The sequence below is a fragment of the Hemitrygon akajei genome, chromosome 9 (assembly GCF_048418815.1).
Source record: "Hemitrygon akajei chromosome 9, sHemAka1.3, whole genome shotgun sequence".
In the NCBI taxonomy this organism is placed as follows: domain Eukaryota; kingdom Metazoa; phylum Chordata; class Chondrichthyes; order Myliobatiformes; family Dasyatidae; genus Hemitrygon; species Hemitrygon akajei.
This window is the reverse complement of record NC_133132.1, coordinates 96,845,159-97,270,495: the sequence shown is the minus strand read 5'-3', so window position 1 is coordinate 97,270,495 and position 425,337 is coordinate 96,845,159. Positions and strand designations below refer to the sequence as shown.

At 41.2% G+C, this 425,337-nt stretch overlaps 8 protein-coding genes across 15 annotated transcripts; 4 read left to right on the top strand and 4 right to left on the bottom strand.

Moving 5' to 3' along the window:
• Nucleotides 1-5,075: 5,075 nt before the first annotated feature.
• cog2 (component of oligomeric golgi complex 2) lies at nt 5,076-69,206 on the top strand. The gene is made up of 18 exons (XM_073056578.1): nt 5,076-5,189; nt 9,656-9,817; nt 9,896-9,961; nt 13,965-14,045; nt 18,436-18,539; nt 20,157-20,265; nt 21,805-21,984; nt 28,595-28,719; nt 30,572-30,698; nt 32,708-32,847; nt 38,455-38,516; nt 38,638-38,789; nt 51,455-51,658; nt 52,232-52,304; nt 54,230-54,372; nt 57,486-57,625; nt 60,074-60,254; nt 67,081-69,206. Exons 1-18 carry the CDS (start codon nt 5,106-5,108, stop codon nt 67,180-67,182), a joined length of 2,235 nt encoding a protein of 744 aa, XP_072912679.1. The 5' UTR covers nt 5,076-5,105; the 3' UTR covers nt 67,183-69,206.
• Nucleotides 69,207-82,758: 13,552 nt separating this feature from the next.
• Nucleotides 82,759-101,901, bottom strand: agt (angiotensinogen). 2 transcript variants are annotated; one of them, XM_073056582.1, is made up of 5 exons: nt 101,249-101,329; nt 92,363-93,157; nt 86,919-87,177; nt 84,943-85,084; nt 82,759-82,981 (listed from the first exon to the last, which is right to left on the bottom strand). In XM_073056582.1, coding segments are annotated over exons 1-5 (1,404 nt in total). In that variant the 5' UTR covers nt 101,250-101,329; the 3' UTR covers nt 82,759-82,774. The 2 variants fall into 2 exon arrangements, with proteins under 2 accessions (XP_072912683.1, XP_072912684.1); XM_073056583.1 differs by lacking the exon at nt 101,249-101,329 and adding an exon at nt 101,830-101,901 and having other exon boundaries at nt 82,760-82,981.
• A 5,358-nt stretch (nt 101,902-107,259) lies between these two features.
• capn9 (calpain 9) lies at nt 107,260-166,764 on the top strand. The gene is made up of 20 exons (XM_073056573.1): nt 107,260-107,586; nt 121,568-121,637; nt 123,538-123,656; nt 125,198-125,331; nt 134,463-134,631; nt 136,178-136,261; nt 138,811-138,896; nt 140,384-140,461; nt 142,006-142,166; nt 144,021-144,190; nt 144,716-144,924; nt 150,079-150,115; nt 153,660-153,743; nt 154,210-154,267; nt 154,547-154,611; nt 156,916-156,984; nt 157,064-157,142; nt 158,751-158,867; nt 162,787-162,845; nt 164,575-166,764. The coding sequence occupies exons 1-20, from the start codon at nt 107,362-107,364 to the stop codon at nt 164,599-164,601; spliced, it is 2,100 nt and encodes a 699-aa protein (XP_072912674.1). The 5' UTR covers nt 107,260-107,361; the 3' UTR covers nt 164,602-166,764.
• LOC140733351 (katanin p60 ATPase-containing subunit A1-like) lies at nt 151,241-200,511 on the bottom strand. 3 transcript variants are annotated; one of them, XR_012100272.1, is made up of 12 exons: nt 200,388-200,511; nt 195,714-195,887; nt 193,989-194,146; nt 185,864-186,038; nt 184,976-185,094; nt 184,657-184,762; nt 182,362-182,520; nt 180,507-180,633; nt 173,897-174,031; nt 173,205-173,331; nt 168,381-169,820; nt 151,241-152,108 (listed from the first exon to the last, which is right to left on the bottom strand). XR_012100272.1 is itself a non-coding variant. In XM_073056574.1 (11 exons), the coding sequence occupies exons 2-11, from the start codon at nt 195,879-195,881 to the stop codon at nt 169,622-169,624; spliced, it is 1,473 nt and encodes a 490-aa protein (XP_072912675.1). In that variant the 5' UTR covers nt 195,882-195,887; nt 200,388-200,511; the 3' UTR covers nt 167,336-169,621. The 3 variants fall into 3 exon arrangements, 2 of the variants coding, with proteins under 2 accessions (XP_072912675.1, XP_072912676.1); XM_073056574.1 differs by lacking the exon at nt 151,241-152,108 and having other exon boundaries at nt 167,336-169,820; XM_073056575.1 differs by lacking the exon at nt 151,241-152,108 and having other exon boundaries at nt 167,336-169,820; nt 200,397-200,511.
• A 64-nt stretch (nt 200,512-200,575) lies between these two features.
• On the top strand, nt 200,576-272,421 carry ppil4 (peptidylprolyl isomerase (cyclophilin)-like 4). The gene is made up of 13 exons (XM_073056572.1): nt 200,576-200,669; nt 213,373-213,440; nt 216,277-216,341; nt 228,665-228,782; nt 234,321-234,463; nt 241,560-241,656; nt 247,830-247,946; nt 249,822-249,946; nt 253,027-253,093; nt 254,941-255,052; nt 257,455-257,551; nt 260,217-260,352; nt 272,093-272,421. The coding sequence occupies exons 1-13, from the start codon at nt 200,600-200,602 to the stop codon at nt 272,318-272,320; spliced, it is 1,443 nt and encodes a 480-aa protein (XP_072912673.1). The 5' UTR covers nt 200,576-200,599; the 3' UTR covers nt 272,321-272,421.
• A 2,342-nt stretch (nt 272,422-274,763) lies between these two features.
• lats1 (large tumor suppressor kinase 1) lies at nt 274,764-316,505 on the bottom strand. The gene is made up of 8 exons (XM_073056571.1): nt 316,427-316,505; nt 313,057-313,556; nt 306,371-306,515; nt 303,158-304,734; nt 296,344-296,926; nt 286,456-286,638; nt 277,074-277,180; nt 274,764-276,347 (listed from the first exon to the last, which is right to left on the bottom strand). Exons 2-8 carry the CDS (start codon nt 313,411-313,413, stop codon nt 275,835-275,837), a joined length of 3,465 nt encoding a protein of 1,154 aa, XP_072912672.1. The 5' UTR covers nt 313,414-313,556; nt 316,427-316,505; the 3' UTR covers nt 274,764-275,834.
• A 3,195-nt stretch (nt 316,506-319,700) lies between these two features.
• Nucleotides 319,701-333,190, bottom strand: nup43 (nucleoporin 43). 2 transcript variants are annotated; one of them, XM_073056570.1, is made up of 8 exons: nt 333,043-333,190; nt 331,836-331,958; nt 330,696-330,773; nt 329,278-329,440; nt 326,471-326,606; nt 323,842-323,993; nt 322,136-322,255; nt 319,701-320,044 (listed from the first exon to the last, which is right to left on the bottom strand). In XM_073056570.1, exons 1-8 carry the CDS (start codon nt 333,151-333,153, stop codon nt 319,821-319,823), a joined length of 1,107 nt encoding a protein of 368 aa, XP_072912671.1. In that variant the 5' UTR covers nt 333,154-333,190; the 3' UTR covers nt 319,701-319,820. The 2 variants fall into 2 exon arrangements, with proteins under 2 accessions (XP_072912671.1, XP_072912670.1); XM_073056569.1 differs by having other exon boundaries at nt 331,836-331,961; nt 333,043-333,186.
• Nucleotides 333,190-417,149, top strand: shprh (SNF2 histone linker PHD RING helicase). 4 transcript variants are annotated; one of them, XM_073056566.1, is made up of 32 exons: nt 333,190-333,306; nt 334,128-334,320; nt 347,643-348,313; nt 349,621-349,750; nt 352,115-352,330; nt 353,187-353,265; nt 355,920-356,070; nt 359,388-359,493; nt 369,271-369,527; nt 371,276-371,980; nt 373,284-373,535; nt 377,380-377,458; nt 378,582-378,745; nt 379,592-379,848; nt 380,833-380,954; nt 382,186-382,274; nt 382,361-382,453; nt 383,585-383,692; nt 384,435-384,577; nt 385,718-385,891; nt 388,626-388,688; nt 391,385-391,610; nt 393,773-393,916; nt 395,826-395,927; nt 398,161-398,232; nt 399,995-400,183; nt 401,445-401,537; nt 402,442-402,528; nt 403,265-403,443; nt 405,965-406,045; nt 410,858-410,983; nt 412,848-417,149. In XM_073056566.1, the coding sequence occupies exons 3-31, from the start codon at nt 347,672-347,674 to the stop codon at nt 410,955-410,957; spliced, it is 5,103 nt and encodes a 1,700-aa protein (XP_072912667.1). In that variant the 5' UTR covers nt 333,190-333,306; nt 334,128-334,320; nt 347,643-347,671; the 3' UTR covers nt 410,958-410,983; nt 412,848-417,149. The 4 variants fall into 4 exon arrangements, with proteins under 4 accessions (XP_072912667.1, XP_072912666.1, XP_072912668.1 ...); XM_073056565.1 differs by having other exon boundaries at nt 411,704-414,095; XM_073056567.1 differs by having other exon boundaries at nt 371,279-371,980; nt 410,858-414,095.
• The last annotated feature ends 8,188 nt before the right edge of the window (nt 417,150-425,337 follow it).

Here is a 425,337-nt window from a genome sequence, read left to right as displayed (position 1 = left end):
AAGCAGGAGGCTGACCGAAGCCAATGGACCGGATGGGCGTGGTACTTGCAAACAAATGTTTAATTTCTCGGTTCAGCTGCTCATCCGGTGGTTCCAGCAATGGCAGCGGCATGAACAGCCGCTGGGACAGCAATTAGGAGCAAAAGGAACACAGTTGCAATCAGCCCAAATTTTTGACTAAAGTTCTCTTTTCAAATTAAGATTTACTTTTCTAACAATTCTATCAGAGCAGATACTTTGAACCAATACCACTTAGAAAACAAATTATTTACTGCAAGATCCTCCCCGCTGCTATGCAGGGCCTTTTATAAGTTACCTAATTAGGAACAGGCACATCATACCAATTAACCAGATCCATCAGCACAGTTTTCATCTCAAAGTAAATTTATTATCAAAGTATGTATTTATCACCATATACTATATTCAGAATCATTTTATTGAGGGCATTTGCAGTAGAGCAAAGAACCACCACCTTTGATTTGTCCAACTACAGTGGTGTCATCAGCAAACTTAACTATGGCATTGGAGCTGTAGTTAGCCACACAATAATAGGTACAGGCAGAATTAAAATATTGAATAGAATAGGAGTGGTGTTCTCAGTCAGTACACTGGGTTACATTAGAATCAGTATTTGCAACAAATGAGATGTGTATTAATAGCCACAGAAAACACTTGACGTGTTAGAATTGTTAATATACTGTGAGCTATCAAGTCAAAATGAATTTATGGTCATGGTAAGGTACAGGTACAGCAGCAATGTCAGCCATTGTTATTGGAGCATATTTCCAATGTAGGATCAATAATGATAGCCAATGCGCTAAGTGGTATGAGTAGCCATCACATCAAGCAATATTAGCAATTAATGTATTGAACGTTAACAATTAAATGGGTCACAATGGCAAATACAGGAAGGTGATTGTAGGAAAGTATAGGGAGGATCAGAATCAGGTTTATTATCACCGGCATGTGACGTAAAACTCGTTAACTTAGCAGCAGCAGTTCAATGTAATACATAATCTGGCAGAGAGAAAAAATAATAAAACCAATAATAATAATAAATAAACAAATAAATAAATTATGTATATTGAATAGATTTTTTAAAATGTGCAAAAGCAGAAATATTGTACATTAAAAAAAGTGAGGTAGTGTCCAAGGATTGAATGTCCATTTAGGAATCAGGTGGCAGAGGGGAAGAATCTGTCCTGAATCACTGAGTGTGTGCCTTTAGGCTGCTGTACCTCCTATCTGATGGTAACAGTGAGAAAAGAGCATGCACTGGGTGCTGGAGGTCCTTAATAATGAATGCTATCTTTCTGAGACACCGCTCCCTGAAGATGTCCTGGGTACTTTGTAGGCTAATGCCCAAGCTGAAGCTGACTAGATTTACAACCTTCTGCAGCTTCTTTCAGTCCAGTGCAGTAGCCCCTCCATACCAGACAGTGATGCAGTCTGTCAGAATGCTCTCCATGGTACAACTATACACTCTCTCCACCTCTGATCCCTCTATGAGGATTGGTATGTGTTCCTTCGTCTTACCCTTCCTGAAGTCCACAATCAGCTCTTTCATCTTACTGACGTTGAGTTGCTGTGACACCACTCCACTAGTTGGCATATCTCACTCCTGTATGCCCTCTCGTCACCACCTGAGATTCCACCAACAATGGTTATATCATCAAATTTATTGATGGTATTTGAGCTATGCCTAACCACACAGTCATGGGTATATACAGAGTAGAACAATGGGCTAAGCACACACCCCTGAGGTGTGCCAGTGTTGATCGTCAGCAAGGAGGATATGTTATCAACAATCCACACAGATTGTGGTCTTCTGGTTAGGAAGTTGAGGATCCAATCGCAGAGGGAGGTACAGAGGCCCAGGTTCTGCAAATTCTCTATCAGGATTGTGGGAATGGCGGTATTAAATGCTGAGCTATAGTCGATGAACAGCATCCTGACATAGGTGTTTGTGTTGTCCAGGTGGTCTAAAACTGTATGAAGAGCCATTGAGATTGCATCTGCTGTTGATCTATTGTGGCGATAGGCAAATTAACAAGGGTCCAGGTCCTTGCTGGGTCATGAGGTTAATCTAATCATGACCAACCTCTCAAAGCATTTCATCTCTGTCGATGTGAGTGATATCAGAGGTAGTTCTTTTACACAGGGGGCAGTAAGTGCGTGGAATGCACTGCCAAGTGTGGTGGTAGAGGCAGAAACATTAGGGACATTTAAGAGACTCTTAGATAGACACATGGATGATAGAAAAATGGAGGGCTATGCAGGAGTGAAGGGTTAGATTGATCTTCGAGTAGGTTAAAAGTTTGGCACAACATTGTGGGCTGATGAGTCGGTACTGTTCTATGTTCTATGAATGGCAGCTGGAGTGGTGATGACTACATCAGCAATACGAAGAGTAATAAATATGGTGTTAATAGGAGCAGATATGTCTCAAACGTCATTGGTGTGTTGGCTGTACACTCTGCAATAATGCATTAAAGTCCAACATCAATGCACCAGTTGTACTACTAGCTGGAGCACCAGCAGCTCATCATTAAACTTTAATTTCTATCATTCACAAGGGCAAGAAAAATATCCCCATAACCCAATGCTATTTACTTTCTTTTACACACACACACACACACACACACACACACACACACACACACACACACACACACACACACACACACACACAGTATCACTGTGTGTATTTTATAGCTAGTAGTTATATTTCTTTAGGAATTTGTGGAGGGCATTGAGGCTAGTTGCATCATCATCTGGTATGGAGACTCCAATGCACAGGATCAAAAAAAGCTGCAGTAGGTTGTAGATTTAGCCAGCTCCATCATGGGCACTAGCCTCCCCACCACTGTGGGCATCTTCAAAAGGCAGTGCCTCAAGAAGGCACCACTCATCATGAAGGACCCTTGTCATATCCTCTTCTCATTACCACCATCAGGAAGGAGGTACAGGAGTCTAAAGATCTACACTTAACATTTTAGGAACATCTCTTCCCCTCCATCATCAGATTTCTGAACAATCCATGAGTACTACCTCACTGTTTTGCTCTCTTTTTGCACCATTTATTTATTTTATATATTGTATTTGTTATTGTAACTTATAGTACTTTCTTATGCATTACACTGTAAAACAACAAATTTCATCACAGAGGTTAGTGATAATAAACCTAATTTTGATCTAATATTGCAGCAGAGACTTTTAGTGAACACTGATTTGGAGACAGAATCAACACTGTATGAGTTGGCAACGAGATCTAGAGCTGAAAGGTAAATTTAGGACTTAGCCAGCTGTGGCAAGGCAACAGAGGGTTCAGATCCCGGTGTTTCTAAAGTGAAATAACTAAGCTCAACAGTGCAGGAGAAGTAGATTCAGTTTATCCACTAAGTAATAATTCTGAAGTTTGTAACCAGAACCCATTACACAATCCCATTACACAAATTAATTAATAATGGGGTAAAGTGAATGCATGACAGAATATATGATGGACAAGAGAAGTAACACACACAAAGTGCTGGAAGAACTCAGTAGGTGAGGCAGCATCTGTGGAGAGGAACAAAGAGTTGAAGTTTCAGCCTCAGGCCATTCATCAGGTATGGAAAGTAAAGGGGAAGAAACGAGAATGAGAAGATGTAGGGGGAGGGGAGAAGTACAAGCTGGAAAGTGACAGGTGAAGCCAAATGAGAGGGAGATGAAGTGAGAAGCTGGGAGATGATAGGCAGAAAAGGTAAAGGGAACCCTGTGACCAATACTGGGGTACAATCTACTTTTTATTTTACATAGACAATTAAATAAACTGCCCACTCAGGGGAATAAGCTATGTTTTTCGGACACTGAGTAGGATGCAGTAGTTTAATGGCATAATTTTTTCAAGAAAGCTGCTGAAGAGAGGTTCTACCACCACTTCCCCCCTCATTCCACTCTCTATTTATAACCTTCCAATGAGATTTTAAACAAAGATTTTAGGTATGCTTTAGGGCAGATAAACAGGGGTTCACAGGGAACAACTGCATAGATGTCCCGGCTGATATTTACATGGTCAGTATAAGCACTCTGATTTCTATAGTGCTTGGCTGATGTTCCAGGTTTTTTGCAGGATCTTTTGCAGATCATGAAATTATTTGGATTACCAAACACTTTGAAAAGGCCTAGTAAGAAAATTAATCTCAGAGTAGTATGTAAATGGTGAAATATATGTACTAAGATAATAAAATTACTTTATACTTTGGCACATATTCTGATGCTCTGTTTACTTACTGTAGTACGCAGCCAAACAGATTGCTGAGTGCAAGATTAGTACAATACTGATTAGTACAATAGATTGATGCTAAAATTTGCAAAATGATTTTAAACGATTGAAGTAAAATCTGAACATAGATCCACACTGTTGGGTCCCATCGTAGCAGAGGTAGATTCTCAGAATAGAAGGATGTCACTTTAGAACAGAGATGAGGACAAATTTCATTAGCCAGAGTGTGGCAGATCTGTGGATTTCAATGCCAGAGTCAGCTGTCCAGGCCAAGTCATTGGGTATATTTAGAGTGGAGGTTGATACGTTCTTGATTAGTAAGGGTGTTTAAGGTTATGGGGAGAAAGTAGGGGAATGGAGTTGAGAGGGATAATAAATCAGCCATGATGGAATGGTGCAGCACACTTAATGGACTTAATGAACAATTTAATTGCAAAGATATGGCTTTGTTTAGTTGACACTGTCCCTGTGTCGTAGCTTTACTCAGGCTGGGCAATCCCTTTGTTTTTGGAAGTGGTTGAGGCAGGTAGGTTAACATCATTTAGAAGATAGTTAGACAGGTACATGGATAAGAAAGGTTTGTGACAAATGTGGGCAATTGATGGAAATCAGTCAGTATGGAACAGTTGGGCCTTTTTTGTTGTAAGCAATAAAGAAAGTATGAGGGGGCATAGACCCTAATCCCCATTATGTCCAAATGCAACCCAGGAGGCTCTTTGCAGTGTCTTTTCAAATCGAAAAGCGAGAACTCAGGCTGCCCCTGCCAGAGGGCGCTGCTGCTGGAGGTTAAGCTCTCCCACTCAATATCTGACAGGTTGGCAGATCGACATCTCGTACCGGGATGGAGCCGCGGCGGGCGGCCGGCTCGTTCATCCTGCCCGCGGGGCCTGGCTCTCTCTGTTTCAACAAGGACGAGTTCCTGAAGGTAATGCTGCCGTGGCCCCCCGACCCTGGTCAATGGGCATGCCTGGGTTGGCGGTGGTGGTGGCGGCAGCCCGGGCCTATGCACCGACAGCACGGGTGCCGCCTCCTCCCATCAGACCGCAGCAGGCTCGGCCAACAACCAGCACCAACTCTGGCTTTAATCCCGTCAACCGCGCTTCTCCCCGGCCCAGGTCAACACTCGGTAGCATCGATGGGGTCTCACTTTAAAGAAACAACACAGAATTCTTTCAGTCCCTGCAGTGGAACCTCGGCTTAGAGTCTCATACACAGCAGAAAACAATCGGGCAGGCAGTCTACTTGGAAGGAGAAACGTGTTAATGCTTCAGGCTGAAAAGAGTGGGGAAATGAGTCCGAAGCTGCAGTAAAGGACAGGACACTGGGAATAAATGCGTAGGATGAGGTCAGGATTGACGTTGGAACAAATTCAAGTTCAAATTTATTGTCATTTGACTGTACATGTATAAGAAAATCAAATGGGAACTGTTCAGGTATACCCACAAAACAAGTATCGCACACAGCACTTAAAAGAAAGTATTACCACAGTTAATAAAATATAATTCAAATTGCATGTAGCGCAGCACACTAAGCAGTAAACAGCTCACTGTCCTAGTGACAAGACCTTGGTGGTGGCAGGGTATTCATTAGTCTCAATTTGAGGGAAGAAGCTGTTACCCAGTCTGGCAGTCCTAGTTATGTTGCTTTTGTACCTCCTTCCTGACAGTAGTGGGTCAGAGAGATTGTGGGATGGGTTGTTAGGGCTCCTCGACAATGCCTTGGGCCCTTTGTATATAACGCTCCCAGTAAGCGTCACACATTGTAGCGGTCCTGTGGTCAAATGGGTGAATAGGATTAGTTACAGGTTAATACAGCAAAGAGAGCATTTGGCATGGACCTATGAATTCAGTCCATCAAGTCCCTGTTTATTATTATTATCCACCTATGAACAGTAAACTTAAAATTCTCACTCATGTATCAATACCACCCTGAATCTACCATTCACCTACACACCAAGAAGTGTAATAGCAGGACTTACCTCAGCCTAGATTTTTGTTTCAGTCTGAAGTCTCTAAAATGGGCCTTGAACACTTACTCACTTTCCTCAAATTACTCTAGCACTTTTACTATCAACCTGCATTAAAAGTTATAAGTCTTCTGTCTTCCCTGTATATTCTATTACATTTGGCATAACATTATGAAACATCATGGTAGCGTAACACACTGCCTTTACACTTTACATTAAAGTGTTAGCTTAACACCTTACAGTGTCAGCAATCAGATTAAATTCCGGCCACTGTCTGTAAGGAGTTTGTTCTATCTGTGATTGCATGGATTTCCTTAGGTTTTATCCCACATTCCTATGGGATAGGGTTAGTAAGTTTTGAGCATGCTGTGTTGGTGATGGAAGGATGGTGACACTTGTAGGCTGCCTACAGGACATATTCGATCTGTGCTGGTCTTTTGATACAAACTACATATTTCACTATCTTTCAATGAACATAAAGCTAATCTTTATAATCATTTATTCAATTAATTTTAATGATTGCTTCATTAACACCTAGTTTTTCCTTTGTGGACTTGATTAGGAATTCACCTGTGTCACTGAGTTTTCATTGTGTCTATACAAAGATAACTATGCGCATTTTCATGAGGCCAGTTGTGATTCTTAATCAACAAGGGAAGTCATAGGGACAGCATAAAAGCAAAATGGAGCATATAATTTGCACGTTGACACTGTGGTGAGGATGGCAAATGCAATGTTAGCATTCATTTCGACAGGACTAGAATATAAATATACAGGGATGTAATGTTGAGGTGTTATAAAGCACTGGTGAAGCCTCACTGGGTGTATTGTGAACAGTTTTCAGTTCCTCATCTTAGAAAGGATGTGCTGAAACTGGATGGAGATGGAGAACCTGATGGCATGAACATTGACTTCTCTAACTTCCATTAATGCCCCTCCTCCCCTTCTTACCCCATCCCTGATATATTTAGATTTTTCCCCCCTCCTTTTTTTCCCTCTTTCTGCCCATCACTCTGCCTGTTCTCCATCTCCCTCTGGTGCTCCCCCCCCTTTCTTTCTCCCGAGGCCTCCCGTCCCATGATCCTTTCCCTTCTCCAGCTCTGTATCCCTTTTGCCAATCATCTTTCCGGCTCTCAGCTTCACCTCACCCCCTCCGGTCTTCTATCATTTTGCATTTCCCCCTCCTTCTCCTATTTTCAAATCTCTTACTGTCTTTCCTGTCAGTTAGTCCTGACGAAGGGTCTCGGCCCGAAACGTCGACAGTGCTTCTCCTTATAGATGCTGCCTGGCCTGCTGCGTTCCACCAGCATTTTGTGTGTGTAGCATGAAGATAAGCTAGCTAAGTTTTTTCAGGTATATAAAGAGTAAAAGAGAGGCGTGTGTAGATATTGGACCACTGGAAAATGAAAATGGAGAGGTATTAATGACAGACAAAGAAATGGCAGGCGAACTTAGTAAGTATTTTGCATCATTCTTCACTGTGGAAGACACTAGCAGTATGCCAGAAATTTGAGAGTTTCAGGGGGCAGAAGTGAGTGTAGCTGCTGTGTTATTACTAAGCAGAAGGTTCTTGGGAAGCTGAAAGGTCTGAAAGTAGATAAGTCACATGGACCAGATGGAGTGCACCACAGGGTTCTCTGAAAGAGGTGACTGAAGATATTGTGGAGGCATTAATAATGATCTTTCAAGCATCACTAGATTCTTTCAGAGGACTGAAAAATTGCAAATGTCACTCCACCCTTTAAGAAGGGAGGGAGGCAGAAAAAAGAAATTATAGGCCAGTTAGTTCTATTCAGTGGTTGGGAAGACGATGGAGTCTTTTAATAAGGGTGAGGTTTTGTGGTCCTCAGAGACATGTGACTTCCTCTTCCTGAAGTCTACAATCAATTCCATGATTTACTGATGTTGCGTGCAAGGTTGTTGTTGGGACACCATTCAACCAGCCAACCTATATCTCACTCCAGTACACCTCGCCATGGCCATCTGAGATTCTGCCAGTAGTGGTGTCTTTGGTGAATTTATACATGGCGTTTGCGCAGTGCCTAGCCACACAGTCGAGAGAGTAGAGCAGAGGGCTAAGCTGAAGTGCATCTGTGTTGATTGTCAGCAAGAAGGAGACTGAACTTAACCCGTCACCTTAAATACATGCCCTCCAGTTTTAGAAAATTTCAACCCTGTGAAAATATACTGTCTGTCTATACCTCTCATAATCTTAAGAACCTCCATCAGGTCTCCCGTCAACCTCCAGCACTCTGGAGAAACAGCCCAAGTTTGTCCAGCCTCGTAGCACATGCTCTCTAATCCAAGCAGCATCCTGGCAAACCTGCAACCAAAGACCATCTTTCTGAAAATGGGGTGATCAGAACTGAGTACAATACTCCAGATAATTTGATCTGTTTTGTCTAAGAAAGACTTCTGACATTTATGCTATCTTTGAGGGACCAGAATACAGACAGACAGACATATTTTATTGATCCCGAGGGAAATTGGGTTTCGTTACAGCCGCGCCAACCAAGAATAGTGTAGAAATATAACAATATAAAACCATAAATAATTAAATAATAGTAAGTTAATCATGCCAAGTGGAAATAAGTCCAGGACCAGCCTATTGGCTCAGGGTGTCTGACACTCCGAGGGAGGAGTTGTAAAGTTTGATGGCCACAGGCAGGAATGACTTCCTATGACGCTCAGTGTTACATCTCGGTGGAATGATCTCTGGCTGAATGTACTCCTGTGCCTAACCAGTACATTATGGAGTGGATGGGAGTCATTGTCCAAGATGGCATGCAATTTTGACAGCATCCTCTTTTCAGACACCACCGTCAGAGAGTCCAGTTCCACCCCCACAACATCACTGGCCTTACGAATGAGTTTGTTGATTCTGTTGGTGTCTGCTACCCTCAGCCTGCTGCCCCAGCACACAACAGCAAACATGATAGCACTGGCCACCACAGCCTCATAGAACATCCTCAGCATTGTCCGGCAGATGTTAAAGGAATGATGTAAAGATGTAAAATTTTATGAAATGTATACTTTTTATGAATAATATGGACATAATAGATGTTCCTACTCAGAACTTTTATGCAGTAAAATCTAAATAGCTGTAATTTAGTAGTCTGAGAGTCTGGCCTGGAGCCAGCCTGTCCTGGTGGATGCGTTTGGTGTGCGTGAGCATGTGATGGGAGGGTCGGAAAGGGGCTTGTGTTGTTTCTGTTGCTGCTCGCGTTGTTCTGCTGAACATTATGAATTTGCTGTGTTGGCAATACCTGCGGGCTGCCCCCAGCGCATCCTTGGTTCTATTAGTTGTTAAGGCAAATGATGCATTTCGCTCTATTTTTCATAGTAAATGTGGTAAGTGAATTAACTTAAATCTGAATCTGTTTAGTAAGCTGGAAGTATGATGTGCTTATTTTGTTTCTTTACAGGATAATTTTGATGTGGATCATTTTGTGTCTGAATGTAGAAAACATGTCCAGTTGGAGATGCTTCGGGATGATTTGGAACTTTACTACAAGCTTTTGAAAACTGCTATGGTTGAACTGATAAATAAAGATTATGCAGACTTTGTCAATCTTTCCACCAACTTGGTAAATCTCTTTGAATGAAATCTATATGGTTTTGGCTAGTTTGCATTGTCTTCACACTTTTACTGATTTCTTTTCCAGGTTGGTATGGACAAAGCCTTGAATCATCTGACAGTACCACTGGGTCAATTGAAAGAAGAGGTGATGGTATGTCACTATATTTAATCCTGTGTATTTAGTATTGATAGTATTGTGCCACTGACTAACAATGGGTTCTGAACAATAAAAAGTTGAATTTTTGACTGGAAGTATTTTAAGTCAAGCCTTTGGATTAAGATACTGATTTTGGCAATGGTTACCTATGTATTTTTTGACAAAGCACATTAAATGTGAGGAATGGAATATTTTATCACATTAGTTCAAATTATTTCAAAAGGCAGATGTAGATTTAAACCTCACAATAGTGTGGCAGTTAGTGCAATTGCTTTATAGGACCAGATCACTGTTTGGAGTTTGATTCCCATTGCTGTTTGTAAGGAGCTTGAATGTTATCCCCATGACAACATGGTCTTCCTCTGGGTGTTCCACTTTCCTCCCACATTTTAAAGATGTACAGGTTCGGGTTAGTGAGTTGTGGGCATGCTGTGTTGGCCCAGAAGTAGAGTGACACTTACAGACTGCCCCCAGCACTATCTCCAGACTGTGTTGGCCGTTCATGCAAAAAGACACATTTCACTGTATGTTTCAATGTACATGTGACAAATAACGCTAATTTTTATTGTCTCTTAAACTCTGCATCCAGCAGTATTAATTTCTGTATTCCACACACCCATTGGCTTCTCTTGGTGAGATCACCAATTTCAGCTTGCTTTGACACAATATTTTGCTCTTGTGTAGTTCTTTAGCTCTTGCTACATGCGGGTATGGACCACTTTTCTTCTACTAATGTGGTATTAACTTTGTCACTAATCAGAAAGCCTGCTTCACCAGTCTAAATCACTCATAACTTCTTTCACCTTTTCCCTTTGGTCTGACTTAATATGATCCAAAAGCAAGATACTATAGACAAAATAAATGCATAGACTATGGTGTAACATCATTAGAGGGAAAAATAACCTTAACAATTCAGGTCAATGACCTTAGCTTGATTCTGAAGACGTTCAGAAATGGGAGTTTTATCAAGCAATATTAGTGTCACACAAGTGCCAGGCAGCCACTTTTGCACTGAGTACCATTACTGTTGGCTGGTTACTCATCATAAACATTCTGGGATTTAACTATTGACCAGAAATTTTATTGAATCAGACAAATACTATCTGAAAGTTCAAGTCAGCACATGCTGTCTGAGGATGTGCTGGGGGCAGCTGCAGCTGTTGCCACGTTTCTGGCACCAAGGTAAAATGTCCTAACCCATACACCTTTGGAATGTAGGAGGGAATCTGAGCACCTGGAGGAAAATCATGCCGGAATGGGGAGAGCATACTAACTCCTTACAGACTGCAATGGGGATTGACCTCTGATTGCTAGTGCTGTAATAGTGTTACGCTAACTACTACGGAACCATGTCATGCCATAGCAGGAATGTCTCAAAGCAGAGGCCATAGATTAAGGTGAGGGGCTGGGAATTTTTTTCACCAGAAGGTGGTTGGAATGTGAAATACACAGCCCGAGAGGGTGGGTGAGGCAGAAACTCTCACAATATTTAAGAAATATGTAGACACGCACTTGTATTATTAAGGATTAAAAGGCTATGGGGCAAGTTTTGGAAAATGGGATTACTATCGATAAGTACTCAATGGTTGGTTTGAATTTGTTACACCGAAGGGCCCATTTCTGCACTGTATGATTACTTGACAAATACTGTGACTATAGAACAGGCCACTATGTCTGAATATCTACTTGACTTTCCATTTTCTTTCCACCATTTGCAAGGAGTGTAAGGGAATGTGATGGAATAATTGCTGGAATGAATAAATGCACTCCAATATCAAGCAAAACCTTGACGTTGTTCAGACCAAAGTAGATTGCTTCATTGCCACCTGTCCATGACTCTTTAGGTGGAATCTGTGTTTGGTTCTTTAATTATAATTGTTAGGTGCTATCAAGCTGCAACCATGTAATCAGGGAACATAACAGCACAGCTTATACCAAGTAGTGATCTCTTTGTGAATTATGGCAGACTGTAAATACAATGGACTAGAATAATTAAGTTAGACATCAAAAGAAAAATATATGTTAGGCGTTTCTGATTTATGTTTTTTCAAGTACTTTTTCAATTTGTCTTGTCCTGTAAGTCTGTATTTTTCTCTTTGGTACTTGCTTTCTATGACTTAATCATTTTTAAGACTCTTGCAATCTCTTGTCAAGCAAGGGACAAAATAGCTTGGAAATAGTTTAGTTCGATGGGCCTCAAAGGGGAAGACAGAAACTTAATTGGATTAAAGCTCTCCACTTTCTCAACAAATGACCTGACCAGTTCTCGTCCACCACTGACTTGTAGAACTGGTCCTCACCTCAATTTCTCTTTTGGCTTCTTCCACTTCCTCCAAACTCAAGGGGTAGCCATGCCCAAATAGTCCATGTTCCAAGCCTTCCCTAATAATGCTCACCTTGCATTGGTGCTGCATCATGTACTCATGATGAGCTGGTCAATTTAGTCAACTTTGCCTCCACTTCCAACTGCTCTTAAATTCATTTGGCTCATTTCTGTTACCTCCCTCCCCTTTCTCGATCTCAATGTCTCCATCTCTGAAGACAAACTGTCTACCAATATCTTTCATAAAAGTACTAATTCCCGTTGCTATCTTGACTAATCCCTTTCCACCGTCTCCTGTAAAAATGCCATTCCCTTTTCTCAGTTTCTTTGTCTCTGCCACATCTGTTCCCGGGATGCGGCATTCCTTTCCAGGATATCAGAGATGTCCTTCAACGAACAGGATTTCCCTTCCACCACTATTGATGGTGCCCTCACCTGCATTTCCCAGACATCCGCACTCACCCCATCTTCCCGCTGCCTTAATAGGGATAGAGTTCTTGTCCTCACCTACCATCCTCCACGTCCAATATATAATTCTCCGCATCTTCAACAGGATCCTAAATTAAATTAAGTAGGCAAATAGAGAGCAAATGTAGTGAAGTAGCGTTCATAAGTTAGTTCTAGTCTGTTCAGAAATCTGATGGTGGAGGGGAAGAAGCTGCTCTTAAAATGTTGAGCGTGTGTCTTCAGGCTCCCTGATAATAGCAATCTGAAGAGGGCATGTCCTGGGTGATGGAGGTTATTAATGATGGAATTAAATATAAATTGAGTATTTTCTAACCACAGAAATTTTTTTTTCTTTATGTAGGCACTGTAGAGGGTTCCTGAGAATGATCCCGGGAATGATAGGGTTAACATGTGATGAGCATCTGATGTCTTTGGGCATGTATTAGTTGGAGCTTAGAAGAATGGGGGCAGAGATCTCATTGAAACCTATCGAATATTGAAAGACCTAGATAGAGTGGATGTTTCTTATAGAAGGGGAGTGTCGGAACAGAGGGCACAGCCTCAGAATCCTTAGGACAGAGATGAGGAATTTCTTTAGCCAGGGGGTGGTATTCATTGTCATAGATGGCTGTGGAGGCCAAGTCATTAGATATATTTAAAGTGGAGGTTGATAGGTTCTTGATTAGTAAGGGTGTCAAAAGTTAAGGGGAGATTGGGGTTGAGGTGATAATAAATCAGCCATGATGGAATAGTGGAGCAGACTTGATGGGCCAAGTGGCCTAATTCTACTCGTGTTATTACATTATGATTTTACATGAAAGGCGCTTAAATAAATATGAAACAGTGAATATATTTGTTAGTTCTTAAGAATACCAGTGAAGGAATATGTGAAAAATATCCAGGGATTAATGCCAGTGTTCTTTGTCAGTTCCTTGATTCTGTCTGCTGTTTACCATAGGAACTTTGGCAGAAAACTGATAGCTCACTATTCTTCAGCTCTTACAGTATTGTAGGCAAATTATATTGAATATTTGAAATATAGCGTAATATGTTACCTTTAATGTAAATGTGAGGGAATGTATACCAGTGTCAGATTCTTAACTATATTGATAAATTAGGCAATGTTTTGAACAACGTGCTTCAAAGATAATGAATTTGCACCACTTGTGTCTGTCTACTCATGCTTCTAACTTGTATGTCTCTTTCTCGGACCTGTTTGTTATGCAGAGCCTGAAGCTGGCAGTTAGTGAAGGGATTCAAGCAATAGATGACCGTCTGGCAAAAGAAGATGACATCAGAAAGAAAAAGGTGAGTTGTTTAATATAGAGCCACAAGCATGTCACTGAATGGACTCGATAGGTTTCCAGGCTTCACTTGTCAAAAAGTTGGCAAAATAAAATTTTTTAATCTTATTCTGAATTAAAACATTTATACATTTTAGATTCATCTGTTTTTCAAAACTACTTTCAGTTTATTAAGCACTACAAATTATATTCATGTACACTGTAATCCATCTGCATTTCTTTGCCCATTCTATTCTATTCAAGTTCTGCAGACTCCCTGCTTCCTCAACACTATCTCCCCCTTCACCTATCTTTGATATGGTGGTTAAGTCTACTGCACCTATGTAAGATATGAAGTATCCAAGGTATGTATGGCAAGGATCACAAACAGCAAAGTGATCATAACCATTATCTGTTCAATTGAAGTTGGAAGTTGAATACATTTTGACCTGGAAATCAAAGGGAAAGCCATTAGTTTTCATTGAAATATTTCCTGTGGGATCAATTATACTGATAGAGGGCAGACAGTTTGAGCCAATAATCCAGCAGTCCCTCAGTGCTGAACTGGAATGTTAGACTGGTTTTTAGATAAGCACTATGTGCACTAGGAATCATATGATCTATTTTACAATGCTTACCTTACACTCATACAGCTTTTTGTTGTGTACCTTAGATTATATGTTGAATGAGGTTAAAAGGTTGGCATAAATTGTGGGCTGAAGGGTCTGTACTGTGCTGTAATGTTCTGTATAGTTCAATAGTTCCATTTAATATCAAAGAATGTATACAATATATAACCTGAAATTCTCTTCTATTGGCCACTAAATCAATAGGGTTAAATTGATTTTATTTTCCCCATTTCCAGCAGCCATAATTTGTTTGACATATGTTTACCTCATTTCCCACCAGTCAGTGCTGAACTCCCACATCCCTTCCATGACAAAAGACTGTTTTCATGGTCCTCACATTTCACCCTAGCAGCCTCTGCATTCTGCATCCACCACATCATCCTTTGATGTTTCTGTCAGCTTCAATGTGATCTTTCCCACCTCCCCCATCCTCTTTCTGTCTTTGCCTGGACCACTTTCTTTGGGACTCCATGGTCTGCTAATCCCTCCCTGCCAACTTCTTATCTCCTGGCACTTCACCTGCACCCAAAGAAGGTGTGTTACGAACCCCGGGTCACTTAACAGCAAAGATAGAGACATCCGTTGAAGTCTGATGATACTATTTTTAACAGTATTTATTAGTAAAAATACACAAAAATAATATCAATGCAAATATACAGATAATATATGTCGTCAATACTAAATCTAAAAGTGCAGGTATAATAATAATCAATAAGAAATAAGCTCTATCGTTGTCTAGGGGATAATGAATTGTCCGATGGAAATATACAGTTCACTGCAGTTCCACAAGCTGCCGTCTTTTGGTTGTCGCTGTGTTGCACTTGTTGGAGAGAGAGAGAGATTTAGGAGAAAAACTTGCCGGCTTTCCTTTATGATTTCGATCCGTCAAGTGTCTCGTTGTCATGGCCATTCAAGTGTGACCTCTCCTTTAGCTAAACCATTCTTCCGTGGTGAGCTGGCCACCCCAGGCAAAGGGAGGACGCACACGAGCCCCCACCGGCTGTCGCTATTAAACGCTGTCACGGGATTTCTAGCGTTTCTCCTGGTGCGTCTAAGGGGTGTCCCCCAGACCCCTCTTTTATCCTTACTCACGGGGTCTCAGATGTCAATCAGGTTGGGATGATGCAATCCCTCAACCATACCACTCTGGTTGTCCCCTGAGGGGTTTCAATGAATAGTACAGTACTCAATACACAATTCCTTCTCCAAGAGACAATGGCAGTTATTAGTGGTTCCGTTCCGCTGATGTCAGGACACATTCCAAACCTTGTGTATTCTGGGTGTCTCTGTCTCATTTCCTGGGTTTCATACCCGAAATAATAGCGATCTTGAGATTCTCAAAAAGGAGGGGGTGACTTTGTACCCTTCGGCCCCTCAGAGTTGTTTCACATTTGTAACAGGTGTAACACCTGTCCTTTCAAATTCCCCCTCCCCACTACAATCTGACAACCTAAACAGCCATTCCAGGTGAGGCAGAGATTTGCAACCATCTCAAGCTTCTTCTTGTTGCATGACAGTTTAACTCTCCTTCCACCCCCAAACAGATCTGTCTGTGCTCTGACTTCTCCATTGCTACAGAGAGGCCAAATGTAAATTTTCATTGCCTCACATTCTGCTTGGCTAGCTCACAATCCAATAGAATGAACGTCAGGTAACACACACTCCCAGTGCCATCCTCCCACAAACACTTACTTGACCTTCTGTTTTTGCTGCCTTTGTTCGGTTCTTCCTCTCATTCCATCTTCCCATCTTGTTCTATTTGCTCTTCATCCTCTCTCCACCTGGCTCCACATCTCACTTACCACTCCTACCCCTACCTGGATGCACCGCCCTCCTCATCTGGCTCCACCTATTACCTACCAGCCTCCAATCCACCACTTTATGTATTGCTGGCAATCTTCCCTTTTCCTTCAGACCTTATGGAGGGACTGTCTCAAAATATTGACTTAAACCTATTTATCTTCAGATATGTTGCTTGTCCTTCTAGCCTTATGATTTTGTTTCAGATTCCAGCAGTCTCTTTTATCTTTGCACAGAGTACATATCTTCAGATGGTCAGATGTGTCTATATGTTGATCAGTCTGAATATCTTTGGACATTGTTTCCCAAAATGTTTAGAATAATGAGTAAGACCACAAGGTATAGGAGCAGACAGGCCTACCGAGTCTGCCAGATCATAGTCAGAATTTGTTAATTAGTAGCGATCTGTACTATGCGAGTTGCCAGACACAGAATGCTGGACCAGAGAGAGTTTCATCCTATACAGAAACATGTTGCTAATACAAAGTAATGCTTTAGTTGACTTGGTGGCCTCTTTGTAAAGTAATACCACCTGACCTAAAACGTACCAGATGATAGGAGTTGCCAATTACACAATGCCAGAGAGATGGGTTTTACACTGCATCTGATTAAATATAAGCATGTTGAGATCTGACTTACTGACCCTAACACATTATTCAAGCTTTATGTACAAAGTAACTACAGCTCTGGACACATTGGCATTAGGTTACAAACCCACTGCTTGTGTGCACAAATATTGAGCCAGTGACAAATTTTGATGTTGTATTAAAACATGAAATTATTTTTCATGTGTTCTCATTCAGATTCCATTAAACTCTATTACTTTGAAAACTTATCTGTATGATTAAACTCCTAGAAGGTATTGGTACCCCATTAGTATTAGACATTGCCTTGGGTCAGGACCTGTGAAAAAATTGAAAGACATGATTGTATATTGATAGCATCTTTCACAACTCTGGGATATTTCATAGAGCACCACAGCAGAGATCCTTCTGCCCACCTTGTCCATGCTGAACTGTCTACCTAGTCTCATTGACCCTTACACCTGGACCACCGACCTCCATATACTTCCCATTCATGTACTTAACCAAACTTCTCTTAAATGTTGTAATTGAACCCACATCCACCACTTTTGCTGGCAGCTCGTTCCACGCTTGCACCACCCTCTGAGTGAAGAAGTTCCCCTTAAATATGTCACCTTTCACTCTTTGCCTATAACCTCTAGTTCTAGTCTCACCCAACCTCTGGAGAAAGCCTGCATGCATTCACTCTATCTATGCCACTCACAACTTTGTATATCTTTATCAAATTTCCCTGCATTCTCCTGTGCTCTGGGGAATAAAGTCCTAACCTGTTCAACCTTTCCCTTTAACTCAGGTCTTCAAGTTTATTTCATATTCATTTATAGCCAATGAAATGTAATCACATTTATAATTTAGGAAATGTAGTAGATGGGTTGAGAGCAATGTAATAATAACTAGGTAAAATATTATTAAGGGATAAACTTTAGACAGAACATTGAAGGGAAAGACTCCCGAGCTTTTCTTTTTGCAAAGTACCATGAGATCTTTTATGTTCACATGAATGAGCTGATGGGATGCAAGTTTAATGATCTATACAAAAACCAGTCCTTTAAAGAGCAACACATCTTGAGTTCTGCATTAGTGTCAGTCTAGATTATGTGCTTGTTGAGCCAAACTCTTTTGACTCAAAAGGAACATAGCCACCCACAGAGCTGCATTGTTAATACCGGTAGATTGATCATAAATTAGAGATGTAGAATATCTATTAATATAGACAGTTTCCGTAATTGACTTGATTCTTTTTCAGCAATCCCATCTTTGAAGGTCAGCATTTTACTCCATTTGTAAATTGCAGAAAACCAAATGAGAATTGTAATGTTTGAATCTTGATGACTAGAAGTTACTTGAACATAAAAAAAATCAGTAATAAAGATCTTTGCTTTACGTATGTCTCCCTTTGCAGATGTGTGTCTTAAGATTGCTTCAAGTAATACGATCAGTGGAGAAAATTGAAAAGATCCTCCACTCTCAGTCATCCAAAGACATTTCTCCTTTGGAAACAAGTAGGTAAGTGCTAGATTCTCAAAACGTCACAATCATGCATGTGTTAAAGTAGTATAGTGCAGTGGCATGTCGGTTTTGTGTATGGTCTGCTGGCAAGAAAATTCCAAGAGGTCCAATGTGCTCCTAAGTTTTAGTGCACAATAGAGCAAGCCTGGTAAACACAGGTCTTTCCTGCAATATTGCTGAAATGAGGAGTTGGCAATGCAAATTGGAAGTGAGCCAGTGTACCTATCTAACTGTAAAAATCTACCTCTGACATCCACCCTGTACTTTCAGGATTCACAAATAGTTTATTTTTATTCTTCATTACACCAGTGTAGAGGAGAACAAAATGATTGTTACTCTGGATCTGATGCTGCATAAAAAACAAAATAAATATAAATATTAAAAACAATCCTGTAAAACATAATGCACAAGTAAGTGATTATGGCTGTAGATGCATAATATTAACATTAGCTTATATACATAAACTGATTTTATTTTACACCAAGTGATGCTAGAAACAAGAATATCAGAACATAAAGTAACTGTCGGGAAATGATAAAGTGACTAAGTAAGTCTTGGCAAGAGGAATTATTCTAGGTAGCAGCAGGGCATATGAAAACACTAGGGCTTCCAATTACCTTAAAATAATGCCCTCTCGTGGACCCTTGGAGAGAAAAATACAAATGTCAGGCACGTGATCAGATGGTGGGGTTGAAGGGGGTGAGAGTCAGTCATGCAGTTGGGTGGTGGGGAAGAGGAGGTTGGGTAGTGAGAATAATTGAAGACAATTAGTTGGATACAGGTTAGGATGCCACCAATGCGCTGCCTAATTGGAAGGTGTGGTGTGAGCCATATGTTTAGGTTGTGGTGGGAGTTCACCCACAGGGTTATGAAGAAGAAGTGATAGATGGTAGTGTAGCGGTTAGTACAATCACGTTACAGCACCAGTGATCACCAATTGGGGTTTGATTCCCACCTCTGTAAGGAGTTTGTGCATTCTCCCCATGAATGCGTGGGTTTCCTCCAGGTGCTCCAGTTTCCTCTCCCATTCCATTGATGTATGGGTTAGGGCTAATAAGTTGTGGACATGCCATGTTGGCACCAGAGTCTATCCCCAGCACAATCCTCACTAATTTCAAAGTTCAAAGTAAATTAATATCAAAATACATATATGTCACCATATTCAACTCCGAGACTCAATTTCTTGCAGGCATACTCAGTCCATAATAGAATAATAGCCATAATAGACTCAAAGAAACACCGTACCATCTTGGACATTCAGCCTGTGTGCTAAAGACATCAAATTGTGCAAATACAAAAAAATGAAATAATAACAGATAAATAAGCAATAAATATCAAAAACATGAGATGAAGAGTCCTTGAAAGTGAGTCTATTAATTGAAGTGCTTAAATGGTGCATATCACTATATGTTTTGATGTACACATGACTAATAAAGCTAATCTTTAATAAGATAAATTGGTGGTGGAAGAGTGCTAATGAGGATCTAGATTTAACCCCCTTCTCCGCTATATTCCATCCTAGGCTGTAGTGTACAAATAATTAAAATGTTGTCTGATTTAATTTGAAGATATCATTGACTTTAGTATGCTTATGGACGTCTTTTCTTTCTATAGTGCACCCTTAGCTGGTCAGATGCTGGAAAGGATTGGTACAGAGTTTAACCAGTTACATTTTCATGCAGTACAAAGCAAGGGAATGCCTCTTTTGGACAAAGTGAGACCTGTAAGTGAGCAATTTTATATCTGGTTTGACAAAATTCAGCAGTGGTTGGGATATCAGAAGGAAACAATCACTTAATTACACAGCTTCTTTATAAAATCAAGCTGATTTCAACCATAAGGAGAATGTTCTGGTTTTATACAGTAGATGCAATTAGTAGAAAACAGTTTTAGGGAATTCTGTTGCATGTAAACAATGGAGATGTAGTCCATAGCACATAGAACATTACAGCTCAGAACAGGCCCTTTGGCCCACCTGTTGTGCCAACCTTTTAACCTACTCTAACTCTGCCCTCCTATACAACCTTCCATTGTTCTATCATCTATGTGTCCATCTAAGCGATGTACCTATGTATCTGCCACTACCACTGCACGTCGCAGGGTGTTCTGTGAACCCACCACTCTCTGTGTAAAGAACTTACCTCCTTTAGTTGCCATCAGTCACCTTAAAATCCCACCCCCTTGGTCCAGGCACCAATACCTATTTCTTTGTCTTGAGTGATCACCATTATGTCTACAAACAAGATTCATTTGTCACCTAAGTGAATGACAAAGTTCCCTTGCAGAATTTCCTCCTGCCCTTTATGATTTTTCACTTTCATTTATTGTTAATCACTTCTGAAATTATTTTGAGACTCAAGAATCAGGGTTATCTTAATTTAGCAATGATCCTAGAGGTTGGAGGAATTTGGTTTTAGGGAGTCTCATGGGATTTGGCTTTCATTGCCGATAGTGTTTGTGCTGTGACTGATGGTCCAGCTAGTTTCTTTTAGCTCTCTAGTACACTGGAATGAAGACCTATCACATACATATCCAGCCTGAAATAAATAATAGGAATATACATTTTATTCTACTTATATAATAAAAAGGTGCAGAACAATCATTCCACAGTCTTGTAACTCATTTCACTTTCCGATCTGTACCTTAACTATCTGTTTCCATGAGTCTTAATCAATGTTGTGGCCAAACAAAAGCATAACAATTGCATCTTCTCTGTTTTCATTTGACCCCCTGAGAAAGTCTTTAACATTTCTGCTTCCCTTTGTGTGGAGTGATTCCTGATATCATTCCTGACTAAACTGTTAAGCCTAAGTCCCCATTTCTGGGCTCCATTTCCAGAAGAAATAGTTTCTTTCTGTCCCTGGCCTAGCAACTACTTAAACCAAGTTAAGCACCTCAATTAGCTCCTTGCTAGAATATATATGACTAATGTAATTTTGGGTGTATACTTTAAGAATTATATCACGTGACCAATTATTCTCAATGCACATATTATCTTTTTAGAGTTGAATGGGCTGGAACCAGAGAGCCTGTCTGAGAGTGGTCATTGAGTAAAAAAGAAATATTCTTTGGTTTAATCAAGTAATTTGTTCATTTAATTTACGGCTAGTAGAAAGTGATGGGCCACCTACCATCATCTTAAGGATATTTTGTCCCTGATTTTTAGTGTTCTGATCTTTTAGTATTGCACTTTTTTATTTTCAATCCTGAATTTGAGTAGGTCAGCAGAATTGACATCATGTATGCTAAACCTTATCTGCAGCGAATAGCTGGGATCACAGCTATGCTTCAGCAATCTCTGGAAGGACTACTGTTGGAAGGTCTACAGACTGCCAATGTTGAGATTGTTCGTCCCTGTCTACGGACCTATGCCACCATAGATAAGACAAAGGATGCAGAAGCACTTATTGGCCAAGTACTTGTGAAACCGTATGTGGAAGAGGTGAGTGAGTGAGTTATTATTCCAAGTAACTGAGGAAAAGTTTCATATTTCACTGTGAATCTGAGTTTTTTTTACACACACTTCTGTTTCTATGTTAAGCAAAGGAGCTACTTTGTTTATTTGGAGGTGATAAAGTAGGCCAAGGTCAGCATGGTTTCCTTAAGAGGAACTCTTTAAGGAACTAACAGGCTGGATAGACAAAGGAGAATCAATGGATGTTGTTTACCTGGATTTTCAGAAGGCTTTTGACAAGGTGCCCCACGTGAGGCTGCTTAATGAGGTATGAGCCCATATTATTACAGGAAAGATACTAGCATGAATAGAAGATTGCCTAACTGGCAGGAAGCAAAGAGTCAGAATAAAGGGGCTTATTTCTGGTTGGCTCCCATTGACTAGTGGTGTTCCGTAGGGGTCAGTATTGAAACCACTTCTTTTCATATTATATGTCAACGATTTGGATTACCAAATTGATGGCTTTATGGCCAAGTTTGCAGATGATACAAAGATAGGTGGAGGGGTAGATAGTGTTCAAGAAGCAGGGAGTCTGGGGAAGGACTTAGACAGATTGGGAGAATGAGCAAAGAAGTGGGAAATGGAATATAGTGTAGGGAAGTGTATGATCATGCACTTTGGTTCAAGGAATAAAGACCTAGATTATTTTCTAAATGGGTAGAAAATTCAAAAATCAGAGGTACAAAGGGACTTGGGATTCCTGTTAACTTGCATGTTGAGTCAGTGGGAAGGAAGGCAAGTACAATGTTAGCATTCATTTCTAGAAGTCTAGAATATAGCAGCAGGGATGTGATGCTGAGGCTTTATAAAACATTGGTCAGATCACACTTGGAGTATTGAGATCAGTTTTGGACCCCTTATCTAAGAAAAGATGCTCTGGCATTGGAGAAGGTAGAGGAGGCTCACATGAATAATTCCAGGAATGAAAGGGTTAATATATTAGCATTTGATGGCTCTGGACCAGTACTTGCTGGAGTTTAGAAGAATGAGGGGGATCTCATTGAAACCTATGGAATATTGAAAGGCCTAGATTGATGTAGAGAAGCTGATAGGTTCTTTAGATCTTCAGCATTATGTAATTTGGCTGAAGATATTATAAAACAAGGCTACTGGCTAGGACAGGAATTCAGTAGTGCTCTCTTCTTCATAGCTCCCACTAGATGATCTTTGGCCGTTGACTCTTGGACCATATGCTCACCCTGACCCACTACCACTGCTGTGTATCCTTCCTGGGAACCACCTTGTACTTCTTCCTCCCCTCCCCCGAACTTCTTCCTCTGACTTCTCATCTTTTTTTCCAGTCCTGATGAAGGGCTTCAGCCTGGCCTGGCCTGCTGAGTTCCTCCAGCATGTTTTGTGCTTGGCTTTGGATTTTCAGCATCTGCAGGTTTTCTCGAGTTTGTGATTATACTACTGGCTAGGAATCTTAAACTAGAGAGCAGAAACAAAAGTACTCAGTTGGACTACATTCCTTTACATAGATTAGTAATCTGTGTGACACATTTCAGAATCCCCAAGCTGTGTGTGTTTAGAGGAGATTCTTACATTTATTTTCGTAATTACCTTTCAAAAGTTTGGCACCCAAGTAGAAGATATGATGTTATATGGGAAGTAATGTGTTTATCAGAAGATACTTATAAAGTATCTTTATTTACAAAATTTAATTCCATAGGATTAAGGTGGTTATTTGAATACAAAATTGCCTGAGGAATTTTAGACTTGAAGAACAAAGACTACTGAAAGTGTACACATTTTCCAGGGGATGTGTAATCTTGTGATGTGGATTTTAATGTATTTTGGGAAGGGAAGTGGCACCATAAGTTACATTGTACATTTTTTAGATGTTTTAGAAATAAATGAACATTGGCATGCGTGTGCACATTCTTGAGTCAGTCCAGGACATGATCTAAAAAGAATTAAGTAGATATTTGACAGGATTTCAAATTTTGAATGCCTCTGGGGAGAGAAAAAATTAGTAATGGAGCAAATTCTCCGCAATGACTTTTGAAATCTAATTTTGTTCTAACACAAGGTGTGAGTATGGGAGTCTGATGACTGAAAAGGCTGTTTTGAATGGCATACATAGTGCTTAGTTTAATAGAACATTGTCGTAAAAATTTAGGAAATCATGTTTTATAAAATAATGCAGTTTATTCCCCATTTCTAGGGTATTGTGTCTGTAAACAGATGTGGTTGTGTTTAATAACTGGGAAGAAGGTGGCATAAAGTGGATAAAGGTGGAAAGGTGTATGGTTACTCAATTTGAAATAAGGGAAAATCAACATGTGAATAAAGTTAGTAATTTGGAAGGAAAATTCTAGGCTGTTTTTTACTCCAAGGGTGTTGGAGTATGAGGGAGAATATCTCACTGGAAATGTAGGGAAGTACTGCTCCATTCCTGAGGAAGGTTTTGCTTGGTTTGAAAACAAGTCAGCAAAAATATGCTAACTTGAATTTTGGGAGTGAGGGAGTAATATTGCCCATTGTTGCCTGGAGTTTCAAAGAATTAAAGATTATTTAATTGCAGTATCCTCAAACATCTTGATTGACAGTGAATCCTAACAGGCTACCAAAAATGTTAGAATTAATGGGTAGAGTCTCAATGTAAGGAGCTGGCAATTCTAGCTGAGTTGAGAAGTGCCTTCGCTCAGAGGACCATGGATGTTTGGAATCCATGATGGTAGTGGGCAGTATGTTCAAACCTGCATAAGATAATTTTTTGGCAAGAGTAATGGAATTGAATAGGGAATGTGGATCTGAAGTATATTCCATCTGGGTAGCCTCCAACCTGATGGCATGAACATCGATTTCTCCTTCTGGCAAAAAGTTTTTTTCTTCACCCCTCCCCCTTCTATTCCCAACCCTGGCCTTTTACCTCCTCTCACCTGCCTATCACTTCCTTCTGTGTCGTCTCCTTCCCTTTCTCCTGAGGTCCACTCTCCTCTCTGATCAGATTCCTTCTTCTCCAACCCTTTACTTTTCCCACCTATTTGTCTTCACCTATCACCTTCTAGCTTGTATTCCTTCCCCTCCCTCCATCTTCATATTCTGGCATCTTCCTCCTTCTATTTCAGTCCTGGAGAAGGGTGTTGACCCAAAACATCAACATTTCTAACGATGCTGTCTGACCTGCTTAGTTCCTGCACCATTTTGTGTGTGTTGCTTTGTAATTCCAGCATCTGCAGGCTTTCTCCTGTTTATTACCTGTTAATGGTGGAGTAAATGTGGCAGAAGAGTAGTGCATTGCACAAATGACCCGGGTTCAATTCTGTAAAGAGTTTGTACATTTCATCCCATGACAGTGTGGGTCTCCTCTGGGTGCTATGGTTTCCTCCCACATTCTAAAGACGTACAGGTTACTAGGTTAATTGGGCACATGGACGTAATTGGGCAGCATGAGTTTGTTGGGACAGAGGACTTGCATATCAAAATAAATTCGAGGAGCTGTATGCCACCGCCTGATTCTGTTTCCTACTTTAAAATGTACTGCCTGAAAGGATGGTGAGAGCAAATTAAAATAATTAGTTCAGATTGGGGAAACAAACAATCTGAACTAATTCCATTTTTCATCAAGTTGATAGTGTAGAAGACTACAGTGCAAAGAGACTCTGTAGTTTACAACAGGAATTATCTGTAGATCAAGCAAGATTGCTCATTGAAGTGAAGCAGTTCAATATTACATTACAACAATTGTAAGAAATCAGAGTCAGGTGTAGTATTACTGGCATTTGTCGTCAAATATGTTGTTCTGGGGCATCAGTGCATTGCAATACATAATGAAAACTATAAATTACTCTATATACACTGTTACGTACCCTGTAACTGGGTCACTTACCAGCAAAGATAGAGAGGTCCGTTGAAGTCTGATGGTACTATTTTTAACAGTGTTTATTGATAAAAATACACAAAAATAATATCAATGCAAACACACAGATAATATACGTCGTCAATACTAAATCTAAAAGCGCGGGTATAATAATAATCAATAAGAAATAGCTCTATCGTTGTCTAAGGGATAATGTATTGTCCGATGGAAATATAAAAGTCACTTTAGTTCAGCCAAGCTGTAGGCTGCAGCCTTTTTGGTTGGAGAGAAAGATGGAGGTTTAACTTGCCCATTCCTTTTATGATGTCAGTCCTTCGAGAGTCGTTGGGGGACTGATTTCCCCTTCGAGGTTAGCTAAAGCCGTGCTTCCGTGGCAAGACCCACCAATTCCGAGGCAAATGGAAAAGGACGCACGTGGGCTGGTTCCACTGGCTTTTGCTGTTACAGGAGTTCTAGCATTTCTTCTGGTGCGTATGAAGGGGCTGTTCCTCAGACCCTCTTTTATCCTGACTCACAGGGTCTCAGATGTCAATCAGGGTGGGATGATGCAATCCCTTCACCAACCCCCCCCTCGGTTCATTGCCTGGGGGCTTCGATGCATCGTACAGGATTCAATACACAATCCCGTCTCCAAGAGACAATAGCCGGTATCAATGGGTCCGCCTTTCGGAGGCCAGGACACATTCCAAACTCTTTGTGGATTCTGCATGTCTTTCTCTCATTTCCTGGGTCTCCTGACTCGAATCAATAGCGATCCTGCCATTCTCAAAAAGGAGGGGGCCACGGGCATAACAACACATACACACACACACACACATATATAATTAAATTAGTAATGCAAAAAGAGAGCAAAAAATAAAAAATAGTGAGGTAGTGTACATGGGTTCATTATCCATTCATAAATCTGGGAAAAAGCTGTTCCTAAAATGTTGAGTGTCTGCCTTCTCCTTGAGGGCATGTTCTGGATGATGGAGGTCCTTCAAAGATGAGGCGCATTTATTCATATTTATGGGAAGGATGTGGAAGCTTTAGAGAGGGTGCCGAGGAGGTTTACCAGAATGCTGCCTGGATTAGTGGGCATGTCTTATGAGGAAAATTTGGTGAGCTAGGGCTTTTCTCTGGAATGAAGAAGGATGAGAGGTGACGTGATAGAGGTGTACAAGATGATAAGAGCATAGGTTTTATTTATTTGGTGAAATAGTGAGGCATAGAGCCTTCTGACTCTTTGAGCCCTGCTGCCCCAGCAACCCCCGACAAACCCGATTAACCCTAATCTAATCATGGGACAATTTACAATGACTAAATAACCTCCCTGTTACATCTTTGGATTGTGGAAGGAAATGGGAGGATGTGGAGGAAGCCTACACATCCAATATGGAGCATGTACGGATACTCCTTACAGAGGATGCTAGGATTGAACTTCAAACTCCATAATAGCGTAACACTAATCACTACGCTACCATTGTGCTCAAGTGTGGACAGCTAGGACCTTTTTCCCAGGAAGGCAATAGCTTACATGAGAAGGTCTAATTTTCAAGTGATTGGAGGGAAGTATAGGGGGAGGGTGTGTCTCAGGTAGGTTTTTTTTACACAGACAGTGGTAGGTGCATGGCATGTGTTGCCGGGGTAGTGGTGGTAGAGGCAGATACATTAGGGACATTTAAGAGACTCTTTAGATAGTCACATGGATGAAGGAAAAGTGGAGGGCTATGAAGGGTTAGATATACCTAGGAGTAGATTAAAAGTTTGGCAGAAAATCATGAGTCGAAGGGCCTGTACTGTGCTGTACTGTACAGTGTTTTGTATGTCTATGTTTTATTTATAAATTTATTGCCAGTAGACATTATAATTAAGGACTAGTGACCTTCCGGGCACCATAATTTCTCACTTCCTTATATAACCAATTGTTACTGTTTCATGTAAGGGCACCCAGTAGGTGGCTAGCAAACACCTTGAAAAATATTCCAAAATTCCTGTGGCTTACTGAAGCACATCCTTCACTGTATCTTTACAGCAAACTTGCTTCTCGTGTCACCATATGTGAAGAAGTTGCATCTGTTTAACTTTATTCTCTTCAGAATGAAGTATTTCCTAAATGTAAAAAGCACATTTGGAGAGCTGATGAAAGTTATCTACTGAATGTGGATCATCAAACAGTACAGCGTAGCTCAACTGTTTAACCTATTGTAAAATCAATCTAACCCTTCCTTCCCACATAGCTCTCTATTTTTCTTTCATCCATGTGCCTATCTAGAGTCTCTTAACTATTTCTAATGTATTTGTCTCTACTACCACCCATAGCAGCATGTTCCACGCTCCTGCTACTCTCTGTGTGAAAAACATACCTCTGACACCCCCACAATATTTTTCTCCAAACACCTTAAAGTTATGCCCCCTTGCCCCCATTTCTGCCCTGGGAAAAAGTCAGGCTATCCACTCAGTCTGTGCCTCTTATCATCTTGTACACCCATATCAAGTCATCTCTCATCCTCCTTTGCTTCAAAGAGAAAAGACCTAACTTGCACAACCTATCCTCATAAGGTATGCTCCCTGGATGGCCATTTAAGTACGTAGTTTCCTTTAATTTTGGGACTTGATGTCTTGATTCATCTTTAATTATTTTAAAAGTCGCATGGCAACTGGAACATCCCTACATTTGTATGTAATTCTGAAGAACCAGTTTATTTTTTAAAAATGTAGCCATCATTGGATTCAGTAGCTTGTTATCAAAGTTTTTATTAGCTTAAAAGTTAAGAATATTTCTACTTCCAGGTAATCAGTGAAGAATTTGTGCAATCTCCAGAAAATGGTCTTAAAAAGATGTATAGCAAACTGTTGGACTTCATTCCCAACCATTGTCGCCTCCTCCAAGTGGTGACTGGAGGAGCAATAACTGGGTGAGTTATCTGGAAATAAAATGCTCCTTTGAGTCCTTACATAATTTGGTGAGATGAGCTTCAGAAAAAAAACTGGTGACATAAAATGCTGCAAATGCTAGAATCTGGAGCAATAAACTCTGGATGCTGAATGAACTCAGTCTGCACATTTATTTCTACTACCAAAGTGCATGACCATGCATTTTTCAACATTGTATTTCATTTGCCACTTCCTTGCCTGTTCTTCTAATCTGTCTTAAGTCCTTCTGCATCCTACCTGCTTCCTCAACACTAACTGCCCCTCCACCAATCTTCATATAATCTGCATACTTGGCAACAAAGTCATCTATTCCATCATCTAAATCATTTATATACAGCATAAAAACAAGTGGTCCCAACACCGACCCCTGCAGAACACCACTTGTCACTGGCAGCCAACCAGGAAAGGATCCTTTTATTCCCACTTGCTGCATCCTACCAATCAGCCAATGCTCTAACCGGTTAGTAACTTTCCTGTAATACCATGGGCTCTTAACTATGTAAGCAGCCTCATGAGTGGCACCTTGTCAAAGGCCTTCTGAAATTCCAAATATATAACATCCACTGCATCCCCATTATCTATCCTACTTGTAATCTCCTCAAAGGATTCCAAGAGGTTCATCAGGCAGAATTTTCCCTGAAGGAAACCATGCTGACTTTGTGCTATCTTATCCTGTGTCACCAAGTGCTCCATCACCTCATCTTTAACAATTGACTCCTACATCTTCCCCACCACTGAGGTCAGGCTAACTGGTCGAGTATTTCCTTTCTGCTGCCTTCCTCCTTTCTTAAAGAGTGGAGTAACATTTGCAATTTTCCAATCCTCTGGCACCATGCCAGAGTCCAATGATTTTTGAATGATTGTTTGTAATACCATCACAATTTCTTAACACTGCCTCTATCAGAACTCTAGGGTGCAGTTCTTCTGGTCCGGGTGACTTATATACCTTTAGGTCTTTCAGCTTTTTGAGCACCTTCTCTCTTGTAACAGTAACTGCACCCACTTCTCTTCCTTCACACACTATAACATCAGACATACTGCTAGTGTCTTCCACAGTGGAGACTGATGCAAAATACTCATTTAGTCCTTAGTCAATGGTTTCCAGTTGTTGTTCAAACCAAACATGAGAATGGGGAAGAAATGCGATCTAAGTGACTTTGCCGTGGAATGATGGATGATTTAAGTATCTCAGAAACTGCTGATCTCCTGGAGTTTCACATACAAGTCTCTAGAGTTTAGAGAGGATTGTGGGAAAAAGGAAAAAAACATCCAGTGAGAGGTTGTTCTGTGGGTAAAAATGCCTTGTTAATGAGAGAGGTCAGAGAAAAATGGCCAGACTTGTTCAAGCTGGCAGGAAGGCAACAGCAACTCAAGTAACCAACCATGTGTTATGACAGTGTGTGTAAGAACATCTCTGAGCACACAAGACAAGAGTCTTAACCAGAGTCTAAACTGGTTATGTTTTGACACTAGTAGGATGCAGCACAGCAGTTTCTGATAGATGGTTTGATCATTCATGTTGGGGTTAATTCTAACTGCACCATCTTTGTTGCCCTTCTAAACACAGCTTCACATTTTTCACCTCAAACACAATGTGGAAAAAACTAGCCCTGTGCAAATGTGGCACAAATGTGGCTTAAATTTCTGCTGTGTTAGCAATGTTTTGTGTGGCTAGAATTAAGCATACCTTCAGTTGCATGCAAGAGGAAAATTAATCCTGAACTATGTAAATAGGACCTTTACTTAAATGCCACAAGTAGTCATTGTATGCATACTTATCATAAAAAGATATTCTTTATTCTAATGCTTGACTGCATATATTCTGTCTTCCAGTGATAAGAACAAAGTGATTCCAGGATATGATTTTACAGTGAATTCTGTCTGGCCAGAAATGGTGCGAGGTTTAGAGGAAAAATTACCATCATTATTTAACCCTGGCGATCCAGACACATTCCATGAGGTAAGCAGCTATCAACAGCTGTTCATATTTCAGTAGTAAAGAAGGAAGCTTTCATGTACATTTCTGGTTTCTCATTGGCATAAATAGAGTGGACAGGCAGAGACTTTTTCGAACAATGCCTAATATGAGGGGACGTTACAGTGTTTGGAGGAAAGTATAGAGGGGATATCAGAGGTAGATATTATACAGTGAATGGTAGGTGTGTGAAATGTGCTGCCAGGGGTGGTATTAGCAGCAGATATGGGTGAGAAGGGTTAGATTGGTCTTGGAGAGGGTTAAAGGATCAGCACACCATTGTGGGGTAAAGCATCTGTACTTTGCTGTACTGTTGTATGTTTGATGACTTTGAATGTCCTGAAATACTTTACAATTGATTTATAGGATTGCCTCGTACTTTTGGGCATCGGGTCTGTGCCAACCAGATCTCCTGGCATCCAATAATGCTAATCCGTTTTGTTCTCCCCACATTCCCATCATCTACTCTGATTCTATTATTCGTCCACATATACTGGGGCAGTTTACAGTGGACAATTAACCTACCAATCCATGGGTTGTGAGAGGAAACTCGTGTTCTTACAGGGAGAAGTAACTTTGCATAGTCAACACTGGAGGTTAGGACTGAACAGGCAGTGCTGGAACAGCTGGCTGTAGCAGCACCAGCAGTTACACTCTGCTGCCCTCATGCTCTCTATAATGTTGTTGCTATTATAATAATGGGAAACATGGCAACTAATTGGTGCTCAGTAAGATCCCAAATCTTGAGGAACACTTTGCACTTTGTGTCCCACAAGTTGTCATTGTGATACAAGAAGTTGTTCATCAGTTTTAGTGATGTTGATTGGTCGTCTGACCATTATGGTCTTTGTTTTATTTCTATTGGAGATGATAGATTTGGCCTTTTGTACTTTAACCATATAACAATTACAGCACGGAAACAGGCCATCTCGGCCCTTCTAGTCCGTGCCGAATGAATTTTATCTGATCCTACGCTGTAGCATTTCCCCCAGTATTGCCTCGGTAATATAATGTGAAATTTTGGTTTCAAAGCTGAAATAACAGGACTTTTATCCATTGAGCTAAGGCTCATGTCCATGTAAATGAAAGAAGTTTCAGTGGAACATTCACAGTTGGTTTGTTGAACATTATACTTATACATCATGGTTCCTCCTAGAATTGCTTAATGTGTGATTTTTTTTAGTCACATATACCTGCTGATATATACAAATAAATGCCAGTTAGACAGACATTAATAAGGATAAGTTTGCTTTATCAGGTAGTGGGATCTTTCCTACAATACAACAGTGTTTCAGTATATCTCACTGGGTATAAAAACAATTTATATATTTTGAAGTTATGATGGGGAACCACTACACTTATTTCTTGCACTTCTTTTCCTTTTTCTCCTCATTTGTAGTTATCAAGCATCATCTGCAGTCTTGTGGTGAGACATGTAGTGAGATTGTGCGAATGACTTGGGAATCATTTGTGCACCTGTTGTATCCTAGCCTCTGTCTATTATTGTTACTTCATCCGATTAATTTTCCAGCTCTCTGTACTTCTCCTATTCTGTCCTCATTCACATTCCTGCTTTCTATTGCTCCACCATTGATGGGTGTTCTTTAGGGCATTGAGGTCACAAGTCTGTGAAATTCCCTCAATAAATCTCTTCGTCTTATTCCTCCTTTAAGACCTGGCCTAAAGCTTACCTTTCTGATCTCTTTTGACTTGACCTTGTGGGCATGCTACATTGGTACCAGAAGCTCGGTGACAATTGTAGGCTCTCCAGCACAATCTTTATGACTTGATTTGATGCAAACAATGCATTTCACTGTAATTTTGATGTATGTGTGACAAATAAAACTACCGGTAATCTTTATCTTTATAAACACTCTGTTTAATATTGTACCAGTGAAGTTCCTGGGTCTTTTTTTTTACTAATTCAAAGTTACTTCATAAATGCAAGTTGTTAGAACCCCCTCTCTAACCATTCCCTATATTAAATGTTGCAGAAATACACAATTACAATGGAGTTTATTAGAAAATTTGAGTGGCAGTGTGCATCTCAAGCAAGTGTTAAAAGACTGCGTTCACACTCAGCATACCAAAGTTTCCATGGCAAATGGAACCTGTCTGTTTATTATCAGATCCGGTAAGTCTGTGTTAGTGGATATTTTCAGTCGAGGGAAATGTCATAAATGAATCTTCTGTTTTCTGCAGACTAATTCTGAACATTTGAAGTGATTTAAGCTAAGGAAATTACATTATATAGAGATATGATATAGGTAATTAAATAACGCATGGTAAAATAAATTATCAGGTATTTCAGTTTTGAATTGTATGTTTAGCTGGTTTTCACAATACGAGTCATATTGTAAAAGTGTATTTGATATGGTTGTCTGTTGTATCCGACAATGTCAGGGGATTTTTAAAGTGGGAAAGTTGTTTCACTAGGACATTTCTGCTCTCTTGACCTCGGAAGTTCATGTATTGTGGTATGAGTGGTTGTTACAACTGGGGCCTTCCTTGGTTTCAGTGGATGATCATGATTGCTTCTGTGCCTCGTCATGTCCTTCGCTTGCCACAGAGCGATGCAAAACCACCTTCCTAGCTGATGGATCTTACAGCTGATCTCATCCATCTAGCCCATCGGAGCTGACTTCACATACTAGGACAAGCATGTATGTCCCTACCTCACTGTGGTATAAGATTGGTTTAGCCCGCATGTCGAAGCAGTGTATTGGGGTGTGGCCGCTGTTGCATGAAAACAGCTACTTGTAGCCACAGGTGAGAGTTGAGTGTCTGGTGGGGACCAAGGGTAAGTGAGCTGCCTCAGATAGGGCATGACAAGCCCTTTACCTGAGGTGCTACTGCTCCCTAGACACCCCATACATGCTTTACTATGTTCTGGGCGCTGCCACTTTGAACAATATATTTACTTCAGTGGTGCGGCAGATAATGCTGTCTATATGAGTTTCTATGTTCTCCTTGTAATCGGATGGGTTTCCCCGGGTGCTCGAGTTTTCCTCCACATTTCAAAACTGTAGTTGGTGGATTAATTGGTGACTGTAAATAACTGTAGTGAGGGTGGTCAATAAGGGAATTAGGAGGGAGTTGATGGGCAGATGAGAATGAATATGAAATGGGTGGGGAATGGGATGGAAGGGATTGATTTGAGAGCTGTGTCGACAAATTGGGCCTCCTATGCCAATTGAATACACAAATATGAATCTTGAGAATCAAACCAGGACTAAAGATCTAGCCATGGTGCTGGATTGCATAAAGGTGATTTCTACAACATCAGAAGTAAGTGTTGTCTATGATTCTGCACAACTATTCAGTGTTTAGAGTGAGGCTTGGCTTTGGTCGGGATCGGGAGTGAATTTAGTGGGAGAAGGGAGTCCTGACATGTTCATGTTAACGAGTCAGTTACTGTCCAAATGGATTCAGAGAAATGACGTCTTTGCCGTCAATCAGAAATACTCTCCTGACTCTATTATTTTGTCATATCTGTGGCAGAATAAGCGCTCTAGAATTAATAAAATCCACCTCCAAAAATCTAAAAAAGAGGGTGGCATGGCTTTACCTAACTTTCGCTTATATTACTGGGCAGCTAATATACGTTGTGCTGCCTTCTGGTCTTTCTTCCACGGTCAACCTGAGTGCCCTAACTGGGTGGCAATGGAGTTGAGCTCCACTAAAGAATTATCTATATCTGCACTTCTTGGCTCTGCACTCCCTAGCAGTCTGCCCAGATCAATAGCTAATCCTCTGGTTAGACACACTTTGCGTATATGGGCTCAGTTCAGGAAATGCTATGGTTTCCAGGGGTTTTCCATTTCTAGCCCTGTCGCACATAATCACCTTTTTTTACCTACCACGTTCGATTCAGCATTCCATGTTTGGTACAGGAAGGGCATTAGACATTTTGAAGATCTCTTCATTGATAACCGCTTCGCTTCTTTTCAACAGCTCTCTGTTAAGTTCAACCTGCCTATCGCTCACTTTTTCAGATATCTCCAAATCCGACACTTTACTGCTCCTTTAATTCCTAACTTTCCTGAAATGCCTGCGAAAAATGCTATGGACCTATTTCTCTCCATTAATCCACTAGGTAAAGGTTTAATTTCAATTATCCAAGATAAACTAGCAGCCTTACGACGGGCCCCTGTGGATAAAATTAAAATGGCCTGGGAGCAGGATTTAAATATCTCCTTATCCGAGGAGAGCTGGGACTCAGTTCTCAAATCGGTTAACTCAACCTCTTTTTGTGCTCGCCATTGTCTCTTACAGTTTAAGATTGTTCATAGAGCCCATATGTCTAAATCTAAACTATCTCGATTCTACCCTGGCATTAGTCCGCTCTGTGATAAATGCAAGAGGGGCGTGGCCTCTCTCATCCATATGTACTGGTTCTGTCCTAGCTTGGAGAAATTCTGGAAAGATGTCTTCACTACACTATCGGGTATTCTGAATCAGCACCTAGAACCTAACCCCTTAATTGCTCTGTTCGGTTTTTGGGGCGAGACAGATTTATGTCTGGGTCCGACCAAATGCCGAATACTATCCTTTGCCTCTCTCCTGGCGAGACGCTTGATCCTCCTTAGATGGAGAGATGTTGCCCCGCCCACTCATGCGCAATGGCTTAACAACATTATGGCCTGCTTGGACCTCGAAAAAATTCATTATTCAGTTCTTAATTCGGATCTAAAGTTCCATAAGGTCTGGGGACCTTTTATCGAGTACTTCCATAACCTTCCTCCTGACGAGGGTTTTTTTTTTTCTTTTCGGTCCCTTGCTTTCAGCTCCCTTTTTTTTTCTGGTAGTAGGCATTATTATCCTCTGTTGCTAAGTGTATTCACAGTCTGGGAGTTTGACTGTCCTGACTTATACTCTCTATATTGTGTGGTGGTTGGTCTGGAATTGCTTTTTTTTCTTGTGTTTTGGGGTTTGGGGAGGACACTAAGCTCACTTGTCTTTAATTTAGGTGCTTTTTTGTTAAATTCTCTTCCTGTGTAGCATATTGTTATTGTATGCTTAACCTTGCTCTGTATTAATGCTCCTCATTGGGATTTGGGGTTTTTAATTTTGTAAAATGTTTTGAAAAACTAATTAAAAAATTTTAAAAAAAATTTAAAAAAAAAGAAATACTCTCCTGGGTGGTTTCTACTGAGTGTGAGCAGAAAGCATCTTTCACCCCGGTAGTGACATATGAAATATCAAACGAGCAGTGACCTGTCACCGATCTCTCTCAAACAAGAGAAATTCAGTAAATGGTGGAAATCCGAGCAACACACACAAAATGCTGGAGGAACTCTACAGGCTGGGCAGTGTCTATGGAGAAAAGAACAGTCGACCTTCGAGACCCCAGCTAATGTATTTTACATCGCGTCTTTGGTTCTATCGCTCTTCCCTGTACCACAAAGAGTTAAACTTTCTTCACACTTGAATGACAGTGTTTTCACTGGAACACTGGAATTTGGAAGGATGAGAGGGGATTTAATTGAAACATATAAGATTATTAAGGGATTGGACGCACTAGAGACAGGAAAAATGTTCCCGATGTTGGGGGAGTCCAGAACCAGAGGCCACAGTTTAAGAATAAGGGGTAGGACATTTAGAACAGAGTTGAGGAAAAACTTTTTCACCCAGAGTTATGGATCTATGGAATGCTCTACCTCAGAAGGCAGTGGAGGCCAATTCTCTGGATGCTTTCAAGAAAGAGTTAGAGCTCTTAAAAATAGCGGAGTCAAGGGACATGGGGAGAAGGCAGGAACGGGGATGATCAGCCATGATCACATTGAATGGCAGTGCTGGCTCGAAGGACCAAATGGCCTACTCCTGCACCTGTTGTCTATTGTCTATTGTCTCTAATTGCTGGAGTATAGATGTGAACTAATCAAGGCTATTTCCACAAAGAACAGTGAAAAATCACAACTAAGTCCTCAAAAGGTAAAGAAGGTTGTAGTCAATTGAAATGAGCAAGGCTGAGATAGATTTTCTTTTTAATTAGACAGTGTTATTAGGATTGCATAACCATAGTACATAGTACATAGAACAGTACAGTATAGAAAAAGGCCCTTTGGCCCACAAGATTGCACTGAACCAAATAAATTACTATTTTAAAAATAATTTGGGTCAGTACATCATGGGTCAAAAGGCCTGTACTGAGCTGTACTGTTCTATGTTCTATGTATGTTTTAAAAGACTACTAAATTAGTCCCTTCTGGCTACACAAGTCTATATCCTTCCATTATTTACACTTTAATATGCTTATCTAAGAGCCTCTGAAAATTCACTGTTGTATTTGTCTCCACTGCTACCCCTGCCAGTGCATTCAAGTAATTTAAGATTTTTAATGTTACTTCCAGTCCTTAAATGTTAAGGAGAACAAAATTATTCCGGGTCCGATGCAGCACAAAAAATAACACAATTAGACAAAGAACACAATAATAAAAAAACCACAGCAAGTATTCTGTAAGTACATAAGATAGCTTATTTATGTAACCCTCAGGTTCAGCCAGTATATGTTCGTCTAGGGAAAGACAGCTTCTGGCCCCACCAAACTGAGAAATCTTGTTTGTGTGGATGCTGCGTGTTGTGTTGCCTGGTTACAAATCCGAACCACAAAATATCAGACGGTACACCATATGCAATTAAATGATTGTACTTTATAAATCTTAATTTGAGTATAGGGTTAGTAAAGAAAATAAAAAGAAAAAGGACCCATTTTGAGGAAAAAAGTCAAATATGCATGTTGGAGTTTACTGATAAGGCCATTTGTCCACCATCAACCTCCTCCGAGTGTCGCTGACCTTCGGACCCTCGCTCCCCGTCCACTCCGTCCAGTGGCCTACCTGCTCTTTCCACACGCGTCTTCTCTCTTCATCTCTCGCCGACAAAAGACCGCAAAATCCCTGCTCCCAGACTCACAAGAACAATATCCTGCTCATTGGCTAACATACATTCCAAAGGCCCCGTTATCTCTAGTCATAACGCAAACATTGCTGCTACAGAGAAACCATGACCTTAGCAGTGGAACATTACAGAGCAGCCATTACGTTAGCAGTGAAACCTTACAGCGTGTTACATTTACGTAGATTAATTGTATGTCCATAAAGAGATGGTAGGCACAGGAGTGTCTGTACATAAGGTGACTGACAGGAAATGATAAAGTAGTGGTGGTTGGGGTGTGGAGGGGTGGGTTAGTGGGTGGAGATGTTGATCAGCTTTATTGCTTGGGGAAAGTAACTCTTTTTGAGTCTGGCAATCACCACTCTGTGTGTGTAAAAAGAAAAAAAAACTTGCCCTGCATATTTCCTTTGAACTTACCCCTTATAATCTAGTACTGTACTGGAGTTTTTGACCCTGGGAAAAAGAAACCAGCCCTGTATTTTATCTGAGCTCCTTGTAAACTTAGAAACTTAGAAATCAGATTTTCCCTCTGCCTTCACAGCTCCAGAGTAAAGAATTTATAGATCAGCCACAATCTAATTGAATGGCAGAAGGTAAAGGTTTCCTCTGCTCACATGTTAAGAATGGGTGTTAAGAGTATTAAGAGTACATTCTTCGGCTTGCACTTTAATAAGCAGCAGGAAACTTGTCTATATGAAAAATATGGAATGAAAGAAAAACCTGACCACTGTCAAAAAGCATGTATAAACTGAATATTTTTTCATGTCTTTTTCATCGAGTCATTACACAGTTCAAGAAACATTTGATCTTGTGGCTATTTCTGTTATATCTAATCTTTTCATAGATTCAAAGAAATTGCAGGAAATTTGGAGGCTTCTTTGTCTGAAGGTTTGAAGGAAGCACCAGGTAATTACTTTTGTTCCAACAGAAGTATTTTAAATGAAGAGTAAATGGAGTCAACCTCCTCAAAGCATAACAAAACCAGTTCAAAAGTTTGTACTAACAATGTTTGATTTATTTGACTTAGATGGAAGCGAGTTCAGGCTTCAGGTTACTTGCATTTTGTGGCAGAACCTTATGAAATGCTGGGATGATCGCGTCTACCTTCCTCCACTGGCTCACCGTTTCTGGAAAATGACACTGCAATTGCTAGCACGTTACGTTAAGTGGGTGGACGAGGTGAGTGGCCCTTTTCTTTACCCCTTCAAATTCCTGGAATTGCAGAAAGGAGGCGGTACAGGAGCTTGAAGACTCATCCTTGACGTTAGGAAGAGTTTCTTCCCCTCTGCCATCTAATTTCTGAACAGACATTGAACCCATGAACACTACCTCACTATTTTTATTTTGTTTCCTTTCTGCACTAATCTAATTTATATATAGAAAATAGTAAGAATATATTTACATATTGCACTGTATTGCTGCTGCAAATTTCACGACATATGTCAGTGATGATAAACCTGATTCAGATTCTGATTTGCAAACATCCTGTTAACTTGCCACATTGTTATGATAGTTCAGATTGGCAATGTTCTTGACAGAGGAATTAAGTTACTCAATTTAAATGTAAATATGGTTAGTCATTTATTGACACGAGCATATGATACTCAAATTTTTGAATTGACCAGCTGGTTGTTTAAATTCTGTGAAGATCCAGTGACTGCTTTTGCAATTTCCTATCAGTCCACACATACACTAAAGCAATAACTTAGATTTACATGGCACCTGTAGAATATCCTTAGACAAATAGTTTGATCTCGAATTACTTGTTGAGAATAAGGAAAACAAAAATGATTTATTCATTTGTTGAATGGATGTGGATGTCGTGGAAGTTGCCCATGAGTCTGCCATTTCAGAGCAAGACAACCACATTAGTGGTTTATAGTTGCCTGTATTCCACACTGGGTAAGGATAGAAACATAGAAAATAGAACATAGAATAAAATAAAATAAAACATAGAGCATAGAAGGATGATACACTCTGACTGTGAAAGGGCATTAGTGATTGTTACAACAATCTAGTAGTTTCATGGTTGAAGTCATTGATACTAGCTTTCTGTAAAATCTCAGTTTCATTTAATTAGCTGCAATTGTGGGATTTGAGCTTTTCTATCTGCGTTAGTTGTCCAGACCTATGCTTGTGAGACTGGTAATGTAACCACAATGGAAATTTTTTTAAAATGCAGATAATGGAAATCTAAACCATGTTCTACAGGACAAGTAGCATACAGGGAGAGAAGAATAGAAATGTATACTTCAGAGCTGTGGTCCTTCTATTGGCATCGTGATAGCAAATTATTGTTTTCTGTATTATAGTAGCAGAGGTACTGCAGAGAATACAGCATACAGCTTTTAATGCTGCTGCCTCACGGTTCCTGTAACTTCTGCTCAGTCCTATCCTCCAGTGCTATCATCGTGTCGTTAATATGAAAAGGATTTAAAGACTCTCAATAGCCTTGGTACAAAGTTTACTTTATTTAACATAGAAAGGAATGTTCGCAAAGATCAGCCCTTCTGCAAATGTATGTTTGCTATAATTCTTTGCTCTATATTATGTCACTATAATATAATTCTATACTGTGGCGCAGAAGGGAAGGGGGGGAGAAGAGGCAAGCTATTGTGCTAGGGGATTCTTGGCTAGGAGAACGGAAAGGAGGTTTTGTAGATGAGAATGAGATTCCTGGATGGTTTATTGCCTCCCAGGTGCCAGAGTCAGGGATGTCTTGGATTGTGTCCATAGCATTCTTAAATGGGAGGTTGAGAAGCCAGAGGTCGTGGTCCACTTTGATACCAATGACATATGTAATCTGGGTAACGAGGTCCTCAAAGTGAGTTCAGGGAGTTAGGTACTAAGTTAAAGGACAGGACCTCCAGGGTTATGATCTCAGGATTGCTACTCTTACCCTGTGTCACGAACTACATGGCTAAGGAGTTAGTGCAGGAGGGAGAGGTTCAGATTTTGGATCATAGGCCCTTCCAGGGAAGGTGGGACCTGTATAGAAGGGATGGTTTGCACCTGAACTGGAGGGGAACTAATATCCTAGTAGGAAGGTTTGTTAGTGCTAGACCAGGGTGTGGGGGGTGGGGAGGGTTTAATCTAGAGTTGCACGGGGATGGGAATCAGAGAGCCAGAAGAGATATTGGAGTGGTTGTGGAGAAAGATGTTGGTAAGCCTACATACAAGGTCAGGAATGAAAAGGTTGAGAATGGTGGGACAAATGTTCTGAGCTATGTATGTTTCAATGCAAAGAGTATTGTAGAAAACATTAATGAGTTTAGGGCACTGAACAGCATGTGAAATTATGACATTTCAGCCATTAGTGAGATTAGTGGTTGCAGGAGGGGCAGGGCTGTCAACTTGCTCAGTGCTCCAGGGTTTCATTGTTTTGGATGTGATAGAGTGGTGAAGATTAAAGGGGGAGGGATGGCATTAATATTCAGGAAAAATATGAAGGCAATGTTCAGTCAGGACAGACTGGAGAGTCATCTAGTGTGACTTTATTGATAGAACTGAGGAATAAGAAATGTATGACCATGTTAATGGGATTATTTTAGACTACTCAACAATCCATGGCATTTAGAGGAGCAAATTTGTAAAGAGATCTTAGACTGTGGCAAGAAACAAATGATTGTGATAGCAGGTGATTTTAACTTTCTACATATTCTCTGGGACTCCCATACTGTAAAAGGGCTGGATGAAAAAGAGTTTGTCAAATGTGTTCAGGAAAGATTCTTTAATGAGCCCCAGCGAGAGAGTATTCCGTACTTGATCTGCTATTAGGGAATGAGAAAGGGCAGGTGACAGAACTTTGTTTAGGGGAACACTTTGCATTTAGTGGTTATAATGCCATTAGTTTCAAGATAATTATGGAAAAGGATCAGTCTGGTCCTCAAGTTGAGATTCTAAATTGGAGAAAGGCCAATTTTGATGGTATCAGAAAGGATCTGACAGGTGTGGATTGGGACAGGTTGTTTTCTGGCAAAGGTGTATTTGGTAATTGGAAGATTTTTAAAAGTGAAACTTTGAGAGTACAGAGTCTGTATTTTTCTGTCAGAATAAAAGGCAAGTTTAACATTCTTATGGAACCTTGGTTTTCAAGAGATATTGAAGCCCTGGTTAAAGAGAAGGGTACATGGCAGGTATAGGCAGGTAGGAACAAACGAGGTTCTTGAGGAATGTTAGAAATACAAGAGAAAACTTAACAAAATCAGGAGGGCTAAAAGGAGACATAAGGCTGCTTTAGCAGACAAGGTGAAGGAGAATCCTAGGGCTTGTATAGATATATTAAGGGCAAAAAAAATTGGTCCTCTGAAAGATCGGAGTGGTAATCTATTGATGGAACTGAAAAATGTAGGAGAGATTTTAAATTGACTTTTTGCATCTGTATTTACTGGAGGTGCAGACACAGTCTACTGTTGTGAGGAAATGCAGCATCAAGGTCATGGACTCTATATAGATTACAGAGGAGGAGGTGATTGCTGCCTTAAGGCATATTAGGGTGGATAAATCCCTAGACCCTGACAAGATACTCCATCGGGCCCTATGTGAGGCTAATGCAGAAACTGCAGGAACCCTAGCAGAAATATTTAAAACATTCCTAGCCACGGGTGAGGTGTTGGAGGATCGGAGGATAGATAATGTTGTTCTGTTGTTTAAGAAAGGCTCTAAGAATAAGACAGGAAATTATAGGCTGGTAAGCCTGACATCAGTAGTGTGAAAAGTTATTGGAAGGTATTCTAAGGGATTGGATATACAAGTATTTGGATAGAGAAGGGCTGATAAAGGATAGTAAACATGGCATTGTGCACGTTAGGTCATGTCTAACTAATCTTATACAGTTTTTCAAGGAGGATACCAAGAAAGTTGTAAAAGGAAAGACAGTGGATGTTGTATTCCTAGACTTTAGCAGGGCTTTTGACAAGGTCCCGCATGGGAGGTTGGTCAAGAAGGTTCCGTGGCTTGGCATTCCAAATAAGGTAGTAAATTAGATTAGATATTGGTTTTGTGGAAGATGCCAGAGAGTGGGTGTAGATGGTTGCCTCTCTGACTGGAGGCCTATGACTGGTGGTGTGCCACAGGGATCAGTGATGAGTCTGTAGTTTGTCATCTATATCAATGATCTGGATGATATTGTAAACTGGATAACAAGTTTGTGGATGATACTAAGATTGGGTGTGTAGTGAACTGCGAGTTGTAGTGAACTATCAAAGGTGGCAGTAAGGTCTGGACTAGCTGGAAACATTACCTGAGAAATGGCAGATGGAGTTTAATGCAGACAAGTGTGAGGTGTTGTGCTTTGGGAGGACCAATCAGGATAGGTCGTACACAGTGAGTGGTCGGGTATTGAGGAGTGTGGTAGAACAGAGGGATCTGGGAATACAGATCCATAATTTCTTGAAAATGGTGTCACAGGTAGATAATGTTGTAAAGAAAGCTTTTGCACATTGGCCTTCATAAATCAATGTATTGAGTACAGGAGTTGGGATGTTATATTGAAATTACATAAGACGTTGGTGAGATCCAATTTAGAGTATTGCGTGCAATTTTGGTTACCTATCTATAGGAAAGATGTAAATAAGATTGAAAGAGTGCAGAGAAAATTTACAAGGATATTGCCAGGACTTGAGAATGTGAGATATTGGAAAGGTTGAAAAGGTTAGGACTTTGTTCCTTAGAATATAGAAGTTTGAGGGGAGATTTGATAGAGGTATACAAAATTATGAAGGGTTCAGATAGGGTTAATACAAGCAGGCTCTTTCCACTGCGGTAGGGTCAGAATACATCTAGAGGTCATGGGTTAAGGATGAAAGGTGAAATATTTAAGGGAAACATAGGGGGAACTTTTTCACCCAGATGAGAGTAAGAGTGTGGAATGAGCTGCCAATGCAAGTGGAAGATGTGTCAATTTCAACATATAAGAGAAATTTAGAGATACATGGATGAGAAGGGAATGGAGAACTATGCTCTGGAAGCAGATTAATGGTTCGGTACAGTAGATGAGCCGAAAGGCCTATTTCTGTGCTGTTGTATTCTGTGACACTATGACTCTTTAAGGTCAGAGTGAATACAAGAATATAGTCTAACTGCAATGCTTTTTAATTATTAACATCAAATACTTGCCTCACAGGTTGTTTTGCATATTAAATACTCTTAGTTTTTGATTTCACATTTTAATTATCTGATATAAAAAATTTCAGTGTTATATAAATTTCAGTTCTGTTATCAAGCATCTTCCCCCACATTGTCAGCTTGCTTTCAGCTTGCCATCTGTCCCATGACTTCCAACTGTGTTGATTAATCTTTCCTGTAGCACTCTATCAAAAATCTTTCTGAAATCTAAGCATACTGTGTGCTTTGTCAACAAAGTCTGGCATTTCCTGCGGAACACCAGTAAATCTGTTAGGTAAGCGCGTCCTGGCAATCTCTTGCATGCATTCACCACCCGACACACAGTGCATTTACATTTCAACAAGTCTGTAAACTGAAGAGCTGTTGCAATCGCATACATTAAACAGTTTGATTTATTTGCTTCCTCAAGAATCTTGGAATGGAAAATTGCTAACTTGTTTCCTGAACCTTAATTTCTCCAGAATTATTTGGACTAGCTCACTGCCCTCTCTCGAATGGTCAGACTCCTTTCATTTGGTCTTGAACCCATTTTGGTTTCCAGCCCAGTTTCATTTAGCTTTCCATTCCTGCATCACACTCTCCTGTGTCATTTCAGATTCTCACCAAGCATACTACTCTGTTGTTGCATCCTTTATAGACCACCAACTCAATCTGTCCAGACCCCTTTGAATTTGTAAACACATGAGATTCTGCAGATGCTGGAAATCCAAAGTAGCACACACAAAATGCTGGAGGAACTCAGCAGGTCAGGCAGCATCTATGGAGAGGAATAAATAGGATGAAGGGTCTGGGTCTGAAACGTTGACAGTTTATTCCTCTCCATAGATGTTCCCTGCCCTGCTGAGTTCCTCCAGCATTTTGTGTGTATCACCCTTTGAATTTTGTTTGCTTTCTCCTGTTTTTTCAAATTTTATTTAGAGATTCAGCACGATAACAAGTCCTTCTGGTCCAATGAGCGTGTGCTGCCCTTTTACAGCCACGCCACTAATTTAACCCACTAACCCTTATGTCTCTGGAACGTGGGAGGAAACTGAAGCACCCAGAGAAAACCCACGCAATCACGGGGAGAATGTACAAATTTCTTACAGATGGTCGCTGAATTGAGCACAGGTGGTTGGACTGTAATATTATTATGCTAAACACATTACATTGGCACCTCTATTGTTTAGGAATTTCCACAGCCGCTCTCAGTGATGCTCCTTGTAAATTAATACAGATTTAAGCCTTTCTGCCCAGCTCATTAATGTTCAACATAAACAGCAATAGCTTCAACATTGGTCAAGTTGGCACCCTGCTGGCCACTCCTTGCCAAAATAACACAGTTTGAATCACAACCACAAACTTGCTTTCCCTGGTTTAATCATATTTTCATTGACCTCTGTACTTGAATCCCAATCCATAACCATTGCTTTTGTAAATTAATCAGCCATGTCAAAATCCTTACCGGAATCAAAAGATATACCGTAATTGGTGCAATCTCAACAAGGTCTGGCATTTTTCCAGAACTCTAGTTAATTTGTTGGACTAACTCTCATTTTCCTAAATGTAAGTGGACTCACACAGGTGATATTGACTCAATTTTTGAACACTTTTGACATATAATAGAGAAGTAATCTTTAAAATTAGTGGTCACTTTTCAGTGAAATTTGCTTGATTTTCATTTCTTTGTCTACATTGAGCACTACAGTTGAGATAATTTTTTAAAGAATAATATCAAAGAAAGATGGATAAATTTATGATTTATCTTTGAACAGGCAAAATAGGAAAATAATCTCTCCTACATCAAAAAAGCAGACTGTGTCAGTAAATTTTAGCATTGCAAGTCATTAAGCTCCCACATGTGAATGGGAGGTGCAGTGGCATAGACCTACATGGGAATGGGAGGTTTACTGATCTAAACCCACAGGAGGATGGGAGGTTCACAGGTCACGACCCACATGGAAACAGGAGGTGCACAGGTCTAGACCCACAGGGGGATGGGAGGCTTACTGGTCTAGACCCACTTGTGGATGGGAGCTTAACTGGTGTGCACCAGCAGGTCATTTCAATGCAGTGCTTACTTCACTTCCTCATTAGGAGAGAAGCCTATCCCAAGAATTGGTGTAACCATATTAAAGTAAAGAGCAGAGTTTCATTTCCCTCAGGACTGTTGCCATCCTTTATAATTTACTAATGACAAACAAAATAATCTCTTGCAGAATTTTTACATCACATATTTGATTTTAAAAATCTTTTTCATTCCCTTATTGTCACATTGCAACAAAACAAAGAAAGAACGAATTTCTCTATCAAATATTTACTTAATCCTTACAGAGTATGAACGGCACTGCAGCATAGTGGTTAGCACACTGCTGTTACAGGTCGGTGTGTCGGAGTTCACTTCCGATTTCTTCTGTAAGGTGTTTGTATGTTCCTCCCCATGAATGTGTGGGTTTCCTCTGGGTGCTCTGGTTTCCTCCTTCAGTCCAAAGACATACTGGACTAGGTTAGTAGGTCATTGTAAATCGTCCCGTGATTAGGCTTGAGTTAAATAGGTGGGTTGCTGGGCAGTGGGATTCATTGGGCTGGAAGGGCCTGTTGTGCGCTGTATCTCTTTAAAAAAAAAAGGGAAACTAACTCGAAAGGCAAATACTTGCTCTGACAATTAAATATGTATTAATCTCAGCCTGTCACTGGGCACAGCTGAAGCTTATTTATATTGGGCATTCCAAGCATGAACATGACTGGAATAAAACCTCCATCCAAAACCAATGCAGCTGTTCACAGTAACACAGTAACTTGCTAACGGACCTCACACACATCTCACATGAACACTCTTTTAAGTTTACTACAGTAACTGTGCAAGAGTTTCTTCACATTTTCAATTTCCAAGAATTATGTACTTGATGGAATGTAATCTTGAAGTTAAAAGGTTGTCTGGATTACTTTTCTACACTAGTTATGCCATGGTCTGGCATGGAAACACCAATGTTCAGTAACAGAAAAATCCGCAGAAAGTGATGGATCACACAAGTAAAGCCCTCGCCACCATTGAGCACATATACAGTGCATGGAGCACTGTCACAAGAAAGCATCCATTGTCGAGGATCTCCACCACCTAGTTCATGCTCTCTTCTCACTACTACCATCTGGCAGGAGATACAGGAGCCTTAGGTGCCACTTCACCAGGTTCAGGAACGGTTATTACCCTACAATCATCAGGGTCCTTAAATGGTGTGGAGAATTTTAATCACCACAACTCTGAACTGATCCCACAACCTACAGACTCGCTTTCAAGGACTCTACAATTCATGCTGTCAGGATTATTTATTTTTTATTTGCACATTTTGCCACCTTTTGCACATTGCTTGTTTGTCAGTCTTTATTTATGAATAGTTTTTCATAAATTGTATTTATGCTTGCAGGACAATGAATGTCAAATTAGCATATGGTGCCAAATAAGTTCTTAGATAATAAATTTACTTTGAAATTTGGAACTCTTTAAGATGGCTGTGGTTGTTGTGAATTGAATAGAATTGTTCAAATTGATTTGTTGGTTTCATGTTAGGAACGAGTAGGGAAGCAAAGGATGAAAAATTAATGAAGTTCAGCCACAGTCTGGTTTTTCTGTGATGCTGATTGAAAGGCCTGTCCCAACCTTCCATCTAACTGGTCACTTTTCAGAGTCACTGCACCCATCCAACATACCATGAAAGAGACCATTTCCCATCCAGCTGCAGCTCTCATCCTTTCACAGAGTATTTGCAAATCTTCACCACTTTTAGCTATGTGAGATCTTTTTTCAGTTCATTCATTTTATTGGGATGTGGATTTTGCTGCAAGAGGGGCATTCATAACCCAAATCCATTTGCCTTAAGGAGATTGTGGTGAATCAATCACATTTACTTGTGCACTGCCACCACACTGTTCTAAAGTTTGAACAAAGAACTGCCATTTTATACAGGATTGACTAGCAGTTACAGATATTAACTAATTGGTAACCTTGTATGCAGTATGTTTAAATTCCTTATTTGCATTATCAATCACCAATCACACTATGATAATACAGTTATTAATAGCCAATAGATTCTCCACATTAAAGGGCAATAATACTCCTGAATAATTAAAGTAACTGACCAATAGTAAGTATAGGAATGAAAGGGTTACTATATGAGGAACGTCTGGCAGCTCTTGGACTGTATTCCCTGGTGTTCAGGAGAATGAGAGGGGATCTCATAGAAACATTCCAAATGTTAAAAGGCCTGAACAGATTAGATATGGCAAAGTTATTTTCCGTGGTAGGGGAGTCTAGGTTAAAAGGGCATGACTTCAGGATTGAAGAGCGTCCATTTAGGACAGACATACAGAGAATTTACTTTAGTCAGATGGTGGTAAATCTGTGGAATTTGTTGCCACAAATAGCTTTGGAGGCCAAGTCATTGGGTGAGTTTAAGGCAGAGACAGATAGGTTCTTGATTAGCCAGGGCTTTAAAGGGTATGGGGAGAAGGGAGGGGGGACGACTGGAAGAATTGGACCAGTCGTGATTGAATGGCGGAGCAGACTTGATGGGCCAAATGGCTTACTTCTGCTCCTATATCTTATGGTCTTATGGCATTATCACCCTGGAATCTTCATTTTCATCTTCTATCTTGTCTCAGTATGCCAAATGGCTCCAGTCCAAATCTTGGGTTGTTTAATGTGGAATATGGTCTCATTGTACCCCTTTCTGTCGTTCCTCTGTGTTTTCCCCTTTAGTTGTGGTTGATTTAAGTTTTTAAGAAAAGATCAAGATGAATGATTGTATCACTGGCACAGGAAGTTCAGCAGTATATGCAAAGCAGATATGGCTTCTTGCATATCTACACAGATTGTTCAAAAGATGCAGTGACAGGTCAGTCAGGTGTTTCTGTTTATGTTCCAAATGTTTCAGGTGGCTTAAGAAAAGATTATCAAACAAAGTATTGGTATTCACATCTGAGTGATTGCTGTCATTTTAGGCTTGGAATCGGTCAAAGAAGTACACAATGATTATATACTTCTGTGTTCTGATTCATTCTCGGTTTTGCCATCTATTTAAAAATAAAAAGGTATTTCAGATTGTAGGCCAGACATTCTCCTTGCGATTGGACAACAGCCGTTGAAGCTGTAGAGTCTGGGCTTGTGTGTCCATTTCTTACGGGTTCCTTCCTACGTTAGGGTTTGAAGGAAACAAAATGGCCAACATTGTAGCCAATCAATCACTTAAAATTAAGGATGTAAATGTTGTGATGCTTTTGCATAAAGGGGAGGTGAAAGACATAATTGAGAAGTCTATTCGGTCACTGTGGCAACAAAGTTGGAATGAGGAACAAAAGGCATGGCATTTACTTAGAATTCTGAAATGGTGGGAACTCAGCTGGGAGATGGGTGTTAAAGAAGGGAAGAAGTTATCCTTGCACGAGTTGAATAATTCCTTGTTCAGAACTAATATGCATGATATGAGCATTTGTAGGGATTGCACTTGTCAAGAAAGTGCAGCATAAATCATTTTAATGCAGTTCCCATGAGGTGCAAAGAAAACATCTAATTGCTAAGTTGAAATCTTTGTGACAGACAAAGTTTGACATGGAAATTGAATTAGGATATCATTGCCATTGTAATGTATATAAGTATACATTTGACTTTATGAAAGGCATTAGACTTATTTGAGTTTTTTGGGGGGAGGGGGAATTTAGTGGGTATATTTTCTCTCTCTTTGCTCACACTCAAACTCAATAGGTGACGGTGATGCACTTTATGTTGGTCTGCCAACTGCCAATAACTTTACTAGAAAACAAAGAAGATGGCTCTGGTCCCTTGCTGTGCAAGTGGATGCTATGCTCTTCAAAGGCCTCTCGTGCCAGGGCTGACTGCACACTGTCAGTAAACTAGCCTAGCCTGGTCATTACCTTAACCCTTGCCTTGTTGCAGCTTCCACAAACTCTTCCAACTACTTCAGTCTTCTGGTGAAAATACTTAGTGCATTTGGGTAAGGTTTCCCAGGACTTAGACCTGACAACTCTGAAGAACTAATGATGCATTTCTGTCTGAATGATGCAGCTACTAAGGGTGCCTGTAGGTGATGGTAATCCCATGTCCTTGAAGCCCATATTCTTGCTGATGGTAGAGATTATGGGTTTGAAAGGTGCTGTTGGCATTGCCTTGAAGAGAACTGTGGGTAGTTTGTAGATGATACAAAGAACTGCCAGCGAGGGAGAGAATTAAGCTGATTGGGTGTCTTTCAAACTTTATGTTGGGTGAACAGAATTGGAGCTTTGTTTACCCAGGAAACTGGAGATAATTTAATTGCGCTCGGAGGTGTCAGAAGATGAGTCACTCACTTCAGGGTGTCCAGTCTCTCACCTGTTCTTCTAGCTACAATATGTATGTGGCTAATAATAAAAAAACTGCAAATGATGGAAATCTGAAATAAAAATGGAAAATGTTGGAAAATCTCAGCAAGTCAGACAACATGTAGAAAGAGAAACAGTTAATGATTTTTTAAAAATTATTTATCTGGCTGGTTAGGTTGAGCTTCTAATCAGTAAATCAGTCAGGACTTTGTAGATGTGGGACTTGATAAAACCAGTTGAAAGTCAAGCGTTGGTGGTTACACTCATTTCCATTTAAGATATCAAATGTAAGGCTTCTTTTTGTACAAGTGTTACTTGCCACTTGAATGTTAAAATGTAAAAATTAGCTTTATTTGTCACACGTACATTGAAATTAGAAAGGTACGGTGAAATGTGTTTTTTGCTTCAAATGCCCAATGGCCTGAGGAAACTGGAACACCCAGAGGAAACCCATTCGGTCATAGGGAGAATGTGCAAATTCCATACAGACAATAGCGGAATTGAACTGGGAATGCTGGTGTTGTAAAGCATTGCCCTAATTGCTATGTTCTTGTGCAACAATCGATTCAAGTGATATTAAGCTCCACATCTGTCCCGATTATCTATCTTTCTGTCTTTAACCAATTTGCTTTCAATGGGTATAGGCCCACCCTTTTCCTCCCTTTGGGGCAACCTTTATTGATTTCAAAGTGTATTATTTACTGTATCATAGTGATTCAAAGTTCAAAATAAATTTATCATCAATATACCTGTATATATCACCACATTTTTTATTACTTAGTTCAGTCTAGTTTTTTGTACTGTGTCATGTAAACCATGGTCCTGAAAAACGTTGTCTCATTTTTACTATACACTGTACCAGCAGTTATGGTCGAAATGACAATAAAAGTTGACTTGACTTGATATACTACTCCGAGACTCATTTTCTTGCAGGCGTTCACAGTAGGTCAAAGAAATACAATAGAATCAATGAAAAACTACAAAGACTCACAAACAACCAATGTGCAAAACAGGATAAACTACAAATACAAAAAAAAACAAGTAATAATAAATAATATGAGTACCTGAGTTCTAGAGTACTTGAAAGTGACTCCATAGGTTGTGGAATCAGTTCAGTGTTGAGGTAAGTGAAGTTATCCACACTGGTTCAGGAGGCTAATGATTGAAAGGTATTAACTGTCCCTGAACTTGTTGGTGTGGGACCTAAGGCACCTGTACTTCCTGCCCAGTGGCAGCAATGATAAGAGAGTATGGTCTGGATGGTGGGAGTCCTTAGATGATGGACGTTGCTGTCTTGTGGAATCATTAATTTCTCAGTTTCCCTTTCCTCCCAAACATTTGGTTGCATATATTTTCTTTTTCCACAGTTGAAAACTGCATCATCAGACAAGGACCTTACTCACCATGGGATAAAACCTTTGTCCACCTTCAGCAACAACGTGTCATCCTCTTCAAATGGAAATGGTGAAGAGCTGGGAAGTGGGCAAGCCGCTGATGTGAAAACTGTTCCACCTCTCTCTGTGAATCAACTTGTGTACCTTGTTGCTGATTTAGACAAGGTTGAAGAGCAGGTATAGGAAAACTAATTTCATTCTGTTTTCCAAAAGTGTGCTTTCAGTTTTAGAACTATCAGAAACTTACATTGTCCTTGCAAATTACTTGTTGAAGTTAAAGTGCTTTTATTTTGGTTACCACTCCTCCATCAAAAGTGAGATTAGCCTCTGAATTCAGTTTTTCCTATTTAATAAGTTCGTACAGTCAAACCTGAATCTTTATCTCCGCCTGCAGGTCTTCTGTTTGGGTGTTGGGGAGGCAGTGAGTCCTATATGCCCTTGTTGGAATATAGTTAACTCTGCTGTATTGCAGACTGTAAAAACCACCCCAACTTTATGTCATTGACAAGGAAGGAGAGTGAAGTGAGTCAAAAGTTTCTATTGCTGAATGTGGACTCTTTGTAGTGCCCTCCATGGCCAATTGGCATTTCAACTTTTATTCCCTGGATAGATATATGAGCAGTGGTCACCATGATGATATACTATAGGCACAATGTCCTATCAGGATCTATATGTTCTTGGGTTGGGAGACAATGGATGTGCACACAATGCAGTAAATGTCTTACTTTGTCATTAAAATTTTCTTTTCAGCTTCCTGGCCTTTTAGACCTGATTAACCCAAGACTAGAAAAGATAGGGTTTCAGAATTTCTCTCTCATTTCTGGTAAGACCTTTTTTAAAAAATCAAGACAATTATTGAGGGGTGGGGAGGAATAATCATTGTCCTTCATGGTTTTGATCTGCTTTGTGCTACCGTATTGTTAGAGATTGACCAGGGAGAAAATCTGTGAGGATTTCAGGGTTTATTGAAGGGTTGGATGAGTGTTTTTTTGTATTAGACTTTGCTTCTCTCTTTCTGTCTAATTTAATGATTGATTGGTGGTAACATAATCGTATGGCAAAGTTTCATGTGATTTTGTTTCAATGTTTAACCGTGCTTCCAATTATTATATAAAGAAGAATATTTGTGTATTGTATTTTACAATCTTGGGATTGTATACCAAATAGCTTTAGAATCAATTAACTGCTTTTGGAATATAGTGGTTTTTATAGTTTAGGGAATACAGCCACCAATTTGCATATAGTCGTGTTTTTGGTAGTAATTGAAGCATACACTTTAGAAAATCAGGCTCTTTGCATAAGACCATGGAACCTTTAGCACCAAAATGGAAGTCTGGACAGGGCCATATGATAAGCTGGATGGGTATTTTTTCACAAGATGTTTTGTCTCAGCAGGGTGGAGCTATTTCTTTGAAAGATGGCATTTCTCACACTTTTGTTGCCCTCCGTATTATAATGGGTATGTCAGGTAATCTGGTCAAACCCTAGACTTGTAACCATAGGCTCCTAATCTAACCTAATCCTATGCTAACCCAATCATAATTGCCTGTTTGCTTGGGAAATGCTGTTCCTTCCATGTGTATTGGTAGAATAAAGACTTAGTTTGATTAAGTCTTTAAAAAATATTATAACACTTTTGCAAAGTGTCTTCCGTAATTTAAAGTGACTATTCTTTCAGCACACAAAGATATTGCACAAAACTATGTGAAGCAAGCATCTTAGCCAGAACAGTTGGTGATCTCCCTTCTCTTGGCCAAATAGTACATTTGGATTTTTAATAGTCAGCTAAACATCAAACCAGTAGGAGAATGAAAAATGGCTTCAGGAAGAGTCTGGTTTCCTCAGTGCCTCTTTCAGGTGTCAAGCTAGATTATACCCAGATCAGGGGATATTAAGAAGAGAGAACCCAATCCTTAATTTGTTTTATTTTCTGCAACAACTTGCTTTCTTAAATCTTGACTCATGTTGCCTCTGTAATCCCCTGTGAAAATAAATTTATTATTTCTTTTTACTAAGACTTTAGATAGACCCCACTTGGAGTACTGTGTTCAGTTCTGGTCACCTCATTACAGGAAGGATATGGATACTACAGAGAGAGCACTGAGGAGATTTACAAGGATGTTGCCTGAATTGGAGAGCATTGCTTATGAGAATAGGTTGACTGAACTTGGCCTTTTCTCCTTGGAGCATTGGAGGATGAGAGGTGACCTGATGGAGGTGTATAAGATGATGAGAGGTATTGATCGTGTGGATAGCCAGAGGCTTTTTCCCAGGGCTGAAATGGCTAACACAAGGGGGCATAGTTTTAAGGTACTTGGAACTCGGTACAAGGGGGATGTCAGAGATAAGTTTTTCACACAGAGAGTGGTGGGTGTGAGGAATGCACTGCCTGCAACAGTGGTAGAGATGGATACAATAAGGTCTTTTACGAGACTCTTAGATAGGTACATGGAGCTTAGAAAAATAGAGGTCTATGGGGTAGGGTAATTCTAGGCAGCTTCTAGAGTAGGTTACATGGTTGGCTTAACATTGTGGGACGAAGGGCCTGTAATGTGCTGAAGAGTTTCTATGTTTCTATTTCTGGTGGCAAACTCATAGACCAAAATCATTTCCTATCTCGTGTCACTACTTAAAAAAAGGCTGTGAAGAAAGCAGGGAACAAGTTATTCTTGAATTAAATATTGGCTTAATGATTATTCCCCAACTGATGTTAGTGTGTAATTGTGTTTATATTCCTCTCCCTACCAGAGGCACTGGCAGACTCTCAGACTTCTGTGAAAAACACTATACCTGCATTAAGTGATAAGATTGTTGAGGAAGTGAGCGAAGCCTGTTTCAGTTATCTTAAAAATGCTTCAGAAGTTCCTCGGCTCTATCGGAGGACTAACAAGGTGAGTAGTTAACTATTGTTTCGGCTTTTCATCCTTGTTTTTATTTTGTGGAAAAATAAACATCAAAAAATGAACATTATTAAACAAGGAACAGTTACAACATAGCCCTTATGGACCAGATGATTGATTTGGGCTCCAATATGTAGTGACTTATCATCACAACTATTTTTCTTGCCCTTAATTGCAACAATAAAATCAAATCCTGTAATTAGCTCTAATTATGGCACATAATTATTTAAATTCACAAATATTGATATTCTGTCTCTACTTAATATCCGAATTTCTACCAAAGGTGTAATTTTCAGTTCCCAAAGGATCTTCCTTATCTCAAATGTTCTTTCAACTTCCAAAGGCCTTTCCTACAACATTTTATGCCAATTGTTGCTGCAACACTTACACCTAAGGATTCCATTTCTTCCCCTTAAACGAGAGCCCTCACTAAGTTACTGATGATAAGTTATTAACTTGAAATATTAACCACTACCTTTGCTGCCTGAGTGTCTCCAGCAGACTATTTCAATGTGTCCAATATGTCTTTAGCTGCAAAATATACCAGAATTTTTGCACCGCTAAAAGGAACTTAGGGGTGCCATTCATGGGATTACTTGCAAGTTGAGAATGTTTTTCAAATTGGGTGTTGTTTGTGAATTAAAAGCAAGGGGTGAGCCTGTAAGGCTTGGGAAAGACTTTAACTTTTTTTTCAGAATGATGATAATAGAGTTTCTTTATTGAGGTCATTTTGTGTTCTACCTATGAATTGATGGTTAATTCAGTGTAATTAGCAATTAGAGATTTCCAATGCACAAAAATTAAATGCATGTCTAGTCTAGAGGTAACAATCGAGTGAAAGTGTGCTTCTTTCAGTCAGGAAGAAAAAAAATGCAAAGAAATGGCTGAGACAGTGGTAACAGTGATACTGTGGGATCAGACAACATTCCATCCTCAGTATGCTTGCCATGCCTCAGGCTTACCCGGGTCCAGTATAGTTACTGTAGACAATCTGGAAAATTGCCCAGGTACCCCTGTCACAGGAGACAGGAGACAGGAGAAATCCAATCCACCTATTTACCCCTTTTAAGTCTTGATTATCACAGAGTGATGAGAGCCATCCTCAAAGCACATTCACAAATAACTTACTTACTAAATTTGAACAGGAAGTTAACTGGACCACTCGCATGTCTACTATTGAAACAAGCATTGTCGGAGATTGGGTTTTCTGTGACCATTGTCTACCGTGGGGCACCGCAGTAGCATAGTGGTCAGCTCAACGCTAACACACCTCAGGGTCTGAGTTCAATTCCAATGCCATTTGTAAGGATCCTGTAGCCCTCCCCCTGTTGAATGCATGGGTTTTCCCTAGGTGCTCCAGTTTCCTTCTACAGGCCAAAGAGGTATCAGGTAGGTTAATTGGTTTTTGTAAGTTGTCCTGTGAGTACATTAGGGTTAAATCGGGGTTGCTGGGTGGCGTGGCCAGAAGGGCCTTTTCTGTGCTGTATATCTGAATAAATAAAAATAAGTAAATAAATTCACTTCCCTTACTGACTCTCAAGACATGATTGTCCGAAGGCACAGGTTAGGAATGTGAAGGAATGCTTACCACTTGCTTGGATCAATAACTCTTAAGAAACTTGATATTATCCAGGACAAAGTAGCCTTCTTGTTTGGCACCCCGTGAACCACTATAAACTTTTGTTCCCTCCATTACCAGTATACCTGTAATATACACTATACCACCTACAAAATGCACTGCCTCTGCTCACCTAGACTTCTGCAACAGCACTTCCCAATCTCAGGACCTCTACTACCTTGAAGAACAAGGACAGCGAACACCCAGGTTCCCCTTCAAGTCATGCACCATCCCTCTTTGAAAATATATAGTCTGTCCCTTGTTGCTGGGTCTAAATCCTTAGAGTACCTTTATTAAGGAGGTTTAAGAAGGGCAGCTCATCACTGATACTCAAATCTTGAAAAAGTGAATAGGTGAATTAAAAGAAACATGCACTGATCTGAATGGAGGAAGATTGATCAGGGCACCAATAGGCAGTACTGGAAATGTTATCATTTATGTTCTAATATTGTGGTATTAGCTGCAGCATGATTAGTAACATCACGCTGGTTGGAGTCAGTGTTGAATCCCAGCCCCACTCTAGACACTTGGCCATTTAATCTGAACTGGCACCTCCACTGCTACTTGAGAGAGTGTTCTTCACTTATAGACAATAGGTGCAGAAGTAGACCATTTGGCCCTTCGAGCCTGCACCACCATTTTGAGATCATGGCTGATCATCTACTGTCAATACCCGGTTCCTGCCTTGTCCCCATATCCCTTGATTCCCCTATCCATAAGATACCTATCTAGCTCCTTCTTGAAAGCATCCAGAGAATTGGCCTCCACTGCCTTCTGAGGCAGTGCATTCCAGACCCCCACAACTCTCTGGGAGAAGAAGTTTTTCCTTAACTCTGTCCTAAATGACCTACCCCTTATTCTCAAACTATGTCCTCTGGTACTGGACTCTCCCAGCATCTGGAACATATTTCCTGCCTCTATCTTGTCCAATCCCTTAATAATCTTATATGTTGCAATCAGATCCCCTCTCAATCTCCTTAATTCCAGCGTGTACAAGTCCAGTCTCTCTAACCTCTCTGCGTAAGACAGTCCGGACATCCCAGGAATTAACCTTGTGAATCTACGCTGCACTTCCTCTACAGCCAGGATGTCCTTCCTTAACCCTGGAGACCAAAACTGTACACAATACTCCAGGTGTGGTCTCACCAGGGCCCTGTACAAATGCAAGAGGATTTACACGAGTGTAAAGTCTTTCGGAAGAGGTGAAAATAAGAAACCATATCTAAGGAGGATGTAAAGGATTCCATGACATTATTTTAAAGGAAATTGGGAGAATTTTATTTGCTATTCTTGCCAATATAATCCCTTAGCTAACATCACAAAGCTGAGTAAGCTAACAAGAACATTAAAGGATTGTTGTGCAGAAGCTATCTGAATTTACCTGGCTTAAAACCTATAATCTCTCCACCATGTGATAAGGGCCATCCCTTTTGTCATGAAGTGTGTGTCTATCTTAAGATATTTCATTGTGTTTTGTTTTGGTCAGGAAGTGCCCACCAAGGCTTCCTTGTATGTAGAGAATGCTTTGAAACCCCTGTACAACCTTCAAAGTCAATATAAAAGTGTCGTAAAAGCAAACAGGATACAGGAGTGGTTATCGTGTGCTCTTAGAATTAGCACGGAAAGGTAAGCATTTCATGGTATATTGTCTCCTAAGTAGTCCACTTTATAACATTGCTACAGTATAAATCCTTCTGAATATCCAAGGTGCAGTACTGGGGAAGCCTTGTACATTAGAAAGGTGCTTCTGATGTGCTGAATTGTATTCTTATTATGAATGTTCGGTGGATGTTAACAATCATACTTGATGGGCTGAATGGCTTGATTCCTGTCCTATGTCGTAATCCCATGACAAATTTGAGAAGAGTGCTGAGCTTTTCTGGTTATGAAATTGCTTCTTCATGTTTCCACCGAGAATTCATTTCAGAGCTGCGTCCGCCTTTCAACTTGTAAGGCACACAGCTCTGAATATCCCTTCCTAATTCAGTTTGCTTTTCCACCAACAGCACAGCAATAGACAGGCCATTTGGCCCACGATGTGATGCCAGTTTATACTAAATGTTCTCCTCCTGTGTTTCATCCATATGGCTCCATATTCATATCCCTTCATATTCATGTGTCTATCTAAAAGCCTCTTAGACTTCACTGAACTGCCAGCTTCCACTAATACCCCTGGTAACCTATTCCAGGCAGCTACCACTCTCTACATAAAAATAAACTTGCCCCTCACAAAGCCTTTAAACACTTCACTTCTTTCAATATTCTGGGATGTATGCCATCTTGCCTATGGGATTTAACTTTAACAATGATTTTCAGGATACCCATCATTACCTCATCCTTAATCTCACTATGTCCCAGCACATTAGCATGCCCTACTCTGCCTTCACTATCCTCCAAATCCTTCTCCTCCATAAGTACTGTTACAAAGTACTCATGAGTACCTCAGCCACTTGCCCTGGTTCCAAACACAAATCCTTGATTGGACCTATTCCCTCCTTGGTTATCCTCCCTTTCTTAATATAATTATAAAATACCTTTGGATTCTCCTTGATCCTGTTCACTAAGGGCATTTCATGGTTTCTTTCGGCCTTCGTATTGCCTGCTTGTGCATTTTGCTGCTGTCGTTATATTCCACAAGGCCCCAGTCTGATTTAACCTTTCTAAATCTTAAGTATGCTTCCATTTTTTCCTGACTGAATTTAGGACCTCTCTCAACATCTGTTGTCCCCTTACCTTAACATCCTTGTCCTTACTCCTTATCGGAACATGCTGATCTTCAACTCCGATCAGCTGATATTTATACAACTCCCACATGTCAGATATGTAATTGCCCAATAGCAACTGCTCCCAATCAATGCCCCTTAGCTGCTGTCTTACCCCGTTGTAATTTGCCCTCCATCAAGATCTGATTTTATCCTTACTCATAACCATCTTAAAACATAATGAGTTATGGTCGCTGCTCCCAGAATGTTCAGTTACGGCCAGGTGTGTCACCTGGCCTGACTCATTTTCCAAAAACCTGGTCCTCTAGTTGGACTCCCCATGTATTGTTTCTAGCACCCATCTAGGATGCTTTGAAGAAATCCTGCCCCATCTAAGTCTCTTAAATGAAGGAAGTTCCAGTCAATGCTGGGGAAGTTAAACCCCCCCCCCCCCCATTATGACAACCCTATTGCATTTACAGCTTTCCATAAAGTGTCTACATTATCTGTTCCTCTATGTCTTGGTGGATATCAGGGTGTCTGTAGTATAATCCCATCAGAGTACTGTTTCAAAGCTCCTTCCAAGTTGCCTCTGCGAATAAGCCCTGTAGTGTGGCTACTATCAGTACTGCTGTGACATTCTTCATTATCACCTTCTATCACATTTAAGACACTGAAACCCAGAACTTTGAGTTGATTGTCCTGTCCTCAATGTAAACTGGTCTCTGTAATGGCAACAACGTTGTAATTCAGTGTACTGGCGACAACATTGTAGCTCCATGTATGTAATCCCACTCTACTGGACAATCTGAAAAGCCCACCTAGACTAGATGGGCCAAAGGGCTTGTTTCTGTTCTATAGTGTTCTATTACTCTATGAAGGTGACAGTAACTCAGATAACCACACATTACAACAGTGGTGTGCAGAATAGATGTCCGAACACACACATGTGAAGTGAAACAGTAGCAGAAAACTACATCGCGATCCACTCCTGCAGCCAATTTATTAGTTGCACTCCTGTACCTAACAAAGTGGCCACTGAATATAGAGTTTAGAAAGTCTTATTGATACCTGGTAAAATAGCCATTCCTTTGATGAACAGCAATGGTAGTACTTAGAGTAGATGATTTGTCAAAGGGCAGTTGTTTAAATTCACAAAATTGCAATTAGTTTGAAGGCACTTGGTTTCTGTTTCCCAAAGTCACAATTATTGAAGGAACAGTGATAATTAAGACTGGTCCTAAAGTGAAGTCTAGATGAAGGGAGGATGGTCTTTGGTTCTTCCAGTCATGATTAATCAATGGCACTTTTAGAGCATAATGTCAGGGGAACAATTGTTCAATAAACTCAGGCTTCTGCTTCCTTTCTCAAGGTATTATGAAACAGTTTCTGATGTTCTAAGCTCTGTTAAAAAGATGGAGGAGAGTCTCAAACGACTGAAGCAAGCAAGAAAATCTGCAGCTCCAAGCAACATGGGAACAAACAGTGGCATCAGTGACGATAACAAAATCAGGTTGCAATTTGCTCTGGATGTTGAGTACCTATGGGATCAAGTAAGTCACCTATGATTCCCTAGTCCAATTAGGTTAGAAGAAAATTTTATAAATCCAATTACATGGTATAAGATCAAAACACTTAGGTACTGGTTGGTCGTAGGGAAAGATGTGCTGATCTTCAGTTTTGTTAGACTTTTGCAGTTTCATTTAAAGTAACTCAAAAGGCATGTGGTTTATAAGTACAGCTCACTTATTAAGAAAGTTACATCTAGTACAAAGAAGTCGTATTTAACAAAGGGGATTGTGATGCTGAATCTTGCTCTTTTCACTTGCTGTGTTCTGAAGAACTTAGAGCTCCTGTACTCCTGCAACACCACCCCAGCACTAGTAGGGGAAAGAGGATGTAAGCAGCAATAATTTGTGAATTTCATTAAATGGAAATTGATGTTACCCCAAACTGCTGTAATGTTGGGTTTACTGTGTATCCCCTCATCTGTGTTGTTCTGGTGATAAGCGATCGAGATACTGCCCTCAGATCGGGGGATAAGACGGGTCTCAGGTTAGGCAGTGTTGCACCTTCCTGTGCCATCAGGAAAGCAAAATGAGATTATTCACAGAGAATATACAGTCATTTCTGTGACACCAGAAACACAAGGCATTCAGACCTAATGGACTACAAGTCCACACTGCGCGTCAGCAACAGCAGCATTTCTCTATCTGATAGTCTGAATGTCTTTTACGCTCGGATTGGTGCATGGAACGATGTGCCAGCAGGGAAGGCCTCTTTGCCCCTGAGGAGCAGGCTGATAGCAGCTGATACAAGGAAGACCCTGCGAGGGTCAACCCACGTAAAACTGTGGGGCCTGATAACATACCAGGTCAGGTGCTGACGGTCTGTGCAGCCCATTTAACTGAATTTCTAACAGAAATCTTCAACATCTCTCTGGAGCGATCCATTGTCCTCTCAGGCTTCAAAGTGGCTACCATCATCATAGTGTCCAAGAGGGCGACAGTAACCTGCCTCAACGACTACTGTCCAGTGGTACTGACCTCAACAATAATGAAGTGCTTTGAGTGGCTGGCCATAAGATCACATTAAATCCCATCCTCCTGCTTCATTGGACCCTTTCCATTTTGCTTATCACTCAAATCAATCCACTGACGATGCTATAGTGTCTGTACTGCATTCCTGTCCCACCTGGGAAATGGTGCCTCATATGCCAACATGCTGTTTATTGACTTCAGCTCAGCATTCAATACGATCATATCTCAGAAGCTGGTGGGTAAACTGTCCTGTTGCGTATCAACACCTCTCTCTGTAACTGAACTTGTTGACAGAATGGCCACAGTCAGTCCATGTTGGCAGAAATATATCTACCTGTATCACGCTGAGTTCTAGCGCTCCCCAGGGCTGTGTGCTCAGCCCGCTGCTGTTCACGTTGCTGATGCATAACTGCATTGCTGGATCCAGTTCAAACTAAATCATCAAGTTTGCTGATGACAAAACTGTGATTGGCCCCATCAACAACAATGACAAGATGTACAGAGAGGAGGTAGAGTGGCTGGTAGAAAGGTGCAAGCACAACAGCTTGAGTCTCAACATGGACAGCACCAAAGGGGTGATTGTGGACTTCAGTAAGGTGCAGGGTGACCACTTCTCACTGCACATACACGGCTCCTCCGTGGAAAGAGTTAGGAGCACTAAGTTTCTGGAAGTGCACATAATGGACAATCTCACTTGGTCCCTCAACACCACCTCTTTGGTCAAAAAGGCACAACAGCATCTCCACTTTCTGAAATGATGGAGGCGAGTGACACTCCTTTCACCCCCCCCCCCCCCCACCAGTTTTAACAGGGGCACAATTGAGAGTGTCCTGACAAGCTGCATCACTGTCTGGAATGGCAATTGCAAGGCACCTAACCACAAGTTCCTACAGAGAGAATCCACAGGGTCTCTCTTTCAGCCATTAGAGATATTTATCAGGAGCGCTGTGTGCACAGGGCCATTAGCATTGGCAGTGATCTTTTCCATCCGTCCAGCAATCTCTTTGACCCCCTACCATCAGGCAGGATGTACTGTAGCATTAGTACAAGAACTGTTAGGACAGGAAACAGCTTCTTTCCCCAGGCTGTAAGACTACTGAACTCCCTGTCACCACCCAGATCTCATCTTGTATTATAGGCACTTAATATTTGTTAATTTATTTGTGATCATATTACTTTATGTGCCGCTTAGTCTGGAAGGATAGTGTCTTGATTGATGCTATACATGTGTACAGTTAAATGGCATTAAGCTTGAACCTGGTCATACTCTGTTCTCACTACTACTGTTGGGCATGAGGTACAAGAGCCTTAGGTCACACACAGCTAGGTTCAGGGACAGTTATTGTCCTACAACAATGAGGCTTCTGAACCAGCATGGAAAACTTCACTCAGCTCAACTCTGAACTGAATCCTCAACCTGCAGACTTACTTTCCAGGGCTCTACAACTCATGTTCTGAGTATTACTTATTTGTTTGTTTGTTTGTTTATTTATTTATTGCACAATTTGTCTTCTTTTCTAGAGCCATAGACTTGTAGAGCACTACAGCTCAGATAAAGGCTATTCGGCCCAAATAGTCACTGCCAAACAATTAATTTGCCTAGTTACATCAACCTGCACCCTAACCATAGCCTTCTGTGCCCTCTCACATCCATGTACCTATCCAAATTTCTCTTAAAGGTTGAAATTAACCCCAAATTCACCACTTGTGCTGGCATCTCATTCTGCACTCTCACCACCCTCTGAGTGAAGAAGTTCCCCAAATTCCCCTTAAGCATTTCACCATTCACTCTTCACCTCCAGTTGTAGTCTTGCCCAGCTTCAGTGGAAAAAGCCTGCTTGCATTTATCCTATCTATACCCCTGATGATTTTGTATTCTTCTATCAAATCTCCCTCATTCAAGGGATTAAAGTTCTAGCCTACTCAACCTTTCCCTATAACTCACATTCTCAAGTCCCGGCAGCATGCTTATAAGTTTCCTCTGTACTCTTTCATTATTATTCACATCTTTCCTGTTGGTACACGACCAAAACTGCACACAATACCCCAAATAGGCCTTAGCAACATGTTACACAATTTCAATGTACCATCCAAACTCCTGTATTCTACACATTGATTTATGAAGGCCAGTGTGCAAAAAAACTCTCTCTACGACCCTGTCTATCTGTGACACCACTTTCAAGGAATTATGAATCTCTATTCTCAGATCCCTCTGTTCTACTGCATTCCTCAGTGCCCTACTGCTCATCGTGTAAGACCTACTCTGGCTGATTCTCCCAAACTGCAACATCTCACATTTGTCTGCATTAAATTACATCTGCCATTTTACCTCCCATTTTTCCAGCTGGTTCGGATCCCACTGCAAGCTTTAATAATTTTCCCTGCTGTCCACTATCCCCCAATCTTGGTGTCATCTGCAAATTAGCTGATCCAGTTCACCATATTATCATTCAGATCGTTGATATAGATGACAAACAACAATGGACCCAGCACCGATCCCAGTGACACATCATTAGTCAGAGAGGCAACCATCTACCACCACATTCCGGCTTCTTCCTTGAAGCCAATATATAATCCAGTTTACTACCCCATCTTGAATGCCAAGCACTGAACCTTATTGAGCAACCTCCCATGTGGGATCTTGTTAAATGCCTTGCTAAAGTCCATGTAGACAACATCTACTGCCTTGGCTTCATCAACTTTCCTGGTAACTTCCTTCAAAAACTCTTTGATTGGTTAGATACAACTTACCACACACAAAGTCATGTTGACTATCACTAACCAGTGCCTGTCTATCCAAATACTCATATATGCAATCCTTTAGAACACCTTCCAAAAGCTTATCCGTTACTGACGTCAGGCCCACCGAACTCTAGTTTCCTTGCTTATTCTTAGAGCTTTTCTTAAACAACGGAACAGCATTAGCTATCATCTAATCTTCCAGCGCCTCACTGTGGCTAAGTAGATTTCAAATGTCTCCACTAGTGCAATTCTCTGCACATCAGTTTCTGCACTTGCCTCCCACAGGGTCTGAGGAAACACCTTGTCAGGCCCTGGGGATTTATCCACCTTAACTTGTCTCAAAACAGCAATTCATCTGTAATTTGTATAGGGTCCATGACCTGCTTCATTGCCTCTCTTCTATAAACTCAGAGTCCGTTTTCTGAGTAAATACTGATGCAAAACGTCCATTTAAGATCATACCCATTTCTTTAGACTCTGTGCATAGATTACCGCTGTGATCTTCCAGAGGACCAATTTTGCCCCTTGCTATCCCTTTGCTCTTAATATATCTGTGGAAGCTCTTAGGATTCTCCTTCACCGTGTCTGCTGGAGCAAATGCATATCATCTTTTAGCCCTCCTGGTTTCCTTCTTAAGTGTTCTCTTGCATTTCTTACACTCCTTGAGTACCTCATTTGTTCCTTACTGCCTATACCTGCTAAGCACTTCCTTTTTCTTAATTAGGGTCTCAATATCTCTCAAAAATAAGGTGTCCCTAAATCTGTTATCCTTGTCTTTCATTCTGACTGGAACTTACAAACTCTGTACTATCACATTTTTGCTTTTGAAGACCTCCCACTTAGCAAGTACACCTTTGCCAGAAAAGGACCTGTCCCAGTCCGCATTTGCCAGATCTTTATGTTACCATCAAAATTGACCTTTCTCCTTCAACCCAAGGATGAAACCTATTCTTTTCCATAATTACATTGAAACTAATGGCATTATGATCATTAGATGCTAAGTATTCCCCTACACAAACCTCTGTCACCTGCCCTTTCTCAGTCTCTAGTAGGAGATCTAGTATTGCTCACTCTCTAGTTGGGACTTCTATGTACTGATCAAGAAAACTTCCCCGAACACATTTGACAAACTTTTTCCCAGTTCCTTTACAGCTGGGAGTCCCATTCAATAGGTGGAAAGTTAAAATCTCCTGCTATCACAGCCTTTTATTTCTTGCAACGATCTGGTTCACATCCCCCTGCAACTCTAGTTTAAACCACATCACCGAGTCCAGAACTAGTAAATCTTCCCACTAGGATATTAGTCCCCCTCCAGTTCAGGTGCAAACCTTCTCTTCCATACAGGTCCCACCTTCCCTGGAAGAGAGCCCAATGATCGAAAAATCTGAAGGAAGCTCTCCCTCCTGCACCAACTCCTTAACCACTTGTTAAACTGTACAATCTTCCTATTTCTGCCCTCCCTAGCATGTGGTACACGTAGTAAACCTGAAATCACAACTCTGGGGTCCTGTTTAACTTAGCACCTAATTCCCTGAACTCACTTTACAGGATGACAACTGTCTGCTGTGGACTCAGTCCAAGATGTCCCTGACCCTGGCATACGGGGATCTTGTTCTCATCTACAGAACCTCCTTTCTGTTTCCTAACCAATGAATTACCTATCATTACAGCTCATCAATTTTCCCCCTTCCCTTCTGAGCCACAGAGCCAGACTCAGTGCCAGAGACCTAACCGTTTTCCTCTGTTAGGTCATTCCCCCTCCCCCCACCTACCAAATTCTTTCCAAAGCAATATATCTTTTGTTGAGGGGAACGCCCACAGGGCTGCCTATCCCTTCTCCCTCTCCTGACGGTACCTTATCCAGCACCTTGGGCGTAACTACTTTCTTGTATGTCCTGTTTATAGACCCCTCAGTCTCCCGAATGATCCGGAGATCATCCATTTCAAGCTCCAACTCCTTAACGTGGTCTGATAGAAGCTGCAGCTGAATGCACTTCTTGCAGTTGCAGTTGTTAGGACACCAGAGTTTTCCCTGCCTTCCCACACCCTGAGAGAGGAGCATTGCAGTATCCTGTTTGGCATCCCCTCTGCTCTAAATGTGCAATAAGGAAGATATAAAGGACAAATAATGAAAAAGAAAATACCTACGGCCTACACTGCATCTATCAGCTAAAGTCACAACTCCCCACTCCAATACTAGCCCACTAACACAATGGCTGCTCTGCCTAAACCTAACTTCTTTTTATTGGCCCTTGCCTAGTGCCTAATTATGCGCAATCCAATGTCTCCTCGGGAACTGTGGCACCCAAAATGTGCCAACGGTCCCCACTCGTTATTTTTAACTCTTCCTCTAGGCAATCCAGTGACTCTTCAGGACAGTGCTGTGCTAAGTATGTTGAGTGCACCACTCACTTCTTTTAACCTCTCTGTCCCTCTGTGCACTCCAATGACTTCTCGGGACTGAGGTGTGCAGAATGAGCATTTTGCACATTGGTTGTTTGTAAGTCTTTGTATATGTATAGTTGTTCATAAATTTTACTGTATTTATTTTCCCATAGATGCCTGCAAGAAAATGATTCTTAAAATAGTATATGGTGACATGTACATACTTTGATAATGAGTTTTCTTTGAATTCTCAGAAGTTCAAAGCTCAAAGTACATTTATGTCACTATATGCTACCCTGAGATTCATTTTCTAGCAAACATTCACAGAGAACAAAGAAATATAATGGAATCAATGAAAAACTACACACAAAGACTGATAAGCAGCCAAAGTACAAAAGAAGGTGAACTGTGCGAATGCAATAAATAAATAAATAACGCTGAGCACTTGAGTTGTGTAGTCTTTGGAAGTGAGTCAATGGCTTGTGTTCCGTGATTAGTTCAGTGTTGAAGAGAGTGAAGTTATCCATGCTGGTTCAGGATCCTGATGATTGGAGGGTAATAACTGTTACTGAACCTGGTGAACCAAGGCTCCTGTACCTCCTTCCTGATGGTAGCAATGAGAAGAGAGCATGGCCCTAAAGGTGGCCTTGATGATATATGCTGATTTCTTGACTTGACCTTGATCAATCATATTTGCCTTTCTGTTTCCCAGGTGCAGAAACTGGGGCTGCAGATGTCATCCTTCACACAGTTTGCAGCTCTGCTGGATGTAGCTCAAGCTGCGAAAGCTATGGCTACAGTGGAGCCTGTCTGACAGACTGCCAAAGCCAGGGAGAAACAACAACTTCGCTATCCAGTGCAACTTCATAACAAATGGTTCTTCGGACCTGCTGCTTTACTACCACAGTTTACACCTCTACTTCGCACCATGGGCGTGTTTTAATCTCGCCCCCCGCCCCCCCCCCCCCCCCGAAGTCAGAGCTGTGGTAAAGTATTCATGAAGGTGGACTGTAAATCTCTGAAGATTGCTTGTGCAATATTGGTATGGAGTTACTGAATGGTAATTCTTTCTTCTACTTGTAAATATCTGGAGATCTGGATAACATGTTGAGGTTACATTGTCTGCATCAGGCGAGTGCAATTTTTATTTTCACACATTACAAATATAACCATATAACCATATAACAATCACAGCACGGAAACAGGCCATTCCGGCCCTCCTAGTCCGTGCCGAACTCTTAATCTCACCTAGTCCCACCTACCCGCACTCAGCCCATAACCCTCCACTCCTTTCCTGTCCATATACCTATCCAATTTTACCTTAAATGACACAACTGAACTGGCCTCTACTACTTCTACAGGAAGCTCATTCCACACAGCTATCACTCTCTGAGTAAAGAAATACCCCCTCGTGTTTCCCTTAAACTTTTGCCCCCTAACTCTCAAATCATGTCCTCTCGTTTGAATCTCCCCTACTCTCAATGGAAACAGCCTATTCACGTCAACTCTATCTATCCCTCTCAACATTTTAAATACCTCGATCAAATCGCCCCCCCTCAACCTTCTACGCTCCAATGAATAGAGACCTAACTTGTTCAACCTTTCTCTGTAACTTAAGTGCTGAAACCCAGGTAACATCCTAGTAAATCGTCTCTGCACTCTCTCTAATTTATTGATATCTTTCCTATAATTCGGTGACCAGAACTGTACACAATATTCCAAATTTGGCCTTACCAATGCCTTGTACAATTTTAACATTACATCCCAACTTCTGTACTCAATGCTCTGATTTATAAAGGCCAGCGTTCCAAAAGCCTTCTTCACCACCCTATCTACATGAGACTCCATCTTCAGGGAACTATGCACTGTTATTCCTAGATCTCTCTGTTCCACTGCATTCCTCAATACCCTACCATTTACCCTGTATGTTCTATTTGGATTATTCCTGCCAAAATGTAGAACCTCACACTTCTCAGCATTAAACTCCATCTGCCAACGTTCAGCCCATTCTTCTAACCGGCATAAATCTCCCTGCAAGCTTTGAAAACCCACCTCATTATTCACAACACCTCCTACCTTAGTATCATCAGCATACTTACTAATCCAATTTACCACCCCATCATCCAGATCATTTATGTATATTACAAACAACATTGGGCCCAAAACAGATCCCTGAGGCACCCCGCTAGTCACTGGCCTCCATCCCGATAAACAATTATCCACCACTACTCTCTGGCATCTCCCATCTAGCCACTGTTGAATCCATTTTATTACTCCAGCATTAATACCTAACGACTGAACCTTCTTAACTAACCTTCCATGTGGAACTTTGTCAAAGGCCTTGCTGAAGTCCATATAGACTACATCCACTGCCTTACCCTCGTCAACATTCCTCGTAACTACTTCAAAAAATTCAATAAGGTTTGTCAAACATGACCTTCCACGCACAAATCCATGCTGGCTACTCCTAATCAGATCCTGTCTATCCAGATAATTATAAATACTATCTCTAAGAATACTTTCCATTAATTTACCCACCACTGATGTCAAACTGACAGGTCTATAATTGCCAGGCTTACTTCTAGAACCCTTTTTAAACAATGGAACCACATGAGCAATACGCCAATCCTCCGGCACAATCCCCGTTTCTAATGACATCTGAAAGATCTCCGTCAGAGCTCCTGCTATCTCTAAATATGATTGGAATCAAATCTCCAAACACGAAAACTGTGGTTATTTTATCAAGGGTTGAGAAGAATGTAAAGCATAATTGTAATTTCTGCTATATCAATGATTTACCAACATATTTAAATAAATTAACAAGGAAATCTGGAGAAATTTCTTGTCTGAGTAATGGTTTAATGCCAAACGTGGCTGAGCTGTATAGTGGATAGGCATTTAAAATACTGAGGTGTTATTAAGGGAAGCTTCACTCAGTGGCCACTATATTAGTCCTAATAAAGTGGCCACGAGTGCACGTTCGTGGTCTTCTGCTGCTGTAGCGCATCCACTTTAAGATTCGACATGTTATGTGTTTGAGATGCTCTTCTGCACATCGCTGTTATAATGCATGATTATTTGAGGTACTGTCACCTTCCTGTCAGCTTGAACCAGTCTGGCCATTCTCCTCTGCCCTCTCATTAACAAGGCATTTTCACCCACAGAATTGCCACTCACTGGATGCTTTTGTTTCTTGCACCATTCTCTGTAAACTCTAGAGAGTGTTGTGCATGAAATTCCAGGAGATGACGGTTTCTGAGATAGTCAATCCACCCCATCTGGCATCAAAAATCATTCCACGATCATAGTCATGTAAATCACATTTCTTCCACCATCTGATGTTTGGTCTGAACAACAACTGAACCTCTTGACCATGTCTGCATGTTTTTGTACATTGACTTTGTTGCCACATGATTAGGTTTATTTTTACAAGACTGTTTAGTGTCTTTTTCACAGTTAATGGATAAATATGATATCTCTAATACACATTTTTTCAGGTATTTACAGGTTAGGAATTTCTTACATGATTTTTTTTACCAAATTACCCCTTGGTTTGCTCTTTAAATTTGGCTTATGTTATTTTTCAGTTTAAACCTTTTCAAAAACGATTAATAGCTATCATTTATAAACAGTTAATGAATGCCCGCACATCACCTAATGATAGGGTTCAACTTACCTGGGAAGTAGAACTTCAACATTCACTCTCAGATAACCAATGGAGTAAAATTTATTAGATAGATAGATACTTTATTCATCCCCATGGGGAAATTCAACATTTTTTTCCAATGTCCCATACACTTATTGTAGCAAAACTAATTACATACAATACATAACTCAGTAAAAATATGATATGCATCTAAAATCACCCTCTCAAAAAGCATTAATAATAGCTTTTAAAAAGTTCTTAAGTAGTTTACTTAAATACATTGAGTCCTAACCCCGGCACTTTAACATATCTTACTCCTGGCGGTTGAATTGTAAAGCCGAATGGCATTGGGGAGTATTGATCTCTTCATCCTGTCTGAGGAGCATTGCATCGATAGCAACCTGTCGCTGAAACTGCTTCTCTGTCTCTGGATGGTGCTATGTAGAGGATGTTCAGGGTTTTCCATAATTGACCGTAGCCTACTCAGCGCCCTTCGCTCTGCTACCGATGTTATACTCTCCAGTACTTTGCCAACGACAGAGCCCGCCTTCCTTACCAGCTTATTAAGATGTGAGGCGTCCCTCTTCTTAATGCTGCCTCCCCAACACGCCACCACAAAGAAGAGGGCGCTCTCCACAACTGACCTATAGAACATCTTCAGCATCTCACTACAAACATTGAATGACGCCAACCTTCTAAGGAAGTACAGTCGACTCTGTGCCTTTCTGCACAAGGCATCTGTGTTGGCAGTCCAGTCTAGCTTCTCGTCTAACTGTACTCCCAGATACTTGTAGGTCTTAACCTGCTCCACACATTCTCCATTAATGATCACTGGCTCCATATGAGGCCTAGATCTCCTAAAGTCCACCACCATCTCCTTGGTCTTTCATCTATCTGCGCACGCCATATTTTAATTCAGTTTAAGATAGTACACAGGGCCCGTATGTCCAAACATAAATTGGCGCATATTTTTCCTAATATATGCCCTATTTGTGACAGATGTAACGCAGAAGTGGCTACTCTAACCCATATGTTTTGGTCATGTGTAAGTTTAAATAATTTTTGGAGGGATGTGTTTGGAATATTATCTAAAGTTATAGATATGGATGTTCAACCTAATCCACACAGCAATTTTTGGGATTTTTCCAGAGGAAGCAAGCAAAGTGTCTGCTTCCGCCCAACATGTGATAGCATTTTCAACTTTACTGGCTGGGAGAGCTATTTTGCTACACTGGAAAGAATCTAATTCGCCCACTGTTTTCTATTGGCTCTCCTCCATCATGTCATGTTTAAGTTTGGAGAAAATTAGAAGTCGGACATTTGATACATCCTTTGATTTTGAACAATTCTGGCGACCCTTTATTCAATACTTTCACATGATTTAATTTATCTTTATTTATTTACTTTTCTTTATTCTCTTTGGAGAATATCCTTATCCATGAAGGTTTGGAAATGACTGGAAGGATGTGTTTTTTTTTCTCTCTTTTTTTTAAAAAAGCTTATCCTCAATTGGACTGCCCAATCTTTCTTTTTCTTTCTTTTCTTTTTCTCTTTTTTTTGTTTCAGTTTAGTTAGTGGGGTTTTTCTTTCCCTATTAATAAAATTTCCAATTTTTTTTACGATTGCCATGAGGAGTTGTAATTTCTTTCTGACCATTGTATATATAACAGCATAGTATATTACCTATTTGATTTTGATATTATATACTTCCTGATTTTACGATTGCTGTTTATATGTCTTTTATATTATCTATTTGTTAAACTTCTCTTTCGATTTGTATATTCTTTATTTGAAAATCAATAAAAAAGATTAAAAAATGAAATGAAATGAATGATTAGCTGTTTAGATAATTGCATTAATAAGCAGATATACCTATCAAGTCAAGTCTTTTGTTGTCATTTTACTATGTACATGTAGGTTTCAATTGGTACATTTAGTGTCAAAAAATGTATATAATATATGACCTGAAATTCTTTTTCACATATATAATGTATATAACCATATAATGTACAGGTTGACCTTCTATAATCCGGCACCATTGGGACCTGAGGAGTGCCAGATTAGTGAAAATGCTGAATTACAGAAGGATCACATTAAGCAATAGCTGCCCGCCTCATCATACCTTTAAAATATCATGTAAATCAGTACGTTAGATAATAACAAAACAGAAATATTGAATGAGTAGCAAGTGAAATTTTAATAAAGTAATAATCTGTATAGGCACAGATAACTTATACAGAACTGTTGAGCACGTCTTCTTCTAAAGGGAGAGGTTTAATATACCTTCAGGCAGTTACATGTCTGCAAGTGTGGGGTTGTCAGGATCATCAACATCTTCATCTTGAAAAATGAGTGAAGCATCAGGAACTGGTGCTAAAACTGGCACAACAGTTTCTTCAAAAACTGTTGATGTTGGTAGCAGCACATCTGGATGAGCAGAAGCAGAAGTTGGCGAAAGGAGGTCTTCTATACGCTACATTTCACGCGACCGCCAGACAGCTGGGGATTTGGCGCTGGGCTCTTCCCTCTTCACTCACAGTTACTGAGGGAATCCTTGTTAGTTTCTTTTCCTCCACTTAGTAATATGCTTAAATTCAGCAGGTCGCCACGTCTGATCTGAGATCGTAGGCAGAAGAGAATGGAGCGCCGGCCGGGTGACACTGGAGAGCAGTGCGCGACTGCCGGCAGGTGGGTGAGAAGGCAGACCGACCCAGCACGCAAATGATATTAATAAATGCTGGAAAACAAGCAGGAATCACCTGTCTGTGCTTACAAGAGCGCGCCAACATGTGAACAGATCTAGCACAACCAAAATAACATGTAGCAGATTGGTACGGTGGCCCGGGAAATTTGAAATTACAGTTGTGCGGAAAATTTGAAATCAGTGCTGGATTATCAAAGGAACCAGATTATTGGTAGTCGAATTAGTGAAGGTCAACTGTATATAGACGCAAGACAATGTTTCTTCAAACCAGGATTTAAAGCACAATAGTACACATAACACACGATAACTTATGAAGGTAACGATAAAATCTACAGATGGATCACACATAAATAACAAACTAAAGTGTATTGATAATAAATTCTGTAAGGTACAGAACAGATTAAGAAAAAAATGCATTGAGCGTATGCTATGTAATTCTAGCTAATATTAAAAACAGTTGCTGTATAACTGGAAAAAATTAAAAAATCACAAAATGCTGGCAGAACTCAGCAGGCCAGACAGCATCTATGGGAGGAGGTAATAACGACGTTTCGGGCCGAAACCCTTCATCAGGAGTGAAGTAACATGGGATGGTCGAGGGGGGATAAGAAGTGGGGGGAGGGATAAAGTAGAGAGCTGGGAAGTGATAGGCTGGAGGGAAATGGGCTATGGGAAATAAAAGAGAAAGAAAGGTAGGGCTGGGGGGAGAGATTATAGTGAGGGGGGGAAAGAGAGAGAAAGAGAACCAGACTAAAATAATAGGGATATGGGGGTAAGGGTGGGGGGCAGGGGCATCAACGGAGGTCAGTGAGTTGGATGTTCATGCCGGCAGGAAGGAGGCTACCTAGACGGGAGATAAGGTATTGTTCCATCGACCTGCGTGTGGCTTCATCTTGACGGTAGAGGAGGCCATGGACAGACATGTCGGAGTGGGAGTGGTCTGTGGAATTGAAGTGTGTGGCCACAGGGAGATCCCGCCACCGCTGGAGGACCGAGCGCCAGTGTTCAGCGAAACGGTCTCCCAGTCTGCGGCGGGTCTCCCCAGTGTATAAATGGCCACATCTTTTGTGTTTTTTATTTATTTCCAGCATCTGCAGATTCACTTGTGTTTACTGTATAACTGGGATCGGCTGGAAAGGAAGGTTTTGAAACTGGGCATGGTAGCAACTAAAAACTGCAGGCTGCTCCTGGTGGAGTTAGCCCAAAGCTGTCCTAGTTACAAGGTGAATTGTGTATAACCTTGAGTGGGACAGAGCCATCCAGTCCCTATGTTCTGACTCTTATGAAGCCTACCAAGCAGCAATGGAGGAACAGAGGTCACAGGCAGTTTGACACTTAGTGCTGTCAGCTGTAGGGTGGCAAAGGTCAAACAATTCGGGGACCCAAATGTCTGATGGGTTAAGCTCCCTGTTATAGCAAACTGAAACAACCAACATCTATTGGTCAGCTAACAACGATTCCCAAGCTGACTTCCACTGATTGGTCTTTCACTATCAATATCTTGAATATTCTGGGGTAAACTATTTAAATAGTTATTCTTTGGGATGTAATGTTGAATTCTGAGATTTTTGTAGTTGTGTGGTTTTACTGAATAAAGTTTTATTTTGAGTTCCAGCTTTGTCCATCTCCTGGCTTTGGGTCTCAGTAGTTATAGGCAAGTGAACACAACAAATTGGCGATGAGGTCCTATTTATATTGACGTGGCAATTTCAGCAGAAGATTTGCACGCAATTCAGCAACAGCAGCAAGCTCAATTTGAGCTGGCCTAGCTGAAGCTTAACCAGCTTTACCAGCAGGTTATTGGTGAGTCTAGAATTCAAATGAGTCAGTTGTTGTGTCCATTCCCAACTTCCAGTTCGAATCTGTTATGTTTGAATCATGGTATGAAGATATAATTCTGGGTTGAGTTCCTCAGTAAAGCCAACTCGTGGAAGACGCATACTTTGCTCCAAAAATTGGGTACTGCTAAACATGAGCACTCTTTGAACTTTGTCTGCCTAAGAATCGTTGTGGCTTATCATTTGAGGAAACTGTCCAACAACTAACAAATTCTGTTTATGCCCCTCCTCCCCTTCTTACCCCATCCCTGATATATTTAGTTTTTCCCACTCCCCTTTTTTTTCTCTCTGCCCATCACTCTGCCTGTTCTCCATCTCCCTCTGGTGCTCCCCTCCCCCTTTTTTTCTCCCTAGGTCTCCCGTCCCATGATCCTTTCCCTTCTCCAGCTTTGTATCCCTTTTGCTAATCACCTTTCCAGCTCATAACTTCACCCCACCCCCTCTGGTCTTCTATCATTTTGCATTTCCCCTTCCCCCTCCTACCTTCAAATCTTTTACTATCTTTTCTTTCAGTTAGTCCTGATGAAGAGTCTTGGCCCAAAACATCGACAGTGCTTCTTCCTATAGATGTTGCCTGGCCTGCTGTGTTCCACCAGCATTTTGTGTGTGTTGCTTGAATTTCCAGCATTTGCAGATTTCCTCGTGTTCTCTTCAGTGTTTGCTGCCATTGTTTAAAACTCATTAAACATGCCGATTATTTCATCCCATATGCCAATGTCATCATTCGTGAATGTGAAAAGTTCAAGCTGGGTAACGTGACTGAAACACAGTTCAATTTGCAGACTTCAGGCACTTGTAGACATTCACAAATGCCTCATGGCCGGACTGGAGCAAGACCCTGATAGGACTCTACAAGCTGTCTGTCACTCAAGAATGTCAACATTTGATCAACCTGAAACACAATCTCAACCTGGTCAAACAGAGCCATGTCAATGCAGTTTCCAATGGCCCAGACATCATCACTCAGCAGGTCTCCAAACGGCTTATTGGAACTGAGGTACTTGACATATGCAAGAAACTGCCAATACAAGAAGCACATTTGCAGCAAATGCCAATGCTGTGGTTACAAATAAAGCTTTTGCCATCCTTCACTGTCTTCTAGGCCAATAAAACACAAAGACAAGAATTTTCAAAATCTATCTAAAGCTACAAGGAGTTTAATGATCACGTTCAAAGTAGACTTCGGCCCCAGGAGGTGGTACATCAACATATTTATCAACAATCAGTTGGTCAAGCTACAACATGGTACAGCATCAGACATCACCATTATGTCCAAACGCACATGGTGAGCACTTGGGCCCCCACCAGTCAAATCAACTGCAGTGTTTTGGGAGGAACCCTCCAGCTGATTGGCGAACTGTGCTGCATGGTGAAGCTGAATGATAATCAAGTGGGTGGTGTGTGTTACGAACAGACCAACAAGATCTGAATATCCTTGGCATTGACTGGATGAACAAGCTTGATCTCTGGAGCGCCCCTCTGGATGAGGCCTGTATGAAGACATTGGCTGTTCAAGAAATTCAGTGGACACCATACCATCATCAGTACGTGAGACCATGCCACAATAATTGCAAAAGCGCTGTGCAGCAGTGTTTCAAAAAGGTTGAGGTTGCTGCACCAAACTGCAAGCAGAACTCCATCTCCATCCAGACACAAACCATATGCAGCCTTACCAATCTTGGAGCAAGAGTTATTACCTACACAAGCTGGTGTGATCAAAGCTGTCAACTACTCACATTGGGCAGCTCCAACAATCAAGAAAGCCAATGGAATGGTGAGATCGTGTACAGACTTCAGAACTAGTATCAAAGTGGTCCTAAAGAGACACTAGTACCCATTATCGATACCAGCAGATCTTTTTGCAAAATTAAACAGTAGTTGCTACTTTACGAAATTGGATTTGGCTGAAGACTACCTCCAGGTAAAAGCAGTGGAAAATTCACAGGAGCTTTTCACTACGTCTGCATGCAAGCAGTGTACTCAGTGCTCCATAGCAGCAAAGAATCCAAGGAGAGCCGATCCACAACCACGCCCTCAGGCTACCATACTTGAGTACGTGTTGATTTCACTGGCCCCATCAATGGGTGTACCTACCTTGTCCTGGCTGTTGCCTGTTGCAAATGGCCAGAAGAATTATCTATGAAGTCAATAACAATAGGGACTACCATTCAGCAGCTGCTGCAAATCTTTAGCCACTTTGGGATGCCAGAAATGCTTGTTTCTGCCAACAGCACTCAAATCAGTTCACAACACTTTGCTGCATTCTGTCAGAACAGCAGAATCAACCACATCTGCTCACCCCCATACCATCCACAGTCCAATGACCAAGTAGCGGGAGGTTGAGGTTTGTGGATACCTTCAAACGGTTGTGGTCAGTTCTGAAATCAATGAAGGAGCATTAGCTGAGGCTCGAAACACATTTCTGCTGTCATATTGAATTATGCTGCATCCAGGCCTGGGGGTGGGGGGTGGATTTCTCCAGCTGAAGCACTTTTGGGAAGAAAATTGTGCACAGGTTGGATGCAATGCTGCCACAATCTCCAACATCCAAGACAGCAGATGGTCAGGTGCATAAAGACAGCCACAGGCCTTCGTCAGCAGATGAAGTCATTCAAGCCTGGAGCTGCAGAGTGGGGCATTCAGTATTACAATGGGCAAGACTCCTGTCAAGTGAATGGGGAAAGTGCTCTATGAAGTTATCGTAGACGGACATCACTGGCATTGTTACATCAACCATTTGCAGCCATGTGCTCTCGAAGGCACAACAAGTTCATTGGGCAAATCATCAAACATAGAGCTGGACCTTCAAACAGGGTTTGATTTACCCAGACTATACCAACCACCAGCACCACAACAAGAAAGCGACAGCCTGCAATCACTAAGAAAGACTGATCACCAAGTCAAGCCCCAACTCAAATCCTACAGGTAATCATCTTCAAGAGGGAGGTGTTCTGGCGAGCCTATTGGTCAGCTGACAAGCAATTCCAAGCTAATGTTTCCTGATTGGTCATTATTCCTATCAATGTTTCAAATGTTGGGTAAACTACTTAAATAGTTGTGCTTTGGGATATACAGTTGAGATTTGAAATTTTTATAGTTGCATTGTTTTACTGAATTAAGATTTATTTTAAGTTCCAGCTTTCTCCTATTTCCTGGCTTTGGGTCTCATTAGTGGTTAGAGGCACACAAAACACTTCCGTTGCCACATGCACACACTTTGTGTCCCTTCAACTGTTAAGCAAAATGATCTGGAATTATAATCTTTCTGGTTTTATTGTTTTACGCAGCTGTTTTTGAAAGTTTCTCCCATCTGGGGTTAATGTTGAGTTGTCCATCAGTGGATATTGACTTGAAATCAGCACAAAGTCCCAGCCTACAATCCAGCTAATGTAATATATAAGGGGCTAAACTCCATTGCTTGACAACCGTGTGGGGAATAGGAGTTGCTCTTCAGCACCTGTGATCTTGCAACCTGCAGCTTTGGTCCTGGTTTTGGTCCAGCATCAAACTAGCCAGCTGTGCAGGGGTCCAAAAAGACACTGAATTTCAGCTTCTGAGCAGAGGGCCTCGAAATCATCAGATCCTCTTCACTCCAAGACACTGTGCTTGACTCTTAAATGTGATTTGAAATCCTTCTTTCATGGCTAGTTGGGGAAAGTTAACAAACTTTGGCTTCACTAACATCGGGGTAATTTTTCCCACCTCCCCTTTCTCTTTCCATTCCCCATTCTGGATACTTTCCCTTCCCCACACCTGCCCATTACCTTCCCCTGGTGTCCCTACCCCTTCCCTTTGTCATATGTTCCACTGTCCTCTCCTATCATTTTCCTTCACCTCCCAGCTTCACTTCATCTGTCCCCACCCCCCCCCCCCCCCGCACCTTCCAATTCTGGCTTCTGCTCCTGACGAAGAAACTTGGCCTGAAAAGTCTGTAGTTTATTCCTGTCCACAAGGTGCTGCCAGGCTGGCTGAATTCCTGCAGCATTTTGTATGTGTTGCTCATAATTCCCAGCATAAGATATTCAGTCCACTGAGTCCGCTCTGCCATTTGATCATGGCTGATCCCTATCAATCACATTCTCCTACCTTCTCCCCATAACCTTTGAAACACTTACTAAACAAGAACCTATCAGCCTCTGCTTTCAATAGAAACAATAATTTTTGGCCTCCACAGCCGTCTGTAGCAATGAATTTCACAGATTTACCACCCTCTGACTGCAAAATCTCTTGTGTTTATGAAATGCTAGCCTTGCCAGCAATGACCATGTCCCAGAAAAAAAATCAAAACAAAACCCTTCAAAGTATTCCACAAGGTCAGTCCCTGAAAATTGACAACTCCTGCCCAACATCGCTCTCCCTCCTCCACCATACCTCCAGACTCTTCCTCTGCATTATCAAATCCTCCACTGATTTAGTGTTAAAATGATTGGATTTGGATGTAGGAAGGCATCCAAGATTGTATTTTCTCTCTGTCTAATGCAGTTAACTGATGATCTGATGTCTCAAGATTTTAATTACAACGGCCAAATAAGTACATTGATGCTGCTTGTTCAGCGCCTTTCTGGAGCCCTTGTTTATGCTTATGTGATGTTGAGTTTTACATGTTTGGAGGATGATGTTTAAGGCAGTTTCTGAGGTACCAATAGGATTAATTTAGCTTTATGGTGCTCCTTCCAAGGAAATTCCTCCAAATCATAGACACTAACATAAGCATATATCCTTTCCTCAGGTGTCCCTCCCCTTCCTTTTCTCCCATGTCACTCACCTATCCAATTCCTTCTTCTTCTGCCCTTTACCTTTTCCACCCATTACTCAGATTCTCACTTTATTTCCCCCTTTCCTACCCACCTTCCCCCTCACCTACTTCTACCCCTTCCCCCCTTCATATTCTGACTTCTTCCCCCTTCCTATCCAGTCCTGATGAAAGGTTTCTGCCTGAAACGTTGACTGTTCATTGCTCTCCATAGATGCTGCCTGACCTGCTGAGTTCCTCCAGCATTTTGTGGATGTTACTCCAAATCCCTGCTTCTGCAACTTCGCAGTTAGGCATTTCAGGAAAATCAAGGTCAGAGTTTCACAGAGAAGACTATGTTCACCAGCATATTCCCTTGATGGATTAATTTGTTCACATTAACTTGTTCTTATTTGAAAACTAAGAAAAGGAATTCTCCTTCAACAGTGAGCATTCACAGCGGTTTTTTTTGCAAAAGTTCTTTCAGATGTTCCTTTGATTTAATGTCCCTCATTTCTTAGGTATAACCTCTCATAGTTACATAATAGCACAGAATTCAAAATTCTTCCCCTGATCTAATCTGATCTTGTTCTGATAGAAGGTCTTGACTCGAAACGTAACCAATTTATTCCTCTCCATATATGCTGCCTGACTGCTGAGTTCTTCCAGTACTTTGTGTGAGCTACTCTGGATTTCCAAATCTCTTGTGTTACAGAATTTGAAATGCCTGGATCTAGTATTCGAAACTCTCAAACATTTTAAAATTGGGTTGATTGATTTATGGAGCTGATTTGCTGATGGCCTTTGAAAGCAATGATGGGGAAACATTGCTGATCTTGACTGTTTCTGCCTGGAATTCCTGGAGCATGGGTGAATGCCCTTGAGAACAGGCAGTGTGTACTCACGAGGTTTATATTAAACCGGATTGTCTACAGCTACCCTGGAACAAAATTAGACTCCAGTGCTAACTGTAATGTCCTTTTACTTAACAAGAAATGCAAAAAATTACACAAAATACTAGATTTAGTTTAGGCTATTCTTATCACAGAGTTGGAGATTTAAACATATGATTCAGACAGGCCTTCGCTGAAAGGATGCTGTGCTGTCACCAGCACCTTTATTCCGACAGGACCTTTAATCTGGGCAAAGTCTGTCCTCTTAAGTGGACATAAAAGGCAAAAGACTCATTATCAGCACATGTCATAGTTCTGCTGGATTATTCTATAGAAGCTGGATATTTTGCAGAACAGACACACAAAATGCTGGAGGAGCTCAGCAAGTCAAGCAGCATCGATGGAAAAGAATAGACAGTCGACGTTTTGGGCCTTCGCCACTTCCAACCCTCCTAGCTTCTTACAACATCCCCTACCTACCCATCTTTGTGAAAATAATCACAAAGAAAACAGTTAAAAACACAATAAACATAAAAGCAATCCTATAAAACACAATATACAAGTAGCTGTAGACTGATAGTATGTACATAAAGTGATGCGAGGTGATGTGTATGTAGTGGTGGTGGGTTAATGGGTGTAAGTGTTGATCACCCTGTCAGCTTGGGGGAAGTAACTGTTTGTAAGTTTTTGGGTTAATGGGACTGAGACAAACAGTCCATAAGCTGGGTTAGTGGGATCCTCCACAATATTGCTGGCCTTTTTCTGGCAGCTTTCTATATATATGTCCTTGACAGCGGGTAGACTGTTGCCAGTAATGCATTGAGCAGTTTTAACTCCCCATGTTGAGCCTTCCTGTCTGCAACAGTGTGCAGTTCCCATACCACACCGTGGTACCTTCTGTCTTCTATTCATTAACCAATTCTTAATCTATGCCAGTATATTACTGCCATAGCGCTAAGAAATTAGATGGGGCGATATGTGTTGCAGGCTGGGACTCTGCTCTAGGGCAGAGGAGGCTCAGGATTGACATTATAGACATTTTTTAAATCATGAGGGGCGTACACATTGTCGATAGTTCTAGGTTAATGGAGTCTAAAACTAAAGGGCATAGGTTTAAAATGAGAGGGGAACGATTTAGCGGTGATCTGAGAGGCAAGTTTTTCCACACCAAGGTGGTGGCTGTTTGGAACAAGCTACCAGAAGAAGTGGGGTAGGCAGGAACAAGTACAGCATTTAAAAGGCACTTGGACAGGTGCATGGATAGGAAAAGTTTAGAGGGATGTGGGACAAAGATGAGAAAATGGGACTAGCTCAGGTAGGCACCTTGAGGTAACATCTACAAGTTGGGCTGAAGGGCCTGTATCCATATTGTATAACTTTACAATCCTCTGCCAGTACTGTGTATTCTAATAATATCCAAGTGGTGTCTTACCAAGGGGCTTCTGAAAAACCACTGAAAATGGACTTACTCTTATTTGATTGAGGCCCAGCAGAGACTTGAGGAACAGCTTGTTATGTTACGTCTCAGCCGATTGCAGCTTTCCAGGTTCAATACTGAATTCTCCAACTTTCTACAAATAGGTTTTTCATTGCACCTGTGCATACATGAATGAACTTGTGTATATGACAATAATCTCTCCCATGGTCTAAGTTAACAAATTTCATGTCACATGCCAGTGATAATAAACCTGATTCTGATTCTGGTCCACTCTCCTCTCCTCTCAGATTCCTTCCTTAGCCCTTTACCTTTTCCACCTAACGCCTCTCAGCTTCTCACTTCATCCCCACTCCCCCATCCACCTACCTTCCCCCTCACTTGCTTCATCTGTCTCCTGCCAGATTGTATCCCTTTCCTCCCTCCCCCACCTGGCTTCCAGTGCTGATGAAGGGTCTCAGCCCAAAGCATCAACTTTATTCCTTTCCATAGATACTGCCTGACCTGCTGAGTTCTTCCAGCATTTTGTGTGTGTTACTCTGGATCTCGACGAGGTAATTTAATCCATGGCCTCCTCTACTGTCAAGATGAAGCCACACTCAAATTGGAGGAACAACACCTTATATTCCATCTGGTTAGCCTCCAACCTGATGGCATGAATATTGATTTCTCTAACTTCTGTTAATGCCCCTCCTCCCCTTCTTACCCCATCCCTTATTTATTTATTTAATTCCCCCTTTAAAAAAATTCTCTCTCTGTCCCTCTCACAATCACTCCTTGCCTACTCTCCATCGCCCTCTGGTGCTGCCCTCCCCCTTTCTTTCTCCCGAGGCCTCCCGTCCCATGATCCTTTCCCTTCTCCAGCTCTGTATCGCTTTTGCCAATCAACTTTCCAGCTCTCAGCTTCACCCCTCCCTCTCCTGTCTTTTCAGATCTCCCTCTCCCCCTCCCACTTTCAAATCTCTTACTATCTCTTCTTTCAGTTATTCCTGACGAAGGGTCTCGACCTGAAACGTCGACTATATTTCTTCCTATAGATGCTGCCTGGCCTGCTGTTTTCCACCAGCATTTTGAATTTCCAGCATCTGCAGATTTCCTCATGTTTACCTGCTTCTTTCCCTAGATTAGTTTATCAACTAAACAGGAATACATTATGCATTAAAAGTTCTTTAATTCAGATTTTAAGGGAAATTCCTTTACTCTTCCAAGAAACAGCAATGCGTTCGACGCTCCATCGTAAACTCGGAAAAAGAATGGCTTGTTAAATCTAATCTCTATTGTGGTTATATTGCCAACATCAAGATCTTCTGCAGTGATCTGCTCTTCCTCATCTTCCGTGACTTCAAAAATAACGCTATGCAAAACCTAAAAAAAACAATATACAAGAGTTTTAATGATGTGAGGAGAAACAAATAGAAATATAATTTGCGTATCAGCCTTGATATTGCATGTTTTCCAGGTGTTTCACATGAAATTTTCAAACAAAATTTGAAGCTAAGCCACATGAAATGTTAGGGCAGTTAGCTGAGATCGCCAATTGAGAAGGAAATTTGTGCAGCGGGGGAGAGATGGGAACATTTTAAGGGTGTTTTAAGATAAGCTTTTTTTTGTCGCTTATCCATCGAAACACAATGAAATGCTTTGTCTGCAACAATAACCAAGATAGTCCAAGATGTGCTGGGGACATCCCACAAGTGTCGCCATGCTTCAGGTGTGCTGCCACTCTATATCTTTGGAATGTGGGAGAACCCAGAGGAAACCACATGGTATAGGGAGAATCCTTATAGACAGCGGTGGGAATTGCATCCCGATCTTACAGCTGGCAAGGTGTTATGCTAACTCCAACTAAAAATGCCTTTGCTGAGGAAAATTATGTTAAATTATTGCTGCAAACGAGTTCAGGGGAGGAGCTGAGACGGTGTGTTGCAGAGTCGTTTGCAGAAGGAGTTCTGATACCCGTACAGCTGGCCCGGGAGCGAGGTTGGATCACCTTGGGTGCTGAAAGGAGAAATTGGGACCCCGGCAGAGAAGCTCTGATGCTCATTCAACTGGCCTGGGTATGAGGATGGATCCTTCTGGGCACCGAGCTGATGTGAAGAGGTTTGGGCTGGTTGACAAAATCAGGGCGAGTTGCTGAGCGGCGAAATCTGGGCCCAGAGCAAGTCACTGGGTGGCATGGTCTAGGCCTGGAGCCATTAGCAGCAACAGTGCCTAGGTCCTTGTGCGAGGTATGATTACGCTGTTTAGACAACTAGATTGAAGGTGAAATCCGATTTTGCTTGCTCTCTGCAATCTTCACTCCTCTCTCCAGGGCACTGAAGTCTTTTACTGCTCTGTTGTTTAATCAATTTAAACACTGGCCCAGAGAGACTGAAAACTGGGATCTGGGGCAAGAGCTGATCTTCCTCACTCTCCATGATGGTCATCTCCATGGCGCTGAAGCTATGATGGCTGCCTCGGCTGCTGTGCTCCATGCCCACTAATTTGATTAACTGATAAGCGAGGCTTTGGGCCTACCCAGTTGCTCCAGGGTTTTGATCTGAGGACTCAATTTTGTTTGGAATGCAGTTGCTTGCTTCAATTGTTTGCATGATTTGTAGTTTTCTTTTCTTTCTCTTGTGCATCAAGTGTTGGTCTTTTATTTTTATTCCTTTTCTAAAAAATTGGGCTCTTTTGGGTTTCTTGCTTTGCGGCGACCTGTGAGCAAACAAATCTCAAGGTTGTACAATTTATACATTCTCTGATGATAAATGTACTTGAATCTTGAACTGCTACACTAGTGTGCTGCCCTAAAGACAGAGCAGTCATTCATGGAGTACTGAACACTGCAGGTGGGCAAGGAGTCGGAATGGAAACCCTGAAGGTGTCTTGGCGGACTTTAGGAATGGAGGATTCTTTAGAAAAAGTGGAGCAAGGAGGTGAAGGGATTTGAAAACTTCCGTGACCATTAAAATTCAAATGTGTTGCCTTGCTAGGAACTGACATAGGTCAGAAAGAACAGGACAAGTTAGAGAAAAGATAGCAGAGCTTTGGGTGAGGGCAAACTTCATGGTCTGGCCAGGAGAGTTTTGAAAAAGTTACATCTGAAGATCAAAGATATCAGCAGCAGATGAACTGAGAAGGGCCAGTTAGGCAGACTTAGAGTGGGGTTTGGTTCTGGAGGGCAGAAGCATATCTCCACATCAGAGAGCATACCCAGACTGATTACAGTTTGATTCAGCCTTGGACAATGACCAGGGATGCAGTTTACTAAGATGAGGTTGCACTTTCAGGGTCACTTTGTGTTCTGATTTCTTCTTGGATGTGGGTGAGAGGTTGTCCCTTACCTGTTCTGGAACCACATTTTGGGCCCTGCTTAACCTGGAAAAATTGGCTTCAGCACCCAGCGTATCTGGAGTCTGGCTGAACTGCTCCTTCACATCGTAAGTGCTTTTCCACACAAACTGCGGCATCACGAGTCTCACAAACCTGCAGCAAAAGAATATTGTCACAGATATAAAAAATATTGATCACACAACACATTCAAACTTTGGGGTGAAATTGGACTTGGAACACAGGGCAGAATAGACTGAGATTCTTTGGCCTCAAGGTAATGTTGCAGATATATTAAATCCCAGCTTGACCAGACTTAGAATATTGTGTACAGTTCTGACTGCCTCACTATAGGAAGGATGTGGAAGCTTTAGAGAGGTTACAGAGGAGATTTACCAAGGTGCTGCTTGGATTGGAGAATGAGGATAGGTTAAGCGAGCTGGGGCTTTCCTCTTTGGAGAAAAGGAGGATGAGAAGTGACTTCATAGAGCTGTGCAAGATGATAAGAGGCATAGATTGAATGCCAGAGACAGCCAGAGACTTTTTTCACCAGGGTAGAAATAGCTAATGTGAGAGGGCATAATTTTAAAGTGATTGGAGGGAAGTATCAGGGAGATGTCAAAGGTAGATACAGTTAATGGTGCTGTGGTGTTCTATGATTTGTATTCACTGTTCCTCTTCCATTCACAGAGTTTGATATCAGACCCTGGCTTAACAGAGGGAGTCAGTTCAACTTCAACATTTCCACTACACCCACCAATATCCTTCCCACGTGGTACTGAAAACCTTCTAAACTTGGATATTTTGTAAAATGAATGTAATCTGGAGATATAAATCTAGCGGACTAGGTTAATATGACCTAAAACAACAGCAGAAGAAACAGAAAATGATGGAAATTCCCAATAGGTCAGGCAGCATCAGTGGCAGGAAAATACAGATAATGTTTCAATCTAGAAGCTTCTGTTAGAGCTCTGTGTTACGAAATGCTAACTTCGTTTCTTTTTCTTCTGAGGCAGCCTGACTTGTTGGGTGTTTCTGTTTTTATCTCAGGTTGTTTTGATCTTCACCTGAAAACAAACCAAACACATATCTCACAGAGATAGAACTGATGACAGGGAAATTATGTGAAACTTGAATAAGTATATAATCTTGAAAACCTGTAATGAGTCTGATCTCCATATCATCAAAAGGATTTTCCGATCTTTTTTATGCCTTGGATCCCTATCATTAACCGAGGGGTCAGTGGACCCCAGGTTGGGAATCTCTGATCTAGAAGCACAAGAAGATTCACAAGGATGATGACTGAACTGAATTAACAGGGTGAGGCATTTTTATCTGTCAAGGAGAAGATCTTGTGGTAATTTATTGAAAGAAAGAATGAGATGTATTTACATATCACCATTCATAAGCTTAGGTCCTTCTACAGCACAACAATTTCTAAGTAATTCGTTAGATAACAGCTTAAATTTTTGGTTGATTTCTAGCATTACATTAGGACCCTCAACTTCTTTAAAAATCTTAAAAGATACTGAACAGCTTTGATAGAGTTAACATACAGAAGATATGTCTTTTAAGAGACTCTTAGATGGAGCTTAGAAAAATTCTTGGCAGTTTCTAGAGTAGGTTACATGGTTGGAATAACATTGCGGGCCAAAGGGCCTGTCATGTGCTGTAGATTTCTATGTTCTATGTCTTTACTTTGAAGGAATACAAAACTAAGAATCATAAATAAAAAGCGATTATGAGAGCCAATGGGAAAATTTCTTTACCCAGAGTTGGTGAGAATATAGAACTCAGTGCTACAATTATGGTTGAAGCTGAATTTAAAGAAAGCCTCGTAAACATTTGATGGAGTTGGGAATGGCTGGATATGCTGAAAGGGAAGATGAAGAAGACAGGAAAAGGCAGGTGTGGGTTTGTTGGGCTCCTTCTGGATCCAATTGTGTGTATCTGAATAAATCTATAAACAAATGTAATTAGTTCTGATTACCCAGTCTGAAAATGCTTCAAGGTTTGGTAGACTGCCAGCATTTGTGCAATTTTCTCCACCGTGGCCGGTTGGTCTGTTTGAATTAGTATCATATACATTGTCTCACTCAATGGGAGTTTAACCAGTGTATATTCAGGGGTAGTCTTGTACTGAAGCCAGCCACACCAAGTTGTCATAGGAACTTGGGCTTTGTTCCCTGAATCGTTGAAGAAATCGTGAAGTTCTGTCCCATGGCATTGAGATCTGGTTTTCCATTTTCCTGAGGGAAGAAAAGTTATTTTAACACATTAGAGAAAGGACAGTGCCATTTCTGTAGAAATTCTGGCCCTCTGTTCCAAGCTGATCTGATTCAAAGACCTTCACCATCTGGGACATGCACTCTTCTCATTACTACCATCAGGAAGAGGTATGGGAGACTGACGACCCACACTCGGTGTTTTAGGAACAGCTTTGCCATCAGATTCCTGAACAGTCCATGAGCCCACGAACACTAGCTCATTATTCCTCTTTTAGCACTACTGATTTCCTAATTTATGACATGTTCTATAAAATCATTAAATGTCATGGGCAGCACAGTAGTGTAGAAGTTAATGCATCACTTTACAGCGCCAATGACTCAGGTTCAATTCCTGTCGTTGTCTGTAAAGAGTTTATATATTCTTCCTGTGACTGCGTGGGTTTCCTCCGGATGCTCCAAAGATGTATGGTTTAGTAGATTAATTAGTCATATGGGTGTAATTGGGCACAATGGGCTCTTTGGGCTGGAAGGGCCTGTTACTGTGCTGTATCTCCAAATATAAAAAAACAAAATAAACAAGTAGGTGATAATAAACCTGATTCTGAAATTCAAATATTGGACGGAGAGAAGTATTTTGTATTGTACTTCCATACCTTGAAGGGGTAAAGTTTTGAATGGAACAATGGGGAAACTTCTCTGTTCTTGTTTAATAATGCCAGAAGCACTTTAGTCTCCACTAAATAGGGAAAGGGTGACATTGGATGCTCCTGTTAACTGAGAAGGTACAATTATAGCTTCCCAGCATTGTAAAAGTTCATCATCACATGTTCCTAGCATAATTAGTTTACCGTTAACTGTCAATGGCACTGCAGAACTTGTCACCCAACTTCCCAGCACTGAACCAATCCACAATAGATTTTCAGCAGAGGAGAGCGAGGGTGTCTGGGAGAATCCGGGCCCTTGGATCTCCAAGTGCTAGAAAATGGGATCAGTATGGAAGGGGAGGGCCAAAGGGCTATCTCTACACAATCTCACTGTGACTCTGAACTCTAGCTGAGGAAGTTTCAATAGCTATGAAGGAACATGAAAGTGAGTGTAGAAAAGACAGGAGACTTTGTGAAGGGAAGAAATGGAATTGAACAATTCCCCGGTGACAGTTTTGCAGAGCTGCTGCTTCACAGCACCCTGACCCTGACCCCTGACCCCTGACATTGTCTACCCATTCTTCCTGTGATTGGAGACATGCAGGATAGTAGCTCAAAAGAAGTATATCTAGTAGTTTAGTGAACTACCTGCAAAAAGTCGTTGCGTATTACCAACACCATCTTAGAGAGCATCTTAGGACGGTAAGCTAATAGGCTGCTGTAAATTTCCCTTGATGACGTTTTGATGAATGGTAGAATGTGAAAGAGTTGATGGGAATGCCAGTTCCATCATGGGCACTAGCTACCCCAGCATCGAGGACCTACAAAAGGCAATCCCTCAAAAAGGCAGCATCCATCATTAAGGACCCCCATCACCCAGGACATGCCCTCTTCTCATTGCTACCATCAAGGAGGAGGTACAAGAGCCTGAAGACACACACTCAATGTTTCAGGAACAGCTTCTTCCCCTCCACCATCAGATTTCTGAATGGACAACGAACCCATGAACACTACCTCAGTTCTTTTCCTCCTCTTTTTGCACTACTTATTTAATTTTCTTTTGTGTACGTATATGTATGTATGTGTATGTATGTATATATGTAGTAATTTATAGTTTTTATTATGTATCCCAATGTAAAACAACAAATGTCATACCATATGTCAGTGATATTAAACCTGATTCTGATACCGAATGTGGGGAGAATGAAAATGAGATTAAATGTAGGATTAGTGTAATTGAGTGTTTGATAGTTGGCATGGTCTCACTGGGCCGAATGGCCTGTTTCTATGCTTCACGATCCTACGAATTTAACATCACGAGTTCCCAAGTGAGAAACAATTCCTCATCTCTCCTTCCCAGTACTGAATCAATGTAACCACTGGCTTCCTAGCAACATCCCGACTCATTAACATAGCTTCCAAGCAAGATAATAGTGCAGCATTTAATAAACACAAGAGATTCTGCAGATGCTGGATATCGTGAGGGACACAGACAAAGTGCTAGGGGAGCTCAGGAGATTAGGCAGCATCTATGGACAGGAATAAAAAGATGTCAGTTTGGCCCTTATGCTCTTCCAACTATCCCTCCCCAGCTTCTTACTTCACCCTTCTCAGCCCCACCCAGCCACCTTCCTCCTCACCCGGTTTCATCTACTCTTTCTCCCCACCTCCTGATGAAGGGACTTTGCCCAAGACATCAACTGCTGAGGAATAGGCAGCATCTATTTCTCTTCATAGACAGTGCTTGACCTGCTGAGTTCCTCTAGCAGTCTGTGTGTGTTGCTCAGTATAGAGCTTTAGATACTTACACTACATTAACTAATCATGATTCTCAGCACAGAATCAACCAATCATTATACTTGAAGAGTCAGACAACTTCTCACCATAGATCCTGACCACCATCAATATAATATTATCGGTTCGCAGCATCTACTTGATTTATTGCCATAGTTTCCTCACATTTAGAATCTGTTATCATCGGTTGGAGTGCCAGACCCAGCACTGAACTGATTTACTGCTATAGGTTCCCAGCAGAGATCTCAAGTACACAGACCTGGTTCAAGTTATTATGATAGATTCCCAGTACTAAAGCAACTTGCCACCACGTTCCGTCAGGATAGGTTTCTGACACCGATATGGTTTGCTAGGGGTGAATATGTGTACACTGCAAACACTAAACAACTTATACATTCTAAATAGTACAGTGGTTAGTGTAACACTATGACAGCACCAGTGACGTGGGTTCAATTCCACTGTTGTCTGTAAGGAGTTTGTATGTTTTCTCACGTTCCAAAGACCTACGGGTTAGTAGGTTAATTGGTCAGATGGGTGTAAATGGGTGGCGTGGAACATTGTTACCTTGCTGTATCTCTAAATAAAAATTAAAAAATAAGTTTCCACCACTATGCACTCTCACACGTCTCATCTATCAAAGTGGGGCAGCGTGGTAGCATAGCAGTCAGTGTAACACTTTACAGTGTCAGGCTCAATTCCCACCACTGTCTGTACGTTCTCCCCATGGCCACCTGGGTTTCCTCCCAAATGGGCTAGGGTTAGTAAGTTGTGGGGATGCTGCGTTGGTGCCAGAAGCGTGACGATGTTTGTGGGCCGCCCAGCACATTCCCCCGTCTGTGTCGGTCATTGACACAAACAACACGTTTCACAGTATGTTCCGATGTTTTGGTGAGCATGTGACAAATAGAGCTAATCTTTCATCTTTAATCATGACTGACCTCTGTCTGGCTCATTATCACCTTGCTCTATCAAATTTTAAAGTGCCCAATTCAGTCCTAGGTTTAACATTTTGAGGGAGTGCGTTCCTGATTTTCACAACCCTTTATTTGAAGAAATTAATGACATCACAGCTCAATTCCAATTCTTAATTTTAGACTCCACTGCTAAGAGGAATAATTTTTGTCCTGAATTCTTCATTCATTTCATATAAGACATGGGGTGCTGAGCTGTTTATTTTTACCCAGAAGTACAGTATTATTTAAGTGAAAAGGGGATGAAATTTTACATGGAAACCTCATTGAAAATTTTAAATTCCTGAAATGTTTTTACTAGATTCGTGAAGCATCCAACCTGTAAAACTGTTCAAGTGCCAGGTCAGATTAATCACCATGCTCTGTTACTATTAATAGTGGTTTTTCAACCCCTTGAAGTTCAAGTTTTTCATAAGTACAAGGACAGTAATGGGTACTTTTTAAAAACATAGTTACTAGTAAATGGATCTACACAGTTTAAGTCATTTTCATTTACTTAAAGTAGGGTTATGCACTGTTGGTCAATTTCAATTCCTACAATTAAAATTCTTGTTTCAAAACCCCATTTTTAGGTTCACCAACAAATGTGATTAAGTGCAATAGACTTAAGAGCAAGAATAGTATCTAAAGAGCTACCCCACACAAAAAATGCTGGAGGAACTCAGCAAGTTAAGCAGCATCAATGGAGAGGGATAAACAGTTGATATTTTGGGCCAAGACCCTTTGTCAGGACTGAAAAGGAAAGGCATGAACATCATTTTTTTCAAACCTGGTAATTACTCTCTCCTCCCTTTTCTCTGTTTTATCACTCCCCTCTCACCCTTCCCCTCACCTGTCCATCACCTTCCTTTTGGTTCCCTTCATCGTCTTAACTCCATGGTCCATTGCCCTCCCCTATCAGATCCCTTCTTCAGCCCTTTACCTCTTCTGCTTATCACCTCCCAGCTACTTACTTAATGGCCCTATGCCACGCACCTTCCCCCTCACCTGGTCTCACCTATCACCTGCCCACCTTCTTTCATTTCAAGTCTTGGTGAAGGATGAAAAGTCAATTAATAATTCTCCTCCATGGATGCTTCCAGACTTGCTGGGTTCCTCCAGCATTTTTCAGGCGTTGCTCAAGATTTCCTGCACCGGCAGAATCCCTTGTCCCTGCCCAGTTTTGCTGCTTCCTGTGTATTTACAGTTTGGGTAAGAACAAGACAAGATTGACTTCTGCAAGCCACAGGAAATTTTACCTGGTTTTCTGATTGTGCCCTGGAAACTCTTGGCATTTGGTTGGATCATCCCCTAATCTTCAGTGCTCAAGGCCAGTCCATGTAACTTAACCTTTCAACTGTGCTTACAGTATAGTGAACTCACAGAACAGTTCCAAACCAACCAACCAGACCATGGGGGCTCCCTCAGGTGTCCTCACAGAGGCCATGAAATTGCTGAGAACACAGACATAGAACATTACAACACAGCACATGCCCTATGGCCCACAATGTTGTGCTGATCTATCAACCTACTTCAGAATCAAACTAATCCTTATGTCCTACATAGCCCTACATTTTTGTATCATCCGTGTGTCTACCTAAGACTCTCGTAAACACCCCTAATGTATCAGCCTCTATCACCACCCCTGGAAGGGTATTCCACAAACTCACCAATCACTGTGAAAAGAACCTGCCTCTGACAACCCCCTACATTTCACTCCGTTCTCCTTAAAATTATGCCCCTGGTATGGGAATGTTGGCTGCTTTTTGGACAAGATATTGCATTCCTTTGAAATCTTCTCATTCCCCAGAGCCTGACCTTTAAAATGAATGAAACTGGCTACCACCAGTTTAGTGCTGGGGTTCAGGCCGGTCACCAGGTTGTTCAGCCGGCCACCCGTCGCTCGGTGGATGACGTTGTTGATTGACTCCTCTGCCAGTGGGGGCTGGCTGAAGTCGGTGGCTCCCAGCCATACCTCAGGGTGGAAGAGCCGGAGGTGCTCGGTGAATGTCCGCCGGAGCCATATTCTGTCCTGGAAGATCATCCAGGTGCCGATGGACAACGAGCCGTGGTGCTGGGCGAGGACATCGCGGAGGAGCAGCCAGAGCTGCTGCCGCATGCCCAGGGAGTGCTGGTCGCCACTGCTGCCGCCTCCACACTCGCTGTGGGAGAGGCCCAAGATCATCTGAAGGTTGTCGAGGGTTGATCCGTCTGCGCCCAGGGACAGTGCGGCCAGGACCACCTGGAGGTACATGGGCGATAGCACCGTCACCCCTGACCCTTCCTGCGAGGTCCAGTGGGACAGCCAGGAATGGCCTAGAGAGGCCTGGAGATGGTACAAATAGTTCCGCACCTGGAGGCTGGGCTTCACCTGTTCCTCCTCCTCTTCCCACCACATCCTCAAGGAGCCATTCACCAGGATCTCGTTATCTCCAATCAACTCGGGCAGGAAGTCCTCTTCCCCATCCACCTGCATTGACGACTCCGATTGATTGCAGGTAATTAAAAAAAATGGGTGGATGTAGGGCCGGTCTCCTGCCCCTACTTCCACGAGGGTGCCGATCCAGAGGAGGGCGAGGATCCATTTCGTGGTCATCTTCTTCTCCACCAGCACTGGAACCCGAGAGGAGAAACATCCATTAATTAGTCCACAGCTTTACCATAGCTCAAACACAAGAGATTCTGCAGATGCTGGAAACCCAGGGCAACACACACAAAATGCTGGAGGAACTCAGCAGGCCAGGCAGCGTCAGTGGAGGGGAATAAACAGTTGAAGTTTCAGGTTGACTGGAAAGGTGGGGGAAGGAAGCCAGAATGAGAAGGGTTAAGAGTACAAGCTGACAGGTGACAGCTAAGATCGGATGAAGGGACAGGTGGGTGGATGGGGGAGAGGGGATAAAGTGAGAAGTTGGGAGGTGATAAGTAGAAAAGGTAACAGGCTGAAGAAGGAATCTGATAGGAGAGGACAGTGGGAGAAGGGAAAGCAGGAGGGACACCAGAGGGAGGTGTTGAGCAAATGAAGAGAAGGATTAGTAGGGGAGCCAGAATGGAGAATGTGAAAAGAGAGAAGGGGCAAGGGAAAGAATTACTGGAAGTTGGAGAAATCAATGTTCATGTTATCAGGTTGGAGGCCAGATGGAATATGAGGTGTTGCTCCTTCAACTTGAGAGAGGCCTCATTGTGGCAGTAGAGAAGGCCATGAACTGGCATTCGGAATGGGAATAGGAAGCACAATTAAAATGGGTGGCCACTGGAAAAACCTGCCTGTTGTGTTTGCCATAGCTTCCCTTTCTCCCATGGTCCACTGTCCTCAGCTACCAGATTTCATTTCTACTTCAACCCTCCACTTCCTCCTATCACCTCCCAGCTTCTACTCGATTCCCTTGTCCACTCATCCCTCCCCATTGATCTCCTTCCCAGCACTTAACCTCCCAAGGGGGACAAGTGCTGCACCTGCCCCTACACCTTCTCCCTCACTACGATTCAGGGCCCCAGACAGTCCTTCCAGGTGAGGCAACACTTCAGCTCTGGGTCAGTTGGGGTCATCTCTGTATCTGATGCTCCTGGTGTAGCAACCTGTATATCAGTGAGCCCAACATTGTCTGGGAGACAGTTCGCCGAGCGCCTACACTCCGTCCACCAGAAAAGCCAGATCTCCCAGCGGCAAATTGTTTTAATTCCACTTCACATTCCCATTCCAACATGTCAGTCCCATTCCGACTGTCACAATGAGGCCACACTCAGATTGCAGGAACAACACCGTATATTCCATCTGGGTCGCTTCCAAACTGATGGCATGAACATCAATTTCTCAAACTTCTGGTAATGGCACCCCTCCCCCCCTTCATCATTCCCTTTCCTTTTCCCCTCTCTCACTTTATCTCCTCACCTGCACATCAGCTCCCTCTTTTCTTCCTTCCATGGCCGTCTGTCCTCTCCTAACAGACTGCCTCTTCTCCAGCCCTGTATCACTTTCACCAATCAACTTCCCAGCTCTTTACTTCACCCCTCCCTCTCCCGGTATCACCTATCACCTTGTGTTTCGTCCTCCCTCCCCCCCCCCACCTTCTTTCTCTGACTGCTCATCTTTTTTTTTCCTCCTCCTGCTGAAGGGTCTCATCCTGAAATGTCGACTGCTTACTCTTTTCCGTAGATCTGCCTGACCTGCTGAGTTCCTCCAGCATATTGTGTGCATTGCTTGGATTTCCAGCATCTACAGATTTTGTCTTGTTGTGACTAGTCCTGATGCTCCTGTACCTTCTTGCTGCTGGTAGTGGGTCAAAGAGATTAGGGGATGGTTGGTAAAGATCAATAATAGTGCTTTGCGCCCTTCGTCTCCCGGTAAATGTTAAAAATAAGGGTGACGTTTTTCACAGTGATTCTCTTGGCAGATTTTACTCTCCTCTGTCGGGTCTTGCAATCTGATACCTTGTGACTTCCATACCAGACAATGATGCAACCAGACAGGATATTTTCGACGGTGCGCCTGTAGAAAGTTGTTGGAATGCGGGTGGGGAGCGTTGCTCACTTAAATCTCCTGAGAAAGTGTAGATGCTGCTGTGCCTTCTTCACTAATGAGATGGTGTTGTGGGTCCAGGTTAGATCGTCCATTATGTATACACCAAGGAATTTTGTGCTCTTCAGAGCCATTGATGTGCAGTGAAAAGTGGTTGACCTGCATCTTCCTGAAGTCCACAATCATCTTTTTTGTCTTGTCCATGTTGAGACTCAGTTTGTTGTTCTCGCACCATTTGAGAACCCTTGTACCTCCTCTCCGTAAGCAAACTCATCATTGTCACCGATGATGCAGTATCATCAGTGAAATCTATGATGTGGTTTCACCTATTGTTGTCAACTCAGAGTGACTGGGGTCTTTCCACCAAGAAGTCCAACATCCATTTATGGAGGGGGGGGGGGTGTTGAGTCCCATCAAGGACAGCTTGTGTTAAATGCTGTGCCTAGGTAAATGTGCCTGGCATATGATGGCATCATTTTCTAGGTGGAATAGGATGGGGTGGAGGGCCAACTCCATCCTCTTTCCGAAGTTCAAAGTAAATTTATTATCAAAGTACATATATGTCACTACATACTACTCTAAGATTCATTTTTTCCCGCTTTCACAGAAAATCAAAAGAAACACAATAGAATCAATGACAAAAATCACACACAACAGAGACAGACAAACAACCAGTGTGGAAAAGACAACAAACTGTCCAAATACAAAAAGAAAAGAAAATAACAACAATAATAAATAAGTAAGCAATAAATAAAGAGAGCATGAGTTGTAGAGTCCTTAAAAGTGAGTCCATAGGTTGTGGAATTGGTTCAGTGTTGGAATAATTGAAGTTATCCTCTCTGGTTCAAGAGTCTAATGGTTGAGGGGTAATAACTGTCCCTGAGCCTAGTGGTGTGGGACTTGAAGCTCCTGTACCTCCTTCCTGAAGACAGCAGCGAGAAGAGAGCATGGCCTGGGGTCATAGGGATCCCTGAAGATGGTTGCTGCATCCTTGCTACAATGCTCTTTGTAACGTGCTCAGAACTGGGGAGGGTTTTATGTGTGATGAACTGGGCTGCATCACTACTTTTTGCAGGCTTTTGCAATCAAGGGTATCGGTGCTCCCATACAAGGCCTTGATGCAATTAGTCAATACACTCTCCACCGCGCATCTATGGAAGTTTGTCAAAATTTTAGATGTCAAGCCGAATGTGTGTAAACCTATTAGAAAGCAGAGGCACTGCCATGTCTTTATGGCAATGGCAGTTGCACGCTGGACCCATAACAGGTCCTCTGGAATGATAACGCTGAGAAATTTAAAGTTGTTGACTCTCTGGTAATGCTGTAGGCAGGTGAGCAGAATTACTCCAGATTCATTCTCACCGATGTCTGATACAACTTCAACATAACATCCAGATTACTGAATATAAGAGATTCTGTAGATGTTGAAAATCTTGAACAACACACAAAAGTGCTGGAGGAACTCAACAAGTCCGGCAGCATTTGTGGACAGTTTGGGCTGAGCCCCTTCATCAGGACAACTCCTGCACTCAATGCCCTGATTTATAAAGACCAATGTGCCAAAAGCTCTTCAATGACCATATTGTCCTATGATGCCACTTTCAAGGAATTATGGATGTGTATTCTCAAGTCCTTTTGTTTGACTGCGCTCCTCAGAGCACTACCATTCGTTGTGTATTTCCTACCCTCATTTGTCCCGCCAAAATGCAACACCTTGGACTTCCTTGGAACGTGTCTCTGACGCCAACTGACTCCAGTTGGCTTCAGGATCCGTTTTCGAGCTTCTCAATTTGGACCTTCAGAGGATCCCAGGTACTCACATTTAATTGACTGTGCCTCCCGTCGGGCTCTGAGGGCGACACTCTCCGCCTTGAGAAGGTACCTGGCGTCCCTATCACAATCACTTCCACGCCTCCAGGACACCTTTTTCTCCGTTTGCAATGGACCTGTCCGTTATTTTATCCTCCATCGGATCCATGCATGCAATCGCCGTTTCTTTGATTTTATCACGTCCTGCAAGGATTGCAAGATCTTCCATCTGCAGACCCCAGAGCATGGTCTTCGTATCGCGTCCCCGGCCCCGGTAGTCAATCTCAGCTGCCCCAGCGACCCAGGGGTTTTTGAAAATCCGGACTCCAGCACCATCACCGCGGGTTCCAACGGCCATGGACAGCTTCAAAGCGATTGCGTAACCACCGACTGCGACTCCAGTCTTGAACTCCAGGCCGGGTCTTCACGTGCTGCGATTGTGACTCCCGTCTCCCCTTCCCCCACCACCACTCTGCAATCCCCTCTCCCTCAGATCCCATCGTCAGCTCCTGGGCCCTCAGAGGCTCCATCTTCCTCTCACCCCAACCCTTCCCTCCCCACTGACACTACCAGCCTCCCTCCCCCCTCTGATCCCATCTCTCATCCATGCTGGGTCTTTACCATTCCCTCCGACCTTCAACTCTCTGAGGCAGAGCGCTCTGTCCTCAGTAAGGGCCTCAGCTTTGTCCCCCTTCGCCCACACCTCAGTGAGTTCTGCATACACCATGACGCTGAACTCTTCTTCCACTGTCTCCGTCTCCGAGCTTACTTCTTGGGCACGGGCTCTCCTACCCCCACCGATGACGCCTTCTCCCTTCTTCAATCCTCCTCCTGTCTTCAACCCTCCTCCTCTTCATGGACACCCTGCTCTGGTCTTCTACCTGCTCTGGATCTCTTTATTGCTAATTGCCGACGGGACATCAACCGTCTTGACTTCACCACACCGTTTCAATTCCAACCTCACTCCTTCCGAACGCTCTGCTCTCCGCTCCCTCCGCACCAACCCCAACCTCACTATAAAACCTGCGGATAAGGGGGGAGCTGTTGTTGTCTGGCGTACTGACCTCTACCTGGCCAAGGCACAGTGACAACTCTCTGATAACACCTCTTATTTACCCCTTGATCATGATCCCATTAAGGAGCACCAGGCCATTGTCTCCTATACCATCACCAACCTTATTAGCTCTGGGGATCTCCCATCCACTGCCACCAACCTCATAGTTCCCACACCCCGCACTTCCCGTTTCTACCTCCTACCCAAGATCCACAAACCTGCCTGTCCAGGTAGACCTATTGTCTCAGCTTGCTCCTGCCCCACTGAACTCATTTCTGCATACCTTGACACTGTCTTATCCCCCCTTGTTCAATCTCTTCCCACCTATGTTCGTGACACTTCTCATGCTTTGAATTTTTTCAATGATTTTAAGTTCCCTGGCCCCCTCCGTCTTATTTTCACCATGGACGTCCAGTCCCTATATACCTCCATCCCCCACCGAGATGGTCAAGAAGCTCTTCGGGTTTTTTTGGATTCCAGACCTAACCAAATCCCCTCTACCACCACTCTCCTCCATCTAGTTCTTACTCTCAATAATTTCTCCTTTGGCTCCTCCCACTTCCTCCAAACCAAGGGTGTAGCCATGGGCACCCATCTGGGTCCCAGTTATGCCTGCCTTTTTGTTGGCTTTGTGGAACAGTCCATGTTCCAAGGCAATACCGGTATCCATCCCCCTCTTTTCCTTCGCTACATCGACGACTGCATTGGCGCTGCCTCTTGCACGCGTGCTGAGCTCGTCGACTTCATTAACTTTGCCTCCAACTTTCACCCTGCCCTCAAATTTACCTGGTCCATTTCCGACACCTCCCTCCCCTTTCTTGACCTTTCTGTCTCCATCTCTGGAGACGGCCTATCTACTGATATCTACTATAAACCTACAGACTCTCACAGCTACCTGGACTATTCCTCTTCCCACCCTGTCTCTTGCAAAAATGCTATCCCCTTCTCACAATTCCTCCGTCTCCGCCGCATCTGCTCTCAGGATGAGGCTTTTTTTTCCAGGATGAAGGAAATGTCTTCCTTTTTTAAGCAAAGGGGCTTCCCTTCATCCACCATCAACTCTGCTCTCAAACGCATCTCTCCCATTTCCCGCACATCTGCCCTCACCCCATCCACCCGCCACCCCACTTGGGATAGGGTTCCCCTTGTCCTTACCTACCACCCCACCAGCCTCCAGGTCCAACATATAATTCTCCGTAACTTCTGCCACCTCCGACGGGATCCCACTACCAAACACATTTTTTCCTCCCCCCTCTTTCTGCTTTTCGCAGGGATCGCTCTCTACGGGACTCCCTTGTCCACTCGTCCCCCTCATCCCTTCCCACCGATCTCCCTCCTGGCACTTATCCTTGTAAACGGAACAAGTGCTACACCTGCCCTTACACTTCCTCCCTCACCACCATTCAGGGCCCCAGACAGTCCTTCCAGGTGAGGCGACACTTCACCTGTGAGTCGGCTGGTGTGGTATACTGCGTCCGGTGCTCCCGGTGTGGCCTTTTATATATTGGCGAGACCTGACGCAGACTGGGAGACTGTTTCGTGGAATACCTACGCACGGTCCGCCAGAAAAAGCAGTATCTCCCAGTGGCCTCACATTTTAATTCCACGTCCCATTCCCATTCTGATATGTCTATCCATGGCCTCCTCTATTGTCAAAATGAATCCACACTCAGGTTGGAGGAACAACACCTTATATACTGGCTGGGTAGCCTCCAACCTGATGGCATGAACGTTGGCTTCTCTAACTTCCATTAATGCCCCTCCTCCCCTTCTTACCCCATCTCTGACATATTTAGTTGTTTGCCTGTTCTCCGTCTCCCTCTGGTGCTCCCCCCTCCCCCTTTCTTTCTCCTGAGGCCTCCCATCCCATGATCCTTTCCCTTCTCCAGCTCTGTATCACTTTTGCCAATCACCTTTCCAGCTCTTAGCTTCATCCCACCCCTTCTGGTCTTCTCCTATCACTTCGCATTTCCCCCTCCCCCACTACTTTCAAATCTCTTACTAACTGTCCTTTCAGTTAGTCCTGATGAAGGGTCTCGGCCTGAAACATCGACAGTGCTTCTTCCTATAGATGTTGCCTAGCCTGCTGTGTTCCACCAGCATTTTGTGTGTGTTGTTACCTTCGACTTGTCTGCGTTAAATTATATGTCATCTTCAGCCCATTTTCTCAGCTGGTACAGATTAGCCTGAAAGCTTTGATAGTCCTCCTCACTGTTCACAACACCCCCAGGTTATCTATTTAGGACAGGGGCAGCAAATTATTTTTATTTTTTACTACTTTCGTGAGTCTTTGCAATTCCTCTTCAGAGGGCAGTGGAACCTTTGGGTATCTTAGGGCAGAGTTAGATAGTATTTGATAATTAAGAGACAGGGGTCAAAGGTTGGGGGAATGTGAAACAAAAGTTACACTTGGCTCAGCTGTGATTTACTAAGCGGTGAAGAAGGTTCAAGGGACCAAATGACCGTCTCCGGCTGCTGATGCGTCTGTACTTATGAGCTGATACTGGCAGACGGGCGCTGAGCCCACCTGGTGGTGATGGATGAGACCAAAACCAATCTGGGCATGCCTGGTAGCTTCTGGGGTTAGGGTTTGTGCCCGGATGTCCTTGGAGAAGGAGTATGAAGTTTCTGTGGGGACAGTGGTGGGTTTCTGAGAACAATGGCCCTCCCTAGGGAATTGAATCATTCATAGATGATCATAACCGTATTTTAACTTGAAATTGTAAATAGTATTGACCATTGTGTGTATTTTATGCGTGATTAAACTTTAGTAGTTTTGTAAAATAAAAGCGAAGTGGTCAGTAGGAAGAGCTCAGGACTAGGCATGTAAAAGTGCACTCACCAGTATTTGGGTTAAGGGGACAGAGAATACATGGGAATGTTTGGAGGCAAGTCCTTAGAGAATTGTTTAGCTGGAAGGCATCACACAGAGTATGTAGGAAGGAAAGTTATTAGAGGGCGATGATTTTAAATTTAATGTGTTGCCAGAAAATCAAAGATTATCATTGCTAATCCTATTGGTCTGTCTTTCAAGATTATCTGGGAAGGCTTGCTTTGTGGCCTTGCTGACAACTTGGGGAGCTCTCCAATAGGCTCAGAATCATTACTGATATTTAAAAGACTCTTCGGCACATGGACAAAAGAAACATAGAGGGCTGTGTGGGAGGGGAGGGTTAGATTGATCTTGAAGCAGATTAAAATGTGGGCACAACTTTGTGGGCTGAAGGGCCTGTACTGTGCTGAACTGATCTATGTTCTAGGCTCTAATTCCATTCCTTCCATGTCCTTCCCCATGGACTTTTAAGTGCTCCGTTTTGCAGCTTACTGTTGAATCCACGCTTTCTGACTGTGCCTTCAGGATCAGAGCTGCGCACTCTGTTTTCTGTTACAAACCCATGTCCTCTGGTTCTTGACCTTTCCACCAGTTGAAACAGATAACCTTTATTTACTTCATCAAAACAACTCGTCTTACTTCAGATCAGAAAAGGCTTTTATTAAGCCCCTACATCCCACTCCCCTGCATTTTCTCCAAAACACTGCAGACTATTTCACTTCAAAATACTCCCTGTGACCACGTGGGTTTCTTCTAAGTGATCGGGTTTCCATCCACATTTTAAAAGAGATGAGCAGTCGGGTTAGGAAATTGTGGGCACGCTATGTTGGCGCTGGAAATCTGGCGACACTTGCAGGCTGCCCATAGCACATTGCAAAAGCTGATACCAATGACACATTTCTCTATATGTTTCAATGTATATGTAACAAATAAAACTAATCTTTAAACAAAAATTACCTCCTTAGTATAATCAATGTGCCCTGCTGGATGCCAGAGGCTCAGCTTACAACAGAACCAACCCCAACTCAGAAGGAATGCATTACAGTTAACTTTGAGCTGAGAAAGTCACTTACCGTTTCTGAGATTTTAACTTGTTTATTTTGGCTATTCCATGCATATCTCTTATAAAGTGATCTTTCTCCCTGCTTAGTAAATTATTGACTAGTCAGCTGTCCAGGTGTATGTGACCGGTGGAATAAAGGGTATTTCTCTGAGAGAGTCAATAGAAGTTTCATCTGATCTTAAATGCAATATTATTTAACCCTATCAGGGAAGTTCCCTTTATTTCACCCATCACCACACCCGCCTTCTTGGTTTCTCTCTTTCCCAATTCTAATGAAGTTTAGAAGGAACTTAGAAATTCTAATGAAGTTTCTAACGAGCTTAGAAAAATAGAAGGCTAAGCACTAGGGAAATTCTAGGCGGTTTCTAGAGTAGGTGCATGGTCAGCACAACATGTGCCTGAAATGTGCTGTAAATTTCTATGTTCTAAGTGTACTGATAGATAGATGATAGATAGATAGATACTTTATTCATCCCCATGGGGAAATTCAACTTTTTTCCAATGTCCCATACACTTGTTGTAGCAAAACTAAATACATACAATACTTAACTCAGTAAAAAAAAAATGATATGCATCTAAATCACCATCTCAAAAAGCATTAATAATAGCTTTAAAAAGTTCTTAAGTCCTGGCGGTAGAATTGTAAAGCCTAATGGCATTGGGGAGTATTGACCTCTTCATCCTGTCTGAGGAGCATTGCATTGATAGTAACCTGTCGCTGAAACTGCTTCTCTGTCTCTGGATGGTGCTATGTAGAGGATGTTCAGAGTTATCCATAATTGACCGTAGCCTACTCAGCGCCCTTCGCTCAGCTACCGATGTTAAACTCTCCAGTACTTTGCCCACGACAGAGCCCGCCTTCCTTACCAGCTTATTAAGACGTGAGGCGTCCCTCTTCTTAATGCTTTCTCCCCAACATGCCACCACAAAGAAGAGGGCGCTCTCCACAACTGACCTATAGAACATCTTCAGCATCTCACTACAGACATTGAATGACGCCAACCTTCTAAGGAAGTACAGTCGACTCTGTGCCTTCCTGCACAAGGCATCTGTGTTGGCAGTTCAGTCTAGCTTCTCGTCTAACTGTACTCCCAGATACTTGTAGGTCTTAACCTGCTCCACACATTCTCCATTAATGATCACTGGCTCCATATGAGGCCTAGATCATGTGCATGAAACATGAACCAAATCATCACAGTGTTGTTTGACGGAAACATACTGGCCCAGACATAGATCAGAGAACATAGAATATTTCTTTGTTAAGAGTGTCATGGGAACTTTTGGGACCAACTCAGTGGGCAAAGATAGCTTTACTATTTCAGTGCGTATGGGTTAAGATGGTAAAGAGCAACCAAAATCTGATTAGATACACTAAAGACTGCGTTTTAGAAGGAATGGATTAGTGATAAATGTGTCCATCAGTTCAGATAGAGCCAAGTGGGGTCTTGGTCATCACTCTCCAGCTCAGTGAAAGCAACCATCATGCCAAAAATGATGAGACTGCTATTTCCCTATAATGATTGGGGTGGCAATGATTAATTGTCTCCCTCTGCTGGTCACAGCTCAGTGTGACAGAACCAGAGAGAGAACATGGGGATAGGTTTACAAAACTCTTTCCCCCTCCCTTACCGTCATGATGAAAGGCTTCAGCACACAACATCAGCTGTTTATTGCCCTCCATAGACGCTGCCTGACCTGTTGAGTTCCTCCAGCATTTTGTGCATGTTGCTCTTTATTTCCAGCATCTACAGGATTTCTTGTGCTTAGGGTGCATTCCCCAATGACTCAGTAGCAATTCCACATCCGAGTCGGGCTGGGCTTCATACAGAATGTGGAATTTAAACAAGGGTGTGGAACTTTGCTTCTCAGCTGGTCACTTGACATTAAATCAGGATGGAAGGAGTGGTGCACTGTCAGAGAAACTTGTCCTTTGAAAGAGATGATAAACCTCTGTTTGCCTACACAGGTGGATCTGAAACAAGGATTCCCAACCTATTTTATGCCATGGACCAATGCCATTAAGCAAGGGATTCGTGGAGCCCAGGTTGGGAACCCCTGGGGGCAATGGACTCCCTGCTTAATGGCATTGTGGCATTGGTCTGAAAGAATCTATTAGATTCTAAAAGATCCCACACCCACCATCATGACAGAATCAGGGCAGTTCTCCCTAACTGTCTGGCCGTACTACCCCTCAGCCAATATTACTACAATTGATTATCTCATCATTATCAGACAGACATTTGTAGAAATGTACTGTGTAAATTTACTAATTCCCTTGGTTTCCATAAACTCAACATTGTAACAGGCTTTTGGGCAAAACTCCTTGATAAAACGAGGTTGTAAAATTTGGTCCTTACAAAATATTTCAATGTTGGCTCATTTTGAAAGGGAGAGACGAAGAACAGACAGTTTTCATGCGTCAGGACTAAAGCAGTTTCACTGAAAAGTTGAACTAATTTCAGGTGTTTCACCTAATGAGACACTCCCAAACCTGAAGAGCTATGAGATTTGTTCTGTTGGTCCAGTTTAACTAGTTTTTAACTCTCGGCGGTATTCTGTGCTGTGGATAAGATAATAATCCCAGCTTCTTCCTGCAGCACCCTTTTAATGAATCATTCCTGGATACCCTGTGACCTTAAATCTGTTGTCATATACATAAACACAAATTCAGACAATGGATCTTCATTGAATTCTCATGCCCCCAATATTAATGAGAAAAATAAATAGACAAATAAATAAATAATTGATGGATAGACAGATGGATAGATAGATAATTAGAAAGATAGACAGATAAACACAAGATGCTGGAAATACAAAGCAACACATACACAAAATGCTGAAGGGATTCAGCAGGTTAGACAGCATCTATGGAGGGGAATAAACTATGATTTGCCTCTTGGAAGGGGGTGGGGAGCCAGAATAAGAAGATGGGGGAGGGGAGCAAGAAGGGAAGGATTACAATACAAGATAGCTGGTGATGGGTGAAGGCAGGTGGGAAGAGAGGGGAGATGAAGTAAGAAGCTGGGACTTGATAGGTGGAGAAGAAAGTATCTGATAGGAGAGGAGAATAGATCATGGGAGAAAGGGCACCAGTGGGAGGTGATAAGAGGTGAGGAGAGAAAATTATGAATTAAGAAGAGGGACGCCTCACGTCTTAATAAGCTGGTAAGGAAGGCGGGCTCTGTCGTGGGCAAAGTACTGGAGAGTTTAACATCGGTAGCTGAGCGAAGGGCGCTGAGTAGGCTACGGTCAATTATGGATAACTCTGAACATCCTCTACATAGCACCATCCAGAGACAGAGAAGCAGTTTCAGCGACAGGTTACTATCGATGCAATGCTCCTCAGACAGGATGAAGAGGTCAATACTCCCCAATGCCATTAGGCTTTACAATTCTACCGCCAGGACTTAAGAACTTTTTAAAAGCTATTATTAATGCTTTTTGAGATAGTGATTTAGATGCATATCATATTTTTTACTGAGTTAAGTATTGTATGTAATTAGTTATCTTTCTATCTAAAAATTAAGAAGGGAGTCCGAGTGGGGAATGGAAGAAGAGGGGAGGGGGAAGGGAAAGGGGACAAATTACTGGAAGTTAGGGAAATTGATGTTCATTCCATCATGTTTGAGGCTACCCAGCTCCTCCAACCTGAGAGTAGCTTCATCACAGCAGTAGTGGAGGCCATGAACCAAAATGATGGGTTGGGAATGGGGATTGGAATTAAAATGGTTGGCCTCCAGGAATTCCTGCTTTTTGCAGGTGAAGCGAAGCGGTTGACAAAATGTTCCCTTAATCTGTGTAGGGACTTGTCAATGTGGAGGAGGCTGCGCTGGGAGTACTGCATACTGTGGACAACCCCAACGGATTTGCATGTGAAGTGTTAGATAGATTGACAGACAGATAAATATAAAATTTTAAAAATGAGTGAGCTGGGGCTTTTTCCTTTGGACGGAAAGAGGATGAGAGGTGACTTGATAGAGGTGAATAAGATGTTAAGGGACATAGATCGAGTGGACATCCAGAGATTTGCTCCCAAGGTGGAAATCACTAATACAAGGAACATAATTATAAGGTGATTAAAGTATAGTGGAGATGTCAGAAGTAAGAGTTTTACACAGAGAGTGGTAGAAGTGTGGAACACACTGGCAGGGGTATTGGTGGAGACAGATACATTAGGGACATTTAAGAAACTCTTTGGAAGGAAAATGGAGGGCTATGCACAATAGAAGGGTTACATTGATCTTGAAGTAGATTAAAAGGTTGACACAACATTGTGGGCTGAAGGGCCTGTTCAGTGTTATATTGATCTTTGTTTATTGAATCCATTTATTAACAATAAAAAATAAATACAAATATTAAGAATATTAAAACAGACTTACAGCTCCAGTGGAAAGGAGTTATTAATAACTACCAAGCATGATGTTAGTTCACAACATAATTTGAAGATAACAAAAAACACTGTAAATGCTGGAACCTGGAGTAACTTAGCAGGTCAGGCAGCATCTGTGGAGGAAAATGGACAGTTGATGTTTTGAGTCGAGAACCTTAATCTAGTCTGGAAGGAAGGGGACGGGGGAGATAGCTAGTATAAAAAAGTTGAGAGAAAGGAGCTGGCAGATGATAGGTGGATCTAGATGAGAAGTGGTGATAATAGGCAGATGGAGGAGTGGGTAGGGGAAATAGCGGCAGAGGATGGTAGATGATTGGTGGAGCCGACAGGGGGCTACAGATTATGGAATCTGATAGGCGGAGCATGGAGCTGAAACAGGGAGTTGGTGAGGGCAAGTGAGGACTGCAGGATGGAGAGGATGGATGAGGGGAAAGAAACAGGGTGATGGGGGCTGGGATGAGTGTTGGAAGAACTGAGTGGATTAGGAGGAAAGAAAGTTTACCGGAAATTGGAGAATTCAATGTTCTTGCCACCGAATTGTAGACTACCCAGGCCGAATGTGTGTAGTTCTGTGCTGAGATATATCGTGGCTGTGTTGAATAAGGTGGTGCTGGAACGTGTGGTGACTGCTCCAGCGCATCCTTGGGTGCGTTGGTTGTTAATGCAAACTTTAATCTGAATCGGTATCTTAATCCAATTTAAAATACTTCCAGAAGAGTATAATCTGAATCGGAATCCGAAGGAATTGAGGACACTCTATTCAGGACTTGGGTCTGTGTAGAAAGCACCTGAAGCTGTAGAATTTTACTGATGAGATACAACGCGGAATTATATACAAGGAGCTTACAATGTATGTGGAACTCGGGGAGTTTTGTGTGTTCGGGTTAATGCGTATAGGAATGGGTTTTAAGAGGTGGCAGAGGCAACTAAGGTGTGGCGTGCGCCTTTAACCCTCAGGGAGGAGAACCTTAGGGTCAGGGCTGCAGAGGACATAGTCTTCCCCAGGGTATTGGCAGTTTGAGGGCTGGCATGGCAACGAGTGTAGGAGGAGACAGCGACGGGCGGGGCACTTTAGGAGCAGGTGGGACGAGGAAAGCAGGCACAGTCTCACACCGGCAGGTGAAGTGATTCCCCGCTCTTCGGCGCGCCGACATGTCTTACGTGTTCTCCTCGGCGAGCGGTGGCTCGCAGAAAAAGGCGGCGGTGAAGGACCGGGGTACGATGGGGGTGAAGGCCAGGAAACTCACCTACCAAGAGCTGAAGAAGCAGTGCCTGAATGAGGGTGTTCTGTACGAGGACCAGGAGTTCCCGGCCGACGATTCATCACTCTTCTACAGCGAGAAGCCTCCAGTTACCTTCGAGTGGAAACGGCCCAAAGTAGGTATCGGGAGGTGGGGTAAGGGGGCTAACAATGCTGGAGATTGTAAATGAGAGCAGAATTGGGGTCTGTGTGCCAAACAGTGATTGGTCCTCTGTACTGGGGATTGGAGTGAATGGTACTGTGTACTTATGATTGTGGTCTATGTTCTGGAGATTGGGGTCCGTGTAGTAGGGACTGGGATTGTGTACTTGCTACTGAGGTTTGTGTACTGGGGATTCGGTTCTGTGCATTAGGGATTGAGACTGTCCTGGGGATTGGGGTCTGTGTACTGTGGACTTGGATCTGTGTATTGGGGATTGGATTCTGTGTTTTTTGAGACTGTGTACTAGGGATTGGGTATTAGGGTTTGCATAACAAGGACCAGGTCTGTGTATTGAGGATTGTGGCCTGTGTATTGGGAGTTGGGAGTGTGTGTTTGTATGGGAGACTGGGGTCTGTGTAGCAGCACTATGTACTATGGATTAGGGTCTGTGTACTGGGAATTGGGATCTGTGTATTTGGGATTGGGGCTGCATGCTTGGTACTAGAGTCTGTCTACTGAGGACTGGGATCTATGTTATAGAAACTGAGACCATGTACCATGGATTAGGGCCTGTATGTGGTCCTGGTGTCTGTGTAACAGGGACTGGGTGTATGTACCAGGGTTAGAGTTTGTATTCATGATACTGTGGTCTGCGGACCAGGGACTGTGCCTGTGCAGAAAGTACTGTATACGAGGGGCTGTGGGTGTGTAACTGATGACGGGGATTGTACAACAGAGAGTGGGATGTGTACCAGGAGGCATTGCTTATGCTGAATATCAGGGGTGTGTGGTTGGTGTAGCAGGGCCTAAGAACTGTGTATGAGGGACTGTGGTCTGTGTAGCAGGGATACAGGACTGTGTACAAGGGACTGCGGTCTGTGTAGCAGGGATACAGGACTGTGTACAAGGGACTGCGGTCTGTGTAGCAGGCACACAGGACTGTGTGTGGGGGAGTGTGGTCTGTGTAGCAGGGACACAGGACTGTGCGCGGGGGAGTGGGGTCTGTGTAGCAGGGACACAGGACTGTGTATGGGGGTGTGTGGTCTGGGTATCTTGGACTAAAGGAAATGTGTTTGGGATCAGTGAATATGGGTGTGTGGATATAAAGGACTGTAATCAGGGCATGCTTGAAGTATACTAGAGTCTTGGAGTTATGTACAAGGAATGTACTGTGTGCATGTGTAAAGCTAAGGGTTTGGTATATTGGGGTCAAGGGCTAGATACTGGGACTGAGACACACGTGCACAGAATGTTAAGTCTCTCGGGTCAGATTCAGATTCATTAATTTGTGACACATACATCGAAATATGCAGTGAAATGAGGTCAACAACCAACACAACCCAAGGATGTGCTGGGGGCAGCTTGTAAGTGACACCACGTATTCCAGTGCCAACATAGTGGCAACGGCAGCAAAGCAAGCCCCTTTCCTCCCTCCCACCCATACAGTCCTCCAGCCCACTCTGCTGGGCCTCCAACTCCCCAGAGTCACAGGCCCCCTTGGATGTCCCCACAGGATGGGAAACTGTGTTCACAAGGAACCATTTGCGAGTTCTGAGGGCTTTACATTTTGGATTTAGACTGAAGTGTGTGAATTAGCAGCCCATGTACGTGGGAATGGAGGAATTTATCATAGTAATCAGGTCTGAATGCATGGTGTGTTCTTGGGGAAGAAGCTTGCATGAGGGATGGTAACCATGGTTTCCCAGCCTCAGAATCTTCTGGAAAGTATCTTCAGTGTGAGATTACATCTATACATGGACCTGTTTCTCCACTATCAGTAAGAATAGTGAAACTGGTACTTCATGAAGTACCAGTTTCACTAATTAATGAATTTCACAACTTAATGAAACTGGTACTTCAGAAGTGGTCAAACTTCAGAGGTGTTCCCTTTACAACTCGTGTTCTCTGTGTACTTATTTATTTGCACATTGATTCTCAGTCTTTGTTTACGTATAGTTTTTCATAAATTCCATTGTATTTCTTTATTTTCCTGTAAATGGCTGCAAGAAAAAGAATTTCATGGTAGCCTAAGGTAACATGTATGTATTTTGATAATTAACTTGACTTTGACCTGCGGGGTCCTCTGGGTTTATGTACAGGGAACAGGGGACTCTTGCGTCTGAGCTCTCGATACACAGGGCTGCTGGTTATGTGTGTAGCAGTGAACTCTTCTAGTGGTTGGGTGCTTGGTTTTAAAATGTAGTGCATGGTGTTTATATAGTTATCTGGGGATAGGGGGCATGTAGGTAAAGAGAGGGGAAAATTCAAGTTCCTGGGCACTGAGTTCCCAAGCATTTGGTGTTCTTTAGAGAGGATGCTTTGGGGATTTACCACAAAGTTGCCTGGATTAGAGAGCATGTCTTGTGAGGAAAGGTTGATTGAAATGGGGCTTTTCTCTTTGGAGCGAAGGAGGTGAGAGGCAACTTGATAGAGGCGTACAAGAGGTATAGATTGAGTGGATAACCAAAGGTATTTCCCCAGGGTGGAAGGACATAACTTTAAGGTGATTGGAGGAAAGACTAGGGGGGATATCAGACGCAAGTTTCTCTTTTACACAGAGCAGTGGGTGTGTGGCACATTCTGCCAGGGGTAGTGGTGGTAGATGCAGACACATTAGGGGCATTTACGTAACTCTTAGATAGGCACATGGATGATAGAAAAATGGAGGGATATGTCACAGAGAAGAATTGGACTGATCTGAGAGTAGGTTAAAAGGTGGGCAGGGCATAGTGGGCTGAAGGGCCTGTACTGTGCTGTAATGTACTATGTTTGTCAGTTCCTGTTTCTGAACTGTTTTAGTGCTAGTCTTTTAGAAGGGGGAGAAGATGAGGAGAGTTAATACTTACTGCAACACCTCACTGACAAGATGGCATATTCTGAAGGCGTCACTCATGCAGATGTACCTGATGCACCATCAATAACTCACGCTGAGACGTAAGAAGCGAGGTATCGGGTCTGTGGGAGCAGCCCAGACAGGTATATCTAGTTCACCACAGTACCTATAAGCATGTCAAACAAGAAGGCAAGTAGGCCATTTGCCTTTTCACACTTGGTTCACCATTCAGTAAGACTGTAGGTTATTCTTGACCTTAGCACCAATTTTTTTAAAAAAGTATTCATTCAAGGAATGTAGCGTTTTGAAGGCTGAGCCAGCATTTAATTGTCCATTCTTATTTTCCCTTGAGAAGGCGGTGAGCTGTTTTCCTGACCCACTGCAGTCCTTGAGATGTGGCTATACTCACCATGCTGATATGGGGAGAGACATCAGGATGTTGTAAAGTGAGGCTTTGATATCTTCCCAAATCTGCACATATTCCACATTCTTAATGAGTAACAAACGTAGAGGAAAGATTCCAGCCTGAGGGAAGGGCTGGGGAGCATCTTGCTTGGTGGCAGTCTCTCAAGACCACAGTCCAGGGACTTCCCAGCACTGAACAGTGAGGGGTTGGGTTCTGTATAACAGCTTCTCATGGGTTGTATCATTGTTTTGTTTTTTGTATTGGGGTTCAGTTTCTACTGCTGTCTGTAAGGAGCTTGAGGTGAGATTTGATAGAGGTACACAGAATTATAAGGGGTATAGTTAGGATAAATGCAAGCAGGCATTTTCCACTGGGGTTGGGTGACATTAGGGCTAGAGGTCATAGGTTAGATAGTGAAATGTTTCAGGGAAACATTTTCACTCCGAGGGTGGTGCAAATGTGGAACTAGCTGCCAGCGCAAGTTCTGGATGTGAATTTGATCTCAACATTTAAGACAAATCTGGATAAATACCAGAAAGGGAAGGACGTGGAAGGCTATGATCAGCGTGCAGGTTGATGGGACTAGATCAAATAACCATTGGCATGGAGTGGATGGGCCGCCAAACCCTTTTCTGTGCTGTAGTGCTCTGTGACTCTATAACTGAAACAAAAAGCCAACATTGAAATAGTTAGTGCCCAACTACCTAGTTTAGTGAGGTAACTCTAGAATCCTGGTGCTGGTGTGAAGTAGGGCAACAAGGCAGCTGGTTGGTACATAATAACAATTCTCAGACAGCACGGGGAAATATAAGAGATTCTGCAGATTTATGGGCAGCCCAGTAGTGTAGCATTTTAGCATAATGCTACTATACTGCCAGCAACCCTGGTTCAATTCCTGCTGATAAGGAGTTTGTATGTTCCTCTCCATGATTGTGTGGGTTTCCTCCCATATTGACGTACGGGTTAGTAGGTTAGCTTATCACAGGGCTGTAATTGGGTGCTGGGGTCTCGTTGAGCTGGAAGATCTGTTACTGTGCTGTGTCTCTAAATGAAGTAAATATTGGAAACCTTGAGCAACACAAAATGCTGGAGAGTCTGAATGAAAGGTCTGGATCAAAATACATTGACTACATATTTCCCTGCCTGACCTGCTGAGTTCCTTCAGCACTTTGTGTATGCTACTGGGATAATAATGCGTATCTGCCTTTAGGTGATGTTGGTCATGTCGTTAATGTTGGTTGCAGAAACAGGGCGAAGTCCCTCGCTCTTCTTTGAAAGGGAGCTGTCAGATCTTTTGCATCCACCCAGTATGGCAAATTGGATTTAGTGACTAATAGGAAAGGCAGCTTGTGTGGAAAGGTGGTACTGTTAGTCTTAAGAGAGTTTTGTTTGTACCCACACCCTCTTCTTAATATACAGTATTTCTGTTTTTGCATATTTTTAAAAATCTATTTAATATATGTAATTAATTTACTTGTTTATTATTTTTTTCTCAGCTAGATTGTGTTGCATTGAACTGCTGCTGTTAAGTTAACAGATAATAAACCTGATTCTGTTTCTGACTGCCAAGTCATAGTTCACCTCTTTTGCTCACCTTGTGCCTCTCTGCAATCTAGTTTCTGGTTCACATTTTGCTGGATTAAGGTGGTAGGTGGCTTGCTTCATCTCGGAGTCCGTTGTTCTTCCCAAGTTTCCTGCTTATACCCGAGGATATCCAGGATTTAATCCCCACTTCCTAAACCTCATGCTTATTCTCTAGGATAGCCAGGGTTTTACTACCCCATCCCAAGCATCCTGTCTGTCTTGTGGTGTGCCTCAGAGTCAGTCCACTGCCTTTCCCAAGCCTCCTGCTTGCTCTAGAGCATAGAATGCACAATACAGTAATTCACCCACGATTTGCCAGCCTTTTAACCTATTCTAAGATCAATCTAACCCTAACCCTCTTATATATTCCTCCATTTTTCTATCATCTGTGTACCTAAGAGTTTTTAAAAATGATCCTGATGTATCTGCCTGTATCACAACGTCTCATCTTGAAGCTATAGGAGAAAGGAGTTCCATTCATACTTAAATCCTGGGTGGAATCTACATTCAGTCAATAATGAGAAGAATGAACATTAAACAAATCACACATAACCCATCTGGGTTTGGTCCCAACAGAGGAATGCAATACAAGATGTGATAAGTGTTGGTGCAATTTGAGCAGGCCCTGAATTAGTGCATTCCATTGGCGTGGTTCATGGGTGGAGCAAGACTGGTGACAGGACACAGAAAGCTGTGCATTCTATAGTGCTGAGTCCGCTCATTGGACTGAGTTTTACTATTCTGCATCTGTCGCTCAGTGCTTGAGCCCAAGGGTAAAGACTTAAGGTTAGTTTTATCTGTCACACGTACATGGAAACGTACAGTGAAGTGTGTCACTTTGAGTCAACGATCGACACAGTCTGAGGATTGTGCTGGGGGCAGCCTGCTTTCAGCAACAACACTGTATGCCCACAGATTACTAACCCTACCTGGTCCGTCTTCAGACTGTGGGAGGAAACCGGAGCAGCTGGAAGAAATGCACATGATCATGGGGAGATCGTACTTGGATAGCGGCGGGAACTGAGTGGCGATCTTGTAGCTGGTGCTGTAAATTATTATGTTAACCGCTATTCTACCACTGAGGACAGTTAATTAGGCAATAACCACATTATTATAGATTTACATCCCATACCAGAGACTTAAACACAATGACAAGTACCATCCAACACAGAATCTGTTGCTGCAGGACCTTAGGGCTGTGGTTAAATTACAGAACATGTAGTCCAGTGTCTTGGAGATGTGAGTTCAAATCTCACCTTGCCAGCTGGCGGATGAATTTTGAAATTGCTAGTTTCAATAATGGTGATAAATAAAACCCAAAATGGTTCATTAATCAGGTCTATTTATGTCTCAAATGAAACATAGCAAAAAATTAAATTGATGAATTGATTCAGCTAACAGATTTTGACAAGAATTTAACCACAATTCCTGGGACCCTGCGTGTGTCCTGTTAATAAACATGAGACTTTGGAAATGTTGGAAATCCAGAGTAACACATACAAAATGCTGGGTGATCTAGGCTAGTCAGACAGCAACAATGGAGAGGAATAAACAGTTGGTGTTTTAGGCAGAGGCCCTTCCTCAGGACTGGAAAAGAAGGGGGAAGAAGCCAGAATGAGAAGGAGTATGAGGAGTCATGCTTCACTAGCAGAAGAGACCCACCAGAGGAGGGAAAAGGGGATTGGGGGGCAGATCGGAGTATGAGGAGTCGTGTTTCACTGGCAGAAGAGACCCACCAGAGGAGGGAAAAGGGATTGGTGGGTGGAGGAGGTGCAGATTGGAGTGAGTGATCCTGTGTATTCAACATTGGTACCTGATCTCACGAACCCTATGGCATCAAGTGAAATATGGGCAGAGAAACTTCTTTCTAATGTTCATCTACTGATCTCTCTCAGATGATGAGCCAGTGTTCGCTCCTGTTCAACAGCATTCCAGAGAAGTGCAGACTAGCAAGGGTACTTTGGCGAGCTGCCCGGCAGTTCTGTTACTGGGCAAGTGCTGCATGAAGACAAAGGATCAATTCACAACTGTCCTCACCAACCTACCTGTTGCAAATGCACCTGTCTGTTAGAATGTTATGCATTGCAAGGCTTATTAAAACAGGACATTACAGCACAATACAGACCCTTCGACCCACGATGTTGTGCCAACCTTTTAACCTGCTCTAAGATCAATCTCCTACATAGCCTTCCATTTTTCTATCATCCATGTGCCTGTCTAAGAAGTTTCTTAAATGTCCCTAATGTATCTACCTCTATCACCGCCCCCAGCAAGGTGCTCCATGCCCCTGCCACTCTGTGATTTAAAAAAAATTACTGTAACTTTTTATTACGAATAAAGTTTAGTTAAAATATCTGTCTGTAATAGACCATAAGACATGAGAGCAGAATTAGGGCATTCAGCCCATCGAGACTGCTCCGCCATTCCATCATGGCAGATCCCTGGATCCCATTCAGCCGCCTTCTCACCATATCCTTTGCTACCCTGACCAATCAGGAAACTATCAACTTCCGCCTTAAATATACGCAGACTTCACCTCCACCGCAGCCTGTGGCAGAGCATTCCACAGGTTCACTACTCTTTGGCTAAAAAAAAATCCTCCTTGCCTCTATTCCAAAAGGTCTCCCCTCAATTTTGAGGCTGTGCCCTCTGTTTCTAGATTTCCCCCCCCCCCCCACCATAGGAAACATCCTCTCCACATCCACCCTATCGACTCGTTTCAACATTCAGTAGGTAATGGTAGGGGTAATTGTGAACAGGTTTTGTAGAGAGAGTTACATCTGGACCACGAAGACACCTTCTGTGCTGTTGGCTGGCATTATAGAAACATAGAAAACCTACAGCACAATACAGGCCCTTCGACCCACAAAGCTGTGCCGAACATGTCCTTACCTTAGAACTACCTATGCTTACCCATAACCCTCTATTTTTTCTAAGCTCCATGTACTTATCCAGAAGTCTCTTAAAAGAACCTATCGTTTCTGCCTCCACCACTGTCGCCGGCAGCCCATTCCACACACTCACCGCTGTGTTAAAAAAAACAAAACAAAACCCAACAACAACCACAACTTACCCCTGACATCTCCTCTTTGTGATAATTGGGGAAGAGATTCCAAACAGATCGGCAGTACAAAACTGGGCACCCATAGGCCATAACAAGAATAGAAATGTACGCCAGTAACACCTTGACCCAGCATACGTCAAGCCTGAGTGGTAGGGTATGAACACCGCTTCAATAACGCTGGGGCACCATCATAGCGCACCATTAGCACAACGCTATTTCAATTTGGGGTGTTCTGGAGTTCGAAGTTTATTTCCAGTGCTGTCTGTAAGGCGTTCTGCCCGTGAACAGCATGGCTTTCCTTTCACAGTTCAAAGACATACCAGTTAGTAGGTGAACTGGTCCTGTGATTTGGCTACTGGGTTGCTGGATTGGGCTAGAAGGGTCTGCTCTATGCTGTATCTCTAAATAAATAAAATAGAAATAATTAATGAGTGTAGAAGAGTGCGCCCATAAGCAGCATTCCCTAAAAAATGTGGTCCCAGCTGATTAAGATGCAACACAGTACGTGTTCTGCAAACTCCACTGTGGATAGTCCCGAGCCCGGCTGTGAAATGTGGAGGGTTGTGTTATGTTCAGGTTCTGTAACTCCAAGATGTAAAAACTAATTGGAAGAAAAGCTGTGGAGTCTGGAATGTGAGCAAACACATGCCATTCATGTAATATTACATATAACCCATAATGAAATATTTAAACAAAGAATGCTTAATCAAACAATATATTTACCATATTACTCAAATATTACTGAAATATTAAATACACAACACACCTTCCTACTTAGCTATAAACTCCAACTCAATAGAGAATGCATCTCAACTTGCTGTGCAAAAGTCTTGGGTACATGTAAAGGGAAGATGCTTTCAAAAATAATGAAATGAAAAGTTTTTAAATATCAAAAAATTACTATAAAGAACAGAAAAGAGTAAAAAAATGCTAAATAACATCAATATTTGATGTTGCCTTTGATTCTCTTAGGTGCAGTTTTATTAAGAAAATTGGCTGGTAGGTTGTTCCAAGCATCTTGGAGAACTTATCACAGTTCTTCTGCAGACTTTGGGAGCTAAGCACACAGCCTGTATTGTCCCGGTACCGAAGAAACCACAACCAAAGGAGTTGAATGACTTCAGACCTGTTGCCTTGACGTCGCACGTGATGAAGACCATGGAGCGGCTGATAATACAGAATCTGAGGCCACAAACCAGGCATGCCCAGGATCCTCTTCAGTTTGCGTATAAGGAGAAGGTGGGAGTGGAGGATGCTATCACGTATTTGCTGCACAAATCACTCTCTCACCTAGAGGGGGTCAGTTGTGCTGTGAGGATTACATTCCTTGACTTCTCTAGTCTTTAACACCATCCAGCCCAAGATCTTAAGGCACAAACTAACGGAGATGGGAGTAGACTCTCACATGGTGGATTGGATAGTGGACTACTTGACAGATAGACCTCAGTATGTGCGGTTGGGAGACTGTAGGTCTGACACGGTGGTCAGCAGCACAGGGGCGCCGCAGGGAACCGTACTCTCTCCGGTCCTGTTCACCCTGTACACATCAGACTTCCAATATAACTCGGAGTCCTGCCATGTGCAGAAGTTCGCTGATGACACGGCCATAGTGGGGTGTGTCAGGAATGGACAGGAGGAGGAGTATAGGAAACTGATACAGGACTTTGTGATATGGTGCAACTCAAACTACCTGCGTCTCAATATCACCAAGACCAAGGAGATGGTGGTGGACTTTAGGAGATCTAGGCCTCATATGGAGCCAGTGATCATTAATGGAGAATGTGTGGAGCAGGTTAAGACCTACAAGTATCTGGGAGTACAGTTAGACGAGAAGCTAGACTGGACTGCCAACACAGATGCCTTGTGCAGGAAGGCACAGAGTCGACTGTACTTCCTTAGAAGGTTGGCGTCATTCAATGTCTGTAGTGAGATGCTGAAGATGTTCTATAGGTCAGTTGTGGAGAGCGCCCTCTTCTTTGTGGTGGCGTGTTGGGGAGGAAGCATTAAGAAGAGGGACGCCTCACGTCTTAATAAGCTGGTAAGGAAGGCGGGCTCTGTCGTGGGCAAAGTACTGGAGAGTTTAACATCGGTAGCTGAGCGAAGGGCGCTGAGTAGGCTACGGTCAATTATGGAAAACTCTGAACATCCTCTACATAGCACCATCCAGAAACAGAGAAGCAGTTTCAGCGACAGGTTACTATCGATGCAATGCTCCTCAGACAGGATGAAGAGGTCAATACTCCCCAATGCCATTAGGCTTTACAATTCAACCGCCAGGACTTAAGAACTTTTTAAAAGCTATTATTAATGCTTTTTGAGATAGTGATTTAGATGCATATCATATTTTTTACTGAGTTAAGTATTGTATGTTATTAGTTTTGCTACAACAAGTGTATGGGACATTGGAAAAAAGTTGAATTTCCCCATGGGGATGAATAAAGTATCTATCTATCTATCTATCTATCTATCTATCTATCTATCTATCTATCTAGCCTTGTGGTGCACCTGTGCTGAAGAAGATTGTGGAGGAGATTTTGTTGCCAATCTGAACTGCCTGGGGTCTGCAAGTGTGGAAATCGATCATCCAATTGCACAAGGAGGTGTTGAAGACAAGGTCTTGAAGCTTATTGATTAGTTTTGAGAGGATTACAATATTGAATGCCAAGTTGTAGTTGATAAAGAACATCCTGATGTATGTATCTTTGCTGTCCAGATGTTCTAGGGTTGAGTGAAGAGCTGATGAAATGGCATCTGCTGTGGACCTGTTGGGGTGGTAGGCAAATTGGAGAGGATCCAGGTGACTTCTCAAGCTGGATTTAATTTGTTTCATTATCAATCTCACAGAACAGTTTATCACAGGGGATGTAAATGCTACTGGATGATAGTTTTTGAGGCAGTTTACCATGTTCTTCTTCGGCACCAGTAAAATTGAAACCTGCTTGAAGCAGGTGGGTACCTCAGACTGCCAAAGCAAGAGGTTAAAGATCTTGATGAGCACCCCAGTCAGTTGATCAGCACAGGTCTTTGGTATTTCTCCAGGTAGGCTGGATGCTCCTCATGGGTTCACCTTCCTGAAGGATGCTCTCACGTCAGCCTCAGAGACTGAAATCAGAGGATCATCGGGGCCTCTGGAGATCCTCCAGTATTGTGTGTATACTTGTGTTTCGTGCCTTCTTGTCTACCCCTGTCAAAGGGATGGTTGAGAGCTTCTAGTTCCTGGGTGTGAGCATTACCAATAGATCTAACCATGTTGATGGTATGGCTAAAGAGGCTCACCGATGCCTCTACTTCCTCAGGAGCCTTAAGAAATTTGGCATGTCCCCGTCAACCCTTACTAATTTTTATCAATGTATCATAGAAAGCATTTTGTCTGGATGGATAATGATGGTATGGCAACTGCTCACATGTAACCACAAGAATCTGCAGAGAGCTGTGGTCACAGCTCAACACATCACAAAAACAGGCCGTCCCTCCATGGACTCCAATTCTTGCTAACAGACAGCATAATCAGAGAGTCCACCCACCCAATATTCTTCCTTCTCCCCTCTTCCATTAGGCAGAAGATCAAAAGCCTTAAAGCATGTACCACCAGGATTTAGGAGAGCTTTTTATCTCACTGTTGTCAGACTCTTAAATGGACCCCTTGTATGATAAGATGGACTCTTGACCTCTCTACCTCATTGTGATCTTGGACCTTATTGTCTACCTGCACTGCACGTTTTCTGTAGCTGTTCCACTTTATTTTGTATTGTTTTACCTTGTTATATTTCAATGCACTCTGTAAAGAATTGATCTGTACAAATAGTATGCAAGTCAAGATTTTCACTGCATCTTGGTACATGTGACAATAAAACACCAGTACTTTGTCCATGCCCTTCCATATGTCTCTATCAGATCTCTTCGCATCTTCCAACGAGAACTGAACTCATTTCTGTCATTGAAGTAGTTCTTAGTGACCTTGCCCTGCTGGGAGTTATCATTATGTCTCACCTTTAATCTGGGTTTGACACCGAGGGACCTGTTCATTGGCCAGAGCTTGGGTTTAGCCCTGAGCTATTAGGATTCTCCATGTTAACCCAATGAGAAGTTCTCTGATCAGTCAGACCATGAGTGTATGTACACCTGATTACCAACCCTGTACTACTGGCTGTGACATTGTCTATACACATATTTGCAGAGGAAAAAGGTGAAAGATTCTGTGTTCTCAACCTTAAGGATCTGTGGTCAAAGGTCGAGAGGGCTGGTGCTCTAGTTTCTAGGGAAGTGTATTCTAGGGAAGTGTATTGAAATGGATTGTAGTAGCAAAGGCAAATACAGATGCAGGCCAGTAATACAGGTGGCCAACCAAACTTCAATTCCAGGAGATGTGAACTGAAGTTCTGTAAAACTTGTGCTTTTTTTTTTTAGCAATTATCTTTATTTGTCACATTTATATAGAAACATCAAAACATACAGTGAATTGCAGCATTTGTGTCAACAAACAACAGTCTGAAGATTGTGCTAGGTTCAACCATCAAGTGTCACCATTTTTCCAGCATCAACATAGCAAGTCCACAACTTGCCTTTGGACTGGGAGGAAACTGGAGATCCCACAGGAAACCCATGTGGTCATGGAGACATACAAATTCCTTACAGATAGCGGTGGGAATTGAACCCCTGTCACTGGCACTGTAAAATGTTATGCTAACCACTACACTACTGTGTCACTCCGCTTTGTACACAGCTCTACAGAAGATGCACAATGGGGTTGTACACAGTTCCAGATCATGTGGAAATCTACACAAGTTAGACAATGTAATAAAGTCAATTCAATTCATCCCTTTAATTACGAAAACATGAGTTGTAGAGTCCTTGAAAAGGAGTCCATAGGTTGCGGACTCAGTTCCGTGTTGAGGTGAGTGAAATTATCCACGCCGGTTTAGGAACCTGATGGTTGAGGGGTAATAACTGTTTCTGAACCTGTACATCCTTCCTGATGGCAGCAGTGAGGAGAGAGCACAGTGTGGATGGGTGGGGGTCCTTGATAATGGGTGCTGCTTTCTTATAGGTAGTGCTCTTTGTAGATGTGCTCAGTGGTGGGAAGGGCTTATCCTGTAATGGACTGGGCAGTGTCCACTACATTTTGTAGGCTTTGGTGATTTCATACCTCATAAAGGCAGACGTAGAAAATGTCACCGCTCCCATTCTAAAGCTAGGATTCATTAGCATGGAATTGTTATTGATGAGTCCAGTGGAGAATTCAGGAGATGCTTTGGTGCACAGAGGGCAAACAGAATGCTGAATCTGGGAGGGCAGACAGTGGTTGGAACAAATAACATGGGAGGGGAGAATATCATGGGAGGGGTAGACGAAGAGGGTTTGTGGGGGAGCAATTGTGGAATCAAAACTCTGGCACAGGTCATTTTGGCTGATTCAGATTCACTGATTTATCACGTACATCAAGCCATACAGTGAAATGCGTTGTTTATGCTCACAATCAACACAACCCAAGGATGTGCTGGTGGCAGCCCACACGTATTGCCATGCATTCTGGTGCCAACATAGCATGTCCATAGCGTTCAGCAGAACGACACAACCAGCAACAATAACAACAGCAGCACATCCTTTTCTCCCTCCCACCCACTCACTCACTGAGACAGGTCTCCAACCCCAGAGAGGCTGCCTCCAGATCTCCAACATCCAGTCCCTGCCCCAGACTCTTAGACATGTGGACATTGGATCTTTGACTTCCAGAAGCCCTGAGACAGGGGCCTTGGCTTTCAGACATGCTGACTTTGGTGTTTGACCTTTGGGCTTTGACCTTCATTATTGACCCCAGGATTTGCCAATAATCGCAGGACTGATTATTTCTGTATTTTACATTACAGGTGGAGAGTTTTTTTTGGTTAAGACAGCAGTTTGCTGTGATCTAAAAGGTGATCAAAACAGACTTGATGATAAATTTCAGAGGGAAATTTGAAAAAGACAACCTTGTGAGACCACAGGGAAAGAGCAGGGAAGTAGGTCTAATTAGATATCTCCTTCAAACATATTGTCACATGTTTAAAAGCTGATTTATTTGATTGCAGGAGATTTCAAGTGACCCGAAGTTCATTGTTGGTGGAGCAACAAGGACAGATATTTGCCAGGGAGATCTGGGTAAGTGGTTTTGAGGAATGAATACCACTTCCAAAAGTGGGGTCTCTTACAAAATTATTGTCATTAAACATAGTGGATTGAAAGACCCCTTAACCTCTCCAAAATGGCTTCACTAGAACCTTCCCATGGAAACCTTGTTTTGTTCTGATTAGATACTAAGTGTATTAGAGTCCTAGAGAAACACAAAATGGAAACAGGTGATGCCAACCCCAGCATCATCCATGCCAGTTCACATTCAAACAGTTGTTTGCGTTCAGCCCAGAGCCCTCCAAGTCCCTACCCTCCATGTACTTATCCAAGTACATCTTAAATGTTGCAAATGTATTCACTTCCTCTGGTTGCTCCTCTTAGGTACTATCCTCGGTGTAAAGAAATTACTTCTTTAGTCTCTTTTAAATCTCTCCCCTTTTATCTCTATTTATCCCCTAGGTCTCTATTCATTGGAGCATAGAAGGTTGAGGGGAGATTTGATCGAGGTATTTAAAATTTTGAGAGGGATAGAGTTGACGTGAATAGACTGTTTCCATTGAGAGTAGGGGAGATTCAAACGAGAGGACATGATTTGAGAGTTAGGGGGCAAAAGTTTAAGGGAAACACAAGGGGGTATTTCTTTACTCAGAGAGTGATAGCTGTGTGGAATGAGCTTCCTGTAGAAGTTGTAGAGGCCAGTTCAGTTGTGTCATTTAAGGTAAAATTGGATAGGTATATGGACAGGAAAGGAGTGGAGGGTTATGGGCTGATTGCGGGTAGGTGGGACTAGGTGAGATTAAGAGTTCGGCACGGACTAGGAGGGCCGAGATGGCCTGTTTCCGTGCTGTGATTGTTATATATGATTATATATATATCTTGTATTTCTATCTCCCTGACCCTGGCATGGAAACTTTGACTGTCCACCATATCTATATTACTCATGATTTTAAAAACTTAATGAGTTACCCCTCATTCTTCTACATGGCCAACCTTTCTCTATAGCTCAGGCCCTCAGGATCCTCATAAATCTCCTTTGCACCCTCCCCAGTCTGGATCGTGAGAGTCCTTCATCTCATGGTAGTAGGGACCTATTTAGTAATCTTACAACAGTGGGGTAGAAGCTGTCCTTGAGCCTGGTGGTAAGTTCAAGGACAGCTTCAGGTTTCTGTATCCTCTGCCTGAAGCAATACCAAAGCTGCTGATCATTCTGCACTCCCTCCATACCTCACTCATGTCCCGCTGCGTTTTGCTGTCAGGAACCAGAGCAATACATAAAAAGTTACTGTAAGTTGCAATAAGAAATGTATATAAAAATAGTGCAAAAAGAGACGAAATAGTGAGGTCTTCATGGGTTCACTGGCCGTTCAGAAACCTGATTGTGGAGGGGAAGAAGCTGTTCCTAAAACGTTGAGTGTGTGTCTTTAGGTTCCTGTACCACCTCCTTCCCGATGATAGCAATGAGGAGAGGGCACATCTTGGATAGCGAGGGTCACTGGAACATTCCCCATCCTGCTCGGGCTGGCTGGAGCTTGTTAATACCTGACTTGAAAGGCCTAGATAGATCGGACGTGTAGAGGATGTTTCCAATAGTGGGAGACTCTAGGCCCAGACGGCCCAGCCTCAGAATAGAAGAATGTCCCTTCTGAACAGAGATGAGGAATCTCTTTAGCCAGAGGGTAGTGAATCTGTGGAATTCATTGCTACCTACGGCTGAGGAGGGTGAGTCTTTGGTTATATTTAAAGTCGAGATTGGGAGGTTCTTCATTAGTAAGGATGTGAAAGGTTACAGGGAGAAAGCAGTAGAATGGGGTTGGGAGGAAAATAAATAAGCCATGATGGAATGGCAAGCAGACTTGATGGGCGAAATGGCCTAATTCTGCTCCTATGTCTTGTAGTTCTGTGGTCTCACGATTTTATGATCTTTCACCAGGAGACTGCTGGTTCCTCGCTGCTGTTGCCTCACTGACTCTGAACGAGAAGCTGCTGTACAAGGTGGTCCCTCCTGATCAGACCTTCGGCCAAGATTATGCAGGCATCTTCCACTTCCAGGTAGGGCTTGGAATAACTGGACCAAAGCCAACTGTGTCCTTTTCAAGTTCTGAGTGAGGTGAACTAGCCAGAGATGGAAAGGGAGTGAGCAAGGAGAGAGGGAACGTGCGCAAGGAGGGGAGGAAAGAACAGCAGAGAACAGGAAATGAAGGAAGGATGATTGGCAGGGAGAAAGGTGAAGAAAAGAGGATAAGGGGAAGGTGGGAAAGAAACAGTATAAAAGGATGAAGGAGATCTTGTGATTATGGGATACATTTCAAATTGTATCAGAACAGTTCATCAAGGGGCATCAACAGATGGTGACAAGTTCCCAACAACAAAAATAACGCAGAACTTGGGGACTGAGAAACTCGAGTGAGTGCAGGGAGTCAGAAATGAGAGGTGAGAGAGTGAGGGCAGGAAGAGAAGTAAAAGAGGGAAAGAAAGGTAGGGAGGGTGAAAGATAGGAAGGTAGAATGAGGGCATAGTGGGAGGGTGGAGGAGAGAGAGTAAAGGTGGGAAGGGAAGGCAGAGGGGAGAGAGGATGAAGGAGGTACAGACTCCTCTATGACCCACTGCACAGAAACAGGCCCTTCGATTCACCTAATGCATGCAGAACTATATTGCTGTCTAGTCCCATCGACCTGCACCCAGACCGTGGTCCTCCATACCACCCCTCCCATTCATATGCCTGTCCCAGTTTCTCTCACATGTTGAAATCAAACCAGAATCCACCACTTTTCTCGTTCCACACTCTCAGCACTGGGAGCGGGAGGGAAGGGAGCAGTTTGAGGAGTAAAGTAAGATGGGAAGAGATGGTGAAGAAAGGTCAGGACAGGTAGATGTTGGGGTGAGAGGAACACAGTCAATTTTTCATATTGTTTCTATTCTGTCTGATACCTTGTCCATACATTCTGGACACTGAGGTTCCTGTCAGTAGAAACAGATTCTTCCATCGGCATCCTTTCAAAGGCCCTTGAAATTTTGAACAGCACTAGTAAAAACTCTTATCAACCTTCTTTGCTCTGAGGAGAACCAGTCGCATTTTCACCCCTCTTCCCACATAACCAACCACTCCACATTCTAGTTAGTTGCATGAATTCCTGAACTGGAGTTTACATTTCTGGAGATTGTACAACCAGTAATGCCTTTAGTTACAGTTTGCTATTACATTCTGAATGCAGTCTCACATAGTCAGTGGTGTTCTTCATGTGCAGTCTTGTACAGGTGGTAGAACTCAGCAGGTCGGGCAGCATCCGTGGAAATGAGCAGTCAATGTTTCAGGCCGAGACCCTTCATCAGATCTCGGCCAGAAACGTTGACTGCTCATTTCCACGGATGCTGCCTGACCTGAGTTCCTCCAGCGTGTTGTACATGTTGCTCTGACCACAGCATCTGCAGTGTACTTTGTGTTGTACAGTTGGTGTTCTTCATGCACAGTTTTGTACAGTGTTCTTCGTGCGCGGCCTCGCACGGTCGGTGTCATCCCTCGTGCGCGGCCTCGCACGGTCGGTGTCGTCCCTCCCTCGCATGGTCGGTAACATTGCTCTCTTCTCTTCCAGTTCTGGCAATACAGCGAGTGGGTGGATGTTGTGATTGATGATCGTTTGCCGACCTTCAGAAACCGCTTGGTGTTTTTACACTCTGCCAGTAACGATGAATTCTGGAGTGCCTTACTGGAAAAAGCCTACGCCAAGTAAGTATCAGTTCTATGTTCTGTCTTCTGGCGAAAATCCATCCATGAGAAACGGCTTCATTTCCTTCCCATTCTTCCCATCAAGACATGATGGGCTGAATAGCCTAATTTTGCTCCTATGTCTTATGGTTTTATAGGAAACTGGGGTTGAGAGGGATTTAAAAAATCTGCCATGATCAATTGGTGGAGGAGATTTGGGGGCAAATGGTCTTACTCTGTCTTATATGGTTGTAACTCCCCGTGACAAGGTGTTAGTGAGCCAGCCCCTTGCTGTATCACTGGGCAGAGGTTCCTGGACTTGTACTCGATTGTGAAGAAAGGTGATACGTTTCCAGTTGGGGTGGTATGTGAGGTGGAGGGGAGCCCAGAGGCAGTGATGTTCCCATGTGCCTTGTCCTACTGGAGAGCAGAGGATCCATGCCTGGGAGGGGTGGTCGGAGCAGAGGATCCATGTTGGGAGGGGTGGTCGGAGCAGAGGATCCATGTTGGGAGGGGTGGTCGGAGCAGAGGATCCATGTTGGGAGGGGTGGTCGGAGCAGAGAATCCCTGTTGGGAGGGGTGGTCGGAGCAGAGAATCCCTGTTGGGAGGGGTGGTCGGAGCAGAGGATCCCTGTTGGGAGGGGAGGTCGGAGCAGAGGATCCGCACCTGGGAGGGGTGGTCGGAGCAGAGAATCCATGTTGGGAGGGGTGGTCGGAGCAGAGGATCCCTGTTGGGAGGGGTGGTCGGAGCAGAGGATCCGCGCCTGGGAGGGGTGGTCGGAGCAGAGGATCCCTGTTAGGAGGGGTGTTCGGAGCAGAGGATCCATGTTGGGAGGGGCGGTCGGAGCAGAGGATTCCTGTTGGGAGGGGCGTTCGGAGCAGAGGATCCCTGTTGGGAGGGGCGTTCGGAGCAGAGGACCCGCGCCTGGGAGGGGCGTTCGGAGCAGAGGACCCGCGCAGAGGACCCGCGCCTGGGAGGGGCGTTCGGAGCAGAGGATCCCTGTTGGGAGGGGTGGTCGGAGCAGAGGACCCGCGCCTGGGAGGGGTGTTCGGAGCAGAGGACCCGCGCCTGGGAGGGGTGTTCGGAGCAGAGGACCCGCGCCTGGGAGGGGTGGTCGGAGCAGAGGATCCCTGTTGGGAGGGGTGGTCGGAGCAGAGGACCCATGTTGGGAGGGGTGTTCGGAGCAGAGGACCCGCGCCTGGGAGGGGTGTTCGGAGCAGAGGATCCCTGTTAGGAGGGGCGTTCGGAGCAGAGGACCCGCGCCTGGGAGGGGCGTTCGGAGCAGAGGACCCGCGCCTGGGAGAGGCGTTCGGAGCAGAGGACCCGCGCCTGGGAGGGGCGTTCGGAGCAGAGGATCCCAGTTGGGAGGGCGTTCGGAGCAGAGGATCCCAGTTGGGAGGGGCGTTCGGAGCAGAGGATCCCAGTTGGGAGGGGCGTTCGGAGCAGAGGATCCCAGTTGGGAGGGGCGTTCGGAGCAGAGGATCCCAGTTGGGAGGGGCGTTCGGAGCAGAGGATCCCTGTTGGGAGGGGCGTTCGGAGCAGAGGACCCGCGCCTGGGAGGGGCGGTCGGAGCAGAGGATCCCTGTTGGGAGGGGTGGTCGGAGCAGAGGACCCATGTTGGGAGGGGTGTTCGGAGCAGAGGACCCGCGCCTGGGAGGGGTGTTCGGAGCAGAGGATCCCTGTTGGGAGGGGTGTTCGGAGCAGAGGATCCATGTTGGGAGGGGTGGTCGGAGCAGAGGACCCGCGCCTGGGAGGGGTGTTCGGAGCAGAGGACCCATGTTGGGAGGGGTGTTCGGAGCAGAGGACCCATGTTGGGAGGGGTGTTCGGAGCAGAGGATCCCTGTTGGGAGGGGTGTTCGGAGCAGAGGATCCCTGTTGGGAGGGGTGTTCGGAGCAGAGGATCCCTGTTGGGAGGGGCGTTCGGAGCAGAGGATCCATGTTGGGAGGGGCGTTCGGAGCAGAGGACCCGCGCCTGGGAGGGGCGTTCGGAGCAGAGGACCCGCGCCTGGGAGGGGCGTTCGGAGCAGAGGACCCGCGCCTGGGAGGGGCGTTCGGAGCAGAGGACCCGCGCCTGGGAGGGGCGTTCGGAGCAGAGGACCCGCGCCTGGGAGGGGCGTTCGGAGCAGAGGACCCGCGCCTGGGAGGGGCGTTCGGAGCAGAGGACCCGCGCCTGGGAGGGGCGTTCGGAGCAGAGGACCCGCGCCTGGGAGGGGCGTTCGGAGCAGAGGACCCGCGCCTGGGAGGGGCGTTCGGAGCAGAGGACCCGCGCCTGGGAGGGGCGTTCGGAGCAGAGGACCCGCGCCTGGGAGGGGCGTTTGGAGCAGAGGACCCGCTCCTGGGAGGGGCGTTTGGAGCAGAGGACCCGCTCCTGGGAGGGGCGTTCGGAGCAGAGGACCCGCTCCTGGGAGGGGCGTTCGGAGCAGAGGACCCGCGCCTGGGAGGGGCGTTCGGAGCAGAGGACCCGCGCCTGGGAGGGGCGTTCGGAGCAGAGGACCCGCGCCTGGGAGGGGCGTTCGGAGCAGTGGACCCGCTCCTGGGAGGGGTGTTCGGAGCAGTGGACCCGCTCCTGGGAGGGGTGTTCGGAGCAGAGGTCCCGCGCCTGGGAGGGGTGTTCGGAGCAGAGGATCCATGTTGGGAGGTGCGTTCGGAGCAGAGGACCCGCGCCTGGGAGGGGCGTTCGGAGCAGAGGACCCGCTCCTGGGAGGGGCGTTCGGAGCAGAGGACCCGCTCCTGGGAGGGGCGTTCGGAGCAGAGGACCCGCGCCTGGGAGGGGCGTTCGGAGCAGAGGACCCGCGCCTGGGAGGGGTGTTCGGAGCAGCTGTGGAGAGTTGGTGCTTTGTATTTTACAATTGGAGTCATGGTGTGGTGACATTCGGGGGGGAATGAGAGGGGAGTGAATATCTGAAGTAATGGAACAAGCTGCTTTGGCCCAGATTGTGTCATGCTTTGCTGAATGTTGTTGAGCTGGAGAGGGGACTGGCACACATTCATTGTATGTTATGGAAGGTCTCTGGGGCTCCAGGAGGTGAGTCTCCTTCTGGGGCATACACAAACTTTTTATCTTCCAGTCTACCTTGTTGTGGCCCTTGCATCATGTTAGTCTACCAACAACTCACTTTCCCTGTAACTGCACCACTGTATTCTGCATTCAGTTTTATTTTTCATGCCTGAATGTACTTGAATATTACATACGGTATCTGGATGGCACAGAAAACAGGCTTTCATTACATTTTGGTGCAGACAACATAGGTGAGTACAATGTAGGATCAGGCTCATCGGTACACAGAGAGTATGTCGAACCTGATACAGAATTAAATTAATTCCCCTCTGCCTGTACATAATTCTTATCCATTCATTTCCAACAACTTCTTGAACACAGCCGTTGTATTTCCCTCAACACTACCCTTGGCAGTGCATTCCAGGCACCTCCATAATCTTCTAAAATCTTGACTCCACATTTCCTCTAAACCTCCCTTTCACACCTTAAACGCACGTTCTCTGGTACCTGACCTTTCTACCCTGGGAAAAAGATTCCAATTGTCTACCCCATCTGTTTCTTACAATCTTATAAACTTGTTCAGGTCCCCCCTCAGCCTCTGTCATTCCAGAGGGAAAGGAGGGGAGGGGGGGTTGTTAGGCCGATGAGAAGAGGTTAAGGGGCCAGTGTAGGGAATGGAAGAAGATGGGAGGGGCAGGGAATTATTTTTTAACTGGAAGGAGAAATTGATATTCATGCCATCAGGTTGGAAGCTAACCATATGGAATATAAGATGTTGCTCTATCGCCTTCAGTGTGGCTTCATGGTGGCACAGTAGGGGGCCGTGGACTGACATGTCAGAACAGGAATGGGAAGTGGAATTTATATGTTTGGCCACCAGGAAGTTCCTTTTTTGGCAGGTAGAGCGGAGGCGCTCAATGGACTGGGCCCCCAATTTACGACAGGTCTTACCAGTGTAGAGACAGCCGCATTGGGAGCACTGGACACAATCATTGAGCCCAGCAGATTCACGGGTGAAGTGTTGCCTCACCTAGAAGGACTGTTTGGGGCCCTGAACGTAGATGAGGGGGGAGGTGAATGGGCAGGTGTAGCACTTTTGCAGGGTTAGGTGCCAGCAGGGACAAATGGAGGACTATGTAGGAATGAAGGGTTACATTTATTTTAGAGCTTGTTAACATCTTGGGCCGAAGGGCCTGAGCTGTGCTGAAATGTTTGATGTTCTATTAACTTGTTGTCTGTGCCAGTTCCCCATGAGCATCAGCTTCTCAATTTATCCATCTCCACCTATAATTCGAGAGAGATTCCAAATGGAGCTTAGTGCTAAGTAAGGCTGGAGAGATAGAATAGTCATGAAGTAAGACCAGAAGACATGGGAGCAGAATTAAGCCATTCAGCCCTTTGAGTCTGCTCCACCATTCCATAATGGGTGATTAACCCCCTTCTCCTATCCATGCCAATGAATTCCACAGATTCACCACTTTCTGGCTAAAGCTGTTTGTTCCTCATCTCTGTTTTAAATGGATGTTCCTCTGCCCTGAGGCTGTGCTGTCTGGTCCTGGACTCCCCCACTGTAGGGAACATCATTTTCACATCTGCTCTATCTTGGCTTTTCAATTTTTAACAGGTTTCAATTAAATATCCCCCCATTCTTCTAAACTCCAGCAAGTAGAGGCCCAGAGCCATAAAACACTCGTATGTTTGCCCTTTCTATGAACCTCCTCTGGACCCTTTCCAATGTCAGCACATCTTTTCTTGGATAAGGACCCAAAACAGCTCACAATGCTCCAATTGCAAACTGACCAATGCCTTATAAAGCCTTTAGTATTACATCCCTGTTTTTGTATTCTAGTCCTTCTGAAATGAATGCTAACATTATGTTTGTCTTCCTTACCGTGGACTCAACCTGCAAGTTAACCTTTAGGGAATCCTGCATGAGGACTCCCAGGTCCCTCTACGTCTCTGATTTTTGAATTTTCTCCCCATTTACTATACAAAATAGTCCACACAGTCATTCCCAAAGTGCAAGACCATATTCCATCTGCCACTTCTCTGCCCATTCCTCCAATCTGTCTGAGTCCTTCTTCAGACACCCTGCTTCCTCAACACTACCTGCCCTTCTACCTATCTTCATATCACCTGTAAACTTGGCCACAAAGTCATCTATTCCTCCATCCAAATTATTAACAGACAACGTGAAAAGAAGTGATCCCAACACTAATCTCTGCTGCACACTGCTAGTCACCAGCAGTTAATCAGAAAAGGCTCTCTTTATTCCCACTCTTTGACTGCTGCCAGTCAGCTGATCTTTTAACTATTTTAGTAACTTTCCATTAATACCATCCTCTTATTTTATTAAGCAGCCTTGTGAGGCACCTTGTCAAAGGCCTTCTGAAAATTCAAATAAACAAGATCCACTGACTCTCCCTTGGCTATCCTGCTAGTTACTTTCTCAAAGAATTCTGCCAGGTTTGTCAGACGAGATTTCACCTTTAGAAAATCATGCTGACTTTTGCCTATTTTATCATGTGCCTCCAAGTACCCAGAAACATCATCCTTAGTAATAGACTCCAACATCTTTCCAATTGGCTTGTAATTTCCTTTCTTCTTCCTACCCTCCCTTCTTAAAGAACGGAGTGACATTTGCAATTTTCCATTTGCAGGAACCATTCCGGAATCTAGTGATTTTTGAAAGATCATTACTAATGCCTCCACAATCTCTTCAGCTACCTCTTTTAGAATCCTGGGGTGAAGTATATCTGGTCCAGGTGATTAATCTACCTTTAGCTTTTGAAGCTCTTTAGTAATAGGAAGAGCACTCACTTCTTCTCCCCAGCACCCTCGCTTTTCTGGCATTCTTCTACTCTTCTACAGTGAAGACTGATGCAAAATACTTAAGTTCCTCCACCACTTTTTTCTCCACCCATTTCTACCTCTCCAGCATCATTTAACAGTGTTCCAATATCCAATCTCATCCTCTCATCTCTCTCTTACTCCTTGTACATCTTTAAAAAAAACTTCTTCCGTATCCTCTTTTATATTATTGGCTAGCTTACCTTCATATTTCATCTTTTTTTCTCCTTATGGCTTTTTAGTTGCCCCCTGTTGATTTTTAAAAGCTTCCCAATTTTCTACCTACACACTAATGTTTGCTAAATTAAATGCCCTATCTTTTGCTTTTATGCTCTCTTTGACTTCCCTTCTCAGCTACAGATGCCTCACACTCCCTTTAGAATACTGCTTCATCTTCGGGATGTACCTTTCCATCACTTTCAAAGTATCCCCCAGAAACACCAACATCCACTGGTCAGCATTGTTTATCTGCTGGCATTCCTGCCAGTGTCCCCGACCAGTCAACGTTGGCTGGCCCCTCTGTCATGCCCCTGTAATTCCCTTTGGTCCAATGTAATACTGATACAACTGACTTCGGCGTCTCCTTCTCAAAATCAGGGTGAATTCTATCATATTATGATCACTGTCTCCTCGGGATTCCTTTACCTTAAGCTTCTTAAACAAATTTTGGTCATTACGTAACACTCAATCCAGAATTCTCTTTCGCTCGTGGAATCAATCACAAGCTACTCTGAAAAGCCATCTTGTGGGTATTCTACAAATTCCCTCTGACGGGATCCAGCACCAACCTGATTTTCCCAATCTATCTGCATATTGCAACATTGTCTTCTTTACATGCCTTTTCCTTCTCCCGTTGTAATTTGCAGCCCACATCCTGGTTACTGTTCAGAGACCTCTTTATAACTCCCATTAGGGTCTTTTTACCCTTACAGTTTCATAACTCTACCCTCAAGGGTTCAACATCTTCCGATCCTATGTCACCTGTTCTTAACGATTTAATTTAATTTTTCTTACTAATAGAGCTACCCCTCCCCATCTGCCTACCTGCCTGTCCTTTTGGTAAATCATGTATCCTTGGATGTTAAGTTCCCAACTATAATCTTCTTTCAGGCACAACTCTGAGATGCCCACAACATCATACCTGTCTATTTAACGGTGCTACAAGATTTTCTACTTTATTCCATATACTCTGTGCATTCAAACATAACACCTTCAGAGCTGTATTCATCATCCTTTTTGATTTTGACCTCCTGCTACAACTTATCCCACTGACTGCAATTTTGCCCCATCACCTGCCTGTCCTCCCTGGCTGTCTCTCTACACCCTGCATCAACTTGTATGCCCACTGCCCCATCCTCAGCTATATCGCTCCAGTTCCTATCCTCCTGCCAGATTAGTTTGAACCCTACCCAACAGCACTACCAAACCTGCCCACTAGGATATTGGTCCTCTGGGGTTCAGGTGTAACACATCCTTTTTGTACATTTCATACTTCCCCAGAAGGGATCACAATGATCCAGAAATCTGAAACCCTGCCCACTGCACCAATTCTTCAACCACACATTCATCCTACCAAATCATGCTACTCTTGCTCTCGCTGGTGTGAGGCACAGGCAGCAATCCAGAGATTACTACCCAGGAGGTCCTGCTTTTCAGCTTCCTACCTAACTTACTATATTCTATCTTCAGGACCTCTTCCCTTTTCCTACCTTTGTCGTTAGTACTAATACGTACTGGCTGCTCACCCTCCCCTTTTAGAATGACATGGACCTGATCTGAGATATCCCTGACCCTAGCACCTGGGAGGCAACATACCACCTGGGTGTCTCTTTCATTTCCTCAGAATCTGCTTTCTGCACCTCTAAGTTATGGGATTCCCTATCATTGCTGCATTCCTCCTCTTCCTTCTTTCCCTTCTGGGCCACATAACCAGACTCAGTGCCAGACACCTGGTGGTAGGCCATTTCTAACCCCCCCACCCCACCCCACCACCCAACAGTATCCAAAGCAGTATTCTCATTGAGGGGAACAGGCATAGGGCTTCTTTACACTGCTTCTTGCCTTTCCCTCTCCTGGCAGTCACCAGGGACTTGCCTCCTGCACCTATTGTCTATTGCCTACCTCCCTTATTCTGCCATACGAGCGGAAGGTCATCGAGCTGCAGCTCCAGTTCCTTAGCACAGTCTCCAAGGACCTGCAGCTCGATTCACTTTGTGCGGATGTAGTTATCAGGGAGACTGGAGGGCTCCCAAACTTCACACATCTCTCACAAGGACCATACCATTAACTCCAAGTCCATTCTCAGCACAAAAAATCTGTACTAACCGGGGGGGGGGGGGGGGGGGAACTTAATAGAAACTTTCTTACTTAGAACTTCTATCTGGGCTTCCCCAAGCCCGTTCAGCTAAAGTCAGATCACTCTAACAATGCCCCACTCACACAATGGCCACTCCGCTTACACGTCCTATCTTCTGATTGGTCCCCATGCTGATTGCTGCCCACAGAAGAGTTGAAAGCACCAGAGCTCTATTTGAACCTCACACTGCATCACCAAAGAATGACCTTTCATTCTTTCATTCAAAGATTGCCAACTCACGGGGTGGGGGGGGCGTGGGGAGGAAACAGCCAAAAAGCACCCGAACTTCTATTAAACCTCATGCTGCTTGCCACTAGTCAAGAAAAAACTAGGCCCTTATACCTACGCAATGTCTAATTCCCTCCATTTTCCTCATGAATCTTCATATATCTTCTATGGGTAAATCTTTTCTGAATCTAAACTACCAAATCATGAGACGAACAAACCAATTCAAATACTAGAATATGGAATAGTGCAGTATAGTACAGGCCCTTCAGCCCACAATGTTGTGTTGACCAACTTAACGATCAATCTTACCCTTCCCTCCTACACAGCTCATACCCACTCCTCAGTTTTCTTACGTTTTCATGCGGACTGAGAGTACTTTACATGTCCCTATTGTATCAGCTTCTACCATCACCCTGGCAGTGTATCTCAACACCCACCACACTCTGTGTAAAGAAACCTACCTCAGACATTCCCCCACCCCAAACTTTCCTCCACTCACCTTAAAAGGATATTGGCCATTTTCACCCTGGGGGAAAAGTATTACATGCAATTTTGATGATGGTCAGGAGGTTCACCTGGAATTGTAATACAGCCACAAGATGAGAGATTGGATTGAGTCCTATTTGCTGGAGTTTAGAGGGCTGGGGAAGCTGAACATGAAAGGACACAGACCTACACTTCAAACGCCCTGGTTATGTAGATACTTTCTCTCTCGGCAGACTGTATGGAAGCTATGAGTCGCTGAAAGGAGGCAGCACTATGGAGGCCATGGAAGATTTCACTGGTGGCATGGGAGAGGTGTTTGATTTGAAGGAAGCTCCGCCAAACCTGTTCACCCTTATCAAAAAGGCACTGAACCGGGGCTGCATGTTGGGATGCTCCATCGACGTGAGTATTTGAGGTTGAATCATGTCCAAGATAACTGTCCTCACCTATTGGATTCCTTCTTCTCCAGCCCCTTACCTTTCCCACCCACTTGTCTTCACCTATCACCTTCTATTTAGCCTCCTTCCCCTCCCACACCTTTCAATTCTGGTGTCGTTTCCCTTCCTTCTCAGACCTATAGAAGGGTCTTGGGCTGAAACATCAACTGTTCATTAATTTCCATGGATGCTGCCTGACCTGCTGAGCATTTTGTGTGTGTTATCTTCTCCCTCACCTGGTTTCACCTATCACTTTCTGACTTGTGCACCTTCCCTCCCCCCTCCTTATTCTGGATTCTTCGCTCTTCCTTTCCTGTCCTGAAGAAAGGTCTCGACCTGAAATATTGGCTTTTTAGACCTCTTCATAGATGCTGCCTGACCTGATGAGTTCCTCCAGCATTTTGTGTGTGTTACTCTAGATTTCCAAAACCTGCAGTATCTTAAAGACAAGAGATTCTGCAAATGCTTGAAATCTTGAGCAATGCACGCAAAATGCTGGAGGAACTCAGCAAGTCAGGCAGCGTCTTGAGCTTTATGTCATTGGGGGGACTAATAAGGAAGTGTTGTTGCAAATGATTAGGACTCTGTGGAGACCTTTGCTGGAGCACTGAATATAGTTTTGGTGTCAGTAGCTAAAGAAGGTTAAAGTTGCCACAACATGGATTCACCAGATTAGTTCCATTTATGAGGGGTTTGTATGCTCTGGAGATTAGAAGAATGAATGGTGACCCCCATTGAGCCATTCAAGATTGTGAAAATGATTAACAGAGTGTCTGGAACTGCGGTGTGTCATAGCCTTGAGGTTAGCAGTTGGTTATTTGGGACTGAATGGAGTAGGAACTTCTTTTCTGAGAAAGGATGTGCATATTCGGAACTCTCTTCTCCGGAGAGTTGTAGATGTGGATACTTCAGGTATATTCAAGCCTGAGTTTGATAGTCACTATTAGGAGATATTGGAGTCGGGTGAAAAACACAGGGTCATTAATGATTCCCAGAGAACATTTAGAAGGATGCTGCTGGGACTTGAGGACCTCAGTTATAGGGAAAGGTTAAAGGTTAGGACTTTATTCCTTAGAATTCAGGAGAGGGGAGATCTTATAGAGGTATACAAAGTGATGAGGGGTATAGATAGAGTGAATGCATAGTGGCTTTTTCCCTTTGGGTTGAGTAAGACTAGAACTAGAGGTCACATAGGTTTAGAGTGAAAGGTGAACTATTTAAGTGGACTCTTCGCTCAGAGGGTGGTGCCGGTGTGGAATGGGCTACCAACAGAAATGGTAGGTGCGGGTTCAATTGTAACATAAGTGAGAAGTTTGGATAGGTACATGGCTGAGAAGGGTTTGGAGGGATGTAGACCAGACACAGGTAGGTAGGACTAGGCAGAGAGTCAGGTTGGCATGGACTGAAGGGCCTGTACTCTGACTGTATGAATGATGGAGTAGGTTTAAGAGCTTATAGGTGCCGAAGTTAATGGTTAAAGCTGTTAACACACGGTGTTTTTCACATCATAGATCACGAGTGCAGCTGAGACGGAAGCTCGGACCCAGACAGGACTTGTCAAAGGACATGCATATTCCATTACTGGCGTGGACCAGGTGAGCTCTTGTTTGCACCTTTGTTAGATGTGCTGGTGGATTCGCTTGTGCATTATTCCCTTCCTTGGCTAGTTGTAGCTACAGTGGCTTACTGAACCTTGCACTCAACAGCCACTTTATGAGGTACCTCCTGTTCCCTTTCTTCACTATGGCCTTGTTGCAGCTTGCACTAATGGGCTGGTAACCATGAGAGCCTCGTGTAGATGCCAGCCATGGTAGCGACTGTTACCAAGTCAGTATCCACTAAGCTTCACACGGCCTCTCAGCCTATTCCCACTCTTTTCTATTTAACTGAAAGGGATCCCAAGATCTGTGGACTCTTTTGCTTGGTTTCAATGTTAATTAGAGGGATTTCCATGCGCTGTGTGGTTTGGATCCAGCCGTAGATCAAGGGTCCCCCTTGATTTATTCTGCACTTCTGATCCAGGAGTAAATCCAGGGATTTCCATGGTCTCCCTGGCTCTAATTAAGAGACTACTAGACGGGTATATGGAGGAATTTAAGATGGGGGGTTATATGGGAAGCAGGGTTTAAGGGTCAGCACAACATTGTGGGCCGTAGGGCCTGTACTGTGCTGTACTATTCTATTTCTAATTCAGAGATGAACTCAAGGATTCCTTCAGTCTGTAGGTCTCTGATCCAGAGATTTCCCTGGACTCTATGGTTCATTCTCAGCTGGGAATTTCTTTGGACTCTTAATGGTCTAGAACCAGGATAGAAGCCCACAATCTATTTGAACTATGTGGTTTGAATTGGTGATGAATCATAGGAACCCATTGCTTCATTCCCAATGGTGGATCGTACATTTTCCTCAACAATATACCACAAACCAAGAGATGGATCTGTGGAGATCCCTTATCAATACTGTATCTCATGTTTTTAAAAAAAAAAATCAAAACTTCTTGAAGTTCCCTTGAACTCAAGAGACATGTGGTAATGTTACAGCTCTATAAAAATGTGGTTAGATCACACTTGGAGTATTGTGATCAGTTTTGGTCACCTCATTACAGAAAAGATGTGGAAGCTTTAGAGCCAATGCAGAGGAGATTTACCAGGATGCTGTCTGGATTGGAGGGTGTGTCGTATGAGGAGAGGTTGAGTGAGCTGGGGCTTTTTTCTCTGGAGTGAAGGAGGATGAAAGCTGTCCTGATAGAGGTGTATTAGATGGTAAGATGCATAGATTGAGTGGACAGCCAGAGACCTTTTCCCAGGGTGGAAGTGTCTAATACAAGGGGACACAATATTAAGGTGTTTGAAGGAAAGTATAGGGGTAATGTCATAGAAAACTACAGCACAGAAACAAGCCCTTTGGCCTATCTAGTCCACGCTGAACCATTTAAACTGCCTAGTCCCATCAACCTGCACCTGGACCATAGGCCTCTTTACCCCTCCTATCCAAACTTCTCTTAAGGGTTGAAATCAAAATTGCATCCATCACGTGCACTGTCAGTTCCTTCCACACTCTTAACACCCTCTGAATGAAGAAGTTTCCCTTCAGGTTAAAGTCACTTACTATCACAACCTTATGTTTCTTACAACAGTTTGCGATCTTTCTGCAAATCTGTTCCTTTAAAATCCGCAGACTGTGGGCGGTCTATAATACAGTTCCCTTAACATGGTCGTGCCTTCTTTATTCCCCAGTCCTTTCTATGAAGCCTCACTAGACGAGTTCTGCAGTCTGTCCTGAGGGAGCACTGCCATGACTTTCCCTGATGAGTAACGCCACCCCTTCCCCTTTCAACGCTCCCGCTCTATCATACCTAAGACACTGGAACCACAGTGTCCTACCCCCTCGTGCAACCAAGTCTCACTAGTGACTAAAATATCATCATTTCTTATGTTGATCCATGCCTTGAACTCTCCTGTCTCTCCGACAATACTTCTTGCATTGAAGTATAGTCAACTCGGGACATTAATCGCACCATGCTCAACTTTTTGTCTCCTGACTTTGTCTGAAGTCCTAACAACATCTGTCTCCACAACCGTTCCACTTTTTGTTCTGGCACTCTGGTTCCCATTTCATTGCACCTCTAGGTTAATTCCACCCTACCCCATGCAGAACTAGAAAACTATTAAGTACTAGTAAGCTTGTTTGATACAGGAAGTGGTGGGTGCATAGAACACACAGAGGTGATGGTAGAGGCAGAGACATTTAAGTGACTCCTGGATAGGTACATGGGTGAAAGGAAGATTGAGGGCTATGCAGGAGGGAAGACTTACATAGATCTTGAAGTAGGTTAAAGGATCGGCACAACATTGTGGGCCAAAGGGCCTGTATTCTATATTCTATGATGAAGTAGTAATTTAGCAACCCATTGTTTCAGGGAAGGGGCATCCCTCCCCCTTAATTCCTGTTCTCTGAGAGTCTCCCTTACAACTGCCAAGAGTTGCAAAACCTGAGAGCCCAGTATTTCTGAACCTTCTGCTGAGTCGGACTTCCCTTCAGCGCAGTTCTTTGCTTGGAGTGTTAGACTCACCTTTAGAGTTCTGGTGCATTTCACTCACATCATGCAGGTAACAAATGGCTCTCTCTGCTCCTTCTTCCCAAGGTGAACTCCAGAGGTCGCCCAGTGCAGCTGATCCGTGTAAGGAATCCCTGGGGACAAGTGGAGTGGAATGGACCTTGGAGTGATGAGTACGTTATTGGGGAGAATCACATCATTGTGGCACAACCTAATTCATCAAATACCTGCTGGCATTCGTAATCAAAGGTCAAGATTAGTGCTAGGACTAAGACAGGTGAAGGGGCAGGTAGTATTCTGGAAACAGAGGGCCTGCAGAAGGACTTGGCCAGATTAGGAGAGCGGGCAAAGAAGTGGTGAATGGAATACAATGTTGGGAAGTGTATCGTCATGCGCTTGGTAGAAGGAATAAAGGCATAGGCTATCTTCTAAATGGGGAGCAAATTCAGAAATCAGAGGTGCAAAGGGACTTGTGATTCCTAGAGCAAGATTTGCTAAAATTTAACTTGCAGACTGAGTCAGTAGTAAGAAAGACACATGCAGTGTTGGCATTCATTTTGTGAGGACTATAAAGAATCTAATGCCGAGGCTTTGTAAGGCACTGGTCAGGCTGTATCTGGAATGCTGTGAGCAGTTTTGGATCCCATACCTAAGAGAGGATGTGCTGCCATTGGAGGGAGTCCAGAGAAGTTTTATGAAAATGGACTGGGAACAAAAAGGGTTAACTTATGAGGAATGTTTGGCTCTGGGCCTGTACTTAGTGGAATTCAGAGGACTGGGGGAGGAGGCAGTGTTCTCTTGCAATCTAACAAATATTGAAAGGCCTAAATAGAGTGGATGTGGAAAGGATGTTCTAATAGTGGGAGAGTCTAGGATCAGACAGTACATCCTCAGAATAGAAGGACATCCCTTTAGAACAGAAGTGATGAGGAATTTCTTTAGCCAGAGCGTTGTGAAGCTGTAGAATTCATTGCCTTAGATGGTGGTGGAGGCCAAGTCAATGCATGTCGTTAAAGTGGGGTTTTTGATGAGTAAGGGTGTCAAATGTTATGGGGAAGAATGCAGAAGAATGAGGTTGAGAGGGAAAATAAAAACTGTCATAGCGGACCTGATAGCCAAATAGCCTAATTCTGCTTCTCTGCTGTCTAGTCTTGTGAACATATATGTAGACCACTCAGCCCACTCACTGCTCTTTCTCTGTATCGCAAGTCAAACTGCTTCACAGTTCCCTGTCTTCCAAATTGTCTGGTTCCAATCCCCAAGGCTGGGCAAATTTCCAACTTTTCCTGCCAACTGCACAGACGAATGGGGTGTGAACTGCAGCCATATGTAGCATTCCATCCCTACTGTCAGAGTGGAGGATGAGAGGTGTAGAATGTGATAAGAGTGGACATCCAGTGACTGGAGGAAAGTAATAAGGAGGATGTCAGAAGTAGCTTCTTTACCCAGACAGTGATAAATACCTCGTCAGGGGTGGTGGTAGAGGCAAATACTAGGGAGATTTAAGATGCTCTTAGATAGACACGTGTATGATAGGAAAATGGGGAGCTTTGTGGGAGGGAAGGGTCAGATTGATCGCAGAGTAGGTTAAGAGCACAACATTGTAGGCCCAAGAGCCTGGACTGTGCTGTACTGTTTTATGTTCTGTGCTGTATTCCAGCTCTCCTGAATGGAAGTCAGTGGATGCGACTGATTACCGAAGGCTTAACATGATCTCCAAGGATGATGGCGAGTTTTGGTAAGTATACCAAGGGATTTGCTGAATAGACTAGTTCAACATCCCATGGCATTTTGAAGAAAATTGACTGATATCTTCTCACAGTCACAGAGAGATGCAGCACAGAAACAGGCCCACTTGTCAACAACCCATTTACTCTAATCCTACATTAATCACCTTTTATTTGAACCACACTCTCATCATCCCCCCCTAAAGTTCTGTCCCTTACCTGGGGCAGTTTATAGCAGCCAATTAATGTACCAGACGGCATGTCCCTGAAATGTGACAGGAAACTTCAAGCATCTGATGGTCATGGGGGGAATGTAATATTCACACAAGTAATATCTGGTTAGGGCTGAATGCAGGTCACTGGAGCTGATAGGTAACAGCTCTGCTGTGCCATCAAGCACTCTTATCAAGTAACATGCAATAACACACTAATGTTCTATGTTCCATGTTCAGGCCAATGGAAAGAGCACAGAAGCATCTTAAAATGACGAGCAGTGTGATAGGGGAGTGCTCTCTGCCTGACTCCATCCCTTAAATCTTGGCACCTTGTCCTCCAGAGGTAATAGATGATGGACTTGCTGAATTTTCCATGAGGACAGATCACAATAACATGCACCCTCCAGTGTGATGTGGCCTGTTCCCCTTGAACAGTGAAGGTAGAGGTTACTCCTCAGACACAGGTACTCTCCAGGCAGTTGTGGGAGTTCCCTGAAGTATCTTTGTTGGATGCCAATGCCAACTCTCTGAGACCAACTCCTGTTCTGTAGTTTCATGATTCTTGCTTCTTCCCACAAAGTGACTGAAATAACATCTTGTGTTGCACTTGTATTACCATCTGAGTGTAATAATGTTGATAATTTCCTTGTGTACAATTGATAAAAATGGAAAGCAATTTTCTTCCAGTGTTTCATTGTTTCAATGTGATTTATTTTCCCACTGCTTCCATGGCCCATTGCTATGGATGGATGCCATTTGGCCTATTATGCTCATGTTGGCTATTCAAAAAAAATTCCAATTTTAAAATAGCCCTTGGCATTCTCCAAGGATCCCTACAAACATATGTCAACCTCGATATTCAAAAGCTGTCATTGAATTAGCCTCACCAAGTTTCCAGCCATAAGAACACAAGACTAGAATTAGGCCATTTGGCCCATTGACTCTATTCCACCATTCCAGCATGGGTGGTTTATTATCCCTTTCTCCTGCCTTCTTCCCATAACCTTTGACACCCATACTAATCAAGAACCTATCAACATCCGCTTTAAATATACCCAGCGACTTGGCCTCCACAGCCGTCTGTGGCAATGAATTCCAAAGATTCACCACCTCCTCCTGTCTGTTCTAAAGGGATGCCCATGTATTCTGAGGCCATGCCCTCTGGTCTTAGACTCCCCCACATCCTCTACATCCACTTTATCTAGTCTTTTCAATATTTGATAGGTTTCAGTGAGACTCCCCCTCATTCTTCTAAACTCCAATGAGTACAGGCCCAGAGATGATGCAACTCTGCCCTCAACAATTTCACTGTCTGCTTATTTTTTTTCTGTTTTTTGTAGGATGGCCTTTGATGATTTTAGGAGATATTACAGCAAAGTGGAAGTGTGCAACCTTACACCGGACTCGCTGAGCAGCAACACTCGTAACAAGTGGGAGGTGGTAACATTTCAAGGAATTTGGACAAAAGCTTGCACAGCAGGCGGATGCAGGAACTTTTTAGGTAATGGACATTTACTGAGGAGAGTAGATAAAGAAATGCCATTGAATTGTATTTGCCTAGAAGTTAAAGATTAGCTTTTTCTGTCACATGTACACCCAATCATACTAGTGAAATGCATTGTTTGCATCAAATCAAATCAGCGAGGATTGTGCAGGGCAGCCCACAAGTGTCACCACACTTCTGGCGTTAGCGTAGCAAACCCACAACTCACTGACCCTAACTGTATATCTCTGGAGTGTATCACTGGAGTTGTTTTTAATGTGTAAATAGAAGATAGAAGTTACTTTTTCCTGAGATTGTGCTTTCAGTCATTATTTATTGCCATTGGGAAATTGAATCGGGCACTGTCAGGATACACAATAGTATGTCTGATGTTTCTCCTGCAGCAGATCTCCACAGAATGAGTGCACAACTCCCATTTACACATTTACAGTGAAATGCATTGTTTTGCATCAGCAGCCAACAAAGCCTAAGGATGTGCTGGGGACAGTCCACAAGTGCTGCCGTCCTTCCAGTGCTAACAACTTGGTATCGTTAACACGAACCGTACGTTTTGGAATGTGGGAGGAAAGCGGAGCAACTGGAGGAAACCCACACGGTCATGGTATAAACTCCTTACAGACGGAGGCAGGAATTGAACCCGAGCCACTGATGCTGTAAAGCATTACGCTAGCTGCTAGGCTATTGTGCCTCATTGTCAAAACATCAAAAATCTCATTGATTATGAAGCACTTGGGAACATCCTGAGGTTGTGAAAAGACTCTGTTTGTGCTTGGTACAGGAGTCTCAGGACCCACTCCACCAGGTTCAGTAAAAGGTTTCTCCTAAAGTACCATGGATGACTTCCCTCACCTCATCTCTGAATTGATTCCACAACTATAGACTCACATTCAAGGACTCTACAACTTGTGTTCTCAGTGTTATTTGTTGTTTTATTTTTACTGTTTGTCTTCTTTTGCACATCGGATGATTGTCAATCTTTGTTATGTATAGTTTTTCATAGATTCTGTTCTATTTCTTTATTTTCCTGTAAATGCCTGCAAGAAAGTGAATTTCAAGTTGGTATATGGTGACATAAACACTGACCACTTTATTAGGTACCTCCTGTAGCTAATGGAGTGAACATTGAGTGTATGTTCATGATCTTCTGCTGCTGTAGCCCATCCACTTCAAAGTTCGACATGTTGTGCATTCAGAGATGCTCTTCTGCACACCACTGTTGTAGCGCATGGTTATTTGGAGTTACTGTCGCCATCCTGTCAGCTCGAACCATACCGGCCATTCTCCTCTGACCTCTCTCATTAACAAGGTGTTTTCACCCACAGAACTGCCGCTTACTGGATGATTTTTTTTGTTTTTTACACCTTTCTCTGTAAACTCTAGAGATTGTCACATTCTGTTGTGCATGAAATTACCAGGTGATCAGCAGTTTCTGATATACTCAAACCACCCTGTCTGGCACCAATAATCATTCCATGGTCAAAGTCACTTGGATCACATTTCTTCCCCATTCTGATATTTGGTCTGAACCAGCAATTGATCCTCTTGACCCTGTCTGAATGCTTTTATGCATTGAGTTGCTGCCACATGATTGGCTGATTGGATATTTGCATTAATGAGCAGGTGTACCTAATAAAGTGGCCACTGAGTGTATACGTACTTTGATACTAAATTTGGTTTTGAACTTTTTGGTCGTCCTCTCCTTGCGCAAACCAGGAGAGATGCTGGAAGTGAATGGGCTACTTTTTGCATTATTTGAACCAGGTATTAGTTTGGATTAGTGAAGTGTACAGAATAGAGTTCCATGGGTGTGGGAGTGTTTTCTTTCACAATGTAAGCCTGTTTTGCATGCAGACACTTTCTGGACCAACCCCCAGTATAAGATCAAGCTGTTGGAAGAGGACGAGGAACAGGAGGATGGGAAGAATGAGTGCACCATGGTGGTAGCCCTCATGCAGAAGAACAGGCGCAAACTGCGCAAGGAAGGGATGACGCTGCTGACGATTGGATTTGCCATCTACCAGGTTTGCTTTTAGCCACCGAATGTGGAGTAGTGAGGTCGGAATCTCCGTATCTCATCCACATCTGTTTCACTCAACGATTTAGTGCAGGAGAGCAGCGGGCTGCTGGGATGGGGGAGCACTGAGCATTTGAGATCCTATCTCTGGTGCCAGAATGTAATTCATGAGACCATAGCACACAGGAGCAGAACTCGGCCATCAGCCCGACAAATCTGCTCCTCATTCCATCACGGCTGATTTGTTATCACTTTCAACCCCATTCTCGGAAGCCTTCCAACCTCTGCTTTAAGTATAAAGATTAGCTTTATTTGTCTGCTGAAATGGCCTTGTAAACGAGGGACAGCAATTGTCTCCTGAGAAGTGAGTAAAAGAGAGCTGGGGTCCCGGAAGGATGGGTTTATTGTGACTGCAATTTGTGTGTGAGCTTTTGGCTGAATATTTTCACTCAGTGAATTTAGTCTCTGCTTACTGTCCTGTGACTGATGGGTAATGCGACTGTGAAGCTAAAAGTGGGAATTTGCTTTTCAGGCTGAAAGTGGTGTTGATCACCTGCCGAAAGAGTTCTTCCGATTCCATGCTTCACAAGCAAAGAGCAAGACCTACATTAATTTAAGGGAAATCTGTGAAAGGTTTAAACTTCCACCGGGGGAATATGTCATTATTCCAACTACGTTTCAACCCAATGAAGAAGCTGATTTTCTCATTCGAATCTTTACAGAGAAGGTAGCTAAATCCATGTAAGTCGTGGCTTAAAAGTAATTCTGCGTTGGCTTAACCAGTCATGAAGAGATTCAGCAACAAATGGGGCGTTTACGTTCAAGTTCAGGTTTATTGTCATTCTGCCATGTACATGTATACCATCAAATGAAGCAACGTTCCTCTGGACCCAGATGTACAGCACACTGCGTGTAACTCAGACACGGCACACTAAGTAATATTACCACAAATAATAAGGTGCATTTATGCCAATGTCACAGAGTGCCAGGTTATGAATATGCTGAGGATTTGTGGGGGGGGTGGGGAGTGGGATTATTGCTTATTGTTAGTGTTGGCGGGTGGAGTGCTCAAATTTGGGGTGATGTGGGCCAGGGCTAGTGGGGGTGTGGAAGTTGGGGAGTTGAAGGGCTGGAGGAAAGAGGGGATCTTACAGGGAGACAAGGGGGCTGGTATGGGCCAGGGTTTGTGGGGATGAGGAGGCTAGAGTTGGGGCTAGGGGCCTGGCAGGGAGAGAAAGGGAGCGATTTAAGTGCCAAGCTTAATTGGAAAGCTCAGATTGGCAGGGTCTGGGCCCAAAAGTATATTGAAGCAGCAGTGCCTGGGTGTAAAGCGAGGAACAACCCGAGGTTTTGAGGATTGAAGCCCTAGGGCAGATTGGAAAGGTCGGGGTGTTGGGGCCAGAGACTGCTTGCTGCTCTGCAGTTTACTTGTCTCTGGGGCTATGTCCTGCAACTAATGAGCTCCTGAATTAGCTGCAGTGATGACCGGCTTCACTTCCACAAACCTCAGTTCTGAATGTCATTTGCTTACTTTTATTGTTTGCACGATTTGTTTTGTACTATTTGAGTGTTTGATGGTGTTTTTATAATGGGCTCTAAGGGGTTTCTTTGTTTTGTAACTGCCTGTAAGGAGATGTCCCTCAAGGCTGTATATAGTATACATGCTTTGATAATAAATATACTTTGATCTTTGAGCCTTGAAGTAAACTGTATGACACTACTGGCGCATCATATGTGATGAGACCTGGGTGGTAGCAGAGAGTTCTGACTAGCCACGTGCTAGTCAGAGTAGAAATAGGAGGATATTTCAGATGAATACGTGGCTTGAAAAATGGTGCAAGAGGGAAGGATTCAAATTTCTGGGGCATTGGAACCAGTTCTGGGGGAGGTGGGACTGGTACAAACAGGACGGTTTGCATCTGGGCTGGACTGGAACCAATGTCCTAGGGGGAGCATTTGCTACTGCTGTTCAGGAGGATTTAAACTAATGTGGCAGGGGGATGGGAACAAGTGCAGAGAGACAGGGGTGTAAAATGAGGGTAGAAGCAAAAAGTAGTAAGGTGAAAAGTAAAAGTGGCAGGCAAATCCAGGGCAAAAATCAAAAAGGGCCACTTTTCAACATAATCGTATAAGGGCTAAGAGTGTTGTAAAAACAAGCCTGAAGGCTTTGTGTGTCAATGTGAGGAGCATTCGTAACAAGGTGGATGAATTGAATGTGCAGATAGTTATTAATGAATATGATATAGTTGGGATCACAGAGACATGGTTCCAGGGTGACCAAGGATGGGAGCTCAACATCCAGGGATAATCAATATTCAGGAGGGATAGACAAGAAAGGAAAGGAGGTGGGGTAGCCTTGCTGGTTAGAGAGGAGATTAACGCAATAGAAAGGAAGGACATTAGCCTGGAGGATGTGGAATCGATATGGGTAGAGCTGCATAACTCTAAGGGGCAGAAAACGCTGGTGGGAGTTGTGTACAGGCCACCTAACAGTAGCAGTGAGGTTGGAGATGGCAATAAACAGGAAATTAGAAATGCATGCAATAAAGGAACAGTAGTTATAATGGGTGACTTCAATCTACATATAGATTGGGTGAACCAAATTGGTAAGGGTGCTGAGGAAGAGGATTTCTTGGAATGTATGCGGGATGGTTTTCTGAACCAACATGTCGAGGAACCAACTAGAGAGCAGGCCATTCTAGATTGGGTATTGAGCAATGAGGAAGGGTTAGTTAGCAATCTTGTCGTGCAAGGCCCCTTGGGTAAGAGTGACCATAATATGGTGGAATTCTTCATTAAGATGGAGAGTGACATAGTTAATTCAGAAACAAAGGTTCTGAACTTAAAGAAGGGTAACTTTGAAGGTATGAGACGTGAATTAGCTAAGATAGACTGGCAAATGATACTTAAAAGGGTTGACGGTGGATATGCAATGGCAAGCATTTAAAGATTGCATGGATGAACTACAATTGTTCATCCCAGTTTGGCAAAAGAGTAAACCAGGGAAGGTAATGCACCTGTGGCTGACAAGGGAAATTAGGGAGAGGATCAAGTCCAAAGAAGAAACATACAAATTAGCCAGAAAAAGCGGCACACCTGAGGACTGGGAGAAATTCAGAGTCCAGCAGAGGAGGACAAAGGGCTTAATTAGGAAAGGGGAAAAAAATTGAGAGAAAGCTGGCAGGGAACATAAAAACTAACTGTAAATGCTTTTATAGATATGTGAAAAGAAAAAGATTGGCTAAGACAAATGTAGGTCCCTTACAGTCAGAAACAGGTGAATTGATCATGGGGAACAAAGACATGGCTGACCAATTGAATAACTACTTTGGTTCTGTCTTCACTAAGGAGGACATAAATAATCTTCCGGAAATAGTAGGGGACCGAGGGTTTAGTGAGATGGAGGAACTGAGGGAAATACATGTTAGTAGGGAAGTGGTGTTAGGTAAATTGAAGGGATTAAAGGCAGATAAATCCCCAGGGCCAGATGGTCTGCATCTCAGAGTGCTCAAGGAAGTAGCTCAAGAAATAGTGGATGCATTAGTGATAATTTTTCAAAACTCCTTAGATTCTGGATTAGTTCCTGAGGATTGGAGGGTGGCTAATGTAGCCCCACTTTTTAAAAAAGGAGGGAGAGAGAAACCGGGGAATTATAGATCGGTTAGCCTGACATCGGTGGTGGGGAAAATGCTAGAGTCGGTTATCAAAGATGTGATAACAGCACATTTGGAAAGAGGTGAAATCATCGGACAAAGTAAGCATGGATTTGTGAAAGGAAAATCATGTTTGACGAAGCTTATAGAATCTTTTGAAGATGTAACTAGTAGAGTGGATGGGGAGAGCCAGTGGATGTGGTATATTTAGATTTTCAAAAGGCTTTTGACAAGGTCCCACACAGGAGATTAGTGTGCAAACTTAAAGCACACGGTATTAGGGGTATGGTATTGATGTAGATAGAGAATTGGTTGGCAGACAGGAAGCAAAGAGTGGGAGTAAACGGGACCTTTTCAGAATGGCAGGCAGTGACTAGTGGGGTACTGCAAGGCTCAGTGCTGGGACCCCAATTGTTTACAATATATATTAATGATTTAGACAAGGGAATTAAATGCAGCATCTCCAAGGTTGCGGATGACACGAAGCTGGGCGGCGGTGTTAGCTGTGAGGAGGATGCTAAGAGGATGCAGGGTGACTTGGATAGGTTAGGTGAGTGGGCAAATTCATGGCAGATGCAATTTAATGTGGATAAATGTGAGGTTATCCACTTCGGTTGCAAGAACAGGAAAACAGATTATTATCTGGAAGGTGGCTGATTAGGAAAAGGGGAGGTGCAACGAGACCTGGGTGTCATTGTACACCAGTCAGTGAAAGTGGGCATGCAGGTACAGCAGGCAGTGAAAAAGGCAAATGGTATGTTGGCATTCATAGCAAAAGGATTTGAGTACAGGAGCAGGGAGGTTCTACTGCAGTTGTACAAAGCATTGGTGAGACCACAGCTGGAGTATTGTGTGCAGTTTTGCTCCCCTAATCTGAGGAAAGACATTCTTGCCATAGAGGGAGTACAAAGAAGGTTCACCAGATTGATTCCTGGGATGGCAGGACTTTCATATGAAGAAAGACTGGATCGACTAGGCTTATACTCACTGAATTTAGAAGATTGAGGGAGGATCTTATTGAAACGTATAAAATTCTAAAGGGATTGGACAGGCTAGATGCAGGAAGATTGTTTCTGATGTTGGGGGAGTCCAGAACGAGGGGTCACAGTTTAAGGATAAAGGGGAAGCCTTTTAGGACCGAGATGAGGAAAAACTTCTTCACGCAGAGAGTGGTGAATCTGTGGAATTCTCTGCCACAGGAAACGGTTGAGGCTGGTTCATTGGCTATATTTAAGAGGATCAAGGGGTATGGAGAGAAAGTAGGTACAGGGTTCTGAGTTGGATGATCAGCCATGATCATACTGAATGACGGTGCAGGCTCGAAGGGCTGAATGGCCTACTCCTGCACCTATTTTCTATGTTTCTATTAGTTTCTGAGCCTGGGGGAAGAAGCTGTTTCCCATCCTAACAGTCCTTGTTCAAATGCTATGGTACGTCCTGCCTGAAGGACTCAGAGATTGTGAGTTGGATAGGAGAGATCATTGACAATTCTAAGAGCCCTGTGTATGCAGAGCTGCTGATAATATCTTAGATGAGTGGAAGAGAAGAATGATCTTCCATTTAGAAGAGATTTATGCCATAATGATGACAACTTTCAGAGAACCAGTTAGATCCATTCTCCTGTTCTTCCACATAATCACCCAGACTTTTTTTTTTCCCTTTTCCAGTGTTCATCCTGTTTCCCTTTTGGATATCAATATTGAATTCCCTTATGGAATTTAGTACCTAAAACTAAAATGGGTGCGGACTCAGTTGATAATTTTAAATGCCGGCTCAAAACCTATTTGCTTAACCTTGCTTTTAACTAACATCTTTCTGTCTTTTATTTTCTTGCTTATTTTTATTTTTATATTTTACTTTATAAATTTTGTTTTTATGTTTGCACTTTAATCCCATTGCAAAGTGCTTTGAACTCCATCATCTGTATGAAAGGTGCTGAAAAATGCTCTATACATCAGTTGTCGTTATTATTATTAATCATGATCACTATCTAATCTGCTTTCAGTAAGAGAATAAAACCTTCTAACCTTAGACCGGGGTTTTCCCACCAGGGGTCCACGGACCCCTCTGTTAATGGTATAAGGGTCCACGGCATAATGAAGGTTGGGGGCCCCTCCCTTAGGGCAGATTCCAAGCTCTGTATCTTTTTCCCTTTATCATCTCCAATTTCAGTTTGTATTGCTGGTTGTACTATGTACGTTGCAACTACTATGAAGTGACTAATACTTGTTTTTATTTGCAGTGAACTGGGAGATAAAGTCGGTGCCGATCTACCTGAGGTGGGTCTTCATTGTCCTGTAACTTCAGGCCAAGTAGATTTAGAAAATGTTGGTGTTTTCACACTGTGCTGAAATGCACATCAGTGCTTCCAATGCAGGGTTTTTGCTTTACTTGTGAAATTTGCGTACAGCCGAATTTGTTTGTCGCCCCTGAGTTGACTTCAACCAAGACATTGGGAGGCCTAATTTGCATTCTGGTCCCCTACCTACAGGGAAGAGATCTGTCAGATTGAAAGAGTACAGAGAAGATTCACAAGGATATTGCTGGGACTTGAGGGGCCTGAGTGATGGGGAAAGGTTGAATAGGTTAGGACTTTATTTCCTGGAATGTAGGAGATGAGGGGGGATTTGATATAAAATTATGAGGGGTATAGATAAGGTAAATGCAAGTATGATGTGTTGAATTTACTGGTAGAGGAGGACAACATTTGGAGCAAGGTGTTGATACCTGCCAGTCCACTAGACTCATAAAATCATAGAGCACCAGAGCAAAGAAACAGACCCTTTGGCCTGTCTAGTCTGTGCCAAACTGTTATTTTGCCAAGTGCCATCAACCCTCACCTGAACTGTAGCCCTCTATAGCTCTCCCATCCATGTACTTATAAAACTTCTCTTAAATGTTGCAGTTGAACCTGCACCCAACACCTCTGGTAGCTTGTTCCACATTTTCATCACCCTCTGAGTGGAAAAAAAAATCCCCCTCAGGTTCCCCTCAAATATTTCACTTTTCACCCTTAACCCATGACCTCTCATTCTAGTCTCATCCAATTTCTCAAGCTCGCTGGCTGTTGTGTCCAGTTAGCACAGAGATGTCAGTGTGAGAGTGTGGAGTAACTTGCCTCGTTGCATGCTATGTATCTGTCTGAGTTCTTCCATCAATGATTCCTCAACTGTGCAAATAAGCCCCAAGTTCGAAATTGCCACAGGGGTTTCCTGAAGGAATGGTGAAACTTCACCACCCCAGGAATTGGTTGAGACGAACAACATGGGTACCTTCAAGAGAAGGCTGGACAAACACCTGAGGGAGAAGGGAATAGATTTAGTTGAGATGTTGGATCTGGTGATATTGACCCAGAGGTTTTTTGGAAGTCAAGAAGGAAGCATAAAACTTGATGATTACAGCTATTTTATTAAACGTTACAAAAACAAGGAATGAAGAAAGAAGAGGAGGTGAAGAAAAAGGAGTTGAGGAATTCTCGCGCATAGACTACAGATGATAACATTCCAGTGACACCAATTAACTCTTGAAATAGTCAAATCAAGTGGCGTGACACCTGTTGCAGAAAAACTGAGAAGCTTCTAGAAAATATAGAATCAGCTGTAGTACAATTACTAGAAAATTTACTGAACAATTACATTTATATAGATGATTATATAAAATTGCAATGAGCATAGAAAAGTTAAACTACAAGAAAAATACCAAAAATAGCAATTCCAAACCCTAATTCATAAGACCATAATACATGGGAGGAGAATTAGGCCATTAGGCCCATTGAATTTTTAGTTAGTTCATTGCAATATTGTGGGCTGAAGGGCCTGTTCCTGTGCTGTCCTCTGAGTCCAACAGTCCAACAGAGGGGAGACGGGCAGAATGTTGCGTGAAGCATGATTGACAACAGGAAGAGGTGGGACTGAACTGAATATCCTATGTCACGTCTGAGAGTTTTACTCACCTTTCCCGAGTTCCTGAGGGAATTCCCAGTTTGAAGGGGCCACACATGTCCCATTTTATCTTCCACCCTGAGCAGGTACGGGAAGGGTGCTTCCTTTTCTTCCTTTACTACAGTCAAATTTGACCAATGGCCTATGTTTGGTCACAGTTGCAACTTGCATCACCAGCCCACCTCAACTATACAGTCCAGTGGCCAATGCACTTGTCACTGTGGGAGTAAATCTGGATTCCCTCTCTCTGGCCTCTGCTTCTCCTATTCAGAGCCTCGGAGGGAACGATAAACAAGATAGTGGGCTCAGAACGTCCTGTAATGGTCTGCAGCTGAAAGCAAGAAGGGAAGTATATTGGGATGAACATTTTAGAGTATCGTGGGTCCATAGCAAAACAGCAACAAACTGACACAAGCACCACTGATAATGATCAGAAAAAATACTTGCAGATAATCAGGAGGTGGTGGGTGTTTGGAAAGTGGTAGAGGTGGGTTCAGTTACAACATTTAGAACATAGAACAGTAGAGTAGAGCACAGTACAGGCCCTTGATGGTGTGTCGACTCCTTACCCTACTCCTAGATCAATCTGATTCTTCCCTTGCACATAGTCCTCCTGCTTTCTTTCATCCATGTGCTCTCAAGTTAGGAGGCTCTTAAATGCCCTACTGCATCTGCCACCCCCACCATCCCCGGCAGTGAGTTCCATGTACCTACCACGTTCTGTGTAAAAAGCCTACCTCTGACCTCCCCCTATAATTTCCTCCCAAACACCTCTTTGTTTTAGCCATTTCTGCCCTGGGGAAAAGGCACAGGTTGTCCATTCTATTTATGCCTTTTATAATCTTGTACACCTCTACAAAGACAGCTTTCATCCTCTGCTCCAGAGAGAAAAGCCCTGGATCACTCAGCCTACCCTCATAAGACAGCATCTCCATCTCCAATCCAGACAGCATCCTGGTAAATCTCCTTTGCATCGTCTCTAAAGCTTCCACATCCTTTCTCTAATGGGGCAACCAGAACTGAGCACAGTACTATAAGTTTGGTCTAGGCAGAGTTAACATTTGCAAGGCACACAGGTGGGAAAGGTTTAGTGGGATGTATGAGAGTGGGACTGGATGACGGACAGTGTTGTTGGTATGGACAAGGTGGGCTGATTGGCTGGTTTTTGTGGACAATAGTGCTATGGCTCTATGTCCTGCTTCGGTGATCCCTGCACAGGGTATATTTCTGGATTTCTCTTTCCCGGAGAGTGTGGAGTCTGGACTATTGATGGTGACTAAACAGGAAGCTGACTTACTGTATTTTTGAAAAAAAAAATCGGGGAATTGAATTTTGTGGAAGTGATGCAGAAGAGAGTTTGGGGTTGGGGACAGAATGGCCAACGATCACCTTGAACAGGGTGGGTGCATGCTTGAGGGGCGGAGTGGCCTGCTCCTTTACCTATTTTCTTTTGTTGGTTGAGGGATATATGTCGGTCCAGAGCCACAAGGAGAACACCCCTACTCTTGTGTCCCGGACACAGTTTAGCAGGATTGGGAAGGTGGATGGGAGGAGCAGCAATGTGGTTCTGTGCCAGTAGGATTGGGAAGGTGGATGGGAGAAGCAGCAATGTGGTTCTGTGCCAGTAGGATTGGGAAGGTGGATGGGAGGAGCAGCAATGTGGTTCTGTGCCAGCGCCATCAGTGCAGGCTCGTGCTCGGGTTTCACAGTGAGGAGCAAAGGAGCGGAGAGCTGCTTCCTACCAGCCCACAGTTCAGTGACGCTGGCTCTCAGTCAGACTGCCCCTACCCCAGCTGAGCAGATATCAGTCCTGAAGGAAAAAGACAGGAAAAATGAAGTGTTTCCATTAGAGTGGAGAATGAAAGAAAACCTTTCGTTGCAGCCGCCCAAACCAACGCAGAAAACCACGGAGGAGAGTGCAGAAGAGAAGCAGTTCCGGGCTGTGTTTGAGCAAATCTCAGGGAAGGTGAGCATCTGTGTTTTCTGATATCGACCAGCAGCAGAGCTCAAATACACAGGTGCGGGTGCTTGGGGTGTCAGGAGTGGGTGCACAGGATGTTGGGGTGTCGGCTGGGAGATTGGGTGCTTGGAGTGTCGGGGGGGTGCTTGGGGTGGTGGGAGCGGGGGCATGGGGTGTCAGAAGTGGGGTCACAGTGTAAGGGGCTTATGCACAGAGTGGCAGGAGTGGGGTCAGAGAGTTGGGAGCAGGGGCAGGGTTGAAGATGAGCTGAATTTTTTTGAACTGTTAAGTGGTGGGTGGGCCGTCTCTGAGATGTGTATGACAAGGGGTGGGAAGTGGTTTGTGACGAGCATAAATTAAACCTTCCAAGCTCTATCTAATGGAAGAAGGAGATGATAAACTCAGAGGTTTATTGAATCTAGACATACAGCAGCCTAATCCTATCCTTCCCATTTTTAACTCTCACTTTCAGGATCTGGAAATCAGTGCTTTTGAATTGCAAGACATTTTAGAACATGCATTTTCAAGACGTAAGTTCGCCACATGCAACATTGTCAAAGGAACGTCGCCTTGCTCTGTGGAAGTTTAACACACTAAACGATGAAGTGAAGTGGTTCATTTTTCTAGAGTCCACAAGACGTGAGGAGGGGCTGTGAACCAATGTGACCCTTTAGTTCCATTGTCCAATGGCAGGCTCAAGTGGTCAGTCAGGATTCTGATTACCATAAAGAAGGAAGCTGATGCCAAAGAACCTTGTGCATGTACTGAATGTTGAGCAGGATGGATCACTAATGTTGTTTGTTTTACAGAAAAGGAGCTGGGGGTTGAGAGCTTCGACATTGATACGTGTCGCAGTATTGTGTCCCTCTACAATGTATCCTGTGCTCTACTTTCTCCTGCAAACCCGACCAGAAAAAATGAGTTGCAGCAAAGCCTAAGTTAATATTTGTTGTTAAATTAGGGGAAGTAGAGGGATTAAGGGCTTTGGGAACTGGGACAGAAGGAACAAGTGCCTGGAATTGGAATTTGTAAGACTGTAGCTTGGCGCAGGTGACATTAGTAAACCTACTGTTCGTACAGATCAGATCAGTATGCAGCGCATTGAGGCAGAACAGGGTAAAATGTGAATGAAGTGGAACAGCTGCAGAGGAAGTACAGTGCCAGCAGACAGTCAGGTGCACGATCATAATGGGTGAGGGAAGAAGAGAGAATGTTTGAGGGGGGTGGGGACTTTGATTATGTTGGCTGCTTTACTGAGGTGATGAGAACACAGGGAGGCTGGTTTCTGTGATGTGCTGAAGTGTGTCCACAACTCTCTGTGATCACGTAACAGAGCAGCTGCCATGCGCACCAAACCATTATGCATCAGGATAGGGCAGACCAGCCATGATTATGTTGAATTAAGGGACTGAGTGACCTACTTCTGCTCCTAGTTTCTTATGTTCTCACTTGTTTGTGAAAATAAATCATCTGGAAATTCTGTGCATCTTGTACACCACTATGCATGGTAGGTCATGTCTAATCAGTCTTGTAGAGCTTTTCAAGGAAGTTACCGGGAAAGTGGATGAAGGCAAGGCAACGGATGTTGTCTAAATGGATTTTATTAAGGACGTTGACAAGGTCCCATATGGGAGGTTGGTCAAGAATGTTCAGTCACCTGGCATTCAAGATGAGGTAGTAATTGGATTAGAAATTGACTTTGTGGGAGAAGCCAGAGAGGGGTAGTAGAGGGTTGCCTCTCTGACTGGAGACCTGTGACTGTTATGCCCCAGGGACTGGTGCTGAATCCTTTATTGTTTGTCGTCTATATCAATGATATGGATGATAATGTGGTTAACGGGATCAGCAAATTTGTGGATGACACCAAGGTTGGGGGTGTCGTGGACAGTGAGGAAGGCTGTCATGGTTTGCAGAGAGATCTGCATAAGCTGAAAAAATGGACTGAAAAATGACAGATGGAATTTAATGCAGAGAAGTGTGAGGTTTTGCACTTCAGTAGGACCAACCAGGATAGGTCTTACACAGTGAATGGTAGGGCACTGAGGAGTGTAGAAGAACAAAGGACTCTGGGAATACAAGAACATAATTCGTTGAAAGTAGTGTCGCAGGTAGAGAGGGTCATAAAGAAAGCTTTTGGCACATTGGCCTTCGCAAATCAGTGTTTTGAGTACAGAGAATGGGATGTTATGTTGAAGTTGTATAAGATGGTGGTGAGGCCTAATTTGGAATATTGTGTGCAGATTTGGTCACCCACCTACAGGAAAGATGTAAACCAGGTTGAGAGAGTACAGAGAAAATTTACAAGGATGTTGCTGGGTCTGGAGGACCTGAGGAAAGATTGAATAGGTTGGGACTGTATTCTTTAGAATGTAGAAAACTGAGAGGAGATTTGATAGAGGTGTACAAAATTGAGGGGTATAGATAGGGTAAATGCAAGCAGGCTTTTCCCTCTGAGGTTGGGTGGGACTACAACCAGAGGTCATGGGTTAAGGTTGAAAGGTGAGAAGTTTAAGGAGAACATGAGCTGCCAACACAAGTGGTCCATGTGAGCTCAATTTCAATGTTTAAGAGAAGTTTGGATGGGTACGTGGATAGCAGGGATATGAAGGGCTATGGTCCCAGTGCAGATCGATGGGAGTAGGCAGTTTAAATGTTTTCGGCATGGAGTAGATGGGCTGAAGGGCCTGTTTCTGTACTGTACTTCTCTGTGACTCAATGACTCTAAGAAATGTAAAGTACTTCTTGTTGGAGATCAAAGCAGTGCCAGCCAGAATTAAATGGGCAAGTTTCTTGAATGGGAATTGAAGCCATAACATTACAACTTGGGCAAGAGCTTTTACACCACATATGGTGGCGGTGACTGGGTCTTTCGGCTGCGATGCTGAAATATGAGTAGCACTTGCATCCTTTGTGATGATATGCTTTTGAGAGGTTGGTCATGAAGCAGATCAACTCCTACCTCAGTCCAGAGTATTCCAGTGTGAAACAACTTCACAGAGTTGTTCACACCAATATTTCCATTGGTAATATTTAGTAGTTGTAAAATGTCTGCAAGACAAGGCGGGGAAATAGTTCAGATGGCAGTTGGATTTTTGGTCATCTCATGCCAACTGTGAGGTGCACAAGTGGGAAAAATGACAACAGCAAAAGATATTCCTTGACCATTTCTTCATCACAGAAAGAGGATTCTGGAGGACTTGGGTTTGAAGAATTTAAGATCTTCTGGAAGCGGCTGGGCACGTGGAAGGTAAATGAAGAAAAAAGGAAATCTGCTCTTTTGACTCTGATCCTCTGGATCTCATTATGTGTTTTTGTTGTCACCGCAGAGTGCTTTCATGAGATGTGACCGTGATAAATCAGGGACCATATCTGCTCATGAGCTTCGATCTGCTGTGAAGAATGCTGGTAAGAAACTGTGCACTTAGTGAAGGCTCAGGCCGTGCCTGACAAAGACATTTCTTCAGTTTCTTGCCCACAGGAGAGAGAGAGAGACACACACACACTCACTCCGTCCCTCCAAAGAAAGCAAACTTGGTATTTGCCTTCTACAGCTGTGTAATTTTACAAATCACCAGAGGGTGGCAGTGCAGCACACCTTTAGTATTGTCTTGGCGGATCATCCTAGCTTGAACTAGAGGAGTGCATTTTGCATCTTCAGGCTAACTCAGAGAAGATTGTTACAAACTGAACCACAGCTGTCAATATTAGGAAACACCCCACTTAACATGATTTTGTTAGCTATGCCTTTCTCCTGCGCATAAGTTCCATATTTGTGGAAAACTGAGGACTTGGGAAAAAAAAACAAAGTGGATTTGAGCACCAAATCATAAACATGGGATTCTGCAGATGCTGGAAATCCACAGCAATGCACGCAAAGTGCTGGTGAACTCAGCAAGTCAGGCAGCATCTATGGAATGGAAAAAGCAGTCAATGTTTCAGGGTGAGACATTTCATCAGGACATGTGAAGCATCTTGACAGTTCACTGTCTCCATAGATGCTGCCTGACTTACTGAATTCTTCCAGTGTTTTGTGTGCATTGATGTGGACTTGAGCACTTATAGGACCTGGTGTGGTGAACTACATATACCCGTCTGGACACCCCCCCCCCCGCCCACTGACTGCTCCTGTGGCCCCTCCCAATGACCGTGGCTCCTCCCACGGACCCCGGTATAAAGGCGATTGGGGACTCCGCCCCGGCCTCAGTCTCCAGGATGCAGTGTGGTGGTCAATTGCTGCTTGTTCTTTCTTCCAGCCAATAAAAGCCTATATCTCGCCTCACGTCTCCAAGAGTTATTGATGGTGCATCACCTGGGGATTGATTTCCAGCATTGATGGGATTAGAAAGGTTATTCCCACTTTAATGGGATTGGTAGAATTGACCCTGGCAATGGTAAAAATCAACATCGGTTATCACATATTGTATGTTCTTCAGCCCCTTTATCCCAAGCCTAATTATTGCTTATTGAAAACTTTCTTCCACCTGTTATCTCCCAAGCTTCTGACTGCATTTCCCCATCCCATCCACTGTCCTTCCCCCTCCCCTGGTTTCACTTTTCACCTGCCATCTTCTACGTTTTCCACTTTGTACACCTTCTTCTGGCATTTGGCGTCTTCTTTTCTACTCTTGCTGAGCGATATCAGCCCAAAACATCGACTGCATATTTCCTTCCATAGCTGCTGTCTGACTCGCTGAGTTCCTCTAGCGTTTTGTGCGTATTACCCATAGATTATCACAGTTATAATGGACTCTGGAATAACGGTGTCAGCCTTATTGAAATGATGAACATATTGTTGACTCAAAGTCAATGCCTTGAAAGGTAAACTGATGCTAGTAAAATGGAAAGCCAAGATGAATGCACAGTCAGTCAAGATGAGCTGGCCCAGTTTCTGAGGTCCTGCTCAACCTCTTTGGCACAATGACACTGGAATGGAAGACAGAACAGCTCTAGGTACTGTATCTCTGGCAATTCCTGGACCTCTCAATCCAACTCCACTTTTTTGTTGCTCTTCAGGGTTTCACCTCAACAACCAGTTACTGCAACTGCTGGTCATCCGATATGAAGATACTTACCTACAAATCGACTTTGATAACTACATTCGTTGCATGGTTCGGTTGGAGACTGCATTCAGTGAGTATTAACTCAAACTACTGGATAGAATATGCCATTTCGTGTCACCCTGCTGATTTTTATGAGGAAAAAAATCTTTCCTAATGCACTTTATACCTAAAATTTTGTTGTAATTCAAGAAACACACCGCCCAAGTTTTTAAATAAAAAAAAGTACTGACCACCTCATTTACTTTTTTTTAAACTGACTTTGGTTGCAAGATAAACATTGGCTAGAATTATCCCTAAGTGGAAACCAGATTCTCTAGTGATGAACATTTAATAGTGCACTTTTCCCATGGGGTGAGATTGCCTACATTAAATTTGCTCTGTTTATTGCAAGTGCTCTGCTTAGCTTGTGCAGCAAGTAGTTCCAAATTTTTGAACTAAATTTTATTCCATTGCCATTCCTGCCAGCCTCACATTTGCCCTCCTTAAACCTCAGCAAGTCAAAAATTGTGCTGCTCAGTTTGCCAAATTTTTTTTCCCATAACCCATGATCGACAATGGAACTGATTAAATAAGTATCAGCTTTGCTTTCAAATCCCCATGTGACCACGGCTTTTATTCAATCTCCTCTGTCCTCCTCATTCTGAGATCTTTTCACTTCTCCAACTTCAAATTCTTGTTTATGCCAAATATTAATCTCAACACGATGGCATTAGAATCAGCACCCAGAACTTTATTTTCTTTTTGATTGTTTGACATGTCTCAGCTGTATTATATATGCATATCTTCATCAAAGTTCTGAGCTCTGGAAATGTGTATTTGCCTTTGACCAAACCTTTTGTGTCACCTATTTTAATCACCTGTTCTGATCCCTTCTTATAGTGGCTGAGTGTAAATTTGTAAAGTCTTCTGAGATGTCTTGGTGCAAACAGTGTATGTGTATATGTATGTGTGTTAACGTTTATATTTATTTCACTTGCCCCAACATTGAATTGATCCCACAAGCTGTGGACTAGTTTTCAATGACTATAACTCAAGTTCTCGATATTTATTATATTTACTGTTTCTTTTCTTTATTGTATTTTCAGAACTTATCTTTTGCACATTGTTTGTCTTTGTTGTATGCCTTTTCATTGACTCTATTGTGTTTCTTTGTACTTACTGTGAATGCTTGCAAGAAAACTAATCTCAGGTTAGTATATAGTGAAATATAATAACTTTTATAATAAATTTACTTTGAACAATCTAACCCTTCCCTTTTCCCACGTTTCCTTCATCCATGTGCCTTTGTAAGATTCTCTAACGTGTCCCGAATCCATCCGCCTCTACCACCATTCTGGGCAAGAATCTTGTTTGTGCAGAGATCAGGCAAAATCATAAAATTGGAATTGTACAGCAGAGAAATAGGCTCTTCATCCTATAATCCATACTGACCTGCTCATGTACATTAATCCCATTCACCCATATTAAGACTGTTGGTCTATGTTTGCCTATTTAAATGCTTCGTAAACATAGTGGTTGTATTTAAACCCACCACCACCTGTGGCAGAGCATTCCATAATCAACTACTCCCTTTGTAAAAGAGTTGGGCCTCGTATCCTCTTTCTTGGTTTGGATACCACCACCACCACGGGGAAAAGATTTTGGCTATCCATGCCTCTCATTACCTTTTACAGTACTTTTCTCTCAGGTGATTCCTATGTTCCCTTAGATCCGGGAAAAACAAGGCTGGCATAATCTCTCCCCACAACTAAAATCCTCTAATTCTGGTAACATTTTGGTGAATCTCTTCTCTCTTTCCAGCTCTATTATATCTTTTGGCAAGTCTTAGTTATCAAATTATCACCATTAAGGAATATCTTTTCTTAACAATTACAGGGTTTCTTTTTGAGTCTTACTGCACCTTTAGTAAATCCACACTGAGGTTGTTAGAGGATGTAGAGCAGGTTTACAATCCAGAATTCCTAGAGTACTTTTCACATTAAAACATCTGAGCACTTTATATATTTTTTTCAGATAAAGTGTGACACTGAGCTACTACAGTATATCAGGGCAGCACAGTGGTACATCTTGTGGACCTATTGTCTTGTAGTATCTGAGACCAGAGTTCGATCCTGGTCACAGGTGCTGTGCATGTAGAATTTGTATCTTATTCCAATGTCTGTCTGGGTGCCCTAGTTTCATCCCATATCCCAAAATAGTGAGGGTTGGTAGATTAGGATTATAGATTAGTAGATCAATTGAGGATGTTTCCTTTAGTGGGGGAGTCTGGGACCAAAAAGCACAGCCTCAGCATATAAGGATGTCCCTTTAGAACAGAGATGAGGAGTTGTTTCTTTAGCCAGAGGACGGTGAATCTGGGAAATTCATTGCCACAGATGTCTGTGGAGGTCAAGTCATTGGTTAAATTTAAAGCTGGGGGTTGATAGGTTCTTGATTAATAAGGGCATCAAAGGTTATGGGGAGAATGGGGCTGAGGGGGAAAATAAATCAGCCATGATCAAATGGTAGAACAAACTCAGACTCGATGGGCCAAATGGCCCAATTCTGCTCTTCTGTCTTATGTTCACTAGTGTCCAGTATTTTCTGGTACCTCCAGATAGCTTTTGTCTTTCTGAAAACTATTTTGGGATTGCTTAAATATGAATGGGTTAAGATGAAGTAACTTGAATACAGTTGAATGGCCAACTGTGCTTCTATGTCTTATGGTCTTTATTTATTTATTTTTTTCTGCCAGAGCCTCGGTGACCACTTTTTTTTCTCTAGTGGTTGTCTTGGAGGAAAGATTCTGTGAGTGGTTCTCCATATCCTTCTCACAGCACTTTTTTTTAAACGAGGCTGAGTTGCGAGCTCAACCGTCAACCCGGCACGGATGGAAAGCGTGTCCGGAGGCGGCCCGACTGGATTCGGACTCGGGAACCTTCGCTCTGGAGTCCGGCGCTGATGTCACTGCGTCATTAGTCTTAATTCATATCTGCCTTAATCATAATTATAACTGTCTTAATTAGCCAATGTGCCCCATAGTTTGTAGGTGAATGGTAAAAATTGAAGCAAGTTGATGAGAAGTTGGGAAGAATAAATAGTTTTAATGTAGGATTAGAGCAATTAAAAGATGTTTGAGGGTTGGTGTGGATTTGGTGATCTGAAGGGCTTATTTCTGTACTAGATCTCTCCATGCCCAATTAAAGGAATTTAATAGAAAAGGTTAATGTTCTGAGGGCTTTCGACAGTTTTTGAACTGAATGAAGTTCTCCCCAGTGGCAGGACAGGACACGTAGATTTTCAAAAAAATGAGCTTGTTTTGTCTCTGCAGCTAATTTTAATGATTTCCGTCCATTCTCTGATAGATTAGTGGCATCAGATTCAGTAGTAACCTTCAAAAGGAATTGTATGCTGAAACTTGGATAGAAAAAAAGACATGGCCAGGTGGAAAGAGCAGGAAAAAGGTGTATAGTTGTTTTGTTCTTTCAAAGCTTAAAATGGCCTTCTGTTTTGCAAGATTCTGTGGTGATGAAAGGTGAACAAGTAATTCCAGCACTGATCTATCAAGTACATCCTCAGTACAAACAGTTTAAAACAGCTGTAGAAATAATGTGGCAGCACTATGAGGAGATTGACTGAACAGAGACTGTAGCGTGGAACAGAACTTGGACTTAATCTCTTATTTTTAGAAATAAAATAGTGCTGAACCACCACAAATGGTGGTTCTGAAATGTAGAGTCTGATCAAATAGAACACTGGATGTATTCCGTTCCTATTCCACAGGCGGGTGAAGAGTAATTCTCCCATCAGTACTCACCAGAGCTTAGATGCAATCCAAAACAGAATCCTAGAATTCAGTCATGAGGAGCCAAATGAAGATTCAAGCACATTTTACTGTACTTCAAATCACTGCATAGAAATATTAGTAAATTTTATTTTGTGGTTAACAATGTATGTTATAAGTATAGTATGATATCTCTACAGTATTTTTTTGATTTTTTAAAATATAGGATCATTTAAGTCTCATGACACCCGGCAGACTGGTGAAGTGACTTTCAACTTGATGCAGGTAAACAACTGTGCTTCAGTTGACACATTTGGGATGGGATGGGCATGGGCATGGGCACCTATGGATTGTTTTCCTGTAAATCCTTGTATCTTGTCACACAAATCTATCCACTGACTACCTGAAACATGACAGCCCTTATATAGCAGTAGGAAAAGAATTCACAAACACAAGAAAATGCTACTTTGAAATCCATGGGTTAGATACCTCAGGATAAATCTCAGGATATGCAAATGGTACTAGCAACATATGTGGCAACAGGGACTTGGGGGTCCTAGTGCAGGATACCCTAAAAGTTAACCACCAGGTTGGATCGGCAGTAGGGAAAGTGAATGCTATGTTGGCATTCATTTCAAGAGGAATAGTGTATAAGAGTAAGGAGGTGTTGATGAAGCTCTATAGGGCACTGGTGAGACCTCATTTGGAATACTGTGTGCAGTTTTGGGCCCCCTATCTTAGAAAGGATGTGCTGATGTTGTAGAGAGTTCAGAGAAGATTCATTAGGATGATTCCTGGAATGCAGGGACTAACACATGAGGAGCGTTTGTCGGCTCTTGGATTGTATTCATTAGAGTATAGAGGAATGAGAGGGGATCTCATAGAAACATTTCGAATGTTGAAAGGGTTGGACAGAGTAGATGTGGAAATGCTGTTTCCCTTTGTGGGTGAGTCCAGGACAAGAGGTCACAGTCTTAGAATTAGAGGGTACCCACTTAAATCAGAGATGAGGAGAAATTTTTTTAGCCAGAGGGTTGTGGATTTACGGAATTCGTTGCCACATACAGCTGTGGAGGCCCAATCATTGAGGGTGTTTAAGGAGGAACCATAGAACACTACGGCACAGTACAGGCCCTTCAGCCCTCCATGTTGTGCCGACCCATATAATCCTTAAAAAAAAGTACTAAACCCACACTACCCCATAACCCTCTGTTTTTCTTTCATCCATGTGACTGTCCAAGAGGCTCTTAAATACCCTTAATGTTTTAGCCTCCACCACCATCCCTGGCAAGTCATTCCAGGCACTCACAACCCTCTGTGTATATTTAAAAAAAACTTACCCCTGATGTCTCCCCTAAACTTCCCTCCCTTAATTTTGTACCTATGCCCTCTGGTGTTTGCAGTTGATAGGTATCTAATTAGTCAGGGTATCAAGGGATATGGGGGAAAAGCCAGAAATTGGAACTAGATGGGAGAATAGTTTAGCTCGTGGTGGAGTGGTGGAGCAGACTCGATGGGCCAAATGGCCCACTTCTGCGCCTTTGTCTTGTGATCTTGTGAACAGGAGACATTACCTTATTTAACTGCCAATAGCAGGCAGCCATTCCACTGAGGGACTGGATATTCCATCACTGGCAGGCGGGGCGGATTGGTGAGAGGCATGTTAACCAGATTTCCCTCTTCTTTGACTCTCCCACTGTTTATTTCCACTGAGAAATTTTCTGCAGTAATTATCATACTTAAAACACACACCTGTACCCTTTTATCACCTGCATGGGGTAAAGGACAACTATAAATATTAATATCAATAGGTGACCTCTTCATGCTTTACTCCCTCATTCTTGTACCGGGAGTGTAAACTTACATGATGATTGGATCTCTGAAATGGATCTCACACCAATGGGTTCCTATTAACTAGGCTAAAGTATGCCGTTTTACTTGTTTGACAGAAACATTTGCTGAACAAGATTCCTTTCACTTCTCTTAACCCATGTTGATCTGTTGTTTTGAACAGTGGCTTTTACTGACTATGAATATCTGAAGACTGAACAGAAGATTGCTGTGCAACAGTGCATTCTACTAATGATCTTCATTTTCACATTAGACTGGGTACTATATGCAACTGAATGTAGTCTTATTCTTTGTATTTGTTGAGTTTTTAATCATACTTTTATATATTTGAGCATTCTTGTTGGAAAAATACCCACTACCAAGGGTACTGCTAGGAATATAATCTTTTCTATGCTGCATTATATTCCTGCATGAGGTCATTCACTTCTAACACTGAATCCCATTGCTCTTTTACATCCATTCTCCCAGTGAAACTCACATACCTAGTACATCAATCCCCTTAATTTATCTGGTACTTTTAAGTCTTTCAACAAGACCCTCTGGCACATTAGCTTTTCTCTCTAACTCAAATCCTTTAAGTATGTGAACTCTCCCATCATATAGTTCCTTTCATGAAATTAACTCTCTGTGAAGCCCATTTTTGAGAGTTTGAAACATGGTTAACAATTGTAACAAAATTTCTAAGTAAGTTGATAGTGATTACATGGTATGCACATGTCAGTCAATTTGTGAACAAAAATATTTGCTTGTGTGGCTGTTTCTCTTCAGTATTCTTTTGCTCCCCAGTCACTTTAATATGAAAGCTCCTTGTTCACACTCAACCAAAAAAAAAAGCAGCCTTCCTAAATGATGAAGGCACAGGCACTCATTTTAGGGAATTGGTGCTGATCCTGGGATTCCCTGACATCTCTGAACAGCCCCAACTCCTTAAAAGGAGTGGCCATGTTGTCATTTAGGATGTGCGTATTTCTCAAATGGCCATTAGACAATTATTCCAAACATTTCTGCCTTTCACTGTATCTAGGATTATTTTATAAATAATTATTTTCTCAATGAAAAAGTGACCATTTCTGAGGCTTGAAGGAAAGAACCAATTCATCAACAAGGAATGGCTGAAGCGAACAGCACTTGAGAAATTAGATAAATGCAAGCATGGAGTAGAAAGTCTTTTTGAAACTCAAATAGCAAAAATTGGCCAAGTAATTGCTTTGTGTGCTATAAATTCCATGATTCAATGTAGGTTTAAGGTATTTTTAATTTATGCTTTTGTGAAAAGTTACATTTGGTATATTAGCTGGTTATTTAAGATGAGATCCACACAGTATAATTGTTAAAAGACTTTCATTTTATTTACCAGTACCAAATCAAAAGGTATGAGATGTATGGTGCTAATGTAGTAATGTTAAGATATACCAGTCAGTTTAGTTTCTATTCAGTTGAGCTGAGATTTCCACATCCTCCAACATTTCCTGTACATCACAAAAAATAAAGGTGCTGAACAATTATATATTTGAGGAAAGCTAACAATGTCCTACCTGTGCCTGCCCCTTATGTGGGTGAGAGAGAGGGGTTGAGAGGAAATAGTGTGAACCATAACATGCCATGAAGGTGTTAAATGTGAAATCTACATCCTACTAGACTGTCATAAACACCAGGATTAACAGAAAGGGTGAAAAGGCTCAGCATCAGAAATAATGGGAAGACCTGAAGTACTTCTGTGAGTAACACAAACATCTTCATTCCCCTCTGAGCTCATTGCTGGTGCTGCCCTCCTTCTCAAGCTGTCTACTGAAGATGACTCTCTTCAAGTGCCTGGCATTGGGCAGGTAGTTTGAGTTTGTGCATTTCCATCATGTTATCTGGGATTCTGTGAGCTCCTGCCATGCAAATTTGAAGTTCTCACTGCCATCCCAACTGCTGCCTCTCCACTCTGAGCAGTCATGAACCTGGGCTCGCCTGGACCCAATGTCCTGATATGCTGTTGTCCTTTCTTAGCCTGTTACAAAGTTTCCCACTTGCACTGTCCGAAACTAGGGCTTTACTGCGCCAGATCCCTTTCTGGGCTGTGTATAGTAATTGTTGCCGAAAGAACAATAAATCAGCTTTAAAAAGATAACCAAATACATAAAATTTAGACAATTCCAGTCTTCTATTTTCTAATGCACAGTATTTGCTTATTTCTCTTGCTATGTTTTAAATTGTGAGAAGCATCAACAAAGTCCACATGGAAAAAGGGCCCATGTCAGTAATCCAGCTGGAGTTGTTAAATAGCTTTGAAGTTGAGTTTTAATCGTTGGATTGATTTTGTATTGATAAAGGGGTGACAAAAATAAATTTACTGTCTGGTGCAGTATTTCTGACTCCTGTTTCTATTGTGCACTTTATCCACAGTCAACTACTTCAAGATCTAAACTAGACATTGAGATCCAGGAAAAGTGCCACACCCTCACTAGATCATCTCCACCAGCAGTGCAAACTTGCATCTCCACAGACCACCTTTACTTTTGCCAGCCAAACCATTTTTTAAGGCATGAATTTATGCATTTGCATTCACGGAAGTTAAGGGCTCGTTGTACCTGAGAGTTTGATATTAGCAGTTTATGCAGAGTTCACCAGCCAACCATATCAATCTGTGACATCAATGTAGTGATAATTTCTCTGATCAAATTGACATCACAGCTCATCAACCTTGGTTAGACTGGTTTAGAGACATTTAATTTTCTGAAACTGTAGTTTCACATGTGGCAGGTAGTTAACAGGAAGAGGGTAATGTATTAGGAAGATTCAGGCAGAACAGTGCCACAGTTAGTTCTGATACCCCAAAGACAAACATTAAAACACCTTCTGAAAGTAATTACATTACCAAAAGTAAGCTAACAGTATAAAATGCACCTCTGAAAATAAAAATTGCGCAGTCCAAATAATTGCGATTATCATTTTACTTCAAACTGTATTAAAGAAATAGTAAAAGGCACTTCCAGAATAAAGTATAAATGTTTACATTTGTAAAAAATTCTGATAAAACACCGACTCTTTAGAACACATCTTAATTCATTTTACATTAGACTAGCAGATTGTAACTGAACAGCTGGCAGGTAAACAAAATTAAGGTCTTAGAATTAAAGATGAACAAACTATTTTCTGGAAGTAATTTGAATTCAGAATACTGACTTTATCCAACATACTAAGACCAAGTTTACACTTAATATATATCACCTCCATACATTACTTCATAGTGTTACATCTTTTCATGACTATAAAATGTAATTGGGGAATTATGAGTCTGGTTGTGCATGCAAATAAAATCTTCCCCAGTTTAGCTTTGAATAAATTCAAGTTGTGTCAAAAATAAATCAGCTAAAAGAAACATTCAGCTTGGTTTCTGACCCCCTACTACAGCAGGGTATCTTGACATACTTTCTTCAGAACGATTGCTACATTTGTGCCTGACACAGCCTTAGAAAGGCAAAAGAACAAAAAAAAAGTTATGATGCATTCTTCCCATTTTTACATAATTGGAAGATTCTTAGGCCAGTGAGTGTCAAGATAAAAAATCTGAAGTTTTTCACAAACCTAGTAGGTCTCTACTGTTCCATAGGATGCAGGCCCACTCAAAGAAATAGACCCCAAAATGTCTAAATATCAATTTCTGCAATTTCCCAACATCCTACAAAGTCGTACCTCAACAGTGGGGAGAACTAGACTTAAAATTTCTTCATTTGGTACTTCAATATTTTGAACAAGGAAGTTTTATAAAAAAAAGAACTCAGCTGACTGGGACATGGTGCAGTGCAACATTAGCTGCTTGTCTCTAATGAACCAGGACCAAAACAAACAATCCAGGAATAGGGGTGTATCAGTCTAAATATTTACTGACATATAACAGTTCTTTCAGCTAAAATTGTTTTCACGTGCCACATCATGCTAATTCTTAAATGGTAAACTGAGACAACTTAAAGATGAACTTACTATTTATAACTAACAACTCACAGCTCTGTCCATTTCCAAAACGTTGTTTCAATCCCCATAAAACAGGTGTAGGTCATACATAGATTGCTTCTAATTATTGCTGGCAGAGAGGCCAGTGCCCTGTAGGACCTCCATGTAAGCCGTACAGTTGAATAAAATGCCCACGATCTGAGGAAATAAATTTTCATTTTTAAAAATTAAGAAATAAAAGAAAAAGATTGAACAATTGAGCCCTTTTATACCTGAGAACTACTACTGAGTGTCCAAACAGGAACACTTGCTAGAGAGTAACCAATTTTTCAGACAACAGTAATGACCTGGCTACACATGCTGATTGCAAGAATGCAATCAGGACTTTAAAATCAGTGAATCCACTTCAACTGGTATTTTGAGATCAATTTTAAAACTGATGGAATATGGGAGTTAATGTAAACTAGCTGGTAAATATATCTGAAAATGGGGACAACTTTTCTCCTTTACTTTAATATTATTGTTCTGTATTTTACAAATCACCTTTATGTGTATGACCTACATCTGACAAAATGAAGGGGGAGGAAAGAAAGTTTAATAAGTGAAGGAGGAAAGAAATACCTTTTCCTCTCATTGTACTTTAAAGTACAATGCATGCTGTTCAAACATTCAAGATGTGTTATAAAGATTTTGTTTTGGAAATTAAACAATTACAAAAATGATTAAGACGGAAGCTCACTGTCAAAACCTAATAATAATCAAAAGAATTCCATTTAATGACTATTTGTTTTATTTTATTTTTCCCTACCTCATTCAATTCTATTCAAAAGTGAAGACATTTGACTAGCCTGAATGAGGGTGATAGTGTCAGGGAACTACACTAACTGGTATAGTTAAAAGTGAAACCTTCCATATGGTTGCATTGCCGCACTTATTAACATGGTTTTAAATGAAACAGTAAAAACTGAAATAAAAACTTCTCTAAAACAAACCAACAGTGCTGGAGAAAAACGAAGTTTAGAATTAAATAGAATTCTCTGACAGATCTTGATGGCAAGATTCTTCAAGAACATTGGCTTTGCGATGTGGTTCAAATAAAAAAGATCAATAAAGTAAAAAGTCAAAGACATAAGCAGCAAGAATTCAATCGCAATAATTGTCAATAGGACACTCAAGGCTATTTTTCACCTGTGGCTAAAAAGGCAATCTTTTATCTTACCGGAGGTAACTGGGTGATTTAGCTATTACTAGTTAAAACATTTCTATATTGGTCAATAGGAACCAAACTCAGCAATCCATTTCTCATATTTTTCAAGATCTGCCGCAGAAACAGACTTTGAAATCTTTCTCAATGCCATTCTAAAGTCCTCCATGGTTGTTGGCATCTGCAATTCATCCTTGGAGATATTTCTTATTTCCTCAGGAGTTAGGCCCTGAATGCGACGTCGCATGGCCATCATGGAGGCATCCCTACAGAAAAATAATAGATACTATATAGGTAATTCAGATAAAGGGTTGAGAACACAACTGAGCATTACTACAGAAGTAAGACAGCAATGTAAGAACAGAGTGGGTGCCAAGATAATTTTAACTGTCTGCTCCGCCTTAGAAGTAACACCAAATGTGAAATGCTGAACAACACATATAATTCTGGAGGCACTCAGGAGGCCAGGCAGCTTCTATGGAGGGGAATAAACAAAGTTTAGGTCAGGACTATTTATTCCTTTTCATAGTTGCTTCCTGATCTGCTGAGTTTGTGTTACTTTGAATTTCCAGGATCTGCAGAATATCATATTTAAAATATAAAATGGCCTTGGATTTGCCATTTCTGACGGAAATCACTCCTGCATTTGCCAGTATGACTTTGTCTGCCTTTCCTCACCTGCTCCCAAAGGCTTCCAATCCAATATATACTGTAACATAAACTCTTATCTCCATTTCCTCATCTGTAATTTTTCCAAAAGCAACGTCTGCCCTTTCATCTTCTTCCTTCCTATGAGACTTTCACACAACTTTCAGGTGAAAGGCCCATATTTAAATTTTATCATTCAGCATTCGGTGCTTATCCTATGGTCTCCTCTGCTTTGGGGAAACCAAACACAGATCGAGTGACTAATTTGCAGAACAACTCTGCTTAATCTGCAAGGTTGACCCTAAGTTTCTGCCTGTTTGTCACCTTAATTCTCCATTCCACACATCTTTGCAGTTGTACACCATTCCAATGTAAATTACAGGAGCAGCATCCCATCCGTGAAATAAACACATGAGCTTTCAGGATGTAACATGGTCTTTAACAATTTCAGATAATCAAGTATTCCAGTCTTGTCTTAATTCCAGCATTCAGATTCTTGTCTCTTTCATCAGTTATTTCGTATTTCATTCAACTCTTATTCAATCTCCCAGATGCACCTTTACCACCAACAACACTTGTGACATTTAATCTTTTTCCACACTACCACAGAACTTCCCTTTCGCGCGCTGTCTCTGCCTCCGCCTCCTTTATCTGCAATCAAAACTTAGTTCTACTTTTCACCAGAACCTGGGAAATGTCACGGATTCCAAAAATTAACTCTGTTCCTAACTCCTCAGGTGTTTCCTGACCTGCTGAGTATTTGTGCTTTTTAATCTGCATTTTTTCATTGTGCTCTTGTTTTCTCACCCATGAAACCCAGCTCTTTCCTACTAAGACCTTTCTGTACTCAGACTGCAAGTAGCAGATATCTTACCTTTCTTAAAGCCAATGGCATTCTTAAAATATTTAACTACAATCAACCGTGGTTAATTCTAGGCTCATTTTCATCCCCTCCCCCATATACATTTGTGCACTTCACTTGTCTCATAAATCTCTATTTCAAAGATACTGTTGGAACCTTGCTCATAGTACCCATTTGGGTCTGAGATGGCACATACTATTTTGCAATTTGTTCATTTTAGATTCACATTTGAGGTCAGAGGAGCATTTATTTGAGTAGGCTACATAATACTTCTCTATTCTACTATGCCTTGTTCTCCCATCTGTTCAGATGATGCAGATGCTTCTCCACCAAGTTTTATCGCATGTGCAGTCACATTCAAATTCATACTCCCCATCATACTAAAGGTTTTTAAAAGCTAAAGATTCATTGCTGGAAGAGAAATAGCTCAACGACTGTCATCCAACACCAAAATTCTGCACTGGCTCTTCATTTCCATACTGACTCTCAGTGACATAATCTGCAAACAAAATTTAATGTGTCTTAATTTGGAGTTTAATTCGGGTAAGTGCAAGGTGTTGCAGTTTTGAACATTAAATCCAGGTAGGACTTTCACAGTGAATGGCAGGGCCCTGAGGAGTGTTGTAGAACAGAGGCATCTTGGAGTACAAGTACACAATTCACAGAAAGTGGAACCACCTGTAAACAGAGTGGTGATTAACCCTGGCCTGATGAAGAGTCTCGGCCTGAAACACTTACTCTTATTCATCTCTATAGATGCTGCTTGAGGAGCCCCAGTTCTCCAGCATTTACTGTGTGTTACCCATCTGCAGAATATCGTGTTCAACTTTGGCTGAACAGAGGTGCACTTTTAGTAACAGACTAAGACAACTGTGCTGCTCCAAAGAGCGCTATATGAGGCCATTTTTACCCTCATCCATTAGGCTCTACAATGAGTCAACCTATGGCCAGGGAAGTGATGACATCCTCCTTTTAGACTTTGTGGTAATTTATTTTTATTCTTTCTACTTATCTATTAATATTTCTATATGTGCACTTGTAATGCTACTGTGACACTAATTTCATTTGGGATCAATAAAGTATCTATCTAGCTAACTATGTATTTCAGATGTCCTATTTTACACAACACCAATACTGTTAATTTCCACCAGAATACTGCTCACTTCTATCCCTCTGTCAAATGTAACAACTTTTATGGTGAAATATTCCTGTCCCCATTCTCTACAACTGTAAACATTCCCAAAATGCAACCACATATATCTTGTAATACACCAAGTCCAAATTACTAGTCATACCTCACTGACCTATGAGATCTATTTCTTAAATGCGTTAAATTTTTTAAATAAACCTTCATCCTCTGCTGCCATCTTCCTCTGCTGTCTTTGGGATTTCCAACTTCAAAGTTTTATCATCTTTCCCTTTTCCTCAGCTTTGACAGGCTTTGGCTACAATAGTCCCACTACCTTCACCCTCTTTTAACTAGTACTGCTCTTTTTAATTCCCCTTCAAAAGCTTTATGTTAGCCATCTTTCCAACCAGAGTTTTGAGCATTTATCTTTCAAATTATTTTGCAGAATATTTCTTAAAAGGTTAAAAGGTATCAGTTTTAAAATACAATAGCTAAATTATATTTGAGGACAACTGCAGTATGAGTACTCCCCAAAAAATATATAAATAACACTATATACAAATATGAATGTGTGAAATATGAGTACAGCTTCTATTTTTCACTTTAAGTGAAAACACACCAAAGAAATACCAATACTCTTTCCCCCACAAGTAAAACACAGTACTAACAATAAATAATGAGTGAAAAGTAAGGACTTGTATTTCACAGTTTCAACTTGCCCATATATTTTGAAAGTTTTTGAAGCTATAGTCAGTCCTACCTTGCAGATAAATGTACAGTATACTGCATTTACTTCTTCCTCCAAGAATAAGATATGACCAACTGATCTACTTTATATATGTAGTTTGGTGGCTCCTGCTAGTTTTATTTAAATATTTAATACATTTGCAAATAATCTGTGCTTAGAGATACATTAAGTTTCTGCAAAGTTAAAGTTCTAAAATTGATTTTTTCATACATTTATAAAGCATCAAGATATAAACAAAGTAAGGTAAGTGTGCTGAAGCAAACCTGCAAACATTAGTAATATCTGCTCCAGAATACCCCTCCATTTGTTCTGCTATTTTTTTGACATCCACATCATCTGCCACTTCCAGTTCTCGCAGATTTATTCGCAGCAACTCTTCTCTGCCAGTTGCTGTAGTAAAAATTGAAAAAGCCAATTTTATTTGCTGTTTTAAACCTCTTTTAAAATGTCCTTTAAGTAGCAGTAACACAGCATTGAAACCAAAAAAGGTCTCTATTTCAAGCCTAAAGACCAAAATTCTGAATTCTGATGTGAAGTGTTTCCCCCAGCAACTTTTCATATGTGCTTTACTAATCAATGTCTTCAACTAACAATAATTTCAACATGCTAACTTACGATTTATTCCAGCAGTATTAATAGAGGGGAAGATCACTTATGAAAATTGGCTGTTAACACAATTTCAACAAAGAATTGATTTGTAATTCTAAAAAACCTTTGCTGTTGATTTTTTTAAATATAATACTTGTTTGCTGTACTCATAATGCTACAAGATAAAGATAAGATAATGCTACAATATAAGAATATCAGAAATATATTGCTGTATAAGTAATTAGATACCACCACATTCAAAAATATTTTGCACCAAATATTTTAAATGATTGGAAAATCCAAGTGATGTTGCACAAAAAGGCTTTAATCTCTAGTAAAGTGCATAACTAAAAAAAATAACCAGCACCTGATGGCAGAGGAATATAAATCCGCTTTTCCAGTCGCCGCCTTAGAGCTTCATCAATATCCCATGGGAAATTAGTGGCTGCCAGAACCATAACCATCTTGGAAGGGTCGTCATTTTCTGATGCACCTCCAACACCTACAATACAGCGAAATAAGTTTACTTCCCGTTTTGCAAGAAATTTATATTTTTGATGATTAGCTTCAATGATTTCTGCTGTGGAAAATTTGAAAATTGTGAGGAATGAGAAAGAGAATAAAATGATAAAGAAAATGTAAGGAAGTAATATTCCTTTTGCACTGACAATCCATAAACACAGATGGTCCATAATGCTCTGCATATAATAAAGCACATTTAGTTATTAAGCTATTACTGGAATATGAAGAACATTTATGTCACTAATGCCTATTCAATTTTACATGTAATCTTATAAGGGAACAGAGGTAAACCTATGACTGACAAGTTAAGAACTTTATAAAAGCTTCTTTAACTAAGGCAGGCCAATCCAGTGTGCACTGTAGAATGAAAAGCACCAAAATATACACAATAAACAATAATCAATTTCAAGTCACATGGTCAGAAAGAGTAAGGAGATGTAGTCTGTGAACAAAACCTGTAAAGTGTTGAATTTTATCCAAGCACAATAAAAGTATGGAGACTCAACGTGAATATATCAGTCATGCAGAACAAAGATGAGGGACTCTGTACAGATTCATTAAAGAAAATGTGTGTATAGTAGCTCACTAATTTCATTAATTCTTAAATGTAATATCAATGCAGAACTTAATAAAAACATTTATTTCATGACACGTGCTGGTGGAATACAGCAGGCCAGGCATCATCTATAGGGAAAAGCACTGTTGACGCTTCGGGCCGAAACCCTTCGTTGGGACTAACTGAAAGGAAAGATAGTAAGAGATTTGAAAGTAGGAGGGGGAGGGGAAAATGCGAAATGACAGGAGAAGACCGGAGGGGGTGGGATGACGCTAAGAGCTGGAAAGGTGATTGGCAAAAGGAATACAGAGCTGGAGAAGGGAAAGGATCATGGGATGGGAGGCCTAGGGAGAAAGAAAGGGGGAGGGGAGCACCAGGGGGAGATGAAGAACAGGCAGAGTGATGGGCAGAGAGAGAAAGAAAAAAAGGAGGGGGAGAAAAACTAAATATATCAGGGATGGGGTTAGAAGGGGAGGAGGGGCATTAACGGAAGTTAGAGAAGTCAATGTTCATGCCATCAGGTTGGAGGCTACCCAGCCGGTATATAAGTTGTTGTTCCTCCAACCTGAGTGTGGCTTCATCTTGACAGTATAGGAGGCTATGGATAGACATATCAGAATGGGAATGGGACACAGAATTAAAATGTGTGGCCACTGGGAGATCCTTTCTCTGGCGGACAGAGCGTAGGTGTTTCATGAATTTATTTTGTGAGGCACTTTCTCAACACCCACTAGGGTTTCGATTACAGGTAGTCCCTGAGTTACCAACGTCCGACTTACAGACAACTCGTACTTACAAACCGAGGAAGGAGAACGTCGTCTGCCATTTTAAGTTAGAACTCGACGCCATCTGCCATTTTAAGTCGTTGCCGTTGACACTGTGTTGAGTGTTTAACTTTGTATTTGGCTTATATTTTACTTAGTAAGATTCACCCTGACCCCGCCCCCTCATTCCAGTCGGGTGGTGGCGCAGTGAGATCAGCGCCAGCCTCGAGTTCAATCCAATGACAGACCGCTCCCGTGCTGGGTTGATGTTGATCCAGTGACTCTCGTACCATCCATGCCGGGTTGATGTCGAGCTTGCAACTCGACCTCGTAAAAAAAACTAGTCACCTCCAGTTTAAATTTCCACGTGGAATATTGTGGAGGATCAAATACCCAAACCCAGCACAGCCCCCACTTGTCCTATTTAGCCTGTCTCAGTGCGGTGGTTCTTAGGACACAGTGGACCTCAGGAGCTGGCACAGCTCAGGACCCGCCGCCCGCAGTATTTCTGTTCCATTGACGGGAAGCGATCGCGATTGAAAATAAAGTGGAAATAATAAAGCGTTTGGAAAGAAGTGAAATGCCATCGGTCATTGGAAAAGCGTTAGGCTACAGTCGGTCAACAATCGGAACTATTTTAAAGGATAACGGATAAAGTGAAAATAATGGAGCATGTGAAAGGCCCTGCCCCGATGAAAGCTACAATTATTACTAAGCAACGCAGTGGTTTAATTACTGGAATACATACGTTTCTTAAGTGTTTTATATGCATAGAAGGGTAAAATATATACTATATACTAAGACAAATGTTTAACTAACTGATGCTAAGTAATACCGGATGTACTTGTTCCGACTTACATATAAATCCGACTTAAAGACGGACTCAGGAACGTAACTTGTACGTAGCCTGGGGACTGCCTGTATACACTCAGTGGCCACTCTATTAGGGTCACTTGTACACCGGCTCTGTAGTGCAAATATTTAATTATTTCATCATGTGGCAGCAACTCAATACATAAAAGCATGCAGACATGGTCAAGAGATTCAATTGTTGGTCAGACCAAATATCAGAGTGAGCAAGAAATGTGATCTAAGTGACTCTCACCATGGAATGTTTGTTGGTGCCAGGTGGGTTGGTTTGAGTATCTCAGAAACTGCTGATTTCCTAGTATTTTCACACACAACAGTCTCTAGAGTTTACAGAGAATGGTGTGAAAGCACCTTATTAATGAAAGAATTCAGAAGAGAGTGGCCAGACTGATTAAATGTGACAGTAATTCAAATAACCATGCGTTACAACAGTGGTGTACAGAAGCGGAAGTACCTTTGAGCATACAACACGTCAAGCCTTGAAATGGATGGGCTACAGCAGCACAACAAAAGTACACTCAGTAGCCAGGATATACCTAAGAAAGTGGCCATTGAGTGTAAATACTGGCCGAAAGCTGAACTGACTTGAAACACATATTGAGCATTCACGAGCGGGTTATCAAGTAAGTACCACTTGATATCATTGTCAGCAGTACTTCACTAATAGCTGAAAGTAGGCTGATGATAGATTAACCAGATTGCATTTTCTCTGCTTCTTTTTTGACAGAACATATTTTCTATTGTCTAAAATCCCATACAATAGATGGGAACAGCTTGTCAAGATGTGCAACCAATCAAAAACAAAGGTCTTCAGTATGAAGATGCATGTTTTATTTGTTTATTTATTCACTTATTTAGTGATTCAGTGTGGAGTATCCTGGCCCTTTGAGCCTCACCCCCGACAACCCCAATCATGGGATGATCTACGATGACCAATTCAGAAACACCTAACCCTTTTAAAGTGCGTTAATGGTGTCAGTAAAATAGTGCAGTGCACGATGTCTTGCAGATATGTTGTTTATTTTTGACATCTCTTCCCAGTTCACAGCCTTTCAACGTATTAATCCCTTTACTGCCTGCACCTTTTATAAAATGCACTAGCATTACTCTATCACTAAGAAATGGACTGCAGATGCATGGGAAAGCCATCAGCTGCAGGTTCCCCTCTATTTTACAGATCATCCTGACATCACTATTCCTTCAATGTCAGTAGCTCTTCATCACGGAGCTCCAGAAAGACTTTAAGAGTATCACGACCAAAAGAATTTTACTGGTATAAGAAGCTGGCTCATCATCACCTTCCCAAAGGCAATTAGGAATGCTATATCTACTGTCCTTGTTAGCAAAGTCTGCAGTGCAAAAATTGAATAAAAATTTGTGAAACCAAACTTGATTTGTGTCCATTACTGCAATCATACACTTACTAATAAACAAATAAAACCATTGAAGTCTCTGCTCTCTGGAATATTTACTAAATACATGAACTTGGGGGAAAATGGAAAATATCAGAAACTTGTTTCATTTAGATTCTTCCAATTGAAAAGTTATAGTACTGAGCAGAAAATTCAAGAACTGCTTTTCTTTGCACAGATGTAATCTAAGTTTCTTTTCTATTTCCATAATCCTGAACATCACTGCTAAAAATGGTTAAATACTCCATGACAATTTGCTGCTGTGGCTAGGCAGCTGTTGATTATGATAAATGGTAATCAGCCTGGAACTTTAACCCTGTTTCTCTTGCAAGATAGTGTATAACCGGTTCAGTATTTCCAACATTTTCTGTTTTTATTCCAACAATTGGTTTGTAGTCACCTGAATACACCTGAACTAAAGCTCAAAGTAAATTTATTATCAAAGTACATATACTCTCCTGAGATTAATTTTCTTGTGGGCATTTGCAGTAGATACAAAGAAACACAATAAAATCAATGAAAAACAGCAAAGATGGACAACCCACCAATGTGCAAAAGACAACAAACTGTACAAATGTTAAAAAAATAATGATAATAATAAATAAATAAGCAACAAATATCAATAATACCAGATGCAGAGTCCTTAAAAGTGAGTTCATAGATTGTGGAATCAGTTCAGTGTTGTGGTGATTGAAGTTATCCCTCTAGTTCAAGAGCTTGATGATTGTGGGGTAATAACTGCTCCTGAACCTGGTAGTGTGGAACTTGAAGCTCCTGTACCTTCTTCCTGATGGTGGTAGTGGGAAGAGAGCATGGCCTGGATGGTGGGTGTCCTTGATGACGGATACTGCTTTCTTGTGACAGTGCTCAATGTTGGGGAGGGCTTTACTCGTGATGTACTGGTCTGTATCCACTACATTTTGTAGGTTCACAAACACAAGAAAATTTTCAGATGCTGGAAAAGTAAAGCAATACACACAAAATGCTGGAGGATCACAGCAGACCAGGCAGCATCTATGGAAAAGAGTAAACAGTTGATGAGTCAGGACGAGACCCTCCTTCAGGTTCTGGAAAGGAAGGGGAGAAGTCAGAGTAAGATGGGGGAGGGGAGGAAGAAGACAAAGGTGGCAGGTGATAGGTGAAACTGGGAGAGGGGGAGGGGTGAAGAGCTGGGAAGTTGATTGGTGAAAGAAAGGGCTGGATGAGGGGGTATCTGATAGGAAAGGATAGATGACCATGGAAAAAAGGGAAGGGGGAGGTGCACCAGAGAGAGGTGATGAGCAGGTAAGGAGATAAAGTGAGAGAGGGAAACAGGAATGTGGAATGGTGAAGGAGAGGTGTATGGGGAGGGGCAATTACAGTAAGTTTGAGAAATTGACCTTCACGCCATCAGGTTGGAGGCTACCCAAGAAGGGTCTTGGCCCACAGTGCCAACCGTTTACCCTTTTCCATAGATGCTTCCTGGCCTTCTAAGTTCCTCCAGCATTTTGTGCGTGTGACTTCTTGCAGGTTTTTCCTTTCAAGGGCATTGGTGTCCCCATACCAGGCTATGATGCAACCAGTCAGTATACTCTCCACCACGCACCTACAGAAGTTGTCAAAGTTTTAGATGACATGTCGAATCTGTACAAACTTCTGCCACAGCAGAGGCACAGAATGGCATTTAATTGTTGGACCCTGGACAGATCCTCTGAAACAATAACATTGAAGAATTTAAAGCTGATGACCCTCTCCACCTCTGATCCCTTCATGAGGACTGGCTTATGGACCTCTGGTTTCCTCCTCCTGCAGTCAATAATCAGCTCTTTGGTTTTGCTAACAGTGGATGACAGGTTGTTGTTGTGGTACCATTCAGCCAGATTTCTAAACTCTCTCCTATATGCTGATACGGCCCACAACTGTGGTGGTGTCAGCAAACTTAAATATGGCATTGGAGCAGTACTTAAAAAGTGAGTAGAGAAGGAGGTTAAGCACATAGCTTTGTGTGCTCCTGTGCTGATGGTGACTGTGGAAGAGATGTTGTTGCCAATCTAAACTGGGATTTGCAAGTGATGAAATTGAGGATCCAATTGCACAAGGAGGTATTGAGTGTAAGCCTTGGAACATTGATTAGACTTGAGGGGATGATGGTGTTGAACACAAGAGCTGTAGTTAATGAGATTATCCTGATGTATGCATCTTCACTGTTCAAATGTTCCAGGGTTGAGTGAATAGCCATGAAGTGGCATCTGCTGTTGACCTGTTGAGACGGTAGACATATTGGAGTGGATCCAAGTTGCTCCTCAGGCAGGAGCTGAGGTGCCTCATGACCAGTCTCTCAAAGCACTTCATCTCAGTGGATTTAAGTGCTACTGGACAATAGTCATTTTTTCTTGAGCACTGGTATAATTGAAGTTTGCTTGAAGCAGGTGGGTACTTTAAACTGCCAAACTGAGAGGTTAAAGATATCAATGAACACTCCAACCAGTTAAATAACATAGATTTTCAATTGTCTGTCAGGTACCCCCTATGGACAGGCGGTTTCCGTGGGTTCACCCTCCTAAAGGATGCTCTGACATTGGCCTGATACTGAAATCACAAGGTAGTTGGGGCCATGGGTGTGTTCAAAAAGATGCCTCCACGATTAGTAGGTTAAAGAAAAATGAACAGAAACTCAACCAGTACTTCCATACCATACTGCTAATGTGAAGCCTTTGTTGGGAAATGTGACATGGTGGGTGTTAAACTATAAGATGTTAAAAGCCCATTATGAAATTTTGCATAATTCAGTAGCTAGTTAACCTTGACTTGTGTAAAGAACGATTATCGAGGCAAGGTTCCATGATTTTCAGAGGAAAGAAAAATAAATCTTACCATCCATCTGAACGAGGAGCTCTGCTTTCACTCTCCTGCTAGCTTCATGCTCCTCAGCAGTACCTCTACGACTGCAAATGGAGTCAATTTCATCAATAAAAATGGTTGTTGGGGCATAAAATCTGGCCTCAAAAACAAAAAAAACAGGAACTATCAGGTATTGTCAGGTGATGTCTCAGCATCATTTCCAACAATTTTATGACAACCTTTCTGATATCTTCATTAGCAATTGAGTAACCTTAGTTATTTTGAAAGACAACAGAATTTTCAAGAATAATAAAAGCCAGTAAGATAATGTCAAACCTACCTATCATCCTCATGTCCCTGATCTCTCTAGAATTATCCAATGGTCTCTCAACTATGCTCACGCAATAACCTTCATAACACTGGGCCCAATACCTCCTTGTGCAGTTGGATCCTTGACTGCCTCACTTGCAGACTCCAGTCAGTTCGGACTGGCAACAATACAATGAAGGGTTCCAAATTACTAAAATCCTCTGTGCAGAGACGAGTTTCTTAACCACTTGTAAACTTTCAGACGATGTTCCCAATTCCAAAATTCCTCAACAGAAATTGTTTCTCTCTCAATTCCCCTTAAAATCTTAAGAACTATCATCAAATCACCTGTCTCTAAATGCCAGGGGCTACAAGTTTAGCTTGAACAATTACTCCAGCAATTGCTTCTTGGAGTTTGACCACTTTCCTAAATCTACACTGAACCAACAGAAGCCCAATATATTCTTCTACGTTGTGGCATCAGAACTATTCACAATATTCCAGATGCAGCCTAAAGGGTCTTTGTGCAGGTATAGCATGAATTCCTTCACAAACAGCAGTATGCTAATTTGTATCTCATTTTGACACTTGTTGATAGTTCTACTTACCTCAGCTTCAGCTCAACACCAAAGTTCCCATTGAACTTACTTCCCACCCCACCGGTGTTCACACTCAATGGGCAATGGATTATCCTCCATAAAATCATTCAAGTTACTCAAGATTTCCTAATCAGAACACCAAGTGGAACCATGTAGACTCTTGATCCTGTTTACAAATCCCTCTAATAATTCAATTCTTTAAACTCGCATATTATGCTTCTGTGTTCCCCACCCCTATTGCATTCCAAGACAACTTGTGTAAGGCCTGGCTGTCTTTCAGACTGCCTTTATCTCCAGCTTCATGAACAAGTCTACTGTATCTACTAGATGTGTTTAGTTTCTCTGGAACCCAGCTCAACGTCACTTAATTCTCCTTACTCTGTACAATATTGGTCACTTTCAGATCAATGATTTAATTTCTAACGTAAACTGTCAGGGCAGTTAACTTAACTTTCAAACTAACTAACTTATTTATTGAGATACAGTGTGGAGTAGGCCCTTCTAGCCATGTCGCTCAGCATTCCCCCAATTTAATCTGAACCTAATCACAGGACAATTTACAACGGCCAAGTAACCTACAAAGTGGTACACCTTTCAACAGCGGAGGAAACCAAATCACCCGGAAGAAATCCATGAGGTCACAGGGAGAATGTACAAGCTCTTACAACAGCATTAAAATTCTAATACTATACTCTAAATATTAAATTTCTTCTGAAGAGTCACTCTTCCACTTCTTGCTAGAGAATTCCACTCTCACTAAACTCTTACCTCCACACTTTTTATAATGCACTTCATTTATGACAATTGAGTGTAAGCATTTTGTACACCAACAGATTATAGCCAAAACTGTATTTTGCTTTATCAACTGGTCACTGAGGAATGGCAGGGCAAGGAGGAGAGTTATTTTAACCTCTCATTGGCTTATGAGTTACTTATTTCAAGGTATTTCAGGCAACCACCTATTATTGCTCTATACCTACCATTTCAAACAGAAGGCGGACTAGTTTCTCAGACTCTCCCCTATACTTGGAAGTAAGCGTTGAAGAAGAAATATTGAAAAATGTTGTTCCGCATTCAGTTGCAACTGCTTTAGCCAACATTGTTTTCCCAGTTCCTGGTGGACCAACCATCAGAACTCCCTGTGAATCATAAGTATATTCTCAAACAACATGTTTATAGTAGTGCCAATGATCACTTATATTAATTCACATTCCACCTCTTTTCCAACTGTAGTGCAATACAAAAACATAAAAAAGCTTTGCTGAAAGTCAACTTTATATTTGTATCCTGTTGCAAAATTAATCAAGGACAACGGTCCTTATTACAAAAGAGATCAGCTCCAGTAATGAAACTGCAAATTCAGAAGCTTTAACAGCAAAACAATTAAACAAATTGAGCTGATATGATCCCGACAGGTAAATGTGGCATGGTAAGTTTATACCTTAATTTACCGATAAACTACGGTACTTCTGATTCCTGCTGAAGCTGCCAACAATTAAAACCACCACTGGAGAAGTAGATAGATAGAAAAACCAGATGGAATTAGGAAAAAAATGTAACAGAGTAAAGATTAAGCATGAAACAACTTTTCAAGCAGACAGATTTTTAAAAATCTCTTTCTGCTGTTCTTAAACATTTCTCATACAGCACAGAGCTTACATTCCATAAGGTCCATGCTGACCCACTGTACTTCTGATCATTGGAAATGTTTCTAATAAATTAAATGGACCTCGAAGAAGTGACCTGTCAAAGATCATTAGGGTGTTCTGGGGTAAGGACTGAGGAACTATTTGCTAGTTGTTGTTTATGGACCATTTGGCTTCAGTGCTGGCTGGAGATTGATGTGGTCTATGGGACAACAAATGTGTGACCATGGGAGAAGCACTGGTGGGAGCGGAAGGGGTTGAGAACAGGTGCAGGCACAAGAGTGGTCTGGATCAAGAATGACTCGGTTTATAAATCATTGCAAATTTATTATTAAGAACACCATCAGTTTTCTTAACATTTGTTGTAAGCTACACTCAGTGGTCACTTTATTAGCTCATAATGCAAATCTCTAATCAGCCAATCATGTGGTAGCAACTCAATGCATAAAAGCATGCAGATATGGTCAAGAGATTCAATTGTCGTTGAGACCAAACATCACAATGGAGAAGAAATGTGATCTAAATGACTTTGACCATGGAATGATTGTTGGTGCAAGATGGGGTGGTTTGAGTATCTCAAAGATTGTTGCTCTCCTGGGATTTTAATAAACAAGTCTCTAGAATTTACAGAGAATGATGTGGTAAACAAAAAAAATCCAGCGAATGGCAGTTCTGTGGCATAAATGCTTTGTTAATTAGAGAGGACAGAAGCAAATGGCCAGATTGATTCAAGCTGACAAGAAGGAGACAGAAAATCAAATAACCATGTTACAATGAGTAGTGTGCAGAAGAGCATCTCTGAATGCACAAGACATTGAACCCTGAAGTGGATAGGCTACAGCAGCAGAAAAACACGAACATACACTCTGTGGCCACTTTATAAGGTTATAGGAGGTATCTCCTATACTGAATAAAGTGTCCACTGAGTGCATGCCAATTCTGTGAAATTCATTTGTAATGCTACATATTGTGTTTATTAATTTTGTATAGATAGCTTTTATGAAGATTAATTTAACAATCTATTTGAGAAAAAGAGATAATACTAGGAATAAGTGCATAGAATAAAAGTTAAAATAAATCTAACTTTAAGACTGCCTTAATGAAAATTTCAACTTTATTACCTTTATGAGACAAAATATTTGCCTGTTAAGAAACTAAAGTGGAGATGATACATGGTGATAACTCCATAGAACCCAGTGAATGAATGAAGTTCAAAATCCCTTGTGGTATTTTATCACTCCATAGTATACATGGAGAATGCGTATTGAGCCAGAGACTTTTTCATGTAGCAGAAATGGCTAATATGAGCAGCATAATTTTAAGGTGGAGGAAAGTATAGAGAGGGATGTCAGAACTAGTTTTTTTCTCCCCCCAGAGTGGTAGGTGCATGAAACACATTGCTATGAATGGTGATAAAGGCAGATACAATAGGGACATTTAAGATACACTTAGATAAGCACATGGATGAAAGGGAAAAGGAGGACAATGTGGAAGTAAAGGGTCAGATTGATCTTAAAGTTGGCATATCGTGGGCCGAGGGGCCTACAACATTCTATGCTCTGTGTAATAATACACCTAGAAGATTTTACTTTATAGTCTTTTATCAAGATATTTTAAATATTATCTTACTTTCCACGGTCGTCTGATTCCTTTAAAGAAATCGGGCATCCACATAGGCAGAACTACTGCTTCTTCCAGCAATTTTTTTGCTACTGCCAGATCTGCTATATCATCCCTGAAAAATAACTTGAGCTGTGTTACTTGTTGACATAATTTACATTCATGCCATTCTTACTTTTAGGACTAAAAAAACAAAATAGTCACAAAATATCAAATGAAAAGATTTAATTGCTCTTTCAGAAAATGTCTTAGCTTACTATTTCAAATCAGAATCAGTGTAAAAAACTATTAGATTTCAATAGCTATAGACATCAATAATTTTACTTACCATCGAACATTTGGGTTTTGTGATATTATATCTCTCTCTAAAGCTTCCACTAAATCCCGGTCATTTCCAGAGCCATCAAATTTTTTGGGTTCACTTTCAGAGACATCAGTCTGTTTTACCTATTAAGATACAGATTAAAATATGATTTTCTTTTAAATTCATAAATTCTTAAGTCACCAAAATAAACATCTAATTGATTAGTATCTAAAGTGATACAAAAGTCACATATGTATAAGTACAGAATTTTAATTTTCAGTAAATAAAGCCATGTATACACCCACCAGGAAGTGGCAAAAGATGAATCACAGCTTAACTCATTTGATGGCACTTACTGCTAAATCAGAATTTTTGGACTCAAACCCTAACTCATTTAGGAGGAGGGAAGTAATTCTACGAGTTCCTAAGCAGAACAAAAGTTTTTCTCCACTTGATAATTTCTGACAAATTTGCTTGCCTGGTCTTACACAATTCAAATGCTAGTTTTAGTCAGGTAATCTGCATAGCATTTCAGAGAAATTCCAAACTGTAGTAGAATTTACTACACCACATCAAACACAGCATGCATTGTGCAAATAAAAATGTGTAGTGGGATAGATGGCTTTTGAAAAATAAAGCACGTGTAGTGAAATTGTTTTGCTTTCAAGTCATGGTAATATTTATTTTCCCAGAAGTCATTATTACCCACTGTGAAACAGACGGCAAAACCAAACTCTCCACTAAAAACAGTGGGAAGGCAAAAGAAATATTCACACCAGTTACCACAATTATTATTGAATCAACAGATATTCTAATGAGAGAAAATATTAAATACTTTGTTTAGATATTATAATTCAATTATTTAATTCTGATATTGGACTACTTTTTCAGTTTCCTGTTATGAAAACTTACTTTGTCATCCTTCCCCTTCTTTTCCTTTCCTTTGCTTGCTTTCACTTTCTCACTGTTTCCTATTCGGTTTACCGAACGGGTAGAACCTTTAACTGGAGCACCTAGGCGGTCTTTCTGAGGAGCTCTATGGTCATTACATGGAGTGGACTGTCTTTTCCTTGGGTGTGGTGATGGTCTGTGTTCAGTGGAATACAAGTCAATTTGGTTAGTTAAGTCAGCCTTTCTTACCTTTCAGGATCTATAAACTTCAGTCATAAAAGTTGCCAGTTAGTTCTTTGTCCCAATTGCCTTATTTCAAATGAGGTTTCCAATTACCTTAACCTCAAACTTATATTTCAAATCTTACATCTTCCTATAAGATGTGAGACTGCAGGGTACCTAACAGTCTCCCTGATGACTAGATCTGAGGGAAGTGCATCCAATTTCAGCTCCTGACAAGGTCAAGGAAATGAAGCTACTCAGGACCATCTGGGAGGCTGAAAACCTCATAGATGAAACTCTTACTGAGGCGGTCACACCCAGAGTGCAGGCTTCAGATAGCAGTAGGGAGGAAGCAGTCAGTGCAGGGTTCCACTGTGGCCATTCCCCTCAGCAACAAGTATACCCCTTTGGATACTGCTGGAGGGATGACCTATCAGGCCACAGCAGCAGCAGCAGCAGCAGCAGCCGCAGCAGCCAGGCCATTAGGACTGTGGCCAATTCTGAGGCTCAGCAGGGAAGAGTAAAATCAGGCACAGTGATAGTGATAGGTGTCTTGATAGATGGGGGAAATACAGGAGATCCTGTGGTTGTGAAAAAGATACCAGGAATGTGTGTTGCCTCCAGTTGATGAGGCTCAGGATGTCTCAGAATGGCTGCAAAAGATTCTTGAGAGGGAGGGTAAGCAGCCAGAGATTGTGGTGGACTAATGACATGGGTAGAAAGGGGGAAGAGGCCTGCACAGTGAGTGTAGGGAGTCAGGAAAGAGGCTGAAGAGTAGGACCTCTAAGGCAGAAATCTCTGGTTTACTCCCAGTGCCATGTGCTAGTCAGGGCAGGAACAGAGTGATAATACAGATGAATGACTGAGAAACTAGTACTGTGAGTAGGGTTTCAGGTTTTTGGGTAAATGGAACTTTTTCTGGGGCAGGGATGACCTGTACAAAAGGGTCGGGTTGCACCTAATCTGAAGAGGAACCAATATTCTGGAGGTTTGCTAGTGCTACTTGGGCAGGGGGTCAGAACAATTTGCTAGAGCACCATGTCAGAAAGTGGAGGGATGGACAGGAAGGGTCAGTGAAAACAGACAGGAGGAAAGTAATAGATACAATGGGATGAATAGTTCGATGTATATTTTAATGCTAGGAGTATTTTGGGTAAAGGTTATGAATTTAGAGCACAGACCTGTACATGGAACTATGATGTTGTGGCCAGTACAGAGACTTGGTTGAGAGGGGGACAGGGTTGGGTGCTTAATGTCCCAGGGGTTCACTGTTTTAGAAAAGATAGAGAGGGAGATTAAAGATGGGGGGGGGTGGAATTTGAATTTGAATCAGAAACAATATTGCAGCTGCACTCACAGGGTACATAATGGATCTGTATGGGTAGAACTTAAAAATAGGAAAGGTGCAATTACTCTGATGAAATCGTACTACAGACCCTTCAATAGCCACAAGGACATTGAGGAACAGATATGCATGAAGATTAAGGAAAGGTGTAAAAACAACAGCGTTGTTGTCACTGGGGACTTCAACTTTCCCAATATAAACTGGGACCTTCTGAGTACAAGAGACTTAAAAGTTCAAAATTTAAAGTGAATTTATTAACAAAGTAACACATGTCATAATAAACAGCCCTGAGATTAGTTTTCTTGCAGAACACACAGTAAATCCCAGAAACACAACAGGATCAATGAAAGACTGTACCCAACAGGATGGACAAATAACCGATGCGCAAAGGACAATAAACCGTACAAATAAAAAAATAATATAAATTTATCCTTTTGGTTTAAGAGCCTGATGATGAAGGGTAATAACTGTTCCTGAATCTAGTGGTGTGGGTCCTGAGGTTCCTGTACCTTCTTCCTGATAGCAGTAGAAGAGAGCATGGCCTGGGTGATGGGGACCCTTGATGATGGATGCCGCTTTCCTGCGACAGTGCTCTGTGTGGATGTGTTCAGTGGTGGGAAGGCTTTTCCTGCGATGGACTGGACCGCATCCACTACTTTTTGTATGATTTTCAATTCAAGGACATTGGTGTTTCCATACCAAGCCATGATGTAACCTGTCAATAAACTCCATCACACATCTACAGAAGTTTGTCAGTTTTAGACGTCATGCTGAATCTTTGCAAATTTCCAATGTATGGCTATGCTTTCTTTGTAATTGCACTTACGTGTTGGGCTGAGGACAGATCTTCTGAAATGAGGAACTTAAAAGTGCTGATCCTCTCCACCTCTGATGCCTCAATGTGGACCGGCTCATGGACCTCCGGTTTCCTCCTCTGAAGTCAATAATCAGTTCCTTGGTGTACTGACATTGAATGAGAGGTTGCTGTTGTGGCACCACTCAGCCAGATTTTCATTCTCCCTCCTATATGCCGATTCATCACCATCTTTGATTCTACCAACAACTCTGGTGTCGTCAGCAAACTTAAATATACCATTGGAGCTATGGTTAGCCTCACAGTCATAAGTCACCAACCATGACTTGAAGTGTGCCAGGGTGGGCAGTTTCTTGCTTGGGGATGGCAGCATTCAATACCTCGAGTGCCTGGTTAATATCGGCTTTTGGCAGTATGCAAACTGTATTCAGGATTGCAGAGGAGAACTCTCGATAAGTAGAACAGTTGGCACTTAATCATTAGATATTCCAGGTCAGGGGAACAGCAGTGTGACAAGACCAAGACCGCTGCGTCTGAGCACCAAAGAGTTTATCATGAAATAGACCCAAGCACTTCCCTTCTCCGAATCAGCAGTTCGATCCATCTTGTGTATTGAGAAGCTCTTGGGTCTGATCCCCGAATCCAGCGTGTTTGGAGTGAGCCAAACACAGAATGCAGCAATTCCTCATTTCCTTCTGATACAGTAATTTTGCTCTTTGGTCCTCAAGCTTCTTTTCCAGTGGCTGTACATTTGCTAACAAGATATTGGGTAGAGAGACTTTGATTGCTTTGTGTTAGATGGGGCAGAGTTTTTTTTTAAGGTGATTCCAGGAGGGCTTCTTAGATTGTCCAACAAGAAGAGGGGATATACTGGACCTGTTGTTGGGTAATGAGCCTGGCCAGGTGACCAACCTTCCAGTGGGTGAACAGTTAGGGAATAGTGACCACAACTCCTTGATAAGGATAAGTATGGACCTTGTGGGAGAGTATTAACTTAGAGCAGAGCAAGTTACGAGAGCATTAGGTAGGAGCTAGAGAGAATTCATTGGGAACAGCTATTTTTTAGAATTCACATCTGATATGTGGAGGGTGTTTAAAGCCAAACTGCAGAGTATAGCACAGGTATGCTCTAGTCAGAAGGAAGGACAAGGATGGCAAGGTAAGAGAACCTTGGATGTACAGAAAGGTGATGAATTTAGTCAAGAGGAAAAAGGAAAAGTATGTAAAGCCTGAAGTTAAAATCAAACAGAGCCCCTGAAGATTATAAAGAAATCAGAAAAGAGCTCAAGAAGAAAATTAAGAAAAGCCAGGATGGGTCATGAAAAGTCCTTGGCAAGTAGGATAAAAGAGACTGCCAAGGCTTACTACACATACATGAAGAGCAAGAGGATAACTAGGGAGAGGGTAGGACCATTTAAGGATAAGGGGAGGAACATATGTTTGGATGCAGAGGATGTGGGTGAGGTCCTTAATGAGTACTTTGCAACAGTGTTTAACTAAGAAGGACGAGGAGCACAGGGAGATCAGTGCTGGGAGTATTGATACGTTAGGGCATTTCAAGGCAAAAGTGGATGTATTGTTGGGTCTCTTAAAGAGCATTTACGTGGCTAAGTCCCCAAGATCTGATGGGATATATTTAAATTATTGAGAAAAGCAAAAGTGATTACTAGGACCTTGACCAAAATTTTCATGTACACTCTAGCCACAGGTGAGATCCTGGAGGACTAGCAAGCAGCTAATGTTGTTCCATTATGAAAGAAGGGAACCGGGGTAATCCTGGCAACTATAGACTGGGTTCCTCAAGGTTGTTATAACGAGGGGTGGTAATGGGGACAAGCTCCCACTACCTATTAAATGCCTCAAATAGCCTCTGACAACTAAGTCCAGCTTCTGGCCTTCACATGTGGCTTTGCTACTAAGCCTGGCAGAACAGTTTCTACTGACTGAAGGGGCAAAGGCAGGTTACTGGCACCTTAAAACCAGTCACTTTGGGCAAATGGGGTTCATTAGCTGTGGTTGGCAGCTCATCTAGAAGGAAAACTCTGATCTGAAACCTCCGCTGCCTTGCAGCCATACCTACTTATGGGGAAGGCTTTGGGAGTAAACCCCGAGGGAAAAATCTGGAGATGGAGTCCATAAGGCAGTAGTTTGATGTTGACTGGCAACTCCTGTGATGCTGCTGGCACCAAATTGTATTGGTCTCTGCTGTTCCTTTGGGTTCATCAGATACATGGAGAAGGGCAGCTTGCTCTCCATATCATACTGCCCAGGCTGGCATATGTAGACAGCTAGAATGCAATATCTATGATCAAGTCTGACTGACAGAGGCCCTCACATAGACCAGTGAGTCTGTCAGTAGTAGGAAAGTTACTGAAGAGAATTCTTAGCATTAAGAGTTATGAGCATTTGGAAAACCATGGCCTACTTAGGAAGGGCCAGCATGACTTTGTGCGGGGTAAGGCGTGTCTTACTAACTTGATTGAATTTTTTGACATGGTGTCAAGGGTGATTGATGAAGGCAGAGCTGTGGGTGTTGTTTATATGGATTTCAGTAAGGCGTTTGACAAGGTCCCTCATGGGAGGCTCATCCAGACGATTAAGATGCATGGGTCCATGGTGAATTTGATGTTTTGGATTCACAAATGGGTTGCCCAGAATCAGAGGGTTGTATGGACTCATTCTAGCTGGAGGTCTGTCATTAATGGTGTTCTGCAGTGACCTCTGCTGTTCATGATGTATATAAATGACTTGGATGAAAATGTAGATGGGTTGGTTAGTAAGTTTGCAGATGACACAAAGATTGATGATGTTGTGGACAGTGTAGAAGATGGGCAAAGAATGCAACAGGATATGGATCAGTTCCAGATATGGGCAGAGAAATGGCAGATGGAGTTAAACCCGACCAATTGTGAAGTGTTGCATCTTGCTAGATCAAATGTAAAGAGACAGTACACTGTTCAAGGACAATGCAAAGACGCTTAATGGTGTTGATGAGCAGAGGGATCTTGGGGTCCAAGTTCATAGCTCTTTGAAAGTGGCTCCTGAGACAACAGGCAAGGTCGTTTGATTCCAAACAATTGACTTATGGATCGCTGTCTGTTGGACAGTGATAACTTAAGTTGCTGCAGGGCTGTTACCCTTGCCTGGTGGAAGGGCATTCCATATGGGAGCTGTGTAGCCTCAGCTGTAGTGAGGACTAGGCCACAAGCCTTGGTCTTGCCTGCTGCTGCAGACCAGGTGAGCAACTCAGAAGTGCTACAGTGTGGTTGAGCTCAGCTGCAGGCTAGCCTCACCCATTGGTGCTGCCCTCCTGTGTTCAAGCAATGAAATGACAGGCTGGACTGCCAGGTGTCTGTACTGTTGATTGCTGGACATCGTGGCTCAAGGTCTTGGACTACATATGTTTTTTTTGAGTGAATATGCTTCTTTAAATTTGTTACTCACTTTTTTTCAAATGTTTGCTTGCTACTTTTGAATGCTTTGCACCTTGGCCCCAGAGGAACGCTGTCTCATTCAGCTGTATCTACGTATGGCTTGAATGACAATTAAACTTGATTTGATTACAGAATGTCTCTCTGGTGCTTCTCTCAAAGACGATTCCCCTCTCCCTGTCCCCTTCCTACGCTCACTCCACAACAGAGACCTATTTCAGAATTAGCTTTATCAGTCACATGTCTCAAAGTTTGTTTTTCTTTGCAGCAGTAGTACAGTGCAATACATGGAATTACTACACTACTATGCAGAAGTCTTAGACACATTAGCTATATATACGTGCATATGACTTTCGCACAGTACTGTATGGCATGCTTGCCTTTATTAGCTAAGACAGTGTGTTCTAAAATTAGGAAGTTATGTTGCAGCTTTATAAAACTCTAGTTAGGCTACATCTGGAGTACTGCATACAGTTCTGGTTGCATCATTATATGAAGGATGTTGAGGCTCTGTAAAAGGTGCAGAAGAGATTTACCAGAATGGTGCCTGGATTAGAGAGCATGTGCTATGACAAGAAGTTGGACAAACCTGGGGTTGTTTACTCTGGAGCAGCAGAGACTGAGGGGAGATCTGGTAGAAGTTTATAAGATTATGAGAAGCACAGGTACAGTAGACAGACAATATATTTTTCCGAGGGTTGAAATTTCTAATACCGGGGGCATGCATTTAAGGTGAGAGGGGGTAATTTCAAAGGAGATGTGAGGGCAAGTTTTTTTTAAATACAAAGTGTTGGGTGCCTGGAATGTGCTGCCAAGGGTGGTGTTAGAGATAGAAACGTTAGCGACTTTTAAGAAACGTTTAGATTGATGTATGCATGAGAGGAATTTGGAAGGAAATAGACATTGTGTAGGCAGAAGAGATTTGCTTACTAACTTAATTGGTTTGACACAACATTGTGGGCCAAAGGGTCTGTTCTTGAGCTGTACTGTTCTATGTTCTAAATACTTTTGTACTCCTTGAATGTTGAATATCAAATTGTAGCAAGAAAAGTTATGTAATGAACAGTTTTGTGTGATAGTTTTCCTGAGATTCAGCCTACAGCAGACCCATTAACTACGATCCTAGCTTGCATGCCATCATAGTGCAAATGCAAGATGGAGATTAATTTGAAATTGCTCCACTGTCTCCGCTGTCTGAAGAAGTCAAAGGCTTTAATAAAGTTGAAAGAAGTCCAAGTGCAGTCATTGGTGTTGCTACATGCATTTGAAATGGAGTCAGTGTGCAGTGAAGATCACATGTACGTCTCTATGTGGTCTTCAATGTGCACCAAGGATATAATCCACACCGATTCCTGAAGTAGCAGTGAAAAAGGACTTTGCAGGTGGTTTTCCCAATGACTGATAGCAGGGTGACAGGTAGCAGTCAGATTTCTCTCTTCTTGTATCGGTTTTGACATCAGCCACACCAGAACCACAAAACTAGACCAGAAGCAAGTCACTCTTGAGGAGAAAGAGGAAAATTATGAACTTCCACCAGAAGTTGTAGATTCTGGTGGAATATGCTGATGAGCTATCACTTGCTGAACCTTGTTACCAGGTATTGTGTCTGGTTGTTATGTAATCTAGCACCACAGTTAATTTCTAGAAGCCTTTCATTCACAAGTGACTGGCCAGAGCTATAACTTTCAGAAGGTACTTTTCACTCAACACTGATTTTTAATTGTAAATAAAGGTCAAAGTTGCCATCTCTGGTAGGTATTTAGGGAAGTTCTGACCAACATTCTTAATATATAATGTCCAGCTAACGTTGTTTGTTGTTTCTTTCAACACCTTGTAGTGCATTTGGTGGCAAACTTGCTGTTTCTTTAGCATTTGCCTGTTATTTAACAAGGCTGAGTTGCTAGCTCAAGGTGCTGGCCGGATTCGAATCCAGGACCACTTGCCTCAAAGTTCGTTGCAGATGCCACTATACCACCAGCAGGTTAGCTAACATTTATTCTAGGTTCTTTTTTAAACCTAAAGTCTTAACTTCACATCCACACACAAAAACTGGATCTTAGTTTTTTCCTTCCCTGTTCCCAAAATTTGGTACTTTTTTACTTTAAAACAAAACAATTATTATTTCAATGCATAGTTTGCAGCCCATAAAATATTTCTTCTAATCAGTAGATTTCAGCCTAAAAACTGCAGATGCTGGGAATCTACAGTATTTTCTGTTTTTTTTTTAAATTTTAAAGAGTCAGCAGGTCAAGCAGCATCTGTGGAAAGAGAAACAGAATCGAAGTTTCAGGATGAGGACTCTTGGTCAGAAAAATCTAAGGTAAAGTTACTTACTTGCGCTCTACTGGTACAGGCAATGACCAGACTTCCAAATCATTTGCTGGCCCTTCATGCCGCATAGCTTGCAAAGGAGAACTGTTATGTTTAAATCCATCCAATGTTGCCACAATCTCTTTGACATGCTGACATTCTTCACTTATCTCTTGCCATATCTACGAAAAAATAAAAAGGTGCCAGTTATGGAGCTTGAATTGACATTAAAAAACCTACTGGCGAAGTATCATGTTTACTAATTGCAAAACACTTGCTGTTGTAATTTGAATATTCAATCACCAAATATTAAATGGTTAGGAACATCCTGAGGACTGCGACAAAACACAGGGCAAAGTCAAGATTTTGCACATACAAAAGGAGGTTGAGTTTCAGAATTTATGTCGATGGAACCAGAATACACAAAATCACTTTACCTTCCTCATTGCCATTAACTTTTAGATATAAGGGATTTAAGAAATATGGTGTTAATGCAAGAAAGGTGAGCTGTGGTAAAAACTTATCTAAAAATTTTTTGAATAATGGAGCAGGGGCCAAATGGCCAACTCCTGCTTCTATTTCTTACGTTAACTTCCATGCTGTAACAAAAATTGTAATACATTACAAACATGAGGACAACTGCATTTTGAAGATAATCCTATTAAACGCAACAGACTGAGTAATTAAGTTAACAATTTCAGAACGTTCGTTCCTTTTTTTCTATCAATTCTTCAATTTGTTTATTTTGTGTCCCTAATTGTTATCTTGACTTTAGTCTGTACCTAATCAGACATTACTATGTTCTTGCCATTCCTCCCCTCTGCAACTTAAAATACACTTTATAGTTCTGATGAAGGTTCTTTAACCTGAAGCATCCACTGATGCTGCTGCACCTGCTGAATGATTCCAGTGTTCTGACTTTGTTTTGGAATTTTTGCACCTGCGATTTCTTTTTGTTCCAGTTGCAATAAATGTCAGTTTATTTTTTCACATTTTTAGCGAATCTGTGAAATTCATTGCCACAAATGGCTGTGGAGACCAAGTCATTGAGTATATTTAAAACAGAGGTTGATAGATTATCCATTAGTAAGGTTGTCAAAAGTACGGGAAGAAGGCAAGAGGATTGGTCTCATCTGTCTCAATATGGCTTGTAATATTCCCTGTACATTTAGCCAAATATCCTAGAATGCTTCATGAGAATAGTACATTCACTGTTTACTATATATGTAACTTGAAATCCATACACACTGAAGAACAGGACTTTATTCATTGCAACTTCAGTTGTGTTTTTATAAATATTGTGGTTAGTTTGAAGAACCAATTACATTAAGTTGCTTTTGTCTGCATTAAGCAACACACAACTGTTATCTGATCAATGACAGGGTTTATTTACAGACATGCCCTGGCAATTGCCATTACTAATTAGTGCTTATCATATCTATAGAAGACTAATGATCCATGATATTCCTACAGAATACAGCATAAATAAACTTAAGCCTTTAGGTCTCTCATTAATGTTTATTGTGAACTACGCCTCTCTCTGTTAGCTCCCTGATAATCTTAAACTTTCTAAGCAATCTTAAACATTCATCTGTCATGCAACAAGTCATACATTACTCCTGTAAAATAAAAATAGCTTCCAAATGGGATGCATGCAATACATGGAAACAATTTGAACTGTTAGTTACATATACTACAGTGTACCAGCAATCCAACAGTGATAAAGCCATGAAAGAAGTTTTTTCTTACCTGATTCCATTTCTGTTTGTATGTAGGATCTCTGACAGAGGATAAATATTTCTGAATCTGTTCAATCACCCCTTGATAGTATACCAATGAAGAATCATAATTCCCCAATAAGGCAAACTCCCTGCCCAACTTCACGTTTTCACTGATTTCAAGAAGACTCATTTTCATTGCAGTCTAAAAGATATATAACAATTTTTTTAACCATCAGGAAGCACAACTTCTGAAAATACAGAATATAGACAAGTATATTGAATATTTTCCCTTGCAAAATCTTCACTAGGTTTAAAATCCATTAAGTAGATTCTTTTTTTCAGTCGTCTTTTTTTTATCTGATCTGAATCTACATCACACTCCAAGATTATCCATACCAGGACCACTAAGCTCAAAAATAGTTACTTCCCCAAGCTGTCAGGGTGACCAGCACCTCCACCCATTAACCCACACCACCACTACATATACGTCACCAAACATCACTTTACATACAATCAGTCTATGTATTGAACTGTTACTTGTACATTGTGTTTTGTAGGATTGCTTTTATATTTATTGTACTTTTTATTGTGTTCTTCATGCTTATTTTTTATGCTGCATCAGATATGGAGTAATCATTTTGTTCTCCTTTACACTTGTGTACTGAAGAATGACAATAAATAATCTTAAATCTTGAACTAGACCAGTAAACTATAACTTAGAATTCCCAAGCAATCTTCACTGAGTTAAGTGGACAATGATCTCATGAGATTACTAAGAAGTTCTTTTGGTGCTCTTGGTTTCTCAACTCTACTCGTGGAGCTTTATAACCCAGCAATTTTCAAATTTACTTAAGTGAAATGTAGCAAAGTTTTGAAATCTCATTTTGACATCACATATCATACAAGTTTTCCTTTAACAATTGTTTCCTTTTTAATTTTCCACTGTTGTTTTGTTCTAATTATTTACCGCTTGTACATGAAATATTATAATAATTGTATTTTTTCTCTGGTTTCTTTCCAATGTTTCCTTCATTAACATGATTAAATATATTTTTTACCCATTTAAATTGGTAAATTGCTTAAAAAAATCCAGTGGGCAACTCAGGATAAGCTGGTTTTCAGAAAGTAGTGTGAATTTAGAAACAAATGGGACCATAATGTTCTGCTGTGCAGGCACAATTAAACACATTAGCTGAATGTGTACATACAGAACCAACTTGAAAGCCTTCAACTAATTCAAAAGGGAAGAATCAGATTGACGGAGGTCAAATAATTTGTAAGATGGTTATTTTCCATCAGTAAGAGAATTTTACAAGCAAAGAGTAATTAGACACCTGAAAGTTGCCTACCAAAAGGCATCAAGTACTTAATTCTTGCTATAACCCTTAAAATATGTACAGGAAAACTTTGCTGGCCAGCAATCCAATTAGACAGAAATCCCAATAGTTCAACGACAGAGTTACCAAGTGTTGTTTCTTGCCCTCCCTTTCCCACAACAAGGTCCCTCACTCTCCCTTACATGCATCAAGATCCTAGCTTCCATGCTCCGTTTTACACACTGGGCTCCCAATTCCCACACTCCATTTCACTCAGCAAGGTCTCCAGTTTCCACTCTCCCTGTCACAGACTGAGGCCCCAGTTCCCAAACTCTCTTTTCATACTGGAGTCACAGTTCTTTTAAGATGACCTTGTTATTTCCCATGACCCTTTGAAATCTACTAGGGTTTTGATTCATGTGCTCCCTTTATATTTAGTACATACACCAGAAAATTTACTATTCTACTTTGTAACATTAAACAAGTGACTTAAAAGTATTTTGAGGTATTAGTATGGAATAATATCCAAGTCTTGAAGATTTGCTAGTCTAGCACCAAAGCCCAGTACATGCTGGATTAAGTGTTTTACTGTCTAAAGGTCATGCTGGGCTTTGAAAGTCCATGTTCTGAAAAGACCCTATCATCTCAAAATCAAGAAAAACAAACAATTGGTCACTGACTTCAGTCAACTAAACAAGAGCTGATCATTGACTTCAGGAAGGTTGGGGGGGAAGAGAGAAGGAAAAGAGGGGGCATGGTACACATCCTCCTGCTTACATCAAGATTGTTGAGGTTGAGAGTAGTAAATAAATAGAATAGAAAGCTGCAGGTGTGATCATGGAGGGAATATCTGTGATGGGCTGCAGACCCACGTTGGTAAAGTTAGTTATGTTAAAAACCAGCAGGTGGAGACAAAAACGAAAACAAGCTGAAACAAAGATTTATTGATAGAAAAAAATGTGGTCATCTGAAATTTGTTAATTGCAATATTAAATCTTGTGGACCTCACAAGATTGAAGTTAGCACAATGCTTTACAGTACCAACAATTCGCAGGTTCAATTCCTGCCGCTGCCTGTAAGGAGTTTGTACATTCTCTGTGACTGCGTGGGTTTCCTCCTGGTGCTCCAGCTTCCTATTGAAGGTTGGTAGGCTAATTGGTTATTGTAAATTGTCCTGTGATTAGGCTAGGGTTTAATCGGGAGCTGCTAGGTGGTGAGGCTCGAAGGGTTGGAAGGGCCTACTAAGCACCGCATCCCAGTAAATAATTATCCAAGCAGATGAGGCAAAGGTCCTTGAATTTAAGCACATAATGTTTCTTTCTATGGTGGACGTGATCTTATTGGCTCTCCACAAGGCCTTGGATCATCTGGACAATACAAACACCTATGTCAGGATGCTGTTTATTGACTGCAGCTCAGTGTTCAACACCAACATTCCTACAGTCAGTCCTAATTGAAAAGCTACAGAACCTCGGCCTCTGCACCTCCCTCTGCAACTGGATCTTCAACTTCCTAACCGGAATACCACAATCTGTGCAGATCAGAAATAGCATCTCCACCTTGCTGACAAACAACACCGGTGCAACTCAGCGATGTGTGCCTTGCCCACTACTCTACTCTCTATATACCAATGACTGTATGGCTAGGGATAGCTCAGATACCATCTATAAATTTGTTGATGATATAACCATTGCTTGCAGAATCTCAGATGGTGATGAAAGGGTGCACAGGAGCAAGATATACCAGCTAGTTGTGTGGTTTTGCAGCAATAACCTTGCACTCAACGTTAGTAAGACCACAGTGCTGATTTTGAACCAATCCTCATAGAGGGATCAGATGTGGAGTGTGAGCAATTTCCCTCCCTCTCCCTTCCCCATCCCAGTTTCACTCTGCCTCCTCCTCCAGCTGCCTATCACCTCTTTCCTGATTCTGCCTTCTTCTACTACACATAGTGCTTTCCCCTTACATTCCTTCTTCACCTTTCCTGCCTATCCCCTCCTTGCTTCCCCTCCCCCACCCCTTGATCTTTCCTCTTATTGGTTTTTCACCTGGCATCTACCAGCCTTCTCCTTCCCACCCTCCCCTTCTTTATAGGGCCCCTGCCCCCTCCCTCTTCAGTCCTGATGAAGGGTCTCTGCCCAAAACGTTGACTGCTTATTTCCACGGATGCTGCCCCACCTGCTGAGTTCCTCCAGCCTGTTGTGCACGTTGCTTTGACCAGCAGCATCTGCAGTGCACTTTGTGTTTATGTCTCAAAAAGACCATGCCCATCATTAAGGACCCCACCACACAAGACATGCCCTCTTCTCATTGTTACCATCAGGAAGGAGGTACAGAAGCCTGAAGGCATACACTGAACAATTCAGGAACAGCGTCTTCCCTTCTGCCATCTGATTTCTGAATGGAGACTGAACTCACTACTTTATAAAATCTGTTTTTGCACTACTTACTTAAGCTATTATATATTCACAGTAATTCAGTTTTTTTTCTATATTATCACGTATTGCATTGTAGTGCTGGTGGAAAGGTAACATATTTCACGACGCGATTCTGTCACCTGGCACATCCCAAGCAGCAGGGTACAAGTAAAGGGATGTGCTGAAGTCCGATAAAACCAGTACAAAAGCTTTGCAGGGTAGGTCTATAGTCTAAGGTTCTGCTGCTACTACACAGTGAAGGGCTAAGTCCTACTTAAAAGGCTCTTGAACATTTAACGTTCTTATAGAACAAGGAAGCCACGAGTCCCATCGTGCCTTGTATTTTAAATGTTGTAACACTACCAATGCATAGCCCCGATAACACGAAGAATGTAAGTCTGAATGACACTACGTTCACTTTTTTAAAACATTTTATGATGAAAATTTATTTTTGAAATTTAAGAAATGTTATGTGGACGATTATTCCCAGTATCTTGTTTTTTGTCAGATTTCTGATACATTTTTTGGTTAAGTTGACCTTCAACAACCGTGTTCTATGAAGTTAAAAAAATGTCACTGTAGAACATGCAGTGAGAGACAGGTTATTTGACGAGATCGAGAAAGGTTTTCTAACAGACCCAAAAAGTTCTGCAGCAAAAAAAAACAGAGAAACAAGGAACTGAGGAGCGAGTCGTTCTGTACGTGAGTCGGCAGAGTCCAACACCAATTTCTCCAGTTTATTCAACTAATTTACCGATACTTTCTCTCCAATCTATGAGCGATTCCGCTTAGCTCTCTGAAGTGCAGCAGAGCGTTGCAATGAAACACAGCGTAGTTTCACAAAGTCGCCAATGACAGTTGGGTGACTTTGTCGAGGCCTAAACCGGGGGGGGGGGGCAAACAAGCAATATCGTTTGTTCGTAACGAAACGGCGACGCAAAAGGACCCGAACTAGGTCCCACATAATACCTTGAGTACCTTTCAGGACACCCGTCGGCGGTTTCCACCTCGCTAAGGCCTCTCCAGCTCAGCGGAAAGTTTCTCAAACCCAGCGCTCAAGCACTCGACGGGAGCGCGCACAAGAAACACGTCCCCGAGGCCCGCGCATTCTCATTCGACGTCAGGTGACGTCACGCGACACAACACACCTGGCGGCCATTTTGCATCGGGCTGACAACAAAATGGCGGTGCTACTGGAAACTACGCTCGGAGATCTTGTGATTGATTTGTACACGGAGGAGCGGCCTCGGGGTTAGTATAATCGATAGAAGGAGCTGCAAGTCCTTTTCAACATCGTAGACGATTAAGTATATCTACAAAGTTTCTAATCGTTTCTGTGAAGTAGCGGGATTTTTCTCGGATGTCTATTAAGGAATAGCTTGCACTTCTTTTGCGATTTTGCACGAACCCGGGGCAATGTAGAAGGGACCAAAGTGTGGCTAGTATTGTAACAAGGCGATATAACATCAATCTATTTACACATAATGAGATATCGTGAACACTAAGACCAGACAATCATTGGTTACTTATCGTTATTTATTTATATTTATTTGCACAGTTGATTGTTCATTGATCCGTTTACAGTTACTGTTCTATACACTTGCTAAGTATGCCCGCAGGAAAAATAATCTCAGTGTTGTATATGGTGACATGCATGTACTCTGATAATAAATTTTACATTAAACTTCTTTTGAAGAGGTAAATGTTGATCAGGTTATTGGAGATAGAAATTCAGTATGTTGTTCTACAAGTTTGAAAATTAATATTCAGCAGGCCAGGTAGCATTTTGAAGATTGAAATAATTAAGATCACTGAATTCTGATGTCCATCTGAAACAAGTCTTTGGCTTGCCTAACATATTCCTGGCAATTATGGCATTTTATTTGAAAAGACGTTTAGCATGCTGGCCTTCATCAGTCCGTGCATCGAGATTAGAAAGAGGGACATAACAGTGCGGTTATATGAGAGTTGTAGGTGAGGTTTTATTTTGGAGTATTGTGTACAGTTCTGCTCCCCTGTTATAGGAAGACATTATCAAGCTGGAGAAGGTGCATAAGACATACAAGAATACTGCTGGACTGGAGTGACTGAGTTAGAGGGGCAGATTGCTGGATCTTTATTCCCTGGATTGCAAGAGAATGATCACTTCACAGAAGTTTATAAAATCGTGAGGGGATGGTCTTGGTCTATCCTGAATAGCTGGGGAGTCCAAAACTAGAGGGCACAAATAAAGGAGATACTTTAAAGAGACCTGAGATGCGATTTATTTACATTGAAGGTAGTGAGTATCTGAAATGAGCTGCCAGATGAAGTAGTGGTTGAGGTGGGTATAATTGCAATATTTAAAAGGGACTTGGATTGTTAAGTGGAAGGTAGGGTCTTGGAGAGTCATGGGCCAAATGTGGGTAACTAGCACAAAGGAAGCCATAGTTGACCTAGTCTGTTCAGAATCAGGTTTACTATCACCAGAACACGTACGACAACAAGCTGGAGGAACTTAGCAGATTGGGTGTATCCATGGAAACATTGACTGCTTGTTTCCGTGGATGCTGCCTGACCCCAGCATCTGCAGTGTACTTTGTGTTTACTATCACCGGCATGTGTCATGAAATTTGTTAACTTAGCAGCAGCAGTTCAATGCCATACATAATATAGAAGAGAAAAAATATAATAATAAATAAATCAATTACAGTGTATGTATATTGAATAGATTAAAATTGTGCAAAAATTGAAAAACTATATTTAAAAAAGTGAGGTAGTGTTCAAGGGTTCAATGTCCATTTAGGAATCAGATGGCAGAGGGGAAGAAGCTGTTACTGAGATGCTGAATGTGAGCCTTCAGGCTTCTGTACTTCCTACCTGATGGTAACAGTGAGAAAAGGGCATGCCCTGGGTGCTGGAGGTCCTTGATAATGGACACTGCCTTTCTGAGAGACACATTCTTGAAGATGTCTTGGGTACTTTGTAGGCTAGTACCCAAGATGGAGCCGACTAAGTTTACAACCCTCTGCAGCTTCTTTTGGTCTTGTGCAGTAGCACCCTCATACCAGACAGTGATGCAGCCTATCAGAATGCTCTCCACGGTACACCTATAGAAGTTATTGAGTGTATCTGTTGGCATACCAAATCTCTTCAAACTCCCAATGAAGTATAGTCACTGTCCTGCCGCCTTTATAACTGCATCAATATGTTGGGACCAGGTTAGATCCTCAGAGATCTTGACACCCAGGAACTTGAAATTGCTCACTCTCTCCACTTCTGATCCTTCTGTGAGGCTGAGGATTGGTATGTGTTCCTCCTCCTTACCCTTCCTGAAGTCCACAATCAGCTCTTTCATCTTACTGACATTGAGTGCCAAGTTGTTGCTGTGACACCATTCCACCAGTTGGCATATCTCACTCCTGTACGCCCTCTCGTCAACACCTGAGATTCTACCAACAATGGTTGTATTGTCAGCAAATTTATAGATGGTATTTGAGCTATGCCTAGCCACACAGTCATGGGTATAGAGAGAGTTGAGCAGTAGGCTAAGCACACACCCCTGAAGTGCACCAGTGTTGATTGTTAGCGAGGAGGAGACGTTATCACCAATCCGCACAGGTTGTGGTCTTCCGGTTAGGAAGTCGAGGATCCAATCGCAGAGGGAGTGCAGAGGCCCAGGTTCTGCAACTTCTCAATCAGGATTGTGGGAATGATGGTATTAAATGCTGAACTGTAGTCGATGAACACCATCCTGATGTAGGTATTTGTGTTGTCCAGGTGCCATTGAGATTGCATCTGCTGTTGACCTCTTGTGGCGATAGGCAAATTACAAGGGTCCAGGTCCTTGCTGAGACAGGAGTTCAGTTTTGTCATGACCATCCTCTCAAAGCATTTCATCACTGTCGATGTGAGTGCTACCGGGCGATAGTCATTAAGGCAGCCCACATTATTCTTCTTAAGCACTGGTATAATTGTTGCCCTTTTGAAGCAAGTGGGAACTTTTGCTTGTAGCAGTGAGAGATTGAAAATATCCTTAAATACTTCCGCCAGTTGGTTGGCACAGGTTTTCAGAGCCATACCAAATACTCCATCGGGACCTTCTGCCTTGTGAGGGTTCACTCTCTAAAGGCAGCCTAACATCAGCCTCTGAGACAGAGATCACAGGGTCCTCAGGTGCAGCAGGGATTTTCACAGCTGTAGTTATATTCTCCCTTTTAAAGCAGACATAGAAGGTAATGAGTTCATCTGGTAGTGAAGCATTGTTGCTTTTGGGTTTCGCTTTGTAAGAAGTAATGTCTTGTGAACATTCTTAGTGACAGAAGAGGTACCAGAGGATTGGAGGATAGCCAATGTTGTTCTGTTTTTTTTTAAAGAGAGGCTCTAAACATAAACCTTTGCTTCATTATTCACTAGTGAAAAGGACGTTTGCAATTGTGGGGATGACTTGCAACAGACTGAAATACTTGAATCTATAGACATTAAGAAACAGAATGTACTGGAGCTGCTGAAAGGTATTAAATTGGATGAGTTGCCAGGACTGAGCGAAATATACCCAGACTACTGTGGGAAGCGAGGGAGGAGATTGCTGAGCTTCTGGTGATGATCTTCACATCATCAGTAGGGACGGGAGAAGTACCAGAGGTTTGGAAGGTTTCTTGTTCAAGAAAGGTAGTAGAGATAACCCAGGAAGTTATAGACCAGTGAGTCTTACTTCAGTGGTGGGCAAGTTGTTAAGAGAAGATCCTGAGAGGCAGGACTTATGAGCATTTGAAGAGACAGAATCTGATTAGGAATAGTCAGCATGGCTTTGTTAAGAGCAGGTCATGCTTTACGAGCCTAATTGAATTCTTTGAGGAGGTAATAAAACACATTGATGAAGGTAGTGCAGTGGATGTAGTGTATATGGCTTTCAGTAAGGCATTTGATAAGGTTCCCCATGCAAGGCTCATTCAGAAAGTAATGAGGCATGGGATCCAAGGAGACCTTGCTTTGTGGATCCAGAATTGGCTTGCCCACAGAAGGCAAAGGATGGTTGTAGATGGTTTGTATTCTGCAAGGAGAATGGCGGCCAGTGGTATTCCTCAGGGATCTGTTCTGGGACCCCTCCTCTTTCTGATTTTTATAAATGACCTGGATGAGGAAGTAGAAGGGTGGGTTAGTAAGTTTGCCGATGACACAAAAGTTGGGGGTGTTGTGGATAGTTTGGAGGGTTGTCAGAAATTACAGCAGGACACCAATAGGATACAGAACTGGGCTGAGAACGGGCAGATGGAGTTCAACCCAGATAAATTTGGTTAATTTGGTAGGTCAGATTTAAAGACAGAATATAATATTAATGGTAAGACTCTTAGCAGTGTGGAGGATCAGTGAGATCTTGTGGTCCAAGTCCGTAGGACACTCAGAGCTGCTGTGCACGTTGACAGTGTTGTTAAGGCATATGGTGCGATGGCCTTCATCAACCATGGGATTGAGTTTAAGAGCTGTGAGGTAGTAAAGCGAAATAAGACTTTAGATAGATCCCACTTGGAGTATTGTGTTCAGTTTTGGTCACCTCACTACAGGAAGTATGTGCATACTATAGTGAGAGTGCAGAGGAGATTTACAAGGATGTTGCCTGGATTGGAGAGCATGCCTTATGAGAATAGGCTGAGTGAACTTGGCCTTTTCTCCTTGGAGTGACGGAGGATGAGAGGTGACCTGATAGAGGTGTAGAAGATGATAAGAGGAATTGATCGTGTGGATAGCCAGGGCTGAAATGGCTAACACAAGGGGGCACAGTTTTAAGATGCTTGAAAGTAGGTACAAGGGGGGTGTCAGAGGTAAGTTTTTCACACAGAGTGGTAGGTGTGAGGAATGCACAGCCTGTGAAAGTGGTAGAGGCGGATACAATAGGGTCTTTTGAGAGACTCTTGCTTAGAAAAATAGAGGGTTATGTGGTGGGGTAATTCTAGGCAGTTTCTAGAGTAGGTGGCATGATCAGCGCAACATTGTGGGCTGAAGGGCCTGTAATGTGCTGTAGATTTCAATGATTCTGTGATTTTAATTGAGGAAATTAAAGGCAGGTAGTTCTGACTTCAACTGTGGGAAACTTAGTGGAAGGTATTCTGAGAAACTTGATATATAAGTATTTAGAATGATGTGGGCTGATTAAGGATAGTCAGTGTGGCTTCATGTGTGGTAGGTCATACTTAACCAAATTTAGAGTTTTTTGAGGAAATTACCAGGAAAATAGGTGAGGGCAAGGCAGTGGACATTGTCTACATGGATTTTAGTAACGCATTAGATGGGTTCCCGCATGGGAGGCTAGTCAAGAAGATTCAGTGGCTTGTCATTCAGGATGAGGTGGTAATGTGGCGACCCACTTCCTAGCGCACTCGAACCGGCTCACAAATAGCCAGCGCGCCGGCATAAAGGTTAGTCCCAAAAGGGCACCAGGTCTGCTTCACCAACAAAGGGAAAAGCCCGCGCGGGACTGTGAATACGTGCCCCCTACAGCATCCGCGCCCGGAGAGGGGGGGATCAGGGAGGCTTTAAAGCGAGGCCACGAAGTTCGAATAAAATCTTTTTTAACTGCAGTTTACCGACTCCGTGTCGTTATTTCAGCGCTGCGTGTAGCACACCGCTACAATTGGTGACCCCGATGGCCCAAATGATATTTGAACTGGAGATGAACGATGCCGCATCTGTTCATGCGGTTTCGTTGAAACTGCCAAGCTTCTGGACGCTGTGACCTCACCTATGGTTCCAGCAAGCAGAAGCCCAATTCCACGTTCGGCAGATAACCTCAGAGAACACACCTTACTACTACGTGGTGAGCTCCCTTGACCAGGAAACAGCGGCCCAGGTTGAGGAGTTCATACAGTCTTCCCCGGCGGACGGCAAATACACGGAATTCAAAGCCCTACTCATAAGGACTTTCGGACTCTCACGGTGCGAGTGGGCTCCCCGTTTACTGCACCTGGATGGTTTGGGGGACAGACCTTCATCGGCTTTAATGAATGAGATGTTGTCTCTGGCCGGAGGACACAAGCCCTGCCTCATGTTTGAGCAGGCATTCCTGGAGCAGCTGCCCGAGGACATACGCCTGCTGCTGTCCGACGTGGATTTCAGCGACCCCCGGAAGGTGGCAGCCCGGGTGGACTTGCTGTGGAACGCCAAGAAGGTGAGTGGGGCGTCCGTCGCACAGATCACCAGGCCACGCTCCCAGCAGCAAACGAACAATGGTGCTTCTACCACCAGTGGTGGGGCGCAGAAGCCCGCCGCTGTCGCCCGCCCTGCAAGTTCCCGGGAAATGCCAGGGCCAGCCGCCGCTGATGGCTACGGCAGCTGGCCATCAGGATAACCTCCTGTATGTGTGGGACAAGAGGTCGGGACGCCGTTTTTGGTCGACACCAGTGCCGAGATCAGCGTCTTACCTCCGACGAGTTACGATACCCGCAACAGGGCACCGGGTCTCACCCTGAGGGCCGTGAACGGCAGCACAGTGAGGACCTACGGCACCCGTACGGTGCAGCTACAGTTCGGCTCCAGCCGGTTCACGTGGGACTTCACACTGGCCGCCGTAGCCCAACCGTTTCTGGGTGCAGAGTTTTTGCGGTCTCACAGACTGCTGGTCGACCTGCCAAGGCAGAGACTGGTCCACGCCGAGACCTTTCAGACGTTCTCCCTGGGTGAAGCCCAGTTGCCAGCCCCACACCCCGACTCCATCACGCTGTCCGACAACGACTTCACCAGGGTCCTGGCGGATTTCCCATCGGTTCTGGCACCGCAGTTCACAGCAGCCATGCCCCGACACGGCGTACAGCACCACATCCCGACCCAGGGACCACCCCTCCACGCCCGTGCTCGAAGTCTTCCCCCGGACAAGCTCCGTCTGGCGAAGGAGGAGTTCAAGAGGATGGAGGAATTGGGGATCATACGGCGGTCCGACAGCCCATGAGCCTCCCCCCTGCACATGGTGCCCAAAGCGACAGGGGGCTGGAGACCATGCGGCAACTACCACAGGCTGAACGAGGCTACAACACTGGACCGCTACCCTGTGCCGCACATTCAGGACTTTGCAGCAAACCTGCAAGGCGCATGGATCTTCTCCAAGGTAGACCTCGTCTGAGGATACCATCAAATCCCGATGCATCCGGACGACGTCCCCAAAACGGCACTCATCACCCCGTTCGGCCTTTTCGAGTTCCTCCGCATGCCGTTCGGCCTGAAGACTGCCGCACAGATGTTCCAGCAGTTAATGGACGCGGTGGGACGCGACCTGGACTTCGCTTTCGTCTACTTGGACGACATCCTCATAGCTAGCAGCAGTCATCAGGAGCATCTGTCCCACCTCCGTCAACTCTACGCCCGACTGAGTGAATACAATCAACCCGGCCAAATGCCAGTTCGGGCTCGACACCATCGACTTCCTGGGCCACAGGATTACTAAAGACGGGGCAACCCCTCTGCCCGCTAAGGTAGAAGCAGTCTGCCATTTTCCCCGACCCACCATAATCAAAGGCCTTCAGGAATTCATGGGTATGGTAAATTTCTACCACCGCTTCGCCCGAATCATGCGCCCCCTGTTCGCCCTGATGTCGGGTCTGGGCAAGGACATTACCTGGGACGAGGAGTCCGCCACTGCTTTCATTAAAACGAAAGAAGCCTTGGCAAACGCCGCGATGCTAGTGCACCCCAGAATGGATGTCCCTACCGCCCTCACAGTGGACGCATCTAACACGGCAGTCGGTGGGGTGCTGGAGCAACTCATCGCGGGTCGCTGGCAACCCCTGGTGTTTTTCAGCAAACTCCTGCGACCGCCCGAGCTCAAATACAGTGCTTTCGACCGGGAATTGTTGGCGCTATACCTGGCAATCCGGCATTTCAGGTACTTCTTAGAAGGTCGGCCCTTCACCGCGTTCACGGACCACAAGCCGCTTACCTTTATGTTCACGAAGGTGTCCGATCCCTGGTCGTCCCGCCAGCAGCGCCATCTGTCCTACATCTCTGAATACACAACGGATATCCGGCACGTCTCGGGTAAGGACAATGTCGTGGTGGACGCGCTCTCTCGCCCCAACATTCATGCCCTTTCCCAAGGGGTAGACTTTGAGGCACTGGCAGAGGCGCAGCAGTCAGACGAGGAGATCCCTAGTTACAGAACCGCGGTCTCCGGTTTGCAGCTCCAGGACCTCCCCGTAGACCCAGGTGAGAGGACCCTACTCTGTGACGTCACCACCGGCCAACCCTGTCCCGTTGTCCCGGCAAACTGGCGGCGACGCATTTTCGACTCCATTCATAACTTAGCGCACCCCTCCATCAGGACAACTGTCCGGATGGTCTCCAGCAGGTTCGTTTGGCACGGACTCTGCAAGCAGGTCAGTGAATGGGCCAAAACGTGCGTGCACTGCCAGACGGCCAAGGTGCAGTGGCACACCAAAGCTCTGCCGCAGCAGTTCCACCCCACCCACCGGCGTTTTGACCACATTCATGTGGATATCGTGGGCCCCCTGCCAGTGTCGCATGGAGCGCGGCACCTCCTCACTATCGTGGACCGGTTCACCAGATGGCCAGAGGCGATCCCGCTCACCGACACCACCTCCGAATCTTGCGCCTGGGCATTGATCGCCACCTGGGTGTCCTGCTTTGGTGTACCGGCCCACATTACCTCCGACAGAGGCGCCCAGTTCACCTCCAGCCTGTGGTCAGCGATGGCTAGCCTGTTGGGGATACAGCTGCACCACACAACTGCCTACCACCCACAGTCGAACGGCCTGGTGGAGCGTTTCCACCGTCACCTAAAGTCGGCTCTCATGGCCCGCCTGCGAGGAGCTAACTGGGTGGACGAGCTTCCCTGGGTCCTACTCGGCATCCGCACGGCGCCCAAAGATGATCTGCACACCTCGTCGGCCAAGTTGGTGTACGGCGCACCCCTGGTCGCCCCTGGGGAATTCATACCAGCCCCACGGGGGCACAAGGAAGAACCCGCAGCAGTCCTGGGCAGACTACGCGAGAGGCTCGGCAACCTGGCCCCCATACCTACTTCGCAGCATGGGCAGAACCCGACCTGCGTACCCAAAGACCTGCAGAACTGTAAGTTTGTGTTTGTACGACGGGGCGGGCATCGGCCACCGCTGCAACGGCCCTACGAGGGGCCGTTTACGGTGATCAGGAACAACGGGTCCACATTCGTGCTGGACGTTGAGGGGGAGAGAGGAGGTTTTCACAGTGGACCGACTCAAACCGGCCCATGTGGATGTGGCGCAACCGGTTGAGTTCCCGGCACCGCGGCGCAGAGGCTGACCTCCCAAACAGGGTCCGGCCCAGACTGTGGACATTGGGGGGTGTATCGCCAGTTCTGGGGTGGTGCGGGGTTATGTGGCGACCCACTTCCTAGCGCACTCGAACCGGCTCACAAATAGCCAGCGCACCGGCATAAAGGCCAGTCCCAAAAGGGCGCCAGGTCTGCTTCACCAACAAAGGGAAAAGCCCGCGCGGGACTGTGAATACGTGCCCCCTACAGCATCCGCGCGCGGGACAGGACTGTGAATACGTGCCTCCTACAGCATCCACGCCCAGGGAGGGTGGGATCAGGGAGGCTTTAAAGCGAGGCCACGAAGTTCGAATAAAATCTTTTTTAGCTGCAGTTTACCAACTCCGTGTCGTTATTTCAGCGCTGCGTGTAGCAAACTGCTACAGTAATTGGATTAGACATTGGCTTTGTGGGAGAAGCCAAAGAGCGGTAGTAGAGGGTTGCCTCTTTGACTGGAGGCCTATGATTAGAGGTGTGCCGCAAGGATTGGTGCTGAATCCTTTGTTATTTGTCATCTATATCAATAGTCTGGTGATAATGTGGTTAACTGGATCAGCAAATTTGTGGATGACACCAAGGTTGGGGGTGTAGTGGACAGTGAGGAAGGCTGTCATGGCTTGCAGAGGGATCTGCATCAGCTGTAAAAATGGCTGTGTGCTCAGTCCACTGCTGTTCACTTTGCTGACCCACAACTGTGCTGCAACACACAGCTGAAACCACATCATCAAGTTCACCGATGATGCGACCGTGGTGAGTCTCATCAGCAAGAACGACAAATCAGCGTACAGAGAGGAGGTGCAGCAGCTAACGGACTGGTGCAGAGCCAACAACCTGTCTCTGAATGTGAATAAAACAAAAGAGATGGTTGTTGACTTCAGGAGGGCACGGAGCGATCACTCCCCGCTGAACATCGATGGCTCCTTGGTAGAGATCGTTAAGAGCACCAAATTTCTTGGTGCTCACCTGGCAGAGAATCTCACCTGTTCCCTCAACACCAGCTCCATAGCAAAGAAAGCCCAGCAGCGTCTCTACTTTCTGTGAAGTCTGAGGAAAGTCCATTTCCCACCCCCCATCCTCATCACATTATACAGGGGTTGTATTGAGAGCATCCTGAACAGCTGCATCACTGTCTGGTTCGGAAATTGCACCATCTCGGATCGCAAGACCCTGCAGTGGATAGTGAGGTCAGCTGAGAAGATCATCAGGGTCTCTCTTCCTGCCATCACAGACATTTACACTACACGCTCCATCCGCAAAGCTAACAGTATTATGAAGGACCCCACGCACCCCTCATACAAACTCATCTCCCTCCTACCATCTGGGAAAAGGCACCAAAGCATTTGGGCTCTCATGACCAGACTCTGTAACAGTTTCTTCCCCCAGGCTATCAGACTCCTCAATACCCAGAGCCTGGACTGACACCTTACTTGTCCTGTTGTCCTATTGTCCTGTTTATTATTTATTGTAATGCTTGCACTGTTTTGTGTACTTTATGCAGTCCTGGGTAGGTCTGTAGTCTAGTGTAGTTGTTTTTTTAAAAATTTTTTACGTAGTTCAGTCTAGTTTTTGTACTATCATGTAACACCATGGTCCTGAAAAACGTTGTCTCATTTTTACTGTGTACTGTACATAGCAGTTATGGTCGAAATGACAATAAAAGTGACTTGACTTAAATTTAATGCAGACAAGTGCGAGGTTTTGCGCTTTGGGAGATCCAACCAGGGTAGAAACACACTGAATGGTAGGACACTGAGGAGTGTGGTAGAACCAAGGGATCCGGGAATACGGGTATATAATTTGTTGAAAAGTGTGAAAGGTAGATGGGGTCATACAGAAAGCTTTTAGCACATTGGCTTTCATAAGTCAAAGTATTGAGTACAGGAGATGGGATGTTATGTTCAAGTTGTGTAATTTGTTGGTGAGGCCTAATTTGGAGTATTGTGTGCAGTTTGGTCACCTACCTACAGAAAAGATGTAAGCAAGGTTGAGAGAGTACAGTGAAAATTTACAAGGATGTTGTTGGGTCTAGAAGACCTGAGTTATAAGGAAAGATTGAATGGGTTGGGACTGTAAATTTTAGAATGGAGAAGATTAAGAGATTTGATAGAGGTATATAAAATTTCCTCTAATTTTATATAAATGCAAGCAGGTTTTTCCACTGACGTTGGATGGGACTGCAACCTGAGGTCATGGGTAAGGATGAAAGGTGGGAAGTTTAAAGGGAATGTAAATTCCTCATATAAAGGCTCATGAGAGTGTGGAATGAGCTGCCAGAACAAGTGGTGCATGTAAGCTCAATTTGAATGTTTAAGAGAACTTTAGATAGGTACATGGATAGTAGAGATATGGAGGGCTATGGTCCCAGTGCAGGTCGATGGGAGTAGGCAGTTTAAATGGTTTCAGCGTGGATGAGATGGGCCAAAAGAGATGTTTCTGTACTGTACTTCTCTGACTCCATGAATGTGGAGGACATACCATCGGGCACAAGGACAACTTCTAACCTGCTGTTATAAGAATACTGAATGGTTGTCTTTTAGGATAAGATGAGCAATTGACCTTACAGTCTACCTTGTTATGGCTTTGTACCTTATTGTCTGCTAGCACTGCACTTCCTTTCAACATTTTATATTGCCTCTCATTTGTACTTCCTTGATATACTGATATGATGAAATGATCCAAAAGTATGGCATACAGAACAGTGTTACACTGCACCAAGGTATGTTTGACAATAATAAGCCAATTTGCCAGGGTTATCAATTTACTGAATGGTGAGGTAGAAGATGAATAAGGAGTATTTTTGTTAAAGGCTTTGTGGAGGAGAGGAAGAGCCAATAACAGAAGGTTAGGAAAAGTAATGGATTTGGTTGAGGTCCCTGTCAGCTTCAATAGAACATAGTCCTTCACCAAGGGAAAAAGCTGCATCAGAAGTATTACAGTGGACGATCTGATCAGACAGATAGGATGTGGAAACTGGGAGATGAAGTGGAACGGAGTCCTTACAAAGTTAAAATCAAATTTATTATCTAAGTACGCATATGTTACCATACACAAGCCTGAGATTTGTTTTCTTGTGGACAGTAACAGGAAAACCAAGAATTATAATAAAATCTGAAAGACCATGTCCAACAGGATGGACAAGCAACCAATGTACGAAAGGCAAACTATGCAACTACAAAACAAAAAAATATATATGAATATGCAGTAAATATTGAGAACATGAAGAGTCCTTGAAAGTGAGTCCATAGGCTGTGGGAGCAATTCAGTGATGAGGCGAGAAGTTATCCTCACTGGTTCAAGAGACTGACTGTTGAGGAGTAATAACCATTCCTGAACCTGGTGGTGTGGATCATGAGGCTCCTGTACCTTCCTGATGACTGCAGTGAGAAGAGAGCATGGCTTGTGTGACGGGGTCCTTGATGATGGATGCTGCTTTCCTAGGACAGTGCTGCACGTTGATGTGCTCAATGGTGGGAAATCCTACTTTTTTTGTAGGATTTTCCATTTTAAGTAGATGCTTCATAAAATTTCAAAAGGAGCAAGAAAACTTGATAACCCAGCAAGCATGGCTAAAAGAACAGTGACAACTACAGTAAAATAAATTCTGGTGACATATCAATAATTGTTGGTTAGAAAGGGAATACGCAGTTGAATTTTACATTTCTTTTTCTTTATTTACAGCCTGTTTGAATTTTCTGAAGCTTTGTAAAATCAAGTATTATAACTACTGTCTCATCCACAATGTTCAGGTGAGTTTCCAGTTTGTCTAAACCTTGTTGTGTTTTTTCCCAGAAATATAGAAAGCTAAGGAAAAGTAATTTCAGAAACTGTTTGATTTAGGGCTATGTAACAGATGCAGTGTAACATTTAAGAGCATAGAGTCTAGACAGTACATCATCAGATTCTAATGAAAAGTGTGAAATTAGTGATGCTTTTGTGAATAACACTATTCATCAAAGCAGTATTATCAGTCCTTTTAAACAATATACAGCATTCAGTACACCCAGTGGTTATTCTCATCCCAAGGGTGAAGTTGTGGTGATTCTGAAATTTTGAAAAATGTGGGAGCATAAGAATGACAGCTGTTGATTGCTTTATAACTCCAGAGTCAATTTGGTCAAGCTTCCACAGGTAATGATTCTCATCTGTTTTTATACTTGGTTTTAGATAAATCAAGTCATTATGTGTGCAACATAGAACATAGGAATTTACAGCACATTACAGGCCCTTTGGCCCACAATATTGTGCCCACCATGTAACCTACTCCAGAAACTGCCTAAATTTCCCTCGTGCATAGCTCTCTATTTTTCTAAGTTCCATGTACCTATCTAAGAGGCTCTTAAAAGACCTTATTGTATCCGATTCCATGCATGCACCACTCTTTCTGTGGAAAAAGTTACCCCTGACATCCCTTCGGTAACTGTTTCCAAGCACCTTAAAACTAAGTCCCCTCGTGTTAGCCATTTCAGCCCTGGGGGAAAAAGCCTCTGGCTATCCACATGATCAATGCTCACGATCAAGTGTGTACTTGAATGTAATTAGCACACAACTGGCTTAGCCATCCACTCTGAATCTAGTTGCGTCACATCAAGTTAAAAAGATAAAGAGAGATTAGCTTTTGTTTATCACATGTACATCAAAGCATACAGTGAAGTGCATCGTATGCATCAAGTTAAATGAGCAAGGTTATTTTGGGCAGCCAGTAGTCTTGTCATGTTTCCAGTGCTAATATAGCATGCCTACAGCTTACTAACACTAATTGTACATCTTTGGAATGTGTGGAGAAAACTGGATCACCCAGAGGAGCCCCACACAGTCACAGAGAGAACGTACAAACTCCATATAACCATATAACAATTACAGCACGGAAACTGGCCATCTCGGCCCTTCTAGTCCGTGCCGAATGCTTAATCTCACCTAGTCCCACTGGCCCGCACTCAGCCCATAACCCTCCATTCCTTTCCTGTCCATATGCCTATCCAATTTTACATTTAATGACAATATCGAACCTGTCTCTACCACTTATACTGGAAACTCGTTCCACACAGCTACCACTCTCTGAGTAAAGAAGTTCCCCCTCGTGTTACCCTTAAACTTCTGCCCCTGAACTCTCAACTCATGTCCTCTTGTTTGAATCTCCCCTACTGTCAATGGAAAAAGCCTATTCACGTCAACTCTATCTATCCCCCTCATAATTTTAAATGCCTCTATCAAGTCCCCCTTCAACCTTCTACGTTCCGAAGAATAAAGACCTAACTTGTTCAACCTTTCCCTGTAACTTAGGTGCTGAAACCCAGGTAACATTCTAGTAAATTTTCTCTGTACTCTTCTCTATTTTGTTGACATCCTTCCTATAATTTGGTGACCAGAACTGCACACAATACTCCAAATTCGGCCTTACCAATGCCTTGTACAATTGTAACATTACATCCCAACTCCTATACTCAATGCTCTGATTTATAAAGGCCAGCATACCAAAAGCTTTCTTCACCACCCTATCCACATGAGATTCCACCTTCAGGGAACTATGCACCATTATTCCTACATCATTCTGTTCTACTGCATTCTTCAATGCCCTACCATTTACCATGTATGTCCTATTTGAATTATTCCTACCAAAATGTAGCACCTCACACTTATCAGCATTAAACTCCATCTGCCATCGTACAGCCCACTCTTCTAACTGGCCTAAATCTCTCTGCAAGCTTTGAAAACCTACTTCATTATCCACAACGCCACCTACATTAGTATCATCTGCATACTTAAAGGCAATGGTAATTCAACTCCGATCGGTGATTGCTGGCGCTGTAAAGTGATGTGTTAACTGCTCCACTACCATGCCACTCCATTTCCTCAATCACTGCCTACTGCTCTTAGGCTCCAGAAAAAGATGACGACAGTCCTTTGTCTAGAGGGTACACCCTCAGAATAGAGGGATGTTCATTTAGAGATGAGGAGGAATTTCTTTAGCCACAATTTTCTGAATCTGTGTAGTTCATTGCCACAGACAGCTGTGGAGGCAAAGTTATTGGGTATATTTAAAGCAGAGGTTAATAGGTTCTTGATTAGAGCATCAAAGGTTATGAATAACCTTTGATAATTATGGATAATTATATTATGGATAATTAGGGATAATTATGATGGAATGGCAGAGCAGATTCGATAGGTTGAATGGCCTAATTTTGCTCCTATGTCTTACGGTTTTGTTGTCTAAATTAATTTTTCTTCTATCAAATACTGACTTAAAGCCCTCTACTTTGTATAATCCCCTCCCTCCACCCTTCCTCACTTGTAGTGAGTTTACATGCATTTATTGTAAGCACTGACAATGTCTCTTCAACTGCCTTTGCATCTTGGAACAAAGCAAAATATGCAAAATACACAAAAGAACTGAACTGAAAGAAATTGCAGAAAGTACAAAGTTTGGCTAGGCTGATAGGATTTCAAAATTAAATTTGAGCATAAAGGCATGAATTGATATTCCAGTTCAATTTTTATCAGAAGTTGAGTCTCTGAAATATTTATCTTAACATTAAGTATTTGATTTGCTTATCATTTAATCTAATTTAGTGTGTTTTGTAACAGAGAGGCTTCATTATACAAACTGGTGACCCAACTGGAAGTGGTCGTGGAGGCGAATCTATCTTTTGGTATGTCTCTTTTAAGTATTTTAAATCAGAGTGAGTTACATTATCACTGTCTTGTATGACATTAAATTTGCTGTGAGCAGCAATACAGTGCAAAGACATAAAATTACTGTAAATAATATTGCAAAGATTATTGTTCATGGATCATTCAGAAATCTGATGAACAAGGCTAAGATTCTGTTACTGAATCATTGAGTGTGGCTTTTCAAGCTCGCACTCTTCCTCACTGATGAGAAGAGGGCATGTCCCAGATGGTGAGGGTCCCAAATGATGGATGCTGCTTTCTTGAGGCACCACCCCTTGAATAAGTGGAGGCGAATGTTGGACCAGTGATTTATTTATTTTTATTTTTGTTATTTACAGATATAGTGCCCACAAAGCAGCATTGGCCAGTAACTCATTTATTGAACCATAGCCTAATCCTAGTACAATTTACAATGACTAATTAACCTACTAACTGGTACGCCTTTGGAACATGGGAGGAAACTGAAGCACTTGGAGGAAACCCACATGCTCACACGAAGGGTATTGACCTCTGAACTTTGACACTCCAAACTAAGCACTGTGCTACTCTGGCACCCATTGGAGGTAGCCGAGTTTACAATTGTCTGCAGCCTCTTGCAATCTTTCATTTTAAATCTTTTTATTAATTTTTAAACAAACATAAATGAAACATGAATACAGAGAGTTTGAGAGTACATAGTTAATAGTTTAAATAAACATTCAACTAGATGACAATCAATATATAATAACCTCCCAAGCTCATGGTAATTGCGAACAAAAGAAGTTAAAAAAAACCCAAAAAAAGAGGGGGGAAAACACTAACCAACATGGGCCATTGCATTATGTCAAATATATACAGTAGTGCCAATAACTCGGAACCTCCATCCAAATAATTAAGGAGAATAAAAGTGAGGTTTAGGAAAAGACAAATTAACTCATATGAAAATATTGAATAAATGGTCTCCAAGTTTCTTCAAATTTAACTGAAGGATCAAAGACAACACTTCTAATTTTTTCTAAGCTCAAACAAGAGATAGTTTGAGAAAACCACTGAAATATAGTTGGAGGATTAATTCCTTTCCAATTCAATAAAATAGATCTTCTAGCCATTAATGTAACAAATGCAATCATCTGTCGAGATGAGGGGGATAAATGACTATTATCCGCCATTGGTAAACCGAAAATTGCAGTAATAGGATGCGGTTGGAAATTGATATTCAGAACTGTTGAAATAATACCGAAAATATCTTTCCAGTAATTTTGCAAACAAGGGCAAGACCAAAACATGTGGGTCAATGAAGCAACATCAGAATGACATCTGTCACAGGTTGGATTAACAGAAGAATAAAATCGAGCAAGTTTATCCTTAGACATATGAGCTCTATGCACAACCTTAAATTGTATTAGGGCATGTTTAGCACAAATAGAAGAAGAATTGACTAATTGTAAAATGTTCTCCCACTGCTCAGTGGGTATAAGACAATGAAGTTCTTTTTCCCATTCCTTCTTAATTTTTTCTGATACTTCTGGCTGTATTTTCATGATTATATTATAAATGATAGCTACTAAACCCTTCTGACAAGGATTCAGAGCTAAAATTTTTTCCATAATGTCCGATGGACATACATTCAGAAAAGACTGTAACTCATTATTCAAAAAATTTCTAACTTGCAAATATCTAAAAAAATTAGTTTTAGGTAAATTATGAGTTTTAATGAGAAAAAATGAGTTTTAGGCTGTTCAAAGGACATAAAATTATTATCTAAAAATAGATCACGAAAACGTTATACCTTTTGTTTTCCATAAAACAAAGGCTTGATCCATAAAAGAGGGCCGAAAAAAAAAGTTAGATATTATAGGGCTTGATAAGATGAACTTATTCAAGCCAAAAAATTTACGAAATTGAAACCATATTCGCAATGTATGTTTGACTATAGGATTAGTTATTTGTTTATTCAGTTTAGATAAAGAAAAAGGAAGTGAAAATCCTAAAATTGAGAACAATGAAAAGTCTTGTACCGATTTACATTCCAAATTTACCCATTGTGGGCAAGCTGCTATAGTCGATTCTTGTGTCCAAAATATTAAATATCGTATATTAACTGCCCAATAGTAAAATCTCAAGTTTGGCAAAGCCAAACCACCCTCCTCCTTAGGCTTCTGTAAATATTTTTTGCTTAGTCTAGTATTTTTATTCTGCCACAGATAGGAAGATATTTTGGAGTCAATAATATCAAAAAAAGATTTAGGAATAAAAATTGGTAATGCTTGAAATAAATATAAAAAATTGGGCAATACCATCATCTTAATAGCATTAATTCGACCAACCAATGACAAAGATAATGGAGACCACCTGGTAACAAGTTGCTTAATTTGGTCAATTAAAGGTAAGAAATTAATTTTAAATAAATCTTTATGTTTTTTGGTAATTTTAATACCCAAATAAGTAAAATAATCTGTGACAACTTTAAATGGTAAATGTTTATAAATTGGAACTTGCATATTTAATAGAAATAATTCACTCTTATTAAAATTCAATTTGTAACCAGAAAAGTTACTAAACTGAGCAAGCAAGGACGAAATAGCAGGAATAGATCTCTCAGGGTCGGATATGTATAGTAACAAATCATCAGCATATAATGATAACTTGTACGTCCCTTCCCCACGAGTAATACCCAAAATATTAGGTGATTCACGAATGGCTATAGCTAAAGGTTCCAAAACGATGTCAAATAGTAAAGGACTTAAAGGACAGCCTTGCTTTGTACCACGGAATAACTGAAAAAAGGAGATCTTTGATTATTGGTAAAGACCGAAGCCAAGGGTTTATAGTATATTAATTTAATCCATGATATAAATTTCAAACTAAAATTAAAATGCTGCAACGTAGTAAATAAATATGGCTATTCAACTCTATCAAATGCTTTTTCAGCATCTAAGGAAATGACACATTCTGGTATTTTGGGTGAAGGAGTATAAATAATATTAATTAATTTTCTAATGTTAAAAGATGAGTAGCGGTTTTTAATAAATCCAGTCTGATCTTCAGAAATAATTCGAGGTAATATATTTTCTGATCTAGTGGCCAAAATTTTACTAAAAATCTTAAAATCCGTATTCAGCAAGGATATAGGCCGATAGAATGCACATTCAGTGGGGTCTTTATCTTTTTTAAGAATTAAAGAAATAGAGGCTTCATAAAAAGATTGTGGCAATTTACCTATAGTTAACGCATCTTTAAAAGTTTTACAAAGCCAAGGAGAAAGTATAGAGGAAAAGGATTTTAAAAATTCTACAGTATAACCATCCGGACCAGGAGCTTTACCGGAATTCATTGAAAAAGTAGCCTTTTTTATTTCAGTTTCCGTAATAGGTGCATCTAGGAATATACTATGCTTTGTTGTTAATTTTGGGATATTCAATTTTCTTAAAAATTCATCTATTATAGAAGAATCCTCAACAAATTCTGATTGATATAAAGAATAATAAAAATCTTGAAAGGCTTTATTTATCTCTTTATGGTTGATCGCCAGAGTGCCATCTCGTTTACGAATCCTAGTAATTTGTCGTTTAACCGAAGCAGTTTTCAATTGATTAGTCAATAATTTGCCAGACTTATCTCCGTGTACATAAAACTGGGTTCTAGATTTAATTAACTGATTTTCAATCGCAGAGGGTAATAACAAACTATGCTCCATTTGAAGTTCAACTCTTTCTTTATAAAGTTCTTTGCTGGGGGTCACTGAATAAATCTTATCAATTGCTTTGATTTTATCAACCAATGTTAATATTTTAGAATTAGTTCATTTCCTAACTCCAGCAGAGTATGAAATAATCTGTCCACGAATAAATGCTCTAAAAGTGTCCCATAAAATTCCACTAGAGATCTCTGCTGTAGAATTTGTTGAGAGAAACAAATCAATTTGTTGTTTAATAAAATTAAGAAAGTCTAAGTCTTGCAATAAAATAGAATTGAACCTCCAAGATTTAGCATTAGTAGATGAGTCCATTGTCTTAATAAATAGCTTCAAAGGTGCATGGTCAGAAATGGTAATGGAGTCATATTTACAATCAATAACATCTGTAAGTAAACAGTGATCAATAAAAAAGTAATCAATTCTTGAATAATTATGATAAACATGAGACGTATGAAAACTGTTTGTCATTGGGGTGTAAAAAATGCCAAATTTCGGAAATTCCAGAATCAATCATAAAGGAATTAATAAGAGAGGCCGATTTATTCGGAAGAGCTTGGGTAGGCTTAGATCTATCCATCGAAGGGTTTAAACAACCAGTTAATATCCCCACCCATTATCAGCATGTACTGATTCAAATTAGGAAAGGATGTAAATAGACACTTAAAAAAATTCAGGACAATCAGTGTTTGGAGCATAAACATTAACTAAAGCAACTTTTTGATTAAAAAGTAGACCAGTAATAAGCAAAAATCTACCTTGTGGGTCTGAAATTGTTTCATAGTGTATAAAGGAGGTTGAAGAATCTATAAAAATGGAAGCGCCTCTTACTTTAGCTTGGGAATTCGAGTGATACTGTTGGCCCTTCCAAAACCTAAAAAAACGTTGACTATCCACCTTCCTCACATGAGTCTCTTGTACAAAGATAATATTAGCATTCATTCTGTGGAATACTTTGAATTTTTTTTGTGTTTGATCAGATGATTTAAACCATTAGTATTCCAAGAAACAAAATTAATAATCTTATCCATATTGCCAATATTTATTACAATTAACACATAAGGTGGAAAAAAAAAGAACTCATGAATCCGGAAGAGGAAAGTAAGTTCAAGGAGGAACTGGAAGTCATGACACTGCAACCATTTTTGTAGTTTCGAATCAGCCCATGAAATAAAACTTGTGAAGCAAGCAAAAAGAAAAATCCCCCTCCCTCCACCCTCAAAACCCCAGGACAAAAGCCAGAAAGAGGCAAGCAAGTGATCTAATACTAAATTTACTCCCATGTCTCAAGATGGCAACTCAAACAAAAAAAGTTAAATAAAAGATACAAACCACCCATATTATAAGAAAGGGTTAGTATAACAAAGATTAAAGTATAAAATTAGTATTATATATATATAAAACAAAAGAATAAAAAAATAAAAATGGTAAAACCCATAAATGGATAATATTGTATTAGTGTTTTAAAAGAAGGTCCTTAAACTTATTCAGACATTTCAAAATGGATGTGACGTATCTAGGCACTAAGGTCTTTCGGGAAGAAGAAACGCCATTTTTTAAAAAAACTCTTAATATTTAAACGTTAAAAATATAAAAAAGTGTATTTGAACTTAAAAGAAAACCCTAATGAGTTACTTTCAAAACTAACAGAATAATAATATAAAAAGAACAAACTCAGAATAAACCAAAAATGGACTTTTACCGTGTGTAAGAAATACGTGTAAGCTATAACGTAAAAAAATCATCATTTTATAAAAGATCCAAATCTATAAACTAATTATTACATTAGTCAACCCGTAGAAACAATAAAGTGTTATTCTTCAAGGAATCTTTGAGCATCTGCTGGAGATTTGAACAGCTGATAAGTCCCATCTTGAAGAGTAACTCTCAATTGTGCTGGAAATAACAGCGCTTGCTTGTAGCCTTCCTGATGAATTTCCGACATAACCGATTTAAAAGCCATTCTTGCCCTTAAAACTTAGGGACTATAGTCTTCCAAAATACGGAATTTAAAATCTTGAAAGCTGATCATACCCTTTTTCCGGGCAGCCCGAATCAAACGCTCTTTGGTATGAGGATACTGGATCCGGAGAATTACTTGTCGTGGTTTCAAACTTGAATCTGAATGAAAACGAGAAATGCGATGCGCACGGTCGATTATTGGAGGGGTATCCAGTACTTCTGAGCTGAAGACATCCACCAAAAATTTGGAGAAAAGTACAGTGAGATCACCGTTCTCAAATTTTTCCGGAATCCCAATTATCCGGAGATTTTGTCTTCGAGAGCGATTTTCAAGATCAGTGATTTTAGATTTATAACGATCCAGCTGTTGAGAAGTCGAAGCTTGCTGTTGTTGCAAAGTTTCAATTATGCGATCTCTCTGGCGAGTGGCATCTTCAAGATCTAAAATACTTGCTTGTTGTTTTTGTGAATCCAGTGTAAGTGATTGAAGTTTTGCGTCGTGTCTTTAAAATTTCATCGAACGTAGAAAGCTTTGAGGTTAATTTATTCTCCAGTTTTTCAAGTTTGTCGTCCATAAGCTTCGCAATTGCTTCTAAAGTTAATGGTTCTTTCGTCTGTTTCGATTCCTCACATTCATGTGCCTATCTAAACATCTCTTAAAAGTCTCTAACTTTTCTGCCTCTACCATCACCCAGGCAGCTCATTCCAGGCACACACCACTCTCTGTGTAGAAAATCTTGCCCACCCCCACCTCACCTTAAATGTATTTAAACTAATTTGCAAGGGGGATGGGACCCGGAGCGATAGAGCAGTGAAAGAAGTGCACGGAGTAAAGCCAGATCTAACATATAGAGAGGCTTTGAGGAAAGAGAAGCAGAATAAGTGGTGTAAAGGTAGTAAGGTAGAAGGGCTAAAGTGTGTGTACTTCAATGCAAGAATCATCAGGAACAAAGGTGATGAACTGAGAGCTTGGATACATACATGGAATTATGATGTAGTGGCCATTACGGAGACTTGGCTGGCACCACGGCAGGAATGGATTCTCAATATTCCTGGATTTCAGTGCTTTAAAAGGAATTTGGGGGGGGGGGAGGGAGGAGGGGTGGCATTACTGGATAGGGATACTATTATAGCTGCAGAAAGGGTGGGTAATGTAGCAGGATCCTCTTTTGAGTCAGTATGGGTGGAAGTCAGAAACAGGAAGGAAGCAGTTACTCTACTGGGGGTATTCTATAGGCCCCCTGGTAGCAGCAGAGATACCGAGGAGCAGATTGGGAGGCAGATTTTTGAAAGGTGCAAAAATAACAGGATTGTTATCATGGGTGACTTTAACTTCCCTAATATTGATTGGCACTTGATTAGTTCCAAGGGTTTAGATGGGGCAGAGTTTGTTAAGTGTGTCCAGGATGGATTCCTGTCACAGTATGTTGACAGGCCGACTAGGGGGAATGCCATACTAGATCTAGTATTAGGTAACGAACCAGGTCAGGTCACAGATCTGTCAGTGGATGAGCATCTGGGGGACAGTGATCACCGCTCCCTGGCCTTTAGCATTATGGAAAAGGATAGAATCAGAGAAGACAGGAAAATTTTTAATTGGGGAAGGGCAAATTATGAGGCTATAAGGCTAGAACTTGCGGGTGTGAATTGTGATGATGTTTTTGCAGGGCAGTATACTATGGACATGTAGATAGATAGATAGATACTTTATTCATCCCCATGGGGAAATTCAACATTTTTTCCAATGTCCCATACACTTATTGTAGCAAAACTAATTACATACAATACTTAACTCAGTAAAAATATGATATGCATCTAAAATCACCCTCTCAAAAAGCATTAATAATAGCTTTTAAAAAGTTCTTAAGTAGTTTACTTAAATACATTGAGTCCTAACCCCGGCACTTTAACATATCTTACTCCTGGCGGTTGAATTGTAAAGCCGAATGGCATTGGGGAGTATTGATCTCTTCATCCTGTCTGAGGAGCATTGCATCGATAGCAACCTGTCGCTGATGTGGACGATGTTTTAAGGATCTCTTGCAGGATGTTAGGGATAATTTTGTCCTGGTGAGGAAGATAAAGAATGGTAGGCTGAAGGAACCATGGGTGACAAGTGAAGTGGAAAATCTAGTCAGGTGGAAGAAGGCAGCATACATGAGGTTTAGGAAGCAAGGATCAGATGGGTCTATTGAGGAATATAGGGTAGCAAGAAAAGAGCTTAAGAAGGGGCTGAGAAGAGCAAGAAGGGGGCATGAGAAGGCCTTGGCTAGTAGGGTAAAGGAAAACCCCAAGGCATTCTACAATTATGTGAAGAACAAAAGGATGGCAGGAGTGAAGGTAGGACCGATTAGAGATAAAAGTGGGAAGATGTGCCTGGAGACTGTGGAAGTGAGCGAGGTCCTCAATGAATACTTCTCTTCGGTATTCACCACTGAGAGGGAACTTGATGACAGTGAGGACAATATGAGTGAGGTTGGTGTTCTGGAGCATGTTGATATTAAGGGAGAGGAGGTGTTGGAGTTGTTAAAATACATTAGGACGGATAAGTCCCCAGGGCCCGACGGAATATTCCCCAGGCTGCTCCACAAGGTGAGGGAAGAGATTGCTGAACCTCTGGCTAGGATCTTTATGTCCTCGTTGTCCACAGGAATGGTACTGGAGGATTGGAGGGAGGCGAATGTTGTCCCCTTGTTCAAAAAAGGTAGTAGGGATAGTCCAGGTAATTAAAGACCAGTGAGCCTTACGTCTGTGGTGGGAAAGCTGTTGGAAAAGATTCTTAGAGATAGGATCTATGGGCATTTAGAGAATCATGGTCTGATCAGGGACAGTCAGCATGGTTTTGTGAAGGGCAGATCATGCCTAACAAGCCTGATAGAGTTCTTTCAGGAGGTGACCAGGCATATAGATGAGGGTAGTGCAGTGGATGTGATCTACATGGACTTTAGTAAGGCATTTGACAAGGTTCCACACAGTAGGCTTATTCAGAAAGTCAGAAGGCATGGGATCCAGGGAAGTTTGGCCAGGTGGATTCAGAATTGGCTTGCCTGCAGAAGGCAGAGGGTTGTGGTGGAGGGAGTACATTCAGATTGGAGGGTTGTGACTAGTGGTGTTCCACAAGGATCTGTTCTGGGACCTCTACTTTTCGTGATTTTATTAACGACCTGGATGAGGGGGTAGAAGGGTTAGTTGGCAGGTTTGCAAACAACACAAAGGTTGGTGGTGTTGTAGATAGTGTAGAGGATTGTTGAAGATTGCAGAGAGATGTTGATAGGATGCAGAAGTGGGCTGAGAAGTGGCAGATGGAGTTCAACCTGGAGAAGTGTGAGGTGGTACACTTTGGAAGGACAAACTCCAAGGCAGAGTACAAAGTAAATGGCAGGAATCTTGGTAGTGTGGAGGAGCAGAGGGATCTGGGGGTATGTGTCCACAGATCCCTGAAAGTTGCCTCACAGGTAGATAGGGTAGTTAAGAAAGCTTATGGGGTGTTAGCTTTCATAAGTCTAGGGATAGAGTTTAACAGACGCGATGTAATGATGCAGCTCTATAAAACTCTAGTTAGGCCACATTTGGAGTACTGTGTCCAGTTGTGGTCGCCTCACTATAGGAAGGATGTGGAAGCATTGGAAAGGGTACAGAGGAGATTTACCAGGATGCTGCCTGGTTTAGAGAGTATGGATTATGATCAGAGATTAAGGGAGCTAGGGCTTTACTCTTTGGAGAGAAGGAGGATGAGAGGAGACATGATAGAGGTGTACAAGATATTAAGAGGAATAGACAGAGTGGACAGCCAAGCGCCTCTTCCCCAGGGCACCACTGCTCAGTACAAGAGGACATGGCTTTAAGGTAAGGGGGATATTAGAGGAAGGTTTTTCACTGAGTGGTTGTTGTGTGGAATGCATTGCCTGAGTCAGTGGTGGAGGCAGATACACTAGTGAAGTTTAAGAGACTACTAGACAGGTATATGGAGGAATTTAAGGTGGGGGGTTATATGGGAGGCAGGGTTTGAGGGTCGGCACAACATTGTGGGCCGAAGGGCCTGTAATGTGCTGTACTGTTCTATGTTCTGTGTATGCCCCCAGTATTAAATTTTTCAACCCTTGAAAAAAGATATTGTCTGTCTACTCTATCTGTGCCTCTCATATTCTTAAAACCTTCTATCAGATCTTCCCTCAGCATCTGCTGCTCCAGAAAAAATGAGCTAAGTTTGTCCAACCTCTTAATATAGTACATACTTTCTAATCCAGGCAATGTCCTGGTAGATCTCCTGCCTCCGTCTTCAAGGCCTCAACATCCTTCCTATAATGGGGTGACCAGAACTATATGCAGTACTCCAGATGTGGCCCAACTAGAATTTTATAAAACTGCAGCATAACTTCCGGACTTTTGAACTCAGTGCCTTAACTAATACAATCATTCATGCATGCCATATGCCTTCCTAACCACCCTATCAATCTGTGTCGCCATTTCAGAGAGCTATGAACCGTGATCTCAAGATTCTTCTGCTCATCAACACTATTAAGGATCTTGCCATTAATAGTATACTGTCTCTTTGCATTTGACCTACCAAGGCGTAACACTTCACATTGAGCCGGGTTAAACTCCATCAGCCATTTCTCCACCCATATCTGGAACTGACCTATATCCCATTGCATTCTTTGCCCATTTTCTATGCTATCCACAACATCACCAATCTTCGTATCATCTGGAAACTTAATAACCACCCATCTACAATTTATACTGTATCTATGAACAAATTATTATGGATCTTTAACTAGAAACTAAATAAATTATTAATTACATATTATGAGGTACTTAAGTACTTATTAAGTGCATACCGTTTCAGTAATTAGTTTAGAAATTTAAGTGATAACATAGTTTGATGTATGGTAGCATTCTTCCCTATCTCAGCTACACAGAATCTAATACTTCGTTGTATTGTGGGGTGTCTCATTATTTCAGTTAGAACAAGGCAGAATTTGGTGGTTGATGAACACTGAATTTCTTAAACCTAGGAATAAGAATTCATTAATATAATTTGCGATGCTTGCTGTTTATTCAGTGTTTTGTTTCTTGATGCTGATCATTGCATTTCTTTATTTCATTCCATTGAACATTTTCTGCTGACCATTATTATACCTTTTATTTTAAGCTTCATGAATGTAGCTGGGTTTAATGTTGCTAGCAAAAGTATTAATAATGCCATTGCCACCACCCTCCACCTGGCCCTAACCCACCTGGACAAAAAAGACACATACGTTCAGATGCTGTTCATAGACTTAAGTTCAGCATTCAACACAATCGTCCCTCAGAAACTGATTAGAAAGCTGAGCCTGCTGGGCCTGAACACCTCCCTCTGCAACTGGATCCTAGACTTCCTGACTGGGAGATCTCAGTCAGTCCGGATCGGGAGCAGTGTTTCCAACACCATCACACTGAGCACGGGGGCTCCCCAGGGCTGCGTGCTCAGTCTACTGCTGTTCACTCTGCTGACCCACGACTGTGCTGCAACACACAGCTTGAACCATATCATCAAGTTTGCCGATGACACGACTGTGGTGGGTCTCATCAGCAAGAACGACGAGTCAGCTTACAGAAAGGAGGTGCAGAGCCAACAACCTGTCTCTGAATGTGAACAAAAGAGATGGTTGTTGACTTCAGGAGGGCACGGAGTGACCACTCCCCGCTGAACATCGATGTCTCCTCAGTAGAGATCGTAAAAAGCACCAAATTTCTTGGTGTTCACCTGACGGAGAATCTCACCTGGACCCTCAACACCAGCTCCATAGCAAAGAAAGCCCAGCAGCGTCTCTACTTTCTGCTAAGTCTGAGGAAAGTCCATCTCCCACCCCCCATCCTCATCACATTCTACAGGGGTTGTATTGAGAGCACCCTGAGCAGCTGCATCACTGCCTGGTTTGGAAATTGCACCATCTTGGATCACAAGACCCTGCAGCCGATAGATCAGCTGAGAAGATCATCGGGATCTCTCTTCTGGCCATCACAGACATTTACACTACATGCTGCATCCGCAAAGGAAACAGCAGTATGAAGGACCCCATGCACCCCTCATACAATCTCTTCTCCCTCCTGCCGTCTGGGAAAAGGCACCAAAGCATTCGGGCTCTCACGATCAGACTATGTAACAGTTTCTTCCCCCAAGCTATCAGACTCCTCAGTACCCGAAGCCTGGACTGACACCTTGTCTTATTGTCCTGTTTATTATTTATTGTTAATGCCTGCACTGTTTTTGTGCACTTTATGCAGTCCTGTGTAGGTCTGTAGTCTAGTGTAGCTTTCTCTGTGTTGTTCTTTTTTTTTAACGTAGTTCAGTCTAGTTTTTGTACTGTGTCCTGTAACACCATGGTCCTGAAAAACGTCTCATTTTTACTATGTACTGTACCAGCAGTTATGGTCGAAATGACAATAAAGGTGACTTGACTTGACATCACTACACTAACCTGGCTTCATTCTCAATCGTGAAATTTTTTGGACCCAAGTGTGTTCTCCATTGGAAAATTTTCTTCTGCTCTAACTAATTTCCTTATTCCAAAATATTGATAATTTCTTTCTAGGACACCCTAGGGATACACTACCTGAATACTAACAAGTACAGTGAAATTATTTGATAGTTTCAGTAAACCATTTGCTTTTTATATTCCACAGCAAACTGTATGGAGATCAGGCCCGATATTTTGAGGCAGAAAAGGTGCCCCGGATAAAGCACAAGAAAAAGGGAACAGTATCCATGGTGAATAATGGTAATGATCAGCACGGTTCTCAGGTAGATCAATAATGCCAATATTTAAACACATTTGATTATGTTGTGGTATTTAGTATTGTAATGCTGAAGTTTTAATAGATAGTTTTGATATATTTGCAAATTTGAGGAATGTTATTTATTGAGAAACTAATTCAGGGGTGGCCAGCCTTTTACATTCCATGCGTCAGTTTTTTCACGCATGAGTTCAGATGCGCCATACAACTCTTGTACCCCCATTCAATTCTTGTAAAAAGATGTTAATATATATGTATTTAGCATTTTTACATGATATATTGATTTAATATAAAAACAAGATAAACATTACTTACCTTAACGAGATTTTTAATTCTTTTCGTAACTCAGACCCAAGTACTAGCTTCAGTTTTCCTTCTACTTCAGTCTGATGTTGTGTTTTATAGCGTCTATTAAGATTATGTCTTCTATTATGTGAGAAAGTGTTTTCACAAACAATGCACAACCGTTTTCTGGATGGACCTGCTATAAATAACTCATTTTCCCACTGTTCATTGAATTCACACTTATAATCACTTCCTGTTCTTTTGCTCATTTTCTTTTGCACTGTGATGGGTAACTGAATGTAAAAACAAGGCTTAATTTTCAAAGAAGTGCAGAACTGCAAATGTTCACGGAGGATGAACAAAGCACAACTCTGTAGCGCATGAGTGTCAATTGTAAACTGGCAAAAACGTGCGATGCACTGCTGGTGCAGACGCCTGGTGCCCCAGAATCAAACGAGTATCAAACGTGTATTGAACAGTTATGGAATGACAAAAGTCCTTCTTTCCTAGTTTGACTCATTGAACATTTTTTAAAAATTGAAAACAGATTAATGTGAAAGAAGATAACATTTGTCAAAAGGTGTGCATGAAATAATAAAATCGCTAAAAATAATTGCTAAGGTTTAGATTTATTCTCAGTAAAACCCATTTCTAGCTTTAAGCTACTTGAATTCCTGTTATAATTTTTTTTCTACAGATCAGTTTTTGGTTAATACTTTTTGCATGAGTAGGCTTACTTTTTATTATTATAACTGGGGACAAGGTGCCATTTCTAATCATCCAGTACGCCACTTTTGGCGCATGTGCCAAAGGTTGGCCATCTCTGAACTAATTCATTTTAAATGAAAGTGAGCAGATTGAAGTAATCTTTGGTTGATCTTCTCTACTCCAGTTACCCATTATATCCAAATCAAGTTTAATATCGCCGGCATATGTTGTGAAATATGTTAACTTAGTGGCAGTACAATGTAATATATGATAATACAGAAAAAAACTAAGTCATTTACAGTAAATATATATGTATATTAAACAGTTAAACTAAAAATAGTACAAAGATAATATAGAAGAAAAAGTGAGGTAGTGTTCATGGGTTCAATGTCCATTTAGAGGTTAAATGGCAGAAGGGAAGAAGCTGTTCCTGAATTGCTGAGTGTATACATCCTTCCAGATGGTAACAATGAGAAGAGGGCATGTCCTGGGTGTGGGGGTCTTTAAAAATAGACGTTGCCTTTCTGAGTCACTGCACCTTGAAAATGTCTTGGATATTGCAGAGGCTAGTACCCAAGATGGAGCTGATGTAACAATTTTCTGTAGCTTCTTTCAATCCGATGTAGAGCAATACACAAAAATGACAGATAATAAATAGATGTATTTATATGTTCCTTTACTTTCTTCTGAAGTTCACAAGTTATTTATGTTTTTTAATTAGAAGTATTTGTTAATGTACTTTTCATGTCTGGTTAACTGTATTGATGAAAAACAGTATTTGTTGTGGATTCTTAAAACTCACTTCATAGTTCCAGTATCAGATGAGACCAGTGTTAAATTAAAATGCTAGTTGAAGGAAATACTGGGAGTTTTCTGTGATACTGAAGCCTACCATTTTGTTCTTATTTGTTTGTTCATGGGATAGAGATGTTAAGGTCAGTCCTGATGTTAATGGTTCATCCTTAATTGATCATAAGGAGGCATTTAAGAGCCATTCACACTGGTGGGTCTAGAGTCATAAGTGAGCCAGACTAGATAAGGCAGGGGTATTTCATTCATTGAAGGACCAGGCAGAACCAGCTGAGTTTCATGAGTAAAATGTATCCATTGTTTCATGGTTGTTACTGAGAGTAATTATTTTAATAACTGGAAGAGGAATTCTTCAGCTGCCATGGGGGAAGTGTGCTGGAGGAACTCAGTATCATGTCTCTTGATTAATAGACCACACTCTGGCTGCTAGTCTAGTAATGCGCCCTTGTTGCCAAATGAGTAATCGGGGATACAGTGGCGTAACAGTTAAGTACTACATCATGCAAATTGTACATATATCTATTATTCCTATGCCTCAATAGAAGTAAACACAAAAATTTTTTTAGATGCAATTAAGTTCAAAATGGAGCTTGGAAGAACATAAGTAAGATAAAGAGTAATAAATTTGGAGGGGAAAATTGTCATTGAGGGAAAAAAGGATGGTTTCAAAAAAATTAAGAAAAATGCATGAGAAATTACAAAAAAAACACCAATTTTTTTAAAAAAGATTCAAAAGCTCTGACCCCACCCCCACCTCACCATGCAAGCAATAGCAAAAGCACCCAAAGAGACTTTGATCTGGATCCATAACCCAGCACTTCAGTATCCCTGACAGTCTGTCCATGTCTCTGTGTCTCTGTCTGGATGTTTCAGTCTCTCGTGATGCTTCGGTTGGTGAAATTGGCAAGGGACTGGGACTCTACAGGGCCACTTCCCGCAGTCGTACGTCTTCCAGGCTGCTTCTAGAATAGTAAAAATGCACCACTTGCGGAGAACTCTAGTTTGAGCTGTAGCTGTAAATTACGGACTCCAAGAGAACCCTGCCAACTTGAAAATAAAAGAAAGGCATAAGAAAAGAAGAATAAACAGTTTCGTGGGTGAACTGGAAGAAGTCGCCTGGGTCTACAAAAACTGCTAGAGCCATCTTTCTTAGCTCCTCCCTCAATAGAAAAAAAGCTCGCTGAGAAGTGTGGACACACTAGCAAATAATGACACTTGTTGGTGGAATAAAAAAAAAAGAACAAAACTGAAACTAACAAACAATACTAGCTAGCAAACAATATGGTAAATGTACAGTGAGAATAGAGGTTAGGAAAGTTGGCGTTCATAGAGTTGCACAGTATAGAAATAGGCCCTTTGGCCCAAATGGTCCATGCCATCCAAGATGCCCCATTCAAGCTAGTCCCATTTGTCAGTATTTAGCCCATGCTTATAACCTTCTAAACCTTTCCATTCCATGTACCTGTCTAGCTGTCTTTAGAAGATATTATTGTATCTGCTTCAATTATTTCCTGTGGCAGTTCATTCCACATAAACACTTGTGTTTTTGTGTATAAAAAGAAAGGTTGCCTCTCAAGTTCCCATTAAATCTGTCCTCTCTCACCATAAGCATATGCCCTCTAGTTCATTCACAGTATCTATGCCACTTGTGATTTTATATACCTCTATAAGATCACCTCTCAGTTTCTAGGCTCCAAGGAATTCTGTCTTAGCTTATGCAATCTCTCCCTGTAACTAAGTCCCATAAATCTTGTCAGCATCCTTGTAAAACTTTTATGCACACTTTATAGTTTAATAACATCGTTTCTAGAGCAGGGCGACCAACCTGGACACAGTTCTCCAAGTGCAGCTTCACAAATGATGTCTACAACCACACCATGGCCTCCTAACTTTTATATTCAATGCCCTGACTGATGAAGGGCAGCATGCCTCTCTACATCTGACTCTACTTTCAGAGAACCACATACTTGTACTCCAAGGTCCTTCTGATCTACAACACTCTCCTGGGTGTTGTCTTTCACTGTGAAAGTCCTGCATGGATTTGACTTTCCAAAATGCATCAGCTCTGACTTTAAATTAAACTCTATTTGCCACTCCTTGGCTCATTTACTCAGCCAGTCAAGATACGTTTGAAAGCTCATTTAAACCACAATTTCCAGATAATGAAGAAAGCAGGGGCCCTTAATATAGTGGAAACAAGTATTTGCTACAGTGATACAAAATTTGAAAGTATGTACTTAATCTGGAAACACTGAGCAGATTGGGAAGAACCATTTCAAAGACAGGTCTTGGGAGTTGATGGGAGATAGACTTAGTGGAGCTCTTTATGATTATGAAAGATTTTGATGGGTAGACAAAATGATGTTGGGAACAACCTTTTTATATTAAAGTGATGAAAATTGTTGAACTTGCAACTATGAATTGGAGGATTGATTAAAGGAAATAGCATTTAAGGTGATGCTAAGTGAGTACAAGATAGAATGAAAAAGAAAACAATATTGATTATAGATAAGAACACAAGAAATAGGGACAGGGCTAGTCACGTGGTTCATCAAGTTAGCACCCTGTTCAGATTCAGATTCATATATTTATCACATGTACAGTACTGTCCAGAAGTCTTGGGCACATGTATATAACTCAGGTAAACAACCAACACAACCTAAGGATGTATTGGGGCAGTCTGCAAGTGTTGTCCTATATTCTGGTACTAACATAGCACGCCCACAGTATTCAGCAGAACAACACAAGTAACAATAATGCAGCAGAATAAAAGCAGCAGCATAATGACTGTTCCATGAGATCATGGCTGATTCAGTCGTTAATCACAACTTCACTTTCCTTGTAGTTTCCCAATAGTTCAAAAATTTATCTTTATTGGCTTGGAGTTTAGTTAATAACTCGGCATCTACAGTTTTCTGGAACAGAGAACCTTCTGAGAAAAGTTCTTTCTTGCCTTGATCTTAAGTGGGTATCCCTTTATCCAGAGCTTATTTAGCATGTGTTCATGCTCTTTTCCTCACCCAAATGGACATGCCACAGCTCCATTTTCTCTACCCGTGAGCAGTATTGCAGCAGATAATTCAAAGAAAACTTCACCAGAAACTGAGGAAGGGTCTTGGCTTGAAACGTTGACTGTTTATTCCTCACCATAGATGCTACCTGACCTATTCCTCCAGCACTTAGTATGTGTTGCAAAATAGAATTCAGGGCCTTATTATATATTGAGTTGGAAAACTGTTGAGAATGAGAGGTGATATAATTTCCTGCATGGTTCAGTTGAGTGCATGCAGGGCAGATGTTTCTCCCATTTGAGGAGTATAAAACAGTTTACCATCTTGGAATAATGGATAGTCTGTTTAGTTCTGAGATGAGGAAAAATTTAATTCCAAGGGTGGTGAATCTTTGGAATTCTCAACTTGGAGGGCTGCAGAGATCAATTCATTGCATATATTCAAAACAAGGATTGGTGGAATTTTAAGTGTTCAAGAAATAAAGGGATGTGGAGGTAGCAGCATTTTCCTTCATGGAGATTGAAGGTCAGCTATGGTCTTGATGAATGGCAGAGTAGACTCGAAAGGTAAAGTTGATCCATGTTTGTATTTTTATTACTTATCTTTCTGAGAACTTGTTAAACTTAAAAATGAAATTAATTTACTGGTTGGGTTATTTAACTTTTCAAGTTAACTGTTTTCTACTTGCAGTTTTTCATCTTGTTTTGATCCTCTCTCTTCTGTTTACCTAGTTCTTAATTACTGTGGGAGAAAATTTGGATTACCTCAATGGTGTACATACGGTGTTTGGTGAGGTGACTGAAGGCATGGATGTTCTAATGAAGATCAGTGAAGCATTTGTCGACAAGGATTTCTGTCCATATCAAGATATTAGGTTTGTGTAGCAAAGTTATTAAATTTTTAAAAAATGGAAATAAAGCATTGACAAATGCCACAGCCTTTAGGTATAAAGGATAATGTTACCAAAATGCATGAATGTAATGACATTAATCTAGTTCATGGTTATTTGTAGCATTTGCTTTAGCTTTTCTTTAAAGAAGAAGATAGTTTTGTTTTTGTTTATTTTAATTTCTAAAGTTTCTTTCTATGCTATTTGTTCTTTGTGGTTTTAATTCTGAAGAATGCGGAATATAGATCAGATGGAAAGTTGGGTGGAGAGTTGGCAAATGGAATTTAATCCTGACAAGTGTGAGGTGATGTATTTTGAGAAGTTAAATAGGCTAGGACATATACGGTAAATGGTAGGATGCTAAGGAACGTTGATGACAGAAAAGGGGGTTCAAGTTCACTGTTCCATGAAAGTGACAACATAGGCGGAATAGGATGGTGAAGATTTATGGCTTATGTGACTTCCTAGGTTGAGCCATAGAATGTAAAGTTGGATGTTGTGTTGTAACTTTTCAAAATATAGTTAGTACTTGAAGCATGCAGTTCTAGTCATAGAGATAGAAAAGTACAGCACAGAAACTGGCCATTTGGCCCATCTAGCCTGTGCTAAACTATTTAAACTGCTTGGTCCCATCGACCTGCACCTGGTTTATGGCCCTCAAGTGCACTGCTTACATTGGCAGCTTATTCCACACTCTCATGAGTGAAGAAGTTTTTCCCTCATGTTCCCCTTAAACATTTTAGCTTTCACCCTTAACCCTTAGTCCCACTCAATCTCAGTAGAAAAAGCCTGCTTGCATTTACCCTGTCTATACACCTCATAATTTTGTATACCTCTATTTTTTGGAACATAGAAGATTGAAAGGAGCTTTGATAAAGTTCTAACCTATTCAGTCTTCCCTTATATTTCAGGTTCTCAAGTCCCGGCAACATCCTTGTTAATTTTCTCTGTACTCTTATTTACATCTTTCATGTAGGTAGATGACAAAATCTGCACACAATTATCTGAATTAGGCCTCATCAATGTCTTCTACAACTTCCCATTTCCTGTACTCAGTCGCTTTCTTAACGACCCTATCTACCTGTGATGCCACTTTCAACAAATTATGGACATGTATTTCCAGATCCCTTTGTTTTACTGCACTCCTCAGTGCCCTACTGTTCACTGGTTGGACCTACTGAAGTGCAAAACCCTGCATTTGTCTGCATTAAGGTCAATATTCAGTTAATTTTTTCCAGCTGGTCCAGATCCTGCTGCAAGCTTTGATAGCCTTCCGCCCTATCCACTATTCCCCCAATCTTGGTGTCACCTGCAAATTTACTGATCCAGTTAACCACATTGTCATCCAGATTGTTGATATAGATGACAAACAACAACGGACTGAGCACTGATCCCTGTGGCACTCCACGAATCACAGGCCTCCACTCAGAGGCAACCATCTCCTACCACACTCTGGTTTCTTCCACAAAGCCAATGCAATTTACTACCTCATCTTGAATGCCAAATGACTGAACCTTCCTGACCAACCTCCCATGTGGGGCCTTGTCAGATTGCTTGCTAAACTCCATGTAGACAACATCTACTGCTTTGCTTTCCAGGTAACTTCCTCAAAAAACTCTATAAGATTGGTTAGATGTGATTTACCATGGACAAAGCCATGCTGACTATCCCTAATCATGCCCTATCTATCCAGTCCTTAGAATACCTTCCAGTAACTGTCCCACTACCTATGTCAGGCTCATTAACCTATAATTTCCTAGTTTATTTTTAGAGCCTTGCTTAATCAGAGGACCAACATTAGCTATCCTCCAATCCTCCAGTGCCTCACCTGTCATAGGGATGATTTGAAAATCTCTACTTGGGCCTCTGCAGTTTCTGCACTTGCCTCCCACAGGGTCTGAGGGAACACCTTGTCAGGCCCTAGGACTTATCCACCTTAATTTGCCTCAGGACGGCAAACACCTCCTCTAGTCTGTATAGGGTGTATGACATCGCTGCTGCTTTGCCTCATTTCTATAGAGTGTGTGTCCATCTCTTGAGTAAATACAGATGCAACGAAATCCATTTAAGATCTCCCCCCTTTCTCTTTTGGCTCCATGCATGGATTACCATTCTGATCTTCCAGAGGACCAATTTTGTTGTTTATAATCCTTTTGCTCTTAACATATCTTTAGGATTCTCCTTCACCTTGCTATCTTTACCTTTTATTCTGACAGGCACATACAAGGTTTGTACTCTCAAAATTTCACATTTGTAGACCTCCCACTTACCAAGTACACCTTTACCAGAAAACAGTCTGCTTCAATCCATGTTTGCAAGATTCTTTCTGATACCATTAAAATTGGCCTTTTTTTTCATAATTACCTTGAAAATAATGGCATTATGATCACTAGGTACAAAGATTTTCCCCAACACAAAACTTCTATCACCTGCCTTCTCATTCCTTAATTGGGGATTAAGTATCACACACACTCACGTTGGGATTTCTATGTACTGATTAAAGAAACTTTTCTGAACACATTTGACAAACACTATCCAATCTAGTCCTTTTATAGTATGGGAGTCCAAGTCAATACGTGAAGAGTTAAAATCACCTACAATAACAATCTTATGTTTCTTGTGTTACGTACCCCGTAACTGGGTGTCTTACCAGCAAAGATAGAAGTATCCATTGGAGTCTGGTACTATTTTCAAAACAGTGTTTTATTAGTAAAATATACAAATCAATATCAACAATGCAAATATACAGATAATACACGTTAGCAATACTAAACCTAAAAATGTGGGTATAATAATAATCAATAATAAACAAGCTCTATCGTTGTCTAGGGGATAATGAATTATCATGGGAAAGTATAAAGTTCAGTTCAGTTCATGTAGGCTGAGGTAGTTGTTGGTTCTTTTGTTGTAACCGTTGGAGGGAGAGAGAGAGAGAGGGCGAGCGAACAGTGACAGCTATAGTCAGTCAAACCTTCCTTTACGTTCTTGATCCGTTGATGTGTTGTTGTGGCCATTCAGATATGATCCCTCTCGCCTTTAGCTAGACCGTTCTTCTATGGTGGACTCGTCACCCAGGCAAGGGTGGACACACACACAAGCCCCCACTGGCTTCGCTATAAACACTGTGAGTTAAAATTGACCGATCCTTCGTTCGGTCTCCGATGCCCCACACCTTCTCGTGGGTTCCAACACTTAAGCAGTGCTCACTAGTGTGTCTCCTGGTGTGTCTGAGGGGTGTCTCCCCAGACCTCACTTTTATCCCTACCCACGGGGTCTCAGGTGTCAATCAGTTTTGAATGGCTTAGTCCATCAAACCAGCCCACTCCGGCTGTCCACTGAGGAATTTTAATGAACAGAATGGTACCAAGTAAACAGCCCTCTCCGGAGCCATAAATCTTACAGGAGTCATAATATGGTGGAACAACAAGTCTCTCTCTTCCGGTGTTATGTCTCCCTTATCTGAAGCAAATGTTCCAGTCCCAGTATGTTTTTGTTCCATCTCTTTCTCTCTCATTAGCAGCATGGCAACAGTAACAGTTTGTAATTCTCCCAGGGGAGGGAAAAAAAATATGGGCAACTCTGTACCCTTCTGCCCATCAGAGTTGTTCATCCTTCGTAACACTTGCAACAGTCTGCAATCTCTCCACAAATTTGTTCCTCTAAATCCCACAGACTGTTGGGTGGTCTATAATATAGCCCCATTGATGTAGTTAAAGCTTTCTTATTCCTCAGTTCTACCCACAAAGCCTCACTAGACAAATTCTCCAGTCAGTCCTGACTGAGCACTGCTGTGACATTTTATCTGACTAGTAATGCCACCCCTTCCCCTTTAATCTCTCCTGCTCTACTGCATCTAGAACAACAGAATCCTGGAATGTTGAGCTGCCAGTGCTGCCCTCTTGCAGCCAAGTCTCACTAATTGCTACAACATCATAATTCCATGTGTTGATGCTTGCACTGAGTTCATCTGCCTTTCCTACAATACTTACAATACTTCTTGCATTGCACTACGTAATAGGAAGGATATGGTTGCATTGGAGAGAAGTAAGAAACAATTCCTGAGGTTGTTATCTGGATTGGATGGGCTGTGCTAGCTTTTCCAGGAGCAAAGGAAACCTGAGGGGGTGACCTGATAGCAGTATATATAACTAGAGACGTAGATAGGGTGGATGGAATCTTTATTCTATGGTAACAGTATCAAAAACAAGACGACATATTTTTAAATTGAGGAAGGAGTTTTAAAGGAGATTTAAGGAGATGGTTTTTGTATGCAGTCTGTGGTTGGTAGTTGAAACTCACTGCTAGGGGTACAGTCACTCTGTTTAAGAGACATTTAAACACTTGAATAGTCAAGGAATAGAAGAATGTGGATTGCTGTCAATGGGCAAAAATGCTGACATAGACATGGTGAGCCGAAGAGCCTTTTTCAGTGCCATACAACTTCAGGACTGGAAGATATGGGAGACCAAAGTTGAGATAGTTGGTCTTTACTTAGGACGAATACAAATGCGGACTTAATATCACAGAAAATTTTGTTTAATTTCTAATAATCTCATCCTATCATCCATTTATCTTGTCTCATCTTATTCCTATATTTTCTTTGTTACCTTGTACTCTTTAAGCAAATACAATCCCTCAAGTAGGAATGACTTGGATATTTTATTAAAAACTTTGGAACATTCTCAGTGGAAATGATCCACTCATTCACTAACTTATAGATGTCTTAAAAGGGCTGTGGTGAAGCACAGTGATGACTTGCTGGTAACATATAAAACAAACATGACTATAAATTACTGTGTTAATTACACTTTTTCATGGATATGATCACTGCAATCAGTAGCCTGTGACTTACCTTTCGGAGTTGAGCTTTTGAGCTGCCTGTACGGCCTGGCATTTTTGCAGTGTGAACTGAAGTCTCAAGGTGCAGGATGGTTGCGGAGTGGCCAAATTGAGGCAGCAGGGCTCATTCCTGAGAGCAGGGAATGAGGCAATGTTTGGCCATTGCCGGAGCAGACTTGGAGGCAATTTGATGCAGTAGGCAAGAAACAACCCAAGGTTTGGCTGATTTAAGCACTGGGCCAGATTGAAAAGGTCAGGGTGAGGGTGTCGGGGCCAGAGGACAGGACAGCGTTGTTCACCTCACTGCTCGGCGAAGTTCTCTCGTCTGTGCACTGAGCACAGGCTGTGCCCTGCAACTAACAGGCTCCTGGATTGGTTGCAGTGAAGATTGGCTTCATGGCTGTAGACTCACTTTCATGAACTTAAATTCAAAATGTTATTTGCTTTTATTGTTTGCACAATTTGTTTTTCTCCTTGCACCTTGGGTGTTTTAAATCTTTTTTTTAATGGGTTGTATTGGGTTTCTTTGTTTTGTGGCTGCTTGTAAGGAGACAAGTCTCAAACAAGTCTTTAGGATCTTCACTCGCATTTGTATTTCATTAGTTATATATTACCTCTCACTTCTTCTCTGACCAAAATTGTTTAATTAATCAAGGAGAGCTTTTTAATGCTTAATGGGAATGTCTAATTCTTTCATTGAATTACTTTCTTCCTCAAACGCTCCCACTTTTCATTTGTGCATATATCTGTTAAGAGTTCTGTTAATTCATTCCTTCAGAAGTAGCCTTGACCAAATATAAATACTAGTTTATGACTCGTATCTGTGTCAATCCATTCATACTATCCCGTACCTTAAAAATTGCCCCTCATTGGCCTAAAGTGAGGATATGTTTATGCATTCAGTTGATTGGAATGTCTTGATTCTGCAGTCACTTGAAAATACGTTGTTTGAGATTGTGTACAACAATATACTCCAACAAATGAATTTCGTTTAGTAGGATTGGAATGAGCTAACAGGTTGTCGGTGCTTTGGGGAAAAATTGACTCTGGAATCTACCAGAATGAAGTTATTAGAATAATAGCTAAAGCTTAGTCCAGGCCACTGTGTTAATGATCAAAGCATAAGAATGACTGTTGGTACTATTATCCTCCATACATTACTGCATATAGAGCGGATTCTAGTTAATTCAGATACATCAGGACCAGTACATTTTAGTCCAATTAAGCAGTTGCCCCAATTGGCTGAAGTTTCATGGAAATAGTAAAAAGGTGTTTTGAAAAAAGACAAACTACCATTGACCATTGTGTCTTCCAAATCCTCATTTTCATTGCAAGATTCAAGATGGTAACCTTCAAATTCCTCCTAGTTCCTAACTTGTTGAAGTAGTGAAATTATTCAATTTTCACTCCTGGCCATTTTTGGCATCTCCAAGCCGGAAAGCTTGAAACCGTGGTGGACAGAACAGTTCTGAATTGTCTTCCTGCTTATTTCTTGCCAACTATCAGTGATTACTGTCTGTAAACAGTTAACCCCTCTTCTTTGGCAATTTTTTGAAGTCAAAATAAAAACAAAATGGTCAATAATCTCTGCTTTTTGAATCGGCATCTGTTGGCCCAAATGGATAAGATTAAATACACAACTATTACACTATTTAAAAACTGTTCACTTTAAGCAAAGTGTAGTAACTAATGGCCACACAAGTGCATATGACCGACACTAGTTAGAAACTGTTTGGCAACTGACTCCTGTCCCAAATAAGCAGAGGGAATCCCAGTTATTTTCTTAATTAGTTTTTGTTCTTTAAGAGTTGTCCCAAATTAGCAGCTGCACTGATGGCCCAATTAACCAGAATCTACTGGTCAGAGCTCTTTTTCCAAACTGGGCACTTGAAATATCAGAGAATTAAAGGCAAGGCTAATCACTTGTTGAAACATCATACATTGATTATTTGAATTTTATTGAAAATAAATCTTTGCATTCTAAAACAAGATATAGACAGTTTTGTGAAGCATTTGTCATTTAGTTATATTAGTCTTCAGCTACTTCCTGCTTTGATTCAACCTGTTGTCTTGAAGGCATAAAAGTCATCAAGATAACAGGAATTATTTTCTGTAAAACATTTTACCATCATATAAAGCAATGAGTGTTACTATGTGATGAATACTTTGTTTTAGAATAGATTCTTGATTCCTGTTCATTTAATGGAGTTCATTACATAAGTTATTTGCTATTTGATATTAGGATAACCCATACGGTAATACTGGAAGATCCATTTGATGACCCTCAAGATTTACAAATTCCAGATCGCTCACCAGAGCCCACCAAAGAACAACTTGATGTGAGTATTTGCTTAATTATTTTCCACATCTTCAGGTAAAACTTTTGTTCTTGATTTGTTTGTGAGTTGTCTTTAACTTTTCTTTAAGACTCAGGAATGGAGACATCTGGAAATCACATGTTACATTAATTTCTTTTACATTTGTGCACATAATACAAAATTATCTGATGTTTTCAACCAGAGAACTGATGTCCTCTGCAGTTGACATGAGCTCACATAACTCCACCTCACAGTAGACTGTTCAGTCCAGCCTTGTTTCTGACCCAGAAGAAGTATAGAAAGTCATATCCTCCCTCAAATGATATCCTTACTGAAATTCTGAAACCCAGCAGTGAAGTGCTTATGGTAGTGTAGTGTTAGCGCAATGTTATTACAGCTCAGAGTTTGGAGTTCAGTTCTGGTGCTGTCAGTAATGAGTTTGTACGTTCTCCCCAAAAACCTGTGTGTTTCATCCAGGTACTCCAGTTTCCTCCCACATTTCAAAGACGTAACAGTTAGGTTAACTGGTCATTGTAAATTGTCTTGTGATTAGGCTAGTGTTAAATAGATGGGTTGCTGGGGGGTTCCGGCTCATTGGGCTGGAAGGGCCTGTTCCGTGCTATATCACTAAATAAATTTTTTTTTTAAAAATAGCCTTGTTGCCCACATTCAGAAAGTGGAGCATCTTTCAGGAGAAATCAGATGCTGATCAATTAAGATGTTAAAACCTTAAAGTGCCATTCTGGAAGAAAACTCATTGTCTACTGGGTAACAGTGATCCTATCTTCCTGCGTACTTCTGAGAACTGGATTACCCACAGGAGACATTTCAGAGCACCTATAATGTGTGTAAACTCATCCAAATGCAGTGGGAGGATAAGCAAATCAAACTTGGCGTCCTGTCCCAGACCAAATCCTGGCATTGATGCCTAGTTAGTTTGTCAGCAGTGATGGGTGGGCCATGTCATTTTCATGCCCAGCATTAGATCTTGAGCTGTCATGGGAAGTGATTACCAGGTGAACATCAGTAAAGCCTGGCTACACAGTCATGGGTGTAAAGAGCAGTAGGCTAAGTACACATCCCTGTGGAGTGCTAGTGTTGGTTGTCAGTAAGGTGGAGATGTTATTTCCAAACTGCACTGATAGTGGTTTTCCAGTTAGGAATTTGAGGATTCAGTTGCAAAGGGAGATACAGAGACCAAGGTTCAGTAGCTTTTCGATCATGACTGAAGGAATGGTGATGTTAAATGCTAAGCTCATAGGGATGAACAGCGTCGTGACATAGGTATTTGCATTGTCCATGTGATCCAAGGTTGTGTGGAGAGTCACTGAGATCGCATTTGCTGTAGACCTATTGTGGCGATAGGCAAATTGCAGTCGGTCCAAGTCCTTCCTGAGACAGCTGTTGATTCTAGCCATGACCAATCTCTCAAAGCATTTCATCACAGTAGATGTGATGTTTGGGGCCCTGAATGAAGGTGAGGGAGGAGGTGTATGGGCAGGTGTAGCACTTAGGCCACTTGCAGGTGTTACGAATGTGGAGCAACTCTGAGGGGCCGAAGGGTGCAAAGTCGCCCCCTCCTTTTTGAGAATCGCAAGATCGCTATTATTTCGAGTCTGAGACCCAGGAAATGAGAGAGATACACATCATGTCAATAATGAGAGAGAGACACACAGAATACACAACCAGGTGGAATGTCTCCTGACATAAGCGGAACAGAACCACTGATTACTGCCATTGTCTCTTGGAGAAGGAATTGTGTATTGAGTACTGTACTATTCATGGAAACCCCTCAGGGGACACCAGAGTGGTCTGGTTGAGGGATTGCATCATCCCAACCTGATTGACATCTGAGACCCCGTGAGTAAGGATAAAAGACGGGTCTGGGGAACACCCCTTAGACGCACCAGGAGAAACGCTAGAAATCCAGTGGCAGCGTTTTATAGCGAAAGTCGGTGGGAGCTCGTGTGCGTCCTCCCTTGCTTGAGTGGCGGGCTCATCACGGAAGAACGGTTTAGCTAAAGGAGAGGTCACACTTGAACGGCCACACCAACGAGACACCGACGGATCGAAATCATAAAGGAAGGTTGGCAAAATACTTAGTGGTAACTGTTCCCATTCTCCTATCTCTCTCTCTCTCCAACAATTGCAACACAGCAACAACCAAACGACGGCAGCCTGTGTGAACTGCAGCGAACTTTATATTTCCATCGGACAATTCATTATCCCCTAGACAATGATAGAGCTTATTTCTTATTGATTATTATTATACCCGCACTTTTAGGTTTAGTATTGATGACGTATATTATCTGTGTATTTGCATTGATACTATGTATGTATTTTTACTAATAAATACTGTTAAAAATAGTATAATCAGACTCCAACGGATATCTCTATCTTTGCTGGTAAGTAACCCAGTTACGGGGTTCGTAACACAGGGGTAAGTGCTTGGAGGGAGATTAGTGGAAAGGGATGAATGGACAAGGGAATCACAGAGGGAGTGATCCCTGCGGAAAGCAGAGGTGGGTAAAGATGTATTTAGAGTAGGATCCCTTTGGAGATGGTGGAAGTTGCTTGATGTGGAGGCTGATGGGGTGGTAGGCAAGGACAAGAGAGGCTCTGTCACTATTACAATGGCGGGAAGGTGGGGTAAGTGCAGATGTACTGGAAATGGAGGAGATGTGGGTGAGGACAGCCTCAATAATAGAGGGAGGGAAACCCCATTTTTTAAAGGAGGAGGATCTCTCATGTCCTGGAATGGAAAATCGCATTGTGGGGACAGATGCTGTGGTGGCAAAGAAAGTGAGAGAAGGGAATAGAATTTTTACAGGAGATAGAATAGGAAGAAGTATAGACAAGATAACCATGGGAATCAGTAGGTTTATAAAAGATTTAGGTTGATAATTTATCTCCAGAGATGGAAACAGAGAGATCAAAAAAGGGGAGAGAGGCGTCAGAGATGGACCAAGTGAATTTAAGGGCATGGTGGAAGTTAGTAGCAAAGTTGATAAAATTGACTAGCTCAGCATGGGTGTGTGAAGCAGTGCCAATGCAGTGGAGGAAGAATTGGGGAGTATAACGTGGGAAGGCTTCGAATATAGACTGTTCTAAATAGCCGAAAGAGGCATGCATAGCTTGTGCCCATGTGAGTGCCCAAGGCGACCTCTCGAGTTTGGAGAAAGTGGGAGGAGCTGTAGGAAAATTTGTTCAGGGTGAGCACCATTTCTGCCAGATGGAGGAGGGTGGTGGTGGAGAGGGATTGGTTGGGTCTTTTGTCAAGAAAGAAGCAGAGGGCTCTGAGGCCTTCATGATGGGGCCCTCTTGTGCCAGGATGAGGCCATTCTCAGGGTGGAGGAGCAACACCTTATATTCTATGTGGGTGCCCTCCAACCTGATGGCATGAATATCAACTTCTCCTCCCCTCCTTCCTCTATTCCCCACTCTGACCTTTCGCTTCTCACCTGCCTATTACTTCCCTCTGAGTCCCTTTCTCCTATTGTCCACTCTCTTCCTATCAGATTCTTTCTCCTCTGGCCCTTGACTCTCTCTCCCATCCCCCCCCCCCCCACATGGCTTCACATAGCACCTTCTAGCTAGCCTATTTCCCCTCTTGCCACCTTTTTATTCTAGCATCTTCTCCCTTCCTTCTCAGTCCTGAAGAAGGGTCTCAGAAATGTTGACTCTACTCTTTTCCATAGATGCTGCCTAACTTGCTGAGCTCCTCCAGCATTTTGTGAGTGTTGCTATACATTATACAACCTTGAAATCTGTCTCCTTACATGCAGCCATAAAACAATGAAACCTCAAAAGAACCCTTTAAAATAAAACTGTCAAGCACCCAATGCGCAGAGAGAGAGAGAAAAAAGATTGTGCAAACAATAAAAGTTAGCAAATAGCTTTAGAACTGAAGTTTTATGAAAGACATGAAGCGAGACATTACTGCAGCTGGAGCAGACCACAGCCTCCGTTCATTACAAAGCTGAGTAAAAGTTGCGAGACCACAGACGCGAAGCCAGGCATCACTGCAGCAAGAGAAGGTCATAACCTCAGTTCAGTATGGAACTGAGTAAAGTCATGGGGCAGTGAGCAGAACCAGCCCTTGTCTTGCCTCTGGTCCCAACACCCTGACCCTTTAAATCTGGCCCAACACTTAAGAGGGTTGTTCCTTGTTTGGACTGCTTGAGGGCCTGAACCCCACTGCCATGATTCAGCTTTCCAGTTCGACCTAACGCTTGAATTGATCAGACATCGGGACTTACCTCACTCTTGGGGATGCTGCGATTCTGCCTTGACTTTGCCTTCCCTGTGCCTCCTCCAATGCCACTGCTCGCCTCTACTTTCCTTGACTATTTCTCACCTGTGCCACTGCTCATCTCTCCATTGATAGTGTTGATTGTTATTAATAAAGTATTATTTATAAGAAGTTTTCTTGTTCTAATAGCTTTTCTTTGCTGCCAATAAGTAGTTGCTGGGCATCACCAGCAGCATCTTAAACTATATTTAGAGGTTGATAGGTTCTTGATTAATATGGGCATCAAAAGTTATTGGGAAAGGCAAGTGAATGGGGTTGAGAGGGAAAATAAATCAGCCATGATGGAATGGAGGAGCAGATTTGATGGGCAAAATGGCCTAATTCTGCTCCTATGTCTAGTGTCCAGGATTTTGTGGTGTCTTCAAGTTGCTTTTAGCTTTTGGTAATGACCTTGGAGTTGCTTAAAACATGAATGAATTAAAGATGAAGTAACTTGAAACTGGCCAATCCTGTTTTTAATTTACAGAATTCTTACACTTAGGGATGTAGCAATTCTATGAGAAATTTAGCCTTTCTGTTCTCCTGGTGGTCACCTGGTACAACAGTAACACATATTAATTTAATTATGGTAGTTAATTACTTATGATGCATAAGATGTTAGAAAATTCTGCCCCAGATCCCCACCTACAGCGAAGGGTTTAGAAACTTAGCATTCATGGCCATTGTTCATAGTCATTTTGGTTACATATACCATGCTTTATATTTCAAGTTCTTCTTACTCCCTCCAAAGTACTATTTTAAATAAAATTATCAACTATTTACATTAATGTAAAACCTAATAATTGCTTTTAGCATCACATTAACTCACTGAAATATCTTTTCCACGGATCATTTGAATTATCTCCTTTTAAATGCCAGCTGATTGAAGAACTGTTTCTACGGTTCCTGAAAAGCTCAGTCTGCTTGTTGTACGGAGATATAATCTCCTAACCTTTATTTCACAGAGCAAGTTTGCTCTGTTTGTTCCTCATTATAGAATGAGTATTTTACACTAAGCTCTTTAATCAGCATTCACCCATAGTCATTGGAATTTTATCTCTGCCACTTTTTGGAGCACTGATTAAAATCTCTATGATTGAAACAACTACAGTTTAAATAGAAATAAAGAATGGTAGTGGAAACTGAAGTATTCTGAAGTTGCTTGGAAAAGAACTTTTGTTTTTTATTCATAAAAGATGGAATAACTGATCTGACCTGACAAAGGATCTATGCCTTTCCACAAGAAAAAATAATAATTTTGCCACATGAAGATCAGAACAAGACCAGGTTCTGGCAGTGAAATATCCTTGATAGGGGAACATTGAAAATTAACCAGCTACCTTCATCAGAGAGGTAATTGATTTTAACAATGCCTTATGGAAATTCCAGGACCTGTTTACTTTGTTCTTGATTTGTTTAGTTATGTTGAAGATTACAGATTAGTTGTACTCATAAATGATGCAGAATCATATAATTAAGTTGTAGTAAGGAATCGGATTTGCAAAAGAAAGGAAAATCTAAGTAGGCAGTTAAGTGGTTGTTGAAATTTAATGCAGCCGATGAGTAGAACTACAGAGTGCCAGGAACATCAATGGGCATTGTGAATGGTTAAGACTAACGAAAGATGAAAGACATGTTAATCTGTCAATTGAATGTTGGCCAGCAATAAGCAAAATGAACAAATTGCCAATAAAATCCACTAAAGTAAAGCAAGTCACTGAATGTGGTCTAGTCAGATTGCAACTAATAAAATGGTGTAATGACAATGAAACAAACATTTTCTGAAAATGGAGTGAGTGACACTACATAATGACAGGGCATTAGCACTAAATCTTATTATACCCGGTAAATGCAGCAGTGTAATTACAGTTCTTGATCATTACATATTCATGTTTTTATTTAGAGTGGCAGAATAGGAGCTGATGAAGAAATAGATGATACCAAGGGAAAAACTGCAGAGGAAATTGAAGAAGTATTGGCAGAGAAAGAAGCAAATACACGGGCCATTCTGCTAGAAATGGTAAGTAAGCTCCTTAAAAGGCATTAAAGTATTGTTGGAAGTACAAACGTACATAGAATGTAAACAGTCCATTTTGTGTGTCCTAGTTTGCACATATGAAGAGAAATTATTTACCATATCCCAGTGTTTTCAATGCTTCACAGTAAGATGGGGAAACCTTATCCCATAGAATTGGATTCAACGGTTGTATAATCTTACAGCTCTGATCAAAGTACAGTGAGATCTGTGGAAAAATTATATCTGTTGTGTAGTTGAACAACTTTAATGTTAAATTTAACAGCATAAAGTACAGATGAAAAATATGGGCTATGGTGGAGAAAAAGGAATTTCTGTGTTAGGGTGAAGTAATATAACTATTAAACTGGCAGTTAAGCTCTACAATCCGTGTGATGTTTTGCTAATGTTGTGAAGTCTAGGTAATTTATAGTTTGACCTACAGGGATATGTCCAGCAAGCCAGAATATACAAATGAAAGAAAAAAAAGGAAAAATTGAATGCCAGGTAGAAAAGGTCAGTTCTGATACAAATAGGAAGAAAAAGCAAGTTACTTGGATAGGCAAGGCCAGATCAGGAATAGTCAGCATGGTTTTGTGCTTGGGAGATTATTTCTGATGAATCTTTGAGGTTTTTGAAGAGGTAACTAAAGGGATAGATAAAGGTAGAGCAGTGGGTATTATCCATATGGTTTTTGTAAGGCCTTTGACACAGTCCTGTGTAGTAGGCCAATCTGGAAGTTTATACTGTATGGAATTCAGGGGAGCTAGCGAGGTGGATTCTAAATTATCTTGCTGATTGGAAACAGAGGGTGCTGGTTGAAGTTGTTTCTCTGACTGGAGGCCTGTGACTAGAGGGGTGCCTCAGGAGGTCAGTGATGGGACCTCTGGTTTCATTATTTATTTGGATATGAATGTATATGGCATGTTTAGCAAGTGTGCTGCTGTTATTAAATTTGGGGATTTTGTTGATAGTGAAGAAGGTTGCAATGAAATGCAAAGAGATTTTGATCATTTAGGGCGATGGGCTAAGGAATGACATATAAATTTTGACTTGGATAAGTGTGAGGTGATGCATCTTGAACATAGAACACTAAAGCACATTACAGAACCTTTTAGCCTACTCTAAGATCCATCTAACTATTTTGTCCTATGTAGCCCTCTCCACCTTTGTATCATCCATGTGCTTATCTAAGAATTTCTTAAATGCCCCTAATATATCTGCCTCTACCAATACCCCTGGCATGGTGTTCATGTGCTCACCAGTCTCTGTGTAGACTTACCTCTGGCATGCCCCCTATACTTTCCTCCAATCACCATTTTGGATAGTCAAACCAGAGTAGGACGTGCAGTGAATGACAGGGCATTGACAAATGTTGTGGATGAGAAGGCTAAGTGCACCATTTGTTGAATACAGCCATGCAGATAGTTGGGGTGAAAAAGAAGGTGTTTAGCATGCTGGTCTTCAGGGCATCAGTCAGGGTATTGAGCTTAGAAATAGGGACATAATGTTGCAGTTATATAAGTTGTTGGTGCGGCCACAGTTGAAGTACGTCTTCTAAAGGAAATTGGATGCCATTAAAAGGATTAAAGAGGTGAGCAAAGTATTAGATTAAAAAGGTAATTTTAAGAGATGGTTAAAGGAAAGAGGGGAGATTAGAAACATGGAAAAGAAAACAAAAAAATTGAAAAAGCACAACATTGTACCCTTTATTCTATGAAAGTAATAATTAATGTTAATGTGACCAAGAACTTTGCAATACATACCCTACAGATTTAATTGTACACCAGTATAACTTAAATTTAATGGCACATTGAGATCTTAGTGACTTGTTTTTTTCCAGAATTACTTCTTACAAGACTGCAATCTTAATGTTTGTAGGTTGGAGATTTGCCAGATGCAGAAATAAAGCCCCCTGAAAACGTGCTGTTTGTCTGTAAACTCAATCCAGTTACCACAGATGAAGACTTGGAAATCATTTTTTCAAGATTTGGACCAATCAGAAGGTACTTTTTGCAGTTAGATTTTTTAAACACGCATATGCTTTTTGTGTGTGAAGATCTGTAGCTTTCAATCAGCTGTTAACTGATGATTATCTCACATTAATCTTAATATTCCTTTGGAGTGACCAAGCAAACCATTTAGTTATTTAAAAAAAACAATAATTAAACTGGGTAGTTCACTCAGCAGTTATCCAGGAATTTCAGGATATTATGAAGACTTGTGTAGTATAAGCAATCCTGCTCAGTTCTTGTTAACATCTGCAGAACAGTGTGAAAATTGGGAGAGCCATTTCTAGTGCAGTATCAGCTTGATATAATCATGGTTGAGAAATAGTTACTGACAGCAACTTTACAGGCTCCTCTGTTACCATTCAGAGCTGCTATACAATTGAATAAGTTTTTTGAGAAAGGTGGCAAGGTGGTGCAAGTAGTCTTACTTGCCCTTAAGAATAACTGTGGACCCTATGAAAATGTGTAATCATACCAAAGATGTGCTGTGCAAGAATTACTCCAGGTGATTGTTCATAGCTCTGGTGAATCAGAGTCCTGTGTATTGAACACTATTTAGTTGAAGGATTGGGAAAGCAAAGACACAGGTATTTCACCACCAAATGCACTACTTCTATAACACTGACCGAGTGGCAATTCTAAAGAAATGGTTGCCAAAATGTGTACATCATTTTTATATTTTAAAAATCATCTTTTTGTTTTGAACCAACAGCCCTTTTTACAGATGATGAGTAGGTAGTCTCATGATTTTTATCACAGTACTAGAGTATTTCAAATATTGGAGGTCAGGGGATTGCAGAGAAGCTCCTCAAGGCGATGTCCTAGGCCCAACCACCTTCAACTACTTTATCAGTATTCTATTACAAGGTCAGACTGAGAAGCTCACTAATGCATGAACAATGTTCTATTTTGTTTGCAACACTTCAGGAAATGGAAATGCCTTGCTTGCATGGACACTCAGGTGTGGACTGCCAAGTCAGAATCAGAATCAGGTTTATTATCACTAGCATACATTGTGAAATTTGTTGTTTTTCAGCAGCAGTGCACACATAAAAATTTCTATAAATTATTAAAAATAGTGCAAAAGACAAATATTGAAGTAGTGTTTGCACACAAAATGCTGGAGAAACTCAGCAGGCCTGACAGCATCTATGGAAAAGAGTACAGTTGATGATTTGGGTAGCGTTCATGGATTCCTAGACCATTCAAGACTTGAGAGTAGATTGCCATTTCTTAAAAAGATGAGTGTGGGTCTCCAAGATCCAGCACCTTTTCCTGATTTTTGTAATATGAAGTTGTCTTGTCCCAGATAGTGAATGGGGTTTCCTGATGTCTCCACAATCAATTCCTTGGTTTTGCAGGCACTGAGTATAAGGTTGTTCTTGCGACACCATTCAACCAACATTTTCAACAAGTACCAAGTAATTACCTACCTAAGGAAATGGTGCTGCTGTTGAATGGCAAGTCCTCATCTACTGCCATAGTAGGTTGAGTTGAGTTTCTGTAGCAAGTCCTTCACCATCAGTCTCCATAAAGCCTCTCTGAGTCCAGCAAGGTACCTCAGAAGTATAATTAAGATTATTGCACTGTTTGAAAGAAAAAGAGACCCGAGTTTGCAAAGCACACGTCATGGTCTTTGACTTGCCCTGAAACATCTTATTTCAACAAAAGTTCTTGGCTTTCAAGTCAAGTCAAGTCAATTTTTATTGTCATTTCGACCATAACTGCTGGTACAGTACACAGTAAAAATGAGACAATGTTTTTCAGGACCATGGTGCTACATGAAACAATACAAAAACTACACTGAACTACGTAAAAACAACACAGGAAAAAAAAACACTACACTAGACTACAGACCTACCCAGGACTGCATAAAATGCACAAAATAGTGCAGGCATTACAATAAGTAATAAACAAGACGATAGGCTCAGTAGAGGTCAGTAAGTTGGTGTCAGCCAGGCTCTGGGTATTGAGGAGTCTGATGATTTGGGGGAAGACACTGCTACATAGTCTGGTCATGAGAGCCCAAATGCTTTGGTGCCTTTTCCCAGATGGCAGGAGGGAGAAGAGTTTGTATGAGGGGTGTGTGGGGTCCTTCATAATGCTGTTTGCTTTGGGGATGCAGCATGTATTGTAAATGTCTGTAATGGCGGGAAGGGAGACCCTGATGATCTTCTCAGCTGACCCCACTATCTGCTGCAGGGTCTTGCGATCCGAGATGGTGCAATTTCCAAACCAGGCAGTGATGCAGCTGCTCAGGATGCTCTCAATACAACTCCTGTAGAATGTGATAAGGATAGGGGTCGGGAGATGGACTTTTCTCAGCCTTCGCAGAAAGTAGAGACGCTGCTGGGCTTTCTTTGCTATGGAGCTGGTGTTGAGGGACCAGGTGAGATTCTCCGCCAGGTGAACCCCAAGAAATTTGGTGCTCTTAATGATCTCTATGGAGGAGCAGTTGATGTTCAGTGGAGAGTGGTCGCTCCATGCCCTCCTGAAGTCAACAACCATCTGTTTTGTTTTGTTCACATTCAAAGACAGGTTGTTGGCTCTGCACCAGTCTATTAGCCGCTGCACCTCCTCTCTGTATGCTGACTTGTCGTTCTTGCTGATGAGACCCGCCACGGTTGTGTCATCAGTGAACTTCATGATGTGGTTCAAGCTGTGTGTTGCAACACATTCATGGGTCAGCAGAGTGAACAACAGTGGACCAAGCACGCAGCCCTGGGGGGCTCCCGTGCTCAGTGTGATGATGTTGGAGATGCTGCTTCCAATCCAGACTGACTGAGGTTCCCAGTCAGGAAGTCTAGTGTCCAGAGGGAGTGTTCAGGCCCAGTAATTTCTTTAAGTAATCGAGCCACTTTGAGGAAAAACAGGTTGAACTGGAGAAAAGAAATGGGATGTGTGTGAGGAGGATCTTTGATCTATCGTCATCCATACTTGTAAAAGAATGGCAGCAGGAAAAAGTGATTGAAGGTTGGCAGTTGAGGTAAAAATAGTACATGTGAGGAGAAAGCTGTCAACTTTAATTGAAATATTATTTGCCTCAGAAGTGATTTATAATATTTATTCTTTAGCTGTGAGATCATTCGAGACTGGAAAACTGGAGAATCTCTCTGCTATGCCTTCATTGAGTTTGAAAAGGTAATATATCCTGATATTATGAATTATAGCTTTCTTCCATAGTATATTCAAGTGAATTATTTTAAATATAGTACTGTATTGCTAGGTTTTAGTGCTTATGTTAATACTTTATTCTGAGTATATTTTACAATTGCCTTTGGTCCAATTCTCAGCCAGAGATGACAGCAATCAATTGTTTCTACTTCAATAGATTAACAGGAATTTGAGGTAAACCATTCTCATGGACTTTAATATATGTACTAAACTTGGATTCAATCAATTGGTCAATTTATGATGTATAAATAGCCCAATAATCTAAAATATCACCCAGGAAGCAACCAGTGAAATCTAAAAATTAGCAAGGTTGATAGAATCTCCAATCTGCCTGATAGATTTATATTTTTGAGTGAATGGTAAGACCTACAAATATGAGCTCCTACTCGGATTTCCATATAATCTGCATTTACAGTTATTGTATTAACGATGACAATCTCTCGTCTCTCTGATGTGCCTATTACTTTAAGGCTCCTAAGGATAATGTGAGGTCTTAGTTTTGTTGATAGCATTCATATCTCTATGTCAGGAATTTATGTTAATTTTCTTTCCCTAATTTGAGTACGTAATCTTAATTATTACTTTAAATTAGAACTTAACATTTATGTTAGAAATTCTTTGCTATCAATGAGGTAGTAACTATTAATGCGGAAAACACAATCTATGGCAGAGTAGTTGAAATTTATTTTAATTGAAACTCTTTCTTTTACATCTAGTTAAATGCAGAGTTATTATCCTCATCTCATTAGCCTGTCTGTAGGATCTTGTTTCATAAACGGTACCTTCCATTGCAAATTGACTAGACTTAATTTTATTAAGTTAAACTGAAACGCACATTAGGAATTCCCATAATGTGTCTTAATCATGAGGGAAATCTGGAGAAGATAATTCCTCAAGTCCCTTTACTTTGGATGGTTCCAGGACTTAATCATACGCAGAAATGAGTGATACTGCAGTCCGTGAAAGAACTTGCTGAAAGAGAAATTTTCATAGCTCTTGAACTTGTCAGATTTTGTACCCTGTAGAAACAGTGCCGCTTAAAATTAGATTTCAAGTTGGATTATTGCTCAAGTTCTCAACATGCCTCCAAGTTCTTTAGTACACATGGCTTATTGCTTTTCAAGCATCAAGTTTACTCAATTATTTTTCATTCTCAGCAATAAGCTGTTAATACATTGGCCTTTTGTTGCTTTCAGCCATTGTTGTGAGAGGAACATACTTTCTCAGTTAGAGCATTGAGTCTTTTGGAAACCAAACTCATAATGGTAGTTCACAGTCAAAGTAAATTTATTATCAAAGTACATGTATGTCACCATATCCTTGAGGTTCATTTTCTTAAACATTTACAAGAAGATGAAGAAATACAATAGAATTTATTAATAATTATACATAAACAAAGACTGATAAACAGCTATTATTCAAATGAAAAAATAAATAATACTGAACATGATTTGTAGAGTCCTTGAAATTGAGTCTGTGGATTGTGGAATCAGCTCAGAGTTGAGGTGATTGAAGTTATCCACATTGGTTCAGGAGCCTGCTGGTTGCAGGGTAATAAGTGTTCCTGAAATGGTGGTGTAGGACCTAAGCCTCCTGCCCAGTGGTAGCAAGAAGGGGGCATGGGCTGGATGGTGGAGGTTCTTGATGATGGTTGCTATTGTCTTGTAGCAGAAAAAAAAAAGAAATGTCAGCATGCTATTGTTCCCAGGACTTTAACCCAGTGTTATCAACAGTGAACTATTGCTATTATAATGTAATTCTAGATTATTTTTGATATTCCCTGTTTCAACCCCTGCACTTGTGCTATCTTACAGCAAGAAGACTGTGAAAAGGCTTACTTTAAGATGGACAATGTGTTGATAGATGACAGAAGGATCCACGTGGACTTCAGCCAATCTGTAGCTAAGGTTCAGTGGAAGGGGAAAGGTAATTTCAACACATTCAGTAACACCTGAAAGTACATTTTAAATTATTTTGCTTCAAATGCACATTTAAGATGCTACCCCATCAGGAAATAACTTTCTATCATCAGTTTTAGAAACAAGATTGCCGTTTGTTGTATTAAATCTCTGTCACTTTGTTTTAATGTCATTGTTTATTTTGAAGTAGCTGCATATACACATTTGCAATACCACTTAATGCCCTTTATATTTTTGTAAAGCCCCACTCTTTGTAATAATTAATGTCTTCCAGTTTCTGCAGTCCACCTTATAATGCTGGAAGTGAGCTTTGTATTCCTTCTCTGTGGATTTTCCAGATGTACTCTAAATCTGGATTCAACCTGTTTAGTGCAGTGTTACATTTCTCTTTTTATGTTTATTTGGCTTTAGAACATTCAATTCACTAATGACTGCTGCACATTGTATTGACAACCAAATGTTAAGTTAACTAATACATTTTATCTATCACCTGTCCATTATTGATACCATGCTGTTTATGTACATATGGATCACCCTTTTTATTCTACCATCTGCATTCATTTCCATCTGGTTCTGGACTGCCCATATACTGATTTTTCTCTTAAGTTTCTATACAAGACCCAGGCTGAAACATGTCCTTCTTCCTTGCTCCTCCCTGCTTTCTCCTGGCAATGGAGATGCTACGAGATCCATAGGTCATTGGAGGTCACAGCACAAGTAGATAATGCTAAAAAAAGCTTTGTGTTTTGTATCTGGGAGACACAATATTGAATATGTACCCAACTGTAGATGGCATTGATTGGAGAGCAGTTTTGGATAACCAAATACTGGAATAAATAAAAAGTGCAACCTGGACTCTCTGGGTAAGGTGAGAGTTGAGGGTCATGAAGAGAGACATGAGAAGCTAGAATTCCCCCCCCCCCCCCCCACACACACAGACACAAAGGCAGAGTAGATTAAAGATTGACCAGATTGATATCCTTAAGATTTTGAAGAGTTAGCATGGGGAAAGTAGCAATAAATTGTTACTACTGGTGAGCATTTCATTAAAGTGACTGCTGATCTTGCAAAAGGATTAAAAAGTTTTGAGATGCATGGGATGGAGATTTCTTAGAAGGTAATTGGAAATCTTCACGCATGTCTTTGACACAAAAGATTGCACAATTTTTAAACGTGAATTGGTTACCAAGGTACAAATTAAAGCTTGCAGTGAGAGGGTACTGGGAGTAAGATTGTACTAAATGGCTTGGGATATTGTACTGATACAAGCTAAATGGGCCAAATAATGTATTAGAGTGCTGGAATGTCTTATGAAGCAGATTGGTGGGGGAACATTCCAACAATTTCCAGATATTGAGGGTGAGTTAACTCACCACAAATTTCTGGTTGCCATCCTATTACATCCTGATCATAGAATCCTTTTCCCTATTATCACAGATGCCAGAATCTATTCCGGTTTTTAAAGAACTTCTTTTTAGTGTTTCTAGAATGCCACTCAGAACTCCAAAGCACTTTTAAAATTTTGAACTCTATGTCAGTCCGGGTAGACCTTGTTCTAAAATGTTCAAAAATCTCAAGGTTTCTTTCCATGTTTAAAGCATTGTCCCTGGTGTATAAGATTTAATATTCAAGTTATTGTAAAATATCTGATTGAATGCGATAATTATAAAGAATAACCCAGTTCTGAGTTAATAACATTGAACCATGAACACTGTCTCACTACTTTTTTCTCGTTTGCACTACTTACTTAATTTAACTCTTGTTAATATAGATACACTTACTGTAATTTACAGCTTTTATTATGTATTGCAATGTACTGCTGCCACGTAAACAACAAATTTCACAACATATGCCAGTGATATTAAACTTGATTCTGATTCTGAAATAGCTAAAGGAAAAAATCCTTTGTTCTGTGAGGGAAATTCATCTTCCCATCAGAGTTCAGGGAATTAAAAATAGCCATTTTGCTTATACAGGCTTATAGGTATGATGTCTCCTGTGATCTGAGCCGCAGAGTAAACGCAGATAAACTTGGAGAACGTGGAACAGTAAAGCAAAGAGAGAAAGGAAGGCCTATAATATCTAATTTTTTATAATTTTACATTTATGTTTCTTTTTAGCATTGCATAGATTAGCATCAACAAAGTCTTAATATAAAAAAAATTAGTACACAGAGCTAATTCAGAGCTGATTGAAAACATGGGAATTTAAATGTGTTAAAAATGTATTTACTCTCCTGTTACCTTGTTCTTCTTTCAAATGTTCTCTGTTGTTTGCCTTGGTTGCCTTCTCCAGTCACTTTTGAGATTTAAAACTTGCAGTGGGAATTATGATACAAATAAATAACAATCTTCATGAACATATAACTGAATTGTTCTTTCAACTTTTTTTAATCCTTTGTCTTCACAGGTGGAAAGTATACCAAGGAGGATTTTAAAGAGTATGAGAAGAATGTTGGCAAGTCTTCGAGCATTGCACTGAAGGATAAAGTACAACCTAAGCAGGAGTATCTTTGGACTGTTTTAACATCATGCCAAATAAGTTCATCAACAATAGTTAAGGACCACTGGATGTAATAACTGAATCAGCTTTGAAGAAAAGTTGGGCTTTAACTTTGTATCATGTACTACTTCTCTTGCTAACAGTTGCTGCCCTTGTCTCCCAGACTTGCTGGTCATTTGCTCTTGGACCAAGCTGCTTCTTCCAGCATATTCCTATGCACAATCTTCTATTGGAAGGCCACTTCCAGTTTTTTAGCAAGATTCTGAATATTCTGCAGAGTGCACGTCCTTTCTGATCAGAACTAGCTGACTGTGTTCCTGGAATAGCTTAGTCCATGGAGGTCAGAAAGGCTCTCACACTTGGAAGTATTCAACTTATTTAAAAACTTCAAGTATTAAAATAATTAAATAATCACTTTTATATACTTAATAATTTTAATTTTTTAAGTCAAATAAGAAGGAAATTGCCTTTAACCTGCTCTTATGTCACCACCCACTCCTTCCTGATGAATTCAGTGAGACTGTTGCTTTCTTAGAGTAATATTACAGCACAGAAATAGGTCATTTGGCCCAACTGATCCATGCTGACCACGGCTTCTTCCCTACTAGTCCCATTTGCCCTTTATCCTCCAAGCTCTTCTCCACGTACTTATCCAAATGCCTCTTGAATGTTGCAATTGTACCACCTTGATCACTTCCTCTGGCAACTCATTCCAGATACTTCAATGTAAAGAAGTTACCTCTCAGGTTTCTTTTAAATCTCCTATCCTCTTAACGTATCTATGCCCTGTAGTTTTGCACACCCCAGCCCTCTGGAAAGAACTATAACTGTCTCCTCATGATTTTGTAAGTACTGTGAGGTTACCCTTCATTTTCTGGCGATTCAGTGAGTGGATTTTCAGACAAAGAACTGGCAATGTTCTGAAGTCCTCATTGCCCATGAGATTTCACTGATGAGTGCATGTGTGCTGGGGCTGACACTTATCTGGGTGACATGATTTGCCTCAGCCTGAAAGTCCACCCAGTTAAATGCTTAAAAACCTTATGCAGAAGATCCTCCCAGAATGTTTCAGAGTTAATTAACTTTGTATTACAACATACTAATTTCATTACAGATGTTGAAAAGAAATGGAAAAGTGAAAGATTATTTGTTATTAAAAATACTTGTTGCTTGCAATGTTTTTGTCATTCAATTTAGAAATCTTTACTTAAAGTAAAAGTACTCGTCTGAATAAATTCTTCCTCCATAGGTCCTGCTTGAAAAGATTGGGAATAAGTTCAAAACTTTGATTCTTGGAATAAAGGTAGAAAACGAATACTCAGGTGGTCAAACAGCTCCTGTGGACAGAGTGACAGAGTTAATATTTCCTATCAATACTGTGCCATCAGAAAAATAATTGATTTGAAATGTTAATTCTGTCTTTCTGTACATGAGTGCTCCTTATGACCCTGAGTGTTTAATTTCAGACTTCCATCATCTGTGGTACTTTGCTTTTGGTAAAGATTCCTGTCCTAGATGTTTGGTCTCAATTAACCATTGGTCCCCAGTCCACCACTTACTAGCTTGGATTGAGTTCATAGAGTTAAGTGTATGCCAGTCTACCTGTTTACCTGACCAAACTAGAGCATTCCTATTTAAGAGTCCTAAACTTCAAAATGCAACATTTAAATGTTAAAGAGAAAGATTAAAAAAAAATTATCAAAAGAAATAATAGAAGTTATTATCCACTTAGCAATACTGTACTTATTACAAATGGGACATCCCTTAACCTCACATTAAATGGTTTTTCATTAATGTGCAGTTCTCAGTAAATTATGTTTACAAATAAATTATGCATTTTTAAGCAATTTCTCAGACTTCACTTTTCTACAAATTTTTTGAGATTGTTAGTTACAGGAAGTAGGAATAGTGTGTGATTAGCCAGTGATCTTACCTTACAGCTGTTCTCCGGGATGTTTTGGCAGTCTTTTTAGCCCAATTACAAAATAAACAGTCATGTGAAAGATTAATACTGCAAATATTTTGATAAGTTAAACATTTGAAATTGGGAATTATTGAAGATCCTGTTTATCATAAAATTTGTGTTAAATACAGTTTTAGCTGAATACCCACAACCATAGAAATGTTATGTGGTCCTTTATTAAAACCACCAAAAACAAAGCTTGTTTGCCACTTTTGAGGGATACCAAACCTACTTTATTAGGGCAGCATGGTAGTGTAGTGGTTAGCGAAACACTTCACAGCACTAGCGATCAGGTTTCAATTCCTGCTGCTATCTGTAAGGAGTTTGTACTTTCTCCCTGTCACTGTGTGGACTTCATTTAGTCTCTGGTTTCCTCCCACATTCCAAAAATATACAGCTAGGATTAGTGAGTTGTGGGCATGCTATGTTAGTGCCAGAAGCATATTGACACTGGCAGTCTACTCCCAGCACATATTTGAACTGTGTTGTTTGATGATGCAAATAACACATTTCGCTGTATGTTTTAATGTACTTGTGACAAAAAAAAGCTAATCTTTAATCTTCAGAAAGATCAGGAGACTTTGAGCTAGATTTCTATATAATTTGTAACAATTGCATGAATTCAATCAAGTATTTAAAATTCTTCCTTATAATTGTAAGCTGACATTTATTTTATCAGTAATTGTTCCTTAACATAAGATCCTAGCTGTAGATATGAACTGTTGCCGGATGAGGCTGAGGCCAGTGGAAGTCACCGACACAGCAAGAAACATCACAAGGATAAACGGCATCACCGCCATTCAGAAGGAGGAAGTGACAAACGGAAGGCAGCAAAACACAAGGTAGCAAAAGCTGAAATATACACATTTAAGTTCTCATTTGGACATTTACTATTCATGTTGTTCATATTGTTGAGTTTCTTGGTGCTTAAGCCTGCTGCTGGTGTGGTACAAGATGATAAGAGGCAAAAATAGACATTAAGAAAGAGGATGTGCTGGAGCTTTTGGAAAGCATCAAGATGGATAAGTGGCTGGGACTGGATGAGATGTATCCCAAGCTCCTGTGGGAGGCAAGGGAGGAGATTGCTGAGCCTCTGACGATGATCTTTGAATCATCAATGGGGACGGGAGAGGTTCTGGAAGATTGGAGGGTTGTGGATGTTGTTCCTTTATTCAAGAAAGGGCGTAGAGATAGCCCAGGAAATTATAGACCAGTGAGTCTTACTTCAGTGGTTGGTAAGTTGATGGAGAGGATCCTGACAGGCAGGATTTATGAACATTTGGAGAGGTATAATATGATTAGAAATAGTCAGCATGGCTTTGTCAAGGGCAGGTCGTGCCTTACGAGCTTGATTGGATTTTTTGGGGATGTGACTAAACACATTCATGAAGGAAGAGCAGTAGATGTATATGGATTTAAGCAAGTCTTTTGATAAGGTACCCCATGAGCAAGTTAGGTGGCATGGGATCCAAGGGAATATTGCTTTGTGGATCCAGAACTGGCTTGCCTACAGAAGACAGAGTGGTTGTAGATGGTTCATATTCTGCATGGAGGTCGGTCACCAGTGGAATGCCTCAGGGATCTGTTCTGGGACCCTTACTCTTTGTGATTTTTATAAATTACCTGGATGAGGAAGTGAAGGGATGGGTTAGTAAGTTTGCTGATGACGCAAAGGTTGGAGGTGTTGTGGATAGTGTGGAGGGCTGTCAGAGGTTACCGCGGGACATTGATAGGATGCAAAACTGGGCTGAGAAGTGGCATATGGAGTTCAACCCAGATAAGTGTGAAGTGGTTCATTTTGGTAGGTCAGCTATGATGGCAGAATATAGTATTAATGGTTAAGATTGCTGGCAGTGTGGAGGATCAGAGGGATCATGGGGTCTAAGTCCATAGGACACTCAGAGCAGCTGCACAGGTTGACTCTGTGGTTAAGAAGGCGTGCGGTGTATTGGCCTTCATCAATCGTGGAATTGAATTTAGGAGTCGTGAGGTAATGTTGCAGCTATATAGGACCCTGGTCAGACCCCAGTTGGAGTACTGTGCTCATTTCTGGTCGCCTTACTACAGGAAAGATGTGGAAGCCATAGAAAGGGTGCAGAGGAGGTTTTCAAGGATGTTACCTGGATTGGGGAGCATGCCTTATGAGAATAGGTTGAGTGAACTCGGCCTTTTCTCCTTGGAGCGACGGAGGATGAGAGGTGACCTGATAGAGGTGTATAAGATGATGAGAGGCATTGATCGTGCAGATAGTCAGAGGCTTTTTCCCAGGGCTGAAGTGGTTGCCACAAGAGGACACGGGTTTAAGGTGCTGGGAAGTAGGTACAGAAGAGATGTCAGTTAAGTTTTTTACTTGAGAGTGGTGAGTGCGTGGAATGGGCTGCCAGCAACAGTGGTGGAGGCAGATACGATAGGGTCTTTTAAGAGATTTTGGATGGGTATGTGGAGCTTAGAAAAATAGAGGGCTGTGGGTAAGCCTAGTAATTTCTAAGATAGGGACATGTTCAGCACAACTTTGTGGCTGACGGGCCTGTATTGTGCTGTAGGTTTTCTGTGATTCTATACCCCTCATAATTTTGTATACCTGTATCAGCTCTCTCCTCATTATCCTACACTCTTAGGAATAAAGTCTTAACCCTTTCAACCTTTCCCCACAACTCAGGTCCTCAAGTGCTGGCGACATCCTTATAATTTTTTTCTCCACTCTTTCAATCTTATTGATATCTTTCCTGTAGGTAGATGACCAGAACTGCACACAGTACTCCAAATTAGGCCTCTCCAATGTCTTATAAAACTTCAACATCCCAACTCCTGTACTCAGTACTTTGATTTATGAAGGCCGATGTTTCAAATGCTCTCTCTGCAACCTGATCTTCTTGTGACGCCACTTTCAATGAATTATCAGTATCTCCAGATCCATCTTTTATTGCACTCCTCAGTGTCCTACTGATCACCCTTTAAGGCCAACCCTGGTTGGTTCTCCCGAAGTGCAACAGCTCACACTTGTCTGCATTAAAATCCATCTCCCATTTTTCAGCTGGTCCAGATCCCGCTGCAAGCTTTGATATTCTTCACGGTCTGCTACTTCCCAATCTTGGTGTCATCCACAGATTTGCTGATCTAGTTTACTACAGACCCCATTTCCAGAAAAGTTGGGATATTTTCCAAAATGCAATAAAAACAAAAATCTGTGATATGTTAATTCACGTGAACCTTTATTTAACTGACAAAAGTACAAAGAAAAGATTTTCAATAGTTTTACTGACCAACTTAATTGTATTTTGTAAATATACACACATTTGGAATTTGATGGCTGCAACACACCCAACAAAAGTTGGGACAGAGTTAAAATAAGATTGAAAAGTGCACAGAATATTCAAGTAACACCGGTTTGGAAAACTCCACATTAAGCAGGCTAATTGGTAGCAAGTGAGGTATCATGACTGGGTATAAAAGTAGCGTCCATCAAAGGCTCAGTCTTTGCAAGCAAGGATGGGTCGTGGCTCACCCCTTTGTGCCAAAATTCATGAGAGAATTGTTAGTCAGTTCAAAAGGAACATTTCCCAACACAAGATTGCAGAGAATTTAGGTCTTTCAACATCTACAGTACATAATACTGTGAAAAGATTCAGAGAATTCAGAGACATCTCAGTGCGTAAAGGGCAAGGTCGGAAACCACTGTTGAATGCGCGTGATCTTCGAGCCCTCAGGCGGCACTGCCTAAGAAACCATCATGCTACTGTGACAATTATAGCCACCTGGGCTCGGGAGTACTTCGGAAAACCATTGTCACTTAACACAGTCCGTCGCTGCATCCAGAAATGCAACTTGAAACTGTATTACGCAAGGAGGAAGCCATACATCAACTCTATGCAGAAATACCGGCGAGTTCTCTGGGCCCGAGCTCATTTCAGATGGACCGAAAGACTGTGGAACCATGTGCTGTGGTCAGATGAGTCCACATTTCAGCTAGTTTTTGGAAAAAACGGGCTTCGAGTTCTCCGTGCCAAAGATGAAAACAACCATCCTGATTGTTATCAGTGAAAGGTGCAAAAGCCAGCATCTGTGATGGTATGGGGGTGCATTAGTGCCCACGGCATGGGTGAGTTGCATGTATGTGAAGGTACCATTGACTCTGAGGCGTATATTAGGATTTTAGAGAGACCTATGTTGCCATCAAGGCGACGTCTCTTCCCGGGACGTTCATGCTTATTTCAGCAGGACAATGCCAGACCACATTCTGTACGGGCTACAACAGCGTGGCTTTGTAGCCACAGAGTGCGTGTGCTTGACTGGCCTGCTGCCAGTCCAGATCTATCTCCTATTGAAAATGTATGGTGCATCACGAAGAGGAGAATCAGACAACGGAGACCACGGACTGTTGAGCAGCTGAAGTCTTATATCAAGCAAGAATGGACAAAATTTCCAATTGCAAATCTACTACAATTAGTATCCTCAGTTCCAAAACGATTAAAAAGTGTTAGTAAAAGGAAAGGTGATGTAACACAATGGTAAACATGCCTCTGTCCCAACTTTTGTTGAGTGTGTTGCAGCCATCAAATTCTAAATTTGTGTATATTTACAAAATACAATTAAGTTGGTCAGCAAAACTACTGAAAATCTTTTCTTTGTACTTCTGTCAGTTAAATAAAGGTTCACGTGAATTAACATTTCACAGATTTTTGTTTTTATTGCATTTTGGAAAATATCCCAACTTTTCTGGAAATGGGGTTTGTACATATCATCCAAATCATTGATATGGATAACGAACAATAATGGACCCAGCAGCAATCCTTGTGGCACACCACTTGTCACATGTCTTCAGAGAGGCAGCTATGTACTACCACTCTGGTTTCTCCTGCAAACCCAATGTCTGATCCAATTTATGATGTCATTCTGATGCCAAGCGACTGAACCTTCTTGACTAACCTCCCATGAGGCACCTTGTCAGAAGCCTTGCTTAAAGTCCATGTAGACAATATCCACTGCCTTTCCTTCATTCACTTTCCTAGTAACTTCTTTGAAAAGCTCCATAAGATAGATTAGACACAACCTGTTACAAAGGCATGTTGACTATCCCTAATCAGTCCCTGTCTATCCAAATAACTAATATATCTGTTCCCTTAGAATACTTTCCAATAACTATCGATGTCAGGCTCACCAGCTTATAATCTCCCATCTTTCTTTTAGAGCCTTTTTTTAAACAATGGAACAACTTCAGCTATCCTCCAATCCTTGGGCACCTACCCATTCCTAAAGACATTTTAAAATATCTCTCCTAGGGCCCCTGCAATTCCTGCACTAGGCTCCCACAGGGTCTGGGGGAACACTTCGTCACACCCTGAAGATTTATCCACCCTAATTTGTCTGAAGTCAGCAAACACCACTTCCTCTGTAATCTGTTTACAATCCATCACCTCACTGGTGTTTTGCCTTCTTTCTATAAACTATATCTGTTTGCAGAATAAATACAGATGGAAAAATATCCATTTAAGATCTCTTTCATCTCTATGCTTTGATGACTATTCTGATCTTCCAGAGGACCAACTTTGTTCCTTGCAATCCTTTTGCTCTTAATATAGCTGTAGAAGTTCTTGGGATTCTCATTCAGCTTGTCTGCTAGAGCAACTTCATGCCTTTTTTTAGCCGTCCTATTTATTTAAGTTTTCTCTTGCATTTCTTATACTCAAGTACCTCATTTGTTCTTTCCTGCCTATACTTGCTTCTTAACCAGGGCCTCAATATTTCTTGAAAATGAAGGTTCCTTAAACCTGTTATCCTTGCCTTTTATTATGACAGAAACATAGAAACTCTACTCTCAAATTTCACTTTTGAAGGCCTCCCATTTACTAAGCACATCTTTGCCAGAAAACAACCTACCCCAATCCACGATTTTCATATCCTCTCTGATACCATCAAAATAGGACTTTATCCAATTTAGAATCTCAACCTGAGGACCAGGCTTATCCTACTTCATAATTACATTGAAACTTAAGTCATTATGATTACTGGATGCAAAGTGTTCCCTTACACAAACTTTTGTAATCTTCCCTGTCTCATTCCCTAATAGGAGATCCAATATCTCCCTCTAGTTGGGACCTCTATGTATTAACTGTGGAAACTTTCCTCAACACATTTGACAAACTTTATGCCATTCAGCCTTTATACAATATTGGAGTCTCAGTCAATATATGGAAAGTTAAAATCACCTACTGTTACAGGCTCATGTTTCTTAACGGTTTTCTAGTAAGATGGCGGCACGCTAAGAACCAGTGGCTTCTATTTTTTATGATAGCAAAACCCTGCTGGACATTAAGAACTTAAAAGTACTGCAGGTCTACCCCATCACCCCAGATAAGTGTGAGGTGGCTCAGTTTGGTATGTCAAGTATAATGGCAGATATAGTATTAATGGTAAGACTCTTGGTAGTGTGGAGGATCAGGTGGATCTTGGGGTCTTAATCTATAGGACACTCAAAGCTGCTGCGCAGGTTGACTCTGCGTTTAAGAAGGCAAATGGTGCATTGGCCTTCATCAGTGGTTGGATTCGAGTTTAAGAGCCGAGAGGTAATGTTACAGCTATATAGGACCCTGGTTGGGCTCCACTTGGAGTACCGAATGGCCTGTATTGTGCTGCAGGTTTTCTATGTTTCTATTAGCAAATTGCTTGGTGGAGAAACTGAAGGAGCTGGATTTGGTGTGGACTGTGTTGCTGGAGAGACATTGGGGTGGGTGTGTGAAGGTGGTGTGCAGTCTAACAGCAAGTGATGTCTTGGTCACTTGTGCTTGCAAGACCATGTTGGACATTAATAATGCAGAGTGCGGCAAGTCCGGTTATCTGGTTTATTGGCGAATGGCGGAGGAGCTGTGGGACCTCAGTTGTAGGAAGGACTACAACCCACTGTTTGCTGCCGTCTGGAGGTGTGGACGGGCATTGGAGTCAGCGCCAGATTCATTGGAGCTGCCTTCGGTGTTTGCTTCATGGAGGACAAGTTGTGTTACGTTCGGCTGCAAACAGCTGTAGAGTTCATGGACTCAAGGATTTGGGCTGTGTTTTTTTTTTGTGTGGCTGTGTTTTACTGCTGTATGTGTTGTGTGCGCGTTGTGCTGTGAGATCATGGGAGTTGTGTGGCCTCAGTCATAGCAAGTACTTTGCTTTGGTCTGCAGTGTCACCTGTTATAGCTGCCCAGGGGAGAGGTGTTGGAGTTGGTGCTGCCCTCCAGTGTTCACTTGGCAAAAGACGAGCTGCATTGTGTTCGACTGCAGACTACTGCAACATTCATGGACTCGGGAACTGGGCCTATTTTTTTTCTGTGTGACTGTATTTTACTGCAATCTTATATGTGCCTTTTGGTGTGTATGTCTGTTGTGTACTGAGTTTTGCATCTTCACCCCAGATACATAACGCTGTTTTGTTTGGCTGTTTTTATGTATGGCTGAATGACAATTAAGCTTGAACTTGAACTTTCAAAAACACGATCTCTACAAATTCGCTCCTCTAAATCCCACTTGAGATCTATAATATAATTCTATTGATGTGGTCATTCCTTTCTTATTCCTCAGTCTCATCTATATAGCCTCATTAGATGACCTCTCCAGTGACTAATAATGTCTCCCTTCCTCCTTTTAATCTATCATATCGAAAACGACAGAACCTTGGAACTTTGAGCTGCCTATCCTGCCCCTCCTGTAACCAAGTCTCACTCATGGCTACAGTGTCATAATTCCACACGCTGATTCATGCCCGATGCTCATCCGTCTTTCCTACAATACTCCTTCCATTGAAATACATACAACTCAGAATATTAGTCCCACCATGCTCAACCTTTTGGGCTTAACCGCATCATGTTGGGTTAAGTTTCTAAACTGGAAAAAGGCCAAATTTGAAGAAATGAGAAAGGATCTAAAAAGCGTGGATTGGGACAGGTTGTTCTCTGGCAAGGATGTCTTTGGTAAATGGGAGGCCTTCAAAAGGAGAAATTTTGAGAGTGCAGAGTTTTTATGTTCCTGTCAGGATTAAAGGCAAAGTGAATAAGAATAAGGAACTTTGGTTCTCTAGGGATATTGGAACTCCGATAAAGAAGAAGAGAGAGATGTATGACATGTATAGGAAATGGAGCAAATAAGGTGCTTGAGGAGTATAAAAAGTGCAAAAAAAAAATAAAGAAATCAGGAGGGCGAAAAGACATGAGGTAGCTTTGGCAGTCAAGGTGAAGGATAATCCAGGAAGCTTCTACAGGTATATGAAGAGCAAAAGGCTAGTAAGGGATAAAATTGGTCCTCTTGAAGATCAGAGTGGTCGGCTATGTATGGAACCAAAAGAAATGGGGGAGATCTTAAATGTTTATTTTGCATCTGTATTTACTAAGGAAACTGGTATGGAGTCAGTGGAGTTAAGGCAAACAAGTAGTGAGGTCATGGAACCTATACAGATTGAAGAGGAGGTGGTGCTTGCTATCTTGAGGCAAATCAGAGTAGATAAATCCCCAGGACCTGACAGGGTATTCCCTCGGACCTTGAAGGAGACTAGTGTTGAACTTGCAGGGGCTCTGGCAGATATATTTAAAATGTCGGTATCTACGGGTGAGGCGCCGGAGGATTGGAGGTTAGCTCATGTTGTTCTGTTGTTTAAAAATGGCTCTAAAAGTAATCTGGGAAATTATAGGCTGGTAAATTTGACGTTGGTAGTAGGTAAATTATTGGAAGGTGTACTAAGAGATAGGATCTACAAGTATTTAGACAGACAGGGACTTATTAAGGAGAGTCAACTCAGCTTTGTGCATGGTAGATGATGTTTAACAAGTCTCTTAGAGTTTTTCGAAGAGGTTACAAGGAAAGTGGATGAAGGGAAGGCAGTGGATGTTGTCTACATGGACTTCAGTAAGGCCATTGACAAGGTCCCACATGGGAGGTTAGTTAAGAAGATTCAGTTGCTAGATGGTATACGTGGTGAGGTAGTAAATTGGATTAGACATTGGCTCAATGGGAGAAGTCAGAGAGTGGTAGTGGAGGATTGTTTCTCTGAGTGGAGGCCTGTGACTAGTGGTGTGCCACAGGGATCAGTGCTGGGTCCATTGTTATTTGTCATCTATATCAATGATCTGGATGATAATGTGGCAAATTGGATCAGCAAATTTGCAGATGATACAAAGATTGGAGGTGTAGTGGACAGTGAGGAAGGTTTTCAAAGCTTGCAGAGGGATTTGGACCAGCTGGAAAAATGGGCTGAAAAATGGCAGATGGAGTTTAATACAGACAAGTGTGAGATATTGAGGAAAAACCAAAGTAGAACATGCAAGGTAGATGGTAGGGCACTGAGGAGTGCAGTAAAACAGAGGGATCTGGGAATACAGATACAAAATTCCTATAAGTGGCAACAGAGTTAAATAGGGTCGTAAAGAGAGCTTTTGGTACATTGGCCTTTATAAATCAAAGCATTGAGTATAAGAATTGGAATGTTATGGTGAGGGTTGTATAAGGCATTGGTGAGGCTGAATTTGCAGTTTTGGTCACCGAATTACAGGAAGGATATTAAGGTTGTAAGAGTGCAGAGAAGGTTTACAAGGATGTTGCAGTGACTTGAGAAACTGAGTTACAAAAGTTGAATAGGTTAGGACTTTGTTCCCTGGAGCGTAGGAGAATGAGGGGAGATTTGATAGAGGTATATAAAATTATGATGGGTATAGGTAGAGTGAATGCAAGCAGGCTTTTTCCACTGAGGTTGGAGGAAAAAAACCAAAGGTCATGGGTTAAGGGTGAAGGGGAAAAGTTTAAAGGGAACATTAGGGGAGCTTCTTCACACTGAGATGGGAGTGTGGAATGAGCTGCCAGATGAAGTGGTAAATGCAGGCTCACTTTTAACATTTAAGAAAAACTTGGACAGGTACATGGATGAGAGGTGTATGGAGGGATATGGTCCTGATGCAGGTCAGTGGGACTAGGCAGGAAAATGGTTCGGCACAGCCAAGAAGGGGCAAAAGGCCTATTTCTGTGCAGTAATGTTCTATGGTTCCAACCACTCCACAATTTATTCTTGCGTTCTGGTTCTCAACCCCTGCAACCTTCCCTCAAGTGTATTAGTCCCCCTCCTGTTCAGATGCAAACTGCCTGCCTGTGAAGGTCCTGCCTTCCTTGGAAGAGACCCCAATGATATAAAAATCTGAAGCCCTCCCTGATGCACTATCTCTTTAGCCATGTATGAAAGTGTATGATCTTCCTATTTCTGACCTCACTAGCTTGTGGCACATTAGCAGTCTTGAGATCATAAACCTGGAGCTCCTGTCTTTTAACTTAGCACCAAATTAGAACCTTGTAACCCTTCTTATCCATGTCATTGATAGTGATGTGGACCCATGCTCTTAAGAATGCTGTTGACTTGATCTGAGATGTCTCAGATTCTGCCATCCTGAAGGCAATATACCATCCGGGAATCTTGTTCTCATCCACAGAACCTCCTGTATCTCCCTCTAACCATTGAATCTCCTATCACTACAGCACACCTCTGCTCCCCCACTCCCCATTCTTCTGTTAGGATATCCCCCCCCCACCCCCAAACAGTATCCAAAAGGTGTACCTGTTGAGAGGAACGGCCATGGGGGTGTTCTGGACTGGGTGCTATTCCCTTTTCCCCTTCTGACAGTCACTTGAGTCCTGTGCACTTTCGGTGTTAACTATCTCCTTTTATGTCCTGTCAGTCAACCCTTAGCCTCCCGAATGATCTGGAGTTAATCTGGCTCCAGCTCCGATTCCTTAACCTAGTCCAAAAAGCTGAAGATCTCCCTGCCTTCCCATATCCTGCAAGAGGAGCATTCCACTATCCTGCCTGGCATCCCCACTGCTCTTATTGTGCAATAACAAAGAAAAATTAAATGAAAAAACATACCTGGAGCCTCTGCCTCTCCACGCCGAAGCCTCTCCCCACTCAATGGCCATGCTGCTTAAACCTAACTTTTTATCGGATCTTGCCAAGTGCCTAATAATGCATATTCCAACTTCTCGTGATGTAGAGCGTGCAGAATGTTCCAAACGACCTGTTTGCTGCTTTTGAAATCTCTCTCACACTACGTACACTCCCAACATCTCCTAGTGGGGTGTGACATGCAGAATGTCCCGACTGCCCCTGCTCACTACTTTTGAAATCTTTCGCTGCACATACTCCATTGTCTCCCAGTGATGTGTGGTGCGCAGAATGTCCTGTCTGCCTCTGTTCACCTCTTTGAAATCTCTGTATTTCTTTTCCTCTCAACTTATACTAATGTTATTTTGTTGTGCAACATATAAGAACATAAGAAATAGGAGTAGGCCATCCGGCCCATCGAGCCTGCCCTGCCATTCAATAAGATCATGGCTGATCTGTCCATAAACTCAGCTCCATCTACCTCCTTTTCCCCATAACCCTTAATTCCCCTACTCTGTATAGTTTATGCTAATTTAAGTTAAACTTTGTTAGGTTTGTCACGTTAGTAACGTACTGTGCTGCAAAAAGCAAATATTCACGGCATTTATACCCTGAGGAGTTGTGCCTTTGCTGGTGAACTTGAGTTTGACAGTGTACAGAGGAGATTTGCCTGGAATGTTGCAGTAGAACATTTGAATCTGGGACACAACTGCCTGAATGGGTGGTGGAGACAGATGTGTTCACATCACTTCAGCATTTGAATCACCAAACCATAAGGGTTACAAGGAAAGTGCTGGTAAATGGGAATAGTAAAGATGCATCCTTGATGGTTGGGCATGGATATATTGGATCAACAGGTGTTTATGCTACATGTGACTGTCTGACTTTATAATATATAAAAAGCATAGTTGGGGTAAACACCAGGGTAAATAGAAAAGTTGAGGAATGAATGTCAAAAGTAAGTTTTACACAAAAAAGCATTAAAGTTGCAGTTGTGGATACTGTTATTCAGAGCAGATGGAAATGTGTTAGAAACATGCAAAATCTAAGAACCTGATGATTGAAATATCATCATATATATTGATATGGAATATCTTGCACATCCACCCTTGTCAGGACCCTTCAATTTGTTTCAAATGCCTGTAGGTACATGCCTAACCTCACCATTTCTCATTAGACTAGCAGGCATTCAAAGTATTAATCAAGTAAACATTGATGATTTATAGTTACATCTGTAATGAGGCCGCGAAAGGCATTTTGTAGAGTATAAAATTTTCAGCAGAGAAAATGGAAATGTAGGATGATGTGCCACTTAGATAGGACTACAGCCATATCAGGTTATATTTCCCCTTGATTTAGATACCTCTGTTATGAGGAAAAGTTTCTCATTAGGTACTATATCAATGCCTCTCATAATTTTGTCTACCTCAGTCCAAGGTAAACAAATCTAGTTATCCAGTTTCTCTACATAACTGAAATGCTATAGTTAAACTTGTTTGTCTGGGTTCAGTTAAATAAGATTTACTGTTCAGCAGTGAGAGATTTGTTGGAAATTGAGAGATTTTCATTACTAATGGATATCTTTATAAAAGATTTGATTTTTGTTCAGTGTTTATTATGATTGATATTCCTCCTTTATCAGTGATAAGACATTGAATTACCATCAGATACCTTTATCTTCTTTACAGGCAGTTGCTGAGAGAGAGCCCCAACAGCACAGAAGCACAGATACCAACCATGAAAAAAAGAGGGATCAAAAGAAGCGTGAACATTATAGAAGTCGAAGCAGTAGTGAATCCGAAGAGAAAGATTACCACAAACATAGTAAGAGTAAAAAGAAGTCCAAATATCGGGAAGAAACAGAAGGAAGGAGGAGCAGAAGTCCTAAAAGATCTAAGAAAATATCCCGAATGTAGCAGAGCAAGAGCGGAATGCAAATAGATAACTATTTCTTATGCAATGGTGTCAATTTCTTTTTCATTTCTTAAAATGTAAATAAAATATGCAGTATGGTGTATTCATTTATAACAATTTTGTATTTGGTATTTGGAGCACGTAACAGCCACCAGCTATACCATCCCTGATGGTATATTTGAAAAGCCACTCTGTAGTGGACGTGGATAGGATGTTCCTTATAGTGGGGGAGTCTAGAGCCAGAGGATGCTAACTCAGCATACAAGAATGTCTCTTTAGAACAAAGATAAGGTGGAATTTCTTTAGCCAGAGTGGTGAATCTGTGGAATTCATTGCCACAGATGGCTATGGAGGGCAAATTTATTTAAAGTGATGTTATTAATAAGACTGCCAAAGGTTAGGGAAGAAGGCAGAATGGGGTTGAAATGGACAATAAATCACCCTGATCAAATGTTGGAGCAGACTTGATGTGCCAAAATGGCTTAACTTTACTCTTATGTCTTATGGTCTTATTTAACATCAGAGCATCTAAGTGTGAGGGAGACGTACAACATTTTGGAAGAGACTGAAAAAAAATAGCAAATAATTTCAATCGTATTTCCTGGCAAGCTTACCTAGAAAGACTAGAGATGGCACAGTGTATCAAAGTGTAATGCTATTATAGCACCAGCAATCTGGGTTCAATCCCACCATTGGCTAAAGAGTTTGTATGTTCTCTCATGAATATATGGGAACTTCTGGTTGCTCTGGTTTTTAAATCACACATTACACAAACGTATGGGTTTGTTGGGCAATATCTCTTTAAAAAAACCCATTTTGTTTTAAAAGCACCTAACCAAAACAAGGAAACTTGTGTAAAGTGGTATGCTAGTTTGCAAAATGTACAATTTAAAATTTGTGCAGATAGGTTCAGTATATATTAAGCACTGTAGCTACTAAGAATCAGTAGATATATTCAGTAAATTATGCAATTGATGTACAGCAGTCCTTCACTGGTAAAAACATAAAAACACGTTCATCCTGCAGCATTCCTAACTTCTACACATACGCTATAGTAATTCCTACTTCAGGCTGTTTATTGACCACCAGCGTTCAACACAATCATACCCTCAGCTGGAAATCAGCAAGCTCCCAAACTTGGATCTCTGTACCATATTTTAAATATAACCAGGTTTTTGCCAATCTCTTCTACTTCCTTAATGTGGCTATTTTGATAAAACTCCGGTTAAGCACCATGAAGCAGTTTTATTTAATTTGGCTGAATTAATGCATGTTACTCAATGTAATGTAATACTTTGGTTTTGAATAACTAAACTGTGAGGATTGGCCAGCAATCCTTGGGCTCTTGAGATCTTTCTCCTCTCAATTATTACACGTGCAGCTAGTTAACATGCCTAAATTTAATGAGCAGCAGGTATGGAATTATGAGTTCTTAATTGAGAGCAAGACCTCTAAATTATGATGAGGAAAATAACTCTTGATAGAGGTAGATTTAAATCAAAGGATTTGAAGGCCTTGTAACTACTTGAGCCTATCTCACCCCTTAATCACAAGGCTGCTTGGATAATAATCCTAACTTAGCATTTGTCTCCTGTTAACCTTTCACCCCTTTATCTAGAATCAGTGTACCTCTGTCTTAAATGAGTTTCCCTTGAATTCCAAAGGCTCAGGCCTTCAGAAGAACACCTGCCTCATTTGTCTTAAAAGGCAAACCCCCTTTTCAACTGCTCTAATTTGACATTTTCCCAGTTATATGGAATATCTTGCACATCCACCCTTGTCAGGACCCTCCAATTTGTTTCAAATGCCTGTCGGCACATGCCTAACCTCACCATTTCTCATTAGACTAGCAGGCATTCAAAGTATTAATCAAGTAAACATTTTCTGAAATGTATCCAACAAATTAACACCCTCAAGTGACTGAAGAAAAACCACCCTGCTTCTGCATTTAATGTCCCTTGTAATAAACTAACATTTTATTAGCTTTCTTAATCACTACCTGCATACAAGTATTACACTAGGATTGCCTTGATCCCTCTGCATCTGAACTTTGGCACCCTTGAACCTTTGCCCACATACTTAACCTATTTGCATCTTTTGTCTTCACAATTTAATTTGGCAAATGTAACAATGATACATTCAGTACTTTCACCGAAATAAATTGTATGGAGACTAACTACAATCCTCATAGCATACCACTTATTACTTCTTGCCAACCAGAGAAAAAAACCCCATGTTGTGAGATTCTCGCTGGTCAGTTATCTTACCTACATCTCTCATCTCCTATTCCATGAACCTTTAATTTTCCACAACAATTTCTGATGTAGCACTTTAACTGGATGTCTTTGTAAGATCCAGGAATAGTGCTGTGGTCTAGAGTAAACAAGTCTCACAGTGTTAACACATTGTTTACAATCTAGGTTATTAAAAACACAGCCAATAATCAAGTTTGAAAATTATCTTAGATTTAATGTCATTGGAAATAAAATGAGACAATGAAAGTATTTACTGTCAAATTAAATGTTTATACAACATGTATAATTTATAAATAAATTCAATGCATAAATTAGAAAAAATAGAAAGCTAATAACCTGCAATCTATATGCTTCTAAAAGAGAATTATTTTCATGTAAATTACACCAAAATGATTTTTTCATATTTGGTCAAAGCTAAGCAGGATGTTTTTAAGGCACACCATTAAAGACCATTTCCTAGGCTTCAGAAAGATAATGGGTCATTTAGCATAGATCCATCCCTAATAGGGACAAATGGAAAGAAGCATAGGCCCACAATAGTGTTACAGCTATCTCCCCATCCTCAGCAGGGTACAGAATAGGTACATAGTGTTAAAGATCTATCATTTCTCCCCATGTGAGAATAGAATAGATTGTATAGTGTTAAAGCCCTCTGCAGCTGCAGTGTGGGCACAGATTGTACTTTATAGTGTTAAAAGTCCTAAATCTAGAAACAGTATGTCAGCTGAGTAGACAGAAAACATGGATCACAGATTTAACCTTGTATCTTGGTGCATCTCTGCCCATTCCCAGTATACAGCCTTACAGCTGGATATGCAGGAAGCCATGAGGCTATTAGTCTTTAACCATACTCTCTTCTAAAAAAGTTCTGTACTGAGAGTACAGCCTTGGAAAATAATACCTCTTTTGATGAAAAACATACAGGTATCCTCTGTGCACTTCTGTGAAACTCTCTAAATGAGCACATAAGGTAATGATATAGACTGTGCACTGGTCATGTACAAGGCCAGTATTACTGATAGGCGACTGATCACATGATCCAATTGATTCTCAACTCTAGTGTTAGGTACTAAAGTCAACATTCTATTCACACTTAACTGAAGGATTCAAATTACAACATTCAAATAAATTAATACTTACAAAATATATTTTTCTGTAAGTTCTTGAGAACCAAAACATGAAAGCATCAAGTAAAAGCTAAACTCCATCACTGGAAATTAAACAACAAAGGAGTTTTTCCTTAAAAAAATAAGACTTTCATTCATACATAGACCAGTTCTCGATTCTGGCTCCCTTTTCCCGATACGTTTTCTTCGTTACTTTCTGTCTCGTGTCCGGGTGCTTCCAGACTACGATAATCGCACTGCAATGGTTTAGGGTAGCTATAAGGGTAGCCATTATCATCAAAAAATCTACGGAATGTAAACTCATAGAAAGCATGTTCTGGATGCTTCCCATTCTGATACCAGCCATCAAGTGTGTCATTAACATTCTCTCCATCATTATCATCACTCCACAATTTGTCAGGATCCACAGGATCAAAATTGGACGTATCTGTTGGGTGAGTTATCTTGGGAATGTATGGAGCTGACTGATGCCGGATGTCACTGGAGAAATCAATCTGCCTGAAAAATGGATGGGCTTTTATTTCATCTGTGCCATTCATTCCGAGCCTGTCTTCAGGGCCTCGACAAAGCTTGATAATGAAATCGGATGCTTCGGGGCTAAGTTTAGCTTGGGGCGGGATGTGAAGTGTTGTCTGCCAGTTTATGACCTGTGATAACAAACAATAATTAAAGCCCTAAGACTGGTGTTGAACTACAGGAGCCCACGAATATTGATTCCTTTAACTTCCAGTAATTTCTCTCCCCCTCTCCCTTCTTTTTCCATTCTGGGTCCCCGCTTATCCTTCTCATCTGCCCATCACCTCACTCTGATTCCCCCCTCCATCTTTTCTCTATCAAATTCTTTCTTTTTTAGTCCTTTACCTTTTCCATCTATCACCCAGCTTCTGACTTTACCCCTCCCTCACCCACCTGCCATCCCATCCCCCTCACTTGGCTTCACCTATCACCTTCTAGCTTGTACTCTCCCCCCCCCCCCCCCCCCACACCATCTTATTCTGGCTTCTTCCCCCTTCCGTTCCAGTCCCAATGAGTCTCAGCCCAAAATGTCAATTCTATTCCTCTCCATAGGTACCACCTGACCTGCTGAGCTCCTTCAGCATTTTGTGTGTGTTACTCTGGAATTCGCGGGGAAAAAAAGGCTGGTCATTTCAGTCGATTGATTGGCCTCCCATTTTGGCATCACTACAGTGATAATAGTTATTCCGGAGAACAAATAACTAATTTTGTTCCATTTTGCACCAGGTTCTACTTTATTGCCATCCTTTCTCTGTTTAAATACTGTAACTGAACTCTTAAGTAGTCTAAAAGAGGGCCTATGTATTAAAAGCAGCAGCACGATGCACATTAAGTATAATACACAATAAATTTATTACCTTAATCTGCGTTTCCAATGGAGTTTGTGCCAAGAAAGGAGGTTGGCCCACCAACATTTCATAAAGAATGACACCCACACTCCACCAATCACACAACTGGGTGTAACCTGCAATATAGAAATTAATTTCCACATCTTAATTACAGGTTAATGGAAAAATATTCTAGTAGTTAATACTTGACAGGTTTTCATTACTGATCCATAAAATCTGGTTTTGTATTTCAGATCAAGAGCATCTGTGGCAAGGTGTCTTGACCTGAATAATAACCAGATTTTATGGATCAGTAATGAAAACCTAAATAATACTATGATCTACACAAGTCATACTTGAGACGGTGATGGGTTATTTGGTGTCTAGCTATTCTTATAGTCAAGTTATGTTCTTAGGGCTTGTACTATCCACAAGTATAACCAGGATTTGTTACTGGGCATACTATTTTGGGATGGAATTGATTTGTCCGACACTTTGTATAGGCAATCTTCATGTTACAGCCATTTGAGCCAACTCTTATATTTACCCTTATAAGAGTTCAGGAATCACTGAAGAATTATGAGATGGACTTCCGGTATGATGGCGATTGTTTAGTCGCTCCGAACTTTTGCTCCGTTATACTTCCTATCTTTGCACTATATGTCTCCCTTCTTAAACCTTAGGTATTTAATTAGTTCTCTTTTACCTGCCTGCGAACACATCTATCTTATAATGGCTACCAAAAGTACTAAAACCGGGAAAAAGGAAACTTCTACGGCTTTGTCGGCTGAGATTCTCGCTGTTTTGGAACAACATAGACAAGATACTTTAATGGATATTAAAACTGAATTTAGAACTTCTATCAACCAGCTGGATTCCAAATTGGATCAGATTAATGCCAGAGTGGATGAACATGCTGAACATTTATCTTGCATTGACTTAACTTCTGAAGATATAAAATGCCATGTTCAACATCTTGAAACTTTCTGCTCCAACCTAGAGGAAAAGAACAGTAAACTTTCTTCCAAAATGGTGGATCTTGAAAATCGGAGCAGACGTTGCAATCTACGAATTCTTGGTTTGCCAGAGGTCACCGAAAAGGGCTCTCCCGTTGAATTTTTTTCTGATTTTCTCTGTGAGATTTTCGGAAAAGAATTTCTTCTGACTCCACCTGAGCTTGAAAGGGCTCACAGGATTTATGTTCCTCGTGCAACTCTGGGTTCCCGTCCACGGCTAGTTATTTTATGCTTTCATCGATACCAGGTGAAAAATCGTTTGATTATGGAGGCACGCCGCAGAGGTACTTTTGCTTTTCAAAATATGGTCATTCGTTTTGTGGAGGATTATGCCCCCCAGGTTCTGAAGATGCGTGCTGAGTTTAAAGGTGTAATGAAAGTGCTTTTTGATCGCGAATTCAGACCCTCTCTCCGAAATCCAGCCGATCTTTGAATTACACTTACTACTGGAGATTATAAGTGGTTTAAATCAGTGAAGGAGGCTGAGGCGTTTGTTGGAAGTCTTCCAGCCACCTCATCTTCTTCGGAACCGGCCTGACCTTCTAAAATGGTTGATAAGTACTTCTCGAAGTAAAACTATTTTTTCTGAACTCAGACTTTACTTGAATAATTCAGACATTAACTATTGAAACTCTAAGGGCTGTAGTCAATCTCTCCCTGGACTTGGTGCGTTTTTTCTAAATAGATGATTTAAGTTTAATGTTTCCCTGCGGACTTTTAGATTTTACTTGTGTAACCTATTTTATTTTTGTATAACTTTATCTATAGAGAACTACAATTGATTTTAACTTGTTTTGGAGGTTTGGAGTTTTATTGAAGGCCTCCCTGTTGGTTGATTTATAGTTTAAGTTTTGCTTTTTTTTCCTGTAAACGGTTGATAAGTACTCTCTTTAAATTTATAATTTCCCCCTTTTCCCCCTCCCTTTTTTTTTCTTTTAATCTTTTATAATTTTTCGCGGGTAGGTTAGTTTTAGTTTTCTTCTGATTTTTTTTGTATTAAGTTTTATACTTCTGTTGAAGTTGTTCCTATTTGTAATTCTGTTTTCTAGTGCATAAATTAGTTATTATTTGCTATATTATTTATACAGAACTTTTGTTAACGATACGGAACTGGAAGTCATTTTTGGGTTAATTTTTTTTGTAGAGCTAGCTGCTTTTTTAGGTAGCCGTCTAGTTTTGGGTTGCGAGGGTGGGGTGGATTCTCCAGTTCCAACACTACTCACTGTTTCTTTTGTTTTCCTTTGTTATTCAGGACATGTCTCTGTTTTGATTCTACGGATCTATGTTTACATTTTTGCTCCCAGACTGTTACTGTACTGCTTGATTTTTTATATGCCTGCTACCTTCTATGCACTAACAATTGATAATGGTTAATACACTTAAATTTGTGAACTGGAATGTAAAGGGATTGAATCATCCTGTTAAAAGAAGGAAGGTCTTCTCGCATGTTAAACAATTCAAAGCTGACATTGCTTTCCTTCAAGAAACTCATATTCATGGTTTTGATAATTCTCGGCTTTTGTCAAAGTGGGCGGGTCAGCATTTTCATTCATCCTTTGCTGCCAAAGCTAGGGGGGTGGTTTCCATCCTTATTAATTTTATTATTGTTTCTGGTAAATTATATAATACTAAAGTTGTATTAGCAAACCTGTATGCTCCCAATTTTGATTATGTTAATTTTTTTGAACGTTTTTTCTCCTCACTACCAGATTTAAACTCATACTCTCTTATACTGGGTGGCGATTTTAATTGTTGGTTAGATCCTAATTTGGATCGATCGTCCTCTGTTACTAGATTACCTACTAAATCTGCCTTAGCTATTCACTCTTTTCTCTCTAATTATGGTATCTCTGATATATGGCGTTTCCTTCATCCTACGGAGAGAGATTTTTTTTTTCACATGTTCACCATACCTTTACTAGAATTGACTACTTTTTACTTGATAATCAACTTATTCCATTTGTCTATTCTTGTGATTATCAGAGTATACTGATTTCTGACCATGCCCCAATTACTTTGTCTTTAAATTTTCCTGGTCTCCCTCAGAGGAATAAACACTGGCGTTTTGACTCAATATTATCGGATGATGATTTTCTAAAATTTATTAAGGATCAGATAACCTTTTATTTTAACACCAATACGTCATCTGAAATGTCATCCCAGATTGTCTGGGATGCCATGAAAGCATATTTGAGGGGTCAAATAATCTCCTATACAACAAATCTTAATAGAAAGTCCTGTGCAGATCGATTAGACCTCATTAATCAGATTAAAGAATCAGATCAACTGTATGCTCAAACTAAGAATCCTGAATTATACAAGAAGCGCGTAGAACTTCAAACTAAATTTAATCTTCTGTCTACTCAACCTGTTGAACGCCAACTTCTTGAAAGTAAGAGTCGCTTTTATATTCATGGTGACAAATCTGGTAAATTTCTAGTCAATCAGCTGAGGCATTCCAAAGCTAAACAACATATTACAAAGATCCGGAAGGAGAATGGAGACTTTACATCGGATCACTTAGAAATTAATGACGTATTTAAAAATCTTTATTCTCGACTTTATTCCTCTGAATGAGAATATCTCTGTTGATCATTTTTTAAATAATCTGAATATTCCTTCGCTTTCATCTGATTTTAAAGCCAAACTTAATGCGCCTATATCATCAGAAGAAATATCTTTTGCAATTTCTGCATTGTCCTCAGGGAAATCTCCTGGACCTGATGGGTTCCCCGTAGAATTTTATAAATCATTCTCTTCACTTCTTTCTCCTCAGTTATTCTCAGTATTATCTGACTCATTTAATTACGGTAAATTGCCACCCTCTTTTAATGGGGCATCTATTATTCTTTTATTAAAAAAGGGTAAAGACCCAACAGAGTGTTCCTCGTATAGGCCGATTTCTTTGCTTAATGTTGATGTTAAAATCTTGGCCAAAGTTTTGGCTTATAGATTAGAAACTGTAATTCCCTCTATTATTTCTGATGATCAAACTGGTTTTATGAAAAATCGTCTTCCTTTTTTTAATATTTGGCGTTTATTTAACATTTTATATTCACCTTCAACTGGGATTCCTGAATGTGTTATTTCCCTCGATGCGGAGAAAGCATTTGATCGTATAGAGTGGAACTACCTTTTTGCAGTTTTAGAAAAATTTGACTTCGGTCAAAGTTTTATCTCTTGGATCAAATTGCTGTATCTGTGTCCTGCTGCCTCTGTTTTGACTAATTTTCAGAAATCCCAGTTATTTAACCTCAAACGTGGCACCCGTCAGGGATGCCCTTTAAGTCCCTTTCTCTTTGATTTGGCTGTAGAACCTTTGGCGATAGCATTTCGAAACTGTCCTGAATTGACCGGGATTTGGAGGGGGGGTGTTGAGCATAAAGTTTCTCTTTATGCTGATGACTTATTACTTTTTCTTTCAAATCCGTCTACATCCTTATCTCCAATGTTTTCACTTCTTGATCAGTTTAGCCAGTTTTCTGGCTATAAACTTAATTTACATAAGAGTGAACTTTTCCCAATTAATAAAGAAGCACAAGAATTAACATTTCGTGATCTCCCTTTTAAAGTAGTTCATAATCAATTTACTTATCTTGGGATTACAGTCACAAGGAAGTTTAAAGATCTTTTTCATGAAAATTTTGCCAATCTTTTATATACTACAAAACAGAGTCTGTTACAATGGTCACCTCTATCTATGTCTTTGGTAGGTCGTATTAATGTTGTTAAAATGTATGTTCTCCCTAAATTTTTATATTTATTTCAATCAATCCCAATTTTTATTCCTAAATCTTTTTTTGATTCCTTAGACTCTATTATTTTGTCATATCTGTGGAAGAATAAGCGTTCTAGAATTAATAAAGTTTATCTCCAAAAATCTAAAAAAAAGAGGGTGGCATGGCTTTACCTAACTTTCGTTTATATTATTGGGCAGCCAATATACGTTGTGCTACCTTTTGGTCTTTTTTCCACGGCCAACCCGAGTGCCCTAATTGGGTGGCAATGGAGTTGAGTTCCACTAAAGATTTATCTATTTCTGCACTTCTTGACTCTGTACTCCCTAGTAGTCTGCCCAGATCAATAGCTAATCCTCTTGTTAGACACACTTTGCATATATGGGCTCAGTTTAGGAAATTTTATAGTTTCTATGGTTTTTCCTTTTCTAGCCCTATCTTACATAATCACCTTTTTTTACCTACTATGTATGATTCAACATTCCATGATTGGTATAGGAAGGGCATTAGACATTTTGAAGATCTTTTTATTGATAATCGCTTCGCATCTTTTCAACAGCTCTCTGCTAAGTTCAATCTGCCTAATGCTCATTTTTTTAGATATCTCCAAATTAGACACTTTATTAATCCTTTAATTCCTAACTTCCCTGAAATGCCTGAGAAAAATGTTATGGATTTCTTTCTTTCTATTAATCCACTGGGTAAAGGTTTAATATAATTTATTTGTGATAAATTAGCATTCTTACGGTGTGCCCCTGCAGATAAAATTAGAATGGCTTGGGAGCATGATTTAAATATCTCCTTATCTGATGAGACTTGGGACTCGATTCTCAAATCGGTTAATTCAACTTCTCTTTGTGCTCGCCATTGCCTTTTACAGTTTAAGATTGTTCATAGAGCCCATATGTCTAAATCTAAACTATCTCGATTTTACCCTAATATTAGTCCTCTTTGTGATAAATGCAAAAAGGGGCGAGGCCTCTCTTATTCATATGTACTGGTTCTGTCCTAGCTTGGAGAAATTTTGGAAAGACGTCTTCACAACTTTATCTTATATTCTGAATCACCATCTAGAACCTAACCCTTTAATTGCTTTGTTTGGTTTTTTGGGTGAGACAGATTTACGTTTGAGTTCGACTAAGTGTCGAATATTATCTTTTGCTTCTCTCCTGGCTAGACATTTAATCCTCCTTAGATGGAGAGATGTTGCCCCGCCCACGCATGCTCAATGGCTTAACGATATTATGGCCTGTTTAGACCTTGAAAAAATTCATTATTCAGTTCTTAATTCGGATATAAAGTTCCATAAGGTCTGGGGACCTTTTATTGAGTACTTTCATAACCTTCCTCTTAACTAAGGTTTTTTTTTGGTCCCTTGCTTTCAGCTCCTTTTTTTTTGGTAGTAGGCATTAATGTCTTCTGTTTTTAAGTGTATTTACAGTTTTGGGGGTTTGAATGTCCTGATTTATATTCTCTATATTGTGTTGTGGTTGGTCTGGAGCTCTTTATTGTTGCGGGGCTTGGGGAGGATACTAATTTTACATGTCTTCAATTTGGGTGCTTTCTTAATGATCTTTTTTTGTATTATATTATTATTCTATGTTTATTTTTGTACTGTATTAATGTTCTTCATTTTGATTTGGGGTTTTTTTCCCTATCTGTAGCGATATAGAAAATGCATTAAAAAACTAATAAAAAAAATTATGAGATGGAATAAAATTCGATCATACTGAACTGATGCGGGTAAAAAGTAAACAATTTTTTTTTGAAATGTTCTTTCTTAACTTGTGGTTTGTGTTAGGGAAAATTGTGATAGTCTTTTTTCTAGAAATGCAACCCTGATCCCACCCTCAATGCAGGGGTAATCTCTACTCTTTTATTCAGGTTTCTATTTTAACTTTTCACTTCACATTTATATCTTAGATTTCTATCATATAATTGAGAACCAATACCTTGTATTACATAGAGGTTCTTTTTTTAATTAAACCTGCAGTCTTAATCTTCAAGAAAATAAAAGAGTGAGCCGTTCAGTTTTGCAAATCTATTTAACATTTAATTAGATTATGTTGCTCCTTTCCGCACCTTGTGGCACATCGGGCTGCAACCTTTCCTTTCTTTACGGCTTTGTCTGTTTTCTTTGAGGCTGAGTTGCTAGCTTGACATTCAACCCAGCATGGATGGAAACCATGCAAGAACCAGCCAGATTCAAACCCAGGATCACTCGCCTTAAAAGTCTGGTGCGGAACCACTACACAACCAGCTGGCTAATTAGATTATGGCTGCCTGCATAACCTTCGTCAAATCTCTTAAAAGCTACAATTGAATCCAACTTGAGTAAATTTTCTAAGTTTTCTAGCTGCCGGGTACTCTAAATAAAAACAACAAAGGTGATATTAGAATTTAAAAAGTTACAGCAACCAGATGGGATTGAACACCACAAACTCCTAATTAAATAAATATGGCATCCTAATAAATATGGCACTTCCACGATCCTTTTGAAGCTTAATATTACATCTCAAAGGACTAGCTCTAATTTTAAGTTTTAATCCTTTATTCTGGATGCCCTAGCCTTGGTACTGAGTTGTGCAGTCTGAATAAACAAAGGTTGAAAACGCTAACTAGTCCATTACTTCAACTTGCAACAGGCACAGATAGAATAAATTTTTGGATTTATAGGTTGCAAGTTTTTTGCTACTTCAGGGGGATTTGAGACAAGAAAAGAACAAATAGTCATTAGAAGAACATAAGAAACTACTTGCAGAATTTCAAATGCTTTTACATGAAACAACCTAAAACTGAAATGAAACAATTTAAAACAAAATACAAGACTTGCAGCAAGTTCTGGAAGATGTTGAAAAAGGAGAAGTCTATCCAAAATTGTATGTATTTCAGAAGAGTGAATAAAATGGAAAATGGAATGATTTTGTATGTAAGCAAAATTAATATTTTGTGATTTTTGTTAGTTTAGCAACAACAAGTTGCTTTTAAAGCAATGCTTTACACAGAGCATTGTAGGTCAAATGTGAAGAAAGAATATAGTATTAATGCTAAGACTCTTGGCAGTGTGGAGGATCAGAAAGATCTTGGGGTCCGAGTCCACAGGAAACTCAAAGCTGCTGCACAAATTGAGAGTGTTGTTAAGAACGTGTATGGTGTGTTGGCATTCATCAACTGTGGGATTGAGTTCAAGAGCTGTGAGGTAATGTTCTTGGTCAGACCCCACTTGCAGTACTGTGTTCAGTTCTGGTCACCTCACTACAGGAAGGATGTGGATACTATAGAGAGAGTGCAGAGGAAATTTACAAGGACATGGCCTGGCTTGGAGAGTGTGCCTTATGTGAATAGATTGAGTGAGCTCGGCTTCTTTTCCTTGGAGTGACAGAGAATGAGAAGTGACCTGATAGAGATGTATAAGATGAAGAGTCATTGATTGTGTGGACAGTCAGAGGCTTTTTCCCTGGGCTGAAATGGCTATCACAGGGGGCATAGTTTTAAAGTGCTTGGAAGTAGGGACAGAGGGGATGTTAGGGGTAAGTTTTCCACACAGAGAGTGATGGGTGTGTGGAATGCAATGCCAGTGATGATGGTGGAGTCTTACAATACAATAGAGTCTTTTATGAGACTCTTAGATAGGTACATAGAACTCAGAAAAATAGGGACTGTGTGGTAGGGTAATTCTAGGCAGTTTCCAGAATAGGTTACATGGTCGGCACAACATTGTGGGCTGAAGGGCCTGTAATGTGCTGTACATTTCTTTGATGATAACAACGTAAGAATCTATTGTGATCTGACTGAACTTTTTGTCAAAATCTTGAGGCATTTTAAGAGAAATGGGGAGAAGGGTACAGTCAAGGTAAGTTTATTATAAAAGTACGTATATATCACCACATACTACTGTATTGAGCCTCATTTTCTTGTGTGCATTCACAGTAAATACAAAGAAACACAATAAAATCAATGAAAAACTGTACACAATAAAGATAGATGAACCAGTGTGCAAAAGACAAGCTGCAAATACAATGAAAAAAAAAGTAAATAAGCAAGCAATAAATATTGAGAACTTGAGTTGTAGAGTCCTTGAAAGTGACTCTGTAGGTTGTGGAATCTGTTCATTGTTGGGTTGAGTGAAGTTATCTCTTCTTGTTCAAGTACCTGATGGTTGAAGCGTAATAACTGTTCCTGAACCTGGTAGTGAGGGACCCGAGACTCTTGTATCTCCTTCTTGATGGGAACAGCAAGAAGCGAGCATGGCCTGGATGGTGGTTGGGGGGGTGTGGGGGGGGTGTCCTTGATGATGGATGCTGCTTTCCTGCGACAGGGTGGGAACTCTGCAGGTTACGGGTCAGGCAGGTAAAGGCAACAAATGGTGAAGCAATGGATGTACAGGATGCCAGAATTAAAAAAGCTTAAGGACCTGAAAAAATTGTGATGGATGGCAAATTGCTTTTTTCAAAACTCAAGCATCGTTTGCTTGGGAACTAATGGAGGTCAGCAAACTCAAAAGGTAATGATGGGTCAAAAAACATGTTATAATGTGGCCAGCGGTATCATCATTAATTCAGCAGCAGACAACATGGTGGCTACAACAATAAGGAAAAGAGTAACTTCCATTTCCTGAATGCAACTGAAATGTTCTTCAAGGGAACTTAGTAACTTTACCTGTACGGAGCAAGACTTCTGGTGCAATGTAATTGGGTGTGCCCACCAGGGAATGTGCCAAGCAGCGCTGATGTTGCCGAGCAGCTCTTCGCTCCAGTGGTTTTAGTCTCTCTGCACACTTACAGCTCTTGGGATCACCCCATTCATTACTGAAATCCATGCTGTCTTGCCGAGGATGGTCACCTGAGTGCATTAAGAAAACCCATTAATAATCAGATTTATGAAGACAGTAACGGAACAAAACTTATATGAACAATTTAAAGTACTATAAACATAAAGCTTCTGCAGATATTGGAAATCTTGTACACACACAAAACGCTGGCAGAACTCAGCAAGTCAGGTAAGCCAAGAAGGGGAATAAACAGTCGATGTTTTGGGCTTATACCCTTCATCAGGACTAGAAACGAAGTGGAAGAAGCCAGAATAAGGTAGGGGGAGGAGTAGAAGCTAGCTACTGATACCAGGTGAAGGGTTTTGAAGTAAGAACTCAAAGATGATAAGAAGAGATAAAGGGCTGAAGAAAAAGGAATCTGATAGGAGAGGACAGTGGACTATGGAAGCAAGGGAAGCATCAGATGACATGATGAGCAGGTAAGAAGGGGTGAGAGGGGAATGGAAAAAGAAGAGTGAGGGGGAACTATTGGAAGTTAGGGAAATCGATGTTTATGCAACCAGGTTGGAGGCTACCTAGACAGAATATGAGGTTTTGCTCCTCTGACCTCAGTGTGCCTCATCATGGCAGCAGAGGAGGCCAATCCAACATTTACAGGGAGGTGGCTCATCTAAGACATTCAACCATGGGGCAAGTGGGAACTGTTGAAATAACTTGATTACTAAGCACCCATCTTTGATCTGGAAACAGAGCTCTTCTTCACAATTAACAATGAGCACACAATCATCTTTTCCTGGCTTTAATGACTGAAAATGTGCTGTAGCTGAAGCACAGAGGGCAAGTTCATCAAAGGTTGAACCCCTGCAATTGTTGACTGCATTTCAAGCTCATCTATATAAAGCTTTCCCAGAGAAATCTTTACAGAGGACAGCAAGAGATTTCTGGAGATGCAGAAAGAGTGGTCTGTCTTCTCTGATTAATCCCACAAAAGACTGAAGATGTTCCAATATGTTGAGCTACGTCTCCTATCAAAAAACAGGGATCAAATGGAGCAAAGATGTTTAGTTGTCCCTGAGGCTTGATCATTTTTGTCATAACCAGTAAGCAGGCAAGTATGAGACACAAGACGATAAACAGAAAAGGTGATACAGTGCCAGTGACCAATTGCTTTTACAACCTCATTTATATGATGCACACCTGGATTTCACTCATTGCTCTTCAAACTTCTAACAGCAAGAACATAATTTTGTCTGCTTGCAGACTTAATAACTCATAGCAGAGAGAAAAACTGGAAAAAAGGACTAACTTTCCGGATTTCAGTCAATGTTAGCCAGAAGTCACATAATATAACAAAAGTAGTCAATGTCAAATCAAAGGCCTCATTCCATATTATTTTCTCTACCCACCATTCTTTTTCTAGTCCAATCCAAACAGTGATTGTATTCAATTCTGAACAGATATTCAAACCACACCTTTGTAAGACTGCCTCCTTCTCTTTGCCAGAGACTTTTGTGCCTAATTTCCAACTCTAGAATTCATATATACACACACACACAGTCGGCCCTCCTTATCCACGTATTCCGTATGCGCGAATTCAACCAACCGTGAATTGCGAAAACCCGGAAGTGCTCTTCCAACACTTGCTGTTCGAGCATGTACAGACTTCTTTTCTTGTCATTATTCCCTAAACAATGCAGTATAACAACTATTTTACATAGCATTTAAATTGTATCAGGTATTATAAGTAATTTAGAGATTATTTAAAGTATACGGGAAGATGTGCGTGGGTTATCGTGGATCGGGATCGAAAAAAATTGGAAGTTCTCTTACTCAGTAAGTCAGAACAGGTACATCCAGTATTACTTAGTGTCAGTTAGTCAAACTGTCTTAGTATATAGTATATATTTTACCTTTCTATGCATATAAAACACTTAAAAATGTATGTTTTAGCGCCGGGCTTGGGAACTTCTTCCCGAGTTCGATCCAGTGACAGACTGCTATTGAGTGCGCTCTCCACCGTGCCGGGTTGATATGAAGGATCAAAAACCCAAAACCCAATAATTAAACCACTGCGTTGCTCAGTAATAATTGTAGCTTTCATTGGGGCACAGCCTTTCTCACTTTATCCATTAAAATTGTTCCAATCGTTGACCGACTGTAGCCTAACGCTTTTCCGATGACCAATGGTGTTTCACCTCTTTCCAATCGCTTTATTATTTCCACTTTATTTTCAATCGCAACCGTGATTATTTTCGTGAACAGAAACACTGCGGATTCAGATCTCTGCTGCTGGGTCCTAATGTCCATCGCACTGAAACAGGTTAAATAAGGTCTGGGGTTCCACTAGGTCCTAAGATCCACCGCATTGAGACAGGTTGAATAAGGGACTTGAGCATCCGCGAATTTTGGTATCCGTGAGGGGTCCCAGAACCAATCCCTCGCGAATAAGGAGGGCTGACTGTATACACAAACAAAAATTCTATTTGATATAATTCATTTGCATGCACGATACTAGTTAAACATCATACCTCGAGTACAGCACATTGATAGATTTTACGCTGTCCAATATGGAAACCTCATTTGGAAACTTGATCGAATTCCATATGACCTTAGATATAGGAGCATAATTAGGCCATCCAGCCCATCGAGTCTGCTCTGCCATTCTATCATGGCTGATTTATTATCCCTCTTAATCCTATTCTCCTGCTTCTCGTCATAATTTTTGATGCCCTGATTAATCAAGAACTTATTAACCCCAACTTTAAATATATTCAGTGACTTGGCCTCCACAGCCATTTTGTGGCACTGAATTCCACAGATTTGCCACCCTCTGGCTAAAGAAACTCATCCTCATCTACGTTCTAAGGGGACATGCTTGTATTCTGAGGCTGTGCACCCTGGTCCACTATAAACATCCTCTCCATGCCCATTCCAACTAAGCCTTTCAGTACTTGATAGGTTTTCATAAGATCCCCCCTCATTCTTTTAAACTCCAGTCAGTCCCAAGTCTGAGAAGCTTGCCTCCTCAGCTCGGTTTAATGATTCTTTGAATAGCAAAAGAACACATGAAGATAACCATGGAACATTTGATAACCATTTAGAAGCAGCGCTCTAGATCATGGACAGGTCAGAAGGTCTGATATTCATACGTATACGGCACAAGTTGACCATTGCATGGAACTGCACAGCAGTGTACACACAATGACCTTGAAGACATAGCACAGAATAGAGCATTGAAGCACATCCTTAATAGGGAGAGTGCTCTTTTCTGGCTCAATATGAATTTGTTGCCATCAGTAGGTGAAGCATGTAGTTGTGATATATTTGTAGGGAAGCCTGTTCTGATGTTGCTCTGACTGAGATTCTTCTGCTTTGGTTGGGTGTTCTGATTCAGATGGAGAGGTAGGAAGAGCCACATTTGCAGCATAAACTCAGCAAAAAGGATCTGAACTGAGAGATCTGATAGATTTTCTAGACAGTATCTTTTCCCCAGGGTTGAAATGTTTAATATCAGAGGGCATGCATTAAGATGAGAGGGGTTAAGTTCAAAGGAGATGTGAGGGAGGGGCAAGTTTTCTCGGTGTGTTTTTTTAAAAAAAAAGAGTGGTGGGTATCTGGAATGGGCCGCCTGGGGTGGTGGCAGATACATTAGGGACTTTCAAGAGATGTTTAGGTGAATTTTCGTTGTCTGTTTGATTACTATTTTAACTGGTTTGGCACAACATTGTGGCTAAAGGGCCTGTTCCTGTGCTGTACTGTTTCATGTTCTAACTTGTTCCTGACAAATAAAAGCCTCCTTTTGGAACTTGATACACCTCTGCATTAAATAACAAGGATTTTGCATTTAGCTACATAGGTACATTGTCCAAAAACTAAAGGTTCCATACTACAGAAGCACTACTTCATAGCGGCAGAGGAGGAAAAGATGAGCAGTGGCAGATAGAGGTAAAATGAAGAGAGAAATTACCCATCATATTCCTGCCTGCCGCGATGAGGCTCAAGTTTTTATCTATGTTGCTCATAATTTTGTACCCCTATATCACGTACACCTTCCAGCCTTCTCTGCTTCAAAGGAAACAAACGCAGCCTAACCAGTGTCCCTCCATAATGAAACATTCCATCCCAGGCGATATACTGGTCTGCCTTCTCTGCACTCTCTCCAGTGCCATCACTTCTTTCCCATTGTACGTGACCAGATTTACACGGCACAGTAGCACTGTGGTTAGTGTAACACCAGTGACCTGAGTTCAGTTCCTGCTGCTGGAGTTTGTATGCTTCCCCTTGACTGCACAGGTTTCCTCTGGGTGCTCTGGTTTCTTCACACATTCCGAAGATGTACAGGTTAGGAGGTTAATTGATCACATGGGTACAACTAGGCAGTGCTGGCTCTCTGGGCCAGAATGGCCTGTTACTTTGCTGTATCTCACAATTTTAAAAAATGCACAATATTCTAAGTGAAAGAGTAGAGAAGAGTGAAAGGCATGGCTTAAGAAAGAAGATAAACTTAAACGAGGAGGAACTGGGGCACATGATGAAAGGTAAAAGAGGAGGGGAGAAAGCAGAGATTACAAATAGAAAGTACTTCTAAAATCATTCCCATGAAACTTCCAGTAACATTATAAACTCCATGTATATTTGAAAAGTGCTGAGAAGGATTCTGGTACTAGTTCTGCCGTAAGTGCCACCAAAGCACTACCCATTATTTCAATTTCACAGGCATTACCCATCATTATCATATTCTGGGGCATAACTGCTTGATTCACCAATCACACTGTACAGAGGTGTGGAGCAAGTTACTTGCAATTGACCGAAGAGAGGGAGAGTTCCCAGTGATTATCATGGACTGACCATGATTGCCACGAATTACAATGAACTGAAGCATTACTCTTCAATTATAATGGACAGGCAGTGTTACCCCACACCCAAAAACACAATGCTCAGAATGATCCAGTCTTGCGAACGCAAGAGGTTTTAAAATATAATTTAAGTTGAAGTGACTTTACATGCTTCAAAAATAATGAGCAACTGTGAAATCAGTGAAGAGAAGGCAAAAGGAAAATGTGAATACCGTAGATGCCGGATTATAAGCCGCTACTTTTTTCCCACGCTTTGAACAGCTTTGAACACTGCGGCCTTTACTACGGTGCGGCCAATGCATGATTTTTTTTCATGCCGCCAAAAACATTTTGCCTCGTAACAGTAGACCAATAAAATTGATGAGTACCGTAGATTTCGCACTACAGAGCGCACCTGATTAAAAGCCGCTGGCTCTAATTTTAGAAAGAAAATCAATTTTGTACTTGTACAAGCCGCACCGGATTTTCGGCCGCAGGTGTCCCACGTTGTAATATGAGATTATTACACGTGAGGATTTTTTAACTTTTAATTAAATCCATATGGTAACATAAACAAATACATATTGCAAATGCTTTTTTTCGAACCGTGCCTGTAACGCGGCTACTTTTAAATATACGTTGCGTATACTTTTTTACTGAACAACATTCCAATATCTCCTAACGACTGGTAAAAAATATATATACTGCAGCCTACCAGGAAAAGTTATTGATCGCCTTTAACTTAAAAGCGGCGTTCGCTCAGATCTAATGCCGCTCGCGTAATGCGCTCGCCCCCCTCCTTCCCGTTTATCGCAAACCGGTATTTTTCCCACAAGATGCGGCGAAACCGGGTGTGACTTCATAGCATCCCGCGATGTAGTACAGAAAACAAATATACTTAAAACACTTCTAACTTTAACTAGAAAATGAATTACTAAGCGAAAATATTATAAACTAAATAACTGCCATAAAGGCAGCACAATGCTTTTCTTCGAGTGTTTTCCATGTTGATGAGGGTGAGTACAAATGACTGATTTACAATAATTTAATTGTGAAAGTGCGCTTGATTTATCGTACAATTTCATTGGACCTCTGTGAACTACTCATCAATTTTATTGGTCTACTGTTACGAGGCAAAATGTTTTTGGCGGCATGAAAAAAAATCATGCATTAGCCGCACCGTAGTAAAGGCCGCAGTGTTCAAAGCTGTTCAAAATGTGGGAAAAAAGTAGCGGCTTATAATCCGACATCTACGGTAGTTCACAGAGGTCCAATGAAATTGTACGATAAATCAAGCGCACTTTCACAATTAAATTATTGTAAATCAGTCATTTGTACTCACCCTCATCAACATGGAAAACACTCGAAGAAAAGCATTGTGCTGCCTTTATGGCAGTTATTTAGTTTATAATATTTTCGCTTAGTAATTCATTTTCTAGTTAAAGTTAGAAGTGTTTTAAGTATATTTGTTTTCTGTACTACATCCCGGGATGCTATGACGTCACATCCGGTTTCGCCGCGTCTTGTGGGAAAATACCGGTTTGCGATAAACGGAAAGGTGGGGGCGAGCGCATTAGACCCGCGCGAGAACGCTGCTTTTAAGTTAAAGGCGATCAATAACTTTTCCTGGTAGGCTGCAGTATATATTTTTTTACCAGTCGTTAGGAGATATTGGAATGTTGTTCGTGCACTGTTCAGTAAAAAAGTATACGCAACGTAATTTGTGTGTTACCGATACGTATGTATATTTAAAAGTAGCCGTGTTACAGGCATGGTTCGAAAAAAAGCATTTGCAATATGTATTTGTTTATGTTACCATACGGATTTAATTAAAAGTTAAAAAATCCTCACGTGTAATATCTTTCTGTGTAAATATCTCATATTACAACGTGGGACACCTGCGGCTTAAAATCCGGTGTGGCTTGTACAAGTACAAAATTGATTTTCTTTCTAAAATTAGAGCCTGCGGCTTTTAATCAGGTGCGCTCTGTAGTACGGAATCTACGGTAGTTTTAAGCCCCTTATCCAAGGAAGGATGCACAGGCAAAGGAGAGGGTCCAGAGGAGATTCACACAAATGATTCTGGGAATTAAAGGGTTAACATATGAGGAGTATTTGATGTCTCAGGTCCTGTACTCATTGAGGTTTAGAAGAACATTGGGGAAGGCTGGGGGAGATCTCATTGAAACCCAGAGAGTGGATGTGGAGAGGGTGTTTCCTATAGTGGGGGAGTCTAGGACCGAGTGCACAGCCTCAGATCCAAGGATGTTCCTTTAGAATAGAGATGAAGAGGAATCTCTTTAGTCAGAGGGTGGTGTATCTGGGCAATTCATTGCCACTGATAGAATGGCAGTGCAGACTCAATGGGCTGAATCTCCTAATTCTGTTCCTGTGTCTTACTATCTCTAGTGAACTGACAACTGAGAAAGTAGTAACAAGTGGATCTCTCAACACAAGGAAGCAATCTGTTTGCCCATTAAGAATGCATCAGGCTTTTTCCAGAGGTTGGTTGAGACTAGAACTAAAGATCATAGGTTAAGGGTAAAAGATGAAATATTTATGAGAAACCTGAGGGTTAGCTCCTTGCTCAGAGGGTGGTGAGAGTGTGAAATGCGCTTCCAGCAGATGTGGGCTTAATTTGAATACTTGAGAGAAATTTTGATAAGTACATGATTGGGAGGGGTATTGAGAGTTATGGTCCAAGTGCAGGTCGATGGGACTAGGCAGAATAATATTTTAGCATGGTCTAGACGGATTGAATGGCCTGGTTTGTTCTGTAGTAAGTCAGTGCAAGCTCCTTGTAACAACAATCATAAACAAAAGATTGCCTGATGTGATCAGCACAGACACCCCGGTCCGCAGAACATGTTCTCCTGAAGTACTGTTTGTTCTATGTTGCATGCATGACTCTGAGGTTGGTATGGGAAAACTAGGCTATGATTATACTTGACACAGGCACCAGTACTGGGAGAAAACATGCTGTTCCATTGGAATGGGCATCACTGAAATGAGGCTGTGACCAAAGTCCAAAAAAAAATTGCACAAATTGGACTGTAGCTATGGTCTCAAACTAAAAAAACTGGAAGGGTTCTGATGGGGGGGGGGGGGGGGGGGGGAAGAAGAAGAGGGCAGGATTTAGTAAGTTGCAAAGGCAGCAAAATGGATAGTCACAGCCAGAGCCTTTCCAGAAGAGATTAACATTTAAAAGACATTTGGACAGGTACACGGATAGGAGGGGAAGAAACAAATGTAGAATAATGAGACTAGTATGTAATAGTTGGGCTGAAGGTCCAGTGTCGATCCATGCTGTATTACTCTACGTCTCTTAGAGATTGCATTTTTTCCATAGCCCTGGATCATTTATTTCATTTATCGATACATTGTGGAACAGGCCCTTCCAACCCAAGGAGCCACGCAAGCAGCAACCGTATAACACTAGGCTAATCACAGGACAATTTACAATGAGCAATTAACCCACCAACAGTATGATTTTTGGAATGTGGGAGGAAACTGGAGCATCCAGAGGAAACCCACATGGTTATGGTTACTGTGAGTCAGGGATGGCCAGCCTATGGTGCATTGGATGATTACAAGTGACACATTGCACCTCAGTGATAATAATAAAAAAAAAACAAAAACCAATTTGTAGAAAAAAAATCTATAACAGGAATTCAAGTAGCTTAGAGCTAGAAATGGGTTTTACTGAGAATAAATCTAAAACTTAGCAATTATTTTCAGCAATTTTATTATGTCGTGCACATCTTTTGGCGAATGTTATCTTCTTTCACATTAATCTGTTTTCAATTTTAAAAAATGTTCAATGAGTCAAACTAGGAAAGAAGGACTTTTGTTCTGCAGTCGCTCATAACTGTTCAATATATGTTTGATACTTGTTTGATCCTGATTCGCCAGGTGTCTGCACCAGCGGTGCGTCGCAGGTTTTTGCCAGTCAGTTTACAATTGACACTCATGCGCTACGGAGTTGTGCTTTGTTCGTCCTTTGCGAGCATTTGCAGTTTTGTACTTTTTCGAAAATTAAGCCTTGTTTTTACATTCAGTTACCCATCACAGTGCAAAAGCAGAAAGTGATAGTAAGCGTGAATTCAATGAACAGTGGGAAAATTAGTTCTTATTTATAGCGGGTCCGTCAGGAAAACTGTTGTGCATTGTTCGTGAAAACACTTTTTCACATAATGGAAGACATGATCTTAATAGACACTATAAAACACAACATCAGACTGAAATAGAAGGAAAACTGAAGCTAGTGCTTGGGTCTGAGTTACGGAAAGAATATCTGATTAAGAAAAAGGAAGAAATCAAAAGAAGACAAAATATCTTTGTTAAAAGTCTCATTAAAGTAAGTAATGTTTATCTTGTTTTATATTAAATCAATCTATCATGTAAAAATGCTAAATATGTCTATCTTAACATATTTTTACAAGAATTGAATGGGTGTACAAGAGTTGTATGGCGCATCTGAACTCCTGCGTGAAAAAACTGACGCATGGAATGTAAAAGGTTGGCCACCCCTGCTCCAAGTACAAACTCCTTACAGATAGCGCTGGAATTGAACTATGAATTCCAGTGTCCTGAGCTGGAATATTATCACCCTAGCCACTACACTACTGTGGAGCCCCACCTTTGCCTTCAAATACTAGATGCAAGAATAAAACTTATATTCTTGGTGCACAAAGGGAAAAAATGACTCAATCTGACAACATCAATTCCTTTTAAGGACCTGAGATAAATTTAACCTTTTGTGATCCCCCGTCTAATGCCCTTCCACAAGTGAAGGGATCGTGTTTTTCAACAGGCTTCCCATATTAACAAACCCCAGACTATAAATAATATTTTTTTCCCAGTTGAACATCAGATTGAACAGAGCAATAATTATTTTTTCCTAATTACAGAATTCCCTATACATCAGTAAACATCACTTACCACTTTGATAATACTTGGAATCGTGAGTCCATCGGAAACCCGTGCAGAGCCCAAAGTCAGTCAGTTTAATGTGGCCATCTCGGTCAATCAGGATGTTGTCTGGTTTAATATCCCTGTGAATAAAGCCCATTTTGTGGACACTTTCTACTGCACAAGTCAGTTCAGCAATGTAGAACTGCGCTAGAGGTTCTGGAAAGATGCCCATTCTTATAAGGAGACTCATCATATCTCCTCCTGGAATGTAGTCCATTACAAAGTAAAGGTTGTCTCGGTCTTGGAATGAATAATAGAGGCGAACCACCCACTCGTTGTCAGCTTCTGCCAAGATATCCCGCTCGGCTTTTACATGAGCAACTTGGTTACGCAGCAACACATCCTTCTTCCTCAGCGTCTTCATGGCATACAATGCATTGGTATCGACTTTCCGAGCTAGACAGACTTCTCCAAATGCACCAATTCCCAGGGTCTTGATCTTCACAAACATGGACTTATCCATCTTTGCCCTTTTTAAGCGAATGTAATTGGACTCTTTCTGGCACAACATCTTGCGCATCTGGTCTTGGGCATCTTTTGATAATCCAACCTACAAATAAGTAAAGCAAAGACAGACTATTTTTTAAAAAAATCGAAGCCTTCTGGTTAAAATTTCTGATTGCACAGAATATTCCAAGAACAGAAAGCAATAATTTATAAAGTTGTAGATCTGAAATGAACACAGAAATGCTGTAAATATTCAGTAGGTTAGGTATTTGTGAAAAGAGAAAGAGTTAACTTTCCAGGTCTGAGGTCTTGTGTCAGGTGCTTCCAGTATTAAAAGCAGTCAGCATCTCCCGACTTATGCTGTGCTGTGTTGTACCAAGACAAAAAGTAGTCTTTAGGTGAAATGAGACTGGGTAGGGTGCATGATGAGGCACATAAATGAACGTAATTCATTATTTTATATCTTTTCTGTCTTTATTTTTACTTTTTTGTCTAAATCCACAGGAACTTGCCAAAGTCTAGCTATTATCCCATAGCTGCCTGGGGAGTTTTCTCTTTGTAAATTCACACATTCCTACATTGATGTGACTACACTTCAACTACACTTGTATGAGACACGCAACCAACTGTGAGGCCAGAACTGGATAAAACATCAAGCATTCCAGCTTGTAATTCAGGAATCTGCAACTCAACAGACAAGTGGCCTACCAGCGGCTATAACCGGAGCACCAATCGTGAGCTAGATAGCAGGAAAGGTTCAGGCATAAAAGGGAGACACTGCCCAGCGGAGCAGTCATTGACATAGTGATCTGAGGCAGAGTGGTAGGGCTTTGGCAATAACGGGTTGAAGCGAGTTAAGTTACCTGTGAGGAATAGAAACAGGAACTATGTCTGAGAGGCTGGTGTTTTGTACTGGGTGTCAGATGTGGGAAGTCTGGGAGACTCTCAGCTTCCCAAACGGACATATCTGTGCCAGATGCATTGAGCTGCAGCTCCTTAGGGACTGAAAAGCTTGAGCATGTAGATATTAAGAAAAAGGATGTGCTGGAGCTTTTGGAAAGCATCAAGTTGGATAAGTCTAGGATGCCGAACAAGATGTAACCTAGGCTACTGTGAGAGGCGAGGGAGGAGATTGCTGAGCCCCTGCAATGATCTTTGCATCATCAATGGGGACAGGAGAGGTTCCGGAGGATTGGAGGGTTGCAGATGTAGTTCCCTTATTCAAGAAAGGGAGTAGAGATAGTCCAGGAAATTATAGACCAGTGAGTCTTACTTTAGAGGTTGGTAAGTTGACAGAAAAGATCTTGAGAGGCAGGATTTATGAACATTTGGAGAGACATAATATGATTAGGAATAGTCAGCAAAGGCAGGTTGTGCCTTACGAGCCTGATTGAATTTTTTGAGGATGTGACTAAACACATTGATGAAGGTAGAGCAGTAGATATAGTGTATATGGATCTCAGCAAGGCATTTGATAAGGTACCTCATGCAAGGCTTATTGAGAAAGTAAGGAGGCATGGGATCCATGGGGGCCTTGCTTTGTGGATCCAGAATTGGTTTGCCCAAAGAGGGCAAAGAGTGGTAGTTGACAGGTCATGTTCTGCACGGAGGTTGTTGACCAGTGGTATGCCTCAGGGATCTGTTCTGGGACCCCTTCTCTTCATGATTTTTATAAATGACCTGAATGAGGAAGTGGAGGGATGGGTTAGTAAATTTGCTGATGACACAAAGGTTGGAGGTGTTGTGGATAGTGTGGAGGGCTGTCAGAGGTTACAGTGGGACTTCGATAGGATGCAAAACTGGGCTGAGAAGTGGCAGATGGAGTTCAACCCAGATAAGTGTGAAGTGGTTCTTTTTGGTAGGTCAAATATGATGGCAGAATATAGGTTTAATGGTAAGACTCTTGGCAATGTGGAGGATCAGAGGGATCTTGGGGTCCAAGTCCATAGGGCATTCAAAACTGCTGCGTAGGTTGACTCTGTGGTTAAGAAGGCATACGGTGCATCGGCCTTCATCAACCGTGGGACTGAGTTTCAGAGATGAGAGGTAATGTTACAGCTATATAGGACCCTGGTCAGACCCCACTTGGAGTACTGTGCTCAGTTCTGGTCACCTCACTACAGGAAGGATGTGGAAACCATAGAAAGGGTGTAGAGGAAATTTACAAGGATATTCCCTGGATTGGGGAGCATGCCTTATGAGAATAGGTTGAGTGAACTTGGCCTTTTCACCTTGGAGCGAAGGAGATTGAGAGGTGACCTGATAGAGGTGTATAAGATGACAAGAGGCATTGATCGTGTGGATAGTCAAAGGCTTTTTCCTAAGGCTGAAATGGCTAACACAAGAGAGTACAGTTTTAAGGTGTTTGAAAGTAGGTACAGAGGAGATAGCAGGGTTAAGGTTTTTACGCAATGATGAGTGCGTGGAATAGGCTGTGAGCGACAGTGGTGGAGGCGGACACGATAGGGTCTTTTAACAGACTCCTGAATGGGTACATGGAGCTTAGAAAAATAGAGGGCTATGGGTAACCCAAGGTAATTTCTAAAGTACATGTTCGGCACAGCATTGTGAGTTGAAGGACCTATAGGTTTTCTACAAACCCCATTTCCAGAAAAGTTGGGATATTTTCCAAAATGTAATAAAAACAAAAATCTGTGATATGTTAATTCACGTGAACCTTTATTTAACTGACAAAAGTGCAAAGAAAAGATTTTCAATAGTTTTACTGACCAACTTAATTGTATTTTGTAAATATACACAAATTTAGAATTTGATGGCTGCAACACACTCAACAAAAGTTGGGACAGAGGCATGTTTACCATTGCGTTACATCACCTTTCCTTTTAATAACACTTTTTAAGCGTTTTGGAACAGAGGATACTAATTGTAGTAGATATGCAATTGAAAATTTTGTCCATTCTTGCTTGATACAAGACTTCAGCTGCTCAACCGTCTGTGGTCTCCGTTGTCTGATTCTCCTCTTCATGATGCGCCATACATTTTCAATAGGAGATAGATCTGGACTGGCAGCAGGCCAGTCAAGCACACACACTCTGTGTCTACAAAGCCACGCTGTTGTAGCCCGTGCAGAACGTGGTCTGGCATTGTCCTGCTGAAATAAGCATGGACGTCCCGGGAAGAGACATCGCCTTGATAGCAACATATGTCTCTCTAAAATCCTAATATACGCTTCAGAGTCAATGGTACCTTCACATACATACAACTCACGTGGGCTCTGATGCACCCCCATACCATCACAAATTCTGGCTTTTGTACTTTTCGCTGATAACAATCAGGACGGTTGTTTTCATCTTTGGCACGGAGAACTCGACGCCTGTTTTTTTCTGAAAACTAGCTGAAATGTGGACTCATCTGACCACAGCACACAGTTCCACAGTCTTTCGGTCCATCTGAGATGAGCTCGGGCCCAGAGAACTCGCTGGCGTTTCTGCACAGAGTTGATGTAAGGCTTTCTCCTTGCGTAATACAGTTTCAAGTTGCATTTCTGGATGCAGCGACAGACTGTGTTAAGTGACAATGGTTTTCCGAAGTACTCCCGAGCCCAGGTGGCTATAATTGTCACAGTAGCATGACGGTTTCTTAGACAGTGCCACCTGAGGGCTCGAAGATCACGCGCATTCAACAGTGGTTTCCGACCTTGCCCTTTACGCACTGAGATGTCCCTGAATTCTCTGAATCTTTTCACAATATTATGTACTGTAGATGTTGAAAGACCTAAATTCTCTGCAATCTTGCGTTTGGGAAATGTTCCTTTTGAACTGACTAACAATTCTCTCATGAATTTTGGCACAAAGGGGTGAGCCACGACCCATCCTTGCTTGCAAAGACTGAGTCTTTGATGGACGCTACTTTTATACCCAGTCATGATACCTCACTTGCTACCAATTAGCCTGCTTAATGTGGAGTCTTCCGAAATGGTGTCATTTGAATATTCTGTGCACTTTTCAATCTTATTTTAACTCTGTCCCAACTTTTGTTGAGTGTGTTGCAGCCATCAAATTCTAAATGTGTGTATATTTACAAAATACAATTAAGTTGGTCAGTAAAACTATTGAAAATCTTTTCTTTGTACTTTTGTCAGTTAAATAAAGGTTCACGTGAATTAACATATCACAGATTTTTGTTTTATTGCATTTTGGAAAATATCCCAACTTTTCTGGAAATGGGGTTTGTATGTTTCTGAAGTTATGGAAATTGTATTTGCCTTAGGATATTGTCATCAACTGAGAAAAATATTGATTTCCAATTAGTTTTTCAGTCATTCGAGTTTAATTTGTCTGGTAATAAAAGGTAAATTGTCAATCTGCATCTTCCACCCAATAGAAAAAAATCATAGCACATGGGACAAGGGAGAACCCAGTAACCGTATATGCCTGCTAAAATAGTTCCAACCATTACTAAGAAGAGCTTATTCTTATGAGGTTTGACAGGTTAGCTGCAAAATTTGCTTCTTGCTGCTGATGTGGCCAGAACCAGGAGTCACTGTGCCATCAAAAGGGATCGCCAAACCAGGAATGTGATGAGCAGGGGTAAACAAACCTTTGTAGTTTCCTATCCAAGAGGATTTTTGGAAGCTCAATAACTGGGGATTCAAAAAAAAGAGGTCCACAGAATTGTAGACCTCAAGGACATCAAGGGATATTGGTGCAAGAAATTGGCATTAAGATAAAATAAAAGATCAACCACTGCCTTACTGAATGGTGAAGCAGGCAGACAGCCAAACTATCCTATTATTATGTTCTTCACTAAGTGCAGTTATCAATGGACTTTATTCCCTAGAGCATAGAAGAGGGGAGATTTAATAGAATATAAAATTATGAGGGATATGGATAGGGTAAATGCAAGCAGGCTATTTCCACTGAGGTTGAGAGAGACTAAAACTAAAGGTCATGGGTTGCAGGTGAAATGTTTAAGGGAACATGAGAGGGAACTTCTTCACTCAGAAGATGGTGCAAGCGCGGTATGAGCTGCCAGTGGAAATGGTGGATGCAGGTTTGATTTCAACATTTGTGAAGTTTGAATAAGTACATGGATGGGAGTGGTATGGAGGGCCATGTCCAGGTGCAAATCAATGAAATTAGGCAGATTAATAGTTCAGCATGAACTAGAAGGGCTGTAGTGCCAATGACTCTCTATCAATGAATCTCACAGCACAAGACCTTGCAATTTGACAGGTTATGCTTATGCTTACACTACTGGGGGAAAAGAAGAATGTCTACTTGTCTTTGATCCTCGGCCCTTTCCCAACAAGTCTGTCTTTTCTCAAATGTATTGTTGTGAAGTTACCAAGGCTCTTACTTCCACCATCCTTTCAGGCAGGGAATAGAATTTTCCAGTACTCATTACCTTCCAATTAATTTGTTCATTTCCTTTAAATGTACAAATCATATCAATGACTTTTGTGGAAACAGGAGCATTCTGATTTTGCAAGCAGGCATAACTGAAGTAGTTTTCACACATAATTTTGGAAAGCATCAAGTCAGGCAGCATCTGTGGAAAGGGCAAGTGCTGATGCTATAGGTCAAAGGCACTCTGTCAGAACTGGAGAAGAGAGAAAACATTTAATTTTAAGTTGCAGAGAAGGTGAGGGAGATCAGACATTCCTTTCCTTTTACACCCAATCTCCACATACTCTGCCACTATATCCTGTTTAACAATTTTCCAGTTCTACAAAGGGTCTTCAGCCTAAAATGCTAACTGTTTCTCTTTCCATAGATGTGACCTGATTGCTGAATGCTTCAAGCATTTTTTTGGTTCTTTCAAGATATACCGAACACTTACCACCTCAAAGTAAATCTACAGTACTGCAGAGAATGTGACATGTTGTAATTGAATGAAGTTTACTGAGAAATAAATAAAAAACACAACACCGAGGAAAAATTCCCTTTTTCATCTACAAACAGTGCCTGGGAACTTATAGACCAAATCAATTTAGTCACTCATCAGAAAAATGATACTGAGGCAAAAGCAGAATTCTATGTTCAGATTTCTGCTGTGGAACATCAGTTTATAAATGTTTGACTCAAGAGGCAGAAGTTTTACCAAGAATTGGCCCACATAATAGGGGGAACTCAGAATTCCTAATTTTAGTTTTTACATGCATCTGATATCTCACTAGTTTTTTGGTCCTGGGACTGATTGGCTTTTACTGGCCAACGTTTACATTAGTGCCTTATAGAAACCAGACCAAAAAAAAAGGGATAAACAGAGCAACTTCATTATCGACCTAGATGGCTTCTAGCGAATGGGTGGCATGCAAATGAAGGAAGTTTTATGCTGATTAAGTACTCAAAGGAAAATGGGCATCACTTACCCTTGACATTTCATTCTCCAGTTGCTTTTTGCGATGTAGCCTTTGCTGATGAGATTTGAGCACATTCTCCACATGCTGCTCCATGAAGAATTTAAATGCCTGTGAGGAGTAAATCTGAATTCGTGACTCTCTGCGCTCCTCATCTTTTTTGTTTTTCCTCACTGGGACAGGTGACGTTGTAATCTGTTTCTTTTCCTTCTCCACAGCATCAAGGCGTTCCCCAAACTCAACGACCTTCTCAGACTCATCCTCTTCTGTGCTTTGAGAAAATAATGAGGATGGTTTAGCTACCTGCTCATCTTTGCTGGCTTTAGCTATGGAATCATAAGGTGGTACAGGCTGGTTCTGTTGTAGTAAGTGCTTGGGATACGGCGGAGGCGGAGGCTGGTAACTTGGAGCCTCGCTCAACGTAGGTGCCTCGGGAACAGGAGGAGCCTGCTGCATCCAGGGAGGGTGAGTGGGGGCAAGTGCAGTCTGCAGTTCAGGTTTCTGTACACGGATACTTTTCACAGGCTGTAGAATAGGAGCAGGTGTGATGGCAGTAACAGTGGTAGCAGATGTTTGCGAGTTAGAATGAGGCTGCCGGCTGGATAGAAGGTGATTATTGAATGAATTGGATCTTACGGGTGCATTCAAATTTTGGGGAGGGTGCCAGTTAGGCACTTCTGAAGAGCATGCCACCGACTGGGGTTGTGTTGGAGGAGGCTGTGGCCAAGACGATGCAATCCCACTCACACTGATGTTGTAAAGGTCCAGGTTCTGGCTGTTTCTGTTCGGCACCATGACAGACTGCGAAACATTCCCATTCAGGTTGCTGCTGTAGGTGGAAGCAGCGGCTCCTCCTGCTTGCATTTGTAAGGCACTGGGGCTTTGCCGACTAGCCTGAGGGTGAGGGTATGGAGGTGGCTGACGGTTCACAGAATTCCCACCCATGACATTCTGATGAGTCACAAAGTGTCCACCCATGGATCCATCTGCCTGTGCTGATCCATTCTGATGTGCAGTTCTGCCCGCTGGGTAGTTGTACTTAGTACTGCTGCTGTTTTGCATAATAATAGGTTGTCTGCCAATTGGAATGGGACTTATTCCACGCTGGCCTTGGGGTGGTGGGTTCATCATAGATGCAGCACCGAGGTTGGATGGCGGGAACCCATCCTGCCAGGTCCCTTGTGGCACAGGAGAAATCCGTGTGATCATGTACTCCATGTTTCCAGAGAAACGCTTTGGTTGCTGGCTCCCCTCCCATGAGGCTGGGGGAGGAGTGGTGCCACGTGGGGGAGGGGTTTGCCCTCTCGGGGGAGGTGGCGGTGGCGTTACACTTCTCACTGGAAGTTGAGGGGGTGCATTTGCTCTCTGAGAGTTCACTGCTCCCAAAGACCCCTGTCCATTCCCAGGATGACTCTGTGTGTATGCAGTCATTCCAGAACTTGAAGACAATGGCCGACCCATTTCTAACTGGGAAATAGGGCTTTCTGCACGATATCCCATGCCTTCCATCAACGATGGACCATGTCGCTGTGCAACCAATGATTCTTTAGAACCCTTCCAACTTGGTCTCCGATTTATTGTATTGGATCCTGTTTAAGAAGATGACAGAAATGCAAAGTAACTCTGGTAATTTGAATACAGCAATTATTAATACTCAATGCAATTGAGAAGACAGAAAATATTGAGATTCAACAACTAGGATAAATAGCACTATTTTATGTTGGATAATTGCTCCCTATGTTTACTACTAATTGTCAAGAGGGTATGGAATCTCAAATCAGAATAGAATACAGTAAAGGAAAAGTGTAGGACCCCATTGCTGTGGTATTAAAGAAGATCTGATTAAGGAGTTTCAGTAGCCAAAGTGAAGGACTCATTGTCATAAACTCTGGAATATTTCCTGAGTCACGAGCAAATTAACACAGGGATAAGATGGTGATGAACATGTGGCTGAAGTTGAGTTGTCATTTCATGGAATATTGTCATTAGCACTAGGAGAGGAAGAAGCTGATTTATAAAACAAAAACCAGAAAAGTAAGTGTATTTACTCCAAAATTAGAAATAGATATGTGCAAATCTGGAAATAGATATGTGCAAAGCTTGTATTGTGAGCATGTGTCTACTTTGAATAGTCACATTTACCATGAATATTTCATGTGAGCTTAGCCAACATCTTCGTATAGGTATCTAACTTCAGCAGAGAAATTCCAAATCAAATATTTGAGAGTGAAAGAAGCATTACAGAGTTATTCAGGGAAAGGGGAAGAGAAAGAGAAATAGCAAAATAAAGCTTTTATCATATATACACACAAAATGCTGGAGGAACACTGCAGGTCAGGCAGCATCTATGGAAAAGAATAAACAGTCGACATTTCAGGCTGAGACCCTTCATAGAATGCATTTTTCATGTCAATTGTTTTACTTATTTGCCTGAATTACATCAACATAGATCACTGTATTTCTTTCTCATTTTAATTAACAGGCTGAGAATGAATGGATCCCAAGCTAAGGATAAGAAAGAATCTCTATTCATTTGCCTTTGATGTTGTTATATCAATTACAGAAACAGGCCTTTGGCCACTAGTCCATGGCAACCATCAACTGACCAGTTACATAAATCCCTAATGTTTGTTCTGCCCACATTCTTATCAACTACCATCCATAGATTCCACTATTCATCTACACATTAGGGACAATCGTTTAGCAAGCTGCAAGTGTTTGGGGTGTGGGGGAGACTACAACACACAGACACATTTAAGGGCAGGATTGAACACTGGTCTCTGGCACTGTGAGGTTCATATAGTGAATGAGTAATTTAAGCACAGTAGCATCCCAAATATGTTAAACGACTAAAATATGCAAATAGCTACTGTGTAAGCATTTTGTAGCACTGATGCCAAATATACACTGATCAGCTGACAAAACAGTCAAAGCCACAATAACAAATGTATTTAGCCAAACAAAGGCAACATTCCTACAAGAGTCTGCTAGATTAAAGGCTAAAATTTTATTTAAAAAGAACAAATTTCAGGCAAAACATTAAATATCCCAACAAACGAAAGTCAAATTTTAACAAGTCCTCACCAGAGCAACTGCTTAAAATGACGTAGAAACTGGACACATACAAATGGATTAAATTGCTGCAACAAAAACCAACAACCAAGCACGTGAACATGAGAGAGACATGAACAATGTCTTAGCACCCAGTACTTCAGCCACGCATACCTGATGCCTTCATGCTCGCATTCACTGGTCTTGAAGTAACCATCTGCTCTCTCCTAGAATCCTGGTAACTCATCTTGCTGATGTGTTCAATAGCAGCCTCAATACTGCGACTGTTGGTCTTCCTGAGAGCTTTTACCACCATGTCCTACAAGTAACAAAATGCAGATATTAAAGAACACACTTCATCACACTTCCAAAAAATAATAAAATTAAAATATTTCATATCGACTATTTTAATATTCAAAACATATTGAATGGTTGGTTGTATGGATAAAATAAAAGAAATATGAGGTCACAAAAATGATTGACATAATTCAGGCTTTCACACATTGCATTATTTCATTTTTCATTAATATACAAATGGGGCTTGCCTTTCCTATCCCTTTGTAGCATTACATACCTTGGATTTGTTCAACAATTAAAGGAATACAGTGGGAAAAATAAATTATTTTTTTTTATAAAAATGAAAATATGTTGTGGATGGAAAAAGAAAACAAGATAAAAATGAAGAGCATATTTGGGGGGAGATTCTGAATGGTCATTCAGAATTTGTGAGTGAAATTAGGAAACATTTGTTTCCATAGAAATACTTTGTGAATTCTATAGAAATATGTACCGTAATTCTGATCCGCGTGGATGCTGACATCAAGCTAAATTTTCACTGTACTCCAAGTAAATGAGATTAAGATACAAGTTTACCATGCTCCAACTGAAAGTATAAAAAGTTCTGAAGAATTAAATGGCCTTCAAAAGATATTGGATTAGCTCAAAGATCATTAAGGGTATTTCTTAAATTGCGTTATTAACTCTCTAGCAGAATCAACACATAGGGAGCTTAGATAGGAATTCAACCGTTTACATCTCAATTCAATAATAAATATGAATTAACAAACTTATGAGCACAGGATACATATCCTCTTAGATCTAGGAATACTGGTTATCTACCTGAACAGATTCCAAGCGACTAATTTCAAGATGCTTCCGCTGGTCAGTAACACAACAAAGCCAGTGTATTAAAGAAACAATTTTAATTATGCTCCCCATCAGACTAATAGGGAGCATAATTAGACTAACTCCTATGACCATGTGCCATGTCATATGACGTAGGCATTCATGGTACAGAAGTGGTTTGCCAATGCCTTCTTCTGGGTAGTGTATTTATACAACAATAGCCATTATTAATCCTCCTCAGAGATTGTCTGCCTGGCATCAGAAGTCGCATAACCAGGACGTGTGATATTTACCAGCTGCTCATACGACCTACTCCCATGGTTTCATGTGACCCTGATCATGGGGGGAGGAGAGGAGGTAAGCAGGTGCACCTTACACCTTCTTTGGGGTAGAGACATATCTCCACCCTGCCTCCCAATGTAAAATTCATGCCCAAAATAGATATCCAAATCTCGTATTAATAGGATTCAGCTTTGTGTACAAGATACCACAATCTAACAACATAAGTAGGTACATTTTACATAAAGTGAGCTTGGTCACTACTGCTGAGAAGTTAAATGTTTTATCCCATTAAATAGATGAAATAAGTTACCTCCTCCCACTCCTTGTAACATCACAGAATTGAAGATTCCAAAATAAACTCTGCTTTATGGCAATTTCATTTACAAGGCAGCAGAGGCTAAATAATCTTGCAAAGCACTTTCTTGTAACCCACAATTATTTATATCTTGACTTACAGTACTTAACATTCACCTAAGCCTTACAGCTACATTATTTTTTTCAGTAAAGGATCAAGACAAGGGTGGACATCAGTCAGTTCTCTCAAACCGGCTTAATTACAGGAAATGAGCATTGCTGGGAATGTCAACATTCAGTACTCATCCCATTGGAAAATGGTAGTGGGAAATAGATATCTTGATTCTACACAGTCCTTGAGTTAAGGTATCAAGGACCTTGATGCATGGACAGTAACAGCAATGTATTTTCTGCCTAGCCACTAATGTTATTGTCTCAAGTCAAAGAGGGACATAAGAAACTACAGATACTGGAGATGTCAACCATCCCTCTGCCTTCACAGACACAACCTGACCATCCCTCTGCCTTCACAGACACAACCTGACCATCCCGCTGCCTTCAGACACAACCTGACCATCCCTCTGCCTTCAGACACAACCTGACCATCCCTCTGCCTTCACAGACACAACCTGACCATCCCGCTGCCTTCAGACACAACCTGACCATCCCTCTGCCTTCAGACACAACCTGACCATCCCTCTGCCTTCACAGACACAACCTGACCATCCCTCTGCCTTCACAGACACAACCTGACCATCCCTCTGCCTTCACAGATACAACCTGACCATCCCTCTGCCTTCACAGATACAACTTGACCATCCCTCTGCCTTCACAGACACAACCTGACCATCCCTCTGCCTTCACAGATACAACCTGACCATCCCTCTGCCTTCACAGACACAACCTGTCCATCCCTCTGCCTTCACAGACACAACCTGACCATCCCTCTGCCTTCACAGATACAACTTGACCATCCCTCTGCCTTCACAGACACAACCTGACCATCCCTCTGCCTTCATAGACACAACCTGACCATCCCTCTGCCTTCAGACACAACCTGACCATCCCTCTGCCTTCAGACACAACCTGACCATCCCTCTGCCTTCAGACACAACCTGACCATCCCTCTGCCTTCATAGACACAACCTGACCATCCCTCTGCCTTCAGACACAACCTGACCATCCCTCTGCCTTCACAGACACAACCTGACCATCCCTCTGCCTTCATAGACACAACCTGACCATCCCTCTGCCTTCAGACACAACCTGACCATCCCTCTGCCTTCAGACACAACCTGACCATCCCTCTGCCTTCACAGACACAACCTGACCATCCCTCTGCTTTCACAGACACAACCTGACCATCCCTCTGCCTTCACAGATACAAGCTGACCATCCCTCTGCCTTCACAGATACAACTTGACCATCCCTCTGCCTTCACAGACACAACCTGACCATCCCTCTGCTTTCACAGACACAACCTGACCATCCCTCTGCCTTCACAGACACAACCTGTCCATCCCTCTGCCTTCACAGATACAACCTGTCCATCCCTCTGCCTTCACAGATACAAGCTGACCATCCCTCTGCCTTCACAGATACAACTTGACCATCCCTCTGCCTTCACAGACACAACCTGACCATCCCTCTGCCTTCACAGACACAACCTGACCATCCCTCTGCCTTCACAGACACAACCTGACCATCCCTCTGCCTTCATAGACACAACCTGACCATCCCTCTGCCTTCAGACACAACCTGACCATCCCTCTGCCTTCAGACACAACCTGACCATCCCTCTGCCTTCACAGACACAACCTGACCATCCCGCTGCCTTCAGACACAACCTGACCATCCCTCTGCCTTCACAGACACAACCTGACCATCCCTCTGCCTTCAGACACAACCTGACCATCCCTCTGCCTTCAGACACAACCTGACCATCCCTCTGCCTTCACAGACACAACCTGACCATCCCTCTGCCTTCACAGATACAAGCTGACCATCCCTCTGCCTTCACAGATACAAGCTGACCATCCCTCTGCCTTCACAGATACAACTTGACCATCCCTCTGCCTTCACAGACACAACCTGACCATCCCTCTGCCTTCACAGATACAACTTGACCATCCCTCTGCCTTCACAGATACAAGCTGACCAATGAGTTGCTTCAGCTGTTTGCTTCTGCTTCACTTTGCATGTCAGCCAGAACTGAATGCTCACAGTCACATCATTTTCCATTTAGCCAGACCCCATCCCCAATGTTTGAAAACATATTTAAGCACTCAATACATAAATGGGCCCATCAATGACATTGCTTTATGCGAGAAGTTGCAATAACAAAATCATAATTGAACCTAAATCCTTACCAAGATTAAACTAGATAAAATAACCTACTCAATTTTATGCATACCAATTGAACAAGCTGCCAAATACAACAAAGACTAAACGATTATTGTAGATCCTGGTTAAACATGCATTCAGGATGTTCCATTGGAACAAACAGATTGTACACTGATGTACTCCGGCCATCATTGAACAATGCTTTCATAGTGCCACAGGAAAATAACCATACACCACTTATGGTCAAGCACAACACAACATCATATGATAGAATTCACCCTGTAACTTCAGAGGGTAAAGCTCAAGTCAAATGTATCAGTATTATAGTGGAGTAAAGAAAACTACAGAGGCATTAGAGAGGAGCTGGCCAAAGTTGATTGGCGGGGACACTAGTAGGGATGACAGTAAAACAGCAATGGCTGGAGTTCTTGGGAGCAATTCAGAAGGTGTAGGATAGATACATCCCAAAGAAGAAATATCCTAAAGAGAGGACGACTGACAAGGGAAGTCAAAGCCAACATAAAAGGAAAAGAGAGGGCACAAAATAGAGCAAACATTAGTGGGGAGTTAGAGGATTGGGAAACTTTTAAAAACCAAAGACAACTAAATGAAATCAATGAAGAGTGAAAGATGAAATATGAAGGTAAGTGAGCCAATAATATCAAATAGGATACCAAAAGCTTTTTCAGATATATAAAAAGAGAGGTGAGGGCACATGGTAAAATAGGTCAAAGTCAGCATGGTTTCCCAAAGGGAAAATATTGCCTTATAAATCATTTGGAATTCTTTGAGGAAATAGCAAGCAGAATAGACAAAAGAATCAGTGGATTTTCAGGAGGTGGTTGACAATGTGCCCTACGTAAGGCTGCTTAGTAAGATAAAAGCCTATGGTATTACAAGAAAGATAGTACCAAGGATAGAGGATTGACAAGAGGCAGAGAATGGGAATAAAGGGGGCCGTTTCTGATTGTCTGCCGGTAATTAGACCTTTGCAGGGGTCAGTACAGGGACTGTTACTTTTTACATCGCATGTCAATGATTGGATGATGGAATTGATGGCTTTGTGGTCCATTTTGCAGATGATATGAAGATAGGTGGAGGGGCAGCACTTTGAATTGTAACAAATTTTTGTTACGTTTACGGAGTGTTTCCAAACACGCACTCATTGATACTTCCTGGTGTAAGTAACTATTTCACCAATAGGAGACAACAGCCTTTCACAGATTTCCGGATGCAGAACAAATTAATTTAAGTATTATTGCACATCCTCATAAAAGCAAAAGAATTGCAAAGTCTACATGTATTTTACTTTCCCAAGATTCAGATTTCACTAAACTACTCCTTAAATCACCAATGGAAACAAGACACATCACCGCAAGTCAACAGCATGGAAAGAAGCCATATGGCCATTTGAGTCAGTACCGTCTGATTGTCCAGTGGTGGCACTCCTTCAAAATGGCTTAATGTCATTTCCAGTACTCACATGTAAAGGAGAATGAAATAATTCTCCTTTGCTCTCTCCCCACAGCACTGCCACTTTTCACTCAGATAATTATCCTCCCTCTTTAATACTACAATTCCATATCCCTGAACATCGAGGGAGTAAAATAGTTCTGTCCACCTGTCACATGGTTCTTATGCCAGTCACTTATGTCCTGGTTTTTGATCTTCTTTCAGCAAAAGCAACATCTGTCTACACCCTTCATGATTTTAAACATCTCCACTTGTCTCTTTGAAACCTACTCAGCTCCAAGAACAGCCACAGCTTCTCCAGTCTATACACAGGTCTTCATACCTGTCTCCTCTGCATATTCTCCAAATTCTTTCTAAAGTGTAGACCCAGAACTGGACTCAATGGTCATGAAGGTTAACTCAGGAAAAAAGCATTTTCACTATGACAAGAAGGGCAAAAGTTATTTCAGATCACAGCACTGTTTTCTCTGTTTGATGTTCCTTCAAATTCCTCTAGACCAGGGGTTCCCAACCTTATTTATGCCATGGACCCCTACCATTAACGGAGGGGCTTGTGGCCTCTAGGTTGGAAGCCCCAGTTGTAGACCATTAACATAAGCCCAATTGATAGGAAAGGGATTCTAAAACAAACTTTCTTTAAATTTGATGCCAATATGAACAAACGTGCCTGGCGCTAAATTGTTTCCAGTTATTTGCAGGAATATCATTGCAGGTTAATATTGTTCACCCAATGCTTCAGATTACCAACATCTTGTACTCTGCATTTGCCAATCATTAATATTGTCGCATTTTAATTCAATTTTTGAATTTCTCTGCAGCTTAACTTACTGCAAAACACTACTTAATGAAAGGCAAAGGGACATCAGGAACTTAGTGATGAGTAAGAGCCTGCATCTTTGACAGAAGAAAGTAAATAAAGTCAAGAAGAAAACGGAAGACTGGATTTAGTGATAAAGTTAGTAAGGAGAAAAGAAAACAAAATGTCTACACTACATTAGCAAAATGTAGACATTTTAAATGTCTACACTAAATATAGAAATGGGACTGAACTGTTTAAAACTATCCAGAGAAATTAATTGCAAATCCAGCCAATCCTTTACAACAGCGCTGCTATGTCAAGATGATAACTTAAAAGCAACTGGTGAAAACACAGAAAATTAACAAGATTCGCAACTGATGGCATACAACTTAATCGCAATTTAATGGAGGCTTTGCATATTAATAATGCATACATTATTACCATGCTGTTATTTTCCCTCAATTTGGCCTATTAAATTTATCATCTATAATTACAATACAGTTTGCAAAGGTTGAACAATATACTCCATTTAAGTGCCTCTCACCTCATCAAAACCCGCAGATACTAGGTCCTGTAACATCTGCTTGTTTACGTCAGCAGATCCACGACCTGATGAGCTGTACTCATTTGAAAATGGCAGCAAAGAATTTCGAATCTCCTGTAAGGCTTTTTGGTGAGTCACAAATTTGAGAGCATTCCGTCCCTGTTGTCTTGAATCTTCTGTGCTCAATTTCATCATACTTTGATCAGTGCTTCCAGCATCTCCCGATGGTTTAGGCAAATGTTTGAGACTTTCCCGGATTTCCTGCAACATCTGCCGGCTACTCCCAGAAAAGTTGCTGGCAGGGAATGTTTTTGGTCTCATTTGTCTATGTCCATCAAGCTTATCCACCCTCTTCATGAAAGCGTCAAATAAAACTAACCAGCCTTAGCTCATTTACATAAGCTGAAATTTCAGATCAGAGGGCTGTTAGATTTCCGAGGACATTAGTTCCAGGTAGTGTTCTGCTCATCTGTGTTTTGACAAAGTTCAGTAATCTGGAACTAAAGAAAACACTTGCATTAACTAATGAGAACAAACCTCAATACAAGATTCACCACATCATACACATTTGAGTTATAGTCAAGAATGGGAAATTTGGAAGTTCAAAGCTTATAGAAACATAGAAAACCTACAGCACAATACAGGCCCTTCAGCCCACAAAGCTGTGCCGAAGGTGTCCTTGCCTTAGAAATTACCTAGGGTTACCCATAATCCTTTATTTTTCTGAGCTACATGTACCTGTCCAGGAGTCTTTTAAAAGACCCTATCGTATCCGCCTCCACCACAGTCGCCGGCAGCCCATTCCACGCACTCACCACTCTCTGCATGATCCTGCAGTCCCATCTACCTGTGGCAACTTTATGTCCCTTTACTTATGAAGAACCACTCAACAATTAATTCAAAGACTCTACTTCCACTGAACCTTTGAGGCAAAAATTTCAAAAGACTCAACACTATTACAATTCCTAGAAACCAGAGAATTCATTCTTCTTGTAAAGATTGTCCTCTATGGAAGCATGCCAATGGTCACACTACCTTAAATACTGAGGACTGAGTGCAATTATTTCCACACATTTGTATTGTCCAACAGGGATAATTATACCACAAACCAAACCAACAAGACTGATGTCTAAGGCCATAAGAAGTCTGGTTATCTCCAAGATGAATTCAATACTGACCTCACTGCACTGCATTACAACAACACTCACATTACTTCATTACAACAGCACTCACATTACTTCACTGCAAGGTTCATTACCAAACTAACTAGTGAAACAATGCTAAATATTCATTCACTGTTTTCAGCAGTTCAACATAGTAATGCAGTGGAAGATTAGATTAAAGGAATTGAAATGCCTTTCTGCAAACAGCAATTGATGTTAAATTAATTGTTGATTGAAATTTGGAGATTAACATTTGCTAACTGATGGTGCCAAAGGCAATAAATGGAGTTAGGTCAAAGATCAGACATGAATGTTAGAACAAGCTTGAGGTTTTAAATAACCTATTTCTGTCTCTATTATAAGTATCTTCTATACTGATTTAATAGTTTCTTGGACCTAATATATTAATGAAATTTTAAAATTTTCATTTAGTTATCTGTGATGATCCTGAAATTATCACAGTTATAAAATCTAGCTAACTAATGACCCTCAAGGAAACTTTTTTTTGATTTGAGACAGTAATGTGTTTGATTCATACAAGCCTTTTAAGACAGTCCAGTAAGTTACTTGGTTCAAGGGCAATTATAAACAGGCAATAAATGCTGGCTCTGCTAGGGCATAAAAATTTAAATTGCAGATTTCACATTAACAAAGCAGTTGTAGCATACAGTCAACTCCTCCACCAACAGAAAGTAAAAGTTTATGAACTTGCTTAGAAGAAAGGTAAATCTTAAATGAGGAAACAAAGTTATTTCATCAGGTCCCCCAAAATGTAACAGTTCACACAAGCAACACCTTGAATACAATGGAAAGATACTTGCAAACATACTGACATGAGTTTTCCCCATTGCTCTCCACATTAACCAGGAGGCAAATTTCACATCCTTCTCATAGTCAGTCATTTATATCTTTCTCATTGAGGATCTTCATGATCTTGTCTAGTATTAGAACATAGACCAGTATAGTACAGGCCCTTGGGCTCACAATGTTGTGCTGACATTTTAAATCTCCAAGATCAATAACCTTCCCTCCTGCGTCGCTCCCCCCCCCGACCATTTTTCTATCACCCATGTGCTGAAGTTTCTTAAATGCCTCTAATGTATCTGCTTCTACCACACCCCACAGAGCTTACCCTGCACTGACCACTGTGTAAAGCATTTACCAGTATCTCTGACATCCCTCCAACATTTTTCACTTTATATATTTTTTTTAAAGTATACAAGACATTTGAGATTTCCATTTAAAACATGTAATGAAGTGTGGATTGAAGCCCAATTACTAATCCTAATTGGTCATGAAAAGAATGAAACCAAAGTATTTGAGTACTACACAATATTAAACAGGTAGAATGCAAAATAGAAAATATCTACACAACTACTCACGAGATCTTTATTGGCAAGATTTGGAAAACAAAATTCGTAAGGTTTCAGGTAACATAACGACATTAGACGGTCAGATTAAATTTGTTTATTACCAAAGAATTTCAGTTACATGTTCAAAAGGGCAGCTAAGATTGTTCACACTTCTGAAAAACTGGAGGGATATGTAATGGGAGATTGCGTAACTACAAGTTTTCATACCGTTAGAGAAAAGGTTTCAGTGATACCAGTTTACATAAAGAGAGAACACAATTTAAAACAAGTGGCAAAATGATCAGTGGTAAAGATAGAATTACACAACTGTGATCTGGAATACAGTGGTTGCGGAAGTAGATCTCAAGAGTAACCTACAAAAGGGAGCTAGATGAATATCCGAAAAGGAAGCACTAGGTGCGTTACGCAAAAAAAGAGTGGAATTAATCATAAAGTTTTCAGAGTCAACACAAAGACAACGGGCCGAGTGGCCGATCTGCACATTCATGACTCAAGTGCGCAGCAGCACCCGCTCGACAGTTCAAACGGGCGAGCGCAGCCCTTTGCATGGTTCACTGACGAGCAGTGCCAGTCTGATGCCCTAGCCAGTGACCCAACAGATTACAGCAGGTCCGCAGACTCTACTTCCCGGGCCCAGTCCCCTCCTGACCCGGATTCCTCACCCAGCCCCCACGGCCATTTTGGCCTCTGTTCTTCTTGCCAACTCATCGCACCGCACACCTCCCTCACTGGGTCAGTGCGGCAGTGCACTACCCCAGACCAGATAAAGAGTGGCGGGCGGCAGCTACCCACGCCCTCCTCTGCCTCCACCACCAATGCTCCCCGTCCACTTACTCTCATTCCAAGAGTCCCTACAATGGCCGCTTCGTGCCTCTCTGTGCGGACGCTCTTCTCGCGAGACCGCGGAGCAGGACGTGGATTCGCCGGGCTCCTCACGCGATGTCTATTGTTCCTGCTCTGACGCCCCCATCAGGCCTGGAGGAACTACTACCCGGGCAGATTCAAGCACATCTCTCCTCCTTATATGCGTCTTTAAACTATGCGGATTCCCAGTTATGCGAGGCCGCCTATTTCTGCCAACTTCTCCTTTTATGCGTCCAAAACTCACAGTTATGCAAAACGAAGGGTCTCGGCCCGAAACGTCGACAGCGCTTCTCCCTATTGATGCTGCCTGGCCTGCTGTGTTCTGCCAGCATTTTGTGTGTTTTGTTATTATGCAAAACTGTTAGGGCAAGAAGCATCGCTTTCCCGCCAATACAAGTCACCTGCACACGCCTCACAGTCTCACTCCCGCCACAGTCTCGCATTGGTTTTGGCAACGTGAGTTTGTGCGATCTCGCGCTCTTAGACTTTTGTTGTTTTTACCTATACAGTGCACTGATTTTGTGCTTGAAATATTTAACTATGCCTCCTAAGCGTCTGATGTCAAGCTTTAACACCTGAAAAAAATTTGGAAATTATAAACAGCGCGGCGTCAGGTGAAGGTAACACAGCTCTGGGACACTGCTTTTTACGGCAAATTATCTCTCAGAAGCTTGTGTGGCCCTGGGCCGTAAAATTGGTGGGGAAGGTATTCTCAGATCTCGAGAATGCTGACGTGGTAGAACTCCTGGATTCTCACGATGAAGAAATAAGTTGTGCCTTCTGCGTTTAGCTCAGACTGAAGGTGATAACGATGAAGAGTGTCGAGTTGCAGGTGAAGGATTTTACGGTGAAGCAACTGGCAGAATTTTTAAAGGCCGCGGCACACTTGGCACAAATGGCGATGGACATGGACCCAAGTTTAGAACGAAGACAGCATTTCAGTCGTCCCCTTCCCCTCACCACTTTCTTCAAACCGGTGTCCTCTACCTGCGGCCGGCAGTTCTGAGAGTTCTGTGAGTCTTTCTTCACCCCTTGCTATCCTTGATGATCCTGACGACACACAACCATCCACCTCATCTCTGTAAAACCGCCCGACACCACTCATCTCCTGGAGCGAACACACCTGCCACTGTTGGTGAGTATTGTACACCCTAGTATGTTAACTTACTTTGATTTATTGCGTTAAATATTACCTTAAGTTACTGAAATATAATACGAATGTTGCCCTGTGGTACTGCTTTTGTGTCGTATTGGTATGAAAATGTGAATAAGTTACAGGTAAAACGTATTTAGGAAGCCCTCCAGAATGCATCCCTATTTTCTCCCTTTAAATAATTGTTCACACTATGCTTTCCATACTATGCGTCGACTGCGAGGAACCTATCCCCCGCAGATAACGACGAGAGGGTACAGAAATTGTGCATATGGTGGGAATATTGAGCAGCTCACACAAATCTGGGATACAGGAGATTCTGAAACTCTTGGACAACACACACATAATGCTGGAGGAACTCAGTGGATCTGGCAGCATCTATGGAGGAGAATGAATAGATAACGTTTCGAGTCAAGATCCTTCGAGGGACACATTTCATTTCTCTGCTTAGTTGCTGCCTGAGCGCTGATATTCCTTCAGCATTTTGTGTGTCACCCGCTTCAGTTATTGCCACTCAAGTTGGTATACATTTAGAAATACGTATCTGGTTAAATGTGTGTGTGTACATCTACACTCTGTAAGGTACTAAATGCTTCAAAGTTCAGAGAGAATTTAATATCAAAATGCAAACAGTATATGTCACTATATTCTATCTTGAGATTTATTTTCTTGAAGGCATTAATACAGAGCATTAATGAGAGTGCCACCCCATCAGAGGTGTCCTCCAGCAGATAACATCTTAAATCACGTCCACATTCATTCACTCAAGTTTGTACCTATGGAACTTAACAGCAGCAGCGAATTTACCCTCAATCTGACATTGCCAATTAACAACTTTTTATTATTTAAGTTTCTGCACATCGAAGATTTTTGTATTTAACTGAATTTGAGACTCTTCAGGACACATTCCATCTACAAAAATGTCCATTAATAAAGCACCTTTATTAATTCACAAGCAAACTTGGAAAACACACCGTTACAGGTTAATTTAGCCATTTCTCACTCTTAAGCAAAACTGCAACCATTGGGTCACACAGTAGCACCGCCAGTGTGCAACTCGTAACCTATTGTAATAATACAATATTACGGCTCTCGGTGTCTTATGTTGTTCCAGGCCAAACACACCCATTTTAAAGTTTACATCCTTTTCTCTTTTGCCCTTCTCTTACTTCCTCCAAACTACAAACCCACAGATCTCCTCCCTTGCATCTCTGACTTAATGCATTATTGGTCCCTCTTCCTGCCATTGACCCCACACACCAAACTCTGGAATTCCCTACACATGAATACCCACGAAATGTACTAGTTTTGATCACTTATACCACAGGCTTCTTTCAGTGTAGAAAATTACTCTCATTTGGAGGTCCACTGGAATTTTACACCCTATTAAATATGCTCTAATAGCATATTAGAACAAGTAGTTCATATATAGTTACTGCAAATTGTGTCTGATTGATTTCTTGAACTGGGCATAAATCTGTGGCTATGATTTGAAGGTCATCACCTCAGTTGTATGACCAAATAAGAAAAAGCAGAACCAATGAATAGAAAAAAACCAGCAAAGATTAGCTTTATTTGTCACATGCACATGGAAACATATACAGCGAAATGTGTTGTTTAGTGTCAGGGACCATCAGTGTGAGGGTGTGCTGGGGGCAGCTCACAAATATTGCCATGCGTCTGGTGCATATGTAGCATGCCCACAACTGACTAACCCACAAGTTTTGGTAATGTAGGAGGAAGCCCACGCTGTCACGGGAAGAACGTACAAAGTCCTTACATACATTTGCAGGAAGTGAACCCCGGAAGCTGGTGCTGCAATAGCATCACACTAACTGCTACACTATCATGACCCTACTTTCCATATACAGATCCTTGTGTACCCATATCTCTATTTCAATATAGATCAGCATTCAACATGCAAGGCGTCAGCAATACAAATTAGAAACCAATAAATTGCAGCTGCAGATTAAAAGTATAGGACTACTTGATACATACTGAAGCTGATACGAGTTTGTGACTGAAAGATGTAGCCTTTCTTCCAACTCAATGTGGTTTTATACATAAGGTTTTAAATGAGACATGAGCATGGCAGTTTTGAAGGGTACTTTATTTAAAGTAATCCACGTGTGCTTGTCATTTTCTGCATACTGGCAAGTTTTTGATTTTAAGAGCAATGGTTCACGTTCAGAAATTTGAATCTGTTTCCAATCAGACTTCCAGATCCCTGGTAATGTAAATAGCTTCTGCATCTGTCCCACAGACTAAATGCTCTCCCACAACATCCAAACTATTGACTGACAGGATGTAATCTGACAGCAGATTTTTGGCATCTACTTTTCCTTTCGTAATATCACTGGTGACCCATGCACTGGTCACTGACTGGTTCCTGTCAGCCTGGGAAGCCGGATTAGCTAATGCGAAGTTTCTTTTACCTAAGAAAACATAAGAAAAAAGGTTAAGTGTCATAATTTTATAATGGAATTATACTAAAAGCACAGCCCCCAGATTCAGATTTATCATGTTTATGTATGTATTAATAACGAACACACCAAGAGGATGTGCTGAAGGCAGCCCACAGTTGTTGCCACACATTCCAGTGCCAATACAGCATATTCACAATGATTAACACAATAAAACAAAGCATCAACATTAAAACAAGCCCCTTTCTCACCCTCCCACCCTCTCACACACACAGGCGACCAACCCCAGAATATGCCATACACACAAAATGCTGGAGGAAATCAGGTCAGACAGCATCTAAGGAAATAAATGAAGAGGACGGAACTTAGGAGGCCAATGGCGCCTAATGGTGACTCCTTTGCTTGGATCTTCAGAAACAGCTCTGTTCTATCTTTAATATCTCTATTTTTCCCTTTCAAGGTTCTTCTGAAGACCCTGACCTGGAGTTACACGCTGTCTTCAGATCTTTGTGGAAATGGGACCTGCTCTTGGGGTCTCATGACTGGCTGCTATTCAATATACCTAGGATGTGGCCTAGAAGACTAGCACACCTTCAGAGTTCCAGGATTTCATGGCCCTGGGGGTGGGCGGACTGGAGGTCGGTGCCGCTGCAGAAAACTGGTGTGTAGTGGGAGATGGAAGATCGAAAGCAGCAAGCTGGCTGCTGGCGGTGTGCCCAGAGACCCGAGTTATTTGGGCACGGAGCTCGGAAGAAGCGACGCAACAGACTTTTAACACCGTAAGTCAGCAAGTTGTTTTGTTATGTCTCCCCTCTCACTGTGAAATGGGGACGTCTTTTTCTCTTATTAGGGAGAGAGCAAGCCTGTGGTATGTTGAATTACCAGGTGAACGAGTAGTCTTTGGGGTACTGCAAGTCTATGTCCTTATTGATGCTTTGGGGGGGGGGGGGGTGCCGTTGCTTTTTTTGCTGGTGGGGGAGGGGGGTTGTTGCTTTGCTGCTGCTTGTGCATGGGAGGGGCTTTGGTGTTCTAATTAACTGTCATACTGTCATTCATTCTTTGGGGCACTCCTCTTTTTGTGGGTGTTTGTGAAGGAAAAGAATTTCAGGATGTATATTGTATGGATTTCTCTGACATTAAACGTACCTATTGAAATTATTAAACAGTCACTGTTTCGGGCTGAGACCCTTTTTCAGGATGCCTCCAGTCCCTGGCCATAAACTCTCAAACTAACAGACATCAGGCATGTGAATGAATGTGCATGCCCCAGTGCAAGTTTAGCTGAACTAACATCTAACTTTCAGAGTCACCAGTCTTGCACAATGCTTCAATTACCAAGCAAAATTTACAGATAGTTTGAAAACTGAAAATGCAGTTTTCTGCTTGGCCACTGAATTTTGCTTCCATTACAATTAACAGTTTGATCTGCTTTAACTTGGTACACTGTCAACACTGCCAAAGAAATAAAGCACAGTTTTTGTTCTTTTGAGGCAGCTCACCATTGTAACGATCAACTCAAGGATCAACATATTCACCGTATGTATTTACGTAAATTACAAGTTTGCTGTGGTGTGTTGGCAACAACATTCAATAATTAAAAAGTATAATTATATAAAAATAAGTCAATGTATGGAGATGGACTAAAATGTTGATAAATAAATACCAACATGCATTTACAATGTAACAGCATTATAAAAAGCGGTTTAAAATGCTTACTGCAGTGACTGAGATAATAGCTGAGGGTCGTGGGTGAGGAATGGAACGGTTGATCAGATTAACTGCCTGAGGGAAGAAACTTTTAAGATGGCATGAAGTTTGCACTTTCCAGAAGGGAGAATTTGGAAAAGGGAGTTTGCAAGGTGCATAATGTCCCCAATGGTTTTTCTTGCCCACTTCTTTGTCCTGGACACACAAAGATCCAGTTATACCCAAACATCAAATTTACCTTTTCAGATGTTTTATCTATAAAAATGACCCAGTTTTTCAAAAAGAAAATTTAATTTCTGTTTATAGCATTTTTGACCCAGGGTGACAAAATTCATTCAATTAAAAAAATCATTGCTAAAATCAACAATCAACATTAACAAGTAATGCAGTTCATACCTTGAAGAAAGGAAGGCTTTTCAGAATTAACAATAGATGCATTCCAGTGCCACAGAGATCCATCCTCGGAGCATGTAAAGACATGGTCAGGGTTGGAAGGGTGGAAATGAACTTCCCACACTGTTAATAAAAAAAGCAAACCATTGAGAACCTGACACTTTGCTATTCAATCTCAGGCAATATTGTAACAGATGCAGCCCACTAGTGATAAGCTTCCTAATGCACAATACACAAACAATTATACTAGTTCATTTAAGGCACGTTTGTCTTTAAACTGAAAGAGGCAAGAAGGAGGCTAGTGTGCCATATTAGTGTAATGTAATCCACATGACTTGCAAGACATTGCTGAAACTCAGGTGTGGGAAGGACAACAAATGAGAAATGAGATGTGCCTACCAAATGCTAGCTTTTAATGAGAAGGTGAAACAGATGTGAAGATCTGCAATGCATTCAACATGGTCAAAATGACAAACGGGAAGGCAATAATAAGATGATAGGGCAGGATCTTAATTTGGAAGACAGGCACCTTATCAGTATAAGTATATTAATTCCTTAGGAAAAAGGGGTGCATTTCTATGTTGTGCTTTGCAACACCAAAACTTCCCAATTGCTTCATAGGAAATTATTTGTTAAATTATATGTAGGCCTCCGTTAGTCTCGATAGACCATGGATTTGCACCTTGGAAAATTTCCAGGGTGCAAGCCTGGGCAAAGTTTTTTTTAATGGAAGACTGGCAGTTGCCCAAGCTGCAAGTCTCCCCTCTCCACACCACCAATGTTGTCCAAGGAAAGGGCATTAGTAAATTATATACACCTTCTGAACTTCAGTGATGCTGAACTAGCAAACAGACTTTTGCATGTTACTGTAATGCATTTTTATTTCACTGTTTTTAACTATTACACAAATAAACTTCCCAGTGAATTTAAGGGGAGTGAAAAATGTTCTATTGCTTTGGATCTTGGTTCCAGTCTCAAACCTACCTGTACTTCTGACCCCAACTCCAGCATAAACACTGCTCACACTCTAGAGGCCCAGCTTGCCAAACTATGAGTTTTGAAAAATGGGAGTAACACACAGAAATGTTGGACTCCTCAGCTCGAAATGTCGGCTCTTTATTCTTCTCCATAGATGACGCCTGACTTGCTGAGTTCCACCAGCATTTTGTGTGTGTTACTCTGTATTTCCAGCATTTGCAGAATCTCTTGTGTTTTTGAACAATGGGATGTAGGGTTAGAGTTTTACAATATGTTTGACATCCATGCAGTTCTACAGATTCTTAAAGACTTGTTTGTAAATGTAAGGTAACAGCATACAGTAGAGAAGTGTTGGATAATACTTACTCATACGTCACAAATCTCTCCTTTCACACATTAGTTCTTCTCACCTTCTCAGGATAGCCTTTCCTTTTCCCCCATAACTATTTTTCATACCATATCCAAGTTACTTGCTTTATCTATCAACTGTGGTAATGAATTCCACATCTTACAGTCTGGCTAAAGAGGTTCCTCCTGAAAATGATTCAGTGTCATGTAAATGGACTCTGAATTTTCAGTCCAAGTTTCAATTCAGGATTGCATATCTTCCTTACCAAAAAGTGAAACTTAAGGAGGTGACCTTCAAATTCACAAATTTAACTGCTAATTCAGTTAGTGACGGACATTCTCAGCCATCAGAGGGTCCATATAATCAAAAGAATCAAACTTACTTTCTGCAGAATGAGCATCCAACACAGAGATGGGCATATTTCCTTGTCTGACGTCCCAGATACATAGTGTTCCATCTTGGCCACCTGTTGCCACTATGTGCTGCTGGTTCGGATGCCTGTCTACACAGTGCAGAGGCACTCGCTCATCTGTGCTAAAAGCCGTCAGAAAAAAAAGAGTAAGCAAGCATTTCTATTAATTCTAGGACAAGCAAATTATTATATATATATATATCTCCATCCAATGGGGAAAAAAAGTAGGAGAAACTACATCCAAAAAGTAGTAGAATGCCGAACTTGCAATTATAAGCAGCAGAAAAGGCAAATGACATCAGTGTATTTCTGGGAAAACTGGACAAGCATGCAAAGAAAGAAAAAATATAATTGGGTGAGATGAAGAAGGCTTGTGTGGATTATAAAAGGGATATACATGAGAGTGGAGATGCTGGAAATCTGAAGCAACACAAAATATTGGAGGTACTCAGCAGGTCAGACATCATCTATGGAGGGAAATAGATTAAGATTAGCTTTATTTGTCACGGTGTCAACCGGAATATCAAAACATTGGGAAATGCATTGTTTGCATCAGTGACAAACACAGTCTGAGTATAAGCTGGGGGGTAGCCTGCAAGTGTTAGGACACTCCTGGTGCCAGCAAGCATGCCGACAACTTACTACCCCTACCACGCAGGTCTTTGGAATGTGGGAGGAAACAGGAGCACCCAGAGGAAACCCACACAAAGATAGATAGAAAGTTAAAACCTCCTTACAGATAGTGGTGTGAACTGAACCCCAATTGATAATCACCAGCAATGAAAGGTGATTGCTCTCAAATTTCATCGAGATTCTTCTGCAGAATGGATACAACATTTAAAAGAATGGGGAGAGATGCTGGAGCAATAACTGGCAGATGTTAGGTACATCCAGGTGAGAGGGAAGATAGGCAGGTGGGGGCAGGAGTGAATGAGAACAATGTATGAAGCTGGGAAGTGATAGGTTGAAGTGACAAAGGGTTGAAGAAGATGGAATCTGATAGGACAGTAGACATGGAATAAAGGGAAGGCGGTGAGCAGTGGACTGGAGGGACAAATGTGTGGACAATGGGCAGATCAGGAAGGTAGAGGGGGAAAGAAGAGGTATTAGAGTCTGTGGGATAAAGTGAAACAAAAGGAGGAACAGGCGACAGTGGTTAGTAAAGGTTAGGAAAAAAGATCAATGTTCATGAGACTACCAGGGTGGAATACAAGGTATTATTCCTCTAATCTGATTCTGGCCTCAACTTGGCAGCAGTGGAGGCTTTGGACAGACACGTTGGTTTGGGAATGAGCAGCAGAATTAAAATGGCTGGCCACTCTGAAAACCTGGTTGTTACAGCAGGAGGTACACAAAGTGGAAAAAATCGTAAGGTTACAGTAAACAGTCAGGGGTGCAGAACTAGTAAATTGCACTAATCGAGAGGGGATCAGATGCAATGAGCTAACTGGCCTCATTTGTGCTCTAATCATTTTATGATTCTATTTGGTAGAACATTCAAATATCCCAACAGTAGATACGTCAGTTACTGGTGGTTTCACTACTCTGTTCAAAAACCATAAAGGGCTTCTTTTCCTGCTCAAAGTGAAGACTTAGAGCCTACGTCCAATTCCTCGGGTACAATAATGGAGGTAATGCCCAAAGATTCATACCTGATTCGAATCATTGCCTTTTTTTTAAAAAAAGGAATCAGAGGGAAGTCAAGAGAGCAACAGCAATTTTGAGCGGACTCGTGTTCCTCCAAAAAAATTACTGTTACATTTATTGGTCAGAACCCCACTTCACAAACATATTCCTACAATGTACAATTGTATACCACTCAAATATTTTTGAAAGAAGGTTGTGAATTTCCTTTAATGTTTGTATTAGAAATATTATAGACTAAAAGATGTCAAGGTGTCACCAAAGCAATTTCTTGCCTATGCAACAATTATCTACACCCCTATCTTGTTGCAATGTCTTCTATTACCTCTTGCAACAGGTATAGACTTAAATACATAAACACAAGAAATTCTACAGATGCTGGAAATCCAAAGCAACACACACAAAATGCTGGAGGAACTCAGCAGGTCAGGCAGCATCCATGGAAATCTCAATATTTCAGGCTGAGAACCTTCTTCAGGATTGGAAAGGGAGAGGAAGCCTGAATAAAGAGGTGGGAGGAGGGAAAGGAGGCTAGCTAGAGGTGATAGATAAAGCCAGGTAGTTTGGAAAGGTAAAGGGCTGGAGATAAAGGGAGTGGACCATAGGAAAAAGAGAAGGAGGAGGGGCACCAGCATGAGGTGATGTGCAGGAGAGTAGAGGAAAGAGGCCAGAGTGGGGAATAGAACAGGAGGGGAGGGGGAGAGAAACATTCTTTTATAAACCAGAAGGAGAAACCGATATTCATGCCATCAGGTTAGCATCTACCCATATGGAATATAAGGTATTGCTCCTCAACCCTGAGGGTGGCCTCATTGAGGCACAAAAGGAGGTCACAGACCGGAACTTTGGAATGTCAATGGGGATTGGAATTAAAGTGATCGGCCACTGGGAAGTTCTGCTTTTGGCGGATGGAGTGTAGGAGCTCGACAACGCAGTCCATTGCTGTTGAACTCACAAACAATATATTTGTAAAGGTTTGTTTCCTGGCTGCCTGAAATCCCAGATTTTCAGCTGTCCAATGGAATTGACTGTCAAGATCTCCGTTGTCCGCAGAAAGGTAACTGCATTGAGTGAACTACTGTCAGCATTGTCTGAAAATTAAAAGAAGTAATAAGTTGAGATATGGAGGTCTACTTTCTAAACAAACACTAAAGAAAAACATATAAATTCATACAGCTTTTGTTCCAGCAAAAATGCCTTATGAGATAGAGCATTATTGTGAAAGCCAGCTCTCGTTTTGCAAGTGTCCAGAGAAGATTCATGAGAATAAAAGGATTTATGTATGAGGAGCATTTGATGGCTCTGGGCCTATAATTGCTGGAATTTAGAAAAATGGTGGGTGGGAGGGAAGAAATCTCATTGAAAGACCTAGACAGAGTGGATGTGGGAACAATGTTTACTATGGCGGGGGAGAAAAGGTCATCCCTTTAGACACAGAGATGAGGAGGAACTTCCTTAGACAGAAGGTGATGCAGCTGTGGAATTTATTGCCACATGCAGCTGGTATATTTAAAGTGGAGGTTTATGGGTTCTTGATTAGTAAGGGCATCAAAGTTTACTGGGAGAAAGCAAGAGAATGGGGTTGACAGGGATAAAAAAAAGTCAGCCATGATACAAACCCAACTGGCCAAAGGCCTAATTCTGCTCCAGTGTCTTATGGTGTTACGTTTTAATCTGTTTAGCACGTGCCAGCCATGGCTTAATCAACAGCAGTTGGTGCATTTGTGTTCTACTCCAAGGATTTGACCACCAATCCTCTCAACAGAGTCCTCAGAGACTACTTTGACAGTGCAGCACTGTCTTCCTGGATGTTATACCAAGGTTCTCCCAGTAAGACAAAAAAAAATCCATGCTACATTTAAACAGTTACCTGTACAATGTGCTTTATAGGATTGTTTATATATTTATTATGTTTAATATGCTGGGTGTTTTTTTATGCTGCATCACACCTGGAAAAACAATCACTTTGTTCATTTTTACACTTGTGTACTGAAGTATGACAATAAACAATCAGGTACTCTGCTCAAGATTCAGGATTATTTATGGTCATCCTTCAGTACAGGAGTATAAATATCCAGATCCAATGCAGCATAAAAAATACACAAATATCAAAGCAATCCTATAAAACACAATGTATAGTCAACTGTGTGGCCATATACAAGAATAACTTATATAAAAGATATATTAGCTTACAGTACGGAGTGCAAGTGTAAAATGGCAGAGCATAGGTGGACGAAGGACACGGAGGGACTGTGGAGAGCAGTTGCTGATGTAGATGTAGTGGTGGTGGGGGATGGTGGTTGGGTTAATGGGCGGAGTATTCTGTCAATATCTTCATTTATACATGATAGTATATCTTAAAAATCATGTTAAATGGAAAGCGACTGCTGAAAGTTTGTATGGCCACATTGGAAATAGTTGCTTTAAATTCTCAATCTGGTTTTACAACCTTTGACTTTTCAAATATGGCAGCTATTCAACTGACAGTTAAACACTGACCATAAACAATCCCAACTGAAACAAAGACAAGAGATTGTGCAGATGCTGGAAATCTTCAACAACACACAAAATGCTGGAGAAACTCATAGAAACATAGAAAACCTACAGCACAATACAGGCCCTTTGGCCCACAAAGTTGTGCTTACTAGAATTACTAGGCTTACCACTCTATTTTACTAAGCTCCATGTACCTATCTAAAAGTCTCTTAAAACACCCAATCGTATCCGCCTCCACCACCGTTGCTGGTAGCCCATTCCACAGACTCACTACTCTTTGAGTAAAGAACTTACCCTTGACATCTCCTCTGTACCTACTCCCCAGCACCTTAAACCTGTGTCCTCTTGTGGCAACTATTTCAGCCCTGGGAAAAAGCCTCTGACTATCCACATGATCAATGCCTCTCATCATCTTGTACACCTCTATCAGGTCACCTCTTATCCTCCGTCGCTCCAAGGAGAAAAGGCCGAGTTCACTCAACTTATTCTCATAAGGCATGCTCCCCAATCCAGGCAACATCCTTGTAAATCTCCTCTGCACCCTTTCTATAGTTTCCACATCCTTCCTGTAGTGAGGCGACCAGAACTGAGAACAGTACTCCAAGTGGGTCTGACCAGGGTCCAATATAGCTGTAACAGGTAGGCAGCATCTATTGAGGGGAATAACAGTAAACATTTCGGGCTGAGAACCTTCATCATAACTGGAAAAGAAGGGGACGGAACAGTAAGCTGTGGTCAGGTGTGAGTACTGGAAAAAATCGGAAGGTATGCATTTGGTAAGAAAAGTTGTTTTGTATATATAGAAGTTAACAGGCTGCCAAAAAACTGGTATTCAAATCAGCATAAATTGCCTAATATGAGGGGCCATAATTTTAAGGTGATTGGAATAAAGTACGAGGGGGAATGTCAGTAGTCTTTACACTGAGAACAGGGGGTAACAGGAATGCACTGCCAGGGGTGGTGGTAGAGGTAGATACATTAGACATTTTAGAAGATCTGAGAGAGTCACGTGAATGAAAGAAAAATGGAGGGCAACGTGGGAGGGATGGGTTAAATTGATCCTAGAATATGTTGAAGGCATCACAGCATCATGGTACTATGCTGTACTGTTCTATGTCCTGTCTTCTGTGTCTCCCATTCCCAACCCATCTCATACTGCTGCCTTCCCACTGAGGAGCCAGGCACACCAAACACACCTGTTGGTATCTGATTTGTCCTGCTATGCAGGATTCTTTATTAAACTCAGCCACAGTTTCCTTCACCCACCTATAGTCCGCACTGGTTCCTTTATGTCAACTTGGAAATGGTTGATTCGGCCATCTTCCCCGACAGTAATAATCTCAGGACCACTACAAACCAGGCTGGTGCAGGGGGTGCTGGTATTGGAATGATAGTGGACTCCGTCCCAATGCTGGGCGACCGAAAGAGTCTGCAGGAAAAAATAAACAAACAGAAAATGTGTTCTGAAAACATGCATGATATTGGCTTCAGTGAATATATAAAATAATACAGAAATGATGAAGATAGTATACTCAGTTTAAAAAAATATTATCACTGATTTGTAACAGGAAGATCTGATTATTTAGCAACACAGAAAAATTGCTGAAGAAACTCAGCAGATCAGGCAGCATCTATATACAGGGAAATAAACAGTCAATGTTTCAGCCAAGACCCCTCATCAGGACCGGAAAGGAAGGGGGCAGATGCCAGAAAAGGTGCTGATGGGGCAGGAGTACAAGCTAACAGGTGATAAGTGAAACAAAGTATTGGGGGGGGTGGGAAGAGAAGGGAACTGCAAGAGGTTGGGAGGTGGTAGGTGAAGGGCTGAGAAGAAATCTAATAGCAGAGAACCATTGACCATGGGATAGAGGGAAGGAGAGGAACCAGCTCTTTCTTTCTTAAGCAATTAAATGTTTTCTTAAAACTAAATTTCAAATGATACAGGATCTTTATAAGACAAGGTACAGAGCACGTTAAGAGTAATCTCATAAGCTTTTCTTTTGGTGGGTGCCTCGATCTTGGAGAATCTACTATGGGCCAGCATACAGATGCAACGATGAAGGCGGCACACAAGCACCTCTACGTTTTGAGAGGTTTACAAGATTCTGCATGTCATCAAAAACCTCAAATACTTCTACAGTTCTGCTGTGGAAAACATTCTGACTGGTTGCATTGTGGCCTGGTATGGAAACTCTAATGCACAGGAATGCAAGAGTGATGAACTCGACCAGTTCCATCATGGGTACAGTTGCAAGGACATCTACAAGAGGCATTGTCTCAGGAAGGTGTCATCCATCATTAAGGAGACTTAACAACTGGGCATCTCATTGCTGTCATCATGCAGGAGGTACAGGAGCCTGAAGACACACAAGTCGAAGTTCAGCAACAGCCTTTTCCCCACTGCCATTAAATTATTGAATCAATCTAACAAAAGCCCAAACTCTACGCCAGAATATACTTCCCTCAACTTGTACTCATGTAATTTACATTTATCTTTTAAATCATGCAAGTTATGAATAATTTACATTAAGTTTATGCAAATCATGCTTGCCATGTTAAGGTACTGTACTGCTGCAGATAGCTAACTTTCCACTGGCTTGTATTCCCATAACAATGAATTTGCTTTAATTTCAGAGACTATTTGTATTTCATGACACAAAAATGCCACGATTTAGTATTATTACCTGGTTGTTTGGATGATGTCGGAACACAGTCACACTTCCTGTAGATGAAGCAGTGACGATCCTCTCCTGATCTAGAAACTACAAAAAAAAGACAAACCATTGCCTTTATACATTGACAGTGGTTGGACTGTATGATAGATGAGAGCTGGCACAAAATTACAGCAACAGTGGGGATCAGGTGTATAGATATAAATATAACCCATGTGCAAAGAATTTAAAATTGAACTGATAATGAATGGAGGCACATGCTTTGTATCTCATTTCTCCACCTCATTCTTCTAAACTCCAGTGAATACAGGTCCAAAGCCATCATTTGCTTATGTTAACCCTTTCATTACTGGGATCATTCTCATGAACCTTTTCTGGACCCTCTCCAATGCGGGAGATCTTTTACTAGATAAGTGGCCTAAAACTGCTCTCAGTACTCAAAGTGTGCTGTGACCAGTGCCTCAGCATTACATCCTTGCTTTTGCAGTCCTCTCAAAATGAACGTTAACAATGCATTTGCTTTCCTTACCACCCACTCAACCTGCAAGTTAACCTTCAGGGAATCCTGCACAAGAACAAGAATCCTGCACAAGAACTCTCAAGTAACTTTGCATCTCTGATTTTTGAATTTTCTCCCCATTTAGAAAATAGTCCACACCCTTATTCCTACTACCAAAGTGCATGGCCATACACTATATTCCATCTGCCAATTTTTTACCCATTCTCCCAATCTGGTTAAGTCTTTCTACAGACACCCTGCTTCCTCAACACTACCTGTTCCTCCACCTAGCTTTGTATCGAATGCAGACTTGGCCACAAAGCCATCAATTCCTTCATCCAAATCACTGAAATACAACATGAAAAGAAGCAATCCCAACACCAACACAGTGGCATACTACTAGTCACTGACAGCCACCCAGAAAGGCCCCCTATATTCCAACTCATTGCCTCCTCCCAGTCGGCCTATCTGATTGTATCTTTCCTGTAATACTATGGGCTCGTATCTTGTTAAGCAGCCTCATGATTGGCACCTTGACAAAGGTCTTCTGAAAATCCAAATAAACAAAATCCACTGATTATTCTTCATCTATCCTGCCTATTATTTCCTCAAAGAAATAAGATGCACGATCTCTTTCAAACCTGACCAATTACCTGCAAATCCATGACATCACCATTGTGCTTTATTTCACACAGCAGTTCCGGGTCCTCCACAAGCAACTGGTCTGATTCAGTGGTATCAATGTCATGTGTCTCCCAAAGGCACACTTTGTTCTGCTGCTTGGGGAGGAAAAACACATCATTAGCTTGGGGCTGCAGGACTGTCTGTTCGGGTGGGAGAAAGGAATGGGGATTGTTTTGTTGCAGGTGTTGCTTGTGATTTTTTTTCTGAACATTATGGGCATGTTATGTTGGCATTGGAATGTGCAGCAACACCCGCGAGCTGCGCCCAGCACCTTATTAAGTTGTGTTGGTTGTAAACCAACTCCCAGCTCCCATACTTTTTATTTGATTAGTTTTTTGAAGTTACAAAACATAACAATGGTGATAAAGAAGTTTTAAAACAAACCCAAGACAGCTATCTACCTGTTGAAGCACAGCATGTTTTTCTGTAGTGGGTTCATAAACAGAGAGTACTGGGTGATAATAAAAATAAATTTTCAAAAATAGCAGAAATGACTGGCTACATCAAAAAGGATAGATGTGTTTGATTGCACAACATGTAACAGGCTGCTGTATTTGTGCTGTAGCTAGTGAGATGGATCGCACAGTGGCTGAAGGAATTCTTTCCAAGATTCGAGTAGAGCCTATGGGGAATGCCAGTCCCCAAGTAGGCAAGAAGGATGGGTATGTCAGAATCTGTGGTAATTTCAAGATGACCATCAACCTAGTACCGAAAGTAGATCAATACTCTCTACCAGTATAGAGAATATATTTGTAAACCTTTCTAGATGGAAGCACTTCAGCAAAGTAGACTTATCTAAGGTCTACCAACAGTTGGAGAAGGAAGAAGAGACGAAAGTGTTTCTCACTATAAACACCCACAAAGGGCTTTATTGGTATAAAGGCTTATTTTTAGAGTAGCATCTGCATTCTGGCAGAAAGCACTAGACCAGGTGCTGCAAGGTTGCCGAGGCACAGTATCTCTACCAGGATCCCTCCCTTCCCATTGACAGCATCACTCACCTCTCCTCCGCCGTCAGAAAGCACACCCCACTCTCCTCTCCTCCCCTCCGCCCCCGGGAAAGCATCCCCCCGCCTATCTCCCCTCCGTCCCTCATTCACACTTCCCACCTCATCGCCTCCTGGTTCCCTTCCACCACACAAACACTCTCACTTTCCCGCCTCGACGCACACATACCTCCGCATCCCAGGAGCCTGTGGCGAGACATTCCGGCGGCCCTAAACTGGAGCCGGGCTCCGGCCGCCAACGCGTTCGGCTAATCTTTCGGGACACAAACCGGCCATGCATAGCCGCGAAGAATGCTGGGATAGCCAACTTCCGGGAGGAAGCAACCAACTTCCGGGAAGATTATCCCTGGCTGGTCCTGAGGTCTAGCTGCTATAGGCCGGAGTCACCATGGTTACAGGGCAGAACATCGATTTACAATCATCGCAACGCTTCGTAAGTAACATTTTTAACAAGTCGTAGAAGAAGATGACAGGGAGGGGGGATGCGGCCAGGGAGAGAAGCGCTGCTTTGAGTCTGGTTCAACAACTGGTATGAGGCTTTTCCTATGGCACAGGGATTGTTTCATTGTGCACGGGGCTACCTTTCGTATCTGATGTTAAACTGACCCGCATTTTCGTTCCCCACTGGATGGAAAAGTTGCCATAGCATGCCCGCCAAAAGTTTAACTCAACGCTGATGTATTTTATGCATTTCAACTATACCTCCTTAAATTCCTTAGGAATTGAAAGTGTTTTGTGACAATCTGTCACCGAAATTATACAGATGTGTTCTCTTGTGCTTTCTATAAAAATGTTTGGTATATTCTTTTCAATACTAATGATAAACGGTTGGTGTTCAAAATTGAAAGTAAATGTATTATCAAAGTACATATATGTCATATACAACCGCTACTCAATAAATCTATAGAATAATAAACAAAACAGAGTCAATGAAAGACTGCACCAACTTGGATATTCAACCAGTGTGCAAAAGGCAAATTATGCAAATACAAAAAGAGAGAAATAATAATACATAAATAAACAATGAATATCGAGAACATGAAATGAAGCCATCATGACCATGTCCTAGGTGGCTAGAGTCCCTGATGATGGATGTAGGTAAGTGAACTAATTTGTTAAATTTTACTATAAAAATTGACCTCTGATTAAATCCTCTGCTCCCTGTCTGCTTTATTAAGATAAAAAGTTTAACCTGCAGATGTTAAAAGAAATTGCAGCAAAGCCCATGCATGACTTTAATTTCTTACTTCACAGCGATCTATTATCATAGTTGAAGGGTGATGATGCAGGGTGAATGCATATTGCAGCTGTGATTTTCCAGTATGCATGAGAAGAAGTTGTTTTACTACAATCGGACATCTATGGCAGTATTCATCACGTAAAGAGAATTCCTTTGTTTTCCCAACTGGTTTCCAAACAAGCAGGAGAATTATTTGCTTCTAATCAGGTAAATTTAAAACATTGAAGCTTTTATTTGTTGCTGAACTTATTAAAAACTGTTTAACATTATAAGACTGAGAGACATAGCTTTTTAAATAACAGGCATTATTTATATTTATTTAATGCTAATATGCTCCAGGTTAAAAAGTTGATAGATTACTACCTTTGGGCACTTGTTCGCATTTTGTTTTGTACTGCGCATTTTGTTTCAGAGTAGAAACTGATTTTGAATTAGTAAGTATAAACTGCTTTGAGGTGTTTAGTGATATCTCAGGGCAACAAACTGATTCCAACTACTTTCATTCCAATCATTTTGAAACACTGAGAGTGTCCTTACCAACTGCATCACTGTCTGTACGGGAATTGCAAGGCTTTACCGAGGATTGCAACGGCTGCTGGGAGGATCATCAGGGTCTTTCTTCTACTCATCCAAGATATTTATCATGAGTGCTGTGTATGTAGGGCCCTTAGCATTGTCAGTGATCCTCACCACCCATCCTTCAATCTCTCTGACCCCTACCATCAGGCTGGAGGCACTGTAGCATCTGGATAAGATTGCTAGGATGGAGAACGGTTTCTTCCCCCAGGCTGTGAAACCACTGAACTCCCTGAAATCACGTAGGTCTCATCACATATGAAGTGCAGGTGGTATATACACTTTACTTTTTGACTTGTGTCGTAAATGCACCTTATTATTTGTGGTAATATTACATCATGTTGTGGTTGAGTTATATGTACTATATTGTGCACCTTGGTGTGGAGGAACGTTGTTTCGTACGGTGGTATACATTTATACTGTTGAATGACAATAAACTTGAACTTCTTACCCTGTAGAATGTCTAGGTCTCCAGTTGCTCTCGGTCAACATAGGAATTAGGAGCGGGAGTAGGACCTTTGGTCCATCAAGTGCAATTCCATAAGGTCGTGGTTGATTTGAGTGTCACCTCAACACATTCCTATCTACCTATATAAGAACAGGAAGGCAGATTACTATCTGAATGGTGTCAGGTTAGGAAAAGGGGAAGTACAACGAGATCTAGGTGTCCTTGTTCATCAGTCACTGAAAGTAAGCATGCAGGTACAGCAGGCAGTGAAGAAAGCAAATGGCATGTTGGCCTTCATAACAAGGGGAGTTGAGTATAGGAGCAAAGAGGTCCTTCTGCAGCTGTACAGGGCCTTGATGAGACCACATCTGGAGTATTGTGTTCAGTTTTGGTCTCCAAATTTGAGGAAGGACATTCTTTTGCTATTGAGGGAGTGCAGCGTAGGTTCACAAGGTTAATTCCCGGAATGGTGGGACTGTCATATGTTGAAAGATTGTAGTGACTGAGCTTGTATACACTGGAATTTAGAAGGATGAGAGGGGATCTGATTGAAACATATAAGATTATTAAGGGATTGGACACACTAGAGGCAGGAAACATTTTCCCGATATTGGGGGACTCCCGAACCAGAGGCCACAGTTTAAGAATAAGGGGTAGGTCATTTAGAACAGAGTTGAGGAAAAAACTTTTTCACCCAGAGTGTTGTGGATCTGTGGAATGCTCTGCCTCAGAAGGCAGTGGAGGCCAATTCTCTGGATGGTTTCAAGAAAGAGTTAGATAGAGCTCTTAAAGATAGCGGAGTCAAGGGATATGGGGAGAAGGCAGGAACGGGGTGCTGATTGTGGATGATCAGCCCTGATCACGGTGAATGGCAGTGCTGGCTTGAAGGGCCGAATGGCCTACTCCTGCACCTATTGTCTATTGTCTATTTATCTCTGCTTTAAAACTGCTCAAAAACTCTGCTTTCACAAGCCTTTATGACATGGAGGTTCCAAAGACTCAAAGCAGCTTTCAAGAAAAAAAATTACCTCTTAAATGGACAGCCTACTGATTTGAAATGCCAGCTCCCTGTGCTCTTCACACCATTACAATAATCACCAGTTGAGATTCTCTGTACATTTACTCTCATGGGAACCACCAGAGATCTTATATATTGTAATGAGGTCCTTTCCCACTCTTCTAAACTCTAATAGCCTGTCTAACTTTTCATCATAAGGTAACTTGCCTAATTCAAATATTAGTCAAGTATATCTTTGTTGAATATAATAACTTCCTCCTTAAATAAGGAAACAAATTTTGTGCATAGTTCTTTAGAGATGTTCTCCTCCAATGTCAAAGGTTCAAAGGTTCATTTTATTATCAAAGTATGAGGAGAAGATAGCAGAGGTACTTAGTGAATACTTTGCTTCAGTATTCACTATGGAAAAGGATATTGGCGATTGTAGAGATGACTTATAGTGGACTGAAAAGCTTGAGCATATAGATATTAAGAAAGAGGATGTGCTGGAGCTTTTGGAAAGCATAAAGTTGTATAAGTAACCGGGACTGGATGAGATGTACCTGTGACTACTGTAGGAGGTGAGGGAGGAGATTGCTGAACCTCTGGCAATGATCTTTGCATCATCAATGGGGACGGGAGAGCTTCCGGAGGGTTGGAGGGTTGCAGATGTTGTTCCCTTATTCAAGAAAGGGAGTAGCAATAGCTCAGGAAATTATAGACCAGTGAGCCTTACTTCAGTGGTTGGTAAATTAATGGAGAAGATCCTGAGAGGCAGGATTTATAAACATTTGGGGAGGCATAATATAATTAGGAATAGCCAGCATGCCTTACGAGCCTGATTGAATTTTTTAAGGATGTGACTAAGCACATTCATGAAGGAAGAGTAGTAGATGTAATGTATATGGATTTCAGCAAGACATTTGACAAGGAACCCCATGCAAGGCTTATTTTTTTTGTTTTAGGTTAGTTTAGTGGAGGGTTTTTCTTTCTCAATAATAGAAATTTTTGAGTCTTTTTTTCTATGAATTGTTAAGAGGAGTTGCAGTTCTTTTTTTTTCTTTATATTAGCCTAATACTATACTATATATGATTTTTGACAGTGTATATTTCTTTCTTTGTAATATTATTGAAATATGTATTTGAGATAACCTCCTCTGACTTATATTTATCCTTATTCTTTTAAATCAATAAAAAAAAGATTGAAGATGAGAAAGTAAAGAGACATGGGATCCAAGGGGACATTGCTTTGTGGATCCAGAACTGGCCTGCCCACAGAAGGCAAAGAGTGGTTGTAGACGGGTCATATTCTGCATGGAGGCCAGTGACCAGTGGTGTGCCTCAGGGATCTGTTCTGGGACCCTTACTCTTTGTGATTTTTATAAATGACCTGGATGAAGAAGTGGAGGGATGGGTTAGTAAGTTTGCTGATGACACAAAGGTTGGGGGTGTTGTGGATAGTGTGGAGGGCTGTCAAAGGTTACATCGGGACATTGATAGGATGCAAAACTGGGCTGAGAAGTGGCAGATGAAGTTCAATCCAGATATGTATGAAGTGGTTCATTTTGGTAGGTGATGGCAGAGTATAGCATTAATGGCAAGACTCTTGGCAGTGTGGTGGATCAGAGGGATCTCGGGGTCTGAGTCCATAGGACGCTCAAAGCAGCTGCACAGGTTGACTCTGTGGTTAAGAAGGCATACGGTGCATTGGCTTTCATCAATTGTGGGATTGAGTTTAGAAGCAGAGAGGTAATGTTGCAGCTATATAGGACTCTGGTCAGACCCCACTTGGAGTACTGTGCTCAGTTCTGGTCACCTCACTACAGGAAGGATGTGGAAACCATAGAAAGGGTGCAGAGGAGATTTACAAGGATGTTGCCTAGATAGATTGGGGAGCATGACTTATAAGAATAGGTTGAGTGAACTCAGCCTTTTCTCCTTCAAGCAACAGAGGGTGAGAGGTGACCTGATAGAGGTGCATAAGATGATGAGAGGCATTGATCACGTGGATAGTAAGAGGCTTTTCCCCAGGGCTGAAATGGCTAGCATGGGAGGGCACAGTTTGAAGTTGCTTGGAAGTAGGTACAGAGGAAATGTCAGGAGTAAGTTCTTTTCGCAGAGTGTGGTGAGTGCATGGAGTGGGCTGCCAACAACATTGGTGGAAGTGGGTACGATAGGGTCTTTTAAGAGACTCCTGGATAGGAGTACGGAGCTTAGAAAAATAGAGGGCTATGGGTAACTCTAGGTAATTTCTAAGGTAAGGACATGTTCGGCACAGCTTTGTGGGTTGAAGGGCCTGTATTGTGCTGTAGGTTTTCTGTGTTTCTATGTATGCAGGATACAACTCTGAGATTCGTCTTCTCCAGATTGCCACAAAACAATGAAAAACCATAGAAGTCATTGAAAGGAAAGACATCAGCTCCCCTGCACAAAAGGAAAAAGGAAACAAAAACTCGCAACCCCCAAACTCCCAACTCCCTCCCTCGCACAAAAACTAACCGATCACCCACATGGAAAATGGCAGCAATGTCCTGTGCAAATGAAACATACCCCCACCCCCACCCAAGTTTTATCCAGATACAATTCTCTAGGCAGTGAAAGGTAACAGTTTCAGCTCTCCTAATTACATGACTTGCATACAAGGGAATCATCAGGACAGCAAATCCCTCAGCATTCAAGTCCTCTTCAGCCCCTCACTATATAGAATGATAAATGAACTGGATAGCACAATAGAGTGCTATGAATACAAGTTTGTTAATGGCAATACACAGTAAATAAAGACAAGCAAAATGTTACAAACAAAAGTGTAGTGATAACATGGTTCATGAAACAAAAAAATGTAGTGGTGGCATGATTTAAAGTTGTCTACTTTGCTCCAAAAGGATCATTCTCTGTTATTTGTATTCAAAGTTCAGTCTGACCAGATGTGTCAAGTGAAAAGTCAGTGAGATCAAACGTTGAGACTTTCTCTCTCTCTACAGATGTTTCCCGATCTTCTAGGATTTTCTGCCATTCTGTGTTTTTGTCTAAGATCTTGTAGGCCGATCTAAAATAATAAAAAAAGGTAATAGAATGTTGGACATTAAAATTAAATAACTATAAAAGGAGATAATATTTTACTATGACCATAGCACACTCTAATTTGACCACATTTGTAGTTCGGGTTGAATTCTGGCACATCTTAGAAAGCATATATAATAACAGGCCATTTAGGAATGCAGAATTTGTTTCCATTTTCAATTGTAAAGAGGTAAGATTGTGATTTTACTTCACTGAATGCATTTCCAAGATGGCGGCACGACGCAGCTTGCAGCGGCCACTCCGGAGCTGATTATTTGTGAAGTGGGGTGCCGTGCACAATCATAATTGAATGAAAATGGACGTGGGAGCACGGAGGAACATTGAGAAATCTCCAGGAAGACCTTCTTCGTTGCTGTTGCTGCTGTGAGGTCCGGGACTCTGCTGGGAAGAACAGGCTCCCAGTCCTCGGGGTCGCGTTGCCAATGGCCGTTGGCGGGGCCACCTTAATACACTCAGCAGAGGATGGTGCTCGGAGAAGCTGTGCCGGAGGGGATGGTCGTTGGCTCAGAGGTTCGACGGACTCGGAGTCCGCTGCGGTCAGGTCGCTTTCGGTGTGTGCTGCGTCTGCGAGGCTGGGTTTGACGGAGCTTTCATTGTGTGCTGCGTCTGCGAGGCTGGGTTCGATGGAGCTTTCATTGTGTGCTGCGTCTGCAAAGCTGAGTCGGGCAGAGCCGTGGAAGTCCATAGCGGGGTATTCCCTTCTGCCGCCGGCGTGGGATGGCGAGTCTGTCGGGACCCTGGGGACTTGTGGAAACTGTGTGGTGATTTCTTTTGAACTTATTGTCCTTTAACATCTTTGAACTATTTTTACTGTGCCCATGGTCTTTTTTTTATCAATTATGCTATTGTTTGCACTGTTGTAACTATATGTTGTAACTATGTGGTTTTGTGCAGATCTTGTAGCTTTAGTTTTTGGTCTTGTTTTGTCTGGTGGATTTGGAGCTCCTTTCCGGGGAACGCGCTAAGACGGTAGCGCAATATTAATACGCAGCAGCCTCTCCAGACTCTGGATTGGGGATTGCCAAACGTTATGTGGATTTTCTGGTGTAGTCTGTTTTGTCATATGCTTTTGTGATATCATTCTGGAGGAACGTTGTCTCATTTTTTTAACTGCATTGCATTTGTGGTTTCTAAATGACAATAAACTGAATCTGAATCTGAAACATCACATGTAGCTCTCATCTATACGGACGGCTGCTTCAAAGGAAAAGCTGGAGAACAACATTGAATAAGAATGGAAGCTATTCTGATGGGTTTATATCTAGAGCAAGGGTGTCAAACTCATTTTAGGTCACGGGCCGGATTGAGCAAAATGCAGCTTCATGCGGGCCGGATCAGTCGGACGCGTGTGAACGCAGCTTTCGTTGCCTCCGTTTTTTCAGCCTGCTCTCATGTGTCTCAGTCTCTGCTATAACTACAAAGTGTTTCACTTTTCAAATTCCGTTTCTTATGAAGAAGACTGCCGAATAAACACTAAAAACCCTGAAAACCTGGTACCTGATTAAACTCAGCATTAGCCATATCATACACCATAGGCTCTTCGATTACTGGGGCCAGCTTTAATAGTAACTAGATATTATCTTGCGGGCCAAAGATAATTCCACCGCGGGCCGGATTTGGCCCGCGGGCCTTGAGTTTGACATATATGATCTAGAATGATGTGCATGTTAAATAAAGATGTGTACAAGATGGCTAGTGTGGAAGATGTACAGCAGTACAGACCAGATGCACTATCTGGCTTCTGATTGTACTTTAAATTCTGTTATTTGCTCAGTATTTCAAAGTATTTTCCAAGCTGTGAGATGACCTATGATTTTTTTTATGGATGTTAAATGGTTGTTGTGGTGAAGTTAGATTTTTCTGAAGAAAAGATATTCAAAGTTCAAAAAGCTTGAAGTAGGTTTATAGTCAAAATACATGTATGTCGGGGACATGTAAGATGGCGATTGTTTGGCTGCTCCGAACTTTTGTTCCGTTACTGTCGCTATCTTTGCACTAAATGTCTCCATTTTTTAAACCTTAGTTAGGAATTATTTCGGTATCTCTTACTTGCCTGTGAATATATCTAACTTACAATGTCTAGCAAGAGTTCTAAATCCGGGAGAAAAGAAGCTATGACCCCTTCGGACGAGACTCTGGTTGCGCTCAGAAAGCTCCGAGACAAAATTTTAAAGGAATTTAAAACCGTTTTCAAACAGTTAGAAGACAAACTAGATCGGATCAACGATAAAGTGGACAAACATGCTGAACACTTATCTCGCATCGATTCGACTTCTGAAGATTTAGAAAGTCGTGTTCGATACTTGGAGACTCTCTGTTCCAGCTTAGAGGAAAAATCTAACAAACTTCTTTCCAAAATGGTGGATCTCAAAAATCGCAGCAGGCGATGCAACCTCAGAATTCTTGGATTGCCAGAGGCGACCGAACTGGGATCAACCGTGAAGTTTTTCGCCGAGTTTCTCTGTGAGATATTCGGGAAAGATTTGCTTCCGAAGCCGCCCGAGCTTGAACGGGCACACAGAGTTTACGTTCCCCCCGGAATTCTGGGCTCCCGTCTGCGACCAGTAGTCTTGTGTTTCCATCAATACCAGGTAAAACACAGTCTGATTGTAGAGGCGCGTCACAGGGGGTCTTTTTCTTTCCAGGATACAACCATTTGCTTTGTGGAAGATTTTGCACCCCAGACCTTAAAGATGCGCGCTGAGTTTAAAGGCGCAATGAAAATGCTTTTTGATCGTGGTTTCAAATCTTCTCTTCGCAATCCTGCCGATCTACGAATCAAGCTTAATACCGGGAAATACAAATGGTTCAAATCAGTGAAGGAAGCTGAAGCGTTTGTGGCAAGTCTTCCGGCTATCCAGTCATCTTCGGAATCTGATTGGACCTCCTGAAATGGTGGATAAGTACTCCTCGTAGTAAAATTACTTTTTCTGGACTCAGACTTCACTTGAATCACTCAGACATTATTCATTGAAACTTTAAGGGCTGTTGACAATCTCTCCTGGGATTTGGTGTGTGTGAAATCTATTTTTATTCTTGTATAACTTTACCTTCAGAGTTCTACAACTAACTCTAACTTGTTTTGGAGGTTCGAAGTCTTTAGTGAAGGCCTCCCTGTTTGTGGTTCACAGTTTAATTGTTGATTTATTTTTCCTTTTTTTTTAATACTTATTTATTTTATTGTTTTTTCTTTTCTTCACCCTTTTTTTCTAATCTCTGAATTTTTTCTCCCTTCTCTGTAAATGGTTGATAAATACTTGTCTTGAATTTATAATTTCCCCCTTCCTCTTCTTTTTTCTTTTTCTTTCTTATCTTACCTTTTTTTTCCCTTTCTCTTACTTTACTCTTCTATAATTTTTCGCGGGTAAGTTAGTTTTGGTTTTCTTCCGATTTTCTCTGTATTAAGTTTTATATTTCTGCAGAAGGTGTTCTAATCTGTAGTTATGTTTTCTAGTGCATAAACTAGTTACTATTTGCTATAGTATTTATACGGAACTGTTGTTAATGACACAGATCTGGAAGTTGTATTTGGGTTAATTTTTTTGGTAGAGCTAGCTACTTGTTTTGGTAGCCGTCTAGTTTTGGGTTGTGCGGGTGGGGTGGATTTTCCAGTTCCAACATCACTCACTGTATTTATTGTTTCTCTTTATTGCTCAGGACATGTTTATATTTTGACTTTATGAATCTATGTTTACATCTCTGCTCCCAGACTGCTATTGTACTGCTTGACTTTTTATATGCCTGCTGCCTTTTATGCATTAGTAATTGATAATGGCTAGTGCACTTAAATTTGTGAGATGGAATGTAAAGGGATTGAACCACCCTGTTAAAAGGAGGAAGGTATTCTCACATATCAAACAACTCAAAGCTGACATTGCTTTCCTCCAAGAAACTCATATTCGTTGTTTTGATAACTCCCGGCTTCTGTCAAAGTGGGCGGGTCAGCATTTTCATTCATCCTTTGCCACTAAAGCTAGGGGAGTCTCCATTCTTATTAACTCAAATATTCCTTTTGAACTCCATAATAAAATATCTGATACAAATGGCCGTTTTATTATTATTTCTGGTAAACTATATAACACTAAAGTTGCACTAGCAAGCCTGTATGCCCCCAACTTTGATGATGTTAACTTTTTTGAACGGTTTTTTTCCTCACTACCAGACTTAAACTCATACTCTCTTAAACTGGGTGGCGACTTCAACTGTTGGTTGGATCCTAAACTGGACTGATCGTCCTCTGTTACCAGATCACCTACTAAATCTGCCTTAGCTATCCAATCGTTTCTCTCTAATTTTGGTATCTCTGATATATGGCGTTTCCTCCATCCTATGGAGAGAGACTATTCTTTTTTCTCACATGTTCACCATACATTCACTAGAATTGACTATTTCTTACTCGATAACCAACTTATCCCATTTGCCCACTCTTGTGACTATCAGAGTATACTGATTTCTGACCATGCCCCAATTACCCTCTCTCTGAACTTTCCTGGTCTCCCTCAGAGGAATAAACACTGGCGGTTCGATTCAACTTTATTATCGGATGATGATTTCGTAAAATTTATTAAGGATCAGATAACCTTTTATTTTAACACTAATACATCACCTGAAGTGCCATCCCAGATTGTCTGGGATGCCATGAAAGCATATCTGAGGGGTCAAATAATCTCTTACACAGCAAATCTCAATAGAAGATCCCGTGCAGATCGAGCAGACCTCATTAACCAGATTAAAGATTTGGATCAAATATATGCCCAAACTAAGAACCCTGAATTATACAAGAAGGGCATTGAACTCCAAACTAAATTTAACCTTCTGTCCACTCAACCTGTCGAACGCCAACTTCTCGAAAGCAAGAGCCGCTTTTACATTCATGGGGATAAGTCTGGTAAATTCCTAGCCAATCAGCTGAGGCGTTCCAAAGCCAAACAACATATTACAAAGATCCGGAAGGAGAACGGAGACTTTACATCAGATCATTTAGAAATTAATGACACATTTAAAAATTTTTATTCTCGGCTTTATTCCTCTGAATTTCTGAATGACAATATCTCTGTGGATCAATATCCCCTCACTTTCATCTGATTTCAAAGCCAAACTCAATGCGCCTATATCACCAGAAGAAATATCTTTTGCAATTTCTGCACTGTCCTCAGGGAAATCTCCTGGACCTGATGGGTTCCCTGTAGAATTTTATAAATCATTCTCTTCACTTCTTTCTCCTCAGTTACTTTCAGTATTATCTGACTCGTTTAATTACGGCAAATTGCCACCCTCTTTCAATGAGGCATCTATTATTCTTCTTTTAAAAAAGGGCAAAGACCCAACAGAGTGTTCCTCGTACAGGCTGATCTCTCTGCTCAATGTTGATGTAAAGATCTTAGCTAAAGTGTTGGCTCATAGATTAGAAACTGTTATTCCCTCCATTATCTCTGATGACCAAACAGGCTTTATTAAAAACCATCTCCCTTTTTTTAACATTCGGCGTCTATTTAATATTTTATACTCAGCTCCAACTGGGACTCCTGAATGTGTTATCTCCCTTGATGCGGAGAAAGCATTTGATTGTATAGAGTGGAACTACCTTTTTGCAGTCTTAGAAAAATTTGACCTCGGCCAAAGTTTCATCTCTTGGATCCAATTGCTGTACCTGTGTCCTACTGCTTCTGTTCTAACTAATTTTCAGAAATCCCAAGTATTTAATCTCAAACGTGGCACCCGTCAGGGATGCCCCTTAAGTCCCTTTCTCTTTGATTTGGCTATAGAACCTCTGGCGATAGCATTTCGAAATTGTCCTGAATTGACCGGGATTTGGAGAGGGGGTGTTGAGCATAAAGTTTCTCTCTATGCTGATGACTTATTACTCTTTCTCTCAAATCCGTCTACATCCTTACCTCTAATGTTTTCACTTCTTGACCAGTTTAGCCAGATCTCTGGCTATAAACTCAATTTACATAAGAGTGAACTTTTCCCAATTAATAAAGAAGCACAAGAACTAATATTTTGTGATCTCCCTTTTAAAGTAGTCCATAATCAATTTACTTATCTTGGAATTACAGTCACAAGGAAGTTTAAAGATCTCTTTCGTGAAAACTTTGTCAATCTTTCATATGCTATAAAACAGAGTCTGGTACAATGGTCACCTCTATCTATGTCTTTGGTAGGTCGTATTAATGTTGTTAAAATGTATGTTCTCCCCAAATTTTTATACTTATTTCAATCTATCCCAATTTTTATTCCTAAATCTTTTTTTGATTCCTTAGACTCTTTTATTTTGTCATATCTGTGGCAGAATAAGCGCTTTAGAATTAATAAAATCCACCTCCAAAAATCTAAAAAAGAGGGTGGCATGGCTTTACCTAACTTTCGCTTATATTACTGGGCAGCTAATATACGTTGTGCTGCCTTCTGGTCTTTCTTCCACGGTCAACCCGAGTGCCCTAACTGGGTGGCAATGGAGTTGAGCTCCACTAAAGAATTATCTATATCTGCACTTCTTGGCTCTGCACTCCCTAGCAGTCTGCCCAGATCAATAGCTAATCCTCTGGTTAGACACACTTTGCGTATATGGGCTCAGTTCAGGAAATGCTATGGTTTCCAGGGGTTTTCCGTTTCTAGCCCTGTCGCACATAATCACCTTTTTTTACCTATTACGTACGATTCAGCTTTCCATGTTTGGCACAGGAAGGGCATTAGACATTTTGAAGATCTCTTCATTGATAATCGCTTCGCTTCTTTTCAGCAGCTCTCTGTTAAGTTCAACCTGCCTAACACTCACTTTTTCAGATATCTCCAAATCCGACACTTTACTGCTCCTTTAATTCCTAACTTTCCTGAAATGCCTGCGAAAAATGCTATGGACCTATTTCTTTCCATTAATCCACTAGGTAAAGGTTTAATATCAATTATCCGAGATAAACTAGCAGCCTTACGACGGGCCCCTGTGGATAAAATTAAAATGGCCTGGGAGCAGGATTTAAATATCTCCTTATCCGAGGAGAGCTGGGACTCAGTTCTCAAATCGGTTAACTCAACCTCCCTTGTGCTCGCCATTGCCTTTTACAGTTTAAGATTGTTCATAGAGCCCATATGTCTAAATCTAAACTATCTTGATTCTACCCTGGCATTAGTCCGCTCTGTGATAAATGCAAGAGGGGCGTGGCCTCTCTCATCCATATGTACTGGTTCTGTCCTAGCTTGGAGAAATTCTGGAAAGATGTCTTCACTACATTATCGGGTATTCTAAATCAGAACCTAGAACCTAACCCCTTAATTGCTCTGTTCGGTTTTTGAGGCGAGACAGATTTATGTCTGGGTCCGACCAAATGCCAAATACTATCCTTTGCCTCTCTCCTGGCGAGACGCTTGATCCTCCTTAGATGGAGAGATGTTGTCCCGCCCACTCATGCGCAATGGCTTAACGACATTATGGCCTGCTTGGACCTCGAAAAAATTCATTATTCAGTTCTTAATTCGGATCTAAAGTTCCATAAGGTCTGGGGACCTTTTATCGAGTACTTTCATAACCTTCCTCTTGACTAGGGTTTTTTTTTCTTTTTTTTTTCTTCTTTTCAGTCCCTTGCTTTCAGCTCCCTTTTTTTTCTGGTAGTAGGCATTATTATCCTCTGTTGCTAAGTGTATTCACAGTCTGGGAGTTTGACTGTCCTGACTTATACTCTCTATATTGTGTGGTGGTTGGTCTGGAGTTGTTGTTTTTTTCTTGTGTTGTGGGGCTTGGGGAGGACACTAAGCTCAGTCGTCTTTAATTTAGGTGCTTTTTTGTTAAATTCTCTTCCTTTGTAGCATATTGTTATTGTATGCTTAATTTTGCACTGTATTAATGCTCCTCATTGGAATTTGGGGTTTTTAATTTTGTAAAATGTTTTGAAAAACTAATTAAAAAATTAAAAAAATATACATGTATGTCACCATATACAACCCTGAGATTCATTTTCTTGCAATCACAGTAAATATAAAGAAACACAATAGGATCAATGAAAGACTGCACATAACAAGATACACTAACAACCAAAAGACAGCAAACTGTGCAAATACAAAAAGAAAAAAAAGAAAAATATAATATCAATAAATAAATAAGCAGTAACTATCAAGAATGTGAGGTGAAGAGTCCTTGAAAGTGAGTCCATAGATTGTGGAAATAGTTCAGTGTTGGTTTGAGTGAAGTTAAGAGAAGTTACCCGCTCTGGTTCAGGAGCCTGATGGTTGTGGGGTAATAACTGTTTCTGGGTCTGAAGTATATTAGGATTATGCAAGCAAATTGAAATTAAGATACAAATTAGTCATGATCTAATTGAATAGCAGAGGGAGATTATGGGTATTAAATGGTCTGCTGCTTTGTTCCTGTTTTGAAAGTAACAATGGGATGCATCCTTTTTACTGAGAATGTTGTTCATATTCTTGTTGCAGCTGCAGACCTGCTCCATACGTGCTCTACAATGAGCAACCGAAGGAAGCGAACAGCCCCCATGCGGGTCGACGAGGAAGCAAAGAAGAGGCTTAGTTGGAACATGTGTGATGACCTGACGCAGCTCCAACCACTTTCTGTAACGGATAGCAGCAACAATCCCGAGGCTGCAGACACAAATTTCCCAAAACAGGGAGACACAAATTTCCCAGAACAGGGAGAGGCAGGGTCTCTCCTGTTGAGCAGTTTGAAATTGAATGAATCATCAAACATCTCCACTGTGACTGAGGTTGAGGATGAAGGGGGGGCTTTGCTGTCAAGTACCTCTGCCCCTCCCAGTCTCACCATCTTACCATACCATCCAGGTAAAGAGTGGCGAGCAGAGTTAAATCAGTTCACCCTCCAACTTCCAGAAGGCCAAGTATTTCCAGATAACATTTTGTCTGTCACCCTCTGCTTGTCAAAGGCCACTAATGACCATCATTTGAAAGTTTCAGTCAGGAAGGAATGTGATGACTCTGAGAGTGATTGCCATGAAGAAGTGATTGGCTCTGTAAGAAGTTCACTCAGTTATACAGTATTGGAGGATATATTATGGCTTCAAAAAAAGAAAGTTCTTGGATTATTCCAAAAGAATATTGAAGATTGTCAAACTTTGAATCAAACATTGAAGGTATTCATATTTATAATAAAATGTCAACTTTGACTTGACTATTAGTTTTTCTTCCTGACTGGCTGTTTTGTTTTCCCCTCTTCTCTTTACTTCCTGCTCTTTTTAGTTTGTAATCACATTACACAAATGTTTTCTCCCCAATTATATAATGATAACTTCAGAATTTCTGCCTCATCATACAGGCAAACTAATCTGTATTTTGCCAAATCATATGCAAATAAATGTATAAATGATTCAGTAATATACAAGAAAGCGAAATCACAGATCAATGCCGACTTCCTACCACTACAGCTTCATCTACTCAGTTTTAATTTTAATGAACATTCTTTAGTTTTGTTATGATTCCCTGCAACTTCATGGGACTCTACTCAATATACTGACCATCAGCAAGGCATTTGACAATGTGCTTAGATTTACAAAAGATTAATTTTCTTCTCTCTTTTACTCATTCTTCCACCCACTCTTGGTTTCTTTTTGTTTTATGTTCCTTTTTGCTTTGTAGTTATTTCTGTTTCTCACTTTTTCTTGTTCTGCTTGTTGGTTCATTGGCATCTGTATATGCAAATAATTTACGTGGAAATTACTTTCCCTCTCTCCTTCACTCAATTCCAAGAGAAAATCCTGCTTCATGTCCCTTGGTTTATGAAGCTGAAGTAATTATTCTACCTTTACAATTCTTCCTCAGTAGCCTGAGTGAGCTGCTCCTTCTATGTTTATAGTGCTGTGCTTTCATTGCACGAGCTTGTCATCAAAGTGTTAATAATATTATCGCCTGTTGGGGTTATGTCACTCCTCCATTTGCTCAAAGACCTACTCCTTGAACCTCTTCATTTCCTGGAACTACTTTAATGGTTGCAATATATTTCTGTCCATTGACCAAGTGACATAAAGGAATGGCAAATGATTTGGAAGTAACTTGGAACTGATAGCTTTTTTTGTTAAGTCACAGTTTTTATCCACTCAAGAAAACAGGTCAGGGCAATAGAGAAACAACGTAAAAAAGGCCATGCAGAATGCTTTAAGTCTCATGATTTTGAATATCTCCATCAAATCTTTACCTATTCATCCTTCTCTAAGACAATCAAACCTAATTTTTTAGTTGCTCTTTGAAATGGAGGGCCTTGATCTCTTTAGCATTCTAGTAAATTTGCACTGCATCTTCTTCAAGATCCTGTCACCATCCTATGGTATAGTTCTTTGAAAATTTGGTGAAAATTGAGTTCAAAATGTGCTTTTGTTTTTATTTTCTATTGCCAAACGGTCTAGTTATCGATTTAACTTTAATTTCCAACTGTTTTACTCTGTAGGTTGCTATATATCTACTTGAGTCTGGTTTGGGAAAGCCAGAACACCTGAGTGAAGGAAGTTGGAGAATGAAAAAGGCAAATACATTGATTCAGAAACTCATGGAATACTTTTATGACATAGCTGCTCCAGGTATAATGTTCATTGTAAAAGGAAAATGGAAACAGGGCAGCTTGAGAACCATTATAAAGCAATGTATAGATGCTGTGAATACGCAGTAGGTCAGGCAGCATCCCCAGAGAGAGGAACAAGAGTTAACATTTAAAGTCAATGACCTCTATCAGAGCTGTTAATCTCAGATTAGTTTGTACATAATTTTCATCATTTACTTTTTTCCAATACTAATTTCCGTTGCATCTTTTCTTCATTACTGAGTTCATTATGGAGCCATTAACATGATATGCTTAGAACGATGAAAAAAGAAAGCTTGGATTAACATAAAACCATTCACAAAACTTATGATCTCTTATCGTAACGGATTTCCATTATTCAAGTAGGAAGTAGACTGTGCTATATGACATTGAAAATATTCACTTTACTTCTCTAGCAACACACAAAAGATACTGGAGGAACTCATTAGGTTCGGCAGCATTTATGGAGGGCAATAATCATTCAATGTGTTGGGCCAAGACTTGCAGAGTTCCTCTAGCATTTTTGGGTGTTTCTCAAGAATTCTGGCATTTGCAGAATCTCTTCTGGTTACACTTTATTTATCTAATTATTTTACCCAACCTGGTCAAAGTTCAATCCCATTTGGGGAAAAGAAAATACTTCCTGCTGGCTCCCACAAACACGAAATGAATAAAAATACACATTCAATAAATTTTCCATCAGGGCTGGAGTAACAGCTAGGGAAGCTTGCTTGTTGTTACTGAACTCATGTCTCAAAGAATGTATTACCACTCGCAGTGGTTGTCTTTAATAATTGGCTGTGTTGAGAGGGGCCTAGTCACCTCTCACTTGCCAGCATTAAACTGCTGAGAACCACTGAAGGTAGAGAGAAGGAGGGAGAGCATGGTGGTGAGGGTTGGGGTGAGAAGCAGATGGAAGCAAAAGAGTAGGGGAATGAGAAGTAGGTTGAAAGGAGTAGGTTGATCAGTGATTCCATGTTAAATACAATCTTTCTATTTAATAACAAAATAGGCTGTCCTTCAGAATGCAAATTTCTATATAATTTTCCTGATCTAGACACACACCAAAAAGGTTTGAATCCTTGGCTGATGCCAAGCTTAATGACTCTGGACACTTTTTGTCCCTGAGTCACCTAACAGTCTTGTGGGCTTACAGTTTTACAGATAAGCAACAAGCATTGCTGACTTCCAAGTTAGTTGAACCTTGGAACTATCCTCTATCATTCTGTATTCCTCAAACAGACAAAATGCACATTGGGTGACTACTTTTGGGGAACACATTTGTTTAATCTGTGTGTATTATTGGGTTCCTGTGAGCATAATTCTTTGTCTCGCTCCCAAGGTCCTTCTCTATCTATGGGCTTGACACATTACTGCTCTCCAGACTTAACATTTAGTTTGATAGTTCCAGATATTGATTCCACTATTCATGTTTTCTTCTACACCTGCCCATGTTTCTTTATTTATACCATTAACAACACATTATTGTTACAAAATTTCCCTAGTTATTAAACTCACTTTCTTTTCACCTTATCACTGAACTTGCCTTTAGTTCTTTCCCCATCATTCTGCAATTAGGAACATATTTTATCTCTAACTTCTCTTGGTTATAATGAAATAATAGTGATATGAAACAATAATGATGCAGTCTGAAGTGCTGAGTAATTCCAGCATTTTCTGTTTTATTTTGCATTTCCACCATTTATTTTGTTTTACTATGTTTTATTGCTGTTGGTTGATGGGCAAATACTGGTATTTACAGACTAATGTTCCTGCTGTTCTTTCAGTAGTGCCAAATAATATTTTATGTGTATCTGACATGCAAAGCCAGTTAGTTCCTTATGTAATATTTCTTTCAAAATGTCACATGCCAACTGCACTAGAAATGTTAGCCTGGAGATAAGCTGGCATGGCTCTCAATCAGGATTTGAACCCACAAATTTATATGAATGTGCTACCACTGAGAAAGGTTGTTTTAACAATGATTATCCAGACATCCCAACAGAAGGTCTATGTGGTGCTTTTTCAGCATCATTTCCTTAAATGTGGAGAATTCCACATCTTTGTTGCTTTTATACCTTCCATTCTTCTAGAGTGCAGTAAGGTCAATTTTGCATCATTGCATGAATGTTTAACTTAGATTGCTGTTCAATATCAATATCAGTTAGCTTAATTCCAAATGTATGCTTACAAAGTCTTCTTAAGAGAGCCATTGAAGAAATAATATGAACTGATATTCCCTAAATACCTGAAATTCACGGTAGGTTCTTAAAACATGAAACCTGTGTTCATTTTTATGGGTGCTAGGCATTTTTTTAAACAATGCTTAACCAAAAATAATTTTTCTTTTATACCTTTAATCTAGATGTATCAAACATCATTGAAGAAGCCAATAAAGAGTTAGAAAGGGAGAATATAGAAGAACTATATGACTTTGTACGCCATGAGCATCAACAGGAAGTCCTCTGCAGTGAGAAGGTCCAGCACTCTCTGCTTGTTCCAACGCTCAGACCGTACCAGTGTCAGGCTGTCAATTGGATGCTTCAGAAAGAACATTATAATGTTGATCCTCCCTCTGACCGTAAGTTTGAACTGGAAGCTCTTAGAAAGATAGTTTTATTACTGAAGGCAAATCTTCTTTCAGGTACTATGAAGAACAAAATTGCTTCTTCAAAAATAAATTGGTTTATTAATGTCACATATACCGAGGCGAAAAACTTGTCTTGCATACCGTTCATACATTTTACAATTCATTACAACTTTACAAGGTAAAACAATAACAGAATGCACAATATAGTATTACAGTTACAGAGAAAGTGTAGACAGTAAGGTGCAATGTCATAACTGAGATAAATCATGAGGTTAAGAGTCCTTCTTGTCATACTAGGGAACCTCAGTACTAATCAGTCTTTTAACAGAGGAATAGAAGTTGTCCTTGAGCCTGCTAGTATGTGCTTTCAGGCTTTTGTATCTTTTGCCCGATGGCAGAGGGAGAAGATACAAAATTGGGTTCTGACACCACCTAAGGATGGTAGTATGCTCATGAAGCTGCAGCATGTGGTTGGGACTCCAATTCAGCCTAAACTGAAGCCCTTAATGTCTGTTGTCACACAAATAGGAACTAAAATGCTGGAAAATTTGTCAACTTCCATTGACTGACTGCCTTACCTTTTTTTTGTATTACATTCAAAAGTACATTCAGCACTAACAAATGAGTGAGCAGAAGATACAGCATTCTACATGCCTGAGGAAATGCATTGTGTAGCATTACAGGCTTAATATAGGAAGGTTGAATCTGTGATTTTCCAAATACATTGGTGGAAGTGCATGAGTTCTAACACCTTCTTTGTATTTTCATACTCATTTTTGCCATTCAACTCTAACTTGAAAGCCAGTATAATAATGTGAATTACAAATATTCAATTGTTTCAATGCAGAAATGTCCCTTCACTTGTTATGGAAAGAAATCTCCACTAAAGATGAGAAGAAATTATATTACAACCCCTACACTGGCTGGTGGGTATATTTTACTGCCTGGTATTCTTTTTGATGTGGTGCTGAAGCTAAATGTGATTGGTTTGGAATACAAACAGTTGAGGTGTCCAGAGATCTTCTGTGAACTTTGTTACTGTTTAGAATTTAGATTTAGATGGGGTTTCACTGCATCTTACTTCTTAATGCCTTCTATGATAGCTTTGCTCAATGTTATACGGTACTTCTAGTTTTCTTGTATTCTCTATCCAGAAACCCAAGCACCTAATCCAGGTTTGCTAATAAGTTTCTAATGAGAACTTGATAAACTTTAAAGTACTTTGGGGACATTCTAGGGATCTGAAAAGCTTAATATGTATCCTCTTTTCCATTTTTCTCTGTTTTACTTCCTCTCTCACTGTCTTTAACTTCATCATTTTCTTAGTTTATTAACAGTTTGTATTCTCATCTAGCTGGACTTTTGGTGACATTGCTCAATTATTGCTATTGCTGCTCCTGTATTTTATTTTGTAACTCAGTACTAATCAGGTAACAAAATTGAGAAAGAACTAATTGTAAGCAGGGTGGGTGTTGCTCATCTCAGTGAACATCCCTTTGTCAGGACTCTTGTTTGTCTTTTTGAATCTAATTAATCTCAGAGGGATACATGATACTGCTAATTAAACTAACCAGAGATGTTCTTTAAAGACATCTCAATGGGATTGGGCAGAATAATAGTTTGGCACCGAGTAGATGGGCTGAAGAGCCTGATTCTGTGCTATAATGCTCTACGGCTCTATGACAACAAAGTCTAATTATCATAAATAAGGACAGCCTAAAACAGAAGAGCACAACTGAATCCAAAGGCTATTTTCAATTCACACCCAGGTTAACTTCTAAGTAAGCTCTGACTCTGTATTAATTGCAATCTGTTGCCCTAAGGGACTGACCTAGTTAAACTTAACATTATAAGAAGTAAGGGCGAGTGCCCCGACTGAATAAGGTCCATCCACAGACATCTAAAAGTGTTGGGGGCATGGCTCTGCCCAATTTCCACTTACATTACTGGGCAGCTAACATACACCATCTCATCTTTTGGTCTCATTTCCACAACCAATCTGACTGCCCAATATGGGTGGCAGTGGAGCTGTACACTGTTAAGAATTTCTCTATTTTTGCACTTCTTGGATCCGCACTCCCTTTTCTTACGCCTAAACCAATTGCTAATCCTGTTACCAGGCACACCCTGAGAGTATGGGTTCAGTTCAGAAAGTATAGTGGTCTCTATGGCTTCTTTCTTTCAAGTCCTGTTCCACATAATCACCTCTTCCAGCCTTCTATACATGATCCAACATTTCAAGACTGGTATAGAAAGGGCATCAGGCGCTTTAAAGATCTTTTTATAGACAACTGCTTTGCATCATTTGAACAATTGTCTGCAAAGTTTAACTTACCCAACACTCATTTCTTCAGATATTTGCAAATTAGACATTTTATCAGCCCTTTGTTTTGCTCTAATATCTACTATTTGTGATAAGCTAGTGGTTCTCAGGTGAGCCCCCCTTGACAAAATTAAAACTGCCAAGGGAGCAAGATTTAAATTTTTCACTGTCAGACGATGTATGGGATTCAGTTCTCAAGTTAGTTAACTCAACCCCTTTATGTGCCCGCCACTGACTGTTACAGTTCAAGGTTGTACACAGGGCCCATATGTCTAAAACTAAATTATTTTGCATTTACCCAGAGGTTCATCCCTGCTGCGACAAATGCAAAAGGGGCGAGGCTTCCCTTATTCACATGTACTGGACATGCCCTAGCTTGGAAAAGTACTGGAGAGATGTTTTCCAAACTCTATCCCAAATACTTAATTACAGTCTGGAACCTAACCCTTTGATTGCTCTTTTCAGCACCTCCGGAGAAGGGGACATGCACCTAAGTCCGACCAAACATCGCACACTGTCTTTTGCCTCTCTTTTGGCCAGGCGAGCAGTCTTGCTCAGGTGGAGGGATGCTGCCCTGTCCACCCATGCTCAGTGGCTCAGGGACATCATGTCCAGTCTATACCTTGAGAAGACCCATTATTCAACTCTCAATTTGGACATAAAGTTCCAAAATGTGTGGGGACCCTTTCTTGAATATTTTCAGAATTCCCAGCCAAACTAAAGGTTCATCCCTCCTCCTTTCCTCTGCACATAACTCCCTGACTTTCAGCATTCTCCAGTAAAATTCTACAAACTCAGATGTGTAAACGTACAACAGTTTATGTGTTAGTAAAATACACCTCTATACCAATGAAGCTCTGTGGGGATAAAGGTTCTGTTTAACCCTTTTTGCTAATGCATGATGGCTTGGAGATGGGAATTGGGAAGGGTAGGTTGGGGCAGGGAGGCAACCAAAGCATGAATGTACTATGGGTGCATCTCTTTCATAAATGTGAATTGTGCATTTGTTACATTTGTTATGTACCGCATAAACCTCCTTTATACTATGCTTTCTTGATTTAAAAAACTAATAAAAATATTGCTGAGAAAAAACGTTATAAAAAGTAGGATCATATGTTCTTTACTACATGATACAATGCTTATGACAGTATTGAACTTTACCGTTGACTCTTGTCTTTGAACATCATTTGATTTTAGTATGATTACCAAAGTACTGTATTTTCCACATGCTACTTTGCACTCTCAAAATATTTCTAGCATTATCCGTGACTGCCCTCTGTCAAGTGCTGACTGGCCTGGTGGAATCCTTGCAGACGAGATGGGTCTAGGAAAAACTGTGGAGATGCTGGCACTAATTCTGACCCACAAGCGTAAAGATTTGAAGGAAGACACATTATCATTCCCAGAGGTACAGTCCAGCATTTAAACTTACTCTGGGTGTGTTCATCATCTGGGATTGACCTGGGGCCTGCAGTAGTTAAAGATTAGACTCCGGCATGCTGCAACAAGCAAGCTGCAGGTGAATGTCTGACCAGGGCTGGCAGTGCTAAGGCAGTAATCTATTTACTATTTACATTGAAAGGCTAGTGTGATTTTGTAAAGTTCTGTAGTAACTGTGGGATCAGGGAAAAGTAATGCACTGGGGGAATACAGACTGAAAGGAATTATTGAAAAAGCAATTTGTGGAAATTTTGATACATCCTAAATTGGTCATTAGATTGACAGAATAGTGAGCCTCACTGTATTAGAATTCATTTATCACTGAGATACAAGCCCATGATAGTAATAGACTGGCTGGTGTGACAAACACAAAATGCTGGAGGAACTCAGCAGATCAGGCAGCTGATCTATTGAGAAGAATAAAAAAAATAGACGTTTTAGGCCGAGATCCTTTTGAAGAGTCATGGCTCCAAATTGGAGACTCCTTATTTTGCTCCATAGATGCTGCCTGACCTGCTGAGTTCCGCCAGCATTTTGTGTGTGTTACTCTGGATTTGCAGCATCTGCACAACCTCTTGTGTTCTGGATGTTGCAGGCTTTTGTGGTTGAAATGTGCCACTTGGCATTCCTTTCTTAAGGCTGTGCATGGGCATTTGTCAGAGGCAGATACTTGGAAGACCATAAGACATAGGAGCAGAATTGGGCCACTGGGCCCATCGAGTCTACTGCACCATTCACTCACGTCTGATTTATTATCGCACTCAACCCCAATCTCCCATTTATTCCCCTTAACCTTTGATGCTCTGACTAATCCAGGACCTATCAACCTCTGCTTTAACTTGGTCTCCACAGCCACCTGTGACATGAATTCCACAGAGTCACCACCAAAATTTTTCCGCATCTCTCATCTGTTCTACAAACCCCATTTCCAGAAAAGTTGGGATATTTTCCAAAATGCAATAAAAACAAAAAGCTGTGATATGTTAATTCACGTGAACCTTTATTTAACTGACAAAAGTACAAAGAGAAGATTTTCAATAGTTTTACTGACCAACTTAATTGTATTTTGTAAATATACACAAATTTAGAATTTGATGGCTGCAGCACACTCAACAAAAGTTAGGACAGAGTTAAAATAAGATTGAAAAGTTCGCAGAATATTCAAGTAACACCGGTTTGGAAGACTCCACATTAAGCAGGCTAATTGGTAGCAGGTGAGGTATCATGACTGGGTATAAAAGTAGCGTCCATCAAAGGCTCAGTCTTTGCAAGCAAGGACGGGTCGTGGCTCACCCCTTTGTGCCAAAATTCGTGAGAGAGTTGTTAGTCAGTTCAAAAGGAACATTTCCCAACGCAGATTGCAGGTCTTTCAACATCTACAGTACATAATATTATGAAAAGATTCAGAGAATTCAGGGACATCTCAGTGCGTAAAGGGCAAGGTCAGAAACCACTGTTGAATGTGCGTGATCTTCGAGCCCTCAGGCGACACTGCCTAAGAAACCGTCATGCTACTGTGCCAATTATAGCCACCTGGGCTCGGGAGTACTTTGGAAAACCATTGTCACTTAACACAGTTCGTCGCTGCATCCAGAAATGCAACTTGAAACTGTATTACGCAAGGAGGAAGCCATACATCAACTCTGTGCAGGAACGCCGGCGAGTTCTCTGGACCCGAGCTCATCTCAGATGGACCGAAAGACTGTGGAACTGTGTGCTGTGGTCAGATGAGTCCACATTTCAGCTAGTTTTCGGAAAAAACGGGCGTCGAGTTCTCTGTGCCAAAGATGAAAACGACCATCCTGATTGTTATCAGCGAAAAGTGCAAAAGCCAGCATCTGTGATGATATGGGGGTGCATTAGTGCCCACGGCATGGGTGAGTTGCATGTATGTGAAGGTACCATTGACTCTGAGGCGAATATTAGGATTTTAGAGAGACCTATGTTGCCATCAAGGCGACGTCTCTTCCCGGGACGTCCATGCTTATTTCAGCAGGACAATGCCAGACCACATTCTGTACGGGCTACAACAGCGTGGCTTTGTAGACACAGAGTGCGTGTGCTTGACTGGCCTGCTGCCAGTCCAGATCTATCTCCTATTGAAAATGTATGGTGCATCATGAAGAGGAGAATCAGACAACGGAGACCACGGACTGTTGAGCAGCTGAAGTCTTATATCAAGCAAGAATGGACAAAATTTCCAATTGCAAATCTACTACAATTAGTATCCTCAGTTCCAAAACGATTAAAAAGTGTTATTAAAAGAAAAGGTGATGTAACACAATGGTAAACATGCCTCTGTCCCAACTTTTGTTGAGTGTGTTGCAGCCATCAAATTCTAAATTTGTGTATATTTACAAAATACAATTAAGTTGGTCAGTAAAACTATTGAAAATCTTTTCTTTGTACTTTTGTCAGTTAAATAAAGGTTCAAGTGAATTAACATATCACAGATTTTTGTTTTTATTGCATTTTGGAAAATATCCCAACTTTTCTGGAAATGGGGTTTGTAAATGGATGCCCCTCTATTCTGAGGCTGTTCCCTTTAGTTCTAGACTCTCCCACTATAGGAAGCATCTTCCCCACATCCCTTCCCTCCACATTCCCTTTGATGGACCAAAGTGGGGTACATCAGGATACACCAGCATTTATGGGAAGGGTTTGGTTGTGAAGCAGTGGATTGGCATTTACTTTGTAATTTGTAGAGCTAAAACCACCTCCTTTCTTAGGAGATTAGAATATAGAATAGAACTACACATTAACATGATTAGCCCAGAAATTTTGAGCCCTTTAGTCTATAATGTCTGTGCCGACTATAATGCCAACTTAAACTGCACACCTGGCTATACATTTCTTGCAATCATTCATTATGCCACATATTAGAATTAGATTTATTATCACTGACATATGATGTGAAAGCAGTACAGTGCAAAACATTTAAAAAATCTGTAAATTACCAAAGTAAATACATAGTACAAGAAGTAGTAGTGTTCATAGGTGCTTGGATTGTTCAAAATCTGATGGTGGACAAGAAGAAGTGTTCCTGAATTGGCTGTTTTGCTTCACTCTGAAAATCTAGTTGTGGACTTCCTGTTGAGTTAGCCTTGCTGTAAGGGATAATATCATTCCCTAACAATGCTCCCTTTTAGGGTACAGTAGGGAAATTTGGACAACTCCATCCTACTTTGTGAGTAAAGTTTAAAAGTTAAAATAGGAAGGTATCATCATTTAGATGAGCAAATCATTGCAGGCAAATCTTTATTGATCATGTTCTTTTATTGCTAGGGAAAATCGACAAACTACTACATCCCACCTTCTCTGCCTCACACCTCCTGTAGAACAAGTGTGAAGAAAAGTGAAATCAAGCCCAAGGAAAAGGTGACCTGCCCTAGTAAGTGCACCCTAAGTTATCATACAACAGAGTAACAATGAAAACTTTATAAATACAAGCCCCTGTTGGGATGCCTACTGTAAATAGAAATAGCAGACACTGTGTCATCTGTTGCCTGTTTTATTGGGCAGAAAATTAGAAACAGTATTTGTGGAGTTTACCTTACCAAAGGAAGGAAGGTTTGTATTTAAGTGACAACCATCCCAACTTGAGGATCTCAGAATGGGGTATCACAGTAGCATAGCGGTTAGTGCAATGCTATTACAGCTCAGTGTGTTAGAGTTTGGAGTTCCAGCGTCATCTGTAAGGATTTTGTTTGTCCTCCCCATGGAATGTGTGGGTTTTCTCCAGGTGCTCCGGTTTCCTCCTGCAGTCTGAAGTTAGTAGGTTAATTGGTCATTATAAATTGTCCTGTGTTTAGGTTAATCTTAAATCAGGTGTTGCTGGACATCGCAGCGAGAAGGGCCTATTTCATGCTGCAGCTCAGTAAATAAATAAGTGCTTTAAAGTTCATGAAACATTTTGACATCAGATTGCAGATACTAGAAATTGAAACCACAGTTCAAAGTAAGTTTATTATCAAAGTACAACGTGTATGTTACCATATACAACCTTGATATTCACTTTCATGCAAGCATTTACAGAGAAAGAAATATTATAGAACTTCATCAAAAACTGCATAAACAAAGACTGACAGATGATGTGCAAAAGAAGACAAGCTGCAAATAAAAATAATACTGAGAGCATGAGTTTTAAAGAGTCCTTGAAAGTGAGTCTGTATATCGTAGAATTAGTTTGGAATAGTGGTAAATGTGGTTTTCTATGCCGGTGCAGGAGCCTGATGGCTCTAGGGTAAATACTGTTCCTAAACCTCATGGTGTGGGTCCTAAGGCTGTTGTATCTCCTTCCTGATGACAGCAGCAAAAAGAGAACATGACCTGGATGGTGGGAGTCCTTGATATTCTGTGCTGCTTTCTTGTGGCACTGCTCCTTGTATGTGTCCTTAATGGCAGGTAGGGCTCTGCCTGTGACTGACTGGGTTGTATTCACCTCATTTTGTATCCTTTTCTGATCTTGGGCATTGGTGTTTTCATACCAGGCCATGTTGCAATCAGTTAGGATACTCTCCACTGAGCATCTGTAGAAGTTTGTCGAAGTTTTTGGTAACAGGCTAATTCTATGCAATCTTCTAAGATGTCTAGGCTCTGTCATGCTTTCCTTCTGATGACACTTATGTGCTGATCCTAGGACAGATATGCCTTCTGACTGTTGACCTTCTCCACCTCCGTCCCCCTAATGAAAGCTGGCTTATGGACCTCTGGCTTATTCCTCCTATAGATGATAATCAGCTCTTTGGTTTCACTGATGTTGAATGAGAGGTGGTTGTTGTGGGACCACTCAAGTCATTCTCACTCTTATATGCTGATTCATTATCACCTTTGATTCAGAGGTTTCAAAGGTACATTTAATGTCAGAGAAATATATAGCATATACATCCTGAAATTCTTTTTCTTCGCAGACATCCACAAAACCAGAGGAGTGCCCCAAAGAATGAATGACAGTTAAATGTTAGAACTGCAAAGCCTCCACCTTTGCATAAGCTGCAGCAAAGCAACGACCCCCCCAGCAAAAAAAGCATCAGTGCCCCCCACTGAGCACTCAAGCAGCTGAAAGCGTCAATAAAGACACAAACTTCTTGTACCCCAAAGACTACTTGTTCACCCAGTGTTACACATACCACAGGCTGTCTCTCTCTCTCTCTCTCTCTCTCCCTCTCCCTCTCCCTCTCCCTCTCCCTCTCCCTCTCCCTCTCCCTCTCCCTCTCCCTCTCCCTCTCCCTCTCCCTCTCCCTCTCCCTCTCCCTCTCCCTCTCCCTCTCCCTCTCCCTCTCCCTCTCCCTCTCTCTCTCTCTCTCTCTCTCTCTCTCTCTCTCCCTCCCTCTCTCCCTCTCCCTCTCTCCCCCCTCCCTCCCTAATAAGGGAAAGAGAGGTGTCCCCATTTCACAGCGAGAGGGGAGACATATCAAACAACTCGTTGATTAACGATGTTAAAAGTCTGTAGTATCACTTCTTCCAAGCTCTGTGCCCAAAGAACTCAGGTCTGTGGACACGCAGCCAGCAGCCAGCTCGCTGCTTTCGATCTTCCATCTCCCACGACACACCGATTTCCTGTGGTGACACTGACCTCCAGTCCACCCACCTCCAAAGCCACGAAATCCCAGAACCCCAAAGGCACACTAGTATTCTAGGCCGCATCCTTGACATATCGAATAGCGGCCGGTCGTGAGACCCCAAGAGCGGGCCCCATCCCCACAAAGAACCAAAGTCAGCTTGTAACTCCAGGTCAGGGTCTTCAGAAGAACCCTGAAAGGGAAAACAGAGATATTAAAGATAGAAATAGAGCTGTGTCTGAAGATGCAAGCAAAGGACTTGTCAATAACAGCAGTATTATCAGAAAACTTAAAAATGGCATTGGAGCTGTAGTTAGATATATAACCGCAAGTATAAAGTGAGTAGAGCTAGGGGCTAGCACACAGCCCTGTGGTGCAACTGTGTAAATGATGTGTGTGGAGATGATATTGTTGCCAATCCGTACTAACCGGGGTCTGCTGGTGAGAAAATCAAGGATCCACTTGCATAAGGAGGTACTGAGGCCTAGGTCTTGGAGTTTAGTGAAGAGTTTTGAGGGGATGTTAGTGTTGAATTGTGTTGGCGCTTAGCCTAGTGGATAAGGCATTGATCTAGTGATCTGAAGGCCACTGGTTCGAGCCTGAGCGTGTTTGTGTCCTTGAGCAAGGCACTTAACAACACATTGCTCTGTGATGACACCAGTGCCAAGCTGCATGGGTCCTAGTGCCCTTCCCTTGGACAACATCGGTGGCGTGGAGAGGAGAAGGCTTGCAGCTTGGGCAACTGCCGGTCTCCCATACAAACCTGCCCAGGCCTGCGCCCTGGAAATCCATGGTCTCACGAGACTAACGGAAGCCTATTATTACTATTAGTGTTGAATGCGGAGCTGTAGTCAGTGAAGAGCATCTTGACCTGTGCATCTTCAGTGAACAGGTGTTCCAGAACTGAGTGAAGAGCCAACAAAATGGCTCCTGCTGTGACCAGTTTGAACATACCAGGATCCCACAAGTCTAGTGGCTGAGCCCAGGATATTTGATTAAACCATTGGAATTCAGAACAGCTACAGAGATCCAGTGGCTGTCTGTAAAATGATCAGCCTGTGTAGACAGAAAAGATCAAGTGTAACATATCCACTATCTCCTTCAGCTATTCCCAGAATCATGAAGTGAGCCAATTCAATTCACTCTCAGCAACCACGGAGAGCATTTATCACGGCAAAAGTTAGTGGATCTGACACCAGGGTAGTGCAGCGGTTAGTGTGATGCTATTATAGTTCATTTCCAACACTGTCTCTAAGGAGTCTGTACGTCCTCCCCATGGAAAGTGTGGGTTTTCTCTGGGCGCTCTGGTTTCCTCCTACAGTCCAAGGACGTACTGACTAGGCTAATTGGTCATTGTAAATTGTCCTGTGATTAGGCTGGAGTTGATCGGGTGGATGGGACGATGTGGCTCAAAGGGCCAGGAGGGCCTGCTCTGTTCTGTATCACTAAATAAATGAATAAATAAACAAACAAACACACACATACATCTTCATGCTGCAGACCTCTGTTTTAGATATGATGCACCTCTCAACAAGCTGATGATTTTAAACAATAGTAAGTCAGCCAAATATGTCCTGTCAAAAAAAAAGTAGAAAAAATACAGTCTGGTTACTCTATCATCAACACACACAAAATGCTGGAGGAACTCAGTGGGGCAGGCAGCATCTATGACTATGTAACAGTTTCTTTCCCCAAGCTATCAGATTCCTCAATACCCAAAGCCTGGACTGACACCTTGCCCTATTGTCCTGTTTATTATTTATTGTAATGCCAGCACTGTTTTTGTGCACTTTATGCAGTTCAGTGTAGTTCAGTAGTCTAGTGTAACTTTCTCTGTGTTTTTTTTTTACGTAGTTCAGTCTAGTTTTTGTACTGTGTCATGTAACACCATAGTCCTGAAAAACGTTGTCTCAGTTTTACTATGTACTATACCAGCAGTTATGGTCAAAATGACAATAAAAGTGACTTGACTTGACTATGGAGAAAAAGTACCGTTGACATTTCAGGGCGAGACCCTTCGGCAGTCATCATGCGACTTTCAGTTATCATTGAAGTAATGGAAAGTGCTTCTGACAATGATATCAAGTGGTACTTACTTGATTCAGATTCAGTTTATTGTCATTTAGAAACCACAAATGCAATGCAGTTAAAAAATTAGACAACGTTCCTCCAGAATGATATCACAAAAGCACATGACAAAACAGACTATACCAGAAAATCCACATAACGTTTGGCAATCCCCAATCCAGAGTCCGGAGAGGCTGCTGTGTATTAATATTGCGCTACCATCTTAGCGCGTTCCCCGGAAAGGAGCTCCAAAACCATCAGACAAAACAAGACCAAAAACTAAAGCTACAAGACCTGCACAAAACCACATAGTTACAACAGTGCAAACAATAGCATAATTGATAAAAAAAAAACAGACCATGGGCACAGTAAAAATAGTCCAAAGATGTTAAAAGACTATAAGTTCGAAAGAAACCACCACACAGTTTCCACAAGTCCTCAGGGTCTCGATAGACTCGTCATCCCACGCAGGTGGCAGAAGGGAATACCCCCGCTATGGACTTCCACGGCGCTGGACTCAGCCTCGCAGACGCAGCACACAATGAAAGCTCAGTTGAACCCAGCCTCACAGACACAGCACACAGTGAAAGCGCCTTGACCGCAGCGGACTCCGAGTCCATCGAACCTCCGAGCCTCCGACCATCCCCTCCGGCACAGCTTCTCCGAGCACCATCCTCTGCCGAGCGTATTAAGATGCCACCGGCAACGCAACCCCGAGGACTGGGGGCTTGTTCTTCTCAGCAGAGACCTGGACCTCACAGCAGCAGCAGCAACGAAGAAGGCCTTCCTGGAGATTTCCAGGATAACCTGCTCATGAATACTCAATATGTGTTTCAAGTCAGTTCAGTTTTGGATTAGTATATAAACTCAATGGCCTCTTCACTGGTCATCTCCTGTACTTTATAAAGGAGCTACTGAGTGTACATTTGTGGTTTTCTGCTATTGTAGACCATCCACTTCAAGGTTCGATGTGTTATGTATTCAGTGATGCTCTTCTGCACACCACTTGTAACACGTGTTTATTTGAGTTATTGTGGCCTCCCTGTCAGCTAGAACCAGTCAGGCCATTCCCCTCTGACCTCTTTCACTAACAAGACATTTTCACCCACAGAACTGCCGCTCACTTAATATTTTATGTTTTTTACATTATGCTCTGTGAAGATCCTGGCAGATCAGTGGTTTCTGAGATAATCAGACCACCCTGTCTGGCACCAACAATCATTCCATGGTCATAGTCACTTAGATCATGTTTCTTTCCCATTCTAATGTTTGGTCTGAACAACAACTGAACCTCTTGACTGTGCATGATTTTAGGCATGGAATTGCTACCACATGATTGGCTAATTGGATATTTGCATTAACAAGCAGCTGTACCTAATAACGTGGTACATTATTGGCTACCTAAGTAACAGGCACAACTGGTGTTTACATATTGCGAAGATTTTGTGTAAGCAATGCTTATCTCTTTCTGACAGTTCCCACTGTCACAAAAACTGGTTTTCATCACACATGATTCACTGTCAGCAATGTAGATAGCACTAGCAGCAGCAAGCATGGTCTTATTGAGGTCTTGCTCCAAATATAGACAAATGATTGCTGCAGCATTTGATCATGTGGGGGATTCAAGAATTGGGGTGCAATTGGCCAGTTGGAATCGAGGAGATGGGATTCTATTAATTAAAGTCATACCCAGCACAGGAGAAGATGCCTGTGATTTTTGGTAATCCAATTATCTCAGACCCAGGCCTTGATAGGTAAGTTTATTAAGATTGTGCCCTGGTATCAACTAATTTTTCTTGCTACCCAAATGATCTTTAACTGATCTTCAACAAAGAAAAGTTATGTACAAGGATGTTGCCGGTTCTTTAGGACTTGAGTTATAGAGAGAGACTGAGTAAATTAAGACTTTATTCACTGGAATGTAGAAGAATGAGGGGAGATTTGATCGAGAGATACAAAATTATGAGGGATATGGATAGGGTAAATGCAAGCAGGTTTTTTTTCCACTGAGGGTGGGAGAAACTGGAACTATAGGTTATAGTTTAAAAGTGAAATATTTAAGGGAAACTTGAAGGGGAATTTCTTTACTCAGAAGATTGTGCTTATGTGGAAAAGCTGACAAAGGAAGTGATGGATGTGGGTTTGATTCAATATTTGAGAGAAGTTTGAATAAGTACATGGATGGAAGGGTATTGACGACTATGACCAGGTATGCATTGATGTGACCAAGAATAACAGTTCAACACAGACTACATGTGCTGAAGAAGGGCCAGTTTCTGTGCTGCAGAGCTCTATGACTCAATGATTCTATGATTCATTAATGATTGCTGTTATTCTGCTCTAAAATAACTTGCATAATGGTAAGTTACCATTGAACCAAGCAATCATCTCCGGAAAGAGAAAGCTTAGTCAACTACCTTCAAAATTTAATGATTTTATCATTATACATAGGCTTAACATCTTTCTCCAAAACCACTCCATGATCTGTTTTGGTGGTGTGGTTTCCATCCCACTGCAACTCTAATTTAAACCTCTCCATGCAGTCCTAGCAGGAAGGTTTGCTAGTGCCGCATGGAGGTGGGAGAGGGGATGTAAACTAGAGTTACAGTGGAATGGGAACCATTGCGCCATAATAGATTGTGGAGTAGTTGTGGAAAAATGTTAAGCCTACATACAAGGTCAGGAGTCAAAAGATTGAACTAATGTTCTGAGCTGCATATATTTCAATGCAAGGGGTATTGTAGGAAAGGCGGGTGAACTTAGGGCATGAATCGGCACGTGGAATTATGACATTGTAGCCATTGTAGACTTGGTTGCCAGGAGGGGTGGGACTGGCAGCTGGCTCAGTGTTCCAGGGTTCTGTTGTTTTAGATATGATAGGGTGGGAGGGATTAAAGGGGAAGGGGTGCATTACTGGCCAAGGAAAAAGTTATGGCAGTGCTCAGTCAGGACAGACTGGAGAGCTCATACAGTGAGGCTTTATGGGTAGAACTGCGGAATAAGAAAGATATGACCACAATAATGGGATTACATTATAAACCACCCAATAATCCACGGGATTTAGAAAAGCAAATTTGTAGAGAGAGATTGCAGACTATTGCAAGAAACATAAGGTTGTAGTAGTAGGTGATTCTAACTTTCCATATATTGACTGGGACTTCCATATTGTAGAAGGGCTGGACAGGAAAAAGTTTGTCAAGTGTGTTCAAGGAAGTTTCCTTAGTCAGTACATATGAGTCCCAACTAGAGAGAGTCTGATACTAGATCTCATATTCGGGAATGAGGCAGGGCAGATGACAGAAGTCTGTGTAGAGAAAAACTTTTCTTTTTGTAGTTTGTTGTCTTTTGCACACTGGTTGAATGCCCAAGTTAGTGCGGTGTTTCATTGATATTTTTAATGGTTATTATTCTACTGTGAATTTGTTGAATACCCCTACAAGAAAATGAATCTGATGTTTATACATAGTGATATATATGTGCCTTGGTAATAGCTTTGAACTTTGAAAAAGAAGGAGGTGCATTACAAGTATAGGCAGGTAGGAAGAAATTAGGCACTTGAGTATAAAGAGGAAATCAGGAGGGCTGAAAGAAGGCATGAAGTAACTCTAGCAGACAAGATGAAGGAGAATCGTAATGGCTTCTACAGATTTTTTAAGATCAAAAGGATAGCAGGGGACAAAATTGGTCCTTTGCAAGATCAGAGTCATAATCTATGCATGGAGCTGAAAGAGATGGTGGAGATCTAAATGGACTTTTTGCATCTGTATTTATGTAGGAGATGGATATAGAGTCTATCCACATGGGGAAATGTATCATCCAGGTCATGGACTCTATAGATTACAGAAGAGAAGGCGTTTGCTGTCTTGAGGGAAATTAGGGTAGATAAATCCTCAGGACCTGACAAGGTGTTCGCTTAGACCCTTGGGAGGCTGGTGCAAAAATTGCAGGGGGCCCAGCAGAGATACATAAAATATCCTTAGACATGGGTGAGGTGCCTGAGGATTGGAGGATAGCCAATGTTGTTCTGTTGTCTAAGAAATATTCAAAGAATAAGCCAGGAAATTACAGGCTGGTGAGCCTGACATCAGTGGTGGGCAAGTTATTGGAAAATATTCTAAGAGACCGGATATATAAGTATTTGGATAAACAGGGACTGATTAGGGATAGTCAACATGGCTTTGTGTGTGTTAAGTTGGTTTTTACCAATCTTACAGAGTCTTATGAGCAAATTACCAGAAAAATTGATAAAGGCAAGGCAGTAGAAGTTATCTACGTGGACTTCAGCAAGGCCTTTGACCAATGGGTGGATGGTCAAGAAGGTTCAATTGCTTGGCATTCAAGATGAGGTAGTAAATTGAATTAGATATTGACTTCATGGAAGAAGCCAGAGCGTGGTAGTAGATGGTTGCCTCTCTGACTAGAGACCTGTGACTAGTAGTGTGCCGCAGGGATTGGTGCTGGGTTCATTGTTGTTTGCCATCTGAATCAACGATATGGATGATTATGTAGTTAACTGGATTGGCAAATTTGCAGATGACACCAAGATTGGAGTGTAGTGTACAGTGAGGAAAACTATCAGAGCTTGTAGTGAGATCTAGAAAAATGGACTGAAAACTGGTAGATGGAATTTAATGCAGACAGGTCTGGGGTGTTGCAAATTGGAAGGACCAGCTTGGGTAGGTCTTAACACCATGAGCAGTAGGGCACTGAGGAGTGCAGTAGAAAGGAGGGATCTGCGAATACTAATCCATTATTCCTTGAAAATGGTGCCACAAGTAGATAGGTAGTAAAGAAAGCTTTCGGTATATTGGCCTTTGTAAATCAGTGTATTCAGTACAGGAATTTGGATGTTATGTTGAAATTGTATAGACATTGGTGATAACCTAATTTGGAGTATTGTGTGCAGTTTTGGTCACCTACCTACAGGAAGGATGTAAAAAAGCTTGAAAGAGTAATGAGAAAAATTACAAGGATGTTGCCGGGACTTGAGGACCTGAGTTATAGAGAAAGGTTGGATAGGTTAGGATTTTATTCGCTAGAACGTAGAAGATTGAGGGGAGATTTGATAGAAGTATACAAAATTATGAGGGGTCTAGATAGAGTAAATGGAAGCAGGCGTTTTCCACTGAGGTTGGGTGAGACTACAACTAGAGGTCATGGGTTAATGCAGAAAGGTGAAATGTTTAAGGGGAACATGAGAGAGAACTTCTTCACTCCTGATGGTCAGAGTGGAGAATGAGCTGACAGTGCAAGTGGTGGATGAGGGTTTGGTTTCAACATTTAAGAGAAACTTGGATTGGTACATGGATGAGAGGGGTATAGACAGTACAATTAACAGCTCATTGTCCTAGTGACAAGACCTCTGTTACCCAGTCTGGTAGTCCTAGAAAGTGGGATGAGGCTATAGGGCTGCAGGTGAGGAGAGAGATGAAGCCATGGAAGGATTTGAAAATAATGAAGATAAAACTGAACAAAACAAAGATTGAAAAGTGAATTATTTGTAGTACTGATTAATATTAATTCATTTATCTTCTGCACAGGTCTTCGAGTAATGATAATTACTGCTATAAAGGAAATGAATGTGAGGAAGTCGACCTCTGTCAGTGCCATATACAAATACATCAATGCTACCTACAAGTATGACATTCAACGGAATCGCCATCTCATCAAGAAAACCTTAGCAAAACTAATTGCAGAGCAAGTGATTAAACAGGTCAAAGGTCATGGCTTAGCTGGTTCATTCATTATTGGAAAGAATTACAAAGAACAAACAAAAAGAAAAGGAACAGAGAAACAGGTATTAAGTGTCTGGGTCATAGAAAATAGTTTCACTTCTAAGCCACGTTTACTTCCACATCAATTCATTCTATCCGTCAGGACTGTCTCAGCTGATCTTACTCATGAAATGATAATTTCTCTTAAGTGTTATTAATTGCTCTGTCTGAGCTTCTAAATCTCAGTAAAGAGAAGATTGTACATCCAGGTTAACATTTTGGTTTTTCTATGAATTGCAGAAAAAAACACATCCAAAGGAGCAGCAAGAGATTTTACATATAATCTGTGAAATTGAGTATTGATAGCATGAGATATAGCCCTCAGAGAGAAAGAATAGTTTGCTCAAAAAAATAGATGTTTTCTTAAGTGTTTTACATGTATCTTTGCCAAAGAGAAGTATGACTGAGTGGATATGTACGCTGATACGGCTGAGTGGGTAAATGCAAAATACTGCGGAGAATGGAAAGCTGAAGCAAGAACACAAAGTGCTGAAAATATTCAGTAGCCCTGCAGATGATCTGAGGGTGATGGGTGTAGAGGAAGAATGGTAGGACTGCTCATCCAGGAAAAACCTAAAAGTTTTCAGGCCTTAATGATAGGAAAAGGAGTATTTATGTGAATGTATGTCCAAAGTACAAATTAAATAGTTGAGGTCAGAAAGCTGAGAAACAGAGTATTAGATGTATTGCAAATGTAGATGGCAAGAGACCGGACAGGAGAAAAAGGAAGAATCAAGAAGGGATGAAACATGTTCTGTGGAGCACGAACAAGCTGAAAAAATGATTCTAAAAATGGGATCCTGTAATGGGATCCTTGGGAGAATGCAGAAGTAGAATTATGAGGTTGGTTGCTGTGGTGAAATTTCCAAAGCAAAAAATATCAGTCATTGTCTTGAAAAATGGTCTGATGTTTGGGGTGATGAGGTCATGGACCAGAAGATATGTGGTGGTGATCAGAGCAGTCAGCCTTTATAGCTGAACAATAACAACACTTTCTTTGGCAGGATGACAGTATTGGGGTTACTTTTACTGAATGGAGTATTGCAAGTTCAAGGGACTTAAATGACAGTAGGAGAGTGGAACAGGATAATTGAAATGTTTGATGTCATAGCTGCAATAGAGATTATGAAGCCCAAGAGAAGGGTGGTGCAGAAATTTCTAAAAATATTTATTCATTAGTTGTCATGTTGTTTGTAATTCTAATTCTTCATTATCTATCATAATTGTCTCTAAACTGAGGACCAGCTAAGAGTCAAATCACATCACCAGGTCTAAAGTCACATGTAGGTTAGACTGGAGAAGGTAACAGGTTTCCCTAAATAAAGGATATGATTGAACCAGGTGGGCTTTAACCACCATCCAGCGGGATCACCATTAATGATACCAGCCTTTTATGGTGGATTTATTTAATAACTGTCAGGGAGAGTTTCTAGCTTGTGTGTCAGGATGAGTGTTTTAAACCCAGAACAAAAGGTGATAAAATCTCACAGACTTACAGCAGGGATAGGAGATTTTTTTTAAAACAAAAAGTTATGAGGCTATGGAATCAATTTTCAGGATTCGTGTGGATGCAGAAACAATATAAATGTAGGATAACTAGATAAAGGAACAGGGAAGAAAGAGATGTGGGGACAGAATAGATAAATGAGAGTGATTTATTTGCATGAAGGTTTAATTTTGAAAAGCACTGGTTCAGCAGAATGTTCTAACTTCTGTGTGTTAATTGTGCGAATTATAAACTATTTTACAAGACTTTATTGTTTTTGCTTAGAAGCTAAGTCCTGGGAAAAGCCTATTGCCCATTTTTGTGAATAACAAGCAGGAGATGAAAACAGAAGAAACTGATCCTGCTTTGAGTACAACAGGCACTGGCAAACCATCGGCAAACGATATCCCTGATTGTCTCTTGGAAAATGAAAAGAACAATTGTAATGAAACTGAGCCATGCAAGAAGGAAGTGGAACCACCAAAAGTATCTCAGGAATTTGATCTGAAAGAGGAGACTCATGATGGTGGCTTAGATTTTTTGCTGTCTGGACAAGGGATTGCAGAAAATAATGAAACTGGTGAAATAAGGGAAAGTTGTTTTACCTCAAGTAAGGTGCCAATAAATGATAAAAGATCCCCAAATGTCCTCCAGGGAGATTCGCAAGATACGGACAGAACACAGTCATCTAAAATGACTTCTCCCTACACCAAGTCAAAGTGTCATTTTGAATGCATATGCGGTGAAAGTGGATTGGCTGATTATAAAGCACGGATTCAGTGCCTGAATTGCCACTTGTGGCAGCATGCTACTTGTGTGAATTACAAGGAAGACGACCTAAGTATCAGGCCATTCTACTGCCCCCATTGCCTGGTCAAGATGAAGCCTGTGTCCACATCTGCAACCCTCATTATCTCCCCCAGTTCCATCTGCCACCAGTGGGTGGATGAAATTAACAGGCATGTGAGATCATCTTCAATTTCTATCTTGGTAAGCATTGCTACAGAGAGAAATAAGTCCAGATTGTATGAATTCTAAAAGCATTGTTTCCATAACATGTATCACTTTATTCTTTTTCACTCATTTGTTCTCCAAGTATATTAGAATTATCTGTTGCAAGAAAGTTGTACGGAATTTTACTTTAAGAACCTTACTGATTTCTGATTTTAGAGTGAAAGATCCTCATTACTAAGGTTTGTAGAATCATAGAGCACTACAGCATAGAAGCGGGCCTTTCGGCCCATCTAACCAATGCCGAACTCTTGTTCTGCCTAGGCCCTTCCATCTGCACCTGGACCTGAGCCTTCCATCCCCCTCCCATCCATAATCTTATCCAAACTTCTCTTAAGTATTGCAGTCAAACTCATTATCCACCACTTCTGTTGGCAGCTCATTCCACACTTGCACCACTCTCTGAGTGAAGAAATTCCTCCACAGGTCCGCCTTAAATATTTCACTTTTCACACCTATCTTGTGACCTTTAGTTCTAATCTCACCCAACCTCAGTGGAAAAACCTTGTCTTCCCATTAGCAGCACACTATTTACTCAATTTTTAATAAGCTCCATTTGATTCTGATAGGAGCCTATCTTGAGCCCTAGTATTCTGAGTTCTAAGCCACCAATTTGGTGACCAGCAAGTGCTTGCTGTAGAACCAGTTGCCATATTGGGTTAGGGAAAAAAAGGCATCCAAAACATGGCTGATACTGTCCACGATCTTTGCAAAAGGCAAGTAAGTTGTCTTAATACCAGTTTGACGGACCCCCCCCCCCCCCCCCCAACAGAAAGCAATCGCCATGAGCTCCATTTCAGCTAAACAGGGCCCATACAGATGTTCTTAAAAGGCCCACAAGAAGCCACCAGAACTATTTTTAAAAGAGAGAATTAGATTAGTATGGGAATTAGTATTGCTGTTGTACCTCATTATTCCTTTTTTTGCACCATTTATTTATTTTGTAATTTATAGTAATATTATGTCTTTGCATTGTAAAACAACATAAAACAACAAATTTCACAATAAGACAGTGATAATAAACCTGATTCTGATCCTGTTTGTTGTGGATCGTTACCACACCTAATGGACTATTTCACTATGATGGTTTAAAGTCTCATTCAACATATATAACATAAATATCCATAATTGGTTAATTTAGCTTTATAATTAATTCTTTTTATTTAAGTTTTATGCATTATTTACCCACTATTTTGATTAGTTTTGACAATTTAAAGTAGTTTAATTATTCAGGATAGCACATTCATCAGCAAATTCAGCTTCCACTGTTTGTCCTCTACAGGTGTACCAAGGAGTGAAGAAACATGGTTTTATACAACCTCATGCACTTGCAGAGCACGAGATAGTTATCACAACATATGATGTACTTCGAACAGAGCTGAATTATGTTGACATACCTCATAGTAACAGTGATGATGGGCGTCGGTTACGCAAAGAGAAGCGTTACATGGCCATTCCAAGCCCACTAGTTGCGGTGGAGTGGTGGAGGATCTGTCTGGATGAGGCTCAAATGGTTGAGTGTGCCACTGCTAAGGTGAGGCTTTACAAAGCAAACTTTGTAGGCAGGAATTGCACCTAGAGTATAGGATGACCAGATAAGGAGTCTTAACCCGAGATGTCTGTGGAATGCATTGCCAAAGAAGGCTGTGAAGGCTAAGTCATTAGGTATACAGTGTTTTGAAAAAATATTCTGCACCCACAACTTTTCGTATTTTACTCTCTCATATTCTAAATTTGAAATACACTGAGATGGGGTTTTTGAGCTAATCTACACAACATTGTGTATCATGCCAAATCAAAAGAAAAATTCTAAAACCGGTCAACAATTTACTAAAATTAAAAACCAAAATTGTGAGGTTGAAAAAGTATTCATTCCCTTTGTAATTACTATGCTAACTGTCCTCAGCTGCAATACTGTATACTACCTTACCAACTCAACTGTTGATGTAAAAAATCGGAGAATCACCTGTTGTCAATGAGTTCATAAGAATTATACCCTCTCTCTCTGTAAGATCTACCAGTATGGTAAATTTTCAAAAGACCAAAGCAAAATGAAGACAAAAGAGCTTTCAAGACATTTCAGGGAAATGATGATAGAGAAGCACAAATCTGGGGAAGGGTACAAGGCCATCTCAAAGGCTCTGAACACATTTTAGAGCTCAGTGCAGTCCATCATGAAAAAAACAGAAAAAATATGAAACCACTGCCACATTGCCTAGGGCAGGCTTTCTCTCTAACTTTAATTGCCTGAGAAGAATGGCACTTGTAAGAGAGGCTACTGTGGCACCAACAGTCATTCTAAGTGAGCTTCAGAAGTCAGCAGCTTTTGGAGATAAAATTCATGGCTGCACAATCTCTAAGGACTTGCACAAGAGGGTATTTATAGGAGAGTGACAGGGAAGGAGTCCTGGCTAAAAAAAAGGAGCATGTCTTTGCCTGTAAAAACTTCCAAAAGTGCCACTTAGAAGATACTGTAAAAATGTGCAAGAATGTTGGATGAGATTAAAATGCAATGTTTTGACCTCAAACACTAAGTGGTTTGTGGCACATAAACCTAATATTTCACCTCAGTTAGGTCACACCATAAACACAAGAAATTTTGCAGGATCTGGAAATCCAGAGCAGCGTTCACAAATTGCTGGAGGAACTCTGCAGGACAGGCAGCATCCATGGAAATGAACAGACAGTCAATGTTTCAGGCTGAGACCCTTCTTCAGGACTGGAGAGGAAGGGAGAAGATGCCAGAATAAAAGAAGTGGGAGGAGGTGCAGGAAACACAAAAAGTTAGTATGCAAGTGCAGCAGGTGGTCAAGAAGGCCAATGGAATGCTGGCTTTTATTGCTAGGGGGATGGAGTATAAGAACAGGGAGGTCTTACTGCAGTTGTACCGGGTATTGGTGAGACCACACCTGGAGTACTGCGTGCAGTTCTGGTGTCCATATTTAAGAAAGGACATACTGGCTCTCGAGGCAGTGCAAAGAAGGTTCACAAGGTTAATTCCGGGGATGGGTGGGTTGATGTATGATGAGAGGTTGAGTAGATTGGGACTCTACTCATTGGAGTTCCGAAGAATGAGAGGCGATCTTATTGAAACATATAAGATTGTGAAGGGGCTTGATCGGGTGGATGCGGGGAGAATGTTCCCAATGATGGGTGAAACTAGGACTAGGGGGCATTATCTTAAAATAAGGGGATGCCATTCCAGGACTGAGATGCGGAGAAATTTCTTCACTCAGAGGGTAGTGGGGCTGTGGAATTTACTGCCCCAGAGAGCTGTGGAAGCTACTACACTCAATAAATTCAAAACGGAGATAGACATTTTCCTGGATAAAAATGGCATTAGGGGATATGGTGAGCGAGCAGGTAAGTGGACATGAGGCTAGGTTTAGATCAGCAATGTGATCTCCTGGACCAGTTTTCGATAGCCTGGATGAGTTGGAGAGGAATTTTCCAGATTTTTTCTCCTCAATTGACAACTCGGTTTTTTTTCCCTGGGTGATCACATGGGTTTGGGCGGGATGAATAATAAAATAAAATGGGCGGCATGGTGCCCTGTTGGTTGGCACTGTTGCCTTGTGGGATTCGGTGAAAACTAGAGTTAAGATTGGATCAGCCATGATCTTGTTGAATGGCGGAGCAGGCTGGAGGGGTCGATTGGCCTACTCCTGCTCCTATCTCTTACCTTCTTATGTATGAGGAGGGGAAGAAGGATAGCTAGAAGGTGATAGGTGAAACTAGGTGGGTGGGAAAGATAAAGGGCTGGAGAGGAAAGGATCTGATAGGAGAGGAGAGTGGACCGTAGGAAAAAGTAAAGGAGGACTGGGCACCCGGGGAAGGTGCTGAGCATGTGAGAAGAGGTAAGAGGCCAGAGTGGGGAATAGAAGAAGAAAGAAAAAATAGGATTTTTTTTTACTGGAAGGAGAACTTGATATTCATGTTATCAGGTTGGAGGCTACCCAGACGGAATACAAAGTGTTGCTCCTCTACCCTGAGGTTGGCCTCATTGTGGCACAAGAGGAGGCCATGGACCAAGTTGTCGGAACAGGAATGGGAATTAGAATATTGGCCGCTGGGAAATTCTGCTTCAGGTGGATGGAGCAGTGGGGCTTGACGTAGCGGTCCCCCAATTTATAATGGGTCTCACCAGTGTAAAGGAGGCCACATCAGAGCATCAGATACAATAGATGACCCGGCAGGTTCGAAGGTGAAATGTTGCCTCACCTGGAAAGACTGTGGCCTTGAGTGCAGTTGAATAGGCAGGTGTAGCAATTTGGCTGCTTGCAGGAATAAGTTCTGGGAGGGAGTTTAGTAGACAAGGGAATGCCTTTGGAAAGCAGAATGTTGGTAGGGAGGAGGGGAAATGAGATAATATCGGCCCTACTGTAAAGGCTATGGGGATGCTTTTCAGCAGCAGGGACTGGAAATATGGTCAGGATTGATGGGGAGATGAATACAGTTAAATACAAGGAGATCCTGGATAAAAACCTGCTAGCCTCTGCCTGAAAGCTTAAATAGGGGAGGGCAGTGAACCAGAACACACTGTCAGAGCAACCATGGAGTGGCTTCAGATGAAGAAAATTGATGTACTTGAGTGGCCCAGTCAGAGTCCTGACTTTAACCCAATTGAACAGCTCTGTCAAGACCTCAAGAATGCTGTCCATTGCTGCACCCCAACTAACCTGGCACAGCTTGAGCAATTTTGCAAGGAGGAATGGGAGAAGCTTGCTTCATCACATTGTGCAAAGCTAACAGAGACTTATCCAAAAAGACTACTGGTTGTAATAGCTGTGAGAGTTGGTTCAACTAAGTACTGAGCAAAGGGGGATGGATACATTTGAACTGCTGACATTTCAGTTTTAGAATTTTTGGTTTTCATGCTATGTAATTTTCCCCCTTTTTTGCTGGGGGGGGGGTTCTACTGTGCAAAAGGAACATGTGATTCACAAATAACAATTCTCAGTTAAATTGATCAAAATCCCTGGTTATAACTCATTTATGTGAACCAGTGTTTGGAGCTGAATACTTTTTTGAGACACTGATTTTGAAGCAGAAGTTGATAGATTCTTGATTAGTAATGGCGTCAAAGGTTTTGGAAGAAGGCAGGAGAATGAGGTTGAGAGGAAAAATAAGTCCGCCATGTTCGAACAGTGGAGCAGACTTGATGGACAGAATGGTCTAACTCTGCTCCTATGTCTGACGGACAATATGGCATATTGCTGATTCCATTTTTTATTTTCTGAATTCTCTTTCTCTTGAGTATAAACCATCTTTTTAGTGTTAATTTTTGAAATGAACAAACAATGCATAGCATTTTTCTTGTTGATAAAGAAGAATTTTCACTCAGAATTACTGCTATTTGCTGTTTCTTTGTCATACAGGCTGCCGAAATGTGTCTACGATTGACTGCCATTAATCGTTGGTGCGTCACAGGAACACCTGTCCAAAGGGGCTTGGAAGGTGTGGCTTCATGCATCTTCTTATGATCGTTCGCTCTTTTCTGTTTGCTTTCTTTTATAGAATTGTATTAGAGATAAGAGTCTTTCACTTTGGAAATACCTCTATCTTATACAGGAAAAGGATGAGTGTTATTGCTGATTATATCTGTGATACCCATGGTTACCTATTTGTGTATGTGACTGGCATGCTTATAATTAAATATTAATGAAAATAAAGATGATGTTGGTTAGAGAATTAAGTACATTCATCCCAGGAATGAAAGGGTTAACATGTGAAGAGCAGTTGATGGCGCTGCACCTATATTTGCTGGAGTTTAGAAGAATGAGGGGGGATCTCATTGAAACTTATCGAATATTGAAAAGCCTACGTAGAATAGATGTAGGGAGGATGTTTTTCATAGTGGAAGAGTTAAGGATCAAAGGGCACAGCCTCAGAATACAAGGAGCGTTATAATGTCTGAGGAGCGTTTGATGGATCTGGGACTGTACTTGCTGGAGTTTAAATGAATGAAAAGGGCATCACATTGCAACCTATTGAATATTGAAAGGCCTGTATAGAATAAACATGGAGAGGATATTTCCTATAGTGGGAGAGTCTAGGACCAGAGGGAACAGCATCAGAATAGAAGGATGTCCCTTTAGAACAGAGATGAGGAGGAATTTCTTTAGCCAGAGGGTAGTTAATCAGTGGAATTCATTGCCACAGACAGCTGTGGTGGCCAAGTCATTGGCTATATTTAGAGTGGAAGTTACTAGGTTCTTGATCAGAAAGATCAGCAATGGTTGTGGGGAGTGTAATCTTTGATGCTCTTACTAATAACAAATCAGCTAAGATGGAATGACAAGAGTACACTCAATGGGCCAAATAGCCTACTTCTGCTCCTATGTCTTACATCCATGGTCATAGATTAACAATTAAGGTAATAATAGCAACTGAAGTAGCATGTCATCATTTGCATGAAGTACTCCAAGCATTCCTAAAAGAATGTTTGCAATTTACTTTTTGCTTTGCTCTATGGTGAAGGAAGTAAATATGGTGAATATGTCAGCTTTCATTCTTTTTTGACTTTTGTAATCCAGACTAAATTTTGATGTAGCTAATTTACTTCTCTTTCTCCTCTTAGACTTGTATGGATTAATACTCTTTCTAGGTGTCGACCCATATTGGGTTAAACACTGGTGGGACCAACTCTTATACCAACCATACTGCAGAAAGAATCCCATTCCAATCTACACACTCATAGCAAAGATCATGTGGCGAACGGCAAAAAAGGATGTTCTTGATCAGGTATATATATCTGTACATCTTTGGAACGTGGGAAGACATCAGAGCACCTAGCGGAAGCCCACACAGTGAAGGGGAAAACTTACAAACTCCTTATAGACAGTGGTGGAATTGAACACGGATCACTGGCATTGTAATAGCAGTACACTAACTACTACATCAATGTGCTGTCCTATAATTAGTTGTTCTTTATTGAGCTTTAACTGGCCCTTAACAAGTTTCATAGTGCACTAGCTAGCTTACACGATGAGTACCAATGTACTAATAGTATAGGTATTATCCTTAATTTGAAAATCCTCATCTATGCTTCAGTCCATGCTTATGGCATCTTTCCACGTTATAACCCACATCAGTATTGTTGTTTCTCCTGTTCAGTCCTGGTGTTCCCAAGCCTGTTTACTTCACCTTTGTGGTTGTAGTTTCACTCATCTCAATCTTACACATTCTAACTCTTTCTCCATACACTTTTCTTCCCATTTCTTTTAAGCATTGTTTATAATCTATTTGCCCAAATGTTTAGTTGATAGTATTACATGGCTTGATGCCAAATTTTATTTAATAATAATTCCTTGGGAGTATCTCAAGACATTCCTTATTGTTATAGTTGATCTACTTATAAACATTATTTCCAGAAAATGAGTTTGGGCAGAGTTCAGGTGTGTAGGAGGCAATCATAACTATCTCTTTCCTCTTCCTCGTGTTGTTTGTAAAGGATTGGCATCTGTAAATTTTATGGCAGTTTAAGTGTGGCTGCAGTCGCATTGATCTTTTGATCAAACATGAATGGATTGGTCAGTCAACTGCATCTGTATATCTTAAATCTTTCATTACTTGCTGCTTTTCTCCCAGATCAAGATACCTCCTCAGACCGAGGAAGTTCATTGGCTGGAATTTTCACCAGTGGAAAGACACTTCTACCATCGACAGCATGAAATTTGCTCCCAAGATGCATTGCAGAAGCTGAGAATGATTTTTGATTGGAGCATCAAGTTGAGCCAACTTGATAGACGCACAGTTGGTTCTATTTTGTATCCCTTGTTGAGATTAAGGCAGGCATGCTGTCATCCACAGGCTGTTCGAGGAGAGTTCCTTCCAATACAGAAGAGGTATGCATAGAATAACAGGTCATTTAGAATACAGAAACAGGACATTCATGGCAGCATGTAGAGAAATAAAAACACATGGATGATTCAAAGGCAGGGAACCCAAACTTAAATTTTTGAGCAAAAGCCTCAAGGGAAAGGTGAAGGTGAGGGAAAATATTTTCCTTGATAATTGTAAACACAAGAGATTCTGCAGATGCTGGTAAACCAGAGTAACACACACAAAATGCTGGAGGAAGTCAGTAGGCCAGGCAGCATCTATGGAACAGAACAAAGAGTCAACGTTTCGAGTCAAGACTCTTCATTAGGACTCATCGGGATGACACCCTTCATCCATCTTGGCTCGAAATGATGATTCTTTATTCCTTTCCGTAGATGTGCCTGACCTGCTGACTTCCTCCAGCATTTTGTGTGTCTTTCTTGGTAATTGCATAGATTTATAATTCATTCTGTGTATGTGTGGTCCAAACAATCCCTGAGAAGTTTAAAAAGTTTTAAGATTGGCCCTCGCGAGGATTAATTTGCAGAAACAAAAGCAAAAAATGCTGGAAACACTCAACAGATCAGGTATCGTCTTTAGAAAGAAGGCAATCAACATTTCAGACCTGAAATGTTTATGTTTCAGATCTCCAGTATCTGCAGTTTTTATTTTTGATATTTGGTAATTTGCAGGTATGTGAGGAAAGAGCAGTGAAATTGGAATTGATGGGCTTGCTCTTTTAGAATCTGCCATGGATTTAATTGGACAGCTAACTTCCTCCGGTGGCATAACAATTATATTGTTCATGAAAACAGAAATGGTCTTTGTTGGGATTTTGTGCTTTAGTATATGGGATGAGACTTGATACCATAACTTTTTAACTCTGCAATGTTATTTGTGAGCCATAGTTGTCACTGTGTTTGGTATCTGCTTCAGCATAGGTAAATGCAAAGTTCAGAGATGTATTTTTTTTTAACGTTTTATCCGGGTTGTTTTTGTGTTTGCAGCACCATGACAATGGAGGAACTCTTAAAGTCTCTTAAGAGAAAATGTTCCACGGAATGTGAAGAGGCTCATCGGCAGCTGGTGTGTGCTCTCAATGGGCTGGCCGGTATTCAAATTATCAAAGGCAAGTAAACAGACCTGTACTTTTTCTTCAACCAGTTAAATGAATATCAATCTACCAGTTTTAAGAAAAGGAGATGAGAGGCTGTTGGATCCCGATGTTTTCATGATCCAGAGGTTCTTCGGAAATCAAGAATGAGGCATAAAACTGGTTGCTTATGATAATTGTATTAAATGTTACAAAGGTGGAAAACGAACAAGAGAAGCTGAAAGAACAAAGAAAAGACAAATGAAAAGATGTTTCATACTTAGTCTAGAGAAGCCTAGAGATGAACAAAACTTCCAGTTATTACAATTAACCTGTAAAATAGCCAGATTCAAATAGTGTTGCACCTGCTACTGAAAAATACAGAAGCAACTGTACCATAATTACTGAAAAATTCTCTGAACAATTACATGTATATAGGTGATATAAAAGTACAAGCAAGCATTGAAAAGTTAAACTACAAGAAAAATAACAATTCTACACCCCAGTTCAACAAGGCCTTAAGAATAGTGCAGACAAATTGTGATCAATACTTTGCAGACATCATATGGAGTGAAAGATTAGGGTCTGATTAATAATTTATACTGACCCAATTGAGAATCTAGTAAAGCTTCTGTTGATAATGGTTTTGTTTTCAGTACCATCTTTGAGACAGTTAGATTTTCTTGTCAAATAAATTTAACTGTAGTGTTGCCATAACTTTTAATTATGGAGACAGAAAGCCTTTATATAAAGCTAACACATACAAAATACTGGAGGAACTCAGCAGGTCAGGCAGCATCTATGGAAATAAATACAATCGGTGTTTCAGGTGAGGATCTCGACCAAAACACTGATGTATTTATTTCCATAAATGCTGTTTGACTTGTCGAGCTCCTCCCAACATTTCCAGCAGAATTTCTTGTGTTTAAAGGTTTTTTTTGGTTGTGAAAGAAAGAAAAAGAAGAACATGCATTTTGCATTTTTGATAATCTCAAGATCCTTGCAAACAATTTATGCATCACATATTCTCATAAACTTCATCCTATTAATGAGAAGAATGTTTTGGGCAATGTTGGTTGTGGGTTAAATAATTGATTTATTTCTCATCTAAAAGATGCATATTTTACAGTAAACTCTCATTCATAAATATAATCGACCTTAAGCCCTGATTTAGTGCTCATGTGTTTGGAGTGGTAGTCAGATTTGCATGCAATCATGCCAGCACAGAACCACGATTGTCACCAGATTATATAATTTTGTTTTACAGGTGAGTTTTCTTCAGCAGCAGAATATTACAGAGAAGTTCTGCGTTCATCCGAGGAGCACAAAGATAAACTTCATACAGATTCTTTACAAGTAAACCAACCCCCCATTTCAGCTTAGAATTTCCCAATTCATCTGCTCCCCAATTCATTTACCAAACAAATATTTTTCTTTTCCAGCGTCTCCATGCCACCCACAACCTTATGGAACTGCTTGAGGCAAAGCACCCAGGGATCCCACCAACTCTTCGAGATCACAAGCTTAAAGAAGAAGTATGGTTCCATTTTTCATTAGGTGTCAGCTTTTGTTCACTATATACAGTAATTCTCTGTTATATATCTTTATTTCTACTGGTGTTATTTTAATTATTGACTCTGTAAGAGGAGCAATATAAACAGTCTTGTCTTTTCCTGACACTGAATGTCTCAGAGTTTTGACTTACAATTGTTTGTCATTTATATTTCATATTTATTCTTACTGTCACGTATATGCAGAAGTTCGGAAAGAGCTCTACATGGTGCTATCACCCAAAATCCAAATTAGAAAGATAAATTGATTAGTGGACACATGGAAAGAAAGAACTTATGTTTATACTTCATATATTATATAAATGTAATAATTTTGTACTACATATACAATATTTAATAATGTAATAAATATAAAATGAATTTACATATATAATTAAGATAAATAATTGAGTTATTTCTCACCTATTTATTCACTATTATATTTCCTCTATCACAATCCTATTACCAAGACAACATGTGGCTGAAAGCAAGTAGACCTTATGAACACTACATCGTTATTCCTGTGTTTTTGTATTATTTACTTATTTTGTTATTCATAGTAAATTTATGTCTTTGCATTGTACCGTTGCCACAAAAGAGTATACTTCACGTTTTTAGACAACGATGATAAACCTGATTCTGATAGTTTTCTTAATAAGGTGATTTGTAAAATATGCAATGATACAGTAGTCTTTGGCTAGGAACTTAAAAGCCTGGACTGACCATCCAGAGATGTGAATTCATGTACAACAAAAATAGTAATGGAATTTGAATTTGAAAAGTAATCTGGAATTTTAAAAAAGGTATCATCTTAAACTACAATACCACTGAATTGTCATTTAGTTCAATTAGACATTTCCTTCATGAGAGAAAATATGGCATCATTGCCTGGTTTGACTTTTGTGTAACTCCATTCCCATAGCAATGCCGTTAACTCTTACCTATGCTGTAAAACAGCTAAAGAAGTCATTCATTGGCATCTGAACCATTACTTTGAAACAGAATAAGGATGAAATTGAATGGACCATCTAGCAATGGATATAATAAAATCATTTCCAGACCAGTTACTTTGCTAGTGTAAATGTAATGTTTTATTCCTTGCCTCAAAATGTACAGGCTGAGCAACTTAAACAGCACTACATGAGCAAATCAGATTTGGAAGTCTCAACAGCACAGCAAGCTTTACAGCCAGTTCAACAGAATATTCAAGAACTGCAGCGCAAGGTAAATAACACTCCACAGCATCACCAGCTGAAAAATCTTTTAGTCCAGCACCAGGTAAACAGGCCTGCACTCAATAATAACAGCAGAACTGCCCTGTCCAACCGCACCGGGTAAAATAACTTGTGTCCAGTACCATGTAAATGTTCCTGTCTGCTGAACCAGGTAGACCTTCCTTCACCATTTTGTAATAAGTGTATGTCTGCTGTGCTATTGCTGACGCTGTCCTCTTAAACAGTACTGTAGTTCGGCTGGTGATGGTGCCCAGAAACAAGTTAAATAACAGAAGGGTAAAGTAGTAATCTGCATCTTTAACCTGAATTGCTTATTTTAATAAATGATTGAAGTTACAAGCAACCTCTTGTTAGATGGAAGTGTAGTGGTTAGCGCAATGTCATTACAGCTTGGGTATTGGAGTTTGAAGTCAATGCCAGCAGTATCTCTAAGGCGTTTGTATATGATCCCCATAACCACACGCGTTTCCTCTGGGTGCTGTGGTTTCCTTCTGCAGTTCAGAGATGTATCAGTTAGTAAGTTTATTGGTCATAGATTGTCCTATGATTAGGCTAGGCTAGATAGGTGGTTTTCTGGGCTGGAAGAGCCTTTATGTGCTGAGTTTTTAAATAAATAAAATCAAAATACACCATATGATATTTGTTTCAGGTTTATTGATTGCTATAGAATAAGAATGAATAGTTATTCATTACCATAAAAACTGAAATACCATTCTCTTCTATCTTCGTAGATTCATTCTGGAGCTCCTTGGTGGCTGGGCATTATTGAATGTGTACAGCAGGCTGGTCTGGATGAAGAATTAGCGTTTAGGGTGCAAAATGAAATCTCATCCAGCTATAAACAAGAGGGCAGCAAGCTCTCCATGTCTGAAAAGTAAGTATGTTTGTAGATTAGATTGATACCCTTTCTTTCATGCTTTTGCTGAAATCTGCATGCCAGCTGTTAAAGTGTTAATATAATGCTCAAGGTTAGTATTCAATTGTGTTTTCACTGTTTTGTAGCTGATAATATTCTTCCAGTTAGGTTCTTTGGGGAATATTGAAATCAAACTCTCTGTCTTTAATGGATCTCCCTTCTAATTTGCTTCCACTGATGTATTGAAAAAATAGTGTTGACTCATTCAGTTTTTGATTAGAGATTGTGACAGATTGCGAACAATCTGGATTTACTAGATTGTTGCAGTGTATACAATGTTATTGCAAATTTTGATGGAGTTAGTGGGAAGGGACTTTATTGTATTTCTATCTTTTACTGTGAATGCCTGCATGAAAATGAATCTCATTATATGGTGACCTGTGCTAATTGATGCTCCAGAGCTTTTCTAATTTAATCTTTAATAATAGCCATGATGAAACTTAGCAAGCTATTCCGCTGGAACTTAACTAGTAACTGCAACAGATTTACTGAAATCTTATCTTGATGATGCACGGAAAGCTGTTGTATGTGTTCATGTGTTTTCCTTCAGTAAATGTAGCATAACTACCGACTGTGACTTTTAACTGTCAATTAATATTTATAAATGGTATATGTATCAGCTATATTTAAACTTAGTTATCTAAGCTTCACACACACACATTGTGGGCTGAAATGGTTTGTTCATTTGCTGCATGATTCTAATAAAATACAGCTTAATCTCTTTCTTTTTCAATCTTTTTATTAATATCAAAATAGTGTATATACATAGTATTGTTACACAATTGTTGGGATTACATTGTTAATAGATAACATATTATGAAAATTCATTCAGATGCATCTAGTAAAATTAAAAATGATTGGGAAAGGGAACTTAAGCTTACCTTACCTATCGAAAAATGGGGAAAAAATTTCAATTAGTTAATTCATCCTCTATATGTGCTAAACATTTGTTGATACAGTTCAAAGTAGTTCATAGGGCCCATACGTCTAAGGATAAAATACAGCTTAATCTCTAATTTGATATAATTTCAGTCACTTAAAAGTGTACTGAAAAATATATGCTATACATATGTGTTAAGAATTAAATTTGACATCCAGGTTCCGGGACTGCAGAGGCCTTCAGTATTTACTGGCAGTGCAAATCGAAGAGTTGAAGAAATCCCAGAAGGCGGTGCAGGATTCAATTAAGAAATTGGTAGGCGCTCCATCTCAAGAAGAAATCCGAATTGCCACAATGTGCCATCTTCGTCCAGTTCGATTTCCCCTGAACAAGTGGGTATCATTCTATTGTGGAAATCACCATTGTTGCCTATTTGTTGGTAGGGAAAGCGCTGCTTTATTTTTCTTTCCTCTAGCCATCCTTTTATGTGATTGTCTTATATGGACGACTTACGTAATTCTACCTATATGTAGAATAAGAGTTTTAGAGGAAAAGAAATAATTGTTAAAGTCCTTCAGCTCAGAATTGAAACATGCTTATGTCTTTCTTTTAACTACCTCACAACATTTCAAAACAATTTAAAGCAAGAATTACCCTTGAAGTGGAGGGACTGTTGCAACAGTGGATAGGTGAATCCACTGCAAAAAGAGAGGAAAAAACAGGTAGTGTACATGGATTCATTGTCCATCCGGATATTTGATGGCAGAGGGAAGAAGCTCTAACTGAGATGTCGAGTGTTTGTCTTCAAGCTCCTGTACCACCTCCTTGATGGTAGCAGTGAGAAGAGGGGACATCCTGGGCAATAGGGTTCTTCCTGACGGATGCTGTTTTTGAGGCATCTCCTTTTGAAGATGCTGGGGAGGCGAGTGCCCATGATGGAACTTGCTGAGTTTGTAACTTTCTGCAGCTTTTTCTGATCCTGTGCAGATGAGATAGTGATGCCACCAGTTGGAATGCTGTTCATGGTACATCTATATAAATTTGCTAGAGTCTTTGGTGACATACCAAATCTCCTTAGACTCTTAATGAAATATAAGTGCTGTGGTGCCTTCATTGTAATTACATCAAGATGTTGGGCCCAGGGTAGATATATGGAGATATTGACACCCAGGAACCTGAAACGGCTCATCCTATCTACTGCTGAGCCGTCAATGAGGACTGGTGTGTATTCCCTTGACATTCTCCTTCCTAAAGACCACAATCAATTTCTTGGTCTTACTGAAGTTGAGTGCAAGTTGTTGTTGTGACACCACTCAATCAAGCTGCTCCTCTTGTACCATGATGAGGCCACTCTCACGACGCAGGAGCAATACCTTGTATGCCGTCTGGGTAGCGTCCAACCTGATGGCATGAATGTTGATTTCTCCTGGGTAAAAAAATTTCCCTCCCTTCCCCTCTTCTTCTTGAAACACTCTGGTTCTGTCGGCTGCATAAGACAATTTCTGCCCCGCCAAATGTGTGAGATTGAGGAGCAAGCCCACCCTGAAATCCCGTTTGTGTGGATGCTGCATGAATTGTTACCCTGTTATAAATGAGCACCACGAAATAACAGACAGTACACTGCATACAATTAAACGACTTAGCTTTATAATTCTTAATTTAACTGAAGGGTTAGTAAAGAAAAATCCAAAAAAAAAGAAAAGGGCCTATTTTAATGAAACAGACTAATGCGCACAATTTGGAGCTCATGGTTTCTCCCTCACCGATCCTCCTTCGATCTCCCCAGCCTTTGTCGGACCATGGCCCCGCTCCGGATCAAGTCCTATGACCTCTTCTCTCCGGCGCCTTCTCCCTTCATCCCCGCTGAACCAGAAAAGAACCCTCACTCTGGTGTCAGGCACACAGTAGCAGTGAAACCTTTCCCAGGGTGTTACACTCTATTCCCCACTCTGCCCTCTTGCCACTTCTCACCTACCTATCATCTGTCATTCGGTCCCCTCCTCCTTCCCTTTCGACTATGGTCCACTCCTCTTCTATCAGATTCCTGCCTCTCCAGCCCTTTCCTTTTCATTCCCACCTGGCCTCTCCTATCACCTTTTTGTTATCCTTCTTCCCCATGCCCAACTTTTTATTCTGGCATCTTCCCCATTCCTTTCCAGTCCTGAAGAAGGGTCTCAGCCCACAATGTTGACAATCTTTTCCCTTCCACAGATGCTACCTAACCTGCTGAGTTCCTCCAGCATTTTGTGTATGTTCCTTTGGATTTCCACCACCTGCAGATTTTCCTGTGCTTGTGATCTGCAGAATTACTTGTATTTATGATCTGTCTCCTTCATGCCTGCTCATCACCATCTGAAATTCTGCCAACAATAGTTATGTCATTGGCAAATTTATAAATGGTGTTTGAGCTGTGCCTACTCACACAGTCAAGGGTGTACAGAGAGTAGAACAGTGGGTTAAACACACATCCTTGAGGTGTGCCGCTGTTGATTGTAGCGAAGAAAAGATGCTATTTCCGACCCACACTGACTGTTGTCTCTGATGAGGAAAGTCAAGAATCTAGTTGCAAAGGGAGGTATGGAGGCCAAGGTTTTGGAGCTTGTTAATTAGTACTGAAGGTATGATAGTGTTGCATGCTGAGCTGTAATCAATAAACAGTAGCCAGGTGGTAGGGACAACTAGTCATTGCACCACAAGCTTCCACGAAACAAAGGCCATAAAATCTCTTTTAACAATATTGTTTTCTGCTCTTCCTCAAAATAGTACAATTGAATATCTTGTGTCCATGCAAGTGAAGATGAGGCATCTGTGAAGTGTCAGCATAGATTAGAACACCTAATAAATCACAATACCTGACTTAGACATAAGAAAGTTATTTATTCTTTCACAACTGACATAAATAAAGTAGATTGTTAAATGAGATTTAGAATTGGTATTGGGGTTAAAAACAACATTCAAACTATTGTAAAATTATTATTGGCATAGGTTTCTATGAATACATATTGTATGCTTTATAGATTGATATACTTAAGTAAATCCTTTCTTGTGCGGTTGTTCATGTTGAATGCTAATCAACTATTCAGAATGAATCACTAATAAATCTCTCATTATTCTTTTGTTTTGTAGTTGTCAGTTCTGTAAGGCAGATGAACTATTCACAGATTATGAATCCAAGCTTTTTTCACACAGGCAAGTATTTAAATGAGCAGGAAGAATATTCTGCAAGGGTTTTGCCCATCTTTGAGAATTCAGTACAGCAGGACCTGTTCAAAGATGCATAGGGTACAAAGTAATCTTAAACAGTATACTGGGGCTCAAATAACCGGAATCATGTAAATCCAACTGTACATAAATTCCGCCATCCAGTTTTTAAAGTATTTTCTAGTTAATAATAATTAAATGTTTCATGTTATTCATTAATGACTTCATGCAATATATGTTCAACTAATTCAGTTTTAAGTCAGTTTTGAATTGTCAGAGTAACAGTTAGGGTAATGCTTTATAGTGCTAGTGACCTGTAGTCAAGGTTCAATTCCTGGCTGTTCGTAAGGAGTTTGCATGTTCTCTCCATGATCGTGTGCATTTCCTCTGGGTGTTCTGGTTTCTTCTCATATTCCAAAGATGTATGGGTTATGGTTAATAAATTGTGGGCATGCAATGTTGGCACTGGAACTGTGGCAACACTCACAGTCTGCTCCCAGCACGTCTTTGGATTGTGTTGCTGATTGTTGCAAACAACACATCTCACATTTTACGTTTCGATCTACACGTGGCAAATTACTTCAGTCTTATCCTTTGGATACTGTTAGGGTTATTATTTTTGAAAATGAAGGAATTATAGAATCAGAATCAGGTTTATTATCACCGGCATGTGACGTGAAATTTGTTAACTTAGCAGCAGCAGTTCAATCCAATACATAATCCAGCAGAGAAAAAACCCCAGCAATAATAAATAAGTAAATCAATTACAGTATACGTATATTGAATAGATTTTAAAAAAACGTGCAAAAACAGAAATACTGTATATTTTAAAAAAAGTGAGGTAGTGTCCAAAGATTCAATCGGATGGTAGAGGGGAAGAAGCTGTTCCTGAGTGTGTGCCTTCAGGCTTCTGTACCTCCTACCTGATGGTAACAGTGAGAAAAAGGCATGCCCTGGGTGCTAGAGGTCCTTAATAATGGAAGATCCTTTCTGAGACACCGCGCCCTGAAGATGTCCTGGGTACTTCATAGGGTAGTGCCCAAGATGGTGCTGACTAGATTTACAACCTTCTGCAGCTTCTTTTGGTCCTGTGCAGTAGCCCCTCCATACCAGACAGTGATGCAGCCTATCATAATGCTCTCCACGGTACAACTAGAAGTTTTTGAGTGTACTTGTTGACATGCCAAATCTTTTCAAACTCCTTATGAAGTATAGCTGCCGTCTTGCCTTCTTTTTAACTACATCAATATGTTGGGACCAGGTTAGATCTTCAGAGATCCTGACACCCAGGAACTTGAAACTGCTCACTCTCTCCACTTCTGATCCCTCTATGAGGATTGGTATGTGTTCCTTCATTTTACCTTTCCTGAAGTCCACAATCAGCTCTTTTGTCTTACTGACGTTGACTGCCAGGTTGTTGCTGCAGCACCACTCCACTAGTTGGCATATCTCACTCCTGTATGCCCTGTTTTCACCACCTGAGATTCTACCAACAATGGTTGTATCGTCAGCAAATTTATAGATGGTATTTGAGCTATGCCTAGCCACACAGTCATGTGTATATAGAGAGGAGAGCAGTGGGCTAAGCACACACCCTTTCGACTATGGTCCACTCCCTGAGATGTGCCAGTGTTGATCGTCAGCGAGGAGGATATGTTATCACCAATTCGCACAGATAGCAAGTGTAGGTAGAGTAGTATCATTTGGGTTACTACAGACACTTCTGACTTGTGGAGAAATTGGCATACCGACACTCCTCAGAAATGTAATCCTTTCATAACCAGGGTACTGCCTTTATTCAGTTTTAATATCCTTTATGATACTGAGTTGAGCTTCCACTCATAATCCTGTAACTCACTAAGGCTATTTACCTCCACCTCTGTAATATCATTATTCTCTGGCCTTGTCCCAGCCCATTACAGCTGAATAGCCAAGCAAAAACATTGTTGTTCCCAGATTTGTTTAATACCCTGCTTTCCTAGCCAGTCTCTCGTCCTCTACCTTACATAAACTTCTGTCAAAAGGCAGACCGTCTTTTAAAGGAGAGAAATTGCAAGTGCATGAAGTAGTGAGAGACCTGGGTATTCTTGTGTGTCAATCACAAAAATGCATATAGGTGTGCAGCCAGTAGTTAGGAAGGCGAATTACATTTGTCTTCATTGCAAGAGATTGGAATTTAGACATGGAACATTTGTGACAATTGTTGGTGAGGCCCCACCTGGAGAACGGAAGCCATTGAAAAACTATATATATTCCATAATTCTAACTGGTTAAAAAGTAGTAATCCAATCACAAACAAGAGAAAATCTGCAGATGCTGGAAATACACACACACACACACACACACACACACACACACACACACACACACACACACACACACACACACACACACACACACACACACACACACACACACACACACACACACACACACACACACACACACACAAACACCCCCCCCCCGCCCCCGGATCTCAGCCCAAGACGTTTACTGTACTCTTTTCCGTTGATGCTGCTGCCTGACCTGCTGAGTTCCTCCAGCATTAACTGTGTGTTGCCAAAAAGTAGTGATCTTTCTTTGTCCTCAATGTGACTACATTTCAGCAGGTGATTGTACCAACTTTTGGAAGAGGGAATGTACTATCTATTTGGGAAAACTAAAGCTGGATCTGTATTCTCCAGTGTTAAAGGTCAAAAAGCAATCTTTGAAGAGATGATTGAAGATGAGGAAGGTCTGATAGATGATCGCTTACCTACCACTAGCCGGGGATTGTGGGCTGCGAGTGAAACTGAACGTGCCTTAAAAGCCATCCTAGCCTTTGGAAAAGCACACCGTATCGATACCTTGCTAATAGAAGAAGGAAACAACTTCATGGAACTGTTTGAAGCTTGGAAAAAGGAATATAAGGTATATCATATTATACGGGTTCCTCATAGGAATGGCCTGATGAGGAACTAACCAGCTCTATTTTAAATGTTCATTGATGAAAGGAATCCAAAATGTGTGAAAACAAAATAGATTTTTATTTGGATTGTTATGGATTCAGTAGGTTTTGGGAATATTCAGAGGTTTTTTAAAATTTACAATACATATTAATGATCCTGGAAGAACTGGGGAAAAAACAAAAATTGCTTTGAGATTGTTAATAAGGTAGTGAACTCAGTGATTGTCGTGACTGTGCAGAAACAGTAATAACTCCATCAGAAGGCCAACACTCTCTTGAAATGGGGTATGGGTTATATAACAGTCATCGCAGTAAACTTCCTGACAGAGTTTAACCCTGCCCCAACTTTTTTGCGTCACTGACCACCAAGGAGAACCATTATTGTGTAGATGACAGCTAACAGGATGAGGAAGTTAGGAACTAGGAGAGGTAATCTCACTATCGTCAGAAGTGAGGTGGGGTGAATGTTGCTCCAAAAGCCTGTGAGAGGATGCAGGGCAGATGGAAAGTAAAAGAAGGGGCTTAGCACTGAGAGATAAACAACCAGCAAAATAAGAGGAGTAATACACACAAAATGCTGGAGGAACTCAGCAAGTCAGGCAGCATCTATGGAGGGGAATAAACACTTGGTGTTTCGGGTTGAGATCCTTCATCAGAGAAGCCAGAAGAAGGTGGTGAAGGAAAGGGAAGGAATACAAGCTGGCAGATGAGGGAGAAGGTGGATGGGTGAGGAAGGTGGGGATGAAGTGAGAAGCTGGAAGGTGATGGGTGGAAAAGGTAAACGGCTGAAGAAGAAATCTGATCAGAGAAGAGAGTGGAGCATGGGTGCCTATGTGAAGAAAGTAGGTAAGTTATTAAACTTGGGTTCTTTAGACAATGCACTTCTTCACCCTGTGTGGGTATTGAACTCAAGATTAATGCTTACCTTAAAAGGAAATGAAATAAAGAATCTTGTTAGGAATATAAAGGGAAGTTTTATATTGGAAAGGCTGCCAGCACCAGGGGCTGATGGCTTACTCTTTGACTCAGTCATTTCTCCACTTTAGTAATTCCTCAGGTTGCAACATAGCAGTTTGCTTGCAACTCTCCGCTGCTCAGTGTTTTTTCCTGGATCCTGGAATTCTTCATTAATTACGCAGGCTAATAGCACCTATCCAAACGAAAACAGCTATCTGATTAAGTGCAAAAGCAATCAATAAGAAATCAGCAAACAAGAACAATAAGGCAACAAATAAAATCCCTCAAAGATTTTCTTGAAAATATTTCTTTTGATGTAAATGAGCTGCCAGTTGAAGTGGTGAATGCAGGCTCACTTTTAACATTTAAGAAAAACTTGGACAGGTACATGGATGAGAGGGGTATGGAGGGATATGGTCTAGGTGCAGGTCAGTGGGACTAGGCAGAAAAATGGTTCGGCACAGCCAAGAAGGGCCAAAAGGCCTGTTTCTGTGCTTAATGTTCTATGGTTCTAAAAAATATTTTTGCACTCTGTAGCAAAAGGGGCTGTGGAAATACTAGTGGCATGAAGACATTACAGAAGAGATTTGCCAAGAGGACACTAAAAGAGAAGTTTTAATTAAACTGGAGCTAATTTTACTAGTATAAAATGAGAAATTCTAGAATATACAATGATACATTAGACATAATGGTAAAAGTAGAACGTAATTAGAGAAAGTTATGAACACGAGATTCTACAGGTGCTGGAAATCCAGAGCAACACACATAGAATACTGGATGAACTCAGCAGGTCAGGCAGCATCTATGGAAATGAATAAAGAGTCTATGTTTTGTGCTGAGACCCTTCATCAGGACTGCAAAAGAAGGGAGAAAATTTATAAATATAATTCTCTAATGTAATTCCTCTGAATTGTAATGCAAAAGAATTATAAATTCTTCTGAATAAATAATTATTTTGATAAAAAGGCCAACATAGATATTGAACTGAATGGACTCTGCTGTAATATTCAGTGACTGTAGTACAGGTTGATGTGCAAATGTGAAACTATATAAATATGTATGTCTAGAATAGAAAGAGGTACTGTGGGTAACTGATGTATTTCAATTGAAAATAGATGTCTATCCTTAGACGCCTTCCTTAAGTACTTATTTTCTTTTGTGTTTGTAGTTGATGCATGAATATTGGATGACACTGCGTGATCGTGTTTCTGCTATTGATGAGTTAGCCATGGCAACTGAACGTTTTCAACTGCGTCTTCCAGGTGATCCCAAACCAAGTGTTCCACTTCTTCATATCATCGAACCACATGAGGTATGAAGCTGGAAATATTACAGGCAGATTTGCTTCAACCTGTGCTGGAGAATAAGTGTGAAAAGGAAAGAAGAAACTTACATTTATTTGATTTAAGTACGTTATAATATAGATAGGCACTTGAGGGAGAAGGGAGTTGAACAAGATGTTAACATTGGATGACAGAAACGTGGGGCAAAAACAGTGGGTTCTGTCATGTGGATAGACCAACCTTTTTTTGTACTGTTAATTTTATACGGTAAGCACAGTACAGTTACTGGGTACTATTCCCTGAAAGTTTAGTGGAGTTACAAACCCTCATCACATTCATAGAGATCCCAGAGGGTACTTAAAGAGTGCTGGAAGATGCCTTTAGTAAGGGTAGCTTTTTGATCATTTAACATAATCTATGTTCTATAAGAAGGAAGGGTTAGATTGATCTTAGAGCAGGTTATAAGATCAGCACAAAATCGTGGCCCGTTGGGTCTGTACTATGTAGAATGTTCTGTGTTCTTAACATGGATGTGACGGGCTGAATTGAACTTTTGTGTCCTAAGTTATTTATGTTTCTAGGGTTTTTACAAGTAATTAATGGTCCAGTGATTGGCAGAGGAGTTGCAGTGATCTCCACTATTAGTGAGACACCCAAAGTTAGCCTGTATTAGAGCACTAGCCTGCATTTTCTGTCAATATGGAGGCTGTCACCTTGGCTGTCCAAAAACAAGTTGAAAAAATAACTTAAAATTAAATTGCACATTGCATCTAGCATAAAAAGAGAGTGATGTAAGTTTTGCACTGATTACAAATCCAAAGAAGTCTAACATCTGATAACCAGTAAGTTCTTTTATTTTCTTGACAAGATATCTGTATAATACTTGTATTTATTCATAGAGTTATACAACACAGAAACGGGCTGTCCAGCCCATATAACCATGATGCCTTGTTAGCTGATTCCATTTTCCTTCCTTTGGCCAATATCCCTCCAAACCTTTCTTATCCTTGTGCCCATGCATGGATGAAAATTGTAATTGTATCTGCCTTTACCACTTCTGGTGGCAGCTTATTTCATTTAACCAGCACCCTCTATGTGAAAACTGCCCCTCAAAGACCATAAGACCATAAGATATATGAGCAGAAGTAGGCCATTTGGCCCATCGAAGCTCCCTTAAATCATTTCCCTCTCACTTTAAAACTCATTTTGGACTAAATTGCTCTGGAAAGGAGACTGTGACTATCTACCCTCCCAACCGCAATCCTTTGCTCCAATGAACTGTCCCAACCTATCCAACCTCTCTTTATAACTCAAGTACCCCTACCCCCAGTCCAGACAACATCCTCGCACATCTTTTCTGCATCCTCTCTGGCTTAATCACATCCTTCCTTTAGTGTGGTGATCAGAACTGCACACAATTATAGAGCCTATCCAATGATTTGTACAACTGTAATGACCCAACTCCCTTACTCTATGCCTTGGTCAATGAAAGCAAGTATAAACAATACACAATGTGAGATCTAACCAAGGTTTTATACAATAGCATGACATCTCAACTCTTGTGCTCAATGCCTGATGAAGGCAAACATGCCATAAACACAAGCGATTCTGCAGATGCTGGAAATCTTGAGCAACACACACAAAATGCTGGAGAAACTCAGCAAGTCAGGCAGCATCTTTAAAGGGAAATAAACAGTTGACATTTTGGGCCACCCTACCTATGTGCCTCTTTCAGAGAAATGTATGATTGCATCCTAGGTCTGTTCAACAACACGTCCCAGGACTGTAACATAATGCATCTGTCATCTAAGTAAAAGTAATTTATACATAGAAATGTATATAATATATAATACAATATATTGGGTAATATATAAATCTACCAGTGAGAAATATAATGTTTGTAAAAGCCAAGAAAAGCCACTGTTGTGTGTTTGTCAGGTGGAACAAAATCAAATGAAACTCCTCAATGACAAAGCTGTGGCCACATCACAATTGCAGAAGAAACTTGGTCAAGTCCTGTACCTCACAAATTTGGAGAAGGTGAGAGCTATTTATTTGATTGTCTATCTATACTAAACAAATAATGAGCTGGATATCTGGCAGCAGCTTTGGTCCTACCATAACTGTGACCAAAATTCTGTGATGAGTTAACTATTCACTTCAAAGTTCAAAGTAAATTTATTCTCAAAGTACATATATGTCAAGTCATGCAAAAAACTGAAGTGAACAACAATATTCTGAACCAAAATTGAGTCCTCAGATCCAAACCCCGAGCAATCTGGAATAGGCCCAAAAACTCGCTTCTCGGTTCATCATATTAGCAGGCAAGGAGCATAGCAGCTGGGGTAGTCTCCGTAGCCTTAGTGCCAAGGAAATGACCGTCGCAGAGAGCGAGTGAAATCGGCTCTCGTCCTGGATCCCAACACCCTGTCTTTTCAGTCTATCTGGGTTAGTGTTTAAATTGACCAAACAACAGACAACACAAATTACTTCAGAAAAGATATTTCTAGTGATGTTTTTAGTCAGATTTCTTATCTTTTTAACTACTAGAGAGCTGCCGCACGCAGTTGGTAGTGCCATCTTCACCAGAAGTTTGAGAACATGAGATGATGAGTCCTTGAAAGAGAGTCTGTAGGTTGTGGGAATATTTCAGTGATGGGGCAAGTGAAGATGAATTAAGTTGCCCCTCTGGTTTAAGAGCCTGTTGGTTGAGGAGTAATAACTGTTTCTGAAGCTAGTACTGTGTGTCGTGTGACTCCTGTATGACCTTCTTGATGGCAGCAGAAAGAAGTGAGTATGACCTGGGTGGTGGGTGTCCCTAATGGATGCTGTTTTCCTGCAACAGCATTCTGTGTAGATGTGCTCAGTGGTGGGGAGGGCTTTACCCGTGATGGACTGGGCTGTATCCACTGCTTTTTGTAGGATTTTCTGTTCAGGGGCTGTGATGCAGCCAGTCAGTATACTCTCCATGACCCATCTATAAAAGTTTGTTAAAGTATTAGATGTAATTACGTGGACAATGGGAAAAGTATCCCTCTTATGTTTCTCAATCTTGTTATTGGAGATTTATTGTACTAGACCCTGCCAGTTTGGAATGTCCCACACTTTCATTAACCTGGTTCCGCACTACCAGCCTTTCTTGGAATTCATCTCTTTTAAGAGTGGGGGGTGCTAGGTATTGTCCCATGCATATGTATGCAAGGTCAGTGCCAATTACACAAGAGTTTTATAATCATGTATGTGTGGGAGTAGAGCAGTTTATGGGTCCATGAGATGTTAACTCCAGTCGGGGTAGGGTGCTTAGATGCTCAGAGTTTTCCCAGGGTTAAAGGAGGTGCTTTCCATTGTGGGATGTTGTTAGGGTTAGGGGTAGGATTGGGAGAATTAAAACAGTTCAAGATTGAAAGCAAATTTATTATCAAAATGCATACATTATATGTTACCATGTACTACCTTGAGATTCATTTTCTTGGAGGCAGTTACCAAGGAAAAATAAATTCAATAGAATTTATAAAAGTTAGACATAAACAGACAAATACTAGCAAACAACAGATGTGAAAAAGAAGACAAATTGTGTAAATAAAAAATAATACTGAGAACAGGAGTTGTAAAGAGTCCTTGGAAGTACGTTTGTAGGTTGTTGAGTAGTGGTGATTAAAGTTATCCACGCCAGTTCAGGAGCCTGATGGTTGTAGGGTAATAACTGTTCCTGAACCTGAGGTAAAAGTATGGATACATTTTAATGATGCTGGATAAGTACATTAAGGAGGAAAAATATGAAGTTATGCTGATATGAAAAGGGTTCATGGAGCATAATCAGCACCCTGGATCAGATGGGCCAAATGGCCTTTATCTGGACTGTTAATATGATTCAGAATTCATTCCCAGACTCATATTTTGTACTTTTTCAATCCAAACTGTTGCATGGAACTAACATAATTTGTGGAACAGTGCAAGCGTGACTGCTATTAAATGTAGTTCTTTCACTCAATTGCCCATTGCTATTCAGGTTATAGGCTCAACCTTTATTCAAAGCATAACTAGTAAATTCAAATAGTGTATTTCATAGATGAAATTAAATGCAGTCTTCTGTTGTGACTAGCAGGAGACCCCTTCTTCTTTGTTCTTTTCACAATATTACAAAAAGGCCCCTACAGATAATTAGTTAGTACTGTTCTGGATTACGATGATAACAATTGCTGCCTTCATTTACAGAAAATAGATGAAGTTTTCAGATCTTTACTTGAAAGCAATAATATGTTTTATTTCACAGTCTCAGGATCCATCAATGGGCAGCTTTAATCCAGACCCCTGTCCCATCTGTGCACGGCAATTAGGACAACAGGTAAGAAAGGATTTTGAACTTTTGAATTTATTAATATCATGGGAGCTTGTTTATAGGTAGGGGTGGCCATAAGTCAGTGATAGTCTGTATCTGGATAAGCACTTGAATCACCAAAGCTTAGAAGGCTTTGAGGAAAGTCCTGGTAAATGGGAATAGTATCTGTGGATACTTGATATTGGGGGTGGACATGGTAGGAAGAGGGCCTGTTTCTGTCCTGTCAAACTCAATGACTATATATTGACTCTACATTTAGTAGCAGTATAATGAGTCTGCAGTATTGGTGTATTTATTCAATATGGTAACAGCAGGATTCAAATAAAACTTATTCTAAGTATTTTAAACAAGATTAATTCCAAATTTAGCACAGATATTTGATTTGTAAATAGAAAATATATTAAATTTAACTAACTTTCAGAAACTCCTCATCAGACATCGTTTTCTGAAAATTTCAGATAATCTCAGAATAAATCCATGTATTCCTTCACTGATTTTATAATTTAATCTTTACCAAGTAATTTACAATCGAAAGTAGCATTTTTGTAATTCACAAATTCTTTTACTCTGTATCAGTAGTAATTGACGCTGACTTGCAGTTTAAAAACAAGCGTCAAAATTATATATGGCAAGCAGGTAAACAGGATTTCAAACAAAAAAAATCTGTTAACATTACAACCGCTTGAATTAGTGCAATATGTTGAAAATAACAAAATGGCCCAAAGCACTTCATGAGAGCACTGTGAAACAAGATTTCACACATGAGGAGAGTGCAGGCCAGGTTTTGAGCAAAAGGAGCAACTTAAAAAAAGAAAGACTGGGAGAGAAGTTTGGGGAAGTCCTTCAGAGCTTAAGACTTTGGCAATAGAAACGGTCAGTGCAAATCAGAATCGTATGAGAAACCAGAACTGGAAAATATTTCCCGCTGCAACATAAACAAAAGCAGCAGCTTGATCCCTAACCAGGAATAGTGTATTGTTTTGTTTTAAGTGGTCTTCAAATTGCAAAGTAAATTTATTATCGAAGTACATATATGTCACCGTATACTACCTAGAGATTAATTTTCTTGCAGGGAAATAGGAAATGCAATAGATCTACAAAACCTATACATACACAGACAAAGACTGATAAACAAACATTGTGCAAAAGAAGACAAGCTGCAAGTAAAAAATAACACTGAAAACATGAGTTGAGAAAAAGTCCTTGAAAGGGAATCATAGAATCAGTTCAGAGTTGTGGTGATTGATGTTATCCACGCAGGTTCAGGGGCCTGATGGTTGTAGGGTAATAACTGCTCCTAAACACGGTGATGTAGACATAAAGGCTTCTTTACCTCCTGCCCAGTGGTGTGGCCTGGATGTCCTGATTGAACCAATATTGGCTTCTGCCCCAGAATATCTCCCCTGTTCGAATGCACTAAAATATATCTTACAATTATCAGAGAGAGATGACCAAGCTTGAGTTTAATATCTTGTCTGAGAGATATTACCTCTGGCAGTATATGCCTAGATTTGGTACTCAAGTCTACAACAGGACTTTGAAATTACAGCTTCTAATTCAGAGATTAGAGTGCTACATATTGAGCCACTGCTGACCCTAAAGTTAAACTGTACAAAACCACTGAAATATACTGATAAACACAAGAGATTCTACAGATGCTGGAAATATACTGATGTTTATTCTGCCAGCTAGTTGTTCATTGTGCTGAAATCTTTTTAATTTGTTTGCCAACCTGTTCTTTCACCACAATCTGTGCTCTTGTTCACAGTGGGCAGTATTGACATGTGGACATTGCTTCTGTAGTGACTGCATTGCCATTATAATAGAACAGTACAGCACAGGGGCTCAGCGAAGCTCTATCAAGTGTGCTATTTGCAGGCAGACAACAACACACAAAGAAATTTCCTATGTATTCACAAATGAGGCTGCAGACAAGGAAGATGAATTCCCTGTTAAGGTAAGCAATCATGACAACAAAATCTTTTACTAATGGAAAATAACTTGGAAAGCGATTTGTATTATAGTAAAGTAATTTAAATATACAGTACACTTTCCATAATTAATCTGAGTTGTCCTCCTGTATGTACAGTCCACTGTTATGTACCTAAAGAAAACCTTGACTTTTCACCTTCTAAGAGAGATTTTATGTTTCTGGTTTACTTTATTGTTAGCAATAATGCCTTCAAGTATATGTAGTGTAAGCATTATAATATTTTCTTGTTACACAATAACAGTTTGTACTTAGAAATCTCTTTAATGTAATAAATGTTCCAAAACACTTGACTGGTTTACACCCTGTATGGATGCATAAACCAAAGAATAACAATAATTTACACATATATATCCCCTACACTTTAAGATAGATCAAGTTGATAAAGATAAAAGATATGACATTAATGATGTCATATGTACATCAAAACTTTGAAACTGATGCACCATCAATAACTCACTCTGAGACGTAAGAAGCGAGATATCGGCTTTTATTGACTGGAAGAATGAACAACACTACATCCTGGAGAATGAGGCCGGGCTCAGGCCTCAATCGCCTTTATACAGGGGTCTGTGGGAGGAGCCACAGGAGCAGTCAGCAGGGGTCTGTGGGAGGAGCCACAGGAGCAGTCCAGACAGGTATATGTAGTTCACCACAGAAACATACAATGAAATGCATTGTTTGCATCGTCAACCAACACAGTCCAAGGATGTTCTAAGTGCAGCCTGCAGGTGTGGCCAGAATAGCATGTAGACAGCTTCCTAATCTGTCCGTCTTTGGAATGTGGGATGAAACTGGAGCACCCGGAGGATGCCCTCGCTGTCACGGGGAGAACATACAAGCTCCTTACAGACAACAGTGGGAATTGAATTCCAATCATTGGCATTACTATGCTGCCCTTTTCCGTGGTTTTATAGAAACTTAATTAACAAAAGTTGGATAAGAAGCTAAAGGAAATATTAGAACAGGTGACTTGATCATATGTATGTTTCTTAAAGGAGTAAAAGGTGATGGAGATGTGGCTGAAGAACTGGCAATCAGTGAATGAAAGAAGAGAGGAAAGCATACGTATGTGGTTACAATAGACAGCTGAGCAAACACCAGCAGTAGAGAGAGCAAAAGAAGTACTCAAGAGATGGAAGTCAGTCTCGGGTTCAGCATGTGACAGCTGGTTTTAGTCTCTCTTGTAACAGATATAATAATATTTTATTCATGCCTTCCATTTCAGGGTAGCCATTCTACTAAAGTGGAGGCTGTGCTCAGGGCACTGAAGAAAATCCAGCAGAGGGAGCCTGGGGCCAAGGCCCTTGTATTTTCCACTGTAAGTTTCATTACTGTGACCACCGGTTATATTTTTGACAACCTCTTTGGTTTGAAGGAAACAGACCTGTTTGTATTTAGTTTTTCTTGATTATTGATTATTTTGTATTTTTTTGTTTTACTGTGAATGCCTGTGAGTAATTGAATCTCAAAGTAGCAAATGGTGGCATATACATACATTGATAATAAATTTACTTTGAACTTTGAAAGGTGCTTCGGGCTAAGAAGGTATAGGGCATTACTTATAGCTTCATTTCCAGAGTAATGTTTAGGTAGAGCAGACCACCTGAACAGAAATTACTTTCATTCCTTCATGAAAGAAGAATTTTTAGTTGTCATCATTTTCAGGAAAAGAAAAAAAATTCTGGGAAAAAAAATTATTACATACAACTTTTCTATGTGAAATCTTAGAATGCTCCAAATAAAGAAAAATATTAATGTGTCCTGAATTAGTTTCTAAATTTACACATTAAATACACATATAGCAAAGGTGGCTAAGTTACCTTTAAAAATGGGCATGCTGCCTTCTAGAAGTGGAATGAGACTTTGCTCAAGGTTTAAAGTCTGATACAGTTTCAGGATGCGGAGAGATTATCTTGTTTTACATAAAAGGCTTGTCTCTAGGTATCAACCATGGCTCACTGAATAGTATTACCACCAATGGGCATAAAGTCGTAGGTTCAAGTCCCACTCAGGAGACAAGTAAATAATTCAAACAGTTGCCCCAGTGCAGTACAAGGAGATTATTGCAAGGGCAGAGCTGTGGTGTTTCAGATAAGACATTAAACCAAAGTTACTCTACTACGTGTTATAAGATCAGCTTTTAGTTGTAAAGCTTTAGTCAAATTTCACCATTCTCTCTGCATTACACTTGTCTGACTTAGATTTTATGTTTTTGCTTTTAGTGGCAAGATGTGCTGGATATAATTGGGAAAGCATTGTTGGACAATGACATGGAATTTGTTCAGATCAATGGACTCCACAAGTTCCAGGTAAAAGATTAAATATCAATGAATGGGACCTGTGAAAGTAAATCTTATGTGACCCCTCTTTTCATTGGCTAGGCTATCATTTGTTTGTGCTGGTTTACTAACTCTGGGGACTTTACATGGTTACCTCAGAAACACTTAAAGAGGCAACTGCAGACTGTGAAATAGGAATTATATATAGATTAAACTAGTTAAATACAGAAGCTTCTCTCTCTAAAAATGATTAGCAAACAAAACACTGGAAATACTCACCAGGTCAAACAGTATCTGTGGAAAAAGGAAAGAATTAACATTTGGGGTCCTTAACTCTTCATCATACAGGTCAATTTTTCCATTGCCTTTATTCACTCTACCTACACCCTCATGAATTTGCATCAGTCCCTTTACTGAGAAGCAATCATCTAACCAACAGCTCTTGAAACAAGAGCTATCCTGTTGTGGTTTGCTGAATTGTTTTCTTTCTCATAGATATGTCTCCTCATTCTTCCCTAAGGGCATGCCCCCACACTGAATCTTATGCCTGACATTCACAGACCTCATTTCTTTGAATGTTCTTCCCTCTACACCCTAGAGCTTTGTAACCTCCAAGTCCCAAACAACCCATTCTACTTCCCGCCCATTTCACCTGTAGGCTGTTCAGGCCTGTTCTAGAAATTCTGCAGCTTTATAATAATGTCTAACTATTAACGTATTTTCACTGTCTTACCCTGATCAACCCAAAACACATTGTATTTTTCAGGAGAATCTGTCGGCTTTTAAATATGATTCCAAGGTAAATATCTTGCTGCTGCCTCTCCACACAGCATCAAATGGTTTAAACATCATTGAAGCCACATATGTCCTCTTGGTAGAACCTATTTTAAACCTTGCCCATGAACTACAGGCAATAGGGAGAGTGCATCGCATTGGACAAACAAAGTGAGTACCAGTCAATAATTAGACTATTTATATTTTCCCAGGTTGTTTTTCTTATAAAACTATCCTTATAATACAAATACTTTGATAAAAGTAATATAAGAAGCCGTTCAGCTCAGCTCACCTTACATCAATGTTTTTATTGTGTTCTTTATCTTATTGTGTATTTTTTTGTGCTGCATTGAATCCAGAGTAACAATATTTCATTCTCCTTTATGCATGTGTATTGGAAATGACATTAAACAAAGTTAAACATCTTAAATCAGTATTTTCTGTTTTTATTTCAGATTTCTGGTATCTACAGTATTTTTCTCTGTAGTTTTTCCCTTTTACACCTTTAGACCAATTATTTGTTTGTTTACAAAGCTGCTATCAACTTCTTTTGCTGCCCCCTTTGTCTATTAATCTTTCCTGCTGTTGATTCACAGAACATGCCTTTTGTTCTCCTCTCCTGTATCTATATCTTCATGTTAAACCTTGTTAGTCCCCAAATATTTCCACTTCTGATCAAAGGACAGAAGCAGTAACTTTGATTCTTCCTTTGGGATCTGGATCAACTGGAAAAATGGGCTGAGAAATGACAGATGGAGTTTAATGCTGACAGTGTGAGGTCTTGCACTTTGGGAGGAGAAACCAAGGTAGAGCTTACACTGTGAGCAGTAGGGCACAGAGGAGTGCGGTGGGACAGAGGGATCCTTGAAAGTGGTGTCACATTGGCCTTCGAAAATCAAAGTATTGAGTACAGGAGTTGGAATGTTATGTTGAAGTTGTATAGGATGTTGGGGAGGCCTCATTTGAAGTAATGTGTGCAGTTTTGATTAACTACCTATTATAGGAAAGATGCCAGTAAGATTGAAAGAGTGAAGAGAAACCTTACAAGGGTTTTTCCAGAACTTGAGGACCTGAGTTATGGGGAAAGGTTGAATAGGTTAGGACTTTATTCCCTAGAGTGTAGGATAATGAGGGGAGATTTAGTAGAGATGTCCAATGTTATGAGGGGTATAGATAGGGTAAATGCAACCAGGTTTTTTCCACTGAGCTTAGGTGAGAATAGAACTAGAGGTCATGGGTTAAGAATGAAAGATGAAATGTTTAAGGGGAACAACTTCATTTGGTGGTGAGAGTGTGGAACTAGCTGCCAACAGAAGTGATGGATGCAGGTTTGAGTTCAACATTTAAGAGAAATTTACATAAGTACATGGATGGGAGGAGTATGAAGGGCTATGGTACTGGTGTAGGTTGATGGGACTAGGCAGATTAATAGTTTGGCATGGACCAGATGGGCTGAAGGACCTGTTTCTCTGCTGTAGTCTTCTGTGACTCTGCAGAAGCTGTCTAGCCTGCAGTCCATTATCAGAATTTTTTGTGCAAAGGACAGTGCAGGGGGAACTCAAAAGGTCAAACAGCATTTTGGGGAGAAAAGAATTCTTGATGTTTTGGAGTGAATCCTGTATCAGTTCTGGTATAGGGTCTAACCCAAATTGTTGGAGAGTTTCTCTTTCCCTACAAAGACTGCTTGACTTGCTGAGTTCTTTCAGCAGTTTGTGTTTTTTTTGCTCCAGCTTCCAGTATCTGCAGTCTCTTTGTGTCACCAGATTATTCTTTTTTTTAATTTATTATAGCACTTCTTGTATTTAAATAGAGTAAAAGTAAATTTAAACAAGAAACAGACAGTGCCTTCCATAACGTAAGGAACCTCCAAATTTAAAATGTACTTGTAAAATATTTTTCTTAGTCTTGGATGCCTCTTGCTGCCATTTGAATGGGTTACTAATTCCATTTGTGCTCGTTGCACAAATTCTTTCAAGTTTTACTCCTAAAAAATTGTATTTTTTATTTTAAAAAGTCATTATGAACTCTGCTTCCACTTCTATTTTTGATTAGACATTCCCTAACCTATCCATATTACTGTGCAAAAAATATTTCTAAACTGTTTATTTTCTTTCTGGCGTGGTGGTTAGCATAGTAATTTCTCAGCACAGAGATCACTTATCAGGGTTCAATTCCCGGCACTGTCTGTAAGGAGTTTTGTATGTTCACCCCATGGTCGCGTGAATTTTCTATGGGTCCTCCAATTTCCCCCCCAAATTTCAAAGATGTACAGTTAGGGTTAGCGATTTGTGGGCATGCCTGTTGGCGATGCTTGCAGGCTTCCCCTGCACAATCCTGTGTTGGTTGACACAAAACAACACATTTCACTGTATATTTCAGTGTTTTGATGCACATGTGGCAAGTAAAGGTTATCTTTGATAGTTTGGCTGCCAAGTTGTCACACTGCAGTTCAATAAATAATTTTGGGTGCTGTATTAAATTTGTTCAGGTTGAAGGCCTTTTCGAGTTGAAAGTCTTTAAACAGAACTGGAAAAATGACAGCACTATCAACAACTGTCACATATCCCTAGCAAAGAGAGGTCAATGTAACTGGAATTTGAAATGAACCTGGTTTCCCTGTGATCTTCTCTAAATGACATTTAGTGTTTGAATTTCTTTATGAAGTGTAAGCATATCTCTTATTTCTTCCTAGGCCAACGGTTGTTCATAGGTTTCTAATTAAGGGGACAATAGAGGAGAGGATGCAAAGCATGCTCAAGAGTACTGAGAAAAGGTGAGTTCAGTTACCACATTGTTTAGGCTTATATTTTCAGTTTATGGAAACAGTGGCATAATGCTTAAATTATTGAGCAAATGACACAAAGACCTTTCAGCACTTTAAAAGCTGAGTCCAAATCCCATCCATAGCAATTAGGCAATTTAAATTCAGTTTATTAAATAATATGGAATTCAAGAAATAAGCTAGTCCCAGTAATAGTGACCATGGTTACCGAATTCATTGTAAAGCCCCCTACCAGTCTGGCTTATATGTGACACCACATTCTCACCAATGTGGTTGGCTCAGTAGCCTTCCAAAATGCCCATAGTAAAGCATACATTTTTTTATTTAAGCTAATTAAGAACATAAGGAGACAGACCATCTGGCATTGATCCAGGCACTGAAACAGCAAATGCACTCCCAGCCTAGCTGACCTTCCAAGTTCCTTGTCATAAACCTTTAGAGACTAGCGTGGAAATTGGGAGAGCAGTTCCATGGACATGTCGAGCAGCAGCCTGATCTAATTATGCTCACAATAGACCCAATGTCCCCAACTCTTCCATTAGAGTCCCTGCACTCATTCTCACCAGAGGTGACAACACAGATATACAGTCAGGAAGGACTGGCTTAGTGTCGGGTTAGACACAAAGAAGCTTTGTACTGCTTACCACCTCCTGACCCTTCTCAGCTGAAGAATCAGTTGAACAATACTTGGAAGAAGAGAGAGGCAAATGATATTGACTGAATGGAGACTTCAATATCCATCTCCAACAATGGCTCAGTGCTAATTGAAACAGCTTAGTTCTGAAGGACAGACAGTAGGCTATGTCTGTGAAGTGGGCTAAATAAGTTAAAGTGAGGGATAAACCTATCTAACATCGTCCTCACCTGACAACTAGAAATTGATGTGCTTGTGTATAATGGCATTGGCAGAAGTGACAAATAATCCAAAGTTCAAATTTCAAAGTATATTTTATTAACAAAGTACATGCATATCACCATATATAACCCTGAGATTCATTTTCTTGTGGGCATACTCAACAAATCTATGGAATAATAACCATAACAGAATCAATAAAAGACCACCCAACTAGGGTATTCAACTGGAGAGCAGAAGACAATAACTGTGCAGATTCAAAAAGAAAGAAAATAAGTAAATAAGCAAGCAATAAATATTGAGAACATGAGATGAAGAGTCCTTGAAAGTGAGTCCATTGGTTGTGGGAACATTTCAATGATGGGGCAAGTGAAGTTGAGTGAAGTTATCCATTTGGTTCAAGAGCCTGATGGTTGACAGGTAGTAACTGTTTCTGAACCTGGTGGTATGAGTCCTGAAGCTTTTGTACCTTGAGTGGTTGGGGTTCCTGATGATGGATGCTACTGTCCTGTGACAGCGTTTCATGTAGATGTGCTCAATGGTTGGGAGGGCTTTACCCGTGATAAAGGCAATATATCTCCAAATGTGTGGAATGTACCTTCAAGGGGAACATCCAGATGGTGATGATGAAGACTGTTGTCTAAGATCCTCTTGGTGGTCAAAGCTGCATGTTTGGGAAGTACTGCTGATGTACTAGGTAGTAACTGCAGTGCATTTTACCCATGTTGTGCTGCTAATGAAAAGGGTGATCGTTGGGGCTACTTTGAACTGGTAGTGTTTAACTTCTTAACATAGAAACATAGAAAACGTACAGCACAATACAGGCCCTTCGGTCCACAACGCTATGCCAAACATGTACTTACTTTAGAAATTACCTAGGGTAACCCTTAGCCATTATTTTTCTAAGCTCCATGTACCTATCCAGGAGCTTCTTAAAAGACCCTATTGTATCTGCCTCCACCACTATCGCCAGCAGCCCATTCCACCCATTCACCACTCTCTGCATAAAGAAACTTGCCCTGACATCCTCTCTGTGCCTACTTCCAAGCACCTTAAAACTGTGCCCTCTTGTGTTAGCCATTTCAGCCCTGGGAAAAAGCCTCTGTCTATCCACACAATCAATGCCTCTCATCATCTTATACATCTCTATTAAGTCACCTCTCATTATCGCTCCAAGGAGAAAAGACCAAGTTCACTCAATCTATGGCATGCTTCCCAATCCAGGCAACTTCCTTGTAAATCTCCTCTGCACCCTTTCTATAGTTTCCTCATCCTTCCTATACTGAGGTACAGTAACCAGAAATGAGCACAGTACTCCAAGTGGGGTCTGACCAGGATTCTGTACAGCTGTAACATTACCTCTTGGCTCTTGAACCTCAATCCCATGGTTGAAGAAGGCCAATGCACCATATGCCTTTTTAACCACACTGTCAACCTGCGCAGCAGCTTTGAGTGTCCTATGGACTCGGACCCCAAGATCCCTCTGATCCTTCACATTGCCAAGAGTCTTACCATTAATACTATATTCTGCCATCATTATTGATCTACCAAAATGAACCACCTCACACTTATCTGGGTTGAACTCCATCTGCCACTTCTCAGCCCAGTTTTGCATCCTATCAATGTCCCGCTGTAACCTCTGACAGCCCTCCGCACTATCCACAACACCCCCAACCTTTGTGTCATCAGCAAATTTACTAACCCATCCCTACACTTCCTCATCCTCATTCTCAAGAATTTACATTCTTGAATTTTATAAATGCAGCAAATGCCAGTTGCTTGGTTTTGATCTTCTGGATACGTTTTGAATGAATTTTTGTAGGATTTTCCATTCAGAGACATTGGTGTTTCCATACCAGGCTGTGATACAGCCAGTCAATGTACTCTCCATTACACAAATATAGAAGTTTTTCCAAGTTTTAGATGTCCTGCGGAATCTGTGAAAACTCCTAAAGAAGTAGAGACACTACCATGCTTTCTTCATAATTGCACTTACCCAGGACAGGCCCTTGCCAAGGACAGGACCTCTGAACTAATGACACATAGGAATTTAAAGTTGCTAACTCTCTCCACCTCTGATACTTCGATGAGACTGGCTCATGGACCTCTGTTCTCCCTCACCTGAAGTCTATAATCAGCTCCTTGGTCTTGCTGACATTGAGTAAGAGGTTGTTGTTATAGTACTGCTCAGCCAGGTTATCAATCTCCCTGCTATCTGCTGACTTATCACCACCTTTGATTTGGCCTACAACAGCGGTGTCATCAGCAAACTTGAATATGGTTTTGGAGCTGTGCTTATAGAGACAAAGTCCCATCTTCAGACTGAGGATGTGCTACCTATTGATGCACCTGCTAAATGGGATACATTTGAAATATATCCAGAAGATCAGAACTGGGCAACTGGTCTTTGCTAAACACTACCAGTTCAAAGTAGCCCCCAACAATCACCATTTTCATTAGCAGCACAAGATCTGTAAAAAGCACTGCAGTTACTACCTAGTACATCAACAGTACCTCCCAAACCTGCAGCTTTGGTTACCAAGCAGAACTTGGAAAATAGTCTTCATCATCACCAAGGTCTGCATGTTCCCCTCAAATGTACATTCCACACTGATGTGGAGGTATATTGCCTTTATCATCACTAGTTCAAATTCTTCCCATTCATGACCCAACAATTACAGTGTAAATTCTGCACCAGAAGGTTTGTGGTAGGTTAAGATGACATCTGAGCTTAAAAGATAATTTTAAGAGTGCATAATTCATCTCCGTGATCATCTTTTACATACTTCTGAAAGAATAGCTAGATCCTTGGTAAAGAAAAATAACATTTCCCAGTATCTAGTACTCGTTCAACATGGAATATTGAAGAAATGCTCTATGGACATTCTTCACTGCTTAGCCTTATTTATTTGCTGTTTGTAGAAGATTGCCTTCTTTATAACAGTAACTGTGTCAAAGTACTATTTTGTCTGAAAGGTATAGTACATTCTGAAATTTTGAAGGACATTGTAATTAGAACATAGAATTGTACAGTACAGGTTCTTTGGCCTAAGATGCCTTGCTGACTATTTAACCTACTCCAAGATCACTATATCCCTTCCCTCCCACCCTGTATATAACCCTCTATTTTTCTATTATCCATGGCCCTAGCTAAATGTCTTTTAAATATCCCTAATATATCTGCTTCTACCACCACCCCTGGCAGTGCATTCCACGCAACTACCACTCTCTGTGTAAAACAGCCTACCTCTGACATCCCCTTAAACTTTCCTCCAATCACCTTAAAATTATGCACCCTTGCGTTAGCTATTTCTGCCCTGGGAAAATACCTCTGGCTTTCTGGAATACACTTCATCTGCTACCACTCTTGACCTTCTACGGGCAAGCCAATTCTAAATCCACACAGCCAAATTTCCTTGGATCCCATGCCTCCTGACTTTCCAAATGAGCCTATCATGGGAAACCTTGTCAAACACCTTATTAAAATCTATTTCCCGTGGATTCTGGTGAATTGGGCAATCAGTTGATCAGAGCAGCTGCTTATTTGGGACAACTCTGAAAGAACAAAAACTAATTGAAAAAATAGGTGTGATTCCCTTTGTTTATGTGGGGCACTGTGCCACTTAATTGGGACAGGAAATTCCTGCCAGTTTCTAACAAATGTTGGTTGCATGCAATTGTGTGGCCTTTAAGCACTGCACTGTGAAACAGTTTTGAAATAGCGTCAGTTGCATGTGTTTGTGTTCAACAAACAGTGATTTTTGTCACTGATAATTGGCAAGATAAAAGCAGTAAGACAATTCAAAACTTTTTGTTTACTGCATCCAGTGCTCTATCTTCATCAATTTGTTTTGTATGTAATTTTCTTAGAAAGGAGTTTGATAATCAGACATTTAAAGTTTTTATATTATTTGGAAATTAATACATTTTTCTTTCTGATTGGTCTTTAGTCATAACAAGTCAGTAATTGTACAATCAGAAGCATCTGTGCTGACAGTGGGGGACCTAGCTGATCTCTTCTCAGAAGAAGAAAGGACTACAGATGGATGAAGGAAGATCACTGCCTATGCACTAAGGTTATATTAAGAAGTATGAATTATGTATAGAAAAATATTCGTTCTCCACCCAGACAACAATGAAACTGAAACAAAATGAACCATGAGTGAGATTGAATTAAGGCATAGGCATTGATTATTTGTTAATAATTCTGAATTTTAGAATGATGAATAAAATGGGGAATTTCAGCTTTCATGTTCAATACTGTGTGGTGTGGCAAGATGAACAGTTAAACCTTGGGTTACAGTAGAGAGGCTCTGCAGTGAAACATTTGCTCCAAATTTTACCACTGTGGCTTCAGTACACTTCAGTTTGCCGTCGGTCCAGAGGTCATGTGACATTTAACTACATAGGGGAGCAACAACTGGACCAGTAACAATTTAGTATTGGGAAAACAATGCAGGATTGAAGTGAAGGGTGAATTTAAATGTAAATCAAGTTTAGAAAGAAGGTTGCATTAAAAAAGAGGGATGAGATAGAATGGAAAAATACAAAGAAATATCTGTGCAACCAGGGAATGAGACTGCACAGTTACACTGAAACCAAAAAAGGAGAGCTTCTGTAACTCTACAATGAAGTTAGAAATTCCTGGAAACTCATGCAGGTTAGGCAGCATTTATGGAAAGGAAAAAAAACATTAGTTTTGTGTCCTAAAGGTTCTTGACCTGAAATTAATTGTTTTGTTTTCCACAGAAGCTTCTTCAACTGTTTCCAGCATTTTATTTTATTTTATTTTTTAGAGATACAGCATGGTCGCAGGCCCAACGAGCCCACATTGCCCAATTACACTCATGGGACCAGATGACCTACTAACCCATATGTGTTTGGAATGTAGGAGGAAACCAGAGCACCAAGAGGAAAGCCACATGGTCACGGAGAGAACATACAAACTCCTTACAATTAGTGGTGGAATTGAACCCAGGTCACTGGTGCTGTTAGCATAGCCACCACACTACTGTGCCATCATTTTCACTTTTTATTCCACACTTGTCATATTTGATCACCATTGCAGAGCCATTGTTAAAGGGATACGTGCACTAAAGAGTAAATAAATTAATGTTTTGTTGAATTTAATGAGTAGTTAATACATACAGCAAATATGCTTTTTAATGAACGTGGGGGAATCTAAGGTGGAGAAGCTGTTTTAAGTGGAACTAGTGGCGAAATCAAGTTTCTGGACGTTCATGGTTAGTCATGCACTTCAACATTAGAGATTGCTGTGCCATTTATCCATAAATTGTAGCAAGTACTAATAACCTATGCTGTTATTTGCATTCAAACTCTTTTGATGGTTGCATTGTGTTAACCCTCTCAGCTGCAATGTTTCTGGTACAAAGAGCTAACTTGTTTTTTTCTCTTTCCCTGTTCTAATGAAGGGTACTGCACCTGAAACGCTAATGATTTTTTTCTCCCCATTGTTGCCACCTGATCTGCTGACTGGTTCCTGCACCTTTTGTTTTTAGTGCAGATTTCCACTCTTTGCAGGAGGAGTTGATGGAATTGTGGGTGGAATAAAATTAGATTAATGTACATGATTAATTTGCTTGTTGATTGGTATGCTGAAAAGCTGCTTCTGTATTCTGTACCTCTCTGACATTAAATACTGCCATTTTCTATCTTCGTACTTTGGAATCTGCACATACCTATGACATCAGAATTTTTTGTCAGAGATATGTGGCTCTTGCAGATAGAAATCTTTTTGAAACTACTGAATTGATAATTGACTTTATATTTTTATAAGTTGATCTTTATGTAAAATGCCTTGGGGGAAAAAGTTGAACCTTGTCAATTGAATCACCAAGACTTCAAAGTTCAAAGTAAATTTATTATTAAAATATGTATATATCATCATATCCTACCCTGAGATTCATTTTCTTTGTACAGGCTTGGTTCAGCTGATCGTATTGTTTACTGTTCATCAGAAGTTTAATGCCACCCACCCCCTCCAGGGACAATATGGTGAAAGTACTACTCTGTGTCAGGTGTTTCAGGTATGAGGTTAAACTGAGGCTCACAAGTGGACATCAAATATCCTGTGCAGTCTACCCAACAACTTATACAGCTGCAACATAACGTCCCAACTCCTGTACCCAAACTGGTGAAGGTCTAGCATGCTAAACATCTTCTTCACCATCCTGTTTACCTGTGATGCTGATTTCCACAAACCACATGCTTGTATTCCTCAGTCCATCTGTTTCATTACTCTCCCTAGTGCCTAATCATACACATCGTACACTTGTTGACTTTCCTAAATACAACAGCTGACCCTTATCTGTAATGAAATTTATTTGCCATTCCTTGGCCCACTTCTCTAACTGATCAAAATTCCCTTGTAACCTTCTTCACTATTAACAAATGGAGTTTGTTATTCTGAGCCCTACCTGTGCAAAATTGGTGTTTGATTCTGATATGTATGATCTGACGAGTAGAATTTTTTCTTTGCACATTGCTATCATGTGATCAAGTTTCACTTTAACTGAGCAAAAACCATTTGATACCCATTAACAGCTTCTCTCTTAAACTAATTCTTCTGTAAATTCTTCTTTCTTTTCAGTCATACACTGTGTAATCATTCCAGCAATAATTTGTAAATTTCTGTTCTAGTAATTATATGTCCTGCTTAATATGTGGATATATTGATCAGGGCAAACCACTGAGGAATTGTGAGAGACAAGTATTTTTAAACCAATAAGGGCCTCCATGGACAGAGCCAGGCAGGATGTCCACCTGCTTACCTAAGGAGAGCGACATGTTTCATTGCCAAGTACTAGTCCTGCAGTCATCAGACCATCACCTCACCACCGTGGATCATTGGATATGACTGGCATGAGCTCTGGTCACTCAAGGTTTAATTGCTAAGTTCTCATTTGGCTTCAGAGTTCTATCCAGTGGCCATCAATGATGTTATTTAACTGGCATTTTGAGCAATAATTAGTCCTGAACTCCTCTGTGGTTCTGAAAAAAAAACTGAGTTTCATTCTGGGAGTATCATTTTGAAAGAAACAATGTCAAAAATTCCATGTTTTTTATGTTTATTATCATTTAAAGCTTTAGGACATTTTTGTTTCAGGTGATACATTTGATTGAGAACAAATAAAGATTAAAATATTCATTAAAAAGTCAAATTTCTAACTTCCTGGCATGCTCTCTGATAATTGTTCGGTATGATTGATTGCTCAGTTGCTGGGTTCAAGGAATCCCCTATTGCAAATATCTAGCAGCAAGTAACATCGAAAGAAGTCTATAATGTTATATACCTAAGTTTTTCTGCAGTATTATAAGCAAAAAAAATTTCACTTCTTATTGTAAAGCCTGGAAAATTCAGTGGTGGTAAGTTCAGTACCAAAGCTTTCATTCTTACATGAGGAAAGGTCGGAATACATGTTATAAACCTGTTATTCTATTCTCCTTCATGATGTTACAAAGAGCCAATAGACAAATTCCCATATTCACATCTTTAAAATACAATCATCCCTGAGATTGCTAGGTTCTTTGTCACATACATTTAACCCTACTAAAATTTAATTTTATAATATATATTAGGAAGAATTTACACACTCAATACATATTTAGACTAGTTTCGGAAAAGACTATCTTCAGATTGCTGTTATGGATGAGATAGGAACATTTAGAATAGACTAGGGCAACATTTTTGGTTGATTAAAATGTTGGTGTTGATAAAGTTTGAGTGGTTGGGAGCTAGATGCTAATGAAATTGTGAATAAAAAAAACTTGCATTTTATGCAGAAATTTTTACATCAATACAGTGTTCCAACTGTGTTACAATCAATGAACTATTTTTCAATTATATGAAAATCAAAATTTTTAAAAACTGCAGATGTTAGAAATCTAAAATAAAAAGGCATATAATGCTAGAACACATCAGATGCGGGTGAAACAGTTAATGTTTCAGTTTAAAGACTCCTTGTCAGAAGGTTTGGGAAGAAGAGAAGTTTATTAAGCTACAGGGAGGATTGTGGAGAAGGATGTCTTGGTGGAATGCAACACTAATTTGGAAGAAATAGCTGAATCACTACTTCAGCTGGAAAGACTGGGTCCCTGGATTGTGGGAAGAAAAGGAGTGATAAGTTTTGCATGACCTGCATTTCCTGTTCATTTCACTCCACAGATTCTGTCTGACTGCTGAGTTCCTCGAGCAGTATTTTTATATATTGAAGAAGATTAGGTGACATATAGAATTATTTCCAGTTATTTCAGATTGTATCAAGAGGACATTTATTGTTAATGATCAGCCAGTGCCATCCGAAATGGCAGAAAGTATTGAGGGACTGTTTATCCCCACTGATATATTATCAGATGATTTGAAGGTAAGCTTCCTTCTATTGAAAATTGTAAAAGAAATTACTGCGAATACTAGGTGATTTTTCCTATTTTGCCAAACTAGCATCGGGAAGAATGTCACTCCTGGCAGGGTGCAGGTTGCAAAGCTGTACATGCAACTCAATTACAGCATCTGTGATCACGGATCGGGGTTCAATACCCACTGCTAATAGAAAGGTCTTTGTATGTTCTCCCTGTGACCAAGTGGACTTCCTCCGGGTACTCTGGTTCCCATATTCTACAGATTTACAGTTAGGGTTAGTGAGTTGGGAGCATGCTATTTTGGCACCTCAAGCGTGGCAACACTTGCAGATTGCCCTGCCCAACCGTTGCTGGTATTATTTGATGCACGTTACACATTTCCTGTATGTTTCAATGTAATGTGACATATAAAGCTAATCTTTATCTAATTTGTATTATTAATATATATTATTTAATCTAATTGTTGGACACGAGACTGCAGATGTTGGAATTTGGAGTAACAAGGTGCTTTTGCTTTTCTGCAAAGGCTTGAATCCCCTCAGCCCGATCATCTCAGTGGATATGGGTTTAGGTTCAAGAGTGGCGCGAGCATTAGCCACTTACAGCTGACATCAAGCTGTATGCCAGAAATGAAAGAGATGTTGACTCACCAATCCACCTGACAAGGGTATACAACAGAGACATTGGGATGTCTTTTGGGCTGGAAAAGTGCAGCCGGATGGTAGTGAAAAGAGACAAACTCATCAAAACTGAAGGCCACACACCAGATGTACAGGACAGCTAAAAATATGTCTTTGGAATGTGGGAGGTAATTGGAAACCTACGTGGTCATGGGGGGAACATTCAAGTTCCTACAAACAACAGTGGGAACAATCCAGATGAGAGGTCACTGGCTCTGAAAACGTTGTGTTGAGCTCTATGCTACTGTGCTGCCCATACCACTACACTACTGTAGCTCCTCATTTACAGCAGATTTTACACAAGCTCTAAATTTATTGATCTGTGCTTTATTGTTTCAACTCAAATTTTTAGCTGATCATGTTTCTGTAGCCAAAGAGTCTGCTACCAAATGAGCTTAAATTAATGCTGTTCTGGGATGTGAACATGTGAACTCACATCTCTGGTTCATTGTGCTTTGTTTTCACTTCAACTGTTAAGTGTGTGAATCAAGCTTACAACTCATTCACAGAGCTGTAAGCTTGATGCTTTTATGCATGTGCCCTCCCTGCTGCCAAGGTAGGTTCGTGCTCAATTCAGCAATTGGCAATTAGAAAGTATATGGGAACCTCTAGAAAAACTGGAGAACCAATTATAGCTATATGGGAAGTTCTCAAAAAACTGCAGTCATTATGCATATAAGATCTTCATTTTCTCATTCCCTATATGCTTAATACAGTCCCATTATTTTACAATGAAAGCACATTGAAATGAGTCAGATGTTCAAAGCAGGACCTTCAAATAGAGACAATCTGTTAGAAAGATACTATTGGAAACCACTGTTGTCTTAATAATACTTTTTAGAAGATTTGTCCTTTTTACTAAAGTTGTAACTAATTCATGTGTTTTTCACAGTATGTGGTGGCTTGTCCCTACTTTCTGGTGGAAAGCAATATAGCTGTTAAATTAATGGTTTTTCACCTTTCTCATATTTCATTGGCTAAGTATTAACACATTATCCATGATTGTACAACTGGTTTAGTTAATCAGGAATTTCTCTTATTCCCACTATAAAAGTGGTGGCTTTTTCAGAGGCGCCATCTTTCTTTTCATTCATCTTAGCTTCATTTCTCAGCTCTTTATTTAGTTTGCTTAGTATTTGTATGTTAGCTTGTACTTTAAAATAAATGATTGTTAAGAATTTAAGACCGCTCGCCATTCTTGATCCGAAAATAAACATAGATCCACAATACTTTTTAAGAACCTCACATAATGATCTTTTTCAGCAATTATTCCAGACACAATGGTTCAGCAGCTTCTTCTAGAACTCATTGCCTAATAAGTAAAATTACCATTTGCACTGGAAAATTGAGCACAGTTTAGCTATGATGTGTCAGTACAATGTCACATGGCTGCAACTTACCCACTGATCCTTTCTCCAAGAGGTTTTCCAAGTTTGTTTGGTACAATATTTTTGAAGGGATTTGTCAGGCTAGAAGGTTATAAACTGGAATGTAAGATCAGATAGAATATCAGATTATAAAGGATGGCATATCCAATAAGGCAGGAGTCATTTGCTACTGCACTGAATTATCAGTTTGGGTACTTAAATACAAATCACTGGAGTGGAATTTGAACTCAAAATGGCTTCACTCAGAGACAAATTCAATTACACCTGATAGACTTGTTGAGTTTGTGAAAGTCATATTATCTGGTGCTGAGAGGAACAGAATTAAGATGTGAAAAACAAGCACATTTTAAGCTGCAGAGTGGGAGGTGGTGGGAAGAACAAAGGAAATGCCTACTGTAGGGTGTGGACTAAAGTAATCAAGGTAACAGGTAATTAGAAACAGGAAAAAATCTATCTCCCTTCTATCTTTCAGTCCAGATGAAAAGTCTTAACTCAAACCATTGACTGCCCATTTCCCTCCATAGATCAAAGTCAAAGTAAATTTGTTTTCCAAGTATGTATATGTCACCATATAGTACCTTGAGATTCATTTTCTTGCAGGTGTTTGCTAAGTTCCTTCAGTGCTCTGTGTGTTGTACTAGATTCTAGTATCTGCAGTCTCTAATGTCTTCATTATAGAATCATTTACACCTCATCAAGGCCATTTAGTGATGGATATTTATGTATGAACTTTCTCTTTTGTGATTTTAATGGGCAAAAGTGCACAGATTCAACATTAGCTGTCCCAGCGCAATGTTTCAATGTATGTGGCCTTGCCAGTAATTCCCATAAACAAATAAATAAAATGCAACAGAGTGAGTGAGAGCACAAGAGAAATATACCCAGTGGCACCTCTACACCTGCTCGTTAATGCAAATATCTAATCAGCCAATCATGTGGCAGCAACTCAATGCATAACAGCATGATGACATGGTCAAGAGGTTCAGTTGTTGTTCGGATCAAATGTCAGAATGGGGGAAAATGTGATCCAAGTGATTTTGGCAGTGGACTGATTGTTGGTGCCAAACGGGGTGATTTGATTATCTCTGGAACTGCTGATCTGGGATGTTCACACATAACAGTCTCTGGATTTTGCAGAGAATGGTGCAAAAAAAAAACATCCTGTGAGTGGCAGTTCTGTGGGTGTAAACACTGCTTCATGAGAGAGGCCACAGGAAAATGGCCAGACTGGTCCAAGCTGACAAGAAGGAGACAGTAACTCAAGTAACCAACAGTGATGTGCAGAAGAGCATCTCTGAATGCACAACACACAGAAGCTTGAAGTAGAGGGGCTACAGCAGCAGAAGACCATGAACACACACTCAGTGGCCACTTTATTAGGTTCAGGAGGCACCTAATGCAAATTAGGTGGCCACTGAGTTTATAGCCATATCTGAGGAGAGATAAAGGCAAAAAAGGGGACAGTTGTCTTCATTTCTCAGACATAAGGCTCATCGCCACATAATGCTGCAGCAGCAATTAATTTGATGTTACTAGAAAAAATACTATTTTCCCTCTCTTTTAATCTAGAACATAGATTGTCTATTTTCCTCCATAGATGCTTTGTGTGTTGCTCTATTTCCAGTATCTGCAGTCTCTGGTGTCTACCTTATAGGAGAATCTTCACTTAAAAGGAGTTAAAGAAGGCAGCTTATCACCACCATGTCCTCAAGGCCATTTAGAGATGCCGGTAATTCCCATACTCAAATAAATAAAATGTCAGCAATGTGACTGAGAGCACAAGAGAAATAGATATTTTAAAAATATTTTGGGAGAAACTGAAATGTGCCTCACTCTTTCATTTTTATTTTAACTTTCATCTTTTACTTGGTTATCCAACCGTAGTGTAAAAGAACGGAGGTTTCCTGCAGTTTGTGTGTGTAGGCAAACTAGCTTACACATGCAGGGAACTTTGCAAGAGTTCTTTGTCTTTCACTGCTTATAAACACTTAGCAAACACAAATGTGAACTAATGTTCCACAGTGCAGAAAGAAAAACCTTGTAACATTCTTGTTTCAGCTGAGGGGTTCTGGTTCAGCTTCAACACTACGCTGACACAAAAGCTGTTTATGCCTGTCAGTATCCTCTCCCATGAATAAATCTAAGCAATGAATGAAGCAAATAATTACCAGCGGTGAAGCCGGTCTGGAACTGTTTTGAAACATTGCGCTGGGACAGTTAATGTTGAATCTGTACACTGTTGGCCAATAAACATAAATCAGTCCTTTGCAGCCAGCAGAGCAAAACATAACCACGCAGGAGAGATGTTGGTGACAACTTTAGTGTCCGAGGAATAAATCATCATTCAAAGGTGGGTTGGAAATACCCTCCATGCCAACTCCTGTCGGTGAACATCAGTTTGGCTTTGTCTTTCTGCTGCTGCTCTGGAAATCTGCTGTCAGCACTGGCTGACTAAACCAATGGAAAATCCGAGGTTGTGCATGGGGATTTCAATTTGCCAGCTCTTAACAGAGAGTGAAGAGCTGAATGCCCATGTACACCTGCCTGGTTATGATGTCACAAGGGTATTGGGAGGGGCCTGTGCTTCTGCTTGTCCTTGAGAACTCCTACCACCCTGTGAATGCACTCGTGAAAGGACAGGAGAAGAACTAGAATCAGAATTAGTTTTAATATCACTGGCATACATTCGAAAAATTTATTTTTAGCAGAAGCAGTACAGTGCAATACACAATAAAAAAACTATAAATTACAATTTGATATATATGTGTGTATGTATGTATTTTTCATATAATCTGGCCTGTAGTGAATTATTTAAACAAACAATAATGCTTAATCAACAACATATTTACAATATTACTCAAATAAGACACACACATCTCTCTGCTTAGCTATAAGCTCCTACTCAATTGAGAATGCATCTCAACCAAAATATACAGAAAGACTTTATAATGCAACTACAATATACAGATGTCTACTGCAGAATAAATTTCAAATTGACTCATTCAGGCCTAAAGATTTAAATGCTGTGGAGGACTTGTGGGATAATGTCTTTCCTGACAGTGAGACTTGTGGCTGTGGAACACTCTGTCTGTAGGGTCTCCTCTGTGGTGGACAGAGGGTTTCACTCTGACAGAAGTGGTCCTGACACCTCTGGACACCATTCTTCACCTTCACTTTTCCTCTTCTAGTTTGTACATCTCAATCTTGGGAAGGTGCGTTTAGGTCACTGAAGTATTCTCTTAACCCTTCCATTTCCCCCTTTATGATTTGATCTCTCCACTTGGTTTCCTCATCCACAACAGCTCCATTTTGATTAATTTGCCTGATTTACCCTGATGAAGGGTTTTGACCCGTAACATCGATTGTTTACTTTTTTCCAAAGATGCTATCTGGCCTTCTGAGTTCCTCCAGCACTTTAATGTGTGTTGCTTAATTAACTTGCCATTCACATTCTGGTGTAAGCCACATTGCTTGTCTATTGTTTGTTTTCACATTGTAAATCTCAAGGCTACACAATCCTGTGTCACTGTCATCTTTTATCAGATTTTTCATCAACAGCATGCAGATTAATGCTCTTTTTGAAACTGCAACTTGACTTTTTAGCTTTTTCTCTTTCATTTGCAGTACATCTACATTTGTCTGCCCAATATGTTAAACCATAAGACCATAGACATAGGAGCAGAATTAGGCCATTTGGCCCATCAAGTCTGCTCCGCCATTCCATCATGGCTGATCCTGGAGCCCATTCAACCCCATACATCTGCCTTCTCACCATATCCTTTGATGCCCTGACCAATCAAGAAACTATCAACTTCTGCTTTAAATATACCCATGGACTTGGCCTCTACTGCAGTCTGTGGCAGAACAATCCACAGATTCACTACTCCCTGGCTAAAAGAATTCCTTCTTACCTCTATTCTAAAAAGTTGTCCCTTAATTTTGAGGCTGTGCCCTCTAGTTCTGGATATCCCCACCAGAGGAAACATTCCACCTCCACCCTATCTAGTCTTTTCAATGTTCAGTAGGTATCAATGAGATCCCCCGCATTCTTCTAAATTCTAGTGAGTACAAGCCCAAAGCTGCCAAACACTCCTCCTATGTTAACCCCTTCATTCCCAGAATCATCTTTGTGACACTCCTCTGGACTCTCTCCAATGACAACACATCATTTCTAAGATATGGAGCCCAAAACTCGGCACGGACTAGAAGGGCCAAGATGGCCTGTTTCTGTGCTGTAATTGTTATATGGTTATATGGTTTATAAAACTGATGACAATACTCCAAGTGTGGCCTGGCCAGTGTCTTATAAAGCCTCAGCATTATTTTCTTGCTCTTATATTCCATACCCCTTTGAAGTAAATGCCAACATTGCATTTGCCTTCATTACCACAGACTCAACCTATAAATTAACCTTCTGGAAGTCTTGCATGAGGGCTCCTAAGTCCCTTTGCACCTTTGATGTTTGTATGTGTCCTACTTAGTGGCACTGTTGTCTTTGAACCTGCATTGATCTGGTGTGCATGTCCCTGCCTCGACGGTAACATAATTTGTTTTTGCATATTTTTCACCTCTCTTTCTAAAGTTGTTAAAATTAAAAACTTTTATTGTAATCATCTTGTGTACAATATCTGTTTAGAAACCAGCTCCTGACAGAAACTCTCTCACTAGATTACCAACAACTTTCTTGACTCAAGCGCATTTCTCAAAGTACAAGTACAAGGTCAGGTTAGCATTCATTTCAAGAAGAAGAGTATAAAAGCAAGGATCTAAAGTTCAAAAGTAAAATTTATTTTCAGAGTTCATACATGTCACCACATACCACCCTGAGATTCTTCTTCTGCAGGCATACTTAGCAAATTTACAGAATGGTAACTGTAACCAGGATCAATGAACAAGAAACTGTGCAAATGCAAATATAAATAAATAGCAATAAATAACAAGAACATGAAATAACAGGATAAAGAGATGTTAAGCTGAGACCATTGGTTGTGGGAACCCCAGAAATAGAATGAGTGTAGTTATCTCCTTTTGTTCAAGAGCCTGATGGTTGAGGGTAGTAACTGTTCTTGAACCTGGTGGTTTGAGTCCTGGGGCGCCTGTACCTTCTACTTGATGGCAGCAGCGAGAAAAGAGCATGGCCTGGGTGGTGAGGATCTCTGATATTGGAGATTGCTTTTCTATGGTAACATTTCATGTAAATGTGCTCAATGGTTCAGGGTTGGGGGGTGGGGGTGTTACTTGTCATGTTCTGGGGCAAATCCACTACCTTTTTGTAAGATTTTCCACTCAGAGGCTTTGGTGTTCCCGTACTAGACCCTAGTGCAGCCAGTCAGCACATTTTCCACCACACATCTATGGAAGTATGCCAAGGTTTCAGATGACATGCCAAATCTCTGCAGACTCCAGAGGAAGTAGAGGCATTGTCGTGCTTTCTTTGCAATTATATTTGTATGATGGGTCCAGGACAGGTCCTCTGAGATAGTGACACCCAGTAATTTAAAGTTACTGACCCTCTCTACTTTTGACCCTCTGGTGAGTACTGGCTGATGGAACCCTGGTTTCCCTCTCCTGAAGTCTACAATCAGTTTCTTGGTGTTATTGACATTGTTGCTGTAATTACACTGCTCAGCCATATTTTCAGGTCTCTCTCCTATATGCTAATTCATCACCCCGTTTGATACAGCCCAATATCATGCTGGGGCTTTATAAGGTAGTAGTCAGACCACACATGTAGTATTATGACAAACAAGAGAAAATCTACAGATACTGGAAATCCAAATCAACACACACAAAATGCTGGAGGATCTCGACAGGCCAGGCAACATCTATGGAAAAGAGTAAACAGTCCTGATGAAGGGTCTCGGCCTGACACGCCAACTGTCTGCTCTTTTCCGTAGATGCTGCCTGGCGTGTTGAGTCCTCCAGCATTTTGTGTGTGCTGCAGTGTTATGAGCTGCTTTGGACCCCTTATTTAAGAAAGGATTTGCTGGCATTGGAGAGGGTCCAGAGGAGGTTTACAGGAATGATCCCAGGAATGAAAGGGTTAACATTTCAGGAGCATTTGATGGCTCTGGGCCTGTACTTGCTGGAGCTTAGAAGAATGAGTGAAGATCTTATTGAAACCTACTGAATATAGAAAAGCCTAGATAGAAAGGATGTAGAGAGGATGTTTCCTGTAGTCTAGGACCAGAAGGCACAGAATCAGAATAGAAGGATGGCCATTGAGAAAGGAGATGAGGAGGAATTTCTTGAGCCAGAGGGTGGTGAATGTGGAATTCATTGTCACAGATGCCTGTGGAGGCCACATCGTTAGATATATTTAAAGCAGGGGTTGATCAGTTCTTGATTAGTAAGGGTGTCAAAGGCTATGGGGAGAAGGCAGGAGAATGGGGCTGAAGGAAAATAAATCAGCCATGATTAAATTATGGAGCAGACATGATGGGCTGAAAGGTCTAATTCTGCTCCTTTGTACATCTTGTGGTGTTATATCTAAATTGTTTTCTGGGACTTTGTGACATCCTAAAGCTCTGTTGCCAATTAAATATTTCCAAAATAGAGACATTATTGTAATACCGGGAAGGCAGTGGTCAATATTTCATAAAGCAGAGTTTCCAAAACAGTAATCCAATAATACTCAGATCATTTGTGTCTGAAATGAAATATTTTTCAGGGCACTATGGGATCTCCCTGCTTCAGTTCTTTTCTCCTGCTGAAAATTTAACCTCTGCCTTTGATTTAAAACAGAAAATGCAGGAAACATTCAGGATCCACAGAGAGAGAAACACAGTCATCACTATACAGACAGTCGCAGAGTTTTAAACAGAGTCTTTGACCTACAACATTAACTTAGTTTCTCCTCCTACAGATGCTGCCTGAGTGTTTTCAGCACTCTTAATATTACTAATTTGTCTGTCTATTTGTTATCAATGTTTACTTATTTGTCTGGTTATTTATTTGCTTGTTTGTTATTTTTGTATTTGCAATTTGTCTTCTTTTGCATATTAGTTGTCAGTCTTTGTATGTAGTTTTTCATTGATTCTATCCCACTTCTTCATTCTACTGTGAATACCTGCAAGAAAGTGAATTGCAGGGTAGATTTTAAAAATGCAAACACGAGGAATTGCAGGGTAGAATACATCGACACACACAAAGTGCTGGAGGAACTCAGCAGGTCAGGCAGCATCTATGGAGATGAATAACAGTTAATGTTTAGAGTCTAGACCCTTCTTCAGGATTGGAAAAGAAGGGGGAAGATTTATTTACTTTGAACTTTGTTCTTGTTTCAGATCTCTAGCATCTGCATTTGCTTGATTTTCATCATCTGTGCTCGTAACCTTTCTGCACCTTACCTTCCCCCCTCCTCTGAGCTCCTCCAGAAGTCTGCTGATGTGTCTTAACTTCTTCCAAGTCCCCTTCATCACTGATTTCACAAACCTGTGTGCTCTTTCTGACGAGCAAAGGCTCAATTTTAAATTTTGAATCAGGTCCCTTGTTAACCTCTGTATCCTTTCCTCCTTCCCTTAGCACTTCAAGTTCTCAGCCCTTTTCCAGTTCTGGTGCTGTGGGCATTCCTGATGTCAATTGTGTCATGGTCCCGATCATATATTCCCTATCTTGCTCCTAATTTCCTTTGATTATGACATGGTCCCGATTGTTAATTTCCCAATTGCTTCCTGTTCTCTTTGATGATGGCACACCTGGTTTCCATCAAGAACTCAGTATAAAAATCTTGACGTCACAACCACTAGTCACCAGTTCGTTGGTCTTTTTTTTCTGTGAGTAAACTACGTTTCCTGGTTGCTTAGAACCGTCTGTTCTAAGTTTAGCTCCAGTTTCAAGGTTTATCTATGAGACTCTGTTTCTCTGAGTCAAGGCTCCGTGTCAAGTCTCTGAGTCCAAGCTCTGAGTCAAGGTTCCATATCAGGGCTCAGTGTCAAGATCCGTCCCTGCTTGCTGTTCGGCATTTATGCCCGTGTAAACATC

Bases quoted from the DNA above. Each gene is read 5' to 3' on its own strand.
- cog2 (XM_073056578.1), top strand. From the start codon at position 5,106: ATGGAGCCGCGGCGGGCGGCCGGCTCGTTCATCCTGCCCGCGGGGCCT. The intron at 18,540-20,156 runs GTAAGTGCTAGA...TTCTTTCTATAG, and splicing joins TCTCCTTTGGAAACAAGTAG to TGCACCCTTAGCTGGTCAGA. The intron at 32,848-38,454 runs GTAAGTCTGTGT...ATCTTTTCATAG, and splicing joins TCTGTTTATTATCAGATCCG to ATTCAAAGAAATTGCAGGAA.
- agt (XM_073056582.1), bottom strand. The intron at 87,178-92,362 runs GTCAGGCTCTGG...TTCTTCCCTCAG, and splicing joins CAGTTTCATTCATTTTAAAG to GAAAATGGAAAACCAGATCT. The intron at 85,085-86,918 runs GTAATCAGAACT...CTTTTGCTGCAG, and splicing joins TTGAAGCATTTTCAGACTGG to GTTTGTGAGACTCGTGATGC.
- capn9 (XM_073056573.1), top strand. From the start codon at position 107,362: ATGTCTTACGTGTTCTCCTCGGCGAGCGGTGGCTCGCAGAAAAAGGCG. The intron at 134,632-136,177 runs GTGAGTATTTGA...TTCACATCATAG, and splicing joins TGTTGGGATGCTCCATCGAC to ATCACGAGTGCAGCTGAGAC. The intron at 138,897-140,383 runs GTACGTTATTGG...GCTGTATTCCAG, and splicing joins AATGGACCTTGGAGTGATGA to CTCTCCTGAATGGAAGTCAG.
- LOC140733351 (XM_073056574.1), bottom strand. From the start codon at position 195,881: ATGAAAATGAGTCTTCTTGAAATCAGTGAAAACGTGAAGTTGGGCAGG. The intron at 184,763-184,975 runs GTAAGTAAAATT...GTTATTTTTCAG, and splicing joins CAAAACCCAAATGTTCGATG to GGATGATATAGCAGATCTGG. The intron at 182,521-184,656 runs GTAAGATAATAT...TATGATTCACAG, and splicing joins GAATCAGACGACCGTGGAAA to GGAGTTCTGATGGTTGGTCC.
- ppil4 (XM_073056572.1), top strand. From the start codon at position 200,600: ATGGCGGTGCTACTGGAAACTACGCTCGGAGATCTTGTGATTGATTTG. The intron at 200,670-213,372 runs GTTAGTATAATC...CTTTATTTACAG, and splicing joins CACGGAGGAGCGGCCTCGGG to CCTGTTTGAATTTTCTGAAG. The intron at 216,342-228,664 runs GTATGTCTCTTT...TATATTCCACAG, and splicing joins GGAGGCGAATCTATCTTTTG to CAAACTGTATGGAGATCAGG.
- lats1 (XM_073056571.1), bottom strand. From the start codon at position 313,413: ATGAAGAGGGTGGATAAGCTTGATGGACATAGACAAATGAGACCAAAA. The intron at 296,927-303,157 runs GTAAGTGATGCC...ACTTATTTGTAG, and splicing joins TGGAGAATGAAATGTCAAGG to GTTGGATTATCAAAAGATGC. The intron at 277,181-286,455 runs GTAAAGTTACTA...TCTATATTGCAG, and splicing joins AGAAGTCTTGCTCCGTACAG to GTTACACCCAGTTGTGTGAT.
- nup43 (XM_073056569.1), bottom strand. From the start codon at position 333,153: ATGCATGGCCGGTTTGTGTCCCGAAAGATTAGCCGAACGCGTTGGCGG. The intron at 323,994-326,470 runs GTGAGTTCAACA...GACGGCTTTTAG, and splicing joins CCTTTACAAATATATTGTTT to CACAGATGAGCGAGTGCCTC. The intron at 320,045-322,135 runs GTATGAACTGCA...ATGTTTTCTTAG, and splicing joins AAAGCCTTCCTTTCTTCAAG to GTAAAAGAAACTTCGCATTA.
- shprh (XM_073056566.1), top strand. From the start codon at position 347,672: ATGAGCAACCGAAGGAAGCGAACAGCCCCCATGCGGGTCGACGAGGAA. The intron at 377,459-378,581 runs GTGTGGCTTCAT...TTCTCCTCTTAG, and splicing joins TGTCCAAAGGGGCTTGGAAG to ACTTGTATGGATTAATACTC. The intron at 401,538-402,441 runs GTAAGTTTCATT...TTTTGCTTTTAG, and splicing joins AGGCCCTTGTATTTTCCACT to TGGCAAGATGTGCTGGATAT.